The sequence below is a fragment of the Cetorhinus maximus genome, chromosome 19 (assembly GCF_964194155.1).
Source record: "Cetorhinus maximus chromosome 19, sCetMax3.hap1.1, whole genome shotgun sequence".
Classification (NCBI taxonomy): Eukaryota; Metazoa; Chordata; class Chondrichthyes; order Lamniformes; family Cetorhinidae; genus Cetorhinus; species Cetorhinus maximus.
In genome coordinates, this window is record NC_135897.1 from 62,978,404 (window position 1) to 63,529,006 (window position 550,603).

Genomic DNA, 550,603 nt, shown 5'->3' on the forward strand with positions numbered 1-550,603 from the left:
GGATAGTTACAGGAGGGATGGGAATTTCAAGGCGGTGAGTATGGAGGAGGATGAGAGGAACTTGGTGGGTGATGAGGGAGGTTGGAAGCTGGTCGCACTCACAAATCTAATGAGCACCATGTTCGCCTTCAGGGATCAATGATGCAGTTGGAAAAACAAGCTTGAGAAAAACAATATGGGAGCGGTCTGTGGGAGGAGTTCAGCACAATTATTTTGGGCTGATTGAAGGGGCACCCTATTAATTTCCTGCCATGGAGAACAGCTGAGCGCTGGATTTGAGGGTCAAATGCCCAATGAACGAGCTTTGCTCCTTTACTAATGGTGCACTTTCAGGTGACAATCCACTACGTTTTGGTGCTGCAGTGCAGTTTGTCTTACTGGCCATCTGTTCCTGATAGAGTGAAAAGGGAAGGACGATCAAACAATCAAGGGTTATGGGTGCTGTATAGAAGCTAAATGAAGACTACAAGCTTCAATATTCCCAGTGTACTGGTCATGGCTTACAAAGCACCAAGCTTACATTCATGACATAAGTACAAGGCTAGGGTATCGATAGTGTCTAGGCTACTGGAAGTGGGCTTACAATAGGCTGACTGAGGGTTATAACAGACCCTCACTTTGATAGTGCAGTCATGGCTGAGGGGGATACTCAGCCGCGTCTGAGGCTCCAGGATGTTATTAGCCTGCAAGCGGTGGCCTGGGGATGCCATGTCTAAACTGAGGGCAGGTCAAGGGTTTGAGACTGGATTTCTGGATTGGACATGGAGGGAGACCACTCAAGGGGAAGTGACAATGAAGTCTCAATTCTATTCGTTCACAGGTATAAAGAGGAATGGAGAATGCAGGTTGCAGGCAACACTGCCTTTGTTGATAACTTTGATTACAATGAGAAGGGCTCATCACCGATTGGCACAGCTCCGGGAAGACCATCAGCCTGAGGAGCAAGAGGCAGCAGGGCCTCAGGAAGTCCCAGATGCTGCCAAAGAGAGGCAAAATCCACAAAGATGTGTGATGCAACTAAGGGTCTGTAGAAGACACAGCTCATACATGGAGATGAGCGAAAGACAATGCTGCAGGTACCTTGGATTGTTTAGGGATGTGGTAGTCCACATTTGCCACCTTGTCCATGAGGAACTCATGCCACAAGGGCTTAGAGGGCATCCCATGCCAGTTGCTTTGAACATTTGCACCGAACATTTTTGCCAGCAGGTTCTTCCTGTGCTCCACTGGGGATCTTTGCAGAATATCCCAATTGGCGACACACAAATGCATAAGGGAGGTGACAGATGTCCTTTTCAATTACGCTCACCATTACGTTGAATTCCACATAGATGATGCAAGCCAGGCTGTAAGAGCTGTGGGATTCGCTGCAATCTCAAGTTTCCTGCAAGTGCACGATGCCATTGGCTACACACCTGTGGCCTTGCGAGCTCCCTGGCAGCAGCCAGTTAGATTCATAAATAGAGAAGGATTTCACTCTTTGAACGCCCTACTAATTTGTGATCTCAGAAAGCAGATCCAGCATGTTTGTGCTAGGTACCCAGGGAGCTGTCACAACTCTTATATTTTGACCCACTCACAGGTGCCACAGACCTTTGAGGGACTTCAGCACTTAGAGGGTTGACTTCTCATGGATAAATGGTAGTCCCAGAAGGCATGGCTAATGATGTCCATTTGTCATCCACATAGTGCATCTGAGGAGAGATACATTGCAGCATATTCCTCCACAAGGGTAAGGCCCTTAATAGAGAAAACGATTGGCCTTCTAAAGATACACTTCTGATGTTTGGACCGGTCAGGTGGGGCTCTCCAATACTCACCACAGAGTGTCCTGCATTATCATTGTTTGCTGCACCCTGCACAATCTTGTTCTGCAAAGGGGAGATATGTTGCCTGAAGAGGCTTGGGGAGCTGGATACCTCCTCGGATGACGAGGATATTGAAGGGGATGGCTCTGAAATAGGGCAAGGATTCAGAGCAGCCACATGAGGATGCTATTGCACGGGCATGATGCAGCAGACATGCTTCTGACAACCTTATAACTATAAGATTCCGGGAAGATTAATTTGAAGACAAATTTTCATCATCAAAATTTCCTTCAGCCTTGAATGCAGGGGACACACCAACACCTTCATTCTCAGCTTGAACATCTCATGAGGTCCGAAATCTCACAATTGTAGTATAAGGGTCTGACACATATAGGGCTAATGTGGGACTGAGTACAGTACCGCCCACATAGTGATATAAGAAAGCAAATGACCCGCACCCAGGGTCAGTCCAGTGTTGGACAGAGCAGTGTGCACCATCAAGCATGGAGACAGCTCCTAGCTTGTATCCCCTACTGTATATTTGTAAATAGTTTTAAGAGTCAATAAAGACTTACAGTTAACCTACGTATGACTACAAAGACTTCTTCAAACCTACCGAATTATAACCAGTGCCTTACAACAGGAATGATCAAGCAAATAGTATTAGTCGCTCTGTGCCCTAACAATGGGGTCATCCATGGAAGGGAGAGTAACCTTGGCAACATGTAGCCACTGTGGCATGTAATTGGCACTCCCTTAGCACACATTCTTAAGCACCTCACCAGCCTCCGCATTCAAAGGATCATCCTCCGCCATTTCTGCCAACTCCAGCATGATGCCACCACCAAACGCATCTTCCCCTCAGCCCCCGTAATCATTCTGTAGGGACCATTCCCTCCTTCATTTGCACCTCCTTTAATTTGATCTACTGCATTCGCTGCTCCCAATGCAGTCCTCTCTACCTTGGGGAGACCAAACGCAGACTGGGTAACTGCTTTGCAAACACCTTTAGTCTGTCCACAAGCATGACCCAGACCTCCCTGTCGCTTGCCATTTCAACACACCATCCTGCTCTCATGTCCACGTGTTCGTCTTGGCCTGCTGCAATGTTCCCGTGGAGCCCAATGCAAACTGGAGGAACAGCACCTCATCTTCTGATTAGGCACTTAATAGCCTTCTAGATTTAACACTGAATTCAACAACTTCAGACCATGAACTCTCTCCTCTATCTTCACTCCTTTTTAATCCCCTTTTTAAAATCTATTTTTATTTTTTATCTACTCAGATTTTTTATTTATTCATTCATTGCTTTATCCCCCCTTTTTAATTGCCCCTTTTCAATCCCTTTTCTATACTTTTATCCCCAACCACCATGCCCTCCCCCACCCCACCCCCAAAAGGGCCATCTGATACTTGTTCCATGTTGTCCTTTCACAGAGCGCTGACCCTTGCTCTGCCATTAACACATTCTGCTTTCTTACCTTGATGCCACCATCAGCACCTCCTTTAGCCCTTACCACTACCATTAACACTCCCTTCGTCCTTTTGTTCCATGACATCTTTGTCAATCTCTCCTCTGCCCCCACGTATCGCTGGCCTTCTATCCCGCTTTACCTGCTTCACCCCCTTTAACAGTATAAATTTCATCACATTTCTACTTCTCTTTAGCTCTGAAGAAGGGTCATACAGACTCGAAACGTTAACTCTGTTTCTCTGCCCACAGATGCTGTCAGACCTGCTGAGCTTTTCCAGCATTTTCTGTTTTCACTTCAGATTTTGAGCATCCACAGTATTTTGCTTTTATCCACATAATACAGTCCTTTCACCCATGGCCTCACCAAGTCAGTGCGCATTGCAACTTTTAAGTGGCTGAAATGCCAAATCACAATCATGTCAGTATGACACCAGCATAGTAAGATGGCCCAGACAAATCAAACGTTCTTTCATGCTTTGCATTTGGACTTCTCAAGAAGGAGCAGCACCCAGAGAGCTCCATTTGTCCCATCGCCAGCTCTCATCGATGCATAATGCAGAGGCATCTTCTTGCTACTGACCCCCAATCGCCCTTCACACATAAGGACACAGTGACCTTTAGCTCTACATCTTGCAGCAAAACTGCGAAGTTTGTTTGCATTGTTCTCACAGAGAGTGCCTCACCAGGACAATGTTTTGATTAGTTACAAACACTCAGGACTCTGCAATCATCGGAAGCCTGACAAGGTTCTGTCCTGGATGACCTTTGCATTAGGCAGAAAAGTGGCCTAGTCACCCTTGACACTGCAGTCAATGATAGCATCTTCCCTTCATAGACTCTGCTAAGGACTTAAGAGATGTGCAAATGCATCACTTTCAGAGCATGACAGTCCTTGACATGGTCCAGCTCACAAAGGCCAATCCTTCCCATATATCCTAAGTCAATGAGTGCACTGTCATGCAATGAATTCCATATCAAGTTGTATGCTGTGCTTTTACACAAGGATCATGTAAAGCACTGCTAGGCAGCCTTCCAGGAGCAATGTAAGATCCTCACATCCCACTTTATAGCCACTGAATCCCCTGTGGAAGTTCAGCTTTAACCAAGCAGAGCCAGCAGCTTGCAGGGTGAGAGAGAATGTTTTTAAATTTCTAGGCTAGCCAGTCCTCTGAATCCTCCCTTTAATAGAATCAGGCAGAAACGCTGTTGTTAATTTCAGTCGCTAGCCCGAACCCCGACTCGGTGTCCTCCCTATGTGGCGCTCGAGTTTGGAATGGAACAAGAGAAAAAACAAGAATGCAGAGAAAACCTTTTTCATAAAGTCGAGTATCTCGGGATTCTTCGGCCTCCCAGCCAGCGAGAATTCCGTCCTGCCGACCCGTTCATGACTCGCAGCACACCGACATGGAGTGAGAAGTCCTTCAGCAGCCCTCTGATCCACAGCCATTTTGGGTTCTCCTTCTTCATCACAGCACTGCTGCCATTTTGAAATTTGCACCAAAACCTGAGAAGCATGCAAAAATCCCTTCTTCATCGATAACCAGCAACGCCATCTTGAGACCCTCTTCTCTGTTAAAGCTACACCTACACTTTAAGAATTTTAAAGATGGATCACAATTCTTTGCTCCCACCTCCAATGAGCTTCACCTAAGGCCCTGGTCAGTCCCAGGATTGAAGTTATTGGGGGAAAAGACTTTTGAGGTACAACACTGCTGCAGGATTAAATAAAAAATTGGAGGCAGAACAGGTTAGCACACTACTTTATTCCATTGGGCAGCAGATGACATCATTGCAAGACCAGCCATAGATGAGTCATTTGCTCAATTTGACAATGTCTTAAAATCTTTCAACCTTTTCTTCAACCTAAGATCCAATAAAATCTTGGACGTGCCAAATTTAACAGAAGAGTCCAGCAGCCTGGGGAACCTGTCAACTCCTTCATCAGTGATCTCTACCGCATGGCAGAAGGGTGTGAATATGGCCAAAATCATCGAGACGGAACTGTGGTAGGTGTAGTGGACAATTCACTCTCTGACCTCCTCCAAGCCAAAGATGGTCTTACTCTCGACAAGGCTGTCCAGCTGGTTAGACTCTCTGAGCAACACAGGATGATTCTCAGAGGAGAGAGCACTTCATGGACAGGAGTCACACCTCAGTGTACCATTTCAAGCCACAGAAGTGCAGGGAACCCCCCCACAGGGTAAGCCAACCCTGAACCACCCTGCAGAACGACCTTGCCAGTGCTGCGGTGTGAAGTGCCCTCACAAGAAAGATCAATGTCCTGTGAGTACTACCCAGTGCTTCCACTGCCACAAACAAGGACATTTCAGTGACCGGTGCAAGTCAAGACCCCATAACCATACAGACAGCTCAAAAGCCATCCACAAGGTTGAGGCCAGTGACCCAGAAGACACACAGCTTCCCTTCTTGGGCAACATCAGACGATGCGGCTCTTCATTCTGGTGAACGGCCATCCAACCAACTTTTAGTTAGATTCAGGTACAGGAGTGACAGTCCTATCTGACGAGGAACCAAGGCTTCAAAACCTCTGGATCTGAACGATGGACACCCCACTTTATGGTGCAGGGGGATTCCAACTCCTGGTCATTGGCATGATACAGGAACCCTTGAGGTATGGCAATAAACAGGCCATGGAGCTGATGTATGTCTTGTGAAATCAGCCCTTCTCTCTCCTCAGCAGGGGTGACTGCATAGCTCTCAATCTTCTCTAGTCAGCAGAAGAGATGAAGACAACCACAGACCCTATCCAGCTGGAATGGCATCCCCCCGAAGGGGGATAAAACACATTCAAGTGTTGACTTCATTTGTAACCTCTCTTCTCTTCTCACACAGCAGGTCTGTTCTTCCCCATTACAGGCCCCTGAACCTTCCTAAGGGCCAGACCAACATACCGCGCATGAGGCTACCACAGCACCCCAGGTGGAAGTGACCTCTACCTCCATCAGCGAAGGTAGACACACCAACTATCGCACAAACCTGATAACCTGCAGACAACGTGCCAAAACCACAACATCTGCTGCGAGCAGATAGCACTCTCACATAACCCACACAACTAAACAAAGGTGAGCTACCTATCTGGTCTTCTTCTATCCACAGAAAGGCTCTTCCTCAACCACAAAGAGGTTCCAGACCTCTAAAAAGGCAAAGGAAGAAGAAAAAACACCGACAACCTGACGAATACCTGTTTCGTCCATCCAGAAAGAAACGATCATGACTAACTACAGCTAATCACCGCCAAACCATCCTTAGCGACCAGGCATGGGGCACCATCCATCAATGGAAGAAGCGAATGAAGCTATGCCTACATCCCAGTACAATCTCCAAACCACTGCCAAGAGCAAGAATCTTTAGAACTTACCACTCTCCTGACCAGGTGGCAAACGAGACATGGCAGGGGTACAAGACCTCCAGAACGCCTGAATCTCTGATGTCAAGGACTTGAAGGGGGAGATGGGGTAGCAAGAACATTGCTAATGCATGCCATTAATGTTAATGTTATGAATGTTTATAAAGAAATAGCTTAGGGTTAGAATAGTTTATAGTTGTAACATTAAAGTTGGTACACAAGACTTATTGTAAGACTTGAAGCAAACTGGAAACAGACTAATGTCAGTCTCTATCCAGGGGATAAAGACTAATCCTTGGCACCAGGAGGGACCAAAGTAGGAACATGAGTAAAATATTTAAAGAACAATAAGGAAGTGTTCTTTAGGTTTATCAGGAGCAGCAGAAGGCTGCAGAGATCATTAAACAGTGGCAGTGGAAATTATAGTATAAGGGTCTGCACATATAGGATTAACATGGGATTGAGTACTGTAATGTAAGAGAACACATGACCCCCACCTAGAGCTCAGTCTAGTGTTGGACAGAGCCATGTGCACAAGCCAGCACGGAGAGAGCTCCTAGCTTGAACCCTTTACTGTATATATGTACAAAGTCCTTGTAGATAATAAATACATACAATTAACCTACTTAAGGACAGAAACTCTTCATTAAGACCTACCAAATGGTATGGAACATCCTACTACATTGAGGCAGTGAATGGAAAAAACCCAAAACCTTGCAAAAAAATGCAGCACAAAAACTAAAATTCTGTAAGACTAAAGGAAAATTCAAAGAAACATTGTGACCTGAAGGAAAGCTCCAAAGCAGAGGAAAATCGCTAGGGAAAAGCCCCAAAGAAATGCTTGGAAGCTGAAGGCAGAAATTTAAAATTCCTCACTACAGCAGAAGATTCCTTAGGATCTCTTGGGAATCCAGCTTCAGTTCCCATAGTGCAGAGTCAGCAGACCTAGAAGTGGTAAGTTAAAGCTTTTAAATTCCAGGATAAAACAAATCCTGAGAAACTTTTAAATAGTTCAGTGGTCAGAAATTGCCATTTAAAATCTCAGTTAGAAAAATGAGATTCACAAGTCAGTGTCTGAATTCATGGCATCGAACTTGCTCCAAGAAGAAACAAAAAAAATTAATTGGGAAGAATTGTGACTAAGGATTTGGCTTTAAAGACCAGCAAAGGCCAGGATTTCAGCAACTTCTTAAAGCTGAACCTACACTTTAAAATTTTTTAAGCATGGATCAGAGACCCCTGGCTTCGAACAACAGACACACCACTCTATGGACCCGGAGGAATCCGACTTCCGGTCTTGGAATGATTCTGGAACCACTAAGGTACAGCGGCAAACAAATCTTCAAGCTGATGTATGTCATTTGTAATCAGTCTTTTTCTCTCTTGAATAGAGATGCCTGTGTAGCCTTGAATCTCCTCAAAATGATAGAAGATGTCAAGACAATCACTGCTGTAAATTATACAGAACTGCAAGCTTCCAAGAGCTCAAACAAGAAAGAATATCCTGACTGGGACATCAGCTCTGAACCGTCTTCTCTCTTTGCAGAGCAGGTTTGTCCATTTTCGTTACAGATGCCAGAAAACCCTCATTGGTCAGACCAGCTAACCACTCAGATGGTTACCACAATGCCTTCAGTGGAGGGTAGACAGGAATCAACAACCAGAATAGCCTCAACCTCTAGCTCCTACGACTGCTGGTGAAGTCAAAACTGCAAAGCACCACAGAGCAAATAGTGCAACTCCTGGCCAGCATGACAGTGCAACAGGCAATGCTGGAACCAAGTAGCAGCCATCCGTTGATGATAGCAGACCACACAGCCAAACACAAAGATAAGCTTACTAAAAAACTACATCCTCATAACGGGAAAGGCCATCTTCCATCACAGAGGATATCGCGACAGCCCACATGATGATAGAAGAGGAAAAACAACATGGAGATGAACACAACATTCATCCACCTCGTCAGAAATGGGATGGAACAGCAACCACCTATCACCATAACTGCCAAATTGACAAAGAGCGGTTCAATACCAAGGAATGGAAGCGGAGGCGAAAAAGATACCCAGATGCCAAAACAATCTCCAAATCAACAGAGTTTACCTGCAATGACAGATCCGACCATTCTTCCAGTAGTAATGCAAATGAGATATGGAAGGATTATAAGGCCTCCAGGCCAACTGAACCTATGAGCTCAGAGACTTGAATGGGAGAGGTGGGGTAATAATGATGTAAATACAAGGGGCAAACAAATAACTTGTAATATATTAGATAAAGACTTGAGTGTGGTGTAATATAAGGGTCTGGCACATATAGGGTTAATGTGGTACTGAGTACAGTACCACCCACACAGTGATGTAAGACAACACATGACCCACAACTAGGGGTCAGTCTAGTGTTGGACAGAGCCATGTACACAAGCAATCTTTACTGTGTATGTACATAATTCTTGTGGTTGAGTATTTGAGACTGATGAAGGATAGCACAAGGAACCACTTGGAAATACAGGGCTTATTAGAAAAAGCTAGCAGGGAAACAGCAGGTTGTATTTGCCTTTGAGGATGTTACAGATTTAGGGTAGGGCTTGACAGGATAGACACTGAGAGGTTGCTTCCGCTGGCTGCAGCATCTAGAACACACATTCTCAGGATATGGGGGTGGATCATTTAGGACTGAGATGAGGAGAAATTTCTTCACTCAAAGGGTTGTGATCTTCAGAATTCTCCACCCCAGAGGGTTGTGGATGCTCCATCGTTGAGTATATTTAAGGGAATCAAGGGATATGGGGAGCAGGCAGGAAAGAGGAGTTGAAGCCCATGGTTAGCCATGATCACGTTGAATGGCAGAGCAGGCTCAACAGGCCAGATGGTATACTCCTGTTCCTATTTCTTGTGTTCTTGTGGGTGTTATCTACCTGAATCTTAAAAAGGCTTCTAGTACTGTTCCACCACCAGATTAGTTCATACGTGACCTTGGGGTCAAATGCCCCAGGGGCAAAGTATTTTCTAGATTGGTGCATGGCTGGAAGGTCACCAGCAAGGAGTGGTGGTGCTTGACGACATATCAGAAATGTAGAAATTAGTGGAATTGGACCACTGTTGTTTATAGTTTTTATAAATGACTTGATTTATGGAATATTGTTCAAGTTGTCTGAGTTTATGCAAGACACCAAATTGGATGCAATGGCAATTAATCTATCAGATGTGCGATAATATGAAAAAAACTGAACAGGCTAAGCCAATGGCCAGAGAATTTGCCACATGGAGTCAACATAGATAAGCATACAGTCCATGAACTTGATTAAAAAGAAGACAGGGAATCTGGGTTGTGCATTAAGTACTATTATGCTGAGGTAAAAGATCACAAATGAGAACTGAGGACTGCACAAATAAAATCACCAGTTCAGTGTTCTCAGTTGGTGAAGAAATCACAACAGGCTGGGATATATAGCCAGTCAAAGGCATTGATTTTGAAGTTGTATCTTTATTTCAGACATCTCACCAAGAAAAAGAAAAACTTGCATCCATACAGTGCCTTTTGAACTTTAGGACATCCCAAAGTCCTTTATAGACAATTAAATACTTTTTAAGTAATGATGTAGGAAATGTGGCAGCCAATTTGCACACAGCAAGCTCCCTCAAACTGCAATGAAATAAATTAACAGATCATCTAATTAGGTGTTGGATGAGGGATAAAATATTGGGCAGGGGTAATTCCCCTGCTCTTCTTTGAGTAGTGCCATGGGATCTCTCATGCCCACGTGAGAGGACAGAGGAGGTGTAGAATAGATTACCAGTAGGATTATCGGAAAAGAATACCATGCCAGATTTTAAAGGAGGGCTGATTAAATCTGGATTAGTAAATAGGGTTTAGGATTGTTAGGAACCAGATGGGCAGATCTGGAACAGCAGCCCAAATAAACCATTGAGCTGTGATATCCTCACCAACCTAATCCATCGTGATCAGTTGCATTTGATCAATTGACTTTGTAGAATCGCAAAATTATACAGCACAGAAGGAGGCCATTCAGTCCATCATGCACGTGTCAGCTTTTTGGTGGAGCTATCCATTTAATCCCCTCCTCCTGCCCTTTCCCCATGCCCTGCAAACTTTTCCCTTTTATTTATTGAATCTGCTTCCAACCTCCTTTCAGGCAGTTCATTTCAGATCATAACAACACCCTGTGTAAATTATTTTCCCCTCATGTCTTATCTGGTTCTTTTGCTAATTGCATCTGTGTTCTATAGTTGCCAAACCTTCTGCTACTGGAAAGAGTTTCTCTTTATTTACTCTATCAGACCCTTTTGTGGTTTCAAACAATTCTATCAAATCTTCATTTAACCTTCTCTGCTATAGGGAGAACAACCTGAGTTTCTTTACCCTCTCCATCCTTGTTGCCATTCTAATAGATCTCCTCTGCATCTCCCCTAAGGACTTGACATTCTTCCTAAAGTGCGGAGCCCCGGATTGGACACAATACTCCAGCTGGGGCCCAACCAATGTTTGAAAGGTCTCACATAACTGCCTTACTTTTGTACCCTTTCCACTATTTATGAAACCAAAAATCCCACATGTGTTTTTAATAACCTTGTCATGCCACCTCCTTGTGTACATACATCCCCAGCTTTTTCTGCTCCTACATCCTCTTTAAAATTATCTATTTAGTTTACACCCAGGAAACGTTTCCAGGGGATCAGCATTACTTAAAGGTTTTGGTGAGATCCTGACTGGATTCCCACTGGTATTTGGGAGCTCTTAAATCAATGACACTGAAAAATTGCTGTTACTGGAGGAGACGGGTCATGCAGCAGCTTAAGAAAGGTAATAGAAAGGCTGGTTGTATTTAAAATTGATAAGTCACCAGGACCGGTTCAGAAGCACCTGAGGATACTGAGGGCAGCATGAGACGAAATTGTGCAGGCACCAGCCATAATCTTCCAATCCTCCTTAGATGCAGGGATCCTGCCAGAGGGCCCGAGAATTGGAAATGTCGCACCCTTTTTCAAAAAAGGATATAAAGATAAATCCAGCAACTACAGGCCAGTCAGTGTAACCATACGGTGCAGAATACCTGCCTCATTGTTAGAATAGCAGCTTTTCTGAGTTTCTGACTTGTTCTGTGACTGACACATGAATGTTTAGATGTCAACACCATAGAAAAATACCTGGGGCTGAATCTTCGGCTGGGCGAGCGGGGGCGGGGCCCACTCGCTGAGGCATAAAATGAAGTGGGGCGACATTGGGCGTGCGTCCTGACGTCACTGCACATCATTTACATTTTCAGTTCGGCGGGCGCGCAGCCGAGTCTGCTGTGCGCCCGCCGAACCGTCAAAGGCCTATTAAGACCATTTAAAAAGCTTCTTAAGCAATTACCTGGGCTGCCCATCCAACCTTAAGGTTGGCGGGCAGGCGAAGAGCCCAGGCGGCCTTCGCATTTTTCATGGAGCCTCATCCACGGGCGGGGTGAGGTTTCATGAATGATTTTAAATTTTCACAAAAATTTTTATTAAAATTAATGCACATGTCCCAGCTCATGTGATAGTTTCATATGAGGGACATGTCAAAAAAAAATTTCACCACTTTATTAAACTGTTTAACCTTAAAACTTATCTCCCTGAGGCACCTCTGCACCTCAGGGAGATTTCTGTGCTCTCTCGCGTGCATGCACAAAAGAGCGCACTCCCGACTCAGGCAACACCCCCTCCCCGCGCCCACACAAGGAGCACACAGCGCTTCAGAGTGCATGTCACGCTGGGCGAGCCTTGATTGGCCTGCCCACATAAAATGGCAGCATGGACCCGATCGGCACCCCCGATCGGGTCCATGCCCACCCACGTCTGCTCCTGCACCACCCACCCGGCAGGCAGAAAATTCTGCCCCTGCACTGCCATTTCTCACCTGGAGATGCACAAATATTCGTTAACAATTTGCAAAGAAAGTTACTTGTATTTAGTTCTTTACCAACATTTTAAGTTTGGCAACATGCACTGTATACTGAAATTGAAAAATACACTAGCAATGAGTAAAGTTGGCCAATTCTTACCAAATCATTGTTCTCTAGTTCCAATTTTATGTTTTGGCCTGACTGACCCAATAGTGAATTACTCTATTCCTCCCACTCTTCAGTCTGAAAATTTGCTGTGATTGACACTTGCCGAATGCTAAATGTAAAACAGAAATGTAAAGACAATTACTTATTATTTTAAATAAAGACTCCATACCATTTGATTACAAGTCCAGTGGCTCCTGAAAATTTTAGTCCAATTGTTTAGGATCTGAAGCAGGCTTCTCTGAAGTATTATAGCCACAACCCTCGGGTAGAGTTGGGATGTTTATGAAGCCTGACAAACCACGCATGCGAAAAATGGTAGATATTTATATTTTTCAAAATTATCCAATTTTTTCTACGTTTATCACAGTTATTTTACAGAGTTTACCAAGTTATTTTTTAATGAGCTACATAAGTCTAGGCAGGAATACAGCTGTCCAAACAAATTTTACACAGTTTACCAAGTTATTTTTTAATGAGCTACATAAGTCTAGGCAGGAATACAGCTGTCCAAACAAATTGGAAGATAATTTTTTACAACGAATCACATAGGAATTATAACACAGTTTGGTAACCCCACCATTCTGTGTTGATGTTTACTCTCCACACGAGCAATAGCAGGAATTCTCTTGGCCTACTCTTTTCCCATATCCCTATATTCCTCTTTTCATCAGCCACCTTAGAAATTGACATAGGGTGAAACCGTCCCAGATTTGCATTAAGTGCGGTAGCAGGCGGGATAAAGGATGTTTTACCTGCCGAACGCAATGGTGGCTTTTCACACCGTATCGTCCCATTCCCACCTCATTAGTTATGCAGCCACAGGAGACATGCCATTTTGTTGGCAGGCGGCCTCTGATTTGCCCCCCACACCATTACCTTGCCACTTCCTCACTCACGCTGCCATATTTAAACTGCGGCTGCATGCACACTTCTCAATGCTTGAAGCCTAAGAGGACACCGGTAAAGACATGGTCCCAAAAGCCAAAAATAATGCAGCCCCCGATTCAGTGATGCACCCCTGGGATGCCTTCTGGACACCGTGGAGGCCTGCTGTGATGCCACCTACCCCTGTTCTGGCCGCAGGAGGCCCATCAGTCTCACCACTCTGGCTTGGGAGGCAGTGGCAGAGGTGGTCAGTGCCAATGCTGCACACAAGATGTTTGCCATCCCGTGCAGAAAGCAGATGAATGATCTCATGCATACCGCTGGGGTAAAGCAACCATAGCATCACTCTAAACTCACACGCTCACAAGCCCATCACACATTCACTGGCATCTCACTCACTGCCAGCTCAAGGGACATCACCAGTCACTCTCTCACACAGACTCTCACATCACCATTTGGCTTCATCTCCTCTGAAGATTGCATCCTTAGCCCTCACCATCTTGAGGCCACTTGCACAGATCAACATGTGCCCCCACACATCCCCTGGGATACCCCCCCTTCCCCAGTACAGCCCTCACCCTGCAGCCTCTTCCCTTGTCTGAGGCCACTTCTCTACCTTCCCCAAGCAGACCCTAGTCCTGCAGTTGTTGAAAAGCCACTCCCACCTTATAGATGGTCTGATAGGTAGAGACCAGCATGAGCCTCCTTACAAGTGATATGGTGCTGCCTATGAAGCCTGGTACTAATGACCGTGAGTGCTGCCCGAAGAAAATGTAGTCAAACAAAACCTGAAGTCCCGAGCGAAGTGCAGCTTGCCAGGTGCACATCACTTATGTACAGTCTCTCGACATAACAGAAATAAAATGGTATTACACTTCACACACAATCAGAAGGAACTCATAGGGGGGCCAACAAAAAACCACCAGCCATGAACCCAGGGTGTGCCTAAGGTGCCTTCATTTTACGTTTGTGGGTGCCATGTCTTTGTGTTGCCCCCTCGCTGGCAATGGCATCTGAGACAGCTGCTATCTCTGCTGTACTCTTGGCCTCGATGACCTTGGCGGATGTCCGCTGGCCCGTTGAGCCAGTGCTGGCCCCACCTGGGAGGGAGCTGCCAGCTCCGCAGCTGGTATCTCCCCAGTCGTCGCAGTCATATTGGGTGCCGCAGTCACTGGCAGAGGAGTGGAGGAGCTGCCACCCTCATCCAGAGCACCCTGAGAGGCGCCAGCAGAGACGACAGGCAGCTGCTCCGGCGACGTGAGGTCCGTTCGGCCCTCCCTGCTCACCGTAGATGGATGGGCACCGAGGTGGGATACCTGGTGCCCAAACCACCATCCACATGGGCACTGACCACCTGAGGTCAATGCCGCTGTGAGGGGTTGCAGGTCCGAGCGCAACCCCAGGAACCCCTGATCCTGTCCCTGGAGCTGTCTCTCCATGAGAGTTGCCACTCTCTCCATGGAGGAAGCTTGCCGCTCAGCCATGAGGCTCAATGCATCGGCTACGGTCCGCGTAGACTCCTCCACCACTGACACCAAACCAAGCACAGCCTCATGTATCTCCACCAGAGGGTCGCGCACACCCGGCCGCATCTCATGAGTTGGCTGCATCGAGACAACTCCAGAGGCTCATCATTAGTGACGGATTGAGCATGTGCCTGGGCTCCTGCAGTCCTCCGACTGCAGGCGCCATCAGCACACTCTGTCTCCGCCAGCTCCTCCAGTGACTGTGAAGTGCCCTCACTGTTCTGACCTGGGACACTAGCTGAAGATATGATGCCCACCGAGGTGCCAATATCTGCACTGGTGCCTGCCTGGCAGAGATGGTGTGACACTTCTGATGATGCAACTTCATGCCCCTCAGGTGTCAGAGGGAGTCCCCTGCTGCTCCTGCTCCCGGCCCCTGCGCCACTGATGCTGAAAGGAAGAGTAAGGACATTCGATCAGTTAGCCTGCGGGCAATGTCAATGTACATGCCTGTCCCCCGGCTCATCAAGCGCTCATCATTCCACATGCAATGGGCAAGCCATGTTGGTTATGTCATTCACTCAACAATCAGCACTGCCATGGATGTTGGCAGATACTGGTGACGTGAGTGCTGGCCATACATACCTGCCTGTGGAACTCCAGCTTCTCCGGCTGCAGTGGATCTGGGCGCATGGCGCCTCTCCAGGCCAAGGGCCTCCTGCTCAAAATGGCTAAGCAGCAAAATCTGGCCTGGCCCACCGCCAGTCCTCAGCTGCTCGGCGTTGTTATGAGAATTCTTCTCCTGGAAATGAAAAAAGAGCATTGATCAGTGATATTTGTACCGTCAATCTCCTGGCGGCCGGCCCACCCCAAGCCCAGTTGCCCATTGCAGGGGTGCAGTGCATCCTTCCCCCACTGCTGGCCAGCACTCACACAAATATGCCAGGTGTGTCCTTTCCCGCACCCTCCTTTGGCCACATGCTGCCTTCATCACAGTTGGGAGCACACAGTTGTACTTGCCGTTGCAAAGAGGCACAATGACGTGGACCGCAGAGGGTAACAGATCCATCTGTGCCACAGTACCCTGAACATCCCCTCCCACCATGTCATTACCCTGACTTTGACATGTCCTGGAGTTCAAGCACAGCGCCCTGGGTGCAGATCCTCCAGGTTGCCCCCACCACAGTCATGTGGGTGTCAGTCCACCACATGCTGGGGGTGCAGAACCCATCTCATCACAACCCTCTCAGGCTGATGAACGCATAGGGAATATCAGCTGGGACGCCCAGCTAAGGACACATGACGTCAATGACTCATTGCACTCAGGCCACTCAGACAGGTTGCATGGTTTCTGTCAGCAAAAGCGTCCCTTGAATGACTTTTGGATGCCGTGGAGGCCCGCCGGGATGTTCTCTACCCCCGCTCCAGCCACAGGATGGGCAGCAAGAGCACAAATCCAGCTTGGGAGATGGCGGCAGCAGTGGTCAGCTCCAACGCCCTACAAAAGAGGACAGCCACCCAGTGCCGCAAGAGGATGAATGATCTCCTCCGTTCTGCCAGGGTAAGTCACTCAACTCATCGCTCAACGCGCACACTCACAAGCCCACACATATCCACAGGGCCCTCACTCACTGCCAGTTCAAGGCACATCACCATTCACTCTCTCACACTCACCGTGATTGTCCTCATCCCATCCATGGATCACTCAACACTTACACAGGCCAGGCATACTCATCCCCTGACCTGGCAGGCGTCCTTCCTACACTTCCTTCATCTTTATTCATGCAGGACAAGCTGGCACACAAGAGAGAGAGGTTGCAGGCCAGTAGCGAAATGCCCAAAATCAAGGTCCTCACGGACTCTGAAAACAGAGTCATCCAGCTGGCCGATGAGAATCTGGTCCAGTCCTGTGCTGACGGTGAGGTCGGCGGTGCTTTACCAAATGAGGATCCAGCAGTGTAACATCCATCAGACAATCATGCTGTGAGTGATGTGTCCTCTTTCACAGGACAAAGCATCAAATGCTTCTAAAGTTTCAAGGCTGCGTCTCTATGTTATGACCCTGTTCACGGAGCGCAAGCGAGCTGCCCTCAGCCAGACAGATGTCAGGCATTCTCAAAAGCTGTGTGAAGATTTATGGAGTGTCCTCAATTCATGTTGTCATCATCCTCCTGCAATCAACCGACTATTTGGGCCTCCATCGTGTCTCCATGACAGGAGCATCCTCAGCCTCATCTCTGTTGGCGTCCTCCTCATCGGAGATCTGCAGTTCCTCCATCTCTTCCTCAGCCAGCTCGTTTCACTGTCAGAGTGCCAAGTTGTAAAGGGCATAGCAGACGATGGCAATGCATGACACACTCTGCTGACTGTATTGCAGGGCTCCACCAGACTGGTCCAGGCACTGGAGCCTCATCGTCAGCATCCCGATGGTCTGCCCCACCAATTTGCAAGCTACAGCATGAGCCTCATTATACTGTCACTCTGCTGCAGTCTGAGGCTGTCATTAGACATGGCCTCTGTGGGTCTTGTCCCCGAGGAGCCATCCCTGCAGCCTCTGTGGACCTTGGAAGTCTCCAGGGATCTATGACCAACTGAGGATGTAGGCGTCGTGCACACTCCCTGGTAAACATGCGCACACCTGCAGGATGCATTTCTGGTGTTGCACACCAGCTGCACATTCAGCAAATGGAAGCTCTTGCGGCTGATGTAGTCTACCGTATGTTGCAACGGAGATCTGAGCACCACATGAGTGCAGTCAATCGCACCCTGCACCTGTGGGAAACCCGAGATCTGGGTGAATCCAATCACTCTTGCATCCTGGCTGTCCTGGTCCTGGGCAAAATGCACAAAGTTGTGTGCCCTTGTGAAAATGGCATCCATGACCTCATGGATGCATTTGTGGGCGGAGGCTTGGGAGATCCCACAGAGGTCACCTGTGGAGCCCTGAAAGGAGCCACTGGCATAGAAATAAAGCACCATGGTCATTTTCACGGCCACTGGCAGTGGATGCCCTCCATGTCCCCGTGGCGTCAAATCCTGCAGTAAATGACAGATGAGAGCAACCAGTGCCCTAGGCATGCACAGTCTTCAGTGACACTGGTTCTTGGTCATCTGCAGGAATGAAAGGCAGGGTTTATAGACACTGTGTGTCACTGGGTGCTGACCAGTGACTGATCGCTTTGGCTCTTGGGCAGCGTGTGTGGGAGCCCCAGCCACCCCATCTTTCTAAGGTTGCTGCTCCTGCCTCTGTGCAGCCAGGAGCCTCAGTCACTCTCTCCTCTGTCTTCTTCGCGCTCTGTAGGCCATCAGGCATTCAGCTGCAGAACTTGGTGGCACTTTGATGCCTCTGCGTTGCTTGGGTGGGCAGATGAGCTAGGAGCCTGACCCCAATCACATCAATGTGGCTGCGCCTGAACTGTCTCAGTTGCAGAGGAATGGTCACTTTCTACAGTTTTCCAAATGCGTGGCCACTTCCCTCGCCCACCCTACCCCTCACCCTGAATGCTTGTGTGCTATATCCAACGGCAGGGCTGCCCTTGCCTACCCCCCACTCCGCCACCAGTCGCACCACTACCCCCATCCCACCACCAGTTGCCTCAACATTAAGGCTGCACTTGCCCCCCCCCTGCTCCCTCTCACCCTCAAAAGTCACCTCCGAGGCAAGACAGCACTTAACACCGACCCCCCGGCGCCCCTGAAGCCTGCAAAGCAACAAGCGACCCTGGTGAGCTCTGCAGAACGTTGCTGTGCACTCACCTCCAGTTTACCCAAATTGAAGGCCGCCAAGTGCACGTCGCTTATATGCTGTTGTGAAACACATCGGCATGCTTTCCCACCAACGTGCAGGGACAATCCAGCGGGGGTGCAAGAATCTGGCGGGATGGCCTGATAATGATATGCTGATGTATTACAATGAGCTTTTCCATGACCAATGGCAGGAAACATGAACAATCGTGACCTGCCTTCCTGCTGTCGTGAAACGGATCACGCCATATTGTCCGCTCATACCACCTATCACACCCGTTGCCAGTGGGCAAGGAAAATTCTGCTCAATATAAAATAAAGGGTACAATTCTAAAGGGGGAACAGTAGCAGAGGGACCTGGGCATAAATATGCAAAATCATTGAAGGTGGCAGGACAGGTTGAGAGAGCAGTTAATAAAACATACAGCATCCTAGACTTTATTAATAGGGACAATTAATAGGGGCATAGAGCACTAAAAAAAGGTTATGTTAAACTTGTATAGAACATTGGTTCAACCTCAACAGGTGCACAGCATCCAGTTCTGGGTGCCACACTTTAGGAAAGATGTGAAGGCATTAGAGAGGGTGCAGAAAAGCTTCACAAAAATGGTTTTAGGGATAAAGACCTTTGGTTACATAGATAGATTGGAGTGGTTGGAACTGTTTTTCTTGGAGAAGAGAAAGTTGAGAGGAAATTTGATAGAGGTATACAAAACCTGTCCCCATTGGTGGAAAGATGTAGAACGAGAGGACACAGATGGAGACATGAGGAAAATGCCTGAGAGTGTGATGCAGGCAGGTTCATTTGAGGCATTGAAGAGGGAATTGGATTATTATCAGAAAAGGAAGAACACTACACCCAACTTAACCCGCAGAATATAACTCAACAGTGATGGAAGCAGAACCCATAAGGGCATTTAAAAAGGAAGTGGATAAATACTTGAAGAAGGAAAAAGTCAAAAATGAAAGTTAAAAACTAGGGGAAGGGGGGCTAAATTTTTAGCTCTATCAGGGAAGTGGAACAGGCAAAATGAACTGAATCGCCTCTGTAAAATTCTCTTATTCCATCTTTGCACATCACCAAACCTAGGGGTTTATTGTTGTTTTACGTTAGTTTAAATACTTAACTACTGTATCCGCTTCTGAATTTAACAGTTTCTTCAAAATCTATGGCACTTTCTATGAGTTTATTTTTGCAATTTAGGGGAAAAAATAAGACTCATAAATACATTTTAGAATCAGTTCTTTGAAATATCTCATTTCTAAATATACATTTCCTATGTTATGAAATTAAGTCATTTAATCCACTTCTAATTAATATTGTGACCAACAAATTCTAATATTAATTTACTATCCTCTTTAAGTTACAAGTTTGTTTGCCAAATCCAGCTTTGTGCGGTGTATTCATAAGAAAGTTTAAATGTCTTTTCCGAAGAGCAGTCACACTGGACTCGAAACTTTGGGTGGGATTTGCCAGCTGCTCCCGCTTGCAGGATCTTCTGGATCCGCCGAAGTCAACGAAGATTTGAATGTCTCGCCACATCCTCCATGGGGAAACCTGCCATGGTGGGACCAGAAAATCCCGGCTTCTGTTTCTCTCTCCACAGATGCTGCCAGGCACGCTGAGCTTTTCCAGCACTTTCTGTTTTTATATTTATATCTTTTAGCTGTTGAACACATCTTATAATGAAAACCAGTTAAATACAAATGTTTACCATTCATTCGGGTGACTAACACAAGCAAACATCTCCACACAACTATAGTAAATACTTAATTTTTTAGGATGTTTTAAGGGAAGATTTTATAACAGTTACGTGCTGTAAAACATCTGGCACAATAACTATAATCACGACAAGGCTGATTCCTTAAAATGTTTCACAAAGCAAATTTGACCCTTATGTTTCTCATTTCCTAGTAATAATTTCATTGTAAAGTGGCTCAAAATGAATACAGGAACATAAAAATAAGAGATAGGAATCATTCAGCCCTTCAACCCTGTTCCACCATTCAATAAGATCATGGCTGATTCTCTCGAGCTCAACTCTAACACCTCACCACAGCCCTCACCACCCCTTCCCCATATCCGTTTTTTCACTTAACGTCCAAAAATCTATCAATGCCTGTCTTGAATGTACTCAATGACTGAGCATCAATGATAAGAGAATTCCAGACCATTGAGATAAAACCTTTTCATTATTGCTTCCCATGATGTTATTTTCTTTGCTGGTAAGTTTAAAGAAGCAATAATGATTTTTTTTTTGTTTTATACTATATATAATGGTATTTAAAATAGTTTTGATACATTTCCATCAATACTGGATTTTTCTTTTGGATTGGCAGATCAGTAAAAACAATTTCTACCAATTTCTCACTTTGAATAACAAGAATTTTCCATGCACCTAGTGAAGCATCTGTCATGTTAATGATGTCAACGTGCACATTGTGTGTTTATGTCATCTTGCAACATGCATGAGGCCACTGGCACATTGTAAATGCCTGCCACCCACAAATTGTGGCAGTGAAGCCACTTGAGACAAGCAATTAAGTGATATAGCACATGGGCTATTTAAAGAGAGAAGGACAATTGAAGTATTGATCTTTTCATTCCCAAGCAACTTCAAAAATACTGGAAATTTCAGACATGTCAACATGGAAGCAAATTTACAAAAGAATATGGAATAAACTTTGTGTTGGACCCCAATGTAAAACGATAGGAAGTTAAATTTTTTGGAGCAAAATCATTGGATTTCTCGCAATTAGTGGGCTGCATTTTATGGGCCCAATGGGGATCTCACCCACCAGCCGGAGAACTGGCGGGAAACCCTGTGAGTTCTTTGGGAGAGGCCCGACGGAATCAAGCGCCCTTCAGGCACTTAAGTGGCCGCTGCCAGGCCTACCCCGTGATTGAGGTGCCTAGCAGCAGAAATTCCACTTGCCAAGAGTTACCGGCCAATCAGAGGCTGGCAGCTACTCATCACCACCAACGCCAGCCAGAGCAGTGGTGACACTGTACGCACCAGAGGCCCAGGTACATTGCAGGGCCCCAAACCAAAACCGAGTGAGGTGGTATGGGGGTTGCAGGGTGGGATGCTGAGAGAAGGGGGTTGGCGGGGGGGTGGGCATTGGAGGTAAGAGCAGGGGGTGGCTTTCAGCAGCCCTTCCCTTCATGATGCAATCCCCTGATCAGGCACAGAGTGCCTGGATAACAAGGGACTAGGAAGCTGGCAAGGGTTGCTGGGCGGACCTCTGAGAGCATGGGAAAGCTGAATGACTCCCATTAAATCACTGAGGCACCACTAAAGTGCAATGGCTTTGGGATAATTGGTATCAAATGGCCTAACTGACATCCTACCACCGGCAACCGGGAATCCCACCTCTGCCCTTTTTGCCTTCCAACTTAATTGGGGGAGGTTCTCCCGCCACTAGGAGACTGACGTAAAGCCTCTACCGTGATTAAGTAGGCCCGGCCACCATGGTTCCCACCACGACTGTCTGTATTAAATCCAGCACAATATGTTTCAAAGTCTGGAAAAAAAATGAGTGTTTAGGTTTATCCTTTATGGATTGCGTGGCAAATTGAGATTATATAGAGTATGTGACAAAGTAAGATTGTATGAATTGCATGATGTAGCAAGACGTTTCTCACAAATTAATAGCACCAGGGCTGGATAGCTGGCTTCATGAACGATTTAAAAAAGAATTGGATGGGCACTTGAGAAAAATAAAGTTACAGAGTTATGAGGATAGAGCAGGGAATGGGACTGCTTGGATTGCTCTCCAGAGAGCAGGCATGGACTCAATGGGTGAAATGGTCTACTTCCGTGTTAACGGTATGTTAATTATATTGTTAAGATACACTAGTAAAGGGCATTGTTTAATTAGGTACCTAGAGCACTTATAAACAGAGATGCCAAGTTGGCCATGAATAGGTCCAAGCAGTGGGTGGTCAAGGGAGTTGTCCGGCCTGATTGCCTGCCTCTCTTCCATGGCTACATTTGCAACAGGGCATCCTTGGAGAGGGTGCACACGATGTCCACTGGCATGCTTGAGGCCTTCTGTGAATGGTGAGCACCGCAGGAGCTGGAGTGCATCATTAGTCCCCAGAACGACATCCCAATTTACTTTGACAAGGCTCCTTTAAATTTTTTCTTTAGTTACATTGCCCCTTAGGGGCTATCATTTGATTTATTTGGTTAATTTGTTACATTTGTTTTACTCAAAATAGTATAAAGAGAGATGACATGCTGGCCATTAATAAGTCCAGGAAGCAGGCGATCGAGGGGTCGTCTGGCCTGACTGTCTGCCCCTCTTCTGTGGCTATGTTTGCGACTGGGTGTCCTTGGAAAGGGAGCACACAGTGTCCGCTGGCACACTTGAGGCCTTCCGTGGCCTGTGGGCACCGCAGGGGCTGAAGTGCTTCCTCACCCCACAAAATTACATTCTGATTTAATTTAGTAAAGGTCCCTTTAATTCTTTTCCTTTATTACAGTGCCCCTTAGGGGCTATCGTTTGGTTTATTTGTTTAATTGGCTTTTTAAAATTGGTTATTTGGATATTGATCAACTCAAAAGAGTATGAAGAGAGAATGCTATCACTTTAATTTATTTGTTAATTTGTCAATTTGCTTAATTGATATACTCAAAAGAGTATAGACAAAGGTGGCAAATTGGCCATTAACAGGTCCAGGCAGTGGGTGGTCAAGTGGGTATACCAGCCCAACTGTCTGCCCCTCTTCCCCAGCTACATTCGTAGCCGGTTATCCATGGGGATGGGGCACGCAGTGTCCACTGGCATGCTTGAGGCCTTCAATGACCAGTGGGCACTGTGGGGGCAGGAGTGCATTACTGGCCCCCAAATGACATTTTAGTTTGATTTAATAAGTTTCCTTTAAGATTTTTGTCTTTTGTTACAGTACCCCTCTAAGGGGCTGCCAATTTGATTCATTTGTTAATTTGATCATTTAGTCTATTTTATTTTACTGATTTACCCCAAAAGTGCATAAAGAGAGTCTGTTGGGACCTGGTGGAGGTGTGTGGTACGTAAAAAGCAGTTCTAAAAAAATTTTTTTTTAACAAAGAGAGATGCCAAGCTGGCCATTAACAGGTCCAGGCAGCAGACAGTCAGAGATCATCAGCCTGGCTATCTGCCCCTCTTCTGTGGCTACCCTCATGGCCTGGTGTCCTTGGAGAGGGAGCACACAGTGTCCACTGGCATGTTTGATGCTTTCCACAACCAGTGGCGGCTGGAGTGCTTCATCAGCACCCAAAACCACATTTTGATTTAATTTGATAAGTCTCCTTTAAGAGTTTTTGTCCTTTATTATAATGCCCCTTTAAGGGGCTATCACTTTAATTTAATTTATTCATTTGTATAATTTGCCCATGTGTTTTTTGTTGAACTCGAGTATAAAGAGAGACTCTGGAGTGCATCATTAGCCCCCAAAATGACATTTTGATTTAATTTGGTAAGGTTCCTTAAATTTTTTTCCTTGGTTACAATGCCCTTCGGGGTTATCAATTGATTTTTTTTAACTGGTTAAAATTTGTTATATTTGTGTTACTGGTGCTCAAAAAAATATAAAAAGAGCTGCCCCAGGAACAACATTATAATTTAATTATATAAGTTTCTTTTAAAGTTGTGTCCTTCGTTACAGTGCCCCTTTAAGGGGCTATCAATTTGTTTAATTGGTTAATTTGTTAATTAGTCTATTTTATTTTATTGGTGTATTCAAAAGAGTATAAAGAGATGCTGGGACACTGGGGTAGTAGGTAGAAGACAGATATATGTAATGTTGCAATCTGTAAATAAAGCTATTATCAAGAAAATGATTAATGTCTATTCTTCACTATCTGGCTTGGTAACCAGTTAACATTCAATGCCATAATGACTGTGTGGAATTTATTTCCAGCAAAGTGACTCCCACCTGGAGAACTGGTGGGAGTTGCGCATCGCTTATGTGTAGGAGGCTTGATGCAATTTAAGTGCATTCAGGCACCTAATTGGCCAGCATCAGGCCTCCCACACAATTAAGGTTCCCAGAGGACAGACATCCCACCCCTGAGAGCTTCTAGTCAATTAGAAGCCCACAGCTCCATTGCCAACAGTGACACTGGGAATAGTTGCTGTTGCCTGTAATGCTCTGAGGCCTACCCAGAAGATTGCACTAAATCCCTGGAAACAGGTGAGTGGGGCAGGTTGGGGATTGCAGAGAGGGAGTTGCCAGCAGGGGGTGGGGTGTGGTTTGGATGCAAAGGCAGCAAGGTGGCTTTCACTGTGCCCCTTTCCCCTCCACCCCCACCCTGGTCCTGATGACAGGTCCCGATGCTGAGTGCCTGTTAACAAGGGGGCCTTAGTACGTGGCGGCAGGCAAACCTGACTATGCGAGTCTGATTTAAAAACCCTGAGCCAGCACCAATTTCTGGTGTGCTTGGATAATTGGCTTTAAGTAGTTCATTAATAAGCCTAAATGACATCTTGCTGCCAGCAGGTGGGATACCTGTGTTTGGCCCTTCTCACCCCTGTCTAAATTGGGTCAGTTTTCTTAACACCTGGAATCAGGCAGAGGTTCTCCCAGCCCTCCCCAACCGGCCATCATGCCTGCACTGGTGGGCTCCACTATGTGTTCCAAAGCAATATTAAAGCTTTAAAAATAACAATGTTTAAATTTGTCCCTTCACCTCTTCATAGTAGAGATTACTTTACGATCCTAATGTTTTGGCTAAAGTAACGAGTTCAGTGATGCTGAAAATAATAATTAATTTTCTCCAAATATAGCCTAGTACTTCGGGGCTCTAGTTTATTTCCATTACTTTCAATGCCAAAGATAAAAACTGAAAAACACACTTAAAACAGATCTTTTAAATCAATGAATTAAGCTAACTTCAAAGGTCCTTAAATATAACAAATACAAAACTTTCTTACCTTGGCCTTCAGTAATAGTCCTCATTATAACAAAATCAATGCTGTTTATTTTTTCAGTTGGTCTGTGAAAGATAATGCAACAAAGGTGAAATAAAGAGGATAATGAAGATATGGACACTAACCCCTTTTTCTCTTACCCTCCTTTTTTAAAATTCATTCATGGGATGTGGGCTTTGCTGACTGGGCCAGCATTTATTGCCCATCCCTAGTTGCCCTTGAGAAGGTGGTGGTAAGCTGCCTTCTTGAATCGCTGTAGTCCGTGTGGTGTAAGCACACCCACAGTACTGTTAGGACGGGAGTTCCAGGATTTTGACCCAGTGACAGTGAAGGTATGGCGATATATTTTCAAGTCAGGGTGGTAACTGACTTGGAAGGGAACTTCCAGGTGGTGGTGTTCCATCTGCTGCCCTTATCCTTCTAGATGGTAGTGGTTGTGGGTTTGGAAGGTGCTGTTGAAGGAGCCTTGGTGAATTCCTGCAGTAAATCTTGTAGGTGGTACACACTGCTGCTAATGTACATCAGTGGTGGAGGGAGTGAAAATTTGTGGGTGTGGTGCCAATCAAGCAGGCGGTTTTGTCCTGGATTGTGTCAAGCTTCTTGAGCATTGTGGGAGCTGCACTCCTCCAGGCAAATGGGGAGTATTCCAACATACTCCTGACTTGTAGATGGTGGACAGGCTTTGGGGAGTCAGGAGGTGGGTTACTCATTGTACGATTCCTAGCGTCTGACCTGCTCTTGTCGCCACGTTATTTATATGGCTAGTCCAGGTGAGGGGAGCCTTGGCCTAGCCTTATAAGGCTAGTCCAGTTGTTTCCTGTCCCCCCCCTCCTCCAATTCTCTGCTTCTCATTCTTTCCTATTCACTTCTTCCCTTCCCATCTCATCCACTTCCCCTTCCCTGTATTCTTCTCTCTCCCCCTCCACACCCCATCCACCACCTCCTCCCTTCCATGTTTCTCTCCTACTCCCTCTTCCCTCCTCCTCCAGTCCCTTGACCCCTCCCACTTCTCACCTTTACCCCATGCGCACAGCCATAGATCGGTACCTAATAAAATGGCCCTGATTTTTTTTTTAAAAGAAATCATGCTTCTTGATTTTATTGTATGAACATGCAAGTTTGAAGCGGATCTTGCGCCCTGTGATCTAACATTCTGCTAACCCCCGCCCCTGCGGCCTGACGGTCGCCAGCCTACATGGATTTGGAGTTGTCACCTGGTGGCGCGGGTTCCCCTCACCTGGGGACAAAGCGCGAGGGCAGAGCGGGGGCGCCCAGAGCGCGCGCTTGTTTGTAACGCAGCTGCAGCCGGTACAATACCTTGTCCCGCGCTGCCCGTATGAAGCCCCGCCCTTTTCTCACTGCCCCGCATGCATGTGAGGTTAAAAGAAAACCTCCCGCGTCACTGTGTATAAAACATTAGCAGCAACATTTCAACTAACAAAGCATGACTTAGGCGCAATGGGAGTAAGTCTGGGTCACATAATGGCGAATATTAATGCATTCCCACCTGCTCTCTTTCTCTCTCTCCTTCAGCTTCGAATGAAGGAACATGCTAACTCTTAAATATTTCAGTAATGCAGCCCTGCTATCCTCACTAACACAAAATTCATACAGATTACGTGTGTTGCGGCTGTACACCGGACAATTCTTTCAAAAGAAATCCTATACTTCCAAAATTTTAAAAGCAAAATGCTGCGAATGCTGGAAATCTGAAGCAAAAACAGAAAATGCTGGAAAAACTCAGCAGGTCAAACAGCATCTGTGGAGAGGAAAACAAATTTAACAGTCATACAGACTGGAAACGTTAACTCTGTTTTTCTCCACTGATGGTGTTGAGTTTTTCCAGCATTTTCTGTTTCTCTTCCAAAGCTTAAGCAGGTTATGTCCTCCATGCATCTCCTTTATCTGTTTTATTATATAAACTGTGGGGATGCATCCCCAAAGTAATTTTTTTTTTCAGTTTTGATTTTACAGCGCCTGACATCGCAATGTCATGGTACCTGAGCACTGCCCTAACTGGTGCTTCACACTCATTATAGAATAAACACAAAAGCTGGAAATACTCAGCAGGTCAGGCAGCATCTGTGGAGAGAAAAAAACACTCAATTTTGTGTCACCCCAGGGGCTGCCATTACACTCTGTAGAGACTGCTACTGCAAAATGTATACTACATGCTTGATTTTGAAGTGTTTAACCCCTTGTCTGTCGCTTATGATACAAAAAATGCAGCCGATCATTATTGGATATTTATTGATGAGAGCAGAAATGACCTCCGCTGCAGCATTTACCTGTTCTTTCAACCACCACTGGTAACATCCGAAAGGCAGCTCCAGCCGCAAATGAACAGATTCATCCACCTGTTAATCACCTTTCCACAATGTAATGAGTGTTTCCTAAGAATAGCACAGGTACCAAGCCTAGAGCACTATAGAGTCAGGCTCATTAAACATATGTCACACTCAACATGAATGCCAACAGATGAGATGACAGTGTTTCACCACATTACAGTTTACTGGTAACCTGACAGATGGGGTGAAGAGCAAAACATTGCAGATATTGGAAATTTGCAACAAAAAAAATGTTAGAACATACAGCAGATCAGTCAGTTTTTCAAGAAGGGTCCATACACATGACGTGATCATAGAATCAGAATGGTTACAGCGCTGAAGGAAGCAATCAACCCGTTGTGTTCATGCTGGCTCTCTGCAAGAGCAACTTAGCTAGGGCCACTTCCACACCTTTTCCTATAGCCCCGCAAAACTTTTCTCTTCAGATAATTATCCAATTCCCTTTTGAAGGCCTCCATTGAATTTGGCTCTACTATCCTTTCAGGCACTGCTCTGCAGATCCTAACCAGTCGCAGCATAAAAAAGTTTTTCATTTTGCTGTGTCTGGCCCTTTTGCCAATCACTTTAAATCAATGTCCTCCACTTCTCAATTCTTCAGCCAATAGTAACAGCTTCTCCCTATCTATTCTGCCCAGACCCCTCATGGGGCAGAGTTTCATGGCCCCTCCTGCCGGTGGGATCTTCCGGTCCTGCCAAAGTTAATGGAGTTTTGAATGGCTTGCCATATCTTCTGGCCCCGCCACGCCAGGGCCATAAAATTCCGCCCATGATTTCGAACCCTTTCTGCTCTAAGGAGAACAGTCTCAGCTTCACCATCCATCTATGTAACTGATGTCTCTCATCCATTATGAATCTTTTCTGCAACCTCTCCAATGCCTTCATATCCATCCTAAGGTGTAGTGCCCAGACTGAAAACAATACTTCAGTTGAGGCCAAATCAGTGTTTTATAAATGTTCAGTATAACTTCCTTGCTTTTATAATGTATGCCTCTATCTATAAAGCTCTGTATGCTTTCTCAACCTGCCCTGCCACTTTCAACAATTTGTGCACATATACAGTGCTGCAAGATATTTAATGACTAACCGTAAGTTTTCCAGAAGCTTTTAGCCACAAAGTTTGGTTGTGTAGTGCCTGTGCTTTTGGTGCCAGGAGTGCCTTTGTGGGTCCAACATGGCATCTGCACCTCATGTACACACTTCTGGAGCTGGCCTGACCGGACACCATTTTGGGTAGTTCGTTAGGGTAGGTACTGGGAGTGTGCACCAGATGTATGTAGAATAGGCAAATCATGACATCAGTCAGTATGTAATGAGGATTTGACTCCGGTGGTGCATTTTCAACCTCAACACTTAACCTTGCACAGCTGAATAGCAGAAAGGGCCCCTCACCAGTGCTATTTAAAGGAATCATCAACCACTTTTGGATTAGTTGCTGATTGATTCATACTGACTGTTGCTGAGTCAGTTGAAGTTCTGGGAGGTTTTAACTGCTACTTAAAGTTGATAAAGTCTAATGGTGTGGTGTGGCACATGGTGAAGGCCTTGATTCTCACTTCAATGTCTTTGGTCAAACCATTTGAGTGCTGTAGTTTCAATCCTCCTTGGCCTGCAGCATGAAAGGGAGAGTGAGCAAAAAAAAAATACAGAGGAGGGCAAGTTGCTCATGGAGGGAGGAGGGCTGTCAGCAGGAGGCCATATGAGCCAAGGGTCTTCAGGGAGCAAGTCTCTTACCTCAACTTGAGCCAGGAAAAGTGTGTGGCATCTACATTTCACTAAGGAGAGGATTATTGAAATCCATCACCTATTGCCGCCAGGCCTGTATCATGAGAGTAAGGTGAGGATGGCGTTACCAATGGTTATAATGGTGGTTATCGCCATAAACCTCTTTGCATCAGCTACAATGGTGGAGCAGGTAACATCGCCAACAGCTTGCAGTTCACTGTTTGCTGTTATATAAGGCAAGTGGCCTTGATGTGCCAAGATGGGAGTACATTGCCTTCTCTTTCCAGAGAAAGTAGATGGTGCATGCACAGGCTTTTCCCAAGAAAGCAGGCTTCCCTATGGTGATGGGTGCCAGTGAGAGCGCACACATTGCTTTGCTGCAGTCAACTATAAATTCAAAGATGTATAGCAACCATAACAAGGTTCCATTCCCTCAATGTCCAGCTGCTGTGTGACCTTAGAGCATCATGCTAGTCAAAGCCTGGCAGCAGTCATGATGCCCTCAGAATGTACTCTGAATGGGGGATTCAATATAAATCATCAAGACTGGCTCATTAGCACCACTGCTGACTGAACTGGCCAAGCCCTGGAGACATACCTGCCATGCAGGGCCTGTTGCAGGTAATGAGAAATCTACTTGACCTTGTCCTCATTTACTTGTCGCAAATGCAGCTGTCGGCAACAGTATTGGTAGGAGTGACCACTGCACAGTCCTTGTAGAGACAAAGTCCTATTTTTACACTGAGGATACCCTCCATTGTGCTGTGTGACACTATCACTGTACTAAATGGGATAGTGTTAAGATGCTCTTGGGGATCTGTAAGCCAAAAGAACCAAATTTATCGAACAACCTCTAAATGAAATAAGACTTCGCTTCTTATAACTTCTACTTTAGTGTGAATCAGAATCAACATAAGTTGAACATTATGATCAGTGTGAACAATAAATTATACATGGAATAGTCCTCCAGTTAGTTATTTAATTGTTCACTATTTGCATCTTGAGGCCTATAATTGTTTGGCATTTCCTTTGATCCTTTTTAAACAATGGAACTACGTTTGCATTTCTCCAGTCCTCCGGTACCTCCCCTGTATCTAGTGAAGATTGGAAAATCATCCTCAGAGCATCTGCTATCTCCTCCCTGACTTCCTTCAGCAGCCTCGGAAACAATCCATCTGGCCCTGGTGACTTATCAATTTTCAAGGATTTCAGCCCTTCGAGTACTTCCTCTCTCTTTATGACTATCCCATCCAATATCTCGCAGTATTCCTCCTGGACTACTATATCTACATCCTCCCTTTCCTTTGTAAACACGGAGACAAAATATTCATTCAAAACCCTTCCCACAACCTCTGCATCTACACAGTTTCCATCTTCATCTCTGATAGGTCCCACTTTTTCCTTAACTAGCCTTTTAGCATTAATGTATTGGTAAAACATCTTTGGGTTATCTTTAACTTTACTTGCTAATCTTTTCTCATACCCTCTCTTTGATTTCCTTATTTCCTTTTTTACTTCGTCCCTGCATTTCCTATATTCGTCTAGGCTATCTGCAGTGCTTCGTTCTTTGTGCCTATCGTACGCTTTCTTTTTCTGTTTGATCTTCCCCTGTATTCCTCTAGACAACCAGGGAGGTCTAGATTTGGCAGTACCACTCTTATTTTTGTAGGGGACATGTCTACTTTGTACAATTAGGATCTCGCTTTTTAGATCTTCCCACTGGTTTTCCACTTTTATATTCTCCAGCAATGCTGTCCAGTCCACCTCAGCCAAGTCCCTTCTCATTTCTGCAAAATTTGCCTTCTCCCAGTTCAAGACTTTTACTCCTGCCCTATCTCTGTCCTTTTCCATGGTAATGCTAAATCTAACTGAATTGTGATCACTGTTCCCGATATGGTCGCCAACTATCACTTCACCCGCTTGCCCTTCTTTGTTCCCCAAGATGAGGTCTAGAATTGCATCTCCTCTTGTTAGGTTTGTCACTAATTGGTTGAAAAAATTTTCCTGGACACACTGCATGAATTTTTCTCCTTCAGTGCCCCTTATATTGTTTGAATCCCAGTTGATATTAGGATAGTTGAAGTCTCCTATTATTATTGCCTTCTTGTTCTTACAAGCAGAGATTTGCCTACATATTTGTTCTTCTATCTCCCTTTCACTATTTGGGGGTCTGTAGTATACTCCCAGTAGTGTTACCACCCCATTTTTATTTCTAAGCTCAATCCATAAAGCCTCGTTTGTTGTCCCATTTAGTATATCACCCCTTCTCACAACTGGAATTGATTCTTTAGCCATTAGTGCTACCCCCTCCTTTTTTATCTCCTACTCTATCGTGTCTGAAGACTCTATAACCAGGGATATTTAGTTGCCAGTTTTGTTCCTCCTTTAGTCAGGTCTCCGTTATAGCAATGACATCCTGCTGTCATGTGTCTACCTGTGCCCTTAACTCATCTACCTTGTTTGTAATACTCCTTGCATTGAAGTATAAACAGTTTAACCCCGTCAATTTCCCTTGCTGGACACTTTTTAAACTTTGCTTCTCCTGTAACTCCATGTCTATCACAACGTCCCTAGCTAATGTCCATTTTTCTGATCTGAATCTGACCTATCTGATCCTACTCCTGGGATCCCAGCCCCCTGCCACACTAGTTTAAATACTCCCCAACAGAACTAGCAAAAGCCCCCGCAAGGACACTGGTCCCAGCTCTACCTGGTTGCAGCCCATCCGGTTTGTACAGGTCCCACTTTACCAGGCATTCCTAAAAAAAATACTTCTTTTCCTTTGGATCTTTCTTTTCTACCGGCCCTTCAAAACTTTTCAAGGTCCCTCTCAGTACATGCTTAATTCAATTCATTTGCCTTTTCTGATAGCATCAATTAAACAATGTTCTTCTAATATTGCCAAAAACCTCCTCATTGCTTATTGGATGGAATCTGTGCTTTCAAATGTGTATTTTTTTGAGGTAGATCCTAATTGAAAACAGAAAATGAAAACAGAAAATGGAAACAGAGAAAGGAAACGGAACCTCCCAGTTTCTAAAGAAACAAAAACTGAATCTGAGATTTGGAAACCAAAACATTTGGGCAAATTGAAACTGGTTGAGGTGATATAAAAGGATACAGAGCCATCCAAGATCAGTAGCAACAGTTGAGTCCAGAGGTGCAGTAGAAGCAAATGGAAAAAGAGAGAGTCCAGATTGAGAAACTGAAAATAAGTTGTTGCTGCTTTCTCTGTTACTTGAAGATGACTTTGGTGGATCTATGCCATCCAGACCGCGTTGACAATGTTCTGCAGACGAGTGTCATTTGTAGTGAAGACCGTGCCCATGGAACTCAGGTTGGTTGCGCGCTGCTATCAGCTGGCGATCAGACTAGCTCCTCCTAGATGCAGAGGTGCTAAAATTCTTTGTGAGGAAGGCAGAATTTTGAGCGCTTTGTTACTCAGTTTGATGACCAAATGTGACATGAGAAAAAACCTTTTCACGCAATGAGTGTTCGGGTCTGGAATGCACTGCCTGGAAGTGTGGTAGAGGCAGGTACAATTGAGGCATTCAAGACGGCATTAGATGATTATTTCAATGGAAACAAGGTGTAGCGGTATGGGGAAAAGGTAGGACAATTGCACTAGGTCATAATGCTCAGTTAGAGTGCCAGTGCAGACATGATGGGTCAAATGGCGGCCTCCTGTGCCATTAAAATTCTCTGATTCTGTGATTCTATATACCACGTGGACTACTGCACCAATTCACAAAATCTGTTTTAGTTGTATCTGGCATTTAATGTGTAATTTATAGTTTATAATTAACTGAAATTTGCCTGTTAATTCATGTTTAACTTGTATTGATTCTGGATGTTAGAGTATAGGATGTTATCTAGGATAATATTTAGTACTTGCTTTGTTTGACTCTTGCATAGTAAAATTTTCTCTGTTTTAAACCATGGAATATTGTGGCTTCATCCTTTCAGTAAATAACTGGGATTTTGTATTTTTTAAAAAATTATTTGTCTCTATCGAGATTGTAACATTATCTTGTTTATCTACTTTACTTTCTCCATGCAAAGTTTATCCTTTCTGAGCTACTAAGTAAGAAGTTCAAAAAGGGACAAAGCACTGTTAGTATTGGAAAATCAGAGTACATAATAGAAGTAAGCACGCGGGAGCATCTAGGGAATAGTGATCATATTGTTTAAGATAGTGATTGAAAGAGATGTAGATAGTCCAGTGCTAAAGTAATAGATTGGAAAAAAAGCCAAATCTGATGGGATGAGGATGGAGCCAAGGAAGGCAAACTGGAGAAATACATTGACAGTCAAAGGGGTAGACAATAATAGATTATTGTTAACAATTAAAGGAGAGATCGATAGCGTTTAGAAGAAATATGTTCCATTAAAAAATTGGTAGAAATTAGTCATGAAATGCCATGGATGAATAAAGAGATGAGAATAAAATCAAAACTAAAGAAAAAAAGCACGTGAAAAGAACATAAACAAGAAAGGAGAGGATGACAAAATGGAACTTGTCAGCTGAATGAAGTGTGGAGGACATCCAATGTTGCCTGGTATTTGTAAAAGCAACTAGAAAAATCTCTGGCATGGTGTATTGCACTGTAAGGGTGCAAAAACTGGACCCTCAGTAACGCTGGTGAGAAGAGGATTACAGCTTTTGAAATGTGGGTCTGGCAAAGAGTCCTTAAAATCAGCTGGACAGAGCAAAGAACCAGTGAATTTGTGCACAGGAACACCAGAGTCTCAGCATCTCATGGGCTTGTAGCTGAAATGAAGAAGAAGAAATTGAGGAAGTATAACCATTGGAAAAGGCAAGGGGAGAGTCTGTTGTTGGTGACAATGGAAGATGAAACATCAGGAAATAACAAGCAACGTTAGCGAAAGACTGATGTGACAATGGTCTCTGGCAAATGAATCAAAACATCTCCAAAAATATTCCAGAGGACTTTGAGACATTTTTGAATAGAAAAAGTTTTATAAATTTTACTTACGTGAGACATGGCCCTTTAAATAAATGCTACTGTAGGGCTCGTCTTGCTGCTTCATGCTTTTTTTCAGGAGTGGACAACACTGAGGACCTGCATTGTCCAAATTTAGAATCCTGGCATCCCATCCCAGCAGCATCACCAATCTGCCCCAAGTGGCCCTTAATTACCACTAATTGGCTACTTGTCATTGCCAGGCAGTTAGCCAGTTCCAGTCTGACCCCCAACTCCAGCAAGGTCGCTCAGAAGTGGGATTGCGTCAGGTAGACAACCCAGTATGTGCATCTTTCTAAAGGTGCATCTTTAGATCCCCCACTTCCAAAGCCGCCTCCAGATGGCTGATAAAATTCCACCTGGTTTGCATTCCCATGTTTTTTTGCCATTGATAATCTTTGCCAGCTTTTCAAATGGTTACTTCCAATTTTGTTCTAATGACCCACAAATGCATTTTTAATGGGCAACATTGACACTTTTTCTTCTAATTTCCCATTCCACAGTCATAAAATATTTCAACTAGTATAATAGCAGTTAGAGCTCATAAACCAAAATACATTTGTTAAGAATATCAGTACTGAACTGAGCTAATATATGCAGTAACTTCAAGTAACCATAAGCTAACAAAGGCAGTGCTTATGATCAGGTCTCATATTTCCCATTTGGATTTGTCAATGGATTCTCATAAATAAAGAATTAAAAAGAACACAGATAAACACTCTCACTGTAGCACAGAATTGGTCTGGCTCCCAGGGCCAGCATTATTGTACAGGCATTCTGACTCTATATTTTTTGCCCTCTTAACCCCTTGACTCCAAGGCTCTTTACAGATATGTTGTAGTTACTATTTCTTCACATACTTTACAGGATTGGTTTGCATTTCCTTCATTTAGAACACATGCTGGGATTACAGAATGCATTGATTTCAACTGTCATTTCAGAAATGATCCCTCAAGGCTTTAGAGAAGGTAGCAGCTGCATCTCAGAGATTGCATTGCTAAGGTTTTTCACATTGATCTTCCTTGGAGACCATGCCTTTTGGGCCTTTACATATTTTGTCTGCTTGAGCTGTGGCAGATGGTGGTGTTACCATGTTGCTAATATTCAGAGTTTGACAGGGGAAGCAGCTGTCAATAGAAAATATTATTTAAAAAAGACTCATAAAAAGGATAATCCAAATGGATAACCAAAGACAATTAATGTGACAGGCTGACATGTGATTACGTGAGACTGAAAGGGTTATTTTTTAACGAGAAAGTAATTTTGGTCTAAATGTGAAGCAAAATGTTTAAATGAATTCAACTAAAGCTGTGGATCAATAATCTTTTTTATGCTATTCTAGTTCCAGTCCTATTGATCCATGACTCCAGGTTTTGATTTGAAATACGGTCACCCAGCATCTCCCTTGAGGCAGGTAGCTGCACAGTGATTTGCTGTTTAAGCCTGACTCGGTGTTAATAGAAATGAGCAGCAAGCAGGTTTGATACAGAATTTCATTAGCTTTGTCCTCACATTTCTAAAAATATCTGGATGTTGAGTTTCCATGGCCTAAAACTATATATATATATTTTTTTTTTTTAAAAAGGAAACGTTGAATATTACTGAAGATGCCAAAAAGGAATCAGAAATAGCTGCAACAGTACCGGTATCTTGAATGGAACATTGCTACTGGGAGTGGCACTTGCCTTTGTGTGTTTGAGAAGATTCTACGGGAGCAGCTGTAGGTTTGGTGCTGAACACTGTGAGATGCTTCTCTGTCTAAGGGAGGAAGAGATGTCACTTCAAGAACTCACACAGCGACTGGTCAATGTTATCACTCATGTCGGTAAGAAGCATTGTTTAAATTTTAAAATTTTATTTAGTCCTGTGTGAATGATATGTACTCAACAAGCAGACCAGCATATTTGAAGAATCCAGTTCAAATCTAATATGTATGATGAGATGATGGCTGTATAATCAGGTTTCAGCAAACACCGAAAATGGTAGAATTTGGGGAAAAGGGAAGGAAGATATTTGCTGAGAGGGTATAAAATATGCTTTGAATGACCTTAATAAGATCCAATCTGGCATCACAAAAAAACACATACCTAGGCAAATAATTTGTGGCTAATCACGAAAGCACTCTCCTGTCATTCCTGGCACCTTTGTTCCAATTCAGAAAAAGAAATATGAAGCAATTATGGCTGATATGCCTCTGTAAAATGAGTGAAAGGAGTTTGGGAAATCCTTGTTCTGTTACCAGTGAATAGTTTTGACTGAATAAAACTGCTTCAATTTCATTACGAATGCGTACCTACTCAACAATTCTGTTCTGAGAGGCCACAAGGAAAGACTACATGAAAGATAAATGTTACACAGGTGCATTTGACTGAGGTTATAGCGTGTTTGTGTACTTGGGGAGGGGTTAGATAGCTGATCCATGCTTGGTTTGAAACATGCCAAGTTCCTGGATAAATGATTTTTTTTCCTTTCCCTTAATGGACACTTACACACAAACAGAAAATAAAACATTGAATGTCAGTACTGTATTGTGCATTGTTTTCTTGTTCAATTTCCTTTGCAATACAAGTGATCCTAATTTTCTGCAAGTAATGGTTTGTACTTTATTCTATGTATTTGTTAAAGTTTAGATGTTAAATTATTCAATTTATATAGATGTTATTTGCCAAGCATCAGTACAGAAGAATATTGCAAAATAATTAACTTGATCGAAGTCTATGAATCATGAGTTTCCTTTTTTGCATCAGCAGTAAAAAGAGAACAATGGATAGTGGATAATAATCAGAAGGCAGTTACTCCAAGGGATTCAGATGATGTCATAAACCATGAGATTGAGTAATTTATAACTGTCCTTTGAATTTTAAGATTAGAATATAATCATGAAATCACTCAGTGGTATTCATTACACTTTATAACATTTATAATATTTCTCTTTGGTCACAAATGAGAATGAAAAGGTCAATGAAGTTTGCTATGCTTTATATGTGTACACATTTATTTGTTCCCTTTACAAACAAAGGAAAATATAGTTAACAATATTATGACAATTTTATCCAGTGGATTTTAATCTGTGTTTGAAATCATTTTTTGTAAACTGCAATTTGTAGTGTGTTCCATGTCTATTTTGTGTGATGATCATGCATATAAATTAATAATTTATCCATATTCTGATAAAGCTTACGCCCTGTAAATAACACGTAGTGAATTTACAAAGGAATTCCAGCTATCATCCAGTGATAGCTAGCCCATAAATCTATGGGGTATGCAGGCTTAACTCACTTTTTTTTTTCCCCCATAAGTAATAGCCTCATCAAATGTTTTGTTTCTAGCATATGTGATTGGCTTTGTGAGTCTAATGCAGGATTGTTAAGAATTGATACTGTGTAGTGCTTTATTATATGAAGAATTGACATTGCACATTTGTTGTTGCTGTTCTACTTTGCAGTCACATAACAGTTGGATTCAGTGTATGGGTGGAAGTAGGAAAAAAGGAACAAAATTCTTGAAATATTTCCAGGCAAGATAAATAACTGTACCTAATAGAAAGTGATTGTATGATGGAGCACGGTTTAAAAGGTAGCCATGATTGTCTCTGCAATGTCAACTGTGACTCAGTATTAGCACTCTCATCACTGAGTCAGATGGTTGCAGATTCAAGTCCCTTTGAACACTTGACTTGAACACCTATTCCAAGCTAACACTTCAGTTCGGTACCGAGGGTGCACTGCACTGCTGGGCAGAATTTAATGCCTTTCCCCATGGTGAGTTTCATGTCATGGGGCATTTAATCAGATAGGAGGGTGGTAGGTTGGGACCCCACCGCCTTCTTGTCTCCTCCCTGATTAAGTACGTGGCAGGAAGGACTGTGGACAGCCTTCCCACCCAGTCCTTGAGAACCTTAAATGGCAATTAATGCCCACTTAAGGGCTTCATCCTGGCACTGCTGGATGGGGGCTCACCATGTGAGGAGTGGGGGGGGGGGGTTCTCATTCAAAGGCACTCAGCGCCTGATTGAGAGACCCGGCATTGGGAATAGGGTTGCCCAATGAGAGAGCCACCCCTTGTCCTTGCTACTGACAACTCCCTCCCCATGACCCCACACCACGCCCACCCCCATCATTCACTTATGGCCTGGGATCCTGTGACGATACTTAGCCGCAAGTGGGTGTCATATTGGCAGCAACCACTGCCTCCTGGTGGTGCTGTTGTCCAATAGAGTTGCTGGCCTCTGGCCAGTAGTTCTCAGTGGACATTACATCCACACACACACACACACACACCCCCCCCCCCCCCCCTCCCCCCGCCACTTAGAGGTCTCCTGCCAGCTGGTGAGACCCCCGTTGCCTCCACTAAATCCAGCCCGCTGTCTTTGAATTGAGATGATAAATTGAGGTCAGGTGGATGCAAAAAACCCCAAGATACTATTTGAAAAAGAGTAGGGGAGGTATCCTGACCAGTATTTTTCTCTCGATCAATCACAGTAAAAAGATGATCTACTCATCTATTTCATTCAAAGCACTTCAATGGCTGTAAAATACTTTGGGATTTCCTGAGATTGTGGGAAGTACTCTATAAATACATTTCTTGCAATAAATGATTTGACAAATCATAATCCAACATAAATAAATCATTGATGTAAAAATGTTATTAGGAGAGCCAAGAAGACTACATGGGTTTAATAATGTCATTCTGCTTTAAATCAAACAAACTGCTGTAGTGCCAAGTCTGATTTCAATACTATAATTTTTTTATTTAGAAATTAAACCACATTTACATTTTTATGCATACTTAACCTTTCCTGACCAGAAATATTATACATTTATCTGGATTTAATTAAAAATTTGCAGGAATTTATGCAATAACTAGTTCTTAAAGTAAGGTTTGCAGAGAAGCTTTTGATAAATTTTGTGATATAATCTGAAATTGTAAAGGTGTTTGGGAGGGTTGATTAATTCAGAACTACTAGCTTTTTGCAAGTTGATACATTTTGAAAGGAAAAAGCAATCAGAATAATGGCTGGTGATTTTATTAAGTAATTTCATGATGCAACAATTTCCAGGGTTAACATTACTCTCTAATAGTGTGAATATTGTATTTCTAATAGATGCATTCAAGCAGGACCTTAGAGTCTTAAGGAGTTTGTAAAAAGTCTTCTGACGTAAATGTCAGAAGGGCTTGGTTAAGAAATTAAAGTGTAGTAACTATAGGAACATAGTATGTCAGTGTGTACAAATCATTTGTAATATGCATCAAATTACAGCGATTGTAGCAAGTTGTCGTGGGGTTTTACTTAGCTAGCTTTTTGCTTGTTTTTTTACACAGGCATATTCTACTGAATATCAAATTTCAAGTTGAATTTCTTTTTATATCAAAGTTGAAGAACTAATTCTTGGAAGAGTTATGAAGGATTCAAATAACTAATGATTCTAGTTGGTTTACTGTTGAATTATTGTTCACAATGTTAACCACCTGCTGGAATTATTCTCTTCGACATAGTAGTATTGGTTATCCTGCGGGTGGCTGAGTGACTATTTTGCCAAATATCTAACACCAGCTGGAAATTTCCAGCAATGGTGAAATTGGTGATGAATGCCATGAGTTAGGCCATCATGCACCCTCGTTCTCCAATGGTGAATTTACTCCAAACTTAACCGGAAAACTGACTTGAATTGGTCAGATCGAAGGTAATGGTAAATCAGGAAGCTCAGAATTGCACTATCACTCAATGGTAAGGTTGCCGCTGCATTAATATTTTCTCAATTTCTGAATTTTCAGAGCTAAGTAGCATTTAGATATTCAATATTTGATAGCAGTGGCTCCCCTTTTAAATTATAATGACTTGTTTCAAATCAGTATTCAAAAATGTATGTCTTTTGTGCATATCTGAACAATTAGTAGCAAGTTGTGAATCATTAGTCCACACAGTATTAAAATGAGTCACCCCTCATGTGAGTGCATAATCCCATGCCTTTGCTGTTTTACTCTTCAACAACCAGCAGTTGTAAGTGATGGAACAAAATGGTTAACGCTCTCTCCTGTGCCCAGAACTAATCATTGCAATCATTAGAAGACACCAGAGAATTTATTTAACAGAACTCTTCCAAGCAGTGAGAAAACTGATGCAAATAAAGAAGATTCTCAAGTGTCGCTTTTTGAATGGGCGATAATGGCTTTGGTGAATTGGTGCATAAGTCCCAGGAAATTATGGCATTGTGAGAATATTGGCAATACTCTCTAGTGCCATAATTTCCTGGGTCCTTTATGGCTGTGACAATGGTGTTCATCATAATTTTGCTGTTGCTATGGCAATATGGCTCAATAAATTCCTGGCCTATATGGCAGTTAAACCAATGGTTTAACAATAGGACCCTTGCGTTCTGAACTGGATATTACGCCTTTCACGTGCACACTTTCATTTTTTCATCCTTTTGAAGGAGAAATGAGAAACACTTGGTAAATTGTTAAGCTGCTTTATTTCAGAAGTAGCATAAAAATGTAAAAAGTAACAATCAAAGTAAATTCCACTTATTTATCTCAATTTCACACGTCTCTTCAAAAACGTAGGGGAAAATAAACCAGTTTCTTGTGTGGACTGACTTACTTCGGGTGTTACCTTTATTTTCAGTCTATGGGTGAAATCTTCCCACCTTTATTTACTGGAGTCAGGACGAAATGCAGGTCCTGAACCCATTGCTGATGCCTGACTGTCCACCATGCCATCTTACCAGAGGCAGCCAATAAAGAGACCGTCTCCAGGAGCGCCATCCAATTAAGGATGGAAGGCGGAACAGGCATCCAGTTAGCCCAATGTGTGGCCCTGCAGCAATGTCCTGCAGGTAGCCCCACCAAGAGAAGTGAGCACAGGTATGGCAGGCAGGTGAACATGAGGGCGCCTCAAGATGGAGGTGCCCATGGAAGATGTGTGTGGTTATTAAAATTATTTGTGACCACATCTGCCTGGCCATCATTGTGTAGGGAGTCCCCTCAGCAGGATGTAACTCAATTTCCCACTTAGTTCTAATCAATTGTTAGAAATTTAGGGTCTGCGATAGATACTCTTTCTAATATCACAGTATTGGTTATTCTCATAAATAGTTTAAGTATCTTATATATAGGGATGTGCCCATACTACCCCATATCCAAGCATATAATAGCGTGACTAAGGGGTGTAACAATAGGATTCTTTATTTCAGCGTGAACATAGAGAGTAACAGTCAAAGCAAAGTTTTACCATAGGTTAATCTCACTTTTCTCCTCAAAAACGTGGATATAAAATAATAAACCACATATTCTGCCCTTTCAGCGGCTGATTTATTTGCTTCTGGCATTACCTTTCTATTCAGACTACTTCTAAATGTAAAACATGATTTCCTAAACAGTTGAGCTTCCAGCTTTAGGTCTAGAGCATATGTGCCACTGTCTGTTGTTGAAAATTTGATGACGCATGTGACCCTTTGTTTCTTTCACCCCCAACTGAAACACTGAGTTCCACAACCTTCCCCCACCCCTTTGATTCACAAGTAGCCTGTCACTCACCACCTCTCCACACCACCTAGGATGTGAGTTTAAAGATCCCAACTCCCACTGTTCACAAGAAGTAAAGAGGTCTACCCTGGATAATGGCCTGGCTTTTCACCGACTTGGGAGCCATTTAAAAATGGCATGCAGGTCTCGATTCCGGGTTTACCGACCCCATTCCCGGACTGTCTAATTTTCAGAAGTGCCTTTAAAGGGTGCTGGCTGCTCCCTGTCAGAAGTCTGCATCTGGTACACCCAACCTGGCTGGATCCGTTGCGGAGATAGGTATCTCCTACTCCTCCGCAATTTTCTGGAGTCAGGTTAAGTTTTTAAAGAGTCCTGGTTCATGGCCCCTTAGAGGAATCAAGAAGGGACCTTTTAAAAGGTAAGTTCAAAAGATTTCCCTCATGCACCCTATGCCATGTTACGCCTTCCCACCCAACCTCTGTCTCCTTATGCCCTTTGACCCCATTGTACACAATTAAAATATGAGAACACCTGCTCCCCAGAGAAAACATTGTTTGTTTGACAGCTCAGGCTACCTGATCTCTGTGTTCAATTTCACAATGTTTGTTGACACAAGTTAGGTGGTTTCAAGGGTTTGTGGTTTGTGGGGCCTTTGAAACTTCAAAGGGCCTAGATGATTGACGCATTTTTATTAGCTTGGTCCAGGTTTTTTCAAGCATAAGAGAAAGTTCTCAAGTGATTACATTTTTTCAAAGCTTTGTTACACATCCCACTTTACACAATGATGTTCATTGGTTCTAGAAAGTATGCAGTGGGTCAATAGACATGGAAGAGCAGAGATTGGCATATGGGCATAAGGGGACATAGAGGGTTGGTGGAAGTGCAGAGCTTGACAGGGGGATTAAGGGAACCTAGGAGGTGGGTGGAAGGGCAGAGCTTGGCATGGGGGCATACAGGGACATAATGGGTGGGTGGAAGGGTGTTGTTTGGCATAGGGGCATGAGGGGACATGGGGGTGTGAGGAAGGGCAGAGCTTGGCGTAGGGAATATGAGAGGCCTAAGGGGTTGGGTGGGGGCATGAGGTGGTATGTATGTAGCATGGGGAGTGTTTGGAGGGTAAAGGGGGGGTGAGGGTTGGAGTGCCTTCGTGTTTTTGTTTCACTGGGACAAAGTCCCATGGCACTGCAGTGGGTCTTTTAAACAGGCGGCCTCAGCACCCGGCATCCCCTGTGGCTATCTCCACACTTCTTCCAGGCCCAACTCCAGCTTGCACCTGGCCCACAGCAATAAAGATCCTGCCTTTGCAGGAACTTTCTCCCGAGGAGCATAGGCCGATCCAGGAATTTTCCTGACTCCCTCTACCTGCCCCAAAGATGAAAATCTAGGCCAATGAGCCTGGGATGAGACAATTGATTTCACTTTATAGGTTGTAAATTTCAAAAACTAGGTGATGTGGCATCAATATAAATAATCAATCCCTGTAGCCTGTGCTGTGCTTTTTTAAAAGAGAGATTTAAGAAGAACATTTTTTTCCCCATTCAGTAGTCACTAGCCAGTGAGATGGTAACTAGAGGGCATAAATTTAATGTTGTCTTAAAAAAAAATGAATGGACAGGTGAGAAAAACCTTTCATATGGAGGGGATTATTAGAACATAAGGTACTTGATCAGAAACAGACATGGAAGTAGAATTCATAATAACTTTAAAGAGCAGGTAATTAATTGAAAATTAAAAATTTAAAACATGGTATGATGGTAGGAGAATGGGACCAAGTTATTGCTGTTTCAGAGAGCTCATGGTAGGATTTTCATTCTTGGGTCCTGGTTCGTCAGGGTAAAATGTGGGTTGGGAATCCACAAATGCTGGCGGCGGGACCCAGAGGCAGATGTTGGAGGAGGCGGCCGATTAAGTGGCCACCACCAGAAGCCCTGCCTAATTAAGGATGACAGGTCGGCTCCCAAGTCTGGAGGGCCAGTAGATGACCATCCAGCACTCGAAGTTTGGCAACCTCACTGTTGGAGATAGAAGATAGAAGATCAAGAGGGTGCCTCAACATAGAGGTACTTCAAGATGGAAGGGCCCTCCGAAGATTTTTCAATGCTCAAAAATAAAAAGTGGCCACAACCAGTCCATCATTGTGGGGTGGTGAAGGGGGGTTAGTGGTGGGAATTAATGGAGGCATCACTGGACTCCGGTCTGTTCCTGGGAGCCACCTGCATCCATTGGCCAAGATGCAGCCTTAGTGGAATGCCTGCCTGCTGTGTGCAAAGTTTCAGACAGCGTCAAGAGAATGCCTTTAATAACAACTTGGCCTAATTGGCTACCTGATATAGACAGAGGGTAACCATAACCCCTCACTGCCAAATCAGCCTCCTTCAAAATATGCTGGAGTCAGAAACTGTTGTAAGAATTGTTTGTTGTCTCACAGGGAGGCCTGGAGGTTGAACTTTAAGTGTTTATTAACAACTCATAACTATGTACATCTCCAACCCTGCATGGGTGCTGCCTCCATGCTGGCTTCTGCTAGACTACTACTATACTCAGTCTACTGTCATGTGATTCTCTTTACATCACATTGTGGGCGGTACTGTATCTCCTGTCCCACATTAACCATTTCTCTGCTGAACACCTTTAACTACAGAAACAAGCCAGTAGACAGGCACTTTGCAGCCTTCTGGACTTAACATTGAGTTCAACAACTTCAGATCATGAACTCTCTCCTCCATCCCCACCCCCTTTCCAATCCCCCTTTTTCCAATAATTTATAATTTTTTAAATATGTTTTTCTTTTCCCACCTATTTCCGTTATTTTTAAATTTATTTCCATCCATTGTTTTATCTCCACCTTTTAGCCTATTTCGATCCCTTCCCCCCACCCCCACTAGGGCTAGCTGTCACTTGCTCGTCCTGCTTTCTACCCTTTAATATCACCATTAGCACATTCCTTAGCTAATATCACCACCGTCAACACCCCTTTGTCCTTTTGTCTATGACATCTTTAGCAATCTCTTCTTTGCCTCCACCTATTACTGGCCCTCTATCCAGCTCTACCTGTCCCACCCCCCTCAACCAGCTTATATTTCACCTCATTTCTATATTTCCTTAGTTCTGATGAAGAGTCATACGGACTCGAAACGTTAACTGTATTACTCTCCGCAGATGCTGTCAGACCTGCTGAGTTTTTCCAGCTATTTTTATTTTCGTTTTTGTTGCAGTAGACAGGCTCGCCAACCGGAAGAGCGAATTTGCCGGTACATCTGCTTCCAAACCCACCTCCACACCTCTACAAAAATCCAGCTCATGGTGTCTGTCTTCTGTGTTGCTAAAAAAACTTCACATTAGAATATGTCCAAAATCTATGAAAACATTTTGAAAGATCTTTTGCACTAGCCCATTTTCCTCCAAATTGAGGTCTCCGAGATGTTACATGGTCCAGCAGAGTTCAAAGAAGGAATCTGGTATATGTGAGTTATACTCAGTTTGAAATTAAATTGCTTAACTACCCCCCTGGATGAGATTTCTCTTATTCCAGCAATTGTTAACTGCATGGAGATTTGCTGAGATAATGGTATATTGCTTTTCAAATAACAATGCACCTTCGGGAATATGATACAGTAGCTACTATAAATGTGCATTTGGCGCTCTGGTGCAACTTCACATTGAGGATACCCTCCACTATGTTATGTGGCACTACCACCATGCTAAATGGGATAGGTTTCGAACAGGTCTGGCAACTCAAATAACCTGCTGACTGACACTCAGTTTGGGTTCCGGCAGGGCCACTTAGCTCCTGACCTCATTACAGCCTTGGTCCAAATATGGACAGAAGAGGTGAGGTGAGAGTGACTGCCCTTGACATCAAGGCAGCATTTGGTCGAGTGTGGCATCATGGAGCCCTAGCAAAACTGAAGTCAATGGGAATCAGGGGGAAATCTCTCCACTGGCTGGAGTTTAAATAGTACAAAGGAACATGATTGTGGTTGTTGGAGGTCAATCATCTCAGTCCTGGGACATTGCTGCAGGAGTTCCTCAGGGTAATATCCTAGGCCCAACCATCTTCAGCTGCATCATCAATGACCTTCCTTCCATCATAGGGTCAGAAGTGGGGATGTTTGCTGCTGATTGAGCAATGTTCAGCACCATTTGTGGCTCCTCAGATATTGAAGCAGCCCATGTCCATATGAAGAAATGCCTGGACAACATTCAGGCTTGTGTTGATAAGTGGCAAGTAACATTTGCATCACACAAGTGCCAAACAATGACTATCTCAAACAAGAGAGAATCTAACCATCTCTTCTTGACATTCAATGGTATTACCATTGCTAAATCCCCCACTGTCGAAATCCTGGGGGGGTTACCATTGCCCAGAAACTTAATTGGGCCAACTATATCAACAATGTGGCTGTAAGAACAGGTCAGAGGCTGGGAATTCTGTGGAGAGTACCTCACCCCCTAACTCCTCAAAGCCTGTCCACCATCTATAAGGCACAAGTCAGGAGTGTGATGGAATACTCTCCACTTGCCTGGATGAGTGCAGTTCCAACAGCATTCAAGAAGCTTGACACCATCCGGGAGAAAACAACCTACTTGATTGGCACCCCATCCACCACCTTAAACATGCACTCCCTCCACTACTGACACACAATAGCAGTAGTGTGTACCATCTGCAAAATGCCCTGCAGGAACTCACCAAGGCTCCTATGATAACCCCTTCCAAACCCACGACCTCTATCATCTGCAATGACAAGAGCAGCAGATGCATGGGAACACCACCACCTGCAAGGTCCCCTCCAAGCCACATACTATCCTGACTTGGAACTATTTCACTGTTCCATCACTGCTGGGTCAAAATCCTGGAACTCCCTTCCTACCAGCACTGTGGATGTACCTACACCAGATGGACTGCAGCAATGCAAGAAGGCGGCTCACCATCACCTTCTCAAGGGCAATTAGGGATGGGCAACAAATGCTAGCCAGCATTTTAAAAAGATATTTAAAAATGTAAAGAAAGTATCATTTTTTCCAATATTGCTGTGGGATACTGTGAAGCAGGTTTGTGTGTGTGTGTGTGCGTGTGTGTGTGGTGCCTAATTTAATTAGACTGAACACAGACTGCAAGTTTTAAACCATCAAAGGGATTATGTGTAAAAGCAGGCATTTTGAAGTGAAATGGACGAGTTAAGGTGGGATACCAGTAAATACAACATGAATAGGAATTTGCATTAGGAGATAAATGAGGAGTGAATTTTTAGCTATTGAATTTCAAAGTGGGAAACAGAAGTTTTACAACTGGCAAAGATCATAAATAAATAAAGCAAAGTTATTACGCATATTTTTTCAGGAAGTGGTGGCCATAAAGACAACATGAAAGATTTTAGATTCTGGGAAAGGTAACTTCCAAAAGACGGTTAAGAGCAATGGGTTTAAAGATAAAAGTGGAAAAATGTATTTAAGGAAAGATTGAAAGCTGTATGAGGTGTGTGGCCATGTGATCTTGAATGGAGTGTGAACACAGTCTTGTGAAGGAAGCAGCTTCTAGCCAACCCAGAGAAGTGTCTGGTTGGTCCAGAAAGCAAGGTTTTGTTACAAGCCTTGGATTTCCATTGTCGAGTGAGAGGGAGAGAGAAGCTTGTGAAATATATCCCTTATAGCAACAGTGGGTGCCTTGCTATTATTACTGAATGTTTTATAGATTAAGAATCTATGGGGACTGTTGCCTGGAAAAGGGTGTTTATTTGTGAATCTAGTTAAGTAGAAATCTTTTGCGATATGCTATGACTAAAGTTTAACTATTTAAATGTAATCTTGTGTGTTTAAGTTTTTTTTTTGTTAATAAATGTTTTAATGTAATATTCAAAATCTCCAAAAATGGTAATTGAATCTTTGCTTTTGACCTCAGTAAACCATACCTTCTCATAATAAAACTACAAATTGCAAATCGTTGTGTTAACTTGGCCCAATTTCCCATTGGGATTTGGTCATCCTGGCAATTACCATCTGCCATATCATAACAAAAAGTAAACAAAATAGTTCCTGGGCAGGATTAAAACTATTTTTTAGATCGACATAAATGTTTGAAATACTGTTCAATAATAATTTAAAATAGAATCATAGGGTAAATCTTCCAATTCCGCCAGCAGCGGCAAGCTTGGTGAGTGGGGGAACTTAATTTCATGGGAGGCCAAAAATCAGTTTCCTATCGACAGGATGAACTTTAGCAATTAAGTTCTTGGGACTTTAAAGGCGGGTTAAAGGCAGGCCGAGCTTCCCAACGAACAATGCCAGGAAGCCCTTTTGCATGCATTAGCATGTCATGCATGCTCATTGAAAGGTCAGTTCACTGGAATTAAGTTCCCCCTCCAAATTATGTTCCTTGCCAGCAAGAAATCTGAATGTTCACATTCATTAATGCACATAATTGGCATGCACCTGGTGAGGTAGACTTCTTCCATGATTAATGGTGAGTTGTCACTGCATTATCCTCTTTGGTGAGCCTCTGTAAATACCAGGTTATGGTTGAGAATGAGTGGTGACAGTGCAAGTTGCATGAAGGATGACCAACTAAGGGTTAATGGGGAAGGATGGAGTAGTGGCCGGGCAAAGGTGGAAGGGACAGTGCAGGCTGTCTGGTGCCCTTTAAATATTGTGCCCAGGCCTTCGACCTCATGAGGTAACAGCAGGGACAGTGACTTCCTCCCTGCCCCTGTCGCAAGAATCGGCAAGCTCCTCGTGGATACATATGTAAGGAGCTGAACGATGCAAGATGACATGTGGTCAACCATCCCGCCCCAACCCCCCACCCCAGCAGAAATCATTCTATTTCCATTCCCACTGCTGAACTTAGATTTCAGAATGGAAGATTCTGACCATAGAATCTTATAGTATGGAAGGAGGCCAGTTGTGCCTGTGTTAATTATTTGAAAAAGCTGTATATTTAGACCTGCAATCCAGCTCTTCCTTGCAACACTGTAAATTAGTCCTATTCAAGTGCATGCCCAATTGTCTTTTGAAAGTTCCTAAGGAACAGTTCAGGTAGTGTTCCAGATCTCAACAACTCTCTGTGTTAATTAATTTCTGCTCACTTATGTTAAGCCTATGTGCTCTGGTTACTCACCCATTTGCCAGGGGAAATGGTTTCTCCTCACAATTACATACCCAAGTTACCACCATTCCTTTAATCCCGCATGTTTCTATTTTCCACATATCTGTTATATGGCACTTTGTCAAATGCGTTTTGAAGGTTGATATATACATTTACTGCACTACTTTCATCAACCCTGTCTCTCTTCATCAAAATAACTTAATCATGTTAGTCAGGTTTGAGATAGTGAAATATGGCAATAAAAAGTGCCCTGCAAATCTACCAAAAAGATTTGATTAGCTTTAATTATCAGGGTGAGAGGCTAAACAAGAAATAATAGGTTTAAAGTTAAGTAAGTATTCTCTTTAAGATTTTAGGGTTTCAAGTTATAAAACTCTTCTAATTAAAAGCTCTAAGTTCTGAATTCTTAATATCTAACACTACGGTCTCAGCTGTACCTTACCTAACAAGTTACGAATAACTTATATTTATGAACTAAGTAGAATTTATTAAGCAAGATTTTACATGTACTTAACAAAAAACAGTGAAGACAACATGGAAGGTCCTAATCCTTCAAGTTCCTAGGATTATTTGAGCATTGCCAGCACAGGCAATGTCTTTCTCTTCTTCTGCCTCTGAAGTGATGCTGAACTGTGTCCAGAAGAATCATATCACAGAAGCCATGGTAAAGCTGTGTCAATAATGATTCCAACTTTCCAACTTTTATCCTCACTTCTCATCATTCTGGAATATCTTATTTGGAAATAGTCCAAACTCACTTCTTCCATTAGCTTAGGGTGTGAGCCACCTGGTGTCATCCCACCTCTATAACTAGAGTCATGTACACTAAAGACAAATGTTCATCCCTTTTCTCCTGGGTCCCCAGAATTACATTTCATTGTAAACAAATAACATGGGCAGGATTTTATGTCCCGCGGCCGGGTGGGCGTGTGCTCAACCCGATCGGGCGTAATATCACGCGCGGTGACGATGGGCAAATGTCCCGACGTAATTGTGCACTTGCCGGCCGAGAGTCGGCAGCACGCCCGTCGACAAATAAGAGGCCTTTTAAGGCCCTTAAGCAGGTAATTGATTTTTATTTTTCACTGCCCATCCAACCGTTCGGTTGGCAGGCTGGCGAATCGGCCAGGTGGCCTTTGGATTTTTTTATGAAACCTTATCCACGGGCGGGATGAGGTTTCCAAAAGTAATTTTAAAAAATAAACATTTTTAAGCATCATTTTAAACATGTCCCTCTTCATGTGATTGAGTCACATGTGGGGACATGTTTCTCTCATTTTTAAAATGTTTATTATTGTGTCCACAGTTCTTCAGCTCCCTCAGGCAGCTCTGTACCCTCAGGGATCTTTCAGCGCATGCTTCCCCACACATGCGCAGACTTCTGCGCTTGCACTCCTCCCGTCCCCCACCCCAGCAGCTGAGCTCCTCAGTGCATGCTTCAGGCTGGCTGGCCATTAATTTGCCAGCCAGCATGAAATCGCAGTCGGGGCCTGATCGTGAGGGCGGACTGTTTTGCGGCCACTCCCAGGCCCGTCCGCCACACCCGCCTGACGACCGGAAAATCCTGCCCCACATTTCCTTCAGATAAAGAGCCATTAAGAACAAATGTTAAAAACACTTCCTACCATAATGTCGGAAAAGAAAGAAAAGTTTCCCTCTAATAACCGTAGATATGGTTAACCAATCAAAGATTAGAGTTAGAATGACACTAAGTTCAAGCTACTTTTCAGCCACTTCTTCAAACGTGGAACAGCTGAATCCAGCCTCTTGGTAAAAGCCATAAAACCATTAAGTGTAGTTTCTCTCAAGCAACGGCCTTCCGGTTCCCCAACTAGCAGAAATTCAAACTGAAGCATTTAATAAGTGGTTAACAAAATCCTTAGATGTTACATCAGACCAACAGCAAACCCTAAAAATTAGTAGTATTATCAAAATCTTACATCCCATTGTATGTTTTACATTTTCTGTCAGACATATTTGTTGGGAAAGGTTTTACATCCCTCTGGTGACTGGAGCTAAGATGATGCATCACTTTTAAGATAGTTGGTTTGTGGTACTAGCTAGTTAATTTTCAACGCACATTACCCTAGGCAAAACATTTAGTAATATAGATGTTGCTTAAAAGGCTTTCAAACCAGGTTATCTAGGAAATAACTAATTGCTAATTAATTTGCACAAAAACTATTTTTTTTCGCCAATAAGAATAACTAAGAGTCAAATGCTTCCAGGTTGCTGGACCTACTCTTTCTTTTCTGTTCCATGTAAACAGCTTGTTTGCTGATAATGAAAGCCAAACTCAGTGAATTGTGTTTTTCACCAATATCTAACCAGGAGGTACAGTCTAACTGAAACAGCGAGAAGAAATTACAGAATCAAATGCATGAGCGGGCAGAAGTTTGGCAGATGCAATTTAATGCAGAGAAGAGTAAAGTATTGCAAATAGCAAGAACAGACGCACATGTACTGCATGAATGGTGTTCAAATAGCTAAGAGTGAAGTTGAAAGTTTAAGTTGAAAGAGACAGAGTAACGTTCAACAAATTCAGCCAATACTGAGCAGCAAGCAACAAAGCCAACAGAATTTTGAACCAAAAACAGAAAATGCTGGAAAAACTCAGCACGTCTAACAGCATCTGTGGAGAGAAAGACAGAGTTAACATTTTGAGTCTGGATGACTCTTCAGAGCTAAAGAGAAGTAAAAATGTGATGAAATTTATACTGTTTAAGGGAGGTGTTGCTGGTGAAGCTGGATAGAAGGCCAGCGGTAGGTAGAGGCAAAGGAGAGATTGACAAAGATGTCATGGACAAAAGGACAAAGGGGTGTTAATGGTAGTGATACTGGCTAAAGGAGGTGCTAGTGGTGGCATTAAGGTCAGAAAGCAGAATGTGGTAATAGCAGGACAAGGGCAAGCACTCTGGAAAGAACAACATGAACAAGTGACAGATGGCCCTAGTGGGGCTGGGGTGGGGGGAGGGGACGGTGGTGGGTAAAAAGACTGGAAATAGGATAAAAGGTGGATAAAATAATGAATAAAAATGAAAATAAAAATAAGTGGATAAAAAATAAAAATTAAAAGCTAAAAATGAATTTTGAAAAATATTCAATATTCTTCCATCCTTTTTTATTCCCTTTTTTCAATATTCATTTTCATTTTTAAATTATTTTTTATCCACTTATTTTCATTTATTTTCATTTTTATTCATTGTTTTATCCCCACCTTTTATCCCATTTCAGATCTTTTTTTCCACCACCCCACCCCCACTAGGGCCATCTGTCACTTGTTCATATTGTTCTTTCCATAGTGCTTACTCTTGTCCTGCTATTACCACATTCTGCTTTCTGCCCTTAATGCCACCACTAGCACCTTCTTTAGCAAGTATCACTACCATTAACACCCCTTTGACCTTTAGTTCGTCAATCTCTCCTTTGCCTCCACCTATTGCTGGCCTTCTATCCAGCTTCACCTGCAAACCACCCCCCACCTCCCCCCCCCTGCCTAAACAGTATAAATTTCATCACGTTTTTACTTCCCTTTAGCTTTGAAGAAGAGTCATCCGGACTCAAATTGTTAACTCTGTCTTTCTCTCCACAGGTGCTGTTAGACCTGCTGAGCTTTTCCAGCATTTTCTGTTTTTGTTTCAGATTTCCAGCATCCACAGTACTTTGCTTTTATCGTAGAATTTTGAACCACATAGTCGAAATAGTAAAATGTAAGTCAAAAAAAACATGCTCAAATGTACAATGCCCTGTGGTGCCAACCTTGGCTTGGTGGCACCACTCATGTTTTAATCAGTGGATTCAAGCCCCACTGCACAGTTCTGAGCACATAATTTAGGTTTTAGTACATAAGACCATAAGACATAGGAGCAGAAATTAGGCCATTCGGCCCATCGAGTCTGATCCGCCATTCGATCATGGCTGATAAGTTTCTCAACCCCATTCTCCCACCTTCTCCCAGTAACCTTTGATCCCCTTACCAATCAAGAACCTATCTATCTCGGTCTTAAATACACTCAATGACCTGGCCTCCACAGCCTTCTGTGGCAATGAATTCCATAGATTCACCACTCTCTGGCTAAAGAAGTTTCTCCTCATCTCTGTTCTAAAAGGTCTTCCCTTTACTCTGAGGCTGTGCCTCGGGTCCTAGTCTCTCCTACTAATGGAAACATCTTCCCCACGTCCACTCTATCCAGGCCTTTCAGTATTCTGTAAGTTTCAATCAGATCCCCCCTCCTCATCCTTCTAAACTCCATCGAGTATAGACCCAGAGTCCTCAAACGTTCCTCATATGTTAAGCCTTTCATTCCTGGGATCATTCTCGTGAACCTCCTCTGGACCCTCTCCAGGTCCAGCACATCCTTCCTGAGATATGGGGCCCAAATTTGCTCACAATATTCTAAATGTGGTCTGACCAGAACCTTATAAAGCCTCAGCAGCACATCCCTGCTTTTATATTCTAGTCCTCTCGAAATAAATGCCAACATTGCACTTGCCTTCCTAACTACCGACTCAGCCTGCAAGTTAACCTTAAGAGAATCCTGGACTAGGACTCCCAAGTCCCTTTGCACTCCAGATTTCTGAATTCTCTTCCCATTTAGAAAATAGTCTATGCCTATATTCTTCCTACCAAAGTGCATGACCTCACACTTCCCCACATTGTATTCCATCTGCCACTTCTTGGCCCATTCTCCTAACGTGTCCAAATCCTTCTGCAGTCTCCCTGCCTCCTCAATACTACCTGTCCCTCCACCTATCTTTGTATCATTTGCAAACTTAGTCAGGATGCCCTCGGTTCCTTCATCGAGATCATTAACGTATAAAGTGAAAAGTTGCGGTCCCAACACTGACCTCTGCGGAACTCCACTAGTCACCAGCTGCCATCTGGAGAAGGACCCCCTTATCCCCATTCCCTTCCTCCTGCCAGACAGCCAATCTTCTATCCATGCTAGTACCTTGCCTCTAACACCATGGGCTCTTATCTTACTGAGCAGCCTCCTGTGCGGCACCTTGTCAAAGGCCTTCTGGAAGTCCAAGTAGATAACAACCATTGGCTCTCCTAAATCTAACCTACTCATTACCTCCTCAAAGAATTCTAACAGATTTGGCAGGCATGACCTCCCCTTGATGAAACCATGCTGACTTTGCCCTATTTTACCATGCATTTCCAAGTATTCTGAAATCTCATCCTTAATAATGGACTCTAAAATCTTACCAACGACTGAATCAGTCTGTAATTACCCGTCTTTTGCTTCACTCCCTTCTTAAACAGGGGAGGTTACATTAGAGATTTTCCAGTCCTCTGGGACCCTCCCTGACTCCAGTGATTCCTGAAAGATCACCACTAACGCCTCCACTATCTCTACAGCTATCTCCTTCAGAACTCTGGGGTGTAATTCATCTGGTCCAGGTGATTTATCCACCTTCAGACCTTTCAGTTTTCCTAGCACCTTCTCCTTGGTAATAGCCACCAAACTCACCTCTGCCCCCGGCGCTCTTGAACTTTGGGGATGTTACTTGTGTCTTCCACCGTGAAGACTGACGCAAAGTACCTATTCAGTTCCTCCGCCATTTCTTTGTTCCCCACTACTACTCCAGCGGCCGAATGTCCACTTTTTCCTCTCTCTTACCCTTTATATATCTAAATAAACTCTTGCAATCATCTTTTATATTACTGGCTAGTTTACCCTCATATTTAATCTTCTCCGTCCTTATTTCTTTTTTAGTTGTCCTCTGTTGGTCTTTGTAGGCTTCCCAATCCCCTGGTTTCCCACTGCTCTTCGCCGCATTGTATGCTTTCTCTTTAGCTTTTATGCTGTCCCTGACTTCCCTTGTCAGCCATGGTTGCCTCGTCCTCCCTTTAGTATGCTTCTTCTTCCTAGGGATGAATTTTTGCTGTGTCTCCCAAATTACTCCCAAAAACTCCTGCCATTGCTGTTCCACTGTCTTTCCTGCTAGGCTCATCTCCCAGTCAATTCTGGCCAGCTCCTCCCTCATGCCTCTGTAGTTGCCTTTATTCAACTGTAATACTGTTACATCTGATTCCAGCTTTTTCCTCTCAAATTGCAGGGTAAATTCTATCATATTATGGTCACTTCCTCCTAAGGGTTCCTTCACCTTAAACTCCCTTATCAAATCTGCCTCATTACACATCACTAAATCTAGAATTGCCTGTTCCCTAGTGGGCTCCACCTCAAGCTGTTCCAAAAAGCCATCTGGTAGACATTCCACAAATTTCTTTTCTTGGGATCCACTACCAACCTGATTTTCCCAGTCTACCTGCATATTGAAACCCCCCATGATCACTGTAACCTTGCCTTTCTTACACACCTTTTCTATCTCCTGGTGTATCTTGTGCCCCACAATCTGATTACTGTTCGGAGGTCTGTATGTAACTCCCATTATGGTTTTTTCACCTTTGCGGTTCCTCAACTCTACCCACACAGATTCTACATCATCTGACCCTACGTCATTTCTTGCTATCGATTTAATTTCATTTCTTACTAACAAAGCAATCCCACCCCCTCTGCCAAGCTGCCTATCTTTTCTATAGGATGTATATCCTTGGATATTTAGCTCCCAGTCCTGATCCCCTTGCAGCCATGTCACCGTGATGCCCACCACATCATACCTGCCAATTTCAATCTGCGCCACAAGCTCATTTACCTTATTTCGTATACTGTGTGCATTCAGATACAACACCTTCAGTCCTGTATTTCCCGTCCCCTTTCTCATTGTCGTCCCTTTATCTGATGTGCTTGAAGTTAGATTCTTAGCCCTTTCCAAACACTCTGTCCTATTTTGTGTTCTGGAGACTTTAATAGCCTCTCCTGGGCTCTCCTTTCTTTTCAGTTTTTTCATAATTTTCCATGAAGTTGAATCCACCCCCCCGACACGCTAACCTGCTGCTTTGTTTCCCATTAGTCATACTTCTTGGAGTTTTACCCTTCCCTTCCCCCCCACTTTCTAGTTTAAAGTCCTGTTGACCACCCTATTTACCCTTTTCACTAGAACATTGGTCCCAGATCGGTTCAGGTGGAGACCGTCCCAACGGTACAGATCCCTCCTGTTCCAATACTGATGCCAGTGCCCCACGAAATGGAACCCCTCTTTCCCGCACCACTCCTTTAGCCACGTGTTTACTTCCCTTATCCTCGCGTCCCTATGCCAATTTGCACGTGGCTCGGGTAGTAATCCGGAGATTATAACCCTTGAGGACCTGTTCTTTAATTTAGTTCCTAGTTCCTGATAATCCCCAAACAGGTCCTCTTTCCTAGTCTTACCTATGTTATTTGTCCCGACGTGGACCACAACAACTGGATCCTCCCCCTCCCTCTCCAATATCCTTTCAAGCTGGTCAGAGATGTCCCTCACCCTGGCACCGGGCAGGCAACATACCATGCGGGACTCTCGATCCTGCTTACGAAGGATGTTATCAATTCCCCTAATTATAGAATCCCCTACAACTACCACTTGTCTTTTTGCTCCCCCCTCTTGAATGGCCTCCTGTGCCACGGTGCCATGGTCAGCTGGCTCATCCTCCCTACAACCCTGTTCCTCATCCACACAGGGAGCAAGTACCTCATACCTGTTGGACAAGGTCAAGAGCTGAGGCACCTCTGTTCCTGAACACAGGATCCCTCTACCTGCCTCACCTGCAGTCACACCCTGCTGACCCTGACCACTGACTGAATTTGAGGTACTTAATTTACCGGGTGTGACCGCCTCCTGAAACAAAGCGTCCAGGTAATTCTCCCCCTCCCGGATGTGCCGCAGCGTCCGGAGCTCGGACTCCAGCTCATCAATTCTGACCTGGAGTTCCTCTAGCAACCAACACTTGCTGCAGATGTGGTCACTGCGGCTCGCAATGGGATCTTCCAGCTCCCACATCATACAGCTACAGCACAACACCTGCCCAGCCATCTTGACTTAGATAATGAATTTATTAATTAGCTTTGCAGTGATTTTTTTTTCAAATTTGGTGCAGATTTCCTACCAACCAATCAGGTCACAGCTTTCCTGTGATGTCACTTTTTCAGTTTGGCTTCAGTTACTCTGTGCCCTGTGGTCACCATTCCGGTGCTCCTTCCTCCGAGTCTGCTCCCTGGAGACAAGGCCGCGAATCCCCGAGATAAGCTAGATTTATACTCACCGCTCCGCTCCTCCCTCCGAGTCTGCTCCCAGGATTTACTCACCAATCAGCTGCTTTTTCTTTAAAATCCACTTTCAGAAGAGTGTCCCTCACAGGTCTGGTGCACTCCTAAAGGCACTGCCTCTTCCTCTCTTTTTAGGTTTGAGGAGGAGGGAGGGATGGAAACACTACAGCAATGTAATGTTTGGGGCTATTCCGTTCTTTGACAGTGGGTCCTCCTCAATTCCCTCCTGAGTCGCGGTGGCTGCAGTGACTTCTCCCAGAATACTTCAGTCATTTCTCACCAGCACCCTCTGTTGGATGCTCTTCCTCCTGTTGAATGCAAGAGTCTTTCTCCTCGATTCCCTCCTCACGGTGGCTGCAGTGACTTCTCCCAGAATACTTCAGGAAAAAATGTGGAGAAGAGGCACTGAGGAGAATTGCTAGATTTAGGGGTACTTCGAAGCACTTGAGCTTTTTAGTCTGGAAAGAAAGCATCTGAGAGGTGATCTTGTCGAAGTATATAGCTAATATCATGTCAAAGGTAAATCTGGAATATCACTTCAAATTAGACAAATGGCCACAGGATTAAACCAATAAAAAACAAATTGAAAGATAGATGTGAAAAACTTCTTTACGCACACTGTGATCAAATGATTGTCAGAGAGAGCAGTGGAGGTAAAATCCTCAGCTCAATTTAAGAACCAATTGGATGAAACTGGGGAGTAGCAGTCAGGTTATTCTGGATGGATGAATTAAAGTGCAGCAAATTGCCTTCAATCCATATGAATTTTGTGATTAACGAATACAATAATACTATTTAAAGGGAACTTCCAGTTGCAAAGAGTTGTTGAGCGTACTTTCAATGTAAAGCATTACATCACCCTCCTTTCTGCAAGAGAAAGGTTCTCTAGAGTTATAGAGAAGTGATTTTGAAGATCACTTGTGATTTATGAAGAATTTGCTAGCCCAAGGTAGCAGAAAGCATTTCTGTGACAAATCAGAAATCTGTCTGATTTAAATCAATAATATCTTATTCTTTGTGGAAATCCGTAGTTTGGTAGCACTGTAACCTGGTTAAAATGTCTCCTTTGACTTCACAAAGGACTGTCTTGTATTGGGTAAATACACATCTTAACTAATATCACATCGACATAGATTGTCTGATTGGACACCAACTTTGTAACAATTACTCCAAAGATTGATTTCACATTTTTTTTTGGAGGGAATTAAGATCCAAAAAATCTTTTTCTATGAAGATGATTATCAAACAATTACTGATAATGGAACAGAAGTCAGACAAATGTATAAAATATCAAAATGTTAGAATTTGTTGATTCTGACAATTCTTAAAATTTGAGAAGAACTTTAGAGCATTAGGACCTTGGGAGCCTTTCACAATATTTATGTGTGGATAATTTAAAATAACACATTAACATCTGTTTACCAGTATGTTTTTGAATCATGCTGTGCGATTAAAGTAAATTGTATGCTCAAGGAAACAGAACAAAATAGAGAAAATAATATGTACTTGTAACTTGTAAATTGTACAACTAAACATTCAGGCTGTAAAATTCGGCTCCATAGCACTGCTTGTGCTTGCACGATGGAAGCCAGCACCAGCCATGACACTTTTCACCTTTGCCAGTCATCCACTACAATGGTTGGCTGCTTGGTTACATGGGCTACTCGCTTTGCATCTGACTCAGGACTCCCCTTGCCACCCGAACACGTGTGGATGGCACACCTACAATAAGAACTGTGCTGTCACCAGGAACATTGTGGAGAAAATGTTTGACGGCAGCCTGAAACAACAATTTGACCTTTGGAAGAACATTCCAGTACTCTCCAGAACATGTTTCCAGACTCGTGGTGATGTGCAGCATCGTCCACAACATTGCTATCCTCAGGGCACTGCCTTTGTCACCAGGTCATCCTGCCGCCTCGGGAGGAGGAGGAAAAAGAGGAGACATTGGAATCTCTTCGTTCTGGAAGGGGTTGTCCATTACCAGTTCAGACTCCGGTTCCCCTCCCCTAAGATCTCAACCCACATTGTTGCTTTGTGATTCTCCACTTTTCTATCCTCCTGATATTGGACAGTCACAGCATCCTGTTGGTCAAAATTCTGAAATAAACGACACCACAAAGAAACCATTTCATAACAACTTTATCCAACAACATTTCTAATCACCCAAAATAATCTTAATTATCCACCCTTGTGCATTCCTTTCATCATTGCCTTGTGGGCGCCCTTGCCTGTCCTAGTGCTGCTATGCACTGCTACTCCAGTGGCTGCAGCACGGCTGAGGAAGGTTGGTGACTTTCAGTGGGGTATACTGCAGATGGTTCTATGAAACAACCTGAAGTAGCTCTGGCCTTAATGGCCTGACTTTCAACTACATCACATTGGCAGCAACCTGGGTTGACTGGATGAAAGGCAACAGGCAGAGTACTGACTCTATTTAACCAACCTGTGTTACAAAACTCAGAATATAGGGTGGGATTTTCCATGCCCGTTGGCAGCGGGCGTGTTTGGCAGTGTGAGCAGACAATATGGCGGGAAGGCCAAAAATTGGTTTCACAATGTCGTGAAACCAGTTCGCATTCGTCTGCTTTGCCTGTCAATGGCGGGCCGTGTTTCCTGCCACTGGACATCAGGAACTTTGTTATAATACATCTGCATATTGTTATAAACCCAGCTCGCCGGAATCATCCCCCCGCTGGATCATCCAAGCACAATCACACCGATGTGTTTCACAACTGTACATAAGTGACATTTGCCTGAAGCAAGGTAGGCAAACAAACCTCAAAGTCCCGAGCAAAGTGACAGTGTAGCAGGCAAATGAGAGCCTGCCCGCCATCGAAATGGCGTGTTTCCTCGGAATGCATGATTAATGAGGCGGGATTGGGACGATACAGCGTGAAAACCACCATTGCGACTGACGGGTAAAGTGTTCTTTTTCCCGCCTGTCGCTGTACTTAGTGCAAATCTGCTCATCGTGTCCAAAGTTAGATGTGATTCTGTGATTGGACAGCACTTGCTGAACAATCCTGAGTGTGCTAAGAATTACACTGACAACCAATTTAAGATTATCTGTCAAGTTTGCAACGTGGCTCACTTACACTTGCTAGAGGCTACATATATTCATTCACAGGGCCCTGTCCTCTGCAGACAGAGAGAATATATCCAGATTGGTATTCTTGCATCTGTCCTGATGAGTGCTTCGACAGCATGTCTATTTTTCCAGCAATACTACCATACTCTTATTGAGTTTAAATGTCGTTTTAGAAAACGAATGCAGTTTCAATTAAAATAAGGGGAGGCGGTGGTATAGTGGTATTGTCACTGGATTAGTAATCCAGAGACCTAGCATAATCCTCTGGGGACCTGGGTTAAAATCCCACCACATCGGATAGTGAAATTTGAATTCAATAAAAATCTGGAATTAATAGCCTAATGATGACCATGAAACCATTGTTGATTGTCATAAAAAACCCATCTGGTTCACTAATGCCCTTTAGGGAAGGGAATCTGCTGGCCTACATGTGACTCCAGACCCAGAACAATGTGGCTGACTCTTAAATGCCATCTTGCCTAGCAAGTCACTCAATTGTATCCAGCCACTAAAAAGTCTAAAAGGAATGAAATGGACAGACCACCCGGCATTGACCCAAGTACCAGAAATGACAATGGAAAATTCAGCCCTGTTGACTCTGCAAAGTCCTCCTTGCTAATATCTGGGGTCTGTGCCAAAATTGGGAGAGCTGTCTCACAGACTAGCCAAGCAACAGCCTGACATAGTCATACTCATGGAATCATACCTGACAGATAATGTCCCAGACACCATCATCACCATCCCTGGGCATGTCTGTTCCACCGGCAGGCAGACCCAGCAGGGGTGGTGGTGTACAGTCGGGAGGGAGTTGTCCCTGGGAGTCCTCAACATTGACTCCAGACCCCATGAAGCCTCATCAAGTCAAATATGGACAAGAAACCTCCTGTTGATTACCACATACCACACCCTCCCCCAACCCCCAACCCTCCCTCAGCTGTTGAATCAGTGCTCTTCCATGTGGAACGCCACTTGGAGGAAGCATTGGACTTCAGTGTCCATTACTAAGAGTGTCTCTGTCACAACACTACAGACCGAGATGGCCGAGTCCTAAAGGACAGGGTCTGCGGCAGATTGTGAGGAAACCAACAAGAGGGAAAAACATATTTGGCCTCAATCCTTACCAACCTGCCTACCGCAGACACATCTGTCCATGACAGTATCGGTAGGAGTGATCACCGCACAGTCGTTATGGAGATGAAGTCCCGTCTTCACATTGAGGATACCCTCCATCAGTGTTGTGTGGCACTACCTCCATGCTAAATGGGATAGATTTTGAACTGATATAGCAACTGAAAACTGGGCATTCATAGGCCCTGTAGGCCATCAGCAACAGCAGAATTATACTCAACCACAATCTGTAACCTCATTGCTCAGCATATCCCCCACCCTACCATTTATCAACAAGCCATCACCCCTGGCTCAATGAAGAATGCAGGTGGGCATGCCAGGAGCAGCACCAGCCATACCTAAACATGAGGTGACAACACAGGACTACTTGCATGCCAAACAGCATAAGCAGCAAGTGATAGACAGAGTGAAGCTCTGCAGTCCTGCCACATCCAGTCATGAATGGTGGTGGACACCCATGACCACCACCATCTGGAAGGATAAAAGCAGCAGGTGCTTGGGACACCACTCCCTCTTTAACAGCACTGTGGGTGTACCTACGCCACATAGACTGCAGCGGTTCAAGAAGGCAGTTCACCACCACCTTCTCAAGGGCAATTGGGGATGGGCCATAAATGTTGGCCTAACCCACATCTCAGGAATGAATAAATTAAAAATAAAATTAGTTTGTATACAGAAATGCACCTGGGCCAAAATATTAAAGGAACATTCAACAACAACAATTTGCAGTTATGTAACCCCTGTCCTGTAATACAATTTCCCAAGATGCTTCACTGCTGTGTGTAAAACAAAATTTGACACCGAGGAGATACAAGGGCAGATGTTGAAGTAGGTTTTAAAGAGCACCTTAAGAAAGGAAAGAGAGTTAGAGAAGTGGAAAGGTCTGAGGAGGAAATTCCAGAGCTTAGGGCAATGGCAGCTGATGGCACGTCACCAATGATAGAGCTAATAATTCAAGAGAAGAGAATTAGAGGAGTTCAGATAGCTTGGAGGATTGTGCAGCTGGAGGAGATTACAGAGATAGGGAGGGGTCAGAGTCAACTTCCTCCTGTCATCTTGGCCTTTCCATAAACCATTAAGCTAGAGTAATAGGAGAATATTGGTTATAACTACAACTGTATCCATTTGAAATTTTAGAAGTATAGGCGCTAATACGATTGTTACTCCTTTAATCCTCTGTACCTGGTTAAGTATCCTCTTGTAATGGCTATTATAAATTGGGTAGTTTCCATATTGGTGTTATTTTCACAGATTTCAGAATTGCCTTTTTAGAGAATTAAACCATGCACAATTGTTACAGTTGTTATGAAATAGTATGATATGGTCAACAGTGGAAATTAAAGCAACCCTTTTTTCACTTAGGTTTAGCTTTGTAAAACTTTAGCCCTTTGAAATTTATCCAATTTATACTGTTCCCAGCTGAAAGGCAACCAAGTGATCTATCTATAAATTTCTGGCAATGCTAATGATGCAGGACATATGTGAACCAGCTTGTTTAACTCACTCTGTGTAATTTATTTTTTTCCCCTGGTGCCTTGGCTAAGATTGGGAATCCATTGTGAGGTGGTTTCGCCTTTTACTGTAAATGTGGGCTCATGATACTTCAAGAAGGAAAATGGAGTAAACATATTTACTTATAAATAGTACTTCGGCAACATTGTTGGAAGTATGTGGTTCAAAATTTACAGATAATAGTTTTTACTCTTCAAACATTTTTCCACATTTAAAGCCACTGGTTATTTTTTCAGCTGTTTTCCAGAATGATGAAAGAATATACTAGGTTTTTATATTTGCACTACTAAAACAAAATTAGTTGGTCATAGCTTCCAATAGAGAGAATGCTTTACTCTGTTTAAAAAAAAAAGTTAAGCCTCTAAGAAAAGAATGCACGTGGTTTAAAAAAAGGTGTCAACTAATAATAAGCCATGATTTAATTGAAGAAGAACAGACATGAGGGGCTGAAAAGCTTACCCCTGTTCTTATGTTTCTATCCACGATATAAATACAAACCTTCGGGATCTTAGCACATCACTAAAGAATCTAAAACAGTTTAATCTAAACCTGCAAATATTTGTATATTATCAGATGCATTTTCTTAAGAATTCCTCTCTATATTTTGATGTAATGCAAACACAGACCAGCAGCAATACAAAATATGAACAATCTTTCCAAATAACCAAGTATTATCATAGGATATAAATATCAGAACTACGCCTTGTTTGGATGAGGGAGTGGCCAAATAGAAATGCTCTCTTGATTATAATGCAGTTTCTGTTTGAGTCTCAAATTAACTAGTCATATTTCTGTACTCATGGGTAACCTGAAAAGTTGCTCTGTGAAAAATCCTGATTAATGATTATTTCAAGAAAATTGATGGGAAAAATACAAGTATCGTGAAACCCATGCTGTATCCTTTTCATGTGTAATTGAATTGTTCTACACAATGCATTTAAACCGCACCCTGGACCTCTTTGTAAGCCCTTTCATATTCTAATGATATAAATGAATGGGTCAGGCATCACCATAATTTCCCATGAAAGTTTTCCTTAGGGCAATTATCTTAGATTACTATGTCTTGACAGATCCTTCTAGTACAGGGGGAATGACAGTCCCTGAAATGTCTAGTGTAAGAAGCACCAATGTGGCAAGATTCTGTGAACCTTTTTCAACTATTAAATTACCTGCTTCTCAGGATAACATATGTGGGACTAGTAACAAGCTCGATGTCCTCCCTCAATTAGTTTTACGCCTACAGTTTTCCTTTAAATAGATTTTCAAAATATCCATCTATATGTTATTTATGTCCAGATTAGAGGTATTCCTTTCAATATTTTCTTTTGGAATGCTTTATTACTGATTATTTCTTATTCATTTTGAAGTACATGCAGTACTCCCCTATCAGAGCAGTTTTTTTCTATACACCATATAATTCACACCCCCAGCCGGGCCAGGATTTTTCCGTTGGTGAGTTCAGGGCGGGGCCTGCCCGCCCATCAAGGGCAAAATTCTGCCCCCTATGTTTTTGCATTTTCTTCTGTGTAAAACATTTAGATACCAAAAAATCTTTTCTTTAATTTACCTTTCCTGGTGTAATAATGAGTCAAGTTTATAACGTGACATTTTTGCTTCCATGTGCCCAGATCATGTTCATCTCTGTGGGGAAAAACTGCCTCGTTCAATGTAGTTTTCATTTTTTAAAAAAACACCCTTTAAGCTATCTAGCTTTCCTTTTATGAGGTCTCTGTACTAATAGTCAGTGTACTAATAGTCAGTTGCAAGCCTATTCCCTTATTTCACCAGAATGTTCTGCTTTGAAATCCTTATTGTTTATTTCTCCCCTTCTGCATTTAGCTATCTTTCTTACCAAAATCTCTTCCCTTCTAGTTTCCCTCAGTTGTTGCACTGCGTGTTTTCTTGTTCATGGCGATGTCAGCCTCCAATAAAAACAGAAAATGCTGGAAATACTCAGTAGATCTGGCAGCATACATGGAGAGAAAAACAAGACTTAACGTTTCAAGTCTGACCTTTATAAAAAGTTTTCTCGCCACAGATGCAGCCAGACCTGCTGAGTATTTCCAGCATGGCTGCGTTTTCTGATACCGGAACTGCAAAGGCCACACTCCCATCATATGCCTGTGACGTCACTGACAGCAATGCCCCATGCAGCTGCCTGTATCGGAGATGGTGCAGACCAAACAAAGATAGAAAAGAACATATATCACTGTTCCTGTTCCCCCCGTCTCCTCACACTTTGTCGTTCCCTCCTGCTTCCCACACTCTCTTCACCACTTTCTTCTGCTCTCTTCACTGCTTCCCCCTGCTCTCTTCACCTCTTCCCTCTGCTCTCTTAGCCAATTTCTCCCGCTTCCCCTACTCTCTTCACCAACTCCATTTGCTCCCTTCATTGCTTCCCTTCTGCTTCCCTGTTCTCTTCACCGCTTCCACATGCTCTCTTAGCCAATCCCTCCTACGTATCTCCACTCTCTTCACCACTTCCCTCCACTCTCTTCACCATCTCGTCCCTCCCACTTCCACTTCCTCTGCTCTCTGCGCCACTTCACTCTGCTCTCTTCGCAGCTCCCTCCCACTTTCCCCCACTCTCATCGTCGTCCCCTCCCACTCCCATTGTCATTCCCTTCTGCTTCCTCCTGCCCTGGTTGTCAGCCTCCCATTTTGTCTGCCTCCCATCGCTGCTCCCTTCGAGCAGGAGGGAGCAGCAAAGGGAACGATGAATAGAGAGTGGGAGGGAGCAGGAAGCAGTAGGAACAGCAAAGAAAGTGATAGTGGTGAAGAGAGCAGGAGTGAGTGGTGAAGAGAGCGAAGGGAAGCAGGGAGTGGGCAGCGGGAAGGAGGGGCAGTGGAGAGAAGGAGGGAGTGGCAAAGAGAGGGAAGGGAAACGGAAAGTAGAAAGCAGGGAGTGGGCAGTGGGAGGGAGTGGCGAAGAGAGCGGGAGGTTTCAGGAAGTGGATGGTGGGTTGCAGACACATAATAGTGGCGTCAGCAGTGGGAGAAACCACGCATGTGCCGTGTTTGGAATGGGAGTCAGCTTCCTGTTCCTGTTCAGCAGCAAGAGTTAATGTGCCTGCATTTTCTGTTTTTATTTCATATTTCCGGCATCTGCAGTTTTTTGCTTTTATATTGATGTCAGCCTCTAGTTTGCGTTAGCAAATCTAACTCCTTTATCAAGGCAGAAAAATCAAGAAGGCATTTTTTCATGAGGTGTGATTCTGTTGCTATACTGTGAGTAACATTTAGTAGTACGAGCACTGGAAGCTGGCTCACAGATTCTGATATTTTGGAGCCTGAACAAATCAAATGGTAGTATGAAAAAAACAGCTTATGTGCCTCTTTATTGGGTCAGCAAGTCTGCACCAATGACTGCCAAAACATTAAATGCCATGCAAAATGTATAATTAGTTCACAGTGCTTACACAAATGATTCCTGAATACAACATTTGTCACCAAAGCACGATGGTGCAAGTAATCTCATTTGACTGGAATTCATGAAATACACCCGGAAGGAACAGTTGCGATGCCTTTCTTGTACTATTCAGAATAAGGTAGACAGTCACAATTGGACGTACTTTGACATAACTTCAGAAACACTGTCAATGCATAGACTTCATGATGCTTAGAACCCATCAGTGTCAGATGAAGGTGACATGCTGCTGGCTCTGATTATCTCTGAAGAAACACTGGCAACAAGTGCCACAAGCAAAATGTCAGGAATGATGTCCATCAAAATACAGTTGGCAGTTTAGGCAGTGACAGACCATAAGACATAGGAGCAGAAATTAGGCCATTCGGCCCATCGAGTCTGCTCCACCATTCAATCATGGCTGATAAGTTTCTCAACCCCATTCTCCCGCCTTCTCCCCGTAACCTTTGATCCCCATACCTATCAAGAACCTATCTATCTCGGTCTTAAATACACTCAATGACCTGGCCTCCACAGCCTTCTGTGGCAATGAATTCCATAGATTCACCACTCTCTGGCTAAAGAAGTTTCTCCTCATCTCTGTTCTAAAAGGTCTTCCCTTTACTCTGAGGCTGTGCCCTCAGGTCCTAGTCTCTCCTACTAATGGAAACATCTTCCCCACGTCCACTCTATCCAGGCCTTTCAGTATTCTGTAAGTTTCAATCAGATCCCCCCCCTCATCCTTCTAAACTCCATCGAGTATAGACCCAGAGTCCTCAAACGTTCCTCATATGTTAACTGGATCCTTCTGGCAAGGTGGCTCATTAATGCAGGATTTCCATCAGGTTTCTCTTTGGTTGGCTTTGCTAAGACAGTTAAAAGAAGTTACCAACCATTTTCTTTCATTCTCAGCGTGTGCAGTTTTTAGAATTTTCCAGCATAAACCAGCAGGTTTCTCTGAGCTGAATTAAAATGCTGGTGCACTCATTACGTGAGGACTTCTATTGTATTTTCTAAGTGACATCAAAGTAAACTGGAGATGAATTCATAAAAGCTTTATTTTGGTTAAGTTTCAGATTTAAAATACTAGCAATTATGCCTTTTATATTACGAACAGCTGAATTTTATCTTGTAGTGAGACAATACCTGTGATTAATAGCAAAATGATTTTTTTTTTTGTTGACATTGAGGAAGCAAAGGAAAGATATTTTTTTGAAATTGATACTTTTTCACAATGGAAAAAAGCAGATTGCAGAATTCTTTTCCAAGTTGCTTATTTTTTCTGATAAGTGTCAGCAAATTTGTTATGTTATGAGAGAACTTCCGTACATCCAGGGTTTTAATTTGATGAATCTGTCTTTGATTATGACATAATTTAGGTGATTCATCATAGCCTAAAGAATGGTAAGTAAATTGGAATATAAGCATAGCAACAAGAGCGGGAATTTACAAGAATTTCCAGAAGTATGGGGTTGTGAACTTTTGACCAGTATATACAGAACTTGCGTTATTTGCTTCCTTACTATAGAGATGATTGTGCTTTGTGAAGACTTGTGATTTGATCTCAGATTGTGGACAGTGCTGTCAAGGCTACATTTATTGTCCAAAATAGTGGTGGCTCTTTTTCTTGAATCATTGCAGTCATACTGATCCCACACTGACATTAGGAAGGGTATTCCAGCTCAGTGAAAGAACACTGCTGCTCTTGTTTTGAGAGAGGTGTTGTTAAGGTAAGCTTGGTGGGATTCTGCAGTACATCCTGTAGGTCAAAAATACTGCAAACACAATGTACTAATGATGAAGGGGGTGGATGATAAGTCGAGTGGCACGCAAGGTGATCAAACCTAACTCTTCGGCATTGGATGGTGTTGACCTTCTTGAGTGTTGTTATGGCTACACATCCAGGGCTTAATATGGTCAAATGTACCTATGAATTATGAATAGGAATAAGAGGAGTAAGCTGATTACTTCATTTGATATATTTTAGTTTGCAAGCACCCCATGACTCATATTACTATTATCCACAGAGCTGCTGGTTATTCAAAATTTCCATAACCACTGCATTATTAATCCTCAATAAACTCTCTCAATTTTTTGACCTAATGCATCATTAGAATGCTTCCTCTGTGTGCTGGCTGTAACTAAATCAAAACCCCAAAGATAAAAAAGAATGAAGGACTTGCATTTATGCTGCACCTTTGAGGACCTCAAGTCAATAAACGAAATACTTTTCGAAGAGTGAAGAACAGGTTTATGGATTCCCTACACTTAGAACACAGAGGCAATCTTCTCCTTGTGATTTCCTGTAAGATCTTAGAATAATTTTATGAGATTTCTGTGAGAATCAGCTTAAAAATAAAACAACAGCCTTGATCATTGTGTATTGCAAAAAAGCGGAACTCCGTGCCAGTTTGAAGAACGTGCTTCATGAAGATTGTCTGTATGAGCTCAGCAGGACCCATCTGCTTTGCACCTGCTTCATTTAAATGACTGTCACAGGTTCTCTGGAGGGGATATTCATCTGCTGATCATTGTACAATAGGAGGCCTTCATTCAGTGCCTCGAGGTGTTGTGCACAAACAGGAGTAGCAGGGCTGACTTGATGAAATCACACTTCTGGAAGGGAGCTTCATATCCCAGGCGCAAATATCAGGGATTCAAATGCATGTGCTCTCTGATGAAGCCAGGAGCACAATTGGATAAAATTGGTCAAGTGTACTCGTTTCCCAACGTCAGGGGTGTATAATTTTGTCTTGTTAGGATCTACTGAGATTTACAGTAATTTTACATCTCAGAATTGTATCAGCATCAATTAGTAAGTTCTTTAAAAGAAAAACAAGCTTAGCCCCAAGAATGGAAGTGTTTTTGCTACTTTTTTGTTTGAACTACTCCCCTATTTTATACAAAAACATAATGGTTACAAAACTCAGGTTTACCATTGTTTTAAATGTGTTATTATTGGCATGGGAGACCCTCAGGGCAGACTTGCTCGCTCCTGTGCCACTCTTGTGATATCACACCAATGGAGAGTATTCCCAACCATCCTAGAATGACTTCAGCGGAAACAATGGAGGTTGTGATTTTAACAATCTAACCGAAAACTGGTCTGGAGTCACCACCCTGAATGAAGTGTGGCCCATTATCAGAGAACAGTTCCTGCCAGATGTTTGCAAAAACCCAACTCATTCACTCAACCTACTACTCCTATTTGGTCTGGCTTACATGAACTCCAGTCCCACAATAAACGATTGGCTCTCAAGGTTCTTTAAAATGATGTAGCAATGGGTGACGAACAGTGGCTTTGCCAATGTCATCCAGAGCTCAAATCATAGAACGGTTACAGTACAGAACGAGGCTATTCACAACCCATCATGTCTGTGCAAGAGCAACTCACCTAGTCCCACTAAGATAAAAGCAAAATACTGCGGTTGCTGGAAATCTGAAACAAAAACAAAAAATGCTGGAAAAGCTCAGCAGGGTCATATGGACTTGAAACGTTAACTCTGTTCCTCCCTCCACAGATGCTGCTAGACCTGCTGAGTTTTTCCATCATTTTCTGTTTTTGTTTCACTTAGTCCCATTCCCCACAAAGGTAAGAGAGTGCACCTTAGTGTTAAATCAGACACTTTGGGTAGGAATATATGAAATAGTAGCTGGAATGGGCTCGATGGCTCTTCGAGCCTGCCCTACCATTTGGTAAGATTACGGCTGATCTACCTCAACCCCACTTTCTCACCATGCCCCGAACCCTGTGATTCCCTTGCTTTTGACAAAATTAATTAGTTGATAGTGACAGACATTGTGTCCTGATCTGTGTGAGTAGTATAATGGCCCGGGTCTTCCAAGGAGTGGCAATCAACGTTGGATTGCCGCTTCGATCAAACTTTTCTGCACCTAGGTGATGCACCACATTTATGACCAGGTCTTTTGAGTCCGACTTGTACAGAAATATGGAACATAACAGTCACTCGAAGAGCTTTATTGTAGCACTGCAGCATTAGGGGAAAACAAGCCACAACCCCTTTTTACATCACTAGCTGCCGTCAGGCAAGTTTAAATGTCCAGTGTGAATGTTTGTTAGTGAATGGATGAGTGGATGAATAAGTGAATGGGTAGGTGGGTAAGATAAGTGGGTAAGTGGATAGGGTGGTGGGTGGATAGGTGGGTGGGGAGTGTGGCAAGGTGGTAGGGTGGCAGGCAGGTAGGATGGCAGGTGGATGAGGTGATAGCTGGGTAGGGCAACAGGTGGGTGAGGTGGTAGATGGGTAGATTGCAAGTGGGTAAGATTGGGTGGTAGTCGAGTCAGGAGGGATAGTCAGGTCGGGTCTGGTGTTAGTTGGGTGGTGGGGGGTTCGGGTCTTAGTGGGTAGTCAGTGGTTCAGGGGTTGGTCGGGGTTTGGGGTTTAGTGAGGTTGGGAGGGTTGTTGGGATGGTTGGGGGATTGTTCAGGGGAGTATTCGGGTGGTCGAGTAAGGAGTGGGTGTTTGTGATTGTGGGGTCAGTTCTGTAGCTACACAGGAGTTGGAGTAGGTCTAACATTTCCTGGGTAATTACTCAGGTAGGTACATCAGACCTGTCCAAAGTGTCCAACTCAGAGTCAGAGACTTTTGCGGAGGCTCCCGGGAAACGGGGGAATTGTCTATTGGAAGTTCAAACTTCCCGGGCAATTCCCACAGAGGCCAGTGTGCTTAATGCAAAATCAGGGTGATAAAATACCATGCCAATTATAACAGTTTACCCACTAGATGGAGTGCTAACCAGCATTGTTTGCAGTCGATTTATGTGTGTTGCAGCCAGGCAGAAAGCTACCCGGAACAGAACTCCAGGAAGTGAGTAACCAAGTTTGATTCTTCAGCTTACACTGGGTCGTGTGCCTGATCAACTGAAACTGACAGGATTCTCTGATACTGACCCACTTTCCTTAGTTGAACTGCAAAGTATATTTTTCAAAGATATGCCATTATCTAAGATGTGGTGCAACAGCAGCTTCAGACCAATCAGCGATAGCTCAGAAATTTGGGCTATGCACTGAATGTGAAAGAGTTTCACAGTGACAAGGAACTTAGAGGTGAGCAAATTCATCCAGGATAGAGACAGTATAAATGTCTTGAATGTGAAAAGAGTTGCACAGTCAATAAAACTCTTGACATGTCAAAAAAAATCAACTGTCAGGTTACTAACCCTATCAGATAATATTTGCTTAAGTACCATGAATAATTTTAATATAGTATTAAGATAATGTTAAACAAGTTATCATAACAATAATAAAGAAATGTTTGTTTGATTCTGTTGTTTGACTCCTTTCTTTAACATGAAGAGCTGAGCACCTTACCTCATGACCGGCCCACGATTGGTGATTGGTATTTATAACTTAATGGAATTTTGGACTTGTTAATGGAAGATGTTTAAAGTCAGCTAAATTCGAGAGGCAGGATTTTCGCTGCCACATGGATACGAGTAGTGGAGCGAGCAGGTGTGAAAATGAGCACCATTGGCTGGTGGACCAGCTTGTCTGCACCATTCCACCTCTGGGCCTTTTCCCAGATGGGGAAGCTGGTGGAAGCGCTAACCACCCACAAGCAGTAGGTAAAATGGCCACTTCAAGCCAATTAACAGAGGTCAATTGGCATTTTCCAGTCAACCTGCAGGCCTGCTTATTTTTTATTCCAGGAGAAACAGCCAATGGTTAGCATGTTTTTCTGTCTTCTGATCCACAGCCTAGCATTGTCTTCAAAAACGAACACATTTATAGCAAGGTTTATCTAAATGTACATTTTAAAATAGCTCATGTCAAGAGCTTTTCTGTGGAATAATTCACATAATTTTACTCTTGGCTGTAATCTAAGCTTACGTGTCATGAACTTACATCATATAGCCTTATACAGAAAGTTTGATATCGTATAGATGTGAATCATAAAGATGATTTGACCTAGAGGCTGGAATCTTCCAGGCCCGCCTACAGTGGGAAGCTTGGCGGGTGGGACAGCTTAATTTGGTGGGAGGTCAAAAATCAGTTGAACTTTAAGAATTAAGTTCTTGGGACTTTAAAAGTGGGTCAGGAAGCCCTTTTTTATGCACTAGCATGCCGTGCAGGCTTATTAAAAGACCGGCTCACCAAAATTAAGTGCCCCCTCAAAATTAAATTCTTCGCCAGCAAGAAATTAGAAAGTTGACTCTTACGACTGCATATAGATGGCATCCACCTGGTGAAGAAGGCTTCTACCTGGACTTTGAAGTGAGAAACCACTGCTTTGACCATCTTGGGGACCGCTCAGAAATGTCAGTCGCTTGATTGAGATTTGATGCTGGTAGTCCAAGCTGTGTGAAGGTTGGACAGGGGAGGCAGGATCAGTGGGAATGGGTGGAATGAAGGCTGGATGGGAGGGCAGAATCAGCGGAGAAGGGTGGGAGGGTTGTCCAGGGAAGAAAGCCAGGTTGCCCGGGGCAGGTTAGAGGAGTGCCTGGGGAAGAAAGCCAGACTGTCCGGGCCATGTTAGCAAGGCATCTGGGAAGGAAGCCAGATTGTCTGGAGCTTGTTTAGGAGGGTAAGCATGTCATGGATGCCTTGGTCCCATTGTAGGGCAGTGGATGGCCTCTCTGGGCAGTGAGCATCATAGAGAAATGGGTCTAAAGTGTGTGGTCTGTGAGCTTAGGAATTTGGTCCTGCGTGTTTAAACGAGGGTACTGGGAGGCAGTCACAGTCAGAAGAGGCAGTTGGGTCAGGTAGGGTGAAGTGCTACGTTCATGAGCTCAGTGGATGGTTTCATGGGGGGTGTGTTGTGGAAAGTTGGGGTACAGTTGGCCTCGAGAATGGGAGAGATCAGGGTCAGGAGGGACATGGGCACATCGACAGTGAAGGGAATGGGGAGAGAGCAGGAATGTCCATATAAATGGTAATCGGGTCCAGGGTAACGGAGAGGTTGATTGGTTACATGAGGGAGAGGAATGACACGTTGGTAATGTGTGGGAGTATTGGGGAATCTTGGTGGGTACATGGGGAGGGTACAAGGTACTTGAAGTGCTGGAAAACATCACACGCACCATGCTGAAGCTGTCAAGGTTATTGCACAGTTCGTAAAACCTCTCAAGCATTCAATGTGGGAGGGTCTGTTGAGAACCAGGCTCAGCTGAGTTCTGCTCTCTAGGTTGCAATGACCAATAAATCAGCATTGCTCCATGACTAATGGTCAAATTCCAGCGAGAACCCATCAAGGTCTGGAGCTGCCATACATTGTGTGCTGATTGGCATATGATGTCAGAGGGAGGGAGGGAAGGAGCAAGGGAGGTGGATGCCTCCAAGGGGCACATGTGATAGATGGGAGCAAAGTCTCGAATCCAAACCTCTATTCTCCTGGGTAAATGGTCATGGCTGACAAGGGCGTAAATGGTAAGTCCTTCTATGATGCCAAACCAATGGTGTCTCTGTAGAATTTTGAGCGTAATGAAGGCAAGCTGAATAGCGTGAGGGAGGCTTCTGGATATGGTTGTCATTACCTCGGTCAATGTGCAATGACCCCATGCACAATCATGTATGACCTAGAGGAAAACATCTGCTGTCCTCCATGATGGTCTTCACCTGGAAGGGGTGGGATGGGGATGCCATTTCTAGACAGAAACCAGGCACAGGACTTAGCATTGGCTTAGAGGCTCAGACATAGAGGCTAATCGACAAACAATATGCTCACTAGATGAATCGCTGCAATTCATTCACAAATCCACTGCTGCTTGGAAGACGCAGGGTCCAGGCAACCCTATCTTTCTACTGGTCTCGCCCAGATGAGGAGGAACTGGCACAGGTTAGCCCAGGGGCAGGAGGAGCAATGGCCTGAGCAGCAGGAGGCAGCGGGGCCTCAAGAAGGTCAGGATGCTGGTGACCAGAGACCAGTGCAACGGCGAGCTTTGGCCCAAACTCAGGTATATTGCATGTGGTGCAGCTACCTACCGATGAGTGAAAGGCAATGCTGGAGGCACCTTAGGATGTCCCAGAATGTGGTTACTCACATATGTCAGCTCCTTCATGAATTCCTGCACCCATAAGGACTTGGAGGCAATCTCATGCTGGTGGCATTAAAGGTCACCGCCACTCTAAACTTCTTTGCCAGTGGCTCCTTTCAGCTTTCCACTGGGGACCTGTGTGGCATTTCCCAGTCACTGACACACAAGTGCATCCAGAGGTGACAGATGCCCTGTTCAGGAGAGGGAATCAATTTCTCCAGTTCCACTTGGTTTCCAAGAGCCAGGCTTTTACAGCAATCGCAGGATTCTCACAAGTGCAAGGGGCTATTGACTGCACACATGTGGCATTCAGAGCTCTCTACCATCAGCCAATCACATTCATCAACAGGAAAGGTTTTCACTCTTTGATCTTGTGATCACACAACACAAATCCTGCATATTTGTGCTCAGTTCCCAGGGAGCTTTCACAATGGCTGAACCATTCCAAAGTGCAACAAGCTTTTGAAGGATCTCAGCGATTTGCAGGGCTGGCTCCATGGGGACAAGGGATACCCCCAGAAAATTTGGCTGATAATGCCAGTTTGCCGTCCTCAGAGTGCCATTAAGGAGAGCTAAAATTCCGCACGTGCCTCCACAAGGACCACCAGTGAGCAGATGACAGGTCTTCTAAAGATGAGGTTCAGATGTTTGGACCATCAGACGGGGCTTTCCAATACTCACCACAGAGAGTGTCCCAGATCATCATTGTCTACTGTGTCCTGCACAACCTCACGCTACAAATGGGGAATGTGTTGGATGAGGGAAACTTGGAGGATCCAAGGTCTCTCATCTGATGATGAAGACAGGAAAGAGGATGTTGATGACGAGGAACAGGATTTTGCAGAGGCCCTTGCAAGGGTATGACGTGCCTGTAACAATCTAATAGCTAGCAGATTCTAGGCAGAGTGAGCTGCTGATACTTATCCTTTACTATTTGGTAAAGTGGCCGGTAAGCCACAGCTTCTTTCTTATACTTTGCTTTCATGTACCTTGATATATGATAGCTGATTTAAATTGCACTACTTAATGCCTGCCCTTCTGGTGTTGTGATCCTTTGCATGGGCCAAACTGTGCTCATATACAGACCCCTTATGTCAAATGCACGCATCACAACCTGCGTAACACTCTATTCTCCCGTAACCTCAGGCACCTGTAAGAAGAAATGAAATTTTTCCCATGTCCTTGCAAAGTCTGTATGCTTGACACATTAAAAGGAAGGATTTCAGCAAGGATGCACTCATAACACCCTCACACCTGCTTCCGTCGGGGAGTCGACCTTGCAGAAAGCTCTTTCAAGTAGAACCAGAAACATGGGTGCACAGGGAAGAACAGCATAAGTATACCATTTGCTCGTTGAAATTGCTCATCCATGCACTTTGATCAGGGAAGTTCTTCTAACTGGTCCCCGATTGCCATTCGTTCATAGTAATCTTTATAATCCCGAAAAGTATTGAAGTAACTTTGGCGTCCCCTCACTGACAGTGCCTCAGCTGCATTATGGGATGTTGTCGACCAACCACTCATGAGCCTCCAATTGCAGAGTTCTACAAATCTCAATCCTAGAAGACCCTAGTAATATAGCAACTCCGTGATCTGTCATTCTAGACACCCCAGCCAGGTTAAACCCTGCAGACCCCTGTAAGAGATCTTAATGCTTCACATATACATCTTCTCAGTCCTCTGCATGGTCCAGCATACAGGCCCTCTCACTCTTACCTCATGTGATTTTCTTACTTAGCTTAATAATGCTATTCATTTTTTTTTAAAACTGCTGAAATGTCTTCCCTATTTTACCTCTGAGTGAGAGAATAAATCAAAAGATACAAGCTTTATGAAAACCATGCTCAAAATAACCTTAAAACAAAACTTTGAGTGCCAAGCCACCTGATTTGAACCAGAAAATTCTATGTTGCTACTACTGCTTGACTATTGCTGGGTTAGGCAGGAGAAAATCTGTTTTCCTGCTCCTATCCAGAAACCTGTGGAAGTGTGCAAATTGAAAAAGAGTAGGGTAGGGTTAACTCATATAAATGAGTATCCTGCCAATGTACAGTTTAGCTTTTGGCATGAAGAGTTTATAAATATATGATCATGTTAAAGAGCTGACATCAATTGTGAAACTGTATCTTAGCAACGGTCAACATCATAGAAATGGAGAGTATCATAGGGAAAATTCACAGAGCAAAATAAAATACAAAAGCTTGGTTTGAGATTGGCAGCTCTTTCATTCAGTGCACATTGCATTCGCAGTATTAGCCTGGCTCAGTTAATAGGGTACCCACCTCTGCATCAGAAGATTGTGAATCCAAAGTGCCACTCCAGAAACTTGAACACTTGAGTAAGGCTAATATCATAATAAACTACCTAGATTTTGCTGCATTATCAACGATGTCATCCTTCAGATGAGATGTTGAACCCACCTGCTTGTCCCAGTGGTTAAAGATCCCATAGCACTATTCAAAGAAAAATAGGAAGTTCTCTCAATATGTGTTTTCCCTTGAAACATTCACCCATCAAACAATGCAACCAAAATTTGTCATTGTTTGTGGGATCTTGCTGTGCTGCAGTATTTGCCTACACAAAATGCACTGCATTTAAAAGTAATCTTTGTTTTTTATTTTTATTTTATAAAGTTTATGATATTTTAGCTTCTACCTTAATCCAATGTGTTGGTCCCGATCTTTATTTTGTTTTATGTAAAATTATTAAGAAGTGAATTATAATTCACACTTTTTACTACCTTGTTTGCTGTCTGTGAGAATTCTTCAGTCTGATTGGCTGATCAGCTTGCTTGATGACTTCATTACTGTTGGGAGCCACAGATCTCCTACATCACACAGGAATAGAGAAAATCAATGCTCTTGAGCAGGCTGAATCTTTGCAGGCAGTTTTCCTTGAGGTCAGAGATGAGTGCCATCCCTTCCCCACTGAACAATGTGTTTTTGGGACATTTCTTTTGACAGTAGTGAAGACTTATGTATAATGTAATATTTATACAAATAACTGAAAAAAACACTCTTGAGAGGAAAGAATAAACAAAAGAAACACATATTTGTATCTTAAGAAACATTTATAATCCATATAATGAAAATAAGGTTGTGGGAATGTAGAACAAATAGTTACTTCACAAAACTTGCTTAAGATGCAAGTATTAGGTAATGATATTACAAATATTACAGCTATGTACAGTGTATGCCTTTCAGTATTACACATGTAATTTCAATCATGAATACATTGGTTCACTAAATTAGGTGTATTAGAGCAATGGGCAATGCTGCTGCATAACTTTGTAAGAATCAGAAACCATGCTCCAGTGATCAATGCCATGTGAGACAAACAGTTGTTTATTACTTTTGCAATCAGAAGACTACTGATTTGAGTCAGACACCAGTATGTAGTGGATTATGTAAGGTTGAGTGCACAGTGAGTGTGCACACATGTGGTTCTGCCATTCCCCTACACAATGGTGATAAGAGGCTGCTTGTGGTGTTGCTGAGCCAGAGTTGTTACACAAAAAATTAATATTTAGAGCCAAAGGCCCCAAGAATTATTAATCCGGTTCTAATGTTCTAATGCTGATGTGTATGCATGTAAAAATTATGCTAATATAAATTAAGCTACAAAATACCATCTTTAACCCCTATTAGTAGTTTAGCATCCAAAAAAAATGCTGCCAGAGTGAGTATTATTGCTTCGGAAACGAAAGTGCACTCTGATAAATGCTCGATTTGATTCCTCTTTAGATGGAGTTTTTCTTTAAATAATTAAATTGTTGTGCTCCTGCTATCTGTGTTGAGGATGTGAAAGGTGCTTTGGATAACACTTTGGATAATTTCATTCTTGGCAAGTTACTTCTCTAATGGTCATGCACTCATTTGTTAAGAATTCAATCTCGTTTACTGATATTTTTCTCCCTTTCTGATAGATATACTTTGAAGCTCCAGGTTTTGTATTGATCAACCTTGGAGCTTTATGATTCCAAATCTTATAGATATTAGATAAAATATTTTATATTTTCCCTTGGTTTACGTACCTCCAAATACAGTGCAGCATTGAGCTAACTTACTTCCATCTGTCACTTTGACTCTTTTGTGTGTATGACTTTCCTGGTCGATTACTTGTGCACTCTACATATTTTCACTTTATTTCTAGGTCCCAGCCTCAATATCACAATCCAAAATCCAAATCCAAAATCGAAAAATGATCCAAAAATCAAGAATCAGAATGTAGGCCACAACTTCTTGTACCTTTGTACCATCCAGCACTTTCTAGTACCTTTTGTACCATCTAGTACTTTCTAGTACCTTGAGGCAATCCTATAATTTGAATGCAATTGAGTAGTGCCTTTACTGATTCATGTTAAGATTGTCAATCCCACAAATTGTGCAAATATTTTGCCCATTTAAAATTAAGCTAAACAAATGCTACAACTCACAGTACAGAGATTCTCTGATGTAGATGGCATCAAATCACAATCAGTAAATATGAATTCAATCCAAAATAACTAAAATAAGCCAATTATATTACCTTTGTTCTCACTGCGAAAAAAGGTGGTTGATAGGGTGTAAAATCAAATCTCTCAGCTAATTACATAATTTGCAATTTCAGTACTAACCTATTACTGTGCATTTTGCAGCTGTAAACAACATACGACAAACCAGCTTGTATCAAAATAGTTTATATATTCTGAAAGTACAGTGTTATCAAGCAGACTGCTGAAATGTGCTTTGCCAGCTAATTTCTGAAGAACTGCAGAATAACATTCATTGAAATACATTAGCCTGTCCATGATTTATTGTTCACATTTCAGGTCCAAACATTCTTTTGCAAGGTTGAAGCTTAGCAGGCTAAATTGACTGAATAAAAATCCAATATGTATGTAATTTATTTTTGCAAGATATTATTTATGCAAGATATGGCAAGTCGCTGGTGTTCACTTAGCTGTTTGTATGAGGAAGTATCATCTAGCTCTCCAATGGCTCAAAGAATTCAATATCCAGTGAGTAACAGCCATCTGAACCACAGAGGCCCCAGGTTAAACCTCTGATCTTTATGGAGTTAGCTCATTTGAGGCAGAATGAGGGCAGGAGCACTATAGCTGGCTTGATGTATTGGTTGATGGAAGGGTAAACACTTCTGTTCACTGTTTTGGGATCCCATTAGTCTTTGATGGGACGTGGGGGTTTGGCAGCAAGGGGGCAGTGTCGGCCGAGATGCTGGAGAAGGCACCTAAGAACCATATTCGAGGAAAGGGTAAATACTTTTCAGGAGAAGAGGGTTAGAAAGAAAACTGATAAGAAAAGAGAACAAAAAAAAAGAAGAAAGTGAATGCTATGACTGCAAGAACAAAGGTAATATACATTGGTTCATTTCCGATATGTGGATTGAATTTTTAAAAAATTCTTTCATGGGATATGGGCATCATTGGCCAGGCCAGCATTTGTTGCCCATCCCTAATTGTCTTTGAGAAGATGGTGGTGAGTCATCATCTTGAACCACTGCAGTCCATGTGGTGTAGATACATCTACAGTGCGGGGAAGAAGTGAGTTCCAGGATTTTGACCCAGTGACAGTGAAGGAATGGTGATATAGCTCCAAGTCAGGATGGTGTGTGACTTGGAGGGGAACTTGCAGGTGGTGGTGTTCCCATGCATCTGCAGCTCTCTTGTCCTTCAAGGTGGCAGAGGTCACAGGTTTGGAAGATGCTGTCCAAGGAGCCTTGGTGAGTTGCAGCAATGCATTTTGTAGCTAATACACGCTGCTGCCACTGTAAATCACTGATGGAGGGGATGAATGTTGCAGGTGATAGATGGGGTGCCAATCAAGCAGACTACTTTGTTTTGGAGCTTCTTGGGTGTTGTTGGAGATGCATTTATCCAGACAAGTGGACAGTATTCCATCACATTCCTTTTACCTTGCAGATGGTCGACAGGCTTTAGGGAGTCAGGAGGTGAGTTACACACTGCATAATTCCCAACCTCTGATCTTCTCTTGTAGCCACAGTATTTATATGGCTGGTCCAGTTCAATTTCTAGTCAACAGTAAAGCCCAGGATGTTGATAGTGGGGGATTCAGCAATGATAATTCAATTAAATGTCAAGGGAAGATGGTTAGATTCTTTCTTGTTGGAGATGGTCGTTGCCTGGCACTTGTGTGACGTGAATGTTACTTACTACATATCAAACCAAGCTTGAATGTTGTCTAGGTCTTGTCTTGCTGCATTTAGACTTGGATTGCTTCAGTATCTGAGGAGTCACAAATGGTACTGTACATTGTGCAATCTGCTTCTGAACTAATGATGGAGAGAAAATCAAATATGGAACAGCTGAAGATGGTTGAGCTGAAAGCACTACCCTGAGGAACTCTTGCAGCAATGGCCTGGGACTGAAATGATTGACTCCAACAACCATAATCCATTGCGCTACATTTGACTCCAACTAGTAGAGAGTTTTCTCCTGATTCCCATTGACATCAGTTTTGCTAGGGCTCCTTGGTGCCACAGTTGGTCAAATGCTGCCTCGATGTCAAGGGCAGTAGGTTTACTGAATGTATTTGGTGTCATCTAAATTGAAGAATTTATGTATTGTCAGTTGCACTGTTTGTGTTTATTAATTTTAAATGATCAAAGCATACCTATAATCTGTTATGGCACGGTGGATGGTAAATGCTGAGCTGCTCAAATCCCAGAGGAATGCTTGAAACAGCTGCCGAAACATTTTTTGCAATTTGTGTAGTATGAGGAGCAGTTCTGATATCAGGAAATTATGTCCCTGACTACTTGTGATGGTTTTTATAGCAAAGTGTAAACATTTATTAAAAGAATAAAGGGAAAAAAAACACAATCACATTTAAACACAAGAATGGCTTCACACAGTAACCACTACTTTTAAAACAATTCCACAAATCTTAACTTAACTACCCTCAGAGCTAACCTTCCCTTTTCTGTTCAGCAACTATCCTTTTTGATTTTAAAATCTGTAGAAGTCCAGTAATTTTACCACACAGTGTTTTTCCTTGAGGTGTCCTCTGAGGCTAACAGCAACTGGTTATTTTAGTCTGGCCTTGTTCACACTGTCTTCTGGGAGATCTAAGCAGCTACCCTCTCACATAGGCTTCAGTATTTCCTTAAATGTATTCCTTCCCTTTGGTATCTCTATTGTTTCAACCAGTCTCTTCAGAAATGCTTTCTTCCCAGAATTGATTAAATCGTTCTTTACTTTAGCTCTTAGACTTGTAAAAATAAACTTACCCTATCTTAACCTCACTTCCTTACACCCTTTTACAACCTGCATATGTCCCCCTTTGAGCTAAAACAACTCAATTCAAACTATTCCTGTTATTGCTTTATGTAAAAGTCTGATTAAAGTTCCTCTTTGTTTATTAACATATCAAAACCACTTCTTACTGTTGACTTTAGACCCTTGCTGTCACTTTGGCTCTTAATGCAATTACATCCTGACTTCCGCTACATAGGAAAATATGCCAGGGTTATTACCAGAAGAAAAATATTACAATTTCTTGACAGACCCTTAACATCAATTATGAAAATATGCTACTCAATTGTATTCAAAGCATTGGATGGTGTAAAGGCATCAGAAATTGTGGGCTACAATCTGATTGATAAAAGGAATTATTTGAAATTAGCTCATTTATATAAAAAAAAAGCTCAGAAATCCTACTGTAAAAAAAGCTGCTCAGTAAATTTTAATACAGATTGCCAAAATGCCATAATTTCAGAAATGAAAACATTAAAACAATTTTATAGGAGAATGTTATTGTGCTTTACTGCACAAAATAGGAGACTATTTGTGCCTATGCTTCCAAAGTGTGGGAGTGTTACGAATCTACTAGTTCTAATCAAAGCTTTGTAATCTAAAAGACTGTGCTCAGCATTATAAATGGAAACAAATGTGGAAATCTGAAATAAACAGAGCAAAAGATGGAAATATTCAAGTCGGGTAGCATACATGAAGAAAGAAATGGTTAAGGATGTTCAAACCAATTCTTGGTTTTTTCTAACTACAATATATAAACACAACTTTTACTTCCCTTCTTCTCCGCCTCCTTATTGAAACCTTGTTTTATTTCACAATCACGGTAAATCACATCCACACAACAGAAGAATTTGGGATTAAGCTCCATTTTAATATTTGAATTTATAGGCCTAAATTTTCTAATTTAACCGTGTAACTGGGCTCATGATCTTTTGTGCCAGGTCCCTATCCATTTTGAAGCTTTTGCTTTTTCACTGTATGTGAATCCTTGGTGTGAATACTCTTTCAGAATGAAAGGCAAGAGTTTGGGATAATGAATACTATGCTTAACATCTTTGGCTTGATGAGATCTGTGCAGCTGTCAGAACACAAAGGTGCACCAATATGACAAAGTCCATTTTACAACCAGGGTTGTAGGAAAGTACAAAATTGGAATATTGAAGTCACACTTCACATGAGATCTATAATACAGCCAATGCGAGTGTCAAAGAGAGCAGTCATGTGCTGCACACTACAAAACTTTGTGGCTTTCCATGAGGAACTTTCTTTTCATGCAATATCTTCTCCAAATTCATCACCATGTGATTTCAATGTAATTCAGATGATGTGCAGTCACAGGATAGGGGATATTGGAATAGGGCAAGCAGAAGGATATTTTTTAATACAATTTATAAATAAAAATCTCACCATACTGAAACTGATAAGGGACAATTTTATAGATTTTCAAGATAATTAAGACAATTACCTTACATCCGTCTCAGTAATGAATTGTACGCAGCTCTCTGACCTGTGCAGTGAATTATATGCATATATTAGAGAATTAGATTACCTCTCTGATCCAGTAATGAATTATGTTTGTTATTCGAGTATAGAATTACCGCAGTGCTCTGTGTCAATTAATGAATCATTATCAATATTGTATTATAGAATTTCCTCCGGTCTTAACCCAGTAATCAATTCTACTTCATATAATATAGAATTACCACCACTTTTTGGCACTCATGATCCATTTTTGCACAGAATTATATTTTTGATCTATTTTTCATTAAGATCCTTATCTTTGCAATTTTAGAGAAATAGTACACCTGATGGGATTTCTTGGCCCAGAGCAAGCCTTAGAAGCTGGTAAGACAGGCTACCAAGTGGCTAATAGCCAGTGTATTTGAAGCCAGTGGAAGGCCACTAAAATTGCATCAAGCATTAGGGGGAATTTGAAAAGCTTGATCAGTACAAAAATGTTGCCAGGGCTTGAAAATTGCAGCAATGAGGAAAAATTGGATAGGCTAAGGTTGTTTTCCTTAGGACAGAGGAGGCTGAGGGGTGACTTAATTTAGGTGTACAAGATTATGAGGGGGCTAGATAGAGTACAGAGGAAAGACCTGCTTCCCCTAGCGGAGAGCTCAATTACCAGGAGGAACTGAGTTAAGGTGATTGGTCGGAAGATTGCAGGGGACATGAGAAAAAATTTCTTCACGCAGAGGGTGGTGGGTGTCTGGAATTCACTGCCTGTTTGGTGGTGGAGGCAGAAACCCTCAATTCATTTAAAAGGTCTGGATCTGCACCTAAAGTGCCGTAACCTGCAAGGTACGGACTAGGTGCCGGATGGCCGCTTTCTGTGCCGAAACCTTTCTATGGTTTAATAGCAGTCTTGGAGCGCAGTGATGATCAAGAGCGTGACACCAAAACCCAACAAGCATGGGGGAATGGAATGGGCGTACTGGCTAAGAAACAGGCCACTGAAATACCATCAATGGATGGGGAGGGGGAAAGAAATGCAGCTGATAAACCGGCAATAATAAGGAAAACTATTGAAATATTATCTTCAATACTGCTGATTGAATTTTGAATTAAAAATTAAATAAAAGATGCTCTCTCATGGACTGGGGAGATGATATGAAAGGCTCACCAGAGCTTCTACTGAGAAGGTCCAAGCATAAGTTTTGGGGAGAAGTCTTGCCTCGAGTGGGAAAAGGATATAAGTCACACATTCAAAATATAAATAAAATGTTGCATTTTGGTAAAATTAAAAATCTCATTGTTTACTCCCCTCATATACTAGGAATGCAAAATGGTGGTGATTAGCAGCAATTTTAGATGTTTGTTTCATTATTTCAGAAAACTCAAAGTCTTAAAAACACAAAGTGAAAACATTTAGTAATTTAATATGCATGCGTTGAAAATTCAACATCAAACAAATGTGAACTGTTGTTGGTGGAAAAGAGCTGATGGGTAAATGTAGCGTATGTAGGAGGTGCAGTTTCATTTGTCTGTTTGATTATGTGAGCCTCTTTACTATTGATGCTCACTGTGCTTGATTGGTTAAGCCTGGATGTGGACTCAGAAAAGTAATTAAGCTATAGAAATATCTGGAAATCAGAGCTGTAGCATGGAATAGACATCTTAAAGCACTGTGAATGAAACCTGTTACACACATAGAAACTAGTAATTCCTCTGCATAGATATAAAATGAGTGACAATGAGGATGATGGAGCAAAGCTTAAATTTACCAACTCCAGCACAGTTTCTTTCTTCGCCGGGAAATCCGCCCATGCCATAGGACTTATGGATTTCGGGGTTCAAGAACTACTTGCTCGCTACTGGGATGAAGAGTCTGGATATAGCACCAATTTGCAAGAAGGCAACACTCGTACATTGTCTCGGAACAGAAGGCCAGCAAGTATTTTGAGCAGCTCACAGAAGACATGTCGACGTTTGATACGGCTGCAAGTGCTCTTGAAAATACTTTGGGCCAAAGAAAAGCATGATGATCGAATGATGTACATTCTGCCAGAGATGCTAGGGAAATGGTGGGCCAATTAAAAAAATATGTGGCAACATTGCAGCAATTGGCTTCTACATGCAAATTTGGCGCACTAACCAACTAACTAATTTGTGGCCAATTAATTGGAAAGACTTCAATTCCACAAATTAGGGAACATCTTCTCATGGAGGATGGTGTTTGAACCTCGAGAAAAGCCACAACCTTGGCAATTCAAATCAAATCTGCCACGCTTGATTCAAAGAGGTTACACAGAAATGCACCCTGAGGCTCAGGGTTGCAGACACAGCTTGCCCAGCCCTAGCTGAAGCACAAGGGATCTGGACAAAGAGACCTCAGCAGTCTCATTTCAGGTGCCCCACCACAGTCAGATACCTTCAAAACTGTTCCCAAATTGTGGAGATGCTTATAGATCCACAATGCCATGTCCAGCTCGAGGGAAGAAGTTTAACTCATGCTTGAAGTGGAATCAGTTTGCAAGGATGTGCAGGTTGTCAAAGAAAAGCACTTAATTGGTTCGACTCATGGAGGAGTCTTTTCCTGAGAGTGAGATGCGGCATCTATATACCATCAGGAATAGTAAAGCACCAGGTCATTTTAAGGATTGCTCAGGCAAGATTGTAAGCATCTGTGTTGCTTCTAATCAACGTTGGCACAAAAGTATTTATTTTGAGTGGCAAACTTAACTGTTGGCATTTTTCACAACTTTCTCTCACTCCTATGATAGACACTCTCTCTTCAAGCTTACGATGACTCAATTCCAGTTTTGGGGATGATTACAATTTCAGTACACTGCAAAAATGTCATCCTAGACAAGTTAAGTTTCTATGTAGCGTTACGGGGTAAATCTTTTTCAATATGGTTGAATTTAAACTTGAAGACTCCACCGGAACACACATTAACGTGATCGATGATGCAGAATATACACATCGGTATCCTTCCTTATTTCACAGATTTGGGGAAATTAAGGGGTACTGTCATGCTTCTCTCGTGATGCATCAATTTCGCCAGTTTTGCAAAATTTGAGATGGCTGCCTTTTGCAATCTGCCCCAAAGTGTCACAGGAGCTGAAATGACCAGAAGCAGACAGTATCCTTGAGTGGATAGACTTATCACTGTGAATATCAAACATAGTCATTGCACAATGCAAAAATGGTGAACTCAGTCTATGCATCGACCTTAAGGTGGTCAACAAAGCTATCATTCCACTTTCTATAATCCAACTATCAGCATCATTTCATGACTCAACAGTCTTTACAGAACTTGACAAGCGACGGATATCTTCAGACACAGCTAACAGAGCAAAGCCTATATCTTAAAATCTTTGTTATTCATGAAGCTGAGTGTTTGTAACATAGAATACCTCGTGGACTAAGTTCAGCACCTAGTGCTTTCCATATTTGGAGGTTAAATGAGGACAGGATATCACACTCAAGAAATATTGCTCATTTAGCTAGCAGGTAAGTTCTAGAGCACAAAATTCAGATCCGTACCAGCTGACCATTCGTTGAGGTGAGGGAAAGCTGGTGGGGTGGAAAGCAAGAGGTCCATGGTTACACCACCTGCAGCAGCTTCCTCGCCATGTCAGGTAGCAGGGTGATCTGGGAGCTGAGAAGGGGCATAAGGTCATAACATCATCCTCAATATTCTCAGTAATGCCAGATGACTGGGGCTCTGTCTCAGCCAGCCCCATGATGCATGGAACTCTCTCCTCCGTAGGCTCGAGAGATGCAGGCATCCTTATTTCCCCATTGGTGAAGCTCTGCTGCCTGCTGTTCGGGAACAACTTGCCGGAAGAGAGAGGGAAGAATGTTGCATTGCGTTTGGGTGATCTGTCAGTTGCAGCTGACTAGCTGGAGGAATGTGGAAACAACAAGAGCTGAATTTGAGTCTGGCAGCATTGGTGTAGAATAAAGGGTTAACAGATGGGATATGTTAATGTAAGATGTAGATGATGATGTACTACTGAGACCAGTCAGTCATGTGTTAGCTCTTGAGAGTTGGAATCATGCCTAGGAGCAACGTGCCTACTCTGTACCCTGTTTAAATGTAGTACTAATAAACAACTGTTAAGCAGGTACCAGAGTATGTCTACAGTCTGTCTAAAAACCAAGTCCCATGCTTAGAGTCCAAGACAGAAGACCCAATCTCAGAACATGGTGGCAGCAGTGGAGACATCAATGTAAAAAACAGATTGGTGTTATCGATGGAACCACAGAGTGAAGAAGCCTTTGAAAGCAGCTCGAGAAATTTCAGCGGAAGAAGGAGGCATACAGGAGAGAGATAACGATGACTGCACCTAGTGAGCAGTCCCTGCCCTTACCCCGCCCATTTGACTGCCTTGAGGGCCCACAGAGAGGCCAGCAGTGGGAGTTATGAAGATTACATTTTCTCCGGTACTGAGCAGCATTAGGTCTTCACTAAAAAAGACCAAAACTCCCAAGTTAGTTCCTTTCTTTATGCAATAGGCCCAATAGCAGACAATGTTCTCCTAGGCAGGCTGTGCGCAGGAGTACACCATGGAGTTTGATTCCATTATTAAAGCCTTTGACACCTATTTTAGCCCAAAGCAAAATTTAGTGATTGAACAAGCATGTTTATCCAGCACTCGCAACAACCTGGGGAAATCGATAGAATTATTCTTAACCGATCTATATTGCCTAGCTAGTTCTTGCAGATACAGGCCGCTGAAGGATGAGGTAGTCTGTGATTGCATAGTTGTAGGTTTCTGAGATGAAAAATTCTCTGACCTTCTGCAGACCTAAGATGCTACATTGGATCAAGTGATCCAGTATGCGAAGCAGGCCGAGCTTCAAGCATTTAATCGGGCTACAATTCATGACGACTCTGAGGCTTCAGATGACTCTATAGATTGGGTAGGCCATGGGCAGTAGCCCCGCCCATACGAAAACCCACCTAACCAGAGAGTGATGAGGAAGAATTCTTTACAGTACTGAGTGATCACTTGGAGGTTGCGGTCCAAGAGAATGATTTGTCTTTCATACTGTTGGATGCACCTTACGAAGTCTAAGATGACCTTTTTGAGGAGTCAACACTGTTTCTAGTGGCCGAGCAGCATTCAGATCTTTATTTCACTGAACCTACCAATGTATTCCCTAGCCTATCACTCGTTGCTCATGAGGAGTTTCCCAGAGGATGCCTTGCCTGAGTCCAGGTAAGAGTCTGTAAAGGATCACATTGCTAAAAAGCTGGTAGCTTTCCTGGGTGAAAGTCCATTGGCACCCATACATCAGTCCCAGCTGAAAGTCTTCTTCCCGTCAGAGCTTCTGTGCTGATCCCCAGCAGTGGCAGAATCTATAGCACGTCTGAAGCTTTGCAGTCCTGTACAGCAATCTTGTCTCTAAGTTAATCGCTTATAGGAAATTCATCTTCATTTTGTCGTTGAAATTTGTCCCATTCTCTCCATATGCTCAGCAATTCTTCCCAGTGCCCATTGTGGAGCAGCCTTGTACAGCGAGAAGTGTGGCCGTCTTACAACTGCCTACAGAAAGTATGTGGTCCTCCTGAAATATCGTTGGGAAATCATTTCTTCTTATTTTCCTGACAGTCTTACTGGAATTTTGTCATTTTTTTTCTTTGTCGTCTAAGCTCATTGAAATCTCAGATCTTCAATGCCTTTTCAGTCTTTGCTGTAGTACTCGGCAATACAGCTGTGATAGTCTTCCCAAGAGTTGAAGATCATTCTTCTTCTGAAGCTTTTTCCAGAATCCTTCGAGGGAGCAACAAGTTCCTCAGAGTTCCTGAGTTTTTCTCTTCTAGTCCCAGAGGGTCCAAACTTGATTGGCTTCAGTTTTCTCTTTTGGATCAGTGTTTCAGTGAAAAATTTTTGTTGTCCTGCCAGTTCAGACATCCTGCAACCCTATACTCTGCTTCCCAGCAATCCTGGCAGCAGTGATGCTAAAGTGTTGTCCTATTCTGCAGATGATGGTACCCTACCAGATGCAGAAGAAAGCCCTTGTGTCTCCAGGATGCCTTCTCTAAGGGTCAAGAATACTGAGAGAGATTGAATCCCCAAACACTGTGGCTGGTGGAGGGGAAAAGGAGGAGTTGGAGTTGGCTGGAATCAATAATTGTATAAAAGGGAGTTAGACCATAACTTCCAAGCTCCAGGGCAGTGTCACTGGAGGCTACTCCAAAGATGCTCTTGGGAACACCCACTTTCGAAAGTCCCCAGGTAAGGTTTGCACAGCAATTGTCTGGGAAGTGCAAACTTCTGAAGGGCAAATGCCCTGCTCTGGGAACCATCCAAAAAATGCGATTTAAATTGCAAACTTCGGATAGTTCTGACTGTCTTACATCAATAGTTACCCCAAAAAAACTTAGAAGAATTAGAACCGCTTCTAACTTCTGGGTAATTATCATGCAGATCTGCACTGACATCCCCCCACCCCCCCACGGGACTCTCCCACACCTCTGTACCCCCAGGGGACTCCCCCCCCCCACCCCCCCCAATGGGACTCCCACCCCTCGACTACCCCACTCCATGAAACACCCCACCCTCCCTGACTAGCAATAGCATTTAGCTGCAGCCTCCTGTGATTCAGTGCAGCTTTCCTTTAAGAGGGGCAGATTACCTTAAGAGGAGCAGGCTGTCTACACCATGTGCTCTCCGTTGACATCGCTCAGCTCACTGGTAAACAAATGAGGCAATCAGCAGCGTTGGCCCCATTCAGACCATCACTACAATCAGGTAAATAAGGGGGCAGCATCAGGTTTGCACGCTTCCTACTTCCACAGTAACAGATGTAGGCAGGTCATGAATCACAACCCCCACCCACAAAAATGTAGCAATTTTTAGCCCATATAGAACCCTTACTTTCAAATACTTGTTTACTTAAACACATTCAGATGACAGAAGTTATTCTGCACGTAAAAATAATATTGCCTGATGAAATTTGAGACAACAATCCAACTGACAACAAAACCAATTGGAGACCTCTGCATGATTTCCCCAGTTACCTCTCCATTTTGTTTCTGCACCCTCTTCTTTCTTGCTTGCCTTATAGTGGCAATCTCACTAACTGTACTTTTTGTTTATTATGGAAAAAAAATCCTCTTCACAGTTTGACTTTATAGCACCAAAATATTTATTGTAGCACTTCTAAATGGCATTAAAAACAGCTGGTTCATATTCGCAACTTGATGAATTTTTCAAAGTTGATATCTAGAAATAGCTCACCTTTTGAGGGGAAAAATATAAATGCTGTAATAAATTTATCATAAAGATAAAGCCCTGAATTTTCAGCCCGGAAGGCGGGCGCAATCGGCGGCCCTGGGAGCGGTTGGGAAATGGACCGCCAACCATGATCAGCCCCTGACTGTGATTTCACGCTAGCTGGCCGATTAACGGCCAGCCAACATGAAGCGCACGCGCTGAAAAGCTCAGTGCTGCCGGGGTGGGAGGCGGGAGGAGGGCGGGCGATGACGTCAATGCGGGCACGGGCCAGCGCTGACAGAAAACTCCCTGAAGGCAGAGAGCTGCTTCAGGGAGCTGAAAACCCGAAACCCAGGAAACAAAGTTTTTAAAATCAAGGATAAAATGTCCAAGGGTATAGCGGAGAAACTGGCTCTGTGTAAATGCTTGGTGCTGTGACTCCAAGGTAGCACCACCTGACCACTGACATCCCAATTGGTTTCCTTACTGTTAGCCACACTGTTATTGTGTGACAGTGTGCAGCTGTCGGGGACCTTGTCAAGGGTCAACAGTGTTGTCACAGGCTGATTAATGGGTGGCAAGAGGGCATGTGGATGGGATAATGAGCATGGTACTGTTCATCATTCATCTACACTGAGTCTTGGCGGCTAACTACATGACTGCATAATATCTGTACCAGGCAGTGGTGGCAAGATGATGCCATCTTCATGTCTGTGTCTTGAGAATCCACTCCATGCTTTCAGTGGTTCAGCAGAGTGCACTTTGATTAGGCAGCAACAATAACAGTTCTCCCATAGGAAAAGTCAATGATGGGCTATCCGCCCCACGATCAGCTAACTGTTGGACAATATTTACAGCTTTGACACTCATCTGACAAGGCAATGATGTCTCCTCCGAGGCACAGGGGCTTCATCGACCAACCTCTCAAATGGCCCTTTCAGACGGCCCGCATTTTTATCTGCGCCTGAGCTGCTCGACCCTCACCGGGCCTCCCTTCACTCACTACTTCCAGGGTCGACCACCCCGACTCCTAGCCCGCCCTCCCCGGACTGAAAATCGGAATATCGGGCAGGCGTTTTTAGAGGTCGGATTCACGGAGCTGGGCATTCTGTCTCTGTGCACCTGACTCGGGAGCGAAAATCTGGACCCAAGTTTAATTATTACACTGCTTCCCTGCTGCCACAGTTGGAACTTGAGAGAAGTTAACATTGACAAAAATCAAACCTGTACCAGTCAGTGCCGTCCTTATGAAATCTTGCTCGACCCTTCACTGAACAAACTGGTGCAAATCTGGGACGATTTCACCCCAAGTACGGTGGTGGGTGGGTAAAACGATGTTTACCTGCCAGCTGCAATGGCGGCATTTCAGGCCGTATTGGCCAAACCCGCGCATTAATTATGCATTCCCAGCAAACGTGGTTTCCATGGCAGGCGGGCTTTCATTCGCCCACCACACCGTCACCTTGCCGCTACAGCATGCCAGGCGTCATATTTAAAGTTTAGCCGTGCGCATTTATCTCGGTGCTTCCAGCCCATGACTGCTGCAAAGCAGACATGGCCCCCAAAGGCAAAAAGACTGCAGCCCTCAGGTTCAATGACTTGTCCCTCGAGTGCCTTTTGGATGCAGTGGATGCTCGCCATGCGGTCCTCTACCCTTTCTCTGGCCGCAGGATGGGCAGCAACCTCACTGTTCTGGCTTGGGAGGCGGTGCCAGTGGTAGTCAGCGCCAATGCCCTTCAAAAGAGGACAGCCACCCAGTGCCGAAAGAGGGTGAATGATCCCCTCCGTTTCGCCAGGATTTTCATCATTCAACTCACACACTCACAAACCCATCACACATCCACATTCTATCCATGGGCCCACTCACCACCCACACATGCCAGACATACTTATCATCAGGCCTGGCAGTCATCCCGCTTACACTCTCTCCATCTCTAGGCAGGACAAGCTGGCAAAAAACAAGAGGGAGAGGTCACAGACCGGTGGAGGAACGCCTGAAATCAAGATACTCACGGACTTTGAAAACAGAACCATCAACTGGCCAGCAAAGATCTGGACCATTACCGTGTTGATAGTGATGTCGGCGGTGCTCTACCAAGTGAGGACCCTGCAGTGCAACATCCATCAGACAACCATGCCGTGAGTGATGTGTCCTGTTTCACAGGCCGCTGTCATGCACAAATTATCTCCCCTTGCTTCCGCAGGCACATCTGGGAAACTGCTGACAGAGTCCATGACCTAGGGCCTCCAATCAAGCCCCGATGATACCTCTGAAGAGGAATCTGGAGGCACCCTCCTTGAAGTCCCATCACAGCACTCACCCACACCCTCCACCAGCACAGAGATACACACCTCGGTGGGCCAAGCTTTAGAGTAGCCTCGGGGTCACAATCTGGTGAGCACATCGCACAGTCTGATCCACAGGGGGTGGCGGCAGGGGCTTCCCAGGTATCCAGCACTTGGAGGACTGCTGGAGGCCAGAAAGGTACTGAGTTTGAGTCAGATGACAAGCCTCTGGACTCGGTAATGTCACAGTTGCTGGAGCTGCAAAGCCGCCTACCGGGAACATCAGGAAGGGATGTCTGCTGCACTTCTCAGATTGCAAGGCACTATGAAGGAGTCTGTCTGCCTTCACTCTGAGGTGATAGCACTGACATGTCAACACACCAAGGTCAATATTGGCAGGATGGCAGCTGCCATGGAGACCTTGGTCACTCTTGCACTGCTATGCGGGCTCAACTCCTCTGAAGCCATGGTTGGCCTCCAACAGTGTGTACGTGAGAGGGATGTGAGGCAGCTCGATCTCACTCCAGCTACTCCTGCTCCTCAAGGAGTCAGCCAGGGGCCCTTGGGCACCCATAGGGAGGAGGATCAGCAGGTGCAAACCCCCCAGGACCATCCCAGTGACTCCAGGAGTGACCGGCCTATCCGAATCCCCTCTTCCTGTGACCTCCACAGCTCCAGCTTCACAGGCTGAGGAGGGTTCCACTGCCACACAGCAGGACCCTGAAAGCAGGCTGGGGGCCCTCTAGGTCTCGCCCCTCCAGAGGACGCCCATCAAGGCCATCACAGACAGAACTTAGCAGTCAGCAGGCTGTCTCCACCTCTGCTGTGGATGGCCGGGGAGGAACAAGACATAGCAGGGTTAGGAAGGTTAAGAAAATAAGTTTACACAGCCTGGGCATGGGTATTAATCACTTGTACACACTTTTCACTATTGTCAATAAACTCCCAAGAATGTCTCCCTGCCTATGGCTCCTTGTTCTGATGAGCAGTGTTTGTGTCACTCAGATGTGAAGCCTTCCTGCACAAGATAAAGGCAGGTGTCTCAGTACAGAGCCTCTTCCCTGTGCTCTGCACAGCCTTCAGATGGTCCGGCCTCACACACCCTGGACACATTACTGATGCCTGCATCTCAACAGTGCTTGTCATTGCTGCTAGAATGTAGTGGGCAGGCGTCACAGGGTTCTCTCATTCTCTCAGCATCTTTAAGGTGGGGCTGGCCAGCTGTGACCACTGATGCTGTGCTCCTGAAGGGGTCAGGCGCTGAAGGCAGGCAAAGAATCAGGTGCTTTTAAAGTTCCACGGCTGCGTCTCTATAATATGACCCTGATCACAGAGCACAAGCGAGCTGCCCTCAGCCAGACAGGAGTCAGACATTCTCAGATGCTATGTGAAGACCTATGGAGTGTCCACACTACATGTCGTCATCATCCTGCAATTGAGCAACTATTAGGGCCTCCATTGTGTCTCCATGACAAGAGCATTATCACAGAGGGTATGTGTGTTGCCATAAGCCAAACTGGAGTTAAACATTCATAGATGCAATGTGAGGATCTATGGTGCCTCCTCACTGCACATTGTCATCATCCTCCACAAATCTAGCAGCTATGAGGGCCTCCCGAGTGTGCCTGCCTCATCTGGCCAGTGCGAGGGCCTCATCCCCATCATCGTCGCCTTCGAGGATGTCCTCGTCCTCATCCCCGTCGGCGGTGTACTCATCAGAAGAGACCTCCAGCTCATCTGTCTCCTCCTCTGCCAACTCCTCTCCCCACTGCAGCTCCAGGTTGTAAAGGGCACAGCAGGCGACGACGATTCGTAACGCCCTTTGTGGACTATATTGCAGGGCTCCACCAGACTTGTCCAGGCACCGGAGCCTCATTTTCAGCATCCTTGTGGTTTGCTCCACCAAGTTGTGAGTTGCAGCATGAGCATCGTTATACCTTCGCTCTGCTGCAGTCTGAGGCCGCCGCATGGGTGTCATCAGCCATGTCCTCTGTGGGTAGCCCTTGTCCCTGAGGAACCATCCCTGCAGCTCCTGTGGACCCTGGAAGACTTCAGGGATCTGTGATCGACCGAGAATGTAGGAGTCGTGCACACTCCCTGGAAACCGTGCGCAGACCTGCAGGATGCATTTGTGGTGGTTGCACACTATCTGCATATTCAGCAAATGGAATCCCTTGTGGATGATGTAATTCACTGCGTGTTGCGATGGAGATCTGAGTGCCTATTGATCGTACCCTGCACCTGTGGGAAACCTGAGATCTGGGCAAATCCAATTGCTTTTGCATCCTGGCTCTCCTGGTCCTAGGCAAAAATGCATAAAGTTGTGTGGCCTCGCAAAGATGGCATCCGTGACCTCATGGATGGATTTGTGGTGGAGGCTTGTGATATCCCACAGAGGCCAGCTGTGGAGCTCTGAAAGGAGCCACTGGTGTAGAAATTGAGTGTTGTGGACACTTTCACGGCCATTGGCAGTGGATGCCCTCCGTGTCCCCATGGTGCCAAATCCTGCAATAGCTGGCAGGTGTGAGCGAACAGTTCACTGGACATGCGCAGTCTTCGGCGACACTGGTTCTTGGTCATCTGCAGGAATAAAAGGCGGCATCTATAGACCCTGGGTCTAGCTAGGCACCGACCAGTGACGGTTCACTGTGGCTCTTCGGTGACATGTGCAGGAGCCCCAGCCACCCCTTCTTCCAGATAGTGCTGCTCCTCCCTCTGCACAGCCAGGCGCCTCGATCGCTCTCTCCTCTGTCATATTCACTCTGTGTAAGCCATCAGACATACAGCTAGTTCACCATGCTCCATGATCCTGATGTATTGCTCCTACAGGATGAAAGAGAGAGGCGCCTGGGTTAGCATGGGTGTACTAAGAACTTCTCTCTTGGTTAAGTCTGAAGGCCCCTTAACGCTTCCCGGAAAGTGCTGGCCACCACTTGGATGGCCAGAGATCAGTGCACTGCATCGCTGCCCGAAACCCCACCCACCACTGACCCACTCCACTCGACCGATTGGCGGCAGCTTTGCCCATTGGACTGCATGCTGTGCTCTCAGCTCAGGCGCAGGCATTCTCCTAACCCACACTGCATGGCTGCACTGTTAGCTTGAACCATGGGGGAGACTGGCCCAAACCGGGATGATGACATTGCAAGGGGCTGTGAGCACCTCCACCAGTGACTGCTCCATGGTCAGCTTTAACAAGGAGATTGAACAACGTGCCCAGTTGAACAAAGAGAACAAAGAAAAGTACAGCGCAGGACCAGGCCCTTCGGCCCTCCAAGCCTGCGCCGATCATATTGCCCATCAACTAAAACAATTTGCACTTCCGGGGTCCGTATCCCTCTATTCCCATCCTATTCATGTATTTGTCAAGCTGCCTCTTAAACACCGCTATCGTACCTGCTTCCACCACCTCCTCTGGCAGCGAATTCCAGATACTCACTACCCTCTGCGTAAAAAACTTGCCCCGCACATCACCTTTATAGTTTTCTCCTCTCACCTTAAATCTATGTCCCCTAGTAATTGACTCTTCCACCCTGGGAAAAAGCTTCTGACTATCTATTCTGTCCATGCCACTCATAATTTTGTAAACTTCTATCAAGTCACCCCTCAATCTCCATGGCTCTAATGAGAACAATCCGAGTTTCTCCAACCTCTCCATATAGCTAATAATCTCCAGACCAGGCAGCATTCTGGTAAACCTCCTCTGCACCCTCTCCAATGCCTCCATATCCTTCCGGTAATGTGGTGACCAGAATTGCACGCAATATTCCAAGTGTGGCCTAACCAAGGTTCTATACAGCTGCAACATGACTTCTCAGCTTTTATACTCCATACCCCTGCCGATGAAGGCAAGCATGCCATATGCCTTCCTAACTACCTTATCCACCTGCGTTGCCACTTTCAGTGACCTGTGGACCTGTACACCCAGATCCCTCTGCCCATCGATGCACTTAAGGGTTCTGCCATTTACTGTGTAATTCCTGCCTGTATTAGACCTTCCAAAATGCATTACCTCGCATTTGTCCAGATTAAACTCCATCTGCCATTTCTCCGCCCAAGTCTCCAACCGATCTATATCCCGTTGTATCCATTGACAATCCTCTTCACTATCTGCAACTCCTCCAACCTTGGTGTCGTCTGCAAACTTATTAATTAGCCCAGTTACATTTTCCTCCAAATCATTTATGTATACCACAAACAGCAAAGGTCCCAGCACTGATCCCTGCAGAACTCCACTAGTCACAGCTCTCCATTCAGAAAAGCACCCTTCCACTGCTACCCTCTGTCTTCTATGACCAAGCCAATTCTGTATCCATCCTGCCAGCTCACCTCTGATCCCGTGCGACTTTACCTTCTGTACCAGTCTGCCATGAGGGACCTTGTCAAAGGCCTTACTGAAATCCATGTATATAACATCCACTGCCCTTCCATCGTCGATCATCTTTGTAATTTCCTCGAAAAACTCGATCAAGTTAGTGAGACATGACCTCCCCTTCACAAAACCATGCTGCCTCTCACTAATACACCCATTTGCTTCCAAATGGTAGTAAATCCTGTCATGAAGAATTTTCTCCAATAATTTCCCTACCACTGACGTAAGGTTCACCGGCCTGTAATTTCCTGGATTATCCCTGCTACCCTTCTTAAACAATGGAACAACATTGGCCATTCTCCAGTCCTCTGGGACCTCACCCGTAGCCAGTGAGGATACAAAGATTTCTGTCAAGGCCCCAGCAATCTCCTCCCTTGCCTCCCTCAGTACTCTGGGGTAGATCCCAACTGGCCCTGGGCACTTATCCACCTTAATATTCTTCAAGACGCCTAACACCATCTCTTTTTTGATCTCAACATGATCCAGGCTATCTACACACTCTTCCCTAGACAAATCGACCACTATGTCCTTCTCTTTGGTGAATACTGATGAGAAGTATTCATTCAGTATCTCTCGCATTTCTTCTGGCTCCACACACAGATTCCCACCTCTGTCCCCGAGTGGGCCCACCCTTTCCCTGGCTACCCTCTTTCCCTTTATATATGTATAAAAGGCCTTGGGATTTTCCTTAATCCTGGTTGCCAGTGACTTTTCATGACCCCTTTTAGCCCTCTTGACTCCTCGCTTAAGTTTCTTCCTACTTTCTTTGTATTCTCCACGGGCTTCATCTGTTCCCAGCCTTCTAGCCCTTACGAATGCTTCCCTTTTCTTTTTGACTAATCTCACAATATCCTTCGTTATCCAAGGTTCTTGAAACTTGCCATGCTTATCCTTCATCCTAGCAGGAACATGCCGGTCCTGAATTCTTATCAACTGACGTTTGAAAGCCCCCCACATGTCAGTTGTTGATTTGCCCTCAAACATTCGCCAACTGTTGTCCAATTGTTCTGCAGTCCACTAAAAAGCTCATTGCTTTGCAGTCTGTGCCCAAGGGCTCTGAAAAGCTCTAGAGCACTTGGTGTCACTTTGATGCCTCTGTGTTGCTCAACTGAGCAGATAAGCTAGAGGCCCAACGCCAATTATATCAATGTGGCCGTGCCTGAACTATCTCAGCTGCAGAGGTATGGTCACTTTTTATTGCAAGGTTTCCCCAATGTGTGGCTGCTTCCCTCACCCACCCAAACCCCCAACCCCCCACCCTAGGCATGTTTTTGCGCTACCTTCAACCACAGGGTATCTTGCCCCCCCCCCCCACCAAAGTCTCTCAATCTTGAAATCCAACGGGCAACCCGGGTAAGCGCTCTGCAACATTACTGTGCACTCACCTCCGACTTCCCCTCAAAGTGCAGCTCACCAAGTGCACATCTTTTATATGCTGTTGTGAAACATGTCAGCATGCAATCACGTCGATGTGGGCAGATTATCCAGTGGAGGAGGGGGAGATGATTCCGGCGGGCTGGGCTTATAATGGTATGCAGATGTATGACAATGAGGTTCCCGACGTCCGATGGCGGGAAACGTGGGCCGGCATCGGCGGCTGGAGCGGACAATCGCAAACTGGTTTCATGACATCGTGAAACTGATTTCTGACCTTCTTGCCATATTGTCCACTCATGCCATCGAACAGGCCCAACGCCAGTGGGCACGGATGATTCCGCCTTTGGAGTTTTTGCTGTCTGCAGCCTGCAAGTGCATCCAACTTTAGCGGTACAGTAAAGTCCCGCCGTTCCGACTTCCTTGTTCACAAATTCACTTACCCATGCTTTTTACTTTGTAGACAGCATCGCCCATCACGTGAGCAATGCTCACTTTTCTGTGGTTTCTTCTCTCTCTCTTTTCCCAGGGAGATGGTAGCCATGATGGAGCGTCCAGAGCTACAATAACAGGTCTATTCAATTTTAAATCTTCACTAGCATCTAATCTAACTCTATGCCTATGTATTTATAAAGCTGTCCCCTAGCTTTCCCATCTCTATAATTCTTAACTAACCCTTTAGAAAGAATTCAAGGAATCCATGCACATTGTATGCTTTGGCAATCTCTTGCCAAGAGCGATGACACTATGCTCAGAGGCTCCCCTGTCTATCCTATACAGGTACTGCACCACATTTTTGCTCGAGAGTCCAGTACTGCCCTCACATGACTGGAACAGATCTAATTGAATCCCATCCAAAAACATGTTCCTCCTTTGCTATTTCGCCATTTGTGAGATATCACGGGAATGTAACCCCAGTGAACGGCGGGACTTTGCTGTATCAGCTGAGCTTCAACCACATTGGATGTGGGTGGAGTTCTTTTGGAAAATTGCATAACTGAATATATACTCTGTCAGATTAGACCAAATAACATTCTTGCAACTTGGTATCCATTCCTATACTACTACAGGAAGAAAATACTACAGTGAATTTGCAACAAAGGAATAGAATAGGGTAAAAGAGAAAAATTTACCAAAAAAAAAGCGAGCTGATTAGAAAGGACTTTTAGAGAAAACGGGAGGTAGAAGGTCAGGCAATGTCAAGATTATCAATAAGAAAATAATTAAAGTTCCAAGTAACTTAGAGCAAAGTAATCTGTTAAGAAAAATCAAAAACAGTCTTCTGTTATATTTATAGCGACTTAACCAAAATCAAAAAGGAAAAAAGCTGATAATTATATATAGAATTGCCAAAAATTGAACCGCTGAGAAAATGTGCTAGATGAAATAATGGTAATCATTCACAAATGCAGGGCTACAATTTAAATCAACTTCCAGGATTGCAGCATTTGTATTGTTAGGAAATAGAGATAGCTTGTATTTGTGGATGTTATGGATGAATTTTAGTTTTAAAGTTTAAGTTTGATCTGTACTTCTGTATTTGTATAAGAAAAGGTCAAGTTGAGTTTTTAGTTTTACTTTAAAAGGTGCCTGCAAATTTAATGAGTTTTACAACTGTAAGAGAAATTAAAGCAAACAAGAGTAGAAAAAACTGTGCTGCTGCCTTGCAGCAGGGGTCCAGAGAGGCAGGCACCCGCCCACACACACAGAAAAACTAAAGAAACAGCAGTTTTGAGTTCAGTTGGAAGAAGGTGCCAGAACATGCAGGACATGAAAAGGGACAGATAGCAGGTTCCAAGCTAAAGAAGAAAGTCCTCAAACCCAAGGGAGTGGAACAGGAGGAAGTCCCAAGAAGAACTTCTAGTCAAAGGACCTTTTCCAAGTGCCTATCCTTCCTGTTAAGTGAAGTTAAGAGTGAGGGGCAGAGGAAGGCTCCAAGCTTAAAGAGACAAATGTTACAGGAAGCAGAGTCAGTGATATAAAGGCTTGTGAAAAGTCAGAATATTCAAAGTGACAACTGAAGACCTGTAACTCTTTGCTATGGGCATGTTAAGCACTGGTATACTGTTGACTGCTGAGTTGGTGCGAGAGAGTGAGTGGAAGGAAGTTTGAATGCACATGGTGAAAGGGCAGAAGCACTTCGGAAGGAGAGTTCAAAACCATGGAGGTGAGCCCTTGTGGAAGATGTCTGAGAGGAAGCGCAGCTTGGGAGACGATTCCCAAAGCAAGTTCTTGGAGAGTAGAGACTGGAAACCCTCATGTGAAAGTTGGAGTGCAGTGAGACCGGTTGGCTCATGGTGTGACAAGACTCTGGGGGATAATGAGAGATCCATAGCATCTGGTTGAGGTGGCATCTGTCATTTGGTTTCAGAGTGTGGTGTGTCTGACCACAGGTCACCTATTGTTTTACATGGACTGTGTACTTACTGTGAACATTTGAGTATAACTTAGCTTTTGTAACTTGTGTTATCCTTACAAATCTGTATATATCTGTAAAGGTACAGTTTTGGGTTAAGGAATATTGTAATATAGTTCATCTTTCCTTGTTTAATAAATATTTTATTCTTTTGTTAAAAGTTCATTAGTTGACTCCGTTGACTCTGTTCAGTAGCCACTCTCCACGTATCTAAATAAAAATTAGGATCTATCAAGCCGGGTTCCACCCTGGGATCAGGCTTGTCCAGTGGTAACCTCAGCTGGGATCATAACACTACTGATCAGAAAAGAAAAGAAATTGCGACATTGTGTGAGTCTAGGAGAAGGTCACCCGCCTAGCCTCTTTGAGGGAAGATAGCATATAGGGAATAGGAAAAATTAAGGAAGTATTACAAATATATATTGCCCCAAAAGACTACAAAGCAACCTCCCTTACAGACATTATGGGCAGGATTCGTTCAAAATTCATTCACTTACACAAAGTTAAAATTGGGCCCTATTTTCACACCTTTGCATCCCCTCTAATGACACATCATTTTCTGGCAAACATGGCAGAAAGAAGCCTGTCGAGTGCTTCTGCAAATTATGCTGTTTAATCTGTCTTAAGTGTGGCTTCAATTGAGTCACTGTTTATTCCTCCCTGTAATTAGGTTGGTGCCTTACACCTAATTGGTATATTCCTCTGCCAACTCTACTGAGATCAGAATCTCACAATTTGTTCAAAACCAATTGGGGTATTTTAAAATCTGTTTCATATTCGGAGCAGGAATAGACCTCTCTTCCTCTGTACTGCATTTCTTACCTTAAAACTAAGTTATTTTCAAAAGGATATTGGAAATGGATATTGGAAATACGGTTTCTATTCTTTGAGTTTGCATGAAGTACGTCAAGAACAACCTTTATGCCAATGACAGTTAATTTCTAACAAACACACCAAGTGTTAGAAACAATTGACAAATCATCAAGCTATTAATCAACAACTTCTTTAATTAGGATAGCTTTAACACAAACAGCTACTGTTAAACCTGACAGGTGGCCACCAGTATACTTTTGTGTGTATGTCATAACCTTTGTTCTATATTATTTGAGTAAAGTATTTGTCTTGTAAACTGACTTCATAAAGATTGGACCATAGTTTTAAAAAAAACCTGCTATTTATGATATATCACTAGATTATGGCTTTGACTGCCACAGATGCGGAGGCAAGATGCATCCCCATAGATAGGAATGCCCATGTAATTCCCAGAAAGATGGTAACATATGGAAATTATGCTGCTAAATCCCTTCTGAGATGTGTCTATCCATCTCTCATGGAAAGACCAAAATTAAGCTAATTAGAAGACCTTAGCTCATGTGTTTTTCCAATTAACCCTTTCTTGAGCTACCGCCTTCTTTAAAAAAATTATCTGCAAAATAATCTTTTGGTCGTTTAATCTGTTATGAAAATTGCCTAGCACGACAGGTATTAATTATCTTGTGAAAACTCTATGGCTTGGACTTTGCGGTTATAATAGTGGGAAATTGACAGTGGTCACTGTCGTTACAAATGTGAAATGGTCACCAATTTCTGGTGCATATGCAGTTGAATATGAAAATCCAGAAGAGGCTGTTAGTGATTCCATGCACCTTCACAGGGTGCGTTTGAAGTCTGCGCAGATGGAAATCTTAGAAATCATTTGATTTGATCTGAACTTTATACTATCAGTCTTGCTGTAAAAACAGGTCATGGTGGGCCAGAATGTCAGTTGAGAGCAGCATCACTATGATGCGAGTGAATACTTGCTCTTGATGTGTGTCCCAGCACCGTGCCTGGTTTTTCTCAAGGTTACCGCAAAGGCTCTGTGACCTGTACCAGATTTGGTAAGAATTTTGCCAACTGGTTCACCATCCCCAGGAATCTCTGGAGTTCCAGAATCGAGGATGGGGTTGGGAACTCAGTAATTGCTTTTGTTTTCTGTGGTTTTGCAGTGATGGTGCTGGGAGACACATCAAGAGCAAGTATTCACTTGCATCACAGTGATGCTGCTGTCAACTGACATTCTGGCCCACCATGACCTGTTTTTACAGCAAGACTGATAGCATAAATGTTCAGATCAAATCAAATGATTTCCAAGATTTCCATCTGCACAGACTTCAAACCACTGCAGCCTTTATTGCTGACAATGTGTCCCAGGAACTCAATTGATGTCTTGGAGAACTCTCATTTTTCATTTAGTGTCAACCCTGCCAGCAGGCACTCTAGGACTGCTGTGAGTTTTTTGTCATGTTCCTCCACTGTTGTGCCATGAACCAAAACATTGTCCATATGGCAGATGACACCATCTAGGCCTTGCAAACTGGCCTACATTGTACGTTGAAATATTTCCAGTGCTGAGCTGATTCCAAACAGTGGGCGGTTGAAGCAGAATCTGCCAAAGTGGGTAATGAATGTGATCAACAACCTGCACATTGGGTGTACTTATCTGGTTATGGCTTTATTGAGCTGTGTCAAGTCAACGCAAATATGGATGGACCCATTTGGTTTTGGGACTGGAACCATGCTGGAGTACCGTATGGTTGGTTGTGTGACTGAGGAGATGACTCCCATATTTGTCATCTCGTCCAGCTGCTGCTGCACTTGCTTCATGGGTGGGTGGGGATTCTTTTATGACATGAACAGGCACACAGGTTTAGCATCCTCCCTCTGTGTGATCTTGTATGTGTTCTTCAGTCGCCCCCAATCCTGTAAAGAGCTTCAGGGTCTCCTTTTTATACTTGGAGCCTGGCCCTTGTTGGTTGCCCTCGTCAATTCTTTGTAAAAGGTTAACGTTGACGCAGACTTTTCAGCTAAGCAGTGATCAGTCCTGGTTGTGGACCACAAACAGGGTCTCTCAGATTCTTTTGTCTTTGTAACTGAGTTGCCTGCAGAGTACCTTTTACTGGGAGGTTGATGCCTCCTGCTCTGTACAGCTGTGTTGTGAGTGGCATCAACTGTTGGTCACCAGCCATGGTTCTCTGTCCAATAGGACCATAACACTGGCTCCCGTGTCCAACTTAAAGTTTGTGAGATGGCCATTAACCGAGATATCCGCATTCTAGAATGAAAATCCAGGATATTTGACCTCACCCAAGAAGTATGGTTGTGTATCCTCTTGGTGTGCTTCGTGAACCCTGTTGAGATCTTCTGTGCATTTTGATGTTTTGGCTTTGCACAGGTTCCTGAAGTGTCCTATTTGTTACATTGAAACCATTGGGCTGAAATTGCCTGACGCTGATCATGCCTGTTGGGGTGCTTTGCTCTACTGGTCGGCTAGGGTATTGCTTTCCTTGACCTGGAGTGTCCCTGTTTCTGTGCTGTTTCACTATTTGGACAGTGAGTTTACTTTGTGCCACGGTTTGCTTTCTACCCTTAATATGGATCTGTATTGCAAATGGATTTCTGATTGCCTGACAGTCTGGATGGCTTTCTCAAGGGTTGGATCTTCCTTCTTTTGAAGCACGTTTGAGAGTGTGCCGTCTGCCACTCCAACTATTCTATCCTTGATTAGCTTGGATTTAGGGTCACTGCAATCACAGCCTTCAGCCAATCTGTACAGCTCTTTAATGCGGAGTCGACAGATTCTCCTGGCTGTTGGACTCGTTTTTTAAATTTAGCCCTTTCAAGGATTTTTTTACTTCTGAAGTTAAAATAAGCATTGAACAATTTTAAAACTTCATCAAATTTTGCAGATGATTCGTTGATTCCTTGTCTAGCTATTATATCGTCGGCTTTTGGGCCTACCGGTTAAAGCATTCTGTTAACTTGTTCTGCTTCTGCCTTTTTATCCAGACCTGAAGCAATCATGTATCTAAGGAATTGTTTTCTCCAAAGTCCCCAATCTTGTGATTGATTTGGGCCTTGGATAAGTCCAAATTGATTTGGAAGAGTGGATTTCTGATCCATGGTTAAAATTTTTAAATTGCAGGTTCAGCTTTAAGAGGTTTCAAAGATCCAAGATGGCTCCGCTGTACGCTTCTTCATAAAGGGTTTTTCCATGCTTGCCAGTTTTGGTGGGCTCCCGCAGTGATCTCGCGATCTCAGCGTTTGAATTTTTTCAACAATGGCTGCCTTGGTCCACTGGTTAGAGTCTCCCCTTCTTTAGCGCAGTAAGCGCAATGTTCTTGGGTCGTGGAAGTGCTGAATCCCGGCTTTTGCTGGGCTTTTAAAGCTGCCTTCTCAGTCGCGATTAATTTTTAATTATTATTTTCTTCTTTGTTCGGAGTGAGTTTGGCTTGCCTTCAGGCATCGACTTGAGAATCAGTTTCTTGGACTGTGATTTAAACAGCAATTTTTGACGACTGTAGCATTTAAATTTTTTCCAGACTTGCATTGTCCGGGAATTTTAAATTTTTAGCTCACCCCTGCTAGGTCTGCTGACTCAGTACACGCTGGGCATTGAAGCTGGACTTCCATGGGATTCAATGGAGTCTTCTGCTGCAATGAGGAATTTAATTTCTGCCTTCAGCTCCCAAGCCTTTTTTTGGAGTTTTTCTCTGGCAATTTTCTTCTGTCCTTTCGCTTCTTGAGCTTTTTTTCAGGTTAGAATGCTTCGTTAATTTTTTTTTCTTCAGTTTTCCAGGATTTTAATTTTCTTCTGCAGTCTCTGAGAGGTTTTGAGTTGCTCCATTCACTGCCACCACGTTGTAAGGTATTGGGCGTAATTCAATAGGTCTTATTAAGGTATTCATAGCCTTAGGCAGTTCAACAGTAAGTATTTATTAACTGCTAGAAACTATATACATAAGCACAGTAAAGGTCCAAGCTAGGATTTGTCTCCATGCTTGCTTCTACACACGGCTCTGTCCAACACTACACTGATCCCCTAGGTGCAGGTCATGTATTCTTTTACATCACTGTGTGGGCAGTACTGTACTCAGTCATACGTTAACCCTTTGTGTGCCAGACCCTTGTACTGCAGTTAACAACTGTTAGAAGTATGCAGAGCAGGACGATCATGACGTCAATCAGTGTGCAACACTTATTTGTTGCCAGCAATGCCAATTTGAAGCCAATGCTCTCTTAAGCTCATACAGCTGAATGCATGGTAGGCAGTTTGAAGGACCCATCCCTTTCCTGCCCAACCAACTCTATTTAAAGGGATCATGAACTACTTGCAGGCTAGTTTCTGGTTGTTTTTTCCTGGCTATTACTACAATTCTACAAGTTTTTGGTGCTTTCCAAAGTTTCAAGTTTCAAAAGTGGCGTGTGTAGCCAACCAATGAGGTGATTAACACTGGCTGCATGCAGAGCTTATGATAATGAGTAGGAAGCACGAAGATGCCATGTTGCCTGCATTACATTGGCAAGTGTGGGGTAGTCACACATCATGAGCCCTACCCCTGTTTTTGGGGTTTTCAGTTTAGCCACTTAAGGTCATCATATGCTTGCTGAGCACAAAGGTAATTTTTAGAACAATGTAATTCTCTCCTCAAACTTCTTTCCCTAGTCTGTCGCTAACCAAGTATTAGACACCGTTTTCTGAACTGGTGGGAAGCAGTCTCATTGTACGTCTGTGTCACTGTAATGACTATAAAAGGTATAAAGGCCAATTCATGCACATTATGTTTTACTCTATCTGGTTAGCATGTTTGCATCAGATTCCTATTTTAACAATGTTGTTCATCTGTTAATATAAATGGGTTAATGTGTTTGTGAGAAATAGCATACACAGAAATTTGATGCGCATGTATTAGTTAATGTACTAAAAATAATGGAGGGAAATTTTCAATCCCCTTGAGTACTTTTGCTACTGGTTTTGTTTTCCACTGCATATGGAAGAGATTGACCTCCACTTAATCCCTCACTCTGAAGCCCCAGCAGAGATGAGAAACCTGTCATGTAGTGAAATATAGCCAAAAGACTACAAAGCTCAATACTCCAATACACTGATTTGCTGTCCCAGTGGTATACAATTATATTAGGAATGGTTGCACTGCCACCTATATTGGAGATAAAAAGCAGTCAGAGTAACTAAAGAAAGGGAGATCCCAGTCAGTGAGCTTAATAATATTTTGTGTTCCACAAAATCTATTTTATAGTGGGTAGGATTGTAATATGAGTATGGTAGCATACCACCTTTTAGCCTATTTTGATCCCTTCCCCCCACCTCACCCTCACTAGGGCTATCTGTCACTTGCTCATCCTGCTTTCTATCCTTAATGTCACCATTAGCACATTCCTTAGCTAATATCACCACCGTCAACACCCCTTTGTCCTTTTGTCTATGACATCTTTGGCAATCTCTTCTTTGGCTCTACCTATCACTGGCCCTCTATCCAGCTCTACCTGTCCCACCCCCATCAACCAGCTTATATTTCACCTCATTTCTATATTTCCTCAGTTCTGATGAAGAGCCATACGGACTCGAAACGTTAACTGTATTCCTCTCCGCAGATGCTGTCAGACCTGCTGAGTTTTTCCAGCTATTTTTATTTTTGTTTCAGATTTCCAGCATCCGCAGTATTTTGCTTTTATATTATGGTAGCATAGTAGTCCTGTTACTGGACTAGTAATCCCAAGGCTTCAATTCAAATCTTGCCATGATGATTGGGGAATTTAAATTCAGTTAATTAAAAAAAATAAAAATAAAATGGTGACCATGAAACTACTGGATTGTGATGATGTTCATCCAGTTCGCCAATACTCATTAGGGAAGGAAATCTGCCATCCTTGCCTAGGTTTGGCCTATATGGGCTCCTGGCACACAGTAATGCTGCCCTTTGAAATGATCCAGCAAGCCACTCAGTTGTTTCAAACCACTACAACAGAGTCTAATAAAAATAAAACTGGATCAACCACTCCGCGTCAACTTAGGCACCTGAGTACACACAGCCCAGTCAAACTTTCAAAGGCCTCCTTCTGGGCACTTGTACCAAAATTGGGAGAGCAATCTCACAAACTAGTCAAGCAACAGCCTGGCATATTGGGCAGGATTTTCCTGCGGGCTTCTGAACCCCATTGTCAGGTCAGAAGTCAGCTGCACTGTGTGGGAAAGTCACTTAATGTGATGTTCCCCGGAGCAGTCAATTAATGGCCAGAGACTGGGCTCACCATTCAATTAAGCATGGTGGGTGGGCTCTCAAAGCTGGAAGCCTATCAGAGGCATTTTAGCTTGAAACTAGCAGCAGGATGGCTGGCTGTATGTGAGAGAGAGTGATCCCAAAAATCGAGATACCCTCTCTCTCCAACCTTTTTGAACTTTAAATTAAAAAACGGCCTTTGCAGGCAGGCCACCACTCGGATTGGGGTTGGATGGGGTGATCCCTTCGTAGGGCAGCCTTTGTTTGCTGCTGCACCCAGACAGGCAAGGAGGGTCTCTAAGTCTACCTAAGTGCTGGCCTCCTGGTCTGCAGATGGGTGCCACCTCCAGGCTGCTAAACTGGCCCTCACCGCCACCAGAAGCTTCCAGGATGACAGGAAATTCCCACTTGGCTTCTGCTAACAAGCATTAATAGGGCTTTAATTAGTTTAATTAGCTACCCAATATGTGCAGGCAAGTGGCCCTGTCACCCCTCTATTCTGCATCCAGGAAAATGGCCAAGGGGTGGGATGGATATGGGGAAACGACATGCAGGCCTCTATTCCCAGCCCTGGCATGTCTAAGAGTCAAGCACAGTCATACTCTCAGAAACATATCTTTCAGCAAATATCCCAGATTCCTCCATCACTACCTCTGGGTATGTGCTGCCCCACTGACAGGATAGACCCAGCTGAGGTGGCGACACAGTACAGTCTGGTAGGAGTGGCTGTGTGAGCCCTCAACATTGATCCTTGACCCAATGGATGAAGATACAAAACAGGATTACATGCATGCTGAATAGCAGAATGCCATAGACAGAGTTAAACGATCCCACAATTAACGGACCAGATCAAAGTTTTCCAGTCCTGCCATGTCCAATCATGAATGGTGGTAGACAGTTAAACAACTAATAGGAGGAGGAAGCGCCATGAACATCCACATCCTCAGTGATGGTGGAGTCCAGCGTGTGAGTACAAAAGAGACAGGTTGTCGATAGTGCTATCAAGTGAAACTTATTCACCAAAAACCTGCTCACCAATGCTCAGTTTGGATTTTGCCGGGAGGACTCAGCTCTAAGCCTCATTAAAACTTTAGTCCAAAGATGGACAAAATAGCTGAATTTCAGAGGTTAGGTGAGAATGACTGCCCTTAAAAGAAATGCAGCATTTAATCAAGTGTGGCACCAAGGAGCCCTAGCAAAATTGAAGTTAATGGGAATTGGGGAAAACTCTCCACTGGTCATACCTGTAAGATGATTGTGGTTGATGGAGGCCAATCATCTCAGGTTCAGGATATCACTGAGGGAGTTCCTGTGGGCAGTGTCCTAGGCCCAACTACCTTCAACTGTTTCATCATAACTGCTTTATCTTCCCTTCCATCATAAGGTCAGAACTGGGGACATTTGCTGATGGTTGCATGGTGCTTAGTACCATTTGCAAATCTTTGTACTGAAGTAGTCTGTGTCCACATGCAGCAAAACCTGGACAACATTCAGGCTTGGACTGATAAGTGGCAAATAGCATTCAAGCTACAAAAGTTCCAGGCAAATGACCATCACAACAAGAGACAATCTAACCATGTTCCCTTGACATTCAATAGCATTATCATCACTGAATTTCCCACCATCAATATGCTGGAGATCACCATTGATCAGAAACTAGACTGGACCAACTATATAAATACCGTGGCTACAAGAGCAGGTCAGAGGCTGGGTATACTGCAATGAATAACTTGCCTCCTGGCTTCCCCAAAGCCTGTCCACAATCTACAAGGCAGTATGATGGAATACTCTCCACTTGACTGGATGAATGCAACTTCAAAAACACTCCAGAGGCTTTGCACCATCCAAGATAAAGCAGCCTGCTTGATCAGCATCCCATCCACTATTTAACCAATCACTTTCTCCAGTACCAGCACACTGTTGCAGCAACTTGCCAAAACTCTGCCTATAGCACCTCTCAAACCTGTGACTCCTATCACCTAGAAGAACAAAAGCAAAAGAGGCAGGGAACACCACCATCTGCAAGTTCCTCTCCACATCATACACCATCCTGACTTGTAAATATATCACTGTTCTTTCACTGTTGCTGGGTTGAATTCCTGGAACTCCCTTCCTAACAGCACTGTGGGTGTACCTATACCACATGGACTCCAGCAATTCAAAAAAGCAGCTCACCACTACCTTCACAAGGACAGTTAGGGATGGGCAATAAATACTGACCTTTCCAGTGATGCTCAGATCCCAATGATGAATTAAAAAAAAAATTAACAGCAAAACCATTGCTGAAATCCCCATCATTAGCATCCTAGGATCACCATTGACCAGAAACTTAACTCTTCTGAACAGTTAACCACATTCTCAAGGGTAATTTGGAATGAGAAATAAATGCTGACCTTGACAGCAATGCTCACACAAATAAAAAAAAGCAGGAAGAGCTTTTGTTAATTATTCTCAAAAGTTGGAAGGTCAGATTGAGCGTAAATAATTTGAGAAGCAACCAACAACATTTAAATCATTAGGAAAGGATAAGAAGTGTTAATATTACTTGCCGCCAGTTTTAATCTACCAGTGTTTAGAGACAGCAATGTGGTGTCTGTAACAGCAGGGAATAGGCCATCTGTGTTGTCTGATATATAGCTGTTGGGACAGTGACACAGCAGACTAAAATTTAGAAAAGTGAACTAAAAATAATTCAGTGCATTGACTCTTTGGTAAGAATATTACACTGTCAAAACCACAGTCACTCTTGAGTTACTCGAATTCGACTTGATTAACAAAGATTTATCTTTAATATTGTACTTCAATGATTAGTGAAAATCTAATTGCTTTAAGCTATCATTAGTGATGGAAAAAATTATTGCCATCTCACAATTAAAGCATTTGTTAAGAATAAATCTTCACTTGGACATTGAGGCTTTAAATTAATTAAAAACTTTGAAGCCTGCTTAATTATTTATTTTTTCCATAATTTTGGATTAATATAAACTTGTGAATTGAAAAAATCTAGCCAGTATTATGTATGTTGCAATGAATTGCAGCATATGGATACAGTATGTATATGAATTACATGCCAGGGAAATTGTTAACCAGCTTGAAAATCAGGCCATATATTTTTCAACAACTTTGTTAAAAACACTTGCAAAAACATGTCTGCTAATTATATGTGCTTAAATCTTCTAGAATAAAAGATAGGTACGCAAGAGAATAACTAATTATAATTGGTCTCAAGCCACGATCCAATAAGCTTCACTGGTAAGATTTCCTTAGAGTATTGGCTGGTGTCATGAGTCTAATACATGACCTTGAGTAAGGTACTAAGGAATCATATGACTGTGGAGCACTGCAATTGTTTCCCTCAAACAGGTACTCTAAGTGAGAACGTAAGCTTTGAGTGCAATCAATGACTTACCGATATTGTGACTGTGATTGTTGTGGAATCTGGGCCGTGCCTTTTACTGTTGTCCGTATTTCTGAAGGAGAAATGAAGTCTTACTTCCAGTTTGTACAAATATGTCGACATTTGGAAGGCACAAAGCAGAAAAGTATGTATTAAACTTTTGATTATGATTTAATGAAAACTCTTACTTTTTATGGTATACTTCAGATTAATTAAAACAAAATATTTTCCCAATGATCCAGTATAAACCTTGTATTATACATTATGAAGAGAACACGCTGTATCTGTATGTTTGAAATTTAAAGTGAGGTGAATAGATAAAGGACAATTTTTATATTTATGCACAGTTCCAAGTTATAGGTTACAAAAAAATTAAGTTATTATTTGCAGACAGTTAAAGCTGTTCGGTATGTTGCAGAATAATTTGTAGTAGAATAATATTGATAATTAAGTTTGGTTTTGGCCTACTAATTAGCCCCTATTATTCTGTGTAGTCATGAAATTGGATTTGAATTGTGACAGCTTGTATTTCCGTTGAAGAGCAGATTAACTCTCCCATCAATGGTATTTACAAATAACGAACCAGACAGGATTTAAAGAAGCTTCTGTTTTATCTGTAGGTGAATGCTGGATGAATGTATTTAGGTACAAGCAATAATGATAGCAGCAGAAGCCAATAATTGTTTGATCTTGTGGTTCTGTTGTATCACTGAGGTAATTGTTAATGCTTCTAAAGTCTTGAATGTGAAATATGTATCTGTCATGCTGCTGGATTTGGTGCCATGGAAACCGAACACACTCCTAATGGGGTGCGTTGTGCCTTCAACTGCATCTGGTGTGGTCCCTGTGACACACCATGGTGAGAAAGGTGCTTGCATTGTACCCTTGTATGTGGTGCTATCATGAGGTCACACAGCCCTACTGGCTGATATAAGGTTCAGCTTCCAAAATGTGATGACACCAGGTCCATCATACGTAGTTGCTTGACACTTGCCAAAAGAACAAGTTTTCAGCTGCAAGAGGCCCAGCACTAATGTTACCTAAAGGGCCAGGCAACCAAATTGCAAATAAGGTAATTTAGAATAACTTCTGTTATTGTAAAGTCTCTAGGAATTCAATAGGGTGATTTTGGAGGTGTTGTATTGAGTTCCTAGATTTGGCAGGGAGTGTTACTGCATCCTCACAGGGAGAGTAGAGGTTTTAGTGATCTGTTCACACAAATGTGTCCACCTACACTGCTAGGGCCTGCTGTGTTTGTCAATCTAGAACCCTCTCTCTTCCCTGATCCATCTTCCTTGTTCACAATTGCAGTAATAAATCAACAGCAGTCTCTTTCAATTCAGTACAGCCTCCCTTTAAGAGGAGTAGACTGCCTTTAAGATCAGAAGGCTGGCTGCACCACATGCTTTAAGAACACACTGCTTGATTCCCCACTGCCCCTCCCCTCCCCATGCCGTCGAACACTGAGGCAGTTTGCAGCATGGGAATCACTCGGCCCAATGCACTGGTCGGGTAAATAGGCAGGTAGCACCAAATTTCACGTGCTGCCTATCTCCTCCTTATTGGGCCTTAGCACGTTGTAAATTGCAACACCTGCATCCAAAATGTGGCGCAGACCAAGTTCTAGATCCTTGCCTTTCTCTTGACTGTCACTGCATATGATTTGTCAAGCTGCTTAACTTGCATCTTGTATTGGGGATAAGCAGAAATTCCACTAACTAACTATTAGGAAGACCAAAGCCATTGTCTACTGCCCCTGCCACAAACTCCATCACCTAGGTTCCCCAACTACTTACTGCTTGAGGCTGTACCTGACTGTTCACGATGTTTGCATCATACTTTATGCTGAGCTGAGCTTCTGAACTACTATCAGCTCCAACAGCAAGACTAATTGCTTCCACCTTTGTAATAGCACTGATCTCCACCCTTTCCTCAGCTCATCTACTGCTGAAACCCTCATCCATGCTTTTACTGTCTAGACATGTAGCCTTGACTATTCTAATACAAAAGCAAAGTACTGTGGATGCTGGAAATCTGAAATAAAAACAGGAAATGCTGGAAATAACAGCAAGTTTGGCAGCGTCTCTGGAGAGAGAATCAGAGTTAACATTGCAGATTGATGACCCTCTGAGTATTCCAATGCTATCCTGGCGGACCTCTCGTCTTCCACCCTCTCTAAACTTGCTGCTCGTCCAAAATGCTACTGGCCGTATCCTAACTCTAACCAGGCCCCATTCACCATTGCCCCTGTGATCGTTGATCTACATTGGCTCATGGTCCAACAACACTTTGAATTGATATCATCATGGTAAACTTTCTCTCTACCCTCTTTAAGGCCTTTACATCTTCCCTAAAGTGTGGTGCCCAGAATTATACACAACACTCCAGCTGGGACCTAACCAGTGATTTTCAAAGGTTTAACATTACTTGCTTTGTATTTAATGCCCCTATTAACAAGTCTAAATATCCCAAATTTTCTTAACTATCTTCTCAACTTGAACTGCCATCTTTAAGGTTTTGTGAATATGCACCTCCTTGCCCCTCTGCTCCTCCACCCCTAAAACTAGTACCATTAGCTTATGCAGACTATGTTGTTTCTCCCAAAGTGTACCACTTAACAATTATTCACATTAAATTAAATATGCCATGTTTCTGACCATTTTAACAATCTTTCTGAAATATATTATCCTGCTCACTACTTGCAATTTTTTCAAGTTTTGTTTACCCAAACTTCAAAATTGTGCTCCCTATGCTAAGTCGAGGTCAGTTATGCATAACAAAAAAAGTAATGGTCCTAATACCCTGGGGGACCCCACTGCACTCCTCTCTGCAGTCAGAAAAGGTGTGTAAAAAAGATGATTATGTGATTTGACAGTGATGGAAATATTACCAAGAATTTCTAGCTTTGGTGAATGGAATCTGTGCAATTTCAAATGTTGACTGGATCTCTCAGCATTATAAACCATCGACCATAACTGTGAGGGTGGCAATATCTTGCATTACCACAAGGTGAGTGCAATACTTTGCTGTAAGGGGAATAGGGGATCTGTTAGTTATATGGGAAGGATGAGGATTGGTTCCGTTGGCATTTCTTGCAAACATTAATGCTGATAGTGTTAGGGTAACACTGCGTGAATGAAAAGGCAAAACTGGGTGTGGCCCAACTTCTCCCTTGCCCCTTTTGGCAAGTTTGGAACCAGTGCCTGTATTCTTCTTGCCCTGAAAACCAACCAGTAGCAGCACTGTTGATTTTCCAGTTGTAGAAATAGTAGAAATGGTACTTTTGGAGTTTCCAAAAGGCACACTTCTGTGGAATAGGCTGTGGGGAAATGGTACCAGCAGTTGGAATATTGGCCTGTACCAACACTGGGGAAGTGGTGCCATTCTTCACTCTCCATAAACTGAAACCCATTCAAAGCTCAATTACCCATTTTATATCCAATACCTCCATCAATCTGTGCCCTAGCTAACTTACAATGACTCTCATCTCCTCATGCTGTGAACCCTTTATGTGGAAAAAAATTCTTGATTTCGCACTTGAATGGCCTAGTTTTAATTTTAAAACTGTCGCTTTATTCAAATCTGAGGAAATTGTTTCTCTATATCTATCCTGTCAAATCCTTTTAACATTGCAAACACCTTGATTAGATCATCCCTCAATCTCTTACATTCAAGGGAATACAAGCTAAACTTATTCAGCCTATACTCATAATTCAACCTTCTAAATTCCAGTATAATTCTGGTGAATCTGCTGTGCTGCCCCCCTCCAAGGCCAGTACTTTCTGCCTGCGGTACGGTGCCCAAAACTGAATGTAATACTCCAGATGGAGTCAGAACAAGGGCTCTATACAACTGAAGCTTAACTTCAATCCCTTTGTACTCCAGCCTTCTTGAAATGCCCCAGACATGGGGCTGAAGTACATTGAGAGGGCTTTAAAAATAGTGGGCAGGACCCAAATCCAGGTGCTATTCTGCATTGTACAATAGTGAAATCTTTAGATGATGGTGTGAAATGTGCCCATGGCATTGATATTTTCTTAGAGTTCAACTCAGCCATCAGTTTAGCTATTTCAAAGGTTTGACAGATGTATGAGCTTCTGATTGTCTTCAAAAGGCTTTAAAAGATTTAGCTCAGAAGGGTTTGCTGACACAGTTGTTCAATGGAATCTCATTATGAATGTTTGGCTGACTTCCAAACTCATTAATGTATTCAGTTCAGCAGGGGTTGTTTATACAGTTATTCAACGGAATTTCATTAAGGATTCTTGACTGACTTCTAAATCCCAGATGGTTTCTGTTCAGTGGGGGTTATCGGCAGCTGTCAAGGAGAATGCAAACTTGGTTATTTTGACAGACTTATGAGCTTCTCAGACACTTCCCAATGTTATTATAGGGGTCATATGTTCTGTTTAGAGTGTATACTCTGTGGGGTGTGAGGGAGGTATGGAGCTATGGGGGTATGGGGCTGATGAGTGTGAAAGGGGTATGGGTGTGAGGGGGTACAGTGATAAGGGTTAGGGGGCATCACACTCATCCCCAGAACTGGGCCAATGTCTCAGCGAATGGAGTTGGGCCTTTTAACCTGGCTGCCTCTGCATTGGCCGGCCTCAGTTTCCACTTAGGCCTGCTGCCAAGGTGGCAGGTCTGACTCCAACCGTCCCTGACTCCTAGAGTCAGGAGTTGGGATCGCAAATTTGGGAAATCTCCTGACTCCTGATTCCCGCCTCCAAGATGAAAATCTATCCCCAACACACCGTTAGCCTTCATGATTGCTTTTTGTACCAATCTACTTTTAATAATTTGTGCACTTGGATTCCCAAATTTCTTTGCTCCTTAATAGGTCCTAATTTCTTACCATTTAGAAAATACTTTGATTTTTCTTACTTTGGTCCAAAGTTGATCACCTCACTGTTTCCCACATTGAACTCCATTTGCCATGATTTTGCTTACTTATTTAGTCTGTCTATGTCCATTTGAAACTTCCTGCATCCATCTGCATTACCTATAGTCCCAGGGTCATATGCCAACTAGGATATACAGCTTCAAGTCAATAATAAATATGGTGAAAGTTTGTGGCCCCAGAAAGGATCCCTAGGGAACAGCAATGCCTCCCCTTTATTCCTTCTTTCTCTCCTACCTCCTAACCAATTGCCAACCCAAATAAAAAGGCTACCTCCAATTCTGTGGGCTCTTATTTTTTGCTAGTACTTCCTTTATGGAACCTGGTCGTCACAATTGCTGTCAGAATCTTCGACCACCTTGGCCTGATTCTCGGGAACCCCTTTTTTTGTATACTCTCCACTTCTCTCTCTATATTAAAAACTTCTCAAAATCCATCTTTATTACTTAATTGGTCAAAAAGAATTAAAGCCATATTGACTTTACACCAAGCAAATATATGGTGCAGCAAAGCAGTAGAAAACTTCTGATGGTTGTTAAATTAATTTAGCTCTATGTCTTGCATGAAACACTGGGCTGTTTCCATTCTGGCCAGTTCTACATTATTGAATAATCATTCAAAATAACACCGCAGAACAAGATTAATTAATTAAATAAAACCAGACAAATTTCTTGTGTGTGAACATTTCTCTAGAGGAAAACAAAGCTAAATATTAATTAATGTGACAACTATTAGAAGAAACATGTTTACAAAATACCTCTTCCTTGTTTGATGAAGTTAGTGGAAATAAAACTTAGAGAGATTTGAAATGGGCTGCTGATTCGCTATCACCCGTTTTATATTATTGTAAAAAATCAAAATTGCCCAAGGACTCTAGAACATATGTAATCGTTAGACAAAATGGCATCGTATAATGCCTTAATTTTATTTATAATTAAAAAAGCAAACTGTATGGCAGTTTCAGATAGCAGAGATATAGATATGATTGGGGTATAGGACTTTCTCTGCAATGCAGTTGAGCAGTTGGGAGATGCAAAACTGAGGCCCTTACAGTGCCTTTGCTGGAGGGAGGGTACAATTACAGCATGACAATTTGCATAGGCAGCCTTCATGAACAATGTGGATGTAGAAATTTATTGTAAGAAAGGTTGATGAGAAATGCATGGAGATGAAAATTTTTTAACATATTAGTCCTTAAACCAAGAATCTTAAGATTCAAATGTGAATGCTCATTATGCTTCTTGACGTTTTTATGGTCCTGTAGCTTCTACAGCTGAGTTCTCCTGATGATCCAGCACAATCACTAATTAAAACATCAACGGAAAAGCAAGAAATATGTATATCTTTAAAGTTAATTGTATAACTGAAGGAAGTGGGGAGAGACACTGTTAATGATATTCTTTATCAGAGTGAGATCAATTTTTCATTTGAGTCAGGGTCACATTTCTGATTCATGACACACTGCAGCATCTCAGACAATTCCCACTTGTTTGTCTGAACATGTTGCATATCTGTGTTGGGGAAGAGCTCAGAAAAGAAGCACTGTGCTTCTACTTAGTGAAATGCAGTTGTATCAAATTTCAGAGACTTTGGAGTCTCTCTCTCTTTAGGCTTTAACCCTATACATCAGTGGAAACTTGGTGCATGGATAGTTATAACTGCCCAGGCTATTTACCCACTCTGGAGCTTCTGGGAGATAAATGTTTCCAATGTTAATCCACTCCACTAAGCAGGCAATATGTACAAAATAGATTGCTGGTTTAAGGCCCAGATATTAATAAGCTATGTAAATGGTGGGGAGAGGTGTGGGGAATCTAATCGCTGACTCTGAAGGTCTTTGTATGGGGTGAAGGGGTCTGATGGATGGTAACTTGGGGGATGGGGGGGGGTGCGTGGGTGGAGATTGTCCTGTTGTTCCTGGCCTGTAAGGATTGTTTACCTTTTCCCTGGAGCTGCCCTAACCTCGCTTCAGCTGTTAGGGTTCCTGAGACCTGGGAAACTTGACTGCCCATGTTTAAATCTGCAAATCAGGCTAGATCAGACGCTGCCAGCCTCAGTAATATGTTTAAATTATCTACTCGACTTCTGGGAGAAGGTTGGCTGCCTTCCCCTTTTCTTGCCTCCAGAAAACCTGAGGTGGGTAGGCTAGGGTCTGGGTTCAGCTTTTCAGAAGTTTCACCATGCCCACCCTCTCCCAATCAGAGGCAGATTTACAGTTAGTGGGACCTGGTGCACAGCTTCATTTTTGCACCACCCCCTCGGACCCAAAAGAAAATACACAAATTGATCAGTGCTTCTTCACTTGTAAAAATATGTCTGTATAATTTCCCTGCTGAAATCCAAGCTTACCTCTTATCTGAATGATGGTTAAGATGGTAAATATTGTGACACAAGGCGAGCAAACATGGAACTCGCTGACAAGGAAAAACCAAAAACCAAGGACAGATTATACATAGAGAGAAGGAGGGAGAAGCAGTGTCTGCAGGTAAGAGAGGGAAGCTGACTAGATGCCCACTCGAACGTTGACGTGTCAGTCTTTTGGTATAATTTTGTTCAGGGATGGAGACAGCATATTGGAGCCCTGCTCCTGTGCCAACAGTTTACTGAGGCAAAACAGCACTGACAACACATCTGTTACCTAGGAGACCCAAGAACCATTCCGCTTTACTGAGACCTCATCACTCAATGGAAAATCTCATAACAGTGTCCCTCAGTGGAAGAGCATGAGCTGCTGTTGTGGTTTCAGGCCAACCTATATTAAACAATCATTTAAATTGAAATCAAATTGAAACTCGGCTCGAGGCCAATGTTTCAACCTCTGACCAAACTGGCTGAGGTTTTACTGAAACTCCTGTCCCCATCAAAGTTTGCTGACTATTAAGAGAGACTGGGAATGCGTGGAGTGAGGCTCTGGGACTGCCCAGCATCTTCCCTCCAACATCTGACCACGGTTCGTTTTTCAGTCCAGTTTCTGGTGTCTCTGTGCTGGACGCGATGTCTGGAGTGAGAGCTAAGGAATGATTCTGAAGATGTGACTATGAAACCAGTAGATAGGATGTAGCCCAGAGCAATGCCAGGCAAATTTGTCGATATTTATTTCCTGTCATTGAGTCTAACTTGGCATTATTGAGGTAAGAAGCCAGCAGTAGCATGTGTGACTACAATTCCTCCTGTCCTTGCATGGTGGGCGGGTACTATTAAAGCCACCTCATAGCCATACTAAAATTTAAAGACTTGCAATTATATAGCGCCTTTCACAACTACCAGAAGTCCCAAAGCTGCACACCCAGTGAAGTACTTTTGAAGTGGGAATGTGGGAAACGCCACAGCCAGTTTGCATCCAGTAAGCTCCCACAAACAATGTGATAATGGCCAGTATCTGTTTTGTGTGATGTTGATTGAGGGATAAATATTGGCCTGGACACCAAGGGCAACTCACCTGCTCTTCTTCAAAATACCCTCATGGGATCTTTTACATCCAAAGTTGGCATCTGACAGGTCAGCAGTTCCCTGGAGTGTCTGTCTGGATGGGAGTCAGACTTGAACTCACAACCGTCTGACCCAGAGGCCAGACTGCTAGCACTGGAGCTACTCCTGACACCTTTAACCTGTGTCCCTGGCTATTCATTCAAACAACCAGTGAGTGAGCTCCCTACTTGCATTGGCGATCATGGGTTGAGAGGTGTGGACGGACTTCACTATTGTTGGGTAAAGTGAGTTGCCCAACGTGTGCCCCTAGCGTTGTGCTCTAGGCTTGTTAGCAAGTGGCACGCCTTGTATCAGAGAGACAGTGCATGTGGGAGGAGGGGGATTTATCAAAAAAAAGAGGGAAATATAATTGCTGCAGCAACCTGGTTGGAAAAGGAGCAATTCCTAGCTATCTGTTAATATCATTTCTGAACATTTCAATCTCCTTTCAAATTTAATTTTCTAAACATCGCTTTCCTGGTGGAACAGTGGAGCTTCACTATTTACTTTGAGAAGGTTTGACAGAGACTGAGACAGACCCACCTCGCAAAATGATCATTTGTCAGTAAAGCGAGTGCATCTGAAAGGTGTTTTCGTCGGGTATGTTTTTGTAGCTGATTCAGAGGCAGAGGTGTTGTCGAGGCCACCCCAGGGTGTCTGTCATTCCTGTCACATAGGGGACTCAGTCCCAAAAATAACTCATTTACTTGGTGCTTCCCTTTTTAACTTTGCAAATGCAGCATCAGTTCGTGCACCCAGTTTGAATGTTCTGAAACTCATTACTTTTGGGGCCCCCCTGTTATCTGGGGGCCCTGTGCCATGGCATGGTGTGTTTCATTGTGAATCAGCCGCTGTTCTCAATCTACTTGTTTGTGTGCTCTAAAATTCCCCGCTGGGTGTCCGATATTCTGATATATTCCGGACTTCACAGTCAGAAAGAAACGGGAAACCTTCCAACACGAGGGAGAGGATTTTAGCTCCCAGTAATGGACCAGTTAGTGGTGGCTGGGTAGTATAAATATCAAATATTTGATATTTTCCTATCATGACCCCAAACCCCATCACCTTAATTTGTTAATGAGAATACTTCCCTCTAATTTTGACTACAATTTAAGTTTAATGCTTTCAACACCGTTTTCTCAGGACTCAGGGAAACTGGGCAATAAAACAGAGGTGAGACAGAGCAGTATTTGATGATGATGGTTAGAGGGCAATCCAGGATCCCTGATCTCTTTGTACCTACAAGCACTCATAGAGGGTGGTTGTTAGGTTACAAAGAATGCTCCCTTCAAACATGGTCAATGGAACCCCATCAGTGAACTCCAAGAGCAGTACAACAACAGAACACAAACATAATCAGTTTATTGGTAACCCATAACTATATCCAAGGTACTGCCACACATGGGTGCTGTCTCCATGCTGGCTCCTTCCAGACTGTAATACACACGCAGTCTATCATCATGTGGCTCTCTACATCATACTGTGGGCGGTACTGTTCTCCAGCCCCATATTAACCTTTACTCTGCCGAACACCCTTATACCACAATTAATAAATACAGTGAATAGTCTGTGTCCAGCTGAGCAACTGAGCAAAGCTTAGAGAGGATTGCACTCTCCAACGCAGACTCTCCACAGCTGTCCTTGCCACCAGTGTCTACTCATGGTGACTTGCAAACTGAGTCCCTGAGGTCCCATCGAATATTGTGCAAGTATATGTGCTGATGTCCTGTGATGATGCACCCTCAGTATGAATTAGACCCTCTAAGGAATCATCATCAGAATAGTTGACAGACTGCTGAAATGTATGTGTGAAAGCCCTGGAGAACAGAAGAAACAGCTAGAGATTACTACTGTCAATGAGACAATGTTAAATAATTACACTTAATCTTTTTCTTTTGTTCATAAAATCAAGTCAACATGACTGAAGGTCGGATTTAATGGAAGCGACGGGGAGTGTCGCCGCTGGATGATGGCCTGCCAAATTAAGTGCCACTGAAGCAGTTAACAGTGGGGGACCTTCCCCAGGATCAAAGACCCTTGGGGTGTAAATCCTGCTCACCAAGAGCTGGGACATGGCCAATCAGGAGGCCAGCACTGAGCGACAGTACCATTGGGGTGGCAGTGGCTGCTGCCAGTATTACACCCACCTGGGGCCTAGCATTGTTGTTGGATCCCAGGCCACAGGTGAGTGATGGCGAGAGGGGGATGGCAATGTGGGGTTAGCTGCGGGGAGGAGGGTCAGCAGCAAGGGCACGGGATGGCTCTCAACTGGCACCCACCTTCCCAATGCCAGGCCTCTTGATCAGGCATTGAACAAGGAACCCCTCACCACCCCCTGCATGGGTTTGCTTGTCATGCTCCCTGCATTGCGAGACGCCAGCCTACCACTGGGTTAATATCAGCGGCGATGGGATGAGTCCCTTAAGTGGGTATTAATTGCCCACTTAAAGGCCTTGATTGGCAGTGGGGAGGGAAGGCCATCCTTGGGCCTTCCCGCTGTAAACTTAATCCAAGTGGAGGCAGGATCCGGCGGGGTTGCCACCAGCCAGCTTCCCATCTGTTCCCCCACCACCAAGCTTGCCACGGCAGAGGGCATTCAATTCCACTCTGAGCCTCTTATGAGATGTGGTTCAGAGGTATTTAATGTCACCAGACAACTGCAAAGTCCCAGTCTTTCAAACTAAGATAGCCTGGGACCCGGAGATGCCATGGATCTTCATTGCGCAGCTGATGATTATGGAGAAAGAGGCAATCTGTGGTGGATTCACTCTCGTCCTCTCCTCTGCCCTTGTGTTTTGTACTGTCTTCAGCCATGGGGAAATGAACAGACCAATGAGTATCTGTGAGGGCATGTATTCACCTGATGGAGGCAGTGTGTTCAGTAAGGGTGACTGCAACCAGTTGCATAATATTGCAAAAGGATTGGGATGAGTGGTAATGGTGGATGTAGGAATGGGGGTGTGAGCATAGAAAGTGCTCTTGAAACTTAAGTGGGTGCAAGAAGTGATATGATGAAATACTTTTGATAAGATAGTGTAGGGTGGTGGCAGTTTGCATTACAGGAAGTAGATGAATCTGCAACTCTACTCACCTTTCATGACCTTGTTATACCATTACAGTGATTCCTACACTGGATCCAGGAATCAGCCACAATGCTTCTGCTGCTGAGCTCCTCAGAAACCTCCAACATGCTTTCCTGGTGACAACAGTAGATTTCTTCTGTCCATTGACAGAGAAGATAATCTTCTTCCAAATCCTCAATGTGCCCAGCAATACATCAAGTGATATGGTGTTAAACCCTTAACTGCCCTCAGTCCATCTTTGCCACCTTTATACAAATACCTAATTCCTCTAATTGCCATCTTTAAATTAGCCCTTTAAATAGTTGAGTTGGGATTGCGTCATTTAGGTACTTGCATTCCTATGGTCATGTATGAGAAGTTCAAAGCCCAGAAGTATAATTATAATTAGGAAATCACATTGAAATCATACATTTTGACGCAGCAAACCTCTTTCTGGATTCATGACTGCTGTCACTCCCCCCTTTTCCTACCCTACTCCCACTCAGAGTCATCTCTGGGTTTTTTTTCAGGCCCAGTGTAAATAGCTTATTAATTATGGAAAAAGGCCACCGAAATTACTTGGATTTCCAAGTGAGAAAAAAGGTCAAAAATTCTGAAATTTGATTAACTGTAAATATACAAATGTGCATAAATTACAGTGGTGCAGAATCACTTTGCATGGCTATAGCAACTATACAGTGTGGCTTAATGAGCATTGATTATTTAGTCACTTTGAAGCCTTGTGCCAAAACAAAATATGTTTTGCAACTATTATGTTTTGTTGATTTAATCTATAAAGTGTTATTCCTCAGAATTGTAATCTTTAAGTCTAAAGTTTTCTTACACAGATTTCTGCTTTGTGGTTACTGCATTTTCTGTGGGTAGGATAAAACTCTAGACTATTACTTAAAAATGAAAAAATTCAGTGGCAGTGACTACATTTAATGAGATCCAGATTTGAATCTCAGACATAACCATGGAAGGTTGGTAAATATGATACTTCGGTTCAACTCCAACTAAAAATGCAACAGTCAAATCTGCATGGATCATATACTATCTTTTTGCGGCTATGGTAGGCATCACCTTCTTAAAATAAAAAACATATACTACCTTTCCAAGTCGTGCATTTAAAACGTGCTGTGCATGTTAATACAGGGCATTTAAAAGTTCACGTAAAACCTTTGGGTTGGCTGAAGGAGAACAGTTGAAAAAGCCATACTGGGCCAGAAGAGTAGCAGCATGTGGATTTGCATTATGATTAACATTCCAAATTGAACATCTGACTTAGACTGTTGAAAATGTGGAGTGGAGAGGGAACAAAGAAAGAGGCTGTCCTGCACACTTCTCAGAAAATAACTGAGTGCATTATTGGCAGTGACTGGAGTACACTCAACATGGGACAATTGGGGTCGATTTTTTAAAATGTGAAAGAGGCAGCAATGTGCTTTTTAGTATTTGAAATCCATTATTAAAGTGATAGCAATTTTCACACCAGTTTGGTTATAAGTAACATGTAAAGGGACCATGCCTTCATTAAAATAAAAATTGTCAACTTTAACTGGTAAAGGAGAATTCCCTCTCTTTGCGCTCTCTTCCTCGAAGAGAATAAACAGATATACAGGTGGAGGTTTGAGCAACAGGTAGAAAAAGCAGCCTGTGTACCTACCTGTCTTAATTAATTGACATGTCCATTAACATTATTTGGGTCCCAGGGATTTGTAGGACACTAACTAATCTGAAGCCTGTCTCTGCCCCAGGACAATGTAAGAAGCAAAATACAGTAATTATTGCCTCCAACTTGCAATAGTAATGTCACCATGGGATGAAAACAGATTTAGAAATGTAAATATTGAGCTGGGTCATGTAAGATCAAAAGATCATAAGAAATAGAAGCAGGGGTAGGCCACTTGGCCCTTTGAGCCTGCTCTGCCATTCAGTAAGATCATGGCTGATCTGATTGTTGCCTTAGTTCTACTTTCCTGCCTGCCCCCATAACCCTTGATTCTTTTGTTGATCAAAAATCTGGCTAACTCAGCCTTGAATATATTCAGTGACCCAGCCTCCACTGCTCTCTGGAGAAGTGTTATGACACAGCAGTTGGTAAAGCTAAGTTATTTAAAAAATCCCAGAGGGAAACTTTAAACAACTGTCATAACCTATATTTTTAAGTGGTATGTTTGAGATGCAGCTCTAAATTCAGGAATCAGACCACCAGTTCTCGAGAGGTTTTATATCAAAATACATGAGACATTTATTAATTTACACAAGTTAAATATATACACATGGCTACAAATTACTACTATCATAACTTTTAACAAATTCCCAAACTAATCTCCATTAAGGCAACAACAACCCATAGACTTCAAGCAGACACTAGGCAAAGCATTTTCACCTTACACATTCAAAATTAGAAACAAAAACAGAATTACCTGGAAAAACTCAGCAGGTCTGGCAGCATCGGCGGAGAAGAAAAGAGTTGACGTTTTGAGTCCTCATGACCCTTCAACAGAACGTTCTGTTGAAGGGTCATGAGGACTCGAAACGTCAACTCTTTTCTTCTCCGCCGATGCTGCCAGACCTGCTGAGTTTTTCCAGGTAATTCTGTTTTTGTTTTGGATTTCCAGCATCCGCAGTTTTTTGTTTTTATTTTTACAATCAAAATTAGGTTCCTTTCACTTTGGTTCCTTTTCCGACACAGTGGTAGGCCTACAGGCTTTGATCTTACATTGCCTCTGCTCTGCACATACAAAACTGCTATTGGTTAAACCCAGCAAGTCTCTGAATATAAATTGTCATTGTATCTCCAGCCCCTTTGAATTCCACCTCCTCTAACAATAAAACCTCTTTCATAGTACCAATTTTATTAGTCATATAAACATTGCTTGGTCACTGCTAGCTAGGTGCCAGATTTCACTCCCCTTCTTGAATACTCTATTCAACAAAATGCAAATGCACTCTACCTTTCTTACACCTCAAAACTAGTACACATCAAAGCGCCCAGACCAGCTGGCTTTAATCCAATTAAGACACACCCACAGACTAATCCTCTATTTTAAAAAAAATAATTTCCAATATTATATACATTAATAGCTTCATGACAGAAGAGAATTCCAAAGTCTAATGTTCCTCTGAGAGAAGAAATTCCTCAATTCCTCCTCACCTCCGTTTTAAATGGGAGACCCCTTATTTTTAAACTGTGTTCCCCAGGTCTAGGAGAAAGATCCTCTCAGCATCTACCCTGTCAAGTCCCCTCAGAATTGTATGGGCAGGATTTTCCCGTTGGCAAGTGGGGGATGGGACCAGCTCGCCGACACGTAAAATAATGCGCAGTGACGTCGGGCGGAACTCCCGAAGTCACCGCGCCCCATTTAAATTTTCCGGTAGGCGGGGGCACAGCAAAATCAGCTGTGCGCCCGCCGACCTGTCAATGGCCAATTGAGGCCATTGACAGAGTCATTTAACTAATTAATGGACCTGCCCGTCCAATCTTAAGGTTGGTGGGCAGGCCAGGAGCCCCAGAGGGAATTAGAAAAAGCATGAAATCCCATCCATGGGCGGGATGAGGTTTCATGTAGGTTTTAAAAAATGTTATTAAAGTTTTTGTAAAAATTATGGACATGTTCCAACTCATGTGACACTGTCAGGGAATTTTTTTTTTCTATTTTTAATGTTTGTGACAGAACAGCCGAATCTCCCTGAGGCAGCACTTAGCCTCAGGGGAATGAGTGTGCTCTTTCGTGCGCATGCATGAAAGTGTGCACTCTCAATTTAGGGATTCCCAAAACCTCCCCCCCCCCCCCCCCCTCCCCCCCCCCGCCCCCCACCACCTGCACAGGGAGTGCATAGCACTTCCATGTGGACGTCACGCTGGACGGGCCTTAATTGGCCCGCCCACGTAAAATGGTGCCGCGCCCCCCGATTAGGGGCGACGATTGGAGGCACGCCTGTGCGCGTCCACAATTCAACTTTGCCCCTGATGGGGGGGGGAAAATCCTGCCCTATATGTTTCAATAAATTCACTATTACTCTTGTATATCTTCTTCCATAATCATAGAATTGCAGAAATTTCCACATTCAGTCCATCATGCCAGCTCTGGTAGTTGAACTGCTATCTACTATAATATTCTTCCCTTTAAAATTATTAAATTGCCTATTAAATTATGTTTAGTCTCTATCCCAATAATCAGTTATGTTTAAAGCAGACAAAAGGACAAAGAGGTGTTGAAGGTGGTGATATTATCTGAGGAATGTGCTAATTAAGGGTAGAAAGCAGGACAAGCAAGTGACAGATAGCCCTAGTGGGGGTGGGGTGGGGTGAAGGAATCAAAAAAGGCTAAAAGTTGGAGATAAAACAATGGATGGAAATACATTTAAAAATAATGGAAATAGGTGGGAAAAGAAAAATCTATGTAAATTATTGGGAAAAAAAGGGGGGGAATCGGAAAGGTGGAGGTGGGGGGGGAGAATCGGAAAGGGGGTGGGGATGGAGGAGAGAGTTCATGATTTAAAATTGTTGAACTCAATATTCAGTCCGGAAGGCTGTAAAGTGCCTAGTCGGTAGATGAGGTGCTGTTCCTCCAGTTTGCGTTGAGCTTCACTGGAACAATGCAGCAAGCCAAGGACAGACATGTGGGCATGAGAGCAGGGTGGAGTGTTGAAATGGCAAGCGACAGGGAGGTCTGGGTAATGCTTGCGGACAGACCGAAGATTTTTCTTTTCCCACCAATTTCCGTTATTTTTAAATGTATTTCCATCCATTGTTTTACCTCTACCTTGTAGCCTTTTTTGATTCCTTCACCCCACCCCACCCCCACTAGGGCTATCTACCTTGCTTGTCCTGCTTTCTACCTTTAATTAGCACATTCCTCAGATAATATCACCACCTTTAACACCTCTTTGTCCTTTTGTCTGTGACATCTTTTGGTTATCTCCACCTAACACTGGCCTTCTATCCAGCTCAACCACCCCCCCCCACCCTTAAACCAGCTTATATTTCACCTCATTTCTATTTTTACTTAGTTCGTTGAAGGGTCATTTGGACTCGAAACGTTAACTGTGTTCCTCTCCACAGATCCTGCCAGACCTGCTGAGTTTTTCCAGGTATTTTTGTTTTTGTTTTGGATTTCCAGCATCCGCAGTTTGTTGCTTTTATCTTAATGCTTAAAACAGTCTATGTTTATACCCTCTGTGTGGCAAAAAATGTTGTAACTTCCCCCTTTGTTCTTTTAGTGATTATACTCCCCAGTCTATGCCCACTTATTAGTGACCAGCCAAACAACGGAAACAATTTTTCACTATTCACCCTATCAAAATCTTTTCATTACTTTGAACTACATTAGGCCTAAATGAGAGGCATTAATACAATTTGAGACACATTCCTAGTGCCATTTTTGATAACAGGCCAGTCTTGAATAAAACAGACAGGAGTTAACACTCAACCCCTCCCCCTCCCCCACCACCCGCATCAAAAGAAATTGAATATAAAAGTACAATGGAAACACATTAGAAGAATTGCATTCTTACAATTTATTTTTGCTGCTACAACCATTCAATGGTGCCAGTTACGAGAAAACTGAGGCCTAAAGTGCTGAAACATGATGTGTCCTGAAATTTCCTGATTGCATGCACACAGAAATGACCTCAAAACTGTCACCAGCTCCTGCAGTGATTTTATGAATGAAAACATGCACCCAAATTTCCTGCAAAGCTTGACTACGCTGGAACATAAAAAACAGGAAAAAAGAAGTGAAAATTCAGTGGTATTATTATTTATTCTAATTTCTGTATTCTGGAAAGAGGCTTAAATTTAAGGAGATTTTAATCATACCCTAATAAAGCTCGTCAAAATAAACAATAAAATGTTAACATTTTTACTTCATTGTATATTTTTAAATAGTTAAACTTGTTAATAAATTTAACTTTTTTCTTCACTAATTGTTAGTTCTTGATTAATGCAATTAACAAGGGAAGCCCCAACGTGAACCTTTTAGAAAACCAGATTTAAATAGTAGCTATAACTGAATCATATGGTTTTGTGCAATAACTTTTATAATTATACTGCTGAATTGGACCAATGTTTGCTTAGATTAAGATAGTTGCAAAATCTCTCCTATTCAATGCATCAATCTCGCTTTCAGCAAATCAGATTTGTGATTCTAAAGAATGGGTAGGCAGAAATGGAGAAAAAATATTGTTGGGGGGAGGACAAAAAGACTGTTGCCGCGGCATTCCATCAAATACATAACGGGGTAGTCTAGTTGTTCAGAAACTACAGGAGTAACAGACTGAAATCCTGCTTTTAAAGCAGCTTGTCTGTCAATTTGCGGGATAAAGTTGAAATCAAGAACTATTAAGCAATAAATATAAACCAGGTTCAGTTTGGGATTGGACATGAGCAAATTGCTAAATTCTTGATGGCTTTTATTTATTGCCCATAGTTTTGTTCATTGCAAATGTTCTAACTTCATTGCGATTTTATTTGTACTTTTGTACATAACTTTGAATTGGCTTCTGTCAGGCACAACAAATTGGTCCTTAGTTATTTTTGGGCCTGACACAGTACTCTTTATATTACGCATGACCTGCCGTGGTCTGATGACCGCTCATTCAAAAAGTGCTGTACATTAATGGCTCAGCACCCCACCACAAAGTGGCTCTTTTATACTCTTGTTTGGCCTGAGCTCATTACTACTTAGAAAGCAACTAGACTCAGTTAGTCACAGACCGTTGTTCTGTGTAGTCCTGAAAAGAGGAACAGGGAAATGTGAACTTTTGTAGACAGATGAAAATCCAGGCAAGATGAACAATGAAATATTTTATCAGTTTACAGGAGAGATTCAGGAGTGTTTGGCCTTTGGAAAACGTCTAGGTGTGTATTTATTTAAATTTAGTTTCAAGCAAAAGTTGTACAGGAAAAGAAGACTTAAATGCTGAATCAGTTAAACTGCTGCGTCACACTCGATGCAATTTCATGTATGAGGTTACACCGTTCAGCAAGTTATTGACATTGTTTCCTATGAAGTAAATTGAAAATTCATTACAATTCAATCATCTTTTTTCAAATGTTAATTACTACTTAGAAAGCAACTAGACTCAGTTAGTCACAGACTGTGTATGTAAATGTTTCATTGTATATATTTATATTCATTTTCATTTTAGAGTAAGCAACTTCATTGGCTCAGATTTTGTTCTCAGTGGTGAAGGAGCGGCTTTTGCTGTTTGCCTTGTGTACAACTGCCCACAGATCCCACAGACTTTACGAGAGCTTGTCAGCAGAGATTACTGCTAATCCATTGTCTGTTTCAGTGTTGTGCCTTTACTGTGTATAAACATGGCAAGCAACAGAGAGGCTCTTCAACCAATCAGATTGAAGTATCCTAATTGAGCTACGCAGACTGAAAACCAGGGAGTGAAAAATTGGAAATATAGATAATGTTTACATCATATACAGGAAGTGAAATAAAGTTTGGGACAAACAAACCTGATTAAAGGGGAAAGATAAAAGAGGCAAACAGGAAAACAAAAAAAAAATTGACACATTTGGCAGATTTTAACAACCCCGTTGTGGCGGGGACGGGGCCACAAAATACATCGACCTGTTCAAAATTCCATTGACTTCAGTGGGACCATCAAATCCAGCCAGCGGGAGGGGCTGTAAAATTTTTCTGAGGGAATTTTCTTGTGAGAGAATGAGACTTCAACATTGTAATATTAATTTATCAGGGCCAGAGAGGCTATTTAGTAGTAATGAGTGCTTATTATTCTGTTAAAGCTCATTCACAAATGAATGCACTAGCCCTAACAGTCTTTAGTACTGAACCTATAGGTCAGCACCACAATTTACTTCATTACAGTGCTGCGTTTATCAGTAAGGATTGCAACAGTGCATCCTGTGGAGGAGCCAGGTATCTCACATAGCAACTTCTGAATTTCTGTGTTTTACAGCGCATGTGCAGATGCCAGAAGTTGCTGTCAAATTTACCATGTAATAATAGAAAGCAATGATAGCCTCAATATTATTATGACAGCAAAATCTGGCTCAGTTTTTGTGGTTTACTTTATTTGAGATGCAATGCATCAGTGGTTCCTTTAACAAACGTGCACAATCAGACATCATCTTGGAAACTTATTCACAAAGCCAGTGCTTTATCAGGCTTGCTTTGCAGGACACTCCCTTGCAAATACAGACACACTCATGGAAAGCCCCTGACACCACTTCCCACCCACCCAACTAGCTGTCAGTTGCCATTATTAATGCTATAATTTCAGCAAATACTTCTATGGAGCAGAAAGTACTAGCAAATCAACAAGAACAGAAATGTGTTGACCTGGCAGACTTCCTGCAATCCCTTCGAGGGCCCTGAGAGCTTGGGGATGTCAATTTGTAAATCTATGTACTGAACGTTGAATATGAAATGAACAATCACATTCGTTTATTGAGGTCAAGTCAGTAGAATATGCCAAACTTAAAATAAAATTCCTCCTTTATAAACGTTGAATAATAGAAGCAGGTGTTTTGATTGAACAATTTTGATAGACAGGGGAATGGGACTGATTGGATTGTTCGATAGAGAGTGGTGGGCCGAATGGCCGCCTTCTGTGTTATAATGACACTTGAACCCTATGGGCTGAATTTTACAAGCCCCTTGATGATGGGTTGGGAAGCAGGAAGGCTGGCACAACGTCACTGAAAAGCACTGGTGGCATGCCCAACACCTTCCTGCTGCCATGCCATTTTGCCAGTGACAGGAAAGATGCAGAGGCCCTCCCGCGTGGAGCCCAGTTGAATTAATGTGTCCAATTAAGGGCCTCTTCCCACCTCGGCTGGCATTTTTCCACTAGGGAGGACTGCCATGGCCATGTGTAGGCAGACCACCAGGTGAATCCTGGCAGCCTCCCAGCCGACTCTGGAGTAATGGGGTGGAAGGTGAGTTGCCTCCTTCTTGGGCACTCTTTGGCCCACAGAGGGGCCTCCTGGCCAGTAATGGCCACTTTCACGGCAATGGTGCCACCTGCCAGCAGCGACCACCTCCCCCCCGCCAACTCCAAGACTGGGCCTGCCTGACTGGCCCCGGTGGCCCCAGACTCCACTTATCTTACTTTGAGGACGGACAGTCACCCTTGCTCCCTCTTCCTCCAGGTGTAGCCCCACTGCTAGCGGCCACCAATTGGATGCCGCTGGCAAAATGTGGCTCTGGTTCCTGCCGCCTACTAAAGCGGGGTCTCCACAGTACTTTCGGGGCTGGCGGCGGGACCCCTGCCAGCTCCAAGAATTTGCAGCCTATGTCTCTATGACTCTGTTATACCAGGAATTTTTGGTATGTCTGAAAATCTGAACATATCCAAATGATGAGTCATAACCTGTTCCCATCAGTGCTGTGGACAAATAGTTTACAGCCACGGTTTCTTCTTTCACTAAATCTATAAGTTTTTCTGTTAGCACAAGTTTAGCCTGGATCAATGCAGTTTCTGTTTGACTATGTACAGAAAATGTACCATTGATCAATTTGATGTATAACATTTTGGCCCAAGGTTGTAATATGCTTGTATCGTAAAAGATTTAGAAAAAAGAACTTAGTCATCAAAATGATACCCAAGAAGCACTAAATAGCTTCTACATTAAAAATTGTAAAAAAATAATCATTGAGTTTCTGAAATGTTCTAGCTGAATTCCATAGAAAGCAATTTAAAATAGCTTTAAACAGGCTTAAAGTAAAATATTTGGCAGTAGCTTCTATTATTATACTGGACATGAAATATTTCACACGTTATAATGGATATAAAGCCATTAAAAAACAAAATATACTTGTTATTAACTTTAACCAAAATGTTTTTAATAATAAATACAAGGCTAAGAAATATTTATACAGTAACAGTTCATATTATTACTAATTTGATATTTCTTCATTTGTTGATTTTAACAGAGATGCCTATTTGAAATAATCATTTGAATAGTGGCTTAGTTATTTGAATCCTCATTTGAATACTGGATAAAGTAAATTAAGCATTTGCACATTCATTTTCACAGTGCAATTCCAAAGCCCTTTTTAAAAAAAAATCCGCAGTTAGTTAAGTATTTCAAATGCTGCTGATTGGATGAAACATTCTGTAGCTACTTGTAAAGATAAAAAAAATGTAAGGGATGGGTACGTTATTTAGAAGGGATTTTTTCTGATTAATTTTATTGAACACAAGTTATTTACATGCTAATATGAGTTAATTTCAGGCAGGTCATCCAAACTCTTTGGGGAAACAAAGAGTTCTTTGGTGCAAAAAGCATATTCTGTTCTCTTCTGTTACATAAAGCGCTGCAACTGGTGAAATTAATTCTGTGAAATTTAAAGTAAAAGCAGTTGCTTCTCAGTGACTATCCTGTGACTCCTGGTGGCAAAGGAACCTCAGAATTACTCCATTGATGTGAAACAGAATTGGGCTCAGCTGTAATGGCTCTAGTGGTCAAATAGCTTGCTAATGTTCAAAATAAAGACGGTCTCTTGGGCTTGTGATGCCTATTAAAATAAACCCTATAAGTCTTGATGCCTTCAGTCGCAGGTGGAATGAGAAATAATGCATTACCCCCATAATATAGTTGTGATGATAGTGGCTCTCAATACTGGCAAAAGGTGTGGTTATTCCTTTATCTCAAGAATTTTGATGCAATTTTCTTTCCTATTACACCCTGACTCTTGCTAGGATATCATTCCATGGGCAGTGGCAGCATTACAACACCTTGCCCAAGAGAGCCTGAACATTGAAGAGCTGCACTTCCTCATGAGATTTCTGCGCTTCTCCAATTCTGGCCTCTTAAGCATCCCCAATTTTAATTGCTGCACCATTGGTGGCCATGTCTTCAACTGCCTAGGTCCTAAACTCTGGAATTACCTGCCTAAACCTCTCTTTTAAGGCACTCCTTAAAACTTACCTCTTTGACCAAACTTTTGGTCATCTGTCCTAATATCTCCTCATGTGACAATGTCAAATTTTGTTTTAAAATGCTGCTGTAGAGCACCCTGGAACTTCTACTAAGTTAAAGTTGCTATAAGTACACAATGGCCTGAATCTTCTGGTCGGCGTGCAAGGCCGGGCCCAGCTTGTCGACACATAAAATGACGCGCGGTGACATCGGGCGTGCATCCCGATGTCACCACGTGTCATTCCAATCTTTGGTTCGGCGGGCACACACCGGGGTCGGCTGCAGCCCACCGAACTGTCAAAAGCCTATTAAGGCCATTATTGAACTAATTGAAGTAGTTGTCTGGGCTGCCCGTCCAACGTTGAGGTTGGCAGGCAGGTGAAGAGCACAGACGGCCTTTGCATCTTTCATGAAACCTTATCCACGAGCAGGTTGAGGTTTCGTGAAGCATTTAAAAATCCAATAAAATTTTTTATTAAAATTCATTGACTTGTCCCAGCTCATGTGACACTGTCACATGAGGGGACATGTCCGAATAATTTCTAAAAATCTTTTACTGACTTTTTCACAATGAAATTAAATTGCCTCAGGGAGATTTCTGCGCTGTTTTGCGTGCAAGCGCAAAAGAGCGCAGGCCCCGACTCTCCATCCTCCCCCCGCCCACACAGGAAGTGTTCAGCGCTTCCGGGAGTGCGTCATGCTGGGCGGGCTGCACGCCCGCCCACGCCCGCTCCTGCTCAGCCTCCCCAACGGGGAGAAAATTCTCCCCAGTGTTGTTATTTTGACTAGCAGGCTGTTTAACAGACATTACAGCTGAACTAATCGTGCTGACATCTGCTACTTACACACAAATATCCCTGGATAGTGATTTGGAGTGCAACACCCTGACTGATTGAGTCATGGAGATTGATTTGGCACCTCTGCTTCACTCCGTATCCTAAGAAACCCTTACCCTCAGTATTGAAAATATTAATTGATTATGTCAGGAATGGAATCTGGAACAATGGCCTAGTAATTTCAACCACCAGGCTATTATGAGGCTTTCTTTAAGTTTAATTGTTGCTTTTGTATGTTACCTGATTTATAATTATTTTAGATTGTAGTTAAAATTGTTGAGTTGCATATGGCATATATTTTTCAGCTACTAATTGGGGAAGAGCCATAAAATATTATTACTTAAACCAAAAAGTTTAAAGCTCGTGGTATACTGAACTCACACCCTCTGTTTACGTATTTCTAAACTAGTTCTGGTCCCATTCACAGGCCCCAGACTGCTTATTTGACACGCAGAGCCAGATTTCCGCTACTAACGTGGGTAGTTCGAGGTGGAACATTTCCCGATTTGGCAGGCCTGCCTTGGTTTAAAGGGTCTCATTAGATCCAGTTTTCACTCTGGGGAGGTGGGGGTCGGATAGAGTCAGGCCTGCTGACCCCTGAAGCAGATCATAGGCAGCCTGCTTCTCTGGGACTTTGTCCCAGTTGTTTCAAAAGGTGTTAGGCCCTCACCCCTCACTCCCAATGCTGCCCCCTTGGTCCTTCCATGCCAACTCATGCCTCTCACTGATTTCCCCCCCATGCCCCATCAAGCCCCCATGCCAACTCAAATCCAACTCACCCCATGCCCTCTCATACCTCCATAGCCACTCACCCAGTATCCACCATGGGCAGAGCTCACAGTCGTGCGGAGATGAAAATTAAATACCTGACCATCTAATACAGCTCTCACTCTTACACACTTGAGAGTGCAAAACGCTCCAATTCAAGAAACCCATTAATAGCTTTCAAATCTCCTCAAGTGGTTAATCACGTATAAAAGCAGATATCTTATTTATTCTAAAAGTGAAATTATGAAATTGTTTCATGAAGAAATCATTTCAACTTGGTTGCAACCATTTACTATTTGCAAATATAATCCTGGTCATGTTCTTATGCAAGTGATTAATACACCCATATCAAATTCGTATTCCTACTATTTATTGAGGTATTGACATGTTGATCCACTTAAAATTACTGGATTAACATTAAACCAGCGAAGAAGGGAATTTATTAAAATATGTTCCGTGCTCATACAATAACCAATCTTCTTGTCATGCCACTATATCTTCCCTCGCCTCCTGTTCCATGCATGCTCTGGAAGTTGGCGTAATGTTGTAGAATGATTCGCAGGCTACACAAAGACTGAAGGGGGGAGAGGTGCGATGTGAATGCTCCTCCTATGGCCCCCCACAATAACCAGTGTATGCAGTAATTTCCAAGCTGTATTCTTTGAATCTCCAAATGCCTTTTGTCCATGTGGTCATTCAGTCTCTCATAATATTGTTCCCATTTGAAGTACTGTCTGCATAGCTGTTTGCATTACAACTAGCTTTTATTTTAAAACCTATTTCCATTGGCACCTCCTGCATATTGTTGTATTGCACTTATTAAGATTACGATCTGCATGTTACTTGCATGAATTTTATTTGGTGGTTTTCCTGGCAGCACTTTGGAGTTACGTTAAGAAATGACGTGCAGCAGTTTTCAATGCAATGTAATTTTAAACATATAACATTTCCATGCTGGGTGTTTTACTTATACAACTAACTTTCCAGATACTGTCTTACTAATATGTTTGGGGGCAGGGCTGGAATGATGGTGCTGCAACAAGAGCAACAAAAACTGTTAGGTGGCAACATTTACAGCAGCATTTTCCTGCCACTGTATGCAGGCAAAGTTCCTGCCAAGGTTCACAGAAGCTGGATTGGAGGAAGGAAATTTAAAATTACATTTCCGCATCCAGCTTATGAAGCAAAAAAGGAAAATCAAGCCTGCTGTTCTTTTTTCAGTTCAAGTGAAAGAAATTTTTATATGTGTATTTCACATACGTCGTAAGTATTCAGCTCTACTACTTTCATTTTGTCGTTCTAGCGACCTCTGTAATAGAAAAGTGACTCAATCAAGAAATAAGTGTGAGAAGCTCAATGGAGTTTTAAATGTGCTTGTGTTAGAAATCTCGTCTTTATAAAATATGCACAGAGATTATTTGTCACCAATACGAAAATATGGCTTTTAAAACCTTTCTCTTAGCTAAGTATAGCCCAAGTGCTGAATTATTTCCCAGAAAATGTCCAAACTGCAGTATAAATTTCCACCTGCTAAGTTTAGTTAACCTAATCTAACATATTCTTGTTGACACACTTCAGTTAAATATTTTTAAGATTAGTAGTCATAATACTACAGCTTGAGCTATGAATTGAAAAAAAATTAAATCATTCATAGTAAAATTGTTTTTGAAATTAATTTAAAGAAAACCAGCATAAGTCAAGATGGAAATGCTTGTTCAATAATGGGGAATACAGCATCCAGTAACAGAAAAATGCTTTTAAAATTGTATATGTAACAAAGTGTACATATGGTGGATTTGACTGACAATTACATCATTTTGCCTTATATAACTAAAACGGTGAAATGCCAAAACCTTAGTTTTGTTCCACTGGTTTTAGAAGAGATTAAATATTGTGGGTTAAAGTTTAAAAATGTTCAAAACATTGCTCAAAACACTTTTGGGCACATTGTGGGAGCAGATGCTGCAAATTAATACAAAATATCGTGAACTGCCCCTATAGCTAGATGAAATAACTTTTTGAATAAAGCTGGTGTTAATAACTCCATGCAAAAGATTTTCATGTAAAGGTTTATTAGAATACTTAATCATAATTGGCTAATGAAACCCAGTTGTGACATTTAAGAAGGAATTAGGTAAAGATCTGCAGACAGATATTTAAGACGTGGAAAAGAGTAAAGAAGTGGGATTGAGTAGGTATCTTTACGACTAACTAATCGGTGTCCATTTTGGAACAAAAATCTCTCAAAGCAGTGGAACAATGACTTACATGTCTTGTTGGTTAAATCCAAGGTTTAACTTTGCAATTCTGCTCTTTTTTCACAACGTCATTGTGACCTTTGATCCATGATATCATAGCAGATGATTTCTGGGTTGGGATACATGCTACTTGGAAAAAGCATTTTGCGAGGTTTCTTTTTATAGCTTCAAACAAGCCCTTATGAAGTGGCATAATGGTTCTTACTGTATTCATCTGTGGTCTTTTGTTGTCTGTATTGTCCTGTGTAAACAGGCATTTCCTTAGGATATTTTTTTTAAGTATCAACATCCCTGGAACTGTGCAGATTTGTTTAAATCATCAGTAAATGTTCATATTGAAACATATGTTTTAGTTTAGTTTTGGAGGCCTTTGCTTGGAGGTGATTTGATTGAAAATCTATGCATAGTACTTACTTACTGCTGTCAAATACAGTCTGTTTGCCCAAACTCAAAGCCACTTTTTCTGTGAAAAAAACTGAATCATCTAGAAGTGCAAGTAAACTGAGTTTAATGGGTTTTCAATAATAACATACGGTATACAAGCACTTGCAAATATCAGAAGACATCAAACAAACAAATAACAACTATTGAAATGTCCATGGTTGAAATTTTACTATCACGCAAGTGCAATGCACAGTTCAGCCATTTTACAAGAAGTGCCTGATTATGGTTTGTTTCCTGCTAACAGCACATTTATCTAAAAAATTCTCTTGTCTACTTCATGCAGATAAACGTTCTATCAGGGCATCTGATTTAGATCTTGCCCAACCATCTTGCATAATTCAGTACCATGACTGTGATGGTTCCACTCTCTCTATTTTCTCACTGCATCTGTATGTTTGGGTCTTCGCCTCACGATTCCCACTAGCAACAAATTCACCGCAACAATTTGTGTGTTGGTCAGAAATGTGGACATCAGAACATTCTTATCAACACTAACAAAGGGTGGAATCATCCCAGATTTGCACTAAGTGTGGTAGCAGGCGTGAAAAAAGACGTTTTACCCGCCGGTCGCAATGGCGGGTTATCGCGCCATATCGTCCCTTACCCTGCGTGCCCCACCTCATTAATAATGCATCCATGGGAAACATGCCAGATTGCTGGCGGGTGACCTCCGATCTGCCCACCATGCCATTACCTCGCCACTTCCTCATGCCAGGCACCATATTGTCAGGAAGATATAATAATTTTCATAATATTGTTGGAATTTATTGTGAAGTTGAGTAATAGTGGGGTCCGTATGTATGTGTGTGTGTGTGTGTGTGTGTGTGTGTGTGTGTGTGTGTGTATGTGAATTAATCGAATCAAAGGCAGCTGGTCTGAAGGCTTTGATGTATCAGAAGATAAGCTAGGTTTGAAATGTTAAGTAGGTAAACATGGGTGAAGTTTTAGAATGTGAGGTGTAATGGGAATATTTGCATTTTTAAATAAACCAGACTAGCATGAATTCAAAAGAGGGGGTGAAATGTTTCACCTAGCCAGGAGAAGTTAAGAAACAGTGGGCAGAACTTTCCCCCCTATTGGGGGGGTTGTGCGGGGGTGGGCAGGGACGGGCACGAAGTCGATCGGCGCCCCCAATCAGGGCCACATCGCTATTTTATGTGGGTGGGCCAATTAAGGCCCGCCCAGTGCGACACACGCCGGTAGGGGCTGAGCCCTCCCTGTGCGGGCGGTGGGGGATTCCCTGAGTCGGAGCCTGCACTCTTACACAGAAGTGCCTCAGGGAGATTATTTTCACTTATGAAACATTGAAGAAAGATTTTTTTTAAATTTAAGGACATGTCCTCTCATGCGAAACTGTCACATGAGCTGGGACATGTCCATAAATTCCTATTTAATTAATAAACCCTTCATAAAACCACATCCAGCCTGCGGATAAGGTTTCATGAAAAATGTGAAGGCCGCCTGGGCTCTTTGCCTGCCTGCCTGCCAATCTTAAGGTTGGGCGGGCAGCATTCTTAACAACTTTAATTACTTTCTTAATGGCTTTAACAGGCCTTTGATAGTTCAGCAGGCGCGCAGCCGAGTCGGTTGCATGCTTGCCGAACTGACAATCTAAATGATGTGCGGTGACATCAGGACGCTCACCCAACATCACCGCGCATCATTTTATGTGTCGGCGAGCGGGCCCCACCCCCACTCACCAACCCGAAAATTCTTCCCAGTGTGTTTATTTTTCTCAAAGATTACTGGTAAAATTGGTACTATGATAGATTTTTATTATCAGAGAGGTAAATTCCAAAGACATAGCGAAACAATAGGAATATTTATTCAATGGGGAAATCTGTATAAAGGGGATGAGGCTGTGTTTAGGAAACAAGACATTTTAAGATCTAACAAGTGTGAAAAGCCTCCAGCGTCTAAGCCTCAAGCTGCATTCTAAAGAAACTGAAGTTAAGAAAACTCACTTTGAATTCGACTGTTCAGGGTATCGTGTTACTTTGCCTGGGTCTTTTAAAATATATGTGATTTTACTGTTGCTTTAACAGAGGTGTAACTGGGAGTTAGGTTAATTAGGGGATTTAGAAGTTTTCATAGTCGTAATTTGTAGATCTATGTATGTGCTTAAAATCATTTCTTCTATTAAAAAGTTTTAATTTAGTTTTGTAAGAAATCTATAAGACTCGGTGGTCTTATTGCTATTAAATTCAAGGCATGCATCAAAATATACAAGTTACAAAGCAGTTGTGGCAGTTGTTTCAAGTTTCCCTTTGGAATTTGGGCAGCTTAGCATTTACCATCTGCTGTGCCATAACAATATTTAAACTGCAGTCGCATGCACACTTTTCAATGCTTGACGCACAGGAGTGCTCCAGTGAAGACGTGGCCCCAAAAGCCAAGAAGACTACAGCCCCCCTGATTCAGTGACACACCCCTGCAATGCCTTCTGGACAACGTGGAGACCCGCCTCACGAACATTACGTTCTCTATCTGGCTGCAGGAGGCCCATCAGTCTCACTACTCTGGCTTGGGAGGCAGGGGCAGAGGTGACCAATGCCAATGCTGCACACAATAGGTCGGCCATCCAGTGCAGAAAAAGGATGAATGATCTCACCCGGGCTGCAAGGGCAAGTCAACCATCTCATCAAACTCACCTTACACACTTACAAGCCCATCACAGATTCACTGGCATCTCACTCACTACCAACTCAAGGGGCATCACCACTCACTTTCTCACACACACCCTCATATCTCCATCTGGGCTCATCTCCTCTGGGGAATAGCCTCCCCATCCCGTCCATGGCTCAACTCAGCACACACGCATGCCTGGCATCCTTTTCATTTGGCCTGGCATGCACCTTGCTAACACTCTCTCCATCTGTTTTTATGCAGGACAAGATCACACATAATCAAAAGAAGAGGTCCCAGACCAGGGGTGGAGTGCCAGATATCAAGGTCCTCACTCCGTTCAAGAGTCACACGTTGGAGCTGTGCCTGTGGCGAACACCTATGTGAGGATCCTGCACCACATCATGTATCAACGCTGCTCTGAGTCCATTGTTTTGTATTCAATGTGGCTGCCAAGCACTACTAATCTCCACTTTCTAGACACATCTGATATATTTCCCTCAGACAACCTTGACCCCCGACCCCAATGCCGAGAGCACCTCCAATAAGGACCCTGAGAGCAGCACCGTTGAAGACCTGTCAGGACTACTGGGGAAGAGACATATGTGAGGTCTGAGTCAGATAACGCGCCTCTGGTTTCAGCCTTCCAACTTTTCATGGAGAGTTAGCAGAAGTGGGGGGAACATCACGCAGAGCTCTCAGAAGGCCTCAACAGAATGGCAGGCGGGTTGGAGGAGTGCATCCGCCTGGTCTCTAATGAAGTGGTGCCCACATATGTGCATTTGGAGGTCTCCATGGGAAGGATGGTGGACACCATGGAGACCCTTGTCCAGCAGAATGTGGAGATGCACTCGATCACGGTAGCCATGGGTGAGTTTCTGCAGTGACAACTTGAGGAGAAAACGGGCTACCTCGACATCCCTCCAGGTGCTCCTTCCCCTCAGAGAGTCAGGCCGGGACCATCGGGCACCCTAAGGGAGGAGGGGCGGCAGCTGGACACCCCTGGGTCATCCACTCAGGAATCTCAAGGGCTGCCCGCTTCCTCCAAGTCTGCTTTGCCTGTGAGCCCCTCAACCTCGTCCTCTGTCACTGCAGAGGGAGCAGCTGGCCCACAGGAGGACAGCCAAAGCAAGCCTGGGCCCTCAAGACCTCGGCCCTCCAGAGGACACATGCCAAAGTCATCAAAGGCAACAGGGCCAACGGCCAACCCTTGCACAGGCTGTCTCCACCGCTGCTGCGGATATCAGGGCAGCATCTAGAATAAGTGGTAGGCCTAGAAAAGTTAAGAAATTCTGATCACAAGTGGTTGCAAAACACATTTTGTCACTTTATAATCTGAAAATATATTCACTTTCACTGAACAATTGTAATGTTGACTTATAGCTTCATTGACAGGCTTTGTGGGCCCTCCCCTGCAACCCCCTACTAGCAGTTCAGCTGCACGCAGCCAGACCACGAGTGATTCTGGAAGGGGAAGTGTGTGTGTGGCAGGTCTATCGGAGCCTCATGCAAGCTCTCTCCCATACACACGGAGCCTTCATCCATTACACTCATCTCACTGTCCCGAGCATTTTCAATGCTGTCTGCTGGGGTACTCTTTCAGTTGTCCATCTGAACTGACCTGCATCTCCACCCGCCCAATGATTGCACTTCCATGCAGCACCTGTGCCCCGTCCAACATGAGGCTCCGCTCACTTTCCATTTGACAAACATGGCCATGGTAAGGTTTTTGATCAGCTTCCCCGTCCTTTCTTCTTCCCCAGTCACCTATGCCATTTCCCCCAACACTGTGGACACCCCAGCATCACCTTCCACCTCCCCACCGTCACCTACCAACCCGAACCCTTGTCATTCCAGGGTGTCCAGGTGAACATGCACATTCCCTACCTCCCAGAGAACCCCAACCCTGTCCGCATTGACCTCCCCGATCTCCTCCTTTGCACCCCCTGGATCTGTACCTGCCTCCGTGTCCCCACCAACCACTCTCGCTGCCCTTTCTACAGTTACTGATGCACCCTCACCCTCCCGGCTCCCTCTGCCCTCTCACAGTAATCATTCCCTCCTACCATGCCTACCCTCAGTTCGCTCCCCAAGGGTCCTTGACCCCACAGACCCTTCCCTTGCATGTTCACCTGGACATCCCCCACCCCCGTTACTCCCTCCTGCGCCCTTACTCCCTCCTCTACCCTTACTCCCTCTTCCCTCCGGACACCTTTCCCCCTCTTCGAACTCCCTCCGATCTCCCTCTTCCCCCTGGACACCTTCCCCTCTCTGAACTTCCTCCCTTACACCTTCCTGCCCCCTTACACATACCTCCTCGCTTGCAGCATTCTCCCCGTACACCCTCCCCCCCCCAGATACCTTTGAACCCCCTCCCAGACTCACCCGCCTGACACCTTCATCCCAAACCCTCCCAACATCACCTCCCCGGCACCCTTGTCACCCCCTCCCAACCTCACCCCGCCCCACACACACACACACAACACCTTTTACTCACTCCCCCCTCCCCCGGTGGTACCTTCCTCTCCGCCTCCTTCGCCGATCATCCGTACCAGCCCATGGCCAATACTGTGATGTTCTGAAGCAGGTCCAAAGCATCAGTGGAGACCTCCCAACTTCCGAGAGCAGCTTTGCGACGGAGCCATGTGCATGAAGCTCCATCCAGCATGCAATGCACATTTTCCTCCAGGGTCCAGCATCATTTTCTGCTTCTCGGATGTCTGCGATCTGAGCAAAAGCCCTAAAGGTAACCCCTGACTTCTGCATGGCACGCTTGCCCAGATGTGTTCTGGGCAGGCGTGTTTTCCCTCCGCAGTCACAGTAAACCAGGTGTCGGGGGGCGATTCCGGTCGGGCCTTACTTTGCAGGATGCAAATCGTGTTCATGTTTGCCTCCTGTGGGATTTACGTTCCGACATGGCAGACACCATCGGATGATCCCGCTGTGAAACTGTTTTCTGCTCCTCCTGCCCACCATGAACCCTGCTGCCAACAGGACTGGATGATTCCGCCCAATGAATACAAAACTGCAGCCTTTGGTAGTTGCTACGCAGAGCTCATATGTTCAAAGAGGCTCACTGCACGAGAGGCTGCCAATATTGTATCCTAAGTTGTGTCAGATGTATACCATGGGAGGAGTTTACAGTACTGTAAAGCAGTGGATTATGCTTTTACCTCCTCCCTGCCAATGAGTGGATCACATGCACTGTTGACAGAATGGCCAATGAAAATGGCACAACAGCACCATGTGCGACAATTATTTTTCACACACACCTTTCCTTGATGCTATTTCAAGGCATAAGTCACAACACCATCCATTGGCTGGATCATAAGAACTCTGTATTGTGGTAAAACCATTAGCTGTGTCACACTTAGGCTGGAATTTTCCGGCCTCTCACACTGGCGGGATCTACTGGTCCCACTGATGTGATTGGAGAATTCAATGGCTCGCTGGCCCCGCTGAGTGGGAACCCGCTGCGGGAGGGCTGGAAAATTCCAGCCTTAGATGCAGGGATAATACATGATCCTTACTGTCATTAACAATTAAAGGGATCGTAGTGGCTTATGATGCCACGCTTCAGCCAATTAATGTAGCACAGCCACTCTTCAAAAAGAGCACCATTTTTAACGCTTTTCGTTGATTGCATGCAGAGTAACAACACCCTGAAAATGTGTATGTGGTGGGGGTGGGGGGATTGTTGGGGAGGGGGCAGGGTTGGAATTCCCAATAACCAGGCCCTGTCCTTTATCACCTAAGCAAAGGCAAAATACTGCAGATGCTGGAAAAATGAAATAAAAACAGAAAGTGTAGGAAATGCTTCTGTATAGAAGTTCTGAAGAAGAGTCATACTCAGCTTGAGATGTTAACTCTGTTTCTCCCTCCACAGATGCTGCCAGACCTGCTGAGTATTTCCAGCACTTTCTGTATCACCAGTTATGCTTGCATAAACTATCACAGTTATTTTTTGCTGAACTTTGTCTCCGTAGCATTTGTTAATGACTGGTAGCTTTGCTTGAATTCACTTTTAATGGCCGGTATCATCTTCTAAAAAAAAGCGTTTGTATTTATAAAGAAGTAAAATTTCAAGAATTTTATCATTTACAAAGTTGTCACACTACTCGCTACAATGGGATCCAGGTTGAGTCTTTACTTATTTGTTTTTTAAGCCATAGAGTATGATGTTGGTTCACATATTTTTCCAATTGAAAGATTAATCAATCCAACCCCTTGCTTTGTTCTCTGAATATAAACAATTTGCTGCTGTGTACAATGCAGAATTGTTACCACTGAACCTAACTTGATTCATTGAGTTGCAGGACTTCGCAGATCCTGGTTTCACTTACTTCTGCATCTCTCCATTTTTCCCAGAAATTGGATCCCTTCCAGTAGCTGACTAAGTGTTTAGCAATCTCGAAGGTGCTTTTGGATTGGCCATTTCAGCTATGCTAAATGAAACTCACAACTAAACCATGCAAGTTTTCAAAAATAAACAAAGTAAAGTTGGTTATTCATGCAACTGTGCAAAAGAAAATCTTCTTTGAGGGCTGTCTTATACATTAAGAGGAATATTGTATCCATAGTTGTTTGGAAAGTCTCTGCTTAAAAGTATGCTGTAATATACTTGTGCATAATATACATCAGATTGCTGCATAAACACAGTTGCGCAATTTTGATCTGATATTGCGTAAAATTATGACCTCTCCTGAAACTCTGTTTCCCCTGTTTGGAAAAAGACTTTAAAAAAAACACATCAGTTCTTTCACTGGCTTTATTCATCTAGCTTTAGTAGAAATTATCAAACAAGGAAAAGCATTTGACACAATATTTAGAATGAGTGAAAAGTGAATCCCCCTGGACAGTTAGCAAATGAGCTGCAGTCAGTATTGCAGTGAACATGTTAGATACTTTGTATACTTGTAATTTTTAAATACAATGAAGAATTGATAAAGTAAATGTACATTTATAGTGCAGGGTGCTGTTTTGCATTTGCCACATGTTAGTTATATGGAAGCCTTAACTATCTACGCGATAGATTCTTAGTCTTCAGAGTTTATCTTTAAAAAGGCTTTACTTTGTGATTGTAAATATAATTATATACTTTTTAAAAATAAATTAATATTGTGGACAATAAATTGGTTGGCTGTGCAGGAAAACTATAGATTACTCACTTTTAAACATATACAACTCCACTTATGCCTGAGAAATTCCTACAAAATATATAGTACTAGTACTTTAAACAAAGTAACACATTCCAATTTATTTTGGAAATATCATTCTTTAAATGTTTTAATAAATATCTAAAATTTCAAGATCGAGCAGGTGCAGCATTTATAGATAAAACAGGCAACGTTGTGAATGTCAGGCAGTGAAAGTAGTCATATTGACGACAGAGCCCCTACATAGCTCAGCTGTGTCATCATGAACAACTGGTCTATTTTCTGTCACCACTGGCAAGTTGTTGACTGGTGGGATTTTGCACTCCTCATGCAATGAGCCATCTTCTCTAGCAAAGTTCTCCTATTCCAATAGCCTACATAACTTAGGAGGCGGGGCTCCCAATGCACAATTCAGTGCAGTTCACCTCCTGACATACGCACACATCTGCCTGACGTGTAACATTCTAGCTATAGCATTGAGAGTTATTGATTGTGATGAAGCACTTGTGAGGTTTCGACTTTGTAGTCTGTAGGGAACTGGAAGCCAGCAGGCTGAGATAAATTGAGTTTTAGAGAATATCAAATTGCAATTGCCAAGTTGAATATACTATTTGTTCTTTGAAATCTGCAATATCTTTAGACCAAGTATTTTGTGTACTTACATCATTGTTCTTACAAGTTCAGAATGATCTACAAATAAAATTGTTTTGATAGTAAATATTGGACAGTTGTAGTAATGCCAAATTACCTTTGTACTCTTTTGTAATTTGATATGCTGAGAACCAATATAACTGGAACCTGTATCAAATTTAACTGTTCTTGCAGTACACTATTTTGAATTATCATAAAAATTAAAGGTAGTTTATTTTTAAGTTCATAATCACATTGGTAAAGTTTTGTGGGAGATCCATTACCACAGAAAGATGGTGCGACATTGTGGTCTACAATATGACGTCATCATTAGAGATTGTCTTTATTGCAAAAAGTTTATTTTAGCTTTTACATATGCTAAGTATATGAGAAAAGTTTCTATTTGCTATAATAACTTCACACATACATTCCTTTTGGGTGGCTCCATACTCTGGAATATTTTTCTAGTTCAACATGGAAGTAACTATTCTTCCTGTCATCGCTAAAGGAGTTTCACATGTGTCTGACCATCTCTGGGAATGTATAATTCTATTTGGGGCTATTTCCTGTTGCTGTCACATTGTCTGCAATTATTTTAGCAGACTAAAAATACCTCTTTCACCTCCTCCAAGCAGCCATGTACTAGCAATTTTTATTAGATCAAATATTTTGTGCCATTGTGGTGCTAAATAATAGAAATAACGTATTTTGCATACTAATCTTGATTTGATCTTGAGCCATTGCTTTAGAAACTTGAAATTTATTATTATAGTTTCCTACCTATGGAGATAATCAAATCCTATGTGGTTGAAAATTTTGTGGAGTATAGTATCTCATTTACAAGGAAGGGAAGAGCACCTCTGTAGTCATCCATCTGGGAAAAGAGGTTTTGAAAGTGGTAATCTTGTATAAGCCCTAAATCTGAAGTGATAGTTTAAAAAAAAATCTAGTTTGCTCTACTCCTATCTCCCACACCAAACACTGATATTGGTTTTGCATGAGAGGGTGACTTTAACCTTTAGCCTGTTTAGCGCAGAATGAAAATCTGTGCAAAGCAGACAGTTAATGAGCAGATTGTAATAAACTGACTATTTAAATAATTTTCTCCTTCAAGGAGGGAATTTTGAAAGGCAAGGGAGATGGGTTTGGATGTGTGCAAGGAGTTAAATCCGCGGGATCTCAACATCATTCTGCCCTTTTCGTGTTTCATCTGGGTGGATTTAAAGGGATGCAGAGAACCCCCTTGGAGCTGTTGGGATAGAGTCATAGGGTCATAGGGGTCTACAGCACAGAAAAAGGCCATTCGGCCCATCAAGTCTGCACCGGTCAAACAAGTACCTAACTATTCTAATTCCATTTTCCAGCATTAGGAAATAGTATGCCATGGCATCGCAAGTGCACATCCAAATACTTCTGAAATGATATGAGGGTTTCTGCCTCTACCACCCTTTTCAGGCAGTGGACTTCAGATTCCCACCACCCTCTGGGTGAAAAAATTCTTCCTCACATCCCCTCTAAACCTCCTGCCCCTTAACTAAATCTATGCCCCCTGGTTATTGATCCCTCCTCCAAGGGGAAAAGTTCCTTCCTGTCTACCCTTTCTATGCCCCTCATAATTTTATACACCTCAATCATATTTCCCCTCAATCTCCTCTGCTCCAGGGAAAATAACCCCGGTCTATCCAATCTCTCCTCATAACTAAAACTCTCCAGCCCAGGCAACATCCTGATAAATCTCCTCTGCACTCTCTCTAGTGCAATCACGTCCTTCCTATAATACGGATTCCAGAACTGCATGTAATACTCTAGCTGTGGCCTAACCAGCTTTTCATACAGTTCCAGCATAAGCTCCCTGCTCTTATATTCTATGCCTCAGCTAGTAAAGGCAAGTATCACATATGCCTTCTTAACCACCTTATCTACCTGTCCCGCTACCTTATGGGACCGGTGGACCCTCTGATCCTTGGTACTTCCCAGGGTCCTACCATTCTTCGTGTATTCCTGTACCTTGTTTGTCCTGCCCAAGTGCATCACCTCACACTTATCCAGATTAAATTCCATTTGCCACTGATCAGCCCATCTGACCAGCCCGTCTATCTCCTCCTGTAATGTAAGGCTATTCTCCTCACCATTTACCACCCCACCAATTTTCGTGTCATCTGCGAACTTACCGATCAACCCTACTACATTCAAAGCTAAATCATTTATATATACCACAAACAGCAAGGGACCCAACACCGATCCCTGTGGAACCCCACTAGACACAGGCATCCAGTCACACAAACACCCCTCGACCAACACCCTCTGCTTCCTGCCACTCAGCCAATTCTAGATCCAATTTGCCAAATTGCCTTGGATCCCATGGGCTCTTACCTTCGTTATCAGTCTCCCATGTGGGACCTTGTCAAAAGCCTTGCTGAAGCCCAAGTAGACTACGTCAAATGCATCTACACACCTGGTCATCGCTTCGAAAAATTCAATTAAATTGGTCAGACATGACCTCCCCTTAACAAAACCATGCTGACTGTCTTTGATTAATCCCTGCCTCTCCAAGTGTAGATTAATTCTGTCCCTCAAAATTGCTTCCAATAGTCTCCCCACCACTGAGATTAGATTGACTGGCCCGTAGTTCTCTGGTTTATCCCTTTCTTCCTTCTTGAATAACGGTACCACATTGGCTGTCCTCCAGTCCTCTGGCACCTCTCCTGTGGCCAGAGAGGTATTGAAAATTATTGCCAGGGCCACTGCTATCTCCTCCCTTGCCTCACTCAACAGCCTGGGATACATTTCATCCAGGCCTGGAGATTTATCTACTTTTAAGCCCGCCAGACCACTTAGAACCCCCTCCCTTGCTATGCTAATTTCTTTAACTATATCACAGTCCTTCTGCCTGATTTCCATGCCCACGTTGTCCCTCTCACTTGTGAACACCGACACAAAGTATTCATTTAGAACCCTACCTACGTCTTTTGGCTCCACACACAAATTACCACTATGATCCTTAATGGGCCCTACGCTTTCCCTAGTTATCCTCTTATTCTTGATGTACTTGTAAAATAACTTTGGATTTTCCTTTATTTTACCTGCCAATGTTTTTTCATGCCCCCTTTTTGCTCTCCTAATTTCTTTTTTAAGTTCCCCCCTACACATTCTATACTCCTCTAGGGCTTCCGCTATTTTGAGCCCTCAGTATCTGCCATAAGCCTCCCTTTTTCTCTTTATCCAATCCTGTATATCCCTCGACATCCTGGATTTGTTGGTCCCACCCTTTGTCTTTACTGGAATATGTTGGCCCTGCATTCTCCCTATTTCCTTCTTGAATGAGTCCCACTGCTCTGACATAGATTCACCTAAAAGTAGCTGCTCCCAGTCCACTCTGGCCAAATCATATCTGATCTTATTAAAATCGGCCTTCCCCCAATTTAGAACTGATTTCTGGCCCATTCTTGTCCTTTTCCATAATAACCTTGAATCCAACGGAGTTATGATCACTATCTGCAAAATGCTCCCCCACTGATACCTCTACCACTTGCCCGGCTTCATTAAGTCCAGGACCGCCCCCTCTCTTGTAGGACCTTCTAAATAGTGGCTTAAAAAGCTCTCCTGGAATCATTTTAAGAATTCCGCTCCCTCTAAACCTATCACACTATGACTAACCCAGTTAATGTTGGGGAAGTTGAAATCCCCCACTATTACTACCCTATTATTTTTACACTTCTCTGAAATTTGCCTACATATCTGTTCTTCCATTTCTCTCTGACTGGAGGCCTATAGTACACTCCCAGCAATGTGATTGCTCCTTTTTTGTTTTTCAGATCTACCCATATGGCTTCATTTGAGGAGCCTTCTAAGATGTTATCCCTTCTTACAGCTGTAATTGATTCCTTGATCAATATTGCAATACCCCCTCCTCTTTTACCCCCTTCCCTGTCTTGCCTGAAGACCCTATATCCTGGAATATTGAGCTGCCAATTCTACCCCTCTCTCAACCATGTCTCTGTGACAGCAATGACATCATATTTCCATGTGTTAATTTGTGCCCTCAACTCAACTGCCTTATTTGTCAGGCTCCTTGCATTAAAATAAATACCACCCAACCTTGCCAAATTCCTTTGTGCCTTAACTGGCCTATAATTTCTATGCCTTCCAAACTCACTTGCTTTCACTTCTAATTTTGGCTGTGCATCTCCCCCTGCTGAACCTCCTCTCACGACCCCATCCCCCTGCCAAGTTAGTTTAAACAGAAAGGTCCCTTTAACCCTCCATTCTGGCTTTAACAGCCAGTGGGCCTATTTCCTGAGCTGTCAACAAATGGGCAAGGGTCAACCGAGCAAGTTCATAGCAGGGAGTACTTATTGAGTGAAATTAACAGGCTGGGAAGCCTTTGCTCAGTGAAACTGAAGAGCTGCAGCCATAACCAGGTGAGAGGCTGCATTATTTTTCTCAGAGAGTGCCTTCATTGCTTGACAGTTAATTGTTAACTTTGACTTCAATGGAAGTGCTGGCACAGGCACCTCAGAGTGACTTGCATCCTCATGGCCTTCATTCTGGGTCAGAGAGACTCAGTTGAAATGTTTCTGAATCCAAAGGCACCTGAAATTCATGGCATCCTGGCAAGACCTTCACACCCGACACCATGCCCAGCTACCTGCTTTTGCAGCTGGGGATCTTTGGTGTTCTGCATCTTCGCCACTCTGCCTCCACTTCCTCCTCCTCTCCCACCTCCTCCTCCTCTTCTCCTGGTGAGCTATCTCATTCCAGGTTCTTGCCATCCTCAAGCTGCACACCACTCTGGAGGGCAATGTTATGGAGAGCACTTCAAACCACCACAGTGATAAAGACCTTTCTGGGAATGTATTGGAGGGCACTACCTGACTGTTCCAGGCTATGGAACTGCATCTTCAGAAACTCGATGGTCTACTCAATGGTAGTCCTAGTAAACAGTGGCTTCAGTTATATTGCCTCTGTGCTTCTGCCTGGACTTCTCCTAGAGGTAGTAGCTACCTCTTCAAGGGATATCCCTTGTCCCCTATGATCCTTTCACAGAGTTTGGGGAATTGTGAAGATCTGAGGCAGCCTGGACTTACTGAGGATGTAGGAGTTATGGTAGCTGCCAGAAAAGTGATCACACACATGGTGGAAGCTTTTGTGGTCACAGACCAGTTGGATATTGAGGGAGTGGAAGCCCTTCCTGTTGATGAGTCTCACTGACCTCTCACTGGGTGCCTTGATGGTAACATGGGTGCAATCGATGATGCCCTACACCTGTAGGAATCCTGTGATAGCACAAAATTCACTGTCCTCTGTCCCTGTGAGGCCTTAGCTGACTGGAATTGTTTATGCTGTCCATCCCCGGGACATTTGGTACCAATCACCTGCGAGATACAGTGGTGTGCTGCTATTTGTGAGATGTCACCAATGCCCACTGCAGATCCTCGGAAAGAGCCCGAGGTGAAGAAGTTGAAGGCTGCAGTGTCTTTGATGGTTACTGCCAGGGCATGGTGACCAGTGCTGCGAGGTGCAAGGTGCCAGGTTTTCGGCAGAGAGAGAACAAACCTCTGTGTCCATCTACCTGGAGTATTGCAGTCTCCTGCAGCACTGAGACTCTGTCATCTCCATGTTAGCTCCCTTTTCTGTGCTAGTTCCTATGCTGAAGGTCCAGCCTCCATATCCTTCCTGCCCCCCTGATGCCTGGGGCTCCTCTCTTCCTGCAGGAGGTATTGTTCCTCATTGTCACTGAGCTCAAACCCGAGAGTTATGCCCCTGTTGCCAGCTGCAGCCTTCCCTGCTCAGCTGGTTTCCCAGTTCCACTTGGCTGCCATGCTCCCTGTTGTTCTGCCCCCACAATGCCAGCAGGGTGACAAGCCCCTGCACTGTCCAAACACTGGCTGCCCATTCTCCCTGCCACCTGTATAGCACCAAGGACATCTGTTTCCCAGTGGCTGAGCCCTCCTCTATGGCATTGCAAATGTTATGGCTCTGGGGTGATTCCATGGGATGGTCATAACTGGCTCCTCACTCGGTTCCCATCTCCCTCTACCTGCTGAGCCGCAGAGAGTGTGTGCAGCCCCTGTGCCCTTCTGAACTCTCAACTCCACCTGTTTATGAGCTCTTAATGACCTATGCAATCACATTAATTGACCTCAATAGGAGGTTGGGTGGGATTCCTGTCCCGCCCTGGTGAAGATTACCAGTGTCTGGAACAGTATTGGAAATCAGGCATGCTGGCTGCGCTGGTGTTTTTGCCTCCCAGTCACAAGATTGTAGGTTCAAGTTCCACTCTAGGATTTGAGCACAAAATTAGGCTGACACTATGATGCAGTACTGAGGGAGTGCACACTGTCAGCACACTACAGCCTCATCTTTCAGATGAGATGTTAAACCAAGGCCCCATCTGTCTTCTCAAGTGGACATAAAAGATCCCATGATTCTATTTCAAAGGTGAGGAGGAGAGTTATCCTTGGTGTCTTGGCCAATATTTATCCCTCAATCAACATCACAAACACAGATTATCTGGTCATTATCATGTTGCTGTTTGTGGGAGTTTGCTGTGTGCAAATTGGCTGCCATGTTCCCTATATTATAACAGTGACAACACTTCAAAAAGTACTTCATTGGTTGTAAACCACTTTGGGATGTCTGGTGGTCATGCAAGGTCTTTTTCTTTTTTGCTCAGTTGGGGATGTGAGGTGCCTGTAGAGAGAGGAATGAATAGAGTTTCAAGGTGTGTTAGCCTGGGGCATGCTGTGCAGGAGAATGCTGGGCAAGCCAGAGTGTGGGGCTTTGCATCTGAAATTGTTATGTCACTCACCTGTCATGTCTTCTTTCCTGGACCTTCTTAGTCTACCGTCTCCAGGTTAGAGGGTCCACACACCTGTTGCTACTAACTTCCTTGGCCACTTCGATCCAAACCTTCTTGCTTGAAGAGGTTGTCCTCTTTCTCCCATCCTTGGCAGCCTCTGACATCTCACAGCAGGATCTGCAGGTAAGAGTGAGAAATCTGGAGGCAGCCTTTCCAGTTCTCCTCTCCATCTGTGTGATTGCAGCAGCCTCAAAATTCCAAGTGCTGGTGAGTTTTCTCTGAAAAACATACCTTGGTCCCTTTAAACCAAAGTCCTCCCTTTGACAGAATGGACATGTCATCCCACTGGCCCTCCTTAATTGGTCAGGGAACCTAGAGGCAGGCTGTTAATTGGTTTGCTGTGGTAAAGAGCAACTGTTGGGCCAGCTATGCAGGGAGTCAGGTTCCAAATCCAAAAAAGGTACCGTCATTGTGCCAGGGACTAAGTTGGTAAAATTCCAACCCACCACATTATATGTTCCATCAGTACTATCCTGTCAATGCTGGATGTTGTATCCATCTGTTCACAACAGGTTTTCAGCTTTGCATAATGTAGATCAACACTATTCTTGGAGGCTGTCTGGTCCGTTAAATTGCTGTAGGTATTTGATTCATGCATCAGCCATTCTCTTCATCCATCCCATTTATTGGTGCCTATTACCAAATCAGAGGCAGGAACGTTCCTGGGAGCCAGCTGAAAATATCTCAATAAGGCTAATACCAGAAAATTTATCAGTGTCAATAAAGTTAGCATTAGCAAAGCTTTGACACATTTCGAACAGAGAAAGAGGAACATCTAGGCTACACAGTGCTAGTCACATTACTTCTATTAGTAGAGCTCTACCTAACAGAACAGTTTCCTTTTAATCCATACATTTTTTTTTAAATGAGAGGATTAAGCTCAGCAGTTCTAGTCCTTCCACAACAGGCTATGGTAAACACATCACTCTAGGTTGAAGTCCCTTCAGTTCCATTCTTGTTAAGCATGTTCAAAACTGCATTTCAAAGTACAAAGTCTGTAATCAGTACTAGACTCATATCCAGGTAACCCTAATGGAATGACAACATGGGTAGTGTTTTCACACCCTGCTGAGGAATGGAGGTTGATAAGGCCTGAAATTACTGGCACTGGCCAGCCTGCCAGTTTCGGGACCCCGTTCCCAGTGCCCACTCTTTTGGCCAAAGTGGGTTCAGGGCCTGGCAGAGCTACCTATCCCCACAAGGCGGGTAGATAATTTTGCTCATTAAGGTCCTTGTTCAGGGCACCGAAAGGAACCAACGGTGATTTTCCAGTTGGCTTCCAGTATTCCAACATGACAGTTGTCTGGAGAAGGACAGCCGGTGACAGGCAAGAGGCCCAGTGCTCCAAGCAGGTCTACAGGCCCTCCCTGCCTGGCAGTGGTGCAGCCAAAGACCCCACTTTAGAGGGTTACCCTCATCACAGTGGTGGCTGTTTTTTCTGCTTTCTGTTTAAATTTTTTAAAAGTTGGTGAGGAGGCACCTTCATGTTGAAGTGCCTTCTCAGTTACTTACCCTTGAATGCAGCTTGGCGCTCCTTCCAAGCTGGAAGGCCCCTGATTGATGCTCTAGCTTCAAGAGCCCACCTGTTGCCCTTAATTGGGCAGGGATCCTGTCTCCATTCCAGTTAAGGGGCCATACCCATGAAAATCCCAGGTCAGTGATTGTCTCCCTCTGGGGATAGGTTTGGGACTTGGGGCAAAAGTCAAGACAGTTTCCAAAGTGAAAATTCAGCCATATGTGTCAATGAAAAAACTGCTGTAGACTATGGCTGGAATTTTCCAGCCCCGTTGGCATTGGGTGTCATAGCAGATTGGGAGGGGGACAATATTTCGAGAAGGCCAAAACTCGGTTTTAAGCCGTCATGAAACCAGTTTGCAATCGTCCACTCCACCCGTCAATGGCGGGCCACATTTCCTGCCACAGCACGTTGGGAATGTTATTTTAATACATTTACATCCAATTATAAGCCCTGCTCGCCAGAATTATTCTTCCCACATCAAATTTACTGCCCATGTCAGTGTGACTTCAGAATGGTGTGCTTCACAACTGCCTTTAAAAGGTGTGTACTTGGCAACCTGAACTTCCAGGGGAACTTGGAACAACCTTGCATGCATCGTCCATAGGACATCAAGGAAGAAATACTGCGCGTTTGTGGGGTGCACAGGCAAGTCGCCTTTTCCCAACTGACTTTCAGTGCGGCATTGGGGCAAGGGCTCCAGTTCGGGTCGGGCCCATTGGTGGCAGCACAGACTGAAGGAAGTACACCAGCACGTGCCAGGGTGGGGGGGGGGATGAGGGACGTGCCATGCACTTTGAAAAGCTTGCCAAAAGTGAGCATCCTTCCGCAGTTGAGACCGTTCAGCAGTAGCTCCGTTCACATGCTTGGAGTTGGGCCTCTGAAGCTTTTCTACCCACTCAAGCAATGCAAAAGCATGAAAGTGCCACCAAATGCTCCAGAACTTTTCAATCCTCGGATGCAAACTGCAAATTAATGTGCGTTTTAGGAAGCAGCAGAGCAATTGTCCGACTGGGCAAGTTGTAGAATCCCCTTGTGAAAGGTGGCCATGGTGCAGTCACTGGTGGACAGGCTCACAGCCCCTTGCAATGTCTTTATTAAGGTTTGGACCAGTATCCATTATGGTTCAAGCTAACAGTGCAACGTTGCAGTGCGGGTTAGAAGAATGTCTGAGCTGAGAGCACAGCATGAAGTCCAATGGCCGAACCTGCTGCCAACCACTCAAGTGGAGTGGGCAGAGGTGGATGGGGTTTTGGACAACCATGAAGTGCACTACACACTGGCAATCCAAATGGTGGCCAGCACTCTCCTGCATGCATGACGGGGCCTTCAAACTTAACCAAGACAGGTTCTTAGGACACATAAGCTAACCCATGTGTCTCTCTCTGTGATCCTGCAGGAGCAGAACATCAGGATCATGGAGCCTGGTGATTTACTGGTATGCCTCATGGCTTACAGAGAGCAGAGAAGAAGAAGAGGAGAACGGCGGAGGCGCCTGGCTCAACAAAGGGAGGAGCACCTCCCTCAAGATGAAGGGGCAGCAGGACCTGCTGCGCACACAGCTGAAGATCCACAGAGAGCCTTCGCTCGTAGGCGCCTCACTAATCCCAAGGTCTGTAAATGGTGCTTGTCATTCCTGCAGATGACCGAGAACCAATGTCGCCGAAGACTGCGCATGGTTTCGGTGCCTTGGCAGGTCCAGTGGAGCACTGCAATACAGTCCAAGAGGGTGTTGCACATCATCGTTGCTGTGCGCTCCACAGCCTGGTGCTGCAATTTGGGGGGCGGTGGGGGGGGTGACCTGGCTGAGGAGGAGATGGAAGAGCTGCACGTATCCTCCGATAAGGAGAACATCAAAGAGTGATGACAGTGATGAGGTCCTTGAAGGCGAGGATGCCGGCGATCAGTCCATCACACTGGTCAGATGAGGCAGGCACGTTCAGGATGCCCTCCATAACCACAAGATTCATGGATGATGATGACAAGATGCAGTGAGGACAGTCCTGACATCATCAGTTTGAATCTGTGAACGTTTGACTCCTGTGTGGCTGATGGCAGCGCACATACCCTCAGTGCTCAGGCTCATGTCATGGAGATGCAGAGGAGGCCCTAATTGTTGCTAGATTCCAGGAGGATGATGATGACATGCAGTGAGGTCACTCCATAGATCTTCACATTGCGACTGTGAATGTCTGACTCCTGTCTGGCTGAGGGCAGCTCGCCTGTGCTCTGTGATTAGGGTCATATCATGGAGGCACAGCCGTGAAACTTTAAATGCACCTGATCCTTTGTCAGCCTTCAGCACCTGACCCCTTCAGGAGCACAGCGTCACCGGTTACAGATGCTGAAGAGATGGGGGCCAGCCCCACCTCAAAGATGCTGAGATCACACACAGAGAATGATGCAACTCTGTGACGCTTGCACATGCTGGATTGGTGACCTTGCTCGCTGATCTTCACCCAGAGCGGGGATAGAGGACTTCACAGCGGCCCTCCACTGCATCCAGTAAGCGCCTGAGGGAGGCATCGCAAAATTTGGGGGCAGCATGTTTCCTCCATTTGGCAGCCATGACTTTCAAGCAGCTTCCAAACCCTTAGAGAGAGCTAGCTCTGTGCAGGGGCGCCCTTTAAATATGGTGCCCGGATTACTGAAGAACTGAGTGATGGCGGGGCGGGCGAATCAGAGGCCACCCCACCAGCGATTCAGCGTGTTTCCCGGAATGCATTATTAATGAGGCAGGACCTGCCGGGAATGGTACACAACCATGCGAAAACCCACCATTATGGCTGGTGAGTAAAACATCCCTTTTCTCACTCTGTGCAAATCTGGGACGATTCCATCTGTGTTGCACACTTATGTCTACAAACCACAGAGCCGCAGAAGGAAAACATTTAACTCTCTAACTTCAGAAGTCAGCCTCATGGAAAATAAATAGTAAAGAGCATACATTTATATAACACCTTCAACATTCTTAGATGATCCCATAGCAGTTCATTGGCAATGGATAAACACCTTCCAAGAGTAGTCATAGAACCGTAGAGGTTTACAGCACAAAAGGTGAAAATTTGGTTCGTCATGTCTGTGTTGGATCTTTGCCAGAGAAATCAAAAACTAATTCCACTGTATCTTCCTTTCCTTCAAATATTCAGTTTTCCATAAAAAGATTTGATCACGTTCTATGGAATACGTAGAATTTGTGTGATTGAAACACAAAAGCACTCCTTCTCCCCAAGCTACAAACCAGCTGCATGAATTTTCTGCCTAAAAGCGCATGACACTGTATATACATGTAAGATCTGGAAAAGTTAAATTTATCATAGTTAAATTCCACAACGAACTACAAATTAACGTTTTATAGTTACAGGCATGATCATGCAAGCTGCATCTTGTTCATTTTGTATGACCTTTTCTTCAACAACTAAAAGTTAAAGTTGCCAAATAACAGTTAAACGTTTCAACAGCATAAGCATCATGTTTCTTTTCTTGACAATGATGTTACATTTGATACAAACCACTGGAAAACAATTATTTCAATTTGTCTACAGACCAGTCTTAAGAGATATGCCCATAATCATTTACACTAATTAGAATTAAACTTACATGCCCCTGACAAGAAGAAGATAGGCATCACACTGATTAGTTGTGGCTGGACTGGTCATTCTCCTTTGTTGAAGGGTCAAACTCAGACAAGAATGGCATCTTTTCTAGCCCATGGGAAAATTGTCTATCGGGTGAATCCAAACACTGTTTTAAACTGATTACAAAGAACTACTAACCTACATTCTGTCATTTTCATTGTAGGTTCAATGCACTCTCTGGTCATGAATTCCATGAATTGGCTGTTAACATAGCTGTAGGGTTCCATGTGGACCAGCAATCTGCCAGCGCACTGTTTAAGGGGATATTCTTCATATTGCACTGAGTGTTAACAAGCTATTTTTAAAAACATGATATTAAGATGTGAGCAACATTGACAAGGTCATACTTATTTTCACTGAAAAGGTAGTTTGTGGGCCTTCTTCATATGATGTTTGGTAGTCAATTCAAGGATATTGACCCAGTAATGATGAATAAGTGGCTTAGACGGTTGGTGTGTGGTTCAAAATAACACCAACATCGCGGGTTCGATTCTCATTCAAGCTGAGGTGGACTTGGGACCTACCTCCTCACCACACCCCTGAGAGTGAAAGGCAACAGCAAACTACCACTGACAAAAACTGACAAGAAAATGGCTCAGGGTGAAGCATCAGCAGACAATGAGTCTTTGAGCAGAGCTCACATGACATGAATGAATGGCAGTGATATGTGTCCAATTTAGGATAGCCTGTGACTTGGAGGAGAACTTGTAAGTGACGGTGTTCCCACAACTTGCTGTCCTTGTTCTTGGTGTTAGACATTGCGAGAAATGGAGGTGCTATCAAAGTAAACATGGTAAGTTAACCCACTGCATTCTGCAGATAGTACATACTGCAACCAGTACCAGTAGTGAAGGGGATGGATGATGTTGAGTTTCTTGACTGTTGCTGTAACTGTACTGATCCATTCAAATTCACATTTCTGGTTTAAGTCTTCTGGATGGTGGAGGAACTGAGCCATTTATTGCAAAGTACCCAGCTCACATAGCCATGGTATCAATATAGTTGATTTGATTAAACTTCTGGTCAGTAGTGACTCCCAAGATCTTGATGGTGGGGAACTCAGTGTTGGTGCTGCTGCTGCAGGGTAGGAAGTATTTGAGTTTTGTCTTGTAAATGGCTTGTCACTTCTGTGAAGTGTTACGGACAGGAGACAGGTAGGCAAACAGCATTTATTTCTTCTCAACCACCTGTCCGTAAGCAAGTGTTTTGAATTATTTTTAAAGTATGCAGTGGCATGGTTTCCCAATCCCTCAGTTTGTGTGATCCATTTTACTAATAATCCGCAGCAAACTCATGTTATGATTAACTTAGAAGGTTTATTTCACATTCAAAAAAATGGGGGAGGAGTGTCCTCAACTTCCCACTCCATTGTACGCGCACACAGCACAGGGGGGATAGAAAAAAGGAGCTTTACAGTACAAGAACCATATAAATGAATATTAGTTCACGTGATTCCCAGAGTCCAGAGTCAGAGCCCAAGGCAGAATTCTTTCACATAGGAGTTTGAGTTCAGCTGGGTGAGGACAGAAGTTGTAGAGTTCACTTTGCAGTTTGGCATGGATAATGCAGATGAAGTAGGTACACAGAGACTGGGTCAGTTCTGCAGGCAATGGTGGGAAATCTTCGAGCAGAGACAGACTTGGAGGAACTGAGAGGTGGTAACTGCTTGCTCAGCCAGGTGGCTGGAGTCTTTTCCAGTTGATGTTAAAACAGCAGTCTGAGGATTTCTCAGTTCTCAAAGAGAATTCAGAGATTTCAAAATGGTCACTCGAGTCTTGTGACCTTTCCTCATATTGAGGGTCTGCTGGCAGGTAGCTATTGCCTAGGCAGACCCACTGACTCTGCTAGAAAGGTGAGCTTATCAGAAGCAAATAATGTCCCTTTGTCCCCTTTTGAAATGGACCTGGACAGTCCCAGGCCTGAGATGAGTCTCTTAGCAGCTCTGCAGGATTAATAAGTTTTGATGTGTGAGTCTACTGGCTTCATGATTACTTGAGGTCTGTACAATGAGGTGTGAGATACCATGGCTGAGAAAAGAATTATTTTGTTTTTGTAACTCATGGTAGTTCCTAGAACAAAGGGCCAATCCTGTGTTCATGTGACTTGAAGCAGCCAACTTTTGGTTGAGCAGGAAATCCTTTTTTAAAATAAATAGCAATAAGAATAAAATTCTGGATTTCTTTTCCAGGCACCCAAAAGGAGCGAATATCATCCACCACTCTCAGCCCAAATATTGGCAAGGATTTAACGAGGATGTCAGGGGTCTCACCCACCAGTTGGAGAACTGATGGGAGTCCTGCATTGCTTTTCTCCAGCAGGCCACACACTATTACATTCCAATCAGACACTTACCTGGCAGCGTTGGACCTACCGTCTGACCAAACCCTAAGTAGGATGGAGATTCCACCCCCGAGAGCTGTTGGCTAATCAGAGGCCGACAGTTCTCCAGTACTGGTAGCGCCACTGGGAGTGCTGGCCACTAGTGATACTACCATGGGGCCTTCATCAGGGATTGCCGATGGATTCCTGGAGAGAGGTGGGTGTCAGTAGGTGGGATGGGGGTCATGGTGAGGGAGGGTCGCTGGCGAGGTTGGGGGCGGGGTTGGGTGTCCAAAATAAGGGCAGGGATCCATCCCAATGCTGGGTCCCTCAATGAGGTACAGAGAGTCCATGAATGAGGAACAGCCCTGTCGGCTGCTGGCAAACCCAACAGGATTTGCTGAGCAGCCTTCCCAGATGCCGAGTCCCCTGCCTGCCACTGGTTGAATACCAGAGGTGGCTGGATGAGGCCCTTAAGTGGCCCTTAAGGGCTTTTATTGGCTTGATTGGAGGGAGGCAGGAGGGTGGCAGGATCTCCACCCCATATACTCCTGCACGACCACAAGACCACCCCCTCTCCCCGGCTCTGAACTTGCTCGGGGGCATCAAATTCCACCCATTGTTTCCTGCACTCATTCTAAGCTGCTTGAGGATAATAATCTTCATGGAGCTCCTTCCTTCTGAATTAGTCATCTGATTTTCCATCACCATTCACAAATGGATGCGGTACAACTAAAGCACTTTACTCTGATCACTGGGCTGTGGAACTGCTTAGATCTGTCTATAGTCTCCTGCTTTTGGTGTTTTAACATGTAGACAGAGTCTACTGTAGCTTCACTAGGCTTTCTGAGATGTACTTGATGTTGCTCTTGGAATGCCTTTATAGACTCTCTATTGAACCCGAAATAATCTCCTGGTGTAACACTGATGGAGGAATGAGGGATGTGTCGGGCTACAAAGTTACAGATTGTGGTGGTTTTGACATTGTAGTGTCTCTGAAGTGCCTCTTTTTAGCCTGTTTGATCTATCCTTGGACTGTCTCCTTTACCATGATGATAGTGGCACATGGCACAATGGAAGGTTTCATCACTAGAGGACATGGTCCACAGAGACTGTGCAATGGTCACTCCCCCTAAGATTGTTATGGGCCAATACCTCTGTGGCAGGTAGGTTGGAGAGGACAAGTCAAGCAGGTTATGAACTTGTATCACAGCTAGCCCTATCCAGTATTCACAGATAAACATTTTCTACCAATGTAACTAGCAATAGCAACAACAACTTGCATTTGTGTAGCACTTTTAACATAGTGAAAGTCTCAAGGCGCTTCAATGAAGTGTGATCAGAACCAGGGATCCTTCCTGAATTCCTACCCCATACCTGCACTTCCTTGAAGATCAGTTGTAGTGTCCCTACCACTGTCCCGGCAATGAACAGCTATCGACACCAGCCAGGTGTGTGTGGCTCAGTAGCATTGATCACTAAATTGTCAAATGGAGTTGTAAAACGTTCATAGTTTTAGCCATAACAAGCACAATAAGTGATTTGAGAAAATTATATTTTACTTATGAATTATAACTTCAAAACAAAAACATTCGTAATTTTTCTAGTATTACTTACTCTAGATGAACTAAAATAAAGTTGTAGTATAGGATGATCCAGCTTTGAGTCAATATTAATTGTCCAGTGCTAATATAAATGAGGTAAAATATTGTCTTGCTGCAGAGTGCAAGGGCTAGTTGTATGAGTATTTATGTTTCACCCCCCATTCTTTGGGTATACAATGAGGTACAAAAATATAAGTCTAAAATTGACACTGACATCCTGTAAAACACTAGTGAGATCAAAATGGAAGACTCAGTTCAGGACTCTGTACCCAGAAAAAAGATAGAGATGTTGAAAAGAAACAGGCATAGTTTCACTTTACTCGAATTTTGACAGCTTTTATTATTCATTATTTTAATGGAAAACATCGAAATGCCAGCAAAAGAAATGATTTTATTTTTCTTGTGAATATATGAGTGTAACATTTTGGAGCATAAAGTGCCCCATGTTATCCGCACAGCAGTGAAGTTCAGTATTTTTCACTTACTGTATGGCACTCATTAGTGAGAGCTTGCAGACATAAGCAGTGGGCACAAATTTTTAATTTAGTTATGTTCCTAATGTTTCTGTTCACTGCTTTCACTTTCTACTTTCTGTACCAAAATAAACCTGATTTCAATTTTCTTGGATAACCATGTGCGTATTTCCTCTGCAATTTATTAACTTGTCATTTTGAGTAACATGCAGCCTTGCAGTCCGTTCTGTCAAGTCATACAGAGGTTACGCGATTATGCTGCAGCATTCACTAATTTAAAATCCAATGTTGCTGCAGTTTAAATCACATGGTACTACATTCTGGTTGTTGTGCTGCTCTGCATATAATCATCCTCTTGGTCTTAACAGTAGCCATTAGGGCAATTATTTAGATTTCGAGCACAGTTTGAAGCACCATATGAACAAATGTAATTTTAACAAAAGCAGTATCTTGTTGTAGTGTGTATAATTATTGATAAGAGGAACCTGTAATTGCTGTATTTATTCTGTTGCATGGATGGATATAATCTATATTTATGTTTAATAAGGTCTAATCAAGTTATTCTAAGTGGTATTCCCTTTTTATAGTACTTCCCTTCTACAAAATGAGCTGTTTGCTTGCTAAGATAAAAATGGCTACAAAGAGGAAATACTCATGGCAAAAGAATGGCCTTTAAGTTACACACAGCTGAAGCCATTGGAAGATGGAGCAATAGATTCTGATAGTCTTGTTATGAAAAGGTGCTCTGTCGGGAAAAACAAAGTATTTATTACAATCTGACTGGGAGAAAATTTAAAGTACATTTTGATCAGAGAACAGCAGCCTAGGTTCAGCTGATTTATTTACTGCATATACTCTTAAATTGTGTTCACTTAATTCTGAAACAACACTGAATATAAGTACGTGTACTGAAGGCAGGGAGATTTTTCCAAAATATCATGACACTTCTGAGTAATAAAATAACCTTATGACTGAAACCTAAGTGGCATCTTGGGAAATCGTTGTTGTTTTTAATTCCTGAACATTTCTCTTACTTGACAATGTGACTTTGTCTCGGTCCTGAACCTGACTCACTGGATTACACTTACTCTCTCCACAGATGAAATCATGCAACAAGAAATAAGACCCCTGCTTGCGGCTGATATTGTCGAACAGTTACAGAAACAATTTGCTATCCTATCAGGTGGGAAATTAGAAGTATTTTCTTCTTTAGCGTTGTTGGGGTTGTCTGGAACATGATAGAAAAGTTTCATATGATGGTTAATGTGGTGCAGTGCTACAGGCAGTCAGCTAAACTCATGATCTGCTTGGCCTCATATCTAATGATCAATCCTTGTAGAATAATATATTCATGTTGTACTTAGCTAAAATAACCCTGAATGTAATGTACACGATAGAGAATTTAGACAATTTTGCATTTCTCCTGCAGTTTCCCTGTTTTGTGGTTTAACCTTAATTAACTTTTAGCTATATGTTGAAAGAAAGATGGAAAGATTTCCATTTATATAATGTCTTTCACAATCTCAGAACATCCTGGAGTCATAACTTTCTTTTTAAAAGTATAGTCGCTGTTGTAATGTAGGAAACACAGCAGAAACTTGATGCCATCCATTTCAAAACAGCCCACTTGATTGGCACCCCGTCCACCAACTTAAAGATTCACCTCCTCCACCATCAACGCGCAGTGGCATCTACAAGATGCACTGCAGCAACTCAACAAGACTTCTTCAACAGCACCTTCCAAACCTGCAATCTCTACCACCTAGAAGGGCAAGGGCAGCAGATAGATGGGAACAGCACCAACTGCAAGTTCCCTCCAAGCCACTCACCATCCTGATTTGGAAATATATCACTGCTCCTTCACTGTCGCTGGGTCAAAAACCTGGAACTCCCTTCCAAACAGCACTGTGGGTGTACCTACGCCACATGGACAGCATGGTGACTCACCACCACCTTCTCAAGGGCAATAAGTGCTGACCTTGCCAGTGATGCTTACAGCCCATGAAAGAATAAAAAATGAGCTAATTTGCTGGCCCACAAACAGCAATAAGATAATGACTAAATAATTTGTTGCTTACTTATGGTTGAGGGATAAATAGTTTCCAGGACACCAGGGAGAACTCCCCTGCTCTTATTTGAAATAGTGCCAAGGCACCTTTCACATCCACTTGAGAGGACGTCGGGGGCCTCGGTTTAACATTTCCTCTAACAGACAGTTGAAAATTGTAGATGTACTCCTAAAAGTAGATGCACCCCTAGTTATATAAATATTCTACCCATAGTATAATACTGATGACTAATCCAGGATCTGCAGTGATGGTAGCAGTAAAGCAGATTGTTCAGCATTTCTGACTTCAGAGCAGGAGGAGTTGCAGTCTGGTGGGACAGAGAATAGAGAAAAAAAATTGGTAATGTTGTTGAATAAATTGCTATGTTAATAGAGCAGGGTCACCAAATTCAACTCCATATCACTCAGTTTTTTAAAGTTACGTGTGCCATTTTGCTTCCAATACGGTGTGCATGCATCTTACTGTTGTGGCGCTAGACGTGACAGCTAATAGTTTGAGTTGAGCATTAGCGCATGCACAGGGAGTATCTGCTAGCAGTAAGCAGAGTAGACATGTAATGCTGATTTGACACCAGCACTGTCATCTAGGAGCTCAACGCTCTGGCTAACAACCTCTCTTAACCTCTCACAGCCGAACACAAAGTTCGGCAGCAGGAAGGGCCCTGCCACAAGTGCTATTTGTAGGGATCATCAAATGCTTTCAGCTTAGTAGCTGATTGATTTCTATTGGCTGCTACTGTAATTGTTGAAGTGGTTAGTGATTTAAAGTTGATAATGATTTAAAGTTGCTAAAGTCTAAAGACAGTGGTGTAACATGTGCTGAAGAACTTTGTTCTGACTTCATAGCTTCTGCACAGACTAACTGCTCCCAGACATGGGTACAGTCATATACATCCCCCTTGGATGAAAAGCAGAATCAACACAGAGCAGGAAAAGCTGCTGAAAGAAGAGGAAGGAACGGGAGAAGGGGCAGGAGGCTATATCCAACCAGGTTGTTCAGGGAGCTATTCTCTCACCTGAACCTCAACAGGGAACAGATGTCTTTGCTTCACTAGGATGTCTTCACTGAAATCTGTCACCTGTTGCAGCCACTACTTCAGTCTCAAAGCAGGGCAAGGACAGCATTGTCAGTAGCTTTGAAGGTTATCGTGGCACTGAACCTAAGTGCATTGGGCTCCTTTGAGGTTGGAGCAGGAGATCAACATCTTTAAGTTGCCATCCATTATTCCATACGGAAGGTCTCTGTATTACAAGAGAGCTGAATGCATTTTATTCTCTTATCAGAAGAAAGCAAGTGGACTGACCAAATGATTTTGCAAGGACCGCTGGTTTCTCCATGGTGCCAGGTGCCATTGACTGCGTGCACATTGTTTTGCAGGCACCGTTTCAACTCTGAAATATACAGGGATTTGACGCCACCTGGTGTGTGACCAAATGCAGCATATCATGCAGAACAACATCCAGTATGCTAGCAGTAGTAATGATGCCTTCATTCTCTAGCAGTCCACTGTGGCATCTGCATTTGAGACACCATGACAAACAAGAGAGAGAACTAGGCAACAAGGCCTATACTTTGGCGAAATGTCTCACGACTCCAGTACACAACCCCTACACCTCCATCATCCCTGTCTTCCTGTTCTTCCATCTCTTGCTCACCACTACTACCTGGCCAGGTGACAGTTCTGGTTATCTGGAAGGAAAAGGGCACAAGATTGTGATGCAGGGAGGGGAGAGGGGAATGCAAGAGGAACATGCTTACAGCGTTTGCAGCTTGTAAAGCAGAAAAGATTGTGGGATGAGGGGGTGTTGGATGTGAGAAGGAGGATTAGGTATGAGGATACCGTCGCTCCGATGAAGATAACCACTGTATCTTCCACTGGAGTAATGACGTTCAGCCATGCCTGCCCCCCAACACCCTGCACCCCACCCCACTCCCACCGGTCCAATTGGTTAGGTTCTGCTGTCTCTGGTCATGCACCACCATGTACTGCAAGAGAGAGGAAGTGTGCCAGTGAGTGTGATACAATCTGTTTGTATGATGTAGCTATCATGCTTGAATAGCTGGCAGTGTGTACAAGCTCTGAGCCTTGCAGCAGTGCTACATTTGTGAGGGTGATGAAGCTATGAAGTTAGCTATGGGTCATGATTGATAGAGATTGGTGATAGAGGTATGGTACATTGAGTGAGGCTAGTGGTGCAATTGGTAGGATATGGCACTTGAAGATACATTGACTGACCTTGTCCACTCGTGCGAGGGCGTTGATCTTTTTGCAGTACTGCACCAGGTCTTCTGAGCCAGATTCCTGGAATCGACTTCCACTGCTACCTGATCCCACTGTTTTTGCAGAGTTTGTTTGGAGGGCCTCCTGGATTGCTGTGGTTGATGGCACCAGCCTCTTCACCAGCTCTTGCACCAAGGTTTCCCAATGAGAGTTGGAGATATTTGGAGGCCACTTTATGACATGTTGTGTCATTCTTGTGTCTTTTCCAGGTCAGAATCAGTTGTATAATGAGTTCAAGCACTTGCTCCAGCCACAATGCAGCTCCCCTTTAAGAGGTGGAAGCTGGCTTTAAGTCAACAGGCTAACTTTAAATCATGCTAGCCCCTCATGATTTGTATGCCCTGCTCTGGTGTGCAGTTACTCCACAGTGCATTTCGCGTAGCTGCATGCCACAATCGTTTAAATTAGAAGGCACTATGTGTGCTCCCTGCATCTGAAGCACCTATTTTTGGGCCCTATTTAATTTCACAGCCCACATATTTAGTTCACTTAGCCTTTCTATCTGACACCAGTCATCAGTTTTGTTGATCATCTTTGTACTGCCCCTAGGTCTTGGAATTGGTCAAAATTGGTTACGAGCATTTTTAATTGTACTACCGTTTACATTTTACTAATTGAGATGAACAAACTATCTACTTAAGAGTTTTCAAATTGCACACCAATATTGAAAGGCTGGTTATAAATGCTTTTCGTTTGTATTTGGGCAGCATACATAGAGGTCCCAACATCAACAAAAAAGTATATTTCATTGTTGTCACTACTGGATTAGAACATAAGACCATAACCAATAGGAGTAAGAGTAGGCTGTAGGGCCCCTCGAACCAGCTCTGTTAATTTGCTGAAGTTATACATCAACTTCACTTTCTCACCCCATCCCCATGCCCCTTGATTCTCTTAATGCCTAAAAATCAAGTGATCTCAATCTTGAATATACTCATTGACTGAGCAAACAAAACCCACTGCTGTAGAGAATTGCAAAGATTCACAACCCTTTGAGTGAAGACCTCCTCATCTACATGGCTGATGCCTCACCTTGACATTTGGCCCCTAGTTCTAGACTCTTCCAGCAGAGGAAACAGCCTCACAGTATCTGTTAAAACCTCTTAAGAATTTTATATGTTTCAATGAGATCACTTCTCATTTTTCTAAACTTCAGAGAATATACATCCATTCTATTGAATTTCTCATGGGGGCAGTGCTCTCATCCCAGGAATCAAACTAGTTGCACCCCCTCTAGGGCAAGTATATCCTTCCTTGGTTAGGAAACCAATACTATACAAAGCGCTCCAGGTGTAGTCTCACCTAAGCCTCATATAATTGCAGCGAGACTTCCTTATTCTCAACTCTAATCCTCATGCAATAAAGGCTAACATACCATTAGCCATCCTAATTGCCTGTTATGCCTACTTGTTAACTTCGTGATTTGTGTACAGAACACTCAAATCCTGCTGCATTCCAACATTTACTATTCCTCAACTTCTTTAAAAAATCTGCCTTTACACTCTCTCTGTCAAAAAGGATCACTCCACACTTCCCCACATTATACCCGATCTGTCACCTTCTTGCCCAATCCAAACTGTGTCTCTTCTTCTTAGGCACTCCCTCAGGATCAAGGATGGCTTTTTTCGACTCTGGATGAGTTCTGAGATGGTGATAAGTCCAATGTATGATTTGTAGACTCTGCCACATGCGGGGCAGGTGGTTGCTTGAAGGGTTGGGTAGATGAGTTGTTTGGAGGTTTTTATGCTCCCTCTAATGCCTCAACTTTGCTTTTGCATGTTCTTATCAAAGCCTATTGATGTGCTCAGTGTCTTCCCAGACGGGCCTTCTCCACTCTGGTTGTTCACAAGCCCAGGATTCCCATGAGTCAACCTCTTCAGGGCTGCTTTGAGGATTCCCCTAAAGTGTTTCCGCTGTCCTCCTGGGAGTCTCCTGCCACGACTGAGTAGAGCAGATATTTCGGGTGTCTGGAGTCAGGCATGCGAACTATATGTCCCGCATAGAGCAGCTGGTCTAAATCCCACTGCAAACTCTTTGGCTCCTCCTCACAGCTTACTTTCCCACCCAACTTTGTATTGTCAGCAAGTTAATAATTGCAGTTGGGGCTGTCTCAGCATCTGTTCAAAATACAAACTTGATTTGCATTTATGTGGTGCATTTTACATAGAAAAACCTCAGGGCATTCAAAGGCATGACAAAAAAATGGATTCTAAATATGAGTCAAAGGAAATATTAGGAAGGGTGACCACATGGTTGATCAAAGGGGGTTGTGCTAAGGAGCAAGTGGCACTGGATCCAGCAAAAATGGGATGCAATTAAAGCAAAGTCTTGGAACCACTTGTGGGGAAACTGGGAAAACTTCCGATTTCCAATAATATTATTCCGTCTTTGTTCAGGAGAGTTTTATATGCGGGTTGGAGATTGGGAGTAGAAAGCTTTAGGGAGTCTAGGCAGCTTGTTTTGAAGTGAAAGGGAGATAGTTTGCACAAGAAGTCGGTGTCTGAGGAATGAGGCATTTGGGGGATGGGTGCCACTCCAGGAGGTTACCTAGAGAGAGAGAGAGAGAGGTCAGGCCATTCAAGAATTTAAACACAGGAGGGATCTTTTTAAATCTGAGGTGTGGTGGAACAGGGAGTCGAAGTAGGCCTCTGAGGATAGAAGTGATGGGTGAGTGGGGCTTTGTGAGGCATAGAATATGTGCAGCAGAGTTTTGGATAAGCTGAAGCATATGGTAGGGAGAGGATAAAGCATGGATGCCAGTCAGGAGACAATTAGATTAGTTGAGCTTTGTGGGTGGCAAAGGCATTCCTGTTTTTCTGCAGCTGATGAGCTGAGGTAGGGATACAGGCGAGTAAAGTTGTGGAGATGGAAATAAGCAGGCATTCTAATGGAGAATATATGAGGTCAGGAGTTTAGCTTGGGGTCAAATAGGATAATAAGTTTGGGTTCCGCCAGGGCCACTCAACCTCTGACTTCATTACATCCTTGGTCCAAATATGGAGAAAAGAGCTGAATTCAAGAGGGGATGTGAAAGTGATTGCTCTGGATGTCAAGGCAGCATTTGACCGAGTGTGGCACCAAGGAGCCCAGCAAAATTGAAGTCAATGGGAATCAGGGAGAAAATTCTCCACTGGTTAGCTAGCACAATGGAAAATGGTTGCGGTTGTTGGAGGCCAATCCTCTCAGTCACATCCCCCAAATGCCTCATTCCTCAGACACCGACCTCTTGTGCAAACTATCTCCCTTTCACTTCAAAACAAGCTGCCTAGACTCCCTAAAGCTTTCCACTCTCAGAACATTGGTGCAGGAGGACCTTCCTTCCATCATAAGGTCAGAAGTGGGGATGTTTGATTGTACAACATTCAGTATCATTTGCAACTCCCCAGATACTGAAATAATCGGTGCCAATATGCAGGAAGATATGAACAACATTCAGACTTGGATCAATGAGTGGCAAGTAACATTCACGACACATAAGTGCCAGGCAATGACCATCTCCAACCATCTTCTCTTGATGTTCAGTGGCACTAATATCACTGAATCCCGCACTATTAACATGCTGGGGTGTTAGCATTGATCAGGAACTGAACTGGACTAGCCATATAAATACTGTGGCTACAAGAGAAGGTCAGAGGCTAGGAATCCTGCAGCAAGTAACTCACCTCCTGACTCCCCAAAGCCTGTCCACTATCTACAATGCACAAATCAGGAGTGTGATGGAATACTCTCCACTTGCCTGGATGGGTGCAGCTCCAACAACACTCAAGATGCTTGACACTATCCAGGACAAAGCAGACCACTTATTAGGCACCTCATTCACCAACTTACACATTCACTCCCTCCACCACCAATGCACAGTGGCAATAGTTTGTACCATGTACAAGGTGCACTGCAGCAACTCACCAAGGCTCCTTTGAGAGCAGCTTCCAAACCAGCAACCTCTACCAACTAGAAGGATAAGGACTGTAGATGCTTGGGAACATCACCGCCTGCAAGTTCCCCTTCAATTCACACACCATCCTGAGTTGGAACTACATCATAGTTCCTTCACTGTTGGGGGATCAAAACCTTGGAACTCTCTTCCCAGCAGCATTGTGGGTGCCCCAGTCCCAGGTGGACTGCAGCAGCTCAAGAAGGCGGCTCACCATCACCTTTTCAAAGGCCATTAGGGGTGGGCAATAAATGCTGACCTTCCCAGTGACACCCACATCCCATGGAAGAATAAAAAAATTGAGATTGCGAACAGTCTGGATCATTGTGGGAATTCTGGTAGCTGACTTTCCTTTTTATTCTTTTTGAACTTATCTCTCCAGCTTCTGTAGTCTGTCCAAATGCAATAGAGAACATTTAAAACCAATACAATTTGACAGAGATCGTTGGGGACCTATTTTCAAAAGAGGGACAAAAATAAACAAAAGGAAATTTCAAACTTCACATCGGTCAGAACATAATGCCACATAGAGACAGATTTCCAAGAAGAATGTACTGACTACAATTTAGCAATTCTGTACTTTAATCAGATAAATAGGGCTGGTTATGTTTTGCTGCAGTAGTTGGGCCAGTTTGTGAGCACTGTGCCTGCCTGATCCCTGCAACAAGAGACATGAACCAGCTTGGTGGTCAGCCGTATTAGTTCGGTGACTGGTTAGCTGTGAGTGTTTCTCTGAGGTGGGACATTGAGTGGCTCCTGCACCAAGCTGGCTGACAACAGAGACCTGGAGGGGGAGTGGATTGTGTGTTGGGGGGTTGGTAGGGCAGTTCATGGTCATGGAGGGTACTGAAACTTTCTAAACAAAGTATCAAATAATATATGCAAAATAACCCCACACCCAAAATAGATGAGTACCTAGGACTAATATGCAATCCCCATCTCAAACTGCTTAGTTATCCATTGCACTAATGTGATGCGCTTTGTGAAGTGGAATAGGGGAAGTAAGATATTTGCCATTGTGAAAGTAGATATTGAAATTTTGGAAGCCAATCATTTTGTTTATTCTCGTACATTGTGTCATATTATGGAATGATAAGACTTGGGTTCTTGCCAATGATCTACCAGGTGTCGAGTTCCACATCTTCATTGTGTCACCTGGGTTTTAAATGGTTGGGGAAGGAAGAAAATTTTAAATTATTTAAAGTAGTCACAAATGCAATGGAGGAACCAAAAATCTAATTTTGAAACTTAGCCAACCTCCCCACGTTTGTCAACCTTTAAAATACATTACATCTCTGAGATGTTTTGAATTCATGGGATTGGGATTGCATGGGAAGAGTGGGAAGGAGGAAATGGCATCAGAAGGATGGCTTGGAAAGGATGGAATGGCTAGGGATGGGGGTGCCATGAGAAAAAATGGCATAAGGGGTGGATGCAATGGTGGAATATTAATTTGACGGCATGTGATTTGCAAGTCTCTATTAGTTCTGTAATAATCTTTCCATAAGTTTTGAAGTACAAATTACAAAGACTAATTAAACGCAAAGTAAATCATCATGAATGAAATGAATTCTTGTATTGTGATTCTGTTTTTATTATTTAGTCTCATTTTATAAACTTGTGTAACCTGTTTGCTCCAGAACCCCATTTTTTCTTGTCAAAATGTGTAGAAAGTGTTTCCATTATCATCCGTGGAATTTTTTCTACAGATATGCTTTAGTGAATGTTGCAACTTTTTTTGTAGTTTTGAATGTCGTATTATTTTACAGTAGCTGTCATCTCTACAGATGGGGTTGTTCATGGCTTAGAAAATACCACCAGAGCGGACAAGTTTTAGGACCCAAGTGTTGCTAGTCATCAAAAAAAAATATCAGGAATAGGCAATCTGTAATTTGAATTGCTTCAAGAATAACGACTTTCTCTATATCTTTTGACTGATTGCCGGTTTCTGATTTGTGTATTACTTTGAACTCTGAACCTTTCCCAAACATGAGCAGTCGCTGTGGATGAAATTATTCCTTAGATAAATGTGAACAAATGACCATTAAGGTTGCAATGAAAAAACTGCTCAGTGGCAGCCAGGGCACCAGTTATACCATGGACCATCTCAAATGATACTCTAATAAATCTTAAAATTGGGTTGGTTCTACTTTCCCTGTTTCAGAAGCTTACCAAACAATTTCCTATATTCACCCTTTGTCGATTTAATTGTTTCAAAAGCAAGGAGCCATTGGACTGGGTTTTACTCTGAGCGGTAGGCAAACAATTTGGGCCTATCATTACACTTGCACTTGCCCACAGGCTTCCTATGGAATTTTGCACTGGGACTTACTGTAAATTGCAGAGGCATTTTGGCACAGTGCCCTTTGGAGGAAAGCTGGGGTCCGTGTGAACCGGGCAAGAAATATGAATCTCCTTAACCAACCAGTTGAAGAGCTGTTAATGAACAGTGCAAAGTCTGAACCAGGGAGTGTCAGTTAGAATATGGAATTCAGTGTCAAATCAGGTACAGAAAACATGTTAAAAGAGGAAAGATCTGACTATGAGAAAGTTAAACAAAAATGACAGAAAGAAGAGGTAAAAAATGTTCCATTTACATTTCTTTTATTTTCTAAATCTCCGACATTAAATAAAATCTGAATGAATCAGACACCACACTGGTAAAAGTTAATTTTCAGTGCCAGAGAGGTTGTTTGGTAGTAGTTAAGACTTATCATACCATTAAATGAATACTTATTATATGAGGTAAGTACAGCAACCTCATGCTGCTCAATGTATTTGAGTGGTGAGTCAGGTGATGAGATACCATTATATTGTTGCTTTTGAAGGAACAGGGCATCTCAGGCAGCAATATCCAGCCGTCTGTGTTTAACTTGGTATGCAGTTGTGAAACTTTGCTGTCCAATTTCCACATACATAGTGGTGGGTACAGTTAGCCTACAGCAAAGTTTAGCGCAGTATCTTTATAATATGATATTTAAGTTACCTTGAAAGGAGCAACAATCAAGATGGAAAAATGGAAAATATATTTTATGACAGACAGAGGAAAAGGAACAATAAGAAAATATACTAATATTATCAGATCTTCAAATTGTCGATATTGGTGAAAAATGATTTCTACTACATGGGGCCACAAGGGGGCAGCAGACTCACACTCCCTAGAAATTTATCTCAACATAAGAAATGTAATATACTTAGCATACAATCAGCACATTTATTACAAGCAGTTTTCCATCACTTGTAGATATACAGTAGTGCATTATTCATTATATTGCATCCACTAGATGATCCTTCTCTATGGCTGATATAATCCTAACTCCTTTCTATCTTACAGGCTGTGATGTGGGTGAGCTTGTATGGATTCAATACCAGAGTAAATGTCAAATTGGAAAACAATAAAACCAGCAAAAGAATGTTGCTGTGGGGTTGCTGGTAGTGATGTAGTTGTAATGTGACATTTAGTGCAGATTCTGCTGTTAATCTTTGCTGCTTGTTGCAGGCAACACAGGATATCTCACTTTTGTACAACAACAACTTGTACTTATAAAGTGCCTTTAATGTAATACAACAATCCATGGTGCTTCAAAGGAGCATTATAAAGCAATATTTGACAACAAGCCATATAAGGTAATATGAGGGCAGATGGCCAAAAACTTGGCCAAAGAGGTAGTTTTAAGAAGCATCCTAAAGGAAAAAAAGCGAGGCAGAGAGGTTTAGGGAAGGAATTCCTGAGTTTAAAGTCTAGACAGATCAAGGCACAGCCATCAATGCTGGAGTGATTAAAATTGGTCATGCTTCAAGTTCAGAACTAGATAAGCCCATATGGAGGGCTGGAGGAGATTATAGAGATAAGGTGAGATAAGGCAGTGAGGGATTTGACGGCAAGGATGAGAATTTTAAAACCGAAGCATCATTTAAACCAGGAGCCAGAGCAGGTTTGCAAGCTCAGGGGTGATGGGTGAATGGAACGGTGTGAGTAAGGACACAGGCAGCAGAGTTTTGGATGGCCTCAGGTTTACAGATGTGGGGGAAAGTGGGAGGCCAGCCAGGAGTGTGTTGTCGTGATCATGTCATGGATGTGGGTCAGCAGCAGATGAGCTGAGGAAGGGGCAGAGACCAGTATCGTTATGGAGGTGGAAAAAGGTGATCTTAGTGCTGACGCTGATATGGAGTCTGAAGCTCATCTTGGGGGAAAATATGACACTAAGTTGCAAACAGTTCAGCCTCAGACAGTTGCCTAGGGGAGGGATGGAGTCAGTAATCAGAGAGTGGAATTTGTAGTGGGGTCAAAGACAATGGATTTAATTTGAGGGAGTTTCTGCTCATCCAGTATTAGATATTAGACGAGCAGTCTGATAATTTAGCAACAGTAGAGGAGCCACGAGTGGTAGTGGTGAGGCAGAGTTGGGTGTTGTCAATGAAAATGTGAAAACTAACACTGTGTTTTCAGATGATGTCACCAAAGGACAGCAGATAGATGAGAAATAGAAGGCAGCCAAGGATAAATCATTGGTGATGGTGTGGGAGAGGGAAGACAAGCCATTGCAAGTAATGCAACTAGATACATAAGAATGGAACCAGGCAAGTGCAGGCCCACCTAGCTGGACAATGGCCAAGTGGCATTGGAGGAGGATGATGTGGTCAACCATATCAAAGGCTGAAGACACATTGAGAAGGATGAGGAGGGATAGTTTACCTTTGTCACTGTCACAAAGTTGTTGCTTTTGCTGTTGTTGTGTTCACATTACTTTGGCACTCTTGGCCTTTTCAATGATAGATGTAGGATTGGAGATACTGTCAAAATAAGGTGGATGTGCAGCCTTAGGGCTTCCTGTAAATAGTAGCTTCTGCAGCCACAGTTCACTTGTGGTGGAGGTGTTGGATACTCTGTCTAGTGTCCATTTTCACATTTTCACTGACAACACCCAACTCTGCCTCACCACTACCAATTGTGACTCCTCTACTGTTGCTAAATTATCAGACTGCTATCTAATATCTAATACTGGATGAACAGAAACTCCCTCAAATTAAATCCATTGTCTTTGACCCCACTACAAATTCCACTCTTTGATTACTGGCTCCATCCCTCTCCTAGGCAACTGTCTGAGGCTGAACTGTTTGCAACTTAGTGTCATATTTTTCCCCAAGATGAGCTTCAGACTCCATATCAGCGTCAGCACTAAGATCACATTTTATCACCCCTCCAGGTGAGTGGTGAGTATTCATTACACTCCTGACTTGTACTTTGTAGCTAGTGAAGAGGCTATAAAGGGTCAAGTGAATGAGCCACTTGTCACAGAGATCCTATGTCCTGCCCTTATAACTACAGTGTTGATATGGCTGGTCCAATTTAGCAACTAGCCAATGGCTATGGTCAAGATGTTGAAAGTAAAGCACAGCTGAAGGTGAGAGGGAGAATGTTTGGCTTTTTTCTTTTTGGAGACAATCATTACACTAATATAGCAGTAACAAACTTGGCACTTGTTAGGCCAAGGCTAGATTTTTTCCAGGTTTTGTGCTGTAAATTGACATTTGCTGCTTCCCTACCCAGAGGAGTTATGTTAAACCTCCGTTCCATGGCTTACTACATTCTCTTTCTCTAGCAGTCCCTTAAAATGAGGAGGATGCTTGCTACGGAATACTGCAAGTATCCTCCTCGCTGGCTAGAGCTCACAAGTGGAGTCTTTTAACATAGGGAGGCTGTTGCTCTGCAGCTACCACACGGTTCGGACTGACCAGGCGACTTTCCGGCTCTTACTGCCTGTCATAGGTATTTTGGAAGGATTTACAGGTTGATGACCAGCCTGTTTGGCCGCATTATGATGGCACCTTCCGTGGCCATCAAATCCTGGGTAGGACTTGAACCTGGAGCTTCTTGCTCAGAGTCAAGGATGCTATGCACTGCAGCACAAGACCACCTGTTCATGCTAATAATCATGTTTAGTTTTGTTCATGTTTATCCAAAGTCAATTTGACCTCCCGACCATTTACATACTGTGAACCAAGGCAGGTACTATCAGATTACTGCATGTATTACAGGCAGGTATTACATTTCAGTGAGACCGGATAGCAGGTTTGAAATAACCTGTTACATCAGGCTTATTTTAATTTGTGTGATTTAAAAATAGCTTGAAGATGGTATCAGAAGTTGGAATGAATTTTTTGCAGTGTGTAGTTGGTGGATTTTTCATGAATTGGCAGCTATTACAGCACCCATACAGTTTTCTCCAAGCAAAGTAAGGTAGAAAATTCTTTAACCATCTGGATGTATGTTGGAAATGAATCCTGGCTTTGGGAGGTTTACCTTCACTGACAGAAATTGAACAGCTCAGGATAGTAAAAATAGAAGTTTGAGTTTGAAAGCCAAAGTATTAGCTACATGGATCGGAATATGGATATGTTCTTGCCTCCCTTCCCCCACCCCCAGGAGGCATATCATAATGCAATATTAACCTTCTTTTCATCTGCTGCACCTTATATTTGCTTTTTAAAAACAGATGAACAAAATTAAGTTTTTAATAATTTAAGACCTATGTCCCCATTACCTGAAGAAAAAACTCTGCACCAGTAAATATTTGAATGATTTGCTAAAAATTCAATTGGATCAAATTTTAACTGATCTGATGTTTCTGATTTGATATCCTGACCAATATTCTATTCTTTAAATTTGAGGGTATTAATTGGAACTCCTAAAACTATTATAATGTCAGAAAACCTAGGGCTATGGGGAGAAGGAGGGGCAGTGGGATTAGTTTGGATTGATACAAGGCTATATGGAGAGATGTAGGGGCAGTGGGAATATTTTGGGATTGATACAAGGCTGTATGGAGAGGGTAGGACAGTGGGATTAGGCGAGGGAGTGAGACTGAGTGAATTTCTCTTGCAGAGAGCTGGCACAGACCCGACAGGCCTAATGGCTGCCTCCTGTGGTGAAACCTTCCTCTGATTCTATTCTTAGATTCTACCCTGTCAAATCCTTCAGTCAACTAAAACACGTCAAATAGATACCCCTTAACCTTTTTCACTTAAGGGAATACAAGCATAGCCTATGTAACCTGTTGGCATAATTTAACCATTTAACTCCAGTATTATTTTGGTGAAAAGTGTCCCTGCTTGTCCAAAGCTAAATCAGAAGATTGGAAGAAGCATAAGAAATAGGAGCAAAAGTACAGCCCATTGAACCTGCTCCATCATTCAATATGATCATGGCTGTTCTTCGGTTTCAACTCCACTTTGCACCCACTCCCTTGATTCCCTGAGAGACCAAAAATCTGTCCATCTCAGCCTTAAATATATTCGGTAATGGAGAATCCACAACCCTCTGGGGTAGAGAATTCGCAACCCTTTGAAGAAATTTCTCCTTGACTCGGCCCTAAATGATCGGCCCTTTATCCTGTGGCCGTTCCTGTCAAGCCCCTTCAGCACCTTGTACGTTTCATTGACACCAACTCTCGTTCTTCTGAACTCCGGAGAATATAGACCCATTTTACTCAGCCTACTAAAGTACTAAGTCTAACATAATCACTCCAAGATGCTCTTGAGCTTCCCTCCCATAACAAGTGCACCAATAAGATGACTCTGGAAATGACTAGAGGCTGAAACAGCAGGTTTCCATGAGAAGGAATTGAAAATAGGTCATAGCTATTCTGAGATAGACTAATTCATTCAGGGCCAAAGCAGGAAATGGCACTGATATAATCAACATGCCAAAAAAAAACAGATGTGTAGGACTGGAATAAAGAATGTTCCACATGTTCCTTGTAAAGGTATGCTTAATTAGGATCCATATGGGTTCCCATAGCAATATTTGTTATTAGGAGTAAGTGAGAAGCAGCAAAATCAACTTTCATTTTAACCAACAAATCTCCAACTTCTTTCTGTTTCATTGACCTGAAATGGTAACTTTGTTTATCCCTACACAGACACTGACAAATCTCCTGAGTATCTAGAGCTTTTCCATTTTTACTTTCAATCCTCTCCTCATCTGATATGCACACATCCAGCAGAAGTTGGAGTACGGAGAGACAGATTCAGGATAACCACAAAATGCCTTTTACTTTGGTACAATTGACAAGTGATCTAGCTGATCAGGTTACTGTCACATTTTTACAATTTTCAAAACAATTTTCTAGTGATAGCTACCACCAGGTAAAACAGTTTCCCCTGGCTATAATGGTTTTACCACACCGTTGGGCAGATCTTGAAATCAGTTACCACTAGAGTAAAATCACAAAAACAGGCAAAAATTGAGATAGTGTCCACACTGCAAAATCTAGGCTAATATTTTCAATTGTGTGAAAACATTGAGACAAAATTTTCAATTTGTATCCCATCATTATGATATTCATCCTTCCATTTTTTGAATTTTTCTGACAAGGTGCTGGCAGGATAGGTTGAATGGCTTCTGTTATGTTTTAATTATGGGTCGCTTTGCTCGTAAACCGTATGCACGCTTATCTGTTGGCAGGCAAGTCGATTACAATATACGGCAGATGCAGAGACCAATGTGAAATGAAGCACATACTATTTATTTACACAAACAACAGAGCATTAACACGTGTGCTTCTCCAACCAAACCCTACTCTAGACTAACATTTACATTGTAGCCTGTGCCTACACAGCTATTGTATCTTACAGTTACATGGTCAATCTGCTCACAGTCTCTTAAAGCTGTATTACACCTCAGATTACCACATCCCTCTCCCTTTACTTGAAAGTACATTTTACAATATATTAACTATTTACAGAAATGAACTATTTACAAATTCAGTCTCTCAGGAAGCTTTTGCAAACATGTTGACTGTCATAATTCTACAACTTTGAATGGTTTATCTGAGGCCTCCCTCTCAGGAGTTATCTGTCCACTAGGCTCCCCAGCAGGAACCTGCAAATTTGCCTCTTCGACTCTCTCAGGCTCAACGGGTCCTGCAGGTACTTCCAAAGCAAGAGGAGTTCCTTCTACTTGTGGTGTAGACTCCAACGGGAATGTTTGGCACACCTTTTCTTGTGGACCTGTTTCCCATTTCCTGAGGTGATCTATATGCCTCCTGATTATCCGATCTTCAAACGACATATGCACTGACTTCACCATGGGTCAATGTGGAGGTGGACCCAGGGCCTCCCTGGCCATTCCCAGGGATGCAGTGGAGCAGAAGGAGGCAATTTCTGCACCTGTTGGCACTGCATGCAGCTCTTGACCATGTTTTTGATTTCAGTGTCCATCCCTGGCCACCATAAGTAGCTGTGCGCCAACATTTTCATTCTGGCAATGCCGGGGTGAGTGCTATACAATTCAATCAATAATGGTTCTCTTCCTCTGAGAGGCACAATGACTCTTGCTCCCCACAGTAAGACGCCATCCTGACAGATGAGCTTGTATCTCCTGTTAAAGTTGGGCTTCATTTTGTCCGACTTTGGTTCGTTAGCCCATCCCTGCAAGACTTGTTCCCTGACATGAGGCAAAACTGGTCCATTCTCTGATCTGTTTGGCATTTACTGGTGATGAATCTGGAAAATTTAATAACAAGATAAGTTCTTGAGGGATGAGGACATACACATTGCTGTCCTTTAGGGGTAAGCGGCTCAGCGCGTCGGCATTGCCAATCTGGCTTCCCGGCCGGTGGATAAAAGTATATTCGTAAGCAGCTAGGATCAGTGCCCACCTTTGGATGCATGCCAAGGCGATTGGGGGTATTGCCTTATCTTCCCCAGACACGCCTAGTAGTGGCTTGCGGTCGGATACTATGGTGAAGTGGTGGCCATGGATGTATTGGTTAAATTTCTTAATGCCAACTACAATGGATAAGCCGCCTTTTTCTTTTTGTGAGTATCTTCGTTCTGCCTCACTGAGTGTTCTTGAAACATAGCCAGTGGGCCGTTTAGAGCCATCTGACATCTGGTGGGAGAGTACTGCCCCTACTCTGTGAGGGGATGCATCGCATGTTAAAATCAATGGTTTCTTTGGGTCGAAATGTACCAACAGGGCTGATGAATGTAGTAACTGCTTTACTGCCATAAAAGCCTGTTGTTGTGGGGCTTGCCAAGTCCACCTGTGGTTTTTCTTGAGTAACCCGTATAATGGAGCCAGTACTGTTGACAAATTTGGGAGAAAACGACCGTAGTAGTTAACCATTCCCAAGAAGGACTTGAGTTCTGTGGCATTTTTCGGTGCTGGCGCCTCATGAATAGCTCTCACCTTGCCTTCTACTGGGTGAAGGTCCAGCGAGTCAACCCTATCACCCAGATAATTCATTTCTTCTGCTTAGAAGATACATTTTTCTCTTTTCAAGCATACTCCGACTTATGAGAAATGCTTCAATACCTCTTCCAAGTTAGCCTTCATCAGTTAGTCCTGTTACTAGGACATCATCAAGAAAAGCCACCACATGGGGTAGATATTGGAGCAAATTTTCCATAGTCCTTTGGAAAATGGGACAAGCCGCTGAGCCTCCGAAAGGTAACCTGGTATATTGGGATAACCTGCTATGTGTGTTGATAGCCGCAAAATCCCAAGAGGCCTTTTCTAGTTCGACTTCTGGTAAGTGTGGCTCATGTTGAGTTTTGTATATACGGTTCCCCCTGCCAGCTTGGAGTACAATTCATCAATTTTGGTATAGGGTGCCTGTCATGTCTGGCTATTTTGTTAATGGTCAACTTGCAGTTCCCGCATATTCGCGGGAACCTTTCCAGCCTGTCTAATTCAATATCCACCTTTTTTCATAATGCACAAGGGACTGGCCCCACCTTCAAATATCTGGGGATTGCTTGGGGACCTTAGCTTGCAGTCCCTGAATCTTCCCAAGCTCTTCCCTGAATACAAGGGCATATTTTTGTAATAATTCTTGTAGGTCTTTCATTCTGAGTTGGAAAATTTCATACCACCCCAACTTTATTTCCTTAAGTCAGTTCCGACCAAATAGAGTTGGGGTCTCCCCTGCTACCACTATCAGGGGTAGGTTAGTAGACTGGCCTCCATATTGTACTGGAACCTTGCATATACCTTTCGCTCATATGTTTTTGCCAGTATATGTCTTTAGTTTGGCATCTGAGTTTTTCAGCTTTAGTGGGTGGCCTGCTCTGTTCCGATACTTAAACGTGTGTTCTCCTATGACTGTCGTGGATGCGCCTGTATCCACCTCCATTCAAAGGGGCTTTCTGTTGACTTCTACTGTCACGTGGATTGGCTCTGTTTTACTCGTTTTTAAATTGTGTAGGGAGTAAATATCTGACTTTTTCTTCTGGCTCCTGCATTATATAAATTTCACGACTTCTGCCTTTTTGTTTGAATTTTGTTCTCAATCTTTACAATATCGCATAATGTGTCCCTTGCGATGGCAGTAGAAGCACTTGGTTCTTTTAAACTGTCATTCGTTTGTAGGCTGTCTGGTTCCAATTCTGCTATTATGAATGTGGTTTTTATCCATTAAACCATTGCTTTTTGCTGGTCTGTTAACGGCGGCTGTTTCCCGCCTTTCCGCGGGGCCCTGTGCTTCCCGTGTCATTTCTAGCCAGCGCTTCTCTCCTGACGTGAAGAACGGTGCCATTTTGTGCCCCCCTGATCCCTTCTGAATCCCTGACTGCGCTTTCCATTGCGAGCGCCAACTCCAGCGCCTTGCTGAAATCCAAATTTGTTTCTGACAACAACCTTTCTTGAATGGCATCTTCGTTAATCCCACACACTAATCAGTCTCTTAGCATGTCATTAATCGACGTCCCGAGCTCAGTGCTCTGCCAGTTGTTTTAAGACCGCTACATAGCAAGCGACTGTCTCTCCAGGGGCACAATACCGCGAATTGAATTTAAAACCCTGCGTAGTTACCTAGGGTTTCCGTTGGAAATGGCCTTTCACTAGATTCACCAACTCAGCAAAGTTCTCAGAACCTGGGGTGTTGGGTGCCCATAGATTACGAATTAGGCTGTATGTTCTATTGCCACATGTCGATAAGAGGATCGCTCGCCTCTTCTCCTCCCCTGATATGTTGTTGGCCAAAAGGAAAAACGCAAGGCATTCAAGATAATGTGACCAGTCATCGGTGGTCTGATTAAAAGGTTTGGTGTGGCCAAATTGTGGCATATTGGAGGGCAATGGTTTTGACGACCACGTGAGGGTTTACAATTGCAATGTACTTAAAATCAGCCTGCAGGGCACAGCTAATTCAGTCCAGTTGAGTTTTCGTGGCTTTCCTTGGTGTCGTTGACTGGTGGTGTTTTGTCTCCTCACCAGTTGTTATGTCTTAACAATGGGTTGCCTTGCTCGGGAACCGGTTGCACGTTTATCTGTTGGCAGGTGAGTCGATTAGAATATCCGGTAGATGCAGAGACCTAATGAAATGAAGCACAGACTATTTATTTACACAAACAACAGAGCATTAACATGTGTGCTTCTCCAACCAGACCCTACCATAGACTAATATTTACATGGTAGCCCGCACTACACAGCTATTGGATCTTACAGTCACGTGGTCAATCTGCTCATGTTTTCTTAAAGGCATTTTACACCTCAGATTACCACAGCTTTCTTCTACTGCAGACTCCAAAGCTTCTACTTTGCTCCTTGCCTGTGCTGAAGGCTCACATTTGATACAGTTTTATAGCTGTCTGGTGTCATCTAGTATTTCATCTAGTTGATGTTCTTCATGGGTGAACCTAGAGAGTGAATGGCGCCAGGATGTTCGTCCATGGGGAACATGTCAAAGCTAAATCAAATCTTGCATTCTCAGAAAGCAGCCAGAAAAGAGAAATTTGAGAAGGAGCCCTGGCTAATTTCTTACTTCCAGTTCAGGGAGGCTGAGACCAATAGCAGTGATCCACCGAGGCTCCTGATGAGATTAGCTAATGTGATCGAGACTATAGACTGAATCTTGTATGCTCCTCATCTGTAGCAAAATACTGTATATACTAGAAATTTGAAGTAAAAGAGAAAATGCTGGGTTTGGTTAGCAGTTCAGGCAGATTTTCTTTTCAGATTTCTAGCATCAACAATATTTTGCTTTTGCACCTGATTGGCATGGTTCAATATTGTGTGGTAACATTTACCAGAGTCAGTGGGAGAATGTTAACAATTGTTTTTACTCTGTATTATTTTTAAATGTTATTACTATAAATCACCGCAGATTTTCTTTCCTTTAATTATCTTCTACATCAAATATTTTTAACACAGGGGGACGAAGCAGAGATGGTGCACCAATCATCACTTTTCCAGAACACACTGCCCCTGGGGATCTTTCTGATGAAGATTTTCTGAATGTTGTAACATATTTGACTAGCATTCCAAGGTGAGCTGTGCTGTTGCTGCTGTAAATAACATCTGCAAACTTTGTATTCTATACCACTTTAAATCATAGTACATATTTAATACATTTTTCATTAAACTATAAGTGCACTTAATTTATGGCTATGGTACTTGATTGTACAAGATCAGGGCTTTCAGTTTTGTAAGTTTATACCAAAGCAGGATTGAGAAACTACCCCTGGATAAATGTTCGCAGGACAATTTTTGAGAGAAATATTTGTATTTGTCATTTCCACATGCATTTGTTACAGTAATTCCACTGCCAAAACATCCAACTTAATGAAAAACATATCACTTATATCCTGTTTCCGCCTGTATTACTCACTTTCCTAACTCATTATTTAAATACTAAAACTTACAGCAATTTTGGAGCCAAAAAATGGACATAGTTGGAGCATTGGAATTTCTTAGCAAAACAGGCTGAGGTGCACTGCTGGATCTTCCCTCCCATCGGGGTGTTATGCGGGAGTGGGTGGGTTCCCGATCGACGCCACCGGTCAGGGGCGCCCCGCCATTTATGTGGGCGGGCCATTTAAGGCTCATCCAGCGTGACGTCTGCCAGGAAGCGCTATGCGCTCCCTGTGCGGGCAGGGGGAGATTCCCTGAGCCGGGAGTGTGCTCTTTCGCACATGCACGCGACAGAGCGCACAGATCTCCCTGAGGCAAGGTGCTGCCTCAGGGAGATCAGCTCGGGTTTGAAAGTTTCAATAAAGAAGGGGAAAAAAAATTACTGACATGTCCACTCATGCGCCACTGTCACATGAACTGGGACATGTCAGTTTCTTTTATTTAAACATATTTTATAAAAAATTTTAATACCCTCATGAAACCTCATCCCACCCATGGATAAGGTTTCATGTTTTTTCAGAAGCCCGTCTGGGCTCCTGGCCTGCCCACCAACCTTAAGGTTGGACGGGCAGGTCCATTTATCATGCTGATTGCTTTTTTAATGGCCTTAATAGGCCTTTGACATTTCGGCGGGCGTGCAGCCAACTTGGCTGCACGCCCGAATCTAAATGACGCTGGGACGCACGCCCGACATCACCCCGCGTCATTTCATGCGTTGGCGAGCAGGCCCCGCCCCCGCTCGCCGAACAGATGATTCTGCCCATAAATCAGAGGCAGTGCAAAGGCACTGCTAGCAGGAGGATGTAATTACAGTGTGAGAAGTTTATAAAAGTTTTCTTTATAGACATCAGTAGAGTATCCTGTGTCATTATAAATATAGGCATAGGGAGTTCTAGTGGAAACAGCTGATGCAAACGTATGAGAAAAACATGTCTACGGTTTTGGAGATAAGAATTGCACACGGTTCTAAAATTTGTTATAGATAATGCAATCTTTTATCAGGTATCTCTATATTTCTTTTATGTTTTATAATTCAGTTTTGAAGGAAAGAGAATTAACTTAAGTACTCTCACTAAAGCTATGAAACCCCAACTGCCTAAACATTACATTTTCATAACATTTTAATTTTTCAAATATAATTGAGCTTGAATGCCCAAAAGCTTTGAGCTTAATTTTCAAAACTTACATAAAGGTAGGGTGTTCCATGAAAGAGGCTTATACTGGTTGTGTTTATAGTTTTCACAATAACAGCTCCTGAAATTCAAGTGCTTACCTTTGTGATAATATAATGTGGAATGAAAATCTATCGACATCTCTTGGAATGACATTAAAGGAAACAATAAATAATAATATTTGGTTCTCCTACGGTGACTGAGTCACAATGCTGAATTCATTATTAATCTGAAAATATAGCTTGTGGACGTACCCTATGAGATGAAGAATAGAACTGTCCTCAACCTTTTGATTGTTTCAGTTAGCTACGATAACTTATTAAATTAAAAGTTATATTTTTTATAATGGAACTAATATGATGTATTTCAGCATTACATTCATACATTCTAATTGGTTACTTTAGGAATAATTTGTCCCTTTGAAGAGAAAGAATAATCTTCAGTGTTTCAAACAACAGGATTTTATTACTGAGCTCAGTCTATTTTCAATAGTAAGCCGACCCACAAGGTTAGAGGTGTTGCTATATCTGACTATGAATAATGAAATAAGTTGGGTAGGTGAACTAAACATAGGTGAAGTACATGGGAGTAGTAACCACAATATGATAGGGTTTAGATGCTGATTGTCCTCAATGCTAGATTACACATCAGTGAGCCCATGGAGCGTAGGTGCCATTTCATTGGATCTGCCTGCAGGCTACGTACAAATGCATGGGTTGCATGGCCTTAATGAATAGATGTGATTTGATATATTTGTTCACATGGAGGATAAACTCCAGCACAAACAGGTTTGAACTGAGTGGCTGTTTCTGTTAAGTAGCTTCTAAGAATCACAGAGTCACAGAATTGGTATGGTGCAGAAGGAGGCCATTTGGCCCATCGTGTCTGCACCCGCCCTCCAAGTAAGCAACTCACCTCACTCCATTCTCCTGCCTTCTCCCCATAACCCTGCACATTCTTCCTTTTCAGATAACAGTTTAATTCCCTTTTGAATGCTTCAATTGAACCTGCCTCCGCCATACACTCAGGGAGAGCATTCCACACCCTAACCACTCGCTGTGTGACAAAGTTTTTCCTCATATCACTATTGCTTCTTTTACTAATTACTTTAAGTATTGCATGCATTTATTAGAAAAACTGAGAAAGATCCTAAACTTATCACAATGAATTTTTACAGAGACTTGGCATTTTTAAATTGAAAGAAGCATTCAATGGAAGGGAGAAACTGCTAGATGAATGCAACTTGTCACCAGGTTTATCAATTTGGCAAGCAGTGCCAAAGAAATGGCATTACACCCTAGGGCAAGTTAGAAAAAGTTATACCACATGTTTGGTATTAGTGCAGTGTAATCTTTTGCACTGCATCGACACCACATATGTAGTTATTAAAAAAAAATGCCATTAACTTGGTGTGTTCAAGGGAGATGATCCCACGTTAGAGCACTGATGCACACACAACCATTAGGTTTTAAGGTATAAAAAGAAACTCGGGCAGCCCAATGCACCATCAGCTCAATTTCCATTGATAGGAAACAGCTGACTATCTATTAGTTCTTTTCTATTGCATATTCTCGAAGCTTCGTTCTAGCATCAGAAATTGCAGCAACAATTGCAGACTGATTAATGGTAGTCTATATGTGGTTTTCAGTACCAATAACTAGAACTTTGAATTTTCCCATTCAACAGCAATGAGAGTTATCAGTCTAACTGGATATTTCTGCTCATGTTGCTGTTTAAAATACAGAAAAAGCTACGCAATGGGAGAGTCAGCATCTGTAAAGAGAAAAATGGAGCTGACATCTAGATTTAAGATCCTTCCTCAGAACTGATGACTGAAGGATAATTAAGCCCCTTTATAAGGTAGAAGAAAGAGAAAAGTTAGAAAATGGGGATGGAGAGAACAAATCACAAACCAGAGGGAATGTTAAGGGATACTGCATAGCTTTTTTATCACTGAGGGAAAGAAAGTATAATTTGTATGGCATCACAATTCACAACAATATAACTGATAACCAAATTGGTATCTGAATTGAACCATTACTGCAGCAATTTAATTTCCCTCTAGGTTTTCCCCATTTAGTTATTTCTTTTAATTGCATTTTTGATCAGGAAATGATATCCCTGGAGCAGAGACCTTGAATTTGACAATACAATAAGATTCTAATAAATCAGCTGTTTTTTTAAACAGATCTAACTAAAATCAAAGGTTAAAGCCTTGCATCGAGATAGAAGTTGCCTTAATGATAGAAAGACTCCTTTCCCCACTTTCAAAATCTTTAATGGTCATATTAAACTTGAATTTAATCAATTACATTACCCACAACAAACCAGTTCATATGCTTTGTAGATGCTTATGTCTATGTCTCCTCTGGTTAAAATGGTTGCACTGTTCTTGTAGGTTTATCCCGGGATTCATTGGATTGTTACTCTGGAAGAGACTGTGCTGGAGGCAATGGTCCTTTGTTCAAAACATTTATTTACATGCTAACTATTTACAAAGGTTAAATAAGACCAAGACATAGCTGGAGATACTTCCTGAGATGCTTCGCATTCATCTTCTCTCAGTGAGTGACACCACTATGACATAGCTGCTTACGCACATGCTCAGTAGTTATCATTAGAGTTACCCCTTTACTCTGCATCTCCCTCCGAGTCTTTATCCTTATACTATTATACACACACTCTCCCACACCTTCCCCTCATGGTCTCTTGCCCTGGTGGTGTCAATCTCCAACTGTGTTCTTGGCTCTCTTTGAGGATGTATGGGACAAATGCTCCGCAGAAGCCTCTCCTTGGAAGGCACTGACCTCCTCAGACAGAGATTTCTGCTTCAAGTCCACAATATAGACGTGATGAACAGAGATTTTCCCTTTTCTTCTCTTTTTCTCCCCCTTTTTAGCACTTTTGGAGAAAGGTTGGACAGCTGGCTGCTCTTGCTTGTAAGAATGAAGCTCATTCAGCTCTTGTGAAGATTTCTACAGGTGTAGAGGATCCATAAACTTCGACTGCTGCAATGAACAAAGTATTATGTAATGCCTCATCAATGAACAAATCCAGTGAATGAAGAGAAAGATGAAGAATATTCTGAATAAAAATGATGACTGACCTGCTAATAATGTAGGAATTTATTTTTCTGTAGGCAGTGGTTCGGTCTGAACATCTCTGGAACTTCATCAGAATATATGCTGTCTTCAAAAAGTAAAGCAAGGCTCAGGATCCCCTCCTGTGACAAATCATTGATATCAATGGCATCTTGGTTATCATCCTCTTCTACTCTTTCCCAAAAGAGTAAATTAAGGTCAAGAATGTCATCTTGCGGTTGGTCACCTTCCTCCTTGGTGTACCCGTGTCCCGCTGCATCTAGCCTCGCCTCAAAGAGAAATGAAAGATCTACGATGACCTCTTGTGGTCAAAAGGATGGAGTTTTGTCTATGAAGACTGATTCACAGCATTCTGAGTTAACTTGAGTTTCTTGAATGAAGGTTCCTTTAACAGATTTCTCCTCCTGTCTGGTAAACACAGATTTCCTGGAACGTCAGACCACTTTAAAATGGCCTCACTTGCCACACCCAAGGCACTGCGCGATTTGGGTGGGGCATTCTACAGTTGGCATGTAAAGAGACGCTGGGCAGGATTTTCCCCTTGTCAGGCGGGCAGGCTGGGCAGCGGCCCGCACTCGGACCCCGACCGTGATTTCACGCTGGCTGGCCAATTAACGGGCAGCCAGTGTGAAAAGCGTGCTGATAACTTCAATGCTGCTGGGGTGGGGGCGGGAGGAGTGCAAACGCTGAAGTGTGCACATGTGCGGGGTGGTGGTGGGGGGGGGTTAGTGAAAGCTCTCTGAAGACACAGAGCTGATTCAGGGAGCTGAAGATTTTTTACCTGAAAAATAAATATTTTAAAAATAAGAAAAACATGTCCTCGCATGTGACTCTGTCACATGAACAGGGACATGTGAGAAATGAGTTTTAAAAATTTTTATTGTTTTTTTAGTCTCTGCTGGAAACCTCATCCCACCTGTGGATGAGGTTTCGCAAAAAATGCAAAGGCCGCCTGGCTTAATCGCCTACCCGCCAACCGTAAGGTTGGATGGGCAGCGAAAAATTCATTTTAATTAATTGATTAATGGGATTAATAGTCCTCTTAATTCTCAGTGGGCGTGTTGCTGACTCTCGCTTGGGCCTGCTGACCGAAATATCGCCCGAGTGTGCGATGATGTTGGGACGCTCGCCTGATGTCATCGCACACGCCGAGCTGAAAATCCTGCCCTCTAAATACTCACTGTCATTTCATGAGCGATTGCTGTTAGACTGAGATACCACAGAGCACTGATGGAAGCAGGCCCCAGCAAATGTTAATGTCTTCAGATAAGTGGAGAAAGGATGCGAGAGAAAATTGGCAAGGAAAAGATAACACAGTTGACAGCCCAAATCCTTGACTGACTCTCCTTTGTTATTCCTCTGCTTTACTGAAATATTATTTGAACTGAAGACAAAAGGACATTAGAGGCAATAATGATCAGAAGCATGGGGAAGAATTTTCCCCCCCATTGGGGGGAAGTTCAGGAGCAGGCGCATGTAGATGCGCCTCTGTTGGGTGCCCCCAATTGGGGGCACGCTGCCATTTTACATGGGTGGGCCACACCCAGCATGACGTCCGCCAGGAAGCGCAGTGTGCTTCATGTGCGGGCGGGGGGGGATTCCCTAAACCGAGAGTGCGGTCTTTTGTGCATGTGTGCGAAAGAGCGCCCTCATTTCCCTGAGGCTAAGTGCTGCCTCAGGGAGATCGGCGCCAAATTTAAAAATGGTACATGTAGAGAAATGAAATTTCCCTGACATGTCCCCTCATGTGACATTGTCATATGAGTTGGGACATGTCCATCACCTTTAAGTAAACTTTTATTAAATTTTTGAAAGCCTACATGAAACCGTGGATGAGGTTTCATGCTTTTTCTGAAGCCCGCCAGGGCTCCCGGCCTGCCCTCCAACCTTAAGGTTGGATGGGCAGGTCCATTAACTAGTCTAATTACTTTTTAAATGGCTTCAATTGGCTGTTCACAGGTTGGCGGGCGCACAGCTGATTCGGCTGCGCCCCCGCTGACCTGAAAATTGAAATGACGTGGGGTGACGTTGGAAGTTCCGCCCGACGTTATCCCGCATCATATTACGCGTTGGAGAGTGGGCCCCGCCCCCTCTCGCTAACCTCAACATCCTGCCAATGTTCTACACCATAATATTAGGATCCTGTTGTCTGCATTATATTACTTCTTATTCACATTCTGTTCAATGTTAATTCTTTTAATGTAATGCAAAAGATATATTTCAAAAGATATGGAAAATTTTCTCTTCTACAGTTTGAAAGGTCTGTTATGTCACAGATTATTTGTTTCTATTTTATTGCAGTCTGGATGCTGCTAGTATTGGATTTATCATAATTATTGACAGAAGGCGGGACACATGGAGTTCAATCAAAGCATCTTTAAAGCGTATAGCAGTGAGTAGAATTAGAGATTTTTTTGGTTACTGAATTTAGATTTATTCTGAGATGTGTGGATCCTTCTCATGTACCATTTTCCAGAAATAAGATAAACCTTCGGTAAGGCAACACCAGTATCTAAAACTAAAAATGTTGTATTTTATTGTTAGATATTCAAAGCTAAGACACTTCATGCATATTACAGCTTGATATAAAGTATCCAATTAGTATCATCCAGTTAATCAACCAGTATTGTTGATAAAAAGAATGTTATTGAAGCTTTTCATCATGCACACGTCAGAATAGCTCACAAGAAATTACCGACAGTATCGGGGGAACAACAGTTTATACTGCATAAGAAGAGAGTGCTGATTCATTGGCAAGTGGACTCTGAGTGGTGGGGGCATTGCCATGTAGAATGCAACATGGAATAGTTAACTGCCCAGCTTTGTTCAAACTCAAACTGGGCAGGTCGACTCTGATTAGTCGAGGCATTGCCTTGGGCAATACTCAAGTTCTGTACTACCAAACGACTATTAACCAACTAGCTTATACAAAGAGTAAGGTGGGAATGGTGGGGCATAACGCGAACATTTGGATTTAGCATATTTTTCAGAGATTCACATTATGGTGTAACTGGCATCAACAGCACACAATTTCAGTTAAATAATTAAAGTCCAGCCCAGCTAACCCTGTTGCTGTGTTGTAAAGGGTTAATTATTTTCCTGTCACCTGAATCACTTTCGAGGTTAGAGAATAAAGCTAAGAAGAAATGGAGTAGCAATACTAATGAAAGCTTTAACAAAGCTCTATTTCTAAATTCACAATATTATCCATTAATTATTAATCCTTACTTCTAGATTAGTGCACTAATTGACTTGTGATAATTTAATTACCCCGTGGTAAATACAATATTCACAAATCTTAAACTATGTAAAATGTAATGTGAAACAGCAAATCTATTGCTTTTTTATGTAAATAATTTTCCTATTGCTGCTTGTTTTTCTAACAGGTGAGAATATGTCATTGCACACTGCTAAATTCCTGCAGCTAATATATAATGGCACTGAAATAGTGTTACAGTTTAAATTCCACTTGATACACCAGCAATGATATTCATTTCAGATATTAAAGTCCATAAATGGATTAAAAAGAGTAGCTTTTGGTAAAGTTCTTTTGGAAAATTGTTAATCGTTCAGAAAGCACAATAAAGGGACTTGAATATGTTATGATTTAACTGTCCTCTGATTGGGCCGGCAGCTCATTGAGTCAGGCCGCTATACTCAATGGGACTGTGGTCCCATTGGCAGTCTCTTCCTTGGTTGCTGCCAGTAAAATTGGGGCTGCAGTCCTGCCATTTGCATGCGTGGGCTTGGGACCCACATTTCACCCAGCTTTGGGACTCACGGTGTGTCGATCAAATCCCGGCGTGCCACGTAAGAATACTGTTGTGAACCTTGAAATTCTGGGCCGTAACTTACTTGGAGTGGCAATCAGCATCAGATTGCCACTCTGTGCCTACTTAGCTATGTCAAATTTCTTGTGTACCGGTCTCACCCGACCTTCTGACCAGGCGAGATCCAGGCAGCGCAGCCGTCTCCGAAGTCCAGTGTCTCAGTCTAGCACCGCTGAGTGGGGATGTTCGCTGATGATTGCATGATGTTCAGCACCATTCATGACTCCTCGGGTACTGAAGCAGTCTATGTCCAAATGCAGCGAGACCTGGACAATATCCAGGCTTGGGTTGACAAGTGGCAAGTAACATTCGTGCCAAAAAAGTGTCAGGCAATGACCATCTCCAACAAGAGAGAGTCTAACCATCACCCCTTGATGTTCAATGGCATTACCATCACAGAATCCCCCACTAGCAACATCCTGGGGGTTACCATTGACCAGAAACCGAACTGGACTAGCCATATAAATACTGTGGCTACAAGAGCAGGTCAGAGGCTAGGAATCCTGTGGTGAGTAACTCACTTCCTGACTCCCCAAAGCCTGTCCACCATCTGGAAGGCACAAGTCAGGAGTGTGATGGAATACTCCCCACTTGTCTGGATGAGTGCAGTTCCCACAATACTTAAGAAGCTTGACTCCATCCAGGACAAAGCAGCCCACTTGATTGGCACCACATCCACAAACATTCACTCCCTCCACCACCGAAGCACAGTAGCAGCAGTGTGTACCATCTACAAGATGCACTGCAGGAACTCACCAAGGCTCCTTAGACATCATCTTCCAAACCCACGGCCACTACCATCTAGAAGGACAAGTGCAGCAGATATAAAAACAAAAAACTACTGCGGATGCTGGAAATCTAAAACAACAACAGAATTACCTGGAAAAACTCAGCAGGTCTGGCAGCATCAGCGGAGAAGAAAAGAGTTGACGTTTCGAGTCCTCATGACCCTTCAACAGAACTAAGTAAAAATAGGAGAGGGGTGAAATATAAGCTGGTTTAAGGTGGGGGGGGGGTGGTGGGGGGAGAGAAGCTGCTTGTCCCTACAACCAACCCCCCCCCCCGCCAAACTTCTCTCCCCCCCACCCCCACCTTAAACCAGCTTATATTTCACCCCTCTCCTATTTTTACTTAGTTCTGTTGAAGGGTCATGAGGACTCGAAACGTCAACTCTTTTCTTCTCTGCCGATGCTGCCAGACCTGCTGAGTTTTTCCAAGTGCAGCAGATAGATGGGAACACCACCACCTGGAGGTTTCCCTCCAAGTCACTCACCATCCTGACTTGGAAATATATCGCCGTTCCTTCAGTGTTGCTGGGTCAAAATCCTAGAACTCCCTCCCTAACAATACTGTGGGTGTAACTACACCACATGGATTGCAGCAGTTCAAGAAGGCGGCTCACCACCACCTTCTCAAGGCAATAAGAGATGGGCAATAAATGCTGGTCCAGCCTGCAAAGCCCACATCCCCTGAATGAATAAGAAAAAATTAAAAGAAGACACGCTGCCGTAAAGCAGGTAAGTTTAAAGATCCCATTAAAATTGACAAGCCAGGGAGAAGGCAAGTGGATGGGGTTTCGGGGTGGGGGTGTTTGGAGGTCGGGAGGTCGGTGGGGTCGAACATTTGGGAGGGGTTGGGGGGTAAGGGGATTGGACATTAGGAGATGGTGTGGGGACATTCGGGTTGGTGGGGGGGGTCGGACATTTGGGAGGAGGTGGGGGGCTGGGGGGTTTGGTCATTAGGAGAGGGAGGGAATAGGACATCCGGAGGGGTCAGACATTTGGGAGGGGTGGGGGTGCAATTTCAGGAAGCTGGGGAGGTTCGGACATTTTGGAGGTGGCGGGGTGGTTGGAATTTTGGGGGCTGTGGGGGTTGGACCTCAAGGGTGGGGGGTCCGGACAGGTCTGGGGGATGAGAGTCGGGCCCGTGTGGGGGGAGTTGTATTCAGGTGAGGAGTCCCATGTGGGTGGGGGGAATCTGATGCGGGTTGGGTATGGGGAAGACCATTGGGTGGTGGTTAGGCAAGGGTGGGGGAGTCCCCTGGGGTGGTCAGGGGTTTTGGGGGAGCTCCATGGGGGCTTTGGCCTGGGCCTTTGCAATTGCTACCCAGAAGTTAGAAGAGATTTTAATTATTCTAACTTTTTCTGGGTAACTATTGGTATAACCGGCGGAACCACCCAAAGTTTGCGATTTAAATCGCATTTTTGGATGGTTCCCAGTGCAGCGCAATTATCCAGAAGAAGTGTGCACTTCTGGGCAACTGCCATGCAAACCCTTACCTGGGAACTTCCTAGAGGGATTCCCCAGCACATCTTTGGGGTACCCCTCAAATCTGAAGCTGGGAAGCTCGGAAGTCACGGCCCGATTATGAAAGGATTATAATCAGTGAAAGCTTTTATTAATGAATCCTTCCTTTAAAGGAAACTAAGAATAAACAAAGGTGTATATTTTTGTTTGTAAATCCTTTATCAAATGTATTATGAATGGGAACAAAACTAACAACTGGGACTGAAACACTAATATCTTTCTTTGTAACAATGAATTGCAGACTTAAACCATTTTTGGCAGATCATATTTATTAATGAAATAAATGTAGAGTTCCCACCACTATTGATGTCAGTGGGCTTTACAGTAAAACTAATGGTGACATAAAATTAGTGCCAGTTTGTTTCTCTGTGAATTTTAATTCAATTTCCTCACAGTGTTAAGCTCAATTTACTCTTCCTTCCGTGATGTTGTTAGCATTACCGCTAAAACAAAACTACTTAACAGATTATAAGGAATGTTAATTGTAATTATGAGTAATTAATTTAATTTTAAAGATAAATTATTAATGGCAAAACTCTCTGATGGGAGTAAGAATTGATATGCTTTTGGGAATTGCTGACCAGTGTGCACCTTTAATCTATTTGTGAAGATAAAGAGTGTTTTACATTTTCTCGCGCTCTCCTATGCAAGAGATAAATGTTTCTTACTTGGCACGCTTCAGAGCTCGTCTTTGTTGATGCATTATGACATCTAGCCTGTAGGATAGGTCACCCCGTCTCGCAGGCTCTCATGACTCAGTAGCCTCTAAAGGAAGCTTAAACAGGAACAATTCAATGATTTAAGGGCAGCACAAAAACCACTAATGCTGCTATCTCCTCTTCTGTTTCTCTCTCCTGTGTGTTTACTCCTGTGTTTCTTTTCTTTATTTTGGTGTTCTTAAGCTCTTTAACAATCAAGCATATTAGGTACAGCAGTAGGTAGCAAAGTTACAAAAACTGCAGCAAGTTGGTACCGTACAGACTTTGTTTGATGATTCTATAGCGCAGGGAAGAATTTAAAAAACACAAAAATTGTATTCCTGAAACAACAACTTGTCTTTGGATGGCACCTTTTAATGCAGACAAATATCCAAAAATGCTTCTTGGAGGAAAACGGAAAAATAGAATGCCAAGCTAGCTATGAAGATGTTAGGAGGATAAACCAAAAGCTTCCTTGAAGAGGTGGGTTTGAAGGATGTTCAAAGGACAGCAGGCAAGTGCAGGATTGGTTTCGAGGAAGGAATTTTAGATCATGAAATCTAGACAGCTGGAGATACAATTACCAATATTGGGGCAAAGTGAGAGGGGGGCATGAGAGGCAGGAGTCAAAGGAATATAGAGTGTGGAGGGTGGAGATGCTGGAGGAGGCTATAGAGATAGAGAGGGACAAGGATATGAAAGGATTTAAACACAAGGATAATAACTTTAAATTTAAGGTGTTAGTGAACAGGAAAATACTAAGTCAGCAAGAACAAGGATGATGAGTGAGTGGATATGTTGTGGGTTAGGATTTTTATGGAGGTAGGAGAATGGGAGGCCATCCAGGAGAGCATTGGGAAAGTTGAGTCTTGTTATGGCAAAGGCATGGATGAGTACTTCAGTGGCAGATGGGCTGAGGCAGGACTGGAGTAGACCATACTACAAAAATAAAAGTTAGGTTGTCTTGGTGGTGAGGGGATTTGGGGAACTGAAGATCAGCATGGTCTTAATTACAATGTTCAGGTAATGAGCAGTCGGGTCAGCTGAAAACAGTAGTCAAGAGAGCAGGGTGGACTTGGACTACATACCTTAGGATGGAAGCTAAAGATAAAAGCTTCAGCCTTCTCAATGTTTAACTAGTGGAAATTGTGGCTCATCTAAGACTGGGTGTTGAAGAAGCAGTCTCACGGAAGAGTCAAGCAACAGCCTGACATAGTCATACGCACAAAATCACACCTTACAGACAATGTCCCAGACACCACCATCACCATCCCTGGGTATGTCCTGCCCCACCAGCAGGACAGACCCAGCGGAGGTGGCAGCACAGTGGTATACAGCCAGGAGGGAGTTGCCTTGGGAGACCACAACATCGTCTCTGGATCCCATGAAGTCTCATGGCATCAGGTCAAACATGGGCAAAGAAACCTCCTGCTGATTATCACATAACGCCCTCCTTCAGCTGATGAATCAGTACTTCTCCATGTTGAACACCACTTGGCGAAAGCACTGAGGGTGGCAAGGGTACAGAATGTACTCTGGTTGGGGACTTCAATGTCCATCACCAAGAGTGGCTTGGTAGCACCACTACAGATGAGCTGGCTGAGTCCTAAAGGACATAGCTGCTAGACTGGGTCTGCTTCAGGTGGTAAGGGAACCAACAAGAGGGAAAAACATACTTGACCTCATCCTCACCAATCTGCCTGTGGCAGAAGCATCTGTCCATGACAGTATCGGCAGGAGTGACCGCCGCACAGTCCTTGTCTTCACATTGAGGATACCCTCCATTGTGTTATGTGGCATTACCACTGTGCTAAATGGGATAGGTTTTGAACAGATCTAGTGACTCAAGACTGGGCATCCATTTGGCGCTGTGGTCCATCAGCAGCAGCAGAATTGTACCTGACCACAATCTGTAACCTCATGGCCTTGCATATCCCCCACTTCATTACCATCAAGCCGGGGGATCAAACTTGACTCAATGAAGAGTGCAGGAGGGCATGCCAGGAGCAACACCAGGCATACCTAAAAATGAAGTGTCAACCTGGTGAAGCTACAACAAGGACTACTTGCGTGCCAAACAGTATAAGCAGCAAGTGATAGAGCTAAACGATTTCACAACCAGCTGATCAGATCCAAACTCTGCAGTCCTGCCACATCCAGTCGTGAATGGTGGTGGAAAATTTAACAACTCACTGGAGAAGGAGGCTCCACAAATATCCCCATCCTTAATGATGGAGGAGCCAGCACATCAGGGCAAAAGATAAGGCTGAAACATTTGAAACAATCTTCATCCAGAAGTGCCTAGTGGATGATCCATTTCGGCCTCCTCCGAAGGCCCCCAGCATCACAGATGCCAGTCTTCAGCCAATCTGATTCACTCCACATGATATCACGAAATGGCTGAAGGTGCTGGACACTGCAAAGGCCATGGGCCCTGACAATATTCCGGCAATAGTACTGAAGACTTATGCTCCAGAACTTGCCACGCCCCTAGCCAAGCTGTTCCAGTACAGCTACAACATTGGCTCCTGGCTATGTGGAAAATTGCCCAGGTATATTCTATACACAAAAAGCAGGACAAATCCAACCCGACCAACTACCACCCCATCAGTCTACTCTCGATCTGCAAGGGGTCATGAACAGTGCTATCAAGCGGCACTTGGCTTAGCAATAACCTGTTCACTGATGCTTAATTTAGGTTCCACAAGGGCCGCTCAGCTCCTGACCTCGTTACAGCCTTGGTTCAAACATGGACAAAAGAGCTGAACTCCAGAGGTAAGTTGAGAGTGACTGCCCTTGGCATCAAGGCCGCATTTGATTGAATGTGGCATCAGGAGCTTGAGCAAAACTGTGGTCAATGGGAATCGGGGGGAAAACCCTCCACTGGTTGGAATCATACCTAGCAAAAAGGAAGATGGTTGTGGTTGTTGGAGGTCAATCATCTCAGTTCCAGGACATCACTGCAGGAGTTCCTCAGGGTAGTGTCCTGGGCCCAACCACCTTCAGTTGCTTCATCAATGACCTTCCTTCCATTGTGAGGTCAGAAGTGGGGATGTTCGCTGATGATTGCTCAATGTTCAGCACCATTCATGACTCTTCAGACACTAAAGCAGTCCATGTCCAAATACAGCAAGACCTGGACAATATCGAGGCTTGGTCTGACAAGTGCCAAGTATCATTCGCACCACAAAAGTGCCAGGCAATGACTACCTCCAACAGAAGAGATTCTAACCATCGCCCCTTAACATTCATTGCTGAATCCCCACTATCAACATCCTTGGGGTTACCATTGACCAGAAACTGCACTAGACTAGCCATATAAATACTGTGGCTACAAGAGAAGGCCAGAGTCTAGGAATCCTGCGGTGAGTAACTCAGCTCCTGACTCCTCAAAGCCTGTCTACCATCTAGAAGGCACAAGTCAGGAGTGTGATGGAATACTCTCCACTTGCCTGTATGAGTGCAGCTCCAACAACACTCAAGAAGCTTGACACCATCTGGGACAAACAGCCCATTTGATTGGCACCCCATCTACAAACATTCACTCCATCCACCACCAACGCATAGTGGCAGCAGTGTGTACCATCTACAAGATGTACTGCAGAAACTCACCAAGCCTCTTTAGACAGCACTTTCTAAGCCCATGACCACTACCATCTAGAAGGACAAGGGCAGCAGATACATGGGAACACCACCACCTGGAAGTTTCTCTCCAAGCCACTTACCATCTTGACTTGGAAATATATCGCTGTTCCTTCACATTCGCTGGGTCAAAATCCTGGAACTCCCTCCCTAACAGCACTATGGGTACACCACATGGACTGCAGCAGTTCAAGGAGGCAGCTCACCACCAACTTCTCAAGGGCAATTAGGGATGGGTAATAAATTCTGGCCTAGCATTTCAAGTAAACTCACATTGTAACTGATAATGTTGCACATGTGCCAACCTAGGAAACAAGCAAATGCTAACTGAGAGCTTTGAAAAGCTAACAAAGCCTTGAAAAACACCGTTCTTCTATTCACACCAACCAGCGCCATTTATGCTGGTGCTTTTTTTCATCTCCCATCCCCTCCCACCGCAATCAGTTCATATTGGCACTTCCATTTCTCCTCTACTCTGAAGGCACTGCTCCCAGCCTCTAACCCTTCCCTCTTCCCTTTATTTTCATCAATTTTCCTCTTTCCTTCAGAAACAACTATTTTCTTCCCCCTTCATTCCCAACCATTTCTACTGTCCTAGAAAAGTATAGCTGCTAAGAGAGAGAGAGGACAAGGCCCTTGTCCTTTCAATGTGACTGCTAACTCTTTATATTGTAGGCAAGAATTTCCATCTGCAGTATACAGAGACTGTAATTATTACTATTAGCCTTAGAACCAATGTTGAGGGGAAATGGTTCCTCTCGGCAGCCAAAGAGGGCCAAGTTTGCAAATGTTGTTCAAACCCCTTATGCTGATAGTTGCTATGTGTAAGGCCCCAAAGACACTTCAGAGCCTTTCCCTTTGTTTCTTTTAGGGAGCATTTCCAGGGAACCTGCAATTAGTTTTTGTCCTGCGACCTTCCCGTTTCATCCAGAGGACCATTGCTGACTTTGGCATCAGAGTTCAACGAGATGATTTTAGAATGAAGGTACCGGTAAGCATATGCTTTTATCTTGTATTCCTATAAATTTTCAAGTAAACTTTTTCATAGAATTTAGTTGTATTATGTAGAATTGTTTAACATTTCCAGCACAGAAAGAGGCTGGTCCATGCATATATTTATCCTCCACATTAGCCTCCTCTCATCTACTTCATCTAATCCATTTGCATATATTTCCATTCCTTCCTCCCTCAAGTACTTATCCAGCTTCCCCTTAAAAAACCCTTTTGTGGACTATTTTATTATTTCTGTTTACATGTTTAACAATGATTGGTGTTGAGGAGTGCAATGGTCAATGATTATAAGGACTTAAAGGTTAACTGTTTTAATTGATATATTTTAAATTGAGATAAAAGTTGCTGCTGTAAATTTTAGTCACTTTTAAAATAGAAGGAAACTATAAATACTGATTCCTGATACATCCATTATTGATTTATTGTGGCCTTGATCTACGTTTGATGAATCGATCAGAAAGGAGGAACAAAAAAAAGGTGTCTTCAGACTAGATGTCTTATAATGAACATGTTATAATTAGGATCCCAGTGGAATGTATTGTTTGGGATTTTATGTAAGTATTCTGTCTGGGTTACATCTATATATGTAATCTTCTGAAAATCGTGCTCCTTGTTTGACATGCACTAAAGGAAATGGTGGCCCTGCTTATTTCACCTGTCTTTTTATCTTGCTGTTCCACTTTGATTGTGATTTTTCAGTAACATAGATTATTGAATAACCAATATCATCACTTCAAATGAGTTATGATATGTCAACATTGTGGGAGTGTCTGTTTCTATAAAATAGACATTCAACATAGGCATGTCAATATAGTTCTGTGTCATAAATGATCAAGAGTGTACTTTGATTAGTAATAGTGATTCTTTGAAGATCATCTTTGTCTCTGTTTTTCCAGTTGTGATATAGAATTCCATAAATTTATCATGATACAGTAAACTTGTGCCCTTGGAAAAATTTACATATTTGAGCTTGGTGCTAAGGTTCATCACATATGCATTTGTTGTTACAGGATTAGGGAACATACACTAAAGTTAAAGTAAGGTCAAGAATATAATGCACTTGAGATCATTTTTAAAAATTCATTCACAGGATATGGATATTGCTGGCAAGCAGTGTTCCCTCTAAGCTGTGCGGGTGCACAGCCACGCAGAAATCATGAATGTGCTGCTTAGGAACCAAAGGGGCTGTGCAGAAGCAACATCCCCTTTAAGATATGCACATGCACAGCCACGCATCAATCTTAAATGGATCACGCAGTGCAACAGACTGACCACGTACAACAAACAGATGTTAAAGAGAACATTGCTGGCAAGGTCAGCATTTATTGCCCATCCCTAATTGGCCTTGAGAAAGTAGTAGTCAGCTGACTTCTTGAACAGCTGCAATTTGTGTGTGAAGGTGCTCCCATTGTGCTAGAAGGTATAGGGAATTCCAGGATTTTGAGCCCGTGACAATAAACACTTATAGCAATCTAGCCTCCACAACTCTCTGGGGCAGAGAATTCCAGACATTCACTAGCCTCTGAGAGAAGAAATTCCTTTGCATCTCAGTTTTAAATGAGTGTCTCCTTATTCTGTAACTATGTCCCCTAGTTCAAGATTCCTCCACTAGTGGAAACATCTTCTCAACATTTACCCTGTCAAGCCCCCTCAGAATCTTGTACGTTACTATAAGATCACCCCTCATTCTTCTAAACTCTAATGAATAAAGGCCTAACCTGTTTAGCCGTTCTTGATAAGTCAACCCCTTCGACCCAGGAATCAGCCTAGTGAATCTCTTTTGAACTGCCTCCAATGCCAGTATATCCTTTCTTAAATACGGGGACCAAAACTGTACACAGTACTCCAGATACAGCCTTACCAACACCCTGTACAGTTGTAATAAGACTTCCCTAGCAATACATGCCAAAATTCCATTTGCTTGCTTTCTTAATTACTTGTTGTACCTGCATGCTAACTTTTTGTGTTTCATGCACAAGAACACCCAGATCCCTCTGTGCTGCACTTTTTTTGGAGTCTCTCGCCAATTAAATAACAGTCTGCCTTTTGATTCTTCCTATCAAAGTGCATGACCTCACACTTTCCTACATTAAACTCCATCTGCCAAGTTTTGCCCACTCACTCAGCCTACCTATATCCCCTTGCAGATTCCTTATGTCCTCATCACAACATGCCTTCCCACCTATTTTTGCATCATGAGCAAATCTGGATACATTACACTCTGCCTCCTCCTCCAAGTCATTAATATAGATAGTAAATAATTGAGGCCCTAGGACTGATCTTTGTGGCATTCCATTAGTTACGTCTTTCCAACCTGAAAAAAGACCCATTAATCCTGACTCTCGCTAATCTGTGCGTTAGTCAATCCTTAATCTATACTAATACATTAACTCCAATACTGTGAGTTCCTATCATGTGCAATAACCTTTTATCTGGCACCTTTCTGGAATGCTTTCTGGAAATTCAAATAAACTACATCTACTGGTTCCCCTTTATCAACTCTGCTTGATATATCCTCAAAAAAACTCTAGCAAATTTGTCAAACATAATTTCCCTTTCACAAAACCATGTTTACTCTGTTTGATTGTGTTAAGCTTTTCTAAATGTCCTGCTATTCTTCCTTAATAATGGACTCTAGAATTTTCCCAACGAGAGATGTTAGGCTGACTGACCTCAGACTCACTCATGTTGGAAATAATCTTTGCTTGGCACTTGTATGGCACTAATGTTACTTACCATTATCAGCCCAAGCCTGAATGTTTTCCTGTTCTTGTTGCATGTGAGTACGGATTTCTTAATTAACTGAGGAGTTGCAAATGGAGCTGAACACTGTGCAATCATCAGCAAAAATCCTCACTTCTGACCTTATGATGGAAGGAAAGTCATTGACGAAACATCTGAAAGTGATTGGGCCTAGGAGACCGCCCTGAGAAACACCTGCAGCAATGTCCTTGAGCTTAGATAATTGACCTCCAATAATCACAATCATTTTCCATTGTGCTTGGCATGACTCCAGTCTGTGAAGAGTTTTCCCTGATTCCCATTGACCTCAATTATACTAAAACTCCTAGATACCAGGTTCAGTCAAATGTTGGCTTGACGCCACGGCAGTCATTCACCTCTGCAATTCAGCTCCTTAATCTATATTTGGAGCAAGACAGTATCGAGGCCTGGAGTCATGTGAGCCTGATGGAACCCAAACTGAGCATAGATAAACAGGTCACTTGATAGCAATGCACACACTTTGCTAATGATTGTGAGTAGGCTGATGGCACCTTAATTGGCCAGATTTAATGTGTGGGCAGAACATACCAGGGCAATTTTTCACTTTGTCAGGCAGATGCTAGGGGCACGGCTAATTTGGAGTACAAGTCTTCCACGCTGAAGCTGAAATGTCAGGGACATAGCCTTTGCTGTATCCAATGCGCTCAACCATTTCTTTATATCAGGTGAAGTGAGTGAATTGGCTGAAGACTGGCTTCTATAATGGCAGGGACCTCAGGAGTAGACTGAGATGGATCTGAAGATTATTTGTAAACCCTTCAGCATTAAATGCAAGAATGAAAATTGACTATTAATACTGCCTGAATCCTGAGAATTTGTCACCTTAAATAGAACCCCATCTATGAAAGAAATTTATGAGGCCCAATTTAACTAACAAGATATTCATTCAATTGTTTCTTTTTATTGCTCATATTTTGGTTGTAGAAGGAATTCCTTTTAATATGATTTATAATAATAATGATGATTCATAATAATGATTCATTCTTGCATTTTTGGAGTGGACAGACAAGGTATTTTGTAAGTTTATGGGATGTAACAGCTTCAATAGACAAAGTTATGAATTCTTATACCATATACATTATACTACAATTATTATATCTGACTAAAATATCAGTGACATTCCACTTTTAATGTGGCTGACTAGAAAAACACCATCAGCAGTGAAGTAGCAAGTAAAATTGATTAGTACTATACATTCACTGCTTTTGACTGTGAGATATTCAACTTTATGCTTGCATGCTTGTACCCTTTATGCTTGTACCCTGAAAAATGAGTGTTCAACAGAGTAAATTCAGGAGAAGGAGATGGGGAGCTGGATAAAAGGTATCCAATTCTCAAGGTAATATTAATTCTCAAGGTAATATTAATTTATATGGCAGATTTTCAGGCAGGCCTGTAAATAGATGCTCAGAACTCCCACCTGAATTGTGCAGGAAGTTGTTTGAGTATACACCATTATAAGATCCTACTTGACTTTTTAAGATAAAAATGGACCAGGCATATCCCTCACTCCTCGAGAATCATCAATTCAGGTAACCAACCATGTTTCAATGAGTCATGTAGAAGAACATGCCAAGAGCAGTGTCAGGTGCACCTGAAAAAAGTTGCCAACCTGATGAAGCTTCAACACAGGACTATATGCTAGCTAAACAGTGATAGCAGCATGCTGTAAATACAGCTATCAATCTCACAGCCAATGGAACTTGTCAAAGCTCTGTGCCATACCATGTTCAGTCTTCAATGGTGATGGACAATTCAGTATCTAATAGGAGGAAGAGGCTTCATGAACATCACCATCCTCAACCATGGCAGAACCCAGTACGAGTGCCAAAGACAAGGCTTAGGTGTTTAAACGATCTTCAGGTAGACATGTTGAGAGGATGGTCCTTCTTGCCTTCTTCATGTCGAACCAACCATCAACAAATACCACGTGGCCACTTCAATTTACCACATGGAACATCAAGAAATAGCTACTTGCGCTGGATATAGCAAAGGCTACAGGCTAGAAGCTACATCACTACAGATGCAACTATAGCACCAGCATCAGCCCATTAATGTGGCAAACAGACCAAGTATATAACTCCTGCAAAAATCAGGAGTGATCCAATCCAGCCAATTACTGCCCTGTCAGTCTATTTCCATCAGCAGCAGATGACAAATGCTGTGGTTACTAGTGCAGCTCAAACTACAGTGAGTGGTTCATCTTGTTACTCCCCAAAGCCTTTCTTATAATGCACATCAGGAATGTGATGGAATATTCTACACTTGCTTGGATAGTGCAACTACAGCAATAGTTAGGAAGCTCTATACTATCTAGCACAAGGCAATCTGCTTGATTGGTACCTTATCCACTACTCTAAACTTTCACTCCTTCCACCACCAGTGTACTAAAGCTCTAGTGTGTATTATCTGCAGCTCACCAAGACTGTTTTGGCAGTGACCCCCAAATCTGCAGCCAGCACCTGATAGGAGGACAAAGGCAGCAGGTGGATGGGAACACCACCATCTCCAATTTCCCCTTAAGTCACACACCATCCTGATTTGGACATATATTGCTGTTCTGTCATCGTTGCTGGATCAAAATCCTGAAGCTCCTAACTAACAGCACCTTCGCCACATAGACTGTAGCAGTTCAAAGAAGCAGCCCACCACCACTTTTTCAGGACAGCTGGTTATGGTTAATTAGTGTTGTTCTTTTATAATGCCCACATCCCAAGAATGAATAAAAGAATAGCATGTGCCATGCACACTCTACCCTTTTGAACCAGGCGTTCAGGCTCTTAACCAGTAGATAATGACTCCAAATCATTTGAAGGCAATAAAGTACCTATTTCTTTCTATCCCACCTCCCAATTGGATTTGCAGAATTTTTTTTTTGATTTGCCTATCTGCTTACAAAGTTTTAGTTTTGTTGCACAGTATTCTAGAAATCCAGCAATTTGTGTTACAAGCTCATCAGAGAATTACTCGAATGATATTAGCTTTGAGCTTTGTCAGATGTAAGTTTCCACAGAATCCAGTGGAGTGCAACAAATTTCTCCGTCCAGGATATGGAATGGGACTTTCTTCGTGACTTGATTTGGATTCCTTCGTTCCTTAGTATTTTGGATTTTATAAACCTATAGTACAGTTTCAGTTGTGGAAGACATATTTTGCTGAACATAATTATTTCTCAAAAATTGTAAACTTTTTTTGGTTCGCTGTCATTTTCCCTTGTTAAATGCTAGAAAGACAATTTGTAACACCTCCCAGTCAGATGATCTTGGATTTTGCACATTGTTTTCAGCTGACCACAGCCTGCAGAGGGAATCTAAACTGAACAATAAAGAATGAGCATATACAATGTTAACACATCCAAGGATTATTGTGTATTTACCACAGACTGATGCAACAAAAGGGACATGACCTTAACTGAGCCCTTTCATACACATGGCCCTACAATGATATCTGGGTAAAATTTCTAGTGAAAATATTGGATTTATTTGCCATATAAATTAATATTTCAATAAAAATGGGCTGTAGATTGTGTCTTTCATATGTCTAGACAAATGTTTGTGTTTTTCTGTGTACTTCTGAAGTGTCTTGGAACAGAAATTTGATTTGCTTGAGCTAAATTTCTAGATATGCTGCAGGGTTTTAAAGATGTTGCACACTGACATTAATTTGCTTAATTTACAAGTACCACAGCTGTTGATAAACTGTATTGCATCATGACTAGTTTATTAGCAGCAATTCACCACTCTATGTTTTGCATAGCTTATTTGCATCAGATGTGATGGTGCATTCGTTTTTCAGATATAAGGTAGTATGTTATTATGCTGCTTTGTGGAAAGTGAAGAATGGTTTGATGGCTCAAAAAGCCATTTCTTAATGCCTCTGTTCCAGATCATCATGTTAAATACTATAACAGATCTGCACAGATACATTGAAAAAAGTCAGCTGACAAGAGACTTAGGAGGCACTCTGGAATACTGTCACAGTCAGTGGATTCACCATCGAACTGTGAGTGCAAAAACATAAATTTTATTCTTTGTAATTTTCTTTACAGTCTTCATTCCTCTTTGTTTTCATTTTCCCTTCTGTTACTTACCTGACTACAGTACTGATTTTTTATTAAATTGTTCACAGCCATTTTTTTGGATCACCTTTCCCTCTAAAAATATAACTACCACCAACAAAACCATATTTCAATAAAACTGCCTACAAATACTAACAGTAGTGCTTCCTTGAAATCCTGGACAATACCTTTTTATGCCTTTGCCTTGAATAAGTGCAACAACTACAACTTATTCCATTACTTGAAAGTTTGAAAGCTGCACACATATTGCCATTTTACACTGTCCAGTTTACAGTTTATGCCTGAAAACACCATTTTCCTTCTTTCCCAAATGCATGTTCAACCGTCATTCTCAGGCATTTTTCATTTCAACTGTTCGAAGGCAGAGATAAGCATTTAAATTTCCTTGCAACATCAGATACTGTCATCTCGCTATCACCTCATTCCTATTAATCATCTCAGTTGTAGCTAATCTGATCAAAGTCCCAGCCCATTTAGCTCTTAATTATGTATGTATTATTTTAAGCCCTTGGTTACTGCAATGTACATTATTAGTTGCCAACTTTGTCGTCTTCAGCTAACTAAGACGTTTATGCAGTTAGTTAGCTTGTGTTAATAAAGACAAATCATTACTCATATTTAACTGCGCATCACTGGCATTCAAGACTCTTAAATATTTAACGTAAAACCATTTACTATGAAATTGAGAGAAAATGTTTAGGTTGATTGATTTTACCGAAATTTCAAATATTTCATTTCAGGCCATAGAAAATTTTGCTATGACAGTGAAAACAACAGCACAGCTATTACAGTCATTTGGCACTGAACTTGCAGAAACTGAATTGCCCAATGATGTCCAGTCCACAGAAGAACTGCTCACGACTCACACAGAAAAACGCAATGATCTAAAGGTAGTAGATGTAATGGTGGCAATGTGTGTTATTACTTTTCAATATCATGGCATCAAGAGCATTTTATGCCTATGAAAACAGCACTGGGACACCAGGAAGATTTTTATTGCTTTCTGACAAATGCCTACAATGTAATACTTAAGCCTAGAAGTTAGTGTTTTTAAAATTCATTCATGGGATGTGGGCCTCGTTGGCTAGGCATGTATTGTCCATTGCTAATTGCCCTTGAGAAGGTGGTGGTGAGCTGCCTTCTTGAACCGCTGCAGTCCATGTGGTGTAGGCGCACCCACAGTGCTGTCAGGGATTCTGACCCAGCAACGGTGAAGGAACGGCAATATATTTCCAAGTCAGGATTGTGAGTGGCTTGGAGGGAACTTCCAGTGGTGGTGTTCCCATGTTTGTGCTCCCCTTGTCCTTCTACATGGTAGTGGTCATGGCTTTGGAAAGGGCTGTCTAAAGAGGGTTGGTAAGTTCCTGCAGTGCATTTTGTAGATGGTTCACACTGCTGCCACTGTGCGTTGGTGGTGGAGGGCGTGAATGTTTGTGGATGTGGTGCCAACCAAGCGGGCTGCTTTGTCCTGGAAGGTGTCAAGCTTCTTGAGTGTTTTTGGTGCTGCACTCATCCAGGCAAGTGGAGAGTATTCCGTTACACTCCTGACTTGTGCCTTGTAGATGGTGGACAGGCTTTGGAGAGTTAGGAGGTGAGTTACCTGCCACTGGAATCCTAACCTCTGACCTGCTGTTGTAGCCATAGTATTTATATGGCTAGTCCCATTCAGGTTCTGGTCAATGGTAACCCCAGGATGTTGATAATGGGGGATTCAGCGATGGTAATGCCATTGAACGTCAAGCGGTGATGGTTAGATTCTCTCTTGTTGGAGATGGTCATTGCCTGGCACTGGTGTGACGTGAATGTTGCTTGCCACTTGTCAGCCCAAGCCTGGATATCTAACAGGTCTTGCTGCATTTGGACATGGACTGGTTCAGTGTCTGAGGAGTCACGAATTATGCTAAACATTGTGCAATCATCAGCAAACATCCCCACTTCTGACCTTATGATGGAAGGAAGGTCATTGATGAAGCAGCTGAAGATGGTTGGGCCTAGGACACTACCCTGAGGAACTCCTGCAATGTTGTCCTGCAGCTGAGATGACTGACCTCTAACAACCACAACCATCATCCTTTGTGCTAGGTATGACTCCAACCATTGGAGCGTTTTCCCCCTGATTCCCATTGACTCCAGTTTTGCTAGGGTTCCTTGATGCCACATTTGGTCAAATGCTACCTTGATGTCAAGAGCAGTCACTCTCACCTCATCTCTAGAGTTCAGCTCTTATGTCCATGTTTGAACCAAGGTTGTAATGAGGTCAGAAGCTGAGTGGCCCTGGCGAGTCCAAACTGAGTATCAGTGAGCAGGTTATTGCTAAGCAAATGCTGCTTGATAGCACTGTTGATAACCTCTTCCATCACTTCACTGGTGATCAAGAGTAGACTCATGGGGCAGTAACTGGCCTGGTTGGATTTGTCCTGCTTTTTGTGTACAGGACTGTAGTAATTTTGATTTTATTTAGTGTGTAATGTACCTTTAAGAATAATACTTGTTAGGAAAGATCAAATGATCTATAGTAACCAATAGGAGAGTAGTGCAGGCTACCTTAGCAGACAGCCTAGAGATAGAGTTAGAGTTGAAAGCACATGTGTAGTTGCTGCTGAGTATATTGTAAATAAACTTAATGTTTCCACCTAAGAAGTGTCTGCAGATCAACTCTATTATCAATAGCAGCAACTCGGCCACCCTTGCAACAAGGGCATACCTGGGTAATTTTTCACATTGCCGAGTAGATGCAAGTGTTGTAGCTGTACTGGAAAAACTTGGCTAGAGGCGTGGCAGGTTCTGGAGCACAAGTCTTCAGTACTATTGCTGGAATATATTCGGGACCCATAGCCTTTGCAGTATCCAGTGCCTTCAGCCATTTCTTGATATTACATGGAGTGAATCAGATTGGCTGAAGACTGGCATCTGTGCTGCTGGAGGCCTCCACAGGAGGCTGAGATGGATCATCCACTCGACACTTCCAGTTGAAAATTTTTGCAAATGCTACAGCCTTATCCATTGCACTGATGTGCTGGGCTTCCCCATCATTGACGATGGGGATGCTTGTGGAGCTTCCTGCAGTGGGTTGTTTAATTGTCCACCACCATTCACCACTGGATGTGGCAGGACTGCAGAGCTTAGATCATATCCGTTGATTGTGGAATTGCTTAGCTCTGTCTATCACTTGTTGCTTATGCTGTTTGGCACGCAAGTAGTCCTGTGTTATAGCTTCATCAGGTTGACACCTCATTTTTAGGTATGCCTGGTGCTGCTCCTGGAATGCCCTCCTGCACATTTCATTGAACCAGGGTTGATCCCTGGGCTTGATGGTAATGGTAGAATGGGGGATATTCCATGCAATGAGGTTACAGATTGTAGTCAAGTCCAATTCTGCTGCTGCTGATGGCCCACAGTGCCTCATGGTTGCCCTGTCTTGAGTTGCTAGACCTGTTCAAAATCTATCCCATTTAGCACAGTGGTAGTGTAATACAACACGATGGAGGGTATCCTGATGAAGACGGGCCTTCTCCCCCACAAGGACTGTACGGTGGTCATTCCTACTGATATGTCATGGACAGATGCATCTGCGGCAGGCAGGTGGGTGAGAATGAAGTCAAGTATGTTTTCTCCTCTGGTTGGTTCCCTCACTACCTGCGACAGACCCAGTCTAGCAGCAATGTCTTTTAGGATGTGGTCAGTAGTGGTGCTACCGAGCCAGTCTGGGTGATAGACATTGAAGTCCCCCACCCAGAGCACATTCTGCGCCATTGCTACCCTCATTGCTTCCTCCAAGTGGTGTCCAACATGGAGAAGCACTGATTCATCAGACAACAGGGGGGTGGGGGGGAGGGGCTAGGGGATGCTGCAGTACGTGGTAATCAGCAGGAGGTTTCCTTGCCCATGTTTGACCTGATGCCAGAAGACTTCATGGGGTCCGAGTCGATTTTGAGGACTCCCGGGGCTATTCCATTCTGGCTATATAGGCTATATACCACTGTGCTGCCACCTCTGCTGGGCCTGTCCTGCCAGTGGGACAGGAAATACCCAGGGATGGTGATAGTGGTGTCTGGGACATTATTTGTAAGATATGATTCTGTGAGTATGACTATGTCAGGCTGTTGCTTGACTAGTCTGTGAGACAGCTCTCCCAATTTTGGCAGTAGCCCCCAGATGTTAGTAAGGAGGACCTTGCAGTGTCGACAGGGCTGAGTTTGCTGTTGTCATTTCTGGTGCCTAGGTCGATGCCAGACGATTCGTCCGGTTCTATTCCTTTTAGACTTTTTAGAAGATTGATATAACTGAGTGGCTTGCTAGGCCATTTCAGAGGTCAGTTAAGAGTCTACTACATTGCTGTGGATCTGGAATCACATGTAAGCCAGACTTGGTAAAGACGGCAGATTTCCTTCCCTAAAGGACACTAGTGAAACAGATGGGTTTTTACAACAATCAGCAATGGTTTCATGGTCATCATTAGACTATTATTTCCAGATTTTTTTTAAATTCAAATTTCAGCATCTGTCCCCAGAGCATTACCCTGCGTCTCTGGATTACCAGCGACAATACCACTATGTCATTACCTCCTCCTACTCTTAGCAGTATTAGCAGATACATGCTTCACCCATATGGAGGATGTACCTTGGCTATTTTAGTAGAGTTATCACCCCATTCAAAAAGTTATATCTACTGTAAAATAGCTGGCAGAGGAACACAAGATCACGAGGAATAGAAGCAGGAGTAGACCATATGGCCCGTTGAACTTGCTCTGCCATTCAATACAATCATGGCTGATCTTGGGTTTCAACTAAATTTGCCCACCTGCTCCCCCTATCCCTTAATTCCCTGAGACCAAAAATCTGTCAATCCCAGCCATAAGTGTATTCAGTGATGGAAAATCCACAACCCTTTGGGGTAGAGAGTTCCAAAGATTCACAACTCTATGAGTGAAGTAATTTCTCCTCATCTCAGTACTAAGTGATTGGCCCCTTATCCTGAGACTGTGCCCCTGCGTTTTAGACTCCACAAGCAGTGCAAACAATCTCTCAGCGACTACTCTATCAAGCCCTTTCAGAATTTTGTAAGTATTTTGTATTTTTGCATTTTGTCATGCAAACACATGAAACGTCTATCTGTCAATATTTGTTGATAATCATATGTATTTTATTGAGGCAAGCAAATTTAAAGGTTAAGGAAACTGTGGAATTCTGATAGTATTTGTAAATTACTGCAAAATTAATCGGGCATTGGAGAATTCCGTAGTTCCCCGCTGCATAATGACAACTGAATCTTAAAAAATGGATTAAACAAAATCTTATTTAAAGGTAACAACATACCTATAAACTAAAACAGAAAATGCTGGAAAAACTCAGCAGGTCTGACAGCATCTGTGGAGAGAGAAACAGAGTTGACATTTCGAGTCTGTATGACCCTTCTTCAGAACATATACGGACTCGAAAATACATCATGCGGACTCGAAGCGTCAACTCTGTTTCTCCCTCCACAGATGCTGTCAGACCTGCTGAGTTTTTCCAGCATTTTCTGTTTTTGTTTCAGATTTCCAGCATCCGCAGTATTTTGCTTATATCTAAAAACTACTTCGCTTATGAAGTAGAGCATTTGAAATCCAGTTTAACACCACACTGGAGTTTATCACGCCATGTGATATCTGATCGCAGTCGGTGACCTTGTTCTGCTTCTGTCTGCAATCAGGTCAGGCTCTAACTCTGGGTTTAGCATTACTGTGAAGTAGAAGTCGGTTCACATCAACTCTAAATTTGTAGGTTAATGCACCTTTAGTAACAAGGTTGAATTAAGATTCCAAGCCCAGACGACTAGATATATTGCATGTAATGGTTCTGAATATTTTTAAAATTGCCAATGCTCTAGCCTGTTCCATTTATTTCGCTTTCCTTGTGGATATGATTCAGCAATCTAAGAAATATTGCATTCCAAAAAACAGCAAACAGTAGCTGTACCTACTAGCTACTGATTAGTTTTGAACTTCATTAGATTAATGAGTCCAGAAATTTTATATAAATGGGAAATATATTTCATATCCAATTAAAGCCAAATGAAGATGAATCTGCCAAGGAACGCTACACTTGGATAAAAACACACACATAACAGAAATGCGTGGCAATGAACCATTGGAATTCTACATACAAAATTATCCAAACCTTCTTTTGTATAGATAATTTGGAATTTCAGTTGAGTACATAAATCAAAAAGAATGCAAAGATCCTATAACCATGGATTTGACAAGGCTTATGGAAAACATAACCTTTGTCATGTACCTTTATTTATAGCATTGCTAAAGGCTAAAGTTGTTAAATCAAGTGCATGTAATGAATTTTAAACTATTAACTTCAGCCCACTGGAACAAAATAATTAGCTTTTCATTGAGTTTGCATATCACTTAGTATGACTTCTGTGCATCAGAAAAACTATCTAAGAGCTGCTTTGATGGCTCAGAGAATAAAGAATGTGGAAGAGAACCATAAAGACCAAGTAGGATTCAAGGCAAATCCCCTGTCTGGCTCATCAAAGGTGGCAATAGATTTTCTACAGTCAGTTCCATTGTCTCTCGGTTAAGGTGGGGAAAATCAGCAAGCATTTTCACTCATAGTCTTCATTTATTTTCCTCTGCTGGAAAATGTGCACTGGATGAGAATAGGGGTGGGCTCAGCTGTAACATTTCTTTGTTATAAGTCACCCCACTTAAAGTCATTTTGCTTTAACGTGTTTACTCTTTAGAGCCTTTTACCAATTTATGTCACTATTTTCACTTTTACGTCATCTGCACTCTGGCCCTGGCCCCGCCCTCCCCCCCTCGCCCCCGCTGCTGGGCGAGCTGCCGCCATGTTCTGATGCAGGAGCCGCCACCGCAGTCACCAGAGGCAGGGAGTGAGCAAGGCCCAAGATCCGGGATCAGGAGTCCAGGGCAGGGACAGGAAGCTGCTGGCCGTTGATCAGGTGATGAAGTGTGAGTAACCTGGGTGGGGTGGTGGGGTGGGGGGGGGGGGGGGGGAGCGGCCCCCTGCCAGCTTCTTCTGCGGCCCCCTCACCCTCCAGCTTCTTATGTGCTGCCCGCTGCCCCCCCACCCCCGGCTTCTTGTGTGCCTACACCCCCAGCTTCTTCCTGGCACCCCAGCAGGCAGGGGCTCGGTCCCTGCAAACTGTTAGGAAGGGGCCCAGGCTCTGGGAACAGAAAGGCAGAGACAGAATGGAAAAGGATAGAGAGAGAAAGTGGGAAAAGAGAGAGACAGAGTGGGAACGGAAAGCAAGCAAAAGTTGAGCTGAGTTTCAGGAGTGCTGTGGGTGAGACACAGCATCTGCGCTACTCAGGGCTTGTTTGGGTGATTTAATATTATCTAGTTTCAATGTATACAGTATTTCTTTTATATTCAGTGATTTATTTTATTCAAGTTATTCCAGCTAGGAATGCACAATGCCGCACATGTACGTACGGTATTTCAAATTGTACATTGGCTTTTCCAGGCAAGGAAGGTCCAAAGGAACCTAATTCCAGCTTTAACATTGATTCCTATGATTCACGTAAAGTTGTTTCACTTAAAGTCGTGATTTTCAAGAATGAAACAACAGCTTTAAGTGAGGACTTACTGTAGTTGAATAGTCCTGCTGACAGTCACTGTTTAAAGGCCATGCCTTTAGCCACTAGGCCCCAAGCTCTGGACTACCCTCCCTAGTCTCTACATCTTGCCCTCCTTTTAAGGCACTCCTTAAAACCTTGTTTTTGACCAAGCTTTTAGTCACCTGACCAATAGCACTTTCTTTGGCACAGTTCCAATTTATATCTGATATACTCATGTGAAACGCTTTGGGATTTTTTCTTATAATAAAGGTGGTATATAAATGCGAGTTGTTGTTGTTAATTCAAAGTCGCAACAAAAACCTGAATCTTCATGGTACTTAGAACCTATGGATTGATGAAGAGTCTCAAAGCAGTTTGTTATCTTAGATTCAGAAACATTTAAGTATACTGGTGAAAATTAAATAATGTATTTCTTTTTCACCTAATGCATGTGCACTTTCTTTCCCCTTGAACTTTGTTAATTATGCTCTCCTCTAGCGAGTGTAGCCATTCAGACACTTCTTCCTATCTCCATATATATTTTTTCATACTATTATAAATAGGATGTATAACACATGGCTGCTACCTATCTCTTATTTTCTAGCAGTGTTCTACCTCTTTCTGTTAGTGATTTGGTAAAGTGTAATTTTATTGTTACCATTGTTCCACATGTAAGCCTTGGCAATGAGTTTCACCAAGATGTTTTATCTTGGAGAGGCATTGCAGCCTACTTCAGTGCTGTTCCCACCCAACACCAGCCGATGTGTGCATCCAGCAGGGTTTTCTGGATGATAATCAGGAGTGAGTGACAATTTCCTCAACGTAACCCAATGGGTTCTGTGACCAATTGTAATGCCACCCTGCTGTTCTCACTGAGATCATCAAAAACTACCTGGGGCAACATTCTCTCCCCGTTGGGGGGGGTGGGGATTTCCGGGAGTGGGCGGGTTCCCGATTGGCACCCCCAGTCGGGGGCGCGCCGCTATTTAACATGGGCGTGCCAATTAAGGCCCGCCCAGTGTGACGTCCGCCAGGAAGCGCTATGCGCTCCCTGTGCGGGCAGGGGGTGGATTCCCTGAGCCAGGAGTGCGCTCTTTCGCGAAAGAGCGCCCAGATCTCCCTGAGGCTAAGTGCTGCCTCAGGGAGATTGGCTCAGATTTGAAACTTCAAAGAAACATGAGAAAAAATTTTCGCTGCCATGTCCCTCATGTGACACTGTCACACGAGTTAGGATATGTCCATTACTTATATTTTGAAATATTCCAAGATTTTTAAATCACCCATGAAACCTCATCCCGCCCGTGGATGAGGTTTCATGCTTTTTCAGAAGCCCGCCAGGGCTCCCGGCCTGCCCGCCAACCTTAAGGTTGGACGGGTAGGTCCATTAATGATTTCAATTAGTTTTTTAATAGCCTTAATAGGCTGTTGACAGGTTGGCGGGCGTGCAGCCGACTCAGCTGCACGCCCGCCGACCTGAAAATCTAAATGACGCGGGGTGACATCGGGACGCACGCCCGACGTCATCCTGCGTCATTTTACGTGTTGGCGAGCGGGCCCTGCACTCGCTCGCCGAACAGAAGATTCTGCCCCTGGTATCAAACCTGCCACTGTTCTGCTTTGCATGGATCAGTGACGATGTAAATTAGCTGACGTTTGGGTGCTCTGATCCAATTTAACAAAGAAAACAAATCAGTGATTCTATCAAGGTCATTTAACAAAGTGAGTATTTGGAACCAGCCTTTAGCACGTTTTCTGAGGGATTGTGATCAGTTTGGTGACCATGAAACTATCATTGTTTGTTGTAAAAACCCATCTGATTCACTAATATTCATTAGGAAAGGAAATCTGCTGTCCTTACCTGGTCTGGTTTATAATGTTCATTAGGAAAAGAAATCTGCTGTCCTTATCTGGTCTGGCCAATAATGTTCATTAGGAAAGGAAATCTGCTGTCCTTACCTGGTCTGGCTTATAATGTTCATTAGGAAAGGAAATCTGCTGTCCTTACCTGGTCTGGCTTATAATGTTCATTAGGAAAAGAAATCTGCTGTCCTTACCTGGTCTGGCTTATAATGTTCATTAGGAAAAGAAATCTGCTGTCCTTACCTGGTCTGGCTTATAATATTCATTAGGAAAGAAAATCTGCTGTCCTTATCTGGTCTGGCCTACAATGTGGTTGACTTGTAACTTCCCTCTGAAATTGCCTAGGAAACCACTCAGTTCAAGGGCAATTAGGGATGGGCAACAAATGTGGCTGTGCCAGTGATCCCACATCTCATGAAAGAATAAATTTTTAAAAACATCAAGTCTGAAGTTAAAGTTTTGTCACATCAATTGCTCTGCATAATTTAATGACAATAAGTTACAGATACATTTACATCATCACAGCAATTTGAATGGAAAGAAATGTCTTATATGTCCAAAGTAGCAAAATGTTAATTTATACTCATGTGACTTAACAGAAAGATAATACAGTATATAAAAAAGTGTGTGGATATCTCAACAAAATTGTGTGAACATATTCAAAAAATCAACAATCCTACCAACTGATCAAAATAGTGACAGTTTGCTCTTTTGTGTTCAATGTTATGGACAGGATTGAGAGAGAACTGAAACCCTTGTACCCTTTTTATGGAATTCTCTCTTTCTCGCAGATGTCTTTCTCCTGGAATTAGCTCTCTCTTTTTCTTGGAATCCTTTCTCACTCTCTTGCCTTTCTTGCTCTTTTTCCCTTCTCCCCTGCCTTTCTCATTCTTCCTTTCTTGCCTGAAACTTTAACCGTAGCCTCTGCTCTCTGGGTGAATCTTGCTTAAGGTAACCTGGCTTTTTTTCAGGTTCTGTATCTTCTGCCTGTTCCAACTCTGGGGTGAGGCCAAAATGCTCAGCCAATATCTTCAGCACCTCAGGTCTTTGTGCCAGTTTTCTCACAGTAAATTCCACCTGATTATCAACTGCTTTAAGCTGTTACGTTGTTAAGGTGGCTAACTTTTGTCAGGTTAAATCCTTCTGTTCTACGAAGGCTTTCACATTAAAGTCAGCCATTCTATTTTCTAGTGTTAATATAGGAAGCCTGCCACTGTGGTCTTTTTGTTTTCCAGAAAGAATTTCAGTTTTTGAACTTTCATTTTGGCTTCCAGTTTGTGCTTGTAATGTCAGATTCAGCTTGTTATAGTCCAGTTGGTTCAGATCCCAGATGCAGCACCCAATTCTGTTACGTACAGTGTCAGGAGGAAACTGGAAACTTCGTACCTTTTCCCTTACCGTCCATATTGGTATGTTTTTTTTTAAAAGGGAGATGTGTGTTTCTTAGCCCCCCAGAGTGTGCTAAGTAACAGCAGCAGGTTTTAAGGAACTAAATAAGGAGGATTGTTTATTCATACATTCACCCTGGAAGTCTAAACACTATGGGGAGAATTTTCCGGTCGGCGAGCAGAGGCAGGCCCACTCACCAACGCATAAAATGACGCGCAGTGACGTTGGGCGGGTGTTCCCGACGTCACTGTGCGTCATTTAGATTTTCAGTTTGGAGGGTGCGCACCCGCCGAACTGTCAAAAGCCTATTAAGGCCTGTTTAAAAACTAATTTAAATAGTTAAATGAGCTGCCCGTCCAACCTTAAGGTTGGCGGAGGGGGCAGGCAAAGAGCTCAGGCGGCCTTCACATTTTTCATGAAACCTCATCCATGGCTGGGATGAGGCTTCATGAAATGTTTAAAAGTTCAATTAAAATTTTCAAAAAAATTCATTGACATGTCCCAGCTCATGTGACACTGTCACGTGAGGGGACATGTTTTATCAGTTTTTAATTTCTTTAGTTTGATGTTTAAAACTTAAACAAATCTCTCTGAGTCACCTCTGTGCCTCCGGGAGATTTCCATGCTCTATCGTGCACATGCACGAAAGAGCACAGGCCCTGACTCAGGGAATCCCTCCTCGCCCGCACAGGGAGCGCTCAGCACTTCCAGGCGACCCCTTATTGGCCCACCCACGTAAAATGGCGGCGTGCACCCCATCGGGGGCGCCGATCGGGTTCGCGCTTGCTCCCGCCCGCCCCGGCACACCCCCCCGACGGGGGGAAAATTCAGCTCTATGCCACTTAAGCAAACACATGTACATGAGAAAGATGTGGTTCAAGAGAATAGTGCACTTTTGCAAGTTGAAAACAAAATAATAGTTCATAATTCACGTGTTTACTCGTTGTGGGAAAAAGTCATTGCGGGCCCGTTGAAGGTAGAATTTTCACTCTAAAAGGGTATTTCAGGTTCGTTCAATAGTTGGGGTTGTATATCAGGATTATTTCAAGATTCCCTCGAAGAGATGGATGTTCAGCAGGTTGCAAAGTTAGTCACTAGTAGGGCAGAATTTTGCCCTTGATGGGTGGGTGGGCCCGACTGACTCAGCGGCAGGCAGGCAGCCGATCGCCACCGCAGAAACAGGCCCCGCCGCCATTTTACGTGGGCTGGCCAATTAAGGCCCGCCCAGCGTGTTGCCCGACAGGAAGCGCTATGCGCTTCCTGTGCTGGAGGGGGGGGTGGGGGTGGGGGGGTGGTGGTACTCCCCAACTGTCAGAGTGTGCTCTTTTGCACATGAAAAAACGCACATCTCCCTGAGGCAAAGTGCTGCCTCAGGGAGATCGCTGAAAGGCACTGAAACATTAAAAATAGAAAAATAAAGAATTCATTAATATGTCCCCCTCATGTGAAAATGTCACACCTCTTTATTCTGGAAAGTCCCTTTGTCCTTTTGAGACTGTGTGGCAGGTCTTTTTTTTGGAATCCACAGACTGAGAGACAGTTGATCCATCTGTGGCCATCTGTTGAAGCCATCAGTGTCCATTTTTAAAAAAAAGTCAGTTTTGGAAGATTCCAAACTATTTGCAGTCTGTGTATTTAAAGTTATGGCTAGGACACACCTCTACTAGACATGACACGCCTCCATCACACGGGAGAAAAATGGAATCTGGATTACAATTTTAAAACATTGCTTTCATGGTAATGCAAGGGAAATACAATCACACATTTTGCACACATTCATTCTACCATCCACACATTAATCTTATACTGCAATTGGCTGTAACAGATTTATTTTCAAGCTTAGGTTTCTCACCATCCTTTTCAGATGAGGCACAACAGTAAGTGAATTTCTTCAGGTGTTGGGGTCTGGCTTGCGGAAGGCTCTTTTCAGGAATGTAGTGCTTTCAATCCCCTTTTCCATTTAAAAAAAAAAAAATTCCAGTTATGTGTTGTCTAAGGGGTGAGGATTTTCATTACGGTATGTTGGTGGTGCTTTGAGAATTTTAGTACCAAAGGCTCTTTGATGAACTGTAGGTTTCGTGGAGGTTCAAGTTCAATTTGTGGGTCCTGGAAAGAAGTAAATTTCATAGGCTGCTGAAGGACAGTATTTGCACTATGCAAATTTCTGTTACTGCATAGTTGCCCTGCCTTTAAAGGTCTTGACCCTCTGATTGCTATTTCTACAACCCATGGGTCGAATAGTTGAGGGTCTTATCCAGTGATAATTCTTATTTTTAGGGTGACAGTGGGTGGTAGCCTGTTCCTAAACCCCTGTTGGGTGTCGGGGGTCTCCTCCTGCACCTTGTCTTTAGTGGGGTCTGAAGCAGGATTGTTGGGTTTGAATTGTGGACCTGATCACTTGATCCTTTACTTAAGAATTCTATACTGACTGCGCTTGTATTTCCTTTGTGGTTTCTACAAACGTGGTTCATCTTAGGGCTTATCGTCTTCCCTTTCTCTGTTTCTTTGGGGATAGGTTTTCCCCTCAATCTGCCCCATATCTTCTGGGACACTACTTTCACTGTACTCCTCTGTGGCACTTCAGCTAGGTGAGGCATCTCCTTCACTGTCTGCTTGGGGACTCCCCTAGTCCCTACTTAAACTCTAGAAGAATGGTTCTGCCAACCACATTTCTGGTACATTTCCTTCAACCTCTCCTGCTTTTAGCCCAGTACTTTTGCTTTCCTCTGGCTCTGTTTTGGCTACTTGAAATTTTGCAGGCTCTATCCTGACGTTTAAATTTGGCAGGCTCTAACCTAGCCCTTGTAAGTTCTTTGGACTCTAACATGGCCCATTTAAATTCTTTTGGCTTTCTTTTAGCCTCCCTAAACCTCACTGGTTCTATTGTACTCCCGCCCTCACCAACACCACCCCCCAGCCTCCATGAGGGATTTTAGGGGTTTCTGCAGCCCTCTGTAGCTAAGCAGAATTTTGCTGACTTCCCTCAGGTCCCCCAGTCTCTGTGGACTGCTCTGAACCTTCCGGACACAATACCCTGCTTTTGGCTAAGTTATTGCCCAGCAATAGATTGACCCCCTGCATCGGTAAACTCTGAATTACCCTGACCATCGCTACCCTGGTGACCAACTGACTCTGCAGGTGAATTTTAACTAAGGGAACCTTTGAGCATTTGCCAGTAAGCTCTTTTTATCAACATTATGGTATTTGTTCTGCTTTTAGGTAGGATCTCTGCGGTTTTAGCTTCAAATAGGGTTTGAAGACAGCTAGTGCCTTGGGCGCGACATCAGTGTGATGTCATGTGAAGACATGTATATTTCTAACTTTTAAAACATAAACTGTACCCAGTGCAGGATCTCCTGAAACTGACATTTCTTTTTAAAACGGGCACTGATGGGCTGCACAAGATGGCGACTGAGGGTCGCTAGGTCTGTGGATTCAAAAACTGCCACACTCTCTTGAAAGGACAAAAGGACACATTCCAGACTAGACGTATCACTGGCCATCTCCTGAAACCATCTGAAAAGGTATTTCCTGACCTCAGTGTGTTGTTCTGAAACCAAGACGGTGATTGTCTCAAACCCCCAGGGTGAATGTCTGCAGACAGTAATCCAGGTTATGGCTAATCAGTTTAGACCCAACACCATGGGCAGAATTTTCTGCCTGGCGGGCGGGGAGCCGATCCCCGCCAGAGAAGTGGACCTCTCCGATTAAGGCCTGCCCAGCGTGATGTCCGGCGAAAAGCGCTATGCGCTTCCTGTGCTGGGGGGGGGGGGATTCCCCAAAAGCGAGAGTGCGCTCTTTCACACTTGCGCACGAAAGAGCGCACATCTCTCTGAGGCTAAGTGCAGCCTCAGGGAGATCGCTGACACTTTTAAAAATATTAAAAATAGAAAAAAAAATCCTTAACATGTCCCCATCATGTGACAATGTCACAGGCGATGGGACATGTTCATAAATTACACTAAAATTTTATTAAACTGTTTAAAACCCTACATGAAACCTCATCCCGCCGGTGGATGAGGTTTCATGGTTTTCTATTGCCCGCCGGGGCTCCTGGCCTGCCCGCCAACCTTAAGGTTGGACGGGCAAGTCCTTTAATTGTTTAAATGATCCTGTCAGTGGTCTCAATTGGCCATTGACAGGTCTGCGGGCGCACAACTGATTTCACTGTGCCCCCGCCTTCCTGAAAATTTAAATAGGGCGGGATGACATCGGGGGTTCCCCCGATGTCATCCCGTGTCATTTTACACGTCGGCGACCAGGCCCCACACCCTGCTCGCCAACGGCAAAATTCAGCCCCATGTTTAGAGGGGAGCTGTGAGAAACCACATGGTAAGGCAGCTATGTAAGTCTCTATTTAAACCTTTAAGGGCTATCTGCACAAAGTCACAATGATAACAACTGCAGAAACAGCAGCAACAGAAAGGGAAGCACACCTATGCCTTAAGGACTGGAGATGGTAATATCGTAAGGTCTCCAAGCCTGTTCCTTTCAAGTCCACCAATACAGCAAACTGAACTTCTTGTAACAATGACTTTCAGAAAGTCCGCCTCTTCGAGAGAATCCTGCAATGACTCTGGTATTCAACTTCAGCTATTGAATTCACCTAACCACACTTTAGGAGTGAAAAACCTCTTTTTCAAGAGGCTTGCACCATGTGTCTTCCAAGATGAGCCAATCACATGAATTATGAAGTATTCTTTTGTATAGAACTTTTAAAAATGCGCTATTTCTTTAACAGTATTTTCCTCGCGTGTGTGTGTGTATGTGTGAGAGAGAGAATGGGTGTGAATGGGTGACATAGTCTTGGATTTTCAGGGCAAACACATGAATAAATAATCCTTTTTATTTAATCCCACAAAAATCTTGCAGCTGGTTATTCAAATTGCCCACACACTCACGGGCTAAGAAATACACACCTCTTCCTTTGCAAAACATACACTGATTTCAGAGAGTAAGGGAAGGGAACGGGGGTTTCAGTTCTCTCTCAATCCTGTCTGCAACATCAGTGTCACACCATTTCTATTCAGTCATTCACAGCATATATAAAAATGGCAAAGAATATACAATCACATTGTACATTCATTCAGATAATGCACAGCATTCAGTTACTTAATGTAAAATGCCCTCTATTGCTTTTCTTTTGCAAAGGATTGCAGTGAAGACTTCCAATTGTCATTTCTAAGCAATGATTACTAAACTCTTATTTTTGCTTCTCAGGAGAAATTGAAACTCGCAGTAAAAGAAGGCAACACTTTACTATTATATATTAAGGAACCACTTACTAAAAATCCCAATTACATCCTGAATTCTGATGAACTGGAAAATAATGCTACCGTTGAAAGGTTAGTGAGAGAATCTTTAAACATCAGAACATTTCCTTTACTGCATAACTGTCATATAAAACATGTGGTAAGAACATTTTTAGCAATTAAATTCTACTAAATCAGAGTAATATTTTGTCTTTGTAATATATGTTACAAATAAAATTGATTTTTAAAGTTTGTCTTCAGATTAAAGTAATTCCATGCCAGAAACATTAACATTCATTTTTATTATGGATAAAAGCTTGCTTACTTTATTATATTGGGTGGTCCATCTTGCATTCATTCATTAAACAAATTTGTACATTAACTACTTTTCAGTCAATAACTACAGCAAAAGTTGCTAGAAATGTCATAAGACTCCAAGTTGAGAGAAGGATAAGTATCCCATCCAACAGGCTGAATCACTATCCAACAGGCTTGGCGGGTTGGGTCTCTTCTCTCTTGAAAAATGAATGCCAAGGGATGACCTAAGAAAAGTCTTAAAAATAATGAAACGCTTTGATAGAGTAGATACAGAGAGAATGTTTCATCTTGTGGGAAAGAGCATAACTAGAGGCCATCAATATAAGATAGTCGCCAAGAAATTCAATAGGGAATTCAGAAGAAAGGTTGATCTCACTACCATTAAAACAAATAGTATAGATCCATTTAAGGGGAAACTAGACAGGCATATGAGGGAGAAAGGAATGGATGGTTGCAATGGTAGCTTTAGATGAGAAAAGGTGGGAGGAGACTCGAGTGGAGCATGGACTGGTTGGGTTGAATGGCCTGTTTTTGTGTATTATATCCTATAAAATCCTTTGTAACTCACGCCATTATTCAGTCTTTGCTGAATCAGAAATTGATCTAAATGCCTTTTGAAATCTTGGTCTATGTCAATATTTTCCGTACTCGCTGGTAGCCATTCCATAACAATGAAGAAGTTCTAACAAGCTGAGTTTATCTTTTGCTTTTAATTTCTGATGGTAATGTATTAAATTGAATGAAATATGTCTTCGTGAACAAAGAACTTTAACTTAATTCACAAGATCATGGGAATAAATCAAAATAAACAAAATTTAGCCCTTCATTTTAACAGCTCTAAAGCTGTTTACACGTGACCGCTGGTGGCATTGCCAAGGGCTGGGAACAAGTTTTATCTGCGGCGTCTTGATAGGTAGTAGTCATTTGGGCAGATAAGGGAAGTGCAAAGTTTAATTTTAAAATGTAATTTTGAACAACTTTAAATTAATTAGTGAATTTGTGGGCTTGCTCACAGCAAACTTTTTCTCCATTCGTGGAATGTGGGTGTCGCTGTCAAGGCCAGGATTTGTTTTCACTCCCTATTGCCCTTGAACTGAGTGGCTTGCTGGGTGCTTTTAGAGGGCAGTTAAAAGTCAATCACATTGCTGTAGGTCTGGAGTTACATGTAGGCCAGGCCAGGCCAGGTAAGGACAGCAGATTTACTTCCCTAAAGGACATTAACGAACCAGATGGGTTTTTAACCACAATCTATGCATTGTTTCATGGCATCATTACTGAGACTAGCTTTCAATTCCAGATTTTTTAACTAATTGAATTTATTAAGTGATTGAATTTAAATTCCACCAGATGCTGTGATGGGATTTGAACCCATGTCCCCAGGCGCATTAACCTGGGCCTCTGGATTACGGTTTACAATAGAGCTGTATTGGAGAATAGACAACAGGCAGGTTGAGTGTGGAGGAACGCTTGAGGGGACAGAGTGAAGTAGAGGGTGGATATTTTCACGAGGATGTGCTTTTTGAAGATATGATTTTGTAATTTTTCACTGGCTGGATTTTAAACTGGAACTCTATACAGATAGGCCGAGCTGCTACGAAACTCAATTTTGCATTCTACAAAGTTGGAATGAATACAGATAATCATCGTCCCGGGGAGCATGAGAGACCCCATCTCCTGACTATTCACACCAACTGAGACTTTGCAAATGTTTCTGAGATTAGACATCAAAATTCAGTTACCTGTTCTGAAACAATAACTGCAGTAGACATGAAGTAATCAAGCCCCTCTGAAATATACAACCAGTAAGACGTTTCGAGAGAACCCCTGTCAAGCAGGAGAGAGGAAGTGAAAAGGACAATGCTTTTTGTTTTGTTCATCTTAATTGTATACTTAAAAATTTGTTTAAAAAGAAATTATTAGAGAAGTATTTTATAATTTATAATATATTATTCTTCAATATTTACTGAGGCTTAAGTTATAATTCTTTGGTATCCCCAAATTTTGTTTCTGATAGATTACTGATACAACTGGATGAAACTGAAAATGCCTTCGACCAGTTTTGGTCAAAACACCACCTCAAACTTGAGCAATGCCTGCAGCTGCGACATTTTGAGCAAGATTTTCGGGAGGTATTTTTCACTTATTATACAGGAAATGATTTCTTTGTTGTGAAATTAATTGGTGTTTTCTATAGATTTCATATGTTGAATTAGTTGTATCATCTCAATTGAAGCATCATGCATATTTCAGATAACGACAAATTCAATTTCTTCCTAATTAAAATCAGAACACTTGTGATTGACAGGTTTGGCTTCTAGTTGGATCAGAAGCAGTTCAAAGTCCGCCAATTACATGTCAGTGGTGTGGAGTCAATCTAGTTTGGGTGGAAGCAGAGGGGAGGCCCAGTGAGGGTGGGGGTTGATCCTAGGTGGGGTGCAGTAGTGGCAGGGCTCAATGGGGGCAGGGGTAGATTCCAGGATCCCTGTGAGACTGAGAGGTTGAAGGCCTCATAGTGGGGGTAGGAGATCAGTAGGGGTTATCATAGGCTGGGGGACTGTCAGACACCTAGATAGAATTGGAGACCTCCGAGCATGTTGGGGGCAGCAAATGAAGGCCTTTGGAATGGAGTTTAGCCATTGACCTGGGGGGTGGGTGGGTGGGTGGGTGGGTGGCTGTGTGTGTGTGTGGGTGGGGTAAGTCTGTTGGGCTGGAGGTTTTTGGCCACGGAGCCCATGAGAGGTCGGAAGGTGGTGTGGAGGGTCAGAGACCTTGTGATAATTAGGCCGGTGACCTGGGGTGGGGGAGGAGAATCAGAGACCTGTGATGGGTATGGGAGCCTCGGAGGGAGAGCAGAGGCCTTGTGGGGAAGGTCAGGGTGAGATTGGAAAAGTCTGGGGATTGTACGATGGTAGGTGGATGCCCAGGCAGGCATGCTGGATCCAGCAAGTCATTGAAAAGGCACTCCTGGATTGTATCTGCTGGATTTCCCAAGGCTATCCACAGTTAAATTCAGAAAGCAGAATACCATCAAGATTTGCAGCCTCATTATGATATTTGAAATGCCTACTGAACTCCTTGGAGCAGGTTGGTTGCCCACCCCCTTTAAAACCAGAAGGAGGTGGAGTGGAGTCAGGATCTGATTTTTTAAGACTAACCCTAACCCCTGACCCAAATCCACCTAGTTTTTGTGGTTAAAATGCCCCTTGTGTTATGTTTGACTGGCCTTCTGGCTGGCCAGATTTCTGTACTTCTTTTTCATGTTTCCTGGAGCCAGAGGTGTCACTAATAGTTGACATCAGACACTGAACCTCTAGAACATTTCATAATAGGCTATCAATTTCATCCTGTGCAGAAAAAGAATGCCCTTTAGGTTATTTGATAGTATCTGTAAGCAATGTTGATTAGGCAGTTACATAGAGAGCAAATAAAGTGGGCAGAAACGAAAGTATTAGCTTGCATTGGACTAATGCACTAATTAGAATTTACACTCAGCCCAGCGTCACTATAGGTTATCACCTTCTGTGGCTGGGATCCCTGGTTCCCTTGTGAATGTGCCAGTTTGAAAGTAAACATGTATACTGGTGCAATTAATATACACCCCTGTGCTGAATTGTATGCCCTTTGATACTGATATTGTGCCACCACTTGGCACCATATGGGCAGCACTCTCATGTCTGAGCCAGAAGGTGTGGGTTCAAGCCCTACTCTAGAGACTTAAGAAAAAAATTCAGGCTGACACTCCAGGGCAGTACTGTGGAATGCTGCACTGTTGGGGGTGCACTCTTTTGGATGAGGTGTATACCAAGAGACCCAGTGGCTCTCTTTTGAAGAAGAGCAGGGGAGCTAGCCCCGGTGCCCTGGTCAGTGGTTACCCCTCAACCAACATTACCAAAACCTTCTGACCATCATCACATTGCTATTTGTGGGAGTCTTTCCTACATTATAACAGTACCTGCACTTCAAAAATACATATTGCCCTTAAAGCACTTTGGGACATCCTGAGGTCATGCTATATAAATGCAAGTCTCTGTTTTCATAGAATACATTGTTGCACCAAAACAAAGTGGTTGGATCAGACGTCTGCATCAATATCTGCCAAAAGGCTTTAATTAATGTGCAAAGTATAAAAGCCCACTGCTTGCATGTTTCTCTAAACTGAATTTGTATCTCCCCTCTGTTTCATATCTGGTCAGTGCCCTATAAACACACATCAAGAATCGTGCCATTTCCCTTCCTGCTCCTTAGTTCTTTTCACAGTCCCCAGAACATCCTTATGTTCTATAACATTATGATATTCATTATCTTCATCACCCAACCCGATTTTTTTTCCTTTCCCCATCTTTCCTGAAAATAATCTTACCAAGTATTTTATGAAACACAAAACAAGGTCTGTTAATATTTTACTTTACCTGATCCCTGATGTTTGCTGTGGGCTTTCAATTTCCTTATCCTCCTAACTGCTCTTATTGTCCGCGCACCTAATCAGGAAGTTTTCACGGAATTCCGTTACGGCCTCTGTATGTAAAAAGGCGAATGCAAGCTCCTTGGCCTCTTGCACAAATTCTTGTCTTCCTTTCAATTAAACAAAAGAAGGGGGTGGGGAAAGGGGGTGGGGAAGGGAACTAGATGGAAATTACTCAGTTGCTGAATCAGTGCTGCTTCTCTTACTTAGAGCTCTACATGCTCCTTGTTCACATTTAGTTTTGAAAAACATCCTTTTCTACAGAAACTTTCCCTGCTTCTGCACAGGCTACTGCTACTAGCTATCAACAATTTTAACTTTACATTAGGTAATTTCATTTTCCTGTGCCTCTCGTTCTATCTGATTCTGCTCATTTCCTTCTTCCTGTTGCTCATTCATTAAACATGTAGGGCAGGGTTTTTCAGTCACCGTGAAGGGCGGGCCCAACACGCTAACACGTAAAATGACACGCGATGACGTCGGACATGTGTCCTGACGTTATTGCGCAGTCCCGTAATATTTCGTTCAGCGGGTGCACACTGGAGTCGGCAGCGCGCCTGCTGATATCTAAACGGCCTATTAAGGCCATTAAGAAAGTAATTCATGTCATTAGTAACGCTGCCCGTCCAACCTTAAGGTTGGCGGGCAGGCGAAAAGGCCAAGTGGCCTTCGGGTTTTTTAGGAAACCTCATCCAAGAGCGGGATGAGGTTTCCTAAAGCTTTTATTAAATAAATTTTTAAAATTCCCAAAATATAAAAACATGTCCCATCAGTCACATGAGGGGACATGTTTAAATAACTTCTCAAATTGATTCAATCTCCCTGAGACAGCTCCGTGCCTCAGGGGGAGATTGAAGCACTCTTTTGCGCGCATATGCAAAACAGCGCTGGCCCCCAACTCTCCCTCATCCCTCCCTCATCCCCCCCCCACCCGCACAGGTAGCGCTGATTGTTATGGCACACGTATTACACTGAGTGGGCCTTAGTTGGCCCGTTTGCATAAAGTGGCAGCGTGGAGCCAATCGTGGGCAGCGATCAGCTCCGCAACCTCCCCCGCCCACCGAGTCTGCCCGACGCCTGAAAAATTCAGACTGTAATTTGTGGATAGGGCTGTGGCCACAGCACTCTTGAATATTACGATGATCTTGGCCTGGTCCTTCTGGGAAACATCTTTCAACTGCTTACACTCTTTCCTAAAACTTTTATTTGTTGTGGTCAGCTGGGTTCTTCTAGTCTTACAGCAGACTGAGTCGCATCCTGTTTGGGTTTGCTCAAAAATTCCTTCTTGAGTGTTTTTTGAGTAACTCCCTTTTAGGTGGTCAGAGAGTGGAGGGGGGTTGGGAGGATGGCGGTTTTTAGTCCCTCCACCATGTGAGATACTGGGTTACATAATCCTCTAATTTACTCACTGTTCTAATATCTGAGAGGAACACGTTTATTAATTTTACTATCGTACTAATCTTATCAAATTAGAGCTGGCCAATCTCCAATTCAACATTAACAACTACAAGTTTTAGCTCCAGCTGAACTGTTAGATAAGTTTACCCTTCAAACCGATTCTCTCCAAGTTCTCTTTGAGCTCTATTAATCAATTTATACAGCGCAGTTAAGGGATTCTTTGTCCTAGGCGAGGTCAGTGCCCCTGATGAATACTCTTGTACTCCACAGCCACATAGCAAGGCACTACTCCTCCATGGATTGCAATAGGTATCTGGACTTCTTGGACTCCGTCATTAGTATCTTTGGATAGTATCTTTGGATATTTTACAAACTCATCACATATTTCATCATCCTACAAGTCTATTGCATCCACTTTCTTTAAGTCAACAGATAACAACGATATTCTCATTATCACAGGAATTAGTTCAAAATAATGTCACTCTTCTTGTAGGTCTCCTGACATAAAACATCAATCTGAATCCTCATATCTTAAACCAAGTTATATTCCTAGCTGATTTCCAGGTTTATGTTTAGCCCAATATGAAATTTAGTATCTATATAATTTAACCCCTTTTTGATTCTGATTAAAGTAGAAACCGTCCATATATAATTGCCTTTGAGATCAGTTGCTCTTAGTAGTGCCGGTTGTTCTGATATAACATCCACACCTGTCCATTTGTTCCTATAAGCAGTTCCTGTGATTACTAATGCATTATTTTATCATTTTCCCACATTCTGTTTATGTCAGTTCACCTGATTTTCTTCCTGAATTGCACAGAGTAAAAACATATACAATTTCTCTTCACAACACATGATTAAATTTGACTCATTCCAATAAATCAGAAAGCAAGGATACAAAAGGAAAAGCAGGAAAATTTCCGAATTGCATATCAATATCAATCCATTATTTAGTGTTGCTTCTTGTTTTGGACAGATCACTAATCCACCCGGTTCTAGTTTAGTTTCGTGGCATATTGGATCTTGCCTTTTTCCCTTTAATTTGACTCCACAGTGCAAACAATTGCCATAATTGATGAATGCTAATTTAGTTGCCTTCATGTTGTTATGACGTATGAAAAAAAAAGCTTTGGGTGAATCATTCCACCAGATAATGCACCAGCAATTGTCAAGAGTAAGAAAAGTAGTGAAATTCTCTGGTACCTCCTTCCTGACTAGTCACAACAAAATCCATCTCAGCAACATGGAGGCTCCATCCTTTCAGCTTAAAAAGAATTTAATTCTTCATATAGGTTTAAATTTAATAAGAAATTAATCAAATTTATAATTCCATTACATCATTCAATGAGCAAAAGAATTTCTCAGTGTCCTGGCCAACATTTACTCTAGAACTCCTATCACCAAAACATTTATCTCACTGCTGTTCATGGTACCTTGTTGAGAGAAAATTGGCTGCCTTGTTTCCTCAGAACATAAAAACAACTTTATTGGCTATGTATCACTTTAGGATGTGGTGCATAAAGTTTCCATATAAAAGCAAGTTCTTTATATCATGAGCAAAGATAAGAGGATCCAATAGCTTGGAATATAACTCCAATATTGGAAAAAATTTGTGGAGTTATATGCATTTAATATTTCCCAACCTCATATGTGTCATGGGCCAGGACTTTCCATTCATCGGGCGGGCTCGGCGGGAGTGGGCAGAGGCAGTCGCAGAGCCGACCGCTGCCGGTTATGCACCGCGATTTCACGCGGGTGGGCCAATTAAAGCCGACCCTGTGTGGATCACGAGTGGTAGTGCTGAGCGCTACCTGTGTGGGCGGGGGTAGGAGGGAGAGCTGGGCCTAGGGTGCAGTTTGCGCATGCGCACAAAAGAGCATTTCAATCTCCCTGAAAGTGAAGCACTTCTTGAAAAAATTATTAAATACAATAAAAATTCAATGAAACATGTCCCATCTCATGTGACTGTGTCACATGAGGTGGGACATGTTTTTAATTTCAAAGGAAAGTTTTTATTTAATTTGCAATAGCTTTAGGAAACCTCATCCCGCTCATGGATGAAGTTTCCTAAAAAACGTAAAGGCCACTTGGTCTTTTCGGAGCGTAAAATTAAGGTTAATTACCTAGTTAATGGCTTTAATAGGCCTTTCAATTATCGGCGGGTGCACAGCCGACTCCGCGTGCACGCCAAACGAAATATCGTGTAATTTCACGATGACGTCGGGGCACACGCCTGACGTTCCAGCATGTCAGGCGCTCAACCGCAAGCCGAATGTAAAATTCTGCCCGTGGTGATTTGGTTGCAACACATTAGAGCACCTAGATCTGTAAAATTCCAACCTTTAACCTACAGATTTTATTTTATTCCCTGACTTTTAGTACTACAGCTCAAGTTACGTTGCATAAAACTTGAGGTGTGCTTACCTTAACTAACCATATGATTAGTATTCAGATGACATATGTTGTCAGAATCCAGTAAGAACCAGCCAGAAATCAATTTGAAGATCCAAATTCTTGCCTAGGCTGTTGAGATTCAGGCAAATATTCAATTTGAATTTCTAAATGTGATGATAACATTGAAATTAAGGGCTGCAAATATTTACTGCTTGTTATTTATTCTCAGGTGAAAGTTACTCTGGATTGTCTAATGGAAACACAGGCTGCATTCACTGACATTGGAGACAGTGTAGCCTGTGTGGAACGCCTTCTAAAAGAACTCCAACTGCAAGAAGAGAGAGCACAGGTAAATTTTACTAAAATGCCATTCAGGCCTCAACAAACTCTCTACTCCATACTTACTCTTGCAAAGTCCTGTAATCCCATAACAAAGTGGAGCAAGTCATTTAAACTTCCCCAGTTAAGTCACTAAATGATTATTTAGGCGTCCATCTGTTCTTGCAAATATGCTTAATTTGTGTTTCAATCACTTATGGCCTCTGCTATCAGTCCAGAATTGCATAAATGGGTTTAGCTAGCCTAATTTCCTGAGGCTGTATGATTTTTCAAGCTTGCTAAAAACATTAATTACAAACAATGGTACTTTGCGATGCTATATCAAAGACCAGTAATGCTCTTATGTACCTTTAGTAAATTTCTTAGATTCGAAATTTCTTTCACATTATGGAGCAAAGTTAAAGTCTTGACAACTTGGTAACAGGAAGAATGTTTAGAGCACTGATTGACTGCCATTAGATTTTTGCAAATACTGCATTGTGATGCAAACTGAAAGTGCCGCTGACAAGGCACCAGTTCATCCCTTGCCATTACATTAAAATATCTAATTTGACTGTTTAAAAAGTAGAAGCAAATTGGAAGTTGGCACATTTAATTGAAGGAGTCAATTTTCCAATAATGCCTGGACAGGGGAAACCTCACTCGCTGCCGGTGCATTTTGGAAAATGATGCCCAATGTGTTCTTACTTCCAATATAACAAATATGGATACTTTTATCAGTGATTGTGAAAATCAAAACCTGTCCACCATCTACAAGGCACAAGTTAGGAGTGTGATGGAATACTACCCACTTGTCTGCATGAGTGCAGCTCCCATAACACTCAAGAAGCTTGACACCGTCCAGGACAAAGCAACCCGCTTGATTGGCACCCCATCCACAAATATTCACTCCCTCCACCACCGACGCACAGTGGCAGCAATGTGTACCATCTACAAGATGCACTGCAGGAACTCACCAAGGCTCCTTCAACAGCACCTTCCAAACCTATGACCACTACCATCTAGAAGGACAAGGGCAGCAGATAGATGGGAACGCCAATGCCTGGAGGTTCCCCTCCAAGTCACTCACTATCTTGAGTTGGAAATATATTGCCATTCCTTCACTGTTGCTGGGTCAAAAACCTGGAACTCCCTCCCTAACAGCACTGTGGGTGTGCCTACACCACATGGACTGCAGCGATTCTAGAAGGCAGCTCACCACCACCTTCTCAAGGGCAACTAGGGATGGGCAATAAATGCTGGCCCAAGCCAGCAAAGCCCATATCCCATGAATGAATAAAAAAATTAAACTAAATTACTTCATCACAACAAATATCTAAAGCATTTAACATGACATTCTAAAAAGAGATTTCTATCATCGTGAAAGTTAGAAATACAGGCTGTGTTGGCAAGGAAACCAAAGACATTAGGAAGAACCCCGCCATGTCAGAATACCCATCTTTGAGGGGCATTATTTTTGAACTCCTCTAATTTAGCAGTAAAGTAACGTGCACGGTATTGCCTTACAAATAAATTAATCTTTAGTCCTCTAATATTCGCAACAGCATTTCAAGGTTTATAATGTATGCTTGTTTTACCGATGATCTGTTCAAACAAATTGATTGGCCAGCTCATATGGTTACCACTTTGATATTTCATTGTCACATATCTTTCCATCTTTTTTACAGGAATCATTAGAAAAGGCACAATTGTTAGCTGTGCATGGAGACCAACTTATCCAAAGCAACCACTATGCCATTGACTCCATCCGACCGAAATGTAATGAACTCAGGCGTATATGTGATGATTTTACCAATGAAATGAAGAAAAAACATGATGTGCTTGGAAAATCTCTTGATGTCCATAAGCAACTGGACAGTGTAATTAACCCATCATAATCTTTAACAATTTGTCACAAAACAAATAACTTTTATTGATATTCTATTTTTAATGATTTTACTTTGTTCTTTAAGGCCAAGGAATGGTGTGAAACAGGGATCTATCTCCTGGCATCCCAAGCAGTGGATAAGTGCCAATCACAAGAAGGAGCTGAAGCTGCACTCCAAGATATTGAGAAGTTCCTTGAAACCGCCAAAGACCACAAACTTACCAATCCTAAAGAGTTTTATAAACAATTTGAACTGTTTCTTACTTCAGAAGTTAAGGTGAACTAGAAATACGAGCTGAATAACTCAATATTATGGTGTTAAGTTTTCCAGAGTCATCTGTTAATGAACAAAGTAGTTTAACATAAAATAAAATGCAAGTATTTTTATAAACATGCCTGTAACTAACCCTGGGTTATTTGATTTTATATATTTTTGAGGATATAAAGCTCAATACAATCCAAACATAAGGTATTTTATTTGTTTTATTGTAAACTTATTACAAATATATATAAATTATATATAGTTCCTTTCAGCAATAACCATCATCATTAGAACTCTTGGAAAGTTGAACAGTTGAAAAGGATTGGCATTACTCTTAACATCCCAGTTTTCATTTAATAGTGTGAATGGTGATTGCAGTTATAACTGGAGGATTTGGCTTATAGAAGTGAGCTTGATTCTTTGAGGGGGACAATTAGAGATTTATATTGAATTTTCTTGGATTGATCTGGAAAATTGAAAGGGAAAAACTGCAGTCGTAGGGTGGAGATATTATTGATCACAAAATGAAAAGGCAGGTGAACGTTCTGCTAAAAAAAGATTGTAGTGCTGAGGTTCGATTGTAACCATGGGAGTAATCTCTCAACAATGGATTTGGACATGCAATTAGAATAATCTGTATGTAATTTGGGATTTATTAAGGAATTAAACAATCTTTTCTTAAGCAGTCGGTCCTCTCATAATTAGGAGGGAAGTATTGCATTTATTCCTAATTAATGAGGTGAACAATGAGCTTTATTGGAATAAGGGAACATCTGCAGTTTAGTAGACATAGTGCCCCTTTTATGACTGAAATAAGGATAGAATAGATAAAAACTATCAAGAAACCGCATTTGAAGAGAACAGACTTTGAGAGAAAAATGCTTACAAAAGGAATGTGAAGGGTGTAGAGGGAAATGGAATTGCTTTAAAGAATTTTGGTCACATTGCAGAGGCACTTTATTCCAGAAACAAGTTGTGAACAAAAGAGTAAAATTAACATGAAGGACAAAAAAAGTCAGAAAAGGCATTTGGGAGAGAGAAATAAATAATCTATGAAATTATGAAATACAGAGAAGGGGAGGATAGTGATAACTTCAGAATCAAGCAGCAATATTCTAAGCAAGTTATAAGCACTTAAAGAGATCAAGAATGTAATGTAGTGGAAAATGTAAAAGTAATAATCAAGTGTTCTGTAACTAAAGAGCAAGAGAAGGCAGCAGAGGGATGTTATATTGTTTACAATTGGCAATGAGGAGTATTGTGAGAATGAAAGAGAGGTGGTTCTAGACAAGGAAGTGGCAGAACTTCTAAGTCACTATTTTGTGACCATTCTCACCACTGAAAGAAGGGGAGAGATGCCCAGAATTAGGTGGCATTGTAAGGGAGAGCAGGCTGGAAACATCACAAGTGAAGGCTTGTTAGATAGGGTAAGAAAGCATAGAATAAACAAGGGTTTGAATATCTTCATTCAATGGAATTGCCATGCAATGAATTGTCAGGTGAAATTCAACATTGATAAGTTTAAAGAGATAAGCTTAGCTATAAAGATATAATCCACATTCTTGATATTAGCTGCTTGAGATAATAGAACGGGAAAGAGATCTGAGTCATTTGATGGATAGATCAATACATAGGATTACATAATATACACAGCACAGAAACCGGCCTTTCAGCCCAACAAGTCCATGCCACTATTTATGCTCCATTAAAGCCTCATCATATCCTTCTTTATCTAATTCTATCAGCAAAACCCTGTGTTCCCTTCTCTCTCAAATGCATATCGAGCTTCTCTTAAGTTATCCATATTATTTGCCTCAACCAAACCCTGTGGCAGCGAGGTCCACATTATTACCACTCTCTGGGTAAAGAAGTTTCATCTGAGTTTCCTACTTGATTTCTTGATGACTATCTTATATTGATGACCTCTGGTTTTGCTCTTTCCCACAAGTGGAAACACTCTTTGTCTACTCTATCAAAACCTTTTATAATTTTAAAGCCCTCTAATAGGTCACCCAGGGTGACCAACTCTTGGGTAATGAATTAAGTGGGGCTGGTAGGTGCTGCTGAACCTGCAAGAAAGGGCACCAGGAAGACTGCACGTATGCAAAGACATACTATGCATGGGCAAAAAAATAGAAGCACGAAATTATGGGACAAACAGGGTGCTGGCAGGAGACGACATGGGACACAGGGTTCAAATACAGAATGGTCCCAGAAAATCCAGGATGATTGGTCACCCTGAGGTCACCCTTCAGCCTTCCCTTGTTAAGAGAAAAGAGACCCAGCCTATTCATCTTTTCCCAATAGGTATAACTTCACAGTTCTGGTTGTAAATCTTTTATTCACCCTCTCCAGGCTGTCTGTAGTCCAAGAATGTTGTTGGGACTGCCCTCTTCTAAGTGAATATTAAATATTCCTCTTCTGACTCATGCTTCTTTAACATGCAGTGTAAGAGGTTAAGTGGAATCATGCTAATGAGATGGGTGGGGGTTGTTGCCAGCCTTCCTATCTCATTTTCTTCTTCCATTGCTGAAGACTGCATGGTCATCCATTGTGCGTGGGTAATCTTAAGGGTGGAGCTTTCTAGCCTTGATCTTGGTGCAAGCATGTAGCTTCATCAGGAACTCTGTAAATAAAGCCTACTGTTTCTAACAAGAAACCTATCCGGTACAAGTTTATTACATATCCCCTCCTATTTAATTTCCTAGTATTCACTGTGCCCAAGTGATCCAATAGCCTATGGCACAGGAAGAGAAGGTCTGCCATGATCGCTCAAAAGTAGCAGTCACAAATGGGTTTTGATCAGTCTCCTAAGTGGAAATATTTATCTGATCTTATCGCTGACCATGACCCACTTATTTAAAATATAAATATTTTAAATAAAGTTTTTTTTCATATATCACAGTTGTAGAGCTATGAAAAATATCCTCCACAGTTCGCAAGTCAGACATATGGCATGAATTAAAGTCATTGTTTTGTTGAGGGGAGGAAGGGCCAAAATGAGGAAACTGGAAGAAGATAAACATTTGTTCGGTTCAAGCCATTGGGACCAGTATTCACAAGCAGTCAAGAAAGCATTAAAAGATATTGGGGTGTATAACTAAAGCTTCCATTTTCTAACTGAACATAATACTCGGTTCATGTGAGATTCCATATGGAGTAGTGTACAATTTTGGTCTCTATTCCAGGAACCCTATTGGACTGAGTTCAGTAATGGGTAACAAGGCTCTGTGCAACTGAAGCCTCATTTCCTCCTTTTTGTACTCCAAATCCATTGAGATAAAAATCAACATTCCATCAGTCTTTGTAAATATGCGTACTAACTTTTAGTTATCAGTGCACGTGGACCCACATCTCCCTTTGCTCCACCACAGAACCTAGTCTTTCACCATTAAGAAAATATTCCAATATTTCTTCATTCAAAGTGGATTACATCACACTTCGTCACATTGAACTTCATTTGCCGTATTGTGCCTCATATTTCTGTCTATGCCCCTTTCTAACTTTCTGCTCCCATCTATACAGTATACTGTGCCTTGTAACTGAGACAATATCCCATGTTTTAAAGCTACAGCTGACCAATCAATTCATCCAGTGAGAATCCATGCCATAATGATTAGGAAGTGGGAAAAATGAGCGAGTGTTGCCTCCTATAGATGTATTTTGGGACAAAAGTTGAATTGCATGCTGATATTAGCTGTTAAAAATCACATGTGAAACTCAAATGAGGTTCTGAAAGTTATTCAAGGCCCATTGCAAAATAGTTGAGCAAGGAGTAAAAAAAGCAACTTGCATTTATATAGTATCTTTATGGCATGCATGCCCTCTCAGATAATTCTAGAGTAATAGCTAGAATTGGCACAGAGGAGAAAGGCTCAGCTGAACTTGATATAGTCCAGAAAGATCTAGCATTGGATAGCTGTACCAATCATGCTCAAGGTTGTAGCCCTTGGGCTCAAAGAGACAAATGCCGAGGTTGCACCAAAAGGACCAATCTAATAGGAGACAACGAAATTTTACTGGGAATAAGGTCGTGAGTGCTAAAGGTAAAAGTGGTTCAGCAAAGCAACAGCTGCAGTGGTGGTATGGTGAATGGAGGATGAGAAGCTGGTTGCAGTTGTAAGCAATGTGGAAGCAGGGAGAAGAAAGCGAAGGCAATTGAGGTGGAGATTGGAATCAGAAATGTGGAGAAAAGAAGCCAAGGTGTGGAGAGCATAAAATTGGTGACACAAAAGCAAAAAAAAAAAAATGCTTTAATACTGCTTTTATTCCTGTTCCAGGCAAACATACAGACAATCCTTCAGAAGCTTGAAAATGTCCAAGAAATGTTTGAAAAGCGTCAAGCTAGTTTAAAGAAGTTAGCAGCCAAACAGACTCGACCAGTTCAACCTGTGGCCCCACGACCTGAGTCATCTCCAAAACGCTCTTCGCCAAAACCAGTCAGGGCACCTGTCCTCAGTAAGTGACAGAAAATCCTTTCTCATTGCTCAGAAAACTTTGCAAAATGAAATTAGAGTTCAAAATAGGATGAACTGAATAATTGTTTTATTAGCTTTATAGATTTTGACATCAGATTCTCACTACCCCACTGAGAAATGAAATTCAAGTGAAGTAGCTGATCTCTATTACATCCTATAGACATCATATCATCTATACTAAACACACAATCATCCTCCAGTAAATAAACAGTAATAAATTTTATTTCAAGCCACCTAACCTTTCATTTCCTCAATAATGTTTTATGGCTCTGCAATGTTAGATGATGACTAGCCAATTATCTTGTAACTCATTGCAGCCTCATCAAACGGATGCCTTTTAAAAGCAAACGCAAGAACTTTTTATTAAAACTTTATCTGGACTACTGGATTAAAATATAATCTTCAACTTTACCATAGCCTCTGTTCTAAATTATATTTTGGACAAAACATTATGTTTAGCATGAATCCTAGTATAAGCTTAATGTTAGATAATCATACATACTACCATTATATTCTAACATGAAAAAGCAATATTCCATTATCTTTGCTGAAGTAAGGAATTGTCACCAATTGTTTTTCAGCACTGAGGCACATTAGTACATCAGAATTTTTCTTTGTGTTTCACTATGCTAAAACTAATGTACTCTTATTTAGCTATCATAGTTGAGGTCCTGTCTTGGTCCCTTTCTTTCTCAATCTTTAATGAAAATGGAAGTCTACTATACCTAAAAGTAAATGCAGTCCATTCTTATCCTGAGTACTGTATTAGAAACCAAAAAAAAGCATAATGTAAATAGCCTAAATATCCAGCTGTATTTTGTTTTGGCACATAATAGCTGTGGCTACAAATTCCTGGTGGTTCATCTTGAAATCAGATTCAGTTGTTGTGGATGCTAAGCACAATGTATGAATCTTATCTTTTTGTCAGTAATACAGAATTTAACCTGTTAACAATTTCAACTTGACAAAGTTATTTTACCAGAACAGATGTTCACAGTTGACCCAATCTCTAATTTCTCACAGCTCTCAGATTAAATAAAGTTATTATTTACCATGACAATAGGTAATAGCTTACTTCACACTGCCCTAAGCACAATCAAACAGCTGGATGCAAAATGGTTATTTTGTTAAGTCATTTACTTCAATTTTCTAAAATCAAATATACAAACATTACAGATGTTTCTGATGTTGAACTGTTGGGAATATTTTAATGCTTGCAATCCATTGAGAGATTTTATTTTATTTTTTTTAAATAGAGGCTTTACCTCCTGGCTCAAAGTAGAAATCTTTATTTGGATGAGATATGCATGTTCCAGGATTTATTTATTTCTTGGATCTGAAATGGCATTCCCATACTACTTGAATTATGGCAAAATCAATGTTGAAAGAAGAAAGCAAGAAGCTGAATCAAATTGCATTTTTACCAAACCAGTCACTTGTCTAATTATTTTTTAAATACAAGAATCTAATTAATACATGCTTCCTGTGCTTCAACAATTATCTTTGTACCTGCTTATTAATCAGTTCAAAGTCCAAGGTGAATGAGTTACAGAGCAAAATCTGAAGTGTCAGAAAATGAATTGTGGAGGGAAACAGGCAAATGTTTTATGGTATAGACCCTTCCTCAGAAATGGGAGATATCGCACATGAACACCATTTAAAAAGAAACTGAACAAGTGTTCTACATTGTTCCATTAAAGGCCAAAGCAGGCTAAAGAAATTTGGACCTTGTCTATTAGACACTTTGTTCATGACTTTAACAACTTCAGACCCAAATTATAGCACTCGTTTTCTCCATGGCAGAAAGTGCTCACAACATGGGATGGATGAGTTACTGTTCCCCTGCCCCTGACTAGCACCTTTAATGTAAAATATCCCAATGCAGTCTATAGAGGCATTATAAAACAAAATATAACACCAAGCCATAAAAGGAGATATTAGGGCTGACAATCAAATGCTTGGTCTAAGAGGAAGGTTTTAAGGGGCACCTTAAAGGAGGAAAACGAGGTAGAGACATGGAGAGGTTTAGGGAAGAAATTCCAAAGCTTAGGGCCTAGACATCTGAAGGCTTGGCCACCACTGGTGGAACATTTGCAATTGGGATGCTCAAGAAGATAGGGAGTGATGAGGCCATGAAGTGATCTGAAAACAAGGATGAGTGTTTTAAAAATCAAGGTGTCTTTTAACAGGGGGTCAGTGTAGGTTAGTGGTCACAGGGTGATGGGTGAACTATATTTGGTGCAAGTTCGGACGTGGGCAGCAGAGTTCTGGATGAACTTTACAGAGGATAGAATGTGAGATGCCATCAAGAACTGCATTGGAATAGTTAAGCCTGGAGGTAACAGAGGCATCAATAAAGGTTTCAGCAGCAGAAGAGCTGAGGAAGGGGCAAAAATGGGTAAGGTTGTGGTGGTGACAACGTGGATATGTTGTTGAAAGCTCATCTCAGGGTCAAATGTGATACCATGGTTGCAAGCAATCTGGTTCAGCCACAGACAGTTACCAGGGAGAGGGATGGAATCAGAGCTTGTGGCAGGTACCAAAGATGATGACTTCAGTTTTCCTAGTGTTTAATGGAAGGACATTTCTGTTCACCCAGGATTGGATTTGGGTGATAATCTGATAGTTTATAGACATTATCCTGGTGTTCCTTGGTGTCGATTGGCATTCTTCTTTAACCATACTTATGGCTCGCTGGAATCTGCTCTGCTATTTGTTTTTTCCTCTTCCTTTCTATGCACCAGTTAACATTTCTGCAGCTATTCACACACTCTCATATGTCTTTTACTTCTTTGATTTCTCATTATGCTTATATTATCTCCATTTCTCATTATGCCGATATTGTCTCCATCTAAATCCAACTTTTGCCATTTAACTACCACCTAACTACCGCCTGTTCTCTATCTACGCACTTCACAGATCATTGTCTATTTTCCTGTATTGGTGTTTATGTTCTTTTTTCCATTCCCCTTATTCTGTTCTGTAAATTCTGTACATCTGTATTATCTTCCAGTTCTGAGGAGAGGCCTATTCGCAAAATAGTTTGTCTGTTCACTCCACAGAAACTGCCTTACCTGTGATGCACAAATAAAACTGATATTTTGTGATGAGTATGAATAGGTAATGAGTGCTTATCCCAAAGCAGCACCTAGTGTCTGGTATGCCAGTCATGCGGTAGCACTCACATCGGAGTCAGATTGTAAATTCAAGTCCCCCTCCAGAGATTTGAGCACAAAAATCCAAGTTGATGCTCCAGTTAAGTACAGAGGGAGTGTGGCATTGTCAGAGATGCTGTCTTTTGATTGAGACACTAAACCAAGGCCCCATCTGCCCTCTCAGGTAAACCTAATAAATTCCATGGCACTAAATTGTTATTTTAAAGAAGAGAAAAGGAGTTATCCCGAGTGCAACAGTTGTTAAAATAAACAATAAATCATCCACAATTTCATTTTACAGCTCCTATCCAAAAGGGAAAGTGGAATAAGGTCAAAGGGGTGGTGTTAAAAGACGCAACAAGAATTTATCCATGAGATAGTCCCTCTTATTCCATGAGCTATGACTTTGCCCACAAGTCTGTTGTGTGGCACTGTATCAAATGCCTTTTGGAAGTCTATATACACCGACCAAATTAACAGTATTGCCCTCATCAACCCTCTCCATTATCTCAAAAAAAAACTCCAGCAATTTAGTTAAACACTATTTTCCTTCAAGAAATCTATGCTGGCTTTCTTTAATTAACCCACATTTGTCCACGTGACTATTAATTTTGTCCTGGATGATAGTTTCTAGGAGTTTCCCCACCACTGAAGTTAAACTGGCTGGACTGTAGTTGCTGGGCTTATCTTTACACCATTTTTGAACAGTTCTCTGGCACCACCCCTGAGTCTAAGGGAAACTGAAAAATTATGCCCAGTGCCTCTACAATTTCCACACTCACTTGTTCAGCATCCTTAGAGACATCTCATCTGGTCCCTTATAGGAACATAGGAGCAGGAGTAGACCATTTGGCCCCTCAAGCCTGCTCCAATATTCATTTGGATCATGGCTGATCTACTTTAATGCCATTTTCCTGCACTATCCACATAACCCTTGATAGCTTTAATTTCAAGAAACCAATCAATCTCCACCTTGAATATACTCAATGACTGAGCCTCCACATCCCGCTGTGGTAAAGAATTCCAAAGATTCACCACCCTCTGACTAAAGAAATTCCTCCTTATCTGTCCTAAATGGCCTACCTCTTATTCTGAGACTGTCCCCTCTTTCTAGACCACCCCCTCCTCCCCTCAGCCAGCAGAAATATCCTTCCTGCACTCCGTTGAGTGCTGTAAGGATTTGGTATGCTTCATTGAGATCACCTCTCATTCTTCTAAATCCCAGAAAATACAGGTCTTTCCAGTCTCTCCTCATAGGACAATTCTGCCATCCCAGGAATCAGTCTGGTGAACCTTCATTGCACTCTATGACAAATATACCCTTCCTTAGGTAAGGAAACCAAAGCTGTACACAGTACTGAAGGTGTGGTCTCACCAAGGCTCTATACAACTGCAGCAAGACTTCCTTAAACCTGTAGTCAAATCCTCTTGCAATAAAGGCTAACATACCATTTTCCTTCTTAATTGCTTTTTGAACTTGCATATTCGCTTTCAGTGATTCATAAACATGAAACTCCCAGGTCCCTTTGGATGTCAACACTTCCCAATTTCTCTCATCTTAAGAAATGCTCTGCACTTCTGTTTTTCCTACCAAAGTGAATAACTTCAATTCTTCTTCATTATATTCCGTCTGCCTTGTTCTTGCACACTCAGCTTGTCTAAGTCTCTTTGAATCCTCCTCACATCCTCATCAAGTTTTGTGTCATCAACAAACTTGACAATAATATATTTGGTCACCATATCCAAATAGATGATTATAGATTGTGAATAGTTAGGGCCCAAGCACTGATCCTTGTGGTACCCCACTAGTCACAGCCTGCCATCCTGAGAATAATCCATTCATTCCTACTCTGTTTTCTGTCTGTTAACCAATCCTCAATCCATGCCAATACATTACCCCAGTCCCATGTGCTCTAATTTTGCTTACTAACCTCTTGTGGGCGACCTTATCAAAAGCCTTCTGAAAATCCAAATACGCCACATCCCTTATCTATTCTGATAGTTACATCCTCATAAAATTCCAACAGGTTTGTCAAACATGATTTCCCTTTCATAAATCCATGTTGACTCTGCCCAAGTATTTGCTAAGTGCCCAGTTATTACATCTAATAGTTTCTAGCATTTTCCCTACTACTGATGTCAAGCTAACAGGTCTATAGTTCCCCATTTTCTCTCTCTTGTCTTTCTTAAATAGTGGGGTTACATTTACAACCTTCCAAACTCCAGGAACTGTTCCAGAATCTGTATAATTTTGGAAAATGACCACCAACACATTCACTATCTCTATAGCCACCTCTTTCAACACTGGGATATAGATCATCAGGTCCAGGGGATTTGTCAACTTTTAGTCCATTAATTTCTCCAGTACTACTTTTTTACTAATACTAATTTCTTTCAGGTCCTTAATCTCACTAGTCTCTTGGTTCTCCAGTTTTTCAGGGTGCTTTTTTGTATCCTGCTCCATGAAGACAGGCAGAGTTTTTGTTTATTTCTCTGCCATTTCCTTATTCCCCACATTTTTCTTTGATAATCTTTTCCTTTATACGTACCTATAGAAAATTTTAGTCCATTTTTATGTTTCTTGCTATTTTACCCACATATTCTATTTTCTCTTTTCTTATCAGTTTCTTAGTTCTCCTTTGCTGAATTCTAAAATGCTCCCAATCCTGAGGCTTACTACTTTTTTTTAGCAGCTTTACAAGCCTCTTTCTTTAATCTAATACCATCCTTAACTTCTCTGATCAGCCATGGTTAGATCAATTTTCCTGCTAGATTTTTGTGCCTATGTTGTAGACCATGTATTAATTCTTGAAACACTATTTAATTATATCAACTTGAAGCACATACAGCCTATCCAATACCACATCCTTATCAATACTAAACCCTTCTAGTGTCTGAATTACCTTCTCTTTCACCATGGTCTGGGTAGCACCTTCTTCCTTGGTAAAGACAGATGCAAAGTATTCATTTAATACCTCAGCCATGCCCTCTGCCTCCATGTGCAAGTCACCTTTTTGGACCTGAATTGGCCCTACTCCTTTTACTATATAAATGCCTATAGAAGACCTTAGGATTCCCTTTTTTGTTGGCTGTCAGTCTCTTTTCATACTCCCTCTTTGCTTCTCTTATTTTCTCTTTCGCCTCTTATGAACCTTCTATATTCAGCCTGGTTCTCAATTATATTTTCTACCTGATACCTGTCATAAGCACACTTTTTCTTCTTTATCTTAATCTCTATCTCTTTTGTCATTATCAGGAAGATATAATAATGTTACTGGAATTTATTATAAAATAGTGGTGTGTGTGTGTTTGTGGATGAGACTTAATTGGATTAAAGGCAGCTGGTCTTAAGGCTTTGATGTTTTAGGAAATGAGCTAGGTTTGAAATTTTAAGTAGGTAAATTTAGGTGTAAAAGAACATTTGCACTTTTAAATAAACCAGACTAGATTGATTTCAAAGGAGGGGTGAAATGTGTCACCTAGCCAGGTGAAGTTCAGAAACTGTTTATTTTTCCCAAAGATTACTGGTAAAATAGGTACTATCTAAATTTTTATGATTGGAAAGGTAAAGTCCAAAGACAGAGTGAAACAACGTTTACTTGCATTAAACGGGGAAAATATGTATAAAGGAACGAAGGCTGTGTGTAAGGGTAGGCATCTTAAGACCTAACAAGTGTAAAAAGCCTTCAGCATCTATGCCTCAAGCTGCTGTCTACAAAGAACTGAAGTTAAGGAAACTCACTTTGAATTGGATTGTCAGGTTATCATGTTTCTTTGCCTGGGTCTTTTAAAATCTGTGTGTCTTACTGTTGCCATAATGAAAGTGTAACTGGAAGTCAGATTAAGTAGGGGATTTAGAAGTTATTATAGTAGTAATTTGTAGACATATGTATGTGCTTAAAACCATTTCTCTTATTAGCAAATGTTTAATCTAGTTTTGTAAAAACCTATAAGACTTGGTGGTCTTATTACTACCAAATTAAAGGCACGCATCTCAAAATTTATACAAGTTGCAAAACAAGTTGTGGCAGTTGTTTCAAGTTTCCCTTTGGGATTTGAACAGCTCAGAATTGACCATCGGCTGTGCCATAACAGTCACCCAGGGAGCTCTGGATTTGTTTGACATACCCTTCCCTTTTGAGGGAATATAACTTCACTGTGCATGAACTCTCTCTTCTTTGAAGGTAGCCCATTGTCCAGCCACTGTTCTTCCTGCCAACCTTTGACTCCAATTAATTTGAGTAACTGACTCCCCAAAGCCTATCCACCATCTAACAGGCACAAGTCAGGAATGTGATGGAACACACTCCACTTGCCTGGATGAGTACAGCTCCAACTATACAAGCAGCTTCATACCATCCAGGACAAAGCAACCTGCTTGATTGGCACTCCATGCACAAACATTCACTCCCTCCACCACCAACACAGTGGCAGCAGCATATACCATCTACAAGATGCACTACAGGAACTCACCAAGCCTCCTTAGACAGCACCTTCCAAACCCATGACTGCTACCATCTAGAAGGAAGAGGGCAGCAGACACATGGGAATACCACCACCTGGAATTTCCCCTCCAAGCCACTCACCACCCTGATTTGGAAATATACCACTCTTCCTTCACTGTCACTGGGTCAAAATCCTGGAACTCCCTCCCTAACAGAACTGTGGGTGTACCTATACCACATGGACTGTAATGGCTCAAGGTGGCACCTCATCCCCACCTTCTCAAGGACAATTAGGAATGGGCAATAAATGCTGGCCTAGCCAGTAACACACATCCCATGAATAAATATAATGAATGTGGGCTGGATTTTTTCCCATTGATGTTCACTTTCCCCCAGTTAATTATTCTTACTCTGGACTTATCTTTGTCCATTCCATAGTCAACCTAAACCTTATGATACAATAACCATTATCACCTAAATATTCTCCTACTGACACTAGATCCACTTAGCCCACCTCATTCCTAAGAACCAGGTCTAGCAATACCTCCTTTCTTGTTGGACTGGAAACATACTGCTGTAGAAAATTTTTCAGAGCATACGCTAGGATCTGACGTGGCACATGATATGTGCCAGGTGGATCAAATCCACAAGGGGAACTTGGCTATGCTATCATGACAGTTTTACAATTTGTATTTATTACGAGAAGCTATGTGCACTGAATTCAGCAGTAGTGAGTCCACCAAGACCTTTAGAGATTTAAAAAAATTAAATTAAAATATTTATTAACAAAATAAAAGATTTCAAGCACATACATAAGACTACAATTACTTAATACTTTAACAAATCCTAAAATTCCTATTTAACCTGACTCCCAGTTACACACCCCCCTTAAGGCAACAGTCCAAAATAGATCTTAGATTTTTTTAAAAGACTAGCAAGTTAACAGTAACCACTTGACAGTGGAATTTCAAGTATCTTTCTCCAACTTTAGTTACTGGACATAATAGACATGCACAAAATGGCTGGAGGCTTCTTCAAGGCTGTTTCACACATACCTGTTAGATCTTACATGGTGCTTAACATAGCCTTTCATTCTCCTTTATATATGTTACTCTCTCTTTAATATGTAAATTCCATTGTTCCATATGTCTTTGGAACTGTACCTTTCCCATAATATAAAATCTTTCATGTTGCCAAAATTGTCAGTAACCTTTGGGAAAAATAAACACTCCTTAGCCTTGCTTATCTGGCTAGTTGTAAAAAGATTGAGATCCCTTTGAAATCCAAACAATCCCTTCACTTATCTAAAAATGCAAATTCCCGTCACACTTTGCATGCAAGACAACATCTATGTTTACTCATGTACATTTCTACACCTAGCTTCCTTTGATAATTTCAAGCTTGCAGTCTGACTGCAAATGTAATGAAATCATACAAACAGAACCATCTACACTCACCCATAAATCTACTTTACAACAAACCAGAAAAATAGGATGAAAATGATACTTTTGTAACAGAACTTTTACCCCTCTCTGCCTTTTACACTACCATTTTGCCAGTCTATATTCGGATCATTAAATTCCTCCATTATAACTACTCTATAAGTTTGTACTTCTCAATAATTTCCCACTTGTTCGCAGCCAAAGATTACACCGAGCAATGTAATTGCACCTATTTTGAAATGTATTTGAGGTATCGGAACAAGAGAACGATCTTTCATTTTACTGGGCAGGTGACTAAAACCATCAGCACAATGCTTGCAGGCTGTTAAAGCAAGCAGAATGTTGGGGTGCACAATAAGGGATACAACATAGATCCAGAGAGGTCTTTTTAAAATTGCACTTGCACCTTGAGCTCAAATCTGAAGTACTTGATGCAGTTTTGATCTCCCATGTCAGTTATTGGAGGAGAAAATATGATAAGAAATAGATCAAGTGTAGGCAAATTGACCTCAATAAAAAAAAAATTGATCGAATGACAGGAAACAGAGTAATGATAAATGGCTGTTTTTCCAGATTGGAGAAGGTTTGTAGTGGAGTTCCCCAGGGGTCAGTGTTGGGACCCTTACTCTTCCTGATATATATTATTGACCTAGACAGTGGTGTTCAGGGGATGATTTCAAAATTTGCAGATGATACAAAGATTGGAAACATTGTTAACTGTGATGAGGTTAGTTGTGAACTAAAATACATGTTGGTGGATTGGGCAGACAAGTGGCAGATGAAGTTTATTGCAGAGAAATGTGAGATGATTTATTTTGGCAAGAAGAATATGGAGACAGTATAAAATAAAAGGGAGGTGCAGGAACAGAAGGACCTCAGTGTATGTGTCACTTACTCCTTGAAGATGTCAGGGCATATTGAGAGCAGTAAATAAAGCACATAGTATCTTAGGCTTTATTAATATGGGCAGAGAGTACAAGATTAAGGAGGTCATGTTGAACTTGTATAAGACCTAGTTAGGCCTCATCTGGAATATTGCGGCCAGTTCTGGGCTCCATACTTGAAGGATGTGCAGGGCATTGGAGAGGGTACAGAGGAGATTCATAAGAATGATTGCAGGGAAAAAGAACGGTAGCCATGAGGATAGATTGGAGAGGTTGGGACTGTTTTCCTTGGAGAAAAGGCTGAGGGGAGACTTGTTAGATGTATTTAAGATCCTGAGGGGTACGGACCAAGGTAAATAGTGAGAAACGGTTTCCACTCAAGAAAGCATGAAGAACTAGAGGGCACAGATTCAAAATAATTGGCATAAGGAGTAATAGTGATGAGAAAAATGTTTTTCGCCCAGAGGATGGTTGGAGTCTGGAAGAAACTTCGAGGTGGTGATGGAGGCAGGTTCAATCGAGGTATTCAAAAGGGAATTGCATTGCTATCTGAAAATAAAGAATGTGCAAGGTTACAGGGATCAGGCAGGGAGTGGGACTAGGTAGAATACACTTTAGAGAGCCAGTACAGATTCGATGCGCCACATGGCCTCCTCCTGCACTGGAAACACTCATTCCCTGTGAAGTCTCCTCCATCATTCAACAAGATCACAGTTGATCTTCCACCACAACTCCACTCTCCATGTATAAATCAAGCCTGTGCAGTTAAATGCAGAATCCCCAAGTTTGCCATCAGTGAATGACCGCTCCTCCACATGTGAAGTTTGTACATATGCACTTTTTTTTTTAAAGTCAGGGAATTGACATCAGATTCAACTTTTATACTCTATTCTTACTATAAAAACCCTGGAAGAGGGGTTGAGCCTTGTTTAAAAATACAATGTGACCTAATTCAACAACATTATCATTGAACAACCTCAGGCCCTAAAAAACAATTATACATTTGTGGAACATGTTGAGCCTTTAACCAAATATCTACGTCTTTACTAAGATTGCTTATTTCCCATCTTTGTAACATCACCCATCTCCACCCAGCTCTTCAGCTGCTGAAAGCTTCATCAATGCCTTTGTTAATTCCAGAATTGACTATTCTAAAACTCCTGGCCACCCTCCAATACTTTGCACTCCATAAACTTGAGCTCATCCAAAACTATGCTGCACATGCTCTAACTCACACCAAATGCTTTTACCCATCACACCTGTGCTCGCTTTCACTGGCTTCCAAATAAATTACATCTCAGTTTTAAAATTCCATCCATGGCCTGCCCTTTCCCCCATCTGTAATCTTTGAGCTCTGCAACCCTCTTATCTGCAGCCTTTTGAACACCAAAATTTTAATCAATCCATCATTGGAGCAGTCAGCTGCCTAGGCCAAAAACTCCCACCTAAAACTTCTCTGTCTCTCTACCTTACTTTAGAGGCAGAGCTTAAGACCTACCTCTTTGACCAAGCTTTTGCTTCTCTGCCCTAATATCTCATGTGGCTTAGTGTTATTAAAGGGGTTATAGATACAAATTGTGGTTCTCCAGTCCATATTAGAAAAAAATTAAAACTCTAAAAAAAAGTTTTATATTTCAGCTTCTGGTCCACGTGTACCTCCCAATTTTTAATTCAATTTCTAAAATTAAAGAGAGCTTTAAATTGCATGATAAAACTTCCTGGTTTGCTGGTGGAGATTAGCTGTATAGCCTGCTTGATAACCTCTGTTACTGGAAGCCAGAGATCCCCTATAGCTAGCACCAGAATTAACATAACATTGAGAAAGGCAAAAACTATGTCACAGAGCTTGCTAGCTTTTTGTGGGCAGCTTTCTTCAGTCAGCAATGAGCACCATCACTTCATAACTGACCTCAAGATCTGGGCCATTATTGGCACAGGAGTGGTATAAGAAACTTTAATTAACCTCAAGCAAAAATTAAGACAGGAGCTCTTCAATATATGGGATTCAGGGTTATTGCAAATGTACCAAGGGACTACTGTATTGTGGAAACATATGCTAGATGGACCAGTCATCTCTGGCTTGAAACATTTAACTGAACTACTGAAAGCGAATGACAAATCTGCTAAGTTTATAATTTTCCCTGAAACAATGTACCAGATGATTTCAGACAAAGTTTTGGTAGAGTGTTGGGTTCTGGTTGTTATAAAATACAATATGCAGCAGTCTGCAAAGTATTGGTCTATATGTTGTTCATTTACATCTATTATGTGCTAATTTATAAATAGTCAAATCTGATTTAATCAATAGAGCTGGCCAGTTCAAGGATCATAATTTTTTAAAATTACAGTACACAAAAGTGCTTCTGATTAAATTGTTTGCAGTGGGGCACATTATTCCCCTTTAACTAACTTTTGTTTATTATTTCACAGCTCCCAGCAGAAGAAGTTTAGATAACATTAGCAATTTAAAGCCGCTTACAGAAACAGAATTAGCAAAGAAAAGAAATATGAAGAAACCAAAAGGTAACTTAAAGGTAAGGAAGTACCTGTTAGTGTTTGTAATGGTTGAACTCCAATGTTATGGCAGTGTTTATACACACAAACATGCATAAGAGCATGTGATAAAACAAACAGTTTCAAGCAAAGCATTATAGATTCAAATATTTATTTGAACATAATTTATTTTTCAGAATTATTTTCACTGTTGAGAGGAAGCAGCAGTCTGGTAACTGATCAGAGCTATTAACAATGATTTAATAAAATAACGGCAGGCCTTATTGCCTAGCACTTACCTTAAATTTAACTTTGCTATTATTTTACTACTCAAAAGTCAGTTTTGAGCTCCAGGGGAACGGCTAAAGGAAGTAAATTGAGGCAACACATCCATATTACTCAAGCAGGAAATTGTTCAAATCTCCAGAAAAAACAGTAGTCTCAAACTTGCCTAACATTTAACGAAGATGATGGCGAAATATACGTAGGTTTTCACTTTGTTTTTAAAGTGAATTTACATTTGCTTCAGTGGCATGGTCTAACAAAAAACTTTGGATGAGGAGGGTGACAGGGAATAGATCAGTACATAACTCTTAATATACAGCACTAACCAACATTCAGAACATCAAGTGAAAAATTGTAGCCTGCAAAAAAAAGGGGGCAGTGATTCTGATGTTCTCAGGATTATCATGAAAGAAAAACATTTTTGAATTGTACAAAAATACAATCTGGCCTGAGATTTGGTCTGCCTGACCTGGACAAACATTTCTAAATTATTTCCAGTAAAAGCAGTATTAAGTTTAGTTTAATATATATTTTGCATGGTAGTTATGCATTTATTGCACTCAACCAGAGTCAAATCCTTTGCTGCATCAGTGACCTATGTAAGGAATGCCCTGTGTAGTTACATGGCTTCCCTCTCCTACCCTGTCTGTTTTAGATTGAAGTGATGCATGAAGCCAGCCAGGGGGGATCCAGTCATGTCCAAGTAACAGCTGAAAGTGAAGAGAACTTGTCAACGAGGAGGAGGTAAGATAACTATTCAAATTTCTTCAGGTCTGTGCAGGAATTCAATGTGCGCTGCACACAATTATACTTTGCATTCGCCAAAAATATTCTGTCCACCCATATTGTAGGTGAAACATTTAAATGGAGAGCTCAACCTTTCATGAATATTTTTAGGTTAAAATGAGTAGAATCTGGTTGGGGAAAGAAGTACCTTAAAACTCTTAACTTGCTATAAAGGAGGATGATAACATGTCATTACTATTCTTAATGGGTTTAGGCTATAGAATAATTGTCATGAAGTTATAAGTTATATGGTGCTTGTTATTAATGCTTTAAATAAGAGAAAAAGGGCTGAATGGGTACATCAGACTATAGTGAAACTGTACAGACACTGACAGTCCCAAATAACTTACAAGCTTTTTAGATAGAAGCTATACCCTGAAACCATGACACCCAAATTATGAAATATCGACAGCTTTTAATGCACTAAGTCTGTTTGAAACTTAAAACGACAGGGCTTGCAGGTAAGCACAAGGCACATAGGGTGAAGAAAACCATTTTTTTTTTTTTAAAAACCCAACATCTATAGTGAGACAAAAACTGCTTTTTGGGATTGAATGCTTTGCCAGCTGTATCCCAGGGATAGAATGGTTTCTCTGTTCCTGGGTAAAGAACTCTATTCCACAAAAGCCCAGAAGTGCCAGTTGGGGAGAAATCAGGAATAAGGACTCAAGTTATGAAGGACAAGGTATGGCAGAGGGGGAAATTGCGAAGTAGTGATTGGGGGTGGGGGGAAAAAAAGAGACGGTCATCGGGGGTGGGGAATGGCGATTTGGGGCAGGCAGCAGGAAAGAAATGGAGAAAATGGTTCACAGGTAGCCTTTTGGCTCTTCTCTCACAACTGCTGATGCAAAAAAATCAAAAAAGATTCTCAACTTGTACAGGGACACATCCAATAAAAGGCAGCAAATCCAGTAATACCCAATAACATTTGTAGAAGGCACGATCAGAACGTAAATGAGATCAAACTCCTAGGAATGGCTCCAGAGTTGGCAATCCATTTCCACTGATATGTCAGGTTCAAGTAAGCTGCTAACAGCCCCCTTTCTTACCATCCAGCATGTCAGACATTAGCAGCTGCAGCACACAGTGGGAAAGAGGATCCCAGACAGCATTTGCCAGGACCTAAATGCCCCCCACAATTTAGCTGGGATCTCCTAGGCACACTGTCCCTACAGTATCCACATCACTTGGTGCAAAATGCCAAAGTGGCAGAACATCCCTCCTGCTGTGGAAAAGAACCCCAGGGTGGCATTGAGCTGGAAAACCCAGTGAACTGAATTCACATCTACTGGTAGAGCTGCAGAATTAGGCACAATCCCAGAGAAAAGTAAAAAAAGGAACACTGCAGGAGAACACAATCCCAGGATACTTGGTTTATCCAGGTTACTGTACAGACGACTGCCAATTTGAGAATGACTCCTGCAAATAAAGGACACCCAAACTCATGTCCTTAATTACAGGTTTCACTATAAAAGAAAATTTAAATTATCCAAGACAAAATGAGTTTTTAATCATTTGTCCAAGGCTATTAGGACTCACATCAGTCCTTATAAACCACTATCCCAGATCTAACCTTCTCTCCAGGATCTTTAAACTCCTGAATTCCTTTAGCTGAGCTTCTGCTCTCCCTATAGTAGAGATCTGTCAATCACTCAATTCTGATTCTCAACCTAATGGCCACAGTGATACATTAACCCCTCAACAACTCAAAGCACTAAGGTTCTTGGACTTTATACTAACTTGGTTACAAATATCAATCTTGACACTTCCTTAAACAACAGCTACACAAAAAAAAATGTAATTTTGCTTGGCTGGAGAACACAACCTTCGTTGATTATTTTGTTCTGGTCTCCAATGAAGGAAATCTCAAGATTTAAAGTAAGAGGTAGGAGCTTTAGAGGGTATTTGAGGAAAGTTGTTTTCACCAGGGGGTGGGGGAGAGAGGAGAAATGTGTATCTGGAACTCTCTGCCTGAAAAAGGGTGGTAGAGGCTGGAACCCTCAATATTTGAGTATTTAGATGATGAACACTTGAAACGCCATAGCGTAGAAGGCTACAGGCCAAGTACTGGAAAATGGAATTAGAATGGATAGGGGCTTGATGTCAGGCTTGGACAAGATGGGCTGAAGGGCTCCTTCCAAGCTGTAAAACTCCATGGGCAGGATTTTGCCCTTGGCGGGGGTGCTCAGTGGGGGCAAGCAGGAAGCTGACCGCAGCCCGTGATCGGCTCCCCATCGCGATTTCATGCGGGCGGGCCAATTAAGGCCTGCCCAGCATGGATCGTGAGCAGCAGTGCTGAGCGCTGCCTGTGGGGGCTGGGGAGGAGGAAGAGCCAGGCCTAACACACAGTTCACACATGCGCGAGAGAGAGCGCTTCAATCTCCGAGGCACGGAGCTGTAAAAAAAAAAAATGAAGAAAATAAAAATTTAATAAAACATGGCCCCTCACATGACCGTTACGTGAGCTGTGACATGTTTTTAATTCAAAAATAAAGTTATTTAATGTTTATTTGCTTTAGGAAACCTCAACATGCTCATGGATGAGGTTTCCTAAAAAATGTAAAGGCCGCTTGGCATTTTCTAATGGTTGGCGTAAATTTGAATTTAATTAGATTGTTAATGGCCTAATAGACCTTTTAATTAATCGGCAGATGCACAGCCAACTCCGGCACCTGCCCGCCAAACGAAATATCACAAGACTACACGATGACGTCAGGACGCACGCCTGACATCATCGCACGTCATTTTACGCTTGAGTGTGTCAGGTGCGCGCCTGCCCGCCAAGCGTAATATTCTGCCCCATGACTATTTCTATAGGGCTCCAAACACAGCCATCCCTTGAAAATCAGTTCCCTAACTGATATGTTCAATGTCTTGAGATTACAGGTTACTCTATTATCTGAATGAACACTGTCCCATTATTCAGCACTCCTTGCTAACAAAAGGCCTTTAACTTGCCAAAAATCATCCATACATTTAAATTCCAGGAATGAGAAACCTGATCATTTTATTATGGCTTATAGGCTTGTAGCTAGAAATAAATGAAAAGAAAGCTAAAACCTAATTATGACATGTATATCTATATAGTAGATCTCCTGACTGGCCTCCCATCTTTCACACTGTAAACTTGAGCTCATCCAAAACTGTGCACCAAAATCTTGATCGTTCATCACTCCTGTGCGCACTGAGTTACATTAGCTCCTGGTTAACAAGCACTCATATTTTAAGATTCTCATTTTTGTTTTTAAATCCCTCCCAATTGTAACTGTGGATTCCTGATTTTGCTTGCTGCATTGCTGTGTCTTCTGTTGTCAAAGCCCTAAAAAATCAGGAATTCCCTTCCTACACATCTCCACATCATTCTCTTCCCAAAACATTTCTGACCAATCTTTTGGTCCCTCTGCCAATACCTCATGACAATGTCCCTACGTGCTTTACAGGAGAGGCACTTTGTTACATTCATATGTTGCCTTTAATGTATGTTTTATGACACACCAACCATTCAACCCTCCTCCCATGCAGTCCACCTGTGGTAGTCTGTCCTCACTAGGCTCCATTTGAAGCTGTCCTATCATGGCTAGCAATGACTACTCTCCCTGCCTTATCGTTCCCATTCCTATCTCAGTATCCATTTCCCCTCTTGTTTTCGACAACACGATGTTCACTATGTCCACTAAACTGTCCAAACATCTAGTGCAATTGGAGAATATTCCAAACTGTAAAGCATTTTGAGCTATGCAACATTGCATTGCAACCATATATGATAGCAAATTGTCCTGATTTCTTTTCCCATTTTAGTTTCTCTCCACTGAACTGCTTGTGTTCCAGATGAGATCAAAAGCTTAATAATGTAATATCAAAAACAAAAAGACTCACTCAAGCTAATGCCACAGTCGCGATCTTATAGCATGCTGGGAGAACCAGCAGCTCCTTTCAAATTGTTGACTTCAATATTTTTAATTCTGTGGAAATAATCTCTCCACTTGGAGTTGGTAGACCAAGCATAAAAACAGAAAAATGTTGGAAAAACATTGTTTCTCGCTCCAGATTGTGGCAGACCTGAGTTAATGTTGAGTGCATATGACTCTTGAGATGAGGTGAGTGACTGCCCTTGACACCAAGGCAGTGATTGACCAAGTGTGGCATCAAGGAGCCCTAACAAAACTGGAGTCAAAGGAAATCAGAAGGGAGGGGGGACTCTGCTGGTTGGAGTCACACCTAGCACAAAGAAAGATGTTTGTGGTTGTTGGAGATCAATTAGTTTGGTTCCAGGACATCATTGCAGGAGTTCCTCAGGGTAGTGTCCTGGGCCCAGTCATCTTCAGCTGCTTCATCAATGACCTTCCTTCCATCATAAGGTCAGAAGTGAACATATTTGATGATGATTACACAATGATCCACATTCGCAACTCCTCAGTTACTGAAGCAGTCCATGTCCAAGTGCAGCAAGACCTGGACTATCTCCAGGCTTGGGCTGACAAGTGGCAAGTAACATGTGCCACACAAGTACCAGGCAATGACCATCTTCAGCAAGAGAGAATCTAACCATCGCCCGTTGACATTCAATGGCATTATTATCACTGAAACCCCACTAACATCCTGGGGGTTACCATTGGCCAGAAACTGAACTGGACTAGCTATATAAATACTGTGGCTACAGGAGTAGGCCAAAGGCTAGGAATCCAACGGCAAGTAACTTACCTCCTGACTCACCAAAGCCTGTCCACCATCTACAAGGCACCAGTCAGGAGTGTGATGGAATACTCCCCTCTTGCCTGGATGAGTGCAGCTCCAGCAACAAGAAGCTTGACACCATCCAGGACAAAGCAACCTGCTTGATTGTTTGTGGAAGAGGAACCATTCACCCACTCCACCACTGATGAACAGTGGCAGTGTGTACCATCTACAAGAAGCACTGCAGAAACTCACCCAGGCTCCTTAGGCAGCACCTTCCAAACCCACGACCGCTACCATCTAGAAGAACAGGAGCAGAAAAATGGGAACACCACCACCTGGAAGTTCCCCTCAAAGCCACACATGATCCTGACTTGGAAATATATCGCTATTCCTTAACTGTCCCCAGGTCATATTACTGGAACTCCCTCCCTAACCGCACTATTGGTGTACCTCCACCACAGGGACTGCAGCAGTTGAAGGCAGCAGCTCGCCACCACCTGCTCAAGGGCAATTTAGGGATGGGCAATAAATGCTGGCCTAGCCAGCAAAGCCCACATCCCATGAATGAATTAAGTAACAAAAAGTTGCAGTGAAGAGATTGCAACGGCCTCCCACGGACAATTTGGAAATTTGAAGAAAAAGTGCCATGAAAAAACAAAGACAAAAATGAAATCAGAGTGCAGAATTTAGATCAAAGTTCAAGATTTCTAGGAAGACAAAATTTCATACTTCATACAACTTTATTTTTTTTTCAGACAAACTAAACATCCAGAAAAAAAATTTGAAAATTTCAACATACAAAAATAAATTTTCCTAAGGAGCTAGAAAACAAACAAGTGCAAAACTGACATGAGGCTTGAAACAAAAGTATATAACAAAACATCAAACCATTTCATTTCACTTTAAATACATCTAGAAGGTTTACAATGGAGTAAAAATTCTGGTGAAGTACACTTTTCATACAAATATCTCTCGTCTCACTGCATTTCAGACCACTTCTGTGCTATTGCAAAAACTACTTTGGCTTCAAAAACAAAAACTGTTCAATTTATTGAGCTGAATAGTCTGAATTATCCCTGAAAACAGCTTGTGCGAGGTAGGTCACAAATACTAAAATAGAGGTGAAAGAAATTCTCCCAAGTTGACTGCAGCCTTTTATCCCTCCCAGGTTAGTGATAAACTGCCAACAGCACAAGTAGCCATAATCCTTTGCTAGTAACATATCTTAAAGGAATTTATATACAGCCAGTTAATTTAAAGGTAATAAAATTTAAGTATTTTTAGGAAAATAGGATCAATAGTTTAAAAAAGTCAATATTTGTGGGAATTTTTTTTAGGAAGTGCTAAAATCGCCACTTGTTAAATTTAAATGGTTCTTGTTAGACTTAATTGTTAAAAATTCAAGTAGGTACAAAATCAGAATTTATTATAATTGGAGAGGTTTTTCTAAACTATTTAAAGGTACTAATTTTGTTCTTGGCTGATATGTTCCATTTTAAATTACCCATGGGCCCTTTTGCACAAGTAGCAAAATCATTTCACGTGATATGCTGTTCCCATTATACTGTAGCACATGTCCACGTGTAAATACAGAAAAAAGTTGCCTTATTCAAGAGAGTTCTACTTACCTTGAACATTTGAAAAAAGGACTGTATTGTTTTGTAAAATGTTGGCTAGATATTGGTTATCAGCAATTACATACATTTCCCTAACAGACCCAGCGCTTCTGATAATATAGATTCATTTTTTTCTAAACCCAGAGAAAAGAAAATCAGAAGTGAATTGTTTTGCATTGAAAGGATACCAGTAATGAAGAAACAAACATTTTCCACCTCTGGTAGCATTAAGCACTCACTGAGCAGGTATGACAAAGCTTAGTTCAGATACAAAACTTAAGTGTCTCTAATTTGTCCAACTCAAAAAAGCTAAAGTACACCCCTCACTAACCAGTGTATATTTTGGCACATATTATGCCATCTAACTTTTTTTCTGTGAAAGTGTCAATTTGTAAATAACTACTGGTAATTTTGTTGGAGTGAGCCACTATGCGGTAACTGGGTAAAGTCTGCCCAGTAAAAAGGCAGTAATTGTAAACTCTTCCTCCACCCAGTCCCAAGAATAATTTCTGAGGTACAATAAAACCATTAAAAAATATTATGGATCAAGCAGATTTTAGTTTGAATGAATCTTAGATACATTTCCTTAAAAATTATACATCTAGATTTAATAAATCATTACTTGGCAAAGGAGAAAAGAGCAATTACTACAAGGTGTTCATGTAATTGCTATATATTTAAAAAGCAAAAACTGTTCATTACCACTAACCAGATGATACATACAAAATGGATCAAAACCAGAAAGAGTCAGGATAACCTACAAAATTGCAACAGAATGTTAAACAATTCTGCTCTAGTGTTTTTAAATGAATATATTATTAAGAACTTGTCAGATCATACAGGTTAACCCATTGTGAACAACATAGATGTTAATTGTGCAACTGGGCAAAGTTTAGGGCAAAAGTAGATTTTAATTCTACGTGTTAAACAATGGATGAAGTTTCTCTTTCACTGCTCATGAGGTTAAGAAAAAGCATATCCATGTTTCAAGTGAACCTTTACATTTATCAGTTTGAAGATAAATATCATTCCCAAATCCATCACATCTAGTTTTTAAAATCACAAAGTCCTAGTGTTGACCTAACAATTATCCCATTTGGTGGTGTTTGTACTTTCATCCAACACGTGACACAATCTGCATCATTTAGACAAGGCCCTTAGTTCTGCACAACTAGTATCAGAAGTGCTCTCCTTTCCCTTACCTGGCTTTGCCCCCATTGTAATTGCATTCAATCCCTATCATCAAATGCTCTGAATCCATGTAGTGTCACAAGACTTCACTTGCCTGATCCCAATTTTTATACATTGCAAAATTAATGTCCAAGTGAAATGTGTGGAGATTTAACACAACTAATCTCAACCACAAACTAGTTTTACTTGTTTTGAAGCCAGGAACCAGTTCCAAGTGTTTACACTGCCAAATTCTGCTTTTATCCACACAGTAGACCAGTTTTCCTCCTCCCATGGGTGTAGGAGTTTGCTGCTGGGATAAAAAGCCAGATTCAGCAGTGTGAATACCAAGAGCTGATCTCCTGGAGTGAAAACAAAGACCACGATAAAACAGTTTATATTAAGTAGCTTTGCAGAAACAGTCTAATTTAGCAAGTCAAATGTGAAACATATGCAGAGTTAAAAGCTACAGGGGGATTAGAAAACACCGTCAGGCTCAAGACACAACTGGTTACATGCCACCTAACCTCACTTGGGCATTGCAGGCCAATCAGTCATTTAAAAAATAGTTTAGGTAACTTGAACAGCGTTTTACTTAATCAAGGTGACTTCACCCCATAGGCTTGCTGGAAAATCAATGCTTATGACATAGAATTTGTCAAAAATATCTAAAGGTCCCAGAATAGAGTGCTATTGAAAGGCATGATGACTTTTATTCTACTCCTAGGTCCAGCGTCATTGATTTTCATGGTAAATTCAAACATTTCGAAGGCTCATAAAACTTGAATTATTTTTTGTTATAGTAAGTGCTTGGTTCATTTCAAACTTTATTTTCAAAATTCAGTCTTATAATTTAAATGTGGAGGGGAAATGGGAGGTAATGCACTGACTTCTAATCTAAACGAAAGCAAAGTTTGTTAGAGAGATGATAAAAGAGATGGAAAAGAAAGAGGGTTAGACAAAATTAAAAAGACTCGGTTGGTGTGAGGTAGAGGACAGGAAAAACTAGAGGCACTGCACTATCCATTCAACTTTTTAAAACTTGTGAGACTATGTACTTATGCTGGTAGGCAGTTTGGAGTGTACAGAACAGAGTTTACAGCCATGTGGATTCTATTTTTTTTTAAAGAGCAAATTGTTACTCACTTCCATTGCACTGAACTTCTTATTCAAATTAAAAAGGAAGAAAAAAGGTGTTAACCATGAGAATGGGTTACAAAACAAAGGATTTACTTAAATGACTAGGACCACTTGCATAATGATGACAAAGGCATTTATAGGTTTTGCTAATTGGAGCCACTTGAATTTACCAAATAACCTAGGGTGTGAAACAAGCTTGGCGGTTGTTTAGAATGGAGATAAGTAAATGAGTAGGGTGTTAGGATGTTAGATATTTACGATACTAGAGACTTTTAGAAGCACAGATTGATTATTAGAAATGGTGTTTTTATGCATTTGAGGGTATAAATTAGGTTTTGTCACCACCACAGTGAACACTTGATTCATGTTTATCAGTACTATGCATGCAAAAAGAATCTGTTTAATCAGGTTACGACTAGGAAACCTTCATCTACAGAGTGTAAGGCATGCATAAATAGAAGATTGTATACAAAAAGTTGGTGAGTTTTTCTATAAAGTGAAATGTTTTAAAACTTAAATCCTCAATATCCTGTAAGCTATGTTGGAGGCAAGACAATATAACTCAGCTGTTCAACAACTTCCATATCTAATCTGAAAGTTTAGAAATTTACATCTTTTGGATGTTCATTATTTGCAATATGCAAACTCTCCTCTTCACGGACACAAAAATTGACTGCGCTTCAAATTGCAACCTTTCTGCCATGATGACAGTCAAGTAGTTAGTGACCCAGGCTGCCCATCTCTTCACGAAAATAACATTAATATAGTGGGAAGACAAAGCTGCAGAGATTGCAGTACACTTCTCTTCAGTCTTTTGACTTCTTCATAGAAATAACTTGGTTTTGCAATTGAAACAATTCCAATTTGGTCTTTCCATACAAACCATTGGCTTAAAAAGCTATCATTTTACTGCATGTGGATATCAAAGCAACAACCACATACATTTAGAACTTGGCACATGCATGTCCCAATATCTCTCAATGAATCAAACTGGTTTGCATATATCGTGTAACTGGTTTAAACATTGTATTTAGCTAATATACCTTGTAAGTATTTTAAGTAAAGATTTAACCAAGTATACAGGCCTGTTTACCAATTGAGTCCATACATTTTCAGATTTTTTTTAATTTCAGGAGGAATAAAAATTTAATATTCAGTGTTAGAGCTGAAAGAATGTAGTAAAATTTCAACTACGTAAACTACCCTCAAAAAAAATTTAGTCGTCATGCATGAAAAGTAGTTATTTAATATTTGCAACCTGGATATTTCAATCAAGTTAATGCAATAGTTATTGGTCACTAGCCACAAAATGTAACCTGAGTAGGCCTAGTTTTACTCTGACCAAATCTTGTGCTGTTTTGCAGCAGAATTAAATTCTGCTCATCATTAGTAAAAAGGTACTGTGTACAATTTATAATTGACAGGCTTGTTGGGGAAATGCTTCATGGCGGAATAATCAGGGATGGTCAGATAATGCCTTTAAATCTCCCTACATTTGTTCGCTGCTCACCATTTTTCCCAACTAGACCTTTTCAGACAGCTTCTGGAAAAAATACCACTAATTGGTAGCACATATTATTCACCAGTCTTTAATCTTTTTGTTTGCTACTTTGTAAAACCTGTATATACTCAGTGCCATATACCTAAAATTTATTTTTCAAAGTTTATGGATAGACAAAAACCACTCTGGCAAGAGTAGTTACAGGTCAACTGTGTATAACATGACAACTGCTCCTTTTGAGGTGTATTTACTGTCAGCTTCCCCCCATCCCCCAAAAAGCCCAGTTTAGTTATTTTTCAATGTAGTTACTACACTAGGAAAATGCAGCAATACAAGGATATGTGTCCACAAAGTATGGTTTGCAGAGAAGAAATACTTTGACCAGTCGACAGTAAAGTTGTCCCCAAAATCCAGAAGTGAGAGAAGTCACTTTTGCATGTGTAGCCTCCCGCCACAAATGGTGGATATCTTTCACGTGGCCATGGGAGGTCATCATTTCATTATAAATACATGGATGATAAGGGGTCTTTCCTTCACCAGCAAAAAAAATATGTTGTTGTGGTGCTACTCCCATTTTTTTGGCACATATACCCATAAAAACATCATCAATATAAAGACTGCTGTTCAAGGTCAGTAAGGCCTCATAAACTTTCACTGCCACATCCTGGGAAACAACATATGCAGCACCTGCAGTATAATCAGGATAAGCAGGCCACCGATACATGTCATACGAAACATAGTATTTGCTTTCTTTGTTCCTTATAGGGGGTGCACCTCTGTGTACTCGACCAATCCAGAAATTACTTATCCCTTTATCCAGCTGCAACAGGTAGTTTACTAGATTTGGAGTGTGCACAAAAACATCATCATCAGCTGACATGACAAATTTAGCATTTTGACAGAAAGTATTTGCCCACTTGAACTGGAAGATTAGTTTCAATGTAAGATTGTGAAAGTCATCATAGAAATCCTGTTGAATAAGGTCAAAATGTTGTTGATCTTCCATTAGTAACCTACTCTGTACAAGATCTCTCTGGGAGAGTTCTTTATGTACACCTAAAACAAAAATTACTTTTATAGTGGTTTTTAACTCTGAATTTATGTAGCGTTCATTGCCCCACGTCTGACGAATAGCATCCCGCCGAGGACGGTTTTCAGGAGAAGTCTTCACAAACAGAAGCAGCAACACATCCTGATCTTGGCATTTGTTTGCATGGGTTATCAAGTACTGGTAACTGTGAAGGCTAGCTGCTGTCTCCTTGGTCAGAGTCAGGCTTTCATTCAAAAAACTGTATCTATTAATGAGATATCTGTATGAATAAGATTTCACATGACTAATGACATTTGCATCCAGTTGCTCCCGATAAATTGGGACAAGGGAGAAGAAAAAACAAATAAAAATTAGTTTTAGAAGCTGGCGTTTTCTTCTTCTGTACACAGTAATCATTCTGCAATTTTAGTTTTTGACAGCCACGAAGAATTCAGGATGTTTATGTGCATTTCTACCTGGGACCTTGGTGATGTTTTGCATAGCTGATGCAACCAAACAGATCTACTGAAGTAGAATACTATCTAATTAGACAGAACTGTGTAAATTGAATTATATAAACCAGGGGATCACCTCCTGCTGTTTTTAGGAGGTACTTTGTAGATGCTGCATTCCAGTTCCCTCAACCAGGAACAAAAACGAGGCCATGTGAAAAATCAAAGAACAGAGTCCATGCCGACAGTCTTCATCTTTTGATCATACCATTTTGCTTCTGCATCATCGCAGAACCTGTCAAGTAAACAATAATTAATTTAAACAAAGTGCAGATAAAAGAATAATTTATAGAAGTTTATATCACAAAACTGAAGTACTGTGAAAAGTTTAATCCACTATATAAATAGACCAGGTTGCAGTTCTTTGAAAACATTCCCTGCAAGAATATTTATTGAAACAAACTAAAGCTATGCTCATTCACCAACATGAATATACCTGTAATCTACATTTACAGTTCTTTCAAAATACCCATTTTTTCTTTTTAAAATTCTTTGAACCATAGAAAAAAAAGTCATACATACTTCTCTGGGAGGCAACAAATATCCATTCAGTTTGAAGGTACATCGTTGTGCCAGCAGCTCAAAGCTACTATTGTCAACACAATAGGGAAAAATAATAAAAGTACATTTGTGTAAGTATGAAACTTTTGTCCCATGACACAATTATGCACTCACATTCCACCTTTGGTCAGGTTAATTATACACAGGGAAATAAACTACAGGGTTATGGGGGTAGAGCAGGAGAAATGGCCTCCTTTTGTGCAATAATGATGACAAGTCACCCAGCACCCTCAATCTCTCCACCATCTAGGTGCTTTCAGATGGCTTGCCTGGATCAGTCTTGTGTAAAATACAATTTTCTCAAGCTAAACAGGGGGAAGACCGAAGTCTTCAGCCTCAACTACAAATTCTATACTTATCAAATACTTCAATGCCTTTATGAAACTCCCCAAATTTCTCATTTTCTCATTCCTGCACATCCATCCATCCCTCCCCTGCAATTTAAGATCATTAGAACTCACTATTTGATCAAGTTTTTGGTTATGCCTGCTATTTTTATTTTGGATTACACCTCTGAAGCACATTAGTGCTTTAATTAGAATTCCCTATGTGAATACTAATTTGTTGTTGGGACAGTTGTCTGCAAAAACAGCAACTAATCTGTAATAGGGTGTGAAGAGAGAAAAAAAACCATTAGTTGCTCCGTGGAATTTTTTGGAATCAAAATGGATGAGTTAAAATCAGCCCTTTAGCATCCTTCCACCTTCATTCAAGCTGCTACTGTTCTGAATGTGCCTCCATAAGCAAAATGTCATTCATGCCTGCATTATAGGCTCATCACTATCAACTTAATGAAATCAGTGAGGAGAGATACTCAACTGTTTCAGGCTTGTGAATTTTGCAATTTGGATAGTCAGCGTTCATAGTTCACTTTGGAATCAGTGTAATCCAGGCACTCTTGGCCCAATTGTAAAAACGTTTACCTAAATGATCAACTCCAAGTATAAGAACAGTGACAAGGGACACTAATAAATGATTTGGATCAGTTGTAATCAGTCATTACATTTGGGTACTGTTGAATAAATGCCAGTAGCCCAAATAAGGATTTTTCACTTTAGATGGCATGTTAGAAAGATAATTTCACATTCTAATTTGCTCAGACTACTGTTCAACAGCAGAATGTATCCATGTTTATGCCATATTTTCTCTCAGCAACTCCACAATGAAGTGCAGTAAATTATGCAGGCAAATGTAGAAGCCATCTGTACCAATAATCCCCCAAAAACAGCAATTTAATAAGCATGATTTTAAAAATGGATTTCCAAAAAGAGAATTCCAGATTACAGTTAGAAAAGGTGAAAAATTATTTTGGTTAATCTTTCAACAGGACCACTCACTTCATCCCGGAAATATTTATTTCCCCTATCTCCTAAGATGATCAAGGATGAGTTGACTCTTCCTTAGGTCCAAGCTTATTTTATAAAAGTCAAGGGTCCTTTCAAAGAGTCTGGGGAGAACAACACAAATTTACTAGTAAATCTCACTATCCATTTTCCTATGAATCTATGGAAAAGAGGAAACATAAGGCTTTGAATATTACATAATAAAAATCATGTAACCAGAGTCAAAGTGGCATGCTCTATTCGGGCAGCAGCTAAAAACCCATCTGCTTGGCTAAAAAAATCCAAAACTTTTAGGCTCATTAGCTTATTAACTGAGAGGCCAAAGCTATAGGAACAAGGTCAGATATTTAAAACAAGTTTCAAATTTTAAAATTGCAAAGTAACTAAAATTGCCCATAAAATGTTCACACCTCCCAGAGCATGAGTTCCTGATCTCCATTTACTGTACAACTGCTTTAACAAACCCAAGTTTTCATTATATGCAAGAATTGAAATGCCATGTTTCCAGCCTATTTGGCTTTGCTCTTGTATTAATTCAACAATTTGCAGATTGCACAGAATGATTATTTATGTTCAAAAACCAAGTATTTTTGCACCTACAAATGAACAGGAGACTTTAGTTTTGACTGACTTAAAAAGGGAAAGCACTACAAACAGCTGGTAGCTGATACAGAACAACTTGAATCGCTGAGCTAGTATTATGGAAACAGTCTGACTGCAGTTTCCATTGTCTGACAACACCATGCCAACACAGAGACAAAACAGCAACAAAGCTTCAATGCAATGATCATTTTGCTCTGAACATTACACAGAAATAATCCAAATTTCCAGGCCCCTCCATCACCATCCCTAGGTACCTAATGTCCCACTAGCAGGATAGGCCCAGAGGGGGTGGCACAGTGATATACAGTCCAGGGGCAATGGCCTTGGGAGTCCTCAACATTGTCTCCAGAGCCCGCGAAGTCACATAACTTAAGGGTCAAACATGGACCAGGAAACTTCCTGCTGATTACCACCTTCCACCCTTGCTCTGCCAATAAATCAGTATTCCATTGTTAAACACAAGGAATCACTGGAGGGTAGCAGGGCGCTGAATATACTCTTGGCCGGGGACTTGAATGCCCATCGCCAAGAGTGGGTTGATAATATCAGCATTGACTGAGTTGCCCAAGACCAGAACAACACAGCTGCCAGGATGATCTGACAGCTGGTGAAACTCAATCAAGTGGCAAAGGCTAGAACACTGAAATCAAGTCTTTAAATCAATTATCTTTTTCTGAAAGAGAAATGCTCTCAAAGCTTTTCATCTTGCATTCATCAGGACAGAATTGCAAGAATACCAAATGTATGCAAGACAAAAAGCTTCGACAGCTTGTCTCTTTTTAAGCAATTCTCAGTTCTGTACCACTAAGTAACTACTTATTAGTTTTTATTTGCAGAAGATACACATTAAATTCTGTGTATCTCCAACAGCCAATTTACTCTTTCAGCCTGCTCCTCTACACAGAGAATCAGATAATTAGTTAATTTAACTAATTGACAGCCCCTTGAAAGGGCACTATAACAAATTCCAGATCTTTAAAGGAAACTTATCAAATTTGAATCAAAACAGCACTGCACGTGGTGGGGAAGAAAATAATGCACTTCAGCCCCTACAGTGCCCACTGGTCGCAGAAGGCCCTGCTCCTCTATGTGAGCAGAGCTCAGTCCCTAATTAATGCCCTCCGTCTGAATACAGTTAACACAAAATTGATATACAATTAACAGTAGATGGTAAAGAACCAAAAAAATGAGGGAATAACCCACTAGACCTTGTCCTCACTAATCTACTTTCACAGATGCATCTGTCCCTGATTGTGTTGGTAGGAAGGCGTGAGCAGCACATAATTCTTGGAGATCAAGTCCCATCTTTAAATTACCAGTGTGGATGATCCTTCATGGTTTGTCTTTCCACTACAGTCTCCCACCCACCCACCAACCCCACTGAAGCCCCAGCATTACAGATGCCAGTTTTCAGCCAATTAATTTACACCACTTGATATCAAGAAACGGCTGAATGAACTGGACTTGTAGCCTTTGCTATGTTCAAACAACATTCCATTGTAGCGCTCAAGACCTATGCTCCAGAACTAGCCGTGCCTCCAGCCAAGCTGTTCTCACTGCTGCAACACTGGAAAATTGCCCAGGATTGTCCCATCCAAACAAAAAGGGCAGGACATGTCCAACCCAGTCATTTACTGCATTATGAATATATTCTCAAAGGTATAAAAGGAGTCATCAGTGCTATCGCGCAGCACTTAATAATCACTCAATGATACACCATTTGGGCTCTGTCAGGATCACTCAGCTCCAGAGCTAATTGCTGCCTTGGTACAAATATGTACAAAAGAACCAAATTCCAAAGGTGAGGAGTGTGAGACTTCCCTTGATATCAAGGCAGCATTCAATGAAATGTGCTGCTAATAAGCCTTAGTAAAATGGACATCAACAGGAACCGGGGGAAATCTCTCCCGTGACTGGAATCATAGCTAGCACAAAGGAAGATGGTTGAGAATGTTGGAGGCCAATCGTCTCAGCCCCAGGACACTGCTGCAGGAGCTCAAGGTAGCATCCTGGGCTCAACTATAGTCATCTGCAATGACACCCTCCCCATTTTCTTTACCTGCTCAGGGGATGAGAGCACTGGTAAGGCTAGCATTCTTCATCCCCAGTTGCCCTTGAGAAAGAATCCTTGGAAGGGAGTTCCAGGATTTTGACACAACAGTGAAGAAATGCCGATAGAGGATTATCCAGACTTGGAACTATAAGGTTAGAAGTAAGCATTTGCCAATGATTGCTTTGTTATTTGAAGAATTGTGAATGCAGCTGAACACAAGTCTATTCCCCAGTGCATCAAGAAAAGTTTGGACTGAAATGAAAAAGGAACATTTGCATCACACAACTGCCAGGTAAAGACCACCTCTGACAATGAATGGCATTATCAAAAGCCAAACACTCCACCATCAACATCCTGGAGGTTGTCATTGACTAGAAAAAGCTGCAGCTACTAGATCAAGCTCGAGGCCGAGCATTCCGAGGTGTGGCTGACCTGAGCCCCTTGTCACCGCTCCATCACATGCAATGTACAAGTCAGAAGTGTTAGAAGTACTCTCCACTAGATAGGTCCAACTCAAGATATTCAATACCATCCAGGACAAACAACCAGTTTGATTGGCAGCCTAACCACCACCTTCAACATGCACTCTTCCCATCACCAGTACACAGGATGCGTTGAAGCAATTTGGCAACAGTTTCAACACTACTTCTCAAACTTATGAGGTTGATCATCTAGAAGTGCATGGGCCACAGGGGCATGGGAACACCTTCCCCTCCATGTCACACCATCCAGACTTGGACATATATTGCCATTCCTTCATTGGCACTGGGTCAAAATCCTGAAACTCCCTACTGTTAGATAGGGAGTTACCTTCATCACAGGGATTACAGCAATTCAAGAATAAAGCACACCACTATCTTAAGAGCAATAAATACTGTCCATGCCAAATGACACTTACATGCTGAGAATGAATTAAAAAGGAGCTTTTCCACATGCTGTATTTAAATTCAATCTATATACACATTACTAGGCTCTGCATTTGATTATAATTGTTAGCTCAGTATAATTGCTAGTACTTTGGTACTATAGGATGGATTTAGATAAATTGGCAAACTTTTGTAGTTGAAGACATAATTGCACCAACACAAATTGGAACCAAAACAACATCAGTTGGTCAATGTTAAAACCAAAGAATTTTAACAGGTGTTTTGAGACTACTTTAAAGTGGGCTTTGTTTTCATACTGGTTGCAATGCAACTACACCATGGTTTACATCACTGAAAGTAATAATTAAACCCATCGTGCAGGTGCCAGCTCAAACTCACTGTCCTGACCTATTCATTCTATAGCCTTGTATCCTCATCAACTTCAAAATATATATCCAATTTTCCCTTAAAAGATGGAGCGGTCTCAACAATTTCCCACAGCAAAGCATTCCATGCTCTTAACATTTGCCTGCATAAAGAATTCTCCTGAATCTCATTAACGATCTCACAATCAGAAAAGCTGTCTTTCCCTATTCATGATCAAAAATATTTCAAAATATTAAAATCCTTAATTAAGTCTCCTTGGACCTCATCCAGTGGGAATACTCCCAGTATCTCAAGTCTCTTGTCAATTATTGTTTCCCATACTTTGAGTCATCCTGATGAATGTGTGTTGTAGAATCTCCACAATTTCATCATGGAAATAATGGGACGCCTAAAACCACAAAATATTTTAACCATGGCCTAATCAATGCAGTGTATAAATTTATCATAAGCATTTAAGCCTTGTACTCTTAAGGTACCATTTTATAAAATGGGAAAAGCTGCTAAGATTTATATGGCCTTATCTGCTGCAGTCACTTTCAAGAAAGTGTTTGATCCTGTAGGTCTCTATTCACCCACACCTCAGGATCATTTGGTTTTTCTTTTGTTCATCCTTTTATCCCTTCTTGATAAAGCTACCCCAATCCCCCATACAATTAGCATATACGAGTGAAAAATTGTGGCAAGAGCCTCTACTGTCACCTCATTTCCTTCAATTTTTTTGTTACTCATTTATGGGATGTGGGCATCGCTGGCTAGGCAAGCATTTATTACCCACCCCTAACTGCCCAAGGTGGTGGTGAGATGCCTTCTTGAACTGCTGCAGTTCCTGTGGTGTAGGTACACCCACAGTGCTGTTAGGGAGGGAGTTCCAGGATTTTGACCCAGTGACAGTGAAGGAATGACGATATATTTCCAAGGCAGGATGGCGAGCGGTTTGATGGGGAACTTTCAGGTTGTGGTGTTCCCATGCATCTGCTGTCCTCGTCTTTCTAGATGGTCATGGGTTTGGAAGATGCTGTCTAAGGAGCCTTGTTAAATTCCTGCAGTGCATCTTGTAGATGGTTCAAACTGCTGCCACTGTGTTGGTGGTGGAATGAGTGCATATTTGTGGATGGGGTGTCAATCAAGCGGATTGCTTTGTCCTGGATGGTGTCAAGCTTCGTGAGTTTTATTGGAGCTGCACTCATCCAGGCAAGTAGAGAGTATTCCATCACACTCCTGACTTGTAGATGGTGGACAGGCTTTGGGAAGTCAGGTGGTGAGTTATTCGCCGCAGGACTCCTAGCCTCTGACCTGCTCTTGTAGCCACAGTACTTATATGGCTAGTCCAGTTCAGTTTCTGGTCAATGTTAAACCCCAGGATGTTTATTGTGGGGGATTCAGCGATGGTAATGCCATTGAATGTCAAGGGTCAGTGGTTAGACTCTCTCCTGCTGGAGATGGTCATTGCCTGGCACTTGTGGGGCACAAATGTTACTTGCCACTTGGTCAGCCCAAGCCTGGATATGTCCAGGTCTTGCTGCATTTGGACATGGACTGCTTCAGTAGCTGAGGAGTCATTAATGGCGCTGAGCATTATGCAATCATCAGCTAACCAGTGATTCCCCACTTCTGACCTTATGATGGAAGGAACGTCATTGATGAAGCAGCTGAAGATGGTTGGGCAAAGGGACACTACTCTGAGGAACTCCTGCAATGACAGCATGGAACTCAGATGATTGACCTTAGTGAATGCCATTAGGTCTCAATGACTTATACACCTAGAATTCTGCTTTCTTTCCCACCACCCCACAGAACCCATTACTCTTCTACAGTTATCACATGTCCAAAGGAGAAAATAAGAAATTATATGGACCAGTTTGCCTTATCATCTGTGGGCAACACTGTTGAAACAGATCAGCAGGTCATCTATCCTCCTGCTGTTTGTCGAACCTAGCATTGTTAATAAATGTCCATCAGTTTTCACAAAAGTAGTGATTACGCTTTGAAAAATGACTCTGGGCTGGAAAGCACTTTTGAATGTTCTGAACTCATGCAAGGCACGACCAGATTGGTGGAAATATTTTCCATCAGTTTCTAAATTCTTTCATCTTTGAGCTGCCCCACCTTCCTAATAACTCAGACATGCCCCTATTTCCTGTTGGCCTTTCTGCCCCCATTTCACATTACCACTATATCACTCATTTCGCGCACGCACCACCAACCCCACCCCCCTCAGTATTGATTGGCCAGATTTTGAACCATGTGCCTTTAAATGTCTTTTTATCCACACCTCTGTTCTTGGATACACCTCTTCCTTTCCACCTTATAGGAATGCAAAAAATGTTTGATATTCTAAAATATTCAAATGTATATTCCCCACCTCTGACCAGTGATCTGGCTAGGCCAGATCCCTTCTAGTATTATTTCACAAACCAATATCCTTATCTGAACTATTTTTCATTAATTGGATTCATGTTATTGTCTGAATCACTGTTTCAAAAATCATTCTACTCAGTTCTGGGAAACGAAGTGGGCCAAATAACTGAGTAGGGAAAGGCTTCTTTTCTCGTTAGGCCAGAATCATTATTGAATACATTCAAGATTGCTTCTTGAATAAAGGGTTCCCCATTTGGATCACATGCATTAATGTTTATTCTAATCTTGAGATAGTTCAAATGACCCAACCATTACCCTTGCCCATTGTTCTTGTAGATCTTACTGATGTCATCAGATCTCCCTCCTATCCTATTTCCATCATTTGGTAGCTGGTAGTGTATAGTAAGAGTTTTTCATTCATACAGATTCTGCCTTAATCTCAATGTTCTAGCATTGTGATTGAACCCTTAAAACTACCCATTTGCTTGCTTGTCTCTTGAAAATGTTTTAAACAAAACTATTAAATTTTCCAGTCTTGTTCAAACAAAGGAATACCTTAATGATAGCTACTTTTTCATCTCTATTCTCCTCCTCCCTGCCTCCTTCCACCTCCAGTATAACATCTGGGGCATTTGAATCTTGTTTAAAAACCTTTCTAGAACCATTGCTTTTCTGAGCAGACTTCAGGAGAACAGAGGCAGACTGGTGAAATGGCCAAGCATGTGGCAAAAGCAATTTAACGCAGATAAGTGTAAAGTGATGAATTTTGGGAGGAACAACATGGAAAGGTAGTATAATTTAAATGGTACTATTTTGAGGAGGATGCATGTAGAAACCGGTGACTGAATGTTCACAAATCTTCAACAGTGACAAGCAAGAAAGCATATGGAGTATTCTGCTTTGTAAATAGGGGCAATGGAGACAAAACCAGGGAAGCAGTGCTAAACCTTTATAAAAATCACTGGTTAAGCTTCAGCTGGAGCACTTGTACAATTCTGGGCACCACACTTTAGAAGAGCATCAAAGCCTTGGGAAGAGAAGCAGTTTACCAGGAATGAGGGACTTCAGCTATGTGGAGAATTTGGATAAACTGGGACTGTTCTTCTTAAAGCAGAGATTAAGGGAACATGTAATAGAGGCGTTCAAAATAATGAAGCATTTTTATAATTTTTCCCTACTTGCTCAGTTTCCTCTGACAATTGAATCAACAATCAAAAGGTCACAGATTTAAAATAATTGGCAAAGGAGCTAGAAGGAAAACGTGGAGAAATGTTTTCCCACACAGGGTTAAGGTCCGAAATGCACCACCTGAAAGACTGTGGAAACAGATTCCTGAGCCTTCAAAAAGGTAGATGGACATATAATTGAGGACTAATTTGCAGGGTTATGGAACTAAATTGGACAGCTCATTCAAAGAGCAGACACAGGCATGACAGCACAAATGACAACTCTGTGCTGTAGATTTCATTATTTTAATGTTCCGTTGGCTTAACATTAAAATTTATCTAATAGTTGGAGTCAGTGTGCAGATTTCTCCATATGCAGGACAGAATGTAAATGTGTTCTCTGACCAGAGAACAACGTTTTTTTTAAATTCAATTCATTTGAGTGTGCTCTAATTGGATGCAACAAGCACTTGATGCACAATGTTGCATCTTCAAGCACAACGGTAACTATACCATAATGGCAGTTCAGTACTGTTTATCCACAGTGCACAGAAGTTTACAACACGAATAAGATATTTCCACAAATGCACTGGTTAAATCCCATCATGCGTAAGTGGCGCAGATACTTACAGGCTGAGCAACATAAAGCTGCTTTAAAGAGAGTGTGTGTAATGGGACACAGTTGAATGAAAAATTTTACAAAATACTATAAAACCAACAAACAGGGGACAGGGCCACTGATTGAGTGAGAGACCAATTAAGTCAAATGTCATTTTATCGTATTGAATTTCAGGATCCTGAACTGCTTTTCAGAATTGCGCTCCAGGAATTTGTCAATTTTTCCACGCAAACAATGTTAGATGGCCTTGGTTCAGGATTAAATCAGTGATGTGGATAGTTGATTAACAGGCACAGTAATGACACTGACTTCAGCAACACCCAGCTGATGTCAGGAGTAAAAAGTTACAAATCCCAATAAGACTTCAACGCAATTCGGTGCCGAGATTAATCACCAATTGAAGAACTGACATTTTCTTAGCGTTGAGTGCAATAACTGTTGATTCGTACTGCATGAAACTAACTTCTAAAACAGCTGTTCCACTTGATCTATAAATCACCAAGTGGACATTATGTCTTAATGGAAGATTGTTAAGTATTGTTATAACCAAAGAGTTGCTTAATGTCAAAACTGGTTATAATCACATCTTTTTGTTACTGCAGACAGTTTGAACTGGTTTAGAAATAAACATGGATATAAAATGGTCCACACCTCAAGGGTGGGTGGGTCTCTTGCAGCTAATTCAGACAAATTACCAGCAGACTCAACTGAGATGTTATTACCCAAGATTGCCAATGCAATCTTCTTCCTAGTTTATTGCTCCCACATTAGCCAACCAACTGCGAATGTATATTCATGGAAAGCACAACTTGCATTGGAAGAAGCATCCACACTTTTAAAGTAATAGAAAAGCTAAGAGGAATGGGTCCTTATGGAAGGGAATAAAGTGCACCTGAAAGAATATTTACGAAATGAGTGTCAGAAATGAGCATTACATTAAGGCACACTAAGAATTTTAAGGGCAATTAGGGATGGGCAATAAATACCAGCCTAGCTAGTGACACCCACATCCCATGAGTGAATAAAGTTCACCTAATCACAACTCTTGTATGTTAACAATTGTGAAATTACATGCACTAAATGTTTCCTGGAAACAAAAAGTAAAGCAATACAAACACCTTGGAAATTCACCCAACTCATCCAGACAGACAGCTTCAACTGCTGAATTTAACAAATCACTGGAATAATTAATGTAGAAAATGTCCCAGCACACTTGACAGAAGCATAATCAGATCAAATTTAACGCCAAACCAAAGCAGATACCAGAGGGACCAGCTTGACGGAAGCAGGTGTGAGGAGGACGTTTAAAGGCATAGAGGAACTTGGAGAAGCCTTGCAATAGAATTGCATTTCTTATTGCAGAGCAGGCTGAAGGCAATGCCACTGATATGAGCTGAAAGAAGTGGTGAATGCAGAAGAGGCCAGAGTATTGGGAATGTTACAGATGAGGAGAAAGAACTGAAAAAACCCTTTACTTCCCTTACTGTCCATAATCAATGTGTTTTTGAAAAGGAAAAGATGTGCATTTGTTAAATAGAGTGTGAATAATTTGAATAACCAGCTGCAAGCGGTTTGTGGGATTAAATAGATTATTTATTCACACATTCTTCCCCAAAAATCTAATGCTACATCATTCACAGACTCGAGATAAATACAGTTAAGAGAGAATAGTGTACTTTTACAAGTTATAAACAAAAGAATAGTTCGTAATTCATGTGATTGCCTCGACTTGGAAAATACAAGGTGCAGGCTTGATGAAGATGCTTTTCACTCCTGAAGTGTGGTGGGTGAATTTAATAGCCAAAGGCAAATATCAGAGTCATTGCAGGATTGTCTCGAAGAGGTGGACTTTCTGCAGGTTAGAGTTAGTTATATGTAGTTTTATTACCAGGAGGTCTGTTTGCCACATTGGTGGATTTGAAAAGGAACAGGCTTGGAGACCTTACGATGTTATAGTTTCTAGCTCCTATGGCATAGGTGTTACTGCCCATTCTGCTGCTGCATTTTTTGTGCAGAGTTTAAAGATTTAAACACAGAGACCTACATGGTGACCTTACCATGTGGTTTCTCACAGCTCCCTCAAATATTGTTGGGCTTAAATTGATTAGCCAAACCTGGATTATTGTTTACAGACATTCGTCCTGGGGATTTGAGACAATCAGTGCCTTGGTTTCAGAATGACCCAATCAACTCAGGAAATACCTTTCTGGATGGTTTCAGGAGGTGGATAGTGACACCTCTAGTGTTGAATGTGTCCTTTCAAGACAATGTGGCAGTTTTAGAATCCACAAACTGAGAAGTAATCCTCAGCAGCATTTATTGCTGCCCATCATTGTCTTTTTTTTTTTAAAAAGTCAGTTCCAGAAGATTCCATACTGAGTATGGGGAGAAGGCGGGAGAATGGGGTTGAGAAACTTATCAGTCATGATTGAATGGCGGAGCAGACTAGATGGGCCGAATGGCCTAATTTCTGCTCCTATGTCTTATAGTTTATGTTAAGTATGAATATGACATGCCTTTAAGGTTACAGGGACGTGGATTGTTAGAGATTTAAATGCAAAGGTCGGAATTTAAATTGAAGGTTTTTAAGAACAGCAAGAGACCAACATCATACAAAAAGCAGAGACTGGGAAAAGAATTTAATGATACACTTTATTTGGCAGGTTTAGAAAGGATAAACTGGGTAGGGAGGGGCAGGGAGTGGAGGGAGTGCAGTTTTTTTCAGGGGGAGAAAAGGACATGCTAACAGCCAAATTAGAATTAAGTAGAAGCACTGTAATCAAAATATGTAACATTAAAGGTGGAAATAACTACTGCAATCCTGTACAGATAGAGAAGAAAACGTTGAATTTTTTCTTAAAATAGGGAAGCATATGACAGACATTTGTTTGTGATGAGTACATCAGGAAGACCATCATGGGCTAAAAAGGTAGAACTCTATTTTTTGGAAATTACACTGCTATGTACATGATTTAAATGGTGTGCAACCTAAACAGAGTGCGTGATTTTGAATCTCAATGCACAACAACATGGGGATATGAGAGGTTATAGATTAACAGCATTGCAAACTTGAATCATAATATAGGAAGTGTAGGTTATGAGAATATTTTTTGCATTGTCCCTCCTTCATTTTCAGCAGGTAGATTCCCAGAGCCAACGAGAGAACTAAAAAGTTGCTTTTATATGCTATGCTAATACAGTACCACCTTTTAAAAAAGGAAAATCTTCCTAGCTACCAGCATAAGCAAAGTTCCAAGTATGTTCAGTGATTATTACTAGCTACACAAGGCCCACAAATGACCTATATTAGAAAGGAGCACAAGCAGGCTTGATAGAAACATTAGAAGGAAAAAAAATAAAAGAAACAAATTGAATATACATTGTGAATGCAAATAATGCTGCAGTGAAACAATTGCAGCACTAGAACAATAAAACTGATGTAGGCAAAAGAAAATAATGCAGAGAATAAACAAAACTTCAAATTTAAAACTGGCTACAAAAATTGAAATATGAATACAGAATAAGGTGCAAAAGATAGAGACTGGTTAGAGTACTTAATAAAAAACACATTGCATGCAATGTAAAAGGACAGGAATGAGTCTTTCATATGTGTCAGGCTGTCAGAAAATGGTACAATCTGAATATTTACCTTCTAACATCCTGGAATTAGATGAAAATAATATTTATTGGCCAATTACAGCAATCAATATCAATTAGTCTGCAATGGATGCAGATATGGCACAAGGAAAGCTACAGTGGTGAAAAGCATTATCTTCCATTTTGTGCATTTAGACATTCCCAACAATCTAATCCCTCCTGCATTGCTTCCAATATCAGTACTTTTTATTCCTTCCTGGAGAAGCTGGGACTGTTCTCCTTACAGCAGAGAAGATTGGATAGATGTGTTCAAAGTCATGAACAGTTTTGATAGTTTCTCCCAGTTTGCTCTCTTTTCAATGGCAACCGAATAACAGATTTAAATAATTGGCAAAAGAACCAGAGGAATATAGGTTAAAAAAAATAATGTCACTAGTTGTTGTGACCTGGAATGCACTGCAAGAAAGGGTGGTTGAAGCAGGGTCAGTGTTACTTTTGAAAAGGAACTTGAAACTCTTTTGAGTTAACAGTCACAGATTGCATAGTTCTTGGTTTCCGGGAGTGGGACATGAACCCACAACCCTCTGATTCAAAGGCGAGGGTGCTATGAACTGAGCCACAGCTGACACCTCGAAAAGGAACTTGAAGGGGCTGGAGCCAGGGACTGGAGCTAATTGGACAACTCTTTCACACATGCTATATCACTATGATTCTATATAAAAACTTGTAAAAACTTTAAAAATTGACAAAGTGGAACAAATTGGCTTCATTTTGATTAAACTAGCTCCCCCCCGCCCCCCATTAGGACATTCAAATAACCTCAACTCTTCCATTGCCTAGAAGAGAAACATCAACAAGGTCTCCTAAATATCCACCCTACCCAAAATAAAAGTTCATCTACACTAATTTGCTCTCAAACCCAGTTCCTTTCAGATGGCAGCAACACTTCAAAGTGAACATAGCACAATGCTGCTGAACGAATGAACTTTCAAGGCTCTCCACTTCAATTTGGCCATATCCTTTGATATGTGGGGGAGCAAAATCTTACTTAAATTGTTAAACCCTATTATTGCCTTGGTACTACACAGTCTGCTCTAATACATTATACTATAAAATAATTGTAATTAACATTACCAGAACAGAGCTTTCTTTACCTGAACCACATAAAAAACATTTGTTTAGCACCCTACGTACATGTACGAGTCAGCAAAAAAACACACTTATTTTTTTAGAAATTAAGATAAAGCAAGATGACCAACTAGTTTTGGCAGATATATAAAAAGACTTGGAATTAGTTCCAGATGCAAAAAAACACAATTAAAAAGGAACAGTGCAGTGGCTGTGTCACCAGATTTATAACTCAGAGGCCTGATGTAATGGTCAAAATCCTGGAACTCCCTAACAGTACTGTGGGTGTACCTACACCACATGGACTGCAGCAGTTCAAGTAGGCAGCTCACCACCTTCTCAAGGACAATTACTATAATTGTATTGAAGCACCTCAGAGTGCAACATGATGTATGATTGATTGAGGTGTCAGCTGTGGCTCAGTTCACAGCACCCTCGCCTTTGAATCAGAAGGTTGTGGGTTCATGTCCCACTCCCGGAAACCAAGAACTGTGAACGTACTCAAAAGAGTTACAATCTGTGACAGTTGATAACTCGAAAGAATGATGTATGATTGATAGTGCAATGGTATTGGAGTTGTCTGACTGTCTATAATGACCATATTGAAATGACTAATATTCATTGATTGTATTGAAGCACCTCATGATCCAGATGTAAAAGTTGAATCCAATTGCACCTTTTGTGATGGGAATTTAGAAATATTTTGTAATGTTCTTCCAGATATTTTATGAATATTAGTATATTTTTTTTAAAAACCTTCTCAAGGACAATTAGGGGTGGGCAACAAACGCTGGCTAGCCCACATTCCTTGAATTATATTAACAATATTAGAAATTAGAGATAAAATTCCAGTTTGACAATTTGAATTCAGTTTAAAACATCAGGAAATAAAATCAGCAAGTGATCATGAAGTCACCAGAATGTCATAAAAAGCCAACTGGTTTACGAACATCCTTCAGGGAAGGGAAAAAAAAAAGCAAAAAAAAAACTGCGGATGCTGGAAATGCAGAACAAAATTAAAAATAAAAATATATTTTTTCAGGGAAGGAAACCTGCCACACTTCCCCATCCGCCTTTTAAGCAACTTCCAGTCCCCACCCACCCACAGCTGCATTAGCTTCAAAGGGGCGGCAATTCATAGCGGTTAATAAATATCAGCAACACCTAGAGTTTGCGAAAGAACTGGGGGGCGGGGGGGAACTACTCGAGTACGGAGGATTGGATCCTGACTAAATTTTGGTCGACAGTCCTGTGGCTGGGAGACAGACCACCCGTAAGCTATGTGCCTCAAAGTGACCTACAGTTCTTACAGGTTGGTTTGTACTCTACAGCAGATAACCTCAAGTTCTGCTGCTAGTTGAACAGTCTGGATTCTTAAGTGCAGAAGACACGCCCAAAACTCCCAAATAAATACACTGGCTTGGTTACCGTTTCCATCACCAGCTGGCCTCGCGTCTTACCTCAAGTTCCCCATGGAAACTTCCAGCCAACACGGGTTTGGGTAGTCCTGACGTCTCTTTCTCGAGTTCACTCGAAAAAGAAACCACTTGACACACAGGAAAAACACAAATTTAAGAGGTCAAAGCCCACTTTCAGAAATTAAAATCAGAGGGAGGGGTGGGGGGGAAGAGAGAGAGAGAGTCCGCTCCTTACCCTGCGATCTATCAGAACCGATCCCGTCTGTTAGCCACAATGGAAGCGGAGGATCAGATAAAGATGTCCGCTCGACGGAGCCAGCAGCATCAGCAGCAGCCGTCGCCTACAGCGCATGCGCGCCAGCTACCAATCAAACCAAGGGGACGCGAGGCCAGCTGTCAAACTGCAACCTGAGCCAGTGCCGGGCATTACTGGCAGCGCATCACAGTCAACACGTGGCTCACAAGCATTCCTTAATACAGCACTTGGCAGTCGTTACCTTAATAAATAGAATCCTTCCAATTCGTCTTCATTTCTGTGCAGATACACTCACTTTTGATTCACCAGGATCATTTAACCTACGCATACTTAACTCCGTATTTCGTTTACTTGCATTTTTCTGAAACAGGCTAAATGGTTTCTCACAATCCAAAGCCCCTGTCAGCTTAAAGCAGTTTATGAATCACCACCCACCTAACATTTTTAAGCAGTTGCAAATTCCTCACCAATGTTCCCGACGCTGAGATAAATTATACTATATGTTATCTCCTAGCTCATCAAGCTGGTTGAAAACCTACTTTTTAACTTTGAGCTAGCTGCTGGTTAAGTATTAAGAGAAAACTGAGTTCACATAAGTTATGGGCAAGTGCCTTTTTTGTGAATTTGCAAATTTGCAATGTTAGAGAGACAGTTTATTTTTGTGCTTATATCTTTACTGTGTTGCCCATTCAAATTCAGAAGAGAGGTTTAGGGAGGTAATTCAGGATCTTAAAGCCTAGACAGCTGAAGGCAAGGCCACCACTGGTGAGGCTAAGGAGTGGGGATGCACAGAAAGCTAGAGTTGGAAAACACATGGGTGAGAGGGATGGTAGGGGTTGTGATATAGGCAACAGAATTTTGGATGAGCAGAAGTGTGCAGGGTTGAGGATAGGAGGCCAACCAGGAGAGTGTTGGAATAGTCTGGAGGTTTAATATCTCATCAGAATGATGGCAACTCATCAGCACAACAATCTTTCACTATATGCTCAAGTCTCAGGAGTGGAGCCTGGAAGTAGACGACTAGTATGACCAGACCGAAGTTGACAGAAAGGCACAACTTGTTTCCTGGGCAGCAGAATAATTCTGAAATTTGTCGTGTATTGAAAATTGCATTGTGCATTTTGTCCACTTAAGACTACCATACACATGTACCAGGGGAGGGAGTCTAGAAGGAGAATAAAGGAGCCCATGTTTGACAGCACGTGCTGCTGTTCTGCTTTTTGCTAAATCTTACTGCTTCTTCCCAGAACCACAGAAAACTCTCTTCAGAAATATTCAACCACCATAAGGCAGTGGCATAGTGGTATTGTCACTGGACTAGTACCCCAGAAACCCAGGGTAATGCTCTGTGGATCTGGGTTTGAATCCCACCATGGCAGAAGGTGCAATTTGAAATCAATAAAAATCTGGAATTAAAAGTCTGATGATAACCATGGGGAATAACCATGCCAATTGTTGTAAAAACCCATCTGGTTCGCTAATGTCCTTTAGGAAAGGAAATCTGCCATCCTTGCCTGGTTTGGCTTACATGTGACTCCAGACCCACAGCAATGCAGTTGACTCTTAAAAATGCTCTCTGAACAAGGGAAATTAGGGGAAAAGATGCAGTAAATGCTGACCTAGCCAGTAATGCCAACATCCCATGAAGGAATTAAAAAAGAGAACAATTCAGTCAAAATCCAGTCAAATTGTAGAGATTGCTTCCATCTCTATTTCAGCTGGCATCTTCAAATCCTGTCACCTCCACACTGCTTGATAAGCTCTTAAAATATTCCTCCAAAGTTGAAAGATGAAAGTGTGAGAGGCCAGGGGGAAAGCCAGTGTCCAGATCAATCCTGTTCTGGACCTGGGCAACTCTAAAAGAGCTGCAAAAGGTGCAGATAATACTGGTAGAAGGCCTTGTACTGGGAACAGGAGCAAGCAGGAAGAAGGTGCTGAGGCATGGGATGAAGGGCCATAACAGATCAGGTGATTGGGACTTGTGAGAGAAAAAGCAGAGGGGTGGGGAGTTAGAGCTTGAGAGTGAGAGCAAGTAGAGATCTGATGTGGAAGCATTTGCATATGGACACATAGCGTGGCTGTGGACACTGGGACATTCAATGTTGGTGCGCAGTCAAGCACTTGAGAGGTGATAGGACCTGGTACGAGAACAGGCAGGTCTTGGACCACTTGGAAGGTAGGCTTGAGAACACTCAGGATATGGGCACAGGGACAGTCAAGGTAGATTTGAGACCTATTCATGAGAACCTTTGCAGTGAGCATGGGGCCTAGAAATTTTCAAGGTAGGCATGGAAATTGGGAGAACTCAGTGAGTGTGAACCTTGGGAGTTGTTGGAAAAATGTGCGACCTAGAGGGAATCAGTTCTGCTGGGGAATAGTTGATGAAATTTAGGGCGTGCTATTATCAGAAAGAAAATTAAGCTAAAAACACCCAGGTAGGGAGAACTGCACAGACAAAGAAAGACCCTGAGTCATTTGGGTGAGGAGCAGACAGGCAGAAGAAACAGGAACCAGAGCAATGCAACCATGGAGCAACCAGAAAGGGGGAGGAAAGCCCAAAGTTAACCAAGGTAAAGACAATTTAAGAGATGAGCAGTCAGGTGTGAAGTGGTTTGGAGAGGAAGCATTCAAAAGGTAGAAGCAGATTAGGTGTAAGATCACGACTGCATAATTATTTGGTTTCCAAGCTCTCACACTCAGAAAGACTGGTGAACTTACTTAATTTTGCATGAATGTCTTTCCAAATCAGTGCAACTGGTTTATTCAGGGTGCTTCTGCATATGTACAAACATAGATGTGACTTAGCAGTCAATTATTTAGTTGCTAACATTTTTCCATGTAGTTCAGTTATCAAAACAAGAGGAAATGAGACTCGGAGGCATCGAGAAAAACAGAGTTCCAAGCCACTCAGGAGTGGTAAGAAGCAGTACTTGGACTAAGGGTGGTTATTGAGGGAGAGACTGAGGTCACAGTGTGAATGTAAATATTTGTCCCTAGTAACTACATGACAATCATATATACATAGTCACATGGTTACGATGGAGCAATATGTCACATTTTTAAAAATTAGCTTCAAAGGCTGACTTGCAATGGGCAGTACTATGTTTGGCATGAGGCAGGAGAAGAATGAGGTGGAGGTGTGTTGATGTTATTAGTGTTGCAGCCTAATAAGGTGGCTGACTGCCACCTTCTCATGGTCAATAAATGCTGGCTATGCTAATAATGCCCATATACTAAGAATGAATATTTTTCATAAAACGTTGCTTGTTCCTAGCAAAAGTACTCTGCTGCTCCCTTTAGGGAGATCCCTGGAAATGCATAAGGAAATATGCATTACTGGGAGCAAAACAGAGAAAATCGGCCCTGATGTATTGCTTACAGGTATATCAGGGAAGCCTATACACAGTATAGGCAAAAATGACAAAATTACAAGCAATTTACTTGTTTGTTTTGTTTAATAGTTTCAAAATGTGACTACTCTTAATTAGTAGGTATTATTCTTAGGTGAGGAAATGACTTTCGGTCCCACAGTTCATCCAAAGTGCTTGAGACAGATGAAATGGCTCCCAGGAAGAAGCCAAGCTATTAAATGCAAAAGCAACTATCCTGGGCTTTTGGAGTGTACATTTGATTGACAGAGTTTAGGAGATGCACTTTTATTTTTCTTTGCTAAGGTCAATTTTCAAAGAAATTTGAAAGTACATCTTGGGCAGATATATTTTGATTCAGCACTCCGTCTGAAGTCATGACAGATTCCACTGAAGGTTATCAGTGAATCATTACATAGGGGTAAGCTTTACTGGATGTTAGCACAGGAGAAGTAACTGCAATTACATCCCTAGGCAGAATAGTAAAAATGTTAATTACTGTAACTCATTGCTCATTATCCTCACTTGTACTTAATAAACCTGTTTGGTTATCTATTATCTAAACTGTGGTTGGATGAGGATTCTTTCACCTTCTAAAGACAAGGTGATAAGGCTACATAACATAGCCAGCAAACTAAAATATAATAGCAAAAGTTCCTGTTTGACTCTAGGTATTTTGGGTAGGTAAAGGCAACCTGCAGTTCACAGGGATGAGGGTTCACTTATTGGAATGATCGTTGCCACTAACCTGAAGAAAATGAGTGGTATATAGGTCCCAAAAGCACAACAGATGTATGCAATAGCTTATCGATTTAATTGGTAATTAATATATTCTGTTTAACTGTCAGCTGTTTTTATATCCAAAGTTTTACATACATTTTAGATTCAGTTACTAGGCTATGAAAAGAATTTGAGAAAGAAGTGGGAGATAGAACCAGAAAATCAACTGATTTTTTTGAAGGCCTGAGAACCTTTTCCCTTTCCCAGCACTAAATGGATGCAATGGCAACAACTAACATTTTTATAACGACCTGAGGGTAATAAAATGTCCCAAGGTGCTTCACAGAAGCATTACAAAATAAAGTATGACACTGAGTCACAGAAAGAGATGCTAGGTCAGAAGACCAAAAACTTGGTCAAGTAGGTAGGTTTTAACACTTAAAGGAGGAAAGAGAAATGGAGAGGCAGAGAGCTGTAGAGAGGGAATTCCAGAGCTTAGGGCCCAGGAAACTAAAGGCACAGGCTTCAACGATGGAGCTATTAAAATGGGAGCAGCCAGAATTAGATGAGTGCAGATGTCTCGGCGAGCTGTGGGACTGGAGGTACAGATATAGTGAGGGAGGAGGGATTTGAAAACAAGGATGAGAACTTTAAAATCAAAACCGTTCTTGACCAGGAATCAATGTAAGTCAGCAAGCATAGGTGTGATAGGTGAAGGGGACCTGTTACGGGTTAAGACATGGGCAGCAATGTTTTGGATGACCTCAAGTTTATGAAAGGTACAATTGATTGGAATAGTCAGGTCTTGAGGTAACAAAGGCACGAATGAGGGTTTCAGCAGCAGATGAGCTGAGACAGGAGCAAAAGTGGGTACTATTATGGTGGTCTTAGTGATGGCATGAATATGTGGCCGAAAGCTCATCTCAGATTCAAGTATGACACCGAGGTTGCGAACAGACTGGTTTGGTCTCAGACTGGTGCCAGGATGGAGTTGTAGGTAGGGAACAGAGCAGGGACCAAAAACAATGACTTCGGTCTTCCCAATATTTAACTGGAAAAAATTTATGCTCATCCAGTACTGGATGTCAATAAGCTGTCTGATAATTTAGCAATAGTGGAGGAGTTGAGAGAGGTGGTGGTGATGCAGAGCTGGGTGTCAGGAACCAGGTGAGAGCAATCCCACCCAGCTGGACGACTGTGTAGAGGGTTGGAGGAGGATGGTGTGGTCTACTGCGTCAAAGACTACAGCCAGGCTGAGAAGGATAAGAAAGGATAGTTTACTTTTGTCATATTCGCTTAAGATGCTATTTGTGGTTCTGATAAGAGCTATTTCAGTACAGTAGCAGGGTGGAAACCTGATTGGAAGGATCCAAACATGGAATTCCGAGAAATATAGGCACAGATTTGGGAGGCGACAACATATTCAGATTTTGGAAAGGAAAGGGAGATTGGAGGTAGGGCAGAAGGTTGCAAGGACAATGGGCTGAAGGTTTGGTTTTTAGAGGAGAAGGATGATATAGGAAAGAAAATTAGTGCTGGGCACTCCTCTAGTCCTCATTGCCATGAAACTGGTGAACGTCAAGCACCTTTGGAGGTGCTTTGTTTGATTCTGTGAAGCTCCTGAGAGGAAGTCCCAAAGTTGCACAGGTATTTAAGACAGCAGCACTATTGAGGCACATCAAATTGAAGCCCCATGAGATATCTAGAAGATGTTTGTTTTTAAAGGCAATGAGGCAGGATCTTTACAGTGCAAGGTTTTGATAAATTGTGGTAAATGTCATTAAAAATGCATGTACAAGTTATGATTTGCATTTTGACAATTTTCATATGCACACAAAGGTTCTGGATCTGTGTAAATGAGTTTTTGCCACTTTGTCATGGGTCGGATGGCAGCAGCATAGGTGACCATGAAAACATTAATCTAACCACTAACCTGGCTCCAGTGAAAGGCATTACAGTTACGTGGATAGACTGGAGAAGCTGGGGTTGTTCTTCTTACAGCAGAGAAGGCTAAGGGAAAATTTATAACGATATTTAAAATCATGAAGGGTTTAGACAGAGTAAATAAAGACTAGGATTGCAAAATTTGGTTCTGTAGTGCCAATAGATGCAGCACTATGGGTGCCAGATCTTGTAAAAATCAGTATTAGCGCCTCCCCTGGCCATCTCCAGCATTGTTTGTGTGAGCATGTGCCAGAAGTATGCCAAGTTGGCAGACCGTGATGTCCATCAGCATCTAATACTGATTTGGAGTCTGACCTACCATTTTGAACAATATCAATCCAGTTAATACCTTCTCTTAAATGTGTGTTCAGTAACGTGAGGTCCCTCCACCAGTATTTTTTAATCACCATCCAACTTGCAGATTAGTTGCTTTTTACTATCCACTTGCTCTTCTAAAATTTGTAGAAGTATGGGATTGTTGGAAGAGTTGTGAAAAGTTGGTGATAGTGGTGCTGCTCATTGGGTAGGTACTGTGTGTTCCTGAAAGGCCCCGGAGCACACCATTTACTCTCAGTCATGGGGACTATGTTTGCAGTTTCTGTTGGGCTGCAACATCAGAGGGCAATGGAGCAGGGGCAGCAAAAAAGACAAGCTGAGGGAGGAGGGAACTTAGCAGGAAGAGTTACCCACTTAGGGTCTTCAGGGAGCACTTCTCCTATCTCCACCTACACCAGGAGTAGGATCTGTAGCGCATCTGTAGGATCACCAAGGAGGTGATCAGAGAACTCTGCCACTGCTTGGAAAGTGACTGTGAAGGTGGCTATGGCCCTGAATTTTTCCACCAATGGATCCTTCCAGTCTGGAAGAGGTGGCATAGCAAACATCTCGCAGCTGACTGTCCATTGCTGCATCCGGGAGGTCATGGAGGATCTGTATTCCAGGATAAGGGACTTCATTGTCATTTTCTAAACAGAGAGGAGTAGAAAGAGTGGAGGAATGGCTTTGCCAGAGTAGTAGGCTTTCCCATGGTGCATGGAGCCATCAATTGCATGCCTGTGGCTTTGTTGGCGCTGCATCTCAATGGACAGATTTACTAAAATCACAAAGGGTACCACTCACTCAAATTTATTTTATTCATTCATGGGATGTGGGTATCACTGGCTAGGCTGGCATTTATCGCCCGACCCTAATTGCCCTTGAGAAGGTGGTGGTGAGCTGCCTTCTTGAACTGCTGCGGTCCATGTGATGTAGGTATACTCACAGCTGTTAGGGAGGGAGTTCCAGGATTTTGACCCAGCGACGGTGATGGAACGGAAATATATTTCCAAGTCAGGATGGTGAGTGACTTGGAGGGGAAATTTCAGGTGGCGGTGTTCCTATCTATCTGCTGCCCTTGTCCTTCTAGATGGTAGTGGTCGTGGGTTTGGAAAGTGCTGTTTAAGGAGTATTGCTGAGTACCTGCACTGCATCTTGTAGATGGTACAAACTGCTGCCATTGTGCGTCGATGGTGGAGGGAATGAATGTTTGTGGTTGGGATACCAATCAAGCGGGCTGCTTTGTCCTGGATGGTGTCAAGCTTCTTGAGTATTGTTGGAGCTGCACTCATCCAAATAAGTGGGGAGTATTCCATCACACTCCTGACTTTGCCTTGTGGATGGTGGACATGCTTTGGGGAGTCAGAAGGTGAGCTATGCGCCGCAGAATTCTTAGCCTCTAACCTGCCCTTGTCCAGTTCAGTTTCTGGTCAATGGTAACACTCAGGGCGTTGATAGTGGGGGATTCAGCGATAGCAAAGCCATTGAATGTCAAGGGGCGATGGTTAAATTCTCTCTTGTTGGAAATGGTCATTGCCTGGCACTTGTGTGGCACAAATGTTACTTGCCACTTGTCAGCCCAAGCCTGGATATTGTCCAGGTCTTGCTGCGTTTGGACATGGACTGCTTCAGTATCTGAGGAGGCGCGAATGGTGCTGAACATTGTGCAATCATCAGCGAACATCCCCACTTCTGACCTTATGGTGATAGGAAGGTCATTGATGAAGCAGCTGAAGGTGGTTGGGGCTAGACACTACCCTGAGAACTCCTGCAGTGATATCCTGGACTGAGATGATTGACCTCCAACAACCACAAAGATCTTCCTTTGTGCTAGATATGACTCTAATCAGCGGAGAGTTTTCCCTCTGATTCCCATTGACTTCAGTTTTGACCACATCTAGAATATCATGCTGGTGAATGCCTGCTATTCTGGCAGCAGCCCTGTTACTTTCATGATCATATGCCAGTCTGCAGTTCCTGCACTCTTTCAGCCACTATGTTGAACCAGAGGGTTGCTGCTTGATGAGAAGATCTGCTCTACACCTGGCTGGTGACTCCCCTCTACAACCCCACCACATGTGGCAAGTACTCATAAAATGAGAGCCATGTTGCCACAATGAATGTCTTTGAACAGATGGGTGCTGAAGTAACTGTTCCACTGCCTTGACCACTCAGGGACAGCCCTCTAATACTGGCTGGAGTAGGTGTTCACAACCTGACCAACATGAGGATGCAACCCTTGCTGCAAAGCATTCAGCAACCACCTCAGGCGGAGGAAGAGGAAGAGGAGGAGTCGGAGGAGGCCAACACATCCATGTTCTGGATGGGCATTCTATATGTGCATCATTAGACTTTGATTCCCCTGAATTAAACCCTAGACCCCTGTTGCTCAACACATTCCCACATTAACATCCTCTTAGTCACAATCCTGAAATAAAAGATATCACAAAACAACCAACATATCCTCTAATTTTCTATTGGAGTGTGCAGATGATTTGTTAAGTGCGCAAGAGTTTAAATTGTTTTGCACAGCCATGCACGCACAGGAACCGCAAGGGGCCACCTTGTGCATGGCCTGTGTGGGAACTTTCAGGTTGCTGTGCAGCCACACAACCTAGAGGGGGAATTGAAAATAACCATTCCATACTAACTTTATCCAACAATACATCCAATACTGCATACAATACTCAACTAATGATGCTTGTGCATTCTCTTAGAGCCTGTCTTGCAGGACCCTTTGCCTGGCCTGGTGCTCCTACACAATGCTAACCCAGTGGCTGCAGCATGACTGTTAGAAGGCTGTTGACTTTCAATGTGTGAGACTGTAGATGGCATTGGAGGATGCCCTCCACACATATCTGGCCCAAGAAAGGCTAACCAGATTGCACCATCTCGGCATGGGTGGCAGGAAATAACAAGGGCACTGGTGGAGAGTCAGTGGTGGGAGCATGAATGCTGTCATACTGAAAGAGCAGAGCAGGTTTGTGCACCACAGAGCTTCTTCCACCTCCTGGGATGGTGTCTCACCAATCCTAGTAATATGCTGGAGCTAGACAGCTGTGAGAGCCAGCAAGCCTCTTTCCCCCTTGAGCATTGATACTGCAGTCATGATGCAACAGTCTGAACTTGCACAGCACAAAACTGGCCTTGCATGGCACCAAGCAAAGATCTCATGACCTCTGTCTGAGCTTCCACTGCAGCATTCAGATGTTGGTGGCTTTTGCTTATCCCACAGTGGAAGCTGAGACATCAGCATCAGATGTTGCATGATGGTCAGGCCCATAAAAGTTCTCAAGGATTTGGCCACCACTTCTACACTGGAAATGCTGGAGTCCAAGAATAGCATGAAGCCCTGTCAAGCTGGGGTTAGAGTCCTCCATTCTCCTTGACAATGACAACAGACCTGCCAATGCACCAAGAATTTCTGTGTGCATACCCATCAGCCTTTTACTGCCTGCCACCCTACTGAGGTCCTGATTTCAGTCCTCTGCAGCAGAACTCATGTGTGACCTCACCCTCCTGTGAACTGGCACTTATTCTAATCTTCTAACCTTGCTGCAGACCATTCGTGCCCGTACTCTCACCACGTGCAGATCCTGCCTCTATACAACCCTTTAAAATAAATGCAGTGGTGGTATTTTAGCTGGTAGCAGTGAATTTTAGATCAAATGATGGTGTATTTACCTCCTCAGTTTGGTCCTCCTGATGCAGCCAAAATACACCTTCCCTTCAAGACATGTAATCTGGCTTTAAGTACGACTAGTCCATTTTAAGTGGTGCTAGTCTTGCATGAACTTGGGCCCCCTGCTCAGTATCGAAACACTGTTGAGGTAATTTCCCTGCCCTCGCTGCTTCTATTCCTGGTCCTTTTCTTTTTTCCCTGTTATAGGGTGTTATAGGTTATAGGGTGTACAGGCCGAGATGTGCTAAAAATGATAGACTTAATCTGCAGACACTTCTTGGGTGGAAACTTTAAGTTAATTTACAATATACTCAGCAGCAAATATAGTGTGCTTTCAACTCCAACTCTAGCTCTACACTGACTGCTGAGGCAGCTCGTCCTACTCTCCTATTGGTTACTACAGATCATGTATTATTCTTAAAGGTACATTGCACGCTAAATAAAACCATAATTACTACATTCGTCCCCCTTTAACTTGGCTACACATATTAAATTTCCAAGTACATATTTTTCAAGACAACATAATATTTACACTGGATAAGGAATTTACAAGTTCAGTCTGCTAGGTGGTTTCCTGGTATGTGTGGAATGTTGCAGCTCCGCAACTTCAGATTCTTTGTCAGGAACCTCCTTTTCCGGAGTTGCCTAAACATCAGATGCTTCAGTGGGCACTTGCAGTTCTGCATCCTCAACTCTTACAGGAATATCAGACATGTCAGTCCTGGGTTGAGTATCCTCAACAGGAAACGCAGACCCAGTCATGATCACTGGTGGAACCATATCTTGATGATTTGTCTCTCTCTTCCTTAAATGGTCCACATGTTTACAAATGATCCGGCCTTCCACCTCCACGTGGTAAGATGGAGGTCCAGTCACCACACTTATTTCACCCAGTAACCACTTTAGTCCTTCCCCGAAATTTTTCGTGTATACTGGCTCTCCTAGCATAAATTTCCTCTCGCGACTGTGCCAGTCATGTCTGGTTTTTTTGGCTTCCCTGACTCCTTTCCACCTTCCCATCTAAACTCGACATTATTAAGCTCAATCTCAGCCTGAGATGGCATTTCAACAATAACTCCGCAGGTGTGACACCTGTTGTTGTGTGAGGGGTAGTCATGTAATGAAAAAGAAAGCGTGCTAGCTTGGTTGCCAAGGAATCACCAGTTAGCTTTTTCATGCCTGCCTTGAACGTTTGAACTGCCCTTTTGGCCAGTCCATTTGAGGAAGGGTGGTATGGTGCAGTTTTCACATGAGTGATACCGTTGAGGCTGATAAACCGTTGAAACTCAGCACTCAAAAGTGCCATGCCGTTATCGGAAATGACTACTTCTGGTGGTCCATGAATGGCAAAACTCTGATGTAGTTTTTCAATTGTAGCGGCAATTGGTGACTTTACCTCATATACGTCCAAACATTTTGAATGGGCATCGACAATGAGCAGAAACATTGTTCCCAGGAAAGGTTCAATGTAGTCCATGTGTAACTGCACCCAGGGTCTACCTGGCCACTCCCATGTGTGTAACGGAGCTGACACCGGCAACTTTTGCAGTTGGTGATATTGTACACAGTGCTTTACTAAACTCTCTATTTCACCATCCATCCTAGGCCTCCATAGCTAGCTGTGTGCTATGGTCTTCATTTGGGAAATTCCTGGATAGGCACTGTGTAGTTCAATTAAAAGTGGCTCCCTTCCCTTTGGAGGAACTAACACTCGTGCTCCCCACAATAGGATGCCATCCTAGCTGATTATTTCATGTCTTCTGATGATGTACAGTTCCATTTCATCAGATACAAGCTCCTGTGACCAACCATGTAGCGCTTGTTCTCGTACCTGCAATAGGACTGGGTCCCAACTTGTCCAGTCTCTGATCTGTCAAGCACATACCGGCGAGGAATCTAAGAAACTTATAGTAAAAAAAAGTTCCTGTGGAACTGGAACGTCCTCATCATTTTCTTGTAAAGGCAAACGACTAAGGGCATCAGCATTTGCGATTTGTTTGCCAGGCCTATGTACGAAAGCTGCCAAAATTAAAGCCCATCATTGTATTCTTGCTGAGGCTATGGGTGGTATAGCCTTGTCCTCATTAAACAAGCCTAGCAATGGTTTGTGGTCTGAAACAATTGTAAAATGGTGGCCGTGTACGTACTGGTGAAATTTCTTGACACCAAAGGTGATGGGCAGGCCTTCTTTTTCTATCTGTGAGTATCTCTTTTCTGATGTGGTGAGTGTTCTTGATACGTAACCTATTGGCTGTTCCATGCTGACGTCCATCCAATGAGAGAGCACTGCTCCCACTCCACAGGGAGCTCCATCACATGTCAGCACCAATTCTTCCATCTGGTCACAATACACTAATAGATTGGATGAGTGCAACAATTGTTTCATCTTTATGAAAGCTTCTTTCTGGGGTACCTTCCAAGACCGACATTGGTTATTTTTGAGTAGAGAAAGCAGGGGAGCCAGCACTGTAGACAAATTGGGTAAAAAACACCCATAATGGTTGATCATTCCCAGGAATGATTTGAGCTCCGAGGTGTTCTTTGGCGCAGGTGCCTCTCTTAAAGCTCTCACTTTCTCTTCAACCGGGTGGAGGCCCTGTGAATCTACCCGGTAACCCAAATAGATTACCTCCCTCACTTGGAATGTGCACTTTTCTTTAGTTCAACACACTCCAGCTTGCAAGAAACATTTTAAGACTCCTTCTAAGTTTGCCAAATGCTCTTTTTCAGTCAATCCTGTCACCAATACATCGTCTAAATAGACTACAACCTGGGGCAGTCCCTGCAGTAACCTTTCCATTGTTCTCTGAAAGACAGCACAAGCGGAGGAGACAACAACAGGCAATCATGTATATTGGTACAACCCTTTGTGGGTATTAATTGTGACAAATTCCCAGGAGGCATTATCCAACTCTGGTTGTTGATAAGCATGACTCATGTCAAGCTTTCTGTACATTGCCCGCCCTGCCAGCTTGGCATACAGGTCTTCGAATTTTTGGAATGGGGTACCTGTCTAGCTTAGCTACTTTATTAACTGTCAGTTTGTAGTCTCCACAAATTTGGATGTTTTGGTCGGGTTTAAGGACGGGGACTATGGGTGCAGCCCACTGAGAACTGGACCGGTTGTATAATGCCCAGTTTCTCTAGTCTGTTCAGTTCAATGTCAACTTTTTCTTGCAGGGCATATGGCACTGGTCTCACCTTCATGAAATGAGGGGTTGCTTCTGGATCTGCATGAAGGCCCTGGATTTTCCCCATTTCGCCCTTAAAGATGGTGGTGTACTTTCTAAGTAGCTCTGGTAGCCCACTTGCTCTCAACTGGAAAATTTCAGCCCATTCTAACTTAATCTCCTCTAACCAATTTCACTCCAGGAATCTTGGCCCTTCACCTGCTACCACCATCAAGAGTAGCTTTGCTGATTGGCTTCCATAATGGACAGTTACTCTGTTTTTGCCTTTTACTTGAATGTCTTCATCTGTATTTGTTTTCAGCTTGGCGGCTGTTTCTCCTAAACTTAATTGTGTTCACCATTATTCAAATATCCGAAAGTATGTTCCCCAATTACTGTAATGGAAGTTCCCGTGTCCATTTCCATTCTAACAGGTTTGCTATTACTTTCACTGTGACAAATATTGTTTCTTCTTTCCAATTTTCAGATTACACAGTGAGTAAATGTCTAACTTTGTTGTTTCAGGCCCTTCTACATTGTAGATTTCATTGGGCTTCTTCTTTTGTTTACAAGCCTGCTTGAATCTTTCCTTGTACTGCCTCATCATATGTCCATTTCTGTGACAATAGTAGCATTCCATGTTTTTAAATTGCCAATTGCTAAAAGACTGATTGTTTCCACCTCTATTGAAATTATTCTTTGATTTCACTGCTACGTTATTTTTCTCTATTCTTCGGCTAGCTGTTTCCCGCTTCTCGGCAGAGTCTTGCTTTCTCGTGCCACTTTCGGTTGAGGATTCCCACTCCATGTGGGGGACAGCACCATTTTGCGCAGCCTGTATTGCTTTTGAATCTGTTACTGCGCTTTCCATGGTCAGCGCTATCTCTAGCACCTTCTAGAAATCCAGATTCATTTCGGACAATAATCTTTTCTGAATAGTGTCCTCTTTCACACCACACACTAAACGATCTCTGAGCATGTCGTTCAGTTATACCAAATTCACAATGTTCCCTTAGCTGCTTCAAATTTGCAATGTGGCGTGCAATTGTCTCACCCGGGGCTCTATTTCATGAAATAAACCTGAACTTCTGCATCGTGACTGAGTGCTTTATTTGAAAATGGACCTTCATGAGGTCCACCAATTCATCGAAATTTTTCGAATCTGGGTCACTGGGTGCCATCAAACTTCGGATCAGACTGTAGGTTTTGCTTCCACAAGTGCTCAAGAGGATAACTCGCCTCTTCTCTTCCCCTGTAATCTCTCGCTTGAAAAAAGAACGTGTGGCATTCTATGTATTGAGACCAATCGTCTGTGGCAGGTTTGAAAGGATCAACTCTCCAAAATTGTGGCATTTTGGGAGGGGATAACTTCTTCAATTCTAACGGAGCTTGCTACTTACAATCACTGGGCGAGGTACAGCGCCGATTTCTTTTTAACTTGATTTCTTCTGTTCAATCCTATCCTATACTCATCATCAGTTTGTTGTAGGGTTGCCGAGTTGTGCTATTAATGATTGAGTTGACCTGCAGACACCTCTTGGGTGGAAACTTTAAGGTTTTTTACAATATACTCAGCAGCAACTACACATGTGCTTTCAACTCCAGCTCTATCTCTACATTGACTGCTGAGGTAGCCTGCACTACTCTCCTATTGATTACTACAGATCATGTGATCTTTCTTAACAAGTATTATTCTTAAAGGTACATTGCACGCTACATAAAATCATAATTACTACATCCCCGTTCCTCCATTCGTCGTAATCTTTCTCTTTCTACTTTCCCCAAATCACCTACTCACTTACTCATTTTCATCCCCTCTTCTCTATCCTTTCCATTCCCATGTTTCCCTCCTCCTCTTTCCCTACCCCTCTAGCCACTATCAAACAGGTATAATGCACATTTATGCACAATGACATTAGTTCATTGAAAATAAGGATGTTTGTGGTGAGGAATATTAATTCTGGCATAATTCAATTCATAGAAATGTTTATATATATTAATACCTATATATGTAATTTCTTGATTGTGCAGCTCTCACTTTTAATTTTCTGTTGCTGTAGGCTTGATGTCTGCAGGTGAGATAGAATCTGCATTCTCTAGGTGTGTTTAAATTATTCTGTAAGCAAACCAGGTCCACAGATGAAGCAGTCATACATGGCTACCATGACATGACTTGGTCTTGATTTGTAAAGACTTTTCAAATTACAAAATCTTTAGTTTTCTTTCACCAGAAGCAGTCCCTGGTAATTATATGGCGAGTTAGCAGTCTATTGAATCTGACTGGTTTCAGCTGGTCATCTAGGTTGGTTGGAGACAGGTTTCTGAGGGATAGGGCCCTTTGCCTTGACATCTATTTGGCAGACAGCTTGGCAGTTGGAAACGACTAACTGAAGGGGAAAAAAAACGAGGACAACTTTCCCGAGTTCATCAGTTCTCTGGGTTTTTCAGGATAAAGACAACTAGCTAAAGACCATGGGACAGCCAAAAGCTCACATATAAACTTTATGCTCAAACACTGGCCCAGGTTTAGTATTGCTGAGAGTTAGACTGTCATATCTTTGTTTTTTCTATGAGCTATAAACTAAAAATTCTGTAAGCAAATAAGATTTATTGTATTGACTTTATGCTACTTCTTAGTTTTACTTTTAATAAAATCTTATTCATATTGTATAGTCTAAGTCACATGGTCTGATAGTGTTTGTTCTTGCAGAAAAGAACACATTGAACGTGCATGTTAATCCCTGAAATTAATTCTAATAATACGGATTTCTGTTCAATCCCCACTTGAAGTTACATTTTGGTTCGCCATGAACAGAGACTTACTGAGAGCGGCATTGAGTCCAGAGAATCATCTGAATAGAGACTAAAAGCCCAATACTAGGTTTTAATTCAAAGTAGGTTCCTAGAAAGGAGCAGTTACTACTGTTGGCCTTTGAAAATATTTAATATCCATTTATCAATCAATCTGATCAGTAGGTTTTTGTGAACTGTGCACTAATATCATACACATTGCCTAAATTATACTTTTGAATTTATATGATGTTGTTGCATTATGATCTAATATCTTATAATTGGGTGACATTGTTAATTGGATTACTGTTGTGAAAAGCTAAATGTAAAAGAGCAGTGACTAGAATTTCAGTTCGTTAGCAATGGTGATGTACAAATTATAAAACAAAATTTAATGCCATTCATCTACTTCTCAGGCACATCATGAATGAACTGATTGAAACAGAACGGGTGTATGTCGAAGAGCTTCTGAGCATCTTTGAGGTAGAGAAAATATGTAATTCAAAGTTCTGAAAAACGTGGTCATTTATCTTTAAAAGTTTTGTTTATCTCATCATTTCATTCAGAAAGGGTATATCATTGTGATGCAGCTTATTGTAGTAGTATTTTTGACATGGCTTTCCCCATCAGCAGAAAAAAAATGAATTTTGACTAAAATAGCGGTCACTGCCAGTGATAAAGAGAAAATAGAAATGTCATCTGGACAGTAACAATGGATCAGCTTTTACTATTTAAAATTTCTTAATTGTGCAGTCCCCAGGCACTGTTTAAATGCATGGAGATAGGTGTCCTCCACACATCCATTTTTTGAAAAACCAAACAGCAGGCAATTTAATCCAGTCGATCAAAACAGGAAACATAGCAGCTGTTCCCACTTAATCGTAGGAGAGGCCGTGCATCAATCTTCCAGTGGAGGGAAAATCTCCCACGCTTAAGTCAGAGGTGAGAAAGGGCCAACGTGAGAAACTCACCTGTTCGCGGCGAGATGCCAATTAGGCTCTTAGTGAGTCAATAGATATCAATTATCCCTGAGCCCATTGGAATTTAGTGATGGAGATTAGATTGGAGTTGCATGGCTTTCCCTTCCCTCCCGAAGGCCTCCCAGCAAACCCTGTTGGGTTTGGCAGTGGCCTACCACTTGGGGGAGAGGGTCGTTGTCAGGTACGCAGTGCCTGATCGAGGGTCCAAGCATTGGGAAGGGAAGGGGAGACCACTGAAACCCCCTTGCCTTGAACTCCCTGCCCCACTCTTGTAACCCCCTGCCCATGACGCTCAACCTGCCCTCACTCAGCTGTGTCCAGGGATCCAACGATAGTCCCTGGTGAAGTCCCTAGAGCATTTTACCCGTAGCAGCCATCGCTCCCGGTGGCACAGCTGGCAATGGAGAGCTACCACCTCTGATTGGTTGGCAGCTCTCGGAGGGTGGAATTTCTGCACCCTAGGTCCTGAATCCCAGAGAAGGCCTGACACCGGCCAGTTAAGCGCCCGACAGACACTTAATTTAGTCAGGTCTCCCCCGCGGAAGCGATGCAAAGTTCCCACCGGTTCTCCAACCAGTGGGTGAGACCCCCATTGCAAACAATATGTCCAGCCCAGCATGTTTATTATCATTAATAATTGGTCATGGCTTCTTTGACCAATAAATATGTGAAATTAAAAGAGAAATCATAAAGGTCTTTCTCTTTGCTATTACAGTAGTCCACTTTTAAGCCATAAATCATTACTGGGAATTAGGGAAGTTGTTTTATCTGAGGGTGGAATGGGAATTTCAGTACAGTACTTCAATGCACTCTGTTGCTGTGTTGTGTTCTGGACAAAAGTCAACCTTTTCCTGGGCCAAAGGCTGTTTCTCCTTTTGTTTCAGGACTTTGTGGCCACCACCACTTTCCAAAAAAAAGTACATTCTTAGATGGAGTCCCTTTATCCTAGTGCTTGGGCACTGCTATATCCTCAGTTTTCTGCTTCCCTGCTGGGAATATTTTCACTCTAAACTGAGTTAGTTCTCATATGATCCTACTGGTTCCCATCTGCTTTGGTTTCTGTTCTTTCCTGAACAGCTTCCTCCTCTGCATTACTTTTCTGGATTTACCTTTCATTACTTGGCTCCCTGAGCATGACTGTGCTTGATCCTTGGAATTCACTTCCTCTTCTCCTCATTGCTCTACTGCTACAAACAGATGTGCTATTGTGCATTACTGATGCTTCTACTCATAACTGCTGAACCCCAAGACCAATCTCTGTTGACTTTCCACCTTTATTTCCCACTGGACGACCTCCACCAATTTGTCTACTGATACCTGGTCTCTTGAATGGCTCTTAGACTCATTTACTTCCCCACTACTATCTCTGAACACCTTGCCCCATACTGAAAGCTGCCGCCTGCCTATAATTGTCACTACTTGCCTTTCACAAACAGCCACAGTGGCAATATACCCCTTATTACTAATAACTACTCATTAATCTAATTTTGGAGGCATAGGAAACATTGGCTTAAAGCTAAACATAAAGGAACAGTTTATTAGTGCTTTCAATATTACTTTTTAGTTGTAGCTGCTTTGAAGGGCAGAGCAGAAAAAGTACTCTAAGAAAGCAAAGGGTGAGGCAAGGCCTTTAGGATCATCGAACCCCATTTCTCCTACAAACTATATATAATTTGCTTTATCATGAACTCTACCTGACTGTTGAAGTGGAAAAATCATTTATGCATACTTTCCCAGAATTCTGTCTGACCTTCACCAATAGATAATTGTCAAGAAATGTGAACTTACCTGTCGCTGCAGGGCATTTTTTGGGAGGAGGGTGAGGACTACAAATCCCGATGTGACCTTGGAGCTCCAGCGCTGCGTGGAGTGGGACAGGCTGTACACGCTCAGCCCAGTGTTCCTGGTTCTTCAGGGGGCAGTGCAGAGAACACTAGGGCACCTGCGTCGTGGTGATGGTGCAGAAACCCAACCACTGGACCATTTTGGTGGGGAAATGTAAACCCAAGTGTCTGGATGCTGAGTAGCAGAAGAAGAGACTCCAATGAGCAAAGGTGTTGCTGTTAGCTGGTTCTGTGTAGCTGAAGCTCAGGAGAAGTCCTGGGGGACTGAGAAGGCAGTGGAAGGTCATGATATTTCTGCTGCTGAGAGGGTTAAGGCTAAGAGGAATCCCTGGGAGCCGCTGATAGCTTGGTGCAACTGGGGAGATTTGAGCTTAGTGAAATCCAGGGGCGGCACAGCAGTGAAGCTAGCTGTCTGCTAAAGAGCTGAAACTGTGCTAGTACTTAGAGGCAGGAGTGCAGTCTCGGGAGAAGAGATTGAACCACTGGAGGTGAGTAGTTATTGAGACAGTCCAAGTCAGTGGCTTTCAAAGGAATTCAGAGGCCAGACCTTCGAAAGTGAAGAGTTGAAATCCCTCGTGAGGGAAACAGAATCTTAACAAGATTGTGTAGCTCACAGTGGACACTGACATCTAGTCAGTTGCTGAGAAATTTGTGAGATCTGTCTATGTCACATCTGCCATTTAATATGCAGTGTGATGTGTTCAATTACAGTTTGCCTGTTAATTCATGTTTATCTCATATTCATTTTGAATATTAGAGTAGAAGATAAATGTTGTAAACTGTTTTACTTTCCTGAGTCCTGCAGCCACTGTCACTACTTAGCGGAATCTTTTGGTAAGAATTCAATGCACTTGAACATTCTGATAAAAGCCATGGAGAAACCATCATGTATGACTTACCTGCCATGCTTCCAGGAATCTGTTGTCGTCTTAAATTGTTGCATGTTTTAAATCGCACAGAAACAATTCATCCCCCAACCCCTGGTTGTGTTACATGGAATTTAAGTTCCTCCTCCACTATTCCATATTTAGGAGAGCTGATCCTTCAAATCGAAGTTTCCTAGAGTCAGCAATGTAATTCAGTGATAGTCAGAACTCTAGCACAAAACATCGTAGCTATTTTTGGGGGCATTGTGTTGTAAGTATATTTAAAGCTAAGGATCAACATTGCTACAGGTTCCAGTGTGTCTGGCTTCTGGAAGATGGCTTTTATCTTGCGTTTTCATACAGTATTAATATGCTAATTAGATCAGGAAGAGAACATTTAAGTGTTAGATGCCACTTTCCTGTGAACAATCGACATGGAAATTGAAGCCATATTCCAATTAATAATCATTTTTCCTAATGCCTTATGATGCATTCCCAGCAGTTCAAAAGTTAGTGGGTGATTTATGGGCAGAATTTTACCAGCAACGTGGCAGTGGGAACGAAGGAGGTAAAATGGCGCTGGCCAATATCGAGCTAGCTCCCCGATATTGTAACGCCACTAACCAATTTATGAGATGCAAGTGGCGGCTGGACCAGTGGCTGACACATCGGCAGCAGAGGCTGAGAATTGTCAGGTATTTTCCTACCTTTTCCTGATCTTACGAATGATATACAGGATGCTTGGACACATGGGGTGGAATCATCCCAGATTGGCACTAAGTGCGGTAGCGGGCAGGTAAGCGACAGCGGGTTGTAACGCCATATCATCCCAAACCTGTCACATTGATTATGCATTCCCAGGAGACCTGCCATTTCCATGGCAGGCGGGCCCTCATTCACCCACCCACCATCACCTCACCGCTTCATCACGTCAGGCACCATATTCAAAGTCCAGCCGCGCGCCCATGACTACTGCAGGGAAGATGTCCATGAGAGGCAAAATGACTGCAGCCTCCAGGTTTAATGACTTATCACTGGAATGTCATTTGGAAGCCATGGAACCCGCCATGATGTCCTCTACTCCCACTCTGGCCGCAGGATGTGCAGCGGCATCACCAATCCAGTGTGGCAAGTGATGGCAGTGGTGATCAGTGCCATTGCTGCACAGAAGAGGCTGGCCATCTAATGCAGATAGGGGATGAATGATCTCATCCATGCAGCCAGGGTATAGCAACCATCTCATCACTCTAAACTCACACACTCAAGCCCATCACATATTTACTAACATCTCAGTCACTGTCAGCTCAAGGGACATCACCACCCATTCCCACATACATACCCTCACATGTCAACCTGGCCTCATCTCCTCTGGAGACTGCCTCCTCAGTTCTCACCATCTTGAGGCCACTTGCACAGATCAACATGTGCCCCACACACACCCTGGGATACTCCCCTTCCCCAGTACAGCCCTCATCCTGCAGCCTCTTCCCTTGCCTCAGGCCACTTTTACCCCTTCCCCAAGCAAGCCCTAGCCCTGCAGCCATTGAAAAGCCACTCACATATGGCTGATCTGGTAGGTAGAGACCTGCCACAAGCCCCACTAAAAGTGATGTGGTGCTGTCTGTGAAGGCTGGCGCTGATGACTGCGAGTGCTGACCGAAGCAAGGTAGGCAAACAAACCTTTAAGTCCCAAGCGAAGGGCAGCCCTCCAAGTGCACATCTTAGATATGCTGTTGTGAAACACCTCAGCATGTTTTCCTGCCAACATGGGTGGACGATCCAGGAGCGGGGGGGATTGAGTCCGGCAGGCTGGCCTTATAATGATAGGCTGATGTATTACATTGAGATTCCTGACGTCCGATGGCGGGAAACATGGCTCGCCAGTGGCGGGTGGAGCAGACAATCGCAAACTGGTTTCACGCCGTCATGAAACCGATTTTTGGCCTTCTCGCCATATTGTCCACTCACACCCGACACTGGTGGGCATGGAAAATCCCGGCCATGGAGTCTTGCTTCATCATGTGGCAGTTGAATTGTGGAGGGAACCGGCAACCATACAGTGAAGCTGTCTGCAGGCTGCATCTTGAAGAAGCAATGCTATCAAGTTGGGAGGCACTGCAAAGGGTGCGGCTAAGGTGATGTGCCATTAGTGGATAGGTATTTCCCAAGTCCATAGCAGTCACTAATGGCTGAACAAGATCTTGAAAGGCTTATCGCAATGGATCATCTGGCTATGGGGTCAATGCTTTCAGACTTTGACTTGTCCAGTGAGGAGGAGAGTGATGCAGAAATAGTAATGGAGCCTCGTGGAGCACCGATGCAGAGGCTAGAGAAGCATTGGGGTTGAGGAAGTCATTTGACGTGGACAAGGAGGGTACATAGGGGCAATGGGACGTGTGGAGCCTCTTGGTCACAGGAGACACCACCCAACTCAAAGGGTGTACTGTCAGAGGCTAAGGTTCATCTAGCTGTCCAAGCATCAATGTCTATAAAGACTGCATCTGTCCAGGGAGGTGATGGCAGAGCTCTGTGGTTGCTGGAGCAGGAATTGAGATCGTTGGGAGATGGCAAACATTCAACGCCTGTAGTCATAAAAGTGATGTTGGCACACAACTTTTTCACTAGTGGTTCATTCCAAGGATTTTCTGGAGATCTAAGTGGCATTTCTCAGTCAGCGCCTGATTACTGCATAAAGGATATCACCATTGGGCTGGTCAATATATCAAGTCTACAACCTATCATGCTAGTCAGGCTGAAAGGGCAATCGGCTTGAGGGCCATGGCTGCATTTCTCCAGGTGCAGGGATTCATTGACTCTACTCATGTAGTTGTCAGGGCTCCCTCAGAGCAACAGGGCACCTTTGTGAACAGGAAAGGGTTCCACTCCCTGAATGTTCAAGCCATTTGAACTACCGCAGTTGGATCATGCAGGTGTGCATGAGGTTCCTGGGAAGCTGCCCCCACTCCTTCATCCTTAGACAGCTCTTCAGGCCACGCAAATATTTCCATGGCCTGAGTCTTGTGAACAAGGGGTGTCCACTGAAGACATGGCTTCTAACTCTTTTATGCAACCCCCATATATGGCAGAGGACACATACGGCTCCTGCCATTTCGCTACAAGAGCCTCCATAGAACAGGTCATTGACCTTCTGAGATGAGGTTTAGATGCCTTGATAGATCTGGGGGAACCCTGCAAAATGTCCTATCAGGGGTATCCCACATCATTGTCATCTACTGCACAAAGCATATCTAGGCACTCCAGAGGCAGTGGTGTAGTGCTGCCAAAGCACACCGGAGTGCTGCTCTAGCACCTTCTATTTAAGGCAGGCCTGTCTAACTCAATGTGGCCCGCCAAACTGGTTGGACATTCAAGTGACTTATAATTGAAAAATGCTGTAAAGCTGCTCAGCCAATCACAGGCTGGTTTCTCCCTGCATTTACTGCTGATAGGTTCACTAGTGATAGCTTCTTCAAGATGCAGCCTGCAGGCAGCTTCACTGCTTGGTTGCCGATTCCCTCCACAATTCAACTACCTCATGGTGAAGCCGACATGTTTTACAATAGCATATCTAAGGCATGTACTTGGCGGGCTGCCCTTCACTTGGGACTTTAAGGTTTGTTTGCCTACCTTGCTTCGGTCAGCACTCGCAGTCATCAGTGCCAGCCTTCACAGACAGCACCACATCACTTTTAGTGGGGCTTGTGGCAGGTCTCTACCTACCAGATCAGCCATATGTGGGTGGCTTTTCAATGGCTGCAGGGCTAGGGCTTGCTTGGGGAAGGGGTAAAAGTGGCCTGAGGCAAGGGAAGAGGCTGCAGTACATGGGCTGTACTGGGGAAGGGGAGTATCCCAGGGTGTGTGTGGGGCACATGTTGATCTGTGCAAGTGGCCTCAAGATGGTGAGGGCTGAGGAGGCAGTCTCCACCCCTCCCTCCATTTTAAATGCAATTATATTAATAACAATCTCAAGATATAATTGCACCCTAAAATTATAATACCTAAAATCAGTAAAAAGTAATGCAAGCAGAAATAATAATGCCAAGCTTTTCACTCTTTTGATTATTACATGACTGTTTAGTGTTTCTGCCAATTGACCTCTTATCTTCAACTGCCTTTCCTTCAGGCTCCTGCCATTGGTCGCCCAACATGTCAATCATCACAGTGTCCCACCTTCCAAAGCTTTTCAATTTGTCCCAGTTTTGACTTCTGAAAATCTGGTCATCCTACTTATGTGGTCATATGACCTACTCCTGCTTCTAGTTCTTAAATTCTTATTCTCCTTTCACAGCTCTAATACCTTTCCTATAAAAAGGTGTTAGAACTTCATGCAAACTGTGTCAATTTTGTACAATGTTTTAGCTTTCCACCAAGTGATGGCTCCTTGTAAGATTGTCCTGATTGTGCTGTGGAGTCATGGTATGAATATTCTGATAAATTTTGATCAGACTATTTCCTTGTTCAAACATCAGCCTTGGTTTATGCACTTAAGCTTAGTAAAGTTGGAATGGAGATCATCACAAACTACCTGGCAAAAATTGTTTTTGGGACGTGGGCAACACTGGCAAGGTAGTATTTATTGTCCAGCTTTAGTTGCTTTGAGGCATTTTGAGTCAACCATGCAGTCAAAAACTGGTGCCAAATATAGGCCAGACCAGATAAGTATGGCACATTCCCTTCAATGCAGTAATTATGGTGTTATATGGTAGTTTGACAGCTTCCACTGTCATCTATTGGGGGTCAACCCGCAAGTTACCATACTTAGTGAATAATCATGAGTTTCCATGAGGTGATTTGAACTCAGAACCTCTAGATAATCCAATATCATTTGTCACTATACACATTACCTACTGTAAATATTGATGAATAGTTCATGTAAGCGGTTCCCATTCCTCTCCTACAATGCTTCTTGGACTTTAGGATTTTATAGAGAACAAAATTGCACAGACACAGGGTTCAACTCAACTACAATCTTGCTATTTATTAGAAATAAACATCCTGGCTCCCTAATACAAAGCTCTAAGCTGGTTTAAATGACACAACACCTCGATTGGTTCGTCTGATTTAAATCCCTCCACGATTGGACCTCGGCTCCCATCCAAAACACACAAAATCACCACGACTTATAAGGGAAAAACTTTACTGGAAAAGCCACAGGCAAAACCCCACATTCAGACCCAAATCCCCTGGACTTGGTCATTACCCTTAAATTACTCTAATCTCTCAGCCCCAATACCCCTCGGATTTGGCTGATAACTTACAATCCTTCACACGGTTGGTCCTTCTGGTGAGAACTGTAGGTCCACGAGCCAGTTTGACCCTTCCTGACCCTCCTTCTTGACTGCAGTGCCAAACCCTTTGCTCTTGTCCTTTTTATGATGATCCTTATCGAAATATCATGAACACATTTCCTGAGGCCAGCCTGCTGGATGGTTAGTGCTTAGCACCTTCTTTGATCCCTCAAGTCTGTTCCAGAGAGACCTACTCGGTGCTGATGTTGTTTCCACAACTGAAAGCAATGAATCCCACCAAGGTGAAGTATCCCTGGCTCCAAAGCTGGTCTTTATGTGAAAGGTTTCTCTCCTTCCGTGACAGGAGTAAATGGATGTTGTCTGTGGTTATTTGGTTGTGACAATGGCCTCCTTGGTTTCTTAATTAGATTACATGATGGTGGTTATCCCGTGTTTGCTGCTGTGATGATGTCTTAAATTCCAATCCTTTTAATAGTATCAGTTCTGTTGTGATGTTGGAATGTCTGAGATTAACCCCCGCTTTACAACATAGCCTGCCTTTATGTGTTTTGTTTTGGGGCTGGGCTTTCATTTACAGTACTTGTGTCTGTGGGGGTTTTGGGGTTCTTCCATCATATTTTATATAGTCCAGTTGAAGGAGATTCCAATCCCACATTCATTATGTTGTTTCCTTTTCTTTACAGGGTTATGCATCTGAAATGGATAATCAAGAGCTGGCTCCCCTGATCCCAGCTTCCCTTAAGAACAAAAAGGAAGTCCTGTTTGGAAATCTTCCAGAAATCTATGATTTTCACAATAGGTGATCATACTTCTCAATTACATACAAATAACTACGTTAGTGATAACATTTGATTTTATTAACTTTACATTGTGATAATCTCAAAGATTCATCTGGTCAATTTTGGAAACGAGAAATGTAAAATTGATTTTTACTGTGGAATATTATAAGTCTGTCATGAGAAATTATTTGATTTTTTTATTCATTCATGGGATGTGGGCATCGCTGGCTAGGCCAACATTTGTTGCCCATCCCAAATTACTCTTGAGAAGGTGGTGGTGAGCTGCCTTCTTGAACCGCTGCAGCACCTGTGGTGTAGGTACACCCACAGTGTTGTTAGGGAGGGAGTTCTAGGACTTTGACCCAGCTACAGTGAAGGAACAGTGATATATTTCCAAATCAGGGTGGTGAGTGACTTGGAGGGGAACTTCCAGGTGTTCCCACCTGCCTGCTGTCCTTGTCCTTCTAGATGGTAACGGTTGTGGGTTTGGAAGGTGCTGTCGAAGGAATCTTAGTGAGTTTTTGTAGTGAATCTTGTATATTGTACACATGCTGCCACTGTGCATCGATGATGGAGGGAGTGAATGTTTGGGGAAGGGGTGCCAATCAAGCGGACTGCTTTGTCCTTGATGGTGTCAGGCTTCTTGAGTGTTGTTGGAGCTGCACTCATCCTGGCAAGTGGGGAGTATACCATCACATTTCTGACTTGTGCCTTGTAGATGGTGGGCAGGCTTTGGGGAGTCAGGAGGTGAGTTACTCGCCACAGGATTCCTAGCCTCTGCCCTGCTGTTGTAGCTACAGTATTTACATGGCTAGTCCAGTTCAGTTTCTGATCAATGGTAACCCCCAGGATGTTGAGAGTGGGGGACTCAGCGATGGTAATACTTTGAACGTCAAGGTGCAATGGTTAGATTCTCTCTTGTATTATAATTAGAATTTGACCCGGATTGCTGAGATGAAAAAGTTGCCATCTTTATTTTCCAGCTGCTAAATTACTACTCTTCGGCAGCCTTTTCAAGGAGGCTAAATTCATGGGAGTGGAGGTTAAACATTTTCCCTCAGAGAGGGAGGAGATTTTGGAATGAAATATTATATTAATTTATAATGAAGCTGAAATGGTAAACCTGGAAGCTGCTTGCCTATTCAATGTCTGGTTCTAAATCACTGATAGAGCACAGCTATCATAAATAATTTCCTAGTACAGTCTTATAATAAAACACAAGTGTCAAATATTTTAAATTAAACCTTATTTCTTCAAGTGCAATAAAACCCCGCTTTGCTTTCCTCTTCTAAAAGTAACCAGCAACATTTGTTTTTGGAAAGAGAAAGAGAAAATATTTTTTTTAAGTTACAGATCACTATTGGTGTATATCATTAAAATGTTAACTTCATAATCTGAATTTTACATAAAAAATAATTTAAATTGGAGACACACTGGGTCCTCAGGAAATTTATTGAAACATGATATTTGCCTTGAGTCATAATGCTGAATTAAAGCAAGATTTTATTACTTTACATAATTTATGTAATTGTGTGCTGTTGCAATCAAAATAAATTTATTCTCCTTTTTTCATTTGCTATGCCATAACTCTTTAGCAGTATGCCACAAAAGAACCACTGGGTCAATCATCAGAATTTGTTTCTCATGTATTATCCCTGATTTTCTTCTAAATGTTAAAAGCAATTATTGGAGTATTTAGGCTAAATCATAATTTTTTGTCTGAATTCCCATTGGAATCCTGCTGCAATGATACGTAAACAAAATAGAAATCAATGTAAATTCATTTTGTGTTAAGATTGAATAAAACATGAATCTGAGGCATTGTAAGGCAAGTTACATTGGTGCCTTGCCATATGTGCTCTTAATTTTGAAAAAATTATTCATCCACGGGATGCGGGCTTCACCGGGTGGGCCAGCATTTATTGCCAATCCCTAGTTACCCTTGAGAAGGTGGTGGTGAGCTGCCTTCTTGAACTGCTGCAGTCCATGTGGTGTAGGTACATCCACAGTGTTGTTAGGAAGGGAGTTCCAGGATTTTGACCCAGCGACAGTGAAGGAACAGCAAAATATTTCCAAGTCAGGATGGTGAGTGACTTGGAGGGAAACCTCCAGGTGTGTTGTTCCCATCTATCTGCTGCCCTTGTCCTTCTAGATGGTAGTGGTCATGGGTTTGGAAGATGTGGCCAAAGGAGCCTTGGTCAATTTCTGCAATGCATCTTGTAGATGGTACATACTGCTGCTACTGTGCGTTGGTGGTGGAGGGAGTGAATGTGGTGCCAATCAAGCGGGCTGCTTTGTCCTGGATGGTGTCAAGCTTCTTGAGTGTTGTGGGAGCTGCACTCACCCAAGCAAGTGGAGAGTATTCCATCACACTCCTGACTTGTGCCTTGTAGATGGTGGACAAGCTTTGGGGAATCAGGAGGTGAGTTACCCGTCGCACAATTCTTAGGCTCTAACCTGTTCTTGTAGCCACAGTATATATATGGCTAGTCCAGTTCAGTTTCTGGTGAATGGTAGGCCCCGCGATGTTGATAGTGGGGGATTCAGTGATGATAATGCCATTGAACATCAAGGGGTGATGGTTGGATTCTCTCTTGTTGGAGATGGTCATTACCTGGAACTTGTGTGGCACGAATGTTACTTGTCACTTGTCAGCCCAAGCCTGGATATTGTCCAGGTCTTGCTGCAATTGGACATGGATTGCTTCAGTATTTGAGGAGTCAGTTGTATATGCGGTTTAATGTATACTACAATGTACATTCACATATTATCAATATATTACAGTGCTAAGCAACTGGTGAAATAATACAATAACATAGAAAAAATATATTGGGGATGCTGGAAATCTGAAATAAAAACAGAAAGTGCATGGAAAAACTCCACAATTCTGGCAGCATCTGTGGAGAGAGAAACAGGCCCAGATTTACACTTCTGGGTCAGGGCTACAGAGACAGAGGAATTCCTGGCTCTGCGAACGTGGTCTTTAAAAATGGCTACCCGCGGTTGGGATTTTCATTCTGGGGGGTAAGCTGGATCGGAAGTCAGGCCCGCCGCTCCTGGAACGAGTGTGGAGGCAGACTGGGCAGAAGGCCTGCCTCTGAGCTCTGGCACTTTAAGCTGTTTTTAAAAAGATTAAAACAAAAACAGCCTTCCAGCCTTCACCTGTCACCCCCCTTTACCCCACCACATGCTCCCCATGCCCCATCCACGCCAACCTATGCCACGTCACACCCCTCACGCACCTTCATGGCCTCTCATACATCCTTTGCCAACCCATGCCCCTCTACCAACCCTTGCCCCTCATACCCCAATGCCAACCCATGCCTATCTGCCCTGCTCTATAGCCCCTCATAATCCCTCTGCCAACCCGTGCCCCTCATATCTCCCATGACCCCCACATCCCCATGGCCCTTTATAGCCCCTATGCCAAAAGTGTCAATTCATACCAACCCATGACCACCATCCTTTACCCTTACCCCTTCATGCCATTTCACCCAGTATCCTTTGACAGTTTTTTGACAGCTTGACAGTTCCTTGACAGCTTGATGACAGTTTTTTGACAGCTTTGACAATTCCAATGAGTTTATGAACTTTTTACACACAATCACCTTTACTTTTAACAATCCCAAAGGGTGCCTTACCACTGCCATAGCTGTTCTGGGACCATATCCAAAGGAGTGCTTTATCTCTACAAGTCAGTACTCTGGCTGTCCAAACGAATCCACCAAGTTCAGACCTCCTCTAATCTGCACACTTCGGATTTCACACTCCTGGCCGACCAAAATCCCACTTCAGTGGACGCAGCTGGTGATTTAAATGGCCAACTGCCTCTGTTAACCACACATGCACGAACCCCGGCCTGACTCCAGTCCTGCCCCCCGTGAAAATAGGAAATGCCACGTTTGGGGTGGGACTTAGAAGTTCCAGACATTTCGAGGATTTCCACAATGCCGGAGAGCCTTTCCATTGTAGCGAAAATCTGGGCAAGAGTTAACTTTTCAAGTCGAATATGACTCTTCAGAACTGAATGGAACTAGAAATATGATGTGTTTTATGCTGTTTAAAGGAGGGAGGAGGAGGTAGGACAAAAGGGAGGGTCTGGGATAGGTTAGACGGCGTGTGTACAGGTTATGGTAAAACATTACATGTTTGTACTAGGTTGATGTGCTACCAAGTAATAACACATGAGTCTGTGCCAATTATTTTCCAAGCATTCCAGACAAGATAAAGGGTGGCAATAGATTGGAACAAGGGCCAGAATTTTTAGCTCAACGTGCAGGTGAGCATCTGACATGCCCGAGCGTGAAATAAAGCGCATTGACATCGGCCGAGCATGCCGACGCCAATGCACACACTCACATGAAGATGAAGATGGAGGCACGCATACCATTAATTAAGCGGCCATTTAAGGCCCTTGAAACACCAATTGTCTCAGACTTTACGTAGCCCGTGTGATTTTCAGACTGTTTCATGGGCTAAACGGGCAGGTGGGCAGGCCACAATTTCAAAAACCTCATCCACGGGCGGGATAAGAGGGGTCAGTGGGCTTGTAAATGTGAATAGTTTGTATTTTAGGATATAACTTGCTGCTGGTTGCTTATGTGAACAGGACAGCTTTATTTCACTTCACAGCTGCATTGACAGAAGTAAGAGGCTTCTGTTCAGGACTCAGTGTTGTTCTCCAGGCCCCCGGAGGATTCATACCACTTGGGGCCTTCCAGGTTCAGACAGCCTCCCCTTACCCTGGTAATGGGATTGTGGTCTCTGCTGGAGGCACCTCCTCTGAGGAGGAAGAGAGGGGCAGAAGGGGGAGGAGGCCAGGTGTCCCTATTCGGCCTCCAGGGGAGTGACCTGTGGGAGGAGAGGCGCAGGCACAAGGGGCGCAGGGCCAACAGAAAGTCCAAGGCGGAAGGGGCCGCAGAAGATGCCAATATCCTGCTGCCGGGGTTTACAGGCGGCGATACAGCTACCTCAATATGTCTGAGGTGCAATGCCGAAGGAGGCTTCGTCTCTCAAGGGAGGCAGTGACTTCCATCTGTCAGAGGATTGGCCATGAGATCAGCTCCAGCTGTGTGGGTGGACACCCCATGCCAGTGGTGCTGAAGGTCACGGTGGCCCTCAACTTCTATGCCTCCGGCTCTTTCCAGGGCTAAGTGGGGGATCCGTGTGGAGTCTCCCAATCAGCTGTCCACAGTTGTGTTAAGCTGGTGATAGACGCTCTATTCAGGCATTCATTGACTTTCATTCACTACCATACGGACGAGGCCAGCCAGGCAGGTCGAACCAGAAGCTTTGCAGCAATTGCTGGCTTCCTCCGTGTCCAGGGTGCAATTGATTGTACACATGTGGCCATCAAGGCGCCAGCGGGTGAGCCCGGTGCCTTCATCAACAGAAAGGGCTTCCACTCCATGAACGTGCAGATAGTGTGTGACCATAGTTGCAAGTCTGTGCAAGGTACCCTGGCAGCTCCCAAGTCGCTTACATCCTGAGATACTCCCAGGTGCCGAGGCTCTTCAGTGCTCCAGCCCGACTGGATGGATGACTGCTGAGTGACAAGAGCTACCCCTCAAAAGGTGGCTCATGATGCCTCTCCGCCACCCGAGAAAAGAGACCGAGCAGCAATACAATAGGAGCCACGGCACCACAAGGGCTGTGGTAGAGAGAGCCATAGGCCTTTTCACGATGTGCTTCCGATGCCTGGACCGCTCAGGGGGCGCACTCCAATAACCCCCAAATCACGTGTCACTGATAGTGGTTGCATGCTGTGCTCTCCATAGTCTGACGTTGGAAAGGGGGAATGCAGTGGATGCAGCTGCACAGGAAACAGATGATGAGTCTGGTAATGAGTCCGAGGACGCGCATGGTCAGGAGAATGCTGAGGGCATAGACGCTGACCTGGGCAATCTCCAGAGAGGCAGGGACACCCGGGATGCTTTGATCCAACGCTCCTTCAGCTAGCCTACCAAATAAGAACCACCATCACATGCCAGGGCTGCAGGCTCCATACTCGATCCCTGACAAGACCAGTTCCTTGGTCAACAACATAAACTTTATTGAAATGGCACATAGTGTAAGGAGAAACACATCCGTCATAACACCATGGCTTACCCTGCACCTGCAGAACAAATGAAGCTTCCAGAGGCCAGTTGCACAAAAACACATTTAATTAACTGGTGCCTGGCAAACATTCTACAAATTAATATTGACAAGTGTTTTCCATCACACCAATAAATACTGAACAGAAAAATGGGGGAAACAAATATCACCTGTGATCAGGCCATGTTGTGATTAAGCTGCTTTAACTTTTCACTTGCGGGTGCTACGTATAGATGCTCCCCCTTCGCTGGCACCAGCATTGGAGATAGCCTGCTCACTCTGCTGTCCTTTTGGCCTTAATGACTTTGGCAGGCGTCCTCTGGCCCGCGGAGCCTGTGCTGGCCCTGCCTGGGAGAGAGTGGCCAGTGCCACAGCTGGCATCTCCCCAGTCGCCACAGCCTCATCGGACGCCACAGTCACTGGCAGGGGAGGGGGGCAGAGGAACTGCTGTCCTCATCCAGAGCGCCCTGAGAGGAGATGGCAGGCAGCTCGTGCGCCAACGTGAGGTCGCCCTGGACCTCCCTGCTCACCATTGATGGACGGACACCTAGCTGAGATACTGGGTGTCCAATCTAAGTCCCACACTGACACTGACCACCTCAGGTCATTGCCTGTGTGAGGGCTTGCAGGTCCGAGAGTAACCCCAGGAACCCCTGACTGAGTCCCTGGAGGAGCCTCTCCATGAGACTCATCACTCTCTCCATGGAGGAGGCATTGCGCTCAGCCATGAGGGTCAACGCAGCGCTCACGCTCTGCAAGGACTCCTCCACAACGGAGACCATGGCACGCATTCCCTCGGGTATCTCCGCCAGATCCTCCCGCAAACCCTACTGGATGTCCAGCGAAGGATTATATTTGCTGGAGTTCAGAAGAATGAGGGGGGGATCTCATAGAAACCTATAAAATTCTAACAGGACTAGGCAGGGTAGATGCAGGAAGGATGTTCCCGATGGTGGGGGAGTCCAGAGCCAGGGGTCACAGTCTGAGGATACGGGGTAGACCATTTAGGACTGAGATCAGGAGAAATTTCTTCACCCAGAGAGTGGTGAGCCTGTGGAATTTGCTACCACAGAAAGTAATTGAGGCTAAAACATGATATGTTTTCAAGAAGGAGTTAGATATAGCTCTTGGGGCAAAAGAGATCAAATGATATGGGGAGAAAGTGGGAGCAGGCTATTGAGTTGGATGATCAGCCATGATCATAATGAATGGTGGAGCAGGCTCAAAGGGCCGAATGGCCTACTCCTGCTCCTAGTTTCTATGTTTCTATGTTTCTATCTGTTGCCTCATGGATGACTTCAGAGGCATATCATCAGCCCCCGGCTGAGCTGGTCCCCAGCACTCCTTGGACTCCTGGCACCCTGGGCACTCTCTGCCTCTGCCTGCACCTCAAGCAAGTCTGAAGTGACCTCACCAATGTGCACCGAGATAGTAGCCGGTGATCTAATGCCTGCCAAGGTGCTGGTATCTGTTCTGTGCCTGCTTGAGAGAGCGGGTGTGACACAGTTACACCCTGATCAGTGTGGTCCTCAGGGGTGGGCCTTCAGCACCGAAGGGCTGGTGGTGAGCCTAAAAGGAAGAACAAGGACATGTCATTAGTTGAAGTCGTCACACTGTTACTGTGCATGCCTAGCAGCCTCATGAGACAGGGATATGCATCATGGTGCCCTCGTTTTTCCATTATCAATGGGGATTCCAGGTTCGAGGCTCACATCAATATAGAGACTACAGTGGAATGGTTGCAATTACTGACATTCTCACCTCAGTGCACTGCACTCTTACCTCCCTGTGGCACCCCAACTTCACCGCGGCCGCTTAACCTAGGCGCATGGCACCTCTCCAACTCCAGGGCCTCCTGTTCATAACGAGTGAGGATTAGTAGGTGTGGCAGTACCCCACCAGTATGCGACCTTGCTGCACTGTTATGGGATGTTTTCTCCTGAAAGGATAGAGGAGCATTGATTAGTCTACTCTCTACCTGCAGCGTCATTGCAGCCTGGCCAACCCCACCTGAGGAATACCTCGCAGAGCTCAGCTGATTCATGACCATGGAGCCACAAGGCACTCAGTCCAAGCAGCCAGGGCTCGCCCCCTTGCCCGGATGCTGCCTCATTGACATTTGCCACTCACACTCTAACACCTCTGAGGTCCACAGGGGATGGGCAGCTCTTAACTGTTCTGCAAAGTGACCCATGCCAACACTTTACTCATCCTTCCCGATCGCAGGAGATCATTGAAGCGCTCCCGGCCCTGCACCCATGTGTGCCTCACCACATTGTGGCTGCTGACACTGAATGCCACCTCCTCCAAGGCCCTTTTGGTGAGGTGGGGGGGCCTCCTCCTCCCATCCCTGGGGACAAGTGTTTCTCTCCTCGCTGCTACCTCCTCCAGGAGGGCAGCAAGGCACTCATGGGAGAAAAGCGGGGCCGACTGCCATGCCAACCTGCTCTCCGGTCTGCTGTGTCCACCCACAACACTCTCCACCACGACTTCTGTGCCCTTCGGTGGCAGCCTTCCAAGGGCTGCCAAGGCCGGATTTGAATCGGCCGCCAGGTTACCATTGGACCCAGTGGACATTGAGAACCTGCCCCCACCCGCCCCTTCATGCCCATTCCGCAGCCACGTCTTATGCTAGGTGGGTCTTAATTGGCCAGCCCGCATAAAATCGCAATGCACTGCCAATCGCGGGCGGTGGTCGGCTTCCCAACTGCCCTTGCCCTCCTCCGCTGATCCCATATGCCAAGGGCAAAATTCCACCCAAGGTGTCTCTGCACTGCAGGAAATAGAAAATTGGATGCCAGTCAATCAGCCTTGCAAGCTGCATACATATTACACTGAACATCCAGCACTAAAATGGACCATCTGCCTCAACTGGTTCATACTGGTGTTTATGCTCCACATAAACCTGCTGCCACTCCTGTTCCTCTAAACCATTAGTTTATCCTTGTATTCCTTTCTCCCTCATATGTTTATCCAGTTTGCCCTTAAATGCATCAAAGTTGTTCAGCTCAAGTACTCCTTTTGGTACTGAATTCCACATTCGAGCCACTGTCTGAGTAAAGAAGTTTCTCCTAAATTCCCATTAGGGTTTATTAGTGACTATCATGTATTTACGGATCTAATTTTGGTCTCCCTAAGTCGGGGAGACATTTACCTTAACATACCCTTTCACAATCTTAAACATTTCTATCAGGTCACCCCTCAGCTTTCTCATTTTTGAGTAAAGAGACCCATCTGTTCAGTCTTTTCTGATGTTATAACCTCTCAGTTCAGGTATCATCTCTTTTTCACACCTTCCCCAGTGCCTCTATATACCGTTTATGTTTGGAGACCAGTAATGCTTAATACTCAAGTGGGTCTAATCAAGGTTTTAAACAAGTTTGACGTAACTTCTCTGCTTTTCAATTCTACCCCTCTAAAATTGAATCCCAATGCTTTGTTTTTTTTAATGGTCTTATTAATCTGCTTCTCTATTTTCAGTGATTTGTTTATGTGTTCCTAGACCCCTTTGTCCCTCACCTCATTTAGACTTATTATCTAAGGAGTATGTAGTGTCCGTATTTCTCCTACCAAATTACACAACCTCACACTTATCTATATTGAAATTCATTTGCCGATTTCTTATTTCTTGTACATTATCACAGTCCTTCTTGGTATGAAGTACACCCATCAATTGTTTTTGTCCGCAAATTTGGAAATTGTACATTGAATTTCTGAGTCCAAATCATTTATGCAAATGGTTAGCAAAGTGGTCCAGCACCAATATTCCCTCTAATTTTTTTTGAGTGCACAGGCAATCTTTTTAAGTTGCAGACACTCAGTTATTAAAAGAGGCCAAATTATGGGTAGCCTGCACAGGGACTTCTGGGTTGCTGCACAGTAACACAGCTTTGAAGGAACATTGCCCAGCACTGATCCTTATCCAATGCCACTTCCCATCTTTTGCCAACCTGAGAGACTACTCTTAACCCTCACTCTGTTGTATGTTTTGTAGCCAGCTTTCTATCCATTTTGCTACTTGTCCCCAGGCTCCACAAATTCTGACTTTAGTCAAAAGTCCACTCTGCAGTACCTTGCTGAGGCCTTTTGACAATTCAGTATATTATATCTACTACATTACCCTGTCTGTTTCTGTTATTTACATCAACTGCATTATCCTTGTCAACTCTTCTAGCAACCGGTCCAAAGGAGCATTGTCAGAAGACTCTGAACAAAGGTCAGCTGTCTTTGCAATAAGGAAAGCTACATAAAGTGACAGCCTAAAGCAAAGGATCAAATTTTAATCATTATTATGATATTACATGTTTAGAATATAGCTTAATAAAAATGAAATAATTACACAATACGAAGTCAGAACTTGTATTTATATAGTGCCCTTTGATATCCTTCAAGTACTTCACATTTAATAAGTTTAAGTATAGTTAAGTCACTGTTGGAAAGAAAGGAAGAACTTGTATTTATATAGAGTCTTTCATGAATTCAGCATATCCAAAGCACTTCACGGGCAAGAAAGTACTTTTGGAGTATTCACTGCTGTAATGGCAACCATTTTGCATTCAGCATAGCCCCGGGAGAAGCAATGAGACAGTGACCAAATAATTTGTTTAAGTGAAGTTGATTTAAGAATAACCATTGGCAAGGAGGTTATCTGTCTGGAAAGGCTGAAGAGACTGGGACTCTTTTTCTAGAAAAGGGAATGTTGAATGGTGACATGATAGAAGTTTTTAAGAAAATGAAAAGTTATGATACTGTAACATGGATAAAATATTTCCACTTGCGAGGCAGATTTGAACTATGCGCCATAAGTATAAGGCAATCACAAATAAATCCAATAGAGAATTTAGGAAAATTTTCTTTCCCTGAGGCAAATAGAATATATGCATTTAAGGGGAAACTAGATAAGTACATGATGGAGAACCGAACAGAAGGATATGTTGATAGGGTTAGATGAAGAAGGGCAGGAGGAGGCTCATGTGGAATATTAGATCCAGCAAAGACTGGTTGAGCTGAATGGCCTGTTTTTGTGTTGTAGACTCAATGTAACTCATCTGCTGTTCTTCAGTTATTGCCAGGGGATCTTTTGCGTCCATCAGTTGTGTGCAGGCACCCAAATATGCACAGAGTGATTTGCACACAAACAATAAGGCTGTTAAATGACAAGTTAATCTGTGTGTTTTGGTGGTTGTTAAGGGAGGAATACTCAACAACCATCTGCCCTCTCCATACGGTAGCATTGTAACCCTTATCACCAAATCATAACTTGGCCTTTCCTCCTACTCCACTGGTGATTTTTTCCTCCTTCAATCATGTCACTTTGTTAAATTCCTGCTATTATTCTTTAAAATCCTTGTTATCGAACTGTCTCAAACTCAACCTGTGTTCTCTGAGTTATTTCCCCTCCTCACCTCCATCAAGTCTCAGTATCTTCATTGAACAAGCCCTCAACCTTGGTGATTTCAATCATTTAATTTTTAAAAATCCTCAGCATCATTGGCAATGCTGGCATGTATTCCCCATTCCAAAGTTTCCCTGGGGTGGTGTTGATAGGCCTTCATTTTGAACTGCTTAAGTTTTTTGTAATGGGTCAATATAACTGAGTGGCTTGCTAGACCAGAAATACATGGAGGGTGGATGAGGATAGTGCAGTTCATGTAGTTTAAATGGGCTTTCAGAAGGCAATTGATATTGTACAACATAATGGGATAAATTTTGAAGTTATCAGGCGGGCACAGTGGGTGGGCCTGGGAATGGCTGGGAACAGCCCACCACCTGCGATCGGCCCCTGACCGCGATTTCATGCTGGCTGGCCAATTAATGGCGTGAAATGCATGCTGAAAGGCTCAGCGCTGCCGGGGTGGGGGCGGGAGGAGGGTGAGCACTGAAGTCAGCGCGGGTGCAGGGGAGTGCGCCATGAAAGCTTCCTTAGAGAACTGCCTCAGGGAGCTGAAGAATTTGAAACCATGAAATAAAGGTCTTAAATTGCAGAAAAAAAATGTCCACACATCAGACTCACTCATCCAAACATACAGATCATAAAAATTCTGTCCAAACATTTTTTTCAAAATTAATATCGGAAACCTCATTCTGCCCTTGGATGAGGGTTCCTCAAAAATCCAAAGGCTGCCTAGCCAATTCACCCACCCACCAACCATAACGTTGGACGGGCAGGGAAAAATCTACGTTAATTAATACATTAATGGCCTTAATAGGCCTCTTAATTGTCGGCGGGCATACAGCCAACTCTCGTGCATGTGCTGAATGAAATATTGCACGAGTGCGTGGTGACATTGGGGCACTCGCCCGACATCATTGCGTGTTATTTTATGCTTGAGTGTGTTAAGTGTGTGCCTTCATGCTGAGCAAAAAATCCTGCCCAATATACTTAATAGCAAAATTGGAACCCCTGGAATTGACGGGGCAGTGTCCACATGGATATAAAATTGACTAAGGGACAGAAAGAGGGAGGTAGTAGTAAATAATTGTTTGTCAGACAGCAGAGAAGTGTGCAATGGTGTCCCCACAGGTGTCAGTGTTGAGACCACTACTTTTTTTGATATATATTGATGATCTGGTGAGGACACAATTTCCAAATTTGCAGATAACACAAAACTCGAAAATGTAGTTAACAGTGAGGAGAATAGTATTAGTTATTACAGCCCAAGAAGACAGTTAATGTAGGATATAACTGGAGCCAATCTTTACACAATTTTAAACACATTTCTTTACAGTCACAGATTACAAGCAAGCCCCTCGTAAAACAACAACCAGTGTTTAAGTCAGTGTCTAGTTATAGGGACACAATTGAATCCCCAGCTAATGCCCATCATCTGCCTACAATTAATACAATTAACATTCTGTCTTCAGTAGGACACAGACAAACTGGTGAAATAGCAGATGAAATTTAATGCAGAGAAGTATGAAGTGACTAACTTTGGTAGGAAGAATGAGGAGAGGCAATATGTACTAAAAGGTACAAGTTTAGAGGAAATGCAGAGAGATCTGGGTTTTTTTTATTCCTTCATGGGATGCGCACATCGCTGGCTATTCCAGCATTTATTGCCCATCCCTAATTGCCCTTGAGAAGGTGGTGGTGAGCTGCATTTTTGAATCACTGCAGACAATGTGGTGTAGGTACACCCACAGTGCTGTTAGGGAGGGTATTTCAGGATTTTGACCCAGGATGTACAGGATTTTGTGCACCTTGAAGGTGACCAGGGATGAAAAACTTCAACTTTGTGGAGAGACTAGAGAAACTGGGGTTGTTCTCCTTAGATTAGAAATGGTTAAAGGGAGGTTTGATAGAGATGTTCAAAATCTTGAAGGATTTTGGTAGTGCAAATAAGGAGAAACATTTCCAGTGGCAGAAAGATCAGTCACCAGAGGAAAGGTAATTGATAAGAGAGCTAGGTGCAAAATGAGGGAAAAGGTTATGCAGCAAGTTGGCATGATGCATTGCCTGGAAGGCTGGCAAAATTCCTCAAAACAGAATTTAATAAATTTTTGAAAAGGAAATATTTACAGGGCTTTAGAGAAGACAGTCATGTACTAATTGGATAACTCTTCCAGAGTCAGCCACAAGCATGATGGGCCAAACAGTCTCCTCCTGTGCTGTATCATTCCACGATTCAATGATTTCAGAGGGAAATTAAAAGCCAACTGTGGCTGTGTGGAACCGAATCACATATAGAACAGATTGTGTAAGAATGATTGATTCCTTCGCTAATGAAAATTTATGGGTGTTAATGACAATCCGTCTGCTTCATGATCACTTATTTTTAAACTGAATTCAAATTCCCAAACAATACTCTACCGTGCCTCCAACTCAACTTACTTTGCCCTCACTCATCTGAGTTCCTTGACCACCTGCTTGCCCACACTACAAACTCGTCGACTCATTCACAACCACTGTTCAACCTTGTCATCTTCCATGACCTTCTATGGCCTCCCTACTCCCATGGTCCTGATCATTGACAAGGCCAACTCCCACCACTTTGCTGTGTTCCTCACCACCCGCATCCCTCAGCCACCTTCTAACCACACTTTTTTTAAAAATTCATTCACGGGGTATGGGCTTCACTGGCTGGGCCAGCATTTATTGCCCATCCCTAATTGCCCTTGAGAAGGTGGCGATGAGCTGCCTTCTTGAACCACTGCAGTCCATGTGGTGTAGGTACGCCCACAGTGCTGTTAGGGAGAGAGTTGTAGGATTTTGACCCAGCAACAGTGAAGGAATGATGTGATATTTCCAAGTCAGGATGGTGAGTGACTTGGAGGAGGACTTCCGGGTGATGGTGTTCCCATCTATCTGCTGCCCTTGTCCTTCTAGTTGGTAGTGATTGTGGGTTTGGAAAGTGCTGCCTAAGGAGCCTTGGTAAATTCCTGCAGTGATTCGTGTACATGCTGCTGCTTCTGTGCATTGGTGGTGAAGGGAGTGAATGTTTGTGGATGTGGTGCCAATCAGGTGGGCTGCTTTGTCCTGGATGGTGTAAGCTTCTTGAGTGTTGTTGGAGCTACACTCATCCAGGTAAGTGGAGAGTATTCCATCACACCCCTGACTTGTGCCTTGTAGATGGTGGACAGGCTTTGGGGAGACAGGAGGTGAGTTACTCATCGCATGATTCCTAGCCTCTGACCTGCTCTTGTAGCTACAGTATTTATATGGCTAGTCCAGTTCAGCTTCTGGACAATGATAACCCCCAGGATGTTGATGGTGCGGGGATTCAGTGATGGTGATGCCATTGAATGTCAAGGGGCGGTGAATAGATTCTCTCTTGTTAGAGATGGTCATTGCCTGGCACTTCTGTGCCACGAATGTTACTTGCCACTTGTCAGCCCAAGCCTGGATATTGTCCAGATCTTGCTGCATTTGGACATGGACTGCTGCAGTATCTGAGGAGTCATGAATGGTGCTGAACATTGTGCAATCATCAGCGAACATCCCCACTTCTGACCTTATGATGGCAGGAAGGTCATTGATGAAGCAGCTGAAGATGGTTGGGCCTAAGACACTACCCTGAGGAACTCTTGCAGTGATGTCCTGGAACCGAAATGATTGACCTCCACCAACCACAATCATCTTCCTTTGTGCTAGGTATGACTCCAACCAGTGGAGAATTATCCCCTTGATTTCCATTGACTCCCAGTTTTGCTCAGGCTCCTTGATGCCACACTCAGTCAAATGCGGCCTTGATTTCAGGGGCAGTCACTCTCACCTCACCTCTGGAGTTCAGCTCTTTTGTCCATGTTTGAACCAAGGCTGTAATGAGCTCAGGAGATGAGTGGCCCTGGCGGAACCCAAACTGAGTGTCAGTGAGCAGGTTATTGATAAGCAAGGGGAGGTGGTGGCTGGTGGCATATATGGTATTATCACTGGGCAAGTATTCCAGAGAGCAAGGTTAAAGCTCTGGAGACCCGGGTTTGAATCCCACCATGGCGGATGGTGGGATTTGAATTCAATAAATATTTGGAATTAAAAGCCTGATGATTACCATGAAACCATTGGCCATTGTCGTAAAAACCCCTCTGGTTCACTAATGTCCTTTAGGGAAGGAAATCTGTTGTCCTTACCTGGTCTCCAGACCCACAACAATGTGGTTGACTTTGAACAAGGGCAATTAAGGATGGACAATAAATGCTGGCCTAGCCACATCCCAAAGCAAACAAAAAACAAGTGCCATTTGATAGCACTGTTGATGGCCCCTTCCATTACTTTACTGATGATCGAGAGATGAGGCATTAATTGGCTGGATTAGATTTGTCCTGCTTTTTGTGAACGGACATACCTGGGCAATTTTCCACATAGCCAGGTAGATGCCAGTGTTGTAGCTGTACTGGAACAGCTTGGTTAGGGGCGCAGCAAGTTCTGGAGCACAAGTCTTCAGTACTATTGCCGGAATATTGTCAGGGCCCATAGTCTTTACACTATCTAGTGCCTTCAGCCGTTTCTTGAATCACATGGAATGAATTGAGTTGGCTGAAGACTGGCACCTGTGATGCTGGGACCCTCTGGAGTAGGCTGAGATGGATCATCCACTTCAGATGAGGCATTAAACTGAGGGCTCCTCTGCCCTCTCAAATGAATGCAGAAGATCCCTTGATACTCCCACTTTTCAAAGAAGAGCAGTGGAATTATCCCTGGTGTCCTGACCAATATTTATCCCTCAATCAACATCACAAAAACAGATTTTCTGGTACTTATCACATTTCCTGTTTGTCAGTTGGCTACACATCAAAAGTACTTCATTGGCTATAAAGCGCTTTGGGATACTTGATGGTTGTGAAAAGCGCTATTAAATTCAAGCCTTTCTTTCCTTGATCCTGAAAAAGATATTCTGCCAAGTCACTTACAACTGCAAACTCCCACCACAATACTTCCTCAGCTATTGATCGACTCAGCTATTCCATCACCTTCACCTTTGACTTGCTTTTTCCAAGTAAAACCAAGCAAAAATGATGACTTTGAGCAACTTGCTATGCCTTTTGAACAGCATCTTCCAAACCCACGACTTCCACCATCTAGAAGGGCAAGGGTGGGAATGTCAATACCTGCAAACTGTTAATATGGCAATCATCTTCTTAAAACCAATTGGTGGTTAAACAAGTGATGGGCATTAATTACCCCAACTAAATAGAATAAAAAGGTACAGCTGGAACACTTTGTGTGGAAGTGACTAGCGCTGAGGAGTTGTCTTGGAAATAAACCAGCTTTAACTAAAAGACCTGCCTGGATTAATTCTTCCACCACAACCTCTTATTGTGAGTAACACAAGCTCCCCTCCAATCCTAACTTAGAACTCTATTACTATTCCTTCATTGCTGATCAAATATACTGGAACTCTCTCCCTAACTGTGCAGTGGATATACTCACACCATTGGGACAGTTCAAGAAGGGTGGCTCTCCACCACCTTTTCAAGGACAAGTAGTGATAGGCAATAATTACTGGCTTTGCCAGCAATGCTCAGTCCCATGAAAGAGTAAAAGAAATCTCCACCAAAACATCGCACTAATCCAGGATCATCCTGCAAAGCAAAGATTACACAGCTTATTTTCACAACCATTAACCACCTGCTTACCCAGTTTCCCCTGCCAACAGCATTTTCACTTCCAACAAGGAGCACATGGATTTCTTCATTGCTAACATTATCGCTATCTGTAACTACCTCTGCTGCTTCGCCCCCTTCTTTTCCATAAGCCAAACCTCACCTTCCGAGAACTTTCCCCTTTTTTAACCCCGAACCCATGTCTTATATTTCTCTTCTATTTTTCTTTAGACCAACTCTTGTTGATCCTGTTCATTAGACCCACCTCATGCACGCTTGACCCTATTCTTGCTAAGCTGCTGGTCCCCATGCTAGTTAGCATTAAAATGGTTCCTACTCCTTGAGTACTGCCCCTTCCTTTCAAGCCTGCAACACCCCTCCTCAAAAACCCATCCTCAACCCCTTTGCCCTTGCTAAGTATTAGCCTTTACTCTCCAGAATCCTTGATTGTGTTATCACCTTCTAAATCTGTGGCCATCTTTTCCATAATTCCAGGTTTGATCCTCTCCAGTCAGGTTTCAACTGAGTCAAGCAGGTTTACAGGAGTGTAAAACAAGGAAAGATTATTAATCAAAGAAACATAGAAACTAGGAGCAGGAGTAGGTCATTCGGCCCTTTGAGCCTGCTCCGCCATTCAATATGACCATGGCTGATCCTCTATCTCAACACCATTCTCCTGCGCTCTCCCCATAATCCTTGATGCCTTTAGAGTCTAGAAATCTATCCATTTCCTTCTTAAATATACTCAGTGACTTGGCTTCCACAGTCTTCTGTGGTAGAGAACTCCATAGGTTCACCACCCTCTGCGTGAAGAAGTTTCTCCTCATTTCAGTTCTAAATGGCCTACCCCATATCCTGAGACTGTGACCCCTTGTTCTAGACACCCCAGCCAGAGGAAACATCATCCCTGCATCCAGTCCGTCCAGCCCTGTCAGAATTTTATATGTTTCAATGAGATCCCCTCATTCTTCTAAACTCCAGTGAATACAGGCCTAGTTGGCCCAATCTCACCTCATATGACAAACTTGCCATCCCAGGAATTAGTCTGGTGAACCTTTGTTGCACTCCTATGGCAAGTATATCCTTTCTTAGGTAAGGAGACCAAAACAGCACACAATATTCCAGGTGTAGTCTCACCAAGGCTGTACAGCTGCAGTAAGACATCCTTGCTCCTATACTCAAGTCCTCTCGCAATGAAGGCCAACATACCCTTTGCCTTCTTAACTGCTTGCTGTACCTGCATGCTTGCTTTCAGTGTTTGTGTACAAGGACACTCAGGTCTATTTGTACATCAACATTTCCCAAACTATCACCATTTAAATAATACTCTGCCATTCTGCATTTTCTACCGAAGTCGATAACAACACTTATCCACGTTATACTGCGTCTCCCATGTATTTGCCCACTCACTCAACCTGTCTAAATTGCCTTTAAGCCTCTTCACGTCCTCCTCATCGCTCACATTCCCATCAAGTTTCGTGTCATCAGCAAACTTGGAAATATTACATTTCATCAAATATTATATTACGTCAAACTCAGAACTTGCACTGTTAGTACCGCCATAAGACTATTGTGTAGATTTTCATCCTTATAGCTTGGGCAGTAATCTGGCACAGAGGACCTCCTTCACTTTATGGAACCCAAGGAAATTCAGTGGAATGAAAATCAGGCAGATTCATCAAAGAATATGCAATCCACTTTGCCAGATTACCTCCCACATCATGAAGAAAAATTTCTAGTCTGTTCCCCTGCCCCCATTTTTCAATCTGAAGGGAAGTGAATAGCCAAAGATAAAACTCCCAAGAGAAACTAATCTATGACATTTCTCCCTAACCTCTGGGCAAATTTTGAAGAGAAAATTTCCAGGCTACCTATAATTCAGATGAATCTATTGCATTCCATAGTGATATTTCTCTGGATAGAACATGACTGAAATCATTATTTTGCAAGAGATATTCAGCCACTAACTCTATGCCTTTATTAAATAACATGTGCTCTTTCCTTTAAGGATATTCCTTAAAGAGCTTGAAAATTGCATGGAAAACCCTGAACTTGTAGGAAAATGCTTTTTAAAAAGGGTAAGTAAATCACTTCCATTGCCAATTTCCAGCAGATATTTTCTGAGCAAACAAATGATGTTGACTTTCAAATTTGGAGGGTGTGGAAAACTTAACTCTAGCAAATTGGCCTGACCGATAAGCCTTTCCATTGACTACTACTGTGGAAAATGACACACTATCTGAAGCTTCCTTTAGAGCGTATCATACTGTGTACTGTGATTGAATAGGAGATCTCTATTTGGGGGCATTTGCAGAAAAAGCAATGGGACAATTTTCTTTGGATCAGTGTCTTGGGCACGCCTATTCCCCAGGTGCAAAAGTCAGGCCATAGAGACCAATTCTCAAATTACTGGGTCTCCACCACTTTAGATCATTCTGGGATTCTGAGGCTTCCCATGAGTGGCAGTGTAGGAGCAGCACCTATAATTGGTGCAGGCAAAATGTGACTATTTAAATGAGGCAGGAGGTGGTGACACAATCCTCCATGTCAGATGATCTGAGAAGGGTAGGCAAAAATACAAAGGGAGGCCTGAAGAGACAAGAATCACTTTTTTCTTATATATTCCTTAGTGACCTTCGGGTCTGTTTGCCTCCTATCTGCTGTTCTCCAGCAGAATCCAGAGACCCTGACCATGGTAACCACTGGTGCCATTGAAGCCCTCTCGGGTTTGCAGCAGTGGCAACAGGAGCAGGAGCATTCTTCCGGGTCCTGTAAAGAGTCTTAGGGCCTCACCAGCTCTGGCCTTGTCTCTCCCTGCCCACACTATCACTGCCTGTGGAAACTCTCCCAAGCACTAATCATAACGGGAATTGTTCCCTGATATTAATGCAGCCCAGGGCTCAATATTGGTCAGAGCAAACAGATTTCTGGGCACTAGTGTCTATGACAATATCAAACATTTTGAAGAGAATCTGGCAGGATTGCACAAGTTTTCTTTATATCTAGTAAGCAGATAACCATGAATTGGAAATTGTTAGTCCTGGGTATGCAGCTCTGCAAAGGGAAAATACAAAAATACCTTCTGGATCATAGGAGGTCAGATCCACCTTCAGAAACGAATGAAACTCCACTTAAAGGTGGTTTTGAAATACTCAAAAGTCTAGCATTGGCTGTAAATAAATGTACCTATCCTACCCTTTGTGTCTAAGTCTTTGTACGCCACTAATTATTCTAGTTAAGCTAATTACACAATTTTTTACTTCTCAATCCTATCCATCTTGCAGACAGTTGTTTCCATTTTTTTTATCAAGAAGGTTTCTGACTTTCTTTCTACAGAAAGAGGATTTACAGATTTATGAAAAGTATTGTCAAAACAAACCACGTTCAGAAGCTCTCTGGAGACAATGTGGAGACTGCCAATTCTTTCAGGTACAAATTCTATGTTATTATAGTTCTCAGAATAGTGTTGCATTAGGCTTCATGTAATGTACAGCACATCAAAATGCACAATAGCAACTCCAGAAAAAATAACTTGGCATCTGCAATGTTGTCAATTGTTTCCAGCCCCTACCCCGCCATGGTGGGGCCGGCGAGCCATTGAAATCTCCATTCACATCGGTGGGACCGGAAGATCCCACCTGTGTGAAAGGCTGGAAAATTCTGGCCCCTATCTCAGTGGGAGATTGCTGCATTAACTCTATGACATTGTCTAGTTCTACAATACTTCCTGAACTCTTCTGGTCTATTGTGCTTTCCCAATTGCCTTTGTCAATGGCACTCAAACCAAACTCTGGAATTTCCTTCCTAAACTCCATCTGCCTTTTCTTCCCCTCTTCTCATTTATGCATCCACTCTAGAATGACCTCTGTGCCTATGTTTTGGCTGCCCAACTAATATATCAAACATTGGCTTGGCGTCCATTTTTGTCTGATTACATATCAGAAGTGCCTTGCAGTGTTTTTCTATTTAAAACAAACTGTTGTTGTTGTTGTTCCTTGTACAGAACTGTATATTTGTATTGCTCTTATAAACCAAGAAATTAGACAGATGAACCTCTTGTTTAATATAGTATTCTTGAAACTTTTGCCTCAAATGGCAGGAGAATTGTCAGATTTTTTGCATTAGTAGAAGGAGAAACTCTTGCTCATTATGTGGATTCAACTTCCAGCCACAATCTGCATTTAAAGGCCTTATATTGTCCTGGATTGAACAGCATAGGTGTCTGTGAGAATCAGATGTGAATTCTCGGGTTTTTGGACTTGACAAAGAAAGTTGACAAGGGGGCAGATTAGTTTATAACAATTTGGGAAGAATTATTAAGTATAAAAATATAAAAGTTAACATACTAGGTGATAGTTTTCAGGTCGTGACAGGCTTTACTTCCCATGTTAACCTTGGGCACGGAGCACCCCACTTGTCCTGGACCTTGCTACCTCTTCCTCTCTATGTCTTGCTGTGGCGCTGCCTCTTCCTTGCCTTGTCTTGCTATGACTTCTTTACGTTGTTGTGAGTCGGTCCACTGTGGTGTCCTCGGCTGTGCTTCTATCCTGTTTTGGATGTGAGGGTTTCCATATGCACGATCCGTTTCTACCTGATGATTGGTTCTAGAGGCACATAAAAGCTCTGTGATTGGTCCATGTCAGCTTAGCTCTGTCCATGTGATCAAAGTTCACATATTATTACCTTACAAGGCATCTTTGGCATGACCACTTAATATTGTCATATGTGGTACCTTTCTGCACAAACAGCTCATTCTGTATGCCTTTAGAATATGGCTATATTCCTTTCCTCATCAGACCCTACTTCTTATATGGGCCCAGATCTTCTGGTCTCTGGATAGTCGGAGACTGGACGTACACCTCAAGAAAAGCTATGGGACCCTGCAAAAGTCCCAACGCAGTGACTCTGTGGGAATTGCTTAGAAAGTTTGAACTTGCAATGGGCAATTCCCTCCTCCTGGGAGCCTCTGGAAAAAGTCTCCAACTCTGAGTTAGAGTTGGAGACTTCAGACAGTTCCGACTTATTTACCAGAATAGTTACCCAGGAAATGTTAAACAGGAAATGTAACTAAAGAGCTGACACCTCCAATCACTCACACTGACCCTCTCCCCCCAACTCCCCTGTTGACCCCCACAATCCCCCTGACTAACCCCCGACTCAACATGGCTAGTTTCCACCTCCCAACTACCCCACAACACTAAATCCGTCCCCCCCCACCCGACCCCCTGACTACCCTCTTGATCCCCTGACTAACCCCCGATTCAACCTAATTGCCCAACTGCCCCCCGACTCCCGATTTGACCTGACTAGCCCCCACCACCCAACCAAGAACCCCTGACTTCTCCCTGACACAGCCTATTGAGCCCCTAACCTCCCGATTGCCCCCTGACTCCCCCTTTTCCCCCAACCGCACCACCCTAACCACCTTACCCCTTTACCTTCTTACCTCACCCACCCTACCCCCTTACACACTTGCCTTCTCTCTATAGCTTTTCACAGAAGCTTTGGGATATTTAAACTCTTTACTTACAGAATACGGCAGCTAGTGCCGTAAAAAGGGGCATGGTTTCTGCATGGATCCTCACCGCTGCTCCCTCTGAGGTTTCCTGCACTGATTCAGTTCTGCGGGATCCTCCATCGGAAGACTGCCCGGAAATATCAGAGTACGGTATGCATGTATTTTTTGGTCTGTTCAGGGTCAGAAATAGGTCTGACACTGAACGGAAGATTCGGGCTTTGCACTTCTTTTGTGCAGACGACCTGATCAATCTTAAGCTGTCTTCTTGTATCAGTACTTTGACAGTCCAAAGGTTAAGTAAAGCCACGTAGTTTCTCAACAAGATCAGGAATTTAACAGAGCTTCTGCAAAAAAACTTCAATGACTGTGAATCAGGTTCAGCTAATGTTTGCCCTTATTACCTGAATTAATTGGTACAAACCTTCCTGTCTCTGATCATCGGAAATTGGACGTACATTGGAAGATGCATGTCAGGACCCCGCGGAAGTCCTGGACATATGTAGGGATTGCCCTGGAAGTTCAAACTTTTGCTGGGCTGATTCCCTGCTGCCCTGTTCCCTGCTCCTTAGATGTCTCCAGCCCTGAGCTCAGAGCAGAGACTTGGCCAGGCACGTGGGACTTACTGTGTATTTACTCAGGAAATGTTTTACAGTTTAAAACCTGGTCTAACAGCTGGTGACTCCACAACTGACACCCCCTATTTGCATCCCCCACCCGACTACATCTGATCGCAACTACCACCCCTGACCACCTGATTACCCACTCTGACCTCCCAACTACTCACCACAACTTCTCCTTGACTATCCAACTTGCCCCTTGACCAGATCTAACTACTCACCCAACCACTTGGCTACGTCCCCTGACCCAACCTGACTACCCCCTGATCTGATGACCCAGTCACCCATCTCCCCACCTCACCCTCATAACCACCTACCTATCTCACCCACTGACCCATCTAGCCATCTACCTCTCACCCACCTCACCAGCTACCCCCTACCAACCTCACCCACCTACCTACCTACCCACCTCCCCCACCTACTCATTTATTCACCCATTCATCCACTCACCCATTCAATCATCCATTCACTAACTCACATTCATTCACTAAAAGACTTGGACCTCTTAAACTTCCCTGAATATAGCAGCTAGTGCTGTAAAAGGGGGGCGTTTCCTCGTCTTTCCCTGATTCTACTCCATTCACGGGACTTAGACAGGGAATGCTGTGTTGCCCATTTCTGTGTCCACTGGGATCAGAAGATCACGGAAGAAATGGGCAGTATTGTTGGTTTGGTAAATCTTCACAGGCAGTGACACTGCTGACTGACTGGAAGATCTAGGCCATTGTATAAACGTGGATAATTTAAAATGCGTACAGCTAATTGTCTCTATGAACTGGAAGATCCATATTAAAAGACATAATATGTGCACCATTAAATCCTTAGCGCCCAAGGTTCCATAACACAGGAACACTGAGATCCTAAGATTCCAGAGATTCCAATATTAAATCAGATACATAGTGATTACCGTGATTACAAAAATGACATGTAAACATGATTAAATACTGATCATAGCTGAATATAATTCCTTTTAGATACTAATGTTAATTGATATAAGTGGATATTGAATATAGGGCTGAAGGGTTGAACGGCCTATTCCTGCTCCTAAGTCCTATGTTACTATAATTCCCTTACATATCTCCTGATGGAGTTAATAATCTGCAATGGCATTTCACTCTCTGCTGGACAGTTTCTGTAAGTTTCTTCCCCCCTCATTTTCTTTACCAATAACAACACCCTATCCTTCTGTAGTTCTACTTCTTTTACTTACCAACATCCACACTTGCCTTCAAGGACCCTTGCAACCTGATTATTAAACCCCCCATCTCTAGCTCTCAATTCACCACATCCAGGTAGGAATGACAGATTCCCTTCCCTGAAAAACATCAGTGAACCAGATGAGTTTTTATGTCACCATTACTGACAGTAGTTTTAAATTCCATATTTATTTAATTAACTATGTTTAAATTCTCCAGCTGCCATTGTGGGATTTGAACTCATGTCTCTGGATTATTAGTCCAGACCTCTGCATTACTATCGCAGTAACAATATGTTATCATTCCTTTCCAGTAAGACAAGGATAACTCCGGAGTCCCTTCATCCACCAGCAAACACCGATTTTATACAACTTCCCCATCCCCTTCACTGTCATCTCAAGTAATAAGTCTCCAGGAGCTTCTCACGGTGCCAATCCCTCAATAGCTTGCTTTTTAATATAAAAGCAAAAAACTGCGGATGCTGGAAATCCAAAACAAAAATAAAAATACCTGGAAAAACTCAGCAGGTCTGACAGCATCTGCGGAGAGGAACACAGTTAATGTTTCGAGTCCATATGACTCTTCAACAGCTTTTTAAACCTCTTTCCACTCCATTTGCATATTACTTCTTTAAGTTGTATTTCTGGTTCTAACGGCGCTCAGTCTGTACAATTTGTTATTTGCCACCTCTGTGCATGTGAAAGAGTTGGCTCATTATTTAATACAACAGGACTTCCTGAATGGTTGCTAAGCTCCAAAACTTTATTTTGTGTTCTTTTTCCAGGAGTGCCAACGAAAACTGGATCATAAACTCTCACTGGATGCCTATCTGTTGAAACCTGTCCAAAGGATTACAAAGTATCAACTCCTCCTTAAGGTAATCAGGATTCTAAACAAAGACCTGCTGTAAGGTTGGCTGAAGATTTGCAGAAACAAAAGACATTGCACTATACTTTGGATAGTTTTAATATTATAGGCACCATGCCTTTGATTTTGATAGAAATGTGTACAGTTTTTACATCAATGATAAAGCAGGCAAAAATTGTGTAACTATTTCTGGTATTTCACTTGACTCATTCCTGGGATGAAGGACTTTTCTTATGAAGAAAGGTTGAACAGGTTGGGCCTATACTCATTGGAGTTTGGAAGAATGAGAGGTGACCTTATTGAAAAATGTAAGATCCTGAGGAGACTTAATAGGGTGGATACCTGGGAAGATGTTTCCTCTTGTGCGGGCATCTAGAATGGTGACACAGTTTAAAAAGAGGTCTTCTTTTTGAGATGGAGATGAGGAGAATTTTTTTTCTCTCTCAGAGGGTCATTAGTCTGTGAGTTCTCTTTCCCAGAAAGCAGTGGAGACTGGATCCTTGAATTTATTCAAGACTGGGTTAAATAGATTTTTGATAGGCAAGGGAGTCAAGGATTATGGGGGGCAGACAGGAACGTTGTGTTGAGGCCACAATCTTATCGATTCGTGGAGCAGGCTCAAAGGGCCGAATGGCCTACTCCTGAGCCCTATGTCCCCATGAAATATCTCAACTAGTGATGTCCCATTGCATTGCTTGAAAATTAAAGGGTTTAATTTACAGGACTAAGACACTCTATTAGTAATGATCTTGTATTCGTGTCCCCTGTTTCAAACACCTGGGGCAGAAATTTTTGCTCGGCGGGGGGGGGGGGCGCATGCATGACCCGTTTGAGCGTGAAATGACGCGTGTTGACATCGGCCAAGCGTGCCGACGTCAATGCACAGTTGCGCAATAGTTCGGTCAGCGGTTGTGTGCCGGAGCCAGCAGCGCACCCGCCGACAATTAAAAGGCCTGTTGAGGCCATTAAGCTATAAATTAACAAAGTTTTCACTGCCGATCCAACCTAATGGTTGATGGGCAGGCGAAAAGGCCAAGTGGCCTTTGCATTTTTTTGGGGACTTCATCCACGGGCGGGATAAGGTTTCCAAAAGCAAATAAAAATAAAAGTAAAACTTTAATTTTTCATTAATAACATGCCCCTATTCATGTGGCAGAGTCACATGAGGGGACATGTTTTATTACATTCTTAGTTTTTAAAACATTTTTTATATCGCTTCATCTCCCTGAGGCAGCTCTGTGCCTCAGGGAGATTATGCAGCGCTCACTCACGCGCATACGCGAAGGTGGCACTCGCCCGGCTCACCCTGCCCTCCCCTCCAGCACAGGCAGCGCTCAGTGTGGAATTGCCTTCCGGGCCCGATCGTGGGCAGCAGTCGGCTTCCCGCCAGCCTCCGCCAAGCACCCCCGCCAAGGGCAAAATTCTGTTGACCTGCGGCTGACATTGATAAGTCAGAAAATTTAGAGATGGGTCAATTGTTTTCAAATCTGCTCTTGAGTCACTTAATCTTCCCTATTGGAGTTAGGGCAGTATTGCCATCAACAGCAATAACAAAATCCATCTATCTGTAGCCAATGGCCAGCACTGAAAGAGCTCAAAAAATGGACGGCAAACTTAGTGCTGAGAGATGCGTACAAACCTCATTTCAGTTAGATAAGTATCAATTACACATTTCCGGGATGGTACTGACCAAGTGCAAAACAAATACTTGTCCTACAAATACTATGGTCCACTAACAACAACAACTTGTATTTATATAGTGCCCAGTAAAACATCTCAAGGCACTTCACAGGGGATTTATAAAACAAAATATTATACCAAGCCACATAAGGAAATACTAGAACAGATGTCCAAAAGCTTGGTCAAAGAAGTAGGTCTTAAGGGGCTTCTTGAAGGAAGAAAGCAAGGTAGAGAGGCAGAGAGGTTTGGGGAGGAAATTCCAGAGCTTAGGGCTTAGGAAACTGAAGGGGCAGCCACCAATGGTGGTGCAATTATAATTGGAATGCTCAAGAGGCCAGAATTAGAGAAGCGCAGATTTATTTCAAAAGATTGTGAGGTTGGAGGAGATCACAGGGATAGAGAGGGGTGAGGCCAATTAGACATTTGAAAACAAGGATGAGAATTTAAAAATTGAGGTATTACTTAACCAGGGGCCTAAGTTGATCAGCAAGCACAGGGGTGATGGGTGGTTAGGATTTGGTGCAAGTTGGGACACAGGCAGCAGAGTTTTGGGTCGCATCAAACTTACAGAGGTTAGAACATTGGAGGCTGACCAGGAATTGTGTTAGAATAATCACATTAGGTGGGGGTTTTAGTAGCAGGTGAGCCAAGGTAAGAATTGAATACGATGTTACAGAGGTAGAAATAGGTGACCTTAGTAATGGAAATGATCTGTGGTCAGAAGCTCATTTCATGGGCAAATATAACACAAAGTTTGCAAACAGGCTGTTCAACGTCAGATAGTTGTCAGGCAAAAGGATAGGGTTAGTGGCTGGAGAGCAAAGTTTGTGGCGGGGACAGAGATCACTGGTTTTGGTTGACAAAATATTTAATTGGAGAAAATTTCTATCCCTTAAGTACTGGATGTCAGACAAGCGATCGGGCAATTTAGAGAAAGTGGAGGGATCAAAAATGCTGGTGATGAGTTAGAGTCGGGTGTCATCAGAGTATACATGATGTGTTTTCAGGTGATATCAGTGAGGGGCAGATGATAAATAGGAGGGGGCCAATGATAGATCCTTGGAGGGCACCAGAGGTGATGATGCAAGAGCAGGAAGCGAAGCCATTGTAAATGATTCTCTGGGTACAATTTAATAGATAAGAAAGAAACTGGATGACAGTGGAGAGGCACCAGGGAAAAATGGTGTGGTCAACCATGTCATAGGCTCCTGACAGATTGAGAAGGATGAAGATGGATAGTTTACATTTATCACAGTCAGGTAGCTTGTCATTGTGATTTTGATTCATTTCAGTACTGTGGTGGGGCAATAACCCAAATAAAGAGTTTCAAGCATGAAGTTCTGGGAAAGATAGGCATAGATTTGGGAGGCAAAAGCATATTCAAGGACTTTGAGAGGAAGGAAAGTTGAAGATGAGGGTGATCATTTTTAAAGACAGAAGGGACAAGGGTTGGTGGCAGAGGCAGCTGATTAGATCAGGCTTGTCCAACCTTTTTGAGTGGGGGGGGCCACATTTCCAATTTATTCTCACTCAAGGGTCTGATGAGCAGATTTTGGAAAGATAAATGAATTTCAAAGAAAAGTTGAGTGTGAAAAAAAAAAACAATTTGCTGAGCAAAAATAAAGCAATGTCAAGGCTATAAATTGATATATTTTTTTAAAAGAGTAATTAATAAAAATGACCTTTAGATTATAAGAGGCTGAGTGTGTGTGTGTCCAGCTCACTTCCAGTCTCAGGGTGTTTACTCACTCAACCTCATATGTATTGGTGTGTGGGGGTGAGGGTGACTGAGAATCCTGAGACTGGGGGCCAGAATTTTACGCTGGTGGGATTTTACGGTCCCGCCAAATTCAATAGAATTTTGAACGGCTCGCCACTTCTTACGGCCCCGCTCCCGCTGCGATGGGGCCATAAAATTCCACCCTGGGAGTGAGCCAGGCACACACACACACAACACACAGACACCCACATACACACAACACACACACACACACCAACACACACACACACACAAATACACACGCCAACACACACCACACACACACAATACACAACACACACACACCAACACACAACACACACACACACACACACACACTCACTCACTCACGTACTCCCTCGTTCAATCTCTCCCACACACATTCACATACTCTCTGGACAAGATTTTCTGTTTGTCAGGTGGGGGCAGCAGGCAGACCTGGGAGCAGCTGGGAAAAGGCCCACTGCCCGTGATCGGGCTCCAACTGCGAATTCACACTGGCTGGCCTATTAAGGGCTAGTCAGCATGAAAGGCACGCTGAAATGCTCAGCACTGCCGAGGTGGGGGGTGGGAGGAGGGCGAATGCGGAAGCCTGCACATGCTAGGGGGAGTGTGCACTGTCAGCTCCCTGAGAGCACAGAGCTGCCTCAAGGAGCTGAAGAATTGTACAAAGGGAAATAAAGATTTTAGAAATTATATACACATGTCCCCACATGTGACTCAGTCACATGAAGAGGGACATGTTTAAAAGGAAGTTGATAAATTTTTACCAGTTTTTTTATTTGCCATTGGAAAGCTCATCACACCCGCCTGCAAACCGAATGGTTGAACGGGCAGCAAAAAGTACAAATTAATTACTCGCTTAAGGGGCTTAATAGACCTCTTAATCATCAGTGGGCGCACTGCCAACTCTCGCGCGTGCCTCCCGACTGATAGATCGCAAGAGTGCACAATGATGTTGGGATGATTTTACACCCGTTCGGGCGCGCGCCCACCCACAGGGCCTAGATTCCTGCCCTCCCTCCCTTTCTCTCTCGCATACGCACACCCCTTCTCTCCCTGGCCCCACAGCCTCTCTCTCTCCCCAGGCCTGCCACACCTTTGCTCCCTTGAGCCTCCTCACCCTTGCCACTGCACCCCCCATCCCTGAGCCTGGCTCACCTTCAACTCCAACCCCCGCTGGGCCTGCCTCACCTTTGCTCCCCAGACCCTGGCAGACATCAGCACACTCACACTGATAGTGAGCCTGTCAGCAGCAAATGCGGGAAGGGAACAGCCTATGATTGGAGGAGCAGCCCCGTGCAAAATCTTGAACTTTACTTACCTGTCTTACTAGCATTTTGAACAGTGACTCCAGGGGGCACATGAGGGGCTCGTGAGCCACATTGCGGTCCACAGGCTGCCAGTTGGACAAGCCTGGATTAGATAGTCTCAATCTTAGTGACAAAGAAATCCATGACCTGCACGCAGGTAGTGTGGCTCGGAGGAGACAGCTTAGAGGGAGCTTAAGAAGATGGTCTGCAGGAGAGAAAATAGCTGGGGGTTCCATTTGCATTCTAGGATGATTCTGGAATAATGAATAATGAACAGTTTTCACCCACAGGAGCAGGACCCAATAGTGCTGCATGTGGTACAGCCAGATCTAGCAACGAATGGCTGTTTGCCTTATCCTTCCAAGCTTGCTTGCCTTGGACTTAATGGGGCAGAGATGAGGGATGTACCAGGGGCAATGACCCTGAGAGAGTAATAGTTTTAATGGAGCTTAGGGCATTGAAAGTGGAGGTATGGTTGTGTTGTGTAGATCGGTGGGTGGCTGCAGAAATGGTATGGTGAATGGAGGGCCAAAGGATAGGGAGTTGGAAGTTTGAAAGTGTAGTTGTAAATGAATTGGGAGAGATTATTTTCCAGGATAGGCACAGAAGGAAGTAGAGTTGGAGGGGGAAGCAGGATATAGGTGTCACCAGAAATGATCTTATCTATGAATGATAGTGTGGGAGTAGTGAGGTTACATGAGATGGCAAGTCATAGCAAGTGGCCATGAATATGAGTTGGGGAATTTGTCTGGTGGGAGAGATTAAGGGAGGAGAAAAGGACAGTGAACTCAGAAGGAACATGATGAGACAGAGGTTTAAATCACTGAGGATGAGAAGTCACTCAGTGCATAGACTGAGGGACAAAAGCAGTGAAGATGGTTCAGTGGGAAAATTGACATGGTACCTGGGTGGATAATAGAGAACAAAGATATTAAATGAGAGGCAAGAGGGGTGAGGTGAATGAGATGCCTAAAGGAGGAGAAAATGCCAGAGGACTAAGGAGATAGATGAAGGTATGATTTGATTATAAGAGCCACACAACCACTGTGACGGTTTTGGCAAGACCAATGATGAAAGATATAACTAGGTGGGAAGGATTCAGTTTGGGGGAAGGTATCGCCACCAGCCAGGTTTCCTTCAAGGCCATGATGCTGCTGCAATCATCCACCAAAAGCTCAAGCAGCAGGAGCTGTCTATTTTATACAATGCTGTTTCAAACTAATATTATTTGATCATCTGGACAAAAATTAATGCTGGTTATCAGAAGAATGGGTAAGAATGACATTCTGAATGGGGTGAATTGTTGGTGAACACAAGCAAATAAGAAAAATCACTGAATAAATAATTTTAAAAGGCATAATGGATTGATTTTTATCATTCTACAACCCTGTTTACACTGAAAAATGGGTGGTAGCACAATGAAAATGGAGCAACTGCTAGTTATCAGAGCTTTGAGGTTTTTTGGTTGGGCTTGAATCTGGCAGCTAGAGTGGCTGTCAAAGAAAGATGGGAGTCTCATTCATCTGTGCAAATAGAGATCAAGTCACATCATTTTTCTGACATCATATTCATCTGTGCCTACTGCTAGTTCCTGAACCATTCCACCAACCATGGCCAATGCAAGTTGGGAAGCAGCTATTTGCAGCGATACTTAAACTAATCCTCAGCTATTGTCAGGTAAAGCTGGATGGAAGTTCTGAAGACATTTTTCTGACATTTTTCTGTCAGTTGCTTGTGAGTTTTCACTTCAACACTTATGAACCATATGATCGCTTATATGGTTTCTGCTGTGGATTCTGCACTCACGCTTCCTGTGATTCTATGATTTTACTTCTCTCTGTTGCAATGAAAAATACACCAGCATTGAAATTGCTGCTCCAAGCCTTTGACCAATGGCCACAATATCTGATTTCCTACCTTTGCTTTGACAAGCTGTCTATCTAGAGTGTATTTTGTGTTAGCACCTCACCGACTACACGATAATGTGGGTTAATCATGATAAGTGCACATGTTGCACCCTGAATTCTCCAGGCAGCTGCCACACACATCCTGCTCACTAGTCATTGTTTATTGCATGAGAACAAAAATTGTCCCCATAAAATAAGAATAAAGCAAATTCATTTTTACATAGACTATGTGTTCTGACTGCCAATTAACATTAAGTGATTGTTTCTACTAGGAGATGCTAAAGTGCAGTAAAAATTCAGAAGGCACTGCAGAGCTAGAGGAAGCACTGGAGACAATGATTAGTATAATTAAATCAGTGAACGACTCCATGCATCAAATTGCTATCACTGGGTTTGAGGTAAGAGCACAATATGATGTATAACCTACTCTGTTTCTGCTGCCAGTGGTGGCTTATAACAATAGAAGATTTTTCCTTCAAATGTTTGTCCTTTTGATGTTTGTAGTTATACTGCTTCAGTGTTTATTTGTGAAGCTGTCATAAAGTCATAGAGGTCTACAGTACAGAAAAAGGCCCTTTGGCCCATCGAGCCTGCACCAGTCAAATAAGTACCTAACTATTCTAATCCCATTTTCCAGCACTAGGCCCATAGCCTTGTATGCCATGGCATTGCAAGTGCACATCCAAATACTTCTTAAATGTTATAAGGGTACTTGCCTCTACCACCTTTTCAGGCAGTGAGTTCCAGATTCCCACCACCCTCTGGGTGAAAAAATTCTTCCTCACATCCCCTCTAAACCTCCTGCCCCTTACCTTAAATCTATGCCCCCTGGTTATTGATCCCTCCACCAAGGGGAAAAGTTCCTTCCTGTCTACCCTATCTATGCCCCTCAATTTTATACCCCTCAATCATGTCCCCTCTCAATCTCCTCTGCTCCAGAAAAGTAGCCCCAGTCTATCCAATCTCTCCTTGTAACTAAAACTCTCCAGCCCAGGCAACATCCTGGTAAATCTCCTCTGCACTCTCTCTAGTGCAATCACATCCCTCCTATAATACGGATTCCAGAACTGCACGCAATACTCTAGCTGTGGCCTAACCAGCGTTTTATACAGTTCCAGCATAACCTCCCTGCTCTTACATTCTATGCCTTGGCTAATAAAGGTAAGGATCCCATATGCCTTCTTAACCACCTTATCTACCTGTCCCGCTACCTTAAGGGACTGGTGGACATGCACATCAAGGTCCCTCTGATCTTCTGAGAATTTAACACTGTGCAGTTTAATTAGTAAAGGACCAAAGTACTACAGGTGCTGGGAATCTGAAATAAAAACAGATAATACTGGAAACACTCAGCAGGTATACAGCATTGGTGAAACCGAGTTCTCCAGGTCAATGACTCTGAAGGAAGGGTTGTCAACATCTACAGATACTGTCAGACCTCCTTTGTATTTCCAGCATTTTCTTTTTTTTAATTTCATTAGTAAAGGTTCTATCCATTTGCACTGCCAATCAGACAAGAAGTGAGACCAACAGCCTTGCTAGAAACGGCAAAATGCTGATTTTAATTTTACCCCAATACAACAGGATAAATGAAGTTATCTTACAACCTTGCCCTATGATGCATTAATTTTGCTTCAAGTTTGGAAATGCATTACTTTTACAGGGAAATCTAAATGACCTCGGGAAGCTCTTGATGCAAGGATCCTTCAATGTGTGGACAGACCACAAGAAGGTTCACAGCAAGGTCAAAGACTTGGCAAGGTTCAAGCCAATGCAAAGGCATCTTTTCCTTTACACAAAATTGCTGCTATTCTGCAAGAAACGAGAGGAAAATGCAGATGGACATGAGAAATCTCCCTCATACAGCTTTAAACATTCATTGAAGGTACATAATGACATCAGCAGTAAGAAAAGAAAGATTTGCATTAATATAGCTGCTTTCAAATCAATGTGTGTTACAGCCAATGAAGTACTTTTTGAAGGGTAGTTACTGTTGTAATGAAGGAAACCCAGCAGCCAATTGGTGCACAGAAAGCTCTCACAAACACCAATGAGATAATGACCTGATAATCTGTTTAACAATGAAGCTGCAGTGTCCATATATAGCAAGACCTGGACAATATTCAGGTCAGCGGGCCTGGGAATTCTGCGGAGAGTAACTCACCTCCTGAATCCCCAAAACCTGTCCACCATCTTCAAGGCACAAGTCAGGAGCGTGCTGGAATACTCCCCACTTGCCTGGATGAGTGCAGCTCCAACAACACTCAAGAAGCTTGACACCATCCAGGAAAAAGCAGCCACTTGATTGGCACCACTTCTGCCGCCTTAAACATTCACTCCTCCCACCGCCGACACACAGTAGCACCAGTGTGTACCATCTGCCAGATACACTGCAGCAACTCACCAAGGCTTTTTCAGCAGCACCTTCCAAACCCACGATCTCTACCACCTTGAAGGACAAGTGCAGCAGATGCATGGGAATACCATCACTTGGAAGTTCCCCTCCAAGCCACTCACCATCCTGACTTGGAAATATATCGCCATTCCTTCACTGTCACTGAGTCAAAATCCTGGAACTCCCTCCTTAACAGCACCGTGGGTGTACCCACACCGCATGGACTCCAGCAGTTGAAGAAGGCAGCTCACCGCTACCTTCTCAAGAGCAATTAAGGATGGGTAATAAATGTTGGCTTAGCCAGTGGCGCCCACATTCCATGAATGAATATATTTTAAAAACCATTGATTCGGGGATAAATGTTGGTCAGGCCAACAGGAATAACAGCCCTGCTCTTGCTTGAAATAACGCCATGCGATCTTTTATGTCCATCTGAGAGAGCAGCTGAGACTTCAGTTTAGCATCTTGTCCTTTACTGAAACTTTTATATGTAAGTTATTACAAAAGAAACCAGATTTCTTGTACCACAAGCATGAATTTTGTCACATTGACCAGGCTTGTAACTCACAATGTGCATACTGTGCTTTCAGATGAGTGCTGTTGGTATCACAGAAAATGTAAAGGGAGACATTAAGAAGTTTGAAATCTGGTACAATGGCAGAGAGGAAGTATACATTATTCAGGTAAATAATACTGAAAACTGTACATAGTTTTATTATTTAAAGTATAAACTTTACAGCTCATTTTAACTCCTGGAGGGAGTTGTATGGATGGGGCTGAAGCCCTCCGCAGTCGAGGACCAACAGATGATGCGAGACATTTTTCAAATAAGTCCTACTGGTCTGCTTGCCAAACCTGATGGGAAGTGTTAGCTAGCAGACAGGTGAGAGGGGGATTTCAGGTGTCAGGAGGGCACTCCCAGAACCTGGAGGAATGGGCCCCAACTCTCAGGTAAGTGGTTGGGAGCAGGGAAGTGGTGGATGAAGGAATTGGGGCTAATGGTGAGGGATGTCCCAAGGTTTACTTAAGGGTTCAGAGGAGCACTCCTACTCCACCTGCAACAGGAAACAACTTTTTTTTAAAAAGGCTGTTCATTCTTCTGGCCTCTGGCTTCTCTTGCCAGAGGTTAGCCTGGTGGGGAAGCTATGATCGCTTCTCCATGCAGGCCTTGGGTTAAAATTGCACTCAAGCCCCAACGATATCATAAAATGCTGATCTGTATATTTAAAGAAGGACCATACTCCCTTCCAGTGGGTGTGCCTCTCACATACTCAGAAGAGAAAGTTAAAATTGCAATCCATGGCAATGCAATTAGTGGGGGTAAGTCACTGCAAGCATTTCAACTGCCCAACCACCTGCCTTATGCTGGATGGACAGGGTTATAATGGGTCCTTCTGTTTCTGACTGGAGATTAGAGATATTAACTAGCCAGGCAATTGTGATAGGGGAATGCAAAGTGTTTGTAGCAAGGTAGAAGCAAGAATCTTCACCTTGGTCACTTATATCATATCCTCAGAGGTGCATGTGAGACAGTGAGCAGGGACTAGATAGCTTAATAGCCTGTCCTCTGAACAGCAGCTATCAGACATTTTTATTTCACTGCTTGGGGCATATCTAAGTATCTATACGTTTTTGAATAGCAACTGCCTGACCCTTGGCTCATTTCCCACCTACCCATTGTCTATTTAACATATCCATTCTACTCCCTACGTTTGCAATTCAACATCACTGCTGTCTCTCACTCTTGGTGCAAAGGTTTGGAAACATCACAAGGTTAGGGATAACTGCCCTGCTAACAGTGAGTGAAAATATGATATACTATCCACAGTAGCTGGATATGACCTGTTAATGATCTAATTTTATTTTGCTGGCAGAAAATTGAGTTTTTTGTGCCATAAATGGTTTAATTTTGAACAGTTACCCTAATCAGGGCAAAAGGCAAAATACTGATGAAAAGCCATAGGCATGAAATGTTGGGGAGCGTTTTGTTGGCCCGCACAGGCAGGATCATGGCAAGGATTGTGAGGGGGGTGGGGGGGAGGTGGGGGAAGGGCTGTAAAATCAAGTTTGCCAGATCGGCTCCTCAATCATGTCCCGCCATCAGGGGATTTTACCCAAGGTAGGACCAGCTTCAGACAGGTTCCCTGGCACAAAGAGGCAGAAAACGATTTCAAATGTTCAAATACCCTATTAAGAGCCATTTTACCAGGCTGCCAGTATTTTGCCAATGGTGGATCAAGCCCCCGTCGGGTGGGGAGGCCACAGGTGAACTCCCAGTGGCAGCAAACAGAAGGCCACAGGCAGGGAACACAACCAGCACGGCCTCAGTAACTATCTCAGAGAGGCTTCCCTCCATCAATATAATTTTTATGAGCAGAATCTTTGGGCCCTGCTCACCGATGCATAAAGTGACGCGCGGTGACGTCGGGCGTGTGTCCCAACGTCACTGCGCGTTATTCTGATCCTCAGTTTGACAGACGCGCAGCCGACTCTGCTGCGTGCCCGCCGAACTGTCAAAGGCCTATTAAGGCCATTTAAAAACTAATTAAAGTAATTAATTGAGCTGCCCGTCCAACCTTAAGGTTGGTGGGCAGGCAAAGAGCCCAGGCGGCCTTCGCATTTATCATGAAACCTCATCCACAGGTGGGATGAGGTTTCATGAAGGGTTTATAAATTAAATACATTTTTTAATTAAAGTACATTGTCATGTCCCAGCTCATGTGACACCGTCACATGAGGGGACATGCCTTAAAAATATTTTTTTTCTTTATTAAAATTTTAACAAATTACACTAATCTGCTTGAGGCAGCTCCGTGCCTCAGGGAGATTTCTGCACTCTTTCACGTGCATGTGTGAAAGAGCGCAGGCCCTGATTCAGCCTTCTCCCCCCGCCTGCACCGGGAGCACTCAGCGCTTCCGGGTGCTGTCACGCTGGGCAGGCCTTAATTGGCCCGCCCACACAAACTGGCAGCACCCAGCCGATTGCGGGTGGTGATCGGTTGCGCATTCGCCCGGGCCTGCTCCTGCCCAACCCCGCTGACGGGGAGAAAATTCTCCTGTATGTTTTTTAAAATTATCTACGACCTTCTGTAGGCTGCAGGGTCCCTGCCTTCCTCACTAGTTCCTGATGGCGCCGCTGAGGACCCTGAGCTGCTCCCCAGTCAGATTGCCAGCAGCTCTCTGAGGCAGGACCTCCTTCTGAGTGAGGTGGCGGAAGTCCTATCTCCAGTCAATTAATGCTATGGCGGTGGAGCTGCCGGCAACTTTATCAGTGGTGGGTAGGGTTGCCAACTCTCCAGGATTGGTCTGGAGTCTCCAGGCATTGAAGATCAATCTCTAGGACACTGTGTGCAACCCTGGAGAAAGATCATTGGGACATTAAAACAGATTTTTTTTGTCATTTTCTTTGAACATTTCTTTTTGCAGGGTATAAAAGCATTAAAAATAAAATAAAGGCTATTTGCCTGACGTCCAAGCATCATCAAATTGGGTAATAAGTCCTTTTGCTTTCCAATTGGCTTAGGAAGGCAGTGCATCACAAGGATGGATGTGTTGGCCGACTAACAGCTGGAGCGTTGGTGCAAGTCATGTGATGAAACCTCCAGAAATACATTTAGTTACCGTTGGCAATCTTAGTGGTGGGGATGGGAAACCCTGCCATCCAAAAAAATCCTGCCTGCTAAGTCTTTTCCTCTCACAGCAGATGCTGTCTGATCTGCTGAGTATTTCCTGCATTTTCTATTTAATGTCTTAATCATAAGCTTCAGTATACTTCCATGCTTAATGTTCACCAATAACATACAGTCATGGCTCCTTTCATCTTGATCAGCTGTTAACATTGTATCTGGATGCAAGGAACACACTGGTTTCTCATAGTACCCAACATCGCTGGGATCCAAAAGCTGGGAAAATTGTCATCTAATGTGAAGATGTCTGCCTAAATTAGAAAGAGTGCCCCCATTACTTTTGATGGAAATTCCTGGAAGTGGTTGGGGGAGGGTACAGGCAAATAGGCAGGAGAATGGCTCCCCAAATGATTTCTGCCCCATCTACTGGAGTTGCAACATGAAAGTAGTTGAACGCAGGTGGAAAATCTTGCCCACTATTTTTAAGTAATTTGTTCTACAGTAATGTTGTACTTTTTCATCCAATTTGAAAATGAAACACCTAATTACAGGCATCATCTGTAGAGCTGAAGAACCTTTGGGTTTCAGAAATCAGGAAAGTACTGACAGGACAACTGCAAGCTTACAGAGGTAAATAAAAGTGCAAATCAAGCTTTGAATATATAACTAGAAATTGACTATCTATACTTTTCTTTATAACACCAAACCCCATTCCTATCCTGGTATCCAAGTAATTTTAAGAGTGTCAATTGATACCTGCATTAACTGCTTTAATTGCGAGCCCATTCCACTTGTGGGGATAACTGTTCCCTGGCGCATTCTCCATGGCAATGCCTCTACCAATCAGAGTCCACTTGCCAATCAATCAGTACCCCTTTCTCATGCAGTATAAATTGTTGTTCCCTTTGAAATTTGGCACTCTTGAAAGTTTGTCCTGATGAGTACAACACAAAGAGCTTCGACAGCATGTCTCTCTTTTCAGCAATACAGGGAGATGTGTACATTCATGGCAAAGTCCATGCAGTTCTAGCAACCATTAATTTAAGTGGACAGAAAATCGGATGTCCTCCCTTACGGATGTGTTCTTCATGCCTGAATAAAAATTCCGAGAAGAATTATCTAAGAGTACAAACTCTATATAATAATTTCTTTCTTTCTCGTTTGTATGACAGAAGCAAGCCAACTAAACCAGAGGATCCAGGAACATGTTTACCAAGCTCCACTGAATGCACCCAACAGGTAGTGTAATATCTATTCATTTTTGGTAACTAACCATTACAGCATCTTACTTGACTCAATCTTGAGAGATTCCCAAGCTTGATCTTTTCTGATCACTGATATCAATTACCAGAACTCAGTCACAGCTAGTATGTAGAAGCATTGTATTGAAAATATATTAATTATTAGTTTTGATAAGACTGTAATATTTTAAAACTGTAAATGATCCAAACAATGCCATTCATTTATCATTTGAAGAGTCCTTCCTCAGAAACCCTTCTTGTTGTCACCCATTTTCTTCCAAGAGAACCTAAACCTGGATTAAACAGCCACCTTTTAATTTGCTTAAACTCATTGGTATCGTCAACAAATTAATGATGCCTTTTGAACTATCTATAATAACCTTATCTGTGCTGACTTTATGCGCAACCCAGCTATCACAAGTTCAATCTCCACCATGGCAAGTTATGAAATTGAATTCAGTTATTTGCTAATTGATAGTTTGGTGCCAGAAAAGATTACCAGGAAAGCTGCTGAATTGTCATTCAAAAAAACCAACTGGTTCACATTTTAATATCAGGGAGAGATCTACTATCCCTCCTTGTTCTGATCAAATGTGTGACTCTAATCCCAAACTATGTGGTTGAATATTAATGGCCTGGGCAAATGAGAAAGAGCAATAAATAGTGTCATGCAAATTTAAAGAACACATAAAAGACAGACTGGATCCATATCTTGACTTCTGGTCTTGCTTTGTGACGCTATAGGAAGTTTCAGTTGGCTCTGGAAGATTTTAAGGAGATTTAAGATCAAAGGGATGAAGAGTCTTGATGATCTGCAATAAGTGAAAACAGTAAATGGACAGATTGAAAGATAACAACGTAAAACTTAAATCACACCTAATAGGGCAGATTTTAACCTTTGGTGGTGCACAAAATGGTCAGCAACAACTTGGTCACTGGAAAGGGCAGGAAAGTATATCAGGCAGACAAGCCACCATTGCTTGTTTTCTACCACCATCGAAAGTTAAATTTAGTCCTAATATTATTGAGGTAAGGCCTGAAGCATGCAATATTTCTAAGCCTTAGTTATAGGACCAAGAAGGTCATGGAAATTTCCTTTTAGATATGATTCACTACTTTTCTTTCCTAGCCATTCAGAAAAGTTGTTTTTTCTCAGTTTTTGCCAGAGCAGATGGCTTGATGGTTATTCAGACCTACAATAGTGACATAATCAGTTTATGACAATCTTAAAATAGGAAAACTAACAGAAATTAAAACGTCACATTGAGATTTTTTTAAAAAGTACAGGCGTATTTCCCATTATAACAAAGCATGATACCTCAAGTATGAGCTCTGAAATGTGACTGTCACATGCCAGCAATAAGAGCCAGGATTTTCTGCTACAGCGACATCAGGAAGCTAATGTAACTCTCAAAAGATGTGGTGATAAATGGATTGTGATGTAACCTAATTGCTTCTTGCCTGCTCCACTACTTTCTCACCTCATGTGATAGGGGGAAGAGGATATAAATATATCTGGTCATATATGAAGTATTAAAATGCTAGATAAATGGCAGTAATACATCATTTGATAAGATAAGCCCATGGTGTTACGGGTAGCATACTAGCATGGAGAGAGGATTGGCTAACTAATAGAAGGCAGAGAGTTGGGATAAGGGAGCATTTTCAGGATGGCAACCTGTAACTAGTGGAGTGCCACGGGGATCAGTGGGGCCACAGTTATTTACAATATATATTAATGACTTGCTTGAGGGAAGTGAATGTACAATCGCCAAGTTTGCAGATGACACAAAAATAGGTGGGAAGGCAAGCGGGGGGAATGACACAGTCTATAGAGGGATATAGACAGGTTAAGTGAGTGGGCAAAAACTTGGCAGATGGAATATAATGTGGGAAAATGTGAGGTTATGCACTTTGGCAGGAAGAATAGAGGAGCTGAATATTATTTAAATGGAAAAAGGCTGAAGAAAGCTGCAGCACAGAGGGATTTGGGGACCCTTGTGCATGAATCACAAAAAGCTAGCATACAAGTTCAGCAGGTAATAGGGAAGGCAAATGGAATGTTGGCCTTTATTTCAAAGGGAATGGAGTATAAAAATAGGGAAGTCCTGCTAAACTATGCAAGGCATTAGTTAGGCCATACCTAGAATACAGTTTTGGTCCCCTTATCTAAGGAAAGATATACTGGCATTAGAGGCAGTCCAGAGAAGGTTCACTAGGTTGATCCCGGGTATGGAGGGATTTTCTTCTGAGGAGAGGTTGAGTAGGTTGGGCCTGTGCTCATTAGAGTTTAGAATAATTATTGAAACATAAAGGATTCTTAGGGGGCTTGACAGGGTATATGCTGAGAGCTTGTTTCCCCTTGTGGGAGAGTTTAGGACCAGAGAGCATAACCTTAAAATAAAGTGTTACCCATTTAAAACAGAGATGAGAAGGAATTTCTTCTCTCAGAGGATAGTGAATCTGTGGAATTCTTTACTGCAGAGGGCTGTAGAGGCTGGGTTTTTAAGTATATTCAAGGCTGAGATAGACAGATTTTTAATCAGCAAGGGAATCAAGAGTTTTTGGGAAAAGACAAGAAAATGGAGTTGAGGATTATCAGATCAGCTATGATCTCATTGAATTATGGAGCAGACTCAATGGGCCAAATGGCCTACTTCTGCTCCTTCATCTTATGGTATTATTTGATATCTTTTCATCATTTGCATCATGCCCTGAATGGCAAAGTTGAGAGACTGGGCTTACAACAGACAACCAGCTTGAGGAAATGCACTTAAGCACATCCTCACCAATCTACTTGCCGCGGTTGCTTTTGTTCAAGACAGCATTGGTAGCAGTGAGCACCACACAGTCCTTTTGGAGACAAAGAATAGAATTTTCCAAGTCATGTCAGGGCAGCTTGAAGTTTGGACCAGGAGGAAATTCAGATTTCAGGTCAGCAGTCCATCGCGTTACCACCTCCAGACGATTTTCCCCCAAGTGGGTCATCACTGGTGGAGGCTACATGCCCAGCAGTGGATAGCCAATTTGAATAATTAACTGACCATTTGTGGGCTGGTTGGAGACACCAGCAGGACCATCCCAGCAGCAGGCAGACTCCGTTGAGGGCTAAGCCAAGCAGTGCCTCTAGGAGACTTGTAGGCTGCTGACAGAGGGGTTCCACCAGGCCTCCTGCTCTTACCTCACAACTAGAGCAGAATTGACCAGCTGGCCGCAGCTATGGCCAACTGACATCCTGAAGCAGGGTTTCCCCTCTGCAGGGCTGGCCTGACAGCTGTGGCCAGAGTTTATTTTTAAGAAATTAATACCCCTTTAGAGGGAACCTCAAGATGGAGGCTCCCTCGTGGTCCCCATCTTGCAGCAGGAGCATCCACCTCTGCCATCCTTCCAAGGCTGCCAGCCCTCTAATGGGGCCTGGAGCCTCATGAGCCCACCCATGTCTTTAATTGGATGGTGGACCCTGAGATGGCCTCTTGATTAGCTGCCTCTGGGAGGTCTCCCAGGCAGGCTTTTGACAGGAAGTGCAGAATCAGGACCAGAAAATAGTCCCACCCAAAATCTTATTTTCAGACTGAGGACACCCTCCATTGTGTTGTAGGGTACCACCACCCTGCTAAGTACATACATACAGAACAGATCTTGCAGTTGAAATTGGGTATTTGAAGTGCTGTGAAGCAGCAGAATTGTATTCAACATAACCTGTAACCTAAATTAAAAGCAAAAATACTGCGGATGCTGAAGATCCAAAATAAAAATGGAAAATGCTGGCGAGGGAAACAGAGTTAACGGGCAGAATTTTGACCTTGATGGGCGGGCGGGCCCCACCGACTCGGCGGTGGGCGAGCAGGCCCTGGCCCCAAATCGCCAGCGGGAAAATTCTGGCCATCATTTCGAGTGTGTCATATTGGACTCGAAACATTAACTCTGATTCTCTCTCCACAAATGCTGTCAGGCAACCTGTAACCTTGTGCCTGGCATATCCCTCATTTCTATTGTTGCCATAAAACCAGGTAATCAACCCTGGTTCAATGAGGTGTGTAGATGAACAGGAGCTGCACCAAATGTACCTAAAAATGAAGTGTCAAGCAGGTGAAGCTACAACACAGGACTACATGCATGTTAAACAGTGGAAGCTGTAGACAGAGCTAAGTTATCCCACAACCAATGGATCAGATCAAAACTCCGCATTCCTGCCGCCGAAACTGGGCCCACCGCCATTTTGAGCGGGCGGGCCAATTAAGGCCCACCCAGCGGCCTGCCCCCCCCCCCCCCCCCCCCACTGTGTGGGGGGGGAGGGAATCCCCAACTGTCAAAGTGTGCACTTTCGCGCATGCGCGCGAAAGAGCACACTGCTCCCTGAGACTAAGTGCTGTCTCAGGGAGATTAGTGACAGGTTAACAAACTCTAAAAATAGAAAAATAAAAACATTATTAACATGTTCCCCACATGTGACAATGTCACACGAGATGGGATATGTTAATAAGAAGCACTGAAACTTTATTAAAGTTTTCAAACACGAACATGAAACCTCATCCTGCCAGTGGATGAGGTTTCATGTTTTATCAGAAGCCCGCTGGGGCTCCTGGCCTGTCCGCCAGCCTTAAGATTGGACGGGCAGGGTCTTTAATGATCTTAAATATCTTGTCAATGGCCTCAATTGGCCATTGACAGGTCGGCAGGCGGACAGCTGATTTCGCCGTCCGCCTGCCTTCCTAAAAATTTAAATGGACTGGGATGACGTCGGGGGTTCCTCCCAACATCATCCTGCGTCATTTTCTCATCGGCGAGCAGGCCCTGGCCCCAAATCGCCAGCGGGAAAATTCTGGCCATCATTTCGAGTGTGTCATATTGGACTCGAAACATTAACTCTGATTCTCTCTCCACAAATGCTGTCAGGCAACCTGTAACCTTGTGCCTGGCATATCCCTCATTTCTATTGTTGCCATAAAACCAGGTAATCAACCCTGGTTCAATGAGGTGTGTAGATGAACAGGAGCTGCACCAAATGTACCTAAAAATGAAGTGTCAAGCAGGTGAAGCTACAACACAGGACTACATGCATGTTAAACAGTGGAAGCTGTAGACAGAGCTAAGTTATCCCACAACCAATGGATCAGATCAAAACTCCGCATTCCTGGCACAGCCAAACATGAATGGTGGTGGACAAATAAACAACAAACAAACGGAGGTGGTTTCAGGAACATCCTGATGACAGAGTCCAGCACATGAGTGTAAAAGATAAGACTGAAGCATTTGAACATTCTTGGGCCAGAAGTGCTGAATGGAGATCCATCTTGGCCTCCACCTGAGGTCTCCACTGTCACAAATGCCAGCCTTCAGTCAATTTGATTTACTCCATGTGATATCAAGAGAAGGCTGAGTGCAATGGATATAGCAAAGGCTAAACAATATTCCAGCCGTCGCGCTCCAGAACTAGTTGATGTTTTAGCCAAGCTATTTCAGTACAGCGAAAACACTGACATCTACCCAGCAAAGTGTAAGATTGCCCAGGTAGCTCCCATTCAAAAAAAGCAGGATAAATCCATTCTGGCCATTTACTGCCCTATCAGTCTACTCTCAATCATTGGCAAAATAAGGGAAGGTGTCTTCAACAGCGCTTTCTAGCAGCAGTTACTCACCAATAATCAGCTCACTGTAAGGAACTGTCAGGACCACTTGACTCCAGACCTCATTATAGCTTGGTTCTAACATGGACAAAAGTGCTTGAATGCAAAAGTGAGTCGAGAGAGACTGCCAGTTGATGTTGTAGTAATTATAGTTTTATGTAATGTGTAGTATACCTTTAAAAAGAATATTATAAAGGAAGGTCACATGATCTTATGTAACCAATAAAAGACTAGTGTGAGCCACCTCTGTAGTTAATAATCAGAAGTATGAAGATAGAGTTTGATGTGAAAGCACACATGAGTAGCTGTCGAGTACTTTTGTAAATAAACAGAATGTGTTCCACCTAAGAAGTGTCTGCTGATCAACTCTATCTGTAGTGCCAACTTGGCCATCCCACAACAAGCGTGCAACTGGGATTTACAAGTCCCAACAAACTGGTGATGAGGATAAAGCGAAGATACAACAAACTGGCGTCGAGAGTAAAATAGGTTAGCGGAAAAAATCAAGAGAAATGAAATTGGACCGTACCTCGCACAGTAATTGTAAGGAAAAGTTCCGTTCAAATCATCAAAGCAATCCCCTCACAGGATGCCGCAATTCGGAAGAATTGATCCTTTCGATCCAGCCACGCACAAATGGTCTCATTATATTGAATGTCTCCCGTTCTTTTTCCAAGCGAACAAGATTATGGGGGAAGAGAAGAGGTGGGCGATCCTCTTATCTACACTTGGGAATAAGGCCTACGCCTTGATTCGAAGCTTGGCGGCACCCAGTGACCCAGATTCGAAAAGTTTTGATGAACTGGTGGACCTCGTGAAGGGTCATTACCAGCCAAAGCCCTCAGTAACAATGCAACGGTTCAAGTTTAACTCAAGAATCTGAGCCCTGGGGGAGACAGCTGCTTGTTATGTGGCAAGTTTGAAAAAGTTAACAGAACATTGTGAGTTTGGTACACCTTTAAGTGACATGCTCAGAAATCGTTTAATGTGTGGTGTAAATGAGGACACGATTCAGAGGAGATTACTGTCTGAAACAAATTTGGATTTTAAGAATGCACTAGAGATAACACTGGCTATGGAAAGTGCAGTAAGTGATTCAAAAGCCATATAGGGAGTGCAAAATGGCGCCGTCCTGCACATTGGGCAGATGGCTCCAGCCAAAAAGGGCGCGAAAATGCAAGACTCTGCCGAGAAGCGGGAAACAGCCACCGCTAGCAGGAAAATAAAAAGAAATGACTTAGCAGTGAAAACAAGGAATAATTGCAACAGAGGTGGAAACAAGCAGTCTTATAATGATTGGAAGTTTACAAACATCTAATGTTTTTATTGTCATCAAAATGGACACATAAGGAAAGAATCAGGCAGACTTTCAAACAAAAGAAAAAACCACATAAGATCTACAATGCAGAAGAGCCTGAAGCAACAAATTCATATATTTATTCATTATTTAATTTGAAGGTTGGAAAGACAGAACCAATATATGTAACAGTGAAAGTATTCAGATGAAAGTGGACACAGGAGCTTCCACTACAGTAAATGGGAAACACACCTTCAAATACCTGAATTATGGTGAACATAAATTAAATTTGGAAGAAACTGCTGCCAAATTAAAAACATACGCTAGTGAAGATATCCAAGTCAAAGGCATAAGCAGAGTAACTGTCCATTACGGAAGCCAATCAGTAAAGCTACCCTTGATGGTTGTAGCAGGCGAGGGGCCAAGCCTCCTTGGATGAAACTGGTTTAAGGAGATTAAGTTAGAATGGGCTGAAATTTTCCAGCTGAGAACAAGTGGGTTACCAGAGCTAATATAAAATTACACCTCAGTCTTCAAGGACGAATTTGGGAAGATTCAGGGGCTGCAAGCAAAAATTCATGTGGATCCAGAGGCAACCCCCCGATTCATGAAGGCGAGACCTGTATCATATGCAGTGCAGGAAAAGGGTGACGCCAAACTGGACAGATTAGAGAAACTGGGCGTTATACAACCTGTGCAGTGCTCAGAATAGGCAGCGCCAATAGTCCTCGTACCTAAACCCGACAAAACCTCCGAATTTGTGGAGACTATAAATTGACAGTTAACAAAGTGGCTAAGCTGGACAGACACCCCATACCAAAAATTGAAGACCTGTATGCCAAGCTGGCAGGTGGAACCACCTACATGACACTTGATATGAGTCATGCTTATCAACAATCAGAGTTAGAGAAGGCCTCCAGGGAATTTAATATCCACAAAGGGTTGTACCAATATACACAATTGCCTTTCGGTGTCTCTTCAGCTTGTGCCATCTTCCAGAGAACAATGGAAAGTTTACTGCAGGGGCTGCACCACGTTGTAGTTTACTTGACAGATGATGTTCTGGTGACAGAACTCACTGAAAAGGAGCATTTGGCGAACTTAGAATTCTTAAAATGTTTCTTGCAGATTGGAGTGCATTTAAAAAAAGAAAAGTGCACGTTTTAAGTGAGGGAGGTAATCTATTTGGGTCACCGGTTAGATTCACAGGGCCCCCACCCAGTTGAGGAAAACATGAGAGCCATAAGAGAGGCACCTGAGCCAAAGAACACCTCCGAGCTCAAATCATTCTTGGAATGATCAGTTATTATTCTTACCCAATTTGTCTACAGAACTGGCACCCCTGCATTATCTACTCAAGAAGAACCAATGTTGGTCTTGGGAGGCGCCCCAGAAAGAAGCTTTCATAAAGGTCAAACAATTGTTGCACTCGTCCAACCTATTAGTGCATTATGACCAGAGGAAAGAATTGGTGTTGACATGTGACACATCCCCCTACAGAGTGGGAGCAGTGCTCTCCCACCGGATGGACGATGGCATGGAATGGCCTATAGGATACGAATCAAGAACGCTCACCTCAGCAGAAAAGGGATACCCACAGGTAGAAAAAGAAGGCCTGCCAATCAGCTTTGGTGTCAAGAAATTTCACCAGTACGTACACGGCCGTCATTTTATTATCATTTCAGACCACAAACCATTGCTAGGATTGTTCAGTGAGAACAAGGCTATACCTCAGTGAGAATACAACGTTGGCCCCTGATCCTGGCATAAGAGTATACTTATGTACATAGGCCTGGAAATCAAATTGCAAACGCTGATGCCCTTAGTTTGCCTTTACAAGAAAATGATGAGGATGTCCCAGTTCCACATGTACTCTTATTTTTTTCCCTGTTAAATTTTTTAGATTCCTCGCCGGTATGTGCTGGACAGATCACAGACTGGACAAGTTGGGACTCAGTCCTATCTCAAGTACAAGAACATGTACTTCATGATTGGTCACAAGAGCCTGTTCCTGACGAAATGAAACCGTATTTTAACAGAAGACATGAAATAACCAGCCAGGGTGGTATCTTATTGTGGGGAGCATGAGTGATAACTCCTCCAAAGGGAAGAAAACCATTATTAATTGAATTACATAGTGCACATCCAGGCATTTCCCGAATGCAGACCATAGCACGCAGCTATCTATGGTGGCCTGGGATGGATGGAGAAATAGAGAGCTTAGTGAAAAATTGTGTGCAGTGTCAGCAATTACAAAAGTTGCCTTCATCAGGTCCGTTACACCCTTGGGGGAGTGGCCAGGAAGACAATGGATACGATTATACATCGACTATGTGGGACCTTTCTTGGGAACAATGTTACTGCTCATTGTTGATGCCCATTCAAAATGGATAGTTATATATGAGGTGAAGTCACCAATGGTCTTCTGCTACAATTGAGAAGCTACATCAAAGTTTTGCAATTAATGGACCACCAGAAGTGGTTGTATCTGATAGTGACCCAGCATTTACAAGTGCTGAGTTTCAATGATTTATCAGCCTCAATGGTATCGCTCGTGAAAACTGCACCGTACCACCCTTCCTAAAATGGACTGTCCGAAAGGGAGGTTCAAACGTTCAAGTCAAGCATGAAAATGTTAATTGGCAATTCCTTAGCTACCAAGCTAGCATGCTTTCTTTTTCATTGTAGGACCACCCCTCACACAACAACAGGTGTCACACCTGCGGAGTTATTGATGAAACGCTGTCTCAGGACGAGACTGAGCTTAATAATGCCGAATTTATGGGGGGAAAGGTGGAAAGGAGTCAGCGAAGTCAGAGAACTAAACATGACTGGCATAGTCATGAGAGGAAATTTACTGTGGGGGAGACAGTATATGTGAAGAACTTTGGAAAAGGGCCAAGATGGTTACCGGGTGAAATAAGTGCAGTGACTGGACCTCCATCCTACCATGTGAAGGTGGAAAGCCAAGTCATACAGAGATATGTGGATCATATAAGGAAGAGAGAAATAAATCACCAAGAAATAATTCCACCAGTGTTCACGACTGGGTCAACGTTTCCAGTTGAGAGAACTCAACCTAGTACAGATGTGTCTGATGTGTCTGTTGTACCTGCAAGAGTTGAGGAAACAGATTTGCAGGTACCCACCGAAGAACCTGATGTTCAGACAAGACAAGAAAAGGTGGTTCCGGGTAAAGCATCTGAAGTTGTAGAACTGAGACATTCTACATGCATAAGGAAACCCCCAGAAAGACCGAATTTGTAAATTACTTATCAGCGTAAATAAGTTTCTATTTTGAGAAAATTATCATTGTAAATGTAAAGTGTATTTCCAAGTAAAGGGGGAGGGATGTGGTAATTATGGTTTTATGTGATGTGTAGTATACCTTTAAGAAGAATGTTATAAAGGAAGGTCACATAATCTTGTGTAACCAATAGAAGAGTAGCGTGGGCTATCTCTGTAGTTAGCAGTCAAAAGTATGGAGATAGGGTTCGAGGTGAATGCAAACATGAGTATATGTCATGTGTAGTATACCTTTAAGAAGAATGTTATGAAGGAAGGTCAGATGATCTTGTGTAACCAATAGAAGGCTATCTCTGTAGTTAGCAGTCAGAAGCATGGAGATAGGGTTTGATGTGAAAGCACACATGGGTAGCTGCTGAATATCTTTGTAAATAAACAGAATGTGTTCCACCTAAGAAGCATCTGCTGATCAACTCTATCTGTAGTATCAACTCGGCCATCCCACAACAAGCGTGCAACTGGGATTTACAAGTTCTAACAGATGTCAAGGCAACATTTGACTGAAGTTTATAATTAGCTGGTATAGGCATAGACTGTCAAGCACTTCGGTTCCAGTCCTATTGGGAATTATTGGGCAGAATTTTGCCCTCATCGGGTGGGCGTGGCGGGCGGGCCTGGGAGAGGCTACGAAAGCAACCGCTGCCCACGATCGGGGCCCGATAGCAATTTCACACTGGCGGGACAATTAAGGCCCGCCCAGCGTTAAACGCATGCTGCAGTGTTCAGCACTGCCTGTGTAGGGGGAGGAGGAGGGCAAGCGCGGAAATTCACGCATGTGTGCGGGTGCGTGCAGGAAAAGCTCCCTGAGGCACAGAGCTGCCTCAGGGAGATGAAAATTTTTGAAAATAAAAAAGCTTTTAAAAATGTTAAAAACATGTCCCCTCATGTAACTCTGTCACATGAGCAGGGACATGATAGAAATTAGTTTGAAAAATTCTTAATGTTTCTTTAATGACTGATTGAAACATCATTCTGCCTGTGGATGAGGTTTTGCAAAAAATCCAAAGGCTGCTTGGATTTTTCACCTGCCCACCAATCGTAAGGTTGGACAGGCAGCGAAAAATTTCATTTAATTAGATCCTTGATGGCTTTAGTAGGCCTGTTAATTGTCGGCGGGCGTGCTGCCAACTCCCGTGCACGCCCGGGGGCTGAAATATCACACGAGTGCGCAATGACATTGGGACACTTGCTCAACATCATCGCACATCATTTTACACTCATTCGGGTCGGGTGCCTGCCCGCCCGCCCAACGAGCGCAATATCCTGCCCATTGAGCTACCATTGCGGGAATTTGTATGTTCTAATATCATTGGAGGGTCAGGGGAAATTTCAAATTTCTACCTACTCAAATGTTTTATCTGCAGATTTGCTAATTGAAAGGGGTTCAAGACAGTGCTTATTGCATATCATCCTTTTGTAAACATGGGTCTTTTGAACCAAATGACATTTTATTTTGTTCCAAACGTTCTTTATCTTTCATCATGATAGATTTCTTCACCCATTCCTTTAATCTTTTCTCCTCATGCTGTGTTAAGTTTTTATTGGATTAGCTCCTACCTCGATCAATAAATTTTATCAAATGAACGTGATGGTTCCATGAACTTCAATTAGATGGTAGTTTATTTGCACATGCTGCCAAGCTCATTACCTTAAATTTATTGTTTTCAAAATAAACATTCTGTATTAAGTATTGGCTACAAAAGCAAAATACAGCCACTGCTGGAAATCTGAAATGAAAACAGAAAATGCTGGAAATATTCAGCAGGTCAGGCAACATGCCTGGGGAGTGAAACAATGTTAAAGTTTCAGGTCAAGGACCTTTCTTCTTCGGAATTGCTGTTAAGTGCTGCCTTCTTGTTTTATGTAAATACATATCTGTACATGAATAATGCCTTTGCCACCTGACAATAAAAAGCCACAGGCATCAACTGGTGACAGCAGACACATTTTAGCTCCACTGCTTGTTGCGATGAACAACATTCAAAGTGACTACCCAGAAGGAAAAAAACAGTTTGAACCAGTACTCTTATTTCCCAGTTTTTACAGGTGCTCCATTTTAAGCTGTGCAAGACCAGTTTGGACCAGTATTCTTATTTCCCAGTTTTTACTGTTTTTTTTTATTCTGGGTAGCTACATCTTGTAAAATGGGTATCAAAAATACAGAATCTTTCATACGATTTCAGATGTAACTGGTAGAATAGATAAGGAAGAACCAGTGGATGTGGTGTATTTGGATTTCAAGGAGGCTTTTGATAAGGTCCCCCATAAGAGGCTAAGTGGGCAAAATTAAAGCATATGGGATTGGGGGTAATATACTGGCATGGATTGAGAATTGGTTGACAGACCAGAAACAGAGTGTGGGAATAAATGGGTCTTTTTCCAGATGGCAGGCGGTGACTAGTGGTGTACCGCAGGGATCAGTGCTTGGATCCCAGCTACTCGTGATATATATAAATGACTTGGATGAGGAAACCAAATGCAATATTTCCAAGTTTGCTGACGACACAAAACTGGGCGGGATTGTGTGTTGTGAGGAAGATGCAAGGAGGCTTCAGGACAATTTAGATAAATTGTGTGTGGGGGCAAACACATGGCAGATGCAATATAACGTGGATAAATGTGAAGTTATACGCTTTGGTGTCAAAAACAGAAAGGCAGGGTATTATTAAGTGGTGATATATTGGGAAATGTGGATGTACAAAGGGACCTGGGTGTCCTTGTACACCAGTCAATGAAAGTTAACAGGCAGGTGCAACAAGCAATTAGGAAGGCAAATGGTATGTTGGCCTTCATTGAAAGAGGATTTGAGTTCAGAAGTAGGGATGTCTTACTGCAGTTATACAAGGCCTTGGTGAGACCACACCTGGAGTATTGCGTGCAGTTTTGGTCTCCCTACCTAAGAAAGGATATACTTGCCAGAGAGGTAGTGCAGTGAAGGTTCACTAGGCTGAAAACGGGGATGGCAGGACTGTCGTATGAGGGGAGATTGGTTCCACCGGGCCTGCATTCACTAAAGTTTAGAAGAATGAGAGGGGATCTGATTGAAACATATAAAATTCTAACAGGGCTAGACAGACTAGATGCAGGGAGGATGTTTCTCCTGGTTGGGGAGTCTAGAACTAGGGGCCACAGTCTCAGGATACGGGGAAGGCCATTTAGGACTGAGATGAGGAAAAATTTCTTCACTAAGAGGGTGGTCAACCTGCGGAATTCTCTACCACAGAAGGTTGTGAAGGCCAGGTCACTGAGTATATTCAAGAAAGAAATTAATAATTTTTTGGATGTTAGGGGCATCAAGGGGTATGGAGAGAAAGCGGGAATATGGCATTGAGATAGAAAATCAGCTATGATCATATTGAATAGCGGAGCAAGCTTGAAGGGCTGAATGGCCTATCCTGCTCCTAGTTTCTATTTGAAATGTGATGGTTTTCCCTATCTATCACATTGCCATTTCTTACTGGAAATACAGAATAGAAGAGGAAAGTACACTTAGACCAAGTCTGTCAACATCCTTTGGCACAGCATAGCATCACTGGAGACCAACAGACGCATGAAGCAGCAAGTTTGCCAAGGAGAGCATGTGATAGGAGAATGAGACTTCAGTGACGCTATGAGGAACACTGTATTTAATGTATTTCTGGGAAGGAGAATGTTTGTGTTTCCTGTTACCATTCATCCTTGAGAAGATAAATGAAAAAAGTCTAATATGCATGACTACAATTTTTTCTTGTTTTTCAGTTGCCCATCTAGGTCAAACAGTATGTGTTCTCTGTTCAACCTTTCCATTTGAGAATTTTACAATGTACAAAGATTTAAGGATAATTACAATGGGATGACTCCATGATATGAAAATAACCATGTGTTTCATATCTTCGTATACTACCCAGTGAAAAGTCATGTGAAGCTTTTGCATTCTTCACTAATATTATGATATCCAACAGTATTAACTCGGATATCATTGAGACCCAGAAAATGATTGTCACCAGTGGAGTTAGCTGACAGCAGTCAATCTTCACAGATAGAATTGTGGATGGATTGATTGTTAAGACTGCAATTTATTCAAGGAATTCACATAAAATGATAAACCAAGATAGCAAAAGTTGAGTGGAAGCCTGTGAATGAGAAGCACTCGGTTTGTGAGCAGCTGCATCAGTTCAGCAGGATCGGTATCCTAAATGCCAAGATGAGATGGCAAGCATTGGGATGACTGAGTATCAGTCGAGCACATGAATTGAACCTAAATGTACAATTTGAAAATATATTATTCACTTTATGTAACAGACTTCCAGTAAAGTACAACTTCTCTTACACAGATATATTAGGAAATCATCTTTACAGCAGCAAGACAACAAGTGTGATTCACTAAGTTCCGAAACAGTCGAAAGGCAACATGAGAACTCCAGCTTCAATAACAGACAAAAGAGAGGTAATAATATTTATCTATGTTTTATTTTGCTAAGTATATAAAAAAAAATCACAGACAACAGGTATTAACTTTGAAATTTTATGACGCACATGAATGTGGAGCCAGCTTTCAACTCAAAACTTGAAAGTTCATGTTCAGCAGTTTAATTGTAAGGGTGCCCACATTATGTGTTTGCAGATTGTAAATTTTCCATTGAGTACTAATGCCTGTTTTACATGAGTACCAACACAGATACAGGAAGAATAAATCCTCTGATTAAACGCATAATTTTAAATTCAGGAGGTCATTAAATGGAACTGGTGCCCACTGCCTGTCCTGTTCCAATGAATAATTTCATTTCCTTGCTGTTAACATCTGTTGTCACAAATTTGTAAGAGTCACAGTAGAAGATTTTACTAGTGTAAATAAAGCAATGTCAAAGTGTATACCCATTATAACTACAAATGTAGCATTGACTGTTGTTGTCCATTTTGAATCTTTTTGCTTCATTTTTGTGAAATACGGTTCATTCTGCACCAGCGGTGAAATCAGCATTTAAAAACCAGCTGCTGCAAGGACCAGGTGTAGAATCAAATTTAGTTTACTCTTCTCCAACAATGTGCCATAACATCAAAAGTATAACATTTCCAATCATCTGAATGTTCAGCCTTTAGTATTGCTGACAATAGAGACTCTAAACTTTTTGTCTTGCACTCTTTGGGACACTTCACAAGAATATCAATATAAGGGGAAAACAACAATGATTCATTCCTCAGGGCAATGCCTTGACCAATCAGGATCAAGCTGCCCGGTTTAAATTTCAAACAATGCTTGGCAGTTAACTGTCAGTCACTGTCACTGGTGCATTCTCCATGGCAATGCCACTTGCCAACCAATCAGTACTCTCTTCACATTGTATAAATTGTTGTTTTTGCCCTTATATTGGTATTCTTGCAAAGAGTCCTGATGAGTGCAAGACAAAAAGCTTAGACATGCCTCTTTTTTTAGTGATACTCAAGTTCTGTACTCCTAAGCGACTATACTCAACCTTTCTCAGTGAAATACTGGTGCCACGGAGTTCTAAGCAATGAAGAATTTTGTGCTCTGACAAATAATTGGAGCTGAAAATGCTTAATTCACCCCAATTTTGCTATTTCCATCAGACAAATAGTGAACGATTAACTTTATTGGTCTGGACTCGATTCTGGGGTACAGAATTTTCAACCTTTCTCAATCCAAGCAAAACACATTAATCTTAACCCTCTGTTTCTAGTTCATCAGCCAACTTTTAATGCATGCTGCTGCATTTGCTTTTATATCATACATTTGAATATCTATAACAAGGCTTCAATGAGACACCCTATCAAACACATTCTGAATATCAGTATAGATCACATGTCATGCATTATTTTTTATCGATACAATCAGACACTTCTTTAATAAAACCTCACATCCAGGAAATTCTTTAGAACTGATGTCCTCCCCCACTGGCATTACTTTTACACAAACAAGATTTCTACTGCACTTCCGGCAAAGTAGCCCTGGAAAAGCTCTGAGGAATTTCCCTGTCCTTTAAACATATCAAACTCGACCTGCTCTTAACAACTTTATGCCGGCTGCTCTTGCTTATTCCATACATGTTCACTAATTTAATCTAAGATTATGAACTCTAAGTGTTTGCTCATAACTGATGTCTGATTAACTGGTCTTTAATTACCTGATTTATACTTCTTTCCCTTCTTAAACAGGTGTGTTACAATGACAACACTCCAGTTCCTTGACACATATTGCATTTCTATGGAACATTGAAACATGTGGCCAGAGCCTTTGCTAACTCCTCTTTGATTTCCTTCAACAGCCTCAGATATATGCTATTAGGAACCAGTGATTTAGCCACTTTGAGTTCTGTGATTTTTTTTTCATAACCAATTTCATTTCTACAAGTACCTTCAATAAGTGTTCCTTATCTTCCTCTAGTGCACACTTACCTCCATCATCATTTGTAAGTACATATTCTATTGGCATTGGGCAGTATTTTTAACTGGAAGCCTTTCCCTACACTCGCTTTCTCCTTTAATCATTGTGAATTCTTTCCTTACTAAGTCTAAAGCAGTTTCAAAATGTTTCTGTGCCAACTTAATTGAATCAGAGTTTTAAACTCCTCATGTTAAATTTTTACTCAAGTATTTCTCTCAGCAGTATGCTGATTCCTGTAAGCAAGCTTTTCCTCCCTACGAACCTGAGTGTGACTTTATATACACATTGGCCTGAATTTTTTGGTTGTCGGGCATGCGCGATCGGCCGGGAAATGGGCCCCCAGCCACGATTTCACGCTGGCTGGCTAATTAACAGCCAGCCAGCGTGAAACGCATGCTGAAAAGTTCAGCGTTGCCCAGGTGGGGGCCGGAAGAAGGCAGGTGATGACGTCACCGCGGGTGCATGTGAGCGCTGCGAGAGAGCTCCCTGAAGGCAGACATTTGCCTCAAGGAGCTGCAGACCTGCAAATAATGAAATAAAAAAGCTGCAGAAAAATGTCCATGCATCACAATGAAGTACCTGAAAGCATACCTCATTAAAATGCTGTCCCCAGGTATTTATTTTAATTTTATTTCCTAACGGAAATTTCATCCCGCCCTTGGGTGAAGTTTGATGAGAAAGGTAAAAGCAGCCTGGCTGATTTGTCCGTCAGCCAACCGTAAGGTTGGACGGGCCATGAAAAATCGCAGACAATTACGTCATTAACGGGCTTAATTGCCAGCTTAATTGTCGGCGGGCGCGCGTCTGACTTTTGCACGAGCCTGCTGAGCAAAATATCACGCGGGTGCACAATATCACCTCGTGCGATTTTACGCCTGATCTAGTTGGGCGTGCACCGCTCGTGGGATGTAAAATTCTGCCCATTATCTGCCAGGGATTAAAAAGAACACCATTGTTACTATAATAGCTTTCTGCAGGAGTAGATGTCTCAGGAGCTCTCTTAACCTTTGGAGAGTCCATTAGTAAGTTAAAATATTTGGGAACATTTTTGTTTTCATCACCTGAGCGGTAATCTGACAAGACGGAACACATACCCACATACTCGTCTGATTTTTGTTCCATTGCAATTAGTGGAATAAAAATCAGGCAGGTTCTATAAAGGGTAAGCAGGCAGTCTGCCCTGATGTATTACAGCCCAGACTGTGGAGATAATCGATCCTAGTTTGTCAAATGGTGTGACCCAGACTTAGTAGACATAAATCTCTATAAATCAGGTTTATTAAAAAATAAGCAGTACTCAAAAATAAATTTCGCTAGATAGTAAAATGCTTAACTTGTGCTTCTTAAAAATAGCAAATAGATGGCGATTCCAAACTCACTGAACAATACTTGTTCTATAATTTATGCGTGAGGCACCATCCACAAATATAGAGATTGTAGCCTCTATCTCAGGGGTATAAAGAACTGGTAGTACCCTATCTGTGATATAACTTTCATTCCTTCTAAGGTTCAAATCTGGGATCCAGAATATCAAACAATATTTGCACAGCTGAATTTTAATCTGACTGACAACTTGCCAGATTGTTTTCATGGATATTCAGATTTTACTAAATTAGGAAATATTATTCACTGAGAGCCATTATGAAATTTGTCAAAACATTAGATAGAATAAGTCATGAAAATGTTTCCACTTGATGGTTTGATGCTACAGACAGCATCAGCTATTTATTGTCAACAAATAAATCTGAACAATACAAAAGTAATTTTGTGATTTAAAATGACTAACTATAAGTTCCTTCTGGTTTATAGCTTACCTGGAATGTTGTAACATTACTATCTAGATATATTTTTACAAATTTCCTCTGCATACTATTTGGGCTCACACATGAGGAATGATTGCTTAGGTGAGGCAGTAAAGCAAGACTTCCCAAAATGTGTGTCGTGACCTCAAGTGAATTTTGGGGTCGCAAGATCTGAGGCAGCAATGGTTGCCATGGAGCTCTGACTGATTTCTGAGAGCTTAAGGCCCCTTTAAATCCTTACATTTTTCTTTATTCTTTCACAGAATGTGGGTGTCACTGGCTAGGCCAGCATTTGTTACCCATTCATAATTGCCCCTGAGAAGGTGATGGTGAGCTGCCTTCTTGAACCGCTGCAGTCCATGTGGTGTACATATACCCACAGTGCTGTTGAGAAGGTAGTTCCAGTGTTTTGATCCAACGACAGTGAAGGAACGGCGATATATTTCCAAGTCAGGATGGTGCGTGGCTTGGAGGGGAACTTGCAAGCCGTGGTGTTCCCATATATCTGCTGCCCTTGTCCTTGTAGGCGGAGGGGATGCAGGTTTGAAAGATGCTGTCAAAAGAGCCTTGGTGAGTTCCTGCAGGGCATCTTGTGAATGGTGCACACTGCTGCCACTGTTTGTCAGTGATGGAGGGAGTGGTTGTTGATGGTGGTGGATGGGGTGCCAATCAAGCAGACTGCTTTGTCCTGGATGGTTGTTGAAGCCACACTCATCTAGGAAGGTGGAAAGTATTCAATCACACTCCTGACTTGGGCCTGGAGATGGTGGACAGGCTTCGAGGAGTCAGGAGTTGAGTTACTCGCTGCAGAGTTCCTAGCATCTGACCTGCTCTTGTAGCCACAGTATTTATATGGCTAGTCCAGTTCAGTTTCTGGTCAATGGTAACCCCCAGGATGTTGCTAGTGGGAGGTTCAGCAATTGTAATGCCATTGTTGTCATGGGGCGATGGTCGGATTATCTCCTGTTGGAGATGGTCATTGCCTGGCACCTGTGTGGCATGAATGTTGCTTGCCACTTATCAGCTCAAGCCTAAATGTTATCCTGGTCTTGCTGGATATGGACACGGGCTGCTTCAGTATCTGAGAGGTCAGAAATGGTGCTGAATATTGTGCAATCATCAGAGAACATCCCTACTTCTGACCGTATGGTGAAGGCAGAGTCAATGATGAAACAGCTGAAGATGATTGGGCCTAGGACACAACCTTGAGGAACTCCTGCAGTGATGTCCTGGACTGAAATGATTGACCTCCAACAACCACAACCATCTCCCTTTGTGCTGGGTATGACTCCCATCAGTGGAGAGTTTTCGCCCTGATTCCCATTGACTCCAATTTTGATATGGTTCCTTGATACCACAGTCAGTCAAATGCTGCCTCAACATCAAGGGCAGTCACTCTCACCTCACTACTACTGCAAAAAAAAAAGCCTGTGAAAAGATAGGTGTCTTTTTTTGTACAAACCTTGCCTTTTCATCAACTCCCCCAAGTTACTGACCAATGTCAAACCAACACAAATCCGTAACCTGGGTATTAAGATAGATGCAACAAGATTGCCACCTCTCCTGTCAATCCAACTGCCAAAGCTCGTGCTAATCAGTCTAAAGTTTGAGGGATACACATACGCAGTTTTAGAAAGTATATATTCATGCTAACTAAAAGTTTTATGAGCCATAATATTTTTGTAGGGGAGGAAAAGCCTTTATGACTGTATATCACACCAAGATTTTCTGTTGTGTATAATCTTAGTGTGGTGACTATCATAAAATCTGATTCTGCATGTAATTTTCAGTCATGTATATCAAATGTTCTTTTTAAGCAGACATGGAACTTCAAGATTTTATGTAGCTAAGAATTATAGAGAGTTTTAAAGAAAATTAGAAAGAGTTAATTATGCATGAGTACAACTTAATATGTAGATTTTACAATGTATTAAATTTTAGTTCGGGTTCTTGCAAGTATTTAGATGCTTCTAGCGCTCCTCAAAATAATGATTGCGGAAGTTCTCTGTCTGAAGCCTCCCCGCCACCTCCCAGCGACCCGCACCCTTTCCCCTTTCCCCCACCACACTGCCTACCCCACCCCACCCATCCCAGGTAACAGCTCTCGTGCCCCACAAATTTTCACCTTGGGGTCTTACAGATTCTGAGGCATCGTAATGGCACCATATCCTAACAAAAGATAGTGGGATGTATTTTCAACTTTGATAGCAGTAGTCGGGAAATTTCCCAGCTTGGTACACCTACCTTGGGAGAAAGTGTATACAAAGGTGGGATTTTCATTCTGGGGAGGTTTGGGTTGGGGTGGGAGGAGATAACTGGAGGCAGACCCACCACCCCAGAAAGAATTTGTAGGCCACACGGGGGCTGCTGGGTGCTGAGGCAAGCTGTTTAAAAGCCCACCTCTGTGCTCTGTGACTTCGTCTCAGTTACAATCAAATCAATGAAACAGTCCTCTAGCCTTCAACCCTCACCCCCCAAACTCCCAATGCACCATCTGTGCCAACTCATGCCACCTAATGCACCCCCCCCATACCCTCCATCCCAAAATTGCTTTTACTGCTTTCTTGGCTGAGAGCCCAGACATCCATTACTCTGGTTGAAACAGCTGCGCCCCAGGGAAAACATTCCTTAGTTGAGAGCTCTTTCTCTCTGATCTATTCTGTTAATTGCACAATGTTCATTTACACAAGATAAACAGGCTTCAAGTGGTTGCAGTGTCTGCTACTGATACTTTAAAGGATCTGGATAATTGGCATTTTTATAGGGCTTTAGTAAGAGCAATTTTTATAAATGAATTACTTTTTTTAAAGCTTTTTCACACATGTTATTGTTACAGTAGGATTCCATCATTCTGTATAGACTGTATACTGGGTGAATGGTCATAGAAGTAGCATAGGTTGGCATGTTGGGTATGAGGGTCATGGGGGGTGGGGGTGGGTGGAGGGGCATAGATTTGCATGGAGGGTATGAGGGGCCATGTGGTGTGGGGGGAACATAGTTTGGCAAGGGGGCATGTGTAAGACCTTTTGAACTTACTTTTAAAAAGGGTCCCTCATCCAAACAATGGGTTACCACACCTCTGAGTGGCCGTGCACCACTAGCCCTTGAAAAGCTTACACGATTCCACAAAAATTGTGGAGGTCTAGGAGATGTCAATGCCCACAATGGAACCAGCCAGGTTAGTAGAGCAGGGTGTGGGCTTATATTGGTCTTGACCTGCGCAGTCCCCACCCTTATCCTGCACTAATGAAAACTGGGGATGCAAGGAATGGGGCCTGAAATCCCAGAATCGGGTCCTGGCTGTCATTTTAAAGGTCCATGCAGTTGGGAGACTCCGCAGAACTCCAGCCCAGTATTTTCAGGAAAGGAGAGAAATATTCCCTTATGCAAAGGCTTTTCTTTCTCATAAGGTTGTTTCGATCAGAAGTTCCCACATTTTTAGAACAAAGTTAATTTTAGCATACAAACAACCTGATTGTAATTGTGTTCTGATGAAGAGTCTTATGGACTCGAAACGTTAACTGTGTTCCTCTCCGCAGATGCTGTCAGACCTGCTGAGTTTTTCCAGCTATTTTTGTTTTTGTTTCAGATTTCCAACATCCACAGTATTTTGCTTTTAGCCTGATTGTAATTGTTTGGTTAGCAGAAATAGTGATGGGAATTTTAACCCCCTAGATGTTTGGCAATGGCGGGGGGGTAGTTGTGATTTAAATTCAAAAATCTAAAACCTAATCCCAACCTGCCTCCAACACCCCAACTTCCCATTTTACCGGAGATGGGGTGGGAGACAGACCCACTTATCAGGAGGCAGTTCACGAAATTATTGAGGCTGTGTGCTTCCAGTTTATCAAAAGTAGTACCTTTTAGTGCCTCGAGGTCGAGTTTCCTGGACAGCTGGCAGCTGAAGGAAAGTAGGAAGGGCCAGATCCAAAAAGCAAATGACCAGCTTACCTCAGCTGAGCTCCCAGACTGCTTTTTCGCTAACAGCAAGCCAGCCTCTCAATCTGGTTGGCTGCAGACAGGAAACACGCACAAAAAAATTAATCAGGTCATACCTTTAAATTTGACAGATTCTCATGCTAATCCCAGCCCCACCCACACTTCCCATTCCCTCTCATTCCATCTTACCCCTTCCTGCCTCACAGTTATCAGAGTCAAAATGTCATGAAGTGCTGATTAAACAACTTACGATTTCTCATGAAGGGCTGCAAGTCTCAAAGATAACAGAAGTTCTAGACAAACCTACCTACATCCCCACCGCACAGCAGCTAAGACCTGAACTTTGAGAAAGTTCACCTCTTCAAAAGCCCTGCAGCACCAACAAAATTTCACTATCCTCACTCCTCATAAAATGTGAATATGATTTAAGAGGTGTTGTTTGTCATCAGACTTAGTTCTTGGGAATTTCCTTTTCTATTATCTACTGAAGACTTTGGTTGAAATTCTATGGTTGAATAGTGGCCATGGTACTTCTTGTCTGCCCAGTTACCTATTATTTTATTGGGTTTAGTCACCGTTATTTCCTTTGGCAATGATTCCTTGCAAGGCTATATGGGCTTATGATTATGGTTGCAATGCTTGAGCTATATTGAGTAGCTACATCAATGCGTGACAGGAGACATGTAAGACTGTTAAACCAATAGGGAAAGACAAAGTATATGTGACAATGCTATGCCACTTAATCAGCTCAGTAGAATGTGAGAAGCATTATTGACAGCTCTATAATATAGATTTCCATGGATAGCACGTACAGTGAGGTGGTCACACCGCAGGTAAAGAGTGCACAGGCAGAAAGGGAATGGGTGACCACCAGACAGAGTAAAAGCACTAGGCAGGTAGTGCAGGAGTCCCCTGGCTCCATCTTCCTCTCTAACAGATGGTTTCTCAGGGAAATGCAGCAAGAGCCAAGTTAGTGGCACCACCATGGCTCAGCTGCATGGCAGGGGGTGGGGGGTTGTGGAGAAAAAAGGGTGGGAGAGCAATAGTGATAAGGGACTCTATCATAAGGGGAACAGATAGACATTTCTGTGGCCACAGATGTGACACCAGGATGGTTTGTTGCCTCTCTGGCCCAGGGTCAAGGATGTCACTGAGCAGCTGCATTCCGAAGGGTGAACAGCCAGAGGTCGTGGTCCATATCGGTACAAATGACATCAGTAAAAAGAGGGATGAGGTCCTGAAGCTAGGATATAAATTAAAAAGCAGGACCTCAAAGTAGTAATCTCAGGATTACTACCAGTGCCACATGCTAGCGAGATCAAGAATAGCAGAATAGACCAGATGAATGCATGGTGGGAGAGATGGTGTAGGAGGGAGGGATTTAGATTCCTGAGGCATTGGGACCAATTCTGGGGAAGATGGGACCAGTACAAGCTGGACGGGTTGCACCCCAGCTGGACCAGGACCAATATCCTCGCAGGGGTGTTTGCTAGTACAGCCCGGGAGGGTTAAAACTAGACTGGAAGGGGGATGGGAACCTGAGTGGGGAGACACAAGAGGAGGAAACAAAGATAGTAATAAAAGACAGAAAAGTAGAAAGCAACAGTGGAATGCAGAGGAAACAAGGGCTAGCAGAAACTAGGGCCATCGTACAAAAAAAGATCGGTAAAAATGTTAAAAAGACAAGTCTAACGGCACTGTATCTGAATGCACACAGCATTCGCAATAAGGTAGATGAATTAACAGCACAAATAGATGTAAACGGGTACAATATGATTACAATTACGGAGACATGGCTGCATGGTGAATAGGGCTGGGAACGGAATATCCAAGGGTACTCAATATTTAGGAAGGAAAGGCAAAAAAGAAAAGGAGGTGGCATAGCGTTGGTAGTTAAGCATGAAATCAGTGCGATAGTGAGAGAAGATATTGGCTCAGAAAATCTAGATGTAGAATCAGTCTTGGTGGAGCTAAGAAGCAACTAGGGGTGGAAAGCATTAGCGGCAGTTGTTTATAGGCCTCCAAACAGTAGTGATAAGGTGGGGGACGACATTAAACAGGAAATTAGAGACGCATGTAACAAGGGTGCTACAGTAATCATGAGTGACTTTACATATAGACTGGGCAAACCAAATTAGCAATAATTTGACAAGGAAGTATTCAATGAATGGCATGACACTAGGAAGTTCTGAGGAACAAAGGGACCTTGGCGTGTGTGTCCATAGATCTCTGAAGGCAAAGGGGCATGTTAGTGGGGTGATGAAAAAAGCATATGGGACACTTGCCTTTATCAATCGAGGCATAGATTACAAAAGTAGGGAGGTCATGTTAGAGTTGTATAGAACCTTGGTGAGGCCACAACTGGAGTACTGTGTGCAGTTCTGGTCACCACATTATAGGAAGGATGTGATTGCACTGGAGGGGGTGCAGAGGAGATTCACCAGGATGTTGCCTGGGATGAAACATTTAAGTTATGAAGAGAGGTTGGATAGACTTGGGTTGTTTTCGTTGGAGCAGAGAAGACTGAGGGACGACCTGATCGAGGTGTACAAGATTATGAGGGGCACGGACAGGGTGGATAGGGAGCAGCTGTTCCCCTTAGTTGAAGGGTCAGTCACGAGGGGACACAAGTTCAAGGTTTAGGGGGGATGTGAGGAAAAACTTTTTTACCCAGAGGGTGGTGACGGTCTGGAATGCACTGCCTGGGAAGATGGTGGAGGTGGGTTGCCTCACATCCTTTAAAAAGTACCTGGATGAGCACTTGGCACGTCATAACATTCAAGGCTATGGGCCAAGTGCTGGTAAATGGGATTAGGTAGGTAGGTCAGGTGTTTCTCACGTGTCGGTGCAGACTCGATGGGCTGAAGGGCCTCTTCTGCACTGTGTGATTCTGTGAATAATACTGTGGCAGGTGAATTCCTGCAGTGTGTATGAAATGGTTTTTTAGACCAATATGTCGAGGACCTGGCTAGGGAACAGGCTATCCTAGATTTTTTATTTTGCAATGATAAGGGATTAATTAGCAATCTTGTTGTTCTTCCTTTAGAGAACAATGACCATAACATGATAGAATCCTTCATTAGGAAGGAAAATGAAGTAGTCTGATCTGAAACCAGGGTCCTCATTCTAAAAAAGGAAACTATGAAGGTATGAGCCGTGAGTTGACTAAGGTATATGATTGAATTTTACATTCAGTTTGAGGGCGAGAAGAGTAGGTCCAAGACTAGTATTTTAAGCATAAATAAGGGCAATTATGAGGGCATGAAAACAGAGCTAGCTAAAGTGAACTGGTAAATGAGGTTAAAGGATAAGTCAATAGAGATGCAGTGGCAGGCATTTAAAGGCTTATTTCAGAATACACAGAATAGATACGTTCCAATGAAAAATAAAAATTCCAAGGAGAGGACCCACCATCCATGGTTAACTAAAAAAGTTAAAGACAGTATCAAACTTAAAGAAAAGGCGTATCATTGTGCAAAGACGGGTGGCAGGTCAGAAGATTGGACAGAATATAAAGAATGACAAAAAGATTAATAAGGGGGGAAAAATAGAGTGCGAGAGAAAGCTAGCTAGAAATATATTTCACCTCTCTCCTAACTATACTTCAGTTCTGTTGAAGGGCCGTGTGGACCCGAAACGTCGACTCTTTTCTTCTCCACCGATGCTGCCAGGCCTGCTGAGTTTTTCCAGGTAATTCTGTTTTTGTTTTAGAAATATAGGGCAGGATTTTCCCCCCGTTGTGGGGGGAGGGGGGAAGTTGAAGAGCGGACGTGCGAAGGTGCACCTCCAATCAGAGCCCCCAATCGGGGGCGCATCACCATTTGACGTGGGTGGGCCAATTAAGGCCCGCCCAGCGTGACATCCGCATGGAAGCGCTATGCGCTCCCTGTGCGGGCGAGGGGGAAGCCCTAAACCGAGAGTGCGCTCTTTTGCGCGTGTGCACGAAAGAGCACACTCATCTTCCTGAGGCTAAGTGCTGCCTCAGGGAGATCTGCTCTACAGTAAAAAATGTTAAAAATAGAGAAAGAAAAAATTCCTGACATGTCCCCTCATGTGACATTGTCACATGAGTTGGGACATGTCCACCACTTTTAAATTCAGTTTAATTACATTTATTAAAACCTACATGAAACCTCATCCCGCCTGTGGATAAGGTTTCATGCTTTTTCTAATACTAGTCTAGGCTCCTGGCCTGCTCACCAACCTTAAGGTTGGATGGACAGGTCCATTAATTACTTCAATGACTCTGTCAATGGCCTCAATTGGCCATTGACAGGTTGGCAGGCACACAGCTGATTCTGCTGAAAATTTAAATGGGGCACGGTGACATCAGGAGTTCCACCCGACATCACCGCACGTCATTTTACGCGTCCGTGAGCAGCCCCCCCCCACCCCCGCTCGCCAACCAGGAAATCCTGGCCATAAAGATGGATAATAAGAGTTTCTATAGATATTTAAATAAGAAAAGAGTAAACAAAGTGAGTGTTGGCCCTATAGAAAGTGAGTCTGGAGAATTAATAATGGAAATTAAGGAGATGGCAGATGAATTGAACAGGTATTTTACATCGATCTTCACTATAAAAGATACAAGTAACATCCTAGAAATATAGCTGTGAATCAGGAATTGGAAGGGAAGGAGGAACTCAGGAAAATTACAATCACCAGGGAAATGGTAGTTAGCAAATTGTTGGAGCTGCAGGCTGCCAAATTCCCGGCTCCTAATAGACTTAATCCCAGGGTCTTAAAAGAAGTGGCTAGTGAGATAGTTCATGTGTTGGTTTTAATTTTCCAAAATTCCCTTCATTCCGGGAAGGTTCCATGAGATTGGAAAATAGAAAATGTAACTCCTTTATACAAAAAGGAGGGAGACAGAAAGCAGGAAACTAGGGCTGGTTGGCTTAACATCTGCCATAGGAAAAATTTTGGAAGCTATTATTAAAGATATTATAGCAGGGCACTTAGACAAAATGAAGGCAATCAGACAGAGTCAACATGGTTTTGTTGGGAAAAACAACCAAAAAGGGAAATCATGTTTAACCAATTTATTGGAGTTCTTTGAAGGAGTCACACTGCTGTGGATAAAGGAGAGCCAGTGGATGTACTGTACTTATATTTCCAGAAGGCATTTGATAAGGTGTCACATCAAAGGTTATTATGGAAAATAAAAGTGTAGGGGGTGACATATTGGCACGGATAGAAGATTATCTAGCTAACAGGAAACAGAGAGTAGGCATAAAAGGGTCTTTTTCTGGTTAGCAGTATGTAACAAATGATGCGCCACAGGGATCAGTGCTGGGGCCTCAACCTTTTACAATTTATATCAATGACTTGGATGAAGGGACCAACGGTATGGTTGCCAAGTTTGTTGATGACACAAAGATGGGCAGGAAAGTAAGTTATGAAGAGGACACAATGAGGCTACAAAGGGATATAGATAGATCAAGTGAGTGGGCAAATGGAGTATAATGTGGGCAAATGTAAAATTGTCCATTTTGGCAGGAAGAATTAAATAGAAGCATATCATCTAAATGGTGAGAGATTGCAGAGCTCTGAGATGCAGAGACATTTGGGTGCCCTAGTCTATGAATCACAAAAGGCTTGTATGCAGGTCCAGAAAGTAATTAGGAAAATTAATAGAATGTTACTGAGAATGTTATTGTTTATTGAATATAAAAATTGTGAGGTTATGCTTCTGTTGTGCAGGTAAGACCACATCTAGAGTACTGTGTACAATATTGGTCTCCTTATTTAAGGAAGGATGTAAATGCGTTAGAAGCAGTTCAGAGAAGGTTTACTAGACTAATACCTGGATTGGGCAGGTTGTTCTATGAGGGGAAAGGTTGGACAAGCTAAGCTTGTATTCACTGGAGTTTAGAAAAGTAAGAGGTGACTTGGTTGAAACATTTAAGATCCTGAAGGGTCTTGACAGGATGGATGTGCAAAGAATGTTTCCTCTTGTGGGAGAATCTAAAACAAGGGGTCACTATTTCAAAATAAGGGGTCACCCATTTAAGACAGAGATGGGGAGAAATGCTTTCTCTCAGAAGGTAGTGCGTTTTTGGGATTCTCTTCCTCAAAAGGCTGTGGAAGCAGAGTCTTTGAATATTTTTAAGGCAGAGCTAGATACATTCTTGATAAACAAAGGGGGTGAAAGGCTATTGGGAGGTAGGCAGTAATGTGGGGCTGAAGTTACAATCAGATCAGCCATGATCTTATCGAATGGCAGAGGGCCCGAGTGGCCTACTCCTGTTTCTAATTTGTATGTTCGTATGAACAGCTTTTTATGCAGCAAGTGGTTAACATCTGGAATAAACTGCCTGGAGATTGTGGTGGAGGCAGGGAATTGGATAATTATCTGAAGAAAAGAATTTGCAGGGCTACGGGTAAAGGGCAGGGGAGTGGGGCTAGCTGAGTTGCTTTCCCAGAGAGCCAGCATGGAAATGGCAGGCCGAATGGCCTCCTTCGATGTAGTAGCCACACAATGGGCTGGATTTTATAGGGCGTGGTTTCTTTGCACTCCCCACGCACCCTTCCCCACCTCCCACACTGGGCTGAAAAGTTGGCTGCCCTGTGGCCATTTTACGGTCAGTGGGGTGTTAATTGGCTCAGGGTGAGAATTCTACCACCATCTGGGGAGGAAGTGCCACCTTAAAGAGCTGCTGACCAATTGGATTGGCCAGCAGCTCTGTAGCCCCAGCAGTGCGAGGTTCGAGTGGTGCCACTGTTGGGACTTCAGGCCGTCTCCGGAGCAGTGGAGCTAACGGAGGCCGCCAGGGTATTGCCGGGGCCAGGCTGGCAGGCCCCAAGGAGTGGGTGAGGGGATGGGGGTGCTGAGTTTGAGAGGCTGGAGGGGAGTGTAAAAGGGGTGATATGACCTTGGGGGAGTGTCTTCAATGGGCACGGGATCCCCAAAGGATGTCCTGACCCTTGCCCAACACCAGCCCACGTGATAAAAGCTGCCAGGTTACCCACCTGGTGTGGGCCTCCCTCTGCTGCAGGAGAGTTAAATAGCATCGGGGCGGGTTGAGGCACTTAAGTGGCCTTTTATTGGCCACGTAAGGGTCTCAATAGGCCCAAGAATAGGTGGCACTTCCACCACCTCCCTTTAAAATGGGAGACAGAGCAGGGGCATGTGGGTAAGTGGTGGGCAGACCATGTGCTGCATTTTACGAGCCCCCGTGCCTTCAAACACACTGGTGGGGGAGTGTTAAATTCAGTGAATGAAAACCCAAACGTTATAGAGTTCAGCTGCATACTGTGGTTCCAGAGAAAATTTCCTTTAAATTTGAATATGTGGTTTTATCCAAATGCTGATCTTGCTACAATCAGATCAACTTCCTTTTATTTATAGTTTGTAATATTCATTATGTATACTCCAGTGCAATTGCATAGAGAGAATGCTGATGACACCATATTTAGTACCGACAGTATTAGGGAAGCTTTGTTTGCATACAGCACTGGATTTACTGCCATTCAGTCATTAGGCATACATCAGCATTCTTTGCTTTGGTCTTTTTTTTTTGTTCCAAAAGCCTTATTTAATTTCTGAGGTATCAAGTTATACTTTTTAGGCAGTTACAAACATTTTTGGCAATATTCTCTTTACTGATGAACCTAGCTGCAAAAAAACCTTGTGATCAAATTATCTCGATCCAAGTGGTAAAACAATCAGTAATACCAAAATATACCTCCAAATTTCATAAATTATTCTGAGAATAGGTGGTTTAGAGTGAATTCCATTAGTGTGAATGCCTAAGGAGCTCTCGCTCAATATAGATGAGAATTTTATTTTAATGTTTAGATCTGTTACAAGGTGATGCATTTTAGCATACATATAATTCCCTGTAAAACTTCTTATGGTTTTGACATATGTGCTAATATCAGTAGTGAGCTACTCAGATGCAGGGTTGACATGAAATCAAAATTCAATGGGAGACTTATTGATTCATAATTCCAGATATTGCACCCGCTGATGCTCCACCAAACAAAATCCACCAAAAATTCATGCATCAGTTCATTAGCCAATCAGTTGGAAGATCTGTTGGCACAAGTCCTGTTTAAAATTTGATTAACCTGCTTGTGTGACTTGGAAATTAGAAAGACAAATACAAATCTGTCATAAGATTGTGGTGGTAGTCTGGGGCTGCAACAGAGAGCAGCAAAGTATTTGTATTACACTGCTCATTATTAGTCACACTGGAGGATCTGGCACTATCGGCCAATGGAGGGACAAGAGAATTTTTTTAAAATTCTTTCATAGGATGTGGGCATCACTGGCTAGGCCAGCATTCATTGCCCATCCCTAATTGCCCTCGTTTAGAGGGCATTTAAGAGTCAACCACATTGCTGTGGGTCTGGAGTCACATGTAGGCCAGACCAGGTAAGGACAGCAGATTTCCTTCCTTAAAGGGCATTAGTGAACCAGATGGGTTTTTACAATCATGGTCATCATGAGGCTTTTTTTTAATCCCAGATTTTTATTGAATGTAGATTCCACTATCTGCTGCGGCGGGATTCAAACCTGGGTCCCCCAGAGCATTATCCTGGGTCTCTGGATTACTAGTCCAGTGACAATACCGTCACACCATCACCTACCCCTATGGAGAATGGAGAGGAACAGACTACCACACCCTCCAGGATAATATTAGGCAAAGGAAAGACAGACTGCTGGCCACCCATAGGAGGAAGCCTCAGAAAAATGTGCCACATACCACGTGGAGGGAAGTGGCACTGGCAGAGTGTCAACTCTCTGCCCCAGAACTGCAGACCAGTGGCACAAAACATGCAGAAATCTGATGGGGGAAGACAAAGTAGTTCAATTACTATTGGCCCTCTTCTTCTTTGGGCAGCCTGAACACCAGCACAGTCTTCACTTTCTAATATGAATAGCTCCACAACTAACCCTTCACACTGTACTTTGGTTAAAGAGACCCTTAGTTGGGAGCTTCTGTTATGCGTCATCGTCTCCCCAAACAGAAATTACTTCCAGGTAGAAATTTAAAAGTCAGTTCTCCCTTTTAAGGTGATAGCAGTGGATTTCATATATAGGTTTTTTATCTAGAAGATAGACTTCAATTGCTAGTTTTTAGTTAATTCACTCAATCTTGTTGAAAGAGTAAATGTGCCCAAAATGTCCTTGAGACAAAGGACACTGCAGCAAATATTCCTGACGTTAAGGTGCTCACCTCCTATGAGGAGCAGGCCATTGTGCTGATGGGGAAGCCGTATGGCAAGTTTGAGGGTGTGGTTTGGTGCCAGAATAATGCATGCACATCTACAGATTCACTGCGGTATCCTTGTAAAGCAACACACAATCGCCCCATTCCCAGGATCCTTAAGGTAGCAATACCTACTCATTCTTAGCTTGTACCTTTGCTTTCTGAGGTCCACTACAAGACCATAAGAGCAGAAGAGGGTGCAAATGGGGAAGCTGGGTTAGACGATACGGAGGATGTGGAGGTGGAGGTATAGAGACAGAAGTTTTCCTCATGGGTCATCAGGATTACAAAAGTGAGAAGGGTGGTGAAGAAGGAGAGAAAGTCAAAGTGAAGTCCCTTTTCCTGCACCTACATGCTGTTCCCAGATGCACTGTTACCAGCCCCTCATTTTCACAGTAGCATCACTTGCTTCTTTACCCAGACACCTGCTTAGATAATTTAACCTAATGTTAATGTGGATACTGCAGCTAGTGACTCACAGAGCACATGGGCGCTGGAGGATTGACAAATGTGTCAATTTCCTAATGGGATGGTTTCAGAGTTGTGTGACCTAGAATTCATAGTACCTAATGAAAAGGAGGACATTCAAGGAGTATTACACTTACATGCATCCTATGAGGTCAGGCTGTCAACATGTGACAGGTGTGTGACTTTTGTATCTGCAGCGTCAGAGAAGCTTTCTCTTTGCTATGGATATCAACGGAGTATGCAGGTTACTTACATGGAATCTGCAGCAAACCTGCACCCAAGAAGCACCCAGGGACCAATAGGTGTTTCCACCTCCATTGAAATGTAGCTCTATTGGCAGTGTCGTGGATACTGGCTGCCTTACTCTGGTAACCAGGCTGTATATTGGTGTCTTGGGGCTTTCTAAATCTAATAGCTGGCATTAGACCAGCTAGCTTGCTGGTGGAGATGGAGATCCAAAACTCAGTGGAATAGTAGATGGGCTGCTTGATACTGACATTTGTCAGGACAGTGACACCAGGCCCCTGGGCTGCCCCCTGTGCACTATACCAGTGGTAGGTAAGAACTGATACCCAACTGCAAGTGAACAAACTCCAGGGATGCACCTAGTTGCCTCTTGTAAGTAAAAACTACAAAATGAGGAAGGCTGCCACAAAAGCAGCCAACCAGCTGTTGCAATGTTGGTCCTCATCTTGCATCTGGGAAAAGCGCTGGGATAGGGAAAAGAAAATCAATTTAACCATCATGGGCAATTAGTGTGAAGAAAGAATAGAATGGCTTGTGTTCATTTTGGAGCTTGGTGCAGGTGCATTTATGTCATGCTTTGTTATTCATGGAGACTAAAGTCATTCACTTATTTTGTGATGACCTATTCAATCTGATGTTATTGGTATATCATGTAGGAGCTGGTTTTGAGTGATTAGCATTTCAATGTTGGGTATGTTGGCTTGGGAGAGGATGCTGCTGTTGGACCACCTTTCTTGCCACCGGATGTGGAGGATCTTGGTGGTACTTCTCCAGTGCTTTGAGATGCTTCTGTAGGTTGTCCAAGTCTTTGATTCATTTAGGGGTGTGGGGATCACTGCTGCCCGGTTAACTATGACCTTAGCCTCTGGTTTGAGATCGTGGTCCTCAAATATTTTATTCCTCAGTGGGCTGAAGGCTGAGCTGGCACTTTGGAGGCAATGATGAATTTTTTCATCTATATCTGCCTTCATCAAGAGGAGGCCCCCACTATATAGAAAAGATCCACATTTTCCAGGACCTCGTCATTTATCTTAATCGTCAGTGTTGTGGGAACTGATCAGAAGAGGACCTTCATTTTCCAGGTGTTTAGTAAAAGCCCCATTTTCTCATACACTTCGAAGAAGGAGTTGACAATGACCTGGAGCTCAGCTTCTGAGTGAGCACACATCACATGTCGTATGCATACTGGAGCTCAATGACTCAAGTTGGAATGATTTTGTTTTTGGGTTGAATGCGGTGTAGACTGAACAGTTTTCCAACTGTTCTGTAAATTATCTTCACATCTGTGGGTAATTTGCTGGAGATGAAATGTAGCAAGGGAATTGGTCTGACCACACAGTCTTGATTGACCCTAGTCATTCCAGTATGGTAACAAACAAACATTCAAGATTTTGCATGTCATCCAAAACCAATCATTTTCTGTTATGAGCAGGAATGCCTGTGTTGCCCTGAACCTCCTCAAAATGGCAGAAAACATCAAAACAGTCTCTGTCATCAATTACATGGAACAGCAGGTTCCCATAAGGTCCACCAGTATAGATACTCTTGACAGGGATTTCAGCTCTGAATTGTCTTCACTCTTTGCAGAGCCGGCTAGTCCAATTCCTTTACAGACGGCGGCAGAAGCTCCTCTTCGGTTGGATCACCCAAACCTTCGGATGAGCACAGGCTCTGAATGGAAGGTGCACAGGAGAACAATGAGCCCCAACCCCAGAGTCCAATTGTTGCTGTTACAAAACCAACAAAAACTACGGCAATCAAGCTGCAGTTTTCACCTGAAATGCACAGCAGCAAGTCGACGCTGGAGCAGGAGAGCAGCGACCACCAACTCATCACAGCACACCTCAGCAAGCCATGAGGTCACAGAAATGAACAAAGTGCGACAATGGAAACCAAACTGCACGTTGAGTTCATGGATGAGGAATGTTCAAACATGAGGGAGACACACCTTCAACCCCCAGGAATATCATGGTGGACACTATGGAATAAGAAAGCCTGAGTTCACTCGTAAATAAAAGGAGTGAACATTCCCTTTGGTAGGAATGGGATAAACCCAGTGTGTCTGTACAAAGAAAATGGTTTGTCAATTTTGAGAAGTTAGGTGGAGGCAGCTAAGTGCCAGAAACACAAGAGTATTATGATTTCAGCTCCAAACCAACAAGGTCTGCCGACAGCAACTGAGCTCACCACTCCTTCAAATGTGACAAGAACAAGATCTGGAAGAATAGTCAAGCCTCCAGACCATCTGAATTTATAAAGTCAGAGACTTGTGGAGGTGCGGAGGTAGGGGGGGAAAGGGGTAGCATGCAAAGAAAGATTGTATTGTAAATACATTGGGTAATGACAGGGGGAGGTGTAGTATAAGGGTTTTTGGCATAGCAAGGGTTAATGTGGAACAGGTGAACAATACCACTCACATTGCAATGTAGAGAGTCACATGATAGTATACTGTGTGTAGGGAGAGTTTGAAAGAAGTTGGCATGAAGATAGCACCTAGGTAGGGCTATATCTTAGAGATATGTATATAGTTGTGAGTTAACAATGAGCAGTTTATGTCCAACCACAAAAGTCTCCAGACCTCTTAGTGAGACATCAAACATTTTGGAATAGTGTAGGCTAAGAAGAGCGTATTCATACTAATGTTGTATGACATCACCAAAAGTATGGCTCATATTCAAGCACAGCCATATTAAAATATATTATTTTGGTCCAGATATTCTACGGAGGAAACTATGAAGTCAATTTTAACTCCCAGCGAGTTTTGAATGGGTGAGGCAGGGTGAGTGCAAAAGGCCCAGAATTCAGGCTGGGGCATTTCATCTCCTGGGTCTCATCTGCATGCTGTTGATCAGTTGCCTGTCTACAATGAGTAGAAGGCTGCAGTGAAAGCTATGCTGCTTGGAGGATGCCATCTGGGACCAGAAGAAAGCTCAATAAGAAGATGCATCATGAAGAGGGCGATTTCAGAAGAATCTCTCAGAAAGGGGAAGAAAGGGAGACCATGGAAACAGAGGCTACAGCTTTTCTACCAACTCCTTCTGACTCCGCCAAGATCCTTCCACCTACCCCTTTGTGCTCCTGACAACTTTTGACCTGCCTTCACCTGGTGGGAACACTTAGATGACTTTCTTGCTTTGGCCTGAGTTAAGCTGCATTTGGGGTCCCATTGACGTGGACTTTTGCCAACAGCTAGTGAGCACCTCAACCATCAAACAGCAATGAGCAGATAAAATAGTGCCCAGCAAGATTCTAATGGTAAAAGGGTGGTAAGGCTGAAGCTTCCATTTTATAGGCTTTCCTGTCCCATTCCGGCAGGCGGTGTTACTTATCTGTCAAACAAGAAAAGCCAAAGTTTCCTGCAATAATGTTTTCCATTTAACATTAAGTGGGAAAATGTTGAAATGCAAAATGAAAATGCATTATGTTACCATGATGCTCTGAAAATCTATGGCAATTTGAATTGAATGCCAATCTATAAAAATCATAATGTACATATGAGCATTCAAAGATTAACAATTACACTAGCAAGTGAAATTTTTCATGTAATTTTAGCCTTGAATCCACGTTAAAATCCTAGCCTAAAAATTCAAACTCCTGGTTCATTTACGGCTCCATTACAATTTACAATGTAGTCCCTGTTTTTCAATTGAATTAACAAAATAAAATAATCCAAAAATAGATGATGGGAGTTATGCTGGATTAAACTTTCCAAACTGGACAAAGGACAATTTTCCTGTTTTTCTGCCACTGCTGCAATATTTGGTCAGAAAATAGGGCTAAAAAATGACTAAGAAATGCCCACTTGAAAAAAAAAACATGTTTTGGTGCAAAGAAAATCTATGTGCACTTAAGGATATTTCAGTTTTCCTTCTTACCTCTTCCTCTTCCTCTTTCCTAGCTGATGTTCCTTCCAGTCATAACCTTGATCGTTCATCTCTTGCTAAAAAGCGATTTACATTGCAGGGTCTTTCCAATCGCAGACCACAGCAGAAAGGTAAAACATCTAAGTGCAACTGGTGTATCTTCAGTGTCCGTCCTATACCGCATGGCTCTTCACCTTTCCAAACAACTATCTTGTCACTATTACATACTTTTTCCATGTGTAATATGTAAGGTATATTTACTTATGTCTTGTGTATAAGTTGTGTTGCCTCATTTTGTCACCTGATTTTCATTGTATTTCTTCTGTCAGTTATTTTGTAAAATCTCATAATACTCACAAATGTGAATATTGCTGTCATGGGATCACAAATCTTAAAGTTAAACAATTTAGTTGTTAACTTGTGTAGTATATGGCTCATGGTATTTCGTAGTTTTTCACATCAGCGCTGGTAAAAACAAAACTTTTCAAGAGCAATGTCTTCCCTGTAAAGTCACAAGAAACTTTTTTGCTTAAGTAGATAAACACATCAGGCCTGGATAAAACATATTCCAGGTCAAGAGGTGCAAGGGAGGAAATAGCGGTGGCTCTAGCCATCATTCTCCAATCCTCTCTGGCTACAGACATGGTGCCAGAGGATGGGAGGATTGCTTACATTGTACTATTGATTAAAAGGGGAGGAAGGAATAGACCAAGTGAGTACAGGCCAATCAGCCAAACATGAGTGGTGAGCAAATTATTGGAAGAAATTCTGAGACAGTATTAATCACCATTTAGAAACACACAGATTAATCAAGAACAGCCATTATGGATTTGTTATAAGGGAAGGTCATATCTGTCTAAGTTGATTGAATTTTTTGAGGAACTAACAAGGTAGATTGATGAGGTAGTGTATTTGATGTAGTCTATGTGGATTTTAGCAAGGCTTTTGGCAAGGGTCCACATGGCAGACTGGCCAGGAAAGTAAAAGTCCATGGGATCCAAGAGAAAGTGCCAAGTTGGATCCAAAATTAACTGAGAGGCAGGAAGCAAAGGGTAATGATTGGTGGGTGTTTTTAAGCTGGAAGGCTGCTTCCAGTGGGATTTTGCAGGGCTCAGTACTAGGTCCCTTGCTTTTTATAATATATATTAATGATTGATGCTAAAATGTAGAAGGCACAATTAAGAACTTTGCAATTGATACAAAAATTGTTTGAGTGGTTGATAGTGAGGAAGAAAGCTGTAGACTGCAGGAAGATATCAATGGACTGGTCAGGTGAGCTGAAAAGTGGCAAGTAAAATTCAGCCCAAAAGTAATGCATTTGGGGAGGAAAAACAAGGCAGAGGAATATATGATAAATGGTAGGAAACTTAAAAGTGTAAAGGAACAGAGGGATCTGAAGATAGCAGAACAGGTAGATGAGGTGGTTAAGAAGGCACATGGGATACTTTCCTTTAGAAGCCAAGGCATGAAGTATAAGAGAAGGGTGTTTACTCTGGAACTGTATAAAATATTAGTTAGGCCAGAGCTGGTGTGCAGCATACAGCTCGGGTCACCGCATTGCAGTGATAATGTGATTGTACTAGAGAAGATACAGAGAATTTTTTAAAGTTCATTTATGGGATGTGGGCTTCGCTGGCTAGGCCAGCATTTATTGCCCATCCCTATTTGCCCTTGAGGTGTTGGTGGTGAGCTGCCTTCTTGCAGTCCATATGGTGTACGTACACCACAGTGCTGTTAGGGAGGGAGCTCTAGGATTTTGACCCAGCGACAATGAAGGAATGGCGATATATTTCCAAGTCAGGATGGTGAGTGATTTGGAGGGGAACTTCCAGGTGGTGGTGTTCCCATGTGTCTGCTGCCCTTGTCCTTCTAGATGGTATTGGCCGTGAGTTTGGAAGGTGCTGCATAAGGAGCCTTGGTGAATTCCTGCAGTGCATCTTGTAGATGGTACACACTGCAGCCACTGTGCATCGGTGCTGGTGGGAGTGAATTTTTGAGGATGTGGTGCCAATCAGGCAGGCTGCATTGTCCTGGATGGTGTCAAGCTTCTTGAGTATTGTTGGAACTGCACTCATCCAGGCAAGTGGAGAATATTCCATCACACTCCTGACTTGTGCCTTGTAGATGGTGGACAGGCTTTGGGGAGTCAGGAGATGAGTTACTTATCGCAGGATTCCTTGCCTCTAACATATCTCTACAATAGTAGCCACAGTATTTATATGGTTAGTCTAGTTCAGTTTCTGGTCAATGGTAACCCCCAGGATGTTGATGGTGGAGAAATTTACAAGGATATTAATAGGAATGGAGAATTTAGCTATGAGGAAAGCTTGGATAGACTGGGGTTGTGTTCTTGGAACAGAGGAGACTGAGTAGAGATTTAATTGAGGCGTATAAAATTTTGAGGCACCTAGATTGAGTGGATAGGAAGGGCCGAATTGCCTTAGTAGAGAGGTCAGTCGGAAATAGGTTTAAAGTAATTGGTAGAAGAATTAGAGGGGAGTGAAGGAGAATTTTTTTCACACTGCAGATGCTGGGGTCTGGAAGTCATTACCTGAAAGGGCGGTAGAGCAAAAATCCTCATCACATTTAAAATATACTTAGGTATGCACTTGAAGTGCCATAACCTACAGGGTTACAGACCAAGAGCTGGAAAATGGAATGAGACTGGATAGCTCATTTTTGACCAGCACTGACTTGATGGGCTGAATGGCCCCATTCAATGCCATAAATTTTCTATGCTTCTATTTTGTGGATTCCTCAACATTAGTTGGGAATTACAGTACAAAACGATGGAAAATGAGGTCTCTAAGGACTCAGCAGACAAGTGGGATTCCTCCCACCACCAACCCCACCAGGACTGCCATTGCTCATTCCTTTCCTGCAACACTGCATGGCATTGGAGGCAGGGGTTGGGGAGGTCTGCAGTTACGGTAGATTTCCTACTCTCTGCCACACTTACTACCACTTCCTGGGGCAATATGGAAATTGGGGACCAAACTCCAAAGAGTGGCAGTAAATATCCAAATGGAAGAAGATGGCCTTATGGCAGCCTCTACTCCTCACTGTAATCCAAAAGATTTAGCAGCGGAAAACCTTGGTCTTGACTTCATTCCAATCTTTGGATCACTTCTTCCCCTTAAGTTGCATAGCAGATTTTCTGGAGGGGCAGCCCAGCATTCCCTCAGTGACCCTGTAGGTTGTCTTTAACAGCAAGAATCCCTTCAGGAGCTTTGAGCTAAGAAGATAGTTCAGGGCCAGTGCAGAGAAGGGAATACTGCCCTTAAAGCACTGCCCTGAGGAAAAGCAAAATATTATCCATTTTGCAGAAACAATTTCATGATGTGTGACTTTTATGAGCTTTCTGTTCTGCAAATATATAGCAGTCCCATTGACCTTTTCAGATAAGCATGTAAAAACTACTTATACATTTACAGAGTAATGTGATTTTCCAGAATTGGATGTAATTTGTGGACAAGAATCAGGAAGTGCTTTTGCTAGTGACTACAAAGCCTGACAAACCCATTAAGGGCTAGACAATCCGATGCTTTAAACCATCAGTAAACTCTCTTATTCAAACTGGCTGATGAACAATTTCAAGTAAATCATTTTTTTTTTACCATTTACATATCACCATATGATGTCAAAATGTATTTATAAAAATCAGAACAACTTTTATGTAGAGGGGGCAGGTGTTATTTGTTCTAGAAAATACTATGGGTTCTATTTAAATATCTCTATAACCATGATATAAATGGTACAAATTCAGGGAAGTGAAAATTTTGGATTTTGTCATTGAGCCAAAACAAAGCTATTAGCCTGTTTTAACTACATTTAACCATATTTAGAATGTGAGTCGAGTAATTGGTTTGCATTGACGTACTTTAGTGGCAGAATCAAAATCCACACCTAAACCACAAAAGTCCAGTCCAAACTGAAAGTCCCTGTAAAATTCAGGCAAGTTAGCATAAATGCTAGTGAATCTGTGTGAAATCTTGCTAGAATATAGAGGACCACACAAAAGGTAATTTTATAACAGTTAAAACCTCAATTTTTTTTTTTGAAAAGTTTGAGCTAATCAATAAGACTGGGCTGATCTTTCAGTTTTCAATTCAGGGGTGAATTTAGTTTTTTGTGGCAGGAGTCCCGCTGCCTGGACCAAAAGCAGGAGGTGACCCTGATCTGGAAATCTCCAGGACGTGGGGTTGAATTTTACAGGTGACATTTAGCTAATTGGTTGTCCCCAAGAGCTGCCAGCCAGTTAAAGTCAGCAGTGCCACTGGGAGCGGTGGCCACTGCTGGGGCTGCACCTGGAAGAAGAGAACACCATGGATGGACAGCACCCTTCCAACCAAGTATGTGGTGTCTGGGTGCATTCCAGTCAGGCAGGCCCCAGTGAGGTTGTAGGCGGTGGTGGTGGAGGTAAGGGGGCGGAAGATGCTGGTTGGTGAGGGCAGGTGGTGAAATTGACATGGGGGCATTGCTGCTGGGGCCCCTCCGTGGGCCAAAATGTGCACAAATGGGAACCAACTGGGAGACCGCTGGCGACAACAGGCACAGGGCCTTAACTCATTTGGCCTCTGGGCAGGAGGACCGCCTGCCACCTTCCCCACCATTAGTGTCTAAGTAAGAATGGAAGTTGCAGAAGCACTGGCCATATTCTTCAAATCCTCCTAAATACGGAGGTGGTGCCAGAGGACTGGGGAATTGCAAACGTTACATCAAAAAAGGGTGCAATGAAGAACCCAGCAATTTCAGGCTTGCCAGTTTAACCTCGGTGGTGGGAAAGCTTTTAGAAATGATAATTCAGGACAAAGTTAACCATCACTTGAACCATCACGTGTAGATTAATGAAGGAAGTCCAGCACGGTTAAGGCAAATCATGTTTAACTAACATGATTGAGTATTTTGATGAGGTAACTGAAAGGATTGATGTGGATATTGCTGTTGATGTGGTGGACATGGGATTCCAGTAGGCATTTGATAAGGCACCACATAACAGGTTTGTCAGTAAAGTATATGGAACAAAAAGGGACAAGGGCAGCATGGATACGAAGTTGGCTGAGTGACAGGAAACAGAGAGCTGTGGTGACAAATTGTTTTCCAGACTGGAAGAAGCTATACAGTGGGGTTACCTGGGGGTTAGCACTAGGTTTATATGCAATGGTAATCTTTATATATATATATATGAATGACCTAACTTAGGTGTCATTCATTCATTCATGTGTGCACTGTCCAAAGGCACGTACTTTTATACTCATTGTCTGCTGATGCTTGATCCTGAGCTGTTTCCTTGGCAGGTTTTCAGTGGTGGTTTGCCATTGCCTTCCACTCTCAGGGACAGGGTGAGGAGGTAGCTCAGACTTGGGTCTGACAATTTCAAAAATTTGCAAATGACAAAAATGTGCAAGTGTTGTCAACAATGGGAATAGTGATAGGCTGGCAGAATGGGAGGAAATGTGGCAGATGAAGTTTAAGGCAAGTTAGTGTGAAGTGATATATTTTGGTTGGAAGAATGAGGAGAGACAGTCCAAAATAAAGGTTAGAATTCTAGAGGGGGTTCAGGAACAGAGAAACATGGGTGTTTATGTGCACAAATCTTTCAAGATGGCATGAAAGGGTTGAGGAAATGGTTAAAAAGACATACAGGATCTCCAGCTAAATTGAGGCTCAGAGTACAAAAGCAAGGAAGCTATAATGAATCTTTATAAAAATTGGTTTGGCCTCAACTGAAGAATTGTATCCAATTCTGGGGCACTACGCTTTAGGAAGGATGTGAAGGCATTAGAGAGGGTGCGGAGAAGGTTTACGAGAATGATTCCAGGGGTGTGAGAATTAAGTTGCGTGAATTGATTGGAAAAGCTGATGTTGTCCATTTTAGAGGAAGGAGAGATTGAGAGGAGATTTGATAGATGTTCAAAGTCATGAGGGGTCTAGACAGAATAGATAGAGTGAAACTGTTCCCATTGGCAGAAACATCGAGAACCAGAGGACACTGATTTAAGGTAATAGGCAAAAGAAGCAAAGTGACTCAAGGAAGAATTTTTCTATGCAACGAGCAGTTAGGATCTGGAATGCACTGCCCAAGTGTGGTAGAGGCAGATTCTATAGTGTTTCAAAAGGGAGTTGAATAAGAACCTGAAGAGGGAAAAAAATTGCAGGGCTGTGGGGAAAACACCAGGGAGTGGGGTTAACAGAGTTGCTCGTGCAACTGACTCAAGGGGCTGACTGGCCTCCTTCTGTGCTGTAACTATTCTATGACACTGCATGGAGGTTGATCTCTTGCTTGCTGATGTTGCTAAATGGTGGAGATCAGGAAGAGAAAGAATAGATTCTGAAGGGAGCACCAGAGGTGATGTTGCACCGAAGAAAGATAAGCAATTGCCTGAAATGTATTGCGTGTGTTCAAACAGTTGGGAATGGAGCATGAAAGGGCATCCCATGGAGCTGGATGGCAGAGAAGAGATAGTAAACACAGGGTGTTATAATCAAGCTTATCAGAAGCTTTGGAAAGGTTGAGGACAAGGAGCAATAACATTTTACCCAGAATGTGTTTTGCTGCACAAGGTTAGGACAGGGCATTAAATGGAGCCTAGAGCTTCAAAACAACACCACTAGCCTCAAATTAGTGTTACACCTGGATGATATTCCACTCTGCAGTTGTTTACCTTCCCTTGGACTGCAGCATGACAGGGAGAATGAGCATAGTCGACTCAGAACAGGACAAGCTGATCAAAGAAGGAGGAGGATGGTGAGAAGGGTTTTCAGCAGGAGGCTACAACTGCCAGAGTGTTCAGGGCAAAATTCTTCTACCTCAACCTCAGTGGGACAATGTAGCAGATGACTCTACCTCACTGAGGAGGTAATTACAGAAATCTGCCATCTGCTGTAACCATTACTGCAGGTCCAGAGCACAGCAAAGACAGTGTTATCAGTGACTGCAAAGGTGACTGTAGCCAGGAAATTATATGCACCTGGTTCCTTTCAAATTGGATCAGGCGATATTTGCAACATCTGCCAGTTCACCATACACCATAAAGTATTACCATCCCTGTAGAGACCAATAACTTTGAACCAGATATTTGAATTCCCAGTGTCCAACTTAAAGGAATTGCACAAAATTTCAAGTTTTAAGACTTTTAGTTTAACAAACCAACTAAAAGCAACAGAGACTAAACACTACTTAGCAGGCAACTAACATTCTAAACTACAGAAAAGTTATTACCCCCTCGTTAATTTTTAACTTGACCAAACACCCTATGGGCAGAATTTTCGGATTGGCGAGCGGGGGTGGAGCCGCTCGCCGATGCATAAAATGATGTGCGGTGACGTCAGGGTGGGGTCCCGACGTCACTGCGCGTCATTTAGATTTTCAGTTCGCGGCTGCGCGCCCACCAAACTGTCAAAGGCCTGTTAAGACCATTTAAAAACTAATTAAAGCAATAAACTGAGCTGCCCGTCCAACCCTAAGGTTGGTGGGGGGGTGGTGGGCAGGCGAAGAGCCCAAGCGGCCTTCGCATTTTTCATGGAACCTCATCCATGGACAGGGTGAGGTTTCATGAAGTGTTCTAAAATTCAATTAAAATTATTTTTAAAATTCTGTAACATGTCCCAGCTCATGTGACACTGTCACATGAGGGGACATGTTTTAAAAGTGTTTTTTTCCTTTATTTAAATTTTAAAACCATAAACTGATCTCTCTGAGGCACCTCTGTGCCTCAGGGAGATTTCTGCGCTCTTTTGAGTGCATGCGCGAAAGAGTGCAGGCCCCGACTCAGGGAATTCCCCCCCTCCGCCTTCACAGGGAGGGCTCAGCGTTTCCTTGCACGCGTCAAGCTGGGCGGGTCTTAATTGGCTCGCCCACATAAAATGGCAGCGCGGCGCCGATCGGGTTTGCGCCCACCTCCGCACAAGCCCCCCAACGGGGGGAGAACATTTTTCCCTATTTACCTGAGCCGATGGTTGTGAGTGTGATATTAAGTGATATTAAGTCTTCATCATCACTATCTGCTTGTCGTTTCTCCAGTGTCTGGTCATGTTGCACTTCTTAGATACCTGAAAGGAGAAAGGCACAAGGGTAGGGTTGTGGTGCAGGAGGAAGGAAAGTAAGAGGTACATGGTTACACTATCTTTAGCTTGTAAATCAGAAGAGAGTGTGGGATTGGAGAAGATGGGGTGCGATAAGAATAAGAAGGTCTGAGGATAATGTCATGCTTGATGGCTTCAATTTTTCTGCTGGCCATGGCCTCAAGAACAGGCATCCTAATGGTGGCCAGCATTGTCTCCTCCATGATGGTTAGGAATTGTAGGTGCAGATGTCCCTTCTGGTTAGCTCCTGCTGCTTCCAGTTGTGCACTGCCTTGCCCTGCAGGAGAGGGAGTGAATGCTGTGTGATCTGTTTTATCTAGCAATGTGTACATGCTGTGAGATGTAATTGTGAGGCTTGCAGCACTGCTAAGTGCGGGAGGATGCGTTAGAGCTATGAACCTGAGATTGAGTCCTGATAGAGAATGTTGGTCGCGTGAGTGATGGGAGTGTGGTAAATTGAATAGTGTGAGAGGCTAGTGGTGCAGTTGATAGAATATGGCATTTAAGGATGCATTCACTGACCCCGACCACTTGTGTGTGGTAATTGACCTTCTTGCGGCACTGCATCCAGGTTCTCACAGCTCAACGGCTATCCACTCCTACTGCCTTATGATCATGTGTTTGAAGGGTATCCTGGCTCCCTGTGGATACAAGACATAATTTCCACCTTCTTCATCAAGGCCTCCAATGTTGTGCTATTATGCAAAGTTTCCAAGGTCAGATTCACTTTCTAAATGACTTGTACCACCTGCACTGACCACAATCCATTTAAGAGGTGGCAACTAGCTTCAAACAGTGCAGGCTAGCTTTAAGCTGTATAGGCTGGCCTTAAGTGGTGCTAGACGTAGTTGATGACCCAGCAAACAATCGTTCAGTTAGTTACAAGCAAAGTACTCTGAAGAAGGGTCACACAGATTCGAAATGTTAACTCTGTTTCTCTCTCCACAGATGCTGTCAGACCTGCTGAGTTTGTCCAGCATTTTCTGTTTTTGTATCATTCAGTTAGTGCTGGCTGGACACTGCGAACATTCAAATCAGCAGGCAACACAAAGTTGCCAATGTCGATTTTTGGGATCTATGCAATTTAGCCCCATTAGCTTGTGATTTGAAACTTATGGTGTCATGTAATAACATCTTGAGCTGCCAACCCCACTTTACACTCTGCCACTCATTTATGCTGATTTCCTGAAACAAGACCAGGCCAGGAATTAGGTAGTCAGCCCAGTTACAAATTGTTTTGCCAATGAATCAAACATGCAGTTGTTTGATTCCTGTGGATCTAAGAAAGTAGAATGATTTTTAAATACTTTCCTTTTTTTCTCATTCCCATTTTTTATTTTCGCTTTTCACACATCCTCACGTGCTGAGAAACAGGCATTTCATCATCCTTGTGCCAGTGCTACATACTAACGCAAGGAGCTTTCCAAGAGAGTGATGCAAGATGATTCATTCTTCAGTTGTCCTTTCTTTCCTGCGAGGAAACAGTCTTTATGATGTTCATATGATAGAAATTGCGAACTTAGGTGTAATTTTATGGAGCAATGGGGGTCTTGGCCACCAGACAGAGAGGCAGCGAGAGACCTGCATTGCCTCCTTTTGGGGAAGGCCTACCAAATTACAAGCCAGCCTGGCAATTAACAGGCCATTGGCAGGCCTTCCGTAAGATCAGGACTCTGGGTGCAAGAAGTCCTTCTTGCCAAGAGCTGCCAGCCAATCAGAGGCTTAGCAGCGCCATTGAGGAATGGTGGCTTCTGCAGCAAATACACCCATCGGAGGCCCCAGGATAGCAGGAGGGGTTTTGTGTGGTGGGGGTCCGGGGGAAGGGGTGTAAGGGGTCAGCAGAAAGGGAAAGGGGGGTTGCTCTCATTGGGCCCAACCCTTCCAAATGCCGGGTCCCTCGATCAGACAATGTGCCTTTGAATGAAGCCCCCACCTCTCCACCAGGAGACCATGAGCAACCTGCACAGGTTTGCTTGTCATGCTATCTGTGTGGCAACAGGCCCGCCTGCTGCTGGTTTAATACCAGTGGTGACAGGATGAGGGCATTAATTGGGATGGAGGTGGGAAAATGCTGGGTCCCCAGCCGGCACCCTCCCGCATGATTAAATACTCTCCCTGTCTCCAAACTCACCATGGGAGAGGATGTAAAATACTGCCCTTAAAGTGTGATGAATTAGACACAAAGCATGTCCTACCGTGGGGTGGACTGACGATGGCTGATTAGGCCTTTCGCCCCTCATTGGGGAGGAAGTTCCGCCCTCTGGAGCTGACAGCCAATCAGATTGACTGGCAGCTCAATCAGTCCCAGCAGTACCCAGGAAGGCATCAGTGGCAGCTGCCAAGACTGCAGGAAACGAAGTTCAAGGTCCATGGATCACCAGAGCAGGTATGGGGATCCGGTGTCTTGGGCCAGAGGGTTTGTGGAGGTTAGGGAGAAGAGTGGGAAGGGGAAAGGTGGGTTTAAGGGAGGGAGCGGGTAAGAAGGAAGTGGGGTTCGATCCACCATCTACAAAGGGCAAGACCTGAAGAGTGACACCTCCCCTTCCTTGATGCCCTTTAAGCATTTGATCTTAAAAATCGAGCTTCCCGCTCCCGCCTGGCTGCCCATACCAAAGGTTTTATGGCATGGGCGGTGTGTTATCAGGTTAATTGGCTTGATAACAAGCATAATTGACCCTTGATTATTCATTTAAATATGGCGGGTGGGCTGCCGATTTTGATGCCCACCTGCACCCTCCCTCCATATTATGGGGGAGAGCTCAGGGGTGGGTGGGAAGGTGGTGAGATGGGCGACCACCCTATTTTACGTGCCACCCCTCCCACAGGAAACACGCCTGCCGGGAGCACCTAAATTTCAGCCTCAATTGTTTCTTTCTAATGCTGATATTTAAATTACATTTTATTGACACTCAATCCAAAGAAATAGATATCTGCATAAATAGGTATATGCATATAGGCTTACATATGTTTTCATAATCTTCATCCATACCATGAGACAGCAGTGGAAAACCCAATTTATTCTATTGTTCTCTGTTGTGTCTTTTCTACATCATACTTGCCATCATATTTAATAGCTCCATCTTTTGTTTTCTTTATTTGAAGGAAAACATTTCTGACCATTGAGTGTAGTTCGTGTGTGGGTGTCTAAAGCTTGCAAACAGCAGTTCCAATAATATTCATTGCTTTGTTGTGTAAATACAGTTCACTTGAATTTACCTTCGTAAAGCAAAATAATGAGGAGCACACTACCTATTTGTATCTGTGTGGAGCAGATTTCAAGTGGAAGGAAGAAGAAGCCACAAAATATACTAACTGTATACACGGGAGAAATAAAAATGTTTTGAAGAATTTGTAAATCAATTGTAGAAAGGAGTACAAGCAGAGCATTCTGTTTTTATGTACTGGATCCGACCAGTGTTTGTCCATTACTTTCCTGATGCTCTTAATGGTCGCTTTTCTAACTTTTGCATGCACTGATTTTCTGTATTCCCAGAATCACAGTCTAAGGAGCCAACTGTAATTCGCCGCATTTCCTTAGCTTCCTCTGTCAGTGCTTCACGAAGTAAAGGTACATTATAATTACCATTCCATTATGGTCTATTCCCAGTTTTGACTAAATTCAATTATAACAACAAGGGATGTTGCACTTCTAAAGTCCTGCATATATCACAGAAGAAAACTTCAAAACTCCTTGCTTGATTTTGATTTGCAATCACATTTATACAGGAGAAAGCTGTCTTAATAAATCCATATTACAATTAGTAAGATATCACCTTGAGCAGACCAGAAGTTTGAGGATCATATTCTAGTCTCTGCCGTTCCAATCCAGCTGATACAATTGGTAATTTTACTGTTAACTGGGATGGTGGATGAGCAGCAGATAACCATATTGTGAGGGAAATCGTTATCATGCGTCTCACCCCAACTGAGTCTGGCTTCTCACTTCTTGGTGACAGAAAAATGCTGTCAGTTATGTTATCCTGAACCACAGTCCAGAATATTAGCCAGCACAGACTTGAAAGGCCAAATTGCCTCCTTCTGTGTTGTAACCATTCTATGAATGTGCCATCTTTGAAATTGGAGCCAAGTGCACAGTGATATACATAGAAGAAAAAAAATGAAAATAGATATGAAAAAGCCAAGATAAAGGCCTTTGATAAAGTGTCCATTTTCCCAATATTACACAAAAAATGCTGCAATTATGTCTTCATAAATTGAAATTAGGTATCCATATATCACTTTATAGGGGGAATTTCCTGAGAAAAGGAAGAATCCGAAACCTTTATTAACATGGCATAAATCAGACTAATGTTGAGTTCATTTGGAATTAATCCAGTATGGCTCAGGTTGCATTATTAATTAAACTGCACTCTGCAGTCATTTAAGATTTAGTTGCACTTTCCTGTTTTCTTCCCTTCTTTGACCTGCCATCCTAAAAGTGCTGACTCTTGCTCAGGTACAGTTCCGCAGATACTAGCAGACATCTAGTACCTAAACCAAGTGGTCATTCTTCTGTGTGAGCCTAGACAGAGATTGCCAGCAGGTTTTTCACTCTCCTCTGAAACTAATTGTGGAACTCCAGCTTGTCACTTGGCTTAGATCAGCTAATTCAGTACAATCTTTATGTATGGAGCTTCAAATCTGAATTATCTATTAATCTGAATTCATGTTAGTGTTCTCAGTATAAGCTGTGCTTAAATGTTGCATTATCAGCGATTTTCTTTGTAACCAGCTGATTCCTTACTCTTTCACTTATATAATTGCAGTTATCAGCTTATTTCATTCTATACTGTATAATTGCATAGTGACTGTTTACTGAAAGATAATCATAATGTGAATTTAAATTGTAATTAAATTTGGTTACTATTTCAGTGATATATTCACCAGAGATTTGTGACACTTTAAAAAAAATTCTTTCACAGGATGTCGGCATCACTAGCTAGGCCAGTATTTATTACTCATCCCTAATTGCCCTTGAGCTGCCTTCTTGAACTGCTGCAGCCCATATGGTGTAGGTAAACCCACAGCGCTGTTAGCATATCCATTTATGCCACAGCTGTATGGTTATGTGGTATGCAAATTTTGACATGCAATCTGCTGATATGTGATGTGGCCTTTTATTTCTTCTGAACTGAGCTGCGAGACAACATAGAAACGTAGACCACACGCAAATAATAGCATACAACTCTGGTCATGGCTCGGGTAAAACACTGAAGAAATAAAAGATAAGAAATAGCAAAGGAAAGAAATCAATGGTGGGAGTGCTAGTAACTACATTCTAGGATGGAGTATAAAACAAGAAATAATGGGGGCTTGTAAGAAAGAGACTGCAGTAATGATGGGAGATTTAAATTTTCATAAAGATTGGACAAATCAAATTGTCTAAGGAATGAGTTCATAGAGTGTATTTGGGACAGTTTCTTAGAATAATACATTCTGGAACCAACCAGGGAACAGGCTATTTTAGACCTGGAAATGTATAATGAGACAGAATTAATTAATGACTTAGTAGTAAAGGACCCTCTAGGTAAGAGTGATCATAACATGATAAAATTTCATATTGAGTTTGAGGGTGAGAAATTTTGGTCTGAAACTAGTGCCTTAAACTTAAATAAAGGCAATTACAAGGGCATGAAGACAGAGATGGTGAAAGTGAATTGGGAAAATAGGTTAAACGGTGAGATGGTAGAGAAGAAGTGACAGGCATTTAAGGAGACATTTCATAAATCTCAACAAAGATATATTCCACTGAGAAAGAAAGACTCTACGAGAAGGGTGCACCACCTGTCACTAATTAAGGAATTGAAAGAAAAGGTGTACAATGCTGCAAAGATTAGTTGTTGGCCAGAATATTGAGAAACCTTTTTAAAAATGCAAAGGATGACAAAATAAATAAAGAGCAAGAAATGGGAGAAACTAACAAGAAATATAAAAACAGACCATAAAAGCGTCTACAAGTATTTAGAAAGGAAAAGAGTAGCTAAAGTGAATATTAGAGAGTGAGACTGGGGAAGTGATAATGGGAAACAAGGAAATAGCCAAGATTTTGATCAAATATTTTGTATCTGTCTTCATTGTATCTTCACACAAAAAGCATCCCAAGAATGGTAGAAAACCAGGGGGCAAAAGAGAGGGAGGAATTTTAAAAAATTTGTTCATAGGGATGTGGGCCTCTCTGGCTAGGCCAGCATTTATTGCCCATCCCTAATTTGCCTTGAGAAGTGGGTGGTGAGCCACCTACTTGAACTGCTGCGGTCCATGTGGTGTAGGTACAGTGATATAGTTCCATGTCAGAATGGTGTGTGGTTCGAAGGGGAACTCACAGGTGGTGATATCCCCACGCATCTGCTGCTCTTGCCTGCTAGATGGTAGAGGTTGGTAGTTTGGAAGGTGCTGTTGAAGGAGCCTTGGTGGGTTGCTGCAGTGCATCTTGTAGATGGTACACACTGCTGCCACTGTGTATCAGTGGTAGATGGGATGCCAAAATCAAGCAGGCTGCTTTTTCCTGGATGGTGTTGAATTTCTTGAGTGTTGTGGGAGCTGCACTCATCCAAGTAGGTGGAGAGTATTCCATCGCACTCCTAACTTGTGCCTTATAGATGGTGGACAGGCTTTGGGGAGTCAGGAGGTGAGTTACTCTCCACAGAATTCCTAGCCTCTGACCTGCTCTTGTAGCCACAGTATTTATATGGCTAGTCCAGTTCAGTTTCTGGTAAATGATAACCTACAGGTTATTGATAGTGGAAGATGGTTACATTCTCTCTTGTTGGAGATGGTCATTGCCTGGCACTTATGTGGCACAGTTGTTATTTAAAACAATCAGAATCATTAGAGAAAAAGGAGCAGGAAAACAAATGGGACTAAAGGCTGACAAATCTCCTGGACCCATAGGCCTGCATCCTTGGGTCTTAAAGGAAGTGGGTGCAGAGATAATGGATGCATTGGTTGTAAGCTTCCAAAATTCCTTAGATTCTGCAAAGTCCCAGCAGATTGGAAAACCACAAATGTAACATCGCTGTCCAAGAAAGGAGGGAGACAGAGAGCAGGAAAATATAGGCTAGTTAGTTTAAACATCTGTCATTGGGAAAGTGAGAGGTTTCCTTATTAAGGAGATAGTAACAGTACATTTAGAAAATAATAATAAAATCAGGCAGAGTTAACATGTTTTTATGAAAGAGAAATTGTGTTTGACAAATTCGTTAGAGTTCTTTGAGGATGTAACAAACAGGGTGGATAAAGGGAAATAGTAGATGTAGTGTATTTGGATTTCCAAAAGGGATTTGAAAAGGTGCCATATAAATGGTTACTGCTCAAGGTAAGAGCTCATATATTAGCATGGATAGAGGATTGGCTAACTAACAGAAAGCAGAGAGTTGGGATAAGTGGATCATTTTCAGGTTGGTAAACTGTAACTCGTGGAGTGCCGCAGGGATCGTTCCTGGGGCTCCAACTACTTATCAATGATGTGTATGATGGAAATCATGATATATCAATGATATGTATGATGGGAATAACGGTACTCTAGCCAAATTTGCTGATAATACAAAGATAGGTCGGAAAGTAAGTCATGAGAAGGACACAAAGAGTCTGCAAAGGGATGCAGATAGATTAAGTGAGTAGGCAAAAATTTGGTAGAGGAAGTATATTGTGGGAAATTGTGAGACTGTCCACTTTTGCAGGAAAATAGGAAAGCAGAATATTATTTAAATAGAGAGACTGCAGAATGCAGCAGTTCAGAGGGATCTAGGTGTCCTTGTACATGAATCACAAAGAGTTAAAATGTAGTTACAGCAAGTAATTAAGAAGGCAAATAGAATGTTGATCTTTATTGCAAGGGAGGTGAGTATGGTGGCCATTACCAAGGAGAAGGTGCTAGGAAAACTGAAAGGTCTGAAGGTGGATAAATCACCTGGATCAGATGGAATACACCCCAGAGTTCTGAAGGAAATAGCTGAAGAGATAGTGGAGGCATTAGTGGTGATCTTTCAGGAATAACTTGAGTCAGGGAGGGTCCAGAGGACTGGAAAATCGCTAATGTAACCCCCCTGTTTAAGAAGGGAGTGAGGCAAAAAACGGGAAATTACAGGCCGATTAGCCTGACCTCGGTCGTTGGTAAGATTTTAGAATCCATTATTAAGGATGAGATTTCAGAATACTTGGAAGTGCATGGTAAAATAGGGCAAAATCAGCATGGTTTCATCAAGGGGACGTCATGCCTGACAAATCTGTTAGAATTCTTTGAGGAGGTAACAAGTAGGTTAGACAAAGGACAGCCAATGAAATGTTACCTACTTGGACTTCCAGAAGGCCTTTGACAAGGTGCCGCACAGGAGGCTGCTCAGTAAGATAAGACCCCATGGCGTTAGAAGCAAGGTATTAGCATGGATAGAAGATTGGCTGTCTGGCAGGAGGCAGAGAGTGGGGATAAGGGGGTCCTTCTCAGAATGGCGGACGGTGGAGTTCTGCAGGGGTCAGTGTTGGGACCACAACTTTTCACTTTATACATTAATGATCTAGATGAAGGAACTGAGGGCATCTTGGCTAAGTTTGCAGATGATACAAAGATAGGTGGAGGGACAGGTAGTATTGAGGAGGCGGGGAGACTGCAGAAGGATTTGAACAGGTTAGAAGAATGGGCAAAGAAGTGGCAGATGGAATACAACATGGGGAAGTGTGAGGTCATGCACTTTGGTAGGAAGAATAGAGGCATAGATTATTTTCTAAATGGGGAGAGAATTCAGAAATCTGGAGTACAAAGGGACTTGGGAGTCCTAGTCCAGGATTCTCTTAAGGTTAACTTGCAGGTTGAGTCAGTAGTTAGGAAGGCAAATGCAATGTTGGCATTTATTTCAATATCACTAGAATATAAAAGCAGGGATGTGCTGCTGAGGTTTTATAAGGCTCTGGTCAGACCACATTTAGAATATTGTGAGCAATTTTGGGCCCCGTATCTCAGGAAGGATGTTCTGGCCCTGGAGAGGGTCCAGAGGAGGTTCATGAGAATGATCCCAGGAATGAAAGGCTTAACATATGAGCAATGTTTGAGGACTCTGGGTCTATACTCGATGGAGTTTAAAAGGATGAGGGGGGATCTGATTGAAACTTACAGAATACTGAAAGGCCTGGATAGAGTGGAGGTGGGGAAGATGTTTCCATTAGTAGAACAGACTAGGACCCGAGGGCACAGCCTCAGAGTAAACGGAAGACCTTTTAGAACAGAGATGAGGAGAAATTTCTTTAGCCAGAGAGTGGTGAATCTATGGAATTCATTGCCACAGAAGACCGTGGAGGCCAGGTCATTGAGTGTATTAAGACTGAGATAGATAGCTTCTTGATTGGTAAGGGGATCAAAGGTTACGGGGAGAATGGGGCTGAGAAACTTATCAGCCATGATTGAATGGCGGAGCAGACTTGATGGGCCGAATGGCCTAATTTATGCTCCTATGTCTTATGGTCTTATGGAGGTGGAGTATAAAAGTAGTCTTGCCACAACTGTACAGGGCATTGGTGAAACCACACCTGGAGTACTGTGTACAGTTTCGGTCTCCTTAAGGAGGAATATCCTTGCATTGGAAGCAGTTCAGAGAAGGTTCACTAGGTTGATTTTTGGGATGAAGGTGTTGTCTTATGAGGAAAGGTTGAATAGGTTGGGCCTACACCCATTGGAGTTTGGAAGAATGGGAGGTGATCATATTGAAAAATATAAGATTCTGAGGGGCCTTGGTAAGGTAGATGCTAAGAGAATGTTTCCTCTTGTGGGGGAATCTAGAACTAGGGAACACAATTTACAGATAAGAGGTCTCCCATTTAAGACAGAGATGAGGAGGGGCTTTTTTTCTCAAAGGGTCATTAGCCTTTGTAATTTTCTTCCACAGAGAACAATGGAGGCTGAGTCTTTGAATATACTCAAGAGTTAGACCGATTTTGATTGACAATGGAGTCAAAGGTTATGTGGAACAGAGAGGAAAGTGGAATTAAGGCCATAATCAGATCAGCCATGATCTTAACAAATGGCAGAGCAGGCTCTATGAGCCAAATGGCCTACTCCTGCTTCTATTGCTTATGATCTTATGAAAGAGTGCTGTGACATTTATCCTTAGTCTCACCTGATTCATCCAGAAACATAGCCGTGATCACAAGGTTAAAACCTTACATGTACCATCTACCGTTGGGTTCATGTGACTTCAATTGCATTTGACTCCTACTCTATATACACAGACTGTTGTTTGATTCTGCTAAACACACAAGATTGATGCTATCCATTCTTATATCCACGGACACTGTTCAAGGATTGACCTGCTAGAAAGCTTGCTTGACCAGTATGGAAAGGGACATCCTTAACCATTTTTGTCTCACTCCTTAAGGCGATCTAGTTGGTATTGATGAAACTTGGTCCCTGGGTAGCATAGATGTCAGCTGGGTCTAAGATTTAATTTAAATAGTCCTGTGGCTACTGACCAGTCATATTGTAAAACTTTAAGTAGTACAGCCTGGTAACCTAGATATGCATCTTTCTGGAAATGGAACACTATTATTCTGAATTCCAATTGTAATTGGTTACATATGGAAAAAAGTCCCATGAAGGGGAGGGGGTTTTAAAATAAGAAAATGAGGTGAAAAGACAATTAAAAATGAATGCACCCTCACTAGATCTTTCACTTTCTTCCAGTCAACCTATAGGAGAAATTAAACCTCATTATTCCCTATTTCTGGCTTAAATATAGGAGTTCAGTGGACTAATTTCCAAACATGATTCCTTACACCTGATCCCTTTCCCGAAGTTCCAAGAGCGCCCACCTAAAACGGGCATTGGGCATCTTGAATATGTTCAGCAGGGATTGTTTTAGGATCTTGATGCTAAATTTGGTATATACTGGCTCAGTTTTTCTGGGTTTACAGAGCCTAGCCAGCAGTCCTAAGGAGAGCACTGGAAGGAACCGAAGAGTGGAAAGTTTCTTTTTTTTTAACTTCCCTTACTGGGGAGCCAAGATGAGCAGGAGTGCTCCTCCTGCCTCTACAGCATTACTGCTGGCCTGTGATCGCCCATTTTCCACTCATCTCCCAAACCCCTCCAAGGAATTACCTGTGAACCAACACAGTAACTCACTAATATTTATGTAGATGAACCCTAAGGTCCATTTCCCATCCCTAGATGCATCATGCAGGTGCCATCCTCATTGTGCTAGATTTCCTGATCTATGTGGCGTCAGAAGTTGTGTCAGAGATTTGCAATTCATTTGATTTGGTGCATTGGGCATCAAGTAAGAAAAGTAATAGTGGAAATAAACATAAACAAACAAAAATTGGAAATGAAAAACAGGAAGAAAAAATTCTGACTTTCATCCGAGAGGCTTTTCAGAATTCTAGCATAATTTTTTTTTTCAGATGGGGTACTTTGAACCTTTTCCTCACTAAGGTGTCTCTTTTAAGCAATAACAGTTCAATGATGGTATGGGCCATAGCAGTGCATGAACTCAAAAGAGAATTCTTGTTTACAGCAGATCATATGCTTCTGCTCATGTGGCTCACATTAAAATATTTGCCTTTTCAGCTGTTTATTAATAACAAGAAGCATTCTACCACTAATCAATGTCTTAGCTAAAACATCTCTGAGGAATAAACATCAGTCATATAAACATCAAGCACAATGTACTGAATTTTGTTCAATTACCTTTCTTAGTTCCAGGTTATAGATCAGGCAATGCTGCCACTTATATTAACTAAATCTGTGCTGGTCTATTTGTTATAAGGAATAGATAATAAAAGAATGAATTATGGCGATATTATCTCAGGCTGTTCTTAATATGTTTTCATGCCTCTGCAACAGGATCACTTTCTGGGCCAGATGTTAAAGCTAAGAGATATGAAATAAAGAGTGACCCAACACCACTGGGGTTTGAAGGTACAGCTGCATTTGGTGTGGGGAAGTGCATGCTGCAATGTAGTTTGTTAAACAAAGAGCTTGTCTATTCTTATTTCAGGGGAAGCTCTTCATTTCATTGTGTGCCATAACCGTGTAATAAGAGTTGACTGTAGCATGGTTGTGATTGTGCTTCGGGTGTTTGTGACTGTGTCAGGTATTTGTGATTGTGTATTAGATGTTTGTGATACTGTTCCAGACTACATTTTTTAAGTATTTAGAATATTTATAGTCTCTCTTTCACAGTTTTGATTCACAATGCATCATGCGATCAGACAGATAAACTGAATTCAGAAGTTTTTGCAGTAAAATATTGGAGTCCAATCCACACACACACACCCCCCCCCCCCCCCCCCCACCCCCATATTACATACTGTATTTACAGCCAAACTTCAAGTGGGAATTCCTGTGCATGTTCTGTTGAATAACCATGGAGCTGCATTGATAATGACTGTAGCCAGTTTGAACTTCACAGCTCGCCCTCAGAGCTGAAGGAGTAAGCATGGCAACAGCAGTTAAGGTCAGCAGTTAAACTGGAGGAAGAACTTTTTCCAAAAAATAAGAATAGAACCATCACATTTTTGCATTTTTTTTTTAAGAACTGGAGCAGAATCTTCCTCTGGGCTCAGGAAAACCCAATCTGCGCGTTTTCACGGCTCAAAAACTGCACACCCCATCCATATGTGAAAATCAAGGCCAGAATTTCACACTCCCCCACCGGTGAGTTTTTAGGGTGAAATTTAAGGAACGGAGCTCCCTCCAGGTTCCTGCCAGCCCCGACCACACACAGCAATTTTACGCACCCAGATAAAAATTCAGCCCCAAATGTGCGCTTTAAATGTTTTGGATGCATTTTTAGCCACTTGTTGGTGCTGAACATTTTCATTTGCAATCTTCCAAAAAATAAATCTGGAGGGTCAATTACCTTGGATGACTCTTGCTCACCTTCTAGATGTTGCCTTAACAGTTGTATCACCAAAAATTTCGGAAAATTTCTTTCTTGTTTGTTTTCCAACCCGAGGTGGAGGGACGGGCAAAGAGGTCAATAAATAAAATGTGAAAGTGAAGCCAGAAATATTTTGCAAAACATGCACAGAAAACTCTAGTTGAACAAATAAGAAAATGAGTGAAAAATGACCTCAGTGATCAAGTGAAGAGAACAGTGATTAGTATAATGACTGATATTGTTTCACTTTACTTACTTCTTTAAGTGATAGTCTGCAAGAATAATGCAATAAAATTGTAAGTTATGTGGCTGGAGGTCCAAACCCATATGTACTTTTAGTGTTTACATTAACAGAAATGTTTGCAGAAAGACGTGTTTTCTGCACCTATGTTTTATCTAGTAGCATATTAATTGTGCGTTAATATAGTGTTAATGTTACTTTTACTACACAACCTGCATTTTCTGTCACTATCAGAAAGAACAGCTATTCACAGCCCCAAATATAATCAGGTTCTTACCTCTGACACTACACTCTAAATTTTAAAAGGACTTTTTCCTAATATGTGCAAGAGCCCATCACTTTGTCACCCCTTTTTTCAATATTTCTCTACAGATATTATGTATTTTAGCAGCTTTACTGTGCCAATGAATTGGATTTCATGAACTCCTTTGGGCTAATTCCCTCACATCAGACAAAATACATCCAGAACCAATTTATAAATTCTACTCATTATTATTGTATTACACTGGTTGAGGGATTAGTAGATCAATCTGAAATACAAACAAGCTTTGACTTTAAGAGTCACCCCAACCACTGATCCTTTATGATACCCAATAACAGTTTGAAACTTATTTCATTATCAAATATTATAAAGTGGGATTATTAATTTCTGAAACCTAGTATAATAACAATGGTCTCCTGAATTGCAGGGGTATAATAAGCAATAACTGATTAAACAACTTGGGCTACAGTCAGGACGGGAACCTTGAGAAATAGGAAGATAATGCAGCTAAATACGTGGCTAAGGAGATGGTGCAGGAGGGAGGGCTTCATGTTTCTGGACAATTGGGCTCTGTTCCAGGGAAGGTGGAACCTGTTCCGACGGGACGGTTTGCACCTGAACTGGAGGGGGACTAACATCCTTGCGGGTAGGTTTACTAGTGCTGCTCCGGGGGGTTTAAACTAGATTTGCAGGGGGAGGGGAACCAGAGTGTTAGAGCAGATAGTGAGGTGGAGGAGGATAAAGGTCAAGCGAGGAATGCATGTATAGACAGAAATCAAAGGTTTGTATGTGATAGAAATGTTCTCAGGTGCATCTATTTCAATGCAAGGAGTATTGTCGGAAAGGCAGATGAGCTTAGGGCGTGGATTGGCACGTGGGATTACGACATTATTGCTATTAGTGAGACTTGGTTGCAGGAGGGGCAGGACTGGCAGCTCAATGTTCCGGGGTTCCGTTGTTTCAGACGTGATAGAGGGGGAGGAATGAAAGGGGGAGGAGTGGCATTACTAGTCAGGGAAAATATCACAGTTGTGTGTAGACGGGACAGCCCGGAGGGCTCGTCTACAGAGGCCATATGGGTGGAGCTGAGGAACGGGAAAGGTGTGACCACACTAATAGGGTTGTATTATAGACCGCCCAATAGTCAGAGAGAATTGGAGGAGCAAATCTGTAGAGAGGTAGCAGACCGATGTAAGAAACAGAAAGCTGTGATAGTAGGAGATTTTAACTTTCCACATATTGACTGGGACTCCCATACTGTAAAAGGGCTGGATGGCTTGGAGTTTGTCAAATGTGTTCAGGAAAGTTTTCTAAATCAATATATAGAGGTACCAATGAGAGAGGATGCAATACTTGATCTCCTATTGGGGAAAAAGACAGGTCAGGTGACAGAAGTATGTGTAGACGAACATTTTGGGTCCAGTGACCACAATGTCATTAGTTTTAAGTTAATTATGGATAAGGATAGGTCTGGTCCTTGAGTTGAGATTCTAAATTGGAGAAAGGCCAATTTTGTGGAAATGAGAAAGGATCTAGGAAGAGTGGATTGGGATAAGTTGTTTTCTGGCAAGGATGTGTTCAGTAAGTGGAAGGCATTCAAAGGCGAAATTTTGAAAGTGCAGAGTTTGCATGTTCCTGTCAGGATTAAAGGCAAAGTTAACAGGCGTAGGGAACCTTGGTTTTCAAGGGATATTGGCGATCTGGTTAAGAAGAAGAGAGAGGTGTATAGCAGGTATAGGCAACAAGGAGCAAATGAGTACTTGTAGAGTATGGAAAATGTAAGAAAATACTAAAGAAGGAAATCAGGAAGGCAAAAAGAAGACATGAGGTTGCTTTGGCAGATAATGTGAAGGTAAACCCGAAGGGTTTCTACAAGTACATTAAGAGTAAAAGGATAGTAAGGGACACAATTGGTCCCCTTGAAGATCAGAGTGGTCGTCTATGTGTGGAGCCTCACGAGATGGGGGAGATCTTAAACAGTTTTTTTGCATCAGTATTTACTCAGGAAACTGGCATGGTGTATAAGGAAGGAAGGGAAACAAGCAATAGTGTCATGGAACATATAGAGATTAAAGAGGAGGAGGTGCTTGCTGCCTTACAGCGAATAAAGGTAGATAAATCCCCCCGGCCTGACATGATATTCCCTCGGACCTTGAGGGAGACTAGTGTAGAAATTGCAGGGGCCCTGGCAGAAATATTTAAAATGTCCTTAGCCACGGGTGAGGTGCCGGAGGATTGGAGGGTAGCTCATGTTGTTCCGTTGTTTAAAAAAGGCTCCAAAAGTAAACCAGGTAATTACAGGCCAGTGAGCCTGACATCAGTAGTAGGTAAATTATTGGAAGGTGTTCTGAGAGATCGGATATATAATTATTTGGACAGCCAAGGGCTGATTAAGGATAGTCAGCATGGCTTTGTGCGTGGTAGGTCGTGTTTAATGAACATTGTAGAGTTTTTCGAGGAGGTTACCAAGAAAGTAGATGAAGGAAAGGCTGTGGATGTTGTCTACATGGTCTTTAGTAAGGCCTTTGACAAGGTCCCACATGGGAGGTTAGTTCAGAAGGTTCAGACACTTGGTATCCATGGAGAGGTTGTAAACTGGATTCGAAATTGGCTGTGTGAGAGAAGACAGAGAGTGGTAGTGGATGATTGCTTCTCAGACTGGAGGCCTGTGACTAGTGGTGTGCCTCAGGGATCTGTGCTGGGACCATTGTTGTTTGTTGTCTATATCAATGATCTGGATGATAATGTGGTAAATTGGATCAGCAAGTTTGCTGATGACATTAAGATTGGAGGCATTGTGGACAGCGAGGAAGGCTTTCAAAGCTTGCAGAGGGATCTGGACCAACTGGAAAAATGGGCCAGAAAATGGCAGATGGAATTTAATGCAGAAAAGTGTGAGGTGTTGCATTTTGGAAGGACAAACCAAGGTAGGACATACACAGTAAATGGTAGGGCACTGAGGAGTGCAGAGGAACAAAGGGATCTGGGAGTTCAGATACATAATTCCCTGAAAGTGGCGTCACAGGTAGACAGGGTTGTAAAGAAAGCTTTTGGCATACTGGCCTTCATAAATCAAAGTATTGAGTATAGGAGTTGGGATGTTATGGTGAGGTTGTATAAGACATTGGTGAGGCCAACTTTGGAGTATTGTGTGCAGTTCTGGTCGCCTAACTACAGGAAGGATATCAGTAAGATTGAAAGAGTGCAGAGAAGATTTACTAGGATGTTGCCGGGTCTTAAGGAGTTGAGTTACAGGGAAAGATTAAACAGGTTAGGACTTCATTCCTTGGAGCGTAGAAGAATGAGGGGAGATTTGATAGAAGTTTACAAAATTATGAGGGGTATAGACAGAGTAAATGCGAGTAGGCTCTTTCCACTTAGATTAGGAGAGATAAACACGAGAGGACATGGCTTTAGGGTGAAAGGGGAAAGGTTTAGGGGGAACATTAGGGGGAACTTCTTCACTCAGAGAGTGGTGGGAGTGTGGAACGAGCTACCATCTGACGTGGTAAATGCAGGCTCACTCTTAAGTTTTAAGAATAAATTGGATAGAAACATGGATGGGAGAGGTCTGGAGGGTTATGGACTGGGTGCAGGTCAATGAGACTAGCAGAATAATATTTCGGCACAGACTGGAGGGGCCGAATGGCCTGTTTTTCTGTGCTGTAGTGTTCTATGGTTCTAAATAGGTTGTTATTTCTCTTTTAAGTAGTAAAATTGGAGACCAGTTTTTGAAACTTAAGTATTCTTTTATTCTTATGTAAAAGTTGTTAATTACAAAAGAATGGACCATGTGAAATATAAAATATTTAAATAAATTAACACATATATCCACTTTGTTACTTATCAGTAACAAGGTGATGTAATTTAGCATGTATAACATGAAGGATTTGTCTCACACAGCCCATATTTTGTCAAGGAAGTGCTTCTTTGTGCCAAAGTTGGAGTTTATTCATTATTCTTATTTTCTTTACAGCAGTCCTTAATGAACATTAGCTTTACAATAATAGAAACATTCAACCTCTTCTTGCAGATTCACTGCCAGATCCTTTCATGATTGCAAGCAAGCGTCACAGCACTACCAGTTATGTAAAAAGATCGATTTCCCAGACAGGTAAAGCAGATCGAGGAATGTATATTTTGGATTAGTCTTTTTTTTTCTTAATACTGAAAATGTTGATTTGAGAGGACTGTTTCAAGAATCAATGTTTTTTTCCCCCCTTTTTATTCTATGCTTTGTATTTTGCCCATTCCAAACACATATGGGACCAATCAGAGGGTTGTGGGTTCACGTCCCACTCCTGGAAAACCAAGAACTGTGATTGTACTCGAAAGAAGTTGCAATCTGTGACTGTTGGTAACTCGAAAGAGTTTCCTTATAATAACAGACACAGAAGCGCAATGTCTACAATGTGCTTAATAGACTCCAAATTGCCTAATTCGACCATTAATACTCCCATAGTGCCTGTTACTCACAGATGCTGAAGAGAAGACCCAGATCAAAAAGTAATATGAACAATTTTTATTTGGTGTGCTTGTTTGCAGCAGCAAGACACCAGTAACATTTTGGTGGTTGGGTCTCATTAACATGCAGCCAGTGGTGTATGAGTGCCAGACAGGTGCTATAAGTTATTCAGCTGGCTCCTACATCAAACCCACTGTTCAGCCTCAGGTGGGAACCATACAGGAGTAGCAGTGGATCAGAATATTTATGTTGAACCAGGAGGAACAGTACTGCTCTTTATCTGACTTCACAAAAGTAAAGGAATAAACAGTTTTGGAGTGGCCAGCAGTGGTCCCTTTAAGGACGACTGGTTAGGTTGCTTCAGATGAAGGGCCAACAGGAGATGCTTGTGCCTTACATCTCTCACCCATTGACCCACAGTAATTGCATTAAGGTCCTACATTGATTGAGCTTGGGACACCAGTCTAAATAGTGAAATAAATCCCAACTTTTTCAAGCAGGAACACTGGCCATCCATTCCCAGGCAAGCTTGAAAATTAAGTCCGCCAGACCTCAGGCAGTCATTAGGCTGGACATGTTTTTAAAAACTTTTGTTTGTCCGTTACGCTATCTTCCAGCAAAAACAAGACAGGCAAATGAAAATTGTCCCAACATTTTTTTATTGGTTGACGATGACCATGATCTTGCATATTGACCCCACTGTCAAGGTTCTGCAAAAAGGTGGAATTCACCTTGTTTTAAGATATAAGGAGCTTGCCTTGTATCATTGAGGCACAGGTGCATTCTGCAGATACAATATCTAAATGGTTTGGGCCTACCCGTTCTTTGCCAATAGTTCAAACGAGCACTATCAATGAAGTGAGTGCTCCAGAGGTGGTTTCCTGCAATCACCAGATGTTGAGACTGGTTCCTCAGGATGCCTTGCAAAAGGTTCTGCCTTGCATTAATGCTAACTACGTTACCAGATAAAGCTGTAATGCCACATAAGTTTAATAACCTCACCAGATGTGCGTTAATGGCGTATTAATGGCATATTAATGGTATGTATTAAATATGTTCAGTTGATATAGTTACCTCCTGCGCACAGTCTTAGTGTTTCAGATGTTTCCCATGAATTCCCATTATGTGCCAGGAGGCACCTTTCCCAATAAGTGTCCGTTTCCTAACATACTCAGCTGCTTACCCCTGCCACAAATCCTTCTATCTACTTTGTCTAATTTGTGTATTTTTATCTAATCTCACCCATTATAAACTGCATGGTGATAAATGGTTATCTCCATGCATCTTTCTAGCATTTAAATTTGTCAATCCATTTCGAGTACCTGTGTATGTGAAAGATTATAAGGAAAAATGTAATGTAATGGGTACAAGCTCGCAAGGGCAAAATATCCTTTTATGTGACCTTTACCAATTATCTCTAAGCATTCTGTTCATACTATTTTGAATGTAATTTTTGAATAATCAGATTGACCATCTCCTGTTGATATCTTTTTTGTAATGGCCCTTTTTCGCAAAATCAAGAACAATTTGCTGAAGTATCCTGACATAGCAATGTATGGCTTAGAAATTCAAATAGACAGTGCCCATTTATTGGATGCTAAGCGGCCTCCAAACTTCTACTCTGTCAGACTCTCTGTGCACCCTCATTACAAGCTGGCAGTGTGCCACCTGGCATATTGGTGCAGACAAATTAGGTACCCGGTGCCCATGCATGAAACTGGCATTAGGCAATTAGAAGATTCAGATAAAAAAACTAATATCTGTTTGAAGCCCCTTATAATACTGGATTGACTTGAACATAGTCAGCAGCAGGAGGCCCAACAGACCAAAACAGTCACCCAGATATCCAACTCTTCATGATCATTCTCCTAAGCCTGACCTTGACTAATTCTCCCCCACCTCGATCCAGCATCAATTAGCCCCCAATGATGACCTTGAGTACTTGACTAATCTCCCCAGTTGGAGCCTCAGTCACCCTTCATGATCCCGACCTTGCCCTCTGTACCCTGATTCTGACCTTTATACATCATCCCAATCTTCCTATTCTCTATCGCCATCCACCGTCCACCACCTGTCCCTCCATCAGCTCTTCCCAGTTTTCCCCCTTCTCATTCCCCTCAAAGGGCTAACCTGAGGGCAACCGCTGATGTTGCATTGACCCAATTTTCAGTGCCCTTTGCCGGTGAGCTGCCTGTGTCCACAACTCACTGGCTTGGTGATGAGGCTTATGGTCCAATATCTTGTGCACCTTAAGCAAATTAATTCAGGTGTGACAACATTTTAGATGCTCAAACTTCCAGGCCTATGTTTTCACTCTGCCCTTAAGCATTTCTGAGACCCTGGGTTGAATTTATGGGCCCCTCTAGGTCAGGAACAGAGATGGGAGTGTTCCCAAAAATACATTGGCTGACATGTCAGTTTTGAAATGTCGCTCCCATTCCCAGATGTCATTCCCAATGTTCACCAGGGCAGGGGGAGGGCGAGACAACGATCCTGCTCACCTCCCAATTGAGGCCAACTAAAATACTTGTGAAGCTGTTAAAGGTGAAGGCTCAATTTTGAAGGGGGAACACGGGATTCAGAACTGTCTATTGCTGACCAGTGGAAGTGAGGCGGGTACAGCATGGGAGGTCAGTCATGGCTATCCCAGCACATCACCCCAGTCCTATGAGAGGAGGACTTGACATTTGGATAGTGCGCTTGGCACTACACAAGTAGCAGGGAGAATGAGCACTTAGCACTTGGCCATTGAATGGAGTCCTCACCCTCCCTGACATTGTGGGGCAGAAGAGCAGGGGGAAAGGCCGCCAGTCACAGTAGGACAGCTACCTGTCGAAAAGGAAGGCTGCAATTGGCAATGGAAGCATGGCTGTCAGATTTTGGGACTGGTGGCAAGAAGAGGCAACACCCCCCACAGGAGAGACAGTGACCCAAGCAGCAGGAGGGACAGGAAAAGAAAGAGAGGCAGGACGGCAACAGAGGGCATACCCTCAACACAGGATCCATTGCCGTAGATGGAGCTAGCTGGAGATGGCCAAGACCCAGTGCTGCGGAAGACTGCAACTCGCCAGGCAGATGGCCCCAGAGATCTGAGGCCTCATCACCAAAGACCTTGCACACTGCAACACTGGTCACCATGCCCTGCCACTAGCTGTCAAAGTCACTTTCCCCTTGAGCTTCTTTGTTTCTGGTTCCTTCCAAGCATCAGCTGTGGACCTTAATTGCACACCACTGCGGTGAGTTTCATCAATAGGAAGGGCTTCCACTCGCTCAACATCCAACTGGTCTGTGACCAAAATGGGAGCTTCCTCCATGTGCGTGTTTGCTTTCCTGGCAGCTGGCTTGACTCCTTCATCCTGCGCCAGTCCATGCTGCCTCAGATCTTCACTGCAAGCCCCAAAGTGCATGCTTAGATCATAGGGGACAAGGAATATTGCTTGAAGACATGGCTACTGACCCCTCTCTGGGCACCCCAGATAGGGGCATAGAGGTGATCAAAGCCACTACTGAGCACACCATCAGCCTTCTGAAGATGCACTGTACCAGTTGGGTGGCACCCTCCAATACCCTACTGCAAGGGTCTTGGCCATTGTGATGGTATGCTGCATGCTTCATAACATGGTCCTCCAGAGACGTGTGGTTCTTGAGAATGGTGTGAGGCCCTGGAAGGAGACAGCCTAGAAAGTTCATGCCCTGTAGTACATGCTAATCATTTTCAGGATTGTGGTAGTATGCTGTGTACTCCATAACTTTACTATCCCAGAAAAGATCGATGGTGCATGTCCTGGAAGATGCTACAGAAGTTACTGATGTTACTCCTAACTTTGAAGTTCAGACCCATGACAACATAAAGCAAGTCCAGTAGTTTGAGCTATTAGATGCTGAGAGCCAAATTCATTAAAAACACTTTGACAGGTGTATACACCAATATTTGTTTGAGGTCTAAACTATCAAATGGCAGCCTCCTCTGACCAAACTCTCTATGGTCTAAGTAAACACATTGCTACTTGTAGCTAGTCATCACATCATAATTATGAACCTGAATATCAGCATAGTATATGTTCCTATTGTTCTGTAAGATAATCAAACAAAAGCTGCCATTGCATCAGTGATTCCAATGATTTATTGCAACTATTTCCAAAAGATAGCACAACTTTTTCTTTCCCTAATTTAATACTTTTTCTTTTCTCCACCTGAGGACCTGGAGCATGAGATTTATATTGTTGCACTCAGCGAGTGTAAACTTCTTGGAATGGAGGCGGCAATCTTCGCAGGGTGCTAAGTCCTAGGATGATACAAAACAAAGCAACTTTTTAAAATTTGAAGGCATCTGCACAGAGGTACAGGTTACTTCTCAGTGCTGCTGCTATGAAGTAAAGCAGTCCAATCAACTGCTACTTCACTGAAACTGGCAGAAAGATGCTTAAATCTCCAGGAGAGAGTTAATTGAATTTCCTCTAGACCTATCAAGTTGCTTCCCTGTGTACTTCGCAATCTGCTTGACAAACTGGTTGACAATGAAGAGTGCAGGAAGGAATGCCAAGAGCAGTACCAGGCATACCAAAAAATGAGGTGTCAAGCTGGTGAAACTATAACACAGGACTATTTGCATGCCAAACAGCATAAGCAGCAAGTGATAGAGTTATGTGATTCCACAACTAACGGATCAGATCTAAGCTCTGCAGTCCTGCCACACCCAGTCGTAAATGGTGGTGGACAATTAAACAACTCACTGGAAGAGGAGGCTCCACAAAAATCCCCATCCACAATGATGGGGGAGCCCAGCACATCAGTGCATAAGATAAGGCTGAAGCATTTGCTACAATCTTCAGCCAGAAGTCCCGAGTGGATGATCCATCCCGGCCTCCTCCAGAGGTCCCCAGCATCACAGACACCAGTCTTCAGCCAATTCGATTCACTCCACGTGGTACCAAGAAACGGCTGAAGGCACTGGATGCTGCAAAGGCTGTGGGCCCAGACAATATTCCGACAATAGCACTAAAGACTTGTGCTCCAGAACTTGCCGTGCCCCTAGCCAAGCTGTTCCAGTACAGCTACAACATTGGCATCTACCGGGCTATGTGGAAAATTGCCCAGATATGTCCTGTACCCAAAAAGCAGGACAAATCGAACCCGACCAATTACCGTCCCATCAGTCTACTCTCGATCATCACGAAAGTAATGCAGGGGGTCATCAACAGTGCAATCAAGCAGCACTTGCTTAGCAATAACCTGCTCACTGACGCCCAGTTTGGGTTCCACGAGGGTCATTCAGCTCCTGACCTCATTACAGCCTTGGCTCAAAAATGGACAAAAGAGCTGAATTCCCAAGAGAATCTAACTATCACCCCTTGACATTCAATGGCATTACGGTCACTGAATCATGCACTACAACACCCCAGGGATTACCCTCAAGACCTGCAGTGCTTCATTCATTCTTTCCACATTGAATTGACTTATTTACCTCGATCTCGCTTAGAGTGGGAAAAAATATCAAGATGTTCCTAGAGCTGCCACTTTCTCCAGGATGCACTGCAATGATGTAATACCTTGTCAGATGTTGGTTCACAGCAAGCCAGTGGACTGCACCACCCACCTAACCATATGCTGTACATTTGAGAGACGCTGCACAGAACCTCCGTATGGGTTTAATGTTCTGCTAGCATCCTTATAAAATCCACAGACCCATGTAAATGCTCATCTGTTGCATCCTCAGAGAAAAAGCTGCAAATCATTTTTGAAACATTGACTCCTTTACATAGCACTTGATTCAACAGAAATTCCATTAAATATTTGCTTTGAGCAATAATCCAACAGCATAAATATAGAGAGATTCCAGTAGGGACATCCATGGAACTGCTTCGTAGCCTAGGTAGGTGCATCAAAACCCATTGACCGAAATTTTACAGCCCTGTTGCAGCGGGGATGGGGCTGTAAAATACAGCGAGCTATTCTAAACTCCACTGACTTCGGCAGGACCATAAAATCCCGTTGTCGTAAAATTACACCCATATATAAACCCCCTTCAAACACTGAGTTGGCTGGGGGTAAAAAGCACAAATACACACCTAAAATACGAAAATTGAGTTTAGCACTTGAAACTTGCAGCATTTAAATGACTTTGTATTCAAAAACATAGGCTGGCAACCTTGGATACCTCATTTATTTGGAAAAAATGAAGAAGCGTACTTCCAGCATAAAGTTCCCACTACGCTATTGTACTGAAATGTAGCTGCCAAATAGTCTCTCCACAGGGCACCTAGAATACCCATGATTCAGGGCACACCTGCATCACTAACCACACCAGAAGGCACTCAGAAAACCATCTCTATTGTGGTTTTTACAACATTCTAAATATTTCTACAAATTAAAATTATTAGAGAAGGAAAGAATTTCTTAAAACTTGTATCATAAATCAGGTATGTTGCGTAGAAGACATAGGAAAAGATGTTAAGGAAATAGATATTGTGTTACTTGGAAAATAGTCTAATAAATCATTCTGATTAGATAGTTTCCATGCAAAACAAACAAAAATAACATTGATATAGCTACAGGCTGTCAGATCGAAAGAAACAGCAACATAGGTTGGTGGGACTTTTCCTCAATGACAGCTGCCCACTGATATCTACCCACCCGGAAGACCTAACCTCACCCAAGGGACCTTCTTAGAGTCAGTTTACTCAGCATAATGGAGGCAGTTTACCAGCCAGTGATTGGCAACTCAACACTAAGGAAAAGACTTTGAGAAATAACAATTGTTGCAGTCTTAAAAACTGTTAATGCCATCGAGAGGAGTTCTGAAGGGAGGAAGAAGAGAGTATCCACACACAATAAATGAATTCAAGTTCAGCAGCTACAAAATTCGATGATACAGAATTTCTACATAAATTTTCCCTGTGAGATTTGGAGAAGGAAGGAGTCAGCTATTGCGCTCATAGGTAAAGATACTATCCAAGGGCACAGTGCAGGCAAAATGGAAAGAATTGGCCCTGGTGGTGTTACTCCTACAACCCTTCACATGGCCACTGACCACTGCAAGAACTTTAGTGATTTAGCAAGGTCACCCAAGGTAAGAAGAGCAAGCCAACCTATTGATCAAAACATGTTGTGATACTTAATGTGACAGTGAAATAGTTAATGAAACCATGATGTCACTCCATCCATTGCAAGTCACGTGTTAATTCAGTTCCTCAGTAATCCTTTCTGGTCTCTCTTTTTGTCCCCTTGATGTGCCAATCCAAAATCAAGCAGAGGAGGAAAATGAATAGCATCTAGGCTCCTCTGTTTCACTTCCTACCTGCACTTTGTTACATGAGCCATCGTTAACCCTCTCTCTCCTGCGCACATGGAAGTTTTTTATTAGACAGCACGCTAGAGGGGGTGGGAAGGGGGGGCGGTACCCATGTGGGTAAGGGGACCTGGAAATGTAAGATGAGGATTCTGACAATGTTGGCTGGAGGGTTAGATAATATCTGTCCCTCGGTGTGTGGCTTTGAGATTCAAATCTTGGGTGTCTTACATTTAAAAGGGTGCTTAAAGTGTAGGTATAGGAACAAAGGAAATAGGAGCAGAATTAGGTCTTTCAGCCCAATTATGACACAGCCAATGGTAAATGCTGAGTTGTTCAAATCCCAGAGAGAAACTTGAAACAACTGTCATAACCAATTTTTGCAATTTGCTTGTTTTGAGATGCAGACTTTGAGTTCAATTATAATAAGATCACCGAGCCTCAAGAGGTTTTATAAAACTAAATTAAACATTTATTAATACAAGAAAGATTGTAAGCACAATCATATGTCAAAAAATTACCACTATAATAACTACAAAAATCCCCTAATTAATCTGACTCCTAGTTACACTTCCGTTAAGGTAAGAGTAAACACATAGATTTCAACAGACCCCTGGCAAAGCACACCCTGGACAGTCGCATTCAAAACTAGTTTCTTTCAGCTCTGGGTCCTTGCAGACAGCGGCTTGAGGCTTACAGGCTGGAGGCTTTAGATCTTAGAATCCCTCCTCTTTTTACCAGCAACCTTCTCTTCCTTTATTCATATTTTCCTCTTTGAATGCAAATTTTCATTGTATCACTATGTCTTTTGAACTTTACGCCTTCTAAAAATAAGGCCCTTTCATAATCCCTACTTTATTAGTAATCCTTGGGAAAAATAAACAAACTCACTGGGCAGGATTTTCCCGTCAGCGAGCAGGGGGCGGGGCCCGCTTGCCGACACGTAGAATGATGCGTGGTGATGTCAGGTGGAACTCCCGACGTCACCATGCTCCATTTAAATTTTCAGGTAGGCGGGGGCGCAGCAAAATCAACTGTGCACCCGCCGACCTGTCAATAGCCAATTGAGGCCATTGACAGAGTAATTAAACTAATTAATGGACCTGCCCATTCATTCTTAAGGTTGGCGGGCAGACCAGGAGCCCTGGTGGGAATTAGAAAAAGCATGAAACTTCATCCATGGGATGAGGTTTCATGTAGGTTTTTAAAAATTTAATTAAAAGTTTTTTTTTTAAATTATGGACATGTCCCAACTCATGTGACAGTGTCACATGAGGGGACATGTCAGGGATTTTTTTTTTCTATTTTTAAGACTTTTGACAGTAGAGCCGATCTCCCTGAGGCAGCACTTAGCCTAAGGGAGATGAGTGCGTTCTTTCGTGCGCAAGCGCGAAAGAGCGCACTCTCAGGTTTCGGGATTTCCCCCCCGCCCACACAGGGAGCACATAGCGCTTCCGTGCGGATGTCACATTGGGCGGGCCTTAATTGGCCAGCCCATGTAAAATCGCACCGTGCCCCCGATTGGGGGCGCCGATCAGAGGCACGCCTGTACGCGCCCAAACTTCAACTTCGCTCCCGACGGGTGGAATATCCTGCCCACTGTTTCTGAGCTTCACCTGGTTAGGTGTAATATTTCACTCCTCTCTTTGAATCCAAGCTACACTAGTTTGTTTAAAGAAAAAATGCAAATTGCCCCCATGTTTACCTAATTAACATTTCACACATTTCTATGCATCAAAACCTCTAGACCAGCTAGCTTTAATCCAATTAAGACAAACACACATACGCACACATACACACAAACACCACTAAACTCCATTTTAAAATAATTTCCAATAACATTATAGACATTATTGTATCTTCTTAACAAGCCCGTCAAGCCTGCTCTGCCATTCAGACAGATCATGGGTGATCATCTACCTCTACACCATTTTTCCCCACTATCCCCACATCTCTTGATGTCTTTGGTATCCAGAAATCTATCAATTTCTGTCTTGAACATGCTCAATGATTGAGCTTCTGCAGCCCTCTGGGGCAGAGAATTCCAAAGATTCTCCATCCTCTGAGTGAAGAAATTTCTCCTTATCTGTCTTAATAGCCTGCCCCTTATCCTGAGACTGTCCACCATGGTCTAGGCTCACCAGCCAAGGGAAACATCCTATCTACATCTGTACGAATTTTGTAAGTTTCAATGAGATCACCTCTCATTCTTCAAAACTCTAGAGAATACAGGCCCAGTTTCCTCTCTCTCCTCATGGAGTACAATCTGCCAGAATGGACAGCTAATGAAGGTTCAATTGGAAGACTATTTGTTTGTATGTGCAGCACGGCACTTCACTCTGAAGCACATGGCAGCTCCAAACCAATCTGCAGTGCAGACCCCCACAGGACAGACTCTAAGCTTCTGCTATGGATGTTTCAACTGCTGCCACAAAGAGCTCAAGGTGTCAGAATTGAGAAACCCCTGTTTTCCAGTCATGTGGTAAATGACAATAAGAACCAAGTTGCCATTTCAGCAGCACAAGGGACACAGCCTGAAATAGGTCCCTTTCAGGAGTTGGACTGAGACAAGGGCTACTTTGATCCCTAAGGGCTCCAAGAGGATTAGAGCCGCTAATCACTTCTCCTGTCATTAGAAGTCAGTCATTATAAATCTGGTCTATATCAGATTGTCATAAATGTCTCTTGCAACTTGTCATGTTCTGTCCTCTGCATGCTCTTCATGGTGCTTCTGCTTCTCTAAATCCCTGGGCCAACTTCCTCTTCAACCTCTGGGGCCTCAGAGGAGGGCTCTTTGCATGCCTAAGACACGCAACATGCACCGCACCATCATAATCTTTGAGATACTGGCTAGGTTATATTGCAGGGTTTCCCCTGCCCAATACAGGCACCTAAAGCATGTCTTCCAAATCCCAAAAGTGCACTCTATGAAGACTCTGATGGCAGTGTAGACTTTTTGACCATGGTGGTCAACTGGTGGTTCGGGGAAGCACACAGTATTCTTGATTTCCTATGATCCATCCAGACACTTGCCTATCTTCTGGTCCAGTATTGAAGTGATTGTGGCATCCTCTAAGAAAATGATGTGTGTAATAAGGTGCTATTGGTCACAAATGAGTTGGACATTGAGTCAGTGAAATCCTCTACCGTTTGAAAAGCAAACAGGGTGAACGAAAAGCTACACGAAAACAGTCCATGACTCTTTGTACTCCATGGGTTAACCAAAGGTCAGAAGATCATGTTCTGTATATTCGGAAGTGAGGGTACAGGTCGATGGGTCCTATTTGCCTCCTTCATTACCTTGTTTCTCAATTCTTCACCCTCTTCCTGCATCAAATAACATTGATTTAGTACAATCCCCAAAGGAAATCCCATGGGTATTTGTGTTGAATGAGTAAGGAGGTTAAAATGACAAACCCACAGCACAAAGTATTCAATCAGTGGATAGGAGAAAAAGAAATAAGAAGTAAAAGGAATGGTTTGTAACAGTAGGTTTTGCGACACTGGTGCTGGAGCCTGTCTCAGCCCTTTAAATATTGTTACAACAAAAGCAAAATGCTGCAAATCTAAAAGAGAAACAGAAAATACCAGAGATATTCAGTAGTTCTGGCAGCAAGTGTAGAGAGAAAAACAGAGTTAATATAAATATTGCTGCCCTCCTAACCCATAGTACCTCTAACACTATAGAATTCATCACTGTCTGTGAAATGTGCCTTTCTGATCAATTTATCCATCCTGAGTCTAAAATATTCACGCAGCAAATCTGTATTGACAAAAAGTTTGACCTCTTATAGGGGTCAAGAATTTCCTATTGTGACTGGTACTAATCTGTTTGATACCTTTGACAAATAGTGGATGTGGATAGCATAGAGCTGCTGAAAAGAAACTTAGCTGTTGTTTGCATTGATAACAAATAAAGAAAGGAAAAAAAACTTACATTTATACAGTGCCTATCACAACCTTAGGACATCCCAAAGCACTTTACAGCTAATTCAATTTCTTGAAGTGTAGTCACTGTTATAATGTAGCAAATGTAACTCCATTATTCAAAAAAGGAGGGAGACAGAAAGCGAGAAACTACAAACCAGTTAGCTTAACATCTGTCAAAGGAAAAATATTAGAAGCTATTATTAAAGAAGCTATAGCTTGGATAAGTTCAACGTAATCAAGCAGAATCAACATGGTTTTGTGAAAGGGAAATCATGTTAAACCAACTTATTGGGGTTCTTTGAGGGAGTAACATGTACTGTGGATAAAGGGAAACTGGTGGATGTACTATACTTAGATTTTCAGAAAGCATTTGATAAAGTGCCACATCAAAGCTTACAGTGGAAAATAAAAGTTCATGGTATGGGGGTAACATATTGGCATGGATAGAAGATTGGCTGGCTAACAGGAAGGAAAGAGTAAGCATAAATGGGTCTTTTCCAGGTTGGCAAGATGTAACGAGTGGTGTGCTACAGAGATCAGTGCTGGGACTTCAACTGTTTACAATTTTATGTAAATGACTTGGATGAAGGAATGGTTTCCAAATTTGCTGATGACACAATGATTGGCAAGAAAGTAAGTTGTGAAGAGGGCTTAAGGAGGCTACAGAAAGATATAGATAGGTTAAATGAGTGGGCAAAAATCTGCGACTGGAGTATAATGTGGGGAAAATGTGAAATTGTCCATTTTGGCAGGAAGAATAAAAGAGAAGCATGTTATCCAAATGGTGAGAGATTGCAAAGCTCTGAGATACAGAGGGATCTAGGTTCCTTAGTGCATGAATCACAAAAGGCTATTATGCAGGTACAGCAAGTAGTTAGGAAAGCTAATAGGATGTTATCATTTATTGTGAGGGGAATGGAATACAAACGTAGGTAGGTTATGCTTCAGTTGTACAGGGCACTAGTGAGAGCACATCTGGAATACTGTGTACAGTATTGGTCACCTTATTTAAGGAAGGATGCAAATACGTTGGAACTATTTCAGAGAAGGTTAACCAGACTAATACCTGGAATGGGTGGGTTGTCTTATGAGGAAAGGTTGGACAGGCTAGGCTTGTATCCCCTGGAGTTTAGAAGAGTAAGAGGCGATTTGATTAAAAGATATAAGATCCTGACAGGGTGGCTGTGGAGAGGATGTTTCCTTTTGTGGGAGAATCTAGAACTAGGGGTCATTGTTTAAAAATAAGGGGTCACCCATTTAAAACAAAGATGAGACGAAATTTTTTCTCTCAGAGTGTCGTGAGTCTTTGGAGCTTTCTCCCTGAAAAGGCAGTTGAAGCGGAGTCTTTGAATATTTTTAAGGCAGGGATGGATAGATTCTTGGTAAGCAAGAGGGTGATAGGTTATCGGGGGTGGGTGGAATGCAGGTTTGAGGTTACTATCAGATCAGCCATGATCTTATTAAATAGCAGATCAGGCTTGAGGGACCGAGTGGCCTATTCCTGTTCCTTGTTCGTATGTATTTTTATAATGTAAGAAATGTGGCAATCAATTTGTGCACAGCAAGCTCCCACAGCAATGAGATAAATGACCAATTAAATAGTCTTAGTTCTCAGGCATAACTTTAGTGTACCAAAGTACATTGGAGCGTTGTTTCAATTACTTCTTGATTCTTATTTGGCAATGCAGAAAAACATTTTATTTGTTCAAATATAATGCATTTTGGAAAGCCATCCTACATATAGATAAACAATATTTTGGCAACAGTAACAAGGTTTACAATCCAGTTCATATGCAATCCAAATACAATTCATTACATCTCATGGTGGGGGGGAGGGGGATAAAAAAAATAATTCACTCTGTTTTAAGTACTGAGACTGACCAGTTTCTAAGCACTACACATATACACTACCAGTTATAGAAAATACTTTCAGAAGTGTGCCTGCGCCATCTACTGGTAAATAACTGGCACATGGTAAATAAAAAAATCCTGGGCCAGAATTTTATGTTGACCGTGCAGGCCCAGCCCAACCCGAACACACGTGCACTTGTGCAAAATAACATCAGGCGTGCATCCCGACTTCATCACGTGGGTGAGAAATATTGAGGTCGGCGGGCACGCATGGGAGTTGGAGCCACGCCCACCAACAATTACCGGGTCAATTAAGGCCATTAAAAACTCCATTGTCCACAATTTTACATTGCCCGTGCGATTTCGCGCTCATCACACGGGCAAAACAGACAGGTGGGCTGCTAGTTTTTAACAAAACCTCATCCAAGGGTGGGATGAAACGTCCGGGGTGAAATATAATTAAAAAAGATATCTGGGGACTGAATTTTTTTGAGTTCTGCTGTCAGGTTAGGGTAACACACGTAATGAATGGGCATGTACATTCTCATCTGTTTCTGCACTGCCTCAGGGAACTCCAACACATCTCACACTGCTGCTCCATGTATAGCCCTCTTGTATGTTACTCCCTCGCTTGTACAGCAATCCCCAGCTGAGCATGGCTGTGTCTGTCCTCTATTCTCCAAATGGGACTGCCAACTGCTGCCTCTGCCTCCCTCACCTTTTCTTGTTCACCTGTGAAGTGTGATTCACTGAGTGCCACCCATTCTAAGCTGGACTGAGGACCCATTGAGGTGAGTGCGCCTGTGCTGATAGAGGGTGCACTTGAACAGTATGACGGTTCAGGCTCTGGTGCTTCATCCTCATGGACAACCCCAATGACATCCCTTCTGCAGCCGCAGGACTGACCCTGTGATAGACATAGGAATGTGGTCATAAGATCTTGCCTCCGTCAGCAAGTGATTCTACAGAGTTAAAGCATAACATTACAGTTGATGTATTGACATCACTGGGGAGAAATGCACTACATCCCCTTCACCTGGAGATTTTGAGATAATTTCACCCAGCCTTGGACTGTATCCCATCTCTCCATTGCTCTCCTTGATGCGATAGCTCCCTGGTCATTTTGATGGCTGCCTCCTCCATGGAAGTTAGAATGGTGAGCTGGGCACCTGAGCAAGTCCCCTTGGCATTGTGTGTTCTTGTCTCCTGCAAGGTCAAGAGAGGGAAAGTTAAAGCAAAGCTGCCCTCCCCCACCACTTCTAGCAGAACAATCACATGTGATGTTAGAGTTTTCAGTGTTGCCACCACCGCAGTAGTGCTAGGGTTATACGCTTGGCCCAAGGCTCTGCAATACTCCTGGGCACACGTTTCCACTTTGTTCAGGAGGACTATGCACCTGCAGGCTGCTCAGCTCATGTGTATGCTGGTGCTTCAAATTGGGTGTCACCTTGCACTCACCTTGCCAGAACTGGGGCAGAATATTACAGGAGGGTGGGGGAGGGGGGGGGAGCGGTCAGATGCAAAACTGGCGTTGAGCCATCCCGCTCCATGCCAGCCCACCCTGCAGCCATAACATGCTGCGGCTAAATTGAGGCAGTTTGGAATTTTCGCCCGAACTGGGGAGGAATTCTCGTCCTCAGCTCTATCAGTCCCGGCAGCGCCCACTAATACGCTCTTGGCACTGCCAGGACTGCAACCAGGAACAAGAAGAAAGCCCATGGATCCCGGAGCCAAAATTGTCCAGGCTCTTGGGCAGGGAGGGTTTGGGTAGTTTGGGAAGGAGGACGGGGGAGGTGGGGGTGGTGTGTTTAATTGAACAGGTGGATTGGAAGAAAGGGGGGGCCCTATCTTAGGAGCTTTGCCCTCTGATATGCAAAGGGCACCCCATGAAGATAATACTACACCCATTCTTCCCGCCCTTTGAAAAAGTTTTTTAAAAGCTGCTTGTCCACTCCTGCCTGATTACCCACGCCAAGCCCAATTGAACCTTGATTATTTATTTAAATATGGCAGGTGGCCTGCTGATTTGGGGCCCGCCCATCCCCTGTATTATGGGGGTGAGCTCAGAGGCAGGCAGGAAGGTGGTGGGGAGGGCACCTGCCCTATACATGCCACCCACTGAAAACACAGCCGGCAGGCGCACATAAAATGCAGGCCTTGATTAGACCATTGAAACGCTTGTAGCACTGAACCCACATCATCCTCACAACAACAGAAGCTCTGAAGAAGGATCATACAGACTTGAAATGTTAACTCTGTTTCTCTCTCCACAGATGCAGACCTGCTGAGTTATTCCTGCATTTTCTGTTTTTATTTCAGATTTCCAGCATCTGCCGTATTTTATTTTTTTCTTCCTCACAATGCTGCAGCTACTCACAGCGTGAGTCATCTCCAGCCATCCCTTCCTGGTCTGTTGGCTGACATACTCCTGCCACTCTGAGAGAACAGAACGCTTCTCCTTGCTCCCATCTCCTCCAAGAGAACCTCAAGGGAAGCATTTGAGAAACATGGGGCTGCCCTGATACGGGTGCCTGACCGGGTACTGTTCTGATGCTCTCCTCTGCAATGAAATGTCCGTCACAATAATATCACGCTGCTGTTTGCCTACTAAATCTGGCCTGCTGTGTGCAACGCATGTCTCCTCCCCTCACCTGCCGCCCTTAATTGGATGGCAATCTCGACATCGAGTCAATTAGTGGCATTTGCTTCCAAAATCGCATCATTTGTCTAAAACTGACGAGTGCAGGATCAGGACTGGAAATGCTCCTGACATCGAATCCCAACTCCAGAACAAAAATCCTTCCCCAGATTTCTACTCATATGCTGCTCATCATTCACTCCTGCTCATTTTTGCACAGTGCATCATCCAGTCCTCTCTCCTCAACCTCATTGTCCAGATCGTCTGAGCAGACGCTCTGAAGGGTTAGCAGAATGGTGTCTGCCATGCGGTTCAGTATTCCTCTAGGTCCCTGGCTCCAACTATTTTCTTGTAGAATGTCTAGAGAAAGAAAAGAACACATCTTACAATGTGTTTTGATGATAAAAGTTTAAATATTGCTTTCCATGACATGAAATTGTTCTTCAGTACATGGCTTGTTTTTGCAAAGTGAAGAACTACACAAGTTTCATACAAAGCTGAACTGGGGGCCAAGCTTCTAACTTCCTGACCCCCAGCTTCCTCTATCGGTTCTGAACTCTCAATTTCTGTGCTGTTCTTGTCAAAGTGCTATCGGAAGACAAGAGTTCAATGAACATCTCTAAGCTTCATCTCTCACTTATTATGTGCAAATATTTCACACAACAGGTTAAGACTTTGAAATTTCTAGGAGCACAGGTGGTAATGCTTATGTATCGGTCTGCACCCGTAGTGGGTGTGAGTTCATGAACATGGATAATACTAATAGGATTAAGTTAAAGAATTGCTAATGGCAGCAAAGGATTCAAAGGAAGGCACATTCACAAGTGACAGAGTTCTCTGGATTGGATATTTGTGCATGTAAATTTTCATAAATGTTGCATATAAGGCATGTTGATAAAATTAAGGTACACAGTTATGAAAGTGAAAGTGGTGCATGGATAGGAAGTTGTTTAAAGGACAGAAACTGGGGAGTAGAAGTTAATGATTGTTTTTCAGACTGCAGAAATGTTAAAAATGGTGTTCCCCAGAGGCCAGGAGCTGTTATAATTCTGGACTCGAGGCTAGAGGAGTAAAGAAAGGGACTGTAAATTATTTCACACACACGTTTCTGATTTGCTACACACTATAATGACGTGACTTAAGTATTACAAGTTACATTCATCACTTTAACCTCTTCCTTGATGCCTTTGTCATCAGTGAAACTTTTACTCTCTCCCATTGTGATTATTCCCCTCATATGGCTAAAAGATTTGCTCTTTCAAATTCAAGCGACTTGAGCATATTGGGTGTACAGCTGCTTTATCTTTCCAATGCCAGATCTGGCTGAAGAACATCAAGTGCTATCAACACATGAACAGCAACTTGCATTTATATAGCATCTTTAACACAGTAAAATGTCCTAAGGAGCATAACCAGACAAAATTTGACTTTAAAGAGTCATAAGGACAGGACACCAAATGCTTGGCCAAAGAGACAAAAGGAACATCCTAAAGAAGGAGAGAGAAGTTTAGGGTGGGGATTCCAGTCCTTAGGTTCTAAAAAGCTGAAGACATAGCCACTAGTGAGGCAAAGGAAACGGAGGGAGCGCAATAGGCCAAAAATGGAAGATCACAAAGTTCTCAGAGGAATGTTTTTCTACATTGAATTTGCTTTCTAAATAGGAGTTGTTGTTAGTAGATATTAATTCACAGGATGTATTTCTTTGTAATTGCAGGTTGGTCATGTAAACCAATCCCATCACTGGACACTTCAGAGGATTTTGAAACTATTCCTTCAAGTATGGATGAACTTTCCAACTCAGATATGGATGAAGAAATATCTAGTAAAACTGTAAGCATATTTTTGTTCCAATGGGAAACAGAAGGTTGATCAACCAACCTGACTTTTAAATGAGATGTTACAAGAAATGTCATATTATTGTGACCTCAGTTAAGATGCTCTTGAATAACACTCGTTATTATTAAAGTTGCTCAGCTATTTGGAAAGGGTGCCGCAAAGGGACACTGGTCATGCTGGGATGATTGGATTCCATGTCATGTGTTTTGAGTATAATAGTCACATAGCCTTTATTTAATGTATGGGCTATGAAATGCCAGAGGGATTCTCCTGGTTTTTGCAGTAACTTTGACAGGAAACTGGATAAAACGATGAAGTCTCTGAGACTGAACCAGACTATTTGCAGCCTTGGCATCCTATTTGATCCTAAGCTGAGCTTTCTATCCCATATTGTCTCCACCACCAAAACAACATACTTCCATCAGCATAACATCGCCTATCTCCAACAATGCACCTTCTACTTTTTTTTTGGAGCGTTGTTAAGGCACAGCGGATGGAAAATGCTGAGCTGAACAAATCCCAGAGGGAGACTTGAAACAGCGGCCACAACTGTTTGCAATTTGTATTTTATTTTGAGATGCATGCCTTGAATTCAGTAGTAATGAGCCCACCAAGACTTAGAGGTTTTTTACAAAATTAAATTAAACATTTATTAATAAAAGAAAAGATTTTAAGCACAAGCATAGGTCTAAAAATTACTACTATAATAACTCCTAAGTCTCCTAATTAATCTAGCTCCCAGCTACACCTCTGTTAAGGCAACAGTAAAACAACAGACCCAGGCAAAGCACACAATACTCTGGACAGTGATATTCAAAATGAATTTTCTCAGCTTCAGTTCCTGTAGACAGCAACTTGAGACATAGAGGCTGGAGGCTTTTCATACTTGTGTTAGATCTTAGAATGCCTTCTCCCTTACACATAACCTCAGCTCCTTTATACATCTTTCTCCTTTTTTAATCTAAATTCCATTGTTCCAATAGGTCTTTGCAACTTTACTTTTTCCATAATATAAATGTTCCATAGTACTGATATTATCAGTAACCTTTGGGAAAAATAAATACACTGTTTGACTTAGCTTCATATGGCTAGGTGTAACATCTGATCATCTCTTTGAAATTCAAACTACTCTGGTTTATCTAAAAATGCAAATGTGCCTCACTCCTCATATTCTAAAATTTCAGCCATGTTTACGTATTTAGCATTTCAAACCTATCTTCCCTTTTGATAACTCAAAACTCCAGACTAGCTGGTTCTAATTTAATTAAATCCTCCACACACACACACACCCACACAGAGAAACTAATCCAAACCGCACTATCAACCTACCTTTACAATAAATCACAATAGTATTATGGGCAAGAGTTTAAAGTCGGCGTGTGGGGCAGGCCCGACACACCAATGTGTAAAATGACACGCGATGACGTCGGGCGAACGTCCTGACATCATTGTGCAGTCTCGCGATGTTTTGTTCGCCAGGCGCGCACCGGAGTCGACTGCGCGCCCGCCAAAATTTAAAGGGCCTATTAAGGCCATTAAAAAAGTAATTATAGTGATTGTGAACGCTGGTTTCCAATCCAGCAACACCACAATTTTAAAATTCTCATCATTGTGTTCAAATGCCTCCATGGCTTATCCCCTGTCTATCTCTGTAACCTCCTCCAGTCCTACAAACTTCCAGGAACTCATCTGTTGCTAATGGAGTTTACCCTTTGTTTCCTTTTGATCCACTCCTCATTATCACATTCCATCATCTATCTTTGATATTTGACACACTGGCTTTGTGTTCCTGAGCTGCTGCTTCCTAGGAGTGTTGTTGCTGAATTACTTTGTGCTGCAGCATCTTGGTGGGACAATATAGGCTCAACTTCTGATCTTTTTTTGAATTTCTATGAAAGAAATGATATGACCCTTTGAGTGCAGGGACTCAGCAATTCATGTCATAGCCTACTGTACCCTGTGGGTGTTGATATGTACTTATTAGATGACAAATCAGCCTTATTGTTGTAACCTTGACTTTCTGGTGCCTCTTTCTGCTTCATCAATCCCATGCCTTCTGGGTGTTTCACTATGATTTTCACTGTGGCTACATCAAAGGCGGTAAGCTCCCAGGTTTGGTTAGACCCTTCATCTGTCCACATTTCTTCTCAGCACTTGCGTGTCATTTTTGCTTTTACAGGAAAAACTGTATTATTAATAGAACATGAATGTAAACCTGCAAAGTGCGTTTGACTTCATGCACAATGAAAGTACGTTGGCATTAACATGCTAACTACATTTTCAAGGCATTACTACTTAAAAGCGACATTGCCAGCTCTTGTTTTCCTTCTGTATTTTGAATGCCTTTCGTGAGCTGTGTGTTTTTGAACGGTCCTTATATAGAGTACAGTCTCAATTCACAATAATCTGCAACGTGAAATTGCACTGCATTATGAAATGAACACAATTTGTTCATTCCTGCTTAACTATTTCAATTGAAAGCATTCTACATGCAAATACTTGTCAGTCACATTAATATTCGTTGCAATTTTTTTTTCAAGCCAAACATCTTTTTTGAACTTCATTCCATGTCTATTGAGCATGTGGCATTTGCATCAAATGACTCAGTTGTTATTCCCGTACTTTTTTTTATTCTTTCATGGGAAATGGTCGTCACTGTCTAGGCCAACATTTGTTGCCTATCCCTAACTGCCCTTGAGAAGGTGTTGATGAGCTGCTTTTTTGAACTGCTGCAGTCCGTCTGAAACGGGTACACCCATAGTGCTGTTATTGTGGTTGAATAGAATATTTGTGCTAAGATTATTTTTGGATGTGTGGTGCACCCGGGAGAAAAACTGGAGACACACTGAAAAGGGTGTTAAGGTTTAAGTGAAAGTTTGTGAGTGCCTTATATCTAAAGGTTAATTGCTGCTTGTCACACTAATATGAAAATATTTTATGACAAACCTGAAAATAGTTAACATATTTCTATAGTTGAAATGTCACAACAGATGATTTGCAAACAATTTGTTTTTACAAATACTTTAGATTATGAGCCACAAAATACTATATAATTGGTAAATGGCACTCCATCAAAAAACTTGTTTCATTTTCATTCTTAAGACTATCTCCCTGTCACTTTTCATTTAATTGCTTAATATTGGTCAAGTAAGTGATCATATTTCCTGATGTAACACTCCATACCCTCTGTAAATCTTTTCAAAATTGCAGTCAATTTTCATATTTGCAAATCTACAACACTGCATTTGGATTCTTATCACCTGTCTACATTTCGCACATTTCTTCATTTCAGGCTCAAAGTCTGTTCCGAGTAGAAGGCATTTATGAAACTAAATCCATTGAGGAACTTGCAGTGCAGAATGGTGAAGTGGTTGAGGTACTGCAAGAGGGAGAAGAGGGACAGTGGTGAGTTCAATCATAAGTAAATGAAGGGATACAAAATAGTCGATAACAACAGCACCTGTCAGTTTAGCTTCCAAGTTACTTCAAAGTTAAATTGATTCAGACAATATAAAGTAGGAGGTGGATAGAAACAAAATTACAGCAAATAAAGAATCCAAGGGAAGGCAATGATAGTTAACAGAAAAGAGAGCCATAAAGCCTTTTTAATAAAGGTTATGATATTATAACCATCAGACAGTTATGAAGTTAATGACTATTTCTGCTATCCATATTGCATTGATGCTGTAAGTTAAACTGTAAACAATGAGTGACTCCAATGGTTGTCAAATTACAATGGCTTAATTAAAAAGTGGACACTACTTAGTGCAAACAGGAAAGAATTTGCAAGATGATAACTGAATGAACAAGCAGGTAAAGCTGGAGCCAAGAATAAAAATTAAATGTACTTTCCATTGAGTTTAAAAACAAAAAGGATGTCTTATTATTTTGCATTTAACCCCTTTTCTACATCCTTTCTGTGTTTGGAGCATGAAAAAGATCTGAAACAATGGGCGAAATTGTCCCAGATTTGCACTAAGTGTGGTAGCGGGCGGGAAAAAGGACATTTTACCTGCCAGCCACAATAGCGGGTTTTCACGCCATATTGTCTGCTTCACACCTCATTAATTATGCAGCCACAGGAAACACGCCGTCTTGCTGGCGGACAGCCTCTGTGTCCGCCACGCTCTTACCTCACTGTATCCTCACTCTGGGTGCCATATCTAAACTACAGCCGCACACACAGTTCTCAATGCTTGCAGCCCAGGACTGCTCCAGTGAAGACATGGCCCTGAAAGCCAAGAAGAGTTCAGTGATCCGTCACTGGAATGCCTTTTGGAGGCCTTTCATGATGTCCTCCACCCCCGCTCTGGCCGCAGGAGGTCCAGCAATCCCACCACTCCGGCACGGGAAGCAGTGGGAGTGGTGGTCAGTGCCAATGCCGTACAGAAGAGGTTGACCATCTGTGCAGAAAGAGGATGAATGATCGTATCCATGCCACCAGGGTCAGGCAACTATCTCATCACTCTAGACTCACACACTCACAAGGCCATCACATACTCGCTGACATCTCACTCACTGCCGACTCAAGGGACATCACCACTCACTCTCTCATACACACCCTCACATCTCCATCTGACCTCATATCCTCTGGACACTGCGTCCTCAGCCCTCACCATCTTGAGGCCACTTGCACAGATCAACATGTACCCCCACACACACCCTGAGGCACCACACCCACCCCTTCCCCAGTACAGCCCTAGCCCTGCAGCCTCTTCCCTTGCCTAAGGCCACTTACCCACCTTCCCCAAGCAAATCCTAGCCCTGCAGCCATTGAAAAGCCATCTCCGCCTATGATGGGTCTGGTAGGTAGAGACCTGCCCGTGAGCCCCCCCTAAAAGTGATGTGGTGCTGCCTGCGAAGCCTGGCACTGATGACTGTGAGTGTTGACCGAAGAAATTAGGCAAACAAATTTTGAAGTTTCAAGCGAAGTGCAGCTTGCCAGGTGCACGGCACTTCTGTACAGTTGTGATTGCATGCCGATGTGTCCGGATGATCCAGCATGGGGGGGTTGATTCCAGTGAGCAGGGCTTATAACGATATGCAGATGTATTAAAATGAAGTTCCTGGCATCTGCTGGCGAGAAAGGTGGCCACCCCACATTGACGAGCCGGGCAGATGATCACAAACTGGCTTCACAACAACGTGGAACTGATTTTTGGCCTTCCCTCCAAATTGTCTGCTCATGCCCGCCATGAAGACTGACATCAATGGGCACAGAAAATTCTGCCCAATATTTAAAACATGTCCAGGTCCCAGCCTAATTTGCAGCCTTTCTCTTGCACTCCTGCTGTCGTTACGTCTGTAGTACACCACATAGACCAAGGATTCTAGGTCCCAGTGAGTTTCATTATGCATGTGACTTTTCTGTGCCTAACCCTAGGAGTACTTTGACACTGAGAGCCCAAATAGAAGCGTTCCAATACATAATGCTAACCTGCCTAGTCCTTGATGAAAATGAAAGGTTTATTCTAAAAAAAAAATTAAGATAGTATTTTCCATGGTTCTTGCAATGTGTGGCCACATAACTCCAGCCCTGCATTGAATGTCAGACTCCACATATTTACCAATGGATTGTGATAATTATTTCTGCATTGTGTGTGTTTCAGGCAAGTGAGAAGTTTGGTAACTTATAAAACAGGATGGATTCCTTCCAGTCTTCTTCAACCAGTTGGTTCAGAACTTAAGCCTGATCAGTCTGATAATAATTCAGGTCAGAAATCTTTGTTTAATTTGAAACTTGATGCACTAAATCTGATAGATATCATTTCAGAATGCAATTAATGAAATTTAGAGTAATAAGTATTGAAATATTCACTTCATAAACAAACCTTGTGGGGAAAGGATATTCCTTACATAGTTAGATTCATAACAAAGACTTTAACATTCTTGTGAGGTACAGAGTTCTATGATAGAATGATTGCACTAAATTATTTATACCTGGATTTTCACAGGTAAAAATGGCAGATACAAGTTAGATAATGCTTTAGGCTGGAAATTCCTAAAGAGAAGCTTCCATTCTGACATCAGACCTTTGCCACGAATGGTTCATGTGCAGGGGCAGCTCCAAAGAAATTCTTGGAGCTAGATTTTTCTGTTTGAGTTTTGTGGACTGCTGGGTATAACTTGAGAGGAATAGGTCAGACAATTATTTGAGAGCCACACCATCAGCTGCCAACTCATCCACAGATGTGAAATCAGATGTATAATACATCTGTCCAAATAGGAGTGGGCTTATTGTAATCAGGCACAAATGCATCACCGGATTTTTTTCCCTTGTTATTTGCACCTTAGCAGCGTTGTTGTAAGGGATGCTGGTGTTTCCTTGGCCAGAATTTTCCAACCCACCCTCCCACCACCACAGCAACCCCCCCCCCCCCCCCCCCCCCCCCAACCCCACACCCTCCTGTGGCGGGTTCCCCCACGGCGGAGCCAGCGAGTCATTGAAATCTCCGTTCAGGGCCAGAAGATTCCACAGGCATGAGGGACTGGAAAATTCTAGCCCTTGTCGTCCTAAGTTGCTGTGGGTGTTGCATAGAGAGGGATAAAAGTGACGGAGCTGGGATGCCTATCTAATTGATTGCAACATAATCAATTGCATAAGCAAGGAAAATGCAACCCCAAAGCCAAACTGCATGACAGTACGTCATTCCCTGCATATTCTGATGCAAGCTTACAGCTGGAAGATGATGAGCCTACTGACATTATTTATAAAGCCCTAGGGAGTTGCACTTCCAAGAGCATTACAATATAATGGAGGATCTATGCCAAAGGATTTAGCATGAGTTCTTCCAATGGCTACTAAGTAAAGGCACAGAAGTATAAGGGTCTGGCAAATACAGGGTTAATGTGGGACTGAATACAGTGCCGCCCACACAGTGATGTAAGTTGGCACATGACCCAGACCTAGGGTCAATGTGGTGATGAGCAGAGATGTGTTAAGACGCAAACATGGAGATAGCTCCTTGCCTGTACCCTTTACTGCGTGTGTATATATAGTTACAGGTCATTAATAAAGACATGCTGTTAACATATGAAGACTTCCTTATCAGACACATTCTGTAATAAACACCACCCCGACAGCCACCACCCATTGAGTTATGCAGTCAGGAAGTCCTAGGTTTAATCTCTGGTCTGTGCTGGTTTCATAGCCTGATACAACAGAGGAGTACATCCGTCAGGATTCTTGCATCTGTATGTTCTCAAGTGGCTCTTGGTGGAAACATTTGGTCTGAATATAATTGAGCTTAGTTTTAATATTTCACTGAAGAACTGACCCCAGTAAGAATCAGTGCCTTTGGTGTAAGAGGACAAAAGGGAAGAAACTTGAACTGTAAGAACTTTGTGTCCAAATCCATTTTACTAATTCTTTACAGTTTATGCAATGTGACAACTACACTTTAAAATGAAGTTTTTAATTATATACTCACTTTTTCAGATTTTTACAGTGATATGTGCACGGCGGCATTTGCTGATAGTGAAGACAAGGAGAGTTCAGACATGGGAAGCTATACTTCTGGAACCAGAACTGAAAGCTGATCTTGTTACTTCTTATATCATCCCTTAAACTTTAGGCTTCAATCAGGCCTACAACGGTCAGCATCCTGAAGACACTTCAGTAGCTGGGCACATGAAGTGGGAAAATATTCCTTACTGCTGAAGAAGCATGTAGCTGTGTATAAAGAATTGAGTTTCTTTGCTTGTAATGAGTTGATTTGTTCATAACAAATACTCTTCAATGGTATAATAGAATGAGTATTAGAAAGGGCCAAGTTTTTGAACACATATCCAATTTCATTTTCTGCAGATTTTAACATTTTGACTCTTTAGTTACCAACATTGTTTGATGGGACAGACCATACTAAATACAGTTCAGGCGGCATTAATAAAAACTGAGTTCAAGCTTCTGACAAGTTGTGACTAACCAAACCAGTATTTCATGCTATTAGCTCTATTCTTATCTGTTTCCACACACACAAGCAGCCTGATTCATTACATGACAACTAAACCCTAGTTGCCAGTGGAAATTGCCCACAAACAATATGCAAGCATGCATAAAGATGCCTGCACACTCATTTATTGGTGCACTAAGAAGAGATTGCTAATGCCATTTGAAAAGATTATTTTCTCAGGAAATGGTTTCTGATCTGCAGGGAAAAACCACCATCTCTTAATCCTGTAAAATGATTGTGCTTTCTTTTTCTCAACATCTGCTCTATTAGCAGTGGCCTTTAGCTGCATCCTTGAGACAACTACTGTGGGAAAAACTTATGAAAATTGGCATGGAATATAGGCAAACAAATATGGCTGGTAAAAGGTGTTGCAGACTGTTGCTGATACTTCAGTTTAAAGTGCTGTATGAAAGCTGTATGCGGATCAGGTTGCATGTTGTAATTGTATTTTATTGATATTTGGACCACAAGATATTTATACTTTCAAGAGAATGTTTCAACAATCTTCGAAAGCATAGTGGACCTTCTAAAGTATAAAACTGATTGATGTGAAATGTTTTATGTAACTTGAAAAGAGGGAGGTATCAATTTCTGTGAGGTGTGTTTTTTATGATAATGGTTGAGTCAAATGTACGGGCGGGGGGGATGGGGGGCGGTGTTAATCAGTTAACTCATGACTACCAGTGAATTAAAGACAGGAAAGTAATGTTTTAGCATAAAGTTTAGACAAACCATGCAAAAATTGTGTTTCATGATCTTTTTAAGGTGAAGTAGATATGGAGAGTACTCCTCTCTGGTGACCAGAACATCAGCTACTGCAGTCAGTGTTTAATGAGAATTCAGAGTTTCTCACATAGGGGAGTTGTTTTCTTAACCTCCATGAAATGTAAACACTTTAATCTAGCTTTTGGTGGAAAATTCCAAGAAAACACATTTCATAATGTGACACTCTGTGTCCCCATGTACACTAAAAACGCGTGCGTGCCAATCTGCAATTATTGGACTGCTTTTGCCTTCATAAGTGTCCAAATTATAAGCCTAAACTCAACAGAGAAATTTTAGGTACCTAGCAGTTACATTCTAACCTATTGTCACTCATCATCCCCAGACAAATCAAGGTAAACCAGCAGGCACTGACCAAAGTATTCTCATTTGCGCAACTGTGTTTATCCTTACTGTGTAAAAGTGGCAGGTGTTTCTCTCGTACTTTACTTATTACAACAGGCTTATGATTGTATCTGGCAGGAGATGAATGTTCTTAAAATTACTTACCATCATCTATTTTGGTTGTATGGTAATTGTATTGTAAAACAATCCAAATGAAAGCATCACTATGAATCATACAAGATTTTGTTATTACACTGTATCATTTTAGATTATTCAGTACAAAATGTCAGCCACAGCTCAGATTCCTCCGTTATTTTAATATTTCTGTTGTTATGCAGCAACTTTGTGTTGTCTGTTAGATATAAATGTATAATGTTAACAAAGATTATATTGTGTCAAAACAAATTTATTGTATATATATATATTAGAGATCAATCATTTTTCAAAAGGGATCTCATAGTTTTGTTTATTTTTTATGCATAGTTGTGCATTCGGTGTATGTGCAATCCTGCTTCAGCATTGAATTGGTGCAAGTGTACTGCAGACATTTTACACATCAGTTATACACGTATGTTGAAGTATCTGTATATGTTGTTACATATGTTGTTACGTGCTGATATTTATGTAATAATTCAGAAGCCTGGAATCCTGCTGTGGAAAGAGTTGCTTTGATTCATCATGAGAAAAGCTCACGGCTTACTTTGGAACCTTCAAGTAGGACAAGCTGTATTTTGTACATCTAATCCCTTTTGGCAACAAAAACAAAATCATTGTTAAATACCTTATCAGTGTACATTTTTAAGTTGAATATTGTAACATTAGCAGTAAAATGAATTCCGATTATTTAATTTGCTTGTGAGTTTTTTTTTAAATTCATTTATGGGATGTGGGCTTCGCTGGCTGGGCCAGCATTTATTGCCCATCCTTAGTTGCCCTTGAGAAGGCAGTGGTGAGCTGCCTTCTTGAACCGCCGCAGTCCATGTGGTGTTGGTACCCCCACAGTGCTGTTAGGAAGGGCGTTCCAAGATTTTGACCCAGCGATATATTTCCATATCAGGATGGTAAGTGACTTGGAGAAGAACCTCCAGTGTTGGGTTCTCATCTATCTGCATTTAAGACCGAGGTAGATAGGTTCTTGATTGGTAAGGGGATCAAAGGTTATGGGGAGAAGGCAGGAGAATGGGGTTGAGAAACTTATCAGCCATGATTGAATGGCGGAGCAGACTCGATGGGCCAAATGGCCTAATTTCTGCTGCTATGTCTTATGGTCATATGGTCTGCCCTAGGTGGTAGTGGTCGTGGGTTTGGAAAGTGCTGTCTAATTTGTTTAAAGCAAGACCAAATGGCAGCAATTATGAAAACATATATTTGAGAAGTCTAAAAATGAATCAGATTCTGGACAAAAATAAAACATGAAAGAAAATCAATTGGATTACAAAAATACGTAATGAGGACAGACACTGCTAACAAATTTAGTGAGATTTCCAGTATTTTTGTGATGCGCTGTTTCATCTGTAGAGTTTCCAAAATCAGCCATTATGCACAAGTTTAAATAAAAGTTATTGCTAAGAACCTGTTTCAATGATCAAATTCAAAATACAAACACAGTCATATGATACATGTACTAAAAAGAATATGAATTGGTGAACTGGTCCGTCGAGTCTGTCACATGCTGACACAGTGCAAACTGCATGCACTATCAACTCTCCCTATATTACAATAGTGTCTACACTCCAAAAATACTTCATTGGTTGTAAAGTGCTTTGCGATGTCCTGGGGTAATGAAAGGCACTATATAAATGCAAGACTTTCTTCCCCAGTCATATGATTTCCTGCAAGAGGCAGGAAAAAACACCTTAGGCCAACTTCAGAAAAATTCTAAGTAATTCCTTTCCAGCCATTAAAACCAATCAAGCAGGCTTTGTGAGCCTGCAGCGATTGGCATCAATAAGCACATCTACCCCTCCAACTATCTTCTATAACAGGAAATGTCCTTATTTCTTAGGGATTCATCCAACTACCTTTTGAAGGATTGCAGTGAATCCATTCTACCGCATTTGGTAATTATTCTGGAGATTGAAGACTTAATTTTCACCTCAATATTGGGGGTTAGGACCGGAGGCAGGCGGGGTTGGAATTTCACACTGCTGGCCTGTGCGCTAGTTTGCTGGTACCTTCCCTGAGCCATTTCAAGAAGGTGGGTTGGGGGTGGAACAGCTACCTGCCTGCAAGCAGCGGGTAGCCAATTGACTAGACGCTGACTAGAATTTTTCAATTGGCAGGTTGGTCCCACACTGCAACCAAAGCATAGCCAGTAAGAAAAAGTGGCTGCCAGGCAGGAGACTTTGGAGGGAAATACTTCATCCGCTAGGAACCCACCCCCCCAGCCTCCGCAACTGCAGCTTCTGGCTCTCTAATGGAGGGGTTGCCCCTCTCTGATCATGACCTAGCAGCTGTGGCCATTTTTAAATCAAGTCTTTTTATCTTCAGAGGGCACCTCCATGGTGAAGCACCCTCTTTCTCTCTGCGGGCATCTACATCTCGGATGGGGGGGCAGCTGATGAAGGGCATCTTATTGGCTCTCTAGCCTTGGGGGCCTGCTCACCATCCTTAACTGGCCATCATGCCTGCTGACCATTAATTGGTCAATCCTATAAAAATCATTCCGATGGCTATTCACAACGTGGCGCATGATCGGACCCTCATTTGATGCTGGCATTGATTCCTGGCTGCACATGGAAAATCCAACCCCTTTTGTGAAGTTAAATTTCCTGTCATTCAACCTAACTTTATGCTTCTGTGTTTTGTACTGATGCCTCTTAGTTCTCCCATTCATTTTCAACTACAAATAACATATCCACCCCAACAGAACCTACTCTTCTATCATTTCAAAACCTCAATCAGATTATCTTGAAGTCTATGCTCCTTCAATGAAAATAGCAGACAGTTCCCAGAGCTGCCCTGATAGCTAAGAGACCCAGAACTAGGCTATTGTTCTAGTGATCCTTTTTTGGAACTTCTCCAAAGCCCTTAATGTCTCGGTAAATGCTAAATACAAAGAGCACATAAATATAATATTAACACTGATGTGTACGATTTATGAATATTGTACAGTAATTTTCTATCACATTTTTATTTCTGTTTTTAGCTATACTTCTAGCACTGTTACCTGTAATTCAATGTAAAAGTCAGTGTTGGTATCCGGATTTTTAACGTTTTGTATAGCTAAGCTGTTACAGTTCAGGTTTTTGCACAGCAGTTCTACCTTGCGTTCGTGACAAAATTATGTTTCAATAAGTAGGCCGAGCCACACCTAAGGTCCAAAACCTGAATCCTTATATGTGCCATGTATGTTCTAACACACCCAGGATTAACACTCAGTTGTTGGTTGCAGTATACAATGACTGGAGACCATGTGGTGTGCCCATTAAATTCTGGAATGAGTTGATCAGATTTACTCACGGGTTGTATTATACGCATAAACAGTAGAGCACAGAAGAATACTGGTCCATATGTAAACAATGAGACTGGAATCAATCTATTGGCATTAAAATCACTTTTTAGAAAGTATTTTTTACTGAGTCTACTTTTTGGAAATATTAGTCAGGCTTTCAAAACTAACCTAGACAAATGAAACAACCTATCCAGATCACTTTAGGTTGGGAAAACACAATAAAAATGAAAGTATGCCTATAGTTTTTGTACTTGTTCCAAGTGTTACCAATCAGCATTCCAGTCCAGCAATTCATGGCAAACATGAAATCATGAATACATCTCAGATACCTGCAACCCAAGTGTGAAGGAAAGAAGTTTAATCTTTTGAATTTTACACACTACAAGTGAACAATCTAACTCCAGGGAATAACAAACTGGAATCTGGTCAGTTCAGTCCCAAATCTCAAGCTGTACAAACAAACTGGAGCCTGTCAGATGAACCTCTATACAGCTTGGCCTTCAGAGATCCCCAGAAAATGAGCCCAGAAACAATTAATAATAATGGCAGCTAAAACTCAGGAAAAGATCTACATGTTGCAGGAAAATTTCAAAAGGCTATTGGGCCTTTCCCTAATTTGGATCAAAGGGGAGCTTCAGATCTATTTGCCATGGGAATATTGTAAATTAAGATAAATTAAGGTTTAGATAGACTCGGTGAGCTTCTTGAGAAAGGATAAATTATAAACTTTCAACAACTGACAGCCAAGTTCCATTTTGCCCATATGTCCAATGCCCAAACACATTCATAAAGTTTCAATATGAGCATGCTCTTTTGGTGCTGTGTCATTACTGTCCAACAAACTAGCATAGAGATGGTGCCAATCACCGTCATATTTGCTTCCAGTTCAAAAGACAATACAAAAAACTTTAAAGAGGCCTTGGATCAAAACATATGCCATGAAATTAAGGGATGGGAATTTTTATATACCCTGCACTTGAATGGAGATTCCTGGGATCTCTGGAAATTGGACCTCAGATCTCTTCAAAGTGAATGAGAGAGGAACCCTATGAGGAGAACATGAAGATTGGGCTACTGCTAACACCATAAGTAAGTAATGGCTCCAGTGATGTATTGCTAGCTCCAGGGCTGGGGAAACCGATGCGATTACAGGCCTAAGTGTGCAATGTGGGCTTCAGGGTGGTGGGTGTGAATCATTGGACTCGGTGGGGAGGGGAAGCGGTTAACAGCATGGGGTTTGTTGTGGCAGCACACCACAAGGTCAGGGTTTGGCACGGGGAGGGAAATTGGGGATCTCAGGATCACAGATGCTTGCAACAAAAACTGCATGACTGCTCTTCCTGGTTCCCTATTAAGCTGAGTATCTTTCCTCTTTGTTACAAGCATTCTGTAGGGTTAGTTTCCCTGAGTGCAGTCTGCAATGACAATGCACCAAAAGGACATCCCCAACTTTAAAGAGCACTCCTACTAGACGTAGTCAATGGAGTTGCTGGCAAGGCAATTCTCTAGCCATGGAAGATGGTGATGTTGGTGACACAATGACCTTGCCAGTTTAATGGGTGCACACCCACAAATTTGTAGTATAAGGGTCTGGTACATATAGAGTTAATGTGGAACCTAGTACAGTGCTGCCCACACAGTGATAATAAGAGAGCACATGGCCCACACCCAGGATCAGCTGAGTGTTAGACAGAGCAGTGTGTACCAGCCAGCATGTAGACAGCTCCTAGCTTGTACCCTTTACTGTATATTTGTGAATAGTTCTAAGGGTGGAATTTTCCTTGTCCATTGGCGGCGGGCTTGTCTGGTGGCATGAGCGGGCAATATGGCGAGACAGCCAAAAATTGAAACCAGTTTTCCATCGTCCGCTCTGCCAGTCAATGGTGAGCCACGCTTTCCGCCGTTGGACGTTGGGAACTTCATTTTAATACATTTGCATATCATTATAAACCCAGTTCACCAGAATCATCCCCCCATGTCAAATTTACTGTCCAAGTCGGTGGGAAAACACGCCGGTGCACAACACGTCTTGACAAGTGTGACGTGCAGAGCTCGGGACTGACCGTAAGTGCTTTGATCGCGAAAATCCAAGGAACAGAAGATGCTGCAGCCCGACAGCAACGGGACCCTGGAGGAACGTCCATTGCAGGCTGAGTGGATTCTGATGGACGTGGCTCCACCATGAAGCAGCTCACGGAAGGTGGAAAGTCACCATTGAGGGTCTTCTCAGTGTCTTGGCCATGGTCTGGCAACAGGGGTGGAGAGTAAGGTCCAGCTGTGTTTCGGAGAGGAAGAAGTACCAGGAGTGGGAGAGGAAGGTCTAGGTTCGACTGGGAGAGGAAGGTGCATCGGGGGGGTGAGGTTGAGGGGAGGGAACGAAAGCGTCAGGTGAGGGTTGAGGTTGAGAGAGGGGATGGAGTGCAGGGGGAGGAGGGGGTAACGGGTGAGAATATTGCAACTGGGGAGGTAGGTATAAAGGGTGAGGAAAGTGTAAGGGAAGGAGTTTGGAGGGAGGAAAGAGACCAGAGAGGGGAAGGAGTCTTAGGGAGGAAGGAATCCAGAGAGGGGAAGGACTAAGGCTGGAGGAAGAAGTAGGGGTAGAGGAAGGAGTCAGGAAGAGGGAAGGAGTAAGACTGGAGGAAGAAGTAAGGCTGGACGAAGGAGTTCAGAGAGGAGTAAGTGTAAGGGTGGAGGATGGAGCCAGGGGAAGGACTGAGTTGGTGGAGGGGTTGGTGGGGGGAGGAGTCCGAGTGGGAGGAGGGGTCCCAAGGGAGGAAGGAGTTCAGAGAGTGAAAGATTTCCAAGGTGGGGGCGGAGTCCAGAGAGGGTAATGTCCAGGTGAACATGCAAGGGAGGGGTCTATGGAGTCGATGACTGCCTCCTGGGGAGCAAACTGGGGGCAGGTGTGGTACAGGGAATGGTGAGAATGTCCAAGGACAGAGTAAGGCGCTATAGTGACAGGGTGAGGGTGTGACGGCAGCAGTAGAAAGGACGGCAAGGGTTGTTGGTGGAGATCCGGAGGCAGACACTGACCCTGGGGGTGGGAAGGAGGAGGTCCGGGAGGCTAATGTGGATGGGGGTGGGGTTTTCAGGAAGGAAGGGAGGGTAAACAGTTGTGGCTGGTAGGTCACGGTGAGGAGGTGGAAGGTGATCCAGAGAGTTCGACAGTGATGGGGAAAAGGAAATGGGTGAATGGGCGGGGGGTGGGGTGGGGGTGTTGGAGACAGAGGACAGGAAGGAAAACTGTAACACTACCTTGCTTGTTAAATCGAAAGTGAAATGAGACTCGTGGTGGGCGAGAACAGGTGCTGCATGGGAGTGTGGTCAGTGGGTGGGTGGAGATGTAGGTCAGCTCAGATGGACAACTGAAAGTGAATCCCAGCAGGCAGCATTGAAAATGCTCAGGACGTTGAGATGAGCGTGAAACGGGAAAGATCCATGTGTGTGGAAGAGTGCTTACACGAGGCTGCGAAAGGCCCTGCCCCATACACACACACACACTTCTCCCTCCAGAATCACTGGTGGGCCAGCTGCGTGCAGCTGAACTGCTAGTGGTGTGGTAGGGGGGGTGAGGGGATGGCAGGAGGGTGGGGGGTATGCAGGGTACTGATGCGCGAAGCCTTTAAATGAAGCTGATAGACACCATTACACATTATTCAGTGAAAGTGAATATACTTTCAGATTGTAAAGTGACAAAATATGTTCACCCATGCAACCAATTGTGATCAACTATTTCTTAACTTTTCTATCGCTTAGACTTCTAGGTGCTGCCCTGACATCCGCAGCAGCGGTGGAGACAGCCTGTGCAATATTTGGCCCAGTTGCCTCTGATGCCTTTGGCATTGATCCTCTGGAGAGCCGGGGCCTTGGCCCAGCTTGCTTTGGCTGCCCTCGTGTGGGCCAGCTGCTCTCTCTGTGGTGATAGAGGATGAGTTTGTGGGGCTCACAGGCACAGGGGACTCGGAGGGAGAGGGCAGCCTCTGAGATTCCTGAATGGATGATCCAGGGGTGTCCAGCTGCCGCTCCTCCTCCCTTTGGGTGCCCGAGGGCCCCAGCCTGACTCCTTGAGTGGAAGGAGCACCTGGAGGGATGTCAAGGTGCCCCGTTTGCCTCTCGCGTTGCCACTGCAGGAACTCACCCATGGCTACCATGATGGAGTGCAGGTCTGCACACATCTCTGCATTCTGCTGGACCAGGGTCTCCATGGCATCTGCCATACTTCTCATGGAGATGTCCATATGTGCACATGTGGGCATCACTTCATCAGAGAGCAGGTGAACGCACTCCTCTGACTAGGGTGTCACTCTGCTGAGGACTTCCAACAGCTCTGTGTGATGTTCCCCCACCTTCTGCAGACTCTCCACGATGAATTGGAAGTCTGAATCCAGAGGCTCGTTACTTGACTCGGACCTCACAGATACCTCTTTCCCAAAAGTCCTCTGAGTGCTGGGGAGCTCAGCTGAATCTGTCTCCTCCTGATGTGGGCACGTGTCCGTGCGGTGACCACCAGATTGTGAACCCAAGCCTGCGCTAGATTTAGGTCCCACCGAGGTGTTTGTCTCTGCGCTGGTGCAGGGTGTGGGTAAGCGCTGTGATGTGTCTTCCAAACTGCTTATTTCCAGCTCTTCAATGGACCAAGTCTCCTCTTAGCTGGAGATGAGGATGTGGATGGAGCTGAACGACTGGCTGGCTGAGGGTGTCAGTCACTTGGCAGAGCTCCCTGTGAACCAAAGTAGAGATAATTAGTGCATGTCAGCAGATTCAAAAGCAGGAGAGAGAGCACTCACATTTGCACTGAAAGAGGGATGATGATGGTGCAGGATCCTCATGTGGGTGTTCGCCGCCAACCTCACTATTGCCACAGGCACGATCCACGTCCTCCCCAGTCAGCACGCTGACATGCTCCTCAAAGTGAGTGAGGGGCCTAATGTGGGCCACTCCCACCCCTGGTCTGGGACCTCTCCCTGCTGTTGTGAGCAGGCTTCTCCTGCATGAAAACAGATGGAGCCAGTGTGAGCAGGACTCACGGCACTGCATGGAATGTTTGTGTGGTGAACAGAACCATGGACAGGATGAGGACGTGAGCTCCAGAGGATATGAGCCTGATGGAGATGTGAGGGTGCGTTTGAGAGTTAGTGGTGTTGTCCCTTGAGGTTTGAGATCCCTGTGGATGTTCAATGGGTTTGTGAGTGTGTCAGCTGAGAGTGATGAGAAGAGTGACTTACCCTGGTGGAACGGATGAGAGCATTCATCCTCTTGCGGCATTGGGTGACTGTCCTCTGTTGCAGGGCATTGGCACTGACCGCTGCTGCGCTACCTCCCATGCTGGTTTGGTGACCTTGCATGCTGGTCTTCACCCAGAGTGGGATAGAGGACATCATGGCAGGCCTCCACAGCCTCCAAAAGGCGCTCGAGGGATGCGTCATTAAACCGGGATGCTGCAGTCTTTTTGCCTTTCGGGGCCATGTCTTCTTTGCAGCAGTCATGGGCTGGAAGCACTGAGAGGTGTTCGTGCGGCTGCACTTTAAATATGGCCCCCATATTAAATGAAGTGGCGAGGTGATGGCCTGGTGGGCGAATGAGAGCCTGCGCGCCATCGAAATAGCTTGTTTCTCGTGAATGCATGATTAATGAGGTGGGATTGGGATGATACAGCGTGAAATGCCGCCATTGCGGCTGGTGGGTAAAGCACCCCTTTTCCCGCCCACTACCGCACTTAGTGTAAATCTGGAGCGATTCCGCCCTAACAGTCAATGATGAATTGCGGTTAGCCTACATATGACTAGGAAGACTTTTTCAGACCTACCGAACTGCAACCAACACCCCGCAATATAGTGGCAGCTTGTGGAAAACCCCAAAACCTCACAGAAAATGCAGGGAAAATCTAAAATGCTGCAAGACTGAGAAAAAAAATTAACAAAACATTCCGGCCTGAAAGGAAGCTCCGGAAGCAAAGGTGCAGGGGGAAAATAACCAGGAAAAAGTTCCAAGGCTTGGAAGCTGAAGGCAGAAATTTAAAATTCCATACTGCAGCAGCAGACTCCATTGAATCTCCTTTGGAAGTCCAGCTCCAAATCCCAGAGCACAGAGTCAGCAGACACAGCAAGGGTGAGCTAAAGCTTTTAAAATTCCAGGCTACAGAAAGTCCTGAGGAACCTTTTTAAGTTTCAGAGCCAGGAGTACAGTTTGGAAACAGCCATCGCAAAAAACCCGATCCCCGAGTTGGTGCCTTAACACGTGTGACTTTAAACATAAACGCTGAACAAGAGAACTCTGCAGACAATTGGTCCCAGCAGCCATTGTTTAAAATTCTTTTCAAGCTGAGCACAACCGCCATTGTATTGGAGCCCGCCAAAATCAGCAAGTGCGGGAACTCCCTTTGTCCCCAAGTGAACAGTGACACCATCTTGAAATTCGGAAAGCTCTTAGAACAGAACCTATACTTTTAAGAATTTAACCATGGATCAAAATTTTATCTATCCATAACAATTTGGACTTATACAAGGACCAAGGCTAACAAGAAATTTGATGTCCTTGAAAGGAAAATTTCTAAACTACCAGAGTACAGCAGGTCTAAGTAGAAAGTCAAAAAAAGGCCAGATTAATATCTTTTCATACTGGTTTGGTGAATTTGCAGAAGACGTAATCCTAATGCAAGGCATTAATGAATCCTCAACCAGCTTCCATAAAATATGAAAAGCCTTTGACGAATATTTTAATCTTCAAGTTGTGGAGCGCACAGAGCTTAAAATGAGGTATAGAAAACCCCCTGTAAAGCTACAAAAGGAAAAAAGGGGTGCCAGAGAGGCCAAGAACATTCCAGAAGTCCCGAAAATATATGTTTTTCAGAAGCCCAACACATTACCCAAACTTCAATAGCAGGTGGCAGTGCAGAGTGAGCAGCTAACTGTAAATGAAGGAAAGTTATCTAATGAAGTCCAAAACACATAAATCCTGCAAAAGGAAAATGAAATAAGGTTGGAAAATGTTCATATCAAAGCTGAATTGGAAGATTTGAAACATAAAATTCAAGTTGAGTATACACCTTTGAAAATGCAGGATAAACTATTGTATTCAGTGAACCAAACTGTTTGAGATCTCAACAAACAAATTGCTGAGGAGTTGCAAAGGTACAAGGAGGAAATAAAAACTCTGATTTCCATTGTTGGCAAATCAAAGCAAGAGTCGGGAAAACTCAACCAGAAGTCCAGCCAGGCACAATAGCAGGCAGAAAATGTACTCAAAGAAGTTGCAGCCTTGTAAGACTCTTTGAGGAACCAATATGTGTCCCTGGAAGAATATGAGGAGTTAAAAAAGTTGAATACTAATTCAGCAAAATCTGCATTGGAATTATAAATAGTAACAAAGCAATGCACTGAAGTGCAGAGTGAGAAGGCAAGAGCTGAACAGGAAAATAAACAATTGAAAGAACAGCTAACTGTCCTTCTAGATCAAATTCAAAAACAGCATATAACCCTTTGCAGCATGAAGGAATAAAGACTAACTTGAACAGCAGAATGGAGGAAAAGCAGAACAGACTTGGTGAGGCTGTTAACTTACAAGAAAACTCAAGACAAAGTAATTGAGCTTCGCAAAGAAAAGGAAAACTTGTTGAAGGACCTTCACACGCTACAAGGATCCCTCAGGTCAAAGTTTGTTCCTCTGGAAAATTATGAAGTGAAGCAAAATAAATCCAATGTCGCTCTGAAGGAACTGAAGAACTAGTTGGCAGAGAAGAATCATGAATGTTCTATATTCCAGGAGGAAGCCAAGAGATACAAGAAAGAGACCACAGAGCTGAAAAAGAATTGTTGGACATTTGGAAAATAACTCCCGAAAACATTATATTTCCAAAGATATATATGAAGAGATGAAAATTAAGAACCTAGAATGTCAAGAGCAAGCAGAACTTTTCACAAAAGAGTGTGAAGAGTCTCAGGAGCAATTGGCCGAAGTGCAATTACAGAATGGGAGCTTGAAGGATAGTGCAGAGGCATTAAGCACTGCTAAAGAACAACTGATCACCGTCGAGAACCAACTTTCACATATGAGAGGTGAGTTTGTAAAGGAAAAACAGAACTGATAAGAACATTGGGATGTTGCTCGCAGGAGGTAGGACACTTGAAAGAGGACTTGAAATGCTTAAATTGCAAACTTGTAGAAGCAAATTCAACAAAGATAGATTGTCAATTAAAACTTGATGAAATTCAAGCATCAGATATCTCTAATAAGCATCGTGCAAAATGCCAAGGACTAGAGAAAGTATTGCTGATGCGTTAGAACAGTTGCTCGAAAGCAGAATTAACAACCAAAATTGATGAACTTCTTGAACCTCAGTCCAAACTGAACAACATGAAGGTTGAGATACACAATATGGAAGAGCAAATCCAGACTTTGAAAGCAGATAATAGAAATCATATGAAACAGGTTGATGCTCTAGTGAGTGAATTGAAAGAGTCCAGGAGCAGTCAGTGACCATGGAAGAAAGATTCCGAAAAGAACTGACTGCCCAGGTGAGTTCTACAGGTAACTCTGAAACAAAGACAACTGAACTTACCAGAGTAGTTGCTGAGCTGAGCTGAATAGAAAGGTTCATAAGCTTGAAAAACAACTGGAAAAGGAGAAAGTACTCAAAAATGTGGGTAAAATTATGAAACATGTGGGAAAGAATGTTCCATTTTTGAAATGTAAACTTCCGCATACATTGCAGTGACATACATGATGGCGGAAGAAGTGAAAGAAACGACAAGGAGATGAGCAAAATGTTCATCCACCCTGCAAGGAACAAGTTAGGGTAACAACCAGCCAGCTCAACAGCTGAACCGACCAAGTGTGGTTCAACATGAAAGAATAGAAGAAAAGAATGAAAACATACCCAGATGGTTCCAAACGTACAGAAAGAACCAGCAGTGACAGAGCCTACCACTCCTCTGACAGTACTCCGAACAAGATATGGAAGGGGTATAAGGTCTCCAGAGCTGCCTCATTTGAATTCAAGGACTTGAAGGAGGGAGATGGGATATTGATAATATAAAGATGACAATGTAAATGTACGATAGTAATAACAATTTAAGACGTAAGGTTAAACTATAATCAGTTAAAATACATTGGATAAAGACTTTGGGGGGGGGTGCGGTAGTATAAGGGTTTGGCACATATAGGGTTGATGTGAAACTGAGTGCTGTACCGCCCACTCAGTGATGTAAAGAAGTGCATGACTGGGCCTAGGGTAAGTCTTAAGTTGGACAGAGCCATGTGGACCAGCAAGCATGTAGACAGCTTCTAGCTTGTACCCTTTATTGTATATTTGTAAATAGTTCTAAGAGTAAATAAAGACTTACAGTTAACCCACATATGACTATGAAGACTTCTTCAGACCTGCTGACCTGTATCCAACACCCTACAACAACATTCACCAACATAAAATACTGTGAAACTGTAAAGAATCACACAGGCACAGGTTTCCACGCCCATCACTGTATCCTTAATCTCAAGGAGGTTATGCTTGTACCCACTCCCACCCTTTTTGGATGTTCCGCAGCAACATGGGTAAGGTGGATGGTTGGAAAGGACTAACAGCAGGAGGAGAAGCAGATGGAGGAGCAGGAGAGAAGGGAAAACATCACTATTAATTATGGTGAAGATGCGAAGGAACATTATCCTAGTGAGGGGGAGAATGTGAATGTCATTCCAATCTCTGGACATAGATCATGTTCTGTGTTCCTCTGTCACAACCTCCTCTATCTAACCCCCGCATCACTTGCGTTTTCACTATAACATTCAGACCTGGCTTCAATTCTGTTCCTTGTAAAATGTATGTGTATTTAGCATTAGACCTTCCTCTCACGCATAACACTGTACTTTCCTAAGTTAAAGATAATTTCCCAAACACAGACTATTCTTCGAATATACCAAGATTGCCCTGCAATAGTTTAGCATCGCCTACAGTCCTGACTCTGTACATAGCTTCATATTGCCTGAAACTTATGGGTCAATGCCCCAACACCTGCATGTAGGTCAGTAGTAAAGATAGCAAATAGCAAAGATTCTAACATCGATCCCTGTGGAGACACCACTGGTAAATAGCCTCCAACCGCATTTAATTTGATTGACAACAGCTTGCTGCCTATGGGCATTCAGTCGATTCTTAATCCACAACAGGATATTACCATTAATTGCACAAGATTCTATATTGTGGGGTAACCTCTTCTGAGGTACCTTATCAAACACTTTCAGAAGGTTCAAATAGACCATGTCTAATGTACTAAATTAGCAACTTCTTCAAAAATTTTGATCAAATTAAAAAGACAGAACCTCCTATTTGAGAAGCTGTATTGGGTGTTCCTGTATTCTTTTCTTCCATTCTTTCATGTTAAACCACACTTGGTCGATTCAGCTGTTGAGCTGGCTGGTTGCTACCCTAACTTGTTTCTTGCAGGGTGGATGAACATTTTGCTCATCTCCTTGTCGTTTCTTTCACTTCTTCCGCCATCATGATATCTTTGAGTATCACCTATTACTGAAATCAAATTAATGGGCCTTAGTTATTTTAGTTTTGCTTTCTCAGCCTTGTTCACAATTGGAGCTATATTCCGGACTAAGGGAGTAGTTCCAACTCTAATGAGCTATTAAAGGTGTGGGGGGTGAGGAGCTCCAGTAGCACTATTTCATTTCTTTACATGGATAGATGTCATCTAGGCTGGCAGCTTGGTCTATTCTAACTTCGTTCTTCTGTCTAAGACAGTAACTTCAAACATTTCAATATTTGTTGCTGTTAGTTGAACATCATCTTCAACAGTAAAGACTGTAAAGTAATCACTTACTATCTCAGCTATACCCTAACCTGTCCTATAGATTCCTTCAATTACTCTACAGAAGAAAATTCAATGCTGCCGGAGCTTAAAATAAAAATAAAATAATAGTATCAAGATACAGCTCAGAAGGACATTCGGTTCATCAAACCTGTGCTGGCTCCTTGGTAGAGCTATTCAATTAGTCTCTCTTCCCTGCTCTTTCTCCATAACTCTTTAAGTATTTTCCCATTGAGTATTTATCTAGTTCCCTTTTGAAAGTTACTATTGAATCTGCTTTCCACCATAACTTCAAGAAGTTCATTCCAAATCATGGCAACTCGCTGTGTAAAATAGCTGTTGCATGTGGTGTCTAGTTCTTTAGCCAATCACCTTAAAATATTGAACTAACTTGTTCCAAGCTGCAATAACTAACACTGTCACATTCAGCAGACTTCAGGTTGAAAAGCTGTTTACTTCTTCCCATCCCAGCTGACCCTGGCCTTCTATTTTCCATTTGAATTTACCACAGTGCATTGGGGGCATAAGATCTGGAAATTTTGACCTCCCAGACCACCAGCCCTCATTTACATATACTAACATCAGCTGCATGAGGAATTGGGAGGATCGCAGGAAACATCAAATTGTGATTGCAAACTCAGATGCATTGTCTCTGGGTGACAAAGCAAAAATTTTCAATTTTCTAGCGGAAAAATTGACTGGGTCGAACACCTCAGAAATGTCAAAAACAATGCAGAATTTCGGGTTTTAATTTCATAAAATTGCTGTGCCCCTGTGTATTAGTAGACCGCTGCCACAGCTCAAATGTGAATCACATGTTTAAAGTAATGTTGCCTAAAAATACATGATCTGCAGTGTTAGAGGTTTACACCTTTACAAGACCAGGGAAAACACATTGCCACATGTATCAACATCAAGTGATGTTTTCAGGGCTCCCAATACAATTTTTGTGCTGCCACCATGACTTCCTCAGGGGAGATGCTGTGTAGTAGTAATGTCATTGGACTAGTAAGCAGAGGCCCAGGCTAATGCCCTGGAGACACGGGTTCAAGTTCCATCATGGCAGCTGGTGGAATGTAATTAATAAATTCAATTAGTTAATTTTAAAAATGGAGAATTGAAAGCTAATCTCAGTAAAATCTCATGAAACAACATTGTCTGTTGTAAAAACCCATCTGGTTCACTAATGTCCCTTTGGAGAATAAAATCTGCTATCCTTACCTGGTCTGGCCTACATCTGACTCCAGATCCACACAATAGTTGACTCTTAGTTGCTCTCTGTCCCACCAGCAGGACAACCCAACAGTGGTGGTGGCACAGTGGTAAACAATTAGGAGGGAGTTGTCCGAGGAACCCTCAAAATTGACTCCAGGCCCCATGAGGTCTTGTGGCATCAGGTCAAGCATGGGCAAGGAAACCTCTTACTGATTACCATCTATTGCCCTCCATTAGCTAATGAATTAGTACTGCTCCATGTCGAACACCACGTGAAGAAGCTCTAAGGGTAGAAAGGATATAGAACTCACTCTGGGTGAGGGACTCCAATATCCATCACCAGGAGTGGCTCAGTAGCACCACTACTCACAGAATTGGCCGATTCCTGAAGGACATTTCTGCCAGACTGGGCCTGCAGCAGGTGGTGAGTCACATCCCTCACTCTTGCCATCACCATCAAGCCAGGGGATCAACACTTATTCATGAAGAGTGCAAGAGGGCATGATAGGAGCGGCACCAGGTATACCTAAAAATGAGGTGTCAGCATGGTGAAGCAACAACAGAGGACTACTTGCATGTTAACCAGCAGAAGCAGCATGCAATAGACAGAGCTAAACGATCCCACAACCAACGGGTCAGATCAAAGCTCTGCAGTCCTGCTACATATAGTCTTGAATGGTAGTGGCCAATTAAACAACTAACTGGAGGAAGTGCTCCACAAATATCCCCATCCTCAATGATAGGGGAGCCCAGCACATCAGTGCAAAAGACAAGGCTGAAGCATTTACAACCATCTTCAGCCTAAAGTGCTGAGTGAATGATCCATCTCGGCATCCTGCAGAGGTCCCCAGTATCACAAATGCCGGTCTTCAGCCAATTCAATTCACTTCACATGACATCAAGAAATGGCTGAAGATACTGGATACTGCAAAGATTATGCTCCTGCCCCCCAACAACATCCTGGCAATAGTACTGAAGACATGCTCTAGAACAAGCTGCATCTTGTAGCCAAGCTGTTCCAGTACAGCTACAACACTGGTATCTACCATCCAATATGGAAAATTGCCCAGGTATGTTCTGTCCACAAAAATCAGGACAAATCCAACCTGGCCAATTAGCACCCTATCAGCCGCCTCTCAATCATCAGCAAAGTGGTTGACAGTTCCATCAGGTGGCACTTATTCAACAATAACCTGCTCACTGATACTCACTTTGCGTTCCACCAGGGCCAGTCAGTTCTTGACCTCATTACAGCCTTGGCCCAAACATGGACAAAAGAGCTGAACTCAAGAGGGGGGTGAGTGAAGTAACTGCCCTTGGCATTAAGGCAGCATTTGACCGAGTGTGGCATCAAGCAGCCCTGGCAAAATTGAAGTCAATGGGGATCAGAGGGGAATTTCTCCACTTGTTAGAGTCATATCTAGCACAAAGAAAGATGGTTGAAGTTGTTGGAGGCCAACCATCTCAGTCCCAGGACATCACTGCAGGAGTTCCTCAGGTTAGTGTCCTCAGCCCAACTATCTTCAGCTGTTTCATCAATGACCTTCCTGCCATCATAAGGTCAGAAATGGGGATGTTCCCTGATGATTGCATAATGTTCAGCACCATTTACAACTCCTCAGATACTGAAGCAGTCCATGACCATTTGCAGCAAGACCTGATCAACATTCAGGTTTGGGCTGATAAATGGCAAGTAACATATGCACCACAGAAGTGTCAGGCAATGACTATCTCCAATAAGAGAGAATTTAACATCTCCCCATGACATTCAATGGCATTACTATCCCTGAATCTCCCACTATCAACATCCTAGGGTTACCATTGATCAAAAACTGAACTGAACTAGCCACATAAATACTGTGACTACAAAAGCAGGTCAGAGTCTAGGAATCCTGTGGCAAGTAACTCAGCTCCTAACTCCCCAAAGTCTGACCAGTGTCTACAAGGCACAAGTTAAGACTGTGATGGAATACTCTACACTTTTCTGGATGAGTGCAGCTCCAACAATACTCAAGAAATTTGACACCATCCAGGACAAAACGGCCCACTTGATTGGCACCACCCACCATTTCACTCCCTCCACCAATGACACACAGTGGCAGCAGTGTATACTGTATACAAGTTGCACTGCTTCAACTCACCAAGGCTCTTTTGACAGCACCTTCCAAATCCACAACCTCTACAACCTCGAAGGACAAGGACAGCAAATACATGGGAACATCACCACCTGCAAGTTCCCCTCCAAGCCACACACCATCCTGACTTGGAAATACATTGCCATTCCTTCACTGTCACGGGATCAAAATCCTGGAACTCCTTTCCCAGCAACACTGTGGGTGTTCCTACACTACATGGACTGCAGTGGTTCAAGAAGGTGGCTCACCATCACCTTCTCAAGGACAACTAGGGATAGGCAACAAATATTGGCCACATCCCTTTAAATAACTTTTTTAAAATCCTGCACGTACACTGTGTGGTACAGTTCCATTTACTCAAATGGATTGTCAGGTGAAATAAGGAAGACTGAAAGCAGGTCTGACAGTCATATCTTCTTCATTCCTTTTGGAGTTTTGAGCCTAAAGACTTTCTTAAGTTGATTTTTTTTGCTGCTGAGTATGCTCTTTAAATTTCCCTCATGTTGAAGTAAGCCATTCCGTTTAGTCCTGCCCGCCAATCTTTTGACCCCACCTTTATTATGTTCCTTCATACCATTAATAAGTGCCTGCCCTCAAGGATTTCTCACCCTGCTAAATGGCAAACTGCCTGTAAACAACCTAGCTAGCTCTGTCACCCCACCTCCTGCATGCTCACAAACCCCAAATACCAACAGCTACACCATAAAGTGGGCAGAGTACTCACTTTGTCCTACACATCACCTGATCTATGTATCCTCCACACAAAAATTTACTCCATAGTGTCATTCAATCCTTCATTGGCTGGTTGAAGTGCATTCATTTTCTAACACCAACAGACTCATGTTGGATCTGCTGTGTACTTCCAATATTTTCTGTTTTCATGGCTGATTTATTCAGTTTATCATAAGCAAAATTGAATTGCATTTATACAGAAAAATGACTAAGACACAAAACTATTGGAATTAAAATGGTGTTGATGAGCCACGTAAATTTAATCTAAGGACTCTGCGAGTCTGTCTGGATCGCTGAGACCTAAACCAGGCAGTACAATGGGAGCATTACCAGTTGCCCACAGTAGGAGAGATCACATGTAAGCCAGCTGATGCTAAATGCTATTCAGCCTTGAATGCAAGTTCAGGCTTCTGGCTGGTCAAGCTGGATGAACGCAGCTCCTATCTCTGTACCTTCAACACACCATACGGGCGATATAGGCTTATACACTTACCTTTTGTTATTAATTCAGCTCCAGAGGTGTTCCACAGAACAGTGGAGCAGCTGTTTGAAGGGTTAGAGGGTGGGGAAACCTATATCGACGATGTGCTGGTCGAGGGAGTCTCACGAGAAGAACACGACCACAGACTGAGGCAGGTGCTGGCTAGAACGAAAGAAAGAAACCTCAGGTTGAAGAAGGAAAAGTGAAAAATAGGTTTTCATGAAATCAAGTACTTGGGACATGTTCTAACAAGTGAGAGCCTGAAGCCAGATCAGAGTAAAATCAAAGCAGTCATGAACATGCCACCCCCAGAGTGTAAGAAAGACTTGGAGAGGTTTTTGAGAATGGTGACCTATTTTGGGAAATTCATTCTGAACATGTCAGACCTGACAGCATCTCTCAAAGAGCTTCTACAAAATGATGTGGAATGGCACTGGGAACAAAGTCACCAGGAAGCTTTGAGTAATCTGAAGAGAACACTGACCAGGTACCAGTGTTAAAGCACAATGGTGTCAGTCAGTCGGTCAGGATCTCAGTGGATGCTTCAAAGCGTCTGGGAGCTGTCCTCTTGCAAAATGAGGCACCAGTGGCATACGCTTTAAAGGCAATGACAGAAACACAGTAGCAGTATGCCTAAATAGAGAAAGAAATGCTAGCAATTGTGTTTGGCCTAGAACGCTTCCACCAGTTTGTCTATGGCAAAGACGTGGAGGTAGAGTTTGATCATTAGCCTTTGGATGCTATACTTAAAAAGCCCCTGAACTGTGCATCACCAAGAATCCAAAGATTACTAATGTATCTGTAGAAGTACCAGGTCTGAGTTAAATACAAACTGGGCAAGGAAATGTACAACGCAGAGACTCTGTCACGTGCGTATCTACCTATCACGGAGGAAGAGGATAAAGAAACAGAAGCACAGGTTCAGATGCTGACAAAGAACTTACCTGTGGCTATAACCAAGTGGATGAGATCAGGGAAGCGACCAAGAACGATGCCACCCTGAGAAAACTGCAGCAGATTGTGCAAACTGACTGGCCCACACATCGTAGCGGAGCCCCATCTGCTGTACAAGAGCACTGGAACTTTTGTGAGGAACTTCATGTAGCAGAAGGAATACTTTTCAAAAGAGAAAAGATCATAATTCATGCAACACTGAGGAAAGAAATGCTGCAGCGCATACATGAGAGTCACCTCGGCATAGAAACATGCAGGAGATGAGCTTGAGATGTAATGCATCGGCCTAGAATGGGAGCACAAATCATGAAATAGTGAATGTGTGTGCAAGTGTGCCAAAAGTACAGTAAATCACAACAAAAAGAACCACTTCAACCACACAGTGTTCCAGAGAGGCCCTGGCAGAAAATTGGAGAGGATTTGTTCATATTTGACAACAGCGAGTACCTACGAGCAGTAGATTATTACTCAAAGTTTTTTGAGTCGGTGCTGCTGAGAAATGATAGTAAGAGCAGCACTGTAATAAATCATTCAAAATCAATTTTTGCTCGCCACAGAATACCTGAAGTGCTCATCTCAGATAACGGTTCACAATTCTCAGGCACTGAGTTTCGCAAATTTGCACAGGACTGGAAGTTTTGCCAAACTACACCAAGTCCCAAATATCCACAATCCAATGGAATGGTGGAACGTACTGTGCAGGCCTTAAAACACCTGTTGAAGGCGGCAAAGGTAGGTGGAAGAGACCCCTACCTGGCTCTGCTGGATTTCAGGAATACTCCAATGGAGGACATTGGATCATCTCAAGCGCAGCTCCTTATGGGGAGAAGACTAAGAATTAAGCCACAACTGTTATTTCCACATCCAGTGAGTTACAGCATTCAGGACCTGCTCAAACTGAGACAGCAGAAACAGAAACAGTACTTTGATCTCTGCCCGACCTCTGCCTGACCTGAACATGGGAGAGGCAGTGAGGATTCAGCATGAAGGGACCTGGAATCCTGCTGTTTCACAGGAATCACAGGGGAACCAAGGTCTTACATAATGCAGACTCCAGACGGACAACAGAACAGGAGAAGCCAGAAATTCCTACAGAAAACAAATTAAACGCAACTCTGCTCTGAAAGCCTAGCTGAAGATCAAAAACCAGAATGCACCAGTGAAGCAACAGATAACCAGACAAAGCCTGAGAGTCCCGAAAACTATCCAAGGAGTAATGGTCAGAGAGCTGGAGAAGGCCCCTTGTCCTTCAAAATCACCTCTGTCACCATTCAGAAGATCCAGTGGAAGAATGGGGAAAAAAACCACAGAGATACAGAGATGATTAAAGGACAAAACAGGCTGATCAAAACAGAGTGAGAAAGAATAGATAAGAGACTGTGGCCTGAATTTTTCAGGCAGTGGGCGGGCTAGGTGGCAGCAGGCGGGGAGGTTGCAGAGCTGATCACCACCTGCGATCGGCTGCGCGCCGCCATTTTATATGGGTGGGCCAATTAAAGCCGACCTAGCATAATATGTGAGCCGTAGCGCTCAGTGCTATCTGTGTGGGCGGTGGGGAGGAGGGAAAGTCAGGGCCAGCCTGAGGCATGGAGCTGCCTGAGGGAGATTGAATTGATGTTCAAGTAATTAAATAAATAGTTGAAAATTTATTTAAACATGTCCCCTCATGTGACTGTGTCACATGAGATTGGACATGTTTTTATGTGTAGGAGAAATTTTTTTATTTATTTAATACAAGCTTTAAGAAACCTCATCTCGCTTGTGGATGAGGTTCCCTAAAAAATGTAAAGGCCGATTGGTGTTTTCGCCTGCCCAATAACCTTAAGGTTACCAATGACATCAATTACTTTCTTAATGGCCTTAATAGCCGACTCCGGTGCACACCTGCCGAGCGAAATATCGCGGGACTGCGCGATGACGTCGGGATGTACGCCCGATGTCATTACACATCATTTATCACATTGGCGTGTCAGGCCTGCCCCCGCATGCCGACTGACAAATCCTGCCCTGTGTGTATTTGAGTTCTATAAAAGTTAGTTTTTTTTTAAATGTCTTTTTAAATTTAAATTTTTTAAAATAAAAAATGTCATGAAAATAGTTGATTGTGGTAGTGGGCTCCAGTATTAGATACTATACAGTACTCTCTAGTAGATTGGGGGTCACCTGACCTGGGAGTTGAAGGTCAGGTAACACATGTTGGAGACTGCCTTAATAGAATTCAGTTATTGCAGATATGTGTTTAAATTAGGAAAATGCGTTATGAATAAAGTTAGCTCAGCTACAATGCCGACTGCCTGTGTGCATCATTGAAACAAAAAAACAAGACAAAGTCAGTAGCACCATTTATTGTGAAAATAATGAGATTGTGGCCCTTTATACAGGAGAACAGTGCTATGGCTTCTGCAGCATTTTGCCTTTAAACTCTTTAAGTTCTTTGTTATATTGAGATGTAAAGTTCTGGGGCTCATTAAGCTGGGAGAATCTGGAAAATGGGCTGGAAATTTGCAATATAAACAGAAAATGCTGAAATTACTCAACAGGTCAGGCAGTGTTTATAGAGTCATAGAGTTCTACAGCACAGAAAAAGGCTCTTTGACCCATTGAGTCAGTGCCGGTCAAACAAGTACCTAACTATTCTAATCCCATTTTCCAGCACTAGGCCCATAGCCTTGTATGCCATGGCATCGCAAGTGCACATCCAAATACTTCTTAAATGTTATGAGAGTATCTGCCTCGACCACCCTTTCATGCAGTGAGTTCCAGATTCCCACCACTCTCTGGGTGAAAAAATTCTTCCTCACATCCCCTCTAAACTTCCTGCCCCTTACCTTAAATCTATGTCCCCTGGTTATTGATCCCTCTACCAAGGGGAAAAGTTCCTTCCTGTTGACCCTATATATGCCCCTCACATTTTTATACACCTCAATCATGTACTCCCTCAATCTCCTCTGCTCCAGGGAAAATAACCCCAGTCTATCCAATCTCTCCTCATAACTAAAACTCTTCAGCCCAGGCAATATCCTGGCAAATCTCCTCTGCACTCTCTCTAGTGTAATCACATCCTTCCTATAATGCAGATTCCAGAACTGCACGCTATACTCTAGCTGTGGCCTAACCAGCGTTTTATACAGTTCCAACATAACCTCCCTGTTCTTACATTCTATGCCTTGGCTAAGAAAGGTAAGTATCCCATATGCCTTCTTAACCACCTTATCTACCTGTCCCGCTATCTTAAGGGACCGGTGGACATGCACACTAAGGTCCCTCTGACCCTCAGTACTTCCCAGGATCCTACCATTTAACGTGCATTCCTGTGCCTTGTTTGTCCTGCCCAGGCGCATCACCTTACATTTATCTGGATTAAATTCAATTTGCCACTGATCAGCCCGTCTATATCCTTCTGTAATCTAAGGCTATCCTCCTCACTATTTACCACCCCATCAATTTTCGTGTCATCCACAAACTTACTGATCAACCCTCCTACATTCAAGTCTAAATCGTTTATAAACACCACAAACAGCAAAGGACCCAACACCGATCCCTGTGGAATCCCACTGGACACAGGCATCCAGTCACAAAAACACCCCTTGTCCATCACCCTCTGCTTCCTGCCACTCAGCCAATTCTGGATCCAATTTACCAAATTGCCTTGGATCCCATGGGCTCTTGCCTTCATTATCAGCCTCCCATGCGGGACCTTATCAAAAGTCCAAATAGACTATGTCAAACGCATTGCCCTCATCTACACATTTGGTCACCTCTTCGAAAAATTCAATCAAATTGGTCAGTCATGTCCTCCCCTTAACAAAACTATGCTGACTGTCCTTGATTAATCCCTGCCTCTCCAAATGTAGATTAATTCTGTCCCTCAGAATTGCTTCCAAAAGCTTCCCCACCACTGAGGTTAGACTGAATGGCCTGTAGTTCCCTGGTTTATCCCTTCCTCCCTTCTTGAATAACAGTACCACATTGGCTGTCTTCCAGTCCTCTGGCACCTCTCCTGTGGCCAGAGAGGTATTGAAAATTATTGCCAGCATCCCTGCTATCTCCTTCCTTGCCTCACGCAACAGCCTGGGATACATTTCATCCAGGCCTGGAGATTTATCTACTTTTAAGCCTGCCAGACCATTTAGAACCTCCTCCCTTGCTATGCTAATTTCTTTAATTATATCACAGTCCTTCTGCCTGATTTCCATACCCATGTCGTCCCTCTTACTTGTGAACACTGACACAAAGTATTCATTTAGAACCTTACCTACGTCTTCTGGCTCCACACGCAAATTACCACTATGGTCCTTAATGGGCCCTACTCTTTCCCTAGTTACCCTCTTACTCTTAATGTACTTGTAAAATAACTTTGGATTTTCCTTTATTTTACCTGCCAATGTTTTTTCATGCCCTTTTTGCTCTCCTAATTTCCTTCTTAGGTTCCCCCCTACACATTCTGTTCTCCTCTCGGGCTTCCGCTGTGTTGAGCCCTCAGTATCTACCATAAGCCTCCCTTTTTCTCTTTATCCAACCCTGTATATCCCTCCACATCCAGGGTTCCCTGGATTTGTTGGTCCCACCCTTTACCTTTACTAGAATATATTGGCCCTGTACTCTCCCTATTTCCTTCTTGAATGAGTCCCACTGCTCTGACGCCGATTTACCTAAAAGTAGCTGCTCCCAGCCCTCTCTGGCCAAATCATATCAGATCTGATTAAAATCGGCCTTCCCCCAATTTGTGGAAAGAGAAAAGGTTGAAATAGATTAGGGAACATGGGGAGGGACAGTGCTGTAAACTCAATCCAATCAAAGATCAAGAGACCAGTTTATTTCACATAGGGTATACATTTCATGCAATTTCTTAGGCTAATACATCACATCCTGTTGATCGCTAATTTGCATGCATCATAGAGCAGTTACATTTTCCATTGTGGGCAGCTAGGGTCAGTATTTGCCTTCCAAACTGTCCCATCAATGTACTCCAACCCCAATCTCAAAAAGTACTTTTTACACAGCCATCTTTCTATTCCAGTTTAAGTGAGGTTATGGGATTAATGCCACATTGGGTGTAGTTTTACGTTTGGGATCCATCCTGCACAAACGTGTTGGTGTAAAGGTTCTTATAGAGAGATATGCATGCTTTCACTCCACACTGAAATTCGAAGCCAGATTTCAGAAGTGCAAGGTCAGTGTCCTCCTTAATGAAACCATTCTCATTCATATTGATCTTCCCCCCCCCCCAGTACTCACTCCATAATACAGCTAGCTGTACGAAAAGATTGCTCTTAGCCTTATATTGTGAGTAACTATGTCAGGGCAGCAAAATGGAAACGGGAGGAGGATACTTTAAGGTGCAGTTGAAGAAAGATTTATGAGTTTTAGCTGAATGGCAGCTGCTGAGCAATCATGTTTCCTGCCCCATTCCTGCTTTGTTACATTTCCGCAGCTATACCTCGTGAGAATTGGCTGCCCAATTTTTGATCTCACTTCCTACCTGTCCCCACCCTTCCACTGTCCCGTGACTTCAGCTTTTATTACCACTGCGCAAGTGGTTAATAGCGAGCAGTTTAAAGCTGAAAGTAGTTTGCAAAAAAAAAAAAATATTATAATAATAACTGGTTTAGAGAGAGAAAAAAATAATAATAATAATGAGGAGTTCGGTGTTGATGGTGGCCCTGGTGCTTTGCGGTGAGTCGATTTGAACTTTCTTTTTAATTCCCGATCCTCCTTTCTTAAAAAGCAACTTTCGGTGGTGAGTTCCTGATAAGCTGGGTGAATCCCCGTGTTCCCAATTACTTCACTAATTAAAGGTCGCAGGGGAAAAGTGCAATTCTATGGAGTTGCTAGGTGATTTTTGTCTTTGTTAAAGTGAAAGCTGCTTATGTTATCTCGGGCGGGTGGGGGGGGGGGATCCGATGCAGTAACTCGGTGCAAATAAGTCCGACTTTAGGGTTTGGGTTAACTAGTAAAAGGCGGAGCTTCTGATGTGAACAGAATCCGGAAAATGTGGGTAGTGGGCAGCAAACCACTCGGGTTTGCAAAAGCACACTATTTGCAAAAGCACACCATTGCTATTATCCCAGATTGTAGTCATTTTTATAATAATGGAGGGGGAAAAAGCTCCTCCTTTTGGCACTTCCAATGTGTTGCAAGAGCGAACTTGCAGCCGGAGATCGCTTCTGACGTCCCCAGGTTGACCCAAAAATCATCTTGGCGGGCAGATATTGACACGTGCTCCACGAAGCGTGTCCTCCCCCTTTTTTATGTACAGCAAGATCCCACAGTCGATTAGGTAAACGGCCAAATAATCTGTTAGTCTCGGTTCAAGGTTACTTGTTTCCAAGGCAGCTGTCAACACTCGCCTACTCTTCAAGTGCTTTTTGGAATATTTAAGGTTTTTAGTAGGTGGTATTTAATGACCTATCCAAAAGACCTCTGACTGCATTGCAATAGGGTAAATTGATAACTATATTTCTTATGAAAGTTAGTTCTGGGGTTTGTAGCTAATTCTTATAAACTGATTAGTTTATGGAATTTTAATCAGTCCAATTAATTGGTGCATTTATAGAAACCTGTACTGATAAAATTTGGTCCAGGCTAACTAAACTGTCCCTTGGCCACTTGGTAATTCAGTTTCTGCATATCTTTATTTGTGAATGTTGTTGGCCTGAGGGAAAGAACCCTTAAACATTGTGGATCAATTTTTGTCTTTAATTTTGAACTCTATCCACAGCTAAAATATATTTACATTAAATGTTGATTCCTCTGGAGAGGATGGCTGTTTGCCTTAAATCATAACACTTTTTTAAGTGGTCTTGTAACTGTACAAATCCATTACTTTTTTTGTATTCATCAGAGCATAGTTTTGTAGATGGGTCTGAACTGTTCAGGCTACAAAGTATAACTATTAAGTGAACTGAAGTCTTGTAATTCTGATAATCTGGATGATTTAAGCAAAATGTTTTCATTTTCACTCTCTACTTTGTGCAACCTCTTGGCAAAAATTCCTTGTACTGTGACATACCAGGGTGGAAGAGACAACCAGAAACAGTGACTGCTCCTGTATTACTAGTGAAAATTGTTTCCCTCCAACTCCTCTATGTTTACACTTAAATTTCAATGTTAATTGAATTCCTTATGTTGCAGGGCCTTGGTAAGCAACCTCCATACTGCGCATGCACTGTGCAAATGATCTTGTAATATGCTGTTTAATGAGAGAGTGGAAGTTTAATACTTTTAAAATAGTTAAGTCAACAGCTGTCAACTAAAATCTTAACTTCTCAGCTTTATCTCTCTACACTTTTTAGCAGTAGAGGAAATAGCATTTAGTGTGTGTGCTTCCTCCTTGCATACAACAGATCCTGCTCTTCTACATGCTTCAAGTCAGCTTCTCGTCTGCAACTCATGACCCCCCCCACCCCGGCGCCCGGAGGTCGGTTATTATGTTTTTTGTCCTTGCCTTAAATCCTGCAGATGGTTAGCACTGCCTAAATCGTTAATTATTAAATCCTGGACTGTGGGCAATCTCAGTGAGAGCTTCAATAAAACTCTGTAGTAATATCTTCAGCTTGCTGCCTCAGCCTGTGCCTTAATATACCCTTTTTTTCTGGAGACCTTCACAGTAAGAAAATGGCTAAATGCTATTGATTATAGTGAAACTAAATGGTCTAGATAATTTTTTTGTCTGGATTTGGGAGGAGCAGCATAAAGTAACCATCGGAAGCTTTTTAATCAAAATCCAGCCATTTAGCTGACAGTTTTTTGACAAACTTAACGTGTAGTTTAAAAACACTTTGTAAGTGTTTTCTAACCTATTCAAATCAGCCCCTTCCATCAGAGGCCATCTGTTTATTGAAGCAGTGGGCCAACCTTTCAAACTAACCAGTGGCTGAAACAGAAATTTATGGCTATCAAACTAATTTCTCTTAGCTTTCCAGGTACTAGGCCAATTTCACTAATTTTGGGATGTATACAGTTCAATAAGGATTGGGTGAAGTGCAACAAGTACTTTTATATATTAAAACAAATTAATCTATCAGATCTGTAGTTTTTTTATAATTAAGCCTGGAAGTACTTTAACCCTTAGCCCTTGAGCATTTTAAAAAGTGAGGTGGGTGAGGGAATGGGGGGGAGTGGGTCTCTCCCATGCTCAATATTTTAGCAGGAATTAGTAGATTATTCAGAATTTGCTACTAGACCCATTAGGCTGTTGGGACCTTTCTTTAAAAATACATATCTATTCTTACTGGTCTATAATATTTGGTTAATCTTGTTTTTGTTTTTTTTACAGGCTTGCATGCAAGTTCTGCTGTTTTAGCAGAAGCTGCTGCATCACCAGATGTGCCTAATATGGTGGCAATAATTGTCAAGCCTAACACAACCTCTCACCCTACTACGACCCCACATGTGACCAAGGCGACTGCGCACACCCCGCATGTGACCAAGGCGACTGCGCACACCCCGCATGTGACCAAGGCGACTGCGCACACCCCGCATGTGACCAAGGCGACTGCGCACACCCCGCATGTGACCAAGGCGACTGCGCACACCCCGCATGTGACCAACGCGACTGCGCACACCCCGCATGTGACCAACGCGACTGCGCACACCCCGCATGTGACCAACGCGACTGCGCGCACCCCGCATGTGACCAACGCGACTGCGAGCACCCCGCATGTGACCAACGCGACTGCGAGCACCCCGCATGTGACCAACGCGACTGCGAGCACCCCGCATGTGACCAACGCGACTGCGAGCACCCCGCATGTGACCAACGCGACTGCGAGCACCCCGCATGCGACCAACACGACTGCGCACACCCCACATGCGACCAACGCGACTACAAATTATACTACAACCATACATGCATTGACAACTTTACTCCCTACTTTGGTGCCCATTTTTTCACTGCCAGAAACTGGACACTACATTGTTTCTATCAAAAATACTACTTGTATCAAGGCAACAATTGGAATACAGCTTATTGTCAAACAGAAGGCAAAGGTAAGATTTGCTAATCTGTTTAGGCTTCCACTTTGTGTAATTTGAAGTGTGAAGGAATTTTTCTCGGAGCAGCCAACGCTCTATATTTTGCATTGACTGAACAGTGCTAGCCATTCATTACACTTAAACTTGCCTGTGAACTTTGAGCTTTACCACAAATTCAGTGCAAATCAAAAATTGCGCAATACTTTTTTTCTCTCAGACCTGTTGACCAATTAGATTGAAGAATCCTAACTAAGATATTGTCTGGGCCAGGATATGTAAATTAACTTATTTACTTCATTGTTTAAATCATGTGCAATGTGAAAAATGTGGGATTAAGTTAAAGGGACAGAATGGGAAATTGTAAACATTTATATTTTTGCATAACTGAGAACTCTGCAACTGTAAAAAAAAAAAAAATTCAGTGCCAAGGAGATCAATAATTCAATTATCTTCTGCTGGGGTCCTGTTAGCTTAGTTGGCTAGATGGTTAGCATATGGTTCAGAACAACACCAATGGTGTAGGGTTTGGTCCCAATTGGGGCTTGCCACCTCTCCCTGCCCCATATTAAAATTATAGCATAGGCTGTGGTTCAGTGACCCTCGAATAATCAAGGATGCTATCTGGAGAAGATCATCATATTGCTTAAAAAGCCATTTGATCGATCACAAGTACCCCAAATTTCTCTCAATTGTATTGAAAAATTTCAATACCAAGTCTCTCAGATTGTTGTTGCAAAACTTCTGGAGGAGCAGGGCAACACTGACAGCTTCCTGGTTTTTGTGTTTAATGACACGAGATTGCAAAAGTTATATAGTTTGGTGATAGTGGACACTAATGGCCTCAACATTAACTTTACCAGCGAATCCATACCATTGCTGAGGCATATATGGAATAGGCTGTGCAGGATTTTATGTTTGCACCTAGATTTGAGTAATTTGGGTGCGAATCTATTACATAGCTTAAGATTGCTGAACTGTGGGTGTGATGTGCATGCGTAACCACAATACTACCAAGTTATCGCTAATCTTTTGTAGCAGTCTGTCTCTCGCCATGGCCCCAACTCATCCAAGTACCCTTTAGTTGTTTGTTCAGAAGATGTCTTCACATTAAGACTAAATTTTCTGGTGCACAAGATAGCCATTCTTGTGTTCTGCTTTTTCCCATCAGACCCACTCTGTTTTGTTCCATTCATGGAATGGCTTCTATTTATGCCATTCTGGTTGAAATGCTTCCCTGATTACAGGTTCCTAAACATGGCTGTGCATGAATAATCATTAAATGAGCTGCAACTTGAGATTTAGTGATGCAGTACATGGTGTGCACTTTCATTGGTTTTGTAATTTCAAACCTAACCATTTTTGTTTTGCTCAATAATTAGCCTTACTAAACATGGAATAACTATGCATTTTCTGTGACTGCTTCAGTTATGTTGTAATAAACCTCATTTGATCTATTAGATCTTAACAGGATGTATACTTGGTCTGGCCACATATCTTGTGTACTTGCCCTAACCAGAATTGGGCTAGCTTTTTTTTTGAAGTTTGCATCATGTTATGAACATGGTCCTTGTTTTACTAGGTGTCTCATAGACATAGAAGAAAATGTATTCCACAACTTGTCGTTTTGAGCGTACCAGATTGATACCCTTATTTGTTTTTTTTTGTTTGATGGGCTGCTTTGCATCACTGCATGTGTCTTGCAGAGTAAGCTCATGAGCCACTCTGCAACACTTTTATTTGGCTTGGTGTCATACTTTGTTTTATAATGCCTTGTGAAGCACCTTGGGTTGCTTCCTTATGTTGAAGATGCTATATAAATAAAGCTTTTGTTTTAAAGGGCAATTGGTTAACATTCTCCGCTGTGATACGTTGACCAGAGCATGTGTGGTGGCTTTTTTGATATAGTGAAATTGAAGCTAATTGGCTAATGGAGCTAATGAACAGTTAATCTGGGATGGTATGATGACACTCTAAAATTCATTGCTGCAGTTGAATAGTGGCAGCCTTCCATTTTAAGAACAAAAACAAAAATACTTGGGAAAAACCCGGCAGGTTTGACAGCATCTGTGGAGAGGTATATAGTTAACGTTTCGAGTCAGTGTGACCCTTCATCAGAAATAAGACATATAGAAATGAGATGAAGTATAAGCTGGTAGAAGGGGGTGGGACAGAGTTCGATAGGTGGAGGCCAAGAAGAGACTGCCAAAGATGTCATAGACAAAGGGGTGTTGACGGTGGCGATATTATCTAAAGGATGTGCTAATGGGGACATTAAGGGAAGCAAGCTAGTGGCAGATGGCCCTAGTGCGGGTGGGGTGGGGGAAGAGATTGAAATTGGCTAAAAGGTGGAGATTAAATAATAGATTGAAATAAATTTTAAAATAAGGGAAAAAAAGTTGTAAAAAAAATAATAAATTATTGGAAAAGGAGGATGGAGATGGAGGAGAGAGTTCATGATCTGAAATTGTTGAACTCAATATTACCTCTCAGACTAAAGTGCCTAGTCGGAAGATGAGGTGATGTTCCTCCAGTTTGCATTGAGCTTCACTGGAACATTGCAGCAGGCCTAGGATGGACATGTGGGCATGAGAGCAGGGTGGTGTGTTGAAATGGCAAGCGACAGGGAGATCTGGGTCATGCTTGTGGACAGACCGGAGGTGTTCAGCAAAGCAGTCACCCAGTCTGCGTTTGGTCTCTCCAATGAAGAGGAGACCGCATTGGGAGCAGCGAATGCAGTAGACTAAATTGAGGGAAGTGCAAGTGAAGTGCTGCTTCACTTGAAAGGAGTATTTTGGCCCTTGGACAGTGAGGAGGGGGGGAGTAAAGGGGCAGGTGTTGCACCTTCTGCGGTTACGTGGGAAGGTGCCGTGGGAGGGGGTTGAGGTGTAGGAGGAGTCGACCAGGGTGTCCAGGAGGGAACGATCCTTGCGGAAAGCCGCCTGGGGGGGGTGAAGGGAAGATGTTTGGTGGTGGCATCATGCTGGAGTTGGCAGAAATGGCAGAGGATGATCCTTTGAACGCAGAGGCTGGTGGGGTGATAAGTGAGGACAAGGGGGACCCTATCATGGTTCTGGGTGGGAGAGGAAGGTGTGAGGGCGGATGCGCAGGAGATGGGCTGGACACGGTTGAGGGCCCTGTCAACCACCGTGGGTGGAAAACCTCAGTGAAGGAAGACGTGTCAGAGTTTTTTCTTTTCCCTCCTATTTTAAAATTTATTTCGACCTGTTGTTTCATTTCCACCTTTTTAGCCCATTTCGATCCCTCTCCTCCCTCCCCACCTGCACTAGGGCCATCTGCCACTAGCTTGCTTCCCTTAATGTCCCCATTAGCACATCCTTTGGATAATATCACCACTGCCAACACCCCTTTGTCCTTTTGTCTATGACATCTTTGGCAATCTCTTCTTAGCCTCCACCTACCACTGGCCCCCTATCCAGCTCTCCTGTCCCACCCCCTTCTACCAGCTTCTATTTCATCTCATTTCTATATGCCTTAGTTCTGATGAAGGGTCATATGGACTTGAAACGTCAACTGTATCCCTCTCCGCAGATGCTGTCAGACATGCTGAGTTTTTCCAGATGTTATTGTTCTAGATTTCCAGCATCTGCAGTATTTTGCTTTTATCTTCCATTTTAAGTCACTGGTTAGTGGTCAAATTGGTTAAGTATTACCTGCTGTGGCCCCCACTCTGGCATCGCGGTTTCTGCCACATTAGTGGGACGAGAAGGTGCACCATTTGCTGGCCTCTTGTTTTCTTTGGCTCTTAGCCAGCTGAGCTTTCAACTGTTAAAACTAGAGGTGGCCATAATAGCCCAGTGAAAAACTGATCATCTATATATTGATTTAAAACACATCTGAAAAATTTGATTTGATGGTCACCAGATCCAAGCTGTGGAGTCGGCTATGGAATAATTTAAAAACAAACTTTGGTTAATCAGATTAGAATGACCTTTTCAAATTTCTAAATAAGTATTAGTTGTCTCATGATTTGTGGATCTGAACTACTTGATTTTTGCTTGTCCTTTAAAGATGCTTTGTTGAATTCTCTTTTTAACTGGCTTAAACGCTTGATGTGTAAAATGCTTTTTTTTAGCAGCTTTTTGCTCTGAAACATTAAGTGGCAGTCTTCAATACATTGACGATGCACTCTCTTCACAGGATCTATACTTCAATATTCCACCAGCCAAGACTGTAACTTCAGGGAAGTGTGGGAACATTGCCTCCTGGATTATCTTAAAATTTAATTCTGGATTTGTAAACTTCACTTTTGTGAAGGTGAGTTCATGTCCACAACATCAAGGCATCATGACTCATGCAGATAACCACAGTTGCTGTTGACTTAATAAAGCTGGGGAGTTATCTGTGGCCCATGATTGACTTTAATATGGTGAAAAAGGATGCTTCCAAAATTTGGATCTGCATTTGGTTAATATTGCACCTTAAGTAGCAAGATTCCTAACTTTTGAAATAGTACATCATGATGTTGCTGAATATTTTGGATTGGATTGTAGCTGATCAGATGAATGGATTAATTAAATGTTTAACTATGGAGCTTCTAGAGTAGTTTTATATAAACAATAAAAATAATGGCGTATGATAGCTTTAAACAAAATTTATAATAATTACCTGCTTTTACATTGTGTTAAGATCATAATCTTGCAAAAATGTGGTTCTTTATCGCCTTTCTTATCAAGACCCAAAGCACTTTCTAAAGTGTGGGCACTATTGTAATAGCAACCACTTGCCTTATTGCAGATTGTAGTATGCAACTAGTTTTTAGTGGTGGTGATGGAGGAGACATGTTGTCCAGGGCACCAGGGAAACTCACTGCAATTTTACTTGCAAGTGCAACCAGCTGCAAATAACACACTGCTTATCCATTTGTTTCCAACATATGACTACAGGGAGCCTATAGTTGCAATACATAATTTTATTGATATCTGAAGAATTTCCCATGTACAAAGTTGTATTTTTCATTGTTCTCATGTGCAAGCAGACATGAAAGGTGTATTGCATTGATACAAAAACACTACATTTTTGGAACTGACCAGTTGACCTTATGACTCAGCTAACCAATGATGAGCTTTTGTGTGCTCAGTAAAAAATGTTAGCGTTAAAGGGAAAAAAAACACTTGGAAACAGTGCTCTGCATTTTCATCTGATATTGCCAAGTACTTACTGTGCTATGTGCCTCAATCCAGTGATTTGAGCTTCTCCACCAGTGTGCTACTTCCTGACCACGACACCCTACCCCCCTCCATTTCCCACATTACCCCGAGTGACATTGACAAATTCAGTATCTCACTCAAACTGGACTAACTTCACCTCCGGTTGCAAAGCCAGGCAACAGAATTTCAACTTGGATATACACTAGAAATCAGGCCTTGGAGTTGAGAGGGCTCTAACAAACCTGTGCCATCAAATATATTCCTCAGCTGCTCAGTGGTCACCTGTGAATTAATTTTGGTTCTCCTGCATCCCCATGTATTAGGGAGAGTGGCGTTAGAGTGAAATAGCATTTCTCATGTGGTAGGAATAATGAGAAGCTATGGTAACACAAAGACAAGGGACCTGACTTTTGTATTTGAGTGGTTGCTGCAAACTTGAATGGTGCTTAGGATGTAGGATTGTAGCTGGAGTCTGAGCATTCTGGGTGGTTGAATTTAGAGGCTTTGGAATGTGGGTACAAAAGCCTGAGAGGGAGTTTCTGGAGGATTGGAGGAAACGGTGTTTGTGACTGACTTTTTTTTTGTAATGAGCCATGTTATCAACACAGTTTCTAAAATGTCTCTCCCCCAGTAATTCAGCCCCTACTTTAGTTTCTATATTGTCTAATACTCGTAAACTAATCTATTAGCTTAAGTTACATAACACCTTCCTGAATAAAACTTGAATCCTGTTAATTTTGGATATCCATTAACCCTTTGTTAATCTGTTTTTACTGGTATGCCAGTTCAAGATCTGAGCTGAATAACATTTTATAAAAGGGCTGTCTGTTTGCAAATATGGCACCCATAATAGCTTGAACAGATTTTATTTCTCCAGCTTAGGGCCTACACAGGATCACCTGTATTGCATCTGTTACCTTTCCTTTCCCCCTAAATGGCCAGGCCTTTTGTTGTGAACTAAACTGCTTTGGTACCAACTATTTTTAAGCTAGGTCTTCTGAAACATGGCTGTCAATGAGATGGGACTTATTGCTCCTTTCTATTTTAGGCCTAACGTGCTCCAACTGTGTATGCATGTATCATATGCCTAAAATAGCCTCTAGTAACTAATACATTAGTTGAGACTTGACCCCCACCAAGAGGACAGACTTGAACAAGTGATGATAGAGTAGTAGTTCTATATAGCTAATTAAGTAGCATTTGACTCCTGTGCCAAGTTCTTTGTTTTTAAAACTTACAATTTAAAAAAATCACAATTACAATTTCTTCCAGGATGTAAAACAGTATTACATCAGTGAGATAAGTGTTGCTCTGGATGCCACGAATAACTTGGGTAAGATTTATAATATAATATCAATTTATGGAAATGTGATTACATTTGAAATACCTTTAGCATTTTACTTTTTGTTCCAAAAATGAACTCTCAGCTATGAATTGGCTGGACTTCATCCAACTGTATGGTAAGTGATTAGTAATCAGTTATGTATGAGACATCCTGTGTCAATTTTTAAAATCTAGGATACAAAGAAAAGGCATTACATCTTTTGTGTAATGCTAACCAGAAACTGAACTATCTACTATGACATCTGTTTGTGCACTTGCACTTATTACAAATTCATCAACAATCCCATCTACACTTTGTATTCATCTAACTTGCTGTCTGCAAACTTGAATAGAAAATTGTCTATTCAAAAACCTGCGGTCCAAGTACAGTTCCCTGGTGAACACCACTTCACCCTGTTCCATTTAGTGGGATGGTGATGAAGAAAATGCTCCACCTTAACACAACTCAAATATTGGAAATGCTTAAGTATTTTTTTAGTTGCTTTTTTTTTTTTGAATCATTGCACAATATCAACAATACTGACTTGAGCATTTTGTCTCCCCTGCCCTCTTAAACATTTTTGGTATGTGTGTATGTTGTCATTATGCTTCTGGATCTGGTGGTTTATTTTTTCCCAGGGACCTCCTATCATGGCAATGTAAATCACATGAAGCTGTTCAAGACTACAGTTGGGTGTTCCTACAAGTGCAAAAGCAAGCAGTATGTGGCTTTTTCAACTGATTCATTACAGATTCTGACTGTTAACACTCAACTTCAGGCATTTGACATTCCAGGTGGAAAGTTTGGTAAAGGTAAGATTCTGCTCTTTTTTTACCAGGGAATAGTGTTGAAAAGTACTGAAATCTGTATTACCTGTTTTTCTCCTGTAAATCAGTTTTGTTCACCGGATAACTTGATCTGTCAGCTGTCTTGTATGAAAAATTATAGTGTTGATTTGAAGTTTTGGAATGCAAGCTATATTGATTTTTGGTTTTCTTTGTGTGATGTATGTTCCATGTAGTTCTAAACCAAAATTGCACTTGGGTTTTTTGAGGATTTTTGACTCCAGTTTCCAATTGTTTACAAAATCTTGTGCATCAGGCTGTCTTTTTTTTTGCTTAAATATTCCTGTATTTAAGTGGCTAACTTGGTGCAATTTTACTAATACGGCTGAGTAACTAGTTTAATCAAATTAAAATGACAAAACTATTCAGTACCATTTACTAGTTAAATCATATTAGTCAGTTTGTTCACTAACTTGTATTGAAAGCTTTTATAAAGCTATTTTTGTACTTATGCCAAAAATCTAATTAGAGCCTTCTTGAAAGCCCACAAACAGGCCTACTTAGTGGAAATTTGTAGTGGTGCTAAATTTGGTCTTGGGGTGTGGGCAGGGAAGCTTCTAGCAATTTTTTTAAACCTAACAACAAGATTGTAGAACTAATTTGCACTAGATTATCCTGGTTTGGCCAATTTTTCAGTGCAATTTTGCAATTTCTATTTAAATCCTAGGCCTGTGAACAGAATAGCAAATACTAAAATGCTTTTTCTCATCCCATGCAGCCCCCAGTTCTTCTCTTCCTGCCCCCCCCTCAAAAAAAGTGCACATTTAAGGTTTGTTAAATCCTTTTCCCTGCCTAAATTTAGGTTGCTTTTTTAGATATTTGAATTCTTGGCTCCAATCATACTTTTAGGCCCTTTGCTATGTATATGGGCTACTGCACTTGCCATATGTGCAAATCAAACAAGTAAACACAGCCGTTAAACACCTCTGGAAGTTGCTGTTCATGCCGTGCTTTTCAAAAGCTCTGAAAAGGCAACACCTGCGCGCCACCCCCCCCCACCCCAATTCAAACATTGGATAAAGACTAACCTCACAAAAAAGCTCCACTTTGTCCATTTAGTTAAGCACCTTTTTTCATTGATGCAAGTCTTAGTTATTATCAAACAATTTCTGTCCAGCACTGATTTGTTTTTTCACAACAGCTGTGGCATCCTAAGGTTCTTGGCAGGAGTGTGGGGGAGGGGGGGAATGATATTGAGCCATATCTAAAGTGTTGTTGGAGCAGATGACCAAAAGCTTTGAGGTTTTAAGAATCTTGAAGGAAGGTTTTGGGGGAGAATTTTAGTTTGGGGCCTAGGTAGTTGAAGGCACAGCCACCAATGATGGAGCAAATAAAATCTAAGGTGCTAAGAGGCCAGAATTGGATGAGCACAGATATGAGGGTTACAAGGCTGGAGAAGATTAAGGAGAGTGAAAGGCAAGGCCAAAGTGGAGTCTCATTCCTTGAGCTTTTAATAATTGCTGGAAATGTATTTCTCTTTGCACATTCTATACCCATGACGTGACATTGAAGTCACTATTCTGACACATCCCAGTTCAGTTGCTGCAAGTTCATTAACCAATTGGACTGAAGAATTGATTTCCTTGCCCTATTCATATAGGTCCCAGGTGACTCTTTAAAAGGGTTGTACACTTTTTGATAATTGGTTGACTGCAACTTGCTATGCACAACGTCTGAACAAGTCCCAAATAGCTGACCATCTGTTTGGGCCAGATGCTGAACAGCAATGTGCTTATCTTTAAGAAAAACTTTTAACTTAAAGACTGTCATTTGGGTTTTAAAATGTTAAAAATTCTCTTGCCCTGACTGAAGTAGAAGCAAAGGTTGTCGCTTGCAGGTGATTAAATTTGAAACTTGTTTTTGAAAGGTGAACCTTTTTTTTTCAATTAACCATCATGTTCATGTTTGAGTTTGCATGAACATGCATGACCCCATAGTTGTAAACTTCAGCTCTACGTAGCTCCAAAGGCAGAAAATGCTGACCAAGACATAACTGAATTTTTATTTTTTTTGCTACTTGTTTCTTGTATTTCTCATTGGTTCTTGCATCATTTTTTTTCATTTCCATAATATTTGCATGCCTGATTGTTTTAATTTTTTATCCTAAAAGTTAATGGCTCACCTCTGACTCCTGTTGTAGAGGGAAAATGTGAGGCGGATGCTGAGAGTAAAGTAATTCCAGTATTAGTGGGATTCGCTTTGATGGGATTAATCATAACCGTGATCACTATCTATACAATTGATAGAAGATGGACATCAGAAGGATATGAAGCTGTTAAAGACTGCTGAATTTATTCAGCAAGATCATAAACATGTTGAAATCGATGCTGCAGAATGTAGCATTTTTGTAGTCTATTGATTTAAATGTTTTTTTTTTGTTCATCAGGATTAGTAGAAAGTTATAGAAAACCTTTTTTTAAAATTTTTTAAGAAAAGCTGCCTGAAAAACTGTTTAAATTTGTGGGTAGGAATAATTAGTGATGGTGACCAAGAGTTAGTTTTTGTTGACCTGGATGTATAACTGAGTTTCCATGCAGATTCTTGAAGTTGTTCACAATCCACCACAAATGCACTTTAAAATAAAGCATTTTACCACTTGTCCATTTGTAGCATTTTCTTGCAAGGGTGCTTTTATGGTCATTGCATAAATATTACACTTGAGTGTATCATTACCAAACCACAAGAAATTACTTTGAACCTGTGGTACTTGAAATTACTCTTCTGAAATTGCATTACCTGTTTTTTTTTAAATAACCTACCCATTCTGACCATAACCTGTGGAAATTCTGAAATAAAACCAAACTGGTCAGGCAAGATCTGTGGAGAGAAAAGCAAAGGAAACTTCCAGGTGGTTGACCCTCTTTGTTTGAATGTTCCAAGGTGGGATTTAGTTGTAGGCAAATGTTTTAAAAATGTCTGCTTTGAAATCTCCCAATCTGCCTTTAAACTTGGGTGTGTCCTTACTTAGTTTAGTGATGTTTAATTTCTGTAAAATGAATTTAACTTGCATGCATTACAAAGTTAATGAAGCTTGTGGCTATGCAATGCCACTGCATTTTTTTCTTCAGTAGTGGAAGTTGAGTATTGCCATCAACCTTCCATTTTCTTCCATTGATCTTGCTGGATTCTAAAGATAAAATGCTTTATTCAAGGAGAGGAAAAATAGACGACTCCTTTTTGACTGTGTAGTAATCCAGTACATTTAGCATGGCTGAGCCATTGTTGGTTAGTCACTGAGCTGATGATCTTATGGTGACATGGAAGGCAACAATTCTTGAGGCAAAAAAAAAAATTCCAGTTCTACCGGTCTTGAGACTGGCTGGCTGTAGAAACACTGGCAAAGCGTAAAGACCATTTTCACATTTGTGTTCTGTGGCGTTCTGGCTATCTTTCCACCTCCATCCCAAAAACAAGTAATTGTTATCTTGCAGATTGCCATATCACTTCCCCAATGGTGACTAACCTTTTTAAAATAGCTCATCAGAGAGCTATAGGATATAGAAAAAATGCTTTCCTGATAAATGGCTGATCCAAGCAAGGTGAATCCTTGTTCTTGAGCTAACAACTGTTTTGAAAACTGATCCTTGGATTGCCTTTGCCCTATAAAACAATGACTCTCTATGGCACTATTTCAACATAAAATGTTTCAAGTTGCTTCAGAGCAGCAGCAAAACTAGACAAATGTTACACTGAGCCAAATGCTACAGAGGAGTAGGCTCTCGAGATGATTTTTGCAGAGAGCTGAAGAGGTAGTGAAGTTTAGGAAGAGTTAGGACGGCTGAAGGCATAACCACCAATAATGTGAAGTAGGGAGACCGGATTTGAGGGAATCAGTTCTGCTGATTGGAGATGGATAGAGGCAAGAACATGGGAGCGATTTGATCGTAAGGATGAATTTAAAATTCTTGATGCATTGGTGGACAAGTGTCAGTGCATGTTCATGAACATAGTTCTGTTTTCAATTGAACTCCAGTTGGAAGGTGTAATATTAGACCAGCCAGGGGAGCATTGAAATAGTTGTGGAGGTTTCAAAAGCATAGATGAGGATTTCAGCAGGAGATGGAAATGGAAGTAGGCAAATTTTTGAGATGGATGGATTGAGGCTCAAGTCTTGGTTCTGGGTCAGATAAAACAACCAAGGTTGTGAATAACCTGATTCAACAGATTTAATTTTTTTTTTTGGTGGCACACTATGTAAATTGAGTGAAAGTAAACTGTCACATGGGTACTGTCATTTATCAGGTAACTGCTATTCTTGGTCTTAAGGGTCTGGACATGCATAAATGTGTTACAGACTTCTCCATGGAAGTTTGAAAATTACATCTGACCTAAATTTCAGTAACAAGTTAACTCCATTATTAAATTAGAATCTTGTTGAGAGGTTAATTTGTTTAGGAAATATCTGCAGTAGGGGGAATGTTCTAAAGTTTGAGATGTTGTATAATACTAGGATGTAGTAGAGGGGGTTCACTAGGCATCTGGCAAGTGCAAATATTGGAAAATATCCACTGACGTGCTAGCTTTGTTCTAAGCCTACAGTTCATATCCTTTTTTCTTTTTCTCTCTCCCTCCAAGATTTCTAAACCATCTTTTATGGATCTCAGGCATTTCTTTTGCAGATTTTGGTAGTTCTCAGGTGCAGTTAGAAGATTTAGGATAACTGGAATTTGCAGTTGTGCAAATGGATTGATCTATCTTTACCCTCCTACCTCCTGATGTATATGTGCATTAACTGTTTTCTCATGTCTGAAGCTTGATGTTGACCTGTTCAAACATGGGAGCATCACAGCTGAACCCAATTCTGCCCCTGTATGGCATCCACACATGGACTTTATATACAGGTTATCTGCCATGGGGCAAATTATTTTTCCTCTTAACCCAGTAACATGCAACTTTATTTTAGCAGTCAGTCCGTTGCTGCTGCTGTAGTGGTATCACCTTTTATTCCTTAATTGACTAGGGTTTGTACTGGGACCATCTTGCTTTAAATGGTATAGCCAGATGCAGAATAAGATTGCTGAGGCAAGAGTTATGAACCTTCATATAAAAACATGCAGTGCTTTATTTCCCAGGAGTGTGGTGGAGGCAGGGTCATTAAATATTTTTTAAGACAGAGGGAGATAAATTTTTGACAAGTCAAGGAGCTGAAGGATGTTGGGGGTAGGTGGAATGTGGAGTTGAGGGTGCAATCAGATCAGCCATGATATTGAAGGGTGGAGGAGGCTCAAGGGGCCAAATGGCCTACTGCTGCTGCCCCTGGTGCATATGTTCATATGCAAGTCCATTCTTATATGGAAAAAGACACGACCAAATGCTTTTTCTATTCCATTAGCTGAGCAAACTTTAAGATATTTGGAATGCAGTTTGATTTTGCTAGAAAAATCCAAGAATAGTGTTTTAATTTGTAATGAGCTGAGAACATATTCTACCAATTTGGATTCATCTTCATTTCTGTTCCATGATCGATCCCTTTATTGTATATAGGGAGTGACATTGTTGCAACCAAACAAATCTCTCATATATGGAATTATTCTATTGATATCTACTTGTAGGTATTATAGAAGTCTCTTCATTATCCTGACTACTTGTAATTAACTAAATTTTATTAAGAATGCAGTACAATCACTTTTCATTCATTTTGATGTGAGCATTAATATGAAGCCCAGAATTTATTGCCCTTCACCAGTATGCCTGTGAAGTTGGTGGCAAGCCAAAACCTAAAGTACTTGCTAAGACATTCCAGAAGTCAACAACATTGGTGTGGGACTGGAGTTACATAGAAGCGAGACCAGGCAAGAAAAGCAGATTTTCTTCTCCATAAGGCATTATGAGACAGTTGGGTTTATATAACAATCCGAGAACTTCACTGTTACTAGTATAAAAAAAATAAATTTTTCTCAAACTGCCTTGGTGGAAGTTTTTTTATTCATTCATGGGACGAAAACATCACTGCCCAGGCCAATATTTAATGCTCATTCTAATTGTCCTTGAGAAGGTGGTGATGAGTTGCCACCTTGAACTGCAGTGGAAGTACACCCACAGTGCTGTTGGGAAAGGAATTACAGGTTTTGACCCAGTAACAATTAAGAGTGATGTAGTTTAGGAATGCCCAGTTGCAATCAACCCAATTCACCAGTGATTGGTTTTAACTCCCTCAGGTCTGAACAAGATTTTAAAACCCAAAAGGTAGAACAGGCTCTTCAGGTGATAAATAAAAATGGTTTATTTAAAATTTTATCAATAGTTTAAAATAAATAGAATTACTTAAGCTCCCCTGTATGGGGGTTCATGCATTTGTACAGATGAGCCCTCTTAATTCTAATATACAGAATGCGCATCTACAATTAAAACCCATTACTACCTTCTTTCTAAGCTTAACAAATTCTAATTGTTAATAACTTGATAAATACCAAAAGAAAAAGATATAAGTATCAAACCGAAAACTGACATGTACAATGTCCAACGGTTGATCGGGCTGCAGCATCGTAACCCTGTTGTTACTACTTCAAGCATTCTTGATCAGTGTGGCTAGCGATGGGTCTTCCTAAGATGCTACTTTTATTGAACATCATGCAATTTCAGATTGGCTTCTTTAGCTCATTAATTGGCTCTAGCTACTTTTAGGCTAATATTGATCAGATTGTGAACAATGAGCTCTATTCTTGAGCCAGGACTTGGCAGGCCATGATGTTCTGAGTCTTATCAAAAGTTGGAAATATTACTTACCCAGCAGAAAATTGTTTCAGACAAGTGTTTTTGTAGAAACATCCCAAATTTACAGTGTTAGTTTAAAATAAAGAATCCAGTTTTCTTATTTGTGAATTATATTGATTAAGAAATGTACCACCTTTATTATTATAAAGCCCCAAATACAAAATCAATACAGTAATAAAAGAATGTGAAATGATTGCAGGGAGCCTGCATGTTAAATTTAAAATGGTTCCCATTGACCTAGTTAGCTTATTTCAGTAAGCACAAAATGGAACAAGCCTGAAGATGATCAGTGTTTTACTGAAAATCATTATCCAAGCTTGCTTACTGCAATTCCAAGTCTGGATGGTGCATGGCTTGCAGGTAGTGGTGTACTTATGTATCTGCTGCAATGTATTTTGTAATTGGTATACTGCTGCCAGTGTAATCTGATGTTGATCAGCATCCCATCCAACCAGATTGTCTTGTCTTGGATGGCATTGAGCTTTTTGAGCATTGTTGGAATTGCATTCATCCAGGCAAATAGAGCATATTCCATTACATACCTGAGTTGTGGCTTTATAGGTGGTGGATAGCTTTGGAGTCGGGAGGTGAGTTGCTCGCTGCACAATTTCCAGCCGCTAGCCTGCTCTTGTAGCCACAGTATTTATGTGGCTGGTCCAGTTAAGTTTCTCATCGATGATAACTCCCAGAATGTTGATGATGGAGGATTCAACGATTGGTGATGCCACTGAATGTCAAGTGGAAGTGGTTAGATTCTCTCATTGGAGATGGTCATTGCCTGGCACTTGCACAGCACTAATGTTACTTGCCAGTTAGAACATCTAGGGATTATTAGTCCAGGCCTGTGATTATTAGGTCAGTGGCCAAGCAAGTAACATTCATGCCACACAAGTGCCAGGCAATGACCATCTCCAAGAGAGAATCTAACCTTTGCCCCTTGACGTTCAGTGGCATTACCACCACTGAATCCCCCACTGTCAACATCCTGGGGGTTACCATTGACCAGAATTGAACTGGACTAGTGATAAATACTGTGGCTTCAAGAGGAGGGCAAAGGCTAGAAATCCTGAGTAATTCGCCACCTAACTCCCCAAATCCTGTCCTCCATCAACAAGGCACAAGTCAGGAGTGTGATGGAATACTCCCTAGTTACCTGGATGAGTGCAGCTCCCACAACACTCAAGATGCTTGACTGGTACCACATCCACAAACATTCACTCCCTCCACCACCGACGCACAGTAGCAGCAGTGTGTACCACCTACAAGATGCACTGCAGGAATTCACCAAGGTTCCTTAGACAGCACCTTTGAAACCCATGACCACTACCATCTAGAAGGACAGGGCAGCAGATAGATGGGAACACCACCACCATCTGGAAGTTCCCCTCCAAATCACTCTCCATTCTGACTTGGAAATATATCACCATTTCTTCACTGTCACTGGGTCAAAATCCTGGAACTCGCTTCCTACAGCACTGTGGGTGTACCTACACCACAGGGACTGCAGTGGTTCAAGAAAGCAGCTCACCAACGCCTTCTCAAGGATAAATAGGGATGGACAATAAATGCTGGCCTAGCCAGTGAAGCCCACATCCCATAAATGAATGAAAAAAAATTATACTACTATATCCAATTATGAGCAAAAAGTTCATGTTTACACAGTATCACTATCAGCGAGGTTACTGTTTTACACTAAGTCAAGTACAATTGTTGTTTTATAGGATTTTTTTATTGGTCCATAATCAGGCCCATTGATTTATTGTGACTGTTAAGCCATTTATTTTATTATAACTATCTCTAATGGTGCCGTGGGTGAGAGGATTAAGGATAATCTGTCGTTGAGCTCATGAAGAGAATTGAATGTTTCCTTTTGGAATGTCCAAATTAGGTGGAAATAATCTTTAGGATTCATGTTAAACTGGCTGAGTAAATCTGCAGCACCCTGCCCAAATGGGCTGCAGGTATAAGAAGAAGTGTTTGAATGTAAAATAGGAGCAAAGCTATCGAGGTGTATGGAGAAGACATAAGCAATTACATGTAAAAAGTTAGAACTCCCCTTGGTTTAAAAAAAAATTGCAGGCTGTTTTTTTCCAGATGGCTTACTCATTTTCCTAAACATTTGTCTCGTACTATCACGTGAGATTATGGGACTTTGAAGAGTGCTTTAAGGATCACATTCTGAAAATCTATTCACTTTTAACTGAAACTGCAAATGAGTGATTTTGGCTGTTGATAATGTTAGGAAGTTTGATCAATTGGAAAAACAGTAATATCCAGAAGCATTTTTATTTCTTGATTTCGGTAGTTAATTGTAATTGATTTCATTTTCCAGGCATTCTTTCTAGTACTGAATTCGTGACCAACCACATTATCTGTCATATTTGATTGTAAATTATTAATTTTTTAAACATTATACAAAGTGAGTTTCACTTGTATCCTTTCTTTTCACAGTGGAAGAATGCTTCTTGGATTCTAGATTTATTGTACCCATCATCTTTGGAATATCTCTTTTTGTGTTGATCATCGTTGTAATCATTGTGTACTTGGTTTGTCGACGTCGAAGACTTGAAGGCTATCAACGAATCTGAGGGGAAAAGACCAGGTTGTCGTCAGAAGATGCCTGCCTCTTTTTGCTTCATTGTAACTTCTCCATTATTGTTGAAAGCGTGCATCTGGGCTGAACTGCTGATTTTCCCCTCATTCAACGCCCACGGAGATTGACTTTGTTTTAAATATGCATAATGACACACTGGTAGAGGATTAGATTCCCATTTCATGCTGAGATGCTCAATCATTATACTTCTTCTGCATGTAATTTTTTGTGTCTTCCTTTATTCCCTCTATTCCAGAATTATTAATGAGAACTAAAACCATATTGTTTAATGCTTTTTGGAGCAGTGTAGCGTTTTTGGTTGGGATTTAGCACTTCTCATTTTGAAACATATTTTAAATGCAAATGCATTTTGAAAATATTCCCTTGATTTATTATCTGAAAGCAAAATAAATGTACAGGGATTCTATTATGTGTATATCTGAAAGCAAAATAAACGTACAGGGATTCTATTCTGCATACCGCTTTGAATTTGCCTTCATCTAAAATGTATTTTTCTAACCGCACAAATGTTGAATAACACAATTTATCAAAAGATGCAGAAAACACCAATAATCATTTCACAGTCTAAAAATTGGTTATCTTACTGTGTTAATTTTTAGGACCTTTAAAAGTATTGGTTTTAATTTGTTTTATGGAATTCTTTCTTCTTTGGAATTAAATTTAAATGTTCTTCAATGGTGTAGCTTCACTGCTTTCAGTAATTATAATCATAAATGGTATAACAACTGAAATCATTGATCAATTAACAATAATCAATATCAGAATTGTTAGAAATAGAAAGCCATTTGTTGCTAACTCATTGAGATAGTTAAGCTGGCATTTATGAATGTCAGTACATTACAATACCCATTGTTTGGGTTACAATTCTGACAAGTAATGTTATTGTCTTTATAATTAAAATATTACAGGATTATTGTGAAGACACATTTCCAGCATGTAAAAATTCTTAGTGACTGCTGAGGAATGCAAGAAATTAAGAAATTTGCACTTTTTGCTTTGATGTTATCTGCTTCTGCCAGCTGAAATGTGGGGTTTGGGCTGAAGGAAGTAGACTGATTGGATAATCAGGACAAAATGATAGAATTCCTGACTCATTCCTTGTCAACTGTAACGCTTTAACAAGCAAAGATTTTCAGCAAAAGTTTTTGGTTTGGGAAGGGACAAGAACTGTGCATAATCTTTTTTGAGCCCTGATTTCCTGCAAAAGTACATGATGTGCTTCAACTTGTGTTTAACCTAGTCTGGTGAAAGTGCATCAAAGTTGTTTCCGTTTCCCCACCCAAACTTGACCTGTACTGGGCCTACAGCCTAATCTGAGTACCCAGTAGATGTCCATTTTCCGGACCAGCCATTAAAACATTATGTAATTGTTTTGATAAAAGCAAAATACTGCGGATGCTGGAAATCTGAAATAAAAACAGAAAATGCGGGAAAGACTCTGCAGGTCTAGCAGCATTTGTGGAGTGAGAAACAGAGTTAACGTTTCAAGTCCCTATGACTCTTCAGAGCTGAAGAGAGTTAGAAATGTGAAATGGTGCAGTTAAACTTGTGGTGCTGCTTATTTGGTTGACTCCCTACTATTAACCTGTCATCAGAGTTTGATGTCCTGTAGGTGTGCAAAATGAAACATTCATGCTATTATTATGTACCTCAAACCAGAGCTACCAAAAACATCACTCGCCTGAAGAACGCTAAATATACATAGCGATACAAGCTGCCTTGTTCTATTTGAATGGCAGCACTTTTGCAGAGATTCAGGTCATTAGCAGCCGCTTAGCAACAATATTGAATCTGTTTTAATGGTGCAGTACAATTACATTTTCAAACTAATTAAACAAAATAGATTAATTCCTATTTCTCAAGATGTACTTGCCATGTCCAACATCAACACAATTCTTCAATTTTTGTTATTTTGCTCAATACACAAATATACTGGCAGAAATTGAGCACTTAAACGTTGTTATTACAATCTGCTTCCCATTTCACCTCTGGGCACTGGCTTTTGCGACAGCAAGGCTGAGATCAAAGGCTCACCGTGTTGAGAATCTGGGTTGCTGACCTCACTTTCTAATCAGCTGGATTTAGGCATCTGGGGTCCTTTCACAGCAAAGGTGAAGCTCATCTTGTGCTTGTCCAACACCAGTGTTTTTATTCATTCTCAGGATGTGGGCATTGGTGGCAAGGCCAGCATTTGTTGCCTATTCCTAGTTGAGCAGATGATAGTGAGCTTCTTGAACAGCTGCAGCCTACGTGGTGAAGATGCTGCCGCAGAACCATTAGGTAGGGAGTTCCAGGATTTTTACCAAGTGATGATGAAGGAATGTCCAGCTTAGGATGGTGTGTGACTTGAGAGGAAGTTAGAGGTGGTGTTCCAATGCACTGTCCTTGTCCTAGGTATCAGAAGTCTCAGGTTTGGGAGGTGCTGTTGAAGAAGCCTTTCTGAGTTGCTGCAGTGTATCTTGTTGGTACATGCTGCAGCTAATTTCTGAGAGAGTGAATGTTTATGATAATGGGGTAACATTCAAACAGGTCAATTCATCCCAGTTGGTGAACTTGTTGGGTATTGTTGGAGCTGCACTCACCCAGGTAAGTGGATTGTGTTCCATCACACTTCTGGCTTGTGGCTTGCACATGGTGAAAAGACTTTGATGAGACAGTAGGTGAGTTGCTGCTGAATACCAAACCTCTGACTTATAGCCACAGCATTTATGTTGCTGGTCCAGTTAAGTTTATGATCAATGCTAACTGCCAGGATGCTGATAGTGGGGGATTTGAGTATGCTAATACCATTGAATGTCAAGGGGAGGTGGATAACCTCCCTTATGTTGGAGATAGTCATTGCCTGATCCTTGAATGGTGCGAATGTCATTTAGTATTTATCACCTCAAGACTTAATGCTGTCCAGCATTGGTGGGGAGCCAATGGTGTAGTGGTATTGTCACTAGACCAGTAATCCAGAGACCCAGGGTAATGCTCTTGGAACTCGGGTTTAAACCCCACCATGGCAGATGGTGGAATTTGAATTCAATAAAAATCTGGAATTAAGAGTCTAATGATGACCATGGAACCATTGTCGATTTGTTGTAAAAACCCATCTGGTTCACTAATGTCCTTTAGGGAAGGAAATCTGCTGTCCTTACTGGGTCTGGCCTCCACGTGACTCCAGACCCACAGCAATGTGGTTGACTCTTAAATGCCCCCTGAAATGGCTTAGCAAGTTAATCAGTTGTAACAAAACCGCTACAAGTCACAAAAAAGGAATGAAACTGGACGGATCGACCTAGACACCGGAAACAACAACGGCAATCTCGGCCCTGTCGACCTTGCAAAATCCTCCTTACTAACGTGAGGGCTAGTGCCAAAATTAGGAGAGCTATCCCACAGACTAGTCAAGCAATAGCCTGACATAGTTATCCTCACGGAATCATACCTTACAGATAATGTCCCAGACACCACTATTACCATCCCTGGGTATGCCCTGTCTCACCAGCAAGACAGGTCCAGCAGGGGTGGTGGCACAGTGGTATACAGTCAGGAGGGAGTTGTCCTGGGAGTCCTCAACACCAACTCCGGACCATGAAGTCTCAGGTCAAATATGGGCAAGGAAACCTGATGATGATTACTATGTACCGCCCTCCCTCATGAATCAGTGCACATCCATGTCGAACACCGCTTGGAGGAAGCACTGAGGGTGGCAAGGGCGCAGAATGTACTCTGGGTGGGGGACTTCAATGTCCATTACCAAGAGTGGCTTGGTAGCACCACTATTGATCGAGCTGGCTGAGTCCTAAAGGACATAGATGCTAGACTGGGTCTGCGGCAGGTGGTGAGGGAACCAACAAGAGGGGAAAATATACTTGACTTCATCCTCACCAACCTGCCTGCTGCAGATGCATCTGTCCATGACAGTATTGGTAGGAATGACCACCACACAGAGGAGACGCAGTCCCGCTTTCATATTGATGATACCCTCCATTGTGTTGTGTGGCACTACTACCGTGCTAAATGGGATAGATTTCGAACAGATCTAGCAACTGGACATCCATGAGGCGCTGTGGGCCATCAGTAGCAGCAGAATTGAACAGGAACACAATCTGTAAAGTCATGGCCTGGCATATCCCCTACTCTACCATTACCATCAAGCCAGGGGATCAACCCTGGTTCAATGAAGAGTGCAGGAGGGCATGCCAGGAGCAACATCAGGCATACCTAAAAATGAAGTGTCAGCCTGGTTAAGTTATAACACAGGACTACTTGTGTGCCAAACAGCAAAAGCAGTGTGATAGATAGGGCTAAGTGATCCCACAACCAACGGATCAGATCTAAGCTCTGCAGTCCTGCCACATCCAGTCCTGAATGGTAGTGGACAATTAAATAACTCACTGGAAGAAGAGGCTCCACAAATATCCCCATCCTTAATGATGGAGGAGCCCAACACATTAGTGCAAAAGATAAGGCTGAAGCATTTGCTACAATCTTCAGCCAGAAGTGCTGATTGAATGATCCATCTTGGCCTCCTCTGGAGGTCCCCAGCATCACAGATGCCAGTCTTGAGCCAATTCAATTCACTCCACGTAATATCAAGAAATGGCTGAAGGCACTGGATACTGCAAAGGCCATGGGCCCTGACAACATTTCAGCAATAGTACTGAAGACTTTTGCTCCAGAACTTGCCATGCTCTTAGCCAAGCTGTTCCAGTACAGCTACAACACTACCAAGCTATGTGGAAAATTGCCAGGTATGGCCTGTACACAAAAAGCAGGATAAATCCAACCCAGCCAATTATCGCCCCATCAGTCTACTTGCGATCATCAGTAGAGTAGTGGAAGGGGTCATCAACAGTGCTATAAAGCAGCACTTATTCGCAATAACCTGCTCACTGACGCCCAGTTTGGGTTCCACCAGGGCCACTCAGCTCCTGTCCTCATTACAGCCTTGGTTCAAACATGGACAAAAGAGCTGAACTCCCGAGGTGTGGTGAGGGTGACTGCCCTTGGCATCAAGGCAGCACTTGACAGAGTGTGGCATCAAGGAGCCCTGGCAAAACTGGAGTCAATGGGAATCAGGAGGAAAACTCTCTACTGGTTGGCGTCATACCTAGCACAAAAGAAAATGGTGTGGTTGTTGGAGGTCAGTCATCTCAGCTCCAGGACATCACTGCAGGGGTTCCTCAGGGTAGTGTCCTAGGCCCAACCATCTTCAGCTGCTTCATCAGTAACCTTCATAAGGTCAGAATAGGGGATCCTTGCTGATGATTGCACAATGGTCCGCACCATTCGTGACTCCTCAGATACCAAAGCAGTCCATGTCCAAATGCAGCAAGACCTGGACAATATCCAGGCTTGGGCTGACAAGTGGCAAGTAACATTCGTGCCACACAAGTGCCAGGCAATGATCATCTCCAACAAGAGAGAATCCAACCATCGCCCTTGATGTTCAATGGCATTACCATCACAGAATCCCCCACTAGCAACTTCCTGGGGGTTACCATTGACCAGAAAGCGAACTGGACTAGCCATATAAATACTGTGGCTACAAGAGCAGGTCAGATGCCAGGAATCATGCAACGAGTAACCCACCTCCTGATTCCCCAAAGCCTGTCCACCATCAACAAGGCACAAGTCAGGAGTGTGATGGAATACTCCCCACTTGCCTGGATGAGTGCAGCTCCCACAACAGTCAAGGAGCTTGATACCGTCCAAGACACTTGATTGGCACCACATCCACAAATATTCACTCCCTCCACCACCAGCGCACAGTAGCAGCAGCATGTACCATCTACAAGATGCATCGCAGAAATTCTCCAAGGCTCCTTCGACAGCACCTTCCAAACCCATGACCGCTATCATCTAGAAGGACAAGAGCAGCAGATAGGTGGGAACACCAGCACCTGGAAGTTCCCCTCCAAGTCACTCACCATCCTGACCTGGAAATATATTGCCATTCCTTCACAGTCGCTGGGTTAAAATCCTGGAACTCCCTTCCTAACAGCACTGTGGTTGTACCTACACCACAAGGACAGCAGTGATTCAAGAAGGCAGTTCACCACCACCTTCTCAAGGGAAATTAGGGATGGGCAATAAATGCTGGCCCAGCCAGCGAAGCCCATATCCTATGAATGAATTAAAAAAAAAACAATCTGAGAGATTACACAAAGGGCACTATGTGCTGTGTTTAGGCACTTTGCACATGCCACATCATCCTAAATGCAGCTCAGAACCAACGTTTCTAAATCACTTCCTGAACTTAGGCTATATAAACAAAATATTTCATTGAATTAAAGAAACTATAGGAAGAGGCATTGTAGACTCAGTGCCTGTCCCATTACTAGTGTTCACTTTTGTAACCTCATTTCCTCAAGATCCCTTTATATTCCCCCCTTTTTCTATACTTATCCAATTTCCTTTTGAATAATGTCCAGGTCTCTGTCTCGACAGTCATTTGTCGTGAAATATTTCATGCTATTACGAAAGTATAATAATTGAAAGTATAATATTATCATGATTTATTGTAAAAGTAGGTTAATTGTGGGATTTGGATAGTTTCCGTGTATGTGTGTGTGTGCGTGTGTGTGTGTGATTTAATTGAATTTGTGCCAGCTGGTCTGGAGGCTTTGACTCATCAAAAGAAGCTAGGTTTAAAATGCTAAATACGTAAACATGGTTGAAGATTTAGAATGTGAGGTGAAGAGAATTTGCATTTTTATATAAACCAGGGTAGTTTGAATTTCAAAGCGATGGTAGGATGTTACACCTAGCCAGAGAAGCTAGGCCAAGCAGTGTGTTTATTTTTCCCAAAGGTTACTGATAATATTAGCACCATGCAATGATTTATATTATGAGAAAGGTAAAGTTCCAAAGACATATGGGAACAATGGAATTTACATTAAAGGGAGAACTATGTATAAAGGAGAAGAGGCTATGTGTCAGGAAAAGAAGGCATTTTAAGATCTACCAGAAGTGTGAAAAGCCTCCAGTATTTATGCATTAAGCTGCTGTCTACAGAAACCGAAGCTGGGAAAAGGCACTTTGAATTCTACTGTCCAGAGTATTGTATTGACTTGCCTGGATATGTTTAAATATATTTCTTTAACATTGCCTTAATGAGGATGTAACTGCTAGCCAGATTAATTAGGGGTTTTAGGAGTTATTATAGTAGTAATTTGTAGATCTAGGTATGTGCTTGAAATCTTTTGTTAATAAATGTTTAATTTGGTTTTCTAAAAAATCTCAAGTCTTGGTGGACTTGTTACTACTGAATTCAGGGCAGGCATCTTGAAATAAATACAAATAGCAAAACTGTTGTGATTGCAGATCGAGTTTCCCTCATGGATTCGATCCGCCTGGCACACATCATCTGCTGCATCATATCAATGGTCCCAAAGCCCTCTGTTCAAAAACCTTCTGAATCTCTTCCCGCTTGAATGTTCAAGTGAGAATGCTTGGTCTCGATCCCTTTGTTCCCCATTCACGCCCATTGGAAACAATCTTTCACTATTTACCCACAGTAAAGTCCCCTGATTTCACTCACATGTTTACTGGCTGCTCTTCTCTCACTGTCTCTCCCACTCATCACATTGTTGTAATTGTGCTCACAGCTGTACAGGAAGTGCCCCCCCCCGTTCCTCAGTCTCCCTCTCTTCTCCCCTGCCCTCCACCCGAGCACCAATCCCCTGACCCGCCCCATCAGTCAAAGTGTCTACCCCGTATTACCCAAAAAGAGGTTGCCTAGTCTCCCTTTCCTCCAAGCTTCCATGCCTTGCTCTCCAAGACCCAATCTCTATCTCCCCATCCCCCTATATCCTTGGAACCCCAGTCTGCCCCATGCCCCAGTACCTGACTCTTCGTCCCCCGAGCCTGAGTACCCTGTCACTTAGATCATGTTCATCCTCATACTGCAATTCTCACTGCTCCGCCTCCATCAATCCCAACTAGACTCCTGTCTCTATCCACATCCCTGAATCCTGTCACCTCTGCATGTTGGCTCTTTGCAGTGCCAGGGGATGGCCCTCAAGTCAGACCTTCTATGAGTGGTAGGCAGTGACTTAATGGAGGGAAGTGTTGGGACAAGTACTTTGCTAAGATCAAGCCCCATTTGGGGGAACCCCAGGTGAGCTGGGAGGGTTGGCAACCCTCCACCTCCGTGAAGTACCATGGGAAATTTTCCTGTGCTAATAGCACTAAATAAATGCAATTGTTCTTAAAAGACTGGAAACTGTCTGAAAGTTTCACTCTTCAAATATCTAAAAGAAGTTAAAACAAAAGTAAAATACTGTGCGTGGTGGAAATACTCCGCAGGTTAGGCAGCCTCTGTGAAAAGAGGCCACAGTCTGTAACCCTACTGCCACTATCAGGTATTATTCCAAAGTGCAATGGAGACAGGGAAATTACCCTCTCCGCTTTGAAATGAAGGTCACAGCTGGTCAGTGTGTTTACCTGCAAGCAGGATCCAAGAATGCGGAGGGCGCTAGGACCCGTTCTGTTTCTGCTCGAAACTCTCCAGGTCTGATTGGCTGCACAGTTTCGGCCCCTTGCTTTTCACTCAAAGGCGATTGGCTACTTGACAATGGCAGAGCTACGGGTCGGCGAGAGGGTGGGGAGTAGTTTTGAGATTTTTCTGAGTGGGGGGTGGGGTGAATGGTAAAGAAGCGGCGGAGTGCAGGGCAGCTTCGTTCTCAGTTGGAGACAATAATCAGCCGTCGACCCGCGTAAAGCGGAGCGATTTGGTTTCAGATACTAGACGTTAAATGATTCCGATCCTGCGGCTCTCAGCCCCATCCCTCAGCCTTTCATTATGGCGGCGGCGTTGGTGAGTGAGTGGGGTCTGCGCTGGGCCAGGAGAAGCCTGAAACAGTGAGTGTCCAGAACGTTGGGGGAGGGGATGGTTCCAAATTCTACAGCTGCTATGCCCCAAATGTCCAGCTGGCCATGCCCCAGGTGTCTGGCTGCCCATGCCCCGGGTGTCCGGCTACCCATGCCCCGGGTGTCCAGCTGCCCATGCCCCGGGTGTCCGGCTGGCCATGCCCCAGGTGACCGGCTGCCCATGCCCCGGGTGTCCGGCTGCCCATGCACCGGGCGACCGGCTGCCCATGCCCCGGGTGTCCGGCTGCCCATGCCCCGGGTGTCCGGCTGCCCATGTCCCGAGCGTCCGGCTGGGCATGCCCCAAATGTCTAGCTGCCCATGCCCCAAATGTCTAGCTGCCCGTGCCCCGGGTGTCCAGCTGCCCATGCCCCGGGCATCTGGCTGCCCATGCCCCAGGTAGTTCCAGTGCCAGGTTCCAGATCCAGGTTGACCTTTTCTAAGCAGTTACCCTGCCACCACCAGTTTAGCGCCATGTTCTTTGCATGCATTCATTCATTTTCGGGTCTTGAAGATGCAGTTATTTATTAGTAATCTGGCCTGGCATTGAACCAAAGGAACAGAACTCTCTGGAGGAGATGGTCTCATTCCTGGAATTCCGTTCCTAACAGCACGATGGGTGTACCTCCACCACCACATAGACTGCAGCAGCTCAAGAAGGCAGCTCACCACCACCTTCACAATTAGGGATGGACAATAAATGCTGGCTTTGCCAGCCACGCCCATGTCCCTAGAACAAATTAAAAAAATCCACCTTGCCTCAGAATCTTTTGGGGCCTGATTGATATCTCACAGATTTAGTGTTGGTAATAAATCAAAACAACTTTGCACAATGAAGTTGTAGTGTGAATTAATTGTAGAGCAAGTGGACAGTGCCAAGTGGCTCTGTCTGCACTTTCACTGCCTGTGGTTGAGGGAGAAATGAAAAGTTTTAACTAGGTGTGTGCAAGCCTACTCATTTTCCTCTGACTACCTGGAAAGCTTCAACTGTTGGGGGAAAAAACTGTCAGCTGTTCTCTAAGAATGTGTTTACACTACAACGTTAGAATGGAAGTTTTAAAAGTTTGCTTTCCACTAGTTGCACTTTTCCTGTGATCCTTCAGTTGGTTTCTTACCCCATGCAAAATACCAGGTTAAGAAAATGTTGGCAAGGACACAAGGAGAATTCCCTTGCTTTCTTTGTACAGTGCCATGATCTCTTACATCCACCTAATTGGACAGATGGAATCTTGGTTTAACATTTCATCATAACAACAGCACCTCCAACAATGCAGCACTCTTTCAGTACTATGTTGAAATGTTAGCCTAGGCTTTGCAGTGGTAATGATGATGAACCTATCGGTATTTGCTGCCATTACTTCACTGAAACTGACAGCAACTCCTGGAATCTGCATATGCGTGGAATAACATGAAAATCCAAAAGCTGCTGTCAGTGATTCTGTGCTTCTCCAGAGAGTGCACTGTTGACTCCATGAGCTTATTAACCAGCAGTGAGAGTGCCACCACTGAGCCAAGATTGCACAGTTCAGGACGATTATTTATGTGGACTCCCTCTCACAAACTAGTTTTATGTTTTACAGTTTTTACATGTTTTATGAAGCAATCCTATGATTTATGTCAATAAAGGCAAAATAGTGCGGATGCTGGAAATCTGAAACAAAAACAAAAAATGCTGGAAAAACTCAGCAGGTCTGACAGCGTCTGTGGAGAGAGACAGATGGAGATAACATTTCGAGTCCGTATGACTCAGTCAGTCAGACCTGCTGAGTTTTTCCAGCATTTTTTGTTTTTGTCTATGATTTATGTCACCTGGTAGACCTGCTGTCTACAGGTTAGTTTTTAGCCCACTGACTTTCTAAAACGCGTTGTGCAAGATTTTTTCAAGCGTCTAGCTAAAAGGAAGTTGTTAATATGTTGCATTGAAATCTAAATAGTGTTGTAAATGAGGAATCTTTAGTTAATAGTAAATAATAACTCTAGATTTAGTATACTAGAAAATAGATTTTAAATTATGTAAATTAGTCTAATGGATTAATATTTGTGAAGGTGAAAGCATGCAAAAATATACTCTGAAAGAAGTCATCATTAATATACTTTTACTGTAACAGAACTTCATTCAAAATGAATAGAGTAAAGTAGAAAAACATACAACAATCAAATGTAGACTGTCATTTCTGTTCACTACTGAGCTCTGATGATATTTCTTTTTACATGACTGAAGAGCAGTGACATTAAAGAACCAGTTGTGAGTCAGGGGTCTGTTCTTTAATTATCTTAACCTTGTCCTGTCTCTAGCATGTTTGATATTGCATTCTAAAGAACGAGGTTGCATTATCCTGACCAAAAAGGGAGTTCTTCTTGTTGAGGCAGAGGGCAGGCTGAGATACTAAATGAGTACTTTGCATCTGCCTTCACCATGGAAGAGGATGCTGCCAATGTAGCAATAAAATAAAAGCTAGAAGAGCAATTGGGTAGGATAAAACTAGGTAGCGTGGAGGTGCTTAAAAGATTTGCAGTGCTCTGAGTATAAAAGCCAGTCGTTCCAGATGGAATTCATCCTCAGTTACTGAGAGAAGGAAGGGTGAAAATTGAGGAGGTTCTGGAGTCAGTCTTCCAATTCTATTTGGCTTTGGAGGTGATGCTAGAGGACTGGAGAATTGTAAATGTTGCACCCTAGTTTAAAAAAGCGGAGGCGGATAAATCAGGCAACTACAGGCCCATCAGTTTAACATTGGTGGTGGGGAAACCTTCAGAGACAACAATGCGGGACAAAATTAATTGGCATTCTGAAACATATGAATCACAGAATGGTTACAGCACAGAAAGAGGCCATTCGGCCCATTATGTCTGTGCCAGCTCTCTGCAAGAGCAACTCAGTTCATTCCATTCACCCACAACTCTGGCCTCCCGCCCCTCCCTGTTATCCTTGTAGCCTTGCAAACTTTTTCTTTTCAGATGTTTATTCATTTCGATTTTGAAAGCCACGATTGAAACACACTCATCAGTGCATTCCAGATCCTAACCATTCGCTATGTTTAAAAAAAAATCCCCATATCACCATTGTCTATAAATAATGGGATATTAAATGAAAGTCAGCAAGGTTTGTTAAAGGCATATCATGTTTGACTAACCTTATTGGGTTCTTTGGTGAAGTAACGGAGAAGGTTGAAGGTTGAGAAGGGTAGCGTAGTTGCATACATGGACTTTCAAAAGCTGTTTGATAAAGTACCGCATAATAGACTTGTTAGCAAAATAAAAGCTCATGGGATTAAAGAGACAGTGGCAACATGGGTGCAAAATTAACTAAGGGACAGAAAGCAGAGAGTAATGGTGATTGGTTATTTTTCAGATTACAGTGGCATTCCCTGGGGGTTGGTATTAGGACCACTGTTCTTTTTCATATATATTAATAATCTAGACTAGGGTGTCCAGGGAATAATTTCAAAGTTTTCAGGTGATACAAAACTTGGAAATATAGTAAACCAAGAGATAAATAGTAACAGCCTTCAGGGGGATGTAGACAGACTGATGAAATGAATAGACATATCGCAGATGAAATCTAACTTAGAGAATCGTGAAATGATATAATTTAGTAGGAAGCATGAGGAGAGGCAATATGAAAAAATACTTGCATTGATATAGCACTTCATCACAACCACTGAATGACTCAAAGCGCCGAACAGTGTTTTACTTTTGTTTTGGTTAAGAAGAGATTTGATAGAGGTGTTCAAAGTAATGAATGGTTTTGATAGAGTAAACAAAGAGAACGTTTTTCCAGTGGCAGCAAGGTCAGTAAGCAGAGGGCACAGATTTAAGGCAATTGACAAAAAAAAACCAAGCTGGGATGAGGAAACATTCTTTTACATGGCAAGTGATAGTGATCTGGAATGCATTGCCTGAAAGTGTGGTCTATGAGGTTCCTATAGTAGCATTCAAAAGAAAATTAGATAAATATTTGAAGGGGGAAAATACAGGGCTATGGGGAAAGAGCAGGGGTGTGGTTTGCTTTGCTGACTTTCTGGAGTACCTATACTTTGAACAATAGATAACAAGGGCAATGGTAAATTCAAGAAAGCTCATATTTCTCTGGGAGGTTCAGCTTAAACTGACTGCTTGTAAAAAGATCCAGCTTTCAAATTAATTTGAACTAGATTTGATAAAAAAAACATATCAATCTCTAACCATTTTTATGCTCTTAAAACTGTTGTTGCATGAGTAGTTCTGCTGCAATCCAGTAATTTTTCTAAATGGAGGTTTCTGTTAAGAAAATAAATAGTATTTGTATTGTTCCTCGTTAATTTTTTTTCCCTTTAAACTTCACAGGCAATGGCTTTGTACGCTGACTTTCTTAAGAAATGCTTCAACAGGTATTATTTTTTGTGTTATCAATGCTGGCTTCACTGATGCCTTTTGCCAAATTGTAATCATTATATAGTTTACATTTGTCACCCTGATTAGATACATTCAGTTTAGAATAAAAGCGAAAAACTGCGGATGCTGGAAATCCAAAACAAAAATAAAAATACCTGGAAAAACTCAGCAGGCCTGACGGCATCTGCGGAGAGGAACTTAGTTCTGCTGAAGAGTCATACGGACTCGAAACGTTAACTGTGTTCCTCTCCGCATTTGCTGTCAGACCTGCTGAGTTTTTCCAGGTATTTTTATTTTTGTTTTCATTCAGTTTAGAACATTGGTTTCCAAATATTGCAAAGAAGGGTTGATGCTCGGATCAGTGTCAGTGCACTGTAATATAATAAACGATCAGTGAGTTAAGGAGAGGTATTTGTTTATATACTATGCAAGCACTCCGTGCATTATTGAATAGATATTGTCCTCAGAATATTGAATAGGATTGTGCACTTCTGCTTGCAGAAGGAAGTCTCTTCAGGGCCAAAAATATTTCTGTTTAAGTAATTGCATTGGACCCTTATGAAAATCTGATAGCCGTGGACTCACCTGGCTGGTGTCTGCATCCTTTTTCATTCCTGCTTGCTGTCTAAAAGCTATCAATTTGCGAGTATCCAGTATAGCAGTTTGAAGTCTGATTTTGGAGGAATGCCCTATGTTAGAGCTTTTTCACAACATTTCTATTACTAGAGTGCATCTCTTTTGAAGAAAATCTACAGTGTCTATTTTGTCAACTAATGGATTTTCTGTTGCTCAGACTTCTGATTACAGTTGCCAATTCTGCAGTTTCTGACGCTGTGGAGCTGAGATGGGTTGAATCAGTATCTAACTTGAGATCTTGCCGCTCTTGTGACTCAGTATGATCAGTATAGCGTGCATCTATCCACTATTTAAAGTTCTTAAGCTTTCAAAGTTGTTTGTATGTATCATGTAACACCAGTATAACAGCCATGAGATCAGCCATTTCATTCCTGGATGGCAGCCCAAAGCTTGAATCAGCTGAGAACTGGTGGTGTATCAAGATTTCACCCTCTGTATTCTACCAAACAGCGAGGTATTCTTGGTGAAGGAAGGTTCATCATTTTAGTATAATATAAAAACAAAAACACTAGGAAGTATTCAGTGGGTCTGACAGCACTGTTCTAATGAAAGGTCACAGATCTGAAACATTAATTCTGTTTCTCTCCAAAAGATGCTGCCAGACTTACATTTCGCTCATTTTCTGCTTTAATTTTAGGTTTCCAGCATCCACAGTATCTTTTGTCATCATTTTATTATTCTGGAGGCAAAGTTTGTAATGGTTATAATCAGGATACTATTATTTTTCATGGAAATTATTTTATAGATTGTAGATGATTACTAAAAATGAACTAAGTTTAGAGGCTGATTTGCATCTTGTCACTTGTCATCACTCTTGAACATTTGGATACTGGAAAATATTATTAGTCCTTGGTAGTTAAAACTCGAACAGGAAGGAAAATGACCTTTTTCGTAATAGTTTTATATGGATTTGTTTTCTAAATGTTTGCTGTATATTTATGAATATATACAGCTGGCTCGCATAAAACCTAAATAGATTTTTAATTTGTTTTGCAGGCAGTTGCAGAATCGAAAAAATTCTTATTGCAAATCGGGGCGAGATTGCCTGCAGGGTAATGCGGACAGCGAAGAAGATGGGTGTTCGCTCCGTAGCTGTTTACAGTGAAGCAGACAAAAACTCCATGCATGTCACAATGGTATGCCATGATATAGGGGCGTTCATGATATGAAGATGTTTCAAACTATATATTGATTCTTTATGTGGATGGATCCAATGGTGTGATGTTATGTTTGCTCATTGGAGTAAATAATGCCAGTGCCGGGAGATAGGCGGAGGTAAAATTTAACTTCACTGGAGGCACGTGACAGGTTGGAATGAATCAGTCATCCATTATACCTTGAAGTCTATGGATAGTAAAATCAAATGGGGTGTATAACAAGCAGCTGATCCACCACTGACATTTGCAACCTCACGGGGAATGCATAGAATTATTTTCTTTTGTGCACAACTAATAGTTTTAGGCACTCCAAGTTCTGGTATTAACTATTGCATTCCACCTTTCTTGTTATTCCACCCTTTCATAAAAAAGGTCTCTATTTACTTTGGATATATAGAGTCTCTTGCCTGTGTGATCTGCCCTTGCATGATGTTTGCTGAGGGCTGTGTGTTATCTCTGGTGGCATGCTAAAGCGTATGGTAGTAACAGATACCAGTGCACAGGCGTTGGCATTGATTATATCATTCATACTTGTGTGAATCAGTTGGGAAAAAGAATATATTTTAGGGAATCATGTGTTCAAACCCCTTTTCTTCAGACTATTATTATTTCAAACTTAGGGTGTGAATTTTAATTCTCTTCTGTAACTGTGTCAATTAAGATCACTGTGAATATCCTAAATCCAAAAGTGGGAAAAACACTATTTTACAGATAGTGATCCCGCTACTCATGCTTTTGATTTTCCCCGTGTGTTTGGAGTGTAGAATGAGGGTCAAAAAAGCTATTCCATCAGAATAGTCATTTAGAATTTAATTTGCTCTGTGCATGAATGTCTCTTGATTCTACTAGTGTGATTAATGTTTGTTTCCAGTTCTAAATCTGTTTTCTTCACTTAAACTATGTGAAAAAGCTGAATATGTCAGTGGCTATTAGAAACGCTTAGGTATTAGATCAAATTTTTAAACATCTCAATCATCACCTTGTCTTTGTCCTCACTAAGGATGCAAAACTATGTTGGACCCTATGTTGAGTTCCAAAGAAGAGTCATATTGGATTTGAAACGTTAACTCTGTATTTCACTCCTCAGATGCTGCCAGATCTGCTGAGTTTTTCGAGCACTTTCTGTTTTTATTTCCAATCTTCAGCATCTGTAGTATTTTGCTTTTATTATTATGTTGGACCCTTATGTGTGCTCATCTTGGAGATTATTATTTCCTAATTCTCTTTTTGTACGATATGATGCTTTTTCATTTGAAGCAAACGAAACTGTGAAGAAATCAAAATCTTAGAAAGCTGCAGTAGATGTAATTCATTTGAAGACAATATTTTTGCTGTATAGAAAATTGGAAATTGTCCTTGATCCCTTGAACAATAGCTCACATGGATTGACCATATGTAATTTCTATATTAATAATGCTTTTGTTAGAAAGCAAGTGTAGCTACCTTCTACCTTGCCAGCATGTTTTGTCACCAAGAGTGATGACACAGAAATTGTTGCTTTAATGTGTTTGGCCAAGTCAAAAACAATTGTAACTATTAGGTTCAAATTTACCATAGGGAAACATTTTCCCCCTGTCGGAGGGGATGTGCGGGTGGGAGGGTTCCCGATCGGCGCCCTATGCGGGCGGGGGGAATTCCCTGAGCTGGGAGTACGCTCTTTCGCGCATGTGCGCAAAAGAGTGCATAGATCTCCCTGAGGCAAAGTGCTGCCTCAGGGAGATCGGCTCAGATTTGAAACTTCAAATAAAGATGAGAAAAAAATTTCACTGCCATGTCCCCTGATGTGACACTGTCACATGAGCTGGGGCATGTCCAAAACTTATTTTATTCCTGAGATTTTTAAATCACTCATGAAACCTCATCCCGCCTGTGGATGAGGTTTCATGCTTTTTCAGTAGCCCGCCAGGGCTCCCGGCCTGTCCGCCAACCTCAATGTTGGACGGGCAAGCCCATTAATGATTTCAATTAGTTTTTTAATGGCCTTAATAGGCCGTTGACAGGTCGGAGTCGGCTGCACGCCCGCCGACCTGAAAATCTAAATGACACGGGGTGACGTTGAGATGCCCCGCCCCCGCTCGGCAAACAGAAGATTCTGCCCATAGATATTTTCATTGTGTACTGATCCTTTCTCATTCATCAGGCTGATGAAGCTTACCACATCGGACCAGCAGCCTCCCAGCAGAGCTACCTAAATGTGGAGAAGATCATTCAGGTAGCTAAAGCAGCGGCAGCACAGGTAATTTTTTTGAATAACTTTGTAATTCTAGTTCTGGTTAAAACTGAGGTGCAAGTGTGAAGTTCTCTTTTGCCTTGCTTTGGGCAGCATTACAAATAATAGGAACTCCTGCCACATCAGTTTGTCTCATAGGCCTGAGTGACTTTCCACACACTGACCAGGCGAGACAACCCCATCAAATTGAACCATGAGTCTTTGTAATACAGTATATATGATTTATAATAGATCATTGAACTACTGTATAAATTGAAATTACCTTTTTTCATTTTTGTGTGTGATAAATTCATGCACTGTGGAAAAATATATTTCACAGCCAGTGATGATGTACTGGATTTATTCCTCATGAAAATGGAGTCAAAAATTCACACACACGTGCATTTCTGATAAATTAGGGCTAGTGCTCGTTATGGTGCTTATACTGCATGATTTTTTTTCTGTTTAATTTAGTCTTTTTTGGGGATAGGCTACATCTGGATTTTTCAGTACACAATGCTTTACCGTGTTTGCTTAAGTTTAGAAGGTTGAGGGGCGATTTATTTGACATGTTTAAAATTATTTCACTGGGTAGAAGGAGGTTATTTCCCCTAGATGGGGGAACCCAAAACAAGAGGGCATAATCCTAAAATTAGAGCTAGACCATTCAGGAAGCACTTTCTCATGCAGAGGTTAGTGGAAATTTGGAATTCTTTTCCCCAAAAAGCTGTCACTGCTGGGTCATTTGAAATTTGAGTGACAATTTATTAGGTAAAGGCACTAAGGGATGTGGAGCAAAAGCGTATGACAGTTTTGAGGTACAGATAATCTGTGAGCTAATTGGGAGGGGTGGAAGAGCTCGAGGGGTTGAACTTCTGTTCCTATCAATCTCTTGGTATTGGTGACATCGATTGTGATTGGTTGATAACCTTGAGGCATAACTCAAGTTCATAAATTCTCATACATATAAGATGCCTTTTCAGTTAGCACTTCACATTCCATTTTCACTTTGTACTAAATTGTGTTCTTAAAAGCATCACTCACTTTTTGTAAGTTTATCAATTTAAGTACTGAATCCTAACACAGCTTTGGTGTTGTGATCCGTTGTTTTTGTTTCGTGGTTTATCACTTGCAGGCCATCCACCCAGGCTACGGATTCCTTTCAGAGAACACAGAGTTTGCAGAACGATGTAAAAGGGAGGGCATCGTTTTTATTGGACCTCCTTCCTCAGCCATCAGAGATATGGGCATCAAAAGGTAATAGACTAACCTGTGGTTTGCACTTGTTGTGTAAGAAATTAATACAGTCACCTGTAGAGAAGTAGCAGTGGTGCAGATTTAATAAATATTGTCATGAACCGTAAAGAGTTTCCATGGCACTGCCTAATGCCTTTGATTTATTTGTGAGGCTAAATAGTTGTTAGAGGTCATTAGCATACGAATCGCCGTGCCATGGAGTAAGTGATAGCATACATGTGCCTAATTCACACGGTGATTGCACTAAATGGAAGAAAGTGGAGGATTTCATTCTCCTGTGCTTCTAGGAGATGAGCTTAGAAAGCTATACAAAGGTATCTGAATGGTTCAGATACCTATGCTTTATTATAAAATTTGGACATCATATTTTGACAGGGTAATAAGGTGTGTTTACATTTGTTTTCTGGAGGACTAATTAGTGATTTTTTTTTAATATACTGTCCTTTGTAGCAGACAGAATGAGTGCACCATGGGGAGGGAGGCATTGATCCCAACCCAGGTTTGTTATGATGTTATCCAAAAACTCGCAAAAATTCTATTGAAATTAAAGTAACTTACACTGCCACGCATGGGTAATCAACTTTCTATTTCATGCTGTTTTACTATATTTTTTGACATGAAGTTGAGATATGTCTGTGCTGCAGAATTAAACAGCACCGGCTGCACACTACAATCATGCAAATAAGCGGGTCGCACAAAATTTGCATGTTTCCTGCATCGGAAAGAATAAGCACAGCTTAATCGCACATCACGAGCCACATGCACCTTCTCAAGCCTTCAATTTTTTCCCCATATTCCCTATATCTATAAGAGCGCCACCTAGTGTAGTAGTTTATAATGTTCCAAATGAGCACTCGGATGGAAATTGGCAACTTAATTGCCAATTTGTACATCTTTGTGCTGTGGGTGGATAGTCACTTGATGCCAAAAATAATTTTTCATGGAGCCCTAGCATCCAAAAGATGACTTTTTTTCATTGCTTTCGCTATAGGATGGAGTCAGATCAAGGTTATAGAACTGAACTGAAAGGCGCAGATGGTTAGAGGTTTAATTTCAGGAACTTAGCTCTAAATCCAGACCAGGCTGTACCGAATATGTTGGAGGGGCAGATGGAAGAAAAAGTCCCACTGATGTAGTAAGATTGCTCTTATTAGATTTAGTCTGAGGGATGGTGGTGGGGCAGAATTGGAACTTTTTGGCCCTGCCAGGCCCTGAGAGTGCGCAGTACTGATACTGGGTGCCTGAACTGAGACGCATTCCATTCTCAAGCATTAAGGTCTCTCACCCTGAATGTGCACAAAAAATTAACAAAATGAAGAAAGAGTTGAAAGGACAATTTGAGCTGGGGCTTCCATCCTGCCCTACCCAGCGCTCTTCATTGCAAAAACATTTTGTAGCAAGTAAATTGCATACAGGTTGTTTAAGATTACGTCCACATTAGAAAGCATTGAGAAACCTGTAAGTGTAATGTATTTGCATTTGCCTTTTAAAAATTTTTATTCAGCACATCGAAGGCCATAATGTCAGCTGCAGGAGTGCCTGTCGTTGAAGGTTACCACGGTGATGAACAATCTGATCAACAATTAATGGTGGAGGCCAGTAGAATTGGTTATCCTGTGATGATAAAAGCAGTTCGGGGTGGAGGTGGCAAGGTAAGACATTGTCAACTTGCATTAATAAAATAGGTGAGGTATTATTTTAGGTTTCATTACTTACCTATATAGGATGCAGATGCTGATAGCACAATAAATTCACAGGCTGTTTTCTGGAAATTCAATAGATAAGTTATTATAGGAAATAATATTTGGATATAAGAAAATCTATTTTGATCAAATTTATTGTAGGCTTATTATTCCCATTCAGCATAAACCATATCTTTGGGGAAAAATTGGATTAGATACAGAAGTACATAAAAAGGTAGAAATTGGTCTTTATTTCTGGTGTAAAATGGGTGCAGTGATGACTAATTTAGCAGTGTGATGGTCAGCAACTCATCTCATCGGGCCACAGCTAAACTCATCGGGGTCTTTTTTCAAATGTTCCCGCTGGCTGCGTAAAGCAGGTGATAGACCCCAATGTCATTGGTGTGTAGATAGGCTGCTGTTCATGGGCCTCTTACTGTCAAAGTTGGGACAAAATTCCCAGATTCTTTACATCAGTAAATTATCCCACACTCAAAATGAGATTTAGATAAAATTTTCACCTGGTTAGATTTATGACAGGCTAGAAGTGAAGTGTTACACATGGAAGTAAAAGTGGAGGATGTAATATATGGCATTGAACCCCCAGAGGGGACAGGCTGAAAAAAAAATCTGGGGATGAGAGTAGACTCAGTACTTTTAACGGTGTCCAGTTGTTGAAGAGCACAAATGGAATTCCAGATATATTGCACAGTTAATAAGAGCACTCTAAGCTAGTCATCCTGAAGCTGAATATTATATTCAATTCTGGTCATTGAGGCACTAAAGAAACATCCAAAACAGTGCAGCGAAATACTGATCTCTAATGTGGAAAGGGTGAGTTAGAAAAGGAAAAGTTAGAAAAATTTCAACTTAGCAGCCTTGAACAGAGGCATAGGAGATACTAAATGCGGCAGAAGAGGTTAGTCTGGAGCACCGTTTTGAGTTAAATTGGAACCACAGGATAACAAAACATGGAGCAGAATTTTATGGGCCCCAGCCAAAGGATTTGCAGGTGGCGGTGGTGGGGGTTGAGGGGGTGGGGGGAGGGGGGTGGGGGGTGGGCTCTAAAGTTCCTGGGTGGCCTTCCCACCATCTATCCACCTGCCTCTCACCTTTCTGAAATTTTACAGGGGGCAGGCGAGATCTAGGACAGCCTGTCTGCCCTCGTGCCAATTGAAACCCTTGAGTGGCCAATTAATGACCACAATTAAAGGCCACAATTTTGAGGCTGGTGGGAGGAAGTCAAGGATGGGGAGGAGTGGGGAAGCCCAGCAGGTAACCCTGCTCGGGTCTCAGTGGGAAGGGTTGGGGGGTGCGGGGTGCCTCTCTCACTGTCTCCCTTTCCTGATCGGGAGTCCTTCCATTCAAGGACTGCCTCCCCCACCCTCCCTGAGTGCTCCCTCCCCCATGACCTTTCTATCACAACCCCCATCCCCTCTCCCTGTGCACAGTTTAGAGGGAATATTGGTGGAGATACAGCATTACAGATCTTTACCCCTATTTCTCCTCCTTGATTCCTGGAAACAGATGTGCCAGGGACAATAGGCCAAGGAAAATTGGGCTCTACGTACAACGCTGTATATCTGTAGCGTTATGGTATTAATTGCATGTTTGTGTTTATAGTTTCTGGGAAAATCACATGCCACTAAAGTATCATGTTGTGCGGAGGCCGCATATCAAAGAATACAGGACACCCTGCAAGATTGCAACATCTTCCAATGTTAATAGAGAAATTTAGTTTTTAGAAAACTTTAGAATAAGTATGGCTTTAATTTTATGTGGAAACCTGAAACTACACCTCATTGCTGGTTGTATTAGACAGATTCATATTTTGAATGTATTTCTTCTGTACCTGTGCTTAGGGTATGCGCATTGCTCAAACAGAGGCCGATTTCCTTGAACAGCTGGAATCTGCACGAAGAGAAGCAAGGAAGTCCTTCAATGATGACGTTATGTTGATAGAAAAGTTCGTAGACAATCCAAGGTATGGGGCTTCCAATCTGAAATTATGCACTTATTTTTTGTCTTTTTTGAACTAAATTTCATAATTCTGAATGACATGAATTATCCAGTGCTATGCAAGTTCATTAGTTTAAATATTACCTGCATACTATTAGTTACCATTCTTCTAAAAATGGTGCAGAATAAAATTTGCTGAATGCAACCATCATCGACTGCTAATAACTAATATAAGATTTAGTGAGAAGAACAGTGAGATATGCCTAACCGTGCAGCTTCTTTCAAGTTCTGATGGCTTAATAGGCTTTTGTTTTTTGTTTTAGACATGTAGAAGTGCAAGTGTTTGGAGACCAGTATGGCAATGCTGTTTATTTGTTTGAGAGAGACTGCAGCGTACAAAGAAGACATCAAAAAATTATTGAAGAGGCACCTGGGGTAAATGATTTCAACATAAGGAAATTTGCACCCAGGCAGTTTAAATATAATAGGCAGGAGGCCCCACTTGATTATGCTGGGTTTTTTTTTCTCACTGCAATTCGCCCAAAGACCACCAAACCAGCATAAAATTTGCAAAGTTTTAAGTGCAGGTTATGTTCAGCACAAATCGAGTTTCCACAATCTTTTGCACTCGAAGTTGGACCCCCACTCAAAACTAAACACAGCCCCAGACTGAATTAATCACCAAAGGGAGTTTCCATAAATTGCATCCATTTAAAGGGCTTTCCAGGAGGCTGTAAAAATTAAGTACTTTTTTGGGTGCAAGGATACGAATAGTCATGTTTTAAAAACTTTTAGTATATATTTTTTGAATTTACCAAGAAACTGGCACCTATGCACCATGGTAACTAGTAAATGGTTTGATATAATTTTAAAGCTGTTTTCAGTTGTTAAAATTGGGTGGTAAGCTAAACACTCTGTTTGAACTGCTTATTTTTTTTATGATAAAACCATTTTTTGCATCCGGATTCACTGATTGTATCCAAGTCGAAAGCATGTCCCAACATGTATTTTAGCATTTCTTTAGCATGTAGTTAAGATCCTGATGATGCACTACAATTGTATTTTCTTTAATACAAGTTTTATAAATAACATACATGATCCAGGTGCACGTTGAATGGCCCTATCCTCTGCTTTGTGGATCCTATAAGAAATCCTTTTGCACCCAACATATGGAATTCAGGAGTGAGACAACCCCTATATACAATCCCTACCTTATAGCTAGTGCTCATGCAATTTTCCCTTTAAATGTGTTAGATGGGTTATACTTCAAAGTGTTACAATTAAGGCCTGTTAATCACCCTGTCTCTGGCTCACTGCACAAGTTCTCCTGCACTAAAGAAATACATGTGAGTCACTGCTGGCACTCAATGCATTATAATTCTGACCCACTCGCTTTTCTCTGGTGCAATGTACATCATAGGTATGGTATAATTTCCGTGCGAATCTCATGCATGAGAAACATGCTACAGAGTGGTTGGGGTATTGTGAAATGTGGGGTACAAGTTTGCGAATAGACATCCAAGTAGTGAGTGAATTGGGGGAAACCAGTTGCTTGTTCTGTGGAGGGTGGAGAGATGGGAGGTATGACCAGCTTGGTTCACTCAGACAGACCTCCCAGCAACCAGTTAAAGAATGAGCTTAATGGAGGCACAGGATTGGCCATGATTGTCATGGAAAAATTGGGGTAGGGAAGAACAGTATAGCCTAAGAAGAGCTACACCCTCAAAAACAATTTGTAAAGACTGAAAAAGTTAGTCTTGTAATTTGGTTTGGAATACAGAGAGGTTTTTTGTGCATAGAAATAATTATTTAAAAAATCACTATGTCCTTATTGGGATTCAGATGTTTCTATATCTCAAAAGTAATTTATAACAAAGCTTTTTTTAAATTCACTCCTAATGGCAGCATTGCTGGAAAGGTCAGTATTTATTGTCTATCCCTACTTGCACTGAGAAGGTGGAGGTGGACCTTCCTCTTGAATTGTTCAGTGGTTTGATACATCTTGGTGGCTTGCTCAGCCACGTCAAAGGCAGCTAACAGTCAACTATATTGGTGTGAGACTGAAGTGACCAAAAGGCCAAACCTAAAGGTCATTAGTGAACCAGTTGGATTTTTGCAACTTTTACTGAGAGCACCTTTTTAATTTATTTCCAGATTTCTTCTTAAAATGGATTTAGATTTTCAAGCTGCCATGGTGGGGTTTGAACTTGTGTTGTCCAGATTATTAGGTTATGATTCTGAACTACTCATCCAATAGCATAGCCACTACACTGCCATACCTACATTTAAATTATGATAAACTAAAATGTAAAGCAATTTTTTTTTTTATCTTTTAAGCATCCGGCGGATACAACATGTAAATAATTTTTCTTGGATTTGCTCCTTTACAATTGTAGCCTGGAATTAGCCCTGAGGTGAGGAGAAGACTTGGCGAAGCTGCAGTCCAAGCTGCTAAAGCTGTTAATTATGTAGGAGCTGGTAAGTAAGCACTCGCCACTAATAAAAGGATTGGATCCTCATTGATTTAAAGAAGTCTAAAGTCTTCAGGGGTGTCATCGAGAGCCAGAAAGATGGTGTAGGCAGCCTGCTCCCGAAACATTGCAGATACCATTCTGGATCAGCTGCCGAAAGGCAAAAGGCAGAAGTGATTCTGTGGAAACTTCTAATTTGATGTTCTTCTGTTTATAGGAGCGCGGTGCAAATAGGAGCTGAGCAGGGAAGAACGTGACCAACAACAAACCTCTTGCATTTGTATAGTGCTTTAAACGTAATAAAACATCTAAAAGTGCTTCACAGTTTGACTGTTGCCAAACAAATTTTGACACCGAGCCACAAAAGGAAATATTAGAGCCGATGACCAAAAAGCTTGGTCAAAGAGGTATGTTTAAAGGAGTGACTGAAGGGAGGAAAGAGAAGCAGAGAGGTTTAGGAAGGGAATTCCAAAACTTAGGGACTAGTCAGCTGAAAGCAAGGACAGCAGTGGTGGAGCAAATAAATAGGGCATGTGCAAGGGGCTAGAATTGAAGAGCGCAGATATCTCAAAGGTTGTAGGGCAGGAGGTGATTAAGGGTACAAATACAAGAATGGGAATTTTAAAGTCAAGGTATTGCCAGTCTAGGAGGTCAGCAAGCACAGGGGTGAATGGAACTTGGTGTGAATGAGGATGCAGGCAGCAGGGTTTTGGATGAACTCAAATTTATGGAGGTAGGAAGATAGGAGACCAGCCAGAATAGCATTGGAATGGTCGTCTATAGGGAGCAAAGGCATGGATGAGAGTTTCAGCAGCAGATGAACAGAGGTAGGGACAGAATCAGATTATTATAGAGGTGGACGTTAGTGGTCTTGGTAATGGAACAAAAACAGAAAATGCTGGAAATACCGAGCAGGTCTGCAGCATCTACGGAGCTAGAAACAGAGTTACTGTGCAGAAATTTTCTAAAAAGGTCAAACTCCCGACAGTGGCCAGAAATACATGTTGGCAACACGTACGCCTGGCCGGCCAGCGGGACTTCTCCCTTAATTTTATGGGACGGCAGCTCATGAACAAGCTGCTGCTGAGTTTGCTGTCCAGTTTAGGATGGCCGCCGGCCCAATCAGAGGACTAGCAGCCTCAGCAGAGCTACCAGAAATGGTGGCCACTGTTGAGGAAGATGGGCCCTGCAGCCTACACCAAGTAGGACCAAGAAAATCTTTTTAAAAATTACATTGCTAGAGGGGAACCTGTCAATCACTGGGGCCTTGGGGGTTGCCTTCCCTGCCTGCGGCTTCCTCTTTGAATAAAAAAAATTCTTAAAAATGCTTCCTCCCCTCTCAGGTTGCCAAGGTCACCTGCATTCAGCTGATGGCATCCCTACCCGGCAGGAGGGGGTCTATTTACCATCGGCAAATTGCTGACAGCCTGGTAAAATGGCCCTTATTGGGCATTTCAATATTTAAATTTGCTTCTCACTTCCTTGTAGTGGGAAACCTGTTGGAGGCCAGTTCCACTGTTGGTAGAATTCCCTAACGGTGAGAAATGGTCAGGGGGAGCCAATCGACACGGCTCACCCTGATTTTACCCTCCCCGTTGCCATGTTCCTGATTCGTGCGGGCCAGTAAAATCCTCCCCAACGTTCCAGGTCAATGAACGTTTATCATGAAGATCTTGGTAATGATGCAGGTATGAAGCTCACCTTGGGGTCAAATACACCATCAAAGTTGTGAATGTTCAGGCTGATCCTCAAACAGTTGCTAGGGAGATTGTTGCAATTATGCGGTTAATAAGAGTATTATGTATTAGATCTGTATCTTGTGGTTTATAAAGCTATTGTATTTTGGGACTATAGTTTTAAATTTAGGGTAAATGAAGGGGGTCATGTGACCTGTTCTACAGTCTACCTGACAGTAAGCCTGAGTGGTTTGACTGTTAGAGATCTAAGAGGATTCAGTGGTTTACCCAGAGGAACATGCAAGGTATTTTAACCATATTCTCAGAGTATGCCATGAGTAGGTCCTGAGCCTTCCAAAATCCCAGAAAGATGTTATAGGTATTGTATTGTAAACAGTTGTGTTGTAAACTATCCATTTACTTCTAAGATGAAAGGGAATGGGATCAAGCATAACTAGTTAGCATTTCTACTTAAATATAAAGCTAATGTGTTTCATGTTGCCATGGGGAAGAGAGCAAAGGAAACCATTTTTGAGATTAGGTTACAGGCTTCCCTACAAACCCATCAATATCTCAGACAGACAGTATTTTTTTGTCTTGTGTGGTCTGAAGCCATCTGTGAGGCAGAGAGATCAAGAGATAGAAGCAGCAAGTCCTGCAGCTGAAGCAGAGAAAATGCTGACTCTATTGTTCACTACACAGAACATGGGTGGGAGCTGATGCTTAGATTGAAGATTGAGTTTGTGAGGATTTCAAGGAGGCAGTAAGATTCACCTAGAGGAAAGGAATCTAAAGTGTAATCCTCACAGTAAAGTCACTTCTGGGCTTAGAAGTTAGCCAGCTGGGAAAGTGAAAAGGAAGCAAGCCATCAGGAGCTGAGGATAATTTTAGACTGGCTCCTGGAGGATGAAGTGTCCACATAAGGGATAGTGTAATGTATAACCGTAGCGGGAGATTTTCGGTCATGTCAAAAGTTAAATGGGGTATCTCTTTTCTGTACTTTAAAATATAAATTGCCTACAAAAAGAAAATAGTGTGTAGTCAATAAGGTTTTTTAGCTGTTTGTCATAGTAAAAGTTTTAAAATATGAGCTCTTGACGTGTCATTCTTTCAGCTTCCAGTATGATTCTCATATCATCTCTGAGGAAGGGAACTTTGGCCTGTATTTTGCAGTTTACAGTGAAGCTAAAGTGCTCACTGCTGACCCCGAAGAGCCTTGGTGAGAGATCCAGCGAATCCTGTGGCGAGAACTTTAACTCTCTCAATGTGAAATTGTTAACTGGAAGTTTGAATTTCTCTTTAAAATTTATCGATCTGTATGGAGATCATATCAAGATGGATGGAGATAGTAGCTAGGGAACAGAGTTCGAAGCCAGGGCTGAAGACTGTGGCTTCTATATTCCCAGTATTTAATTGGAAGAAATTTAGGCTTATCTGGTACTGGCTTTTGGAAAATCAGTATGATAAATTAGGGAGAGTGGAGTGGCTGAGAGGGGTGATAGCGAGATAGAGCTGAGTGTTGTCAATGTACATGTGGAATCTGACATTTTTTTCAGATGATGTTGCCTAACAGCAGCATGTAAATGAGAAATAGGAGGGGGCCAAAGTTAGATCCTTGTAGGACACCAGCGTAAATGGTGCCGCAGTGGGAAGAAGCCATTGCAGATGATTCTCTGGCTAGTGTTGGATAGATAAGAGTGGAACCAGGTATGTGCAGTCCTGCCCAACTGGAAGACAGAGGAGAGGCTTTGGAGGAGGAACGGGTGGTCAACCATCTCTGAACCTACTGGCAGGTCAGGAAGGATAAGTAGGGATAGTTTGCCACAGTCTTAGTCACTTAGAATGTGAATTGTGACTTTGATAATGGCCCTTTCACTACTGTGGCAGGGGCAGAAACCTAATTAGAGTGATTTAAACATGTGATGGGGGTAATGGCCAGGCTGAAAGCGAGTGTAATGGTTTTAAGAGAGAAACGTGACAGGTGGACAGAATCTGCATTACACATTTGTGCTTCAATGTGCTCTACTCCTTGGGTTTTCCAATAATACAAAATGACAAATGATGTCAGGATACCAATGCTGGCCTTGCATCATTCTCCCCAGCACCCAGATTGCCTACTTCCACTTCCATAATATTGCCCATGTTCGCCACTACCTCAGCTGAAATCCTCAACCGTGTATTTTGTTACCTCCAGACCAGATTATTCCACTGTTCTCCTGGCCAGTTTCCCACCTTCCAACCTCTGTAAACTTTAACTCAACCAAATCTGTGCTGCCGTATCCTAACTTGCACCATGTTCCATGACTCACTGACCTACATTGGCTCCCAGTCAGGCAACATGTTGAATTTAAAATTTTCATTCTTGTCATCAAATTCCTCCATGGCCTCACCCGTCCCTATCTCTATTCTTTTCTCCAGTACTGCAACCCTCCAATATCTCCATGCTTCTCCAATTCTGAACTCTTATGCATCCCCAGTTTCCCGTGCTCCATGTTGAGAGCTGTGTCTTCAGCTGCCTAGACCATAAGTTTAGGATTTCCCTGCTTGAAATGCCTGAGATATTCTGCTACCTTAAAGACACTATATAAATGCAAGTTGTTGTTGTGTCACTTGCATTTTTTATATCAGGTTGATAGGAAAAGCTTGGTATATAAACTTTGCTATAGAATTGTCTGTTCTCATTCAGTTAAGCTTCTATGACAGTATAAAAATACCATAAATAAGAGCACCTGATTCAGAGAGGAAGCTAAGTCATCCAGGCTGGGTAAGCTGGTGAACCAAATGAGTTTAAATATTAGTAACTAGCTCCTAAAAAAAAAAATCAGGTTAAGTAAATAGATAAATTTGACACACACATTTTTCATTAATTAGAAATTTTAACTTAACGCCTGACATTATGAAGCCCAGTTGATCAAGAATTGGAATATTGTTTCCAAATCTTGGGAGGATCTTCCCGTACTTTCTTGCACTCCTGGACAGGATACATGGAAAGCCTGATCTTCTGGTGGCCAGTCCCTCTTTCATTTTTGGCATCCAAGTTAGCTCTCCATAAAAATTGTCCTGTTGTCTTAAAAGATACTGTTATGGTCAATTTCTCTGAACTTTCTTGCTCACACAAATACGCTATTGGGTATAATTTTGTGCCTTGCATCCCTAGTTTTTTTGAAAATACATTTCAGGACACATTTTTCTACTTTAATTCATTCCTTCCCAAGACCGCAAAACTGGAATCCTTACTTCCTTCAGTCTTTCATTGCATTGGTTTTTTAAAGCTCCATATCATTTGCAGATGTCATTTAATCACCAATTTCGAATGTATTTTGTTTTCCCCTATACTCTTTTCAAAAGAAAGTATGTGGTGTTATGCATGGCCACCTGACCTTGCCTTGATTTCACAACAATAATAATTCTTTTAATTAATGGGAAGTCATTGGCATTGAAAATATCTTATTATAATGTATGTTATTTCCACTTTTGTAATTATTGTTTATCATTGCTTATTGTTAATTGGATCAGAAGTAAACCACTTTTATCTTGATAAATTTATGCTGATTTTAGAATTATTCCTGTTTTTGGAGCTTTGAAGAAGATCATAATTTACCTCTCCTTTTCTCTGAACCCCCTCACCACATTTCAAAAATAGCAGAAATAACCCTGGAAATTGAACCTTATTCTGAAGTCTTACTATATGAATGTGGTGACCTTGTTACTACTGGCTTCATAGTTGGGTTTGCGTTAAATGGAAACTGAAATTGTCGATAACAATATGACCTGCAAAATGTATTTGATATCAACAGAGCCAACTTATTTTAGATAATACCCTCATCATGCACTGTCATTTTATTAGAAGTGTACCATATGTTTTCTTGAGATACGTAAAGTAACTACTCACTGTGTCACTTCATGTACTGCATCCCCGACAGACCATAATGTCCTGAGCAATCATGCCAAATGTTCTCACTGTCTCACGATTTATGGATAGTTACCAACAAAAACATTTTGGCTTGGGTTTGCTGCACATATTTAACAACACCTCACAACAAGGGAGATGTCCTTTACTTAAAATGGGATGCAACTACATAGGAAAGCACATCAACTGAGTCCTGGTCATAAATTTTTGTTTAATTTGTTTTCTAAATAATTCTATTTAAGGGTTCTTCCATGAGATCCTGCATTCATCAGTTTCCTCCATATAATGGATGACTTAGGGTGATGTTACCCATCGAGATACTCTTGGATGAATCTACTCCTTTTCATTCATGGGATTGATAAATTGTTTGAACCAACACAACCCTTACTTTTTTCTGCTTAAGTGTTATGTGCTCATACTTCTGATTTTCAGCTTTCAATTGTATTATATGGCTGTATTTGTATGACATTCTCTAAATAGTTACCTAATTTATTCCACAAGCGCCTCTTTAACGTTACGCTTTTTAAACAAAATATGTGTAGCTGGCTTTCTCAGTAATATTTCCTTCAAACCTCATTTTACATCTGTTTAGCTTGAACATTTCTACAGATTGGCATTGGAGTATTTTGTGGAAAATAGAAACCATTACCATTTTTATGTGAATATGAATCTAGGTAAGGGTGCAGTGTTACTTTGCATTTTGCAGATGAGTTGTTTTGGGAAATATTGCGCTGAATGGAATGATGAATAATTTGCTGAATCAAACAAGCTACATGCCTATGCTGTCATGATTCTATACTGCAAGTGTAAATAGTGGCCAAAATAGAATAGGCTTTTATTGAAAATCTCTGAATTTGCAATCTAATTGTTGTTTTGGTTTTCAGGGACAGTGGAATTTATCATGGACTCTCAGCATAACTTTTATTTCATGGAAATGAACACAAGACTGCAGGTGGAGCATCCAGTCACTGAGATGATAACAGGAACTGATCTTGTTGAATGGCAGCTTCGGGTGGGTGAGAACAGTTGTTTCCCATGGTTTATGTTATATTAGGCTTAAACCTGTAAGCTTTGACTACTGCAAAGCTGAGGGAAATAGAAGCTAAATGTTTTGGTCTCAAACCACAGCTACATTAATGTGTCTGAACAGGTTATAAAATATCTGAAGGTTGCCAATTCACTGTTGTTCTGTGGTTTAAAAGGCATTGTTCTTTCAGTACAGTATCATGCAAGATTCTTTATAATGTTTAGTTAACTGAGCATTGTGGTATCAGGTGCTCAAATACATCATTGCATCTTGAAGACATGGACTTAAAGGAAAAAATGTAAGAATTAGGTAAGATAACAATGTGCTTGTGCTCTAGTGGGTTGCAATGTACGCATTTCTCTAGGAGCCATTTCAGCGAAGTGTCTAATGAAGTACATCCACTGCAGATTTCTCAGTTTGTTAGAATGTGTGTTCAATAACACTGAAGGTGGATGTTGGGGGCAGGGTGGGGCGGTGGTATTTAGTAGGAGGGTTCAGTCCCCAAATGGGCTGTAGTCGTTCTTGGGGCCTGTCTCTTCTCCTTGCCCCATTGTGATATCATGGCATCGTGAAGCCATGATTAGCAACTTTTGGACAACACGAATGTTACATGGAGAGAGAGAGAATGAAATGTGAAGTCGTAAGTTCTGTGTGTCATAAAACACCCTAAAGACCATCAGTATTTAATTGTCACACCCCACTTTAAGGGGACTGAAATAAATATCAAGTAACTTTAAATGTTGCTTTTAACTTTAAATGTATCCATCTTACAATAGAATACAAGGTCAGAAATACTATAAAAATAGGTTTCTTATACAGCTTAAGTGACCTCTGGGATAAAAGTGCCCCTTTTTGTTGTGCTTGATGTCGGAGATTTGAATTTCCACTTTTTGATACACTATCAAATTTAGTTTACTAAATTCAGTACAGAAATTAAATTTGAAAGACTTGGATCTAGTGGAAAGTATCTTAGACGTTAGCTAAGAGTTTGTACTGAAACTAATTTAAGACACTTTTATATTATGTAAGAATGAGGGACGATTGCTAGTGACAGTTTCTTGTCTTGTATTAGTGAGAGCTCTGGCAGGCTTTCATGAATTATTACTATTTGTTCTAGGGATGTGTAGTTGCCAAAGAAGGTAAGGATGACCTTTCTTCATAGTATATAAGCAAAATACTGCAGATGATGGATATCTGAAATAAAAACAAAGTGCTGGAAGACTCAACAGATCTAGCAGCATTAGTGGCGAGAGAAAGAGTAATGTTTCGCGTCCAATATGAAACAATTCCTAAGAAGTCATATTGGATTCAAAACATTAACCCTGTTTCTCTCTCCACAGATGCTTTCTTCAAAGCAATTGTCTTTACAACTGGGTAGTTTGTGAGGCTGCTTCAGAGGCATCGCAAGACAACCGTATGGTGTGAATTGAAGTCACCTGTGAACCAAACCAGGTTAGAGTTCCCTCCCCTGCAGGGTGTTGTGATTTAGTTATATTTTTAACAGGGAAATTGCAGTTTTCCCAAATTACCATATTGGCCCAAATCTTCCGGTCTCCAGATTGTTGGAGACTGATGTACGACCTTTGTTTTCCGGCACGGACACGATGGGCCGAATGGCCTTCTTCTGTGCTGTAAATGTCTATGAGTCTATGAGACCCAAGATGTGCATCAGGACCCTGCTGAAGTCCTGAGGTGCTAACTTCCGTGGGAATTGCCTGGGAAGTTTGAACTTCCGATGGGCAATTTCCATGTTCCCTGGGACCCTCCATGAATGTCTCCAACTCTGAGTCAGGGACTTCAGATAGTTCCGATGTACTTACCTGAATAGTAAGCAGGAAATGTTAGATATTAAAAAAAACCTAGTCTAGCTCCTGGCTAACTCCAGAACTGACACCCTGATCACTCACACTGAGCGCGCCCCGCACCCCCTCCCCAGCTAACCCCCCATGACCTCCCAACTACACCATCCTGACCCCATGACTACCCCCTGACCACCCTTCCGATCACTCACCCATCTGCCATCCTACCCACCTACCACCTCACCAACCTGCCCATTCACTAATATTCATCCATTCACCCATTCACTAGCATTCACACTGGACCTTTAAGCTTAAGACACGTAGCTTGTGCCGTAAAACAGGTGTGTCCTGTTTTCCCCTCGACTCTGCAACGGTGTGTTGGAGCTCTCAGAGGGATGCTGTTCTCAGCATTTCTGGTAAAGCCAGGCTCAGAAGACTCAGCAAGAAGTGCGGGGCAGCATTGAGGCAGGGAAAAGTTCGAGCACAGCAGCAAACCAAGGATGATTGCTGCTCCTTGGAAGATCGGGGCCATTTATTCATTTGGGTTTCACAATTTGCCATTAATCTGAACCCATGACCTCTAGATTGCCAGCCAACACAGTACCCACTACAAGGAGTGTTGATGAGTGAAAGTAAACACAGTAAGGAATTAATTTTGTGGAGACATGTCGATCTTCAAGGTGTGCATCAAGTCACACAGAAGCACTGCATGCTGCCAGTGTTTTGTTTTATGTGTATGAAATGGGGAACCTATAAGTAATGGAATTACAAATCCTGCCTATGAAATGAAAATAAATTGATGTTTTTTTCAAACTTCAGGTGGCAGCTGGAGAGCAGCTTCCTATGACACAGGAAGAACTCTCTGTCAAAGGTCATGCATTTGAAGCAAGAATTTATGCTGAAGATCCAAGTAATAACTTTATGCCAGGTGCAGGGCCTTTGCTGCATCTATCAACACCAGTAGCAGATGCTTTTACAAGAATTGAAACCGGAGTCAAACAAGGTATTGAAGTTATGCCAGACAATAAAATCTTTTAAGTTCATTTTAAGTAATTTCCTTTTTTCTCCAAAAGTAGATATTCATTGGTATGCTAAATATTCATTTTCTTTTCAGGTGATGAAGTCTCTGTGCATTATGACCCAATGATTGCCAAGCTGGTGGTTTGGGGAGATGACCGCACAGTGGCACTAAATAAATTAAAATATTGCTTGCGTCAGTACAATGTAAGTATGGAGACAGTTCATAGTTCTAAAAACTAAATTTAGTGTTGCACGATCAATCTTTGAAGAAGAACATCACAAATTTGTATGATGATTACATAGTAGTTGGTACATTTTAGTACACCTCCGCTTAGGGAAGGTAATTTGCTGTGAGGGGCTATAAATACAAACAAATTTGATCACTTTGTGTTTTAAAAATAAGGGCAGAATTTTACAGCCCTGTTTCGGCGGGGATGGGACTGTAAAATGCAGCGAGACATTCTAAACCTCATTGGCTTCAGCGGGAACGTAAAACCGCACTGCCGTAAAATTTCGCCCTAAGAATAGGAATAACAAGCTCAGAACAAGACCCAGATAAATGCATCCCATTATAGTAATTCATTACTATGGATTGTAACATGTTCCCTTCTTGCTCGATAGCAGAACTCATGATAAACATAATCCCTGAAGAATGCTAGTCTATTCCTAGAAAGTACAGAACAATATTTCATAGCATGATTAAAGCCAGTGTCTGGCAGATTGTGTCAGTCATTCATAGTTTCCTGAATTAGGTCTCCCATTTAATTGGAGATGAGGAGAAATGTTTTCTCTCAGAAGGTGTGAGCCTGTGGAACTCTCTTGCACAGAGAATGGTGGAGGTAGGGTCAATTAATACTTTTAAGGCTGAGTTAGTTTCTTGATTGACAAGGGTATAGGGGGTAGGGGGGAAAGTGGAGTTGAGGCCACAATCAGATCAGCCATGATCTTATTGAATAGCACAGCAGGCTAGAGGGGCCGAATGGCCTATTCCTACTCCTAATTCGTATGTTCATATTTATATAATGTTATTACTGATAGTTTGCCATTGGAAAATTAAAGAACATTTGATGGGTTGACAAATAATGGGGTATTCGTATTATTCAGCTGGAGGATGTTTACTTGCTAGATTAAGCAAAAAAGTGCATTTTGTAAGTGGAATCATTGATGCTGCTTGCATAACTAAAGATTTTGGGAAAGTGTAGTCATGCTCAGTACAAGCATGGGTGTATTGGATATTATATTAAAATCATACTTTATGAAAATGGCCACAAATACCTTTTAAGATGGCTGCAACTTAACATGTAACTGTAGACATTTAAACTGTGGACAGTATCCGATTCTGTGGTCAATATTTAGTTAAACATGGACCTAGATAAGGGTACTTTGCAGCCATCTGTAAAGTTTAAATGTCTCATTGTTTAAGGATGAACTAGTATTTGAGGAGTATCAGATCTTTAGACTGTTGATCTCTGAGTGCCAAATTGAACATAGGAGAATATTTGAGCTCAAGTTGGGACAGACACTAGAGTGAATGAGCATTGTCAACTGCCATTGTATTGTGGTGGTCTGGACCCCAGAAGCGTTAACCTTGCAGTCATGTGACTGAAACTAACTTTCAGAGACTGCTGTTTAAAATACTCTGAACAAAGCAAATCCAGCAGAGGAAGAAACATTTGAAACACCTGAAATAGTGGAAAGTCTTTTATTGCAGCCAAGGTACTGTACTTGTTCCAGTTTCTAACTACACTTGAAAACCAGTGTACTGGCTATTCATCAGCAAGAGGCTTTGCAGCTTTGTGAGAATCCTTCACTCCAACTAAAATATCAACTCAACTAAGAAGAGATTAGGTTTGCATCGACATAGAGACTGAGTTATATATTCAATTTTTATAATGACGGCTTTAACTTCATCTGTATCTAATCTTTGCATGTGTGAGTGAGATGAGTGATTGAGATGTTGTGTTCAAACATCCGGGGCAAGTGTGTGATAATAAATAATCACCTTTATTTTTTAAATTACCAAAAAGCCTGCTGCTGGTATTTATTTAAATTTAGAAATCACTCTGAGGGTGAGAGAATACACATACCTACGCACAAGCACCCTGATTATGGACTGGAAGGGATCACACAAATTCTGACCATGATAGTGTAATAAGCATAATAGATGCTGAAAAAGCAACTGGTCAGGACACTGGGAACCCAAAAATACAAATGCAAAGAAATTTCTTCAAAGGAGGAAGGGAGGCTGTAATGTACATGGGGAGAAAATGCTAAAAGACTATAAAATGTGAAATTCCGTATTGACTATTAAGTTGCTTGTGAAAAAGTGTCAGTTACTAAATCTGAGCCTGTGTACTTATTGGATTTTATAGAGAATGGAAAATAGGTTATTAACTATAGTTACAATATATGTATAAATGTACCATCAAAGCGAATAAGTGTGCAGAGATTTTGAGTTTTCTGGAACATTCTTCCACCCCATCTCTTAATTTTTTTCAGTGCTACAGGAAATCTCCAGACCAATACCACATATGGATTTTCTAGCTTTCATTGATTTGACTTAAATGTAAATAAATCAAACAAACCATACAATGGAAACCTTGATAGATAGGTTGTGATTGATTGTAAGCTTTGCAGATTAATACCTTACTATACAGATCAAATTGCTATCTTCCTTTTTATTTTTGCTAATAATGTTGCCATGTATCTGAATATTTGTACCTTGGCTGTAAAAACAGGTAATCTGAGCAATCAGTACAAATGTGGCTATAATTCCTTGTGTCATTCTTGGATCAGACCTGGAAGTTGGAAGAATGTCTCTTGACATCTTTATTAAGGAGTTATTTCTTTTATGTTCTCCCTTTTTTCCTATTTTTAAAATTAAAATTAAAAAAAGATCTATGAGAATATTGCTTTTATTCATTAAACTAGTTCTGTTTATTCAAAATATAATTGCTGCTAATTTTGGTCAAGTTTGAAACTCCACCTGAGAACTTTTGTAACCCACCTTTCCCTACTGATGAATGAATGGCAAATTGGAAGTCCTGGATGCACAATATAATTTTTGATCGTTTCTGTGTTATGACAGATTGTAGGCTTAAATACCAACATAGATTTCCTACTCAATCTTGCTGCTCATCCTGAATTTGAGGCTGGACATGTGCACACAAACTTTATCCCTCAACACTACAATGGACTGTTCCCAGCAAAGAAAGCAACTAATAAAGACGTTCTATGCCAGGCAGCCCTTGCTCTAATACTGCATGAAAGAATTCAGACCAACACTTTCAAGACACTTTCACATGGTAAGAACTCCTTGTGACCTACCTATACTCAAACATTTTAAAAGCACTGGTATGCTTAAATGCGATCATATTTTAATGAATTATTTTTCAGATCCATTTTCTCCATTTGCAAACAGCAGTGGAAGAAGGTTAAATATTCTATACTGCAGAAATCTTGCATTGCTTGATGGACAGAATAGTAAGTATTATGTAGTCAGCATGACTGTGGTGCAAGTTTTACTCAACTATTGAATTGTTGCTTTTGCTAGTAAGTTTCAAATTATTATAATCCCTAGTGATGCACAAAGACAGAAGCAATAAAATAGTAATTTACAGTAATAAAGCTACTGAATCATCAGAAATAGCTTTATTTTTATAGAATTAATACTAAAGTAAAAGCACCATTTCAGATTACAAAAAATAAACACTACCTGCTCTTCCACAGCCATTTCTCACCTATTCTCTACTTGCATTTTTGAATTATTACTAATAATTTAATCCATGAGTATTCTAGCCCTTTTCTGAAGCTTTAAGTCATTTACTTACATCCTTCTGCCTCCCTCTTCTCAGCACCAGTTTTAGAAGTGGCGCCAATTCCTTTTTTAATAGAGGCTATCTTCAATGGCTTTAATGATATAGACGATAGAAACCTTTCTCATTCATATGACAAACCTTTTAAACTAAATCACTCCCTATCCATAATAACGTTAATTGTAGAATTCACAGCAAAAAATACCAATTGAAGTAAGGAAAGTACAGTGCCAAATTTAAATGAAATCATTGGTAACCTGATTTAGTGACTGTTGGCAAAAGATTAATTTGTACACGGTCAATAATACAACTGATGCACACGATTGTGCTCCATTGTGAATGGATAATAATGAAATGCAATGAAATAGTATTTAGTTTGCTTTTGCCCTAATATCTGGAGTGCTGTGCAGTGCAGCTAACTAAGGCACACAATAGAAGAACATGCAAAGAGAAAAGAGCTAGCAACTTTTTACCAAATGTAAAATATATGACCACAGGACATGGCCTGTTTCTTAACAGTAAATGTGCGTATTCACACACTGAAAATGTATGCTTCATTTTTTTTTAAGATAAATTATATCTTTAATATTACCAAGCTGATAAATCAAGTGCGTAAGGCAATGTAGAACTTCAAAATTGTTCCATTATACAAAGACCTGGTGTGAAAGGCTTCTCATGGCAGACTATTGCAGTTTTCAGGGAGAAAATGAAATGTGCACCTCAAATGTCATAATCATAACACCTTACTACAAACAATAAAGCGCCACGTAACAGCACTTAGAAGTCTAGCACTTTACTGGAGAAAGTTTTTTTTTGCCTCTGTGTATTGATTCGAAATATATCATAGTTATTGAGTATATTCAAGACCGATTGATAGATTTTTGCTTAGTGAAGGATTGAGGATATGGGGAGATCACAGGAAGGTGGAATTGAGGCCGAAGATCAACATGATCTTATTGAATACTAGAGCAGGCTCGAATGGTCAACTAGCCTACTGCTCCTATTTCTTATATTTTTATGTTGTTACATTAACACTGCAGTGTATAATACTTGCATTTGTTTCTTCCCACGCCCAAAACAAAGAGGTGAATATTGATGTTACATATAACTCTGACGGGACTTACAGTATTCAGGTAAGCTTATAATTAGAAATTTTCTTAACATGCCAAGTTAGATACGGAATTTGTTTTGCTTGTATAGGGATAGCAGATACTTGTGGAAGATTCAAATACATCTCTCTCTGCAGTCACTCTTGCCATTTTCTTTTTTTTTAAATTAGTGTATTTTTAGTTCTTATTTTGTGGTTTTCTCTCCTTTTTCCCTTCCATGCTTAAGGTAGTTAGAGATGATGGCGTGCAGTTTAAGGACTGGTGTTTCAATCTGGTACCACATCAATGTAGCTATTGTTTATTAATGTAAATGGACAAGGAGCATTGACAGACTATTCTGTCCAGTCAATAAGGCCACTCATAAGGCATCCACACATGTGGAGTTCCAATTGAGGCCAATTGTATATGTCCACTGACATTTATCTGAGATCAGCTCATACAGTGCAAATAGTGGACCTGAACTCTTTCGGCTTTATATAGTTTAATGCTAAGTCAAGCAGTGCATTTACCCAATGAGACGTTGTAAACAGTTCCCTAAGCTATTGTATCAATTGTTCATTGCATGATGATTATTCAAAGAATCGAATCATTTATTTATGCTGTTTTCACTTTTTTGTTTTAATCATTTTTATTTTCTTGTTGAGGTGATCTAATTCATGCAGCAGTGGCATTGTTTTGGGCAAATCAGGAAAACCTAACTTATATCCCCTCTCCAAACAGTTTGTTAGTTCTGTGAAATAAATGCAGTTTAAGATAAATAATCCAAAAATTGCAATAGTTCTGATTTTATTTTTGCTAAAATTGTTTGCTATATAACAAGAAAGATCTATGGTCTATTTGTACCTGCAGAATATCAGTGTCATATCGAGGTCACAGGCAACAGACTAACAAGGATTCTGCTGTTATTTGCTCAATTTGACAGACACACGTATTAACCTTCCTCTCAAAATCAAAAATCAATCAAAAGTCAAAAATGGCTCTCAGCAACAAAGGGAGAGGAGTTTTGCACTTTATTTATTAAGTTATGGATAGGGTAAATCTGCTAAATCATGCAGTCTGAGGTACAGCAGCAGCAATTGAACCATACTTCATAGAAGGAGGCTATTTGGCCCATCATATCTATAACAGCTCTAAATCTGTTGACCTGCACTTCCGCATAGCCCTCTATCTACCTCAGTCAAGTGACTTCTACCTATCCATTCACATCAGAATATGAGAATGAGCATTCAAGGGTAAATCTTGCTATGCCAGATAAATGTGTTAGAAACATAGAAAATAGAAGCAAGGGTAGGTCATTCAGCCCTTCGAGCCTGCTCCGCCATTCAGTATGATCATAGCTGATCCTCTATCTCACCGCCGTACTCCTCTCTTCCCGTACCCCTTGACGCCTTTAGAATCTAGAAATCTATCTATTGCCTTCTCAAATATATTCAGTGAGAAGTCCACAGGTTCATCACTCTCTGAGTGAAGAAGTTTCTCCTCATCTCAGTCCTAAATGACCTACCTGTATCCTGAGATTGTGACCCCTTGTTCTAGACACCCCAGCCAGAGGAAACATCATCCCTGCATCCAGTCTGTCCAGCCCTGTCAGAATTTTATACATTTCAATGAGATCCCCTCTCATTCTTCTAATCTCCAGTGAATACAGGCCTAGTCAGCCCAATCTCTCCTCATATGACAATGCTGCCATCCCACGAATCAGCCTGGTTAACCTTCACTGCACTTCCTCTATGGCAAGTAGATCCCTTCCTGGGTAAGGAGAGCAAACCTGCACAGTATACTCAAGGTGTGGTCTCACTAAGGCCCTGTACAGCTGCAGTAAGACATCCTTGCTCCTGTACTCAAGTCCTCTTGCAATGAAGGCCAACACACCATTTGCCTTCTTAACTGCTTGCTGCACCTGCATGCTTGCTTTCAGTGATTTGTGTACAAGGATGCTCAGGTCCCTTTGTACATCAACATTTCCCAATCTATCACCATTTAAATAATACCCTGTGATTCTGTTTTTCCTACCAAAGTGGATAACTTCACACTTATCTCCGTTATACTGCATCTGCCATATATTTGCCCACTCACTCAATGTGTCTAAATCGCCTTGAAGCCTCTTAACATCCTCCTCACCACTCACATTCCCGCCTAGTTTTGTGTCGTCAGCAAACTTGGAAATATTACATTTGGTCCCCTCATCCAAATCATTGATACATATTGTGAATAGCTGGGGCCCAAACACTGATCCCTGTGGTATCCCACTAGTCACAATCTGTCATTTCAAAAAAGACCCATTTATTATTACGCACTATTTTCATTCACTAGAGCATAGATTTATATTTAAATTTTGATTCTACCTCAGATTGATGGAGAGAGATTCCATGTATTTGGAGAACTGGAGACAGAGGGCGATGCCACATACCTGAAATGTTCAGTCAATGGAATGGTTTGCAAACCTAAGCTAGTTCTTACAAACAACAGCATTCACCTGTTTTCAATGGTAAGATTCATTCCTGTTTTAGGCACAAGGAATGCAATTCAATATTCTGAATAGAGAAAAGTAACAAAAGTTTGATCTTTATTTAGGAAGGAGCTGTGCAAGTTAATAGCCCTGTGCCTAAGTTTTTAGTTGGAATTGATGTCTCTGGATCTCGAGGAGGAGCAGTGGCACCAATGACCGGAACTATTGAAAAGGTAATGTTTTGATTTTGAATCCATGATTCTTGATATGTTAAAAACAAAAAGCTAAAAGCTACTGCGGATGCTGGAAATCCAAAACAAAAACAGAATTACCTGGAAAAATTCAGCAGGTCTGAAGATTCTGCCGAAGGGTCATGAAGACTCGAAACGTTAACTGCTTTCTTCTCCGCCGATGCTGCCAGACCTGCTGAGTTTTTCCAGGTAATTCTGTTTTTATTCTTGATATGTTTTCTAGATAGCATTTGATGAGAAAAACCAGATTACTATCAAGTGACTGCTACAGGAAGGTACACGTGCATAGACATTGGGTGAGAACAGGAGCAGAATCAGCTGATACCCTACAAAGTGAACAACCTGGGAAAATACATTTCTTCGGCTTAGAGAAAAGGAATGGCCACTTAGATGATATGTCTGAGGGCTGCTGGCTCCCATGAAGCTAAACCCCATTTTGGGTTGGTGCTTTCAGGAGATGCAAGATAATGAAAACAACAACTTGCATTTATTTAATGCCTTCTATAAAAAAAATCTCCGAGCATAAATCGACATCCAACTACATGAGGCGATGTTAGGGCAGATGACCAAAAAGCTTGGTCAGAGAAGTAGATTTTAAGGAGTGTCTTTAAGGAGGAAAGAGAGGTGAAGAGGTTCAGGGAGGGAATTCCAGAACTTGGGGCCTCAGCAACTGAAGACACGGCCTCTAATGGTAAGCGATTAAAATGAGGAATGCACAAGAGGCCAGGATTGGAGGAGCGGAGATAGATCAGAGGGTTGTAGAGCGCAAGGTTGTTTTAGAGACACGGAGGGGTTAGGCCAAGGAGGACTTTGAAAACCAGGACGTGAATTTTAAAATCGAGGCATGGCTCATATGGGAACCAATGCACGTCAGCAAGCACAAGGATACTGAATGAACAGGGTTTGGTGCGATTAAAAGCAAAATATAGAGGATGCTGGAAATCTGAAACAAAAACGGAAAATGCTGGAAAACTTGGGTCTGGCAGCATCTGTGGAGAGAAAAACAGTTAACATTTCGAGTCCGTATGACGCTTCTTCAGAGGATTGGGTGCGTGTTAGGACGCAGGTAGCAAGCATTTTGTCTGAACTTGAGTTTGTGGAAGTTTGTGGACAAGGCCGACCAGTCAAGTCTAGAGGAAACAAATGCAGAGATGAGAGTTTCAGTAGCAGGTGAGCTGAGGCAAAGGCAGAATTGGGCAAAATTAGGGATATGAAAGTAGGCAGTCTTAGTGATGGTGTGAATATGAAGCCAGAAGCTCAACTCAGGGTCTGATACAACAACAACATTGAGAACACAGGGAAGGAAAAGAAAGAACTGTGATTTAAGAAAAATGTTAATCTCAGGTACCAGTTTTACTTTTCTACCATGATTTTAATTTTGATCAGAGTTATGGAATCCATGCGAGGCCTGAGATTGAAGCGCACGATTGAGGGACATTAGCACTCCTGACCTTTATAGGGAAAAAGTTGTCAATTTTAGTTGAGTGAACATTGGGAGTGGAAGATAATCATCAAAGTTTGGAAATGTTGCCCTTTCACACAAAATTTTGATTGTTCTCTTCTTGTAGCTCCTATTGTGCTAGCTCTATCACCATCTTTGAAACTTTCCTCAAAATTTATTTATTTGATCTTGACTTCCTTCCCTAACTTCAGCCATACATTTTTTTAATACATTTGTCATCAGGATTTGGATGATAATGGCAAGGCTGCATTTATTCTTGATTCCTAGTTGCCAAGAAGGCATTAATCAACGCATAATATGAACAAGAATCACACATAAGGCAGACTGGGTAGGTTTTCCAGGTTACCTCCCTGAAAGACATTAATAAATCAGTTGGATTATTACAACAGTCCTTCCACAATAATACCTTTATGTTTTTTTGTGGATTTGTTTAGTGTTCAGTGCTCTTTCTATAAACAGCCAAAGAACATTTCATTAAGTGAAAGGCCCTATACAAATGTTACTTGCTGTTAGCTAATGGATTTATTTGACCATCTGCAAGGATATTTATTGCTGTACTACTCAACCCCTTCCCTCTAGTTGGGATTACATGGAAACTAGGAGCAGGAGTAGGCCATTCGGCCCTTCGAGCCTGCTCCACCATTCATTATGATCATGGCTGATCATCCAACTCAATAGCCTACTCCCGCTTTCTCCCCATACCCTTCGATCCCTTTCGCCCCAAGAGCTTTACCTAACTCCTTCTTGAAAGCATACAATGTTTTGGTCTCAACTACTTTCGTGGTAACGAATTCCACAGGCTCACCACTCTCTGGGTGAAGAAATTTCTCCTCATCTCAGTCCTAAATGGTCTACCCCATACCCTCAGCCTGTGACCCCTGGTTCTGGACTCGCCCACCATCGGGAACATACTTCCCTGTCTAGTCCTGTTAGAATTTTATAGGTTTCTATGAGATCCCTCCTCATTCTTCTGAACTCCAGCAGATATAATCCTAATCAACTCAATCTCTCCTCATATGTCAGTCCCGCCATCCCAGGAATCAGTCAGGTAAACCTTCGCTGCATTCCCTCTATAGCAAGTACATCCTTCCTCAGATAAGGAGACCAAAACTGCACACAATATTCCAGGTGTGGTCTCACAAAGGCCCTGTACAATTGCAGCAAGACATCCCTGTTCCTGTACTCGAATCCTCTGGCTATGAAGGCCAACATACCATTTGCCTTTAGTTTGGAATTGGGAAGAAAAAATAAATTCAAACTGTACAAAATTTGAAAAACTATCAGAAATATTGTGGTCTGCATTACTAATTATGTTTTAAGGAATAACATTTATAGTATACAGCTTGTATTACATAAAATATTAAAATTTGCTGTGGGACTGGCTACTAAATACTCGGGAGCTACAGACCAAGTGACCAAAACCAGCATGAAAGTGCAGATAAAAGGCTTGATGATCATAAACAATCGGATAAATATTTATTATATCAGTAGTTTCATTAACAGCAATATTGTATTTGTTTAGAAGCTGTTGGAATTTTTGCCTTTACCTTCCTCTTGAATTATATTTTCCCACCTGACCTTTTTATGTTGAAAAAAGTTCCATTAATTGCCACCATAGAAACAGAAGGATGTTGTGCCAATGGTCAACGACAGCATGTTACATAAAGGTCATCTTGAACTTAGTATTGTATTTAAATGCTTAACCCAATAGGCAAAAGACTTTAAAATATTAGGCTAGTTACTTTTAAATTTGAAGAGAAATTAGGAACAGTGACCGATTTCCCCCTCTTTAACTTCTGCTTGAATCTGTGTATTGTAGATGGATTTCAGTTGATTTTGGTGTAATCCAATTTTGGTGTGATCTGGCCAACATTTATTACCCACCCCTAGTTGCCCTAGTTCAGAGGGCATTTAAGAGTCAATCACATTGCTGTGGGTCTGGAGTCACATGTAGGTCAGACCAGGTAAGAACAGCCTTCCCTAGAGGACATTAGTGAACCAAATGGGTTTTTACAACAATCGCCAATAGTTTCGAGGTCACCATCAGACTTTTAATTTCCAGATTTTTATTGAATTCAAATTCCACCATCCACTGTGGCGGGATTCAAACCCGGATCTCTGGACCATTACCCTGGGTCTCTGAAATACTAGTCCAGCGACAATACTACTACCCCATCGTCTCTCCAATGTCTAAATTGTATCTTTTTAAAAAAAGAAAGCTCTTTTCTATTTTTAGCACATTTAAATAATTACATCTGGGTGTCACTGGTGTTTTGGCAGCCCATATGGTGATTATGGTTACATCAGCAAGCATTCTGTAACTTCACCAAGAATTGATATATACATGATATGTGTAGGTTTAAATTGTGCGAGCTGAATGTAAAAAAAATTTTTATGTTAGAGAAGGAACATCGAGTCATTTTGTGTCTCGTGGTACAGCTAAACTGATACTCTATTTTACAGCACAATAATGAACTCTTAATAAAGCAATGACAAAGTTGTATTAACTCATTTTTTTATTCTAATCCATTGTACTTATGAAAATCATAAAATAAACCTAACAGTACCAATGCAGTGTTTGTTTTTAGAATTCTAACAGATCTCCTATGGCATTGCTCATGGTGAATAAGCAATTTTACATATAAAAGAGGTTTAAGCCAAGTAATATTAGCAGGGACACTAACTTATCAACATTGTTGGTGGCCCTGGGACCCACATATGCTAAGAAAAGGAGTGGGTGTTGCTGCAATTTTGTTGTATTGAGAGCTGATGCAGTATTTTGAGGGAGACGCCAAGGCTTCAGGAGTGTTGAAAGGTTTGTTTGAGAAATGGTAGAAGGGAGTTTTAGGAACACAGGAGCAACTTCGGGATCTGGGACCATTGGAGAGGGACGTCTCAGGGCCCTGGGAGCATCAGGGATCAGGGCTTTTCTGGGATCAGAGAACACGGGAAATGTTTTGTGAGCCGTGAGAGAGAATCCTGAGATCTGAGAATCCTTTAAGCCCGGGAATGAGGGCCCTGGATTTAGGAATATGGGACTTAGGAGCAGGGGTAGGTCATTCGGCCCTTCGAGCCTGCTCCATCATGGCTGATCTGGTTGTGGTCTCGGCTCCACTTTCCTGTCTTTCTCCCCCCCGCCCCCCCGCCCCCATAACCCTAGACTCCCTTGTCTAACAAATATCTGTCTGACTCAGCCTTGAACAAATTTAAAGACCCAGCCTTTTCACCATCTGGGGAAGAGAATTTAAAAAGCAGATCTCAAAATGGTAGGCTGAGTGTTTTCCACACACAGCCACCATTCTGCAAAAGAGAAATTAGGGAACAGGTTAAGGGTCATTCCACTTTGTTTGCTTTGATTACTTGTTGTCTCTCAAACAGTTTCCAATGGATAGCACATTTCAAGGAGTAATGGTCACATATTTACTAAATATTACTGTCTAAGTTTATCTGAAGCATATGACAATGTGCTTGGTAGATCCCTTCCTCATGTAATGGTTGCTACACTGCACCACTTCTCCCCACCAAACCCGCCCTACCATCACCAATCTGTACTGGCTGCATAATGAAGAAGAAAGATTAGTAGCCTGCTCGGATCGTCTTCATGTTTTAATACACACCCTTCACAAGCCATGGTTCCATCCCTCAGCTTATAGTGTTTCTTCTCGTTGGGGGATAGGGTGCTGTAGTTAATGTTAATTGGTTCGTTTTAGTTTAACTTTAGATAAGAACAAACTGCCTCAATACTTCATTCAAGTCCTGTGACTTCGTTCAGAACAAGTTTAGGAGGTCATGTGCAGCACCATTTGTCTACTCCGCTCCTAATATTTTCAAATGTGTGCTTAACAATGACTCCAGCTAGATATCAATAGATTTTACAATCCTGGTAAACGTTTACGTGTTGCAAGATTGTCTGGGAATTAACCAAGATTTTAGAGTGTAATATACGACTTCAAGAAATCAGACAGTGAATGGAACAGAGAATGGCATAGTTTAACTAGGTATAGAATATTGTACTGCCATTCCATTCTGTGATGTGGATGCAGATGATTCTGGCTATTTTTGTTAATTGTAATAAATTACTATCCATATTTTCAAGGTGTTTGTTAAGGAAGGTGATCATGTCAAGGCTGGAGACCCATTAATGGTAATGATAGCCATGAAAATGGAGGTGAGCAAACATATTCTTTTCTAAAGAGATGGGTGTTTTCTCAAGAATGTTTCACTTTATTTTGCCTTTACAATTTTAATTCTAAAAGTTTGAATTATTCCTTAATTGTTGTTAAAGGGAGTATCTACAACACAAATACCAAAATATATAACATTGCAAACACTTCCGTACTGAAAGAGCAGACTCATCTCCCACCATCATACTGGATTCTGTGCCAGTGTAGTTGTGACAGCTATCCCATTAATATCACACACGGATGAAAAGAAAAACACTGCAATTAATGGAAATGCAAAACAAAAAGATGGGTTCATGCTTTGGATGGTGATTCTTATTAGTTTTAAATACTTTGAATAATGTTTTTCATTTTTACCTCTAAGTTAACTTAACATTAACCAGAAATAACATCCACCCACATAACATTGCCCTTCAATTTTATATCTTGATCACTGTAACCATTTTTACTTGACCTTTTCCAACGACAGTATTATTTGGGGAGGGTTATATACAGTATATTTTAAAGTGGTATCTCAGTCAACAAGGGACACCTAAGAATTTGATTTCACACCTGAGCCTGTTTGGAAGTGGAAGGATTAATACTGAAGGATCTCTATCTGAAATATTAGCTTATTGATTTTTTAAAAATTTAAATAGCGATGCACCTTTTGTGCATTTCCAACATTGTCTATCAAAACTGCCAATATCCATATTGGTATATGGTCAGTGATATCCAATCATTGCTGAGTCAATTTTGATTATGGATGAAATCCTGTTATCATAAATATATGAGCAAACTCTCATGCGCAGCCTTGCTTTCCACTAAGATAAAATGTTATCTTCAAATTTTTGTACCCTAACTGGGGGAGATGGTGATGTAGTCATAATGTCACTGGACTAGTAATCCAAAGACCCAGGTGAATCATAAAAATATGACACAGAAAGAAACCACTTGGCCCATCGTGTCTGCACCGGCCGATAAACGAGCCACCCTAATCCCACTGGTCCGTAGCCCTGCAGGTTACGGCACTTGTGGTGCACATCCAGACACCTTTTAAATGCGTTGAGGGCTTCTGCCTCTACTACCCTTTCAGGCAGTGAGTTCCAGCCCCCCACCAGCACTCTGGGTGAAAAAAATCTTTCCTGATCTCCCTTCTAATCTTTCTACTATTTGCTTTAAATCTTTTCCCACTATTCACTGACCCCTCTGACAAAATAAATAGGCCCTTCCCATCCATTCTATCCAGACCCCTCACAATTTTGTACATCTCGATCAAATTTCCCGTCTGCCTTCTCTGTTCCAAGGAGAACAACCCCAGCCTATCCAATCTTTCCTCAGAGCTGCAATTTTCCAGTCCTGGCAACATCCTCGTAAATCTCCTCTGTACCCTCTCTAACGCAATTACATCCTTTCCGTCATGAGGTTAACAGAACTGCACACGCTATTTAAGTTGCAGTCTAACTAATGTTTTATATAGTTCCAGCGTAACTTCCCTGCTCTTATATTCTATGCCTCAGCTAATAAATGAAAAGATTCCATATGCCTTCTTAACCACCTTATCAATCTGTCCTGCTACCTTCAGGAATCTGCGGACATTCCAAGGTCCCTCACTTCCTCTACACCTCTCAGTGTCTTCCCATTTATTGTGTAATCCTTTGCCTTGTTTGACCTCCCCAAATGCATCACCTCACACTTCTGTGGGTTGAATTCAATATGCCACTTTTCTGCCCACCTGACCAGTCCATTGATATCTTCCTGCAGTCTACAGCCATCCTCCTTGCTATCAACCATGCGGCCAATTTTTGTTGTCTGCAAATTTCTTGATCATTCCCCCTACGTTTATATCCACTGATATATACCACCAAAAAGCAGGGAACCTAGTACTGGTCGCTAAGCCCAATTTTGTATCCAGCTTGCTTCATTCCCTTGATCTCATGGGCTTATTTTTTAACCAGCCTGCTATGTGGAACCTTGTCAAAAGCCTTGCTAAAATCCATGTAGACCATAACTGCACTACCCCCCATCAATCCCCTCCTTGTTACTTCCTCAAAAAATGTAATCAAGTTAGTCAGAGACGATCTTCCCTTAATAAATCCATGCTGACAGTCCTTGAACTATCCGTGAATTTCTAAGTGACAGTTTATCCTGTCCCTTAGAATTGATTCCAATAATTTGCCCACTACCGAGGTCAGACTGACTGGCCTATAATTATTAGGTCCATCCCTGGCCCCCTTTTTAAACAAGGGTACAACGTTAGCAGACCTGCAATCCTCCGGCACCTCGTTTGTATCCAGTGAGGACTGGAAAATGATGGTCAGACCCTCTGCAGTTTCCTCCCAGCTTCTTTTAACAGCCTGGGGTACATTTCATCCAGTTCTGGTAATTTATCCACTTTCAATTATGCTAATCCCATTAATACTTCCTCTCTCCTTAAGTTTATCACATCCAATACTTCACACTCCTCCTTTACTACAATAATGCTCTGGGGACGTGAGTTCAAGTTTCACCACGGTAGCTGGTGGAATTTAAATTCAATTAATTTAATAAATGTGAAATTTAAAGCTAGCCTCAGTTATGTTGACCATGAAACTATCATCGATTGTCATAAAAACCCATCTAATTGACTGATGTCTGTTAGGGAGGGAAATCTGCTGTCCTTACTTGGTCTGGCCTACATGTGACTCCAGACCAACAACAATGTGGTTGACTCTTAACTGCCCCCTGAAATGGCTAACTTCAAGGGCAATTAGCAAGTGCAACAAATGCTGGCATTGCTAGTGACACTTACATCCCATCCAAGAAAAAAAAGCATTCAGCATATTGAAACATAGATGGCGGCTCACCACCACCTTTTCAGGGGCAATTAGGGATGGGGATCAAATGCTGGCCTAGCCACCAATGCCCACATCCTGTGAAAGAATAAAAAAAATGTAAGTCTGGAGGTGATTAATAATTCCCAGTATAGTGGGGACTCCCTACCTGATTAAAATTTTCAGGAAGGTGGGCCCACAGCAAAATCAGCTGCAGATCCGCCGACCTGTCAGTGGCCAATTGAGGCCATTGACAGGATCATTTAAACAATTAAAGGACCTGCCCGTCTAACCTTAAGGTTGGCGGGCAGGCCAGGAGCCCCGGCGGCAAATAGATCAATTGGCCATTGACAGGTCAGCTGATTTTGCTGCGCCCCCACCTTCCTGAAAATTTAAATGGAGCGGGGTGACGTCGGGGGTTCCGCCCAACGTCATCCCGCGTCATTTTACGTGTCGGTGTGCGGGCCCCGCCCCCTGCTCACCGACGGCAAAACTCTGCCCTCTGTCTCAGAAGGCCATGAAGGCGGGGTCATTGAATATTTTTAAGGCGGAGTTAGACAGATTCTTAATAATATAAAAGCAAAATAGAGAAAACATGAAACCTCATCCAGCGGCGGGATGAGGTTTCATGCAGGGTTTTAAAAATTTTAAGAAAGTTTTTCTGTAAATTATGAACATGTCCCACCTCATGTCACATGAGGGGGACATGTTAGGGAATTTTTTTTCTCTATTTTTAATATTTTTCAAAGTGGAAGTGATCTCCCTGAGGCTGCAGTTAGCCTCAGGAAGATGTGTGCTCTTCTGTGCGCATGCGCGAAAGAGCGCACTCTCGCTTTTAGGGAATCCCCCCACCCCCCCCCCCCCCCGCCTGCACAGGAAGTGCATAGCGCTTCCCGCCGGACGTCACGCTGGGTGGGCCTTAATTGGCCCGCCTGCGCAAAATGATCGGCTCTCCGCCCGCCCAACAGGCAGAAAATTCTGCCCAGAGAGCTTCAAAGTCACATGGCCCTCTGAGAGAAAAAAATTCTCCTCATCTCATAAAAGGGCGAGTTCTAATTTTAAAACAGTGCCAGTGTCGAACCTCTCATGTTCTCAGGACATTTCAAAGCATTTCACATCCAATTGAGTACTTTTGAAGTGTTTTTAAAATTATTCTTTCATGGAATATGGGTGCACTGGCAAGGTCAGCATTTGTTGCCCATCTCCAATTGCCCTTGAACTGAGTGGCTTGCAAGGCTGTTTCAGAGGTCAGTCAAGAGTCAACCATGTTGCTGTGGGTCTGAAAAGATGGCTGATTTCCTTTCCTAAAGGACATTAGTGAACTAGATGGGTTTTTACAACAACTGATGATTGTTTCCATGGTCATCATTACTGAGACTAGCTTTTTTTTTAAAAGTTCCAGATCGATTAACTGAATTTAAATTCCATCAGCTACCATGGTAGGATTTGAACCAATGCCCCCAACACATGGGCCTCTGTCCAGTGACATTACCTCTACGCCATAAGCATAGTTACTGTTGTAATGTAGGTTGATGGAGCTACCAATTTGCATAGCAGAATCTCACAGACAGCAATGAGATAAATGATGAGGTAGTTTATTTTAATGATGTTGAATGAGGGATAAATACTGACCAGGAGAACTCCCTTGCTCTTATTCAAATAGTGCTACAAGTTCTTTTATGTCCACCTGAGAGGGCAGACAGGGCCTCAGTTTAAAATAAGGCACCTCTGATTATGCAGTGTTGCCTCAGTATTTGCACTGAAGTGTCAGCCTGGATTAGGTACTCTGGAGTGGAGCTTGAATCCATCACCTTCTGAGTCAGAGCCAAGAATGTTACCACTGAGCCCAAGGTTTCCATTTAGAAGAACTTTTACCTTTTATTAATAGATCTTTTTCAAAAGAAAGCTGAAACTAACGGAAGTGCATCCCTTTCTTTAAAAGAAAATTTTGATTGGTGTTTTTCTCCCTTTCCAGTTGTGATGACTATTTTTGTTTAGTGAGTGAATGTCAATGACATATGAGGAATACTGGGAGGTGTTATTGAGCATGCATGTGTAAGAGAGCTAAATCAACATGCACATAGTTTAATCATAAGCTCATGGAAGCATCCTGGGGTTAATGACAGCATCTAGTTGCATCACCTCTCTAGGTTTAGGAAATTCTCCAAGCTACTGCCACAGTAAGGTCAACACAATTTTCTGTTTGAACAGAACTTTCTCAAAAAAAAAATCAACAGAATCAAAACAAGATGAAAATTATAATATCATGGTAACGAACATGTGCAAGAAGTTTCATCACCATGCGTGCTCTGTTTGAAGAATAGGAATTAATTTTTCTGATACATATTGCTGGCCAGATTATTAATTACCTTTTGGAGGCGTGTATTTTACAAAACTTAAAAGCTCATTGTTAAATATTTTTAACTGTGGTATGATGAATAATACAGACAATTGAAAATTACTTCTTCTAGGAATGAATTAAGTAATGCATGTACTTGTGGCATCAAAATAGATATGGATTAAATTGAGATCGATCTAGAGCTCTTATTGGACTTGGCAAAAACACATCCAACCACAGCAGAGTAACTATTAAAGCAAATATGCTAAACATGCTAAATTATCAAAGGAAACCGTTAGAGTAGCAGTCAGAAGAAGTCAATCCTGACTTGCGCAACGGCATTAGTCAGATCACACCTTGGTTGTGTCCAGTTCTTGTCACCAAGGCACAATGGAAGACATGCAAGTGTTGGAATCACGAGGAATGATGGGAGATATTTGGACCTTGAAAGCGGTTGACTGAGAGAGAACCTTAGAGACATATGAGATAGTAAACAGCATGGAAATTTAGGCCAAATTGCAAGGGTAGTTCAAACTAACAGATAGCAAATTTAGGGCTGATATCTGAAAGATACACAAGATGTGAAAGATTTCCAAATAGAGTAGTGGAGGCAAACATTTTTATTTATTTTTATGTGATATATATTTGAAAAAAATTCATCAAGAACAACGAGGGGTTGTTGGGCCTATCTGGATGGATGAACTCACAGATGAGGTGAATGGCCTTCCTCAGTCACTTTTACGATACAAACTTGGAAAAAGCCAAAACCTGAGTTCTTTGCATTTGTTTTTCAGCATACAATAAAAGCTCCAAAGGCTGGCGTGGTTGAGAAAGTTCTATACAAAGAGGGTTCCCAAGCTAACCGACATGCCGCACTGGTAAAATTTGTGGAGGAAGAAAATTCACAATGAATTCAACTTAATTTACTTTGGCCAACTGTGCATAAAGACTGAGATTAAAAATACCTTATTTTTCATGTGACGATTGAATGAATTTAGGTGTTCTTATTCCATATAAAAATTCTGGATCACTTACTAAAAGGAAGTATATTCCTTTAGTTCAGTCTTTTATATAAGTGCAACAATAAATAGCATTTATGTGCTGAACAAAAGCTGAGCTATTAATTTTGATGATAAAATTAGTGAGTTAAAGTGCTTCATGTCCCTCAGAGAGAATCCCAGATACCTGGGAAAGTTGTGTACCATTTAATTAATGTGACAGCTACCTTAAATTCTGGAGGGAAAAATATTTATATACATTTCATCCATTTTATTAAATAATGTGGACACATTACGTTACAGGATTTCTGACTTTTGCCTTACGTGGATCTTAGTTTTTTTACATAATAAAATGTTATACTAAGTATGATTTAAAATCCCCTGCTTGGGGAGAATGTGTACTAAAGCTTGTTTGGGGCATAAAAACAGAAAATGTTGGAAATACTGAGCTGGTCAAGCAGCATCTTTGGAGATAAACAGAATTGATGTTTTAGCTCAATGTCCTTTTCAGTTCTGATGAAAGGTTATTAACCTGAAACACTAACTCTGTTTCTCTCTCCTCAGATGCTGCCTGATCTGCTGACTATTTCCAGCATTTTCTGTTTTTATTTCAGATTTCCAGCATCCACGGCACTTTGTCCATGTTTGGAGGATACTGGTTCCCAGATACCACTTTGCCTTGGGACACTTGGGGTCCTTTTCACCTTCATTGCATCGGCAGTAAACCGCTGGGATGGGGGTTCCACCCATTATAGAAACAGCCCAATTTTTATTTCCGTTGGCTTGTCACCAAAGCAGTAAAGACAAAAACTACACTTAATGGGCAGGATTTTACCATCGGGCCCGTTCGCCGATGCGTAAAATGACGCGGGATGATGTCAGGCAGAACTCTTGCCTCTCACCCCACCCCATTTAAATTTTCAGGAAGGCGGGGGCGCAGCAAAATCAGCTGTGGGCCCACCAACCTGTCAATGGCCAATTGAGGCCATTGACAGGATCAATTAAGCAATTAAAGGACCTCCCCGTCCAACCTTAAGGTTGGCGGGCAGGCCAAGAGCCCCGGCGGCAATTAGAAAAAACATGAAACCTCATCCACTGGTGGGATGAGGTCTCATGTAGGGTTTTAAAAATTTTAATAAAGTTGTTGTGGAAATTATGAACATGTCCCAACTCATGTCATTGTCACATGCATGAGGGGACATGTAAGGGATTTTTTTTTCTCTATTTTTAATATTATTGAAAGTAGAGCCGATCTCCCTGAGGCAGCACTTAAGCACTTAGCCTCAGGGAGATGAGTGCGCCCTATCGTGCGCATGCGCGAAAGAGCGCACTCTCAATTTCAGGGATTCCCCCGCCCCGCCCACACAAGGAGACAAGGAGTGCATAGCGCTTCCTTGCAGACGTCATGCTGGACGGGCCTTAATTGGCCCGCCCATGAAAAATGGCGCCGCGCCACCGATCGGAAGCACGCCTGCACGTGCCAGCCCATCAACTTCCCCCCCGACGGGGGGAAAATTCAGCCCAATGAGTTATGTTATCATTGGGACCCAATTACGTTTCCATCAGTGCTACGGAAGCCTAACCCCCCTCTGGGCTACGCCGGCAGCCACTTTCAACACAACCTGTGTGGTGCGCCATCATGAGAGGGGGCCCTTGCAGGTGCTAAAAGCAGCTGAACCAGAGCGACCTTGAAACCACACAGCCTTCCAGCTGACGTTCTGCCATTATCTAAATTTGGACTGCGCAGGTCCATTGTAAGAATTCATACAGCACTCGTCAAAGATCAGGTGTTCAACTGCAAGAGGGGCCCAGCACCGGTGTTACTTAAAGCACAAGGCACCCAACTTTGGAGGTCAGGTGTTTTTGAAGAACCTCTGCTATTGCAAAATGTCTAGAAATATTCTGGAGTGTTTTGGAGGTGATGTGATGAGTTGAATTGATAGACTAGTAATAAACAAGAAGATGGCAATCAATCATGCCAACTGTTGACAAGAGCAACTTGGCTGGTCCCATTCTCCTGCCATTTCTCGTCGCCCTGATTTTTTTTTCTCTTCTGTTGCTTATCCAATTCATATTTGAAATCCACAATTGAATCTGCCTCCACCACACTCTCAGCCAGTGCATTCCAGGTCTTAACCACTTGCTGCGTAAAAAGATTTTTCCTTATGTGGCTGTTGGTTCTTCAGCCACTCACCTTAAACCTGTGTCCTCTGGGTCTTGACCCTTCTGCCAATAGGGACACTTTCTCTCTATCTACTCTGTCTAGACCCCTCATGATTTTAAAGACCTCTATCAAATCTCTTGTCAATCTTCTCTACTCCAAGGAGAACAACCCCAACTTCTCCAATCTGTCCACATAACTGAAGTCCCTCATGCTTGGATTCATTCTCCTCAATCTTTTCTGCAACGTCTCTAAAACCTTCACATCCTTCTTAAAGTGTGGTGTCCAGAATTGGGCACAACATTCCAGTTGAGGCTGAACCAGTATTTTATAAAGGTTCTTCATAACTTGTTTTTGTACTCCATGCCCCTATATATAAAGCCCAAGAACCTATATGACTTTTTAACTGCTTTCTCAATTTGCTCTGCCACCTTAAATATTGTGTGCACATATACCCCAGGTATCTGTTTCTGTACCCCCTTTAGAATTGTACCATTATTTTATATTGGCTCTCCTGTTTTTCCTACCAAGATGTTTCACTTCACAATTCTCTGCAATAATTTCATATGTCACATGTCCACCCATTCCACCAGCCTATGTCCTCTTGAAGTCTAGCACTCTCCTCCTCACAGTTCACAGTACTTCCAAGTTTTGTGTCATATGCAAATTTTGAAATTTTGCCATGAACATCCAAGTCTAGGTTATTAATATATATCAAGTAATGCAGTGGTTCTAGTACTGACATCTTAGTCCTTTGCTGTAAACTTGTCTATGACCTCACCCTCCAATGATATGGCAAATGAACTGTCCTTTCCCCTGATCTGATTGCAGCCTGCTTGGGTCCAATGAGTCACCGCATGCTGATCCCAGCTCTATGCCAGCCTCTATAATACATGCACTGCCAGTATCTGAGCTGGTGACTGCAAGTGTCAGATCGAGTGTCAGGCCCTCTTCATCAGTGGTGTAGTGTTGCTGGCTCTTCTCTGGGATTGCTGTGGTTGGGCAGGCAGCAGTTCCTGGGTATCTGAAAGCAGGAAATCAGAAGGTGTGAGGGAAGGATGGTGGAATGGAAAGCAAGAGGTCTTTGTCACAGCATCTGCAGTATCGCTTATCATGCGAGATAGGAGGATGAGGGTTAGCTGAGAGTTGGGAATGGGTGTAAAACAGGAACATAACCGTCATCCTAAATGTTCTCAATGATGCCTGAAGGCACTGGCTCTGTTGCAGCCGGGCCCATGAAGCTGAGAACCATCTCGTCCTTACGGCTTGGGAGATGCAGGCATCTTTGTCCCTCGCTGGTTCTGCTCTACTTCCTTTTACTTTGTGCCACTTTGTCCTGCAAAAGGGCAGAATGTTACTGATTGTGTTGCACTGAGTTTGGGCAGTGTGTATGCCATAGCTGAATAGCTGGAGGTATGTGGTGACAGGTAGAGTTGGATGTGAGGCTGGTAGCATTGCTAGGTATGTGAGGGTGAGGTGGGGTATCTGAATGTTAAGCCTGAGTCCTGAGTACCAGGGACTAGATTTGGGTGAGTGATGGGGGTGTGGTGCATGGAAAATAGGAGCAGGAATAGGCCATTCAGCCCCTCGAGGCTGTCGGCCATTCAATATGATCATAGCTGATCCTCTATCTCAATGCCATACTCCTGCTTTCTCCCCGTACCTCTTGACGCCTTTAGTTTTTAGAAATCTATCTATTTCCTTCTTAAATATATTCAGTGACTTGGCCTCCACAGCCCTCTGTGGTAGAGAATCCCACAGATTCACCACCCTCTGAGTGAAGAAATTTCTCCTCATCTCAGTGCTAAATGGTCTACCCTGTATCCTGAGACTGTAACCCCATGTTCTAGATCACCCCCACCCCCTCCAGCCAGGGGAAACATCATCCCTGCATCCAATCTGTCCAGCCGTGTCGGAATTTTATATGTTTCAATTAGATCCCCTCTCATTCTTCTAAACTCCACTGAATGCAAGCCTAGTCGACCCAATCTCTCCTCATACGACAATCCTGCCATCCCAGGAATCAGTCTGATTAACCTTTGCCACACTTCCTCTATGGCAAGAATATTCTCTCTTAGGTAAGGTAAAACTGCACACAATACTCCAGGTGTGGTCTCACCAAGGCTCTGTACAGCTGCAGTAAGACATCCTTGTTCCTGTACTCAAATCCTCTCGCAATGAAGGCCAACATACCATCTGCCTTCCTAATTGCTTGCTGCACCTGCATGCTTGCCTTCGGTGACTGGTGTACTAGGACACCCAGGTCCCTTTGTACATCAACATATCCCAAACTATCAACATTTAAATAATACTCTGCCATTCTGTTTTTCCTACTGAAGTGGATAACTTCACACTTACCCACGTTATACTGTGTCTGCCATGTATTTGCTCACTCACTTACCTTGTCTAAATCGCCTTGAAGACTCTTTACATCCTCCTCACCGCTCACATTCCCACCTGGTCTTGCATCAGCAAACTTGGAAATATTACATTTAGTTCCCTCATCCAAATCATTGATATATGTTGTGAATAGTTGGGGTCTAAGCACTGATCCCTGCAATACCCCACTAGTCACTGCCTGCCACTCCGAAAAAACCCATTTATTCCTGCACTCTGTGTCCTGCCTGCTAACCAATTCTCAATCCGTGCCAATATATTATCCCCAATCCCATGTGCTTTAATTTTTGCACACTAACTTCTTATGTGCTCTTATCAAAAGCTTTCTGAAAATCTAGGTACATCACATCCACTGGTTCTCCCTTGTCTATACTAGTTACATCCTCAAAAGAAATTCGAGTAGGTTTGTCAAATATGTTATCCCTGTCATAAATCCATGTTGACTTTGTCTAATCCCATTGATATTTTCTAAGTGTCCTGTTATGACACCCTTTATAATAGACTCTAGCATTTTCCCTACTACTGATGTTAGGCTAACCGGTTTGTAACACCCTGTTTTCTCCCTCCCTCCTTTTTTAAATAGTGGGGTTACATTTGCCACCCTCCAAACTGCCGGGTCTGTTCCAGAATCTTGGAAGGTGACAACCAACACATCCACTATTTCCATGGCCGCCACCTTTGAATGTAGATTATCAAGCCCTGGGGACTTATTGGCTTTCAGTCTCATTAATTTCTCAAGCACCATTGTTTTAGTAATACTAATTTCCTTCAATTCCTCCTTCTCACTAGACCCTTCGTTCTTTAGTATTTCTGGGAAGTTATTTGTGTCTTCTTCCGTGAAGACTGAATAAAGTAGTTGTTTAATTGCTCTGCCATTTCCTTTTTCTCCATTAAAAATTCTCCCTTTGTTGACTGTAAGGGACCTACATTTGTCTTCACTAATCTTTTTCTTTTTACATACTTATAGAAATTCTTGCAGTTTGCATTGATGTTCCTTGCAAGTTTACTCTCTTGCTCTATTTGTCTCCTCTTGATCAATCTCTTGGTCCTCCTTTGCTGAATTCTAAACTGCTCCCAATCCTCAAGATTGCTACTTTTCTAGCAACTTTATATGACTCCTCTTTGGATTTAATACTATTCTTAATTTCTTTTGTTAGCCATGGTTGGGCCGCTTTTTCCTATATGTTTTTGTGCCAGAAAAGAATGTATAACTGTTGCAATGCCTGCATTCATTCCTTAAATATTAGCCATTGCCTATCCACTGACATGCCTTTAAATGAAGTTTCCCAATCTATCGTAGCCAACTCACCTCTCGTACCTTTGTAGTTTCCTTTGTTTAGATTTAGGACTATAGTTTCAGATTGGACTACTTCACTTTCCATCCTAATGAAGAATTCTATCATGTTATGGTCACTCTTCCCTAAAGAAACTGTTATGACTGATGCAGTTGGTAAAGCGGAGTTATTTTAAAAATCCCAGAGAGAAACTTTAAACAACTGTCATAACCAATAATTTTAAGTGTTATGTTTGAGGTGCGACTCTAAACTCAGGAATCAGACCACTAGTTCTTGAGGTTTTACATTACACTAAATGAAACATTTTATTAATTTACACAGATTAAAATACGTATGCATGGCTACTATCATAACATTTAACAAATTCCCAAACTAATTTCCATTAAGGCAACAGCAACCCTTAGACTTAACCGAACACCAGACAAAGCATTTTCACAGTACAAATTCAAAATGAGATTCTTTTCACCGTGGAGCCAGTTGGAGGTTTGCAGCTGCATTTTGATCTCACATTGCCTCTGCCTGCACACCCGAAAACTACTGAAGTTATACCTACCACCACTGATTGAATTCAAATTCTCATTGTCTCACCAGTCTCTTTGAATCTTACTTTTTAACAATGAAACCACATTCATCATACTAATTTTATTAGTAATATAAACATATTGCTTGGTAGCTGTTAGAAAGGCGTCAAGTTTTCACCCCCCTTGAATGCTCTATTCAAAAAATGCAAATGCACGCTACCTCCCTTACATATCAAAATTAGTACATATCAAAGCACCCAGACAAGCTGGCTTTAATCCAATTAAGACATACCCACAGATTAAACCTCTATTTTAAAAGAAAAATATTTTCCAAAATATATACATTAATAGCTTCATGACAGAACCCCACACAACAAGATTATTAATTAACCCCTTCTCATTGCACAATGCCAAATCTAGGATACCCTATCCCCTAGTTGATTCCTTGAGGTCCTGGTCTAACGAACCATCTCATACACATTCCAGGAATTCATCTGCCACAGTATTATTGCTAATTTGCTTTGCCCAGTTTATATATAGATTAAAGTCACCATGATTACTGTAGCACCCTTGTTACATGCATCTCTAATTTCCTGTTTAATGCCATCCCCCACCTTACCACTACTGTTTGGAGGCCTTTAGACAACTCCCACCAATGTTTTCCGCCCCTGTTGCTTCTCAGATCCACCCAGACTGATTCCACATCTTAATTTTCCAAGCCAATATCCTTTCTCATTATTGGACTGATGTCATCCTTTACTAACAACGCCACTCCACCTCCGTTTCCTTTTTGGCTCTTCCTAAATATCGAATACTCTTGGATATTGAGTTCCCAGCCTTCGTCACCCTGCAGCCATGTCTCCATAATCACAATCATGTCACACCCGTTTACATCTATTTGCGCTGTTAATTCGTCTACCTTACTGTGAATGTCCCATGCATTCAGATACAGTGCCTTTAGACTTGTCTTTTTAACTTTCTTACACATTTTTTTTGTACTATGGCCCTAGTTGCTGCTAGCCCTTGTTTCCTCTGCCTTCCACTGTTGCTTTCTACTTTTCTGTCTTTCATTCATATCTTTGTTTTCCTCTCTTGTGTCTCCTCACTCAGGTTCCCATCCTCCTGCCAGTCTAGTTTAAACCCTCCCCCACAGTACTCGCAAATATGCCTGCGAGGAAATTGGTCCTGGTCCTGCTGGGGTGCAACCCACCCATCTTGCACTGACCCCATCTTCCCAGATTCATTCCCATTGCCTCAGGAATCTAAATCCCTCCATCCTACACCATCTCTCCAGCCACGCATTCATCTGGTCTATTCTCCTATTTTTTTTTATTCATTCACGGGATGTGGACTTTGCTGGCTGGGCCAGCATTTATTGCCCATCCGTAGTTGCCCTTGAGAAGGTGGTGGTGAGCTGCCTTCTTGAACCGCTGCAGCCCACAGTCCTGTTAGGAAGGGAGTTCCAGGATTTTGACCCAGCGACAGTGAAGGAACGGCGATATATTCCTAAGTCAGGGTGGTGATATCTCGCCATTCCTGATCTCGCTAGCACGTGGCACTGGGAGTAATCCTGAGATTGCTACCTTTGACGTCCTGCTTCTTAATTTATTTCCTAGCTCCCTATATTCTATTTGCAGGACCTCATCCGTCTTTTTACCTATGTCATTGGTACCAATTAGGAGGCTGTTCTCCCTCCCCCTTGAGAATGTCCTGCAGCCGTTCAGTGACATCCTTGATCCTACCACCAGGGAGGCAACCTACCATCCTGGTGTCATGTCCGTGGCCACAGAAATGTCTATCTGTTCCCCTTATGATAGAATCTTCTATCACTATTACTCTCCGGCTCTTTTTTCTTCCTCCACCCCTGAGCTGAGTGGCAGCTGAGCCACTCATGATGCCACAGACTTGGCTCTTACTAGATTCCACTGAGAAACCATCTCCCCCAGCAGTATCCAAAATGAAAAATCTGTTAGACAGGGAGATGGACCCAGGGGACTCCTGCACTACCTGCCTAGTGCTTTTACTCTGTCTGGTGGTCACCCATTCCCTTTCTGCCTGTGCACTCTTTACCTGCAGTGTGGCCACCTCATTGTATGTGCTACCAACAAAGATGTCAGCCTTGCAGATGCTCCACAGTGACTCCAGCCGCGGCTCCAGGTCCGAAATGCGAATTTCAAGTAGCTGCAGCTGGAGACACTTCCTGCACACGTAGTCGCCCTGGACAGAAGAAGTGTCCCTGACTTCCCACATCGCACAGGAGGAGCACTCCTCATGGCCGAGCTGCCCTGCCACGGCTTACCCTTAAATTAAATTACTCCCTTTGCTTTTAGTTCCTCCTGTAGTATTTAAAGTATTTAAATACTTTTAGTACTTAAAGATAAAATATATACTTTACTACTTACACTTTAAACGCTACTTAATCAAACTAAAGACAAATAGGCCAATTTTTACTTTGCTGGACTGGACAGTGGAAATACTCACCAGGTCGACTTACCAAGGCTGCCGTTCCTCTCACGCTGCCTCCTAGTTCCACTCAGTGGACTTATGTTTCCCTTGTGATGTCACTCTTGAGGTTTCAAAAGTCACCCCTCCCATGCAGTTTCCCAACTCCTGGTCTTCTGGAGGCTGAAGAAGAAAGAGAAAGAAAAGAGCACCTCCCTTCCCTCCTCATCGAACTCCTCACCATACTTGCAATGATTCCATTCTGCAACAGTGCATTCCGTGACAGGGCACTTAACCTCTCTCATTTATATTAATGAAATTCAGATGACACAACGTGCATTGAACAGCATGAGAGGCTGGTGGAGCAGTGCGTATGATATGTCATATGAAGATGCATTCACTGACACTGACTACCCGTGTGAGATCATTAGACTTCTAATGTCCCTGCTGCCAAGTCCTTGGGTCCAGATTCTGGGAATTGCCTCCCTGGCACCTGTTCCCACTCCTTTCTGATGGTGGTCCTTGAAGACCACCTGTCCCCCCCCCGCAGAGAACTGTGATTTGTCTCTTCCTATCCACTCTATCAATACAGTCTCCAGCACTGTATTCATGACCTTGAACCCACCTTTCTGCCCATGTGTCCCATTTTGCTTGTTTAAAAATGCAGCAAAGGTATTCAGCACCACTTCCTTTTAAGAGGAACGAACTGCCTTTAAGGACAGAAAGTTGGCTGCACCACGTGCTACCATTGCACACTGTTCAGCTCTTTACTAAGTGCAGAGGCAGCCGACAGTAAAAAGAGACAGACAGCAATGCGGGAGCCACTTGGTGCCACGCTATAATCATGGAAATGAGGTGGCAGCACCATATTTATCTGCTGCTCACCTCTACCGGAAATGGTGTGACATGTTGCAGACTGTGACCCCACTCCCCCCATGCCCAATTATTGCCACTATTCAATTTTTAGCCAAATGAGTTTTACTGCTTTTATTCCATGGAGAGTAGTTGGATCACCTGGTAAAAGGATGTTTTTGTGTTATTAGCTCATTCCACTATGGAGATTGGATATATAATCTGATATGGCTTATTTTCTGTGGGCTATTCAGAGTCATTTTGCCCTTGATGGGCGGGTGGGCCTCACCGGCTTGGCGGTGGGTGGGCAGCCGAACTCCGCCGCCAAAACAGGCCCCGCCGCCATTTTGAGTGGGCGGGCCAATTAAGGCCCACCCAGCGGAAACGCTATGCACTTCCTGTGTGGGGAGGGAGGGATTCTCCAACTGTCAAAGTGCGCTCCTTCGCACATGCGCGTGAAAGAGCACACATCTCCCTGAGACAAAGTGCTGTCTCAGGGAGATCGGTGAAAGGTTTATTAACTTCAATAATAGAAAAATAAAAAAATTATTAACATGTCCCCCTTATGTGACAATGTCACATGAGATGGGACATGTTAATAAATATGACAAAAACTTTATTAAAGATTTTTAAAACAGACATGAAACCTCATCCCGCCAGTGGATGAGGTTTCATGTTTTTTCAGAAGGCCGCCGGGGCTCCTGGCCTGCCCGCCAACCTTAAGGTTGGACGGGCAGGTCCTTTAAGTGGCTTAATTATTCTGTCAATGGCTTCAATTGACAGGTTGGCGGGCGGACAGCTGATTTCGCTGCCCACCCGCCTTCCTGAATATTTAAATGGAACGGGATGACGTCAGGGGTTCCTCCTGACGTCATCCCACGTCATTTTCGTGTCGGCGAGCGGGCCTCGCCCCCAACTCACCAACGGAAAAATTCTGGCCATTATGTAGATAGGGTCCTGCAGAACAGCAGGACATAATTCCTATGGAACATTCATCAGGGAGGGTGGAGTAGCTTGTTTGATTGGCAGCCCTACAAGCCAAACCCCAGATAGAGTCAGAGGTCAAGCTACGGTTTCCAGTGCAAACACAACAGTCTGGAGAGACAAGCTGGTAAAGGAAGATAACACTGGATGGTCTCCTTTGGCAGAATAAGGCCAACCAGTTAGAGAGAAAAAAACTATTTGTTCAAAATGTGTGTTCTAGTTAGCTAATAGGAGCAAGTAGTGTTGTTTTGGTGCTTTACATGCTATGGCCAGCGTTACAGAATACATTTTAAAAAACAGGATTTACTATCCTGTTCAGGCACACACACAATATATACAATAAAGCCAGCTTCTTTATTTTTTCCGCTGGCCTTGTTTCACTAAGTTACTAATTGACCTGCTATTTTGGAAGGCAAATGCATATGTAAGATGAGAGTTGTGGGTTCATTTAAAATAGTTTTATGTCCACAGGTGACTAGATATTGAGCAGTAAAAGTGAAATCCTGATCGCAGGGCATACAGGAATAAAAATAGAAATTGCTGGAAATATTCAGCAGCTCAGACAACATCTGTGGCAAGAGAAACCGTTAACGTTCCAGAACTGATCGGTTCTGCTGAACAGTCATTGACCTGGAATGTTAAGCCTGTTTCTCTCTCCACAGATGCTGCATATCTGACTATTTCCAGTATTTTCTGTTTTTACTTCAGATTTCCAGCATTTGCAGCATTTTGCTTTCTTAATAGGGTATACAGTCTGCAGGAAAGACTAGTAATGCTAAATCAAAGGGACTGTCTTAAAGCAAACCCAAAATTTGTCATAACTTGTCATAACACTTCTGCTAAAGTTGTTCCTGTCCAGTAATCTAGTGACACAACAGATACGATGTGCTGCTTATGACTGCTGTTTAAATCTCTGATGTATGCTCTTTTGGTGCCTTTGAGATCATTTTGAGTCTTCATCTTCTATTTCTTTGTTTATATATAATATGAGACAGCTAAAAGAAAAATCAAGTGTTGTCCGTCAATAATGCAGCAGTTTTTTATACAGCACCCAAGCGACTAAAGCACTGAGTGGATGGATGGAAAGATTTTTCTTCACATGGAGTATGGGAGAAGAATGAGTATTAGGAGATACTTGGAGGAGCCGTCATGGCAAGGAGACAAATGCTGGCACAAGCGAACCACAAATGGGAATAATTGTCATGTCTCACTTGGACTCCCTGCTCGATAATCTTAGATACTCCTGTTATAAAAAATTACCATGCAGATTTAGCTGCATGCACAAGTCAACTTCTGCTAATGAATAGATTGAGTTCACAGAAATTTTTACAGACTGTCTTCAAAATTTGTACAAAACAATACTTTCTAAAGTGGTGCAACAAAACTAATTAATAGCCTGGAATGCAGAACAGAATTAAAATAAATGGACTTTTAGATTGGTGCTGTTACAAAGCATCCATTGATCACTGCTTTTGGGTTAAATTGTTTACCTTTTTTACATTCTTCTTGTCTTGTCAGTTTTCTGTACCAATTCCCTCCCCTTCCTCTCTGCTCCTGAAGACATTGACTCTTTGCTGTGGTACAGTCCTCCAGAGCCTAGCCATATTCCAGTGCTTCACCATTATTTATGAGAGAGTGTTGATGGTGTTGGCAACACCAGTCAAGTCTGATCTTGTGGGAGACATCCTAATTAAGTCTTAATTCTGTTCCTATGCAGCATCTGCAAACATGCTTCCAGCAAGAATTGCTGCACGGCCATTTGGATTGGAAACCATGGCTGAATTACCCCCGCTTTCATGATCCAAAGCACTAAGAATAGTGAGTGCCTACTGCCATCCTTATGAGATCAGCTAATCCAACGTAGCACTGGGAGTGAACCTGACCTGTTGGCTACTCACAGGAGAAAAAAGTGGTGGAACCCACTTTGTCATTACTTTTGTTGGAGAAGCTGGTAGTTATGAATTTTACTTTAAATTCCAAAAGAAATTTCATGCTGACATTGTGTACTGAGCAATCAGATGATAGTGAACTGATTGAGTTCAGAAATATTCCCGTAGGGGTAGAATAACGTTTAATCGGGTTGTCCCTCTAATGTGGAAGTAATTAAGACGGAACAAAATTTGATTTGAGGGAAAACAAAGCTTGCCAGATCTTAAGATCAAAACAACTCTTGCTGTGGGATCAAAGTCACAGCTGGACAGAGTGACTGCAGAAGAAAGCGGGCACGAGTCAGAACCAGAGATCAAAGCTGGCTTTTTTATCTTTTGAACCTGAACCCGATATTTTAAGCTGATTTTACCTGCAAAATAAACAAACGTGCTGATTGGAAAAAGACACCATACTATTATTACCTTGACCAGAACAATCTCCACAATTGCCTTACTCTGAAATTGAAGCTTTAATTGCAGTTCTCTTACTTCAATGGGATTATTTTATTTTTGATAATCACTTTCAATTTTTGTCATTTTGTTTCCCTAAATGATACACAGATTTGCATTTGCACATAATATTTTCTGTATTGATTTTACGTTTTGTGTTCTGATAGACCTGAGGAAAAAAAACCCAGTGAATATTATTTGCATCAATCTAGCAATTTGATTTTGTAGCAACTCTTCTCATTTTTTCCTTGCTTAATCAGCATGTGTTACAATTATACTGTTTTCATTATAGTAGTTTCAGTGATCAACAGAAATGGCTTTACTTGTTAGGCATTCCTTGAGTTTGGTGTTTTGTACAAAGTTTGTTCATATATGGCCCATAACTCTCTCTCGTAAGCAACAAACTAGCCCAATACGACAATGGTTTGGGATTTCTACCTCTGCTCACCAATCTGCTAATATCAGCCCATTAAAGTGAATGGGTGAAAAATTGAACGCTGGTGCACACAAAGGAGAAAGCCCTAGTCAAAAATTTTTGGATATTGTTGCTTTAATTGTTTCAATTCATATGTCTCCAAAGTACATTCATCTTCATCCACTTGCATTCCGTTTGGGCCATAGTGCAGTTATTTTGTTGTATCCCAGAAGGTTATCTGTGATTTCACTAATCAGGGACCATTCCATCTATCGTGCCTTGGAGAGGGTTTCAGGTTTTGCGACACTGGAGGTATGGAAAGGGTATTAGCTCATTAATGATTGATTCATCAAATCCTTTGGTGTCCCTCAAGGCAAATTCTAACGCCACCTTCAGAATATTACAAATGGAGCACTGACCGACCAGATATATTGGGCTAGAATGACATGCCGTCTGACAAAATCTTAGCTAAGCCAATTTCATGTGCCCAGAAAATATTAGTGCAGTGAAAATAATTGTAGAGAAACCAATGAAGCAGTCTGCCAGATGACAGTTTGGATCCTAATTTTGAAGTAGTGATTATGGCCTAACTGGGTACTTATGAAGTAAAATTAAATGCATAATTATTCTCATAATCATCTTTCTCCAAGATTAAGACATACATGTTTCCACCAGAAATGTTGTAATAAACTAAAGCTTGTCAACAATGTATATCGGTATTTGAAAGAAGTCACCTGTTTGCCTCCAAGCAAGGTTTTCTGTTGGAACCACTCTGATCTATTTAAATTACTGTTTTCATCCAATGCCAAAAATGGCACTTCAGCATCTTAATTTCCTCCACCGCTCCTAGAGTAATATATGAATTCTCATGCTTTTGTTTTTGCACTTCCTTGAATATTCAACATTTTTAGCAGTGCACTTAAAACTTAATAACTGTATAATTGATACATTATTAACTTAATCAGAGCTGCATAAATAGCACAGGAATGTGAGGAATTTTTTTAACGGGTTTTGTTGACGCCAGCCTCAAGTATTTAAGGATCAACGTGAAGGTGTTAGTCTCATTTATTTTAGGCATCCACTGTGAGTGCTAGGCATTCCCATATCAAGTATAGCAGTTAGTTATAGAATTCGGTTCCCTCCACCCTCGGTTGCAGCAAGCCAACCAAGAAAGTGATTGAGACTGCCAAAAGGCAGGAACTTGCAACAAGCAGAGAAGGGATTTTCACGTGTCGCCAGTCTCCATGACACTCCTATGTCAGGTCTGCATCCTTTTGGAAAATGCATTCTATTAATGAGGCAAGGAAGAGCAATGAAAACTGTAACGCTAACCACACTAGGATACAAATAACTTTGGAGGTTTCATAAAAGAAACTGCATGAAGCATCAAAAGGGGTAGGGGGGGAATAAAAATTTGTTTTACCAACAATAAATGAGTACCAACACACATTGCTCTTTCCTACAAGAAATTTAATTGTAAGCCTTACAATAGAAGATAAAATGCATGAGCTTAATCATAAATAAAAACAGGAAACAGTGGAAATACAATGACTGCGTCAACACTTGCGAAGAGAAAAACTAGGTTAATATTTCAGGCAGATGAGGCACCTCGGCTACAGCTCCTCACACCCCGCTTCCTGTAAGGACTCCATCCCATTCTCTCAGTTCCTTCGCCTCTGTCGCATCTGTTCTACCTTCAAAAACAGTTCCTCTGACATGTCCTCCTTCTTCCTTAACTGAGGTTTTCCACCCACGGTGGTTGACACGGCCCTCAACCGTGTCCGGCCCATCTCCCGCGCATCCGCCCTCACACCTTCTCCTCCCTCCCAGAAACATGATAGGGTTCCCTTGTCCTCACTTATCGCTCCACCAGCCTCCACATTCAAAGGATCATCCTCCGCCATTTCCGCCAACTCCAGCATGATGCCACCACCAAACACATCTTCCCTTCACCCCCCCTGGCGGCATTCTGTAGGGATCGTTCCCTCCGGGACACCCTGGTCCACTCCTCCATCACCCCCTACTCCTCAACCCCCACCTATGGCACCTCCCCATGCCCACGCAGAAGGTGCAACACCTGCCCCTTCACTTGCTCTTTCCTCACCGTCCAAGGGCCCAAACACTCCTTTCAAGTGAAGCAGCATTTCACTTGCATTTCCCCTAACTTAGTCTACTGCATTCGTTGCTCCCAATGCGGTCTCCTCTACATTGGAGAGACCAAATGTAAACTGGGCGACCGCTTTGCAGAACACCTGCGGTCTGTCCGAAAGAAAGACCTAAACCTCCCTGTTGCTTGCCATTTTAACACTCCACCCTGCTCTCTTGCCCACAGGTCTATCCTTGGCTTGCTGCATTGTTCCAGTGAAGCCCAATGCAAACTGGAGGAACAGCACCTCATCTTCCGACTAGGCACTTTACAGCCTTCCGGACTGAATATTGAATTCAACAACTTTAGATCTTGAACTCCCTCGTCCATCCCCACCCCCTTTCCGTTTCTTCCCCCTCCCTTTTGTTTTTTCCAATAATTTATATAGATTTTTCTTTTCCCACCTATTTCCATTATTTTTAAATCTACACCTGTAATGCCCTGTCAGTCTTTCCACCCCACCCCCACTAGAGCTGTACCTTGAGTGTCCTGCCATCCATTCTTAATTAGCACATAGCACATTCTCTTAGATAATATCACCACCTTCAACACCTCTTTGTTCCTTTACCTGTGACATCTTTTGATTATCTGCTCCTATCACTGCTTGCTTGTCCCTACAACCACCCCCCCCTCAACTTCTATCCCACCCCCCCACCTTAAACCAGCTTATATTTCACACCTCTCCTACTTTTACTTAGTTCTGTTGAAGGGTCATGAGGACTTGAAACGTCAACTCTTTTCTTCTCCGCCGATGCTGCCAGACCTGCTGAGTTTTTCCAGGTAATTCTGTTTTTGTTAATATTTCAGGCGTTGACCCTAAGAACATTTAGCTTTTAATGTAATCCTTTGCAGTTTTTCTATTTATTTTATCTTACATAAGCCATTATAAGGTAAGAAATGCATCTTCGTTTTTACAAATGTCAAAACCTAAAACACCTCCATAATTAATCACAATTTTGAAAATATTTTTAAAAGGTCTTCCAAGTATCAACATTATTACAAAATGAAACAATGAGATAAAGTGACATTTTTATGTAGTTCCTTTGCTAGCTGTAATATTCTCAGTACTAAAGAAAGCATTGTTGAAGTGGCCTACTCCTGCAACTTCCCCTGCTTGTTGCAATGATGATTTTATTTCAGGAGCTTGTTTCTGGCTAATGCAAGGTCATTTCTGAAAAGTCATCAATTAAATACCTCTTCAGCAACATACATTTATAATAGAGCTTTCAATGTAGAAAAAAAATCTCAAGATGCTTCACAGAAGCAGTCAGAAAATAATTGACACTGAGCCAATCGAGGAGCTATTAAGAGTGGTGACAGAGGAGCAAAGTTATGAGATTTAGGGAAAGAATTCCAGAGTTTAGCACCTAGACAGCTAAAAGCACATCTGCTAATGGTAGGAAGAAGAGAGTGGCAGATGTATGAGAGGGGAGAGTCAGAGGAATACAGAATTCTTGGGAATTTCTCAGACTGCAGGGCTTACATAGAGGATGGGAACACGAGGATAAGAATCTTAAATTGGAGGTGTGGTGAGTGGGAGTTATTGTAGGTTATCAAGTGCAGGGGTGATAGTGAGAGGGACATTGTGCAGGTTACAATAAAGGTAGCAGCATTTTGGATGAGTTCATGTTTATGGAGGATTGGTGGCCAGCTGGGTACGCATTGGAAGAGTTGAGTTTGGAGGTGATGAAGGCTTGGATGAGGGTTTCAGGAACGGATGGGCGAAGACAGGGGCGGAGATGTGTAATCTTACAAAGTAAGTGGTCTTTGTGATGGTGGGGATATGAGGTCAAAAGCTCAGCTCAGGGCCAATTAGGACATTGAGTTTGCAAACAGTGTACTTCAACTGGAGACACTATTTGAGGTGGAAAGGAATCAGTGGTAAAGATTCTGAGTTTGTTGTACTGACCTTGGTTTCTCCTATGTTCAACTGAGGAAATTGT

At 42.5% G+C, this 550,603-nt stretch overlaps 4 protein-coding genes across 6 annotated transcripts; 3 read left to right on the forward strand and 1 right to left on the reverse strand.

Annotated features, from left to right (window-relative positions):
• The first annotated feature begins 36,188 nt into the window (after positions 1–36,188).
• Positions 36,189–432,853, forward strand: mcf2l2 (MCF.2 cell line derived transforming sequence-like 2). The gene is made up of 33 exons (XM_078563948.1): positions 36,189–36,244; positions 36,352–36,591; positions 164,060–164,143; positions 184,401–184,515; positions 191,455–191,545; positions 200,502–200,621; positions 207,311–207,427; positions 208,244–208,393; positions 223,546–223,670; positions 225,910–226,024; positions 232,379–232,498; positions 234,156–234,347; positions 234,441–234,632; positions 238,898–239,075; positions 251,452–251,555; positions 252,455–252,543; positions 296,992–297,058; positions 306,198–306,313; positions 325,438–325,507; positions 326,766–326,858; positions 331,545–331,637; positions 338,559–338,684; positions 339,950–340,171; positions 341,272–341,364; positions 344,859–344,937; positions 345,480–345,546; positions 360,092–360,204; positions 393,275–393,349; positions 407,184–407,264; positions 425,037–425,152; positions 428,451–428,563; positions 430,768–430,871; positions 432,597–432,853. The coding sequence occupies exons 2-33, from the start codon at positions 36,513–36,515 to the stop codon at positions 432,695–432,697; spliced, it is 3,600 nt and encodes a 1,199-aa protein (XP_078420074.1). The 5' UTR covers positions 36,189–36,244; positions 36,352–36,512; the 3' UTR covers positions 432,698–432,853.
• Positions 262,764–280,659, reverse strand: LOC144693849 (lactosylceramide 1,3-N-acetyl-beta-D-glucosaminyltransferase-like). The gene is made up of 2 exons (XM_078563947.1): positions 280,566–280,659; positions 262,764–264,466 (listed from the first exon to the last, which is right to left on the reverse strand). The coding sequence occupies exon 2, from the start codon at positions 264,134–264,136 to the stop codon at positions 263,003–263,005; it is 1,134 nt and encodes a 377-aa protein (XP_078420073.1). The 5' UTR covers positions 264,137–264,466; positions 280,566–280,659; the 3' UTR covers positions 262,764–263,002.
• Positions 432,854–459,108: 26,255 nt separating the features above from the next.
• On the forward strand, positions 459,109–480,315 carry LOC144693851 (uncharacterized). Of its 2 annotated transcripts, none has more exons than XM_078563949.1 (6): positions 459,109–459,172; positions 462,278–462,990; positions 467,134–467,250; positions 469,416–469,476; positions 470,106–470,279; positions 479,478–480,315. In XM_078563949.1, the coding sequence occupies exons 1-6, from the start codon at positions 459,124–459,126 to the stop codon at positions 479,612–479,614; spliced, it is 1,251 nt and encodes a 416-aa protein (XP_078420075.1). In that variant the 5' UTR covers positions 459,109–459,123; the 3' UTR covers positions 479,615–480,315. The 2 variants fall into 2 exon arrangements, with proteins under 2 accessions (XP_078420075.1, XP_078420076.1); XM_078563950.1 differs by lacking the exon at positions 459,109–459,172 and adding an exon at positions 459,498–459,675.
• A 7,942-nt stretch (positions 480,316–488,257) lies between these two features.
• mccc1 (methylcrotonyl-CoA carboxylase subunit) lies at positions 488,258–533,052 on the forward strand. Of its 2 annotated transcripts, none has more exons than XM_078563951.1 (19): positions 488,258–488,493; positions 492,824–492,867; positions 494,504–494,643; positions 496,805–496,900; positions 498,009–498,130; positions 499,635–499,782; positions 501,675–501,796; positions 502,095–502,206; positions 504,168–504,249; positions 510,713–510,840; positions 513,474–513,657; positions 513,769–513,878; positions 516,763–516,979; positions 517,071–517,157; positions 518,573–518,622; positions 520,949–521,086; positions 521,173–521,280; positions 526,857–526,928; positions 532,866–533,052. In XM_078563951.1, exons 1-19 carry the CDS (start codon positions 488,435–488,437, stop codon positions 532,980–532,982), a joined length of 2,136 nt encoding a protein of 711 aa, XP_078420077.1. In that variant the 5' UTR covers positions 488,258–488,434; the 3' UTR covers positions 532,983–533,052. The 2 variants fall into 2 exon arrangements, with proteins under 2 accessions (XP_078420077.1, XP_078420078.1); XM_078563952.1 differs by lacking the exon at positions 532,866–533,052 and adding an exon at positions 527,046–527,213.
• The last annotated feature ends 17,551 nt before the right edge of the window (positions 533,053–550,603 follow it).

Excerpts from the sequence above, each read along its gene's own strand:
- mcf2l2 (XM_078563948.1), top strand. The coding sequence starts at position 36,513 with ATGCTTCTCTGTCTAAGGGAGGAAGAGATGTCACTTCAAGAACTCACA. Across the intron at positions 331,638-338,558 it reads AGTATCAACTCCTCCTTAAG|GAGATGCTAAAGTGCAGTAA; the intron begins GTAATCAGGATT and ends TGTTTCTACTAG. Across the intron at positions 428,564-430,767 it reads GAGGGAGAAGAGGGACAGTG|GCAAGTGAGAAGTTTGGTAA; the intron begins GTGAGTTCAATC and ends TGTGTGTTTCAG.
- LOC144693849 (XM_078563947.1), bottom strand. The coding sequence starts at position 264,136 with ATGATTACTGTGTACAGAAGAAGAAAACGCCAGCTTCTAAAACTAATT.
- LOC144693851 (XM_078563949.1), top strand. The coding sequence starts at position 459,124 with ATGCTTTCACTCCACACTGAAATTCGAAGCCAGATTTCAGAAGTGCAA. Across the intron at positions 462,991-467,133 it reads TTGTCAAACAGAAGGCAAAG|GATCTATACTTCAATATTCC; the intron begins GTAAGATTTGCT and ends CTCTCTTCACAG. Across the intron at positions 470,280-479,477 it reads AGGTGGAAAGTTTGGTAAAG|TGGAAGAATGCTTCTTGGAT; the intron begins GTAAGATTCTGC and ends TTCTTTTCACAG.
- mccc1 (XM_078563951.1), top strand. The coding sequence starts at position 488,435 with ATGGCGGCGGCGTTGGTGAGTGAGTGGGGTCTGCGCTGGGCCAGGAGA. Across the intron at positions 499,783-501,674 it reads TTCGGGGTGGAGGTGGCAAG|GGTATGCGCATTGCTCAAAC; the intron begins GTAAGACATTGT and ends ACCTGTGCTTAG. Across the intron at positions 501,797-502,094 it reads AAGTTCGTAGACAATCCAAG|ACATGTAGAAGTGCAAGTGT; the intron begins GTATGGGGCTTC and ends TTTTTGTTTTAG.